This window comes from Natator depressus, chromosome 10 (assembly GCF_965152275.1).
Source record: "Natator depressus isolate rNatDep1 chromosome 10, rNatDep2.hap1, whole genome shotgun sequence".
NCBI classification, from domain to species: domain Eukaryota; kingdom Metazoa; phylum Chordata; order Testudines; family Cheloniidae; genus Natator; species Natator depressus.
The window spans coordinates 54,947,938-55,424,642 of NC_134243.1; the positions used below are offsets into that span (position 1 = coordinate 54,947,938).

At 41.2% G+C, this 476,705-nt stretch overlaps 5 protein-coding genes and 1 long non-coding RNA gene across 19 annotated transcripts; 3 read left to right on the forward strand and 3 right to left on the reverse strand.

The window, feature by feature from the left end:
- Positions 1-2,432: 2,432 nt before the first annotated feature.
- TJP1 (tight junction protein 1) lies at positions 2,433-316,523 on the reverse strand. 11 transcript variants are annotated; one of them, XM_074966209.1, is made up of 30 exons: positions 316,357-316,483; positions 304,205-304,337; positions 105,143-105,199; positions 82,277-82,401; positions 81,938-82,040; positions 77,480-77,759; positions 76,025-76,128; positions 73,309-73,477; positions 72,796-72,940; positions 55,990-56,132; positions 53,683-53,788; positions 52,774-52,924; positions 49,762-49,870; positions 48,591-48,810; positions 47,824-48,008; positions 47,605-47,700; positions 46,895-46,977; positions 41,614-41,824; positions 40,325-40,425; positions 38,249-38,602; positions 37,556-37,807; positions 36,051-36,950; positions 35,602-35,696; positions 34,685-34,909; positions 20,292-20,342; positions 19,370-19,542; positions 14,474-14,951; positions 12,717-12,934; positions 11,129-11,233; positions 2,433-3,947 (listed from the first exon to the last, which is right to left on the reverse strand). In XM_074966209.1, the coding sequence occupies exons 1-30, from the start codon at positions 316,449-316,451 to the stop codon at positions 3,853-3,855; spliced, it is 5,562 nt and encodes a 1,853-aa protein (XP_074822310.1). In that variant the 5' UTR covers positions 316,452-316,483; the 3' UTR covers positions 2,433-3,852. The 11 variants fall into 11 exon arrangements, with proteins under 11 accessions (XP_074822310.1, XP_074822306.1, XP_074822309.1 ...); XM_074966205.1 differs by having other exon boundaries at positions 11,090-11,233; XM_074966208.1 differs by having other exon boundaries at positions 11,018-11,233.
- A 48,055-nt stretch (positions 316,524-364,578) lies between these two features.
- LOC141994522 (uncharacterized) lies at positions 364,579-371,340 on the reverse strand. Its single transcript, XR_012641152.1, has 3 exons — positions 371,162-371,340; positions 369,653-369,888; positions 364,579-364,724 (listed from the first exon to the last, which is right to left on the reverse strand). It is a non-coding gene; the product is annotated as an uncharacterized LOC141994522 (long non-coding RNA).
- A 6,651-nt stretch (positions 371,341-377,991) lies between these two features.
- Positions 377,992-406,059, forward strand: LOC141995210 (threonine--tRNA ligase 2, cytoplasmic-like). Of its 2 annotated transcripts, XM_074966217.1 has the most exons (20): positions 377,992-378,252; positions 378,346-378,426; positions 380,419-380,511; positions 384,985-385,175; positions 385,810-385,933; positions 387,218-387,339; positions 388,833-388,950; positions 389,411-389,475; positions 392,549-392,627; positions 394,078-394,224; positions 396,012-396,110; positions 396,595-396,761; positions 397,405-397,567; positions 398,304-398,441; positions 399,745-399,822; positions 399,931-400,031; positions 401,321-401,425; positions 403,099-403,171; positions 403,706-403,820; positions 404,209-406,059. In XM_074966217.1, the coding sequence occupies exons 1-20, from the start codon at positions 378,172-378,174 to the stop codon at positions 404,355-404,357; spliced, it is 2,289 nt and encodes a 762-aa protein (XP_074822318.1). In that variant the 5' UTR covers positions 377,992-378,171; the 3' UTR covers positions 404,358-406,059. The 2 variants fall into 2 exon arrangements, with proteins under 2 accessions (XP_074822318.1, XP_074822317.1); XM_074966216.1 differs by having other exon boundaries at positions 377,999-378,426; positions 404,209-406,054.
- Positions 406,060-410,892: 4,833 nt separating this feature from the next.
- On the forward strand, positions 410,893-425,947 carry TM2D3 (TM2 domain containing 3). Of its 2 annotated transcripts, none has more exons than XM_074966218.1 (6): positions 410,893-411,091; positions 412,386-412,484; positions 420,758-420,915; positions 421,261-421,435; positions 422,099-422,174; positions 424,733-425,947. In XM_074966218.1, exons 1-6 carry the CDS (start codon positions 410,998-411,000, stop codon positions 424,896-424,898), a joined length of 768 nt encoding a protein of 255 aa, XP_074822319.1. In that variant the 5' UTR covers positions 410,893-410,997; the 3' UTR covers positions 424,899-425,947. The 2 variants fall into 2 exon arrangements, with proteins under 2 accessions (XP_074822319.1, XP_074822320.1); XM_074966219.1 differs by having other exon boundaries at positions 412,389-412,484.
- A 1,410-nt stretch (positions 425,948-427,357) lies between these two features.
- On the forward strand, positions 427,358-449,197 carry MAPDA (N6-Methyl-AMP deaminase). Of its 2 annotated transcripts, XM_074966220.1 has the most exons (10): positions 427,358-427,498; positions 431,757-431,887; positions 433,281-433,341; positions 434,203-434,290; positions 435,318-435,399; positions 438,431-438,557; positions 439,877-439,957; positions 441,333-441,468; positions 442,525-442,625; positions 445,137-449,197. In XM_074966220.1, exons 1-10 carry the CDS (start codon positions 427,439-427,441, stop codon positions 445,329-445,331), a joined length of 1,062 nt encoding a protein of 353 aa, XP_074822321.1. In that variant the 5' UTR covers positions 427,358-427,438; the 3' UTR covers positions 445,332-449,197. The 2 variants fall into 2 exon arrangements, with proteins under 2 accessions (XP_074822321.1, XP_074822322.1); XM_074966221.1 differs by lacking the exon at positions 442,525-442,625 and having other exon boundaries at positions 445,137-445,266.
- A 13,225-nt stretch (positions 449,198-462,422) lies between these two features.
- On the reverse strand, positions 462,423-475,371 carry LARP6 (La ribonucleoprotein 6, translational regulator). Its single transcript, XM_074966228.1, has 3 exons — positions 474,782-475,371; positions 466,174-466,369; positions 462,423-465,167 (listed from the first exon to the last, which is right to left on the reverse strand). The coding sequence occupies exons 1-3, from the start codon at positions 475,363-475,365 to the stop codon at positions 464,103-464,105; spliced, it is 1,845 nt and encodes a 614-aa protein (XP_074822329.1). The 5' UTR covers positions 475,366-475,371; the 3' UTR covers positions 462,423-464,102.
- Between the last annotated feature and the right edge of the window lie 1,334 nt (positions 475,372-476,705).

The window sequence follows — 476,705 nt, forward strand, 5'->3', positions numbered from 1 at the left end:
TGTCTTGAGATATATTGCTTTTTTCCCCTCCCACTGGGAACATTAAAAGATTGGAATACACTAGCCACCTTAGTCTTTTGTGGTATCTGGTTCAAAATCAAAGGAGGGGTAAATTCCTACTCATAAGAGCTCAAAGTTCCAACATCTTCCTTTTGGGCGTAAAATCAAATTCCACTCACTTGACATTACTTAAGGGCAAGAAACTACAGTATGTAAAATGTTTGAAGTGAATGAAGATAATCACCTATTAAAAACAGAAAGGTCCTTTTTTTTTTTATACCCTTGGTTTTGTTAACTGCTCATCTTCAGTATTGCATCCATGTGTATGATTTGGCTTTTCCTCTCTGCTCTGCGGGATTAAAGGTGATCTGCAAAACATCTTTAAAAGGCATCTGGTGCCTTTTTCTGCTCTTTACACTGCATGAAGGTACCCTAAATTATTAATATTAGGAATGTTAACTCTAGTCTTTATTTTGCTGGACAACATGTGGGGAGGTCTCAGAGGGTATTTGTGATATCTCACACCTTAACTGAAGGTGACAGTACTGAATATTTAACAGATACTCCTTCAAAATTGTAAGTCAACTGAAGTTAAATGGGTGTTGTTAAAACCAAACCCAGCACTTTAAATAGTTTGACTAAAATATCTCTTCTCCTCACACTTGCTCATTTTTCACTCAATTAAATCACAATACTTGGCCAGTCAATCTTCCAAGATGGACAGGACCTGAATTTCCAATGAAAAAAGCCAGAACAAGCTCCCCACCTCCTTTATCCCCTTCTATTAAGAGTGCCATTCAGGCCACTTTATATACCATAAAGCAGCAAAAAAGTACTCTAACTCGCATCCACCAACCCCCCAGTCACTGTACCAACTTCTAGCTTCATTCCAATCATCTTTAAGACGTTAACCTACCTGTTCTCTAATCCACGCTTCCTTCTGAAATGGCATCTACATTATAGATTTTTGGACTTAAAGCACCTGCTATATCTAACACCCATCTACACACGAGCACTTTCAACAGTGTACAAGTATTACCAGCACCACTGTAATTGCACTTACTAAAAGCAAAGCTCATCGCAATTGTACTTTGCATTGCATTGTAATAGCAGTGTAGACAATGTCCACACTTCAACTGCACTGATGCAAGTGCACCACACGGCATATAGGTTTCCGCAACCCCTTTAGTGACTCCCGTTTGCAATGTCTTGTATTCTCCTTAAATTACTAATTTCTTGTTTTGAGCTGCTGGAGAGCTTCTGTAAATTTATCTGTTGGGAGTTTACAGTTCACATTAAAACATTGTTACAGCATTTCTTCAACTCTGGGATCCAACTCCCACAAACCCACTATGGGAACCCACAGGACAGGTACCCACAGCATGCAACTACTGAAACATTTGGAGAACATGCTGTGTTTAGATATGCTGAACACATCTTACACTACTTTGAACACAACAGTTCAACTGAGCCTTTGTAAGTATCAGCAATGTGTTCTCTAATGCACAAAAGTCTTGAGGGATGATGTTGTCTGCTAATTATCCATCAAGAACAAACTTAGAATGGAAACGCTTCAGGTTTATAAGCCATATTTCAAAGTGATTTTTAAGAGTACTTCCAGAATTTAGGCAGGGCCTTACACAAATCAGACTATACCTTAATCATCAGTGACTGAACATTCAAGTGACAGTCCTGCCAATGTAATTCTAGTGAAATATCTTAAGTTTTAAGCCAGAAAAATACTGTGCACATTATACAGCCCATTAAGTTTGTGTACGCATATTATTTAAATCAATTTAGAGCAACCAAAGGGCATGATTTGTTTATTTAGGATATTTAGGATAAAAGACAAGGGACAGTTGGCTTTTATTTAGTGTAAATCCTATTCTAAACTTTTGGTTTTAGACATACAATAGATTGTAAGCCTATAGTATCACGGCCATCCTGTTATTGAGGACCTTCTAGTGCTAGCCCTATATTGGATTTTGCCTCTATAGGACAATTCCCTTAAGTTTTGGAATAGAGCTCAGGAAATGAAAATGTGTTTGCAAACTTGCCAGCATGTTTTAGAAACTAATTTACATAGTTGATACAATAAAGAGCCTAATTTAGCCATGGCGATTCATGGCATAATTTAGCCATGGCAATTCATGGCATAATTCTGCCACTTGTACTTGCTTGGAGTAATACCCTACTCTTGACTAGCCCTAGTGGGTTCACACCACAATTGCACTTTGAATTGGTTTGCAGTGATACTGAAGACTATTCAGTGGGAGTCTCCTAAAATAAAGTTCTACTGAGCATGAGTAAGGACAGCAGAATCTGGTCGTTAAAACAAACTAAACGGATCTGGAAGTGTGCACATAAATGCATTTTGGAAACAATAAGATACTGAAAATATCATTTATTATTTTAAAAACAATTTTATTCTGTATATTTAGAAATGTGTAATTTTAATAACTGCAAAGAAAAAATCAGCCACACCTGAATAGCTAATAACTGATTAACAGAATGCAGTGGTATATTATCTAAACAGTAGTAGTGCTGATGTGCCATAATAAATTGTCTATTAGTAAAAAAATACATTTCAGGGCACATAGTATAGCATCCTTATCACAAATTACAGTAGGGAGATTTTTCAAGATTTTAATCAAACTAGAGAATTCCGAGTTATATTCTTAAAATGCAGCACTTAAAAAGGTAACAACATTGTGCATTTTTTAAAAAATGTCCTTGTTTGTATATTGTAGAAATGCTGCTTTATTGCTGCAGATGTCAAAGTTCAAGGCTCAAAAGGTATGAGAATACAAAGATATCCTTAAGAAACTTTGTTTTGTTTTTATATATATTTATATATAAAAAGGTAAAGCTTATAAAAGTTAATTTACAAACCAAGAACAAAAGTGGTATGCACGCTTTATATACAGGCATTCTATAACATCTATAAATTTTCAAATGCATAGCAGAAAACATACCATCATTTTCTTCTGCTTCTCTTCTGGTTGATCAACACAAACAATACTTGTTCTCTAAACCAGCAAGTTCACAATAAGTCACTTTGTCAATCTGTTTCATGATATATTATCTAGTTAAGCACAAAAGCCATACAAACTTAGTAATACAGAGAACTATGAGAACTAAGACTATTAAAAACATGAGGGTAAGGCATCCCTGCTGGTTAATATGTCTGTAGTAATGTGTTGGTTAATTTACAAATCCACAGAGGCAACTGAACCATAGTCATCTCACATGCTCTCTATCTTTCCCATGACAAAGAAAATTAACAATGTTTTCATGTACAGTAAGTAGACGTGCTTTTATAAGCCTCACAGTAGAGGAAAACATCTAAGTTGTGCTAGTCAAAAGTTTACCGCTACTTTATGGGACATGTACACCAAAAGAGCCATCTAAAAACCAAAGATGGAAATATAGTATTGTGTATTTTAACATAAAAGTAAAAAAAAAAAAACAAAAAAACCTCCCACCCCCAAGTTAAAAAAAAAAAAAAAAAGGCCAAATTCTGTAGTTCAACCAGTGGACTATGAACCAAATTCAATTCTTCTGTATATATTCCATTGGTACTTTAAAGTTTTAACAATGAAACATTAGCTATGTTCATTAAAAAACCCAAACCCAACATTCGGAACCCACAAGAACCCCACCTTGTTTCCATAGTACACTTCCCGTTTGCGGCATGTATTCTGACCATGGTTCAAGAGTGTACTTGCTAACCATTGTTAGTAAAAGCAAGATGCTTAAACACTAAGTTCCGTTAATACTTGATAGAGTCATTCAGTTTATATGTAAGGTCCATCTCAGTTTCACATTATTTACTCAGTCAGCTAATTTAGATTAGAAGTGGTCAATTAGGACTGAGACACAGTTTGCTCCAACAAGATAGTTTGGATCTCCAGGAAGAGACTTGTTCTGCCAGGTTTTGGGGTCACCTGTGGGAGGAAAACACAATGTTGGTGTTTAGAATCCAACATCAAACAGTGTACATCTTGAAAGAACCATGTTTTTGGATAGTACCTTTTAGTTCAGAATCAGCATATTTTGCAATAAAAAAGTATAGTTTGTATTTTATTGAGAAAATAGGATGGTACAGTTTAATTTAGTAAACTTCTTGTTGTTGTGGTAATTCAAGAGGGACTTGGTGGTACTCAAGGACTGTTGTATATACAAAACAGATTTGCTCTGAAGCAGCACCAACATAGTGCTTTCCTTACAAATGATCAAAACTAATCTATATTGGATACTTACAGGACTTCTGTATTAAAAAACAGAAAATTAGGACATTTTACTACGCTACATTGACTAATCCTTCAAGAATCTGTTTCATAATCTTAACAAAGATGAGTCAAAACTCAAGATAAGTTCTACTCACTATGAAGTAGCGGGAATTTTATTTTGTATTATGAGTAATAATTTTTTTTATCTGAACACAGTATACCAGTAGTGCAGTATAACTGACTGAAAAAAGATGGTTACTTACCTGTGTCATAACTGTTCTTCGAGGTGCTGATGCAGACATGTATTCCACTCAGCTGTTCACGTGCCCAGTGCACCAAAGCCAGAGAAATATGCCTGGCAGTATCAGTACAGATGGTGCTTGTGCCCTTTGCTTTGTCCCTCCCCTGACTATATTTGGGTGGTGCTGCCCCCAATCCCGTTCAGTTCCTTCACATCAAAGCTTAGGCTGGAGACTCTGCTGCAGAGGGGACAGAGGATAGGTTGTGGAATACATGTCTGCATCCACATCTCGAAGAACAGTTACAATACAGGTAAGTAACCATCTTTTCTTCTTCAAATATCAGCAGACATGTATGCCACACAGGTGACTCAAGCTCTTTAATGAGGAGGTGGGGCTCAGAGTCTATTTAAACAGTGACTGCAGAACTGCCTTCCCAAAAGTTTGCATCAGCCCTTGATGCTGTGGTGACAGCATAATATCTAACAAAGGTGTGCGCTGGAGACCACATTGCAGCACTGCAGATATACACTATGGAAACATCTCTAAAAATGCTGTTGATTTATTGAGCTCTTGGTGAATGAGCGTATAATTACTTTGGGGACATAATCTAAGCCACTCCAAAAGTCGTAGTAATATAGATATTCATTTAGAAATGGTTTGAGCTGAAACCAATTGTCCTTTCATCCACTCAATGGAAGATACGAACAGACGTGGTAATGAACGAAATGGTTTATCCTTTCCGGATAAAATGCCAAATACCTTCCTCATCTCAAAGACGTTCTTCTGCACCCAAATATGATTTGGGAAAAAAAAAATACAGGTAAGTAAGTGTGACACTCTGTACCTCGAAGTAGCATCCTGGAGCCCCCATATTCACCACTGTGATATGATTGATATGTTTGGTGCAATACATGCCTTGTGAGGGATCATTTTTAAAAAGTCTTGATCTGTTGAACACTAATATTCTCTTGGATTCTATGTACTATCATTGTATGTGAAGTATTGCTGTATGTGCTCCTGAAATATGTTGTGAGATTGGGAAACTCCCACAGCTAGCCTTTCAGCTGCAACAAAGGAGGGCCAGACAAGTGTTGATGTCCGATCAAAAAAAATACACTTTTCCAGAGGCTTCTCAGAGAGTGCACATAGGCAATGGAGACTACCTGTCCCCAACATCACAGCAAGCATCTTTCTAGCAGCTGGAAGAAAGTATAAAAAGAGAGACAAGTATCATCATCACTTGGCCTCTCGCCTCCCTATCCCCACCAATCTTAATACCTGGAAGATTGTCTAGAAGACAAAGACTAAGATCGGGAGATTGGTCCCAAGCTGGAAAGGAGTTCAGTCTGAGTATTAAGAACTGTAAGATGCCTGTAACAGACAGTGGGATGAGTGTCTGTTTGATTCAAATCTTGCTTAGTCTGTTAAAGTTAGAATTTAGACTGTGAATTTATTTTTATTTATTAGGTAATCAACTTTGATCTCTATGTCTGCTACTTATCACTTAAAATAGTAAGTCTTTCTGTAGTTAATAAATCTGTTTTATATTTTATGTATGTTTTAGATTGAAGTGCTTGTGGAATCTCAGCTTAGATTACAAAGGCTGGTGCATGTCCACTTTTCTACGAAGAAGTGGCAAATTTATTAATGATCTTTTCATTGCCCAAGGGAGCCTTGAGCAGTGTGGTGGGCTGGGGAGATTGACTGTTGCCTCTCTCTGAGTGGCTCAGGGAGCATTCATGCAATATATGTGGGTGTTGGGCTCCAAATGGCAATGGCTGAGTGATCATAGTGCCTGGAGGGGTGTTGGTGCTTGTCACAGTCACAGCTTTGTGGGAGACACCCAAGGCAGGAGAGTTTAGGGGGCACCATGGTCCCACAGTTCCAGGTTGTACCCTGAGGATTCCTGTAACCTGATTTAGGCAAAAGAGGTCTCTCTTGACAGAAATTCTGGGTGTGGTCTTAAAATTACCTTGTCTTTGCAGAGCTGGGTGTACAGGGAATGAGCCATTAAGACTTGTAATTTACTGATTTGTCCAGTGGATGTGATAGCTACCAGGAAGGTAGTCTTCTGGGAGAGGAGAGCCAATGAGTAGCTCTAATGGTGAACCCATTAGTGCAGTCAGTACCATATTAAGGTTCCACAATGGCACCATTTTCCTCACTGATGGAAAGAGACAGACAATGCCTTTCAGAAACCTCCCTGCCATAGGACTTTAAAATACTGACTTTCCCCGAATAGGACCGTGGAAAGCTGAAATTGTAGCCAAATGAACTTTCAAGGAGCAAAGACCAGGCCCGAAGATTTCAACTGCAACAAATTGTCGAAAATGTTCTGAATCTGGGCTGACAGATGAATTCCCTTAGAGATCACCCAAATTGAAAACTGCTTCCTCTTAGACAAGTAGGTGGCCCTCGTAGATGATTTTCTACTACTAAGCAGAACTTTTCTAACTGCTTCTGAACACCACATGTCTTCCTTATCTAGCCACGCAATAGCCACGCAGTAAGGTGTAGACTGTCTGGATGAACACACTGGCCATGATCTTGAGTCAACAGGTCACGGAGAAAATGGAAAGACTTGTGAGGTCAAACTGATAGCACATGGAGATTGGAGAATTCTCGGTCATGCTAAAATCATGATCAGCTTGGCATGGTCCAATTTGAGTTTGAGGATAACCTAAGGGATAAAAGGGATGGGGGAAGGCACACATTAGTTCGGACCCCAATTCAGATGAAATCGGTTTGTGAGGCATCCTGGCATTCTTGGAAAAGGGCCCTCAGCACACTGTTCTTCAGTACCCACTAGTGGTTGTTTGAGAAGATTCTGCTAAGGTGATTGGCCAGCTGATTCTGAGAGCCTGATAAGTGAGCCACTCCTAGCATATTTTTTTCTTTGATGCAGAAGTGCCAGAATGTTATTGCTTCATGACAAAGTTGACTGGAATGGGCTCCTCCCTGCTTGCTGACATAGTACATCACTGTGATATTGTCCATGAGTATTGTGCACTGCTGTTTCCTGAATGTGATGCCAAAAGGCCCACCACACATTGTACATTGCCTGCAGCTCCAGCACATGTATGTAGGTACATGTGGCCATATGGCCTTATAACTTCAGACACACTCGGGCTGTTGTGGTAGGGTGTGGAAGTCCAGACATAGGTGGTTTTTCTGGAGGACCTGAGAAAGAGGAACAGAATATCTTCCTGCTAGAGGCCACCTCAGAGTCCTGCCGAGGAACGTCAGCATACTGGTACCATCTCCTGTGCTGATTTAGGCCTCATGGCTTGCTCCATCAGGTACTGCTTGAGTCTCAAGTCCCTTGCCACCTGGGTCCTTTTCTTGAAGGACTTACAGATGGAGCCCCTAGCCTTAACGTGCCCCTTAATGAGCGAACACCATGTGTGGGTATCACTATTCAGAATTTCCCCTCCACATAAAAGGCAATGTTTAAATCCTGGTGTAGGCACTCCACTGGGAAACTACTGCTAAATTTCCAAACTAATCTAAAGTATTGCTAATAAACAACTAACTAAACTATTTACAAGAAGTTCTCAAAGACCGGGGGGGAAGGGCAGTGTGAAGAAACTGGGTGCTCCAACTCCAGTCTCAGGCAATGAGAAGGAAGTGAGAGGGGTCAGGGCAGCGCCATCCCTATGGGTATGACTAGGCGAATTTCTACAGCTTTTGTGTGCTGGGCACGTGCACATCTAAATGGTATACATGTCTGCAGCAATTCAAAGAAGAACTACTACTAATCTTTGGGAGAAACTTTGCTAAAGCACTGATGTTCTAATGAGATAGTAATTTGCTGATATTTACATTAGATAAGATTTAAGACTGATATGTGTTCCACTTTTGGTCATTAAAGCTCCTGTGACACTTTCTTTAAAAACAGAGGGATTATTCTTGGTTGTCATTTGACAGAACTCAGAAGATTAATTCCAGTCTATACTTATTGTCCCTTGTAGTTTCAACTGGAGAAGTTCCCCACCCAATAAACCATTGCAAGATGTTGCTGGTCCAAAATATAGTGTCCTCATTCCACCATTTCAGTGGTAGATTAAAGAACATTACTATGTTTATCTCAAAGCCTGCAGGATAAATGTCACTATAAAATTTCAGTAAAATGGGCCAAAAAATACATCTGTCTTAAGATCTGGAGACCTCATTTACATAATACAGCATCTCAAACCTTTGTGTTAAAGGAGACAAATGTAAATTCCACAGTTTTCTGGAGAAACCCATGAAAACAAATATGAATTACACAATTTGCTGCAATGACGCCAACACCTAATGTGGAGGCTGGGAAAAGTAAAAATGGCCTACGGTTGTCACGTGTATTTAGAGAATTTAAAAACAAATCAATTGATTGCAGCCAACAAATGCTAATTGTTTAAAACTGTTCTCAAATAGAACTTTAGCTGCTGGAGGATTTTCAGTTCTGTGAATACATTAATTCCATTCAATATGGAAACCTGAGTCTTTTTAATACCTGAATACATTTGCAAAAGGTCAAAAATTAGATTGCAATAAGAGTAGGTTTTAATCTCACAGATGAGGCAATCTAAAACATTTTAAAACATACACCTATAGTGTAGATTAGATTCTAACCAATACAACCTATAACTGTTACTCCACAAATTGAAGATACAACTACTTTCCCATGATTTGCACATTTAAATCCTTTGAAGTAATGACCGTACAATATCAAACTAATTCAGTGCAACAAGTGTAATATAAAAGGAAATGAATGTACTGTTAGTTAAGATGCAATTTAAATTCTCTCCACTCAAAAGTTAAAATGAGATTAACCAAGAATTTCAGATGTTTTAGGGATAATATAAAAGTATTTCTGACTTAAGTGTAGCAGAGAATAGGTCAGTATATGTAATTAAATGTTCATTTAAAGAACAGGACATGGAAACAACTTAGAAAAGTTGAGATCAAGCAAAAGATTGAATAGAAAAAGCACCATAGTGTTGCAAACCACTACTATAAAGGCACCTGAAAAATCAGAGTCCTGTAACCAGCTAATTTAAAAAGAGAAAACAAATATTTATTTAAGACACAGTATGGTCTACTTACATATCAGAAGAAAGAATTGCCTAATTCTGAAATTGTCTCAAAAAGCAAGATTACTGATACATCCCATTTCAGTTAAACAGAATAAAATGTTGTGTTATAACTCCAATACAGAAAGTGTTAGTACTTGTATATGCTTTATCTCTCTCTCTCACACACACATAGAGGCTAATTTGGGAGAGGAAAAAGATCTGCCTTAAAGCAGTTTTGATTATTATTTGGGAGGACTAGAGTTTCTCCTTTCATTTCAAGTAAATTCATGAATAGATTTTTCAGTTACAAAATATAAATACTTTTAAAAAATTTTATGTAGTTATGATGGTGTTTTTTGGGTCCCCGCCACTTAAGTATCAATGTTTTAACATTTCAAATATGTACATACAGTTAAGTAGATGTATGGAACACATGCATATAATAGCATAAAAACCATCCAAATGTTGATTTCTCTAAATCAGATGCCCATCATCAAAACTGATGCTCTAATCTTTCAGTGTCAACGCACTGTTGACAGGTATAGATACATTAATGACAATACATTTTGTTTTCAATACTGTATACATAAGTACTGTGTTTAAATATTATATACAGATTATATGTACACATTAGGGGTGTAAATCCTTCCACTGTAATGTTAGAAAGTAGCTGAATAAAACCTTGACTTTCTTCAAATGTGCAGATATTAATTTTTAAATTGCTGTAACTTCAGACATTTCATGAAATTGCTTGAAACTTACATAAAAATTCTACTTCAGCCTAATACTGATCACCCAGAATTTCAGCCAACAATGTTTTCTCTGTTCCAAGTAAGGGGGTAAAAATGGTAGTGAGCATAGAGGAAAAAAGAACAGGCATACAACACTGAAACCTGGTTGCAACTTCAACTATGAAAAGTCTCTCTCCACAATTCTGGGCTGAAAAAGGAGGTTGGTGAAGAAACAGGTGGAAGCAAGCAAGAAAAGTCATGTGGAAAATACAGCCATATTAGAATGAACTGTAAAATGCTTTCACAGACAAACACTGTAGTTTCCTTAAATGGTCTGATTGTAAGCATCAACTTGCAAACATGAAAACACTTAACATGTAATAAGTCATGATTTATGAATGTAGAGGTTAAAATTTACAATTTCCCAAATTACTATATGGCCAATTAAGCAGAACACATGAATTTGTGGTATAAAAGCCCATTAGGAGTACCTAATCATTTCCCCCAATTTATTTAAGTGCAAATTTACAATTTTAAAGTGTTTGCAGCTGTAACAGTCCTCAAAGAAGAAAAAGTGGAAAGTGTGATGATATTTAACGGACCACGGATAAGGTAGATAATATAATACTGTATTTCTTTACCATTTTGGTTTGTCAGCCACGATTTTAGCCATGAATTTGCACCATGAGTAATGAAAGTGAAATGGAGAATTTGACACAAATACAATGATTGAGTTATATATTACACACGGTCACCTTTAGCCAAGGGATCTTAAATTACACGATAGCACCCAAAAGCCCCAAAAGGACAGAGGGAGGACAGCATACCCGACGAGGAGTCAGAGGATTTTAGAGCAAAAGACCAACCATCAGGGGTCATAGACGCACAATGTGGTAAGCGCAGCTCCACTGGCTTCAGGAATTTTAGTCCATGGGGCCCACACATTACCAACGGGCTAAGCAGTGTTTCACCTACAGTTAAAGAGAAACAAAAATAAAAGGTTACCAGTAGAAACTGTTCTCCTTGAAATACATTCAGTATTTTTTCATACACAAAAAAGAGCAAAATATGAAGAAATTAATTTATAAAACCTATGAAAATTCAGCCTTGCAAATAAAACAGAGCTACTCAGCAAGGTTGTTTCTGATTGCCTTTCCTATAACCATACTCCAGTGAATTTCAGCTGGACTGAATCATATAACAGAATGAAAGGCACAGGGCCAGACAGGCCGGACTATTTGACTACATTAGAATTTTTCTGACCTGTAATTCCAAACATGTGCTGCTATACCAGAGGTGCAAACATGTGAACCTCTCAGTGCCTTGCCAACACTACAGTTTTGCTCATACTACTGCTAGAGGTCGTTTACCTGCTAGGATGTCAACCATCTTAGTGTTCACAAGGGAACCCCAAAAGTCTCTTGTTAAAAGTAATAGCTGGGCTGGCAAATAGTTGCTTAAGAGCCCAGCCCTCTCTTAACAGTCAAAAGGTATGGAACAAAGAATTCAAAGTTTTATTTTTGCATTTAGCCGCTCAAGATGGTATTGAGAACATGCTCCTCAACTAAACAACCCATATTCAGATGATAGATCTAGGGTTGCTTTGAATCTTGTGTCGCAAAGTACCAATAGTGTCTTCATTGTAAATTCCAGAAATTGAAGTCCTGAAGGAGAGAAAAACTTGTCCTTAACTTACATAAATGACGCACATATATGTTTACAGGACTACTAGTTTCCATTTGCCTAGGTTCTGGGGTGGCTATTGATAAAAGAAACACACTACAATAAAAAAAAAAAAAAGATTCCTAGGTTATATGCTGTACTACTTGCCACTTTAATACACAGTAAAAAGTGTGTGTTTTAGGAAACAGCAATAGTCATTCAGTGATTGCCTCATCTGGCTTGTCTGAAAATCAAGACAAAAAAAAATCATTTGCTTGAGTATTTTCTACCTCACGCCTATTTTTATAATGCAAAAAAGGAAAGAAAAAATGTGGCTGTTAGCAGCTCTTTGAAACTTCCAGCATTTGAGGTAAATTTTCTCAATGTATTTCGCTAACACGTCTCTAAATTTTTAAAAAGATAAATTACATAATGCTTTCAGTACTATATCATGTGAGGAAACATTAACCTGGCAGACCAGAATACACCCATTCACTGACTATAGAGATAATGAAGCAATGAAAGTCCATTTAAAAAAATTATTTTCAAAGTATATTAAAGTTTAATTTGTGCATGTCAACATAGACTTAGATATTAAAAGTTAGTGTCAAAATTGAGACACCCTGAATTATTCTCCCACCAGAAAATATAATTGAAAAGAATACTACTTCCTCTGTACTTCTAGTTTGTGAACTTCTTGGGGCAGAGACCATGTCCTCCAATGTTTTGCAGTCAGTGCTTAAATAATGAATAGCAACAGATAATATATTAAGATACAAAGACAACTCTTACCTTTCTCTTTGTCTAAAGGTGGGAGGATACTATTATCTCTGCAGACCTTGAAATAGATTTCTTGCTCTATCCCCTCTGGAATGGCTCCTTGTGGTATAATTATACTAACTCCTGTCTCTATGGAGCTTAAAACGCCGCCATTGCTGTTAAAAACACCTCTTGCTGTGGCTACTACAGTGTGTCCATCCTCCTCCTCATCATCCTCTAGTGCTGAAGGACTAAATGTGACATAGATAGATTAAGCATAGCAGTTTTATATACCTCCCCCAAAATCAGTAGCACACTCTGTATTTTGAATTAATTTACCAATGCAACAGTTACATTAGGCAGGCTAGCCCTTTTAAAGCATAATCAGTCTCAACTAAGAAATAAGCCAAATAAACTAGCGTAATTTTTGCTTATTTTTTGAGAGAAAGGGTAAATGGAGATGCATTTCTGCTGTAATGAAAGAATTAACTTGGAAATTTACCCACAGCATCTGTTAACGACAGATTTTGGACCACTCAGAACTAGTTAGGTTTTAGAATTCTCAGTTTTTAGAGTTGTTTTGGGATAGTCTCCCCAACTACAGAGCTCAGCATAAGAGTACTAAAATTTACTAGAATTCTGCTGTTCCAGCACCTAGTTTGTCATGAGTTTAGTATCATATAAAAACACAAAGCAGCTGTATTATGTTGATAATTCTTATATGAACCTCACTGAGACTTTTCTTTCACTTATCTTTAAGGACAATTTGTCAGCCTTAACTTCTATAGCATCAATAAATACCACTTAGAATCCTGCCATTTTCCAGGCTGTGAAATGAATGCTGCAGAGAGGACTGGAAAAAACCCTCACATTTTATCAGGAAATTTATTGTACTTAAGTTGGTTTTATGTCAATTGCAGAAGTACTCATCTCTTTTGGTAAAAGACCAATAATTTAACAACTCAGGATCAGCTCAGCTTCTCATGGCATAAAACGCCCCCAGCTGCTTTAGCGCAAACTGCTCATTCTTATGTTACATTACTGAATTTTAAAAAACAGTAAAAACTATTTCAAATTTAAATCATACATTATGGTCACATAACACATGGCAAATGAGACAACATATTTTGCAAAGATTTTACAAACAAATACCCTATTTTAAAACAAACAAATTGAGGAAATGCTCAAGTTAGCTAGAAGTATGTCCCTTATAGATGAGTGGATTTTCAGTTTTATGGTAGCTTCGTAATTTGAGAATGGGTAATTGCATCTTCCTCTTAAACAGTTATATTGTTTGGTCTCAAAGCAAGTACAACACCATTGTTGAAATGACTGCTCTCTTTTCAAAAGAGTGCTTTTAAAAATTGACCTGAAAATAAGAATATAGCCTCCTCAACACATACAAGACCACTCACACTGAATGTGCAGTGTTAAGCTGTGACAATAATAATTTAGTAATTCCAGCTTCTGGAAAGGGGTTGTTTAGAGCAAGACTTGTTACTTTTTACTAAAAGATGTACAATAAGAACCATGCTGGACACAACTTCACTATTAAAAAGTAGGATGCAGGGAGACAGGACACCCACATCTCCCCAAAAGCCATTGCCATGCACTTCCCCCCCAATTCTCTGATCAGTCTCCAGTGTTAGTCCCAGGAGACGCATCCTGGTTTTTGATTACAGAGTCTGGGCAAACTAACCAGCAATTCATCCAGGACTGGACACTGCCTAAAAAACTGCAATTTCATGAGCAACACCATTCTTTAAAAACATTAAAAAAAAAAATCTTACCTTACAGGAATGGCTTTAGGCACAGCATTAATGTTATTTGGTTGATATTTAGGCTTGTCTGCCAGTATGGAGAATGTATCCATTCCACTGTCAAACTCCGAAGGCTGCAATGAGCTGTGTGCTTTTAAAATTGGTTGAGGAGAATTTGGAGCCTTTGAGGGCAACTCTGGTTTATGTTGAGTTTCATTTGGCAGGAGATTGTGGTTGAATTTAGGACTTTCAAACTTTCGCTCAAATGGCCTGGCAGCACTTGTGTAAGGCTTCGTTGTAAAGCGATTATAAGCCGGGGTGACTGTTTTCTGAGTCTGCTCAGTTCCATTAACTGGACCCTTGTCAGGGAAGCTTTTCTGAGGATAGAAGGTAGACTGCACAGTGTCCTCTCGGTTGGAAGATCTGAAAGTTGCTGGTTTATTTTGAGATGGAGGTGGGTCAGGCTTGGGCACTGTGGAATTCTGGAAATCTACGGACATACAGTTAACTGTAACACAAAATGGAAAAAAAACCACACATGAAAAATCCATAATATGTAAGCCTTAATATTCCATTTTACACCTCAGACACTTAGGTCTATTATGAAAAATTTGTATTTGCAGTAGGGCTGTCAATTAATCGCAGTTAACTCATGCGATTAACTACAAAAAATTAACTGCGATTAAAAAAATAATAGTGATTAATCGCACTGTTAAACAATAGAATACCAATGGAAATTTATTAAATATTTCTGGATGTTTTTCTACATTTTCAAATACATTGATTTCTATTACAACAAGGAATACAAAGTGTACAGAACTTACTTTATATTATTTTTATTATAAATATTTGCACTGTAAAAATGATAAACAAAAGAAATAGTATTTTTCAATTCACCTCATACAAGCACTGTAGTTCAGTCTCTTTACCATGAAAGTGTAACTTACAAACGTAGATTTTTTTTTTGTTACATAACTTCACTCAAAAACAAAACAATGTAAAACTTTAGCGCCTACAGGTCCACTCCGTCCTACTTCAGCCAATCGCTCAGACCAACAAGTTTGGTTACAATTTGCAGGAGATAATGCTGCCCGCTTCTTATTTACACTGTCACCTGAAAGTGAGAACAGGCATTTGCATGGCACTTTTGTAGCCAGCATGAAAGATATTTACACGCCAAATATGCTAAACATTCATATACCCCTTCATGTTTTGGCCACCATTCCAGAGGACATGCTTCCATGCTTATGATGCTCGTTAAAAAAATAATGCGTTAATTAAATTTCTGACTGAACTCCTTGGGGAAGAAATGTATGTCTCCTATTCTGTTTCACCCACATTCTGCCATATATTTAATGTTATAGCAATCTCGGATGATGACCCAGCGCATGTTTGTTTTAAGAACACTTTCACAGCAGATTTGACAAAACACAAAGAAGGTACCAATGTGAGATTTCTAAGGATAGATATAGCACTCGACCCAAGGTTTAGGAATCTGAAGTACCTTCCAAAAATCTGAGAGGGATGAGGTGTGGAGCATGCTTTCAGATGTCTTAAAAGAGTAACACACTGATGCGGAAACTACAGAACCCGAACCACCAAAAAAATGAACCTTCTGCTGGTGGCATCTGACTAAGATGATGAAAATGAGCATGCGTCGGTCCACTCTGCTTTGGATCGTTATTGAGCAGAACCCATCATCAGCATAGACGCATGTCTTCTAGAATGGTGGTTGAAGCATGAAGCGACATATGAATCTTTAGCACATCTGGCATGTAAATATCTTGCGATGCCGGCTACAACAGTGCCATGCGAACGCCTGTTCTCATTTTCAGGTGACATTGTAAACAAGACGTGGGCGGCATTATCTTCTGCAAATTGTAACCAAACTTGTTGGTCTGAGCGATTGGCTGAAGTAGGACTGAGTGGACTTGTAGGTTCTAAAGTTTTACATTGTTTTATTTCTGAATGCAGTTATTTTTTGTACATAATTCTACATTTGTAAATTCAACTTTCCAGATAAAGAGATTGCACTCCAGCACTTGTATTAGGTGAACTGAAATATATTATTTCTTTTGTTTTTTACAGTGCAAATATTTGTAATCAAAAATAAATATAGAGTGAGCACTGTACCCTTTGTATTTTGTGTTGTAATTTAAATCAATATATTTGAAAATGTAGAGAACATTGAAAAATACTTAAATGGTATTCTATTATTAACAGTGCAATTAATTGCAATTAGTTTTTTTAATCACTTGATAACCCTAATTTGCAGTAGATGTAGTGGGATATGATCGTATGTTACTCACAAAGTTAGCATTAAGGGTTTCAGAACAGCACTGAAATTAAGCTACTGTTTAAAAGAAACATTATTAAAATTATATTTTTAAGAAATATAAAGGCTTACTTCCCATTTCTGGTCCTACACAGCCATGACATAGGAATTTATAGTTTTCAAGAAATGTAGGACTTGTAGCCTAGTTTTGGTCTTCTATAAAAAGTGTGTTACATTTAGGTATGTACTTCTTAGATGTCAGCCCTGCTAGCTTCCTAGTTGTAGGATAAATATGAAATTCAAAAATTAGTTAGCTTAAGTTTACTTAAGAAAATATATTTATGTGTTGTGAAGAAAGGCCCTGACTAGCAAGTAGAATGAAGGCCTTGAAAATAATAAGATATAAGGCCAGAAGGAATAAAATAGGGAGGATTTCTCATTCAAAGAATAACTAATGAGAGAAGTGAAAATTTCTAAAAAGAAGGCCTCTCTCTGGCCAATAGGGATAACTGCAGATGGTTTTAAAGAAGACAAAAAAAAGAGAATCTGTCTTAAAATGAGCCAGCATGACCCTTTCCTAGCCAACACACCAGTGTTAAAGCAAATGTGAACCAGGTGCAATGGAAAAACCTGTTGCAAGGAGAAGGGGAAGAAAGGCTTTGGGAAAAAAGTAAATCTTATCTGCATTAAGACTGGAAATAAGGGTAAACTGTCTCAAATTGGTTTGTAGCTGAAGTCAGTAACTGGCAATATCATATAACTTGTTTCTTAAAAGGGATTAAAAAAAAGTCAATTATTGAAGGGTTCATTGCTAATACTTGCCTGACCACACCTGAGCCAACCAATACGTGTTTAAGAACCCCTGGGTTTCGCTGGTTTGTAAGTATCTTGATCAAATGCTTGTAAGTGTTTTGTTACTGTTTGAATGTAGTAAAATGCTTTACTTAGGCTTTTTAGGCAGGTTTAGAGTAATTGTATAAGTGCTATTTTGGCCTTTAGGTTGAATAAAGGAATTTATGGTTAAATTAATGTTTAGTGGTTTCCCATATTAATAATCTCAAATAATAATTCCAACTCTAGTATACTTCATAGTGGTATGTCGCCTACACTTTTGTTACCTGTATTAGCACATGTACAAATCGTACATAAAACAGCATGTCTTTCCATAAAACGTATGCCTAATTTACACAGCACAAATTTGCTCTAACCTTTTTATGAAATGGTGTAAAACAAAGCCACAAGTAGCTGAAGTGGCTGGAACCAAACAACAGATGAGCTACACTGCAACATCATCATAAGCCTGAGCTAAACGAAAGGACATTCTTTGTTAAGGCTGCCTAAACAAAGTAGAAAATTCTCTATTTTTGCAGACTTGAGAGAGAGCACACATCATACTCAAAGAGTTGTGGGGGATGAGGAGGAGCTGGGAGACTGCCTATAAAGGAGAAAACGATAAAATGAAGACTAATCTGCTTTATCTCTGTTGAGACTGCTAACATGGAATCAACTACAATATAAGAGTTGTTGCAATATGGAATCTTTCCCACAAGAGGCTCAGCTACCATCAAATTTTTTCATAGAACTCAGTAGAGTCTCCAAATTATAAAAATATAACATTAGCTGATTGGTCCAGATTTCAGCTAGTTCAAGTCCCGTAATTATTGTACGTCAGTGGTTCTCAACCAGAAGTAGGTGTATACCTGGGGGTATGCAGAGGTCTTCCAGGGAGTACATCAACTCACCTAGATATTTGCCTAGTTTACCAGCAGGCTACATAAAAAGCACTAGAGAACTCAGTCCAAACTAAAATTTCATACAATGACTTGCTTATAAGAAAAGGAGTACTTGTGGCACCTTAGAGACTAACCAATTTATTTGAGCATAAGCTTTCGTGAGCTACAGCTCACTTCATCGGATACAATCAACTTCATCCAATGAAGTGAGCTGTAGCTCACGAAAGCTTATGCTCAAATAAATTGGTTAGTCTCTAAGGTGCCACAAGTACTCCTTTTCTTTTTGCGAATACAGACTAACACGGCTGTTACTCTGAAAAATGACTTGCTTATACTGCTCTGTATTACCATACACTGAACTGTAGGCACAATATTTACATTCAAATTGATTTTATATGGTAAAAATGAGAAAGTAAGCAATTTTTAGTAATAGTGTGCTGTGATACTTTTGTATTCTTATGTCTGATTTTGTAAGCAAGTAGTTTTTAAGTGAGATGAAACCTGGGGGTATGCAAGACAAATCAGAATCCTGAAAAGGATACAGTAGTCTGGAAAGGTTGAGAGCCACTGTACTAACTTATACATCCAAGGCCCTGACAAATAGAGATTATTGTATCTTTAAGTGTAAGTGGTCTAAGCAAGATTCCCCATTAATTGAAATGATTGCATCTTTAATCAACACTTTTATATGAACCTATTGGTTCTAATTCCCCAACTAATTTACATTTTTTTACTTAAACTTGGGTAGAAATTATCGCAGTGACAGAAACTTCATGTGCAAGAACTGAATAGTTCAATTTTAAAAAGTTTGTGCAGTAACTTAAGTCTGTACTGGAGAATAGGAAGCTAGGCAAACAGAACACTTGCGTAAATTCAACACTGCATCCTATTAGACGTGCCAACTTTCAGATTTCATACCCTCAGAAAGTGCAGACTTGGGATGTGCCTGAAGTAGTACGACAGGATTATTAATTGACTGAGGTTGAGTATACTGTACTGGAGGTAGGGGAGGAGGAGTAACTTGAGGAACGGGCTCATAGCGCTTTTCACCAACAGGTCTATCTGGGGGCTCAGCATCAGTAGGCTTCCCCCTGTTGGAAATAAAAGAAAAACAATAGGCTGACTTGTCCAATTTTACAAAAGTTTTCAGTTTCTGAACTCACCATTGTTTCTCCTTCTATACTACCTATAATTTTCATCTCTTCCTATGAACATTAACAGTTTCTGTATAACATTCAGTCCTAAGTACAAAACATTCATTTATAAGCACAAGAGATTTCAAGACAACACTGAATCTTTAAAAAGATTAGTAACACAAACCAAAAGATGGCAAACAAAAGGCAGATGACATTTTGGGTGTATTTTTGTGATGTTTCGCTCTAAATCCTTTGTTTTCAATTTAGTTTGGGTGGATTTTCAATTGAAGAACTGTGCTATTATTTAGGTAGGTATTAAAAAATAGTTTAATTTTAAATTACCTAGTTTTTTTAAAAAGCATAAATTGGATGTGCTATAGAAAGACTGATTTCTGTCAGAACTCTTCTAAATACACCCGATATTTCAACAATGCCATCTTAATTATAAATGCAATCAGCTTAAGCTTCACTAGCTTTATGTGCATAAATTTTAGCTAGTTAAATAAGCAAGCAATTTAAACTTAAATTTCAAATATTTCTCAGGAAATGGCCAATTTTCAAAAATACCTATAGTTTTTGGCTATCGTAACTTAAACCTACTTTCAAAATTATTGTGTTTAAAATTTTAGGTGCACATAATGCCTGTGATAAATGTAACAGTGAGAGGACACCTGAAAACATCCTCACATCAACGGCAATCTTACCACTTGATGTTCCTTTTCAAGTAGTCATAGCTAGTGTAAGAGCCAAGAAATCTAGGTGATGGCAAAGCAAACAGCAATAGAAGAATGAAAGAAAAATGGTCATTCTATCTTAAGCACATTATTTCTTCATACTTTGAGTTAGTCCTAGAACTGTTAACATGACAAGACATTGTACAAAGAGACAGAATTAAGTTAGTCAGCTAGCATTCTGACACAAGACCTTACTGTATATGTATATGTATAGTGATCATACGCTATGCTTAATATGAAACTTTTGTCTATGAATTACAGGCAGGTGAGGCCTCACAGTAGATAAGTTCAGGTCAGACTGAAATAGAAACCTTCATTATATCTTGAACAACACTTCATTAGAGTGCAATGAAAGAATTTCAGACTGTCATTCTACTTGACCGTAAATAGAATTTTAGTATTCTGAATTTGATATACTGTAGGTGCAATGCATGCTTATCTTATTCTGGGGCTATTTACTACACATATGCTGTAGTCAGTATTGCACTACATATAACTGGCTGAGAAAGTTTTTATAGTGAAGAGTTCAATCTTATTCCTAGGGAAACTCTTTCAGCTCTCCATTATCAGTGTCCACACATTAAAAAAAGATTTCTGGTCAGCATTACCATGTCCTGTAGTTACTCTCCCAAATAACGATGATATTTTAATTCTGCCTACTGGGAGAAGAAAGGTGAAACACACACACACTCTCTCTCTCTCACTTCATGGTTTGGGTTGTGTTGATCTTTACTATTGTGATCCCTTCTTCTTTCTTGGGGAGTTGGGGACTACAATCAGGGAGTAGAAAACCTGAAGTGGAGCATCCACAGGGACACTACTCGAAGAAGAATTATCCAGATATTTTGCAGGTATATTGTTCTAAAAGTTTAATATTGTTTTTATCATTGAGAAAGCAGCAAGATTTATGCAATAAACTGAAAATTACTACTAGCTCCATTTTCAATTAAAATTTGGGACTATTCCTTCCAACATACATACAACTCCGCTTAATGTTAATATGCACAAATTTCAGTGAGAATGGACTTCTTCCCTCTCTATGGAGTACTTTAAACATTGTCCAAAAACATCACTTATGGTCATATTTAAAAAAATAAAATAAAGTACAGAGGCTATTCAAATAGTGTTCTCTTTCTAAGCCACATAAATCAGATGCAAAGATGAAAACTAGTCTCTAACTGAAAAGAGCTTTGATATCACCTCATCTATGAGTGGCTCTCAGTTTTTATTTTTGGTTACTTATTTTAAGGCAATTACTAGCTATGTAGTTGACAATTGATCGAACCCATTCATCTTGTAGGACTACAGTCTGATATAGTGGCATTCACAAGTATTCTACTACAACATTTAAAAAAGTTAACCTAGTACAGATTTATAACCATTCGATAGACAAAAAAAACTTAGCCAGTTTAGACTTCAAAATGTAGACTGCATCTGAAAACAGGATCTCTTTGGAAGGAAGAGTATTCCACAAAAATGTAGCTTTATTTTAAATGCACAAGTTTTATTTTTATTTCCTATTTTATTATGGTAGCAGGTAGAAGCTTCAAGAAAGAATCAGGGCCCCATTATATTGGGTGCTCTAGACTGGTAGTTATCAGACAGTCTTTTCTCACTGACAGAAAGAAATTGTCAATGAATAACCAACATACTGAATAACAAACAGTAACTCATTGCGAAGGCACTGGGAGCAATGGGTAATGCAACTGAATAAATGGGTAGAGAACATTCTAGAAAATTAAGAGAACATTGGCTCTTCCTGAAAGAATGGACAAGATACCACGTGGTGCATTCTATGGTTCCCCTCAATTTGAACCCCAGAATACTGCTCAATTTGAGATTAAAAAAAAAAAATCTCAAAGATTTTTGAGGAGAGATCACTCAGTTCTGCCTCAAGGAGAGAGCTACTCTCTTTGCCCATTCCGATACAGGCAAGATGAAACATAAAAGCAGGACACCCGCAGTCCCAACCCTGAAAAATGCTGTGAGGAGACTGGACTGGGATGGCCACTCTCACAGCTAGTAAACAAGGCCTGTGACTGCAAAAAGTCAATTATCCTTATTTTAAGATCTCAAGATGTCAGTATTGTAAAAGGGCACTTTGGAGCTGGGCACCTGGCCAACGGCCACCACTCTCCGGCCACCCAACTCTGAAGGCAGTGCAGAAGTAAGGGTGGCAATACCACGAACCCCGCATAAATAACCCTTGTGACCCCCGCAACTCCCTTTTGGGTCGGGACCCCAATTTGAGAAACTCTGGTCTCCACTGTGAAATCGGTATAGAATAGGGCTAAAAGCACACAAAAGACCAGATTTCACAGGGAGAGACCAGATTTCACGGTCCATGACGCATTTTTCATGGCCGTGAATTTGGCCCCTGTCCAGGGGCTCCGACAGGACTCCCATCCCTCATGTGTTTGGGGAGGTGGGAAGCGTCAGATACTGCACTTGGTGGTGATGTGAGCCTCCCCAAAGCAGTGGTGGTGTTAGCCACTGATGGAGAAGGAACGGGGGCAGACGACACTTAAACTCCAGAAGTCTGGCCACAGTTCTTCTCCCGATTGGGAGAGAGAGAAAGGTAGGGTCCCTGAGGTAGGGAAGGAACTATCCTATGCTCACTGTAACAATGAGGAAAAATCCACTAAAAACACTTCACTATTTTCAGTATATATTTATAGATAAGAAGGCTATGAAGAAGCTTTGGACACAGAAGATTCTGACTCAGGCCATGCGGTGGTGAGAAGAACCTGGAGAGCAGTCGGTCCGGACTGACCCTTATGCCCTCAGTACAGAGCATGAGGAGAGCAATGGGCACAGACCAACAGACACTGCTTGCTAGAAATCTCCAATCTCAGAAACATGAAGCACATGTGTACCCACGTGTGGAATACCCAGAACTCAAATAGGAATCTTTACTTTCATCAGGTTTTACACAAAATTGTACAGATATTTTTTATATTCTTGTAAGAACATCCACAATGTATCTGAGATTAAGGCTTTGTTCTCCTCTAATTTACACAATTTTTACACCAGCTACACTGACTTTAATTAAGCTACTTGTGATACCAGGGCCAATGAAAGGATCATCAAACCCATAGGCTGTCTACATTGGGAAAAATTTACCAAAAAAATTCTCATTGGTTCCAAAACCTGCTGCAGAGCACTTTCGTAGAGTGGTGGCTCTGGCTTCCAGACTCACTTTTACCACTCTCTCAGTTAAGCCTGCTGAAAAGTAAATTTAATCAAAATGGTGTTATATATCCAGCTGCAGGTCCCTCACCTACACTATGGCTCCTGCCACTCTTCAATAAACATCCTTTCATCTCAGTGGTAGAACAGTGCACAGAAATGGATATTACTCATTTTCTACTTTTGTGACAAATCTACACAATTTGTTCAAGTTGTTAAAATAAAGCCACTTTTTTCATACTGCAAAACTGGAGGAATATTTTTATAAGTTTTCCCAGTGTAGAGAAGGCCATGATTTTATCCTAAGATATAAACCCAACTCAGAGACAAAGTTTTCAAATGTTATTTTTAATCTTTGTTCTACCTTATGTGGACAAGACTGTAATTTGTCAGTTGCTGATAAAGAAGTTAGCAACAGATGCAAATGACCTAGTGCTGAACACAGTTTAACCTCAAAGTGTAGAGGTGGCCAAATCATGTTCATTGTTCAGGAATAGTGATGAAGCTGACCAGAAACAGCCAGCAGTGTTTCAGAAAGAGCACCAATGAACTTTTTAAATTTGCAAGGTCTAATATTACCCCTTAACTACAGGGCAACCAGAATAATTCTGAAAGAAAACTTATGAGAGAAAGAAAAAGTGAGCAGCAAGACTAGACTGAGTAAAACAATACCTTCAAACACATGACCTAAACCAGGGGTCAGCAACCTTTCAGAAGTGGTGTGCCGAGTCTTCATTTATTCACTCTAATTTAAGGTTTTGCGTGCCAGTAATACATTTTAATGTTTTTAGAAGGTCTCTTTCTATACGTCTATAATATATAACTAAACTATTGTTGTATGTAAAGTAAATACGGGTTTTTAAAATGTTTCAGAAACTTCATTTAAAATTAAATTAAAATGCAGAGCCCCCGGACCGGTGGCCAGGACCCGGGCAGCGTGCGTGCCACTGAAAATCAGCTTGTGTGCTGCCTTCGGCATGCGTGCCATAGGTTGCCCACCCCTGACCTAAACCTAACAGTTCAAAACAACCAGCCTTTTACAATCAACCTTTAAATGAAAGGCCACACTGCATAAGGAGAGTTTTGCTCTAGTGTCTATAATTGAGAATACACTCTCCTAAGCAACAGGCCTATAAAGCAAAGGAGAAGAGGGAAGAGACAAAAACTATTCCATATACTACAACTTCTGACAACTAGAAGACACAAATGTGACATTACCCTTACAAAGGAGCTTCACTGGTGCCACATATTTTCTAAAATGGACTTTTTGGCTTGATTTCCCCATGAAGAACGCCTGATTGGTGGACATAAATATGATGAATAAAAACATTTGTACACATACATTTCTCAGTGCTGAACCTGTAACGTGAGATTCTTTCAAATGTAAAGTTACAACTTGACATTTCTTATAAAGGAACACCAAACCATTCAAACTGCTAAATAAATTAGTTTGCTTACAGTAGAGAGTTTACTGTTACCAAGCAGACAGATTTTATTACTTACTTTACTAGTCTATTTTGTTTCCAAAACAGCTATGTAAATTTGTTAGGGGCAGGAAAATGTACATAAAATATTAATACAAAATTTGTCAGTCAATGGATGAAAAGTATTTTAAAATTAATGGAGTCTGCCTACCCGATGTACAGTGAAACTGTAAGCCCAGATGCAAAAACGTACATTTCTTCTAAATACAAAAACCATCAATAAGACAAGTGCTGAGTTATAGCATTAGAAATTAATAATTATGTGAATCCTCACACAGAAGACTCATGTCAGTATTTAATTTTGGCTTGTCATAAACAACTGTGTTGCATCTGACCAAAATGCACTGCTCCTGTCTAAATATTAAAATTATTTTAAGATTATGGCCCTACAAAGACTTATACAAATGTTTAACCTGAGGCATAGCAAAAGTCCTGTTGACTTCAATGGGGCTATTCACACTGCATAAAGCTAAGCAGGAGCCTCTCCGCAGGATCAGAGCTTCTATGTGGTTTTTCAAAGCAAGTTGCCAAGAAATTTATAAAAATAGACATTTCATGCAGCAGATATCTAGATGTGCAAGGTGCCTTTACGAGGCAAATATAAACTGGGAGGGGCGGAGGAGTAGACATTCATTCTAGGCTCAGAGTTTCTTTAACAACACCCCTCCATTACTTGTTTGATTAGTAATTTCTTATCTATCAGTGGCTAATCGTCTATATACTATATGAGATTTGTGCAAAAATATTTAAGTCACTTTCTTGCTATTGGTGAGTAAGAAAAGCCAAATATCATAAAACATTAGCAAAAATAACTGGATATTGGGATAAACACAGATCATGATTTTAATATGCAAAACCATCAAACCCAAAGTGCTGTCGCATTTAACTGTACACAATGCATTCATGTCAGATCTCTTAGGTGGCTCTACTTTTAAGATGTCCTCAGAAGGCCCTCCCTCTCCAACAGCTTCAGAGGTTTATTTTAAAATGTTAAATACTCTAGTAGGTCCCCTTACAAAGTCTGAATAGAATACAGGAAGATCACATACTGAAAAGCTACTCTCTTCCTTAAAAGCATCCTGATTAGCACCACAGGAATTTCAGCCCAAAAACTATTTTCCCCAATCGGAAACGTGAAGAGAAGAGATGAAAATGCCTCCTCCTTCCCATAACACCATCATTGTTGTTGAAACGTTAACCATTAACTCTCGTGAATTTAATTAAAATTACTAATACAATCCCCATGCTAACAGAGTTTAGGATAATGGGTAAAGTTTTCAAAAGTGCCTACTTGACTTAGGAGACTAGATCACATATTTGAAAAGCTCCTAAATCCCATTGAAAGCCAATGGGACTTCAGTTCCTAGGTACTTTTGAAAATCTGACCCATCATGATGCTGTTTATGTGTTATAGTATTTCCCCCCTTTTCTCTTCAGTAATACGATCAATGAACACCATTACATGGTGGTTTTATGCATACATATTTCCCCTTTCCCTGTTAATACCACTATGCAGTTCTAGTATCATTACACTTTTGCTGCCCTTTTATCGTAGCTCAGTTAGAGACAGTGGACAAAGAATAGTGAAATACTTGCCTAGTGAAATGCCCCTTACTGTACTGCAGTGACCGTTTAATTACAATAGCTAATGTAGATGAATTAATCCGAAGTGGGTCACTTTTGTCTTTAAAATGTTTCAATTTTTTTTAAAAAACAAGAATTTCCCTCCTGTTTTATCCATTCCTACCTCATTTACCCACCACCTGCTTTTCTACAGTGATATCAGGAACACTGCCAAGAGCTCACCGTGAAAGTAGACAAAAGCTTTTAGAAAAAGATCCAATCTCTAATTTTTTCTCTGCTCTTTGAAAAACTGTCTTGAACCTGACAACTTAACTGAGATCCAAAAGACATAATTTTATGACAGAATTGCCTATTTGCAAACAGCACCAACAACTTAGTCCCTCATCTCCAGAGCACAGTAAGTGTCTGTTAAATTCTGATGAAATCTTACAGATCAGCCAGGCCTGACTTTGCTCAGCCATTACTACTCCCATTTAAAGTAGTTATTTTGTTTACAGTTAATTGTTTGCATTTCCCTCTTACAAGTCAGAATGTTCATCCTCTCAGATTTCACCATTTTCTGTTTGGTAAATGTGAATTTCTTCTAAAAGAACAGATACTAACCTCAGTTTGTTTGAATGCAAGCATCTATGATGGCAGCACAAAAGATTACAGATGAGGAACTACAGTACTTGTTCATTGATACTGCAAAGCCACATAAGAGTGTATGTGGCTTTGCAGTTTTCTCTCTATACTTTGCATTCATAGAACATTCCCCATCAGTGTAGGGCAATTGCTGGAGGTCAGTTAAATTTGGTGCCTGAATAACAAACATTTTGTATGTTAACTATGCAAACTTGCACAAGCTCACTCTGAATTATCAAACAGCAGTTACTGTACTTATTTTAAATTGTACTGGGGAAACTAACTTTCTAGTAAAATTTGTGCTGCTTTGTCTAAGACTACTTGGATTGTCATAAAAGCTTAACAGAGAAACATTTCAAAACACCTTAACTCAAACTGCTGCTTTGTTCTTTTTACGCACTAATTTATTATAAATGGAGCTGAACCAATAATTTTCCATGAATGATTTCTCTAATGGGTTTAGCCTCTTTCTAGTCACAGATCAGGATTTCCTCAAATATTTTAATACATTTTTATTTATTTATTGCAAACTTTTGCACCTCTGCACAGATTGCAAACAGGTCCCTGGATTTTCCAGGGTAGTAATTCAAGCTGCATTAATTGTGAATGGCCAGAGTAGCACCACGACACTGTTTTCATTCTCTGACCACAACTGCTTCCTATGCCAATATTCATTTATACAGATTTAAAATTCAGTTTATGCACATATTCATGTAGATGTTGAAACTGGCAATCGGTGAAGATTCACACCAGTAAAGGCACATGGATTTTCATTAAAGGTGAACACAAACAGGAGCACGGCCAAGTTAATTTTCAAAAGTGGTTATTTGTGGAGGGTATTTTTGGCCATCTTTGCCCAGTTCTAACTTTTTTTTTTTTAATTCCTCAAGTTGTACAAACTATTATTTAGAAGTTACTATAACAATATTAACAACAACAAAAAACCTTAATGGAAGAGGGATATTAAGGTACCATTAGAGACATTTGTTTAGGTTCCTCCCATTTCTAGTGTTTGTCATGAATCATCCAGAGAAGAAAGCTATTAAAATGCATTTCAGTACTGTGGTTTGGTTTGAAAACTATTTTTCGTTACACTCCTGCCTCATTTCTTCCACGAAACTTCGTTATTAACTAGAGTGATTTAACTCATTGAAAAGGAGTACTTGTGGCACTTTAGAGATTAACAAATTTATTTGAGCATAAGCTTTCGTGAGCTACAGCTCACTTCATCGGATGCATTCAGTGGAAAATACAGTGGGGAGATTTATATACATAGAGAACATGAAACAATGAGTGTTACCATACACACTGTAACCAGAGTGATCACTTAAGGTGAGCTATTACAAGCAGGAGGGGGAGGGGAGGAGGAGGACCTATTGTAATGATAATCAAGGTGGGCCATTTCCAGCAGTTGACAAGAACACCTGATAGGTTTCAGAGTAGCAGCCGTGTTAGTCTGTATTCGCAAAAAGAAAAGGAGTACTTGTGGCACCTTAGAGACTAACCAATTTATTTGAGCATAAGCTTTCGTGAGCTACAGCTCACTTCATCGGATGCATAAAAGTGGAAAATGCAGTGAGGATGTTTTTATACACACAGATCATGAAAAAATGGGTGTTTATCACTTCAAAAGGTTTTCTCCCCCCACCCCACTCTCCTGCTGGTAATAGCTTATCTAAAGTGATCACTCTCCTTACAATCTGTATGATAATCAAGGTGGGCCATTTCCAGCACAAATCCAGGGTTTAACAAGAACGTCGGGGGGGGGGGGGGGGGGATAGGAAAAAACAAGGGGAAATAGGCTTGAATAGAGACTGGGAGTGGCTAAGTCATTATGCAAGGTAACCTAAGTTAATTGTATCCAATTTGCAAATGAATTCCAATTCAGCAGTCTCTCGCTGGACTCTGGTTTTCAAGTTTTTCTGTTGTAATATCGCAACTTTCATGTCTGTAATCGTGTGACCAGAGAGATTGAAGTGTTCTCCGACTGGTTTATGAATGTTATAATTCTTGACATCTGATTTGTGTCCATTTATTCTTTTACGTAGAGACTGTCCAGTTTGACCAATGTACATGGCAGAGGGGCATTGCTGGCACATGATGGCATCTATCACATTGGTAGATGTGCAGGTGAACGAGCCTCTGATAGTGTGGCTGATGTGATTAGGCCCTATGATGGTGTCCCCTGAATGATATGTGGGCACAGTTGGCAACGGGCTTTGTTGCAAGGATAGGTTCCTGGGTTAGTGGTTCTGTTGTGTGGTGTGTGGTTGCTGGTGAGTATTTGCTTCAGGTTGGGGGGCTGTCTGTAAGCAAGGACTGGCCTGTCTCCCAAGATCTGTGAGAGTGATCGGTCGTCCTTCAGGATAGGTTGTAGATCCTTGATGATGCGTTGGAGGGGTTTTAGTTGGGGGCTGAAGGTGATGGCTAGTGGCGTTCTGTTATTTTCTTTGTTGGGCCTGTCCTGTAGTAGGTGACTTCTGGGAACTCTTCTGGCTCTATCAGTCTGTTTCTTCACTTCCGCAGGTGGGTATTGTAGTTGTAAGAACGCTTGATAGAGATCTTGTAGGTGTTTGTCTCTGTCTGAGGGGTTGGAGCAAATGCGGTTGCATCGTCGAGCTTGGCTATAGACAATGGATCGTGTGGTATGGTCTGGATGAAAGCTGGAGGCATGTAGGTAGGAATAGCGGTCAGTAGGTTTCCAGTATAGGGTGGTGTTTATGTGACCATCGCTTATTAGCGCCATAGTGTCCAGGAAGTGGATCTCTTGTGTGGACTGGTCCAGGCTGAGGTTGATGGTGGGATGGAAATTGTTGAAATCATGATGGAATTCCTCAAGGGCTTCTTTTCCATGGGTCCAGATGATGAAGATGTCATCAATGTAGTGCAAGTAGAGGCATTAGGGGACGAGAGCTGAGGAAGCGTTGTTCTAAGTCAGCCATAAAAATGTTGGCATACTGTGGGGCCATGCGCGTACCCATAGCAGTGCCGCTGATTTGAAGGTATACATTGTCCCCAAATGTGAAATAGTTGTGGGGGAGGACAAAGTCACAAAGTTCAGCCATCAGGTCTGCCGTGACATTATTGGGGATACTGTTCCTGACGGCTTGTAGTCCATCTTTGTGTGGAATGTTGGTGTAGAGGGCTTCTATATCCATAGTGGCCAGGATGGTGTTTTCAGGAAGATCACCGATGGATTGTAGTTTCCTCAGGAAGTCAGTGGTGTCTCAAAGATAGGTGGAAGTGCTGGTAGCATAGGGCCTGAGGAAGGAGTCTACATAGCCAGACAATCCTGCTGTCAGAGTGCCAATGCCTGAGATGATGGGATGTCCAGGATTTCCAGGTTTATGGATCTTGGGTAGCAGACAGAATACCCCAGATCAGGGTTCCAACCTTTCCAACACATCATCAAGGATCTACAACCTATCCTGAAGGACGACCCATCACTCTCACAGAGCTTGGGAGACAGGCCAGTCCTTGCTTACAGACAGCCCCCCAACCTGAAGCAAATACTCACCAGCAACCACACACCACACAACAGAACCACTAACCCAGGAACCTATCCTTGCAACAAAGCCCGTTGCCAACTGTGTCCACATATCTATTCAGGGGACACCATCATAGGGCCTAATCACATCAGCCACACTATCAGAGGCTCGTTCACCTGCACTTCTACCAATGTGATAGACGCCATCATGTGCCAGCAATGCCCCTCTGCCATGTACATTGGTCAAACCGGACAGTCTCTATGTAAAAGAATAAATGGACACAAATCAGATTCCAAGAATTATAACATTCAAAAACCAGTTGGAGAACACTTCAATCTCTCTGGTCACTCGATTACAGACCTAAAAGTTGCAATTCTTCAACAAAAAAACTTGAAAACCAGAGTCCAGCGAGAGACTGCTGAATTGGAATTCATTTGCAAATTGGATACAATTAACTTAGGCTTGAATAGAGACTGGGAGTGGATGGGTCACTACACAAAGTAAAACTATTTCCCCATATTTATTCCCACCCCTCCATCCCCCACTGTTCCCCAGATGTCCTTGTCAACTGCTGGAAATGGCCCACCCTGATTATCACTACAACAGGTCCCCCCCACTCTCCTGCTGGTAATAGCTCACCTTAAGTGATCACTCTTGTTACAGTGTGTATGGTACCACCCATTGTTTCATGTTCTCTATGTATATAAATCTCCCCACTGTATTTTCCACTGAATGCATCCGATGAAGTGAGCTGTAGCTCACGAAAGCTTATGCTCAAATAAATTGGTTAGTCTCTAAGGTGCCACAAGTACTCCTTTTCTTTTTGCAAATACAGACTAACATTGCTGCTACTCTGAAACTTAACTCATTGAAGATCTGATGTGCTCAGTGTTGACAGACACTTATACAGAAGGTCTAGATTTTTAATCAATAAAGGTCAGTAAACAGATTTCACTGTACACACACAAACCAATAAAATATTTTCATTGATAATAATCAAAATTTACAGAGCAGCAAAGAAAAGTGATTCTTGAGAATTTATCAGAGTTTGAATTAAGGATAATTAGTTTGTGTATTTTGACCTGTAATGCTGACAGTTTTGTTTTAGTGGTTATAAAGATTTAACTTTTTGAATCTCAACCTCTATGCCATTAAATAATTGTCTGACCTCCCCATAATTTCTCCCAACTATGAAAATTTAAATTGATAAAAATTGAAAAAACCCTTACCAAAAGTAAGCATTGATACGCACTGAAATTATAAAAAAGTAAAAATCAAATTCTAGCAAGCCTGCTTATATAAATTGCAAAATACCAACAACTTTTTAAGTTAACCGATGAATATTTGAGATTTGTTTTAGTAGCGTTAGCTACATCTTTTTTTAAAAAAAGAATTGATTCCTCAAAAACAAGATATATGGATTACTCAAAAACAAGAGGTTGCAGACCTGTAAACAATTTCCCATCATCATCACCAATTAGCCCCACATTTATTTTTGGAAAAATAATGACATATACGGAGTTGTGACCAACGCATGAATATTTTGGAGAAAGTTACCAACCAAGCCTCAGAGCATGGTCTAGAAATTGGCTGAGTAAGAGGGAACACTCATTAAAACAAAAACCTCTAACTTGCGAACAGTATCTTATGTGCACACATACACACAAAGGCATGTCTTAAGAGTCAGTACTAGGAAGCATATTGTCTAATTCATTTCCTTGCTTTTCAAGCTTACTGTCTCCATCAATTTTCTACTCTTCCTGGTATGTTTCTTTCTATTCTTTCCCATGTGTATCCCTTTCTTGGTCTTCTAATGGTTAGTACTCTTTCACAAGAGAGAGCAGCTTTCTCTATCATTTCTGAATACTCAAGCTGTCTCACAGTCCCATACATGGCAACACTACTTTTCTTTGTAGCCGTTTTATGTCACTTTCCTGTATATTGAGGCCTGAAGTTACCCTCAACAACACACACAGAAAAACAAATAGCCCAGAACTACCACCAAAGAATGGAAATGTCATGCGACACATTCAGGTGTGAAGCAGAAGTGAAAATGGTCCCCTTTTCAGTGCCCTGCTCAGGTGCCAGCTGCTCTGGGGCACCTAATTTGAATTCTGAGCCATTAAACAGATGCGTTTATTCATCATGCTCTTCCAGTTCACGAAGACATTGCTATTTTGAACTTTCAGATGTGCATACATATTTTAGTATGCTCAGCAAGTAAGTTACAGTAAAGCCATTTATAAGGAGGATAAACATATTGCTGTTTGTATTAGTATAGTTCTTGTCATTATGGATATTAAAAACCTTTACAAATATTAATTAAAACTTACAAAACCTCCTTGAGGTATCACCACTGCCAGCCACTGTTCCTCAGGGTTTTGCTGTATGGTGATGGAATCACTTGCTCAGGGCGTACACTCCAAGGGGCAAGAAAATTCCCCAGTTTTGCTTTGACAGCACAAGGCTGAAAGCCCTAGTAGACTTCTGGGGGCCAGCTGAGCTGTTTAGGTCACTTCTTATAATGTCTGGAAACAAAGAAAGGGACTCCTTTCCTCTACCAAGAGCTGGTAGGTGGTTGAAGTCCGTTTCTTTCTTTCAGAAGATATAGGGTAGGATGAAAAATAAGGGGATTCACAGCTACCTGGGAAGCAAAGATCATGGGTCACTGAACACATTCCTCTCCTCCATTAGTATCATGTGGGAGGAGCAAACAAAGTAGATCATTGCAGATCTCCTACCTAGACAAGTAGCCAGCTAGTAACTAGATGATTCATACCATTCAGTAAGATTTTTCCTTTTTTGCTTTGTATAATATACTTGGTTGACTTTTGCAATTTTAGGTTCTCCTCTCCCCCCACCTTTAAAAGATATCATGCAGCAAATTCAGTAAATCATTTGGAATTTTATTTATCAAGCCTCAACTCATGGACTGCTGTTTTCCCACAAATTCTTGTTCTTTCCCTGATAATGTACCTACACTATCTTACACTCTGTAATTGTATCTAACACTGAACTTTAGTGAATTCACCCACCGTTGGTCTAGTGCTGGGATCGTTCTATTGAGAGATTTCCCTAAAATCCCTCAGCACACACAAAACCTGTGAAAAAGGTATCATTTTCAAATGGAGAAAGTAAAGGTCAGAGAGGTGAAGTGTCAGAGTTAGGAATAAAATCCAGGTTGCCCTGACTCAGTCCACTACTCCAGACACTGGAGCTCACAATAAGGTAAATGGGTAGAACAAGTGACTAGGAACCAGACATCCTAAACTACTGAAAGAGCTTGGGAAAGCCTACTGACTACCTGATGAAGTTCTCAATCAAAAAACAGAAAAAGTAGTAAAAATGTGTGTGCGCGCGCACATACACCCACACCCACACAAACCGTATGTGAGCTAAATTTGTGTTGGAGCTTTCATACAGTTTCTGTACAAATGTTCCAAATCAAAGAAGTCATCCAATACAGGAAAAAGATGTTTCCATCTACAGAGAAAGACGTCTAGCATCATCACATCCAAAACGTGTAATGAAGTTGCTCTAGTCTTAGTAAACATCTTATGGCTGATTTGTTTAAGTTTGTGCCTGCAGAACAAAGTTACTTAGAACTGCAATGGAGTTCGAACCTCTTTTCTGGAAGATATTTAATTGCTCAGCATACCTTACGCTAAGAGAAAAACTCTCTACATTGCACTGCATGTGGGTCTAAGGGCCAGTAAAATAAATTGTTCAGCTCCAGAAGTCTCTATATTTCATTAAATTCAGCCAAGACACAAATTCAATAATTTTATGTTTTCGGACTAACTTCAAACAAATAAATGTTCTTGACACTAAAACGGTCTTTTTTGTTACACAAAAGCTATGCTTTTTAATCAGGTACCTGGACATCTATCTTGGTGGTTATAGAAATTCATACATAGTAAGTTCAGATTTACTCCTAAATTCCACCTCACTTTAGAAACAAATGAATAAGACAAGATAAAATGAAAGATCTTACTTAGAATAGTTAGTAAAGTTCAGTTGATTCTGAGGATGTACTGGCTTAGCAGGCTCAGGGTGATGGCTGGCAGGAACCTGTGTAGAGGGCTTATTTTCAAAACTTCTGCGATCAAAGTATGAAAGCTGCTTTCGATAGTACTCTTCATCTTCCTCAGGATCATAGTGATTTGAACGTACTATGTCTTCAGATGGCTTCACTTGAGGTCTCTGTGGTTCTGGGGCCCTAAACGGCGATGATGATTGATGATGATGATGATAATAATAAATTAATAATGCTTTGCTTTCTTGTTTGTTTGGATTTTTTTTAGCAGTTGTTTGTATTCTAATTAGAGTTCCGCATCCCAAATGATTCTTTTGGGTAACCACAATGCAATTTAAAAATAACTCTCCTACAACTACATAGAAATATATTACAACTGCTTCTCAAATAAAACACTCATCATTTGCATAAACAGAATTGCATTTAGTTGGCAAGATATGGAGGCTTACATATGACTAAACAGTGGACTGAGAGCAAAACCTTTCAGCCTTTAACATATACTGTATTGAGATTAGTTAGCTACGGAGGTTGTATCACAGTAAAAATCCCTTACCACCTTTCCTTCGACTTTACCCATTTCTAAATTATCTAGACTAAATATTAAAAAGGTCTCCAACTTGCTGCTGTCTTTTCTTATGCCATAATTGTTTCTTAAAAGGATCTGAGGAAAATGGCACAGTGAAGTTCACTCAATCTTGCATCAGAGAACCCTTTAAGACAAGTGTCTTGGTGGCCTCTATTACAGATATGACACACTGATATAACACTTCTACTGTAATTTTAAATACACAAGCAGAAATATCTCACCATTGAAATATCTACTCTTTTACTATTAGATTACATATTTGTGTGTTAATGAGAAATGGTACATTTACCTGTAAATTGTTTTGTCATGTTCATACTGATTTTGAGAGGTTGGTTTGGAACCACTCACTGTGGCAATGGTAGGTTTAGGTGCTAGTTCTGGAGGCTGTAAAAAAATCAAACACATGTAGATTTACATCATGACATTCCTATATTTAGAAAGTCTCCATGGTATTCTTTTAAAAGAAAACCACGTGATTCAAAGTATCAAAATCTGAAGAAAGTGTGCATTTAGGGTAGCAAATTCCCCTAAATAAAACCTTCCACTTCCTGTTTTTAAACATACAGTATACTGAAGTTAGGTAGCTAAGAAGGTAGTACAACGAAGAAAGAACTCCCTCTCTTTATATATAGAAAGACTTTACTGATTCTGGTACAACCTCCTTTGCTACCTAATTTCAGTATACCATCAGTTTAACAACAGGAAGTGGAAGCTTATTTATACGTATAAATTATTTACCTTAACAGCTGGTGTATCACTAGGATCCTTGATTTTTTCCACCGATGCTGATCTTTTGTTTTCAAACATCTTAACTCTAGTTAGCACTGATTGTGGTTTCATGGCAGGATCTTCTTCTTCCTCTGTTAGAGTTGGTGATGTAGGCAGTGGTTTACTGTTGGAAGGCAGTACTTCCGGTTTGGTTTGTGATGAAGCGGGGGGAGGAGTAGGAGGCACACCTGCAGTGCTATGAGAAGGCTCATACTGTCCTGCCTTAGCATTAAATCCTTGTGGAGGGCCTTGTTCATAGCCCCTCACATGTGGATCGAAGTACTGCTTAGGTTCAGGAGACTTAGATATTGCTGAAGGGTATGTCTCAGCTTCTGGTTTATATCTACTATGAATATCATATCCAGCAGCGGGCTGCTCTTCATATCTCAGTTGTGGTAGACCGAAGTTTTTAGGTGCAGGTTCATAGCGAGGCCTGCTGTCATAAACCATTGGAGGTGGTTCTTCAAAGCGAGGTTGTGCTGGGTAGTAGCTGCGTTCTGTGCTCTCGTCTGCATTTTGTCTGGGGTTAAAGTCCCTAGGAGGTTGGTTATCATAAGGTGGTCTCGGCTGGTAGGGCTGTTTTTCATCATAATATGCCCAGTGGTCCTCATAGGGAGGTATATGGTCATCATAATGTAGACGAGGGTCATAACCATGGGAAAACTGATCTACATAGTTCGTAGAATCATACCTATATGTTGATGGCTCATACTCTCTACTGGGTTGTTTCTCTGCATACTGAACCTGGGATTCATAGATCACATTTGTCTCTCTCTCCTGTCTCTGTACTGGATGATTAACTGCTGGTTGTTTCAAGACATAGTTCTGTCTTGGTGCCTCCTCGCTAATGTATGGATCCTTTTTGTATACCTGTAGAAAGAGGAGGTCTCATGTGTAACATGAAAAAAGTGATTGTGCCTATGTTTATTTAAAGTGCTACACTGCAAGCAGAAGTAGATAAAACTAGTTTAGGGGTTTATTTAAATTACAGGGAAAAGCAGTCTTTATTTTTTTAAGAATGAATTTTTCCAAACATTAAAATTAATTCCCACATTCGTATTCATACCCTGATCTACTCATTTTATAATTATCTGTTTCCATTTAATATACTAGAAACCATAAGGCATGAGACAAGTTTAGCATCATTTTGAGGACAACACAGGTTTTTGACAAAGGCTCATTAATGAACAGCATAGAATGTTGACAATTTAAATCAAATATGCAAACAAAAATAAAACCAATCAGACAAAGCAACTTTCATTTAAAATTTCTTGTTTTCTAGAAAAAACAGATGTACAATTTGAAGCCATGCAAACAAAAAATAGGATGATTCTTAGCAATTTAGATGCGCTGTTGTATAGTTCATGAACCCTCAGAAAAATCAAAAGGAATCCTCCAATAAGGAGCAAAAAAACCCAGTCATGTGCTAGCTTGATGTATAGCAGCAAATTAGTGCAATGATGCAGCACAGGTACCTTTGCTGGATCTATATGCGGTGATAAGGATGATGGCTCTTGATCTCTTAGCATTATGTGAACTCCCTCAGTGCTTGGTGTTCTTAAGGGGCCAGCTTGTAGTTGAAAAGAGTTGTAAGGAGCTGAGGTGGGCTCCTCCATTCTGACATTAGTTAAGTTTACATTAGGATTAACAGCAGAAGGTGATGAGGTTGCAGGGATTGTTTCAGGCGACGGGGAAAGGTAAGGGCCTGCAGGTGAGGCTTCTGCTTTCTGTGAAGTGTTTAAAATATTTTAAATATAGTGCTCTTGTATAATGCTATGACTTCAGTATTATTTTTAATATAGACTGGAATGTTTCGATCAAACACATCTACTACATGAATAGTTGTTTAAAGAGCACTGATAGAAAGTATCAGGCACTAGCACTTTTCAGCAGTTTTAGAAATTCATTATATCACTTTTTACAAAATGAAGCAGATATCTAAATACATAAAATAGACTGGAACGTCAGATATTTTCACATCAAAATAAATCACAGCCTCTTTATAGAAACCCCCCCCCAAAAATTCTCTAATCCATTGTGGCATTATTATTGGCAGCTTCTGGTGTGCACTCACAATATTGCTAAGGACTGTACACAAAAGTCCCTGCTCCAAAGAGCTTACACGCTAAGGAGAATACCGCCTATCAAAGTGTAAAGTTGTTGCTTACCGGTTGAGAGGCAGCTGTTTTAAATCCTGGAGAGTCTATTCTATGATTTGGCTGGGTCTGAGCTTGCGGTGCATAAGGAGGATATGTTTGACTTTCATGATGTATCCCAGAGGAATCCTCTCTTACAGGTTCAGAGGACCGTGTAATAGCAGATTCAGGAGGAGTCCCAACTTCATCATTGAGAGTTTCATCAAGTTCTTGATCAGTGTAGGCACCCCCTTCTGTATCTGTGTCATCATAGTCTGAAGTGTGTCTACTATCTGTGCTGTACATGGAATATTCACTACCTGGAGCTGACAGGTAGGAAAGGCGATCATCGTGTAAGTCAAGGTCATCACTTGTAGCACCATCTGCCTGTGTCAAACAAAATTAAATTAAGATCTTTAATCATTTTCAAAGGATGCCCTTCACCTTTCATGGGAAACTGGGGAGGTTGTTTTCTTGCAGAGAACTAAAAATACATGTAAATTCAACATACTATATATGTATCTGCTTCCAATTTGCGATGGGAAGTTAAAAATCCAGGTTCTTTAAAGTGATTAAGGGTCTGATTTTCAGATGTGCTGAACAATTCAATAGGAGCTGTAGGTGCTCAACAACTCTGAACACCTCTGTAAAATCAAGCCATTATTGTTGGAGGATATCATATAAAATGCTCTGAGAGTTCGAGTCTGTAGTTTTCCTATCTCCATTGCTCCTCTATTTCAGTATCTGCTGGCTGTCCAGCTGCTACACACAGTCACTTCCCAGTCCCATGGATCAACCAGAATGGGGCAGGGAAAGGGGCAGCATATAGGGGGATCAGAGATGCTCTTCCTCCATCTGCCCCCTCCAGCAATGGTGCTGTGGGATAAGTGGCATTAGCCATTGCATGCAGCTGGAATTGCTGTGCTCCCATTGCCCCCACCTACATCTCATATGCCTGGTTAGAACCATTCTCTGAGGGTATGTCTTCACTGCAATTAGACATATGGCTGGCATGTGCCAGCTCACTCGGGTTCATGGAGCTCAGACTAAGGGCTGTTTAACTGTTCAGGCTACAGTCTGAGTTCTGGGACCCTCTCACCACACAGGGTCCCAGAGCCTGGACTTCCACCCAAGGAATGTCTACACCACAGTTAGCCCCTTAGTCCAATCCCCATGAGTCTGAGTCAGCTGGCACAGGCCAGCCACAGGTGTCTAACTGCAGTATCACCACCACCACATCCAGACTACTAGTTTGAATTTTAGGCACATCAGAGATTAAGAGTAATTCCACTTGACAGCTGTTTAGTGGCCTACCCAAAATGAGTCAATCATTTCTACTCAGTTCTTCAGTGCCTATCTGATGTTGGCACTCTTCTTGACAGAAAAATGACCAATGATAACTGAACTATCTTCTCCTACTAAGCAACAGGGTTGGGGTATTTTAGTGAGGGCAGTGAACCTTACAATGCAATTGCCTGTGCTGTATGTTAAGACCACAAGGAACCATCAAGCTCTAATCTGACCTCCTTTATAAACATAGCCCGTAGAATTTCTCCCATTAAGTCTTGCATTTAGCCCATAATTTCTGGTTGAGCTAGTGTGTATCTTTTACAAAGCCACTAATCCTGACAGATTTCAAATGACAGATAATCCACCACACCTTTTTGTAAGTGATTTCCGTGGGCAAATAACCTCGGTCACAAGGACAAAAAGCTTAGTTAAGTCTCTATTTTTATCTTGGTAGAAATCAGTGTAGAGTAGTACACAGTTGTCAACTGAGTCAGTTGATTCCTTTAGACCTGGAAGTGATAGGCAGAACTTGAAAAAAAAAAAAATTTCATTCCAGGAGAAAACCCAGTTGTCTTGAAAGCACAACTGAGAGGAACGGAAGAGAGAGAGATGTAAAAATACAGTGGTGACCACTAAGAGCAGCAATATCACCAGGATTGTTTTTAAGCCTCAAAGATCCACCCCTCCCCACAGTTACTTTACAACAATCTTGATATGATCATGAAAAAGGGAAAGAAAGACTGCTCACTACTGTATTGTATAAGAGCAGTCATGGTTTTATAATTTCTGCTCAAACAAAGGGAAAGTGACATTTCTTACCTTTCCTTCTGAAACCCACACCAACTGGTTCTGTTGCTGCTGAATTGCTTCCTTTAGTGCTCCATACCAGCCATCATTCATTGAATTCAAGTTGATGGTAGCTAAAAATAAAATGGGATTAATATGACTTCTTATATAACATTTATTTTTCATTTGGAGAAAGTTCTGGACTACCACCAAATGCAATGTGAATTGTGAGTTTAAATAACTCTTGGGGCACTTTGTATACACACATTTATTTATGTCTCCCTTTTATATAAAGTAGTATGAGGCATTTTATCACAGTTAACAATGAGAGCTGAGTTCAAACACAATTTTACTCTAAAAGAAACTATTAATGTGGCATCTTCTTCCTTAAAATACTTTCCTCTTGTGTTCAGAGTCCTATCTGCTTCCTTTAGATTTCACAGTAAGTTTCTGCTGATTTTTACTCCTGTTGGCCTTGCCAAGCTAACACAGCTAAGAGAAAGTGAGGTGGCTTAGATTCCTACCTGTGCTTCAGCAGGACAGATCTTTACTAAATTCCACCTATCTGAGACTATACAAATACAGCAGATGTAATCTGGTCTGCAAAACTCATATTACTGGTGATGACATACAAGGAAGAAAGAATCTAGCTTGATTGAGACTGATTTTGCTTACAGGGCTGGCAATTAATAAACTTTTTTTTAATTAGCAAAACTGATCATATTTGATTCAGGAATCAAATACAGAAAACTGCAGCATTTTTACAGTCGCTTTCAAAGCAGAACCATGTGTTAAACCACCACAGATCTCCCAACTGTTAATACCACTCTTTGCTACTATGGGGCAACAGATAAGTCTGAAAGTGAATTAGGACCAGAGAGCAAGAAGGAAGGCCAGTCATGGATACAGTGGGAATTAGTCACAGTGAGAGCAGGATAGAATACCCAAGAAAGGGAAAAAGAGTTTGGGAAGGGGCCACAATGTACCATAAGTCACGAAGGGATCTTTGTCTGCTACCTCCCCTTCACGAAGAGCAGCAGGAAGGAAGCAGAAATACAAGAAGAAAAGAAAAGAACCACACAGAATACACTAGTACTGACAGAGCTTTGAAACTTGCAAAAACCACTAACCAACTTTTTATTAAAATTTGAGGGGCTTTTCGATGTAATGGGTACTATTGGTATTCAGTTACCTAGCAATGCAAATCTAAAAATCATATTCACGCTATACAAGAGATGCTGTTCAAACCTCTGTTGGATATATTACCCCTGCCCCAATTTAAGTTGGGCTTGGTTCATAAACATTTCCTGCTGTGTACTTACTTGTGAAGAGATGATGATTATTTTTTCGTAGCTTGTGAGCTCTTTCATACAATTTTCTGGCACTTTTCCGTGATTCTGGACACAGTCTCATTCTCATGGTTTTTACACCCTGCTTGGAATCAGGGTTCAGGAACACCACAATGGGATACCATTGTGCATAATTCAGACGATCCACAGCATTTGGAGTGACATCTAATAAAGCATGTTTGTCCTGCAGAGAATAGTACATATGCAAGAAAGTAAAGCTTTCAAGCTCTCTAAAGATGATAATGCATTTTTAATATCTTCTACAGATTTTTCTATTTACCCTACAGAATTCACCATAGCATTTACATACTGATAAATAACTAACTCATTAACTTTTTCCATTCTGAAAATGGGAAAATATATGGGAATTCCCAATACAGCTAAACTGCCCATGCAATCAGTCTCATCAATATCTGTGCTACTTAAACTTGGTATGCCTAAATATATTATATGAAATAACAATTCATGTTTAACCCACATAAATCAGCCAGTTTTCCCAGGTAAAGGGTGAGCCATAAAACGGCACTGTACCACAAACAAAGTCTGTGGTTACTAGGAATAAAGGCCAGGTCCAGATTCCTAGGCAGAGCTAGTTTTCATTTCTCTTCAACTCTCCTTCCAAGAAATTCCTGCCCTGCACATGGGACTTGACCAGCTTTCCCCTGCCACAGAGCCAATCTCAGGAACATGCAATTAGTGCAATAGCATATAGTGTTTCCAGCTTGTGATGTCCCTTCAGTGGCTAACATTTTTTCACCGGAGGGGGCAATAAAACAATTCCGTTCTTAAAATAAGATGAAAGAAGAGGGAAGGGATGGAAGTCACATGGGGTGAGCTAGTGTGAGACATCTCCAGGAACCTAAATGAGGGAGTCTGGCATCAGTTTCTTCAATTAAGTAATCTCTCACTTGCTTAAAAAAAAAATGCATATGAGCTCCAGAGCCCAGCTGCAAGTCCCACAGTCCCACCCTTCTTCATGTGAAGAAAGTCGAAGAGAATAGGCAGCTTAGAACAGCAGTAATGGAACAGTAGAGACTTCCTGAAACAGTGCCTAGAAGCACGTCCAGATTAGAATCACAGAATATCATGGTTGGAAGGGACCTCAGGAGTTTAATGGCAGGGAGGGGAAATAAGTTTTTCAAGTGATAGTCTGCATTATATTCCACGGTGGTTATCACAAGTCTACTCCACATGCATTGGAGAACTTTTTAGTTAGCAGTATCTGGAGGGATGGCACATGCACCCTTTGCTTCCTCATGTGTGTGAACAAAGTATAAACGGCAGAGTGGACCAGTACTGCCTGTGATTCCATGTGGTGAAGTACAAGTCCCTGAGCTTAAAGCACTGCCCCTCCTGCGAGACTATCATACATCTCAACAGCCACGCAAGCGGCACTTCTGGACTGGTGAGAGATCTGCAGGTCCTTTTTGAAGCAGACCCAGCATTTAAGGGACTAGTGCTTGAGGGCCTTCTTGCTGGGAGCAGTCCATACACCCAGACTCTGTTCCTGGGTCCCTGACCTCCAAACCTTTGGGGGACCAGAGATCCTCAAGGTTTGCACCAGACACACCATCAAAACAAACTGAGATGCTCTCCCCAAAGTGGCCTTGGTACCGAGGGAGAGTCAGGTCCAGCCAGATACTGAGCAGAAGAGGTGCAGAATGTCTTCCCTAAGCTCTGACTCTCAGCCTCAGAAAATGACATGGCTGTCAGATAGCAAAGGTACATCAAAGCTGACGAAAAACTCCCTGAGCACTGCGGAAAGCACCAGTCAGGATGACCCAGATGTGCCATAGGTCTCACTTAGTGTGAGCCATGCTGGGACTGAGGAGCATAGCCTTAAATGGGGCATGACCCAAGGCTCCAATCCATACTGGTACAGTGACCATGGATACCAGCCCCCATAGCCTCCCATACTGTGCAATGTTAACCTACAGAGTATATTGGCCCCAAGCACTCCAGCTTCTCTAGAGCAGTGTTTCTCAACCAGGGATACAGGTACCCCTGGGGGTATGCAGAAGTCTTCCAGAGTTGCACATGAATGAAATCGTCAAGCTGTCATAGTTCTTCCCGAAGCCTCACACAGGGAAGGCCAAGCAGAGGCTGCATAAATTGGATACAAGAAAGGCCTTGCTGTTCTACTTGGACTAGGCCCTTCAGAAAATACCTCCATCTCTTGGTGGTTTATGGGAGCAGGGTTAGGGGACAAGCAGTGTTCACACAGAGAATATTCCAGTTGGATAGCCCAGTGTACCAGTTCATGTTTAGACTACCAGGGCACAGGCTACATCAGTGGCCTCTTTGGCAGGCATACCCCTCAGAGACATCTGCAGGCTGGCAACTTGGTCTTCTGTGAACACATTCATGAAACATTATGCACGAGTGCAAGCAACCAGGGATGATGCTCTGTTTGGCAGGACTGTGCTGCAGTCCCTGTGGGAGTGAACTCCTCCTTTCTGCCTCTGGGGAGGTCTACTGTTTGGGAATTACCAGCAGTAGAATATGATATGGACAATCACTAAGAAGAAAAGGAGGTTACTTACTTGTGCAGTAACGGATGTTCTTCGAGATACATAGTTCATATATACATATCCCATGTATATGGACTACACATCTCAAAGAAAAAAAGAAGTTATTCACCCTGTGTAATAACTGTAGCCCCCCACTCCGACATGGGCACTTCACTTCATGTGAACATGCGCCCCACATGACTTTGATCAGAGATTTTCATTAGCAATGTTGGTTTGGCCCAAGCATGCACTGCTGATATTCTCAAGTCCTGCACCAAGACAAACCGTCCTCAGTTCCTTCTCCACTGCTAAGTGTCAGAAAGAATTCTGAAGCAGAGGGGAAGGAGGGCGGGGGTAGTGGAGCACCCATAGGTGACACACATCTCAAAGAACCATAGTTGCTGCACAAGGCAAGTAACCTCTTTTTCTTTGAGTAGTGTTCCTATAGATGCTCCACTTCTGATGACTCCCAAGCAGCATCCTCATAAGGAGGAAGGAGCCTTGGAATTGAGTCTATAACTGAGGAAAGAACTGCGTTGCCAACAGCCACATCAGATCTAGAGGCATTAACTAGAGCCTAGTGCCTGGAAAAGATATTACCGAGGACCATGCAAATCTCAGATACTGGGACATTTTTAAGTAAAGCCATAGATGTAGCCTGTGACCTTGTAGAATGAGATGACAATTCAGGAGGTGGAATGCTAACAGCACTGCAATATGCAGTAATACATCCTGAAATCTATTTTGGCAACAGCTGGATAGAAAGAAACAGGGGATGGATCCTAAAGTCTTGAAGTACAGAGCAGAGTTGCGGTACCGAGTGACATGCTTATACCTGCAGGACAGTACCAAGAGTTTCAAGTGCTCTCCAGAAGCACCGAAGAAGCTGAGACAGGTACTGGGAGAAGGGTTAAGTCCAACGATACTGATCTTCTGTGTTTGCTCTGGCCATCTCCACCAGATGGTACTGGGGCTTTCTTGGAGCCAGGCTTATTCTTATAGGTATGGGATTTTCCTGCCTCACTAGTATCAGAGGAGCCCTTCTCTTTTGTGGTACTGAGCCAAAAGGTTGAAGTCCCAGACGGTTGACCAGCTCAAATGGTTTTCAGGTAGACTCCTTAACAGGGGAGCTAGAGCTCCTCTTCTTGAGATCTTTAGAGGAGGTCTTGGAGGCCTTCCCTTTTCCAGGAGAGTGTTGCACCGAGGCCGATGAGGTGCTAGATACCCCCCACAGACTGAAGTGCCAGGGGGTTCTCCTGGCCAGGCACCAAAGCAGGACAAAAGGAGCACTCCATCATTAACAATTGCAGCTTGAGATCCCAGTTCTTTCAAGCCCTGGATTTGAGAGTTAAACAGATGTTACATTTCTATAGCACATGAGACTCTCCTAGGCAGCAAATGCACTTTAAGAGTGTCTGTCACCCGCCATGATGGCCTCTACACGTGCAGCAACATTTAAACCCCAGTGAACTGGGCATGCTCATCACAGGGAGGACCTCCCACGAGGAAATAAAACAAACAATCTTCTAACTAACTAGTTTAACTAACTACAAACTAACCAACTTACTAGCTAAAATGAACTAAGTTAGACCAAAGTCAGCAAGTAGCCAAGGCACGTACCATGAGGACGTGCTAAGTTGAGTCTCAGGCCAAGGCAGTTGAGAAGGAACGGAGGCCTGTTTGCCTGTGCAGCTTGATATAGTCTTGGTATAGGGCACGAGAAGATCAGCAGCGCATGTGTAGGCCAAATGGATACTGCTAATGAAAATCTTCTATCAAGGGTGTATGGGGCACACCATGAAGAACATCCCCTACTGCTCAGGTAAGTAAATTACAGCTTTAAAATTTGTTATTGGTACATTTTTGAACTGCCATGCCACTAAGAGATAACAGTCATTGGAGCTGGGACTGGAACTTGGGTGTCTCCCATGAATACCTTAACCACTGAGGTACAGAGTCACTCTCATACTCTCTCTCTCTGGACAAATAAATATTCAAGTGTTTTATACCAAGTAGAACAGCTTCAACAGGAGAGACTGAAAGACACCCCTGCAAACTACCCAATAATTTAATGGTTAGGCACTCACCTGGGAAAAAAGAGGCCTGGATTCAAGTATCTGCTCCAGAGCAGGGATTTATGCCCGGGCTATTGGGCATAAAGGGGCAACACAAACAACCTCCTCTGTGATTGGTGCATAAATCCCCCCCGTGATGCTAGCCCCCAAAACACTGATGTTTTGATAATGTCAAAAAAAATTGTTTAGACATTTCTGGATTTCTTTTCATTTTGACAAACAATTTGCTGAAATGGACACAAATTTGCTAAAATGTTTTGTTTCATCTTCAGTGAAAAAAAAGTTTTACCTAAAAGATTCTGTCCAGCTCCAGTCAAGAGCTCGATTTGGTAGAGGATATGGCATTTTTCTTTACATCAACTTTTAAAAGCTTCTATACAGAGAAAATTGTTTCATTCAACTTTACTGTCACGGTTTAATTTAAAAAGAGTACATAAGTTACTACAGTGCCTGGAGATAAATTATGTACATAATTTTTTGCTTTTTGTGAAATGTGATTTATACTTTGTTGTTTATGCTATTGTATGTAAAAACCACAGCATTTATCGTTATGGTTATTAGGTTTATTCACATGATTAGTCATTCAATTAATTCAACACTCCTGTTCTCTCTCGTTTGTTTTCAGAATCAGCTACAAATTTAACAACAAAGCATACTTTTACCACTTACTCTGTCAATTATCTGTTTTATTGTATGAAGACGAATAATGCCAGAACTACGTTGGTCAGTACCAGCATCTCTTGGTTCACTTTCTGTTCAAGAGAACACAGTTAAAGTCATAATTTCTTAGCCACCTATTGGTCAATTACACAACCCTTTCTATGCTCCCCCATTAATATAAAATGGACCATCTCCTTCTCTAGCTCAACATACTGGTTCAGATCTTATATAAATTATAGTGCTGAAGATACATTTTTTTACTTAAAAATAATGCAGGAATTAAACTGTTAGTTCCCCAGTTTAGTTACAAAATTTGTTAGGTATTTACTAGGAGCTTCTGAATGTTTTTTGCAAGGTGCTGAATTAAAGAGGGGGCTGCGGGAGGGAGCCCTGAGGAAGCTCAGCATGTTACAGGATTGGGTCCTATGATAGCATTAATAATAATAAATTGAGCTTGCATTCATTCAATGCACATGATGTTCCTAAAGAGTCCTATAGCAAATTTGTATTACTTTATCTTTAAAATATCTGTATCAATCACTAGTTAACTACAACTAAATGTAAGCCTTTCAGAGTGTTTCTGTAAACTGCTGACAATATAAAAAAGTGAGACTTTAAAACATTAATGGCTGCAGGAATAACGCAGCAAAGGCTAGCAAAAGAGGTGATTATATAATTATAATTTTATATTAATCTGATAAGCAAAGAGAGATACTTACTTGCAACTTGATAAATATCTGGTTCTTCTCTTGCCAGTTTCTCTCGTGCAACATCAGCAATTGGCCCAAAGATGGTAACAGGCCTGAGAAAGCCAGCTGGAATAAGAAAAATCAAAGTAAATTGATATAAATGTATTTTAGGATGCAGTTTTTCCGTAATGAAGATTAAAATGTTGAACTGAATCAGGAAATATTTTAATCTCTTTAACAGGAAGCTACCTTCTCGAAGAACAACTCTTTCATATGCAGGAAACTTGGTCTGAACAGGTTGGGCAGAAAGATCTTCTCTGCTTTTTCGGAGATTTCTCTTTGAGCTGCGTAGACCTCGAAACCTCCAGAAATCTGCACGATCTCCCCCTGCTGTCTTTGGAAGTGTGTACTGTACGCTAGCTAGTTGTTCAGCTCTAAGTGGGGCAGAGATTCCAGGGGTTAAAAAAAATAACTGACAGAAAACCCCAACTCCAGCAACAAACAAATCAGCTTTTGAAATGACACTTGTTTAACAAAGTTTAAGCCTGAACACATTATAATGACATAACAGGCTAAAGGACCACTGATCACCAAATGAGGGGTTCCCCAGTACATTTTTCAGTACATTTTAACAAAGTAATTGCCTTTTTAATCCCCTTCTCCTGCCACTAGTGATCAATTAACACGGCTGATGCAACTACAGCAATTACTTAAGTAGTATGTACTTTTCAGAAAGTATTTATGTATTTGTAATTTTTTGGCGAGATATATGGTGTGTCTACTTTTGCTCTTCATTAATTTTAGGCCCTACCTAGACTAGGAAAAAAACTGGATAAGTCTAACTGCAAATTATTTGGGGTTCTACAACTGATTTTTCTTCCAAAATGTTAAGAAAGGTATAAAATGTCTGAGTGACCAGGAGATTTTACTAAAACAGCATTAAACAGACTAAGAACTTGCACAAACTTGGGCCACAGATTTCACAATCATTGTACTAAACAGTTTCAAGATGCTACCTGTTTTTGTTGGGTATGATGCCTCTTTCCACCTCTTTGTGATTCTTGCCAATTCGAATAGCCAGCCAGGACCCAAGCTTGCCGTTGTACAAAGTATCCACCACCCGGAACACTTCACCTTTGTTGAAACTTAGCCCATAGGGAGATTCCTTTTCATATTCAAAATGAGTTCTGATATAGAAAGAATCTCCTACATCAGACTCAACAATGCGACGATAAACTGCAATAAAAGTTAGTTGAAGTACATTAAAGGATTCCTAATGCTCACAGCAGTTATATAAAAAGATTCTGAGCAGAAATCTTGCCTATCCTTAGTTCTCCATTTTAATTGTGAGGTATTTTGGAAACCCGTAAGACTGAATCCCCGCATATCAGCATGTGAAATGTATGTGGAATTTACATACAATCCATATCATGTTACTGTGATGCATTCAGAAACAGTTGGTATCCTCCATGAATTCACAGTATTTATATTATTTGTCTTTTTTCCTATGAGTTCAGAGCTGATTTAGTGAATTTTGCATATCAAGCCATACGGACAGCACTGGAATCAGATATCACCTATTACAGAATGGATGAACCTTAAAACACTGACAGGTTTCAGAGTAGCAGCCGTGTTAGTTCGCAAAAAGAAAAGGAGGACTTGTGGCACCTTAGAGACTAACCAATTTATTTGAGCATGAGCTTTCGTGAGCTCACGAAAGCTCATGCTCAAATAAATTGGTTAGTCTCTAAGGTGCCACAAGTCCTCCTTTTCTTCTTAAAACACTGAGTTTCCTCATATTGTCTAGCCACTGTTTTACAGCCATTATTTAGACGTAGTCTACACACTTTTGTACTGATATAACTCTTTCAGTTATGGTTGTGTGGTTTAAAAAAAAAAAAAAAGTTATAGCAGTGCAACCCCATTCACTTGGAAAAGGATTGAGACCACAGACTCATTTCAAAACTAACTACTGAACTGTTGTCAGATAATTAATCTATCACTACTGTACAATCTCCACTGCATTTGAAATAGTGACCTAAAAGTGAAAGGCTTCACATTACCAACCTTCTTGAGTTACCACTCCCCAGGGCAAACAGTTATCAAAGGTTAGCTACACTGTCTCTATCTGGTCTCAAAAAAGCCGGCCAAGCACTTTCTGTCCTTATATTTGAGGAAACTACTTACCGTCCTTTTTCTTCTGTGCCAAAATTGTCACCTCTTCTCCTTTAGGGAGATCAAGCAGAAAAAGCACTGCTTCCTCTCTGATGATATTTGTGAAGTCTACATTATTTACCTGGCATCAATACAATAACAAACGGTTTTGAATTACTACACAATGTAGCAAAACATATACATGCATTGTGAAACATACACTTCACATAAATAATGCAGTTTTTCACAACGAATTAATCTTAGAGTTGTTTATCCAGTTAAATATAACTTAACTGCATGAACTTCAAGAAGCTTTTTGCATATATTTCTCAGAATAAGTGAAAAATATTGCTATTTAACAAAAATATGCAGTACCTGCAGAGTATAAACTGAATAGACTTTATCGAGTACTTCTAGGTCACCCATCATGGATGACCTAGAAGTACCAGAGATTTCAAAGGGCCATATGTTTAGATTATTACAGATGGAGGAGCTTCTTAGGATGTGTCTACATGGGGAGTTAAACCGGATTGATTTGACAGGTGTTTCTTAACATGCAATATCTAAGTCACACTAATGGCAGGCATATAGGATGGCTGCCTCCTCTTTCAATGTGCATTGTGTACACGACTGTGGCTTGCCATGTACAAACTGTGTGGCATTCTCAGAGGGTATCCCATGGTCCTTTGCTTTGCTATTTAGCAGTCTGCATTCTGGAATTCTTCTGGCTGTGCATTGCAGGATGCAAAGGGAAGCCAGGCAGATACCAATTTTTAAAAAAAAAATCTTGTATCTCCATCATCTCCACACCAAGCTCCCTTTCTGGGCAGGCTAGTGCCATTTTTGAATTGCCGTCAGCCAGCATGGTCCCAACGATGCTCTTCACCTCTATGCTGGCAACTGTAAACACAGAGAGGCTGCTTGTGCTGTATTTCAGCTCTAGTAGCCAGGTGACTTTGGTTTTGGACTTTGCCTTCTGCACCAAGGAGCAGATGATGTGGCAGCAGCAGGAGCTTAAGTATCAACAGAAGAAGCAGAATGAGGAAGAAGACGGTGACATCCAGCAAATGCTACTACAGCGACTGTTCCTGGAACAACTTCGCACCGTACAGTACTGTCTCTGGACTCAGAAAATCAGCATCAACTGGTGGAAAAGGTTTGTTCTGTAGACCTGGGATGACCAGCAGTGGCAAGAGAATTTCAGAATGGCTAAGACAACCTTTTTGTATTGAAGTAGTTCCGAAAGTGCAGGAGCAGCATGCCAACTTGCGGTGCCCCATACCTGTCAAGAATTGGGTCACCATTGCCACCTAGAAGCTAGCCAACCCCAAATGCGACCAGTCCATAACCAACTAATTCAGAGCAGGGAGATCGACTGTTGGAGCCACTGTCATACAGATGTGCGACGCCACGGATAAAGTACTGTTTCACTGGATTATAAAGCTTAATAATGCTCAGGAGATTGATGGCTTTGTATACATGGGTTCCCAAACTGTATTGGGGCAATTGAAGAGACCTCTGTGCTTATTATTTCAGCTTCACCCCCACCTCCCCTGACAAGGGCTTAGAATTTATAAATAGAAAGGGGTATTTCTCCATGGTGCTACAAAGGCTGGTTGACATCGGTCGTGTTGAGTGGCGAGGCTTGAAGCTATACAGAGCATTAGATGGCTCAAAAGGGCTGAGCTCAGTATCTTGTGCTATCCAGGGGGTACAGAACAAGGCTAGGTCCTGGTTTGGAGCACTGCCTTGCCTGCTGCTCTGGCGGCAGCAGCAAGTGCTGCATCAAAGCATTCTGGCTCTGTATTGCCTCCAGGAGTTTTCTCTGCATCCCCGTCTTTCTCAATAGTGTCTTTTGCTCTGGTAACTCTGTCCCTGGCCACAGCAAGATCCATTTCTTTATCACTCTCTGATCTGAAGTACAATTTCCATCTCTCCGCTGGTTTTATGAGGAATCTGCAGTGAGGTCAGCGGACATTACACACTGGATTAACTCAACTTAATCTGGTTTAAACCCCCCATGTAGACAAACACTGAGATTAGTTGTCCAAACTTGTTTCACACGATTTTCCTTTATGGTTGCCCTTACTCCTTGTTATCTAATCTTTAAGTATATTTGAACATTTGAGATCTGATTATCAACATTAGGTAGTCAATGATTAGCACATGCATGCTGTTAAAACATGTTTCTTTAAAGTTTAATCAGTCCAATTTCAAAACTCTCAGTGTAGGTCTATCCTTTTCCCCCATCAAAGTCCATAAACAGCAGGTAACGAGGCCCAAGTGTCTTGCTTTTGAAAACAGACTGAAGTACAAAAACCTTTGTAAAATTGAATGAGAACTAAAAATTCCACGTTTTAAACTTTGTCATCAATATGAAAGAATACAAAGAAATTACTTTTCTAGAAACAACATGCCATAGTAGCATTACGAGAGTTTTACTAATCCATGTGGGGAAAAAACCCACATTTACACAATTTACCATATATTCCGCAAATTATACATAAGGGGTTGGTCCGGGTCTCTAATGGTATACTTTTAATACCGTATGTGATACCAAAGTTTTAATCTATTCACTAACTGAGCTAACTGCAGGGTAAATAAGGCACATTCTTCTTTTGCTCAAAAACGTGTGTTGGAAGCAGTGCTCTGAAATAGGGGTGCGGATGATTGGGCAATAAACTCCTATGGACAATGCTACTTATCTAGTTTTGCAAAATGCCTAGAAATGAATGAAAGATGCTAAGTGCTACATGCTGATTATTATTTGTTTATATGATAAAGATATTTATACACACTTTTTAGTTAACAGTTTAATAGCCAGTTAAACAATTATTCGTCCAATCTGAAACTAGGAAACTTGGGAGCCATAATTTACCAGTGATCTAGTAGCAACAGTGGAAGGTGCAAGAATTTTTACCACCATCGTCTAACCCTATTCAGGGTAGGCAAAGATAAAACAGTATACACTAAAAAGGTAATACGTACCAAAATTCTGTTGCATTACTGAACAGCAGATTCTTTGTATGAAAGATTTTGACCTACCCTGAGAATTTGATCTCCTTCTTCTAATCCTTCTTTCGCTGCAGGGCTGTCCTCCAGAACACCAGCTACAAATATGCCTACATCATTGCCACCAGCCAACCGCAAGCCCACGCTGTCTCCTTTTTTGAATTTTACCAGCTTCATGCTTGGCCTGTAGGTTTATAACACATTCCAATTAACAGACATACAACTGTTGAATATGTGGTCATAGATTAGCAGCTGTGGAGTTACACCAGCAGAGAATTTGTTCATTATTTCAATTTGACATCATTGTATCCATGCTATTTCTTTCAGCAACACACTAACTACAAATAGCATAATATTCTTCTCATCAGCTGAGCTTTTGAAAATAATGGTAATATTCACTTGCTTAAGATATTTTGTTGTTTGCTTTAATATATTAATTTATATAAATCGTATTTTAAATAGACTGCTTCATAATTTAAGGGGCTTTTTGTTTGTTTTTAACAGTCTACCTTCCCTTGGAAGTTTACAACTGAATTGCTATTTCTCTTTTTTTTTTTTTTTGGGGGGGGGGGGGGGGGACATAGCACACAATTATAGGGTTCTCCTGAATGCAGGACTGTTTTTCCTTAAAAGAGAAGAAAAGCAGTGTTTGGGAGAGAGAACCAAAATAGTTTTTTTTTTTTTTTAAATAATATCTATAAAAAGTGATTGGTAAGTTTCAAAATTGCTAAGTATGTAATATAACTGTTAACAAAGCATCCAAAGCTCACAGATGAGCCTCAACTCCCACACCCCTAATACTTATAAACAGATTAGAAATGTATGTTAAGACAAAGCCCTACATGTCCCCATGCAGCCGTAATGCTCATTGACTTAATGAAAGCTTGGTCTGCTCAAGGACTGTGGTATCAGGTTCAAATAAAGAATTTTGAATTACATTACCGAAGTACTCCATCTTCATGAGTTGAATTGGGTAAAGGACCATCCGATGGACTGACTGGTAAATCCACATCTGGCTGTCCAGCTTGAGCATACACTGGCTTTGGCTCTATTAACAAAAACAAAAAACCCAACTTGCCATGCTATTAATTCTTTAAAGGCTGTGTAACCAATACAGTTTAACTCATACTTGCAAAATTGTCATCATGAAAATCTACCAGCCCAGGAACAAAATTCTTCTCCCATTCACCACAAGTGCCAGTAATGAACATAACTCTCTTGTACTGACTGAGTAAGATTACTCCTCTTGGGTAAGTATATTTTTTAAGGCTGGTTTAATTACGGCACTTTTTTTTTTTTTAATTTCCCATTGTACTTTGGTAACATCTGTTGAAATTTTAAAGCATGCAGAATACATCATAGATAAATACACAACTCTTTAAAACAGAAACAACACATTACACTGTTTTTTCCAATCATGTAAGATTTGGACATTAAGGATTAGAATTTCCACTAGTGTAACTACTGCCCCAAAATGGGAGGAGCCAGAAGGGTTCAGTCAGTTACTGTAATCTTCCAGCTAAACAACTCTACATCTCTACCTTATTTGAAACCCAGACCTGCCATTTCAGCTGCCTTTGACTCACTGTTCAAGCTTTTCCCTCCTCCTGTCATCATTTCTCTATCCGCTCACTCATTTCTTCCAAGAGAAAACTGACAAAATGTGATGTGATCTTCCCCCTCTCCACAGCTTGCCTTCCTTTCTCCTCCCACAATTCTTTCTTCCTTCTCCCCTGTAACAGATGAAGAATTTTGTCTGATCTCCTCCTCCAACCCATCCACTTGTCCCAGTGACTCCTAACCTCCCATACCCTCATTTCCTTCACACCCACTCTCATCTCCTCCTTACACCTCATCTCTCTCCTCTCTCTGGCTTTCTTGCCCTCTCACAGTACAGGCATGGTTTCGCTTCTCTCATTTTAACCAAACAAAAACAAAAAAACACCACCCTTGAACCCATTTACCTCTCTACCTACTGTCCTCTTTCAAGATTGTATTTCTAAGCTCATTGAAAGCACTGTTTACAATAGCCATCTCAAATTTCTCTCTCCAATTCCATCCTAGATCCTCTCCAATACAACTCCTGCCCCTTTCACGCCAATAAAACTGCTCTTGCTAAAGTCTCTGTGACCTTGTCCTAGCCAAAGCTCAGAACCAGTACTCCAACCTCATCCTCCTTGACCAGCCCACCGCCTTAAACACAGTTGACCATGCTCCTCCTCCTTGAAATCTTGTCCCCCCTGGGTTGTCTCCCCTCTGTCCTCTTCTCTCCTCCTAAATTTCCAATTACTCCTTCAGCAGGTCCATCCTTCCTTCAACTTTCTGTGGGTATTCCACAGGGATGTCACTTCTCTGCGCCGTCTACATCTCTCTGGGTAATCTCATCTGCGAAATACAAATTCAACCACAGTCTCTAAGATGACGACTCTCAGATCTCTACTCCAGACCTGCCTCCTTCCATCTAAACTAAAATCTCTGCCTGCCTCTGACATTGTCTCCTAGATGTCTTGCCATGAGCACAAACTGCACACAGGTAAAACAGAGCTCTTAATTCCCCAAATCCTCCCACTACCTCCTTTCTTGATTACTGTGGACACCACGATCATCTTATCCACCACTCAGGCCTGTAACCTGGGCATCTGCCCTTTTTCTTCTGTGTTTATACAGTGCATGGCACAATGAGGTCCTGGTGCTTAATTAGGCCCTAAGTGCTATGATAAGCAAACAAACAACAAACAAACAAACAAACAAAGATTTAGCTCTCCATTGAGATCAAAACTGCGTTAGCTACTTCTATGTTTAAATGTGTTAGTATGGCTTTTAGAGGGGAAAAAGCCCTCCATCTTACCTTGGCCTTGGAAATCATGACGGAATCCTCTTAGCAACAAGCATGCTTGGACACAGTTATAACCAACACAGTTTTTAATCCCACAGCGGAGAGCGCTTTAGAGTGATCTTCCAGAATTGAAAACTACAAATATCACAAGCTGAACTATGCTCACAGGAAGCCTTGCATATTCAGAAAAATGACAAAAAATGTTGGACCCACTTCTGCCATTACTTAAACTGGCTTCACCCATGTAACTAGGGGCAGAGCTGGGCCCTTTGAATCTGCATATTCTGAGTATTTATGCAGTTGTACATTTTAACAGCTTGAGAGAAATCATGCTGTAGATATGAAGTAGCGCAAATTCCTACTGAGCATTCATTAGAGGCAGTAGGCATAACTTGGCGTTTTACCATATTTACCTGGCAGAGGTGGAGTTTGTTTTTCGTTTCTTTCAATTATAGCCTCTTCCATGGTTTTAGAAACAGGGATATCATCTGCATTCTTTACAGGTGTAGAGACAGCTCCTGGTTTTGATATTCTCTCATCTTCTCTGCTCCGGAGACTATATATCAGAAAAACAAAATATATGGCATTTAGTTTGTACGCCATGCTACCTCACAGTATTATTGTGAAACCACCATTTCTGCATTTCAGGTCAAACTGATTTGCTACCAGATTCATCCCAAAATAATCTGCATAGTGGGAGCTCTCCACATGTAGATCCCTGGAAAAGGGAGGGCAAGGTAGAATAGAGTGTGGTCTTTTCACTGCCCCATGTCCTTCCCGTGCCTTGTGTGGATAGTCTTCCATGCTAAGTTCAGAAGCAGGAATGGAGATGGGAGCAAGTGATGTGCTGTTCTCTGTGACACTTTTCCCTGTGGAGTCTAGTGATTTTTGGGCAAAACCCCAGGATTTACCATGACCCTTTGGACCCCTCCTATGGTTGCTGACTCAGCAGGGATTGAGGAATTTAGCCAATGGCAGCCCTTCAAGAAGGAAAGGAGGTTTCCCTTCCCTCTAGATTGCGAAAGAGTAGCCTTCAAAATCCACAGCTATTCTAAATCCTTTCCACTTAAGATTGGTGCAATGGAGAAAAAAGCGAGTGCCTGCCTCCCATACCAGCTCTATACTTCATGTTCCTTTACTGAAAACAGGACTAGCCTCATGAATTTTCTGTTCCAGAATGTATCTACATATGCTTACAGCATGCAACATCTAAAGAGAATGTGATGCAAGTACAACAGCATTCCTTGCTAGATAGTCTCTGGAGAGTGAACCCGGGACCTCTAGATCTAAAAGCATCAGCACTTCCATTGTTTGAGCTAGAGGACCAGGTACTTTAGCAAAGAGGCAGAAACAAACTCAAATCTGTATACATGAACAGAACCTCAGTGGGTTGTACAAGCATGCAGTACACTATAATTATGTGAGAGCGGTAGCCATATAGTCACAGACGAGATTCAAAATGTACATAGGCTTAAAAGAAGTATACCACAAACTTACAACTACTTCCTAAAAATCCTTCATGTCAGTACTCCTGGCACTTATGAATTTCAGATTCTTTCTACTTACTATGGCAAATCATAATCAGCATCAGTGAACAGTTTAATCGATCGCTGCACTAAACAAACTGCAATTCCAAAACATATTCATTATAAAAAAGCGTTAGTTTATAAGATATTCAAACTCTGCTAAAGTATTAAATACACATGCATATAAAAATAAAATTAACAGAAGATACTGCATAACAAGTGTGTTTACTTTTATTTCTATCACCTTGTATGTCAATAAAAATGCAGTGAGCGTTCTGAAGGAATTATATATTTGCCAGGCATTAAAGGATACTGAATTTGACATTATTGGGAAACATTTGTTTCCTTGATGACCCCGAACTGCTCAGTTACTTCTTTCTGAAGAGCCACTAGGAAGGACTTTGTGTAGAAAGAGTCCTTGGTGAAGTATACTGTACAAGATAGCACAACACGATTAGATGGTTTTCCGTTTGGATCTCTCTCTCTCTATCATGGACAGATGTATTCTGAAAGATGCCACCTTTCTTAAAATATTACTGTTTCCAGAAGCTAGATGGAGCTATTGGGCAGTAACTTGTATTTGCATCCTTTAAAAAAAAATTATATCTACTGATACACATTACACACCGCAACATTTATTTTAGTTATACTAAAATTATTACTTCAAAGCTGTGTATTAATTATAATGATGGGAAACAAGACTTTTAGTCAGAGTCTCTAACAGAACTAAGGCTGTACCGAAAGATAAAACCACTGAATTTATAAACATGGGTGGGATGTGCTTTCTCTGGCAATACTAAGTAGCTGGCATCAGAAGCAAGGTTTATACATTCTGCTAAACTAAGAACATAAGAATGGCCATACTGGGTCAGACCAAAGGTCCATCCAGCCCAGTATCCTGTCTGCCGACAGTGGCCAATGCCAGGTGCCCCAGAGAGAGTGAACCTAACCGGTAATGATCAATTTTCAGAGTAGCAGCCGTGTTAGTCTGTATTCGCAAAAAGAAAAGGAGTACTTGTGGCACCTTAGAGACTAACCAATTTATTTGAGCATAAGCTTTCGTGAGCTACAGCTTCATCAGTGAGCTGTAGCTCACGAAAGCTTATGCTCAAATAAATTGGTTAGTCTCTAAGGTGCCACAAGTACTCCTTTTCTTTTTGGTAATGATCAAATGATCTCTCTCCTGCCATCCAGCTCCACTCTCTGACAAACAGAGGCTAGGGACACCATTCCTTACCCATGCTGGCTAATAGCCATTAATGGACTTAGCCTCCATGAATTTATCCAGTTCTCTTTTAAACCCTGTTATAGTCTGAGCCTTCACAACCTCCTCAGGCAAGGAGTTCCATAGGACTGTGAGCTGAGTGAAGAAGAACTTTTATTTGTTTTAAACCTGCTACCCATTCATTTCATTTGGTGGTCCCTAGTTCTTATTTCATGGAAACAAGTAAATAACTTTTCCTTATTCACTTTCTCCACACCACTCATGATTTTATATACCTCTATCATATCCCCCCTTAAGTCTCCTCTTTTCCAAGCTGAAAAGTCCTAGCCTCTTTAATCTCTCCTCATATGGGACCCGTTCCAAGCCCCTAATCATTTTAGTTGCCTTTCTCTGAACCTTTTCTAATGCCAGTGTATCTTTTTTGAGATGAGGAGACTACATCTGTACGCAGTATTCAAGATGTGGGCATACCGTGGATTTATATAAGGGAAATAAGATATACTCCGTCTTATTCTCTCTCTCTTTTTTAATGATTTCAAACATCCCGTTTGCTTTTTTTTGACTGCCGCTGCACACTGCATGGATGTCTCCAGAGAACTATCCACAATGACTCAAAGATCGCTTTCCTAATGAGTTGTAGCTAAATTAGCCCCCATCATATTGTATGTATAGTTGGGATTATTTTTTCCAATGTGCATTACTTTACATTTATCCACGTTAAATTTCATTTGCCATTTTGTTGCCCAATCACTTAGTTTTGTGAGATCTTTTTGAAGTTCTTCACAGTCTGCTTTGGTCTTAACTATCTTGAGCAGTTTAGTATCACCTGCAAACTTTGCCACCTCACTGTTTACCCCTTTCTCCACATCATTTATGAGTAAGTTGAATAGGACTGGTCCTAGGACTGACCCTTGGGGAACAACACTAGTTACGCCTCTCAATTCTGAAAAGATACCATTTACTCCTACCCTTTGTTCCCTGTCTTTTAACCAGTTCTCAATCCATGAAAGGATCGTCCCTCTTATCCCATGACAACTTAATTTACTTACAAGCTTTTGGTGAGGGACCTTGTCAAAGGCTTTCTGCAAATCTAAGTACACTATGTCCACTGGATCCTCCTTGTCCACATGTTTGTTGACCCCTTCAAAGAACTCTAACAGATTAGTAAGACATGATTTCCCTTTACAGAAACCATGTTGACTTTTGCCCAACAATTTATGTTCTTCTTTGTGTCTAACAATTTTATTCTTAACTATTGTTTCAACTAATTAGCCCAGTACTGACGTTAGACTTACTAGTCTGAATTGCCAGGATCACCTCAAGAGCCCTTTTTAAATATTGGTGTTACATTAGCTATTTTCCAGTCATTGGGTACAGAAGCTGATTTAAAGGACAGGTTACAAACCATAGTTAATAGTTCCGCAATTTCATATTTGAGTTCTTTCGGAACTCTTGAGTGAATGCCATCTGGTCCCGGTGACTTGTTACTGTTACGTTTATCAATTAATTCCAAAACCTCCTCTAATGACACTTCAATCTGTGACAATTCCTCAGATTTGTCACCTACAAAGGATGGCTCACGACCTCGGACCACCATTCACTGATGTGTTGCTACTCAGTATAAGCCATTAGAATTTGATACAGTGCCTGCTAGAGCCATTTTCCAACTTGAGTGCCTCAAGTTGGGCACCTAACTAAAAATAGCCTGCTTTTCAAAAGCGCTGATAATTCACAAATCCGACTGTAATCAATGGGAGATACAGATGCTCACCACCTTTGCAAGTCTGGCCAATTATACTTAGATACTAAAAAATAGCTAAAAATCAGCTGTACTTTAAGCATCCAAGTTTGAAAATTTTGGTCTTTGAACTTCAATTTACACAAATCTTTTTCCATAAAATAATTTTTGAACACTTATCTGACTCTCCTTTTCTCATAATGGTATTCACATTGAATAAATTTCTACTTTTTTCTTGGTGGTAATTTGGTACTCGTGAAAGTGAGACTAGTATCATTGGCTTGAGCAAGAACTGGGAGCAGGCACTGGAAGTTTTCCCATCTTGTGCTGCATAAGTAATACATTAAGCTTCTTCTGCAAAACCTTTCCTATTCCATTTCCAGCATACATGTCCCATTGGATAGCGATTTTAGGATGTGGACAAATGACTGTCTTTTCACTTCTCAGCTATGCTAAGATTTGAATCTTTGTTCCCTAGAAATAAAATGCCAGTTCCCAATTAAATATATGGGCATATTTGAATGTGTGTATGAAACAAGGAAACTTTTAAAAGCTGAGGAAACGGAGAAATGAAAATAACTAGCATGATAATGTGGCCCAGAACTAGTTTTTCATATTTCTGGACATTGAATAGTAGTTAATGATGTTCTTCAATATAATTTTATTTTGGTACAGCGTTTTTCATATAATCACTATCCCAAAATGGTTTTCTTCTTGCAATATTACTATTTCTGACATTTTATATTAGTTAATTCTGATCTTCAGCCACTTCTACATGCAACCTAAGGACTTTATATTTTCACATTCTTGCGTGTTAGTATCCTTTATTGATATTCTTGCATAAATGTAATTGCTGTTTTTAATTACTGCAGCTCAAATATTTAATAAATAAGTTTTTAAAAAGTTGAGACAGCACGGAATAAAAAGGAATAGAGTTTCTAACGGCAAATTCCCCCCACTACTCCCCTTTTGATTTTTCCTTGTATTATACATAGTCAATTTATGGATGAGCTAACTCTTTATACAGGGATTCTCCTGACTGCTTGTTTTCATTCTAGCCATTGGTCTGTCTCATCACACCTTCTAAATTACAGAATACATAACAGAGGACTTCAATCAACATACATGGATGGGTAAAAATAACATATCTCTACAGTTGTTCCCTCAAAAATGGGTTGCGTGGTGGGAGGGGGAGGAGAGAGAGAGAGAAAAAGAATCCCAGGTTTTCAACTCCTATGACAAGTCTCATTGCAATAGGCAATGATTTATTCTAGAATGTTTTATCAGAATTCTAAAAAAAAGTTATTCCCCACCTCCTGCAAATTAGTGGCTATACACACAACTCAGGAATCTGATTTAATGAAGGTTTCATTTGAGCTTTTCAGTTGACTGCAGGTATGTTATCCTAAACTCTCAAAAAAAGATATTATTCAACTTTCCTACTATGAAGTATTTTACATACTTATGTCTAGGCATTATTTATATAGCCATATTAGTAACAGGAAACCATGAAGTTTATACTCTATACACTACCCCTCTGGTAAGACAAACGATTATGTAAAGCCTGTCTCATATATACTTATTAGAAATGACTCTGCAGTATTACTTAGGGGCTTCATGTCACTTGTCATGTATCCTTCACTTAGGCAGCCAATCTCTGATTAATAAAAAGAAGAAGTGTTTAAGTGTTCACTGTCATATTCTCTAAACTAGAGGAGGACAGAAATATTAAGATACCACGTACAGGAAAAAAAGTATCACAAAGATGTGACAGCAAAACACATGAATTGTGCGTTTATGATGTTCACAATCAAAATTCAAAAATCAAAGTTGCTTCACGGCATGTATAAACTTAAACATTATACATGTTTTGAAGAGCAGCCATTGTTAAAAGACTTTAGACAAAGTCATTCAAGGTCACTTGCTATCACATGGACACCATTTTTTAAATTAAAATCTTTATGTATTACATAATAAAAGTTTTCTTAAAAGCACATTTCCAATTATGGAACTATAAAGCGATGAAAGATGCTAGTACGTATCATCTTTTATAACATCAACCACTCAGTGGAATTATAGTCTTGTAATACAAACTTGGCTTTATTATTTTTGGATCCAGGTATCTGACAGTCACGCAGTTTGAATACTGACACACGTTATAGCCAAAGCATTAAGAAAGCTAGAGACAGTGAAAGATTTCTTCTATGTTGATATTATATTCTTTTGCCCTTCTCTTATGGCTCGTCTACACTTAAAACGCTGCCGCAGCACAGTTATGCTGTTGTAATGCTTCAGTGAAAATGCTGCCTATACCGACAGGAGGGCTTCTCCCATCACCGTAGGTACTCCTCCTTCCCAAGAGGTGGTAGCTAGGTCGATGAAAGAATTCTCCCATCGACCTAGCGCTATCTACACCAGGTATTAGGTCAGTTTAACTGCTTTGCTCAGAGTTGGATTTTTCACACCCCGAATGACAATTATACCAACCTAATTTCCTAGTGTAGACCAGGCCATTCAATTTATCAGGAAGATTTGCCTTAAAAGAGTCAGAGCAGAAACAAAAACTGTAGTAGCAACTACAATGAGCAGATTTAAAGTCAGACTGAATTTAAAAAAAAGAGTGGACAGTTTTCCAGAACAAACATGGAATAACCAAAATATATGCACTAAAAAAAATCAGACCTGATTCTGCAATCATCTCATAACACAGGCATAAACATGGAATAATGCAGTGGTGAATCACGCCAATTATCTGCTTATGCAATTACTCAATTCACATTACTCACTCTTAAGACTCCAATATTCATGCACTTTTTAAAAACATCTTCATTTTGTTTAAGTAAAAAGTTTTATTTCAAACAAAATCTAAAACTGTATTTTAACATGGCAGTAAATGGTGCTTCACTTGCAGTTCAGGTCATTCTCCCTCTTGCTTTCAATTTTTAGTTCTCATCACCTGGACAATGATTAGAGATTAGATTTTTTCAGTCACATGAAATCAGAAAGAGAAATAAATAGAAACAAAAGCTTCAATTGGTGTGGTAAGGAGATGGGAAAAGTAGAAGTCAAAAACAACCTAACAAGTCAATCCTACAAACACCGTTGGAATTAGTCCCACAGAGCTCAATGTCACCATAAAAGCCTAGGAGTAAGTTATTTGAAGGAGGAGATCTTAAATAAGGAAATCAAAAGAAAAAGAGCATGTGGAAATTTAATGTGGAAATCTACATTCAGTTTTCATTTACTTTGAAATCTTAACATAGTATTGCAAGGGTTACCAATCATTTCAAAGTTACATTATCATTTATTTCACAATGTTTAGAAAGGGTCATTCTGGAATCCTAACACATCAGGTTGAGTAGTATGCTGGGATATCACCAGTATTCTGGTGGTTCTAGCTTTGCCTTCAATCTCATGCCTAAAATTACCAGAGATGGATTAATACTCTTGAATGAAACACTCCCAGTCTTTTCATACTGCTGAAATTATCCATTAAGATCTTTTTCTATATTTTAAGATACACCAATTTAAAGAAATAAAAGGTTTCATTTAATTCACAGATTTAAGGCCAGAAGGGACCATTATCATAATATACTCTGATGGGATTACACAGGACATAGAATTTCATCCAGGAATTCCTGTCCATAGCCCAAAAAATTATAGTTGAACTACAATATATATTTTAGAAAGGCATCTAGTCTTAATTTAAAGATGCCAAATTATGGCCATTTTACCACACCCTTAGTAAAGTGTCCCAGTGTGGTTAATTATCCTCACTGTTAAAAACTGCAGTTTCACGTCTCATGTATATTTTTCCAACTTTAACTTCAAGCTATTGGATTCTGTTATCATTTTGGTTTGCTAGATTAAAAACTCCTTTAGCTCTCTTAACATTAGATCACTTCTCTCTGCGTAAGTATTTAGACTATGATCGAGTCACTGCAACCTCATTTTTTTATAAGCTAAATAGCATGACCTCATCAAGTCTTTCATTGTAAAGCATGCTTTACAGACAAGTCTTTCTCTTAGAAAAACTATAGAGTACATGATAAGAGCTAACATTGTTTTAAAAGCATGGCAACAGAACTGGACACACAATTCCAATAGTGATCTAAACACTGCCATATACAAAAAGGAATATATCACCTCTCTTCTCCTACTGTATGTTCCCCATTTATGCATTCAAGGTTTGTGTTAACCCCTGTTGCCACAGCACTGCAGTGGGAGCTCATACATAGTTGGTTACTTACAACAATCCCTAAAATTCTTTTTAGAAGAAATGCCAATATTCTTTTCACTACAGATCTTGACATCTCTATTTTACTTTCTACACACTGCTAGGCATCCAAGACAGTGAATGGGAATGGTGGGAACCTTAAAGTAGATAAGACCCCCAGAGCCAGTTCCATTTTACACTAAAAGGTTTTGTAATCCATTGCTTCTAGAAATGTAGCTCTGAAATCTAGCAAAGTCAATAGGTTGAGCTTCGCTATATTTAATCACACAGTAAACTTTTAAGACTTGTCTACACTACAGAGTCTTGGTCAGCATAGCTATACTGACAGAGCCCTCTAGTGTAGATGCAGCATAAGCCAGCAGGACCACGACTCCTGCTGGCAAAGCTACATCACCTCCTCAAGTGACATTAGCTATGCTGACAGAAGCACTCTGTCGGCACAGTTGCACATGATACTAGGGGTTTTGCTGGCATAGCTGTGTTGGAGGGCAAGAGAGTCCCCCCCCTCCCAACACCACTCCTACCCCCATACACACTCCTAATTGACAGAGATAGGCTGGCAAAATTTTGTAGCGTAAACCATGGCTATGTTAGTCATACCTTGGAGAATTACTCCAGGTAACAGTGAACTTGACTCTTCAGAAGAGGAAAGACAGATTGTAAAATTCTCACATTCTTAGTAAGGTACTTAGTATCCTGTACTGTTATGTCAATTACAAAGTGTCCAGAAGATCCAGTACATTAGAAGAAAGCAACTGAAGCCTAAATAGGAAAAAGATGGTAATTTTAAATGACAGGAAACAAATTATGGCTGGAACCAAGAGAAAAATATAAAATAGCACTAGGGTTTGGGTTTTTCAAATTTATAGTAAGCACTTTGATGCTATCTTCTTGCAGAATGAAATTCAAATAACTTTCTATGACTTTGTTTTTAAAATGACAAAATCTTGTGAAAAATTACAGCTGCATTTCCCATGAGTCATCAAAGGTGTTCGTTATTTTGCTGTGTATGTGTTCTGACAGTATTGCTTTTACTTCTAACATCTGTGCTGTGTCAGGGAGAGTTTTTTTTAGTATGCTTAACACTGCGGCATTTTAAAATAACCTTCAGTCACAAAACAAAGTCAGCTTCATGTTAGTTTCATCAATGGACTGCACTTAAACCATGAAATTTGTTTAAGAAATAACTGACAAAGGAAAAAAAAGTTTGTGACATGTAACAAGAAAATGTTTCATGAGTTTATACACAAACTCTTGAAGTATGATTGACATTTAGCCGCTGTCCACTCTAGCACTTTTAGTATTTTAAAACAATTTACTTCTTGAGATGGATGGTTCAGCACGAAAGAGACAAGCATTTTTTGAAGAGCACCCCAATGTAGATTATAGTTTTGTCCTGACATGCACAGTATGCCAGTTTCAATGGGGCATTTTGGATGCTAACAAAAGAATGGAAGGAAAATCTCTTGTGTTCTACAGAATAAATAGTTGACTTTTGGAATGAAAGCTGTCTTCATTCTTGGTACAACTTCATCCTTATGGAAAATGCCCTGTTGCCATCTACTAGTAAGAACCTTTCTTGTTGAGGCAATTCCAATCATGATACTTTAAAAACAAAAAACAGAGATACTTAGACTGATTTAAAAAGATGCTTCTTTGGGGAATACTACTAAATTAAGGTCCAAAATAGAATTATTCCATTTGGTGTAGGATAAACAAGAGATGCTATTCTGAGAAGCCTGTCAATGTCTGAGGGTAAGGCAGTTCTGTGCTTGCCTGCTGTCTCTGGTATGCTGGATACGGCAACCACTTGAAATTTCAAAATGAGAGGCTTACAGCTTGTAAAAGTTAAAGTTGTTCTACATAAACTCCAAAATATATGCTTGGCTCGTCTTGTCTGTCACCTTTATAATGGGGTCCTTACACAAGGCTTTAAATCTAGATCAAGTCTTTGAATAGGCCCTGTTTGTAAAATTCTTTGCATCTGAGGTCATTTGAATAATTTTGTTTCACCTGGTGTCTCTTCAATACCATGAAGCTAGATTCTCCTTTGCTCTGGGTTGGTATCACAAAATCAAGAATATCAGGGTTGGAAGGGACCTCAGGAGGCCATCTAGTCCAACCCCCTGTTCAAAGCAGGACCAATCCCCAATTTTACCCCAGATCCCTAAATGGCCCCCGCAAGGATTGAACTCACAACCCTGGGTTTAGCAGGCCAATGCTCAAACCATTGAGCTATCCCTCCCCCCAGGAGGGATACAGAATTAGTGCTTGTGATAGGAGGTCTTTCCAGCAGAGGAGGAATAATTGAAGGGTGGCTGCCATCTGATATAGGTCCAACAACCTGCACCTCACTGACCAGTGTGAAGCTCTAAGAATACATATGCTTCTTCCTTCTTTATCCTCTGAATGGTCCCCAGGATCATTGTGAATGTGGGGAAAGAAACAAAAGACACCGTTATGGGCACAGATGAGAACGCATCGTCTGTTGCCTTGGTTTGGTGATCTCTAACTGGAGAAGAGCTTTAGAACTTTGCATTGAACCTGGATGCAAATACTTCTATTGAGGGGTAACCCAGAGCCTAGACTATTGAATCAAAAGATATTTGCATGTAGACTATACATCTTCAGGCCTATTCCTTTGTCTGTTTGACCATTCTGCTTGTATGTTCAGTTGCCTTTTGTGTGGAAGGCTGCCAGTGACAGAAAAATGGCTTCCTGTAGCAATGCTGTGGATCCTGTACTTCTCTGTTGATACAACCTAAAGCAGAGGAATCACCAGTACATAATAATAGGTAAAAGTTGATGATAGGACATACTTAGTTTTTCTAAGCTTGAGCCAATTGATATTTGAAGCTCCTTGGCCCTCGAAGATCCTTGCCCCATATGAGATTTCCCCATCCCTTGAGACTGACATTGGTTATCACCACAGTTCTGATATTCTGTGACCATCTAAGTATCTGCTGACTTCCAGCCACCAGGACAGATTTTGATACTACATTGGATACTTAAATTAATGAAGATAGGGACATGGTGACAGATCAGGAAAACCAAAAACTACTGGAGAAGATGTGAACAGAACCTTGCCAAAGCAAGAAAGTCAACACAGGATACTATTATTCCCAGTAAAAGCATCAGAGTCCTGATTGATATGGCAAGAGAACTGATTATTTGTATATATAGCATATACCAGCTTTTGAATCCTGTCTTTGAGAGAACAATGCTGTGCAGCTTAGTATCTATGATAGCTGTCAAATGTAAAAGAGAATCTGTGAGAGTCATTTGGGGTTGAGGACAAAACTATGTTGTTTTATAATCTGGGCAATGAGGCAAGTTACTTTTGGTTTCTTTTTCAGAAAGGGTGTGCTGATGAACAGGTTGTTGGGAAAGGGGAACACATGAATTTCCTCCTTCCTAAGAAAGATCACAGATAACGAGCCCTTTGATAGGGATCCTTGGGTAGTTACTGGGCCAAAGGGTAAAGCAGTGTACTAATAAGGCTGCCCATTGTAAAATAAGTTGGAGGTATTCCCTGTATGTATGATTTTACGGAAAAGTGTACATATAAATTCATTCTGAAACTTTGGCTTTTGACTGCAAAGTCAGTTAACTCAGGCTTTCCTTCAGCTAGCCTGAGGGAGGGGGAGACTGCCACTGCTTGGGTGGCAGGGGGAACGCAGGCCCTCCCTCTCCACTGTGTCCCGGCCCAGGGCCCTAAGGGTGGCAGAGGGATCTGCCACCATGTCAGCAGGGATCTAAGCCGCAACACTCTGACTCATCCTCTGCCAGCATTGCAGCCAGACAGGGGTCTATCACCCCTGGGCCACTTCCACTCTCCCCCTCCAAAGGTACCTGCTGATCCGCTGAGGTAAGGTGATCAAGGGAGGGGCCTCAGTTGCCAGCAGAAGCTCTGCCGGGGTTGGGCCAACTGGCAGTCCGAGCCAGTTGTCTGCTTCCTGTGGGGCTGGGTCGTCCAGGGGTCCAGGTGGTTCAGGCCAGTCATCTGCACTCTGTGGGCCTCCTGCCACCTCCCAGCGCAAGTGCTCAGGGGATGCGCTGTCCCCTCCAGTGACTGGGGCCCCACTGAGCTTCTGGGTCCAGCCTTTATACCTCTGGCACTGACCCTTGGCTTCCAGGAGCAGAGCTAGGGGGTAGGGCTCCGCCCAAGAGGGGGTGGAGCCAGCCTCTTCCTCTGTGTCTGGGGAGGGCTAGTCCACCTCACTACAAGGAGACTAAGGGCTTTCTTAAGGAATCTCGTTTTTCCTCAAGCTTCTGAATCTAGTCCATCCACTTCAAACACCTCCTGGGACATTTAGTTGAACAGGAGCTAAAGAAATGTCATGATTTGTAACAGGGTCTGAATTCTCTTTTTAAACTCTTGTATGCTAACAAGTCTTCTATGACTTCTCTTCAGCTGCTTTCTGAAAAGAAGATTCATTGAAAGATGATCCGCCCCTCCCATATACTTAGAGGTGACCAGGACCTGCTTGGCTTCAAAATCGGCCTTCCATGGCTTTAGTCAGAGCTTGTGATGTGATGTGGAATTGTTTCATTACCCTTGCAGCAAATCTGAGGCTGTCAAGGGAAGCATCCAGTACAAAAGCCACTGCTTACGAAAACTTAATTTGGCAAACAGCCTACAGGATTTCCTGATCTTGAAAGAACAGTGTCCAACAGGAATTCATCCATGCACACGTGGCTCTTATGAATGAAGCAGATGCAGAAGAGGCAGCTGCTAAGATCGCTTCAGAGTTCCTTCTGAGGAAGGACTTAATTCTTCTGTGAGTCTGGTCCTTAGAGAAGAAGTCACCATCTAAATGAATCAACTGTCAAACAACGAAAGAGCTACATCAATTTTTGGTAGGGTAAGTTGGTCAAGATTTTGGTTTTATGGACATAATAGTGCTCCTTAGCCAGCCTCTTGGTTTTTTGTTGGGTTTCCTACTCAGTCAGTGCTACTTACATCCTCACGTACTGCATGCAAGGAGATATAGTTTTCAAATCTGATATGAAGTACTTGCAAGTGGCCTCACTCTCCTTTCTACCCACTTTCTCAAATGCCGCCGCCTCCTCCTTCAACGGTTCATCCAGAGGAAAGCCAAACCATACAACCAACCTTAAGAAGTTTCAGAGTAGCAGCCGTGTTAGTCTGTATTCGCAAAATGAAAAGGAGTACTTGTGGCACCTTAGACACTAACCAATTTATTTGAGCATAAGCTTTGTTTCAAACCATATTTTGTCTAACAGCTTGTTCTGAATTTCCTCAGATATTTTGATTCAAAAATCTGAAAGCTGCCCTACTTCCCAGGAAGGACAAACCAAGGAATCCTTTCTAGATCTTTTCTTTTTTCTTGTTTTTGTAAATTTCTTAGAGGATTCTTTCTCACAGGAACTCGAGGAAGATGTGGAATAGTCTGTACACCTCTTGCTCTTGCACTAACTGAGCTTTACAGATGGATTCTGTGGAGGAGCGACCATTGTGGTTACAGTCTGAAGATGAATACTACGGTTCGGTTACAGGGTCACTTCTTTTACTCTTTTTAGAAGGAGAAAGAAAAGAAATATATCACCTGCATATGGAAGCCTTTTTAGAGACTACCTTGTTTTTACTTCTTTTCTCAGGATCTAAAGAAGGAATGTGGCCTTAGATGACCCAGGAAGGGAAGGCTTTCTAGGTAGGCAGGGGCCCAGGTCCATCTAGTCCTTTATGGTAGTGCCCCTACATTAGGATGTTTGCTAATGTTCCCAAGGGCAGTCACAAAAGTGCTGAGGAACCCTGAAGCAGGTAATGGTATGGAGAACCCTGAGTATTCATGGTAAATAGGCCCAATGGCCTGTGATGGGATGTTAGATGCGGTGGGATCTGAGTTACTACAGAGAATTCTTTCCTGGGTATCTGGCTGGTGAATCTTGCCCACATGCTCAGGGTTTAGCTGATCGCCATATTTGGGGTCGGGAAGGAATTTTCCTCCAGGGCAGACTGGAAGAGGCCCTGGAGGTTTTTTGCCTTCCTCTGTAGCATGGGGCACGGGACACTTGCTGGAGATTCTCTGCTCCTTGAAGTCTTTAAACCACGATTTGAGCACTTCAATAGCTCAGACATAGGTGAGAGGTTTATCGCAGAAGTGGGTTGGTGAGATTCTGTGGCCTGCATTGTGCAGAAGGTTGGACTAGATTATCATAATGGTCCCTTCTGACCTTAGTATCTATGAATCTATTGGAGAGCCAGCCAGTGGACACACTAACCCTGACCCTTGGAGGGATGAGGCAAAAATTGTAAGCCCTAGACAGCTCCTTACTGGCTGCCTGGATGTCATCTGAGCTAGTGTAGCTCTCATTACTCTTTTGGTGGGGGTTACAGTTAGCTGGAGTGGTACAAGTTAGCAGAGGCCTCAGTCTGAGGCCATCTTAGCATCCTTTCCCCACTAGTATGATGGCAGGTTTCTTGTGCTTGGGAGTGCTCCTCTTTGCGCCCTGCCAGAGCAATCACAAGCATGTCATCTAGTGTACGGAAATGCATCAGTCCCACAGGGAGGGGAGGGACAATCATCTATCCTCTTTGCTCCTTCCCCCAGAGGTCTCACAGATGTGTGTAAATGGGTGGAGAAGATTCCTCTAGGCCAGGGAGAAATGAAAGATGGGGTGACATGGTCCCTGCAGAAGACAAACAGGATCCCATATAAGCACCCCTCAAAGGGAGCTAAGCTGGCCTTTCTGCTTGTGCTTCTTTTTTCACCATTGCAGCACGGGGACATTAGTCCTGAACAGACAGGAGGAGGAAATGCGGGAGAAAAATCTCCTCCAGAGCTTAATCTAGCGAACATATAGCCCAACCTACTCAAACCTAATTTAAGATTTCGAAGTGTTTTTTAATTCCTCTGGGCAGACAATTTGGTTGAGGCTGTTGACATCTGCTGGAGGCAGAATACAATTGATAGGTCCTCAGGAACATGGTCACATCAAATGTCTCCTGCCGGACAAGTCTGCTTCTGCCTCTAAACAAGGTACAAACAAACAGAAGATCTGCTGTAACGTACCTGGAGATCCTCCCTGTGAAAATGAAAAGTGCATTTCTGCAATATTCATGGGTAAGCAAAGGGCTATAAATGAAGTTTAAGATCTCCAATCATTACATCACACCAAATACACTTAAACATTATAAATACAACATTTCTACTTACCTGGCAAGACACAGGTTCATGTGTTTTACTCCGTTTCATGACCTAATGATTAACAGTGCTCAGACTCCCTGCTTTTAGGTGTTTGTGGTTTTATCATCTAATTCAAGAGAAGTTTCAATCCCCAAGTTGGTGTTTTGGCAAGGAAAAAGTTGTTTATTTTAGTAACTACAGGAATTTAATAAAATGTCATCTATATACTTTCCTTACAGTAACCACTTCCTGAAACATCTTGTCATTGCGGCTCAAATTCATACATACATTTGAATTGTCCAATCCTGACCCTATTTGGATTTGAGGTTCACAACTGATAGCAATACCCTGTCAAACTAGGCAGCTTTTCTGACAGGAATATTCCATTCAGCAATTATCCGGAGCATTCTATTACATCTCAACCCTAATTCTGGCATCTTTTCTTGAGCAACAGACAGTAACTGGTCGAAGCCTATAACTTCTCTTCACACACACACACACACCCACCCACCCACCCTTACTTGAACAAGAATGTAGAAATCCCATAAATTGGCTAACTTACTATTTCTAATGCATTTAATGCATACGCTGTGCAAAAGTGAAATGGACAGATTTATATTATTCTTATGTAAGACTAATTCCATGTAACATAGCCTTGTCTAGGCTTGAACAGGAACAGATACAGAAAGAACCCATTGTGCCCCACTTCCAGCTAGTATCATTTTCCTACCACCCGGTACAAACATTTTAGATTAAATGTTTGAAGAACTACTTTTCCTAAATAGAGTAGTTTATTTCACTAGAATTGAAAACTTTTAAAAAACAACATGTTTGAAAACAAACTGCCTGTGTCAAAGTCTGAAAACAAAGTTAACTAAGTACGTACCATATCACAATAACTTTACTCAGACTGAATTGTTAGTGGGACTTGTGGAACTATTCAGCCTGAGTATAGCTATTACAATCCACTCCTAACTTTTTGAAACAGAGATAGTGAGATAATTTATACACTTCGCTAGTCTCGGTCACTAATGTCAAACCAAGTAAGCCACATAAAAGAAATACCATTTAATTTTGATAATTTCCTTAAAGAACAGGATAAATTAGAGAAGAGTCTAAGCCAATAAATTCAGTTCCAAGTTCAAATTTCCCTGAAACTGAAAGATGTCCGAAATATGAGTTTGGTTCAGGTCCATCTCTAGATACATAATTTCAGCACTATATCATGCTACCATTTCCACAATACTGTGCCACATTTGTGGTACTGTAAAAAACCCCAAACAATCCTGATACTTAATTTCACGTTAATAGTTGATTAAAAATAGTACAATGCTGCCATCACCTGCCGTTGCTGGGCTGCTGTGGAGAATGTCTGGAATGGTCTGAAGGCTCTGACCTCTGGTCAGGAGATCGTGAACGACTGCGGCGGGGCCTGTCATGTGATCGGTTGGAATGATCTGATGCCAGCGACTGAATTTCTGAAATGTCTGTTAAATAAAAGTTGTTTTTTCATGAAATGATTGTAATTAAAATGATGATGTGACCTGCCCAAAATGGAAATAATTTTGCAGAAAATACATATGAAGTGCATCAGATCTTCTGCACTGACTTCAAAATAAATCACCTAAAGTTAACATTCCTTTTCTTCCAACTGCTTTTACTTGAACAGTCTTTTTCCATATTCTTGAAGATGTGAATTCCAATGGTGTTTGAACAAATTTATTATCAGCTCAAATATCCATCCCTCCTCTTTTGTACTCCCTCATCCTCCATCTCCCACTCCAGGATTTCACATCTTCATGATCCAGGGAAATAAGCAATATATTTTTACCTTGGGAAATAAGTTTATACTCACCATCTCTTTCTGAAGCATTAGCAGAATGAACACTGTCAGAAAGATCTGGGACATTCAAAAGAGTTGCTCGTTCATCTCGCTGAACCACCATCTTCAACTTGCCTTTTGACCTTTCTATTAGAGTCTTTGCATCTGTCAGTGACATATTTTCTGTGACTGTGCCGTTTATCTGTAATGGAGCAAAAAGAATAGAGATAGGAACTGAATGGACAAACAAAACAATCTAGCTCCACTAGCTAACTTCTTTGAATTTAACAAACAAGAGTTCTCCCTCTCTACATTAAGTATTTTAAACTCTTAATTGGTCAAAATTACCCCTTCAAAATTCGTAAATATAATTTTGCTGTTAAATGGTCTTCAACCTTGTTTTAAAAATGGAAACAACATTAGCAATACCAAAGCAAGCAGCTAAAACATTCAGTTTAGGCAAGCAGGACTAACTGAAATAGACTAAAAAGTTAAGGAAATTCAGTGGTACTTTATTTTGCAGAACTGAGGCCTACGAAAACTACTTCTAGTCTAACAGCAATTCTGATTCAGCTGAGTCCTTAAGTTTTGCCACCTCTCTTTTTGCAATGCAAGCCTCCAATTGATTTATCAGAATCAGATTGCCTTGATCAATCTTGCACAAAAATTAAAATCTATAATGATATCTTAAATGCCAGTTTTCAGTCTGATGGGATTTAGAAATACCCAAAGCTATTTAGTCAAGAAAAATTAATACAATATGTACTTAATGTATTTACATATTATGAAAATATAAATGCAAACACATCTGAGCCACAGAACACAAAACTAATGCTCATCTTTTAAATTATTTAAATATTTAAAGTCTCATTACTTTAACCTGTAATGATTAAGAAATCTAAAGTAACTTATTTTATAAGCCTTACTAAATTCCACATAGCAGTGGGAGGACTTGCCCTTGTTTACTAATTGCACCAATAGAATTAAGATTTTGTAGCAATAACATGCACTGAAAACTGTTAACCCCCAAACAATATAGTTTATGAAGTTAATTAAAAATAATTCAGCCCAAGACATCTGGTTGTGATGCACAATAATATAATTCTGCACTAGAACTACTAAATTAAGGCCTAATCTTGAAACCCTTGCTCAGACAAATAGCCCCAATTATTTGTCCGACTACATAATGACAAAGCGACCGTTTTAATGATTGGGCCTACAAATTCATCCTAATTACAAGATCAACTGTGAAAAGTAAGTGAAAGTTCATAAAATGTCAAAATACTTATGAACAACATACAGTAATGGGGGGGGGAGGGGGAGTATAAAAGGGAGAGAGACTGAATAAATACAAACAAAAAGGCCTACCAATATAATTCAAGGCCTGTATTTAGATCATGCCTGGTAAACAAGAAAAGTGTGGGACTGGAAATCTATGGACCAAAATTGGTGTCTCAAAAATTAGGCCTAAACTAGTGGACAAAATAATGACGGGATGGTCTATTCCCCCATCTCTCCCCTTTTGGAGGTTCTTAAAAGAAAATACTTTGGAGGAATTAAGAAGCTGGCTGCTAACAATCATGATGAACATAGGAGAACAGGAAAGGAATGAGCTTTACCATCATGGCTGCCACTCCCGTCTCCTGGGACCACAGGGGATTTACCATAACACCATTAGATCTGTCTTGGACCAGTCTAGGGACTTCTCGCAGGATGAGGACAGTAGAGTGACCCAGATGGCATCCCCACGTCCACTGGCTCCAGCTAAATCGCAACCATCACCTGGGATGTGAGACTCTCACCCTCCTAGTTCCACTCACGTCTTTTTCCTTCCCCATCTCATTTCTTCTCTTACTATCTACTCCCCTTGCCTTCTGTCTAACAAGAGCCTGGCTTAGCCGACAAAGACTGTATATTGTGCAACACTGCTGTGAGCCCGTGACCAAAGAGGCAAGTAAATGCAATGCCCTAAACAGCCTGATGCTGGTACAAGTTTGCCAGATCTCAGAATGACTAAAGATTGTGTGCCATGCTAGTGTTTCTCCAGCAGGGACGTTAAAAGTGAAAGGCAGCCACAGAAACTGAATTTTCCATCTTTGGTGTTCTTTTCTTTTCCCTTTTGTGTGCTTTTGTCTTGTTTTGCCTTATAGAAAATGGGACTGGACTTTAAAAATATCAACAAAAGCTCCAGCCCATCTCATCTAACTTTTTCCTCTTTTTTCCCCTCAAAAAAGGACAATTATTACCATTTTTTACTGCCAAACAAGGGGTTTACCTTCTGAAAACTCTTTCCAGCTAAAGGGAAAGGGAAAAAGGATGTTGTTAAAATAAAAGCCTTACTTAATATTTTATATTTCAAATGCTTTAACATGTGTTTCCTTCTCTTCTGTATCTTTAATACAAGTTTTTAAAAATTTTAATGGCTTGTTTGCCATGACACTTAGCAGGCTGAGATTTCTGTATATTAAACCAGAAGCCTTGCTTAACACTGTTTAATGTTGGACATTGACAGGGTATTGTTAGCACCTTTGACTCTTTGGGCTCATATAATCCATCAAAATTAATACAACAGGACTACTCATGTGAGTAAAGGTTGCAGAATCAGACTCTTAACCTTTCTCCCTCAATGCAAAAAATACAAAGCCTGACACTTCTTCTATTGACAGTAACATGCACTTGTGAGGTAGTCCCTTCTAGTACAATCAACATACCGGTTCCTTTGCTAAGCAAAGATAGCCATTTACTGTACCTTCAATACAACATCACCTTCCTGAATGTTGCCATCTCTTGCTGCCAAACTATCTTGGGATATTTCTTTCACAAATATGTGGCTGGCCAAGCGCAGACCATACTCTATTTAGAATTTAAAAAAAAAAAAAAAGAAAGAAAATCAAATATGAAATCTCAATTTAAAGAAGCAACATTTATGGATTTACAACACTGCTTTCCAGATTTACATTCCAAGCCTAAAGAGAACCCAGTAAAAACTCAAGTGTTTTTAATACAGTAGTGTATTGAGGATTATAGTGAAATGGTATTGTTTAGCCAGAGGGCAGAGATACTGTACAATTGCCTATTATGAGATTCCCTGTTCTCTGAACGACTGTGGGAATCTTACTTGCATAATTGGCATATAGCTATTTCTTAGTAACTAAGGTATGCCAATCCCTGTTTTCATATGGGCTGGCAGCCAATGGCTGCCAGCGTAGCAATTTGCATGAGTGCTATATTCCTCAATTGTTCTGTGATTATCTAAATTCTTCCTCTGACTGGCCCCTATAATCAGAACAAACAAGCTGTTTTCCAGCAACAAAGATGCTGCATCCACTTCTTGACTCCCAAATCTGACAAATGTTTACACAACACATACAAAAACCTAATAAGGCTGTCCAACTACTGGAAGGGGGTGGGATTTTTTGTTTGTTTGTTTTTAAAAAGGCCTTATCCCCTCACTTCCTTCCTTCCCTTTCTTGCCAAAATTTTCCTCTTTAAAGCAATCTTGCTGACCTCATAGCATCTCCCTAATTAGAGCCAGATATTATGAGACAACTTCACCATCTATCACACAGAGGTTTATCTTCGGAATGATCAACAAAACTTTCAGATCGTACTGATATTATATAGCAGTTGTCTCATTACTTTTTTTTTTTTAAAATAGCCACATGATAAATGGAAAATGACACATTAACCACAACTCTGTATGTGGTGGGTATTTTTGTTTGTTTCTTTTGTTTTGTTGTGTTCTTTTAAAGTAAGTTGGCCATCTTTCAAAAAAAACTTGATATACTCAACCTTAATTCTATGTTAACAAAGTTTATTCTATATATATTGAGTGTGTATATACTAGTCAATGTGTGTTTGTAAAATTTTAGCGGCTAGCAGAAATTGGCTATGCAGTTATACTATTTCTTTACAATTCCAGTTCAATTGAAATTTGTGTGTTCCCTTCAATCAATCACATACATTTGGTACAAGAAAATATGGAGAAAAACCTAGCACTAGAAGCACAGTAATTTTAAGACAATTACTTAGAGACTTTTGAGAGCACTTGTAGGTAGTTCTGTAGTCTAGTTTAGTCTAGTCTAATGAGCCCGTAGCAACATAACATTCAGCAATAATTCAATATAAAACTCAACCTTTAACATTTTGGTATAAAATTACAAACAAAAGTATGAAGGAGATAGCAAAAAGTCATTGGGCATACCTTCATTTTTCCTGGATTTCACCAGTGTTACTTTGGTAGGTTTTGCAGGTTGACTGGAAGCAACAGATCTCCTATCTGATCTTGGCGATAAACTTCTCTCTCTGCTTCCACTTCGGTCTCTCACCCAGCTTTTCTCATGCCTTCTGCTGACACCTGGCCCACTGCGTGCACTTCTTGAATCATGCATTTCCTCTTCATAACTATCCTCCTCATTTTCAGATACTGGCTCAGGTTCCGGCCGGGCTACTGGAATCTGAATTTTCTTCATTCTTCGAATGGTCTGTAACCAGTAGCATTAACTACTTAATTTCTGGTTAAATGCAAAGTACATTTTTTAAAAAGTCTTAAAATTAGGCAATGGGCCACCACAGATTTATACTGCTGTATCTAACAGAAGGTTCACTAGGAACCTCAAAACAGATATGGAAGGCAACATCCATACCCCAAAGGCCTTACAATCAAATATTTGGATGACTGAAGGAGAAAAACAAGGGGGAGGGGGGGGATTTCAGAGAATACAGACAACTTTACGTAAGTAAATGGATAATGTAGATGCAGGGTTTCTTAAAAATCTGTGGCCATGAAAATACCAGTTATGGAAGACAGCTACTATGAACAAGCTATAGTATAACAGGCTACATGTTATCAGTGATCTTTGCAGTACTAATCAATCCATTAAAAACTCCACCAAAGTGCCAATATTGAAAAAAAACAGCAGCAAGGCTAACCTGAAATGAGCTATTGTGGATGCCACATAATACAGCAAAGTCAGGCAAACAGCATTTCACTGTTCCAGGATTGGAGGATAGAATACAAACATTTCAGAACCCAACTGGTTAGCTTCCTACTTCATTCAAAGATTGTGTTTCCCAGTGTCATAATGCGTTGCAATTTAAAAAACCATTTCTTCCCCACTTAATTGCTTTCTGCTTTTTCTCTTTCCAAATTTAAAAAATAAAAATAAAAAATAAAATAAAAAAATCAGATGTTCAAGGATATGTTCATTTAAGAGATTAGTTAGATATATGACAAAAGGATTTCATACATGTTTAAATGAGATAGCATAAATGCCTTAAAAAGCATGATGTCAACAGGGATGAGAAACAAACCCAGAAGCAGTAACTGTCAGATTTTTCATCCTGTGAGCCTCCCTGTCACTATCATCATTACATTTAACAGCCACTTTAACCTGAATTGTTCATTCAGGTATGAATGAATTTGGTTTATAAGACCAATGATACACCCGAGAGAAGTCAAACTGCAGTCCCAGTATTTTACTGCCTTCTGCTTTGTAATGTTACTGACATTTCTTCAAGCATTAGGTAAAATGCCCAATTACATATAGAAGCGTCATTCCTTGTTACCCGTCTCTGAAAAATTTAAATTACAATAGTTATGAAATGTAAAACTAATTGTGACCATAAGCATTGTAATATAGTAGAAATATAAAGTTGTCTTATACTTACCAATAAGTACCAAGCATAAATGAGGAGGCTAATTTAGATACCACAAGATTTTGCAGTGGTAAATAAAGGGAAGTAGCAGCTACTTTATTCAAATGGCTGCTATGACCAAGGTCCATAGTTATGGAAGTAGTAAATTCATGCATTCAGAAGAAGTGAGCTGACAGCATCTTACTTGGCCAAAACATATGGAAAATAGAGTAAGTGTATTCCATCATCTATTGGCAGCACGACTTCATCTGCATTTGAGGCTGACAAAAAGACCAAAGCTAAAAGTGTACTGATCATCTTGTTGGAGGATAGTGGTCAAAGACATGTAGGTTCTCTCCTCAAAAGTTAGAAAGCTACCTTGTTTTTAATTTTCAGTCATTTGAATTCCCTCCATTTAAGTTTCAATCTATATATAAACTTATCCTAAGTTTATTTTTAATCCAATACTCAAAGACAAACTTCAAGTGTACTCATATTATGAAAAGCTAACTTAAGCACGTTCTTCTCCTTAACAATTTTGTTGTTCTAATTTACAAATATTGTTTAAAATGCTTTTGAACCAAAACCAAAAAACTGGGAATAGCATTACCCTCTGCATTACGAGGATAGTGTCATGAAAGACCATTCCAGGCCCCACAAAAAAATAGTGACTGAAAAGCCATCAGCTCGAATTCTGAACAAAAATAACCCCCTTCAAAACAGTTTGTTTCTCTTGGGAAAAGTTATGTAGGAGTTAAGGGTCCAAAGTGATGGGTCTCACATACGACATCAAGGCTACAAGTGGGATGTGTAGTCAGCCTGACAAAATGAATCTATACAAGGTTTTCAAGAAGGGCAACACTCAGGCAGAATGCTGTCAGAACCTCCCACCCTTCTACTACCAAATATAGACTTAGCCTAGGCTATCAGAAAAAGTTCTGCTTACACAAGGCAAGAGTCCAACAGTAGCCTCAAGAAAGATGGTTTGTGGAAAGACATCTAGGGAATCTGACTGAAGGTAAATCTGATAAAAATCCTGCTGAAGAGCAAAAGTGGACATATGCCAGAGCAAAATAATGCCACAGGGAGATTGGTCCAGGAAGGAGTGGTCTAACAAGCCTCTCAAGAAGCTATCCAGCTCCAAGGCAAGTTGCAGAATCCCAGAATGGAAGATTGTGAACAACGAACTGTAATAGACTCAGATAAAGACACACTTTTCTAATATGGAGCCCTTGATCATTTTAGCGCTAAACAAACCAGTTCTACTCTACAGGAATGCACTACAAGCTTTATATGCTCTTTCATACAAGAAGAGAAGGAACTCATGTAATCATAGTCCAGGAAAATCTAGTTTGTGAGAGGATAGAGTTGGAAGTGCATAAGGGGTCCAAGGTAACTTCAATCCCTTCTAATGCACAGTATAGGCTTTGCCCTTTAAAAGCGCAGCTGTCCCTTGTGAAACCTTTGTCTTGGTCACAGTGTAACTAATGTGGTTGTTGTGCAGCTAGGCCCCAATCCACATCCATTTTAAGACAGTAAAACATCTGCACTGAATAGAAATAAAGCTAAACAGAAGGCAAAAGAAAGTACGATAGATGGACTTATGTTGGGTCTAAATTTCTGCATTTTTCTGGAACTCTATCCCACAGATAGAGAGAGAGTAAAACCTATGAATCCAGACTGATGGCGCACTCCGCTTTATTGTCAGTTACATTATCCATTTTGCCAAATCAGCACATATCAGTTTTCCTATTGCAGTCCAAGCAAAGTGGTAATTGCTAACAAAATAAGAGTAACAGCTATTGCAGTGCAATGCCACATTCTATTTCCACAGAGCTGCAACTCTGATTATTTCCCCTTTAAATAAAGCCACAAACCAGTTATTAGAACTACTCAAAACTCTACTCATTAACATATAGTCTACTGTATACTGAATATCTTATTGATAGTAATTCTGTTTAGGTTTGAAACCTGCCAGTCTTCCAGGGTTGTGCTTATGCAAACCACAGAGGGAAGAAAGCATTATTATTGAAAATTCAAAAGTTGACTTTTATCTATATTATTAGAGGGAACTAATTATGTTTGGATATTCTACTTCAGTAATAATACCCTGTAAATATTTGGGAACTATAATTTTTTTTCATTAATTGTTGTTGGCTTTTGTGCATAAGTCCAAAAAATACTGTACTGCCACTACAGATCATACCATTTCCGTAGCAAAAACACCAGAACCTCCACTGATTTGCTTTAGAGCATTTCTCCGAAATGTCAGCTTTCTAATATGAGAAGTTGTACAGCTAGGCATGCAAGTTATTTTTGATATCTGCAAACCCAGTGGACTGCCAGATTTATAAATGTATAGCACTGCAATTATTGCAAATCTGTATGAGCATGTGAAAAGAGCACCATGGAATGGCCAGGAAAAAAAAAAGCAAAGTTTTTAAGCCCTAAAAACAAAACCACTTTCCAAAATTAAACAATTGCCAATGTGTTTATTTTCTATTTCATTTTTTAGAAATATAAATCAGCAAAGTTTACAGAAAACCACATTACTACCTTTCAGTAATAACCAGTTTTGTTGTTCTGCAAGTTCAAAAGCCATCTATATCCTCTGAATAAATCTGAAATTATAGGAATTAAGATCATTACGCCTTATTTTGGCAAATTGTGTTTAGTGAACACAAAGATGTGTTTGTTGGGGCTTGACTAAAGAGTGAAGACCTTGGGCACTGACTAGCACTTGAAAAACCTGATAATGTTTGCAGAAGAAATAAGTGGAGAAATGAACTGTCTCAGCAGCCTGGGAAAAGTCTCCTTTACAGTGAGGAGAGGAGCTTCTGTTACCCAAAGTCTTATCTTCTGACTGCGTGTCTTGCTTATCAAACACTGTGGTTTCAGTTTTCAAGAGTAATTTTGGGTGTCCTACTTGATAGTATCTTTTTAGCAAAATAATGTACACAATTCCACCAACTACTGATAGTATAGGCACTTTTACTAAATGTAAGGCTTAAACACATTCACTTACTATTTTGGCATTTTTTCCACTTTTCCTCAACTGTTGAACAGCAAATGCATGTTCCACGTTATCCATTGAGACTCCATTAACCATTGCCACACGGTCATTTTCCCTAAACAAAAAGTAATGCAATGTGTAATAAAGAAAAAAATTTCAATGAGCTGAAAGAGAGCCTTAAACAAATGAATTACTGAAGAAGCCACTTGCAGTATCAGAGGATCACTGTGCAGCTATTATATGTTGAAATCTTTCACAAGGTAATTAGGAAATTAATTTGAGTCAAGCATTGATATCCCAAATCTCAATGAAGTTGTAATTTGCCATAGAAGCAAAAAATGTAACACTTACTGTAGCAGTCCTTCTGCTGGACCTCCTTTCAGGACATCAGAAATAACTATTGATGTTTCACCACTCTGAAAATGGGGATTATCTCTTCCTCCAGATATTGCAATGCCAAACCCAAATCCTGGAGCCTAAAACAGAATATAAGAACCATCCTCAGACATCACATGATCACCTACATTTACACAGACCATACTGCAGTTCATGCTATTTCACCAAAAATTCAGAATACCAGCATTTTTAATACACATCCCAGCAAAAATAATAATACGTAATTAAGGAGTAAAAATACTTTCCTCTTCTATAGCATTTTTCATCTAAGGTAATGAAAGTATTTTACAAAGATTAAGTCTCATAGCAGTCCTGTAAGTAAAGTAAAAGAGTATGCCAATGGGGAACATAACACCAACCCCTAAAATGATCATGCCTCTTGAGAGGAAGACAGCAGCTGATAAAACAAGCTGGAGACTATACAACAGGGGTGGCCAACCTGCGGCTCTTCAGAAGTTAATATGCGGCTCTTTGCATAGGTGCCGACTCCGGGGCTGGAGCTACAGGCGCTAACTTTCCAATGTGCCAGTGGTGCTCACTGCTCAACCCCTGGCTCTGCCCCAGGTCCTGACCCCACTCCACTCCTTCCCCCAAGGCTCCTGCCCCTTCCCCAGAGCCTGCCGTGCCCTTGCTCCTCCCCCTTCCCCTCTCACCAAGAGCCTCTTGCGTGCTGTGAAACAGCTGACTGTGGCGGGCGGAGAGAGGCATGGGGAGGGAGAGGGAGGCGCTGATCAGTGGGCCGGGGGCACTGGGGACAGGAGATGGGGAGCTGATGGAGAGGCTGCTGACATATTACTGTGGCTCTTTGGCAATGTACATTGCCAAATTCTGGCTCCTTCTCAGGCTGGCCACCCCTGCTATACAACATAAGGACAGAAGGGAAACAAAAACGTACAACTGAAAGTGCAGGGGAAAATTTGAATTGTCTACCTAAATTTCCTGAAGTTGAAATTTGGGCAGAACCTTAGAGTTCACCCCCATACTCTTGTGAGCATAAGAATGGCCATACTGGGTCAAACCAAAGGTCCTTCTAGCCCAATATCCTGTCTTCCGACAGTGGCCAATGCCAGGTGCCCCAGAGGGAATGAACAGGAATAGGTAATCATCAAGTGATCCACCCTCTGTCTCCCATTCCCAGCTTCTGGCAGACAGAGGCTAGGGACACCATCCTGTCTAATACCCATTGATGAATCGATCTAGCTCTTTTCTGAACCCTGTTATAGTCTTGGCCTTCACAACATCCTCTGGCAAAGAGTTCCACAGGTTGACTGTGCGATGTGTGAAAAAATACTTCCTTTTGTTTTAAATCTGCTGCCATTAATTTCATTTGGTGACCCCTAGTTCTTGTGTTTTGAGACGTGAATAACACTTTCTTATTTACTGTCTCCACACCAGTCATGATTTTACAGACCTCTATCATATCCCCCCTTAGCTGTCTCTTTTCCAAGCTGAAAAGTCCCAGTCTTATTAGTCTCTCCTCATATGGCACCCGTTCCAAACAACCCCTAATCATTTTTGTTGCCCTTTTTGAACCTTTTCCAATTCCAATGTATCTTTTTAGAGATGGGGTGCCCACATCTGCACTTAGTATTCAAGAGGGCCACAAAGTGGTTACAACTAACACACCTCAGTTTCTTCCCTTATCTCAAAGGCTGCACCTCCAGCAAGCAAAATACCACTTAACATGCTGAGGTAATGGTTCAGTATAACCCTGCTTCCTGCAGCACTTAGGTGTTTCTTAGAGTTCTCATATTGCAGTATTCACCCCACCTGACCCTGCTTAGCTCAAGAGCGGAGTAAGGTAGTAAGTTTCCAAGCTCAATTCTTAGTAACAACAGCAGGACTACTTGTACCATTAAATACATCAAAACCTTGTTAGCACTGGCAAGTCATCTGCATCTTAACAAGAGTCATTTGCTTTTCCCTCTAGGGTGCTCTCCCTCTGCAGCAAGGTCAATGTCTCTGAAAAGTTATTGCTACTAGGTATTTCAAGATATGACAATTATGCTTACAATTTCTAGTCTGCCCGGAAGTGGCAATGGTGGGAAGTAAATTTTAAGTTGGTAAATCAGTTAGATTTAGTAAACTGACTGCCTAGCTCTTACTGGGAAGCATAAACACTTGTGGGAAACAAAACACTATCTTAAGAAAGTATGACATATGGCTGCAAGATTTGATTTTTCATTACACTTCAAAATATTTGTTCAGTATATTTTTTCATGCAATGGAAATAAAATTGTCTGAGTTCCAATCTCTCTTCATTTTCCATCACAAAGTTTTACTTCTGTGCTTCTCCCCATCTTTTTCAGCATAGGAAAGGATCCACTCACACATAAGACCACTGAAGAATATGGATTTTCTCTCTAGCAAGCCCATTTAAACAACAACTAGGATGCTATAACAAATTACCAAAGGAAGTGATGAATTCTCCATCACTTAAGTCTAAAAATCAATGGATGTCTTTCTAAAAGATACGCACTAACTCAAGCAGGAGTTATGGGCTAGATGCAAAGTTACTGGATGAAATTCTATGGCCTGTATTATGGTCAGGTTAGATCATAACGATCACTTCTGACCTTAAAAGTCTATGAATCCATGAAGTGAAACTACTAAGAGTATCTTGGATCAAGAACTAAAATTCAGAGAGATTAGATGGTCCCATACAAGTTTTTCACTAGTGCAACTCCACTGATTTCAACAGTGCTCCTGATTTCAACAGTTACAGTAGTGTATCAGCAGAACTTAGCTCAAGCTGTTTTATCCGGCGGGATGAGGGAGAAAAAACAAGATAGCGTGGAGACTAATCTATTTTTAGATCTGTTCTGGCCTCATCCTCCCCTAAAAGGTTTCCTTTTATACTAACTTGATAGTCCCTCACTTAAGAGAAAAGAAGTCTTCATCTCGCCAAGTTTCTCCATTGACATTATAGGTAATGTTTCAAGTTTCGCACTTATTAAAAATAGTATTAATTCAGAAATCTAGTATTTTTTCCTCCAACTCCTATATAAATACATATTACTTAATAAATGTGAACACTGATGAATTTAGGTAACTAGCATGAGAAGAAGGGAACAAAAAAAGTCTACCTGCTGAAACTACAGGTCAGACATGAGACATGATTCCAGTTCTAGTTCTCATGTAAAAACATTAATTAGGCTTACCATTTAATTAGGGCTACAAAATCATTCCCTCATAAAATGCCTAGTTTCAAAACACAAATTTTTCTGAATGATCATCATCATGAGGGCAGAACATTTCCATTTTCCAGCTCTGTCTTCACATGAAATTTACTTGGGATGTCAAGCAAAAACTTATCAGTAGTTATTGAATTAAGAGATGGTAGGGATGCAAGAAGCAGAATCACTATTTTCTGACATTTCAAAAAAATTCTATCTACACTTTAAGACAGAGCGAAAATAAAAGCAGAAGACATTTGAAAAACTGGACATGGACTTAATTTTCAGTGGCTTTGCATAGTTTGACAAGAAAGCTGCGTGTACTAAATTTATGACCATTTGGAGGTTCTCTTGTACAGACTTACTATGTGAAGTTACACTGTCTACAGGTGCATACATACAGAGCGATGCACTTTGGATGCACATTTTCAAACATTCTTTTGCCAAATAAACTTTAACTTAAAATCTGCTGAATTTATTTTCTGTAAGTTTAACTTTGGGTCAAACTCTAACACAGGGGTCGGCAAAGTGGTGTGCCGAGTCTTCATTTATTCACTTTAATTTACGGTTTCGCGTACCAATAATACATTTTAACATTTTTTAGAAGGTCTCTCTCTATAAGTCTATATATTATAAAACTAAACTATTGTCGTATGTAAACAAGGTTTTCAAAATGTTTAAGAAGCTTCATTTAAAATCAAATTAAAATGCTGATCTCATGCTGCTGGCCCGCTCAGCCTGTTGCCGGCCTGGGGTTCTGTTCACCTTGGCCTGCAGCGGGCTGAGCAGGTCCTGTGGCCGGGACCCCGGCTGGCAAGGGGCAGGCAGCCAGAGCCCCAGACCGGCAGTGGGCTGAGAGGGGCCGGTGGCCGGGACCCCAGACTGGCAGTGGGCTGAGCGGCTCAGCCCGCTGCCGCTCAGCCCGCTGTCGGTCTGGGGTTCCATCCGCCGGCTCCTGCCAGCCAGGGTCCTGGTTGCCAGCCCTGCTCAGCCCGCTGCCAGTCTGGAGTCCCGGCCCTGCCCACAGAGTGGGTACCTACCTTCTCCCTGGTTCTAGCCAGTCTCTTCCTCTCTCTCTGCACTGAGATGAAGGTAGGAGTGTGCTGAAAACAGGGCTGGGGGTGAAGAAGCAGGCTGCGGGTTGGGGTGCAGGGTCTGGCCAGGAGCTAGAATGAGGGAGGAGGCTCAGGGTGGAGCAGGAGGTTTGGGTGTGAAGCACTTACCTGGGCAGCTCCCATTTGGTGCAAGGGGTGCAGGTGGGAATGCGTGTGGGGGTGTGTGTGCAGGAGCTCCCGTTTGGTGCTCAGGGTGGGAGTGGGGATGTGGAGGGTGCAAGAGTCAGGGCATGGGGTGTGTGGGGGAGGGGGCAGGGCACTGGGCTGGGATGTGGAGGGGTTCAGCGGTCAGGGCAGAGGGCTGGAGGGGATATGCCCTGATTCCACCCCCTTCCCCAAGGTCCCCGGAGCAGTGAGCGTGCTGCGGCTCCGCTTTTACCTCTCCCCATCCATAGCAAGGGCCGTCAGCTGATCGGCCGCAGGGAGGGAGAGAAGATGGGGCAGGAACCCAGTACACTGGGGGAAGAGGCGGGGGGAGGGGGTAGCTTGCCTGCCCTGCAAGGAGAGAGCGATGGGCAGAAAAGAGCTTGCCGGGCCGGGCAGGACTTTTAGTGGCACGCTACTGTCTGCCCAGGTCTGGCAGACAGCAGCATGCCATTAAAATTTGGCACGCGTGCCATAGGTTGCTGACCCCTGCTTGAACATTATTCACTAGTTGCTTGAGTAAGGTGAGCAGGATTTACTGCTTTATTTTGTCAATTTCAATGATCGCAAAGCATAAAAATTTGAAGAAAAATTCATTCCATAGTTTTAAATTGATGAACATTTAACTACAGCAACCCCCAGGTGTACCTTTACTCTCACATATGTAAAAGCGTATGTGTACAAAAAAGACAACAACATTAGGTGGGAGTAAAGTCTGTAGTAATAAACTTTCGGGAAAAGCTTTAATATTAATAAACTGCCTGTAATTTTAAAGTATTGCAAAGATGGAAAGTTCAAATAAAACTCCAAACATGGGAAAATATGAAAGTTTCTATTTATTAACTTACTACAAGTAACTGACATGTAAAACCCTCAGATATGATAATTTGGCCAAGAACCCTGAGAGATAGGAATAATGTAACACTTGGTATGTTGACGACAGTTGGGGATATTTTAAAATGATGTCCACTGCCATTTATGCACGCACAACACAAGTAACCTAATTACCAGGGTTTAAGAAGTCTGCAGCCACATGAGCCTAGGCATTGTAGACACAGATGAGATAAAATGGTTGTGAAGTTTTCATGACCAGGAGAGAGGAGAGAGTGGAATGAGACTTGCACATATGAACTGTAAAAAAGAATGGAATATTCTCTATGAGCTTTGAGCACAAAATTTAATGCCAAGATGGAAGAAACTCACAAGATGGGCAGTAACAATAAGAACTCCTCCTTTGCTCCTGGATATACAAAACCTGATGATCTCGCTGTAGGAGGAGAATTAGCTGATATCACTATCAGATGAACTATCAAAAGGCAAGCCCAGACCTCTTATGAGCTAACAAGTAGTTCACTATGTTAGGGTGTATAAGAAAGAAAGAAATACTCTTTTTTAGAAGATAAAGCAGAAGATCTTTTGTGTTTCAAAGCATAGCTTTCTCTTGTAAAAGGCTTTCCAACAAAATTCAATAAGAGACCTCTTGAGAGCTAACAACATTGGAGTTCCGCAAGGTACTGTATTGCACACCAGCACGCTCAGACCTCTTACATGGATAGATGATCTGTTCCTGATTCTAGAATTGGTGAACTCAAAGTAACTGGATCAGGTTTGATGCCAAAACTAGATCAGAATACTAGAACTCACATGCCTAGGTTGCAGCTATTCGGAGTAAGAATGCTCTGACCCCAAAGAGGAAGCAAAATCAGAGGCATTTTGAGTTGTGTTTTCCTGCAAACAAGTTCACTGAGGTTCTCTCCCCTCTTCTTGGGGAAAAAGTGTGTTGCCTTTTAAAGACCACCCATATTGGGAATTTTATATTTGGCTTAGAGAATTTGTCTTCTCTAGACTACAGCCAGCCTACAGAAGCATTTGATGATGGATGCATCTGGGCTACAGGCATACTACTGCTTGACGCAGGAAGCATGAGCAAGCCCTTCCCCACAATGGATTGAGAACAAAAGTATTACCTGTGGTGAGAAAAAAAGTGCTCTGAGAAGTATATGAACGGGTTTTAATTACACAAAATTTAACTGCAACCTGGACTCGTGGGCTCCTCAGTGAGTCTAAAGGTCATGGTCTGTCAAGAGTTCTTCAGCTGAGATTCAAAGCAGAGAGAGTATGGTCCCCAAATAAACCTAAGAATTTGGAATGTCAGGGGTAATGCTGATGAGCTGACAGTTCCAATAGGAAAGGCATTAGCAGAAGATTGAGGGGCATCTCCACCCCTGAACGAGTCTCATAAGGATTGCGTCAGTGGAGCTTCACCCCAAACTTCAAGTGTTCTTGTCAATTAGATTTGCTTAAAAATAGCATTTTGTCTCTTTTCAAACAAGCTCAGTACAAATCTACAGCAATATACTGAAAACAGAACAGGTGTATCTTGCAGGCTATGTAACAATTTTTTTAAAAATGCCTTGAACCATTGTCATTATTTGAGTTATACTTGAGTTCAAAGCGCAGACACTATACTACCTCACCACATGAAAGCAGCAAGAGAATCGAAAGGCTATTATGCAATTTCTGATTTTTGTTAGCGAATAAGCAGAAAAAAAGTGGATGCTTATCAGAGTTGGGAGAATAACAGAGTTTTCAGTTTGCAGACAGTTCTGAAATTAATTATTTTTTATTTTTTTCTAAGTCACATTGGGTCAAACAAAACATGAAAAATTTCAGCAAATCAGAAAGTTGACAAAAATTAATTACTGGTCAAACAAAGCATTTTGTTTTATGATTAATGAACTGATTTGTTTAGTTAATGGGCACATCTTCACATAAAAATAAAGGAAATAAAGGACTAGATTCACAAAACAGCCTGTGGTGCCCATCTTACAACTTTCAACCCAATTCTTAGGGTACTCACCCGGGATGTGGGAGACCCCCGTCTAATCCCCTGTTCTGCCTGATGTGGAAAAAGGGTTTGAATTAATAGCCTACAACTGCTCAGCAGCAGACAGTGGTAGTATAGAAAATAACAGAAGGCCACTAGCCGTCACCTTCAGCCCCCAGCTAAAACCTCTCCAACGCATCGTCAAGGATCTACAACCTGAAGGACGACCCATCACTCTCACAAATCTTGGGAGACAGGCCAGTCCTTGCCTACAGACAGCCCCCCAACCTGAAGCAAATACTCACCAGCAACCACACACACCACACAACAGAACCACTAACCTATCCTTGCAACAAAGCCTGTTGCCAACTGTGCCCACATATCTATTCAGGGGACATCATCATAGGGCCTAATCACATCAGCCACACTATCAGAGGCTCGTTCACCTGCACATCTACCAATGTGATAGATGCCATCATGTGCCAGCAATGCCCCTCTGCTATGTACATTGGTCAAACTGGACAGTCTCTACGTAAAAGAATAAATGGACACAAATCAGATGTCAAGAATTATAACATTCATAAACCAGTCGGAGAACACTTCAATCTCTCTGGTCACTCGATTTCTGATCTCAAAGTGACTATCCTTCAACAAAAAACTTCAAAAACAGACTCCGAGAGACTGCTGAATTGGAATTAATTTGCAAATTGGATACAATTAACTTAGGCTTGAATAGAGACTGGGAGTGGTTGAGTCATTATACTAAGTGAAACTATTTCCCCTTGTTTATTCCTCCCTCCTCCCCCCGCCACTGTTCCTCAGACGTTCTTGTTAACTCCTGGAAATGTGCTGGAAGTGGCCCACCTTGATTATCACTTCAAAAGGTTTTCTCTCCCCCCAACCCCACTCTCCTATTGGTAATAGCTCATCTTAAGTGATCACTCTCCTTACAATGTATATTTTTTCATGGTCTGTGTGTATATATAAAATCTCCTCACTGTACTTTCCACTTTATGCATCCAATGAAGTGAGCTGTAGCTCACGAAAGCTTATGCTCAAATAAATTGGTTAGTCACTAAGGTGCCACAAGTACTCCTTTTCTTTTTGCGAATACAGACTAACACGGCTGCTACTCTGAAACCTGGTATAGAGTTAATACACTGTATTACCATACAGTATTTACTACTTAAACCTTCTGACTTTTTAAAGCATAGTACTGCTCTGAAAAGCAATTATGTATAAAATGGCACCTTCTTACTTAAATCCACTCCCTGCTGACTTTGTTGACTAAACTAAATTAGTACATTGTAAGTCATGAAAAAGCCACAGAGCCAGAATAGCTCAGACAGTAAGAGGAATTTTACCCTAGCTTGCATGTCAGCAAATAAATCATTCACTAAATCCCATTGGAGAATATTTACTGTTGGTGATGCCTGTGCCAGAAATAACTTCCGCTGAGTTTGCAGGAGTAGCATCCAGAAAAAAAAAATTTGTAAACTGAGCAGGTTTGATATTGAAGTCACTGAGGGACTAATGCAGAACCCCAAAATGTCATTTCTGCAGTCATTTCTCAGAAATGAACTGCACTTTAAACACGGGCCTTAGTCATGATTAAATAATAAGAGGCCATTTACGTAATTTAAGTGCTGTACAAACCAAGACCCCAACCCTACCATTGAATCCTTGTAAAACTCATGTGTCTGTGTGGAGCCACAGTGAAGTCAATGGGGCTCCAGAGAGATCCTTAAACCTCTGCATCCCCGTGAAGCATTCCATACATACATACATGAATGAATGAATGTAGGGAAGCAGACAAAGAGCAGGTAAGAAACTTTCAAAGTAACAGAGGAGATGTGGATTTTCAGACTGGCAATGCGGAATTCCTAAGACCTGGCTGCCTCCTGATAAAATGTATTACTTTATGAAAAAAATGTGTTTTATGAAGGGAGGTAAAGTTATTTTTAGAATGCTGACTTTGTCATTGCAATTCTCCCTCAATAAAGCCAATTACCAGCAGGGTACAAATATGAGCCTTAAAGCACTGGTGAATGAAATTCAGTCATTGAGGAACTCTGAACTTTCACTGAGCCACACACTTTACAACTCAAAGTACTGGTGCTTTCCCCTTGCGTATTATAGTAGATGCTTGAGTGGTTCTTATTACTAAGTATTTATTTTTACAATGCATATTACTTTTACTAGGATCATCAAAATTAAAACTAAACTAGAAAAGAAAAAATGTACATATGGTATATTCTATCATACATTTTTGTGGCGTTTTTCTGGTGTTTATTTCCTAACTTATGCAGTTCTGTAATTCACAACAGTTTTTCCAGCCACTAGTGTCAATTAGCCAGGTCCCACTGTAATTCTAAGTCCTTAATCACTAAGAAGGTGTAGTGCCATCCAGTGTTATACAGTAAAATATTTTTTGCTGTTTGAGAAGTACGTTTGGAAGTTTTAGGCAGTTGAAACTGTGCTAGCTATAGCCTTATTTAAATATGGTTCTCTAACTGATTCAGACAAATTTTATGTTAGGAAACTTATGCTTCACAATATTGCCTCACCCTCAAAGTAACTTCTAAAACAGACTGGGAAACAACTGTGCTGTCATTTCCTGTAACAAACATGGTATCTAAAAATTGTCCACAGCAAAGCTGCTACCAGCAACAAGATCCTGGTCAGTCACTGTCTTTCCTTTTTGAAGTCCACAATATCAGTAGAATTACAGTAGTTTTTAAAGAACCTCAACCTAAATGAAGATATTTGCTCCCAGTCAAGAAGGGCATCGAAGTTAAATACATTAAAGATTGTAAAAAGCTCAGATACTACGATAGCAGGGGCCACAAAAGTATCTTTGATGGACACGTCATATGAATCAATTTAAAATAAACTGGCAAATTTTTCCCCTGCCCCATCTGTTGCCCACTTAGATAAACAAACCATCTTTTGTCACTACCAAGTATACAAACCAAACTCCACTATCAAAGTCCACATGGAATTATGAAGATACATAAAGCTAAATCACACTATGAAATCAGTCTGTTCTACTGCCTTACTTGGCTTTACTCCATAATACACATATTAATAGCTTTCAGGTCTTATAGGAAAGCATATGGACAAAATCATGGCAATTCTGAGGAACTGTACCAGCAGTCTAAATATTTCTCGGAGACATACAATGAGCAGCCAATCTCCTTTAGGCCCTTACTTCTGTGAAGGGAAATTTGAATCTTGAAGGCCAACACATCAGAGACTATATGGATGGAATCTACAGCAGGCCTATATAGTCTGGATTCATGGAACTACTAAGGGGGCAAAGAAGTCATGCAACCATATCCCCATAACTCCTGGGGAGGTGTTTTTCCCCTACATGTTTATTTTAGTGCTCTGAAGATTGATGGCTGTGACTGAAGTCAAAAATTGGCTTCTTATATCCCTGTATTGTAAGGTTATATGGTAGCCACCTCATCTACTTGATAGCTTCCGAGTTGCTGACAAAGTTTGAAAGTGAACAACAAACAACAACAAAAAACCCTTCTAAAAGCTACCTCTTCTTCACATCTCCATCCCAAATAGTGACCAGTTTAATATTTTTAAACAAAACCAAAAATCCTACGTTAACAATTGGAGGGGCTTGTGTTTGGTTTTTAGTACAGGCTAAGTTCTTGCTATCAGTGTTAAGCCTTGTGGTTTACAGCAGGACAACAAGACCACCAACTAGTCAACATGTGGATGTAGATAAACCATTTTAGCAGGTAGAACAGTAAGCACACAGGACAGAACCACAGACATGTCATTCTGGAAAATGCGAAGTGTCCAACAACTTTAACATTGTGTAGAAAGCATGAACACATACTAAAATGGCACTTTGATATCAAGCAGGAACATTATCAAGTTTTATGTGTTTAGTATAGTGCTCTCACTCTATTAATGAGCCATTTCCAAAAAGGCAGAAGCTGCTCTAGGTCTTTTGGATAAATAAATAGCACTTTTGGAAGGGCAGCACCAGCACTTCATTGCACTGAGGTTGATAGTGAAAGCTAAATTCAGAGGCGCATAAAAACAGCATTCTGCCCTGCATGACTGCCTTCCTGTATGTCACTCAGTATTTTTTTTTTTTAATGTGCATAGCTATTGACAGTGCCCCAGACAACAAAACTGAAGGAAGCTCACTATGGGTTTATTTCATGGGGAATGACCTAAAATATGAATTCACTCATGACCTCACCAGCATTTGGACCCAAACCCCAAGAAGTAAAGATCACCTTACCTTATCACATTCAACTACCTGGAATAGTTTTATTTTTTGAAACAATAACTGAATGAAGAGTTATAGACTGAGAGCACTGGAAAATGAACTCCTATATATCCACAGCAATGAAAGTGACAATGCAAACTTGATCAAATTGCTGTGCTAATGTACCTTGAACATTCTGAGAGAAATCCATCTCTAGGCCTGAAAAGGCAGTTCATTCTTTGTGGACTATTCCATTTTTCACTCTGTGGTAAGACTGCCAAAAAGAGTCATGCATATTATGTAAGCTAGACCACTCTGTAATACCTTGACACCCCAATATTCACCACTGTCATGTAATTAGGATATGTTTTGTACAAAGTATGTCTCTTGAGGTATCATTCTAAGCCCTGGTCTACACTAGGAGTTGAGGTCGAATTTAGCAGCATTAAATCGATTTAACCCTGCACCCGTCCACACGATGAAGCCCTCTTTTTTTTTTTTTTTTTTTTTTTGACTTAAAGGACTCAAAATCGATTTCCTTACTCCACCCCCGACAAGGGGATTAGCACTGAAATCGGCCTTGCCAGGTCGAATTTGGGGTACTGTGGACGCAATTAGACGGTATTGACCACTCTGGACAGCACTCTCAACTCAGATGCACTGGCCAGGTAGACAGGAAAAGGCCCACAAACTTTTGAATCTCATTTCCTGTTTGGCCAGCGTGGCAAGCTGCAGGTGACCATGCAGAGCTCATCAGCAGAGGTGACCATGATGGAGTCCCAGAATCGCAAAAGAGCTCCAGCATGGACCGAACGGGAGGTACGGGATCTGATCGCTGTATGGGGAGAGGAATCCGTACTATCAGAACTCCGTTCCAGTTTTCGAAATGCCAAAACATTCGTGAAAATCTCCCAGGGCATGAAGAACAGAGGCCATAACAGGGACCCGAAGCATTGCCGCGTGAAACTTATGGAGCTGAGGCAAGCCTACCAGAAAACCAGAGAGGCGAACGGCCGCTCCGGGTCAGAGCCCCAAACATGCCGCTTCTATGATGAGCTGCATGCCATTTTAGGGGGTTCAGCCACCACTACCCCAGCCGTGTTGTTTGACTCCTTCAATGGAGATGGAGGTAACACGGAAGCAGGTTTTGGGGACAAAGAAGAAGATGATGATGATGAGGTTGTAGATAGCTCACAGCAAGCAAGTGGAGAAACCAATTTTCCCGACAGCCAGGAACTGTTTCTCACCCTGGACCTGGAGCCAGTACCCCCTGAACCCACCCAAGGCTGCCTCCCGGACCCGCCAGGCGGAGAAGGGACCTCTGGTGAGTGTTCCTTTTAAAATACTACACATGGTTTAAAAGCAAGCATGTGAAAGGATTAATTTGCCCTGGCATTCGTGGCTCTCCTGGATATACTCCCAAAGTCTTTGCAAAAGGTTTCTGGGGATGGCAGCCTTATTCCGTCCACCATGGTAGGACACTTTACCACTCCAGGCCAATAGCACATACTCGGGAATCATTGTAGAACAAAGCATTGCAGTGTATGTTTGCGGGCGTTCAAACAACATCCGTTCTTTATCTCTCTGTGTTATCCTCAGGAGAGTGATATCATTCACGGTCACCTGGTTGAAATAGGGTGCTTTTCTTAAACATTCAGAGGTGCCCGTTCCTGCTGGGCTGTTTGCCTGTGGCTGAACAGAAACGTTCCTCGCTTTTAGCCACGGGGAGGGGGCTAGCCACATGGTGGGGGGAGGCAAAATGCGACCTTGTAACGAAAGCACATGTGCTATGTATGTAATGTTAACAGCAAGGTTTACCGTGAAAGAGTGTACCCATTGTTCTATAAAATGGGTCTTTTTAAATACCACTGTCCCTTTTTTCTCCACCAGCTGCATGTGTTTCAAGGATCACAGGATCTTCTCCTTCCCAGAGGCAAGCGAAGATTAGAAGGTGAAAAAAATGCACTCGTGATGAAATGTGCTCTGTCTCCCACACTGACAGAGCACAGATGAATGCGTGGAGGCAGACAATGTCAGAGTGCAGGAAAGCACAAAATGACCGGGAAGAGAGGTGGCGGGCTGAAGAGAGGCCTGAAGCTGAAAAGGTGGCGGCAGCGTGATGAGAGAAGGCAGGATTCAATGCTGAGGCTGCTGGAGGATCAAACTCATATGCTCCAGCGTATGGCTGAGCTGCAGGAAAGGCAGCAGGAGCACAGACCACCGCTACAGCCCCTGTGTAACTCACTGCCCTCCTCCCCAAGTTCCATAGCCTCCTCACCAAGTTCCATAGCCTCCTCACCCAGATGCCCAAGAACAAGGTGGGGAGGCCTCCAGCCACCCAGCCACTCCACCCCAGAGGACTGCTCAAGCAACAGAAGGCTGGCATTCAATAAGTTTTAAAGTTTTAAACTTTTAAAGTGCTGTGTGGCCTTGTCCTTCCCTCTTCCACCACCCCTCCTGATGCTTCTCTCCTCCACCACCTCTCCTGGGCTACCTTGGTAGTTATCCCCCTGTTTGTGTGATGAATTAATAAAGAATGCATGAATGTGAAGCAACAATGACTTTATTGCCTCTGCAAGTGGTGATCTAAGGGAGGAGGGGAGGGTGGTTAGCTTACAGGGAAGTAGAGTGAACCAAGGGGCGGGGGGGTTTCATCAACAAACAGAACTTTCACACCATAGCCTGGCCAGTCATGAAACAGGTTTTCAAAGCTTCTCTGATGCGCACCGCGCCCTCCTGTGCTCTTCTAACCACCCTGGTGTCTGGCTGTGCATAATCAGCAGCCAGGCGATTTGACTCAGCCTCCCACCCCGCCATAAACGTCTCCCCCTTACTCTCACAGTATTGTGGAGCACACAGCAAACAGTAATAACAATGGGAATATTGGTTTCGCTGAGGTCTAACCAAGTCAGTAAACTGCACCAGCGTGCCTTTAAACGTCAAAATGCACATTCTACCACCATTCTGCACTTGCTCAGCCTGTAGCTGAACAGCTCCTGACTACTGTCCAGGCTGCCTGTGTACGGCTTCATGAGCCATGGCATTAACGGGTAGGCTGGGTCCCCAAGGATAACTATAGGCATTTCAACATCCCCAACGGTTATTTTCTGGTCTGGGAAGAAAGCCCTTCCTGCAGCTTTTGAAACAGACCAGAGTTCCTGAAGATGCGAGCACCATGTACCTTTTCCGGCCATCCCACGTTGATGTTGGTGAAACGTCCCTTGTGATCCACCAGTGCTTGCAGCACCATTGAAAAGTACCCCTTGCGGTTTTTGTACTCGCCGGCTTGGTGCTCCGGTCCCAAGATAGGGATATGGGTTCCGTCTATGGCCCCACCACAGTTGGGGAATCCCATTGCAGCAAAGCCAACCACTATGACCTGCACATTTCCCAGGGTCACTACCCTTGATATCAGCAGATCTTTGATTGCGTTGGCTACTTGCAGCCCCCACAGTAGATTTGCCCACTCCAAATTGATTCCCGACTGACCGGTAGCTGTCTGGAGTTGCAAGCTTCCACAGGGCTATTGCCTCTCGCTTCTCAACTGTGAGGGCTGCTCTCATCTTGGTATTCTTGCGCTTCAGGGCAGGGGAAAGCAAGTCACAAAGTTCCATGGAAGTGCCCTTATGCATGCAAAAGTTTCACAGCCACTGGGAATCATCCCAGACCTGCAACACTATGCGGTCCCACCAGTCTGTACTTGTTTCCCGAGCCCCATTAGCGTTCCACCATACGAACCTGCCCCATTATCACCATGATGCCCACATTGGCAGGGCCCGTGATTTGAGAGAAGTCTGTGTCCATGTCCTCATCACTCACGTCACCACGCTGACGTTGCCTACTCACCCAGTATCGCTTTGCCAGGTTCTGGTGCTGCATATACTGCTGGATAATGCGTGTAGTGTTTAATGTGCTCCTAATTGCCAAAGTGATCTGAGCGGGCTCCATGCTTGCCGTGGTATGGCATCTGCACAGAAAAAAGGCGTGGAACGATTGTCTGCCGTTGCCCTGACGGAGGGAGGGGCGACTGACGACATGGCTTACAGAGAATTAAAATCAACAAAGGGGGTGGGTGGCTTTGTGAGAAACTGAATGGCCTCCTCAAGGATAGAACTCAAAACCTCAAGGATAGAACTCAAAACTGGGTTTAGCAGGCCTTTGATTTCACAGAGAGTGGGAGGGAGGGAGGAGAAAATGAATACGAAACAAATCTGGTCTATTTCTTGTTTTGAGCCACTTCATCTATCTTTATACATCTTGCTGGCAGCAGACTGTGCAGTACAACTGCTAGCCATCGTCATCTCCTGAGTGCTCAGCAGAAGATGGTGCAGTATGACTACTGGCCATCGTCTTCTGCTAACTGCAGATTAGAAGACAGTGCACTGCTGGTAGGACTGAATCGCCACGAGACGAAACAAGGGAAATGATCTGGCTGAGTCACTCCCATGTTTGCCCAGGCGCCCAGTTAAAAGAGCACCCAGGACTACGTCTATGACGGCTACCAGTCCTACTGCACTGTCTGCTGCCAAAAGGCAATAAACTGCTGCTGTGTAGCAATGCAGTACCACGTCTGCCAACACCCAGGAGACATACAATGATGGTTAGCTGAGAGGGCTCCATGCTTGCCGTGGTATGGCGTCTGCACAGGTAACTCAAGAAAAAAGGCGCAAAACGATTGTCTGCCCTTGCTTTCACGGAGGGAGGGAGGGAACGGGGTCCTGACGATATGTACCCAGAACCACCCGCAACAATCTTTTAGCCCCATCAGGCACTGGGATTTCTACCCAGAATTCAAATGGGCGGCGGAGACTGTGGGAACTGTGGGATAGCCACCCACAGTGCAACGCTCCGGAAGTCGATGGTTGCCTCGGTACTGTGGACACACTCCGCCGACTACATGCACTTAGAGCATTTGTGTGGGGACACACAAAATCAACTGTATAAAAACGCTTTCTACAAAACCGACTTCTATAAATTCAACCTAATTTTCATAGTGTAGACATACCCTTAAAGTCGATCTGCTAGACATTAATATCTCGTTGAATTGTATGTGTTATCGTCATATGTGAAGTTATGAAGTTTGGCTATGTATGTGTTACTGAAACATGTTGTGAGGCTGAAAAACATCCACAAGCAGCCTTTCAGGTACAACAGTAAAAAGGCCAAAGGTTAAGGTCTTACTGAGGAAATGCACACAAGCGCAAGGATTACCCCAGGAACTGTGTACAACAGAAACCTCTCGGAGATAGCCCTACACAATGGGAACTGTTTGACGCGGTCACAGCAAAAGAGCTTTCCAGCAAGTGGGAAGAAGATATAAAAGTGGGACAAATGGCATCATGAGGATACCTCACTCTCCCTGCAACAACATACCTAGAAACACCTGAGGGGCAAGGACTGAACTGTGGGAAGTGGTGGACCCAGACTAGAAGGATCTTTAGCCTGTGTGTGAAAACCTGGGAAAGCCAAGGCAACTTGTGCCTTAAGAATCTGCCAGCCAGTTTATCACTCAGGGTTAGAATTTGCTAATTTATATCCTATCTAGTGCATTAAACTCAGTTTGCGTTTTTTGTTTATTTACTAAGGTAATCTGCTTTGATCTGTTTGCTATCCCTTATAATCACTTAAAATCTATCTTGTGTAGTTAATAAATTTGTTTTTGATTATTCTGAAACCAGTCTGTTGAATTCATAACTGGGGGTGGGAGGGAGGCAAAAAGCTGTGCATATCTTCCTCCACATTGGGGGGGGGGGCAGATTTCATGAGCGCACACTGTACAGATTTCTGTGCAGTGCAAGACAATACAATTTTAGATTTACGTTCCAAAGGGGGCATGCACTTGAGTGTTGGTCAATTCCTGAGCTGAGTCTTCCCACGCAGAGCTGATCTCAGTGTCAGGGAACCCAGACCGGCAGAACCGGCGGGCTCAGTGGCATCAGGTGGCACCCCAGAGGGGGAGGGTGGCAACCCGTCACACACTAAATATCAGACGTTCACAACTTTCAGTCACTACCAGCTTGAGCGATATTTGAACTAGTAATCAAGAGGCGCATACATAGATATATCTATATCATAGGGCAGCCCCTTCCTGGGACAACCTCCAGCTGTAGGGCTGCTGCATCAGTTTCCCTCCTTCAGAGTCCTCACTAATTCCACGCCAGGCTCTTTCTGCTCCTTACCACTCCTCTTTGGGTGCAGTTTATTACACAAATCTATTGCAAAACAGTCCATAACAAAAGTCCCAAAACAGTCTCTCTCTCAGAGCCAATGTATACAGTCTTTAAAATTCACATCTTCTAGTCCCTATATGCCCCACATAGCACACTCCGGCAGCATCCACCACATCTGAGCTCTTCATTCATATTCTCCTGCTGCAGTGCAATCCAATTTTTCCTAGTTGGAAACCCCACAACTTCTGTGCTGGGAGTTCACCCTCTCCTGGCTCCAACTCTCCACAGAGATTCAAATGGTAAGCCCCTGCACTGGCTTTAAGCTCTCTCCAGCCCTCAGCTTTGGCTCCCCGTCATAAAATAAGTCAGCAGATGACTCTTGCTGCTGCTCTCTGGCCTTCAGCCTCTGAGCCCTGGTTCTCCGGCTTGGGGTGGTCAACTGGCAAACCCCTCTTCCTGATCTCCTGCCTTCAGCCTTTCCCCAGGACCCACCTACAGCGTCTTTCCAGTCTCTGGCAGCTCTCACCTGCCAATCTCACTCTCAAGCAGCTCTGATCTGCCCTTTTCTTGACTGACTCAGGCCTGGTCTACCTTATAATTTACATTGACCTAGCTACTTCACTATTGGGTGTAAAAAATGTATTTCAGCAAGTGACATAATTAAGCTGACCTAACCCCTAGTGTAGATGTAGCTAAGTCAAAGGAGGCATTCTTCTGTTGACCTAGATATCACCCTTCCGTTGATGTAGGAAGAATCTATGCTGTTGATGTAGGAAGAATAGTAGCTGGAGCTGTGCTGCTATAGCACTTGTAATGTAGACACTGCTTCAGTCCATACTCTAAGAAGGTTCTGACTGACCAGGTCTGTCTTGGCTCTAGGGCCCAGGAGCCCTCTTTTAAGCCGAGTTGGGGGTTAGCTGATAAGTCACAGGCACACTGGCTTCTTCCCTCTTAAAGGGCTAGTATCACCCTCTAACAATTTCATCATCATTTTATTCATCTATTTTGGAAGGTAACAGATTTCAGTACTATGATCCATACACACTCCCAGTTTTAACATTTTTTCCCCTGAACTTATTACACTCAAGTCTAATTTATCAATCTGTGTCTATTGCCCCTTTCTGTCCTCCTCTCTTTATTTCTTGACTTCACTATCTTTTCCACTTTAACAACTATGTTCTATAGGTCCTTTTCCATCTTTCATCTTCACAATTTCCCCCAGAGGTTCAGAACACATTCTGTAGATCAGCAGCAATGTAACAATGGAATCAAATTTAAGAAACAAAAGTTTAGAACTAGTCTTGACACTATGATGCTGCTTTGGAAGAGGATTAGTTCTCAGCTGCAGAGCAGACTGAAGCAAAAGTCAGCCAGCCTGAAGTATACATGTAATCCTAATATGCATACTTTCTCCAAAGGCAAACCCAATGTCTTGAAAAGTATGTATGTGGGGCAAACAGTGCACTATAAACCCTTTATTAGTACAGGATGGTGGGAATCCATTAGACCATATTAGTGCTAGAGAAAGGTTCAAGAGCAGTTGGTTTTTTTACTTGAAAGATTTACATAATCAAAGCTGATATTAGATAAAATATTGCATTAGTGAATTGTTTTTAATGTCACAGCATTAAAAGGATGTAATCAAAATGTGTGTTGATTGATACTGAAGTCCAATCAATTTAAAAATTACATAGAATTAAGTCATTTTGTTATTAATCATGTGTGAACTTGTTAATTATGTGTATAATGTAGTAGTAAACATTTACATTGTGTATACGCCTGTAGCTAAATAACCTATCAAACAAGGAAGAAGCCTTATGGAATGTAATGAAGAAATTTAACAGAAAAGTGCTAAAGAAGGACCTAGACAAATTGGAGGATTGGGCCAAAAGAAATCTGATGAGGTTCAATAAGGATAAGTGCAGGGTCCTGCACTTAGGATGGAAGAATCCAATGCACCGCTACAGACTAGGGACCGAATGGCTAGGCAGCAGTTCTGCGGAAAAGGACCTAGGGGTGACAGTGGACGAGAAGCTGGATATGAGTCAACAGTGTGCCCTTGTTGCCAAGAAGGCCAATGGCATTTTGGGATGTATAAGTAGGGGCATAGCCAGCAGATCGAGGGATGTGATCGTTCCCCTCTATTCGACATTGGTGAGGCCTCATCTGGAGTACTGTGTCCAGTTTTGGGCCCCACACTACAAGAAGGATGTGGATAAATTGGAGAGAGTCCAGCGAAGGGCAACAAAAATGATTAGGGGTCTAGAGCACATGACTTATGAGGAGAGGCTGAAGGAGCTGGGATTGTTTAGTCTGCAGAAGAGAAGAATGAGGGGGGATTTGATAGCTGCTTTCAACTACCTGAAAGGGGGTTCCAAAGAGGATGGCTCTAGACTGTTCTCAATGGTAGCAGATGACAGAACGAGGAGTAATGGTCTCAAGTTGCAATGGGGGAGGTTTAGATTGGATATTAGGAAAAACTTTTTCACTAAGAGGGTGGTGAAACACTGGAATGCGTTACCTAGGGAGGTGGTAGAATCTCCTTCCTTAGAGGTTTTTAAGGTCAGGCTTGACAAAGCCCTGGCTGGGATGATTTAACTGGGAATTGGTCCTGCTTCGAGCAGGGGGTTGGACTAGATGACCTTCTGGGGTCCCTTCCAACCCTGATATTCTATGATTCTAATTTCAAAGCAAATGATCAGTTTGTGGGGGGGGGGGGGGGGCATGGATCAGCCTTCACATTGCACTCCCCCTGTCACTAGCCAGCCCAAGCCAAGGAAGCCAGTGATCCAACCAGCAGACCAAATTCAGTGATGAATCCTGGTCACGTGCGCCACCTGAGGCATGTTGCGCTTGCGTTAAGAAGATTGTGTGTGATGATCAGAGGTCAAAACACTCAAAATGCCTTCCGTACTCTCCATCAGGGTGGATAAAAATGAATGATTTTTTTTTTTAATTTAAATCGGATTTTTTGATAAAATGCTTTGAGAAAAAAACCTATCTAAAGATAGTTTTAATTAAGACATATTATAGCTCAAAGGTATGTCATCATGGAATAGGGATTATAAATTCTAATTCTATAGTATGAGACAATATATTGATGTAATGTTTAAGAAATTTTTTGTTAATGAGTTCCAATAGTTCATGGATTAGGGACCCAATCTCATGGAGTTCCAGGGGCTTCTGTATAGATTATTTAGGTTAATCTTTCTATCTACCCAATGGGACTCAGTGCTCAGTGTAGAAGATACCATCAGAGAGGCTTAGTTTTGCAGTTCTCAAACTGTAGATTTGTGACTCCAGAGATAACACGCTTTTTAACATCAAAAATGTGTATATATGAGAAATAACAGACCTCAATCCTATTGTCCCTCTGCAAATTTGTGTACACAGAGTCAATCCCTTACCTCTCTCTAAAGTGCAAAGTTTCAAAATGTCCAATGAATAGAAGATTGTTGGGGGTGGAATAGATCTGGACAGGGAGAAGACGTCTGCAGATAAATGTGAGAAGGGAGGGACAGGCAGTAGAAACAAAAGTGAAACTGTTTAAGCAGCATATTCCAGGCGTCTTGAGGTCTTTCTGAGTGTAACCTTCATTGATTTGAGATCTACCGTACCATTCTCTCACTAGAATGGAAAATCCATAATGGCAGCAGGCCGTAAAAGAGACCCAGCTTGGGAATATTTTAATGAACTTCCTCTACCTATGGGTAAGAAAAGTCATGCATGCAAAATGCAAACAGTGCAACAAAGAAATGCAAGGCCTGGTTGCCCCAATGAAACAATATCATGAGAAGTGTTCCTTCTCAGGAGGAAGTTGTGTTGAAGATGATGAAAGGAACATGTTTGAACATTCAGGATCTTCAGATTGGTAACAACCAACAAGAATGCACTTTTATGTAGAAATCCATAATTAAATCGCGTCTTCTTGACCAGTGATTTAACTCATGATTTAAATCAAATCCACCCTGCTCTCCAACATCAAAGGAAAAGCCCATGTGGGTAGCAACACGCATTTTCTGAAGAAGCTCTAAGTATGGATTCAAGGAAAGATCCTGGATCTCTGGACTCTTACAGGGACGTGTACCAGATGCTAAGCAGAGGTCCCCAGAGACAGACTTTTGGGAAACTGGCAGTTTATTACATCACTGCCACCATTTGGAATTACAAACTGTGACTCACCTGTACATATATTTTTATCTGCTTTAACCTCTCAATAACTCTTATTTCCTTTTCTTAGCTAATAAATCTTTAGTTAGTTTAGTATGGAATTGGCTACCAGCATTCTTTTTGGTGTAAGATCTAGAGTAGTAAGAGACTGGTCTCTGGGAACTGGGAGCAATGTGATGTGGTGTGATTTTTGGTTTAAGTGACCTTTTATCATAAAAGTCCAGTTTGTCTGGGTGGCAAGATAGACTGGAGAGTCTAAGGGGTCTGTCTGTGACTCCATGGTAAGACTGGTATTGTGATCCAGAAGATCACATTTGTCACTGGCATGGTGAAACGGAAGTATAGAACACACCACCAGCTTGGGGTGTCTGTCCTGTTTTCTGACAGTCTGCCCTGAGATAGGCACACTCAATCGCGAGCCACTCCAGACAGTGTGACAATTTATAAAAAAGTGATCTCTGCCTACCACAGGTCACCACAAGCAGATGACTGAGGCCTCAAACACAAAATTTCTAGCCAATTCTGGTCAGTACATGGTCAAAGTATGTGTCTCAGAAGTACAGGTTTGTAGAAACTATTCTCAAACACAAATTTTTATTTGTGAAATTTTATTCTATTTAGATTTAACATTTTTATGTTTAAATTACACAGTTATACCGCTAAAACTCTTTTAGCTTTGCAATGCATGAAATACACTTCAGCATAATTTTCAGTTGCATGGGGATATACACAAAAAAGTTACCTAAAAAACTTAGGCAAGCTCAAGAGTGACTCAGCAAAAAGTTATCGTCTTGGCAAGTTTTACCAATAACTACTGTTTGAGCAGAGAATTTACAACAATTCTAATTTTAAACAAAGTAATGTGACAAAACCAGTTTCCTTTTCTTTTGCTTCCTGACATCTGGCTCTTTTCTATTGTTTTCAAAAGCTGCCAGTATCCTGAGTTATGCATACAGAATTAATTGTTGTAATAACTTACCCTGTGAAGAGTCACTGTGTGTTGTTCCCATATAGCTGTTTCTTCCATTGTTGTGTTCTGATTAAAGAAAAAAAGAAGTAAAGTTAGATTTTGGTGTCAATAGATAGACGTTCTTATGAGCTGTGCAGTACCGCAACTGTAAATTGACAAATTTATATTCATAGTTAGCTACTCATTGGGAGTATTAAAGCTGAGGAAAAACAGATTTTTAATATAAAGACAGGAAACAGCTCAACGGAACATCCTGTGTTTCTAACTGAAACATTCGGAAAAGGACTCCCCATTATATTCATCTCATACTAGTTGCATGACAATTTTCAGTGTCTATACAATTACTAAGTTAGTACTATTGTGCATCTAGCAGTTGTGCAATTTTTGCTTATGTTAACTGCACTTTCCCCAACACAGAAGTTTACCTTTTCAGAACCAAAGTGAAAAATACAGAAAGAAATTACATCCAACTTTAAACACTGTGTTTAGCAAACCCTTCCTTCCACTCAAATTCAAACACTTTATCATCAGAGAATCCTAACAGATCTAATAGATGGCTAGATGGTCCCCATTTGGTTTTACCTTATCACAGAGAAAACCTAAGTGTCACTTCCTATTTTCTTGGGTTATTTCAATAAGAATTTGAGTACCAAATGAACATAGCAGTACTACTCTTTCAAGTAGGTTCTGAACTGCCTTGATTCCCAATTTGCAGGATTAGGCCCCAAAAGGAGATTTTAATTTAATTTAATTTTTAAAATAATTTCATTGTTTATTCTTTGCGCCTGTAATGTTAGGGAGATGTTATAAACTATATTTAAATTTCTTTTAAAATCACCAAGCTTTGATCAGAGATACAATGAAAACGTTGAGAGAAATGTAAGGTCTGTGGAGTTGAACAAAAGGATGAAATTCCAAATGTTTCCAACCCTTGGAATTATAATTAAGTTTAAGAGAAAACGTACAAACATTTGTTATGTAGGTTCTCATTTGTTCAATGAGCAGTAGTGAGTGATGCTGGTCTAATGCCCAGTTTTAGTTTTGCTATAATCAAACACTGATTTATTAGCTTCTGATAATACTTCATGTTTTGTTAGTATTCCACCATTTATTTCTTTGTTCTAATTATACCCATATATATTACCATTAATCAGGAATGCCTAGCTATGGAGTATAGTACATGAGCTATTGTACTGTATCGTGCATATGGGTCACATTTAACTGACTCTGCAGTTCAATGTATGCTAATCTTCTTTTATCTGAACACTAGCACTGCAAAACAAAACAAGGACCTATGTAAGGGAACAAGATTAGAGAGTAGCAATATGAAAACATTTACAAGCCCTGCATTTTTGCCTTGGAAATAAAGACTTGCAAGTCTATGCAGAGTGCCACAAGAAGTAGACACTGATGGGAGAAAAAAGCAGCCAGTAAGGACCAGGGAGGGGCTTTGGAGAAAGAGCAGGAAAGTCAGTAGGCAATATATGGGAGCGGCACCTATCCTGCTGAAAAATTGTCTTTATTTTCAAAGGGAGCGTCCAGTCAGTCTAGAACCTTTTATAGGCAAACAAATCAGACATCTATTTAATAAAAGTGAATAAAAATAGGTGAACACACTCAAAACAAATGTCAATAAAAACAGGTCTAAAACCAGAAATAAAACCTGTCTTAACTTGGCAGCCACCACAAAAATCCTGACAACACTGCAGTTAACTGTACCACACCATGTCAAATACTAAGAGTCAGTGCAATGATATATACAAATGGCTTATAATGCTAAATGAAAATAATATCCACTACTACGCTCTACTTTTGAGAACTTTATCCTAACACCAGACACAGGAGTGTGTACTCTTATCCCCTCATTGAATACCTTAAAAACTTACATCAGAGTATTACAGGTATATAGAACACTTTATAGGTAAACACTAAGATCCTTGCCTGGCCCTAAGGAGCTTACTTCACACTTGACACTAAAATGCCTTGTTTTCCTTTTTTCCTAGTGCACATTCTGTTTCCTAAAGTGAACTGATTTTTCTTAGAGTAGAATGTATTTTACTAAACTGCAACTTCCTTTCTATTCCATACTATGCAACTGATTTGAATTAGAAAGATTATGGCTTTTTAACTGTTTCCCATAACAAAAGTATGGCATTTAATAGTATAATTATGCCAAACACTTAAAAGATACTGAACACATTATCATGAATATAGCACTAGTGAGAGATTGTTTACATACTAAAAGGAAGTTACCTTTGCAACAAAAGAAAATCCATCTGTTTGTTAAGCAAGTAATACAATAAGCAAATGTTACTTGTTATTTTCATTTCTCAATGCTCTTATTCAGCTAGCTTAAAATCTTAGTTTCGCAAAAAAGTTCTTTAGCCTGAATACTCTTGCCAACCGAATGAAGAATTGTCTGTGCCAGTAATTTTAAGCTTTCTTCATCCAATTTTGTTGAAAAACAACAACCCATTCATTTATATTGTGATTTGTTAATATTTCTGGTTGACTGCTGTCTTTGTGGGCCTTAACATTGGAGTCAACAGCAGGAGATGAGGAAACTGCTGAAGTGCCTTATAAAGTGGAACATGAGAGTTGTAAACAGAACACACAACTCAAAATGTTACATAACTTCTTATAGTAATCAAGTACTTGTCTGGGTTTTAAAACATATATGTTTCATTTTTTCTGAATAATGGCAGCCTGATTTCTACTGTTTAGTGGTGCATCTAATTCCTTATGGTAATTCAAAATTAAACTCCAATATTTCACTTCAGGTTACAATCTATAACGTTACAAGAATCAGGCAAATAAAACTGTGTAGCTATAAATCACCATACACTTGGGTAAAGATACCATAATGAACTAAGCCAAAAAAGTATGCTCAAGAATAAGACAATTCAATCACAATGCAACGCCATCTTATTGAATGACAAAACTGACATGGACAGAAGCATATGCAATATTAGACACTGAAATTAATCCCAGGCACCATCAGCTGGTTTGCTGTGTCCTTACTTGACTACCTGGGTCATCAGCAATATTACTGAGTTGGAAGAATTTTTTGTCCCAGCCCTTCTGACTAAACTTTAGAATCACTGCTACCCATTACGTTACATCACCTCAGACTGACAAAAAAATTTCCATCCATTTAAGAATAAATAAAAAAAGGAGACTAGACATTAAGAAATATTATGTTCAATATTCAACAGATTTGTGTAGTTAATCTTCATTCATTTAACTTGAGAACAATTTCTAATCCCTTTCCTACTATATATGTAGAGCCCTATCAATTTCATGGCCGTGAAAAACGTGTCCCGGACTGTGAAATCTGATCTCTCCCGTGCTGCTGAGAAGACCCCAGCTGGAGGCTCCCAGCTGCGAGTTCCAGCCGGACTGGAGAGGAACAGGACTTGTCCTTCCCCTGCATGGCTGCTCTTGGGGGTGGGAGGGATCAGACCCATCTCTGGGTACCTTTTGGGTTGGGACCTCCACGGTTACAACACCATGAAATTTCAGATGTAAACATCTGAAAATATGAAACTGACCAATTCTAAAACCCTCTGGCCATGAAATTGATCAAAATGGACTGTGAATTTGGTAGGGCCAGATTATATAATATTGCCCTAGCAAATTCATGGTGGGGGTGTGTGTGTGTGTGTGTGTGTGTGTGTGTACACACACACACACACACACACACACATATATATGCAGTTGAACAAATGAAGTAGTTTAAATGACCAACATATCAAAATAGTTTCATAATTACCTGCTGAATCACCTTCCTTACTTGAGGTAGTTATAACTGTGTGCAAAAACTAGACTATTATCCAAACACACTTTTCCCCCCTAATCACCTTTAAAAGAGAAGTGACAAAATCAGCTTCTGATGAAACAACATTATAGGTGATGAATATAAAAAACAACACCAAAAAATAAATAAATAAATAAATAAAAAAAATAAAAACCAGTTGAAAAAATTACACTAGAACCAGATTTTTCCCCCAATGAGAAAAGTTGTTTGAGAAAAGATTAAAAAGTTATGGCTTTATAAATCTTGACGTGGCATCTTTCAAATTAAGAATGAGCAGTTTTATAGTAAGAATACTTAGTAGTTACATACCAGTTCTACATATTTAAATACTCCAGCAAAACATAAAAATTAATCTTGTTGCATTTTCAAATTGAAAACCAGTTGTTTTAGGAGTTTGGGGGAAAGTTTGGGTACGCTCGGAAATATCACTTCTGAGAGGACTGAGCATGTGATGCTGAAGGTTGTGACGACATACCTGGAGGACAGGATCAGTGAGTCTTCTGCTGCTTGTGAGGAGGTTTGTAGGGTTGTTGGAAGAAGTGCGGACTTCTGAACCATTGTTCAGGTGGCGGACAGAAGAATTTTCCTTTGGATGCAGATGTGTAGATACCCAGAGATCATGGAGTGGCTCTGGAATCTTTGAGAGAGTGGAGGAAAATGTTGGTCTTCTGACTGAATAGGTGAGACTCATCAAATGGGAGGTCCACTCCGATATGCTGTAGCTCCTTGTGGAAATCAGATGAATGCAGCCATGATTTCCTCCACATGACAATTCTCGTGGCCATTAAGCATGAAGTTTCCCCGACCAGCTTGCTCTCCAAGATAGCCTGAACACTGGCACAATCTTGCTGGGAAAGCTTGTCTGTAAAGTCCTCCAATTTGCTGTAACTGAGAAAGTCATATTTAGCCAATAATACCTGGTAGTTGGAAATCCGAAACTGGACCACGAGAAAACCTTGTGCTCCAGAAAATGCAGTCACTTCCACTGCTTGTCTGCCGGAATTGAGCATGAGTGTTTCTGCTTAGCCCCTCTGTCACTGTCTTTATTATGAGGGAATTAGGTGCAGGGTGAGAGAACAGAAACTCAGACTCCTTCGCTGGTATATAGTACCTCTTCTCTACCCCCTTGGAGTGGATGCGCAAGTGGCTGGGGTGTGCCAAACAGTTTGAGCTGGTTGAAGTATGACATCGTTGATTGGTAGAGCAACACTGGTCAGTACCGAGGCATGCAGTATGTCAAGAACCTGATGCTGTTTGCCCTGTACTTCCTCCAGTGGAACATGGAGATCCTCAGCCACCTTGCGTAAGAGGTCCTGGAACCGACAAAATGTCATCCAACAGCGAGGGGGGAACCAAGAACACAGCAGCATCTGTTCTGGTGGTACCATCAAAGCTGGACTAAGCGGCTCATCCTCCAAAACTGGCTGTGAATGCCTATTCAGGGATGCCCGAAGCGGGCAGAGGGATGAATCCTCTCTTGCTGAACGGGAAGGCTCTGAAGCTGGATATTAAGGCCAGGATCCGCAGTATAGCCAACAAGACTGATCCGGCAGATGCTGTGGAGGGCTCCACGGAGTGGGATACCAGTGCACCTCTGTTGGGGAAAGGGAGGGTACTGCCACTGAGTTTGCAGAATAGGAGGGTAGTCACATCAGCGGTACGCAGAAGCAGCCCCGTGCTCCATTCTAGTCCTCCAATGATGCTAAGTCAGAACCCAGTTCCAATGACCAGAACCATATGAACCATAGGAGAGTGGGTGGAAGCCCGACTCAAGTGAGGTACGTCCAAGGTAGGAGAGCATGCGGCTCTCATTTCCCCCAGAGCAAAAAAGTTCACAGGGCCTGAGCACAGACTCCAACCTCACTGGTGTTAGCACCACACGCTCCAAAGGCAGAACCGGAGGGCTACTACGGAACCAGTGGTTCCCTTGACTTAGGGGGTGACAACTTGGAAGGCATACAATGCTCAGTGAACAGCACTGGTGGATCCACCAGTCTGAGAGACTTCTTATGAGCCTTGGAATGCTGCTCGCCCATGGCTGGAACTCATGGAAGACCCATGGTTCTTCTTCGGCCTGGAGAAAGACTTACTGCCATGTTTATGTGCATGCTTCCTTATCTCATGACTAGACCCTGGCATGGGGTCCACAATACTGGTACTGGTGGAACTGGACTCCATCTCTGTGGTCAGAGGCATAGTCCTGGGTTTCTCAGGCCAATGTATGGAAGGATCCCCAGCCTCAATCTGACTGTAGTCTCATGGCAACCACCATGAGGTGCTTCTTGAGGCGGAGAGCCTGAACTTCCCGGGTCCAGCTTGGGAAGGAGAGGCAGATACTGCACGTGGATAAAATGTGGGCTTCTCCCAAGTAGTAAGGACAGCACTGGTGCTCATAACTGACCGAGAATGAACGTTGGCAGGAGGCACAGATCTTGAACACAGGTGTCTTTGGCATAATCCAGTACCCAGGAATGGGTGCTGGGGGAGGACCTCAGAAAACAGAGTTCCCAAAATCTCTTAATTTCTAAAACTATTACTAAACACTAAAACTACAATAAAAACAACAAAAAGAATTATGTACAACTCTAAAAACAGGTGCCGTTTTTCCCCCACCAAGTGCATCAGAAACAAGAGGACACTAGCAGCTCCAACTCAGACTACACGGAAGTGAGAAGGAACTGAGGGTGCAGTTGGTCTGCTCCACCCTTTATCTTTGGACGAAACCATGAGGCAGAGCAAGGGCGCATGTGTGAACCAACAAACTCTGCTATTTTCAAATTCTCCAGCTCTGGATGCATGGTGCATGTGTACAACCCTCAGAGGAATTCAGGGACCATCATTCACAAAAGAACTGAAGTTTGCTCCAGTCTATGGCTGGGGAAACTTAGCTGAGGCCAAACAGCCTATGGAGAGTATGTGGGCAGAGAGTGAGACACTATCACCACACAGTCCAGAGACTATATTCTCTGAACTCATATGCATTTTGTTTTACTATAACTCATCAGCCTAATCTGGATACAGTAGAAAATAACTTTGCTCTGAATCTTTCAGCAACCATGCAGAGGAATCTTACTCCATTGCATGAGAGTGGTAATCACATCACGTTGCTGCAGTATGTGTTAAAATATTTTTTCTTATGCTCATTTCATCCATTTTGTACATACTGCTTAGCCTCTAATCCAAGTTCCTGGCCTCCCATCCTTTTGCTAATTACTAGGTATTTTGTGAAACCCAATCTTCTTGGCTATGGCTATAAAGACAGGTTTCAGAGTAGCAGCTGTGTTAGTCTGTATTCGCAAAAAGAAAAGGAGTACTGGGGCACCTTAGAGACTAACCAATTTATTTGAGCATAAGCTTTCGGGAGCTACAGCTCACTTCATCGGATGCATTCAGTGGAAAATACAGTGGGGAGATTTATATACACACAGAACATGCAAAAATGGGTGTTATCATACACACTGTAAGGAGAGTGATCACTTAAGACGAGCTATTACCAGCAGGAGAGCGGGGGGTGGGGGCGCGCAGAAGAAAACCTTTTGTAGTGATAGTCAAGGTGGGCCATTTCCAGCAGTTAACAGGAATGTCTGAGGAACAGTGGGGGCGGGCGGTGGGGGTGGGGGGGGAATAAACATGGGGAAATAGTTTTACTTTGTGTAATGACACATCCACTCCCAGTCTCTATTCAAGCCTAAGTTAATTGTACCCAGTTTGCAAATTAATTCCAATTCAGCAGTCTCTCGTTGGAGTCTGTTTTTGAAGTCTTTTTGTCTTCAACACAAACTTCCTCGTGGCTGGACTTTACAAAAACTAGACAAGCCATTTACAACACACACTTTGCTTCTCTACAAAAGAAAAAGGACACTCAACTATCTAAACTACTAGATGCCACAAGAGGCCACAGCAATGGTTCCCTTAACCCACCCAGCAATATTGTCAATCTATCCAACTATACTCTTAGCCCAGCAGAAGAATCTGTCCTATCTCGGGGCCTCTCCTTCTGCCCCTCCACCCCCAAGAACATGAATCAGTTCTGTTGTGACCCAGAATCCTATTTTCGACGTCTCCGACTCAAGGAATATTTCCAACACACCTCTGAACAACATACTAATCCACAGAGACCTTCCTACCAACACTACAAAAAGAAGGATTCTAGGTGGACTCCTCCTGAAGGTCGAAACAACAGACTGGACTTCTACATAGAGTGCTTCCGCCGACGTGCACGGGAAGAAATTGTGGAAAAGCAGCATCACTTGCCCCATAACCTCACCCGTGCAGAACACAATGCCATCCACAGCCTCAGAAACAACTCTGACATCATAATCGAAAAGGCTGACAAAGGAGGTGCTGTCGTCATCATGAATAGGTCGGAATATGAACAAGAGGCTGCTCGGCAGCTCTCCAACACCACTTTCTACAAGCCATTACCCTCTGATCCCACTGAGGGTTACCAAAAGAAACTACAGCATTTCCTCAAGAAACTCCCTGAAAAAGCACAAAAACAAATCCGCACAGACACATCCCTGGAACCCCGACCAGGGGTATTCTATCTGCTACCCAAGATCCATAAAACTGGAAATCCTGGGCGCCCCATCATCTCAGGCATTGGCACCCTGACAGCACGATTGTCTGGCTATGTAGACTCCCTCCTCAGGCCCTACGCTACCAGCACTCCCAGCTATCTTCGAGACACCACTGACTTCCTGAGGAAACTACAATCCATCGGTGATCTTCCTGAAAACACCATCCTGGCCACTATGGATATAGAAGCCCTCTACACCAACATTCCACACAAAGGTGGACTACAAGCCATCAGGAACACTATCCCCGATAATGTCACAACAAACCTGGTGGCTGAAATTTGTGACTTTGTCCTCACCCACAACTATTTCACATTTGGGGACAATGTATACCTTCAAATCAGCGGCACTGCTATGGGTACGCGCATGGCCCCACAGTATGCCAACATTTTTATGGCTGACTTAGAACAACGCTTCCTCAGCTCTCGTCCCCTAATGCCCCTACTCTACTTGCGCTACATTGATGACATCTTCATCATCTGGACCCACGGAAAAGAAGCCCTTGAGGAATTCCACCATGATTTCAACAATTTCCATCCCACCATCAACCTCAGCCTGGACCAGTCCACACAAGAGATCCACTTCCCGGACACTACGGTGCTAATAAGCGATGGTCACATAAACACCACCCTATACCGGAAACCTACTGACCGCTATTCCTACCTACATGCCTCCAGCTTTCACCCAGACCACACCACACGATCCATTGTCTACAGCCAAGCTCTACGATACAACTGATTTGCTATAAGCATTCTTACAACTACAATACCCACCTGCGGAAGTGAAGAAACAAATTGACAGAGCCAGAAGAGTTCCCAGAAGTCACCTACTACAGGACAGGCCCAACTAAGAAAATAACAGAACGCCACTAGCCATCACCTTCAGCCCCCAACTAAAACCTCTCCAACGCATCATCAAGGATCTACAACCTATCCTGAAGGACGACCCATCACTCTCACAAATCTTGGGAAACAGGCCAGTCCTTGCCTACAGACAGCCCCCCAACCTGAAGCAAATACTCACCAGCAACCACACACCACACAACAGAACCACTAACCCAGGAACCTATCCTTGCAGCAAAGCCCGTTGCCAACTGTGTCCACAAGTCTATTCAGGGGACACCATCATAGGGCCTAATCACATCAGCCACGCTATCAGAGGCTCGTTCACCTGCACATCTACCAATGTGATAGATGCCATCATGTGCCAGAAATGCCCCTCTGCCACGTACATTGGTCAAACTGGACAGTCTCTACGTAAAAGAATAAATGGACACAAATCAGACGTCAAGAATTATAACATTCATAAACCAGTCGTAGAACACTTCAATCTCTCTGGTCACGTGATTACGGACCTAAAGGTCACAATATTAAAACAAAAAGACTTCAAAAACAGACTCCAACAAGAGACTGCTGCATTGGAATTAATTTGCAAACTGGATACAATTAACTTAGGCTTGAATAGAGACTGGGAGTGGATGTGTCATTACACAAAGTAAAACTATTTCCCCATGTTTATTCCCCACCCCCCACTGTTCCTCAGACGTTCCTGTTAACTGCTGGAAATGGCCCACCTTGATTATCAGTACAAAAGGTTTTCTTCAGCATTATAAAACAGATGAGTTCTTAATTTAAAGCTACTGGAAGAAATCAATTAAAATTTTCTAACTTTGGAATGTATAATATCATAGAGGACTTCAGATATTTATCACTTACCACCAGACTCAAAAATTCATCCTATTTTATTCTTTCAAATGACTCAAGTAAATCATATTGTATTGACCAAAACTTCTAAATACTAATGTGACCATTAAATGAAATCATGGCCACAGTTTACATGTTTCATACAGGTCTTAAACTAAATCCAAAAAGTCAGTTAAGGACATAGCTTCAGTTACCGATCTCAGGGTAGGTCTATACTACGAAATTAGGTTGAATTTATAGACGTCAATTTTTTAGAAAGCGATTTTATACAGTCGATTGCGTGTGTTCCCACTGAGCGCATTACGTCGGAGTGCGTCCACAGTACCAAGGCTAGCGTCGACTTTCGGAGCGTTGCATTGTGGGTAGCTATCCCACAGTTCCCGCAGTCTCTGCCGCCCACTGGAATTCTGGGTTAAGCTCCCAATGCCTGATGGGGCAAAAACATTGTTGTGGGTGGTTTTGGGTACATATCGTCAGTCGCCCCTCCCTCCGTGAAAGCAAGGGCAGACAATCGTTTCGCATCTTTTTTCTGTGCGGGCGCCATACTGCTTTCAGCAGATGGTGCAGTAGGTCTGCAAACCATCATCATCGAATGACCGCTTCCGCTGCCACTCTGCTCTCCTGGTGGTCTCGCAGGGCCGCATCCGCTGCAGCTCTGCTCGGCTGCTCTTGTCTCGCCATACCACGGCAAGCATGCAGCCTGCTCAGCTGTTGTGTCCTGGTAGCAGACTATGCAGTAGGTCTGCAAAACTAGTCATCCAACCACTGCCTCCCCTGCAACTCTGCTCTCCTGCAAACGCCATACCACAGCAAGCATGGCGCCTGCTCAGATCACCATGGCAGTTATGAGCATTGTAAACACCTGGCAGATTATCATGCGCTTCGTGCGGAACCAGAACCTGCAAAAGCAGGCGAGGAGGCGATGGCAGCATGGTGTCAAGAGTGATGAGGACATGGACACGGACTTCTCTCAAATCACGGGCCCTGCCAATGTGGGCATCATGGTGATAATGGGGCAGGTTCGTATGGTGGAACGCTAATGGGGCTCGGGAAACAAGTACAGACTGGTGGGACCGCATAGTGTTGCAGGTCTGGGATGATTCCCAGTGGCTGTGAAACTTTTGCATGCATAAGGGCACTTCCATGGAACTTTGTGACTTGCTTTCCCCTGCCCTGAAGCGCAAGAATACCAAGATGAGAGCAGCCCTCACAGTTGAGAAGCGAGAGGCAATAGCCCTGTGGAAGCTTGCAACTCCAGACAGCTACCGGTCAGTCGGGAATCAATTTGGAGTGGGCAAATCTACTGTGGGGGCTGCAAGTAGCCAACGCAATCAAAGATCTGCTGATATCAAGGGTAGTGACCCTGGGAAATGTGCAGGTCATAGTGGTTGGCTTTGCTGCAATGGGATTCCCCAACTGTGGTGGGGCCATAGACGGAACCCATATCCCTATCTTGGGACCGGAGCACCAAGCCGCCGAGTACAAAAACCGCAAGGGGTACTTTTCAATGGTGCTGCAAGCACTGGTGGATCACAAGGGACGTTTCACCAACATCAACGTGGGATGGCCAGAAAAGGTACATGGTGCTCGCATCTTCAGGAACTCTGGTCTGTTTCAAAAGCTGCAGGAAGGGACTTTCTTCCCAGACCAGAAAATAACCATTGGGGATGCTGAAATGCCTATAGTTATCCTTGGGGACCCAGCCTACCCCTTAATGCCATGGCTCATGAAGCCGTACACAGGCAGCCTGGACAGTAGTCAGGAGCTGTTCAGCTACAGGCTGAGCAAGTGCAGAATGGTGGTAGAATGTGCATTTCGACGTTTAAAGGCACGCTGGTGCAGTTTACTGACTTGGTTAGACCTCAGCGAAACCAATATTCCCATTGTTATTACTGCTTGCTGTGTGCTCCACAATACTGTGAGAGTAAGGGGGAGACGTTTATGGCGGGGTGGGAGACTGAGTCAAATCGCCTGGCTGCTGATTATGCACAGCCAGACACCAGGGTGGTTAGAAGAGCACAGGAGGGCGCGGTGCGCATCAGAGAAGCTTTGAAAACCAGTTTCATGGCTGACCAGGCTACGGTGTGACAGTTCTGTTTGTTTCTCCTTGATGAAAACCAGCCCCCTTGGTTCACTCTACTACCCTATAAGCCAACCACCCTCCCCTCCCCCCTTCGATCACCACTTGCAGAGGCAATGAAGTCATTGTTGTTTCAAGTTCATGCATTCTTTATTAATTCGTCACACAAATAGGGGGATAACTGCCAAGGTAGCCCAGGAGGGGTGGGGGAGGAGGGAAGGACAAGGCCACACTGCACTTCAAAACTTATTGAATGCCAGCCTTCTGTTGCTTAGACAGTCCTCTGTGGTGGAGTGGTTGGGTGCCCAGGGGCTGCAGTGTTGGTCTGTGCCTTTCCTGCACCTCAACCATATGCCGGAGCGTATTAGTTTGATCCTCCAGTAGCCTCAGCATTGCATCCTGCCTCCTTTCATCATGCTGCCGCCACCTTTCCTCTTGGGGTGGAGTGGGGGCGTGGGGCCTGGGGATGAGCAGAGGATTAGGGGGTCCACAGCAAAATTTTAAATGAAAATTGGGGTCCTCGGGTTACCAAAGTTTGAGAACCGCTATGCTGACTGAAACATAAAAAGGTGCCACTGACTGCTTTCACTGTGTGGCCACACCCTGAATTACTTACGCTGTGTGGCCACACCCTAAATTTTATCAAGGGAAGACACTACAACGTAAGAACAGTCATACTGTGTCAAACCAAAGGTCCTTTTAGCCCAGTATCCTGTCTTCCGACAGCGGCCAATGCTAGGTGCCCCAGAAGGAACGAACAGAACAGGTAATCACTAAGTAATCCATCCCCTGTCACCCATTCCCAGCTTCTGGCAAACAGAGGCTAGGGACACCATCCCTGTCCATCCTGGGCAATACCCATTGATGGACCTATTCTCAATGAACTTATCTAATTCTTTTTTGAACCCTGTTATGAACTTGACCTTCACAACATCCTCTTGGCAAGGAGTTCCACAGGTTCACTGTGTGTTGTGTGAAAAAATACTTTGTTTTAAACCTGCTGCCTATTAATTTCATTTGGTGACTTCTAGTTCCTGTGTTATGACACGTAAATAACACTTCCTTATTTACTTTCTCCACACCAGTCATGATTTTATAGGCCTCTATCATATCCCCCCTTACTTGTCTCTTTTCCAAGCTGAAAAGTCCCAGTCTTATTCATCTCTCCTCATATGGCAGCCATTCCATACCCCTAATCATTTTTGCTGCCCTTTTCTAAACCTTTTCCAATTTCAGTATATCTTTTTTGAGCTGGGGCAACCACTTCTGCACACAGTATTCAAGATGTGGACATACCATGGAGTTATATAGCGGCAATGTGATATTTTCTGTCTTATTATCTATCCCTTTCTTAATGATTCCCAACATTCTGTTTGCTTTTTTGACTGATGCTGCTGCACATCGAGTGGATGTTTTCAGAGAACTATCCACGATGCCTCCAAGATCTCTTTCTTGAGTGGTAACAGTCAATTTAGACTGCCATCATTTTATATGTATAGTTGGGATTATGTTCTCCAATGTGCATTACTTTGTATTTATCAACATTGAATTTCATCTGCCATTTTGTTGCCCAATCACCCAGTTTGGAGAGATCCTTTTGTACCTCTTCACAGTCTGCCCGGGACTTAACTATCTTGAGCAATTTTGTGTCATCTACAAATTTTGCCATCTCACTGTTTACCCCTTTTCCAGATCGTTTATGAATATACTGAATAGGACTGGTCCCAGAACAGACCCCTGAGGGATACCACTATTTACCTCTCTCCATTCTGAAAACTGACCATTTATTCCTATCCTTTGTTTTCTATCTTTTAACCAGTTACCAATCCATGAGAGAACCTTCCCTCTTATCCCATGGCAGCTTACTTTGCATAAGAGCCTGTGGTGAGGGACCTTCTCAAAGGCTTTATGAAAATCTAAGTACACTATATCCACTAAACCCCCTTGTCCACATGCTTGACGACATGTACAACTTGTCTTTTCAGCATTCCTATTTCTAACGCTAAAAGACCAGTTCAAGGAGTAGATATTAGCTTAGCACAGTAATTTATTGTATCAATGTTAGAATATAATGAGAATTTTAGTTCACTCATTTTGCCAGATACAGGGGGGCTTCAGTAAAAGGGGGGGGGAAATGACCACAATAGGACAAAAAGATCATTGTTTTTCCAAGGCTTAGTCTTCAAACTTGTCTGATATCTAGCAGACCAAATATACATTTCCATTTGAACAAGCCCCTTTTGGAGACAAATTATTTCCAATTCCAGAAACCATTTTTGAGGGTTGCATGATATGGCTCAATTTAGAGAAGTTGGAATCTTAGGCTTGGTAACAGTTTTATGCTAAGAATAAATCACATATAAATTGTACTAGTGCGTTAACTAAAATCTTTTTTTACTCAACAGGAATTCCATGCTTGGTTCTCCTTCACCTTTATTAATCTAGTTCTTCAGAAAGTAGGATTTGAGAGGAAAGTATTCCAATAAATCGTCTCCTAGTGAACGATGATGCCAGTTCCAGACTACATTTGCACTATGGAGTTCCAAGGATTTCCAAAACAATTTTTTTAAACTGCAACAACTAGAGAGATGAGAAAAGTATAATATCTATCCGTTTGGCTATTCAAGCGTTTAAATAAAGAATGAGTGAAATGCATATAATTCCCAAGCAGAGACAACCACTTTCAGCAAAATCTCTTAAACAGCAATATCACAGTGAGTGGCCTTTGCTCCCATTCAGAGTGACTCCCAATTAAAAAGATACTACTTTAATAGCATTAAAGATTATTATGAAGGATTAGTCAGCCAAGTAAGAGTTAAATTAAGAGAAGAGAAATCAAAGGAAACTGATGAACGGTGTTGAATATAACAGAGAGATGAAAGAGAGAATTACAGTAGAACCTCAGAGTTATGAACTGACTAGTCAACCACACACACCTCATTTGGAACTTGAGGTACAAAAATCAGGCAGCAACAGACATGACCCCCCCCCCACCTCCAAAAAAAAGCAAATACAGCAGGGTATATTTTTTTAAAATCGGATTTTTTGATAAAATGCTTTGAGGAAAAAAGCAATCTAAAGATAGTTTTAATTAAGATACATTATAGCTCAAAGATATCTCATCATGGAATAGGGATTATAAATTCTAATTCTATAGTATGAGACAATATATTCATGTAATGTTTAAGAAAATTTTTGTTAATGAGTTTCAATAGTTCATGGATTAGGGACCCAATCTTATTGGGTTCCAGGGGCTTCTGTATAGAAAGATTAACCTAAATCTATCTGCCCAATGGGATTCAGTGCTAAGTCTAGAAGATACCATCAGAGATTCTTAGTTTTGCAGTTTTCAGACTGTGGATTTATGTCTCCAGAGATAACATGCTTGTTGACAGCAAAAAAGTTTTTAAATAAATAAATAAAAAATAAAATAAAAAATAAATAAAGGTGAGAAACGACAGAACTCAACTCTATTGTCCCTCTGCAAATTTGTGTACACAGAGTCAATCCCTTACCTCTCTCTAAAAGTGCAAAATTTCAAAAAGTTCAGTGACTAGATGATTGCCGGGGGTGGACTAGATCTGGACAAGGAGAAGAAGTCTGGAGATAAATGTGAGAAGCAAGGGACATATGCTTGTTTTGTTAAAATATTATATGTTTGCTGTTGAAGAAAAAATCCAGAATACTTAACGTTGTTTTAGTTAAATGCCTGTCTGGTGATGTTCTCCTCCTAATACGGCACGTGGCAAGAAAATCCTCCAAATATTAATGATTAACCTATTGAATTGGAGATCTTTATAAAGTCATTGGGAGGTGAACTGACTGCTTCAATTACCTTTGGTAAATGAAATAACCCATCATTCATTTTCTGATATAGCTGTAAAACTAATCTGAAAGGTTTTCAAAATAAATCACTGTTTAAAAATGTAAAGTGTATAACTTCTAAAAATGAAACCTACATCTATCTCTGAGTTGTGAAGAATATGTATTAAGGTTATAACAACCAACAAGAATGCACTTTTATGTAGAAAACCATGATTAAATTGAGTCTTCCTGACTAGTGATTTAAAATCATGATTTAAATCAAATCCACCCTGAAATACAAGTACTGAGTTAAATATAAACTAATTTTAAAAAAAGGGAAAGCAGCATTTTTCTTCTGCATAGTAAAGTTTCAAAGAGCTGTATTAAGTCAATGTTCAGTTGTAAGTTTTTTAAAGCACCACCATAACGTTTTGTTCAAAGACTACAAACATTTCAGAGTTACAAATAACCTCCATTCCCAAGGGGGTCATAACTCTGAGGTTCCACTGTACTCCTTTGGTTTAGCTAGGAAGTTGCTAGTTGTTTTAGACCTGAAAGTATAAAACTAGTTTAGAGGGGGAAAATAAAAGGCTGAAGATGAAGAAGAGAGAAACAGGAGAGAAAGTCAATTCAATGTGATAACACCAGAATTTGAAAGGAAAAAAATTGTAGAATATAAATTTTAAAAATAGTTGGGATGGGCAGTTCCCCCTCCCCCCAGAATGAAGATACAAATGTGTGCTTGGAGGCTGAGGAAAGAGGGGACAGGAGTGAGTTAGCCAACAAGAAATTCAAGGAGCTGGATCAAAAGAACGAGAGAAGGCAACCCTCAGAATAAAGGGCAGTAGGGAGAAGGGTTTTTTGTTTGTTTTAAACTGGCTAGTTCCTTGGCAAAGGGAAGAGAAGGTTTCATCTCATTCAGGTAAAGGGGCTAGCCTATTGTCATTAACAAAGCTTGGTTTTGTTTTGTTAAAGTTCTCAGTAATGAAAATAAGCTCAAGGTTATCTGGCTTCCCAAACACAAGTTTTATTTTGTTTTTTATTTATTTAATCTGATTTAATAAGGCAGAAAGTGTTGAACGATAACCTCTTTCTACATAGCATGCTTTGAGTCACAACTATTGTTTTACAGGAAGTTAACATGCATATTTTTATTGTACTTAAAACATTTACTTCTTATTTTAAGGGGAGAACCAAAAATAGTGAATACAAAGGAAAAAAACCAGCAGTTAACTGATAGGTTGACTGAAAACTGAGCAAACAAAATGAAATTGTATGAAAGTTACCACTAACTGTTCACTAACCTTATCACGACCATAACTTTCTCAAGAGAAAAAGTATTAGCATCAAAGTGGGGGAACACAGTTTGTTTCTAACTACCAGTCTGACAAGTCAAAATATAACCCAGCAACTAACAAGGATATGAAACACTCACTCCCGAGAGATGTAGCCAAGTTGACCAAAACCACAGTATAGACACGGCTAGGTCAACAAAACAATTCTTCCATGACAATGAAGAGCACTTTTTAGTGAGGCTCTCACAGCTGGGTGTAGGTCCAGCTGTCATTGGGAAACATATCCCTAGCGGTGGAGTGCATGCAATACTGTGGTGGACCAGGAATATGTGAGGAATGGGGGCGGGGAGAGGGGGAGTTTGGGATGGGCATGGAAGGCAGTTCTGAATGCGCTTCAGGGGAAGGTGAGCACAGATGTGTTCTGCTTGCAGTGCAATCAGGGACCACACTATGTCAGTGTGTGTCATCTCTTTCCCAGAGATTAGTATGGAGCACTTCCAGGACATCCAGATGGGGGAATGAGAGGCAGTACTACTGTTGGTTATTTCTATCCCTCTTCTACCCTGAAAAAAAAAAAAAAAACACAGCTCTACCTCATTTCTCCCTGCAGTATCGAAGCACGAGTACTGATCAGAGCTACCTTCCCCTGCACCAGGTGCGCCAGAGTTAAAAACAGGTCCTGGCTCTCCATGCCACCAGACAACCCTGTTGCCTGTCCCCCCATCTTCCTCCAACTCCACTTCGTCCTCTGTGGTCACTCCACTGGCCACTGCCTCCAGCCCCCCAGAAGTATCCACAGGGCTCTCAGTGGTGGAGGTGCAGTTGCCGCCGAAGATGGCATGCAGTTCCTTGTAAAAGTGGCATGTCTTTGGCAACGCACCAGACTGATGATTAGCCTCCCTTGCCTTCTGGTATGCCTGCCTCAGCTCCTTGACCTTGGCATGGCAGTTGTGTCTGCCTCTCATACCCCTTCAGCTCTATGCCACAAGCAATCTGCCTGTAGGTATCAAAGTTCCTATGGCTGGAGTCGAGCTGCGACTACACAGCCTCCTCTCCCCACAGACCCAGCAGATCCAACAACTCCAGTGTACTCCAGGCAGGAGCATTTTTGCTGCAGGGAGTTGCCATGGTCAATTGCAAAGATGCTATCTGAGCTATCCATGCTGAGCAAACAGGAAGAGGAATTTCAAAAATTCCCAGGGCTTTAAAGGGGGAAGGGTGCATGCCTGCATAACTGAACTCCACTGCCCTGCAGCCAAAGTGGTGACCAGAGCAGTCATGATTGGCATTGTGGGACACCTCCTGGAGGTCAGTTCGGGTGACATAAGGAACGCAGTTTCTACACTGACACTTCTCTGTTCTAGCTTAGTTGCAAAAAAAAAAAAAAAAAAAACCACCTGGATGAGAGGCATAGAGTTTATGATGTCAGCATAGCAAGAGAGTTAATTCAGCGGGAGGAGCATTACACTGTGTAGACATCCACTGTTTTGTCGACAAAACTGTGCAGTGTAGACATGGCCTTAGAGTAGGGAGAAACAGGGCAGCTCTGCTGTCTGGGAATTAAAGACTGGTGAAAAGACAGTAAAGTCAGCTATGAGCACCGAGTTTCCAGCCATCCCCTGCACAGCTGCAGGGCAGCCCTAACTATAATCCTCTTCTATCTACCAATGGCAATGATCCCACTCAGTCTTTCCTCAGCCATTTCTTACTCGCTGCGTTAGGGGAAACAACACCCGCAAGATCGGAGGGGCTGTAGTAAAGAGATGTAGAATCAGTCTGTTTCCATTGCCAGATTAAAGGGCTGCTGGAAGGGGATTAAATATGGGCCTCACCAGCAGAGAGAAAAAAAGAAACAGAACTCCGGTCCAGCGTTACTGACTGTTGCCCAGTCCAGAGTTCCATTGCAGCAGTGGTGTCCACCTCTGAGCTAAATTTAAAAAAAAAAAAAAAAAAAAAAAAAAAAATTCAAGGTGGTGACCAGGAATGAGCATTGTCATCGTGACCCCCTTTTCTAGAAGTGATGCCAGCAGCTCTAAGTTTAATATTTTAGTAGTTCTTCTATTTAATACAAATATTTCAGTTACCAAAAGTTTAAAACCTTCATAAATCAGATTTAATAATTTTATTAAGATGTTAAAATAAAAATAAGGGTACAGAGTTTAAGCGTAGAAATTTCTGGTTATCAGGGAATAAGGTACAGATCATCAACGCGTGCAAAATTCGGTTTACGATTGGATGGCGTAAGGAATACATAATCTGCAATATCCCCGATTGGGGGTAAAAGGTTAATGGGTCAAAGTACAGACATTGAGATATGAGGGTATGTTGTTCATATAATGGCTATGTTCAGGTGTGGAGTATAATGAGCGGATACGATGATGAGGATGGATTTACCCTCATTTGGTGAGATTTAATGTTCAGTGAAAAGAAAAGGAGTACTTGTGGCACCTTAGAGACTAACAAAATTTATTTGAGCATAAGCTTTCGTGAGCTACAGCTCACTTAATCGGATGCATTCAGTGAGTTTATGATGCCAGTTCATATGGTCCAATGGAAAAAGTCTGTCTGTCCCTTTCTCATAGTTGATGCAATATGTCGTTCTGGCTCACACCTGCTGGTACTGTTGGTGGCCGGTGATGTGTTCGATGTAGATGTCCCTGGACCACCGGATGGTGTCCGAGACCATGAGGCGCCGCATGAGCCGTGCATAGCGTCGACCGATCCCACAGGTCCGCAGCACACACTCGTTGTATGGGACCCAGGCACAGAGGGCTCCAACGACCAGGGCACCCATCTGCACCTCCTAGCCCTTTGCTCTCAGGGTGTCGGCCAGGGGGGAGTATTTTTCCAGCTTACAGGCTCAGGCTTCGCGGAAGGCCAGGGTCCTGTTCTCAAAGGAGACCATGATGGCGAAAAGATCAAGCAACTTCAAGAACTGTCTAGAGCCCAAAACAAGTTAAACAAAATTCTCTCCACCATCTTCCTGATACAATATTCAACCTCAAAAATGTAACTAAAAAAAGCAGTTACTTATGTGGAGAAACTATTTATAACTCAACTAGACAGCTTTCAAGGTATTCTAGTTTAAGACATGCAAAAAAGCAATCAACGGATATCTTTAGAACTAGTCACTTCAGCTAGCTACAGAGAAAAATTTTTGTTCAAATTAGTCAACTATTAATACATGCCTAAGATTCTTTTTTAAGCAAAACAGACCCCCTCAGCAACCTTAATCATCCTCCCTTCCCCCACCACAAAGTTCTTTGTATGTACTTCTTGAAATACTCTGTCCAATAAGATGGAAAGTATTATGTCAAGGGTCCTGAGGCACCCTCTCAATTAAGTCTTCATGGTGTACATTTACCCACCTTTTTGATATATAGGTCTCTACTAGGCTAGAAAACTATCAGAACACAAATGATCGAGGCTATATAACAGCTCTATTTTAAAATATGTATAGTGCCTCTCCATAGCACTGACATTTTCGAACTATCAAGAATCATGTTTAAAACATGGCTCTCTAAGAGAAGGCTTAAACAGTTTGAAAATCTAGTCTAGACAAATGTATAGTTAGTGAAGACTAAAACATGGAATGGTCAGCTGACACAAGGAAGCGAGTATTAAAGAGACAGAAACAAACTGCTCTTCTTTCTAATGTATATTCTGATTCAGTTAAATCTTTTAAGTCATAAGTCCAAATTACTACCTGAAACTCAGGTTTGCAAACAGAAAAGTGTTCAAGTTTATACAGCTTCTAGCTCATCCTCAACAAATCCATTACTCCCCACTCATTATAGCTTACTATGGAATAATAAGTGACTCCACTTAACTTTTTCACACTGACATTTTGAACGTAGCATTTACTAGGGAAAAAAAAGTTTCAAAATAAAGGTCAGTGTAGCCTGGAAATCTGAACCTCTTTGTCCCATCTGTTTTTATAAGGAGAAGGTGGTAACATCCTGGGAGTTTGCACAGGTTAACCCTTTACAGTAGTCATGGATTTTATTCAATAAGAAATTACAGACAGAAATTAGAGCCTAATATTTCTACTTAAGAGCGACAAGAAGTCAAAAGTTGAGGTGGGGGGAAGACATGCAAAAAAATGAGTTAGGAGGAGAGGGATTCTGAAAAATCAAATATAAAAATAAGAGACTAACTATTCAGACACACTACCATGCCGTACCCACATCTTGGCAAACGTTCTTTGTGTGCTCCTATCAGACAGAATTATTTTTATTACTCACCACATTTCTAATGAAAAAGCATGAATGACATACTAGTTGTTTATCCAAGCAGCTGGAGAAGACACTGGATATGCCCTTTCTCATATAATTCTTGGCTAATGATATGTTTATTCTAGGTGATAGCTGCAGTTCATTTGTCTGTTGTTCCAGATGCAAATGGCATGCTATCGAGAATGAAGTACCATAGGTACAAAAATCAACTGCACAGTGCTACTAAGTTTTACGCAAAGTTTGTTTTTTTTCTCTTAGGATACTCCAGAGCACTCTCCTTCCACCCAACTCCTCCATTATTAAAAACTGTAAATTGCAAATGGAATAATAAAAAAGTCACTGTGAATAAACTAGAAAAAAAATCACATGAAGTTAAGAGGAGGGTAGAAATGTGTATGTACTTTTGGGGTTTCTGTAGTATATAAGAAGTGCACCAACAGTTCCCCACCCAAAACATTTCTCTTGTGAAATGTTTAGCTGGTGAAGCTAAACCCTAAGGGAGGAAGTTAGGAAGAGTGAAGAAAAAGGAAACCTAGGCAGTAATTCTGTCACAAGACCACAAGACGTACAATAGATGCTGAGTGTTGACACAGCCAACAATTTGCGGAGTTTGTCAGTCTGATCTGAATCTTGGCCTCCGATAATTTCTAGGGCAGTTGAGCGATTAAAAAAATTAATCGCCATTAATTGTGCTGTTAAACAACAGAACACTATTTATATAAATATTTTGGATGTTTTTCACATTTTCAAATATATGGATTTAAATTACAACACAGAATACAAAATGTACTGTGCTCACTTTATTATAAATATTTTCACTTTAAAAATAAAAAAATAGTATTTTTCCATTCACTTAATACAAGTGCAGTAGTGCAATCTCTATCACGAAAGTTGAATTTACAAATGTAGAATTAGGTACAAAAAATAACTGCATCCAAAAATAAAACAAAGTCCTCTCAGTCCTACTTCTTGTTCAGCCAAATGCTCAGACAAACAAATTTGTTTACATTGGCAGGAGATAATGCTGTCCGCTTCTTGTTTACAATGTCACCTGAAAGTGAGAACAGGCATTCGAATGGCACTGTTGTAACCGGCGTCGCAAGATATTTACGTGCCATATGCGCTAAAGATTCATATGTCCCTTCATGCTTCAACCTCCATTTCAGAGGACATGCATCCATGCTGATGACGGGTTCTTCTCGATAACGATCCAAAGCAGTGTGAACCGACGCATGTTCATTTTCATCATCTCAGTCATATGCCACCAGCAGAAGGTTGATTCTCTTTTTTGATGGTTCGAGTTCTGTAGTTTCCGCATCGGAGTGTTGCTCTTTTAAGACTTCTGAAAGCATGTTCCATACCTCATCCCTCTCAGATTTTGGAAGGCACTTAAACCTTGGGTCAAGTGCTGTAGCTATCTTTAGAAATCTCACATTAGTACCTTCTTTTCATTTTGTCAAATCTTCAGTGAAATGGTTCTTAAAACGAACAACATGCTGGATCATCATCCGAGACTGCTATAACATGAAATATATGGCAGAATGCGGGTAAAACACAGAACAGGAGACATACAATTCTCCCCCAAGGAATTCAGTTTCCAATTTAATTAACACTTTTTTTTTTTTAAACGCGCGTCATCAGCATGGAAGCATGTCCTCTGGAATGGTGGCCAAAGCATGAAGGGGCATAGGAATGTTTAGCATATCTGACACATAAAAATACCTTACAATGCCGGCTACAAAAGTGCCATGCAAATACCTGTTCTCACTTTCAGGTGCCATTGTAAATAAGAAGCTGGCAGCGTTATTCCCCGTAAATGTAAACAAACTTGTTTCTCTTAGCGATTGGCTGAACAAGAAGTAGGACTGAGTGGACTTGTAGGCTCTACAGTTTTACATTGTTTTGTTTTTGAGTGCAGGTATATAACAAACAAACAAAAAATCTACATTTGTAAGTTGTGTTTTCATGGAAAAGAGATTGCACTATGGTATTTATATGAGGTGAACTGAAAAATACTATTTCTTTTGTTTATCATTTTTCACAGTGCAAATATTTGTAATACAAATAGAGTACTGTACACTTTGTATTCTGTGTTGTAACTGAAATCAATATATTTGAAACTGTAAAAAAAGTTCCAAAATATTTAATAAATTTCAGTCGGTATTCTACTGTTGAACAGTCTGAGTAAAACTGCGATTAACCGTGATTAATATTTTTGAGTTAATCCTGTGAGTTAACTGCAATTAATCAACATCCCGAATAATTTCTAGTTAAATTTTTGCTCTGACACAGCAGGGAGCAGTAAGCAAGGACAGTGGTTGGACATTCTGCCAAATATTAACCTCATTCTCATGGAAAAGCTTCCTATCACCCCTTACTCTAAGTTACTTATTCCAGGAAAAAGGCTTAAAAATAGGTTAGTGAGGCTGCAAACATTAACGGATTGATCCTGCATTTTCTTTGTGCTGAGAATTCCCAACATCTTCAATGGGAGTTTTATTGGGCTCAATTCTGAATTCCTTGTGCTGTTGGATCATATTAAAGAAGTTCTGTATTAAAATCACAAATGAGTTTGATTCCCCATAGTTTAAATTCCAGGGTATTACTAATTAAGAGGTCTCATGGTTTTTGGTACTGTTTCTTTCCCTCTATGTGTGAAACTTGCAAGCTGCTAATTGTGTTAGTACATTCTAAGACAGAGTCTGCTCTCAAAGCAATTCTTTGTAACAACTACTCACACAGAGAGAGACTCAAAGCAATACTCTGTAACAACAGAAACAGCACCCAGAGACTCCCCGCCCTTTTGTTCTATTCATCTTGCCTTGTTAACAATTGTGATTAAAATAGAGATAGAGGATGTATGTGGATGGATGTTTGGTGTGGATAATAACTGAATGATCAGGGAGGTGCCAGCCGAAGAATCCACTGTCAATTGGCCGAAGAAGGCGTCAAGTGGAAATAACCAGAGGACCCCCCGGAGGGCAGACTGGAATCCACGCAACAGCCTCAAGGATGGGAGAACCAAAGAACAAGATAACATCTGGCAGCACGGAGCTGTCAGAAATGTGACATCTGTTGATTGATTCAACAACAGCATGATGAAGCAATTCCCACAGACTGACATAGGAAGAAATTCCTATAAAAATGGACTCTGGAAAGTGAGAACTTTGGGGTCTGATTCTGCAAACCAACTTCCAAGAGCATCAGGTGTGCATCTGACGAGGCCCTGCTCCCTCCTCATGTCCAGGCCACCTGGCCAGTGGTTTGGCATGAGCAACTCTAAGGCTGGTAACTATGATAACAACCTTACAGAACGTGTGTGTGTGCGCGCGCGTGTGAATAAATATGAGACTGAATGGAATGTTACAGCTATAACTAACTGCTTACTATGATTCTTTCTGTATTCACAATAAATGTGGCATTTTGCCTTTTCCCCTTTAATAAGATCCTGCTGGTTTATTTTATTGGTATAAGAGTGCAACCAAAAAACAATATACACACTATAAAAATATAACGTGATGTTTGATTCCCTCTGCTACTGTGTTTAACATCTGCAGAAAGTAGTTTCACTTACATATAAAAAAATCAGTACAGAAAAAAAAAAAATCAACGAAAAGGTGATCATCCTCAACTACCCGACTGCCTGCAATAAGCATGAACAAGCTTCAGCACTGAAAAGGGCCCATCACATACACCTTAACTCAGGCCAGGGTTCCAAAACCTTTTTCCCTGAGGTCCACCCGTGCAGCTGCAAAAGGCACTGCAGCCCACTATTAACACTTCTTGAGGAAAATCATTAATTTTAATTATTACATAGATATAAACTATAACACTGTAAATAAATGTACATTGCTTTTTCATTTTAATGTAAGCAATTGTAATGATAGAAATCCCTAGCATTATGCACTCAAAGAAATACTTCAAGATCTTTGAAACCAAACAGTTTTAATAAAACTATACTTAAAAAAAAATTTAGAGCAAACTGGTGTTCAAACAGGGAAAACACAATTTTGTACAAAACTGAATAAGCAAAACAACAATGTTAACGAAACTGTTAAGCACACTGTGTTATTTGCTTTTAAAACAAAATAGTCGTCCAACTTTGAACACTATATTGTTTACAATTTTTTTTGAGAGTAAAATCTGAATTTCTGTGATGTGCAAAGTAGAGACCCAACCCTATTCTCTACTAATTAGAAAAAGACTCAAATACTGTAAATAAAAAAATATAAAAACTTACAGTCTTCTTAATGGGATGGATGTGCCTGCTTCTCCTTGCACAGTTTTTCCAGCTGGGGACATATGTTAGTGAGGCTCAACCTAATCTCATCTTCAATTTTTGGCCTTTCAGCCAGCTCAGGGTGCAGGCAGGGAGTAGCTAGGGGCTGTGTGCAGGCAGGAGTGTAGCTCAGGTTGTAGGTGGGGGTGTAGCTAGGGGCTGTGCGCCGGAGGGGTATAGCTCAGGGTGTAGGCAAGGGTTGTGTCCAAGGGGGTGTTGCTGCTGCAGGGCCCAGCTGTGTGCTCAGTCCCTAGTTGGCACAATGGGTGCAGCCCCACTTCTTGTTCAAGCCAAGCCAAGTGAGGCCAGGCTGTCCTACACAGTCACTGTGGGCCACCGGCACCCAGTGGTTTGCTGGCTCCAAGGACTACACTTACACTGGAGGGCGTGGCAGCCATTACCCAGCCCACACCAAACATTCCTCCCTGCTGCCCTAGGCAATGGATGTGACAGATCAGATATTTTAAGTTATTAGGAAAAAGTTTGCTTCAAGAACTTAAAATACCAGTATAAGTTCAGCTTCTTACCTCTCTTCTAGAATGACACTGAGTGTTTATTTAAAATAGATTAAGAGGCCACTTTGTGGTGCAGCACATGTTCAGTTCACGTAAGTTCTGAAAACAGTGAAGACTTTATCAGCAAAAGGTTTCTATCTCACACGAAAAAAAACACAAAAACTCAGAAACATTTTATGTGGCAGAATTGCTCTTTATGGACCCAATCCTGCAAGTAGACATGTAAGTGCACATCCTCGAGACCATGCAGAGTTCAACCGAATTCAACTGGACTCAGTACTAGTTACAGATCCAAATGCATGATTCGTTAATGTATATAAATATATAAAGTAACTATAATTTTCTGTTTTATTTAGATTTAATGACAAATGACTAGTTGATTGTAGGGACTATAACCAGACAGACAGAACAAGTATACTGAGCACACTGTCTTTTTTAATTTGCTATGACAATTTACATTACACATAAACATCTAGTATTCTACTGCAATTTCTCAATACAGTAAGATTTTATCCTCTAGAGATTTTCCAGACTTTTTAAGAAGTGGATTGTTTAATTAGTCAGACTGAAATGAATATCTTTTACCTTACTGCATCCATTTTAATCAAGTTAAGTACATAAAACTATAATTCATCATGTTAGCACTGAGATGCTAGGACAACAGCCAGAAACTTCTAAATTAGTACTGAATCTGCCTGATCAGTCCATTCTCCTCAGGATAGTTGGGGAAAACGTAGCATTTTTATGAAATAACTTTCCTGCACTGAGCCATTGTTACAAACTTCATGTGACTTTTTAAATTATATATCATGCCACTTTTAAGCAAAACCTAAATACTTTCTCTGTTTATTAGATTGTGGTAAACAGCACTAAGTTTATCCTTCTATTTATAGTGAATATATTTCCTCTTATTCCAACACTCATAATATACTTGCACAACTTCTAACTGTGTTAATGTCAGTTAAAATTAAGGTACATCTTCACTGCAGAGTTAACTTGTAGTGTTACTCAAATGTTGCCCTTAACCTCCCTCCCATCTACACACAAAACATTCTCACCTGAGTTTGGTTGTACTTCCAACCTGGCCTTAGCTGGTCTGTCCTGTGGTATAAGCAAAAGGCCAAGTGAAGCTTTCACTCAGGCTGGTAATCCACAGAGTCCTGGGCCCATACCAAATTTGTCTGCATCCAATCAACCAATATGGTCTATGGATATCCACGTCCATGAATGCAGACAGCCACAGATATAAAGCGGACATCCATAGATTTGCAGGGCTCTAGAAATCCATCCACTTTGCAGTAAGAAAGCAGATTAAACCTTTCCAGTGATGGTAGTCTTCCAATACTGTCCACAATTTCCCCTGTGTCACAAGGAAGACAGGCACCTTCTTTCATAATTCACAAGGAAAGAATCAGAGCAGCTCAGCTAACTACAGCACAAAGAAAATGGGTTATGGCCTCAGGAGTCCTAGCAATATATGGGTGAATGAAGCACCAGTGAGAACATGAACTTGAATGTAGCCTTGCAGTGTGGCTGCTCACATCCATGCTAGGCTAAAAAGGGTACTCAGACTCAGATCCTAATCACCTAAGTTAGTCGTAGTGTGAAGACTTAGTAGGATGGCTACACTTCATTTGAAGGTGTGAATACAGCGCACATAGGCATACTTGAGCTAGATTTAATCCAGCTATTTAAGAGACCAAAAACAATGAAGCCACAGCAGCACAGGCTGTACAAGTATTCCCATGACATACCAGGTGGCTAGCCCACGTTGCAGTAGCATCACAGCTATTGGTCCTCACACTAGCTAAATTAAAGTGGACATGCTTACATGTGCTGTAATCTCACACCCTCAACTGCAGTATAGACATACCCTTTATAGTCAATGAACATCCCTGTGCTACAGATCACGCCTATGTAAGATTCATATAGAGCTTGATTCCGCACATTTGAAGTCAAAGGGAGCTTTGCCATTGATTTTTAAATGGAAGCAGGTTCAGATCCATGAGGTCTACATTATGGGGCATTTGAATGCTTTATGTATTACATGGTTTTTTATTATCATCGCCTACAGGTGATATGATGTTATTGTCTTATTATTTTTCTGTGGTACTCAATGGAGACCACAATTGTTTAGTGATATGCAGCATGGGTTTCAGTGTGGGGTGGTAGGCAAACTCACACAGAAAAATAATAAAAAACAAAACCACCATATGACGTGGGGTCAAAACCACTTTACACAAAACAAATCACTCCATATCCGACCTCCTCGGGCATGTCCACACTACAATGGTTCATGTCCAGACTACCCTCCTCACCAGGAGCACTTCCACTGACTTAAGAGGGGCAGTGCGGCGGGCTGAGAGCCTGGGCTTCCAGCTCCCCCACCCCAATCCTCCCAGAAGCAGCCCAGCTGGGAGCAGAGAGCCCTGACCCCAGAAGCCACCAGGGCTCCCAGCGGGGAGCTAGGACCTCAGGCAGCAGCCGGGATCTAGCTAGAGCCCCGCCACGCACCCTGTGGTAACAGCCCGAGCTGTGAGCCAGGTTTTCTTGTCAAGCTCATGGCTCCAACAGGGAACCGTGAACTTGACAAGAATGACAGCCAACATCAGATGTAAGTAACCCGCAGTGTCTACACCAGTGGTCCCCAAACTGTGTGGCGTGCCTCCCCACCCGACAGGAACATTGCGGGGGAGGCCTCCCCCCCCGTCCCAACCTTAGTTCTGCTCCGTTCTCAGCCCCAGCCCAGCTCTGCCCTCATTCCCTCTCCACCCCAAGGCCACCTCGGCCTCTAGCCCCAGCTCCTCCCCCATCCCCAGTTATGCCCCCAGCTCTGCAATCAGCCCAAGCTCCTCTGCTGAACTACCTGTGTAGTAATGAAGAGGGGTGTGCGGACAGATTACATGACTGGTAAAGGGGACGCACGACAGGAAAAGTTCAGGCACCTCTGGTCTACACGGATACTGCATCACCCTAACTACACTGACATAAGCCCTATGCCTCTCACAGAGCTAGAGTTATGATGTTGATGTAGTAGGGCACTTACATCAGCAGGAGGAAAGCTGTAGTGTGGACAATGACATAATTAGGTCGACAAACTGCTTTACGTCGACCTAACTCTGTAGTGTAGACCAGGCCTTAGCCCTCGTCCTGGAAAGAAACCTACAAAACACCTTAAAAAGACAAGCCTGGGAGCTTAAATTCATAACTTCACTGGACACTAAAAATCGTTAAACACTGTTACAATAAACCCTAAATCCAGTCTGTAGGACAAAGAAGGGTTACTGGATTACAGCTACAGAGGTGCTAACAGCCCATCTCCCCTTAAATGGTCTCTTGCAACATGTTTTAACTCCTTATGCTAAACAACCTGTTCTACCTTGTTCAAGTACATTTCCCAGACCTGAAGAAAAGCTCTGTGTAGCTCAAAAGCTTGTCTCTCTCACCAACAGATGTTGGTCCAGTAAAATATATTACCTCACACACGTTGTCTCTTTAATAGTGCACAGTGTTAATATACAGCTATGTTCTGTCTGGAATCATTCCGTAAAATATTCCAGTGTTTTTAGATCACATGCTGTTAACACTTCATCCAATACTCTTTATTCTACTCACCCCACCTACAATGCCTTATCTAATGACTGCTGCTCATATTAAAATATTTCTTGAATTTAATAATTTTCCCTTGTCTATGAATTTCATTCATCCGTTAACTGCATTTTACATTCCTCCCTATCTGAATTAAGAGAAACTGGAAGAAAGCATGAAACTATGGAGATATCTAGTATACTGCAATAAAAATCTTTTCAAAAAGATAGTCTTTTCTGGTTAAATAAAAATGTCAAGTCTTTATTGTTGAACAATAATGCAATGTGGATCCCTATTTATGGATAACCTCTTAAAGTAGTCATGACTATGTCAGTATAAACAGTACAATTCACTATGATATAAACATGTCAGTTTTTAACTTGTAACAGGATCTGTATATTAATGGAATCTCTCTATATATGTATTGTACTATATACATAAATACATAAAGCACTATATACATAAATTATTCCTTGTTTATCAAAAAGATGGGAATTCATTTCCATAGTTGGCTATGCCTCTCTTTCTTCATTCCCCTTTATCACAAAAAACAAAACACAGAACAAAAACAAAAGCTTTCAATACAGAATTAAATCATGGAAAGTCTTAAAAAAATAAATCTTACTATCTACAATGAAGGAATAAGCTTTTTTGCGAGGGGCGGGGATAGAAGGGGGGTTCCTAGTGGTTCAGAACACTTTTATAACTACTAAATGCTTGTGATGGTGGGTAAGGGTGAAATGTCATGATACTCTGAAAGTGAGAATAAGTGCACACAAAAATGAACCATCACAGTAAGGGAAATAGGGGTTTATCTGAACACCACAAATCTCTTCCCCCCACCCGCACCCCCAATTATTTCCTCTTTTCATGAGACAAAGAAGGAATGTTACCACCAAAGGTGAAACAATGTTTCTCAAAAGTAAAGGCTAAAGGAAATTAGATTGCAGCCTGTATTTATCTTAGGACTAATCTATGTTCAGTTTTTGTACCAATGCAATGCTAGAAAAAGTTGGCTGATATAGTTATACTTGCAAACCCGTCTGGGGTATTCACAGCTTGTAAAGTCAAACACTGCTTTCTACCAATTTGGTTAAACTAGGGAAACAACTGAACGTGTACCAGACCTCAGACAATGGATGAAATTTCTTGAACTGTCTAGTTTATTCATTCCAGGTCATCCTCTACAACTCCATGTCCAGGTGATTCAGGAAAGTCTCACACAGGAAAAGGTTGTTTGGAAGGTTGGAAGGACTGACTGCAGATCAGGAATAAAACTGCATAAATCCTAGAGTCATTTATTAGAAATGTTGAGATTGTCTATGTATCGTAAAAGAGCTCACAACTTTTGGTTTGCTATGCACTTTTGTGTACTTTATATTAAAATAAAGTTTCTTTTGAGACCCCCTTCTGGGACTGCCTATTAGGAAAGCAAAACCATTAGTTTAACTCATAGCTCACCTGATTTCTTTAAGATTTGTATTTTCATAGGCATGTAATCTCTAAACTTACACAATATGAAAGACTAATTTAGTGTCTTAGTGCTTCTACCATTGTATCCCGTTCATTTTTATGGGAATATTTTAGTTATTCCCCTTACCTCTCCCCTACATTCCAAATCTTTCTTGTAACTTTGCCTTGAAAAATCTCTCCTCAAAATTGGGACTGAACAAACAAATTTGTGGGCATTCCTAAAATACCATTCTTGATATAGTTTACCACTACAAATAAAATAAAAACTAAGGAACAAAGGAGAGATGATATATCAGTTCTAAATTGAACAATAGAAGATATGAACTATTATTTTAATGGAAATTAACATACTGAAGTAAAGAAAAACCTGATAATTTTATTTGAATGTGTGGTATAAACAAGTGATTAGCCCTACTGTTCACCATATTAAAAACAGCCATTAATCCTTTCCCCCACAAAATTAAATACAGTAAGTTTTTTGAATTGTGGGTCTAATTCAGCAGTGGACAGTCTGGTTATGACTAAACTGCATTCTCTATTCTTTTTACCGCACCTGCTACAGCTGGGAAGTCTGCAACCACATTCCTTCACAAGATTAAATCTGCATGCTAGCATTCTGTCATTGTAGTGCTCTTAGCCAAATAGCAAAAACCATTTTAAATACACCAGCTGCTCAGTCCTAGAAGTTCACTATTAGCTCAAGATCAAAAAAATGCCCCCACACATTTGAATTTTGGTGTTACCATATTTCCCATTCATTTTGGTTTTTGCCCCCTAAATAAAGCTATACGTTTTGTTTTTAATAAAAGTGTGCTAACGATCACATATAGCCACACTCTTCACAAGACTATCCTCAGGCCTAAAATTATATTAGCATGAATAGAGATATATGAAAAACACCACAGAAAATAACCATTTTAGAAGAAAGGATTTCTTTTTCCTCTCAAGAGAAAACTGCAGGTGATGAAGGCATAGGTCCTGATCCAAACCCCACTGAAGTCAAAGGGAGTCCTTACGATCTACTTCAAACGGACTTTGGATCAGACTCCCTGCACTGCAGGCTCAAATCCTGGCAGAATAAACTTAGCCCTTTTCATCCATCTGAGGTTAGGCTCATGCAACACCATGAAGATTATTTGGATTAGACCTTAACACCATAACTATCTGCTCTCCATGGACATCAAAGACTGCATTATATTTTTCATAAAAGCGGGGATTCTCTCAGGTGTCCTTGGGCAAGCAAGGGCTAAATTCTCCCTGTAGTATATTAGTCACCCAATCAAGCTTTTAAAAAAAAAAAATCATTTTTAATGTATTCTGAACCTTACAGGTCAGACAAGAAATGCTTCTCTGTCACTGTTGAAAAACCTGTCTTTTAAAGCAAGAAACAAGGATAATGAATTTTCAACACGGATGAATTTTTTCCATTAGATCATCTCAGTTTCCTTGGTTAAAGGTTCAATTAATTTAGTTTCCTATCCCCATTATTTCCTCCTAGTTTTGTTCAAGAGTTTATTAGCATGATAGCTAACAATATTCAACACTACCATTAATATTCATGTATTTAGTGGACAAACTTGACTGAGCACATTCTTGACAGTTGTCAGGTATTTCCTCCTCTTTGGCACATGAACCAGGCAGAGAGAGACATCTTTTTCCAAATTTGTTCACTGTATATAGCACATCATGTAAAGTTACTTCCCTTTCAAGTTTCACCTGCCTTACATAAATGACCATTGTCTTTTGATTCTCTCACAAACCCATTACATCCATCTTCTGAGACTATTTGTAGCAGTTACCCATCTCCAAGGGTTAACTTAAAAATTAAGTTATCAGCTGTATTTTGTACTTTAAAAATAAAATGGGGACTAATGACTGGCACACAATTTGAAGGAGACAGTCCCAAGATGGGGAGGAAGTGGTTCTTGTGGAAAATGAGGGCTAAATACCTAATATTGGAGCCAACTTTGTTTACATTAGAAGCTTACGCACCCATCAGCCAGGAACAGCTTTTTTAAAAAGAGCAATCTCATAGCTTTCTGCAAATTAATCAGCATGTGATGGGGCAGCACCTTATAACAGTGTAATAGCTATGTGCCTGGCTACACTTGTGAGTTAGAGCACATTAAAGCAGCTCCGGGTGCCCTAGCTCACTACCTGTCCACACTGGCAAGACACGTAGAGCACTCCAACTCCACGGCTAGAGCACTCCTGGTACTCCACCTCGGCGAGAAGATTAACACTTGGTGCGCCTTGGCTCAAACGCCCAGGCATCAGTGTGAACGAGGTGTTGCATTACTGTGCTCTGATCAGCCTCTGGAAAAGTCCCATAATCCTCTTAAGTCAAGTGGCCACTCTTGTCATTGTTTTGGAATCGCTGGAGGAATGCGGATATGCCCTTTGAAAGCTCCGTTTCCGACAGCCGGCATGCTTATCTGCTCTGAGACAAAGCAAACCATTACTGTGGAATGCTGTGTGTGTGAGAGAGAGAGGAAGAGGAAGGGGGAGAAGGGGTCTGCTGCTGTCTGAACTTACAAGATAGCATGCTGACATGCTCTCTCCCCCCCCACATATACACAGCACACTCCTTGTTACACTCCACCCCACCACCCCCCATTTGAAAAGCACGTTGCAGCCACTTGCATGCTGGGATAGCTACCACAATGCACTGCTCTCTGTGGCCACTGCAAGAGCGGCTAATGTGGCCGCACCAGTGCGCTTGCAGCTGTCAGTGTGGACAGACTTCAGCGCTTTCCCTACTGCGCTCTACGAAGGCTGGTTTAACTCAAAGCGCTCTACATCTGCAAGTGTAGCCATGCCCTATCTCTGCATTATAGGAGTGCTCATACTGACCTATGGGTCAGATGTCTTCAGTATTCCATTAACTTCCAAGTTGCTTTGGCTTATCACTTCAGAGCAACATAAAATGTGTATGAATAGAAGGAGGTTAGACAATGAGATTTTATTTATCTAAAATAAAATTTTGATTAGCAACAATTAGATTTTTTCTTATTTCCTAAATCTACTATGTATGTAACAACTATCAAAGGGAGGACAAAAATCAGCTGTGACTATTCTGAATTCAATTTGCACAGCATACAAACTACTTTAAAAAATAGTAATATTTAATATATAGTATTTAAATTATCAAGAATAGATAAGGTTTTGTACTTAAATCTAAGGTTTCAAATTCTACTTTTTAAAAATGGGTTTTTATTTAAGGCTAATTAGTTTGAAATGCATGGGGGAGTAGAGGGTAGAAGAGAACAAATTCTAAACAGTTTACCTGATTCATTTTAGAAAAACACCATAAAATGGGCAATATTTGGTGACCCATACTAAACTTCAGGTTCTGCTTGAAATCATGGCCCTTCCTGCAAACCAGGAATGAAAACAGGGAAAAGATAACAAGTACTACCACCTACAACACACCTAGCTAACCTAATATGTTAAAAGCAAAGCAAGTCAATTAACACCACTCCAAATCTTGCCAAGAAAACTGAAAGCATCCAGGTATTTATAGAATACTATTTATCCTAAACTCAAATGTGAAGCCACAAGATTAAAAAACCGGTCCTGCATCAGAATTTGACTCTTGACAAATTTCAATGCAGTGGCTGTTTCTCTGCTCTTGCATACATGGTATTTTCATCATCAGCCCCATTGGAAGGCTCAGGAACAAACATCTGTAGTTGTGCCTCATCACATACAAAACATTCTTGTTCATCTTATTCAACTTATTACATAGAAGTTCACCTCCTGCTTACTTTACACAACTAAGCTGCTTCCTGCCATCTCTGTCCTAGACCACCATTCAAGTTTTCTTTCATCTACCCAACAACAACAAAAAGGGGGAGGAGGGAATAAGAGGGTAAATATAATGGGGTAAGCAGGAAGCAGCATTTCAAAATTTCCCCCCCACAGAATTTAATCCAGGTATAATACAAATAAACAACCTGCAACAGTCTGAGACAAACCATTATTAAAAAGCTACTTGAAACATTAACCAGTTTTTTTTTATATATATATATATATATATATATGGTGCCTTGCCTTATTTCCAAACGTCAGTCTGAGCAAGAACGTCGTCATACTCCTAGCTAGTATGATTTATGGCCTTGGTACCTGTCAAGGTTCCTTCCCCACTCTGAACTCTAGGGTACAGATGTGGGGACCTGCATGAAAGACCCCCTAAGATTAGTCTTTCCAGCTTAGGTTAAAAACTTCCTCAAGGTACAAACTTTGCCTTGGCCTTGAACCCTATGCTGCCACCACCAAGCGTATTAAACAAAGAACAGGGAAAGAGCCCACTTGCAGATGTCTTCCCCCAAAATATCCCCTCAACTCCTACACCCCCTTTCCTGGGGAAGGCTTGATAAAAATCCTCACCAATTTGTACAGGTGAACACAGACCCGAACCCTTGGATCTTAAGAACAATGAAAAAGCAATCAGGTTCTTAAAAGAAGAATTTTAATTAAAGAAAAGGTAAAAGAATCACCTCTGTAAAATCAGGATGGTAAATACCTTTCAGGGTAATCAGATTCAAAACATAGAGAATCCCTCTATGCAAAACCTTAAGTTACAAAAAGACACAAAATCAGGAATATACATTCCATTCAGCACAGCGTATGTTACCAGCCATTAAACAAAAGGAAATCTAATGCATTTCTAGCTAGATTACTTACTAACTTAACAGAGTTTCTGAGACTGCATTCCTGATCTGTTCCCGGCAAAAGCATCACAGACAAACAGAGCCTTTGTTCCCCCCCCCCACCCCCTCCAGCTTTGAAAGTATCTTGTCTCCTCATTGGTCATTTTGGTCAGGTGCCAGCAAGGTTATTTTAGCTTCTTAACCCTTTACCGGTGAAAGGCTTTTGCCTCTAGCCAGGAGGGATTTTATAGCACTGTAAACAGACAGGTGGTTACCCTTCCCTTTATTTTTTTTGACAGTACCTATTAGTGCTTGAATATACAAAATCTACTGTAGATATATGAACAAATGGGTTAGGATTATGTTTTAAGAAGAGTCAATCCAGAACACAAAGTGGTTTAAAAGGATAATTCCAAAATCCTTAGAGACATGGTAGACAGTTACAATATTTGACATAAAAATAGTCATATTCAGCCATGGTGCATATGACTTACTGAATTTGGTCCAGAAATTCTAAGTTACTGTACACATCCTCTCACCTGTATTTCAATGTATCAGTTTTTTTTAGTAAAATCTAAGTTCAATGAACAATTTGAGGGAGTCTTTCTACTATATCAGAAGTACAGATTCTACTTTCAACAAACACAAAATCCGATCTTGGAAAAACAACTTCACTGTTCCAATGTTTCTTCCTATTACATAGCAAATATATACGTTTTCTTGTGAAAGCTACCAGTTGCTTTATAAAAAGATCAGTGTTACTAAAAACTATTTTTAGAAAACACTTTCAGTAAATCCTGTGTTGCCAACATTATATACACACTAGGACAACAGAAACATTGATAAAAAGAAACAAGAATGTCTTGGTATGTTTGCTTTATTGTTGTAGCTACGTTGGTCCCAGGATATTAGAGAAACAAGGTGGGTGAGGTAATATCTTTTATTGGACCAATTTCTGTTGGTGAAAGAGACAAGTCTTCTAGTTTCAGAAGAAGAGCTTGTCTCTCTCTCTCTCTAACAGAAGTTGGTCTAATAAAAGATAGTCCCTCACCCACCTGGTCTCTTAAGTATTATAGTTTCCTAGAACATGAAAAAAAAAAAAAAAGATTTCATACTCTGAAAGTTAAAATATTATTTTTATTGGTGCATTGTAAGTTAATGCAATTTCAACAAGAATCTGATGTTATTGCAAGACCTCCTTGCAACTTAAGATCGCATGGGAGCTCAAATAAAAACATTTCTCATTGAAACAGGAATAAAGCCTTTTTTTTTTTTTAACCTGAACACTTATCAAGTTACATATATCATGTTACAAGACTTTATTATTCTTTTGGATTAAATCCATCAACTTCACTTTGCATTTCTCTCTCAACTTCACTGCATATCAATATTCCTTTCAGGTTAACAGGCATTTATGCCTCAGACATACTGGGGAATAGTGCTATTTTAAGAGTATTTGCATGTAATAATATAATCCCCGAGAACATAATCTGTTTTCTATAAGAACTTTAGAAAATCAGTACTCCTGGAATTGGTTATTACTATTACTTTTACATTATACCACTGATTTCACCACTTACAGATAATGCAGAACGTTCTGTACATAAAGGGCAAGAGAAGTATAAGTAAACTAAATTTAAAAAAAAAAATTGAACAGGGTTTGAGATAATCTCAAATATTAACACACCATCTATTACACTCGATTAAAATAGATTTAAATTCATGGGTCTGTAAAACTTTAATAGTGTCTGAATGACAAATGTATTCGTAAGACTATAGCAAGAAACTAAGGGAATATGAGCCGCTACATTATATGGATTTTTTTTCCTGGCAGAGTATCCTCTCTTTCATTGCTGACAGAACTGATCATTTTAGCATCTGGAAAACTAGCAGAGGGAAGAATTTGCTGTTTGAAACATTCCTTTGGTTGGCTTTTTAAATAGAGTTTTCTTCTTAAAATGGTCATCAGCAACAATATATTTTAATGTTCTCTGGAAACATTACTTTTCTTGCCATAATCAAAAGTCTAGTCCAACAAAATCCACACCATGGAAATTTAAAAAAATAAAAATGAAAAATCTAAAATTCCATTGCTTTTAAAAAAAAAACCCTCTTATCTGTTGGCATTTAAGCTAACTTTTTAGTAGCATGCACAAATGCTAGGTCAAGAAATGCCTTTAGACCAAATTAGCTTTCTATAACTATTTTTAACCATTTGGTTATAAAAATTGACAATGCAAGCTTTTGAAGGGCAAGATGTAAACCTTAATTAGTTTAAAAACCTTAGACAAACTAAATTTACAGACTAAAAAACAACACACACACACACACCAAACAGTCCTAGCTTTTATCACTAATCAAGTTGATAGAAAGAAAAAGGAGTACTTGTGGCACCTTAGAGACTAACAAATTTATTTGAGCATAAGCTTTCGTGAGCCACAGCTTCACTTCAGCTGTAGCTCACAAAAGCTTATGCTCAAATAAATGTGTTAATCTCTAAGGTGCCACAAGTACTCCTTTTCTTTTTGCGGATACAGACTAACACAGCTGCTACTCTGAAACCTGTCTAGCGAGAAAACAGCACAGCTCATTCTACAACACAAGAGTGACCTCAGAGCAACACTGGCATCTTACTATTGTTAACACATTTTTTCAAGATAAAAAGAGGCATTGACTGATTTTAGACAATGAAGGATGTAAACAAGGGTTGTTGGTTTTTTTTAATTAGTATTGGTTCATTTTAAATAAACCATCTCTGACTTTGCATACCCCAAACGGCCAGTACAACAAATTTCTTCAAAGAACATGTGCCAAGTTTCAATTCAACATTCCTTTTAATAGACAAAGTAACATTAATTCTTGCCAGAAATGAACTAAACATGAAATTAGGCACATGGATTAGACGATTTCATCTGAAACAAGGCATGTATTAGACTGCATAATCTGATCTTCTTGGATGGCTAATTTCATCAAAATCTGAATTTGGGTTAGCTGAAACACTTCTAAATTCTTGACTTGAGAGGCAATATCGGTTATTGTTAACCCTGTAACAAAGGAAAAAAAGGTGTTTGCACAGCAGTATCGAGAATGTTGCCCACCAATAAAATGCAGATGGCCCTCTAAGGCTATGTCTACACTACAGCCTATGCGGGCATAACTCAAGTCGCTCAGGGGTGTGAAACCCCCCCCCACCCTGCTGAGCAACATAAGTTACACCAACATAAACGCTCATGTGCACAGTGCTATGTTGGTGGGAGACCTTCTCCTGTCAACAGCTTCTGCCACTAACAGAGGTGGTTTTATTATTCTATGATTATGCTGATGGAACAGCGCTCTCCTGTCAGCATAAAGCGTCTTCACCAGATGTACTGCAACAGCACAGCTCCACTGCAGCGCTGTACGTATAGACACAGCCTTACAGTTGAAACTTTGTATGTTAGCAGTTACTCATTTCCTGATGTCTTTTTGATAGCAGACAGACATTTGCACGTGCTCAGCACCTCTGAAACTCAGGCAACTCACCTCTTCAATTGCCATAACGTATCTGCTGTGATCCGTTATTCTGCAATCACTATTCACATGAGTAAGTCTTGCTCATAGGGTAGTTTCATTAAGTTTAATGGCCTGGTTTGCATTTAAAGATTACTACTGTTAATCAAGATTGCAGGATCAAAATCAAGCTGTGAAAAAAATATAATTAGAATTTAAAATATTGAGTTGCAGGAATGAAATTCTGATGAGGCTAGTTAAAGTTAGACTTTTATGCCAAACACTTGGGTTACTACTGTCCACACAAGCAAACATAAGGCAATGGAAAAAACTTACAGACATCTATGAAAGTGTTTAAGGACTTGAAGGATTATACATTGCTTTTTATTCTCTCTCTCACACACAATCCAACTTGAGGATTCCATACCAATTGTCTTCCCAAAAGTACAGCCTTCTAGAGCAGGGGAGGCCAAACTTACTGACCCCCTGCAATCTTCTCAAGCCAAAAAAAAATATTAAGGAATATAATTTTACTTGGAGGGTGATAAAACAAAGCCAATACATCCCCCTCCCAACCCTCCCCACACACACTTCTTTCTTCCCCATTCCACCACAAAAAAGGAAGTGATATACTGATAAGGACTACAAATAAGGTTTAAAAAAAAATACCCAACATCCACTAGCTCAGTGATTAAACCTACCTGTCACAGTGAAAAATACATGTACCACCATGCCCATATACCCATCCCATACCCATCCACACAAATGAAGCAGGTGGGTATTTTTATATTTATTTACTTTCTATTGAATACATTTTACGCTTACTTCATCTGTCTTGTTTTTCCTACACCTCCTTTCTCTTATCAGCTTTACTCCACTTTTCTTTGCCATGATAGTTTCACTTTTCCTCTTCAGAATATATTGTTTCCCCTTTATCTTCTTTCTCCTTCTCTACATTCCATTCTCTCAAAGACATGCCGCTATCCCTATACCCCCAGCATTCATGGGCAACTGAAAAGCTCCAGCCCAAAGCTTCACAGCAAAGAAGAAGCTGGGATTCCACACCAGTATATTATCCCAAGTTTCTGCACAGGGCTCCTTCCTTCAGATCAGATTCATGGTGGCCAGAAAACTTCTAAGAAACAAGCATAACTTATCTAAAAAAGTCACTCGAAATGGCAAGGTGGCAGGGGGCGAGACAGCAGTGTGGGTGTGGGGTATCTGTCATCAGGCTGAGCATGGGGATGGGATTTGTGCCTTTGTGTCACCTTCTTGCATCATCACACTGGCCATATGAATGGGGTTTGCCTATATGTCATCACGCTGGAATGCGGATGGGGCATAGTCCAAGAAAAAGAACAGAGAAAAAGCAACCCCAGAATTCCAGCAGAAAACACTTACCCAATCTTTAAAGGATAAGTCTAATCACCACCAAAATCAGACATCTAAAATAACATGAATGTATTCACTATAGTGAATTAGTGATTTCATATTGTTGTGTGTCTTGGAATTTGTTCAACACTTCTTGTACTTAAACCCAGATACTATCCTAATTTACTGCAATATTAGTTGCTCATTAGTCTCTGGCTTGCTGAGTGACCTTGGGCAAGACACTATAGCGTTTTGTGCCTGAGTTTCCTTATCTGTAAATTAAGAATAATGATACTGACTTCCTTTGAGATCTCCTGATGAAAAGCACTAGATAAGAATTAGGTATTATTAATTATTATTATAGTTCTCATTTATTTTTCTACAGTCTTTTTTAGCTATAGTAAACTTAGGTGTTAACTTTAATGAATAGCAGGCAATTAATTTTTAGGCAAAACTATGATTTAAGTTGACTATATCCTTTTAGGATTGGCACCAAATGTAAGTTGTGTAAACTGATTTTTTTTAAGTGACTACTCTTTTTCCACTCTTTTTGAAAAAAAATCTGCAGGTGTTTTTGTTTGTTTTTTAATGCAAATTCAGGCAGCCTTCGAAGCGCAAACATTGCGCCATTAAAAGTTTGAAAATGAAGCCAACTGCAAAAGTGAAAGTGACATCAAGATCAAACAGCACAGATGGTTAAAACTAAACTAATTTTAAAATGTACTCTATTTTAGTTATTTAAGAGGTTATTCATTTCCTTTACCTATGCTACTAACAATATTTTTAAAATGACTGTCCTTTTAGGCACAAGACAATCCTCCTTCTCATGTTTTACAATTAAATAATATGAAGAGTATTAAGTCAAATTCACTTGAGATAGTTCTATGAATTTAATTTCTTCATATGTAGAAGAGAAAAAAAAAAAAGACAAGAAGGATGTTGCTGTGCCATTGAAATGTGGCTATATCAATTTCAAGGCTGGAATATAAAGACCAAGCTTTCAACTATTTAACACTTGGAAATAGAAAATATTTAAAGTGAACATAATGGAAAGGTGAAAGGGGAGACGGTTTACAAGAACTTAATGATTACCTGTTCTGTTCATTCCCTCTGAGGCACCTGGCATTGGCCACTATCGGAAGACAAGATACTGGGCTAGATGGACCTTTGGTCTGACCCAGTATGGCCATTCTTATGTACACTCTTTCTACAGTTCAGATTGAAGTATGGGCTGAAGGTATTCTTCAATAAAGTTTTAAAGTGGTGTTTTATCACAAATTTTTGCAATAGCTGTGTTCCATATTGCCACCCCTTGTAGCATACACGAGTGCAAGGATCTGGACACAAGAGCAGCACTGCTGTATCCCAGGCACTTCTGACCCAGAGATTAAATGTTTCACCCATCCCTAGGAAGGAGATCACTTGATTAGAACCTACAGCAGTGGTCTTACTGGTAGCTCCAAAATGCATCTTGTTCCTTCAAAAAGCTCCATATCAGGTGGTAACAAAGGAGAACAGATGGGAGAGAAGGAGACCAGGAATGCTGGTCTATGCATCACCGAATGATTATAGATGCGGTGACAAATAAAGTGGGGGGATAGCTCCCTTTGATGGACACCCAGCCAGCCAGTTAGCTGTAAAATCCCTGTTGGTAGCTGTTCTTTACTTGCTTTACCTGTAAAGGGTTAGAAAGTCCCCCAGGTAAAGTAAAAAAGAAGTCGGCACCTGACCAAAAGAGCCAATGGGAAGGCTAGAACTTTTTAAAATGGGAAAAGAAACTTTCCCTTTGTCTGTTGTTCTCTGGGCTGGAGGGACAGAGCAGCCATGCTATAAACAGCTTTAAGCCAGGTATGATCATAATCAATCAGATCATACCTAGAACTACTTATCTGAACTCCAAATGTGTAGATTAGAATGTTTAGGTAGATGCGATCAGGTTTATTTCTCGCTATTTTTTAAGGCTTGTGGATCTCCTCTGTGCTAACCCCTGATGGTTTTGTTTGCTTGTAACCTTTAAGCTGAAACCCCCAAGAAAGCTGTTTTGGGTGCTTAATTTTTGTTTCTTTTAAAATCTAGCAAAAAACCTGAGTTCCAGAAGTATTTTTTCCCTTTTGTTTTTAATAAAATGTACCTTTTTTAAATACAGGATTGGATTTTAGGTGTCCTAAGAGGTTTGTGCATGTTATTTGATTAGCTGATAGAAAACAAAGGAAATTAGCTGTGGCTTTCTCAGCTTTTCAGCGGGGTGAAAGGACTTGAGGGTGTCCCACAGGGAAGAATTCCCAAGTGGTCCTTCCTGGGTTCAAAGGGTTTTTTTTTGCATTTGGGTGATGGCAACGTTTACCAAACCAAGGTCAGAGAAAAGCTGTAACCTTGGAAGTTTAATACAAGCCTGGAGTGGCAAGTATTAATTTTCAGAATCCTCACAAGCCCCTACCTTCTGCACTCAGAGTGAGCATTCAGCCTTGACAGAAGCTATCAGGCACTTTCTTTTCTACCCTCTTAATGGGGAGACAGTTACTGGAACCTTATCAGCACCACATAAAATTGGTACTCCTGAGGGAATTCTGCAGCAAAAGATTAAAAGTTCTGCGCACAATATTTTAAAATTCTGCACAATTCTGCAAATGTTGTCGATAAATAAATGTGGCTCCAGCATGGCAGTGGGGACCATAGGCCACTAGCTGCACTGAGATGGGAGATCACTCTGAAGCCCGCACCTTCCCCGATACAGGGATTTGACAGTGAGGCTGCATCCGACCCTGATGCAGTGCAAGGGCTGGGCCCGTCCCAGAAACACCTGGGGGCCCTGCCCCTCTGCACCAGGTGTGGATGGGCAGGCTCAGCCAGCAGGATCCAAGTGTGGAGGGGCTTAGTGTGGGGCAAGAGGTTTCTGTGTGGGGCAATCTGGGTCCGGGCGGCTCAGTGGGAGATCTGGATGGACAGGCGCTCATTGGGGGGATCCAGGTGCAGGGACAATGGGACTCTGCAGAGGATCCAGGTGAAGTTGGTTGAGGCCCAGCAAAGGTGGTCTGACTGTGGGGAGATGGGGCTCAGTGGTGGGGGGCCTGGGTGTGAGGCTTGATGGGGTGGGAGTCTGGGTGCAGCTGGTTGGGGCTCAGTGGGGTGTCCAGGTGGAGGGGGGTACGGCTTGTCAGGGCAAGGTTTGATGGACCCGCTTAATGGGGGAGCCCCAGCTGCTGCCGAAGGGACACTGCATGACGGGCTCCCGCTTCTCTCCCCCCACCCCGTGATTCCCCTTTCCCCTATTCCTCTCCCCATCTCATCCGCCTCCTCAAATGCCCCATCCCTCTTCCCTCACTCCACCCCCTCAACACCACCTTCCCTCATTTCCCCCGCCGCCATTACCCAGCCCCACCTTGGGCACTCACTGTTGTACTGAAAACATGAAGGATCCCAGCACCCAGAAGGGGACCATGACTGGCACTAGGACCCAGGAGATAGCATCCAGCTGCAAAGTCAGCAGAACCAAGATGCAGCCTCCTGATTCAGCTGGGCAGCTCTGTGCTTGCAGAAATGGTGGGCGGGGAAGAGCAGTGGCACGTAAGCCCATATGCCTCCCATGCCTCACTTCTGAATCATCTCCCAAGAACTGCATCCCTGGTCGTCCCTCTCGCCCAGTGTGGCTTCCCTGCCATTTTCTGCAGGGAAGCACAGGAATTCTGTGGGGGCGGGGCGTTTTTTGCAGGTATGCAGTCCCACAGAATTCCCTCAGGAGTAAATTGGGCTCAAGCAACTCAAGGTCCTGAAGGACAAGAAGAGGACGTCAAATAAGCTTAGGAGATGGCGTGAACTTCCAATTTTAGAAATAGAAAAAATATATTTGACAGCACACACAATTAGTTTTTTAAGCAACCAGCTTTTATGTGCAACATTATACTTATTAGGCAGTTTAGGTTTAATTTTATCATGCTTCGTGCACATGGAGGGCAGAGAGAGTTCTTTCAACACATTTGAGAAGTGTGTTTAATGACCAAAATACATACCTAGTGAGAAGGCATGACTAGACTAGACACACCACAAATCATGGTGTAAAAAACAAAAAATTCTAGAAACATGGGAAGTTTTCTTTCACATTATAGCCTCATTAATATTCAGTCTGATCAAGACTGCATATTTTCTTGTGGTTTCACCATTAGACGTTTCTTGCTTATCATCCCTCTAAAGTAAAACTAGGGCTATGTCTACACTACCGTGGTAAGTCGACCTATGCTACGCAACTCCAGCTACGTGAATAACGTAGCTGGTATTGATGTACCTTAGGTCCAGTTACCAAGGGGAGCCGACAGGAGAAAAATCTCCTGTCGACTTACCTTACTCTTCTCATCAGGGGTAGAGTACAGGGATCGACTGGAGAGCGATCTGCAGTCGATTTGGCGGGTCTTTATTAGACCCACTAAATTGACTGCCGGTGGATCGATTTCAGAGCGTCAATCCCTGCCATAGTGTAGACCTGCCCTAAGTTTTAAGTATTGGTATGCTGGTCAATCACACTATGTCCCTGAAGCTACTGAGCAGGACTGCCTACTTCCATTCAGATGAAATAAAGCAACAAAATTAAATGTTCTTTTGTTTAGTGCCAGTTGAAACAATGGAAAACCACCGGACTAAACCGCATGCAAACCTGCTCAGTGAATGTGCCATGAAGTCTGAGGACTATGTACACACTACATCTTAAATCAGTAGAAGTTATGTCATTCAAGGGTGCGACTAAGCCGCCACCCCCCGAGCGACGTAAATTACACCAACCTAAGTGCCAATGTGGACAGCGCTATGCCAGCAGGAGAGTTTCTCAAGCTGACATAACTACCGCCGCTTTCTGGGGCTGAAGTAATAAAGTCAAGCTCTCCCCCATTAGAGCATCTGCACTAGCCATGCTACAGCGGCACAGCTGCATTGGTGGAGAGTGTAGTATAGCCATAGACTAAGGGGAATGTGTATGAAAAGCAGCAAAAACACTACAGAAGCACAAAGTCGCACATCTACACAGCAACTAGATACCTGCGGCAGGCCTGTGCCAGCTGACTCAGGCTTGCACTGTTCCATTGCTGTGTAGACTTCCAGGCTCAGGCTGGAGCCGGAGCTCTGGAATCCTCCCACCTCACAGAGTCCGGAGCCCAAGCCTGGAAGTCTAGACAGCAACGAAACAGCCCTGCAGGCCAAGCCCGACAAGCACAAGTCAGCTTTCACAGGCCAGCCATGGGTGTCTAGCTGTTGTGTAGACATACCTTAAGAGACTACCAGAGAAATACTTATAGCATGACCCTGAGGGAAAAAAAGCTAGACTGCTGGCTTTAAAGAGGTTTGAGACAGTAACAAAGAAACTGTCTCCAGCTGTTCGATTCCTTCTGTGTTCAGGTAAACAGAACTTTATGTACAAAAGAAAGGATATACATAAATAGGACTGCAAAAAAGGAAATGCCTGACTCCATCATAAATTTTTCCTAACAGAAGTAACTGTGAATTCTGGCTAACCATGTAGGTCAAAAGGGATAACAGTATAACTGAACATTTCTCAGAAGAACATTGAAGTCTCCAATACAATGCTCCCTACTGCTGTTTTGTTGGAGTTGATACAATCCCACCCAAGACAATACATCTATTTATAATGGATTAGTAATCAGAGAATCCTGTTAGAGATTATCAAAAAGAATTGGAAAAATAAATACTATTATAACATAAAAATTAATATTTAAATTTTTAATACCTATGATTTGTTCAATGTTTTGAAGTGATTAAATAGACCATAATGCATGGAGTCTGGAAAGCACTCTTAAAAAATCATTACTGAAGGCTCCATTAACTTATGGATTTGCTGACTGTGTGCCCAGTCCCACAGACACTGGGCCAATTCCTCACCCCAAGTATATAAAGGGGCTAGAGCGGAAGTAGAATAGACAGTTCACCATAATGCTGGCTTAAGCAGTTAGCTGAGGATTCCCTTGGAATGGAACACAGAGCTGACACCCCCTACACTAGTAGTTGTGATGAGGGCATGGTGGGGTGTGTGGCCATGAAACTGTTATTCTCCAAGGGTCACCAGCGCTCATAACAGTCCCTCAGGGGTTACTTCAGGGAAGAACAACTTAAGAGTACGTAAAGCCACCATTTTCCCCATCTTCGCAGAATCTGTGCCAAGCTGGACCTAAGAATCCTATGTACAACAGGCATACTCACACTACCAAATGCTATGGGCAATAGCGTTTGCAGAATCTGCCCCTAAAATGGCACTGCAGTGTAAGCTATCATAGAAAAAAAGAATGGCTAAATTTAAAAATTTCTCTTTCAGACATGGAGTTCAAATATGCTCTATGGAATCCGGAAATTTAGATAAAACACCCTCATGGCTTTTTCCTTATCAAAATTGACATATTGTGTAACCAATGGAGAGCAGATCCACTCAAGTCATTACTAATTTACTATCCCTGAAAAAACATGGTTACAGAGGGCGTAGTATAGATACAACAAAAATGAATCCATAATTACCATGACTGAAGGAAAAATGTTAAGGGGACCCAAATGGGTAACACCTTATTTAATCTTGGGGCAGTTGGCTGTGTAAGTTACACAGTATCAAACATTTTCTAAACTTGTAAGTAAGCATGATAGCCCATAAATAGCCCTAGATCCACACTTAAAACCAAACACAGTGCCAGCAAAACCAAGGTAGGACGACTATATAGAGCAGTGTGTAATGGTGCATAAGGTTTTACTGTCCTCCATATTATGTTTGTAACCCACTAGATCCCAGGTTTGTTAACATTCTGGATACACTACCAAGCTTATATTTTTTTCTTGGGCTCTTGAGGAGGTGATAAAGTGTGGAAGGGATTAATGTATTTGTTTGTGTGTGTGATTATAAGAACTGTGATTATAAGAACCACAACAGGTTGACATAAGCAGTTGCATCTGAGAGTCCTTCATTATTTTGATGAATTGAACTTTTGGATAAGTGCCCTGAAATGGGGATAAGCATTTATTATCTTCATTTTATAATTCTAAATAAATAAAACCACAATGTATGCCATACACGTCACAGTATAAAAAGTGTTTCACCAGTACAGCTTGCTCTTTTTTTCTTTTTTTGGGGGGGAGGGGGGCTCAGAGCCATATACCGTAACATTTTGGGTACAAAAATACATTTTCAGTATCAGAATGGACATGTTCAATCTTACAACAACTTGGTATTTCATCTGTTTGATTCAATAAGATTTCAAGATATCACTTTTAAGATTTGTACAGGCAACAACATTTGATGTTCATTAACATAATATACAAACAGAGTTAACAGAATTGACATGCTCTCAGTACAATACTCTTCCAGTACAATATTTGCCTAAAGAACATTTTTGGAAGTGAGATTACTTGTATTTTTATGCAGCAGCTTTCCTGACACAAAGATGTTCTAATCAGCAATTAGAACAAATATCTTACTGAGTTTATTTTCCTTCTATAAAAGTAAAACCAACTTAGTCACAGCCCTAGTTTTAGACTTTGTTAGTACTACCATAATCTTTTTCCTGCATATTGAACAGGAAACACACTGCAGTGTACACTCTCTAACAACAATATACAGAATGTGGATCATTTCCAATCACATGACTTATGGCTCTTTGTTGTGCCTTTAAATAATTTTGCTTCACAGCACAATTGTTACTGAAAATGCAGCTGAACTTTTATCAGAATACTACAGTTGCCAAAAGTATACTAGACAGAAGACAAACAGTTGGAGACTTGTGGTTTTTAATAAGAACTTTAAAAGGTAACTTACCAAAAGGTTTTTACTTCAACTTAAAAGGTTGAAAAAGTAACAAAAGTTTTCAACGCACGTTAAAAGGACATCATCAAATGTGAAATCTGTTTTTCTTTATAGTCAAAAGGCGTTTAAAATAGGACTGTGTATGACAGACATTCCCAAGTCCCCGACAGTTTTTGTGATTTTTACAAATCTATTTTCTACATATGTCTCTCCCCCTTGTTTGTCTGTAAGGTTCTTTACATATTGCAACAACAGAGGATTCTTCTGACACTACAGGAAGTGCTCTCTCAAATCCACAAGTAAAATGGAAAAAGCCTATAGAAATTTCTGCGCCTCACTCCAATCTTTCACTTACATTTACTAATATTCGGTGGTATTTGTAACATTAGCTAAAGAATTCATACAAGAATTTATTGTAAGTTGATAGTACCCTTTAAAGGCTTCCATGCAAGTTTCCAAGAGGAAACAAATATATGGGTGTTTGGAAGTCAGGTTTTGGAATGGAACAGTGACTTATATTTACCGTTTCAGAGTAGCAGCCATGTTAGTCTGTATCCGTAAAAAGAAAATTTGTTAGTCTCTAAGGTGCCACAAGTACTCCTTTTCTTTTTATATTTACAGTGAGTGCGATGTCATCCCCTCAGGCAGAGAAACCAGAAAGTGTGCAGCTCAGATTCCTCAGGATCATCTAAAAAGGGTAATGATTATTGCAAATTTTGTTAAACACAGCACTAATTCCATTTTAAGCAGCTCTTTTGGGGGGGCTGGGGAGGGAAGGATATTAAATATGGGCTTAAAGGGTAGAAAGTAAAACATACTGGAAATCAAATTATTACAGCAGACTCAGTTACCACCCTGTGTTTTTACACACAGGGGCTTGTTCTCATCAATTTGTTCTTGGAAAATACCCTTTCTTGTGAAACTCAGGGGGGGGACGGGGGGGGGACACAGCACATATGAAATTAGCAGTGATGAAAGATGCCAGCTTGAAAGTCCTCTATTTAACTACCATAAAGGTATATCAAAGGCAACAGCATCATAACTTTAGTGGCAGCCACAGAACTGAGACTATTTAATGCCAGCAGTGTTGGTTGTTTTCATGATGAGTATACTCACCCAATAAGAACTGAATGGATATCAAAAGTATTTCTCATAAGCCAAACAACAGCTATCAGAAATTTTGTTCACTACCAGCTTGGGCTGGATTTGAACTTGCAACCTAAAGGTAAAAAGCTTAACATGTCATCACCATAACCTGAGTTCTCATTAGTATTAAAGTCACAAAAGCATATCAGAAGAGATTAGGCTACCTACATTTTGCAATCAAATTCACCATAAGATTAGACTGTAATGGAGAAAATGGCGAGGAAAATTAGAGAGAATCTACAGTATACTAATAGGTAAAGCAAGAAATTTCACTGTTCAAGAGTTGAAATATCAGAATGTATGTTCTTAACCTAACGTGAAAAAGAAGAGTTAGAGAACCAAATCTGAGCAATTTAACAAAGGACCATCCAACACAGGGCAAACTAACATAAAATGAACAATAATCAAAACTCCTAGAAGTATGCTACCTAAGACATTATATATGTGGTCAAAACTTTTTTTAAAGGAAATATTAGTCAGTATGCCAAATAAATATTGAGTTACGCTGAAAAATATTCAACAGATTAGAGCGTGCTAAACAAAGCTTTTCTAACTGCTTACAAAAACTTGGAAAAATTACAGCTGTTATTCTTACTACACTCTGGTCCAAATGTGAGAAATTAAGTATCCTTTCTTTACCACTGATAAAAGTCTAAATTTGAAACTGGGATATGAAAGGCATTAGTCCTCCAAAGATCTAACATTTCTGAAATACTTAAAGCTAAATTTGTCTTCCTTATGTCTCCAACTATGGATTAGAGAAGTGGCATGGGGCATAGGTCACCACACAAAGATCAGTCTGGGGGCTAATCACTTAAGCAGGAATACCAGCATGCTATGAGTGTTAACAGTTTTATACAGAAATTCAAGTGAGCTGTAAATATTCATTCTCCCACCGACATTAGAAAGCCACAACTTCTGTGATAAAGAAAAAATAAAGGTAAAGTTAAAAGTAAATTATACAAGATTTCTTGAATGTGTCCTTTTGAGAGAGCTATTTTTTATAGCTTACCCTTACAAATTTGAAAATAAAAGTTCTTGAATTGTTGACCTAGAGAAAAAAGCAATTAATATTATATCTTTGTTTAAATCCATTTGTACATGCCATGAATACACACACACGCACGCGCCCATCATCAATTTGGTATAGAACCAAGGCCTGGAAGTTGTTTCAGTTAACTGCTGCTACAGTAAGCAGAGAGAACCTATAGTACAGGTCCACACACAAACTTAGACCAAAATTACTAAATGTTGCAACCAGTTTGACTTAGCAAAAATCAAGTATTTCAGAATAAGTATTCACATACAGACTTTCACCAAAAATAATACAAGGTGTGAACTTAAAACCAATTTCATCATTTTGGTGAAAGTCTGTGTGTGGACCAAGCTTAGTATATATTTTCTTCCATGAACAGTGGCTATTTCCTATCAGTACTATCAAGGCTTAAAACGAAAACAGGAAGAACTCAGGACAACATTCCCTACTACATAACAATGGGTAAAGTTTAAAGTCTAAAGGGACTGGCACTGTCCCTCATCTAATATGCTTGCAAGGTAGCAACTGCACTATTAACTTTCACTGGATATGTTTGTTATCCAGTACAGAAATGGATCTGATACAGAAATCTAAGGCACACTATAATTTTGTTCTTTTGAACTTTTATTCAAGAATTAATTATGTCTTAATTTGGAAGTTTTAACAAAACATTTTCAAAAAGGATTACTAAAAACCAAACAAATATAAAGCACTTATAGTGTAAAGCTACATTAGTGTACATTTTTTTAAAATCTCTTTAAATGCATTTTAAATTACTGCACTTAAGTTTGAAATGTAGTTTTAAATAAAAATGTTGATATAATTTTGTATGTGAACAACAGTCACATTTGGGCATTTTGGGCATTTTGAATAAAATTTAACTAGTCAATAAAATTAAGAAATCCTAATGTATGCAAATTGTATGCAATTAGTCTGGTTAACCATGGTTTACAATTAGTTTGTATCATATTATTATCATCTTCCAGTAATAGGTACTTCTAATGCTCAGATCTTACATAGCAAAGGGCAAACCTTACCACATTAGTGCCTCATCCTGAAGAGGAGCACTACTAGGTGTCAGCAAAAAAAAAAAAAAAAAAAAAACAACAACCACAACACCGAGGAGTACTTGTGGCACCTTAGAGACTAACAAATTTATTTGGGCATAAGCTTTTGTGGGCTAAAACCCACTTTATCGGATGCATGCAGTGGGAAATACAGTAGGAAGATATATATACACAGAGAACATCATGTTCACAAATTTGTTAGCTTCTAAGGTGCCACAAGTACTCCTCGGGTTTTTTTTTGGGTTTTTTTTGTTTTTTTACTACTAGGTGTATGTGCATACAACAAATGACATCAGACCGAAACTGCATAGTTTCGCTTGACAGCAAACATTTCAAACCGAGCAATATTAGTCAACGCATCACAGAACTTATTCGAATAAGACGACGGGCCCAGTCTGGGATCATTTATAGCTAAAGTTAGTTAGCTTTTAAACACTGAAGCACTTTCAAATCAAACCTTTCATTTCACACGTAGGAATAAATACAAACATTCAACAGGTTAACTCCACCTCTTTCCCCCTCAGGAAATGAAGCGATTACACATAGCAGCAGCATTGCTGAGAGAGGTCGAAGTACACACCCCACAACATGCACCTGCACCTTAAACACCTACAGATCAGGTGGAGAAGTTTCTCAAGGGCTAGCACCACCCAAAGTCGTAAGTCAACAGCAACTTCCCCAGCTGATTCAGAGGCGGCGACCGAGAAATCCTGTATTACGGGGCTTTAAATCTAGCTACATCTTTTTTTTTCCCCCTTCACGTCTTGTGTCCCTCCCACCACGGCATCTCCTTTCTAAGCACAAAGACGGCCCAAATACAAAACAAACACCCCAAGCCTCGGACACATTTCCACTCCCCACCCTGCTCAAAGCACATCTGCCCGGCCTCCCCAGGGGCTTCGAATCCCCCTTTTCCCTGCCCCCAAACAGTTGCTTCAACTTTTTTTTTAAACCAGCCACAAGTGTAGCATCTAAAAAAAACCTCGGCAAAGAGCCCGGGCCATAAAACAACAGGGAGGAACTAGGGCGGACCCTCACCTGAGTTAACGACCCCACCGAGCCGTTTCCAAAGGCAACTTCGCTTGCCCTCCCGGTCCTGCAGGGCTCAAACCGTCACCATCACAAAGCGAAGGGGAAACCCCCCAGGCCAGCCTGGTTCTCCCCCTCCTCTGCGCTCTCTCTGAGCGCCAGCCACGCACCCAACAGATGGGAGCCCCTGGGGGAACCCGCAAGAGGCCGGCGCCAATCCTCCCAGTCAGCAGCACCCCACAGGGGAGGGGGACGAGAAGCTTCGTGCTACCTGAGGCTCCCCCACCACAGTGGGGAGGGCACTAACTGTCAGGAGCAAGCAGCTCAAGAAACTCCCCCCCCCGCCCCCGTTCCCGGGGTGAAATGGGCTGAACGCTGGACCCCCCCGCACCGGAGTGGACAACAGCCTCCCACGAGAGGCTGGAGGAGCGTGACACAGGCAGCAGCCAACGGACAGCAACCGACACGGGGCGCTCCTCGCGGGCCGAGGAGCTGGCTTTAGAGCACAAGCACCGCCAAGCCAAGGGCGGGGGTGGGGGGAAGTTGGGAGAAAGGGCGCTGCTCCCCTGGGGTGCTGGGACGAGTCTCTTACCTTGGAAGAAGCAGCCGCAGCTCTGGCAGACATTTTGTTTCCTTCCTTCCCCAGAGTAGTGTGTGTCTCTCTCTAACCACTCCAGCCGGGGAGAGAGAAATTCCCCACCTCCTCCTGCGCCTCACACAGCTGCCCAAATAAACATCGCCCAGAGAGAGGGGGGAGGAGAGAAGGAGGAGGGGGCAGGGAAAGAGAGAGGAGGGGAGAGCGGAGGCAAGTTTGATAAAAGTCCAGCTTCTCAATATTCCTCCTCCGCGGGGGAGGCTGGCGCTCCCCTGGCCAGGAGCTCAGGAGCGGCTCCGTGCTGCGGGGTGGGGGGAGTTAATGCAGCTCCCCAGTAGCTGCCCCTACAATGGCAGGTCCGCTTCCTTTCCCCTTCTCCCAGCAGCAGCTACATGCCTTTCTCGCCAAGCAACCACTGACATGTCTGACTGCTGGGACTGCCCATTCTCCGGCCTGCCTGGAGGGGGGAGCTTGCTTCTCAGTCACGCTTCCCCAGCTCTCCCTCCCCCCAGGCCACATGGCACCGCACAGGAGTGAAACACCAAAGCCCTGACACTGAGCACCCCCTTCCCCAGCTTGTCTCTGGGCAAGAGTCTCGCTGACAGCAGCTCGCAGCCCTTCTCCTCTCCCCATTCTTTCCAGCGCTTTGGTTTGGACTGCAGACGCTGGTGACTGGAGCAAAGAGTTTCCTAGACCACACAAGCCTATCAGGGGCTAGGGGGATGGTTTGAAATGCATGGAACAGAGCAGGGCTGGGATGGAGTTCATTATAGAGAGAATAAAACAGGGCCAACCTAGCACAAAGGAAGAGGATCACCCCCTGCTCTCAGGGGTGGAGTCAGCTTCACAGGAGTTATGGAAACATTCTGGGGAGTTCAAAACAGACCAGGTTAATAGGTCTGTTATTCGGCATCAAGCACCACTAAACTTGCTGTAAGAGTTGGGAAGGAAAAAATATTTATCCAGGCTTAGTTAAAAAAAAAATTGCTGTCGCTTTGTATTATTTCCATTTTCTGTAATTTGTGGTCTGATTTGATTTTTACTATGGAGTTTATTTTACTTTTCAAATACTAGAGAGATGCAAAGATATTACACAGAGCCTTGTACCTAGCAAAGTCATTTCCCTGGGCAAAGTGAGTGCAAAATGGGTTTAAAGCACCTCCAAATCAGTATGGCAGCATTTTACATGCACTTTGCACCCATGTGGCTAGGTGTAGATGACTACACAGGTTCAAGGGAGTAGAGAATCAGTTCACAATATTTTTTCTATTGTATTTTCTCATGGACAGCTTCAAATGGAATCTCAAACTCTTGACCACTTTACCAATCCCTCCAACCTTAAATAATGTCCCTAAAAGCTTAAACAAGGCAAATATTTAATCATTCTTTTAATCTCTCTTTTACATTTACCAAACTTTATGGGCACTGCACTGAAATATATTTTCTTTTGAAAAAAATTTCCAGAAAATAATTTATACAAATTTAGGAGTCGTCAGAATTCAACATGGAGAAACAGGTTCTCAGCTATGCTCAAGTAGCGCTGGGCATAGTTCTGTTGAGGGAGACCATTGTAGCCTTCCCTGATCCTGGGGCAAACTCTGTGCCAGCCTACTCCCTAGCATAGATTAGGGTAGCTACAAGGCTGTTCTACACTATACTGGCTGCTAGTCACCCTCAGGGGCTCTTCTGGCAGTTGGAGATTACTGGGGCGTACGGATGTCCTTGCCGTACTCTTTTTTTTTTTTCTTCTTTTTTTTCTTTTTCCCTCAAGCATCCCCTGTGTTGGAGAGGAGGAATGATCCACTGGCCAGGTCTGTTGACTTTAGAACAGCATTGCACAAGGACAGAAGTGCAAACCTACACTTATGATTTTATTAATTACCTGAAATAACTTTGAGCTTTGCTTTATATTTCTTTTGATACATTTACACTCTGGTTAAGAAGAAAGGTCATGTTTTATAACCACATATTCAATTTACATTGTCTACAAGTACACACAGAGAGGGGCAGGAAGGAAAGGGTGTGATCACAACAGGAAAGAACCGGAAAACTCCACAGTGCGAAAAAGCAGGGGCAGAAACTTAGTATGGGAAAAAAGGAGAGTGGCCCCAAAGAAGGGAAGACAACCCATGAGATTCAGGGAGATGGAAAGAATCAGATAGAAACAGAGATTAAAGAATGAAAAACGGGAATAGGGTGGGAGAAAGAGGGACTCGCGGAGTTAGAGTGAGCAGAGGGCAAGAAGAGAGTTCTGTGGAGGGACAAAGAGACATGAGGTGGATAGCTGAGGAAGAGAACAGAATGGGGAAGAAAAAGAAAAATTACCATAATGAATTCAGATGCTGAAAAACACTGGGGGGAAAGAGAGGCAAATAAACAAAAGAAACTATCAAGCAAAGAGAGAACAGAACAAACAGGAAGATGTAGTCAGTTACTTTTTATTGTTTTATAGAAAACTGGATGCCAAAATTTTACAAATGCATACAGCATATTTTATTGTATTCATCAAGAGACCTAGGGGGCATGATTCTCTAGGACATGCAGGAGAGAGACTGGGTATGGATAAGAGTTGATCTATGTATTCCTGCCATTCTGGGGGAGGAGATAACCAGTTTTGTCCTGATTGCTCATGGGTCTGGGATTTTTTAAGCAAGGTTGGTGCTAGTTATCTAAATATTTCTTTATACAGTGTCTGCTTCTGTCAGTATCTGTTGGGTCTACGGTCCACTTAGTGGTGTTTTAATAGCTGCCCCAATGTTAAGTCATGATAGCACAAGATTCCAGATAAGCACCAGCGGATGCAGAATTTTTTACATAAGCTTTTCGTTTTTAAATGTTATTAAATTTTCCAGAGTGCAGAGAAACTGCTCCTGCCATTTCAAAATATCATTTCCTTGAGAAGAACCTTTGCATTTTCTCACTGCTTTTGGCTTCCTACAGCCTCTCCCTCTTCCTGGCTAGATGTGGGCCAAAGGATTTATATCTAAGTTTGTGGCTTAGCCCCTCTTTAAGTAAAATGAGAAAGATAATTTTAATAGTTACTTTTAAATCAACTAGAGTGCTTTTTAACTTCCCCTTACCAAACACAGTGAGAACATTATGCTTTAAAAAGTTATAACAATAAAAAGATTTTCTGAAAAATGTCCTTTATTTCCCAAAGAGTTTTCAAACTCTTTGGGCAAATAACTATGGCCCCAATCCTCCAACTAGTTCAGCATAAGCAAAGCCTTGCACCCAGAATATTACCAACCCCAAGTGTTCAAAAATCAAGAACTGGGGACTCCAAAAATTGAGATTTACTTAAAAATCATGAGATTTTTGAAAATAATGTAGTTGGAGTTCTTTTTATTTACATTTTGAACCTTTATAGGTCACATTTTCAAGCTCATCTCTGCAACCATGAGGGCTAGAGATTTGCTTTTTACTTTTAATAAAAGCTGAAATTCTGGTATAGTCACATGATTCCAAAGCTGAAAAATACCAAATACATGGGAATACACAACTGGGGGATTTAGCCTCCCCCACAAAATTAATAATTGCATTAATCAATAAATAAAGGAAATACTGAGGTTATTTAGCCCTATCTCCCCCACGTACACTAAAAAAACATTGCTTACACCCCTGAAATGTCATGAGAGTTGGCAATACTGCACGCATGCAGAGCCTTGTTGACTTTAGCAGGAATCTGGGTGCACATAAGAGTTCACTTGAGAGATCTAATTGCAGGATCAGAGTCTTTATTTATGTTCACTTCAGTTAGTAATAATGGGACCTGCTCCCACACTCTTTTCAGAGGTTAAAATCCTGTTGAAGTCAATGGTCTCCTTACTTTGGCTTATTAAGGATTGCAGGACTGGGTTCCATCTTCCTTATTCTTAAAGAAATAAAAAGTATGCAACTATTCTTTTCATAAGTATCTGTTGGCAGATATCTAGAAGTATTTAATTATGCTTTTTATCTTGGGCAAGAGAGTTTAAAAAAACACCTTGTATGATTCAACCAGTAATAATTCTTAAGAAGTTCATGCCAAGATGAATAAAATTTTTATTCATTTAAAGGACACAAACAAACGATCACGTGTGGATTCTTAACTCTAATTTATGGTATGTGCACAGCGTACACTAAGATGACAGGAAGTCTGTTCTGTAATTTCTCATGATTTAACTTTTCTGATTGTTTATGTCAAGAAAGAAAGGAAATTGAAAAACCACAGCGGCTGTACAGATAATTTCCTCTGTGGTTTTTTGGTGTCTGTGGCTCAAAAAGAGAACCATTTTACAAAGGTTTCACACACAAAGGAGTGAAACCTTTGTAAATATATATATATATATTATATATATAATTGTATATTACATTTTTGTGAAAATTGCTAAGATTCAGGATTTTCAGTAATGAAGGAGGAAGGGACAGAGTGGAATACACACTTCAACCACAGGAAAAAGAAGACCATCAGGTACAAAAATTAACAGGCTTCCTCATTAAGAAATTGTAAGGTGGTTAGAGAAATCAGTGGGACCATCCATGTGCTTAAAGTTAGGCATATGCTTAAGAACCTTGCTGAACTGAGTCCTTAGGGAATAAAGATCATGTGTTATTGATGTCTAGTGAGTACTGATTTTTTTAATTCTCTGAGATCAAAGAGCTATACTCATATATTTCCTTTCCCTATTAAAAAAAAAAACTGTACGCAGCTTCAATCTCCACCCCATACACACTGCAGAAGACTTTCAAAATGTTGTGTGTATGAGTAGATGTCACACAGTCTTCCAAGAACCCTCTCTCTCTCTCTCAGTGAACAGAACTACAGGGCCAGGGCAATACTACAAATACACAATGACTAGCAGCAGGGAGGGGGGAGTGTTGACCTGGGAATGTGCCCTGGGGGTGGGAGACCTGAGAGCCTGTCACCTGAGCCTGGAGGGGGAGGGGGAGGTAACACCTCTGCCCAGGAATGTGGACGGAGGCTGCAGCAGGGAACCTGCTGGGTGGGTTTAGTTTCAGTTTGGGGCTGGGTGGAGGAACACAGGGAACCCCAGGGCTGGGGTCTAAGCTCCCTGCTCCCCCAGAAGGACTTGACTGAGGGGCCCTGGGTGTCCCCACAAGCTCTGTTTTGGACTGTGTTCCTGTTGTCCAATAAACCTTCGGTTTTACTGGCTGGCTGAGAGTCTCAGTGAATCCCAGGAAGAGGGGTGCAGGGCCTGGACTCCCCCACACTCCGTGACAACTGGTGGCAGTGGTGGGATCTACTGCACCCCGTGAACGGCGCTTCCTGCAGTAAGTGACTGGGGAACAGTAAAACGAAGGGGGATTGACGGGGACCAGGTGTGCTGAAGATTCAGAGAGAGACGGTTCCAGGGGTCGGTTAACCCCTGGGAGTGTGTGACCAGAGAGAAGGACTTTTGCAGTAACAGGGTCCCCCGGGGGATTGCAGCGAGCGGTCCCAGGGGCGGAGGAGTCTGCAGCTCGACCCTGGCAAAGAGGTGGTGACCTCAAGAAGGACTGGCACGCTAGGGGCTTCTCCTGGAAACCGTGGAAAGCTGCCCGGCCTGCGAGTGGCCAGCCGGGAGATGTACGCTAAACGCCTTAAGAGTGACCTGGTGGAGCTGTGCAGGCAGAGGGGGCTGCGCATCGGGAAGTCCACCAAGGAACAGCTGATTGCCCAGTTGGAGGAGAGGGATCGCTTGGATGACCCGATCCCTGTCCTGGAGGGAAGCCGCCCGGGGGACGCAGCATGGGCCCTGGGGCCTAACCAGGCGGGGAGGGGTCAGACTGCTGCCGAGGACATCCCGAGACCCTTCCTACCTATGCCTGGGGGAGGGGTTGTGGGAAGCCCAGCGAATACCGAGGGCACCCTGACCCCAGCAGCCAGCAGGGGATCCTCCCGGCGGAGCTCCCCGTCCCTGGAGCGGATGCGGCTGGAATGGGAGAGGGAGATGAAAATGAGGGAGCTGGAAGATCATGAAAAACAACGTCAACATGAGGAGAAACAACGTCAACATGAGCAGGAGGAGAAGGAGAAACAACGTCAACATGAGCAGGAGGAGAAGGAGAGGGAGCGTCAGGAGAAGGAGAAACAAAGACAGCATGAACTGGAGCTGGCCAGGCTGAGGAGCAGTGGGGCTCCGGCTGCGGTGAGTGAGGGGGGACCCAAGACTGCAAGGAGCTTTGATAAGTGCTTCCTGGCCCAGCGGAAGGAGGGGGAGGACATAGATAGCTTCCTGATGGCCTTTGAGAATGCCTGCGAGATGCACAGGGTTGACCCTGCAGACAGGCTCCAGTTTCTCACCCCCTTACTGGACCCCAAAGCCGTGGAGGTGTACAGCCGAATGACAGGGGTGGAGGCAGGGGACTATGAACTGTTCAAACAGGCCCTGCTCCGTGAGTTTGGGCTGACCCCCGAGATGTACCGGAGGAGGTTCCGGAGTCAGCGTAAAACACCTGAGGTCACCTACCTACAACTGGTCAACAGGATGCAGGGATATGCCCGCAAGTGGACAGCGGGGGCCCAAGCTAAAGAGGACCTGCTTGACCTGATCGTACTGGAGCAACAGTGCCCGTCTGACCTGAGGCTGTGGCTGGTGGACAAAAAGCTCGAGAACCCGCAGCACGCAGGGCAGCTGGCCGACGAGTTTGTGAACAGTCGGTCAGGGGGTAGCAGGGAGGAGTCCCAAAAGAACAGGCTCCCCCCAATGCAGAGAGAGAGTCACCATGGGGCCTCCCAGCGGGGAAATAGGGAGAACCCCCTCCAAAGGGGAACGCCTGGCATCGGGCCCCTCCGACCCGCTCGAGGGGACCAACGTGACCTGAGCTGCTATCACTGTGGCCAGAGAGGCCACGTACGGACCCAGTGCCCCGGGCTCAGGGACAAACTGAGCAGACCCAACCTACCCAGGGTTAACTGGGTAGGGACTCAGCTGGACGAGGGGCAGACGACCCAGGAAAGGGGGGCTACCAGTTTACCACCTGCTCAGGAGGGGAGAGTACCCCCAGCCAGCTCCACCAGAGGGCCGGATGCTCCGGACTCAGGGTGCTCAGTTTACAGGGTGGGTGCGGGGCTGTCCCTCCGGAGAGAGTGCCTTGTTCCCCTGGAGGTGGATGGGAGGAAGGTCAATGGATACTGGGATACGGGGGCAGAGGTGACGCTGGCCCGGCCCGAGGTGGTGGCCCCAGATCGGGTGGTGCCCAACACCTACCTGACCCTGACGGGGGTGGGCGGGACCCCATTTAAGGTGCCCGTGGCAAGGGTACACCTGAAATGGGGGGCCAAGGAGGGCCCCAAGGATGTGGGGGTACACCACCATTTGCCCACTGAAGTTTTGATGGGGGGAGACCTAGAGGACTGGCCAAGCAACCCCCAGACCGCCCTGGTTGTGACCCGTAGCCAGAGCCAGCGAGGGGCACTGCACCCTGACCTTGGGGAGGGTACCACACCGGAGGCGCAGGACCCTACTCTGGTGGGGAGGGAGCGCCGAGGGGCACGGCTCAGAGAGGCTGAGGCCTCAGACCTGACCACTGAGGGGGAACCGGGCCCCATCCCTTCCCCAACCGCTGAGTTCCAGGCCGAGTTGAGGAAAGATCCCTCCTTGCGGAAGCTCAGGGACGTGGCCGACCTCAGTGTAGGACGGACCATGAGGAGAGGCTGCCAGGAGAGGTTCATGTGGGAGAAGGGGTTCCTGTACCGAGAATGGGCTCCCCCAGGGGAAGGGGAGTCCTGTGGGATCAGGAGGCAGCTGGTGGTCCCCCAGAAGTATCGCCGCAAGCTCCTGTACCTGGCCCATGACATCCCCCTCGCAGGGCACCAGGGAATCTGGCGCACCCGGCAGAGGTTGCTACAGAACTTTTACTGGCCCGGGGTCTTTACCACCGTCCGGCAGTATTGCCGATCCTGTGACCCCTGTCAGAGGGTGGGGAAGGCCCGGGACAAGGGGAAAGCGGCTTTGAGACCTTTGCCCATCATAGAGGAGCCTTTCCAGAAGGTGGCCATGGACATCGTAGGGCCTCTCAGCAGGACGACCCGGTCGGGGAAGAAATACATTCTGGTGGTGGTAGATTTCGCCACCCGCTACCCCGAGGCAGTGCCCTTAGCTTCCATTGAAGCAGACACCGTGGCAGATGCGCTCCTGACCATTTTCAGCCGAGTGGGGTTCCCCAGGGAAGTCTTGACAGACCAAGGCTCCAACTTCATGTCGGCCCTGCTCCGGTGCTTGTGGGAGAAATGTGGGGTCCGGCACAACTGGGCCTCAGCGTATCACCCCCAGTCCAATGGGCTGGTGGAGAGGTTTAATGGGACACTAAAGATGATGCTGAAAACCTTTATGAGCCAGCACCCGCAGGATTGGGACAAGTACTTACCTCACCTGCTGTTCGCGTACAGAGAGGTGCCCCAGGAGTCTACCGGATTTTCGCCTTTCGAACTGTTATATGGAAGGAGGGTGAGGGGCCCCCTGGACCTGATGAGAGACGAGTGGGAGGGGAAGGCCACTCCCGATAGAGAGTCAGTGGTGGAGTATGTCCTGATCTTCCGAGAGAGACTGGCTGAACTCATGGGCCTGGCCAGGGAGAATCTGGCCAGAGCCCAGAGGAAGCAGAAGGTCTGGTATGACCGCACGGCACGGGCCCGGGCCTACGCCACCGGGGATCAGGTGATGGTTCTCATCCCCGTGAGAAAGAACAAACTACAGGCCGCCTGGGAGGGCCCTTTCAAGGTCGTCAAGCAGCTCAATGAGGTAAACTATGTGGTGGAGCTGTCGAACCGGGCGCACCACCGCCGGGTGTACCATGTGAATATGTTGAAGCCATATTATGCCAGGGGGAATGTGGTGTTGGCCGTGTGTGGACAGTGGGAGGAGCAGGGAGATGACCCTTTAGTAGATCTGTTCCCTGGGACCAGAGCTGGTTCCCCCCTGGAAACAATTCCCCTCTCGGATCAGCTAACCCCTGCCCAGCAAGCTGAGGTCAGGGGGGTACTGCATCCGTACCGACAGCTGTTTTCCAACCAGCCTGGACGCACTAATCTGACTGTCCACCGGGTGCAGACGGGGTCGCACCCGCCGATAAGATGCTCCCCCTTCCGAGTCACGGGGAAAACTGCTCAGGACCTGGAAAGAGAGGTCCGGGACATGCTGGCTTTGGGGGTGATCCAGCCATCGGCCAGCCCTTGGGCCTCGCCGGTGGTGCTGGTCCCCAAAAAGGATGGGTCGGTCCGGTTCTGTGTGGACTATCGGAAGCTCAATGCCATCACTGTATCTGATGCCTACCCCATGCCCAGGCCGGACGAGCTCCTAGACAAGCTGGGAGGAGCTCGGTACCTTACCACCATGGACCTTACAAAGGGCTACTGGCAAGTGCCGCTGGATGCAGATGCCCGGCTGAAATCGGCCTTTATCACCCTACTGGGGCTCTATGAGTTCCTGACCCTGCCTTTCGGCCTCAAGGGAGCGCCGGCCACCTTCCAGCGCCTGGTGGACCAGCTCCTGAGGGGGATGGAGAGTTTTGCCGTGGCGTATATTGATGACATCTGTGTCTTTAGCCAGACCTGGGAGGACCATGTGTCCCAGGTTAGACAAGTGCTGGACGGACTCCAGGGGGCTGGGCTGACTGTAAAAGCGGAGAAGTGCAAGGTGGGGATGGCTGAAGTATTTTACCTGGGCCATCGGGTGGGGAGCAGCCGCCTAAAGCCAGAACCGGCCAAGGTGGAGGTGATCAGAGACTGGCCCGCTCCCCACACCAAAAAGCAGGTCCAAGCCTTTATTGGGATGGCAGGATACTACCGAAGATTTGTGCCCCACTTTAGCGCCATAGCCACCCCCATCACTGAGCTATGCAAGAAGGGGAAGCCAGACAAGGTGGTCTGGACCGAGCAGTGCCAGGAGGCTTTCCGGGCGCTGAAGGAGGCTCTGGTCAGTGGCCCAGTTCTGGCAAACCCAGACTTTGACAAGCCCTTTGTGGTGTTCACCGACGCCTCCGACACGGGACTGGGGGCGGTGTTAATGCAGGAGGATGAAAAGGGGGAGAGACACCCCATCGTGTATCTGAGCAAGAAGTTGCTACCCCGGGAGCAACACTACGCGGCCATCGAGAAGGAGTGCCTGGCCATGGTGTGGGCCCTCAAGAAACTAGAGCCCTATCTCTTCGGGCGACACTTCACCGTCTACACCGACCACTCTCCCCTGACCTGGCTGCACCAGAATAAAGGAGCCAACGCCAAGCTCCTGAGGTGGAGCCTGCTCCTGCAGGATTACGACATGGACGTGGTCCACGTGAAGGGAAGTGCCAACCTGATAGCGGATGCGCTGTCCCGGAGAGGGGGCCCCGAACTTCCCCAGGTCACTGGTCACAGTGACCCCGCTCAGTTCAGTCTCGAAGGGGGGAGAGATGTGACGATGTGACGCAGCGGGGGGGGGGGGGGTGTTGACCTGGGAATGTGCCCTGGGGGTGGGAGACCTGAGAGCCTGTCACCTGAGCCTGGAGGGGGAGGGGGAGGTAACACCTCTGCCCAGGAATGTGGACGGAGGCTGCAGCAGGGAACCTGCTGGGTGGGTTTAGTTTCAGTTTGGGGCTGGGTGGAGGAACACAGGGAACCCCAGGGCTGGGGTCTAAGCTCCCTGCTCCCCCAGAAGGACTTGACTGAGGGGTCCTGGGTGTCCCCACAAGCTCTGTTTTGGACTGTGTTCCTGTTGTCCAATAAACCTTCGGTTTTACTGGCTGGCTGAGAGTCTCAGTGAATCCCAGGAAGAGGGGTGCAGGGCCTGGACTCCCCCACACTCCGTGACACTAATCTATGCTGTTTTTATATACTGATCCAGCATGTATAGTCTATGTTTCTCTCAGTGAATGCCAAAATGCCAGATATGCTTAGCTTGTATTGTTCCATTTGTTTTTTCTGACTTATTAGGTGGAAGAGGGAAGGTGGAAGTAATAGAAGACAGCTGTGAAACTTAATAGGGCCTATGTTTACTCCTTGTGTCGCTACATCCACATCAGTGTGTTAAACTAAAGATGAATCTGGTCCAAAGGCATGAAAATATGTTCCAGCCATCAAACACTGTTACTAGTCATGTTTTGTTTTATTCACTACTGCATTCAAAGCACTCTCACAGCACCATGTACGTGGTATGTGGGTAGCATTTAATTCCTACGTATTCTTGTCCTGACAAAAGATACCGTCTACATAAGAATAACAGTCCATCTTCACATAAAGCTCATTATTACCAGAATTTAGTATGAACATCAGTCTAAAGATCTTTTTCTCTTTCAAGCTACAAACTTTTTGGAAAGGCAGCCCAAAGGTGGCCCTGTTTTTTATGTTAGCAAAAGCATTTAATTTATTTCGCTTTTTGATAAGCAGTAATGTATTCACAATCAATATTTTTCAGAAATGATTGCATGCTATAAAATGGCCAAACTGCTTTCTGAAAGCCAAGCAAAAAACCCCAAATAACCACAAAGATAAAGCTGTGAGTGTCTGCTTTGTAAGGGTGTGGTTTTCCTGTTCCTGAATTGTTTTGAAACTTGAATTTGCGTCTCTGTTCTCTAAAACACAGCACACAAATGTCCCTGTTATGATGATGCTACTTTAATCCAAAAGAAAGTGTTGTGACACATATTGCTGATGAGAAGGATATATATCTTGAACAGGAAAACATACATTCAAATTGTTATATTGATAATGAAGATGACCAGAAAAATACCCTAAAGACCTGAGATCTTGTTTCCTAATTCTTTTTATTTTAAAGGTTTAATTGCCTTTAATTGCCATTATGAGAGTTTAGAAAACTAGACGTGCAACTTTCTATTGTTTATTCTCTCCAGATTTCTCCCTTTTTAATTCTTTCCTCTTTCTTCTCACAGTTTTTTTGTACTCAGTTTTATCCCCAAGAATGCACATCCATACCTCCATAAAGGTAGAGGGGTTATCAGCAACCCTTCATGGAGAGCGACCTGGCTATCTAAAATACCTCCAGCGTTAGCCCTGCCTTCGGTTGGTATCTATGTTCTGACACCACTTGTTCCATCAGTGAGAAAGTTTGCCATTGACTTCAACATAGGCACAAAGAGTGATAAAGATCTTGATGATGTGGCCCTTAGGATGTTGAACTCTGTCCACCTTGATACCTGCCTTTGCTTATTCTTATTCTTAGCTTATTCTTAAACCAGCTAAAAAAACATTTTCAGACTGTGTATCATCTTGATCACTGTTTGCTTCAGTGCATGAAACAACTCCTTTTAATGATGCCATTTTGTCTTTTTAATATTGTATTCTATTTTATAATGGATTAATTTTGTACAATACTATAGCCATTTGCCTAGTAAAGTCAAAAGCTTTCTATGGGGTGCTTTACAAATAAATAAACCATTCTTATTTTGTATTATTCTGCAAAAAGGATATTAAGCCACATACATGAGTGTCTCAGGCATGTATCTATGCTATAAAATTTTCAAATGGTTTATATTTTAACTAAAAATGTTAGCCCTATATATCAGTTATTCATATTCTGCCATCTGAAACATGCATATCTAAAGCAAATTTATTGAGCACCATATAGTGAACACTTTGGTTGGAGTAACTAGTGCTTCTAAATGCGCAGCCGCTAGAGAACTGTCTGGTTACTTGTGATTACATATTTTTATTTCAGCTAAGGAAGTCAGAAATCCAACAGCAAAATTGAGCTGTCAGGGGGAACATGTGGATTTTTGATACTCTCTTGTGCAATATACTCTATCTATTTATCTTCCTATGTGACTGGTATAGTGTGAATAATACTCAACTTTAAAAAGCTATTTGAATACAATTCATGACAAGTTACAAATAGAAGTTAAACATTCTTCATTTTATTTAACTGTTTCAGAATACAACATGCAAGAGAGCTGGATGGAAATTTCTTATGTGGGACGAGGCTGTGGTTTTCCCTGACACATAATTGTCAAGGCAGGGAAAGGCATGTCACATGTTGGCTTTGGTATGTCATACAACTCGAGATGGTCAACAAGTGACATGCTGTGAAATAATGAAACCCCAACTGCAATACCATACAGTATGTACTGGCCAAGCATATAGCCCTGCTGGTCTAAAAGTATTTTTTGCTTGTAACATAGAGGAATAGGATATGAGAAGTGTAGGAAAACAGTTACAGGGCCATCTTTTTGCGCTCCTTAGCAGACATGCAGTTACTAAGGCCTGGTCTACGCTACGAGTTTATGTCGGATTTAGCAGCATTAAATCCGAATTAACCCTGCACCCGTCCACACAACAAAGCCATTTTTTCGACATAAAGGGCTCTTAAAACCGATTTCTGTACTCCTCCCCGACGAGGGGATTAGCGCTGAAATCGACATCACCGTTTTGAATTAGGGTTAGTGTGGATGCAATTCGAAGGTATTGGCCTCTGGGAGCTATCCCACAGTGCACCATTGTGACCGCTCTGGACAGCACTCTGAACTCAGATGCACTGGCCAGGTGTACAGGAAAAGCCCCGGGAACTTTTGAATCTCATTTCCTGTTTGGCCAGGCGAGCTCATCAGCACAGGTGACCATGCAGAGCTCATCAGCACAGGTGACCATGCAGTCCCGGAATCGAAAAAGAGCTCCAGCATGGACCAAATGGGAGGTACTGGATCTGATCGCTGTATGGGGAGAGGAATCCGTGCTATCAGAACTACGTTCCAAAAGATGAAATGCCAAAACATTTCAAAAACTCTCAGAGGCCATGAGGGACAGAGGCTACATCAGGGATGCAACACAGTGCCGCGTGAAACTTAAGGAGCTCCGACAAGCATACCAGAAAACCAAAAAATCAAACGGACGCTCCGGGACAGAACCCCAGACATGCTGCTTCTACGCTGAGCTGCATGCAATTCTAGGGGGGGGCCGCCACCACTACCCCACCCCTGTCCGTGGACTCCGAGGATGGGATACTCTCCGCCATGGCTGAGGATTTTGCAGATGGGGAAGATGGGGAGGAGCATGAGCTTGGGGAGAGCACACAGCACACCATTTTCCCCGACAGCCAGGATCTTTTTATCACCCTGACTGAAATACCCTCCCAACCCAATGAAGCCGGAGAAGGGACCTCTTGTGAGTGTACCTTTTTTAATATAATACATGTTATAAAAGCAAGCGTTTTTTAATGATTAAGTAGCCCTGAGGACTTGGGATGCATTCGTGGCCAGTACTGCTACTGGAAAAGTCTGTTAATATGTCTGGGGATGGAGCGGAAATCTTCCAGGGACATCTCAGTGAAGCTCTCCTGGAGGTACTCTAAAAGCCTTTGCAGAAGGTTTCTGGGGAGAGCAGCCTTATTCCGTCCTCCATGGTAGGACACTTTACCACGCCATGCTAGTAGCAAGTAATCTGGTATCATTGCATGACAAAGCCTGGCAGCATATGGTCCCAGTGTTTGCTGGCATTCAAGCAACATCCGTTCTTTATCTCTCTGTGTTATCCTCAGGAGAGTGATATCATTCATGGTAACCTGGTTGAAATAGGGGAATTTGATTAAGGGGACATTCAGAGGTGCCCGTTCCTACTGGGCTGTTTGCCTGTGGCTGAAAATAAATCCTCCCCGCAGTTAGCCATGCGGTGGGAGGGGGGGCCATTGGCACTGAGCTGTTCGCATTTGGCTAACAGGGATCTTCCCTGATACCAGCCACGTGGTGGGGGGAGAGGAAAAGCAATCATCCCAGAGAATTGGATGGGGGGAGTGGGATAGTTTGGTTTCTGCTAATGCATGATAACAGGAAAACTGCAGCAGTAAATGGCCAGCTCAATGGGCTTTGCTTGGTATGGGAAAGGAGGGGGCTGCTGTTATGAAGGTTGCAGAAGCCGAAAGACTATGGCTTACCATGGCCACCTGCAAGCTGAATTCTGTTGCCCAGCCCTGCGTGTGTGATCTCTAACACCAAAGCTGCAGGCACTCAATATAAGATGCAAAATGCGACCTTGTACCAAAATCTCATGTGCTATGTAATGTGAATAGTGTTGTTCACTGTGAAAGAGTATAGCCATTGTTCTGTAAAATGTATCTTTTTAAATACTTCACTCCCTTTTTTCCCCTCCAGCAGCTGCAAATGTTTCAAGCCTCCCTCCTCCATCCCAGAGGCTATCTCAGATAAGGCGGCGAAAAAAATGCATGTGCAATGACATGTTGTCTGAGCTCATGCAGTCGTCCGGCACTGACAGAGCTGTGTGGAAGGACACAATAGCAGAGTACAGGACGGTGGCTGATGAACGTGAGGAGAGGTGGCGGCAGGAAGATCAGAGGAGGCATGAAGAAACACTGGGGATACTGCGGGATCAAACGGACATACTCCGGCATCTGGTGGAGGTTTATGAACGGCAGCAGGATCACAGACTGCCGCTGCAGCCCCTGCTTAACTGCCCTCCCTCCTCCCCAAGTTCCATACCCTCCCCACCCAGACTCCCAAGAACACGGGGTGGGAGGCTCCAGGCACCCAAATACTCCACCCCAGTGGAGCAACAGAAGGCTGGCATTCAACAAGTTTTAAAGTGGCCTTTTCCTTCCCTCCTACCCTCCTCCCACACCCAACCCGGGCTACCTTGTGTGTTATCTCCCTATTTTTATAATCAATTAATAAAGAATACATGTTTTTTAAATGATAGTGACTTTATTTCCTTTGCAAGCAAGCTGTGATTGAAGGCGGGAGGGTGGGTGGCTTACAGGGAATTAGAGTCAACCAAGGGGGTGGGTTTTCATCAAGGAGAAACAAACAGAAGTGTCACACAGTACCCTGGCCAGTCATGAAACTGGTTTTCAAAGCTTCTCTGATGCTCACCGCTTCCTGCTATGCTCTTCTAACCGCCCTAGTGTCTGGCTGTGCGTATTCAGCAGCCAGGCGATTTGCATCAACCTCCCACCCCACTATAAACATCTCCCCCTTACTCTCACAAAGATTGTGGAGCACACAACAAGCAGCAATAACAATGGGAATATTGGTTTCGCTGAGGTCTGAGCGAGTCAGTAAACTGCGCCAGCGACCCTTTAAATGTCCAAATGCACACTCTACCACCATTCTGCACTTGCTCAGCCTATAGTTGAACAGCTCCTGACTACTGTCCAGGGTGCCTGTGTACAGCTTCATGAGCCATGGCATTAAGGGGTAGGTTGCGTCCCCAAGGATAACTATTGGCATTTCAACATCCCCAACAGTTATTTTCTGGTCTGGGAAGTAAATCCCTTCCTGCAGCCGTTTAAACAGACCAGAGTTCCTGAAGACGCGAGCATCATGAACCTTTCTCGGCCATCCCACGTTGATGTTGGTGAAACGTCCCTTGTGATCCACCAGTGCTTGCAGCACCATTGAAAAGTATCCCTTGCAGTTTATGTACTGGCTGCCCTGGTGGTCCGGTCCCAAGATAGGGCTATGCGTTCCGTCTATAGCCCCACCACAGCTAGGGAATCCCATTGCAGCAAAGCCATCTAGTATGACCTGCACATTTCCCAGAGTCACTACCTTTGATAGCAGCAGCTCAGCGATTGCATTGGCTACTTGCATCACAGCAATCCCCACAGTAGATTTGTCCACTCCAAATTGATTCCCGACTGACCGGTAGCTGTCTGGCGTTGCAAGCTTCCACAGGGCTATTGCCACTCACTTGTGAACTGTGAGGGCTGCTCTCATCTTGATATTCTTGCGCTTCAGGGCAGGGGAAAGCAAGTCACAAAGTTCCATGAAAGTGCCCTTACGCATGCAAAAGTTTCGGAGCCACTGGGAATCATCCCAGACCTACAACTCTATGCGGTCCCACCACTCTGTGCTTGTTTCCCGGGCCCAGATTCGGCGTTCCACAGCATGAGCCTGCCCCATTAACACCATGATCTCCAAATTGTGGGGGAACGCAGTTTTAGAGAAAAGTGTGTTCAGGGCCTCATCACCACGCTGCCGTCGCCTCCTCGCCTGGTTTTTCAGGTGCTGGTTCTGCATACACTGCACGATAATGCGCGAGGTGTTTACAATGGTCATAACTGCTGGGGTGAGCTGAACGGACTCCATGCTTGCTGTGCTATGGCGTCTGCTCCTGCTCGGGCAATCCAGGGAAAAGGGGACGAAACGATTGTTTGCCGTTGCTCTGGCGGAGGGAGGGGATCTGACAACATGGCTTACAGGGTTGGCTTACAGGGAATTAAAATCAACAAAGGGGGTGGCTTTGCAAGAAACAAAATGGCCCCCTCAAGGATAGAACTCAAAACCTCAAGGATAGAACTCAAAACTGGGTTTAGCAGGCCGTTGATTTCACGGAGGGAGGGAGGAGAAAATGAATACAAAACAAATCTGGTCTATTTCTTGTTTTGATCCACTTCATCTATCTTTATACATCTTGCTGGCAGCAGACTGTGCAGTACGCCCGCTAGCCATCATCACCTGGGTGCTCGGCAGAAGACGGTGCAGTATGACTGCTAGCCATCGTCTTCTGCTGGCTGCAGATTAAAATACAGTGCACTGCCGGTAGGACTGAATCACCATGAGACAAAACTTAAAAGGGAAATGACCTGGCTGAGTCACTCCCATGTTTGCCCAGGCACCCCTGACCTCATCGAGGTCGGTTAAAAGAGCACCCTGGACTACATCGATGACGGCTACCAGTCATATTGCACTGTCTGCTGCCAAAAGGCAATAAACTGTTGCTGTGTAGCAATGCAGTACCGTGTCTGCCAACACCCAGGAGACGTACAGTGACAGTGAGCTGAGCGGGCTCCATGGTTGCCGTGGTATGGCATCTGCACAGGTAACTCAAGAAAAAAGGTGCAAAATGATTGTCTGCCCTTGCTTTCACGGAGGGAGGGAGGGAAGGCGGGCCTGATGATATGTACCCAGAACCACCCGCAACAATGTTTTAGCCCCATCAGGCACTGGGATTTCTACCCAGAATTCAAATGGGCGGCGGAGACTGCAGGAACTGTGGGATAGCCACTCACAGTGCAACGCTTCGGAAGTCGACGGTTGCCTCGGTACTGTGGACACACTCCGCCGACTACATGCACTTAGACCATTTGTGTGGGGCCACACACAATCGACTGTATAAAAACGATTTCTACAAAACCGACTTCTATACATTCGACCTAATTTCATAGCGTAGACAAGGCCTAAGATTCCTGGCTCGCCAAAGGAAAGAGGACCATGGAGCCAGGGTTGCTTAGGAAGAGGAGGGTTTTGAGGGACTGGAAACAGTGAGCCACTGAAATTGAAACCAGGTTCACATGGAAATCCAGCACATAAGTTTTCCATGGGACCAGGCTCCTGGCAATTCACACTGAATCCTTATGCATCCAATAGAGAACATTTTCAATCTTGAAAATTTTGGACTGGTCCAGTGCCCACTGAAGCTAATAGGAGTCTATCCATTGATTCCCTTGGTGTTGGATTTAGCCCTTTGTGCACTGGGTGCACAGAGTTTCACATGTGTGAACTGCTGTGGGGCTTTGGTTCTTAAAAATTCTAAGAACTCCAAATCATGGAAGGCACTAACATTTTCCATGCACAACCATTTTCAATGTCGGTGGCTTCACTGACTCTCAGAGGACCCACACCACTTCTCCAAACCTCCCGCTCTTAAAATGTGAAGTAGTGGGGGTTCTCTCTTGCAGACTTCCAAAGGTATGGGGGAGAGAAACTATGCATCATACAAAGACCACAGAAGATATCTGCACTACACTTGGTAGTGCCCAGGTAAATTATACAACCATACATATGCATCATAGGTCTCCTTAACTGTGCATTTTATGAGCTTAAAAGTCCATAGAAAACTGACTGAGTATAGGCTGCACAAAACCAGTTCTTATTACCACATTTATCTTCAATGAGGGCTATTTCCATGGCAAATGTAAAGTTTTACCACAGCCATTTTGAAAGCAGAGCTGTTCAAAAAAAATTTAAACATTTTTTCATTGTAGAGAAAGTGGATACTGTATTTTTCATTCTTCTTCTGTTAAAAAACAGCTAATAAACAATTTTAGCTCAAGCTTTTTATAAAAAAAATTTTTTTCACAAAGAATAATCCTGAAAATGTTTTAGCCTAACAGGTGAGAGTTTCATAAAGTTAAGTGTGATTAAAGCACAAAGTTAGAATGCAAATGGTTATGCAATCTTCTGTATAGTCATCATTACTGCTCCTGCTGATACTGAATACAATATTCACTTATTTATCTCAGTTAGAATTCTACCTTACCAAATCTATTTGATCTAATCCATCTATCTAAGCGGCATTTTACAGGAAACAGATTTGCTGATTGATTCTGATTTACCAAATCTGAAAGTTTTTCAGAGAGACTAGCAACTGGCATGTTTCGTCCGCTGACTACATCCTGATCTCCAACAAACAGGTACATAATTCCACATAGTTTGTAAAATTGGACACTGTACTTGCATCCAAAGGGCATTATCTGTTTTAGATGACAGAGAGCTACAAAGAGCCATGTATCTTTAATGAGATTCCAGGTTTATGATTTGAAAAACAACCTACATTTTTCCCAATTCAGTTACAGTTCTGAAGAAAAATCTTCCTAGGGTAGTTCCCAAATATCATGACAATTTAATAATTATTTTAAAATAGTGCCCAGGAGCTGCAATCAGGATTGTGACATATGGTCTTCAAACATATACAAAAACACAGTCCCTCCCCTAAAAATACTATAATTGAAGGCTGAGTGCGGCTGAACACTGCAGACTTTTATTACTGGATTAGATGGGAACACATATTGTATTTACCACATCTGGATGATGCTGAATGTTTTTTCATATCTTGCATTCCTAAACGATTAGGCCGCATAAACTTTACAAAAGAGTGAGGGCATGGCTACACTTGCAGAGGTAGAGCACTTTGAGTTAAACCCCCCTTCGGAGAGCGCAGTAGGAAAAGAGCTGCAGTCTGTCCACACTGACAGCTGCAAGCCACTGGTGTGGCCACGTTTGCGGCACTTGCAGCGGCAATGGGAGCGGTGCATTATGGGCAGCTATCCCACAGAGCACCTCTTCCCATTCTGGTGCTGTGGCTTGTGGGAAGGGGGCGGAGGGGGGCGGGGCATTCTGTGTCCTGTCCCAACGCCCCGTGATACATCGGTTCGCATCCCAGCAATCCCTGTGCTTCCGTCCACATTTGGCACCATCTTTCAACATTTTTTGTACTGCGCGCTCTGTCTTCCCTTTTGGTTTGTGGGAATGGAGCCTGAACTGCTGAGGAGTATGCTGACGAGTCTCACCAGCACGTCACGTTTGGCAGTCGAGTTATTCCTTATGATCCAAAGTGACAGTGAGGGCTCCGACGATGACATCGACTTGAGTAACGCATATGACACAAGTTTGCTTGTGGCATTCATGGACATGCTCACCACCGTGGAACACCGCTTTTGGGCTCGGGAAACAAGCACTGAGTGGAGGGATCACATCGTCATACAAGTCTGGGATGATGAGCAGTGGTTGCAGAACTTTCGGATGAGAAAAGCCACTTTCATGGTACTGTGTGATGAGCTCGTCCCACACTGCGGTGCAAGGACACAAGACGGTGGAGAAGTGGGTGGCTATTGCAGTCTGGAAGCTGGCAACTCCAGACAGCTACCAATCAGTCGCTAACCAGTTTGGAGTTGGAAAGTCGACCGTTGGAATTGTGTTGATGCAAGTTTGCAGGGCCATTAATTGCATCCTGCTCAGAAGAACTGTGACTCTGGGTAACATGCATGACATTGTGGATGGCTTTGCACAAATGGGTTTCCCTAACTGCGGAGGAGTGATAGATGGCACACATATTCCAATTCTGGCACCAGCCAACCTAGCCTCCGAGTACGTTAATCGGAAGGGGTATTTCGCTTTGCTTCTCCAGGAGCTTGTGGATCACTGTGGGTGTTTCACTGACATTAACACAGGCTGCCCCGGAAAGGTGCATGACTCACGCAGCTTTCGGAACACTGGCCTGTTCAGGAAGCTGCAAGCTGGGACTTTTTTCCCAGACCAGAAGATCACCGTAGGGGAAGTTGAAATGCCCATTGTGATCCTTGGAGACCCCGCTTACCCTTTAATGCCCTGGTTCATTAAACCCTACACAGGGAGCCTTGACAGCAGCAAGGAGCAGTTCAACAACAGGCTGAGCTGGTGCAGCATGACTGGAGTGTGCTTTTGGTCGTTTAAAGGGCCACTGGCGCTCTCTGTATGGGAAGCTGGACCTAGCCGGTTATATCCGCGGGCTGTACCCTCCATAACATTTGTGAAGGGAAGGGTGAACGATTCACTCAGGCATGGAACTCGGAGGTTCAAAACCTGGAGGCTGAATCTGAACAGCCAGAGAGCAGGGCTATTAGAGGGGGCTGCAAGGATTAGGGATGCCTTGAAGGAGCAATTTGAGGCTGAAAGCCACCAGTAACGTCTGGTGCCCTGCATGGGAGTGAAGTGCAGTGGTTCCAATGGTAGTAGGAATCTGTGTTTGCTACGCTGACTTGCAGTACCTGTTTCTTTCTTGGGCTAAGGTATCTTTTACTTTATGCAATAATAAAGAATGTTTTCAAAGCAAAAAAAAATCCATTTATTGAAAAGAAAATTCATTTATTGAAAAGAAACCCAACTGCTTGGGAAACAGAAAGGTCAAGAGGGTGGGGTCAGGGCTGGCCTTACCATGAGGCAAACTGAGGCAGCCGCCTCAGGTGCCAGACTGTGGAGGGTGCCACTAGGACCCAGCATTTCGAAGTTTTGGCCCAAGCAAGGGTGCATGGGGGCGTCATTTCAGATCCCCACCTCAGCCAAAATGTTGTGGGCTGGCCCTGGGTGGAGTGGGGAACGGTACAATCACAGATTTGTGTATGTCCTGTTATCATACTCACCTTCCTGTCTGGAGTGCTGTGTAATGAGTGCTGCACTTCAGGGTGGCTATACTGCATTGTGATGGGGGTTGAGTGCAGTGGGTAAGAGTCGTAGTTTTCAGGGCTGGGTAGTGAAGCTATAGGTGTTGAAGGCAGCTGGTGGCGGTAAGAACCCGGATGTTGGGGAAAGTGGGTTGGAGGTGACATGGGGCACAAGGGAAATAGTTTTGGGACAAGGGCTGAGGGGGGGGGCGGTATTGCTCCGCCTGCATGGCTACGAGCGCCTGGATAGAGTCTTCTTGGCACTCCATTTTGCTTATCAGCCGATCCGTGCTTTGCTGCCTGAGCAACATGCTTTTGTGCCAGTGCTCCTCATTCTGCTGGCAGATCCTCCTTTCACTGTCCCGCCAATCCTGCACTTTTTGATTTTCATTACTTGAATGCTGCATTATGCAACATGTCTTCCTCGCTCCTACGTGGCCTCTTTCTGATTCTTTGGAATCTTTCGGCCGGTGATAACACGGACGGCTGAGATCTCAAGGTTGCATCTGTAAAAGCAAAATGGAACACTTAACAGAGGCAGCATTGTTCACACCAGACAGAGCAATGATTCCCCCATACTTAAGGGCAAGCATAGTCTACACAATAGCATAATTTGCCCATCCCAATGTGAGCGCACATAACCCACGAGAGCCCCAAAATGATGAGTAAGCACAGGGTCAAGTGTGACTGATTGGTTCATGGCTGTACTGTCCTCTGGGTTTTTGTGCCTTGGGGAGAGCCAAAAGTGGCAGCGGGCCCCTATACTGAACACTGTCCCCACATTTTCCACAGGAATTCATCCTGAAAGATATCTCGCTGCTGAAGGTGACCTGGGAAGCAAGGGAGGGTCTTCTACTGCAATGCGGCTTCCGCCCTGGCCCATATGCAGCTTGCCTGTGTGCAGCAATGGTGCCCCCGCCCCTCACGGCACAGTGGTGTGGACAAGTTAGCCTTACTGGGACAAGGACCACAGTGGCTCTCCCGAGAAACCTGCTCAAGTGCATTGCCCAAGTTCTGGATGAGACCTTTGAAGAGATCACTGAGGCTGATTCCTGCGATGTGAGAGAGCACATCAACGCCCTATTCTGCATCTAGGCATGCATGCAGCCCTAACCCTCCTCACCCCAAGAGCCCGCACCAAATAACTTCCTTCCCAAAATAAAAGCCGCTTACCGGGAACCTCCTCTGGTGTTTGTCCTTCCCCAAGCACCAGCCGCCGCGACTGGCCACCTTCCTCCTGGCTTGAGAACAGCTCCTGGCTGCATGCATCTAGGGATTCCGGGGTGTCTTCCTCCGCCTCAGCACCCTCGCTCCCGCTTTGCTGCTCCTTCTGCCTTGTTGAACTGGGCTCTGAAGTGTCCATGGTGGTACTCAGAGTGGAGGTGGGGTTGCCCCCAAGTACTGTGTCCAGCTCGTTGTAGAAACAGCAGGTAGCAGGGGCAGCACTGGAGCGGCTGTTTGCCTCATGGGCTTTGCAGTAGGCATTCCGCAGCTCCTTCACTTTAACCCTGCACTGCAGTGTGTCCCAGTTATGGCCCCTTTCCATCATGTCCCTTGATATCTGCCCGAAGGTATCGTAATTCCTATGGCTGGAGCGCAGCTGGGACTGGACAGCTTCCTCCCCCCAAACACTGCTGAGGTCCAGCAACTTGCCATTGCTCCATACTGGGGATTGCCTGGCACGTGGAGGCATGGTCACCTGGAAAGATTTGCTGAGAACACTCCATGCCTGGCTGAGCAACGGGAAGGGGATTTTCAAAATTCCCAGAGAATTTAAAGGGCGGGTCTGACAGTTGGTCACCTGAGGGCAGGGCAGTAGAGTTCAAAGTGATAACCAGAGTGGCTAGAACAGGCATTGTGGGACACTTCTGGAGGCTGATCAGAGCGCACTAACAGACCAGGGCATCCACACTGGCACCACGGAGCTCCAGTGGGAGCGCACTAAATGTTATCCCACTCGCAAGTTGGAGTACCAGGAGCACTCTAGCTGCGGAGTCAGAGTGCTCTACATGCCTTGCCAGTATGGACGGGTAGTGAGCTAGTGTGCCCAGGGCTCCTTTAATGTCCTCTAACTCGCAAGTGTAGCCAAGCCCTAAGAAAATTATGTAGTACATGGATTTCACTAGATAAATCTTTTTCTGACATCTGCCATATTTTTTTTACGTGTGTGAAATGTTAATAATGGTAAAAGATGCTAGAGTGATAGGGAGAGCACTTCAGTCTCTAAGCTGCTTATGGAACAGATAAAGCAAAGGCAAGAAGCAAAACAAGCTTCCCCACAATGTCCAGTCAGTGTGCCACAGCTCTAATTTGGCGGAACTGTTTCTAGGACTGAAAAAGACAGTTCTGTCTAGTTGGCCCTTAGAGCCCTCTGCTGGGAGTACCAACTGTGTTGGGTTGTGGTACTTGTCCACTGGGAACTGAACTTATAAATTGAATTCACTTAACATACCCATCAGATACCTACATCTTTCAGTCACCACCAACCTGAATTAGATTTGAAACAGTGACATAGAGGTAAAAGTCTCTCTTATTCACTTCCAATCCACTAACCTATGCAGTCCCCAGTAGTCACCACACCTGCTCAGCATCTTTCTGCATAAACCTGATGCTGCCCTTGATGAATAAGTCTTTCTAAAAGTATTTTCCAAGTTGAGAAGAGTTTACAGTGTTGCCAGGTGTCAGGATTTTCAGGAGTCAGATAAACTGTTACTTCTGGTGTGAATTCATTTAGGGTGAGCAAATGTTAAGAGAGACAATCAGATATGCTTGATATTGAAGCTTTTTACATAGCTTCTTAAGATGATTGTGGAGATGGAGAAATACTTCAAATGAGACTTTGTTTAAACTTATTCTGGGATAGCAGATTATGTTTCCATACCTATAAAATGCAGCTCATTAGAAGGGACAACCCTCATTTATAGAGTGATATTTTTTTCCATCTCCCCAAACTGTAAGAGTAGCTCCCTTACTGTTTTCTTAACAAGATGCATCAAGACCATATTGAAAAAAGAAAACAAATTTTGAGAGAAGGAAGGAAAATCAGTTTCCACATTTTCCCCTTCCATTCTGATCTCATTTTTCTTCTGTCTCTATTTTTTCTCTGTTTTTCTTATTCTCCCCTTTCCCAAATCTGCATTCTCTTTTTCCCATCCCATAAGCGGCTATCATTTATTTCTGTTTAAAAAAAACACCCTCCTTTCCAGCAGGCTGTGGCCATCACGGGTTAGCATCCTCACCTTTTATGAAGTGAGATTACTGTAAATTTAGATTGTATGTGAAAATGAGTTAGATAATCTCAACCCAGTTTCAATGAATGGATATCCTGTTGATGCATGAGAACTCTTGGACAGGAACAGTAGAATGGAGAATTCTGGTATGATGTATTTTCACAATCAATATTAGGGCTGTGTCAACTCAGGCTTTGTCTTCACTCTTTAAAAAGATGCATTTTTTTACCTCAGGATAATGAATGCACATGAGCTATCCTGAGGTAAAAACGCAGTGAAGACAATGTACTTTAGTTTTACCATGAGGTAAACTCACTGAAGTCAGTGAAATTCACTATAGCCCTGCCTGGAGTTGACATCCCGTAGTTTATTTTGTGGTAAAACTAAAGTGCCTTGTCTCCACTGTGTTTTTACCTCAGGATAGCTCAAGCACGTTAATTACCCTGAGATAAAAAACTCTCCTTGTTTAGCAATAAAGACAAGGTCTCAAGTACCTTTATAAGCCATAGATGATGTTTTTCTTTATTTAAAAATAAACTCTATTCTTAAAAAGAGGTTATTTTATCACAAGAAATATGGCTAATGTTATGGGCTATGTCATAAGCCAAATGATGCTCTTAGCCAGAGTGGTCTTGTCTAAATTGAGAATTTTCACTGGTGCAAGCAATGGTGAGAGCATCACTGTTAAATGGCTGCCAGCATTTTTGCCACTATGTCATATTGACCTGGCCTATGCAGGGTTAGATTATAGAAAGAGTATAGCGAATAAGACAATGCTTATGATACTGGCTACTGGACCTGGGGCTCAGGAGATCTGGGTTCTATTCTTGGCTCTGTCACAGACTTCCTGTGTGACCTTGGCCAAGTCACTTAATTTCTCTGTGCCTCAGTTCCTCACTTGTAAAACTGGGATAATAATACTTTCTTTCTCCCATGCTTTGTCTATTTAAACTATAAATTTCTCAAGGCAGAGACTGCCTTTTACTATACATATGTACAGCACTTAGCAAAATGGGATCCTGATCTCAGTTGAGGCCTCTAGGAGCTACCATAACAGTACTGTTAAAAATAAAAAGCATCTGTGCCCTATCCACACTAGCACTGGAATCTGAGGAAAATACATGCAAGAGAGGGAGGCCATGCTGTGCACTGATAGTCTGCTAATTGAAAAACCGTAAGGCTTTCATGATGATCCTTAGATTGGGATTCCTAATATGTAGATCTTATCCATTAAATTAATACAACTTTGCCTGAAAGGGAGTGCCTAGCTATAGGCAACTGAACTAAGGAAATTTCAAAACGTTGCTGAGGATGTACTGGTTAGATCTCAGGACTGGGAATGAGGCAACCTAGGTCATATCATAAATCTGCCACTCGTTCTCTGTATGACCTTGGACAAATCACTTTACCTCTTTGTGCCTCCATTTCTCCAAATGGGGGTGGTAATACACAGCTCTTTACAAAGTCAGGCTTAAGGTCTTCAGATAAAGAGCTCTATACAAAAGCAAAGTATAATTGCTATATTTGACAGATAGGAATTGGGTTTCTTCTGTCTGTTAGTCTGTAAATGTACCTCAGGAGTGAAGGTAAAATAAACTAGTCTCTGGGGCTTGTTTAGTGTTGCAGATAAGTACTTCCCTGGGTGAACAGGCAAGGCTTTATCTCACTTATGCTCTTCAGTGAGTCATGAAGATGTAACCCTGATTATGGTGGTGCCTCAGAAGGCCCTAAGATCATGCAGCACTGCAGCATGTGTAACGCCCACTGAAAAAGGCGGTATCTTTGCTCAGATACAGACCACAGGGATACAGGAAAGATTTTGTGATTTATTTTTACATAAGTACAAAGGGTCATCCACACTGAAGTGGTGAGATATTTCTACACTGAAACAGTTCAGCCAGTCTGCACCAACTGAAAAAGTTTACAAGTTTGTTATTCTGCAGAGGAGTTAGAGCTATTGATATTTTCCCCTACAGACCTAAACACCCCTACTTATAGATTACGCATTGCTTATTTTAAAGTTTGACATTTTCTTTTTTTTAATCATTAGTACAACCAGGCAGAGGCCAGGTCAGGGATTGTTTTTATTTCTGTGCACATTACCAGTGCTAAACTAATAATGATAGTAATTAATATTTATATTGTGTCAGTGCCCAGGGACCGTAATCAGGAACAGGGCCCATCATGCTAAATGCTGGCCTGGCTAATGATAATTTTACACTTGATTTGCCAGAGTTTATGCTCCTTTCTATGTTCCTTAGTAGGATCTGACTTCCAGTTTTTAAAGGATATCTTTTTGTCTCTAACTGCCTCTTTCACTCTGTTGTTTAGCCATGGTCCTCTTACTGTTTTTATTATTATTTCATTTGAGCCTCTATTATGGTGTGTTTAAATAGTTTCCAAGCAGCTTGCAGGCATTTCACTCTTGTGACTGCTCCTTTTAATTTCTATTTAACTAGCTTCCTAATTTTTGTGCAGTTCCCCTTTTTGAAGTTGAATGCTACTGTGGTGGGTTTCTTTAATATTTCCCCCCCTACAAAGATGTTAAATTAAATTATATTATGATCACTATTATCAAGAAGTTCAGATATATTCACTTCTTGGACCAGATCTCTCCCTGGTGGGTTCCAGGATTAGCTGCTCCAAGAAGCAGTCATTAATGGTGTCCAGAAATTTTATCTCTTCATTCCTTACAGAAGAAATCCCCAATTATTATTGGGTTTTCTGTTTTTGTAGCCTCTCTAATCTATCTGAGCATTTCACAGTCAGCATCCTGGTCAGATGGTTCGTAGTATATTCCTACTTCTATGCTCTTATTATTCAAGCGTAGACTTTCAAGCTATAGAGATTCTATGGTACTGTTTGATTCATTTCAGATTTTTACTGTCATTGACTCTGTGCTTTCTTTCACATGTAGTGCCTCTCCCACACCAGCATGACATATTCTGTCATTCCTATATATTTTGTACCCTGGTATTGCCATATCCCCTTGATTATCATCATTACATCAAGTTTCTGTTATGCCTCTTATATCAATATCCTCATTTAATACCAGGAACTCAAATCCACACGTTTGTATGTAGACTGCTTGCATTTGTATACAAGCACTTATAAAATTTGTCAATATTTAGTTGTCTGCCTTCATGTGATGTAATTGAATGGGGCTCTTTTTCATTCGACTACTGTTCTTTAGTTCCTACCTGTTGTTTATCAACTTTCCCCTTTAGTAGGATATAGAGTATTCCCTTCAATAAATCCTCCCCAAAGGGATGTGTCTGTCCACACTGTGTGCTCCTCCACACCTGTTGGCTTTCTCCCAGCCCTTAGTTTAAAAATTCCCCTTGAACCTTTTTAATTTTACATATAGTACCAACAATCTGGTTCCCTTTTGATTTAGGTGGAGCCCATCCTTCCTTTATAGGTCCTCCATTCCCAAAAGCTTCCTCAATTCCTAATAAAACTAATTCCTTCCTCTGAACACCATCACCTCATTCAGGCATTGAAACCCTACAGTTCTGCCTATCTCACTGACCCTACACATTGAAAGAGAAGCATTTCAGAGAATGCTACCACAGAGGACTTTAATCTCTTACTTAGTGGCCTAAATTTGGCCTCCAGGACTTCTCTCCTACCTTTCCCTATGTCACTGGTACCTACATGTACCACAACTACCAATTCCTCCCCAACACTGCACATAAATCTATCTAAATGTCTCAAGAGGTCCACAACTTTCACATCCATCAGACAATTCACACCCAGTTATCACAAACCCAATTATCTATATTTCTAATAATCAATTTCCCCATTACTTCTACCTTTCTCTCACTAATAACTGGGGTCTCCTTATCTGGACAGGTATCATCAGTTTAAGAAAATACCATGATATCATCTTGAAGGAAGGTCCTGACTCATAGACTTTAAGGTCAGAAGGGACCATTACAATCATCTAGTCTGGTCTCCTGCACAACACAGGCCACAGAATCTCACCCATCCACTGCTGTAACAAACCCCTGACCTATGTCTGAGCTACTGAAGTCCTCAACTCGTGGTTTAAAGACTTTAAGATGCAGAGAATCCTCCAGCAAGTGACCCCTGCCCCATGCTGCAGAGGAAGGCGAAAACCCCCCAGGGCCTCTGCCAATCTGCCCTGGAGGAAAATTCCTTCCCGACCCCAAATATGGCAATCAGCAAAACCCTGAGCATGTGGGCAAGACTCACCAACCAGACACCCAGGAAAGAATTCTCTGTAGTAACTCAGATCCCATCCTATCTAGTGTCCCATCACAGGCCATTGGGACCATTTCCCCTCACTCCAGCTTGATGTTCTCCTTCCCTCAGACTTTCATCCTTCTCAACAGCATAGAGGCTACCAGACTGCTCTCCTATGTCACAGAAAGTCTCATCCACGTACTTCCCTTAGATTGTCCAGTGTAGTCACTCTAGGCTCAAGAGCCTCTACTCAGTCTCTATAAGCCATGAGTTGTTTGCACCAAATGCACATCTGATGAGGTGCTTACCCCCACACTAGGTAGAGCAGATTAAATTAGGTTAATTAACCTGATAGGCTGCACCTGAGGGAAAGTCAGGGTTTGAAAGGCCAACTGACAGTGGAGCCCAGTTGAGAAGGAACTAGCAGGACTGGTATAAAGTCAGGATGTTGGCAGTAGAAAAATAGTGCAGGGGAAATAGTCTGTAATTACTTCCTGGGAGAAGGGGAACAGCCAGAAGATGTAGGAAAGAGGAACAGGGTCTGGGAGAGAGCCGGCCACAATTGCTAGACACGGGGTCCCTGGATAGAATCTGGAGTAGAGGATGTGCCTGAGTTCCCCTACCACCCACTGGAGGAATGGCCAGATAAGGACAGTGAAGGGAAAGCTGCCATTTTGTATGGAGAGACTTTGATATCCTGGAAGGGGAAACCACAGAGTTATCTGGTCGGAGGGCCAAGTCACAAAGAGGAAGCTGCAGCTTCTAGAGTGAGAGGGTCCACAGAGAAAAGAGAGGACAATGTGGGGAGACAACACAAGGGCAGGCTTTGGACCTGAAAGAGAGCTAATCCCCAGAGTAGCCAGTAGACGGTGCACTAGAAGTAAGTGGACCCCGTTACAGCACACACAGGTAATCATATGGGCTGCATTCAGTGCAATAAACCAGATAGCCTCCACTTTGTGGCTGGACTTCTGTCTGTATTATTTTTATTCTCCAGGGGTTTTTGTGTGTTTTTATTTTGGGGGGAGAAAGGGGGGTTATTTGCCTAAATTTAGAAAATGTTTCTCTGGTGTATCTGGCTCTCACGCTCCTTCTCTAAAGTCCCTCAAAAATCTCCTCATTGCTAGTTCCTCTGGGGGCTTAGGAGCTGTCTTTTTAAACCCCTGTTCTTCCTGAGTTAGCCCTACTCACGTGGATCCTAAAAGGATTAGGGATCAAAGAATTGCAGGCTAAAGCCTCGTTCGGAAGCTCCCACCCTTGCCTAGCAGGCTGCTGTGCTCAGCGCACAGAACCCCAAACAGACCACAGTATAAACTTCAATCAAGCAGCCACATGGCAAAACAGCAAGCATACAACAAATTAACAGACAACCCACTCCTTCACCTAGCAAACTCCCTTGCAAAACTCCCCTTTTTTGCTAGTCCTGTTTGCTAGTTCGAAGAGAGCATGAGAAAACCAAGGAAGGAGAGAGGAACTGCATTAAAGGGTGAGGCAACGAGCTATGATACATTTATGTTAGCATTCCAGACTTTAAATTCCTCTGGTTTTCCCACAGCTCTGGTCTGACGGTTCTTGTTTACCAGACTCCTAAGGCCTCAATAGCTTCACATCCTGGGCTTTACCATAGATGGGAGAGTTCCTCAAGCTAAAGAGTAAAATGTTATCCTACTGCATCAACATTCTGTAAAGAGGTGAATTTTGCCTCTGAAACTAGTCAATTCAGCCAGTATAATCACCCCAGCATTAAAGTGCTCTGTGCCGTAATAGGATCAGGACTGCCTTTCAAAAGTCATGCATATAGGGTTTGTTGGGAGTAACCACTTCATTTACTCTGGGCTAAACTCAGTTTTCCATGGAAGCAGTGATTTGCAAAGTGTACCTCCTTGCAGAGCCTGGTTGGCTGTACCCCAGAAGGGGAATCACATGAGAAAGGGCAGATGGCAGTAACAGTGTCCACCAGTGTTCCCTCTAATTTTTTATGTGCATGTGAGGAATTAATTTTGTTATGTGCACCAATATGGAGGTGATGTGCAACACATCTCGAAGAACACCAGTTACAGAAAAGGTAACTGTCTTTTTTGGCATAAGTGGTAGGGTGCACAACACTATGTCAGCAGGAGAGCTCCTCCTGCCAACATAGTTACCATGGCTCATTGGGAGTGCTTTAATTATGTCTGGGAGAAATCTCTCCGGTTGACATAGAGCAGCTACATGAGAGATCTTACAGCGGCGCAGCTGCATTAGTACAGCTGTGCCACTCTAAGGTCTCTAGTGTAGACATAACCCTAGACCAGTGGTTCTCAACCAGGGGTCTGAGGCCCCCTGGGGGCCCACAAGCAGGTTTCAGGTGGCCACTAAGCAGGGCTGACATTAGACTCACTGGGGCCCAGGGCAGAAACCCGAACCCTGCCACATGGGGTGGAAGCCTGGGCCCTGAGCCCACCACCCAGGGCTGAAGCTGAAGCCTGAGCAATGAAGCTTTGCAGGGGGATTCTGTGCACCTTGAAGTCTTTAAACCACAAGTTGAGAACTTCAATAGCTCAGACATAAGTTAGGGGTTTGTTACAGGAGTTGGTGGGTGAGATTCCGTGGCCTGCATTGTTCAGGAGGTCAGACTAGACGATCATAATGGTCCCTTCTTACCTTAAAGTCTATGATTCTATTATTCTATCCCTTGGGAACCTATTCCAGCACTTAACTATCCTTATAGTTAGAAAGTTTCCCCTAAGGATGCTCCATATCACTGCAATCCTCTTCCCCTAGGCAGAATTTCTGTATGGGTCATCCTCTTCACACTCTGGGTGAGTCTAGCCCTCTAACTCTCTGTCTTAATATTTTTAGCAAATGACTTGGTTGCTGCAATTTATTGCAACAGAAACTGTGATATATATCATTTTTACATTTATATCGCACCTTTCTCCCCAGAGGAATATACATACAACAACACGGAAATGCAGTCAGCTCTAGGGTACAAGTAGCAAAGTGGGCAGTTGGCACATTGCACAAAATTGGGGTGGAAAACAGAATATTTGAGTTGAGTTGAACATTCCCTCATTCTATCAAAAAGTGCCATGGGTTTTTTAATGTCAATGCATGGACAACAGCCAAATACTCAGTTGTTATAAGGTTCTGTCCAAAACACACATACTAACTTGCAAGCAGCTGAACATATCTTCCTTGCAAGGATGAAGAGATGAACTAATCCTACTGGTATATGAGCTTTTAGTTACAGATTCTAGACATTTCAAACTTGATGCCTGGATAACTAAACCATCCTTTCTATCTATTTTTCCAGCAATGCCCAGAGGCTTTGCTTCTACAGGAGTGTACCCCAACATATCGCATTACAATTTTGGAGCTTCGTGTATATAAATCCTACATGAGTTGCAGCACAAAATGCTGGGACACCAGCTGAGATTTCAACTCACTGAGGTACTAGTCATGTTCGAGCAATTCTTGGAAAAGCAAAAATCTGCCTCTGAGTGCATAGGAAAGCAAACAATAGGCAAGACAAATATTGTACTAACCTTCACAAGCAATCTGATAGTTATTTTGGATATTTTTCTCTGATATATTCTCTAGGGAAGTCAGTACTGATTACGAAAACATATTTAACTACAACGTGCCACAAGAAAATGACAAAATATACCAGTATTTCTAAATTATAAAATTTGTTTAGATTTTTAAGTATATATTTGATTTTAATTAGTGAAATTATCTATACATGACCCCCCCATCCCCAAATTCTTCTTCTATAACCCATTCCTTGCTACTTGGAAGACCCACGTGTTTGGCAAACTATCATATAAATACAGATTCACATACACAGATTATTTTTTTCCAGACAAACTCATTTGTGAAAATACAAATGCAACTACAACCACAGCTGGCACATACTGTAATGTCTGTGATTACAGTTCTGATTAAATACCTGTTTCTGTTGCCAGGAATGTTTGTTGAGCTCCACCTTAATAGGAGCAATGTGAAAGCAATCAGCTGTGGCCACACCCGGGGTTTATTGTGGCAGTAGCAGGATATAGCTGTCAGGTTCAGGACTTGTGTTTCATGTAGGTGTGTAAATGGCCTCCCACCTGGTTACTCATAATTTTTTTTTCTAATTTTTGATAGCCCTAGCATTAGTGGAATTACATTTGCAGCAACTTAGGGAACAGAGATTTGGCTCTTGTTTCTTGCTATTTATAGGTATTAAAAGAAAAACAAAGCTGTAAACGTGTGTTGCTTGAGGTATAGCTGATTTTTCACTAATATTATTTATTATTATTATTACTTTTTTTCTGCCCTGTTTAAGAAAATGTTCAGAGTACATACTGTACTGACCTTGGTCTTGAAAGGTATGGTCTAGTAGGTTGAGCCCAAGACCAAACAGCAGGAACTCCTGGGTTTTGAATCTAGTTCTGCCACAGAGACCTCCTCTGTGACACTGGGCAAATCACTTGATTTTAACCTCTCTGTGCATCCGATTCTGTTGTCCTGCTGTTTGGTCTTGGGCTGAATGTACTAGACCATACCTTTCAAGACCAAGGTCAGTACAGTATGTACTCTGAAATTTTCTTAAACAGGGCAGAAAAAAGTAATATTAATAATAAATAATAATAGTGAAAAATCAGCTATACCTCAAGTAACACACGTTTACAGCTTTGTTTTTCTTTTAATACCTATTAACTTAGGCTTGAATAAAGACTGGGAGTGGATGTGTCATTACACAAAGTAAAACTATTTCCCCATGTTTATTCCACCCCCCCCCCCCACGCTACTGTTCCTCACACATTCTTGTCAACTGCTGGAAATGGCCCACCTTGATTATCACTACAAAATGTCCCGTCCCCCCCTGCTCTCCTGCTGGTAATAGCTCACCTTACCTGATCTCTCTTGTTACAGTGTGTATGGTAACACCCATTGTTTCATGTTCTCTGTGTATATAAATCTCCCCACTGTATTTTCCACTGTATGCATCCGATGAAGTGAGCTGTAGCTCACAAAAGCTTATGCTCAAATAAATTTTCAGACATTTTTCTATATTCCTTTCTCCAGGAGAAACTGTAACAACTTCAAAGGCATTATAGCCCTACACTCTCCCATACTTTTACATATTAGAAAACTTAGTCTGTTGGAGTCTGGAATCAACGGAGAGAAATCAGGAAATGTACAGTTAAGACTTAATCTTTTGTCCTAACTGTGCTTGGGTTTTGCAATACACATAATATGTCACTATGTTATCGCTGTATGTTATCACCAAGGACCAAGCAGTAGCCAGGCACAAGTACTCTCAATTTTCTTGCTTTTGTAGATTTAAGATCTTAATGATGCAGCAATAGCTTTTTGTTTGAAAATATAAGCTGGTATAAATGGCTCTAGTGAGTAATTTTCCCTTAAGGGTAGCTGCACAAGCCTGACATATTTTCTGACTATTCATATTATTGAAGGTTGTTTACAGCTCTGAGCAAAACAGAGAAAGTACTGCAGCCCTCATGATCAAGCAATCTGAGAAGACAATTGTTTTGATAGCTACAGAAAAAGAACTCAAGTATATCTGAAATCACCTTTCAGTTTCATCCTAAAACTCAGGTCCACACAATGCTATGAAATAGCGGGGTGGAGAAAGAGCATTGAAATGCAAATTAGCATTCCAACCTTGCTCCAGAATTCCAGTAGTTAATACTGCCACAACAAATAGCTTTTCATCCAGGTATCAGGTATCCATGTGCTGCACCCCCAGAGATTTGTCTCTCTTAAAAAAAAAAAAATCAAATCTGGAATTTAACAGCCAGAGATATGTTTTCCCCCAAAGTATTATTTTATGGAACTTTCTTGTTGTCCACAATGTAGTACTTGAAAGTGCTTCATCTTATTTTCAAGTTACGGAAAGTCACATGCTATTACCAGCCAATTCAATGGTGCAATAAGAACATAATTCTTAACAGTGCATTTCACTGTTTGTTGCATACTGTTAAAATGGTGGTGCCCTTACAAGTACAGCTCCACCATTGAGAGGACACAGGAAAAACACTGATTTAGCTGAGGAGCCCTTAAGCAGCAGCGGCAGTTCAGAGTTCTGTCTCCAAAAGAAACTTGCTGGGAGCCAACTGCTGCTACTTCTTTCTTTGCTTTCTGTTCCTGACAAGACTGGAACTATTTTTATTGACATGCCACTTACAGTGTGCTGTGAAATGAAGACAAAATGCAAAGGGAGGTCACAAGTTGTCTCAATTAACAGGTTTCAGCATTTAGAAATTATTTTGAAATGCTTTGAGTTTATGCAGCATGGGGGAGGGTAATATACTGGTTTAGCTCTTCAGTAGCCATACGTTTTGCCACATCTGCCAATACTTTACCTACAGAGAAATGTCAGAGCTATGAGATTAATTGCTACCATACCTGAAATAATTTTCACTGTATCTTTAAAATTAGAGTGCTGTCAGTAGGGATAATAGTATAGTGGTTAAAGCACACAACTGGGAGTCAGGAGACCAGGGTTATATTCTTTGCTTGGCTATTGACTTCTTTTGTAAAGTTAGGCAATCACTTAATTGAGCCTCAGTTTAGTCATCTGTAAAAAGGAATTATTAATAATACCTACCCACCTTTGTAAAGCACTTTGAGGTCGTGGGATGAGAAATGCCTAAGTATTATTATTATTTCTCCCATCCTACATCACATTCAGTGTTTTCCTCTCTGTCTCCAAGTGCAATGTAAAATGCCTCCTAATTTTCCAAACCCCCCAAAATTACCTTGATTTGCTCTGATTTTAAATTCAGCTACCCCCTGCTTGCTCACTCCTCTCCTCCAATCTCATTCTCCTCTCTGTCCCTTCTAATCTTCAGCTCTTTCATGTATGCTGCTCCATCTATCTAGAAATCACTTCCTCCCTGCCTTAGAATTATTGAGTCATTTCCTCACTTCAGAATCATACCTACAAACTTTCCTGTTCACCTTAGCCCATGATTGATTGTTCAAACACATTTCCCTTCCCCCCCATAACCCATGCTCATTGTCTCCTCATTGGAAGTAGAATGCCAGGAAGTTTACTTGAATCTGTACTGCATTTCAATGTCAGTTATTCTCTCTGCATCATTTTCCCTTTTGCTCTCTATGAGATTTCCTGCATCTACTTTGTTGGAGTTTTTCTCTCTTTATTCTGCCTCTTTCTGTAAATCATGTGGTAGCAACTCTGAACAACAACAAAAATAATGACATGTTTCAGAGTAGCAGCCGTGTTAGTCTGTATTTGCAAAAAGAAAAGGAGTACTTGTGGCACCTTAGAGACTAACAAATTTATTTGAGCATGAGCTTTCGTGAGCTACAGCTCACTTCATCGGATGCATGCAGTGGAAAATATGCTTATGCTCAAATAAATTTGTTAGTCTCTAAGGTGCCACAATTACTCCTTTTCTTTTAACAAAAATAATGTTATCTAAGGATTCAGTTACTTCTGGGTGTATTAATAAAATGTAGCTAAAACACATTTTTTGACAATAATCCCAGCACAAAATAAAGCACATTTCAGGAAGAGCACTATATTAAAATAAACAAGGGGGTTCTAGAACACGGGTCCTCAGTACTGGATTCTGCCACCTCTACTCATGATGAACAATCTTACTCCCAGAATAAGATCCTCTGCCAGGTGAGGAAGGCTAGCAGAGTCTGGTCCTCAAACTGGACTTCATTTTAACAGAGTGTCATGTGTGGACACCTTCTCTCCTTTTCATGATAGTGCATGCCATTTCTGTGGTAACTACAGCAATTACCTCAAAGGGAAATATTATCAGGAAAGTATTTAAGGAATGTTTAGCAGTTAGTGTTTGGAAACAAAGACAAAAGTCAGAACCAGTTCTCTATGGCCCACAGTTTGGCAATGTCTGTTCTAGCGTAATGTCTAATCTGTAGGAGTAACATCAAGGGTTGCTAGAGCACATGGACCGGCAGCCTTTTTTAGCATTTGTATAAATCCAAAGAAATAAAACAACAATGTAATAATAAGCACACACACCACTTGTGATAGGAGAAGCAGCAAGGTTTAGAGAGCTGAGCATGGGACAAAGCTCAAACAGTTTCAGAGTTCTAATCCCACTTCTACCACTCTGGGTGACCCATCATAACTAAAATTAAACTTCTCTGTTTCTGCTTTCTCTGGGGCAGATTCTCTGTGTAGCAGGGCACTGCAGGGCCCTCTTGGCTCCTGCCCTCACTGTAAATTAGTAGAATGCTACAAACATGTCCCACCCTGTCCTCAGTGCCCCTCCTACAATGGGAGTTACACATGTGCCAGCAATGCCCCTCTGTCATGTACATTGGCCAAACCGGACAGTCGCTACGCAAAAGAATAAATGGACACAAATCTGACATCAGGAACTATAACATTCAAAAACCGGTAGGAGAACACTTCAACCTCTCTCCAACGAGAAACTGCTGAGCTTGAATTAACATGCAAACTAGATACCATTAACTTGGGTTTGAATAGAGAGTGGGAGTGGCTGGGTCATTACACATATTGAATCTATTTCCCTAAGTTAAGTATCCTCACAGCTTCTTGTCAACTGTTGAAATGGGCCATCTTGATAATCACTACAAAAGTTTTTTCTCCTGCTGATAATAGCTCATCTTAACTAATTAGCCTCCCCCACAGTTTGTATGGCAACTTCCAACTTATCTGTATGTATATATACGTATATATCTTCTTACTATATGTTCCATTCTATGCATTCGATGAAGTGGGCCCACAAAAGCTTAGGCTCCAATAAATTTGTTAGTCTCTAAGGTGCCACAAGGTGCTGTTCTTTTTGCAGATACAGACTAACACGGCTGCTACTCTGAAACCTGAAAGAAGTGGAGAGGTTATTTTACCTTGTATTTGGCACTGATGTGACCGCTACTGGAATACGGTGTTCAGTTCTAGTTTCCACAATCCAAGAAGGATGTTGATAAATTGGAGAGGGTTCAGAGAAGAACCATGAGAATGATTAAAGGGTTAGAAAACTTGTCTTATAATAGAGTCTCAAGGAGCTCAATTTATTTAGCTTAACAAAGAGAAGACCTGATCACAGTTTATAGGTACCTATGTGGGGAACAAATATTTGATAATGGGCAGACAAAAGTATAACATGATCATATGGGTTGAAGTTGAAATTAGAAAAATTCAGACTGATAATAAGGCATACATTTTTAACAGTGAGGGTAGTTAACCTTTGGAACAATTTACCCAGGGTTGTGTTGGATTTTTCATCGTTAGCTATTTTGAAATCAAGATTTTTTTTTGTTTTTAAAGATATGCTCTAGGAAGTTCTGTGGACTGTGTTATACAGGAGGCCAGATGATCACAATAATCCCTTCTGGCCTTGGAATTTATATGTTGCCAAAGAGCTCCATAACTGCGAATGCTGTGCTGTTCAGATATTTTACATTTATGTTTCTTTTTAAGATCCCGAGTTCTCTTGAGCAAATTTTCTTTCTTTTTCCCAGAGTACAGTAACATCTACTCTGTTCTTGACTGCACAATTTTTGTAATAATAATACGAACATTTTCAACTTTGCAAAATAGATAATATGTAATATGGATCATGCCTTACAAAGATGTTTTGGAATATGCTACAGGAGATCCTTTTCGCATCACCTGCTTGAACTATTTTATTGTCCACCTCTTTAGACAAATCATTTAAAATAAACGACTCAAAAATAGTGTTCTGTAATCTGGTTTCATTGCCTTGTAGAATAAAGAGATGCAATATATAGTATTACAATTCTTCCAGATTCCCACTCTACAGATGGTCATTATGTTTTCCATATGACTCCTACTGTAATACCAGAATCACGAGTCATTTATAAGAAACTGATATGTCACAACACCAGACAGGCTGCTATATAGAATGCAGGGTACAATAGACAATCTTTTAGTTGTACTTGTACAGGCACAACAAATATTTAGTGTGCTTTTCTGTTGAGTTTATATGAGCATAACATATATATACCTACACACAGATACAAGGTGGAACAAATATTGAAACACCAACTAACATATGGAAAGGTTAGAACTTTTAAATTTAATATGAAGATGATCCAAAATGTAACAAAAATAAAATGGAGACACCCAAAGGAAACAACCCCCTAAGGCTGTTGACTGAACACTCATTTATAGCATACATGGGAAATTAACTTTTTTGTTTTTTACTATTTTATGCCTTCTTTTGCATATATCATTTGATCCTGATACAGAGCTTCATGTTTTCATTTCTTCTTTAGGCCTTCTGCAATGAAATTCAGACATTAAAGTTTTAGGTGTTGGTATTTTTGGCCAGAGGCACCTCCAGAAATTTTTCACATGGTACACACAACTGAGCCACTCTCACTTTAGCATTTTACACACAGGTTTGTCCTTGCTACCTCTCCATCATGACAGAAGGACTGTGGAGCCAAATTGCAGTAAGTGGCATTGTGACCTGGCATGCCAGGCCACAATGCCTCTCATTTTAGGTGTACTTTCAAACAGGGATCCTGAGGAAAACTGCTCTTTTTGCACCTCCCCTAGAAGCTCCTGCCACAACCAATGGTATGCAGTGTGCAGGTGCAGGTGATACTCTTTTTAGGAGACAAGACGACAGACTCTGTAGTATGCTCATCACATTCCAGTCACAGCTTCTTATGTTATTCTGAATCCATCAAAATGGCAATGGTATTGTAACTTAATCTCAGAAAGACTTGAAAGATTGAAAGATTTATGAAAGACGTCAGAAGCACTGATCTGAAGTATATGAAACATAAGGAAGGACTAGGACACCTGAAACCTAATTGTAAGAGTATCTGACACCATTAAAACTGCAAAACTACAATCAAACTATCATTCAAGTCCAAACTGACAATATGATCCCTCTAACAAGCTTGACACATGTCCAGTGTGCCTTGGTGCAAGAATAACAGTCAGACATCAGAAGATTTTAACTTGTTTTGGAAATGTGCTAGCATATGGGTGCCAAACAATGCAGGTTTGGCCAAGATTTCAATTCTGCAAACAAGGAGAGCAGTTTTAGAGTGGAAAGTAATCCCTGACGAGATCAGGCACTGTTCAAGGGCACCATTAAATGGATGGAATATCTTTGTTTCAACATCATATCACAACTCACTGTTTTTTATGAGGCTAGAATCAAAGTATCAGCCATTTTGAACTGATACAAAAACACCACTGACTAATTGAATGCAGATCATTAAAAAGGAATAGATTGCTTGTTCTGTACACGGGGGACAAGCTGTATGGCTCTTATGTTAATGGGGTTCTGCAGATATAATCTTTTCAGTCCTAGTTATATAGACTAGATCCTCAGCTACCCCAGAGTTCTGATCTGAGCACAGATTGGTGAGCGGGTAAGATTTAAACTGTCTTTGTGCTCCCCTGAAGTTTGGACCCTAAAGACTTCTGCCATCATAGCTATGTCGGTCAGTGGTGTGAAGAGGTGTGATTCTTGAGCAGCATAACTGTACTGGTAGAAGTCCCTAATGCACATACAATTAGACCAGCAAAGCTGTGCTCTTCCCAGTATAGATTTTTTTCGCTCATGACTGGTGGTTTTATTATACTGGTAAAAAGAACTGCTTGTATAGCTGTGTCCACACTAGGAGAGCTTTGCCGGCATAGTATACCACTATTCCTATACCAAGAAACGCTCTTAGTTTAGACATGGCCTTCGAAATGCTTCAGACCTACTTTAATTAAACCTGGCAAGAAGGGTCCCCAAGTGACTATTTCCAGCTGGGTCTCTGAGGTGGGTGTTCCTATGCTGGTTCTATGCCACAGTGTCACTTGAGGAATCCCTACATAGCTGGTTAAACCAACTTCAAGACTATTTTATGCCACTGGAGCATCCAGCAAATCCCACTGATATAGCAGTTTTCAAACGTTGAACATTACACAAGTTCTTCCTGTTTTTCATCTGTTTGTCCATGAGTCAGCTGCGTACTTAGCACATCTGAAAATCAGGCCACTGATGCAGATGCCTAAAAATGGATTTAATAGCCTAACTTTAGGCACCTATTTTTTAAAAGCCTTGGCTTTGGTTTAAGTCTAGTTATGATGTAAAGAAACATGAACATTTATCAGAAAAACAAGGAGGTTAACATTCCTTTTTGATTATGTGAACTCCCCACATACTATGTCATGAGGAATTTGTGTGGGTACATGTTTACTAAACTAGAACTCACAGTCATTATAGTGCACTAATGCAGAAAAAAATAAATTAAGATGCTGTAAGTCAAATGTCACATCAGAACTTAATATGCTGAAATTCTTGGAAAATGTTCCAGAGCTATCAGCTTGAACAGTGGATGTTGCTTTTTTACAGCAAGGAATTTTAATTATTATTAATTTCTGGCAATTCTCATATTATATTAGGCACTTTCCAACAGAAATGAAGGAACAGTCCTTGCACCACAAAGCTCATAACCTAAAGAGAGAGAGAAGGTTGTGGGAAGTGAAAGAATACCTAAGTAAAGTGGTCAGGATGATAATTAGCCATGACTTGGTAATACAGCGTAATGTGAGCATTGTTTTAGGGTGCAAAAACTCTTCGCATTTACCCATGAAATTTAGTATTATAAGTCAACTGGTTTCTTGTAGGTGTCAGGGCAAAAGTAGGTTTTCAGAAGGGGCTGGATCTCAGAAAGGATAGTGGCTTTGTGAATGAGCTGAAGTTGGATGTGACAATGGAGATGCTTGAGGAACAGATAAGGACTTAGTAAATGCCAATTCACTCTATTGCATTGTTATTATTTCTGCAGTATCATAAGCGCACATAAGTCTTTATGAACTTATAAGAAGACTAGTTCCCCTGAAATGCTTACAATCTAAGACTGAAATTCACTGAGATGCTTGAATAAGCAGAACTGATCTTCAGCTATATGGGGTATACGGGGCCAGAATTTGGGAAGCATGGGTACCTAGTGGAGGGGATAGAATTTGAGGAGCTGAGTGACGCAGAGACTCGTTGCCCTAACAAAGAATTAAGATTGGTGGGGGGCAATATGAAGTTGGGCTAATGGATTTTTGACTACAAAGAACCACTGGTCATAACACCCTGGAAGGCCTATTGGCACAATAGACACAGTAACAAACTAGGCCAGGAGGAATCTGTTCTCTCCCTACAGCCACTGCAGATCACCCCAGCACAGTCCCCATGTTTCTCAGGCTGTGTTCTAGAAAGAGGATTTGCCCCTAAGTGAGACATAATTCAGAAGAAAAAAAAATAAAGTAGAAGAAATGTAGCAGAATAAATCATGTGATTTCATTTATATTCCTCATACATCTCCTTAGTTCCAAGTTGCATATACATATAAGATATACTGCATTAGAGGTGGTGGTGTCTGTGTCATAAATTGCACAGACGTGATAAACTGCAGAGCTGTGTGATCACACAGCTGGGCTCTGTCTACTATCCAGGACTTCTTTTAACTTCCAACCTTTCTGAACAGCTGCCATTTAAAAAATTCAACCTGCCAGAAAAATGTATATTTATTGTCCCCCAAAATCCCAACTGCCCAAGATACACAAGATTGCTAAAGTGATTTTTTTTTCTGACATGCGTCACATGCAGATTACGTGATGGCATGGGGTGGTGCAAATGCTTAATCAGCACTCATTTGAGTTCAGAAGCAATGCCTTGGCAGGGAACTCTAGCACTCACACTACATCTGAGCCAAAATGGAATAGGGAGAGAGAAAGAAAGAGAGAAGAGATGTTAAGGGAAAAAGCAGAACTTTCTGGTGGTCCTAACTTCTAAGGTTTATGATATGGTTTGAGAGAAGGGTGGAGGCACGGTTCCAAAGACTCTCCCAGAAGAGTTTTGTTTAGTCTATGCAATCCATTATCTCTTTTCCATAAGCAATAGAAATAACACAATTCCCTTCTCTTCTGGCCCTTTGTCTTTTAATTTTTACTTCTTTCCTCTCTTGGATTAGATCACTAGGCACTTTTCTATCCTAGCACTTCTTAAGATCTCAAACGTTCCTGAATCCCTTTCTCCACTGTTCATTATTCTTCCTTAATGCCTCTTCCTTTTTCTGCCTTTTCAGTTCTTGTTTTTCCTCTTTCCTTTTCTGCCTGTAGTTTCTCTCCCCTACCCCCTCCTCCCTTGTCTGTCATCTTGATCTCCTGTCATCTCTGTATTTTCCCCCTTGATCCAACCAAATCCCTGGCTGTCCTCCCCTCTCTCTTCCTTTCCTATTCATACTTTCCCATCTTCCTTTTGTATAATGGTCTCGCCTTCTTTGATTTGACTTCTCATCTATTTCCAAACAACTTTAAGATCAGTATTCCACTCCAACCCCTTGGCCTCTTCTCCACCAGCAGGACGGTGTGTAGATCTGGGGAATGGGCTAGGCCAGAGGTTTAGAAGCAGCATTAAGAGAGCTCCCACACCAGTTCAGGGCAGATAGGCTGGTGCTCTGGGAAGGTGAACACACAGCTCAGCTCAGGAATATCCAGGCTGATTTGTGCTGGTGGCATCTTCTGTGTGCAAACCCCTGCTTTAGACAGAACATAACAGCAAAGGCACTACAGTACTGGACTTTCCAGCATTTACAATCTGCAACACAACGCACAGACCTTTCAACCAGGCTTTCCCTGATCTGTTCCCACTTCATTGGGATGCTACAGGAACTATGGTTCAAGTCATGCTAAGGAACAGTGTTTAAACTGTGCCCACTAAACCAGTTTCTAACAGTTTTGCCAGCCAGTGGAAATAAGACTAAACTATATTTGAATCTTATTTTAAAAACATGTTCTAGCCTAACCGTGTTTAAGTGCAGTCCCCAAACTCAGTTTAAAGGCCACTCTTGATATGGCTGACAAGTTCAATGTTGTCACCAGCCACCTCCCCATACAGAATTTCTCCAGTCAAATATATACAAAGAGGCATTTGGGGAGTTACTGCTGTGATGCCAGGTATCATTTCTAAAATGTCTTACTGTTGCAGAGACCAGCTTTATCACACGCTATAGACAGTTGACCAGATAAGAGTACATCAGCTGATTGCATCCAAGCTATGACAACAAGCTAAATTTGAAAGCAATAAAACTTTATTTATCTACCAAAGTACTTTCAACCTGTCCTCTGCCTGCCAAAAATAACCCTTGAATGCAGATTTCATATGACTTGCCCCCCTAAACTATAGATCCTGTCAACTTGCATTATGCATAGATAACACAAATATTAAAACATACCCTCTAGTAAAAAGCTCACACAGCTTTTTTGGCGTGAGCAGAATAAATAGCAGATAACTACAGCACCAAGAAAGTATCTTAAATCTTGATCAACAATTGGAAGTAGAAAGTATTTGCATGTATCATTTCTTGAGCATATTCATTTTGTAGAACATATCAATACTGTTCTTTTTATATTCATTTTTTAAAATCAGCCATCCTGTTGATTTAATGGCAGTAAGTTTTAAGAAGAAAGCAAATGGAAATAGATAAAAGCTAGATATCCTTCTCCCCCTATTTGAAACTCTGTATCATCCTAAAAGACTTGTCTGATTGCTACAGTGAACTTTCAGTCCAACACAATGTAGTAATGAACAATCCAGACACAGATTTTTAAATCTTCATTTGAAAAGTCACTCACATTTTTCTGTGCCAAAGGGGGGGAAAAACGGATTGCAATATGGAGGGGATTCTAAAATGCATATTTTTCATTAATTTTTACACCAAATCCATACTTTCAGATGGTGTGAAACCAAAAGCTGATAGATTTATTGTTCTTCTTATAATGTGCTTTGCTGGTGATATTTAAATAACAAACAGATAATGCCAAATAGGCTTGGTAATATTGATTATATCTGGGACATGCCAGTTATGTTGTGTTCTTTTTTTTTTTTTTTAACTGTTGTTAAATTTGTTGGAACAATATTCAACAGAACAATATCTCAACTTTGTACAATCTCCCTAGATTGAGTAATGGAAATATAATGAAGTTATTCTTTTTCAAGAATGAGACAGGTTTACATTTTGAAAATGTGAGAACATGACATGATAATTCAGATCCAAAATTGACAAATTAAAGAAATTAAGCCAAAGAAGGCTCCAAATGTCACTAACATAGGGAAAAGTGGAGGGTAATTCTTCTGTTGAGAGACTCATGGCAAGCATTTTTTCAACTCCCTTCCTAACTTGACTATGAAGGATGCAACCCAATGCTAAGAAATCAGAGACATGCTAGAGAGAGAGAATTGGCATATTAACTGGTATAATGGAGAAGTGACTGCATTGACATACATATTATGGGGCTAAATTATGTGCGGTAGTGCCTGAGGGCAGACATAAAAATGTCCCCCAACAAGGAGGCTACCTACTCCCATTTATGTCAATAGAGGTTTTGTCACTGACTTCAACGGAAGTAGAATCCAGTCATAAATGAGAGCACATATACATTGGAAAAGCAGAGTTAAGTGTGTCTGTGTACTGACCAAGACAGGCTCCCTCCTGCAATCTGTTCCTACTAAAGCCAGGAACAAATGTCACGGCAATGTGTCTTAAAGGAGCAGACAACACTTTTGATTATCTGTCTACAGCTCCTGTCGAGAAGACATATGGAGTTGCTAAGAGAACAACATGTTATAAAGATGTGAGGGAGTTTACAGACCCCACATGGATACTAAGGAAGGGAAGGAGCAGTACTAGGCCAAGCGGGCCATGCCCATTAGCAGCTATGGAGCATGCTCCAAACAGGATCTGCTCATAAGGGGACTCAGAGTCAAGCAGAGAGGTAAAGTGAAGGATAGACTGTTTGAAAGAGACCAATTTGTAGCTTCTGGAGACAAAACAATCCACAGGAGAGGGTCTGGCCCATGGATAAGACCCAAGCAGGAGGATAGGAACCTGACCCTTTTCCCTCCCCCCACTTGCTCCAGAGGGAGAATAACTGGACACGAGGAAGAGAGCTGGAGAATGCTTATTTCACTGACTGACCTGCTGAGGCTGATTGACTGGGAACTCCCAGGGGGTGGGTAGTAGGGGGTGATGACCATGCCCCAAACCAAAGAGAGAGTGTGGAGGTTGGAAGCGACCAAGGGGAGGCTAGTCAGGTGCACCTGGAAGAGGTGACTGAGACTCTTTACACTTCTCCATCTTGGGCCCTGGACCAGGACCTGGTGGAGAGGGAGGGCCTAGGTCCTCCTACCTTCCCCCACTTCCAGGACCTTGGGGGTAGAAGGAGTGTTGTACCATGTTCTGCCCCGAGTGAAACCCAGTACAATGGGCCAGAATAGGCACAGCACATTTCCATCCCATACTCTTGCAACTGGGCATGGATTTCTTGTCATGTGCTGATGCACATCATTCTCCAAAATTTGGTCCATGATCACTAAGTAGGCAAATTTTAAAAAGCAACCAATGAACAATGCTGTGAATATCACAATGGAAAAAATATGTGCATCAGAAATCTATGAAATAATTTACAGGCATTTCTATTTCTGTCTTGTCATGAGCTCCAAAGATACATAAAACATCTTGAATTTATACTTTAGGTCACTGAAAAGGCACAAACATGACGACTAAGAGTGCCTGAAACTCTGCTAATGGCAACAAAGAGATGTCTAAAAATATCCCTTGAAAATCAAGACAATGGCAAACTTAATAGACACTACAGACTGTTTTTAAAAAAGAAAGAAAAAGAAAAACTTAACTTCTGTTCTATTTAAAAACAGAATAATGCAACATTAAGGTGCAGTATTTGAGAGACTACAAAGACAATCAAGAAAAATGGGAAACTGAGAACAAAACCTTCCCAGAAACATTCATCTTTCTTCAAACAATAGACATGAAGGTTTGGATTCTCTTCTGCTAACATACAACTATCGTTAAGGAGCCACTCATGTAAACAACCATTGTTCCATTGTGAAAATTTATGGAATAAATATCAGGGTTTCTACTGCGTTGCTTGTTTCGCTCAGTAGATGGATGGTTGCCCAAAAACCTTCATGCCAAATCCTTCATGAATTCTCATCAATTATTTGTAAATAGGTATGTATTGTTCATTTAGGGGATGGTCCTGATGCCACTCAAGTCAATGAAAGTGTTGCCATGGACTTCAGTGAGAGCAGAATTAGGCCCAAAAAGAGTTTTGTGATGTGTTGCACTGTTTATATTAGTGTCACACCAATAACTCCCAGACTGAGGATAATTCCATTGATGATAATGAGACTTATCAACGCCAATTCCATTTACAGCTTGGCCTTAATCCGAAAAGTCTGCAACAATGAAGTAAGTGACAGCTAAACAATTAAAGAATCAATTCACTAATCAAGTTTTTATTTCTTTCAAATTTCTATTGGGATAACTTTGTCTCTAATGGGGTTCTAAAAATGTATTAACCAAATCTACCTACCTCATATCACATTCACAAACCCTACTGGAAATTCCTGTTGAAAATGTTCAGTTATTTCCTGCTGGTTTCAGCTGGCCGTCTAGATTTTGGAACAGAACAAATGATCTTTTTCTAAATTGGCTCAGTATTGATACAGTATATCAAACTGGTTATAATTGCCCTGAATTATGTTCTAATATGGTTTACTTTGGTAAATAAGAAGGTTTGGCTAAATCTTAATTGTCATTAAAATCATGGAGTCAAAATTCTGGCCCATCACATAACTGACTATTAAAACAGACCTCCATTCTGATTAGCAATAGGGTCCATAGATTTTGTCTCCAACAAATATTATTTTGTTAGGAACACAAAGTATCTGTGAGTATATGGGTGAATAGAGCCAATGGCTGGATGAAAGAAAATCTACACATACTCATGAGCAGAACTTGACCCTTATACCCCTGCTGGAATGTCACGCCGTGACTCTTGTAGAGAGCACCTCTCTACAGATTTTTGGAGGAACTGGAATAAAGGCAAACATTTTCTGCCCAGAATCCACCTCTACCTGTGGATCACACAACAGCCAGAATTTGGCTCTAAAAGCTATTAAACCTATTAATATTTAATTGTAAATAAATACATCTCCCCTCATGGTTATTTACATAGAAAGTGAAAAAGAATGGTTCACAATTGTGCTAAAAGATGTAGAGCAAACAAAGTTATGCATTCTACAAAACTCCTACTTAGCTCTTCAACATTACACATGTCCTTTCCTTCATATCGTTTCTTGGCAAATCATCCTCTCTAACCAAAGACTGTACTGTATCTATAACAGAGCACTCTTTGTATCCTGCATAATAAACTAACTTCTATACTGTATCAAATATTATGGGGTTGTTTTTTTTGTTTAAATAGCAAATTTTTACAATATTATATAATTATTTCCATAGAATACACAGCAGCATTCATTGCTAGTATTAATGCCTTTATCAAAAGAGTTAAGGGAATTACAGAAAAGCGGACTCAAATGTAATACACGTATGGACATAAGACCTTGAGGATGAATAGTGCTATAGCACAAGGTATTTTGGGCCAATTCCTTTTGCAGTGCTACAGTAACATAAAGGGACTAAAGAGCTTCCCTTGTAGGACAACTGGGGATTCCTCTTATGTTGGGAAATATCCAGATGGTGTAAAACGTATATTGTTTGCTCTATGCCACCTAATTCCGGGCCGCCAGCCAAGTGGGTGTGCAGAGGTGAAATGTGGAGCAGCCAGAACATGCTGCATTCCAGTGATCTGGAGATGGTGTGAGGGCTTCCTGTTCCAGTTATGCTAAGCTAAATTAACCCTGAGATTGTTGTAACTTGCACTGTAGGGCCAAACTAGCCCCCCAAACCCCCAAGGCTATGGGGAGGCAGAAAGATAGCAGAAAATCACCTATGAACCCTCTTATACACTGAGTGGAACTCATGCGCATCTAAGGATCTACCTTTTGACTTTTATTCTTGCCAATTGTTCTGTTTTTCTCTTGGTTCTTAAAGACACATGCTGTTTAGTTTCACTGAAATAGTGTAAGATTTTGAATCTGACATTCAAATATTGCAAATATTTTCACAGGCAAATTTGTTACTACTGCAGCATAATTTGGAGTTGTTAATTGTGTGATAATATAACTATGACTTTATGCAATCTTGTTACTCAGCATATAAGAGGGCTCGCAAAAACAAAATACAGCTCACTGCTTTTGAGGATTGTGGGTTAGTTGTTATCCTACTAAATGAATCAGGAACAGGTACAAAAATAAATGACTCTTTAGAGAACAGTTACTTACTTTGCACAGTAATTTTTTGCAACAAAATATTTAGATAGGCTTTTAGATAAGGTGTGCAAGGTTTTTTGTTCTGTTTTTTTTTTCTTAGTATGATTGTTAAAATGTGGACTTAACTTTTTTCCAGCAGCCTCTTTCTGTTTATTTGTATTTATTTATCTAACCCAGAGGTATAGACAAGAAGTAAATATATTTTACAAGAATGCCACGAGAGGAGCCTCAAGAACAATTATGGTCCATTTGTATCAAAAATCTGTTGTTAAACAGACCTCTAGGCACTTACTAACATCAGGTCAAAAATCTCCTTTAAAAAAAGTCTGTAGATACAGATGTAGAGTCTGATCCTATTACTGTATTTACTATTGTGTGTAATCCCACTGAGGCCAATTCTGTTACTCATGATAGTAGGCACTACATCTGACCTGGCCATTAAAAGTCCAGTCAATGGTACTGCGGGGATAAGGGAGGCTAGTCCCTACCTGTCCTGTCTCCGCACTGTGCCCCAGGAGCGGCCAGCAGGTCCTGCTAATAGGTGGGAAGTATCAGGGGGCTCCGCGCACTTCCCCCGCCCCAAGCACTGGCTCCACACTCCCATTGGCCAGGAACCATGGGTGAGAACAGCACACGGAGCCTCCTGGCCCCACCACCTAGCAGCCGGACCTGCTGGCCGCTTCCAGGGCACAGCATGGAAACAGGACAGGCAGGGAGCCTGCCTTAGCCCTGCTGACCGGGAGCTGGCTGAGGTAAGCCCATGCCCCAACCCCAAACTCCAACCCTCTGCCCTGAGCTCCCCACAAACCCAGAGCCCCCTCCTACCACCCAAACCCCTCATCCCCAGCCCCAGCCCAGAGCCTGCACTCCCAGCCACAGCCCTCACCTCCCCTGCACCCCACACCCTGCCTCAACCCACAGTCCCCTCCCACACTCCAAATCCCTTGGCCTCACCCCACAGCCTGGAGTCTTTTCCTGTACCCCAAACCCCTCATCCCTGGCACCACCCCATAACCCACACCCCAAGCTGGAACCCTCACCCCCTCCCGCACCCCAACCCTCTGCCCCAGCCTGGAGCCCCCTCCCCCACCCTGAACCCCTCATTTCTGGCCCCACCCTGGAGCCAGCACCCCCCCCAGTTAGAGCCCTCAGCCCCTCCTACACCCCAACCCCCTCCCCCAGCCCAGTGAAAGTGAGTGAGGGTGGGGGACAGCAAGCCACCGAGGGAGGGGGACTGTAGTGAGTGGGGGAGGGGCTTCAGAGAAGGGGTGGGGTGGGCAGGGGACATGGCCTTGGGGAAGGGACAGAGCTAGGGTGTTCAGTTTTGTGCAATTAGAAAGTTGGCAACCCTGCTGCTGAGGTAGTCACAATTCATATACAGGGGACTGTAGCCAGGGCCTGCTCTGAGAGTGGGAGAATCACATGATTACATCCTGAGTGAAATGACTGCTACATGTCTTAGCTGGGATTCACTGGAAGAAACCAGGAGAGGTCAGAGGAACAGTTACCCTGGTAACTGTGATACTGATATTTTTAGGGGTCTCTTAACCAACTAGAGCCCTACTCAGCTGGGGCATTGGGGATGACTTAGATATACAATGAGATTTAGAAATAGTGGCAACAAACCCTGAAACTATACAAACTGTTACCGCCTCTCCAGCAGTTCTTTTTTTTATGTCTCAATTATGCCTCTGAACTTAAGCACAGCAGAATTCCTTCTAGAGCATGAGGACACCCAAGGGTAGCATTCCCTGTTGCTCCTCTCTAGGGGGTGCAGAACATTTCCCCCTATGTGCCCAGCTAGCTCTGCTGGTTTATGGCAGGGAAGGGTAGACCACCTTCTTACTCCTTTTGGAATGTCTTGAGCCCCAGGGGGCACATAGGGGGAACAGTCCCTGCACTCTCGGGAGCAGAGGGAATATAATTGTGTGCCACTGCTCCATAGGGTACAGAAGGAGCTCCATGTACTCTCTTCCCACACAATCAGAGAGTTGGGGTAAGCCTACAAAAATATAATGTCTAGAAAATGAATGCAGTAGCACCATCACATTTCCTGTACACCTTGGGCCTGATATTCATTTCCTGGCACCTTGCGTCTACATTTAAGTGAGCGCTACCATTCTGATTGGTAGCATTTTATCTCGCCTTTGCTCCCACTTTCCACAGGTGTATATGACTGCACAAGGTTCAAGAGTGTGGAGAATCCAGCCCATTGTATCTTAGGCTTGTAGGAAATGCTGCAAACACTGGCTCCTATGAGCTTCAGCTTTCTGGATTCTAAGTTATGTTCCAAGTGGGAGAAGCATGGGCTCCCTCACCCCTCCTTCCTGTGTGCATCACTGTGATGGTTACATATTTCATTATTTCCAACAAAAGTTATGAAACAACATCTTGTTCCCAGATAATCTGATCATATACTGTATAAATAAGTTACTATGTGTCATAAACATCCTGCATATCCAAGGAAGCTGAGTTTCTATGCATCAGTTACGGCTTGAGAAGTAGGCTGCATGATCCAAACTCTGAAGATTGGCCATGCCTGAGATATCAGCTTCGTAACCAAAATCTTGTTCCCAGTACTGCCTTTCACGTATTTTTTGATTGTTTGTTTCACATGGTTTTTATTGAGTCAAAAATTTCAAATTTATATTTTAAAAAGATGAATTTCTTTTCCTTGCAGATATGGCAAGTGATGCATGACTCATTCACAATTCCCATCTCAGCCCCGACCTCTTTGGGACCAGTGCTTTCAAAATAATCATAAATGATCTGGAAGGGGGAGTGAACTGTGTGGTGGCAACATTTCAGATAATACAAAATTATCTCAACAGGGGAAGAACTTTATCACAAGCGTTCAAACATGGACCAACACACTGGATCAAAATTATTATAATTAATTATATTATTGCCATCCCTAGAGGCCTCAACACATCAGAACCCCCTGGTGCCAGGCACTATACAAACACATGGTAAAAAACAATCCTGCCTCAAAGAGTTTATAATCCAAGTTGACAAGAGAGACAAAGATAGGAGGGGAGACAGAGGCACACAGACATGAAGTTATTTGCCCAAGGCCACATAGCCCATCAGTGGCAGAGTCAGGAACAGGACCCAGATTTCCTACTTCCAGTCCAATGCATTAAATGACTAGACTGTACTGCTTTCCCTGAAATTATCTTTTGCTTCTTTACAGCCCCAGTATGCCTCTACCTCATGCCAAATGTTACAAAGAAAATAGCTTTTAACATTCTTTTCATTTTTGAAATTGCCAGGCTTGGAGATATAATACGAGTGGTCTTTAAATATGGAATGAGTTGCATGCCCTAGCTAGAAAAAGAAACATAAGAAATCTAAGTGAGCTACTAAATGAAATACTCCTCTGGGAAATCTAGAAAAGTTATGACTAATTTCTTAAAATGGCTTAGTGAATTTTATTCTTAAAGATCACTGAAGTGGATTATTTAATAGATTCTGATAACTGGGATAGAGAATAACTAGGAGGGAAATCACAGATGAACCAGATTTTTTGTCACATAACAAGGCTCTTTCAGCTTTAGCTATCCCACAATTTCCCCAGGGTTTGGGACTGTTTCTGAGTTCACTTACATTAGCATAATTGCACTGGGTTCAACAGAGTAACTCCTGAATTGCACTGCTGTGAGACAAATGGAAGCCCTTAGCATATGTCTACACTGCAGCTGGAGGTATGATAGTGTGGGTGGACAGACTCACGCTAGTTAGAAGCATGGTGGTTACAAAACTGGGACAGTTTAGGCTATCCGTCCAAGCTTAGACCCAGGGGATCAGGCAGATTTGGACTCTTTTGGCCAGCCTGAGTCACTGCTCATGCAGCAACATCCACACTGTTATTTTTTGGATGTTAACTCGAGCAGAGCTAGCACAAGTCTGTCTATCTGCACTGGGACTCACACCTCCCAGCTGCAGTGTAGATGTCCCCTTAGTGGTGGTGTGAGAATATGCTAGCCAGGACAACGTACTCTGTACTATGTTTTCATCTGATCATCAGTAAGGCCTCAATTCAGTAAAATACCTAAGCACATGCTTAACTATAATCATGCGGGTAGTCCTATTGACTATTAATTACATACTTAAAATTTAGCACATACTTTAGTGCTTTGCTGGATCAGGGCCCAGGTTTTCTAAAGAATGTCAAAAAATTATATACAGCTCTATATTAATCAATTTTCCTCTTTATTGAATAATAGTCAGACACATACTTTCTAGAGAACCCAACCTACCTATTCTGTAACAAACAAAAAATAATTAGGAAGGTGAATTGGAAAGGACAAGGAAGAGGCACACATTTGCACTTTAGAGGTGAAGTGCTTTTTATCAGATTTCTGTTTTCTATAATCAGCATTTTATCATATTCCCTTTGATATTTGACACATAGAAAAACATGATATGTTGGGGAAGAGTCAACATGACTTTTGTAAAGGGAAAGCATGCCTCGCCAATCTATCAGAGTTCTTTGAGGGGATCAACAAGAATGTGAACAAGGATGATCCAGTGGATATAGTGTACTTGGACTTTCAGAAAGCCTTCAACAAGGTCCCTCACCAAAGGCTCTTTGCAAAGTAAGCAGTGATTGGGTAAGAGGAAAGGTCCTCTCATGGATTAGTAACTGGTTAAAAGAAAGGAAACAAAGGATAGGAATAAATGGTCAGTTTTCACAATGGAGATGAGTAAATAGCAGGGTCCTCTAAGGATCTGTACTTGGACCAGTGCTGTTCAACATAATCATAAATGATTTGGAAAGGGGAGTGAACAGTGTGTTGGCGACATTTCAGATAATACAAAATTATCCAAGACCATTAAGTCCAAAGCTGACTGCTAAAAGTTACAAAGGGATCTCACAAACTGGGTAACTGTGCAACAAAATGGCAGATGAAATTAAGTGTTGATCAGTGCAAAGTAATCCACATTGGAAAACATAATTCCAGTCTAAATTAGCTGTTACCACTCAAGAAAGACCTTGGAGTCATTGTAGATAGGTCTCTGAAAACACCTGCTCAGTGTGCAGCAGCACTCAAAAAAACAAACAAAAAAAACCTAACAGAATGTTAGAAACCATTAGGGACGGGATAGATTAAAAAAAAAACAGAAAATACCATAATTCTACTATATAAATCCCTGGAACACCCACACCTTGAATACTGCATGCAGTTCTGGTCAGCCATTCTCAAAAAAGATATATTAAATTGGAAAGGATATAGAGAAGGGAACAAAAATGATTACGGATATAGAACAGCTTCCATCTGAGGAGAGATTAAAAACACTGGGACTGTTCAGTTTAGAAAAGGGATGACTAAGGGGCAATATGACAGAAATCTATAAAATCATGAATGGTATGGAAAAAGTGAATAGGGAGTGTTACGTGTCCCTTCACTTAACACAGGAACTAGTAGTCACCTAGGCAACAGTTTTAAAACAAACATAAAGGAACTACTTCTTTATACAGTGCACAGTCAACCTCTGGAACTCATTGCCATAGGATGGTTTAAAGCCAAAATATATTTGGATTAAAAAAGAATAGATAATACTCACATCTAGTGCACAGTCTGGCATTTTTCCAGTTTAAATAGCAAAAGCGAGCATGCTTAATATGTGTGGCAACTGTAACTCTGAAAAAGATTAAATCCATGTTAAAATCATCCTTGCCATAGGGTGTGCTTAGGGACATTCTCCTTAATTATATCTTTAATTTCTCATAGAGGCACAGGCCTAATTATTTTTTTTCACCATTAGGAAAAATTGAGGGAAACATGGTACTGGATTTAAGGCTATTGCTTCATCTTAATAGCTTTTCTTTGAGTAAACTTTACTTTTGTTAATATCTAGAGTCTCAGGAAGATAATGGCCTTGTAAGTCATTAATAGCAGCAACCACTGATTACCATGTCAGATTTCAAAAGTCAAGTCAGAAGGTGGCCAGTTTAGTTTTGATACACACGCTGGAATAATCTCTTTCGTCTGTGCTATGATCTGACTAGCTCTGCTAGTATAAGCTACTTAGAGTATTCTTTGTATGAGAGAGCACCTTATAAATCCAAGGTTTAACTGAATCCTGACCTGAGACAATTTGGCTCTCCAATAGTTGGATTATTTTCCCCTGCTAAATGACTTGAGCTGTAACTTATTTTCAAACAATACAATACAATATCATACAATTTTTCTACTGCTTTAAATATACATAGATGGAATATTTTAGTACCATGTACTACTTTTTGTATGCCTGACAGAGATTGGGAGAGTTACTCTATGAAAAAGTATGCAATACAGTGCACATACACATCGTACTACAAAAATATGACACAGGTTATAGTGAAGCTACGTTTCCATTTGCAGAAGTTTTCAGTTAAATTACAGTACTAACTCTTTCAATGACTACTTCATTATTAGTGGTTTTTCATTAATATATTACTGTGTATATAAATCATAATTCACTGTTACTCTGTTTCACTTTATAATGAACTGTCCTGCACATGCCAGCCTGTCTGGGCATTACTATAGCAGTTTTTCTATACTGTGCTGAGGAAACCTGTATCCACGTCCTTATAAAGTCCATAGGAATCCTTGCCTCAGCCTGACCCTAGATGGCCATCCTGTTCCCTGAAAAGTTCATTTAGATGTGCATGCATATACAGCGCATCCTTTCTTAGGTACACAATTAATGAGCTTAGCAAAAACCAAAAACATGCCTCCTCTATCCTACCGAACATGCTCAGAACCTAGTTTTCAAATGCTCACAAATCAGTCAAATCAAAACCAATTTCTTATGGACTAAGACCATGCACTGCTCCTTGGTGAAGACTATTTAAATGCCAGAATTCAGTCTTCCGCTCCAGCAATAAGATTGCTTTTAAAAATGTTTGCTCAGACTTTCCAGAAAAAATCATTTTGGGGCAAAAATGAAAACTGAAAAAAAAAAATGGAAAAATTTAGCCCAAGAGGAGAGGGGTTTAGGAAATCAAGAGCAACTGTAAGAGGGTGAAGTGAGCTGTAGCTCACGAAAGCTCATGCTCAAATAAATTGATTAGTCTCTAAGGTGCCACAAGTACTCCTTTTCTTTTTGCGAATACAGACTAACACGGCTGTTACTCTGAAACCTGTGAGAGGGTGGTTATAATGGAAAGTATTATGCCACCTAATTATATGGTAACCAGCCTTCTCTTATAACAATTTGTTCATCTGCACCTAACGTAATGCTAAATGATAATGTATATCATATTTATTATTTGTTTTTAAATCTGTCATGAATTAGAGATCCCCGTTCAAAAGTTTAAAAAATAGGTCACTACAACATTTTGAATAGACTTGTAAGAAAAACTGATTTACAAATAACCAGATAAATAGCTTGGAGCCTGATTTTAAATAAAACAAGGCAACTTGTGTAACTTGCAGTACTACAAATCCTTTATCATGGAACTGGACTTTGAGACCCACTCCCCCAAACAAATGATATTTTAAATGTCTATTGAAAACATAAGAGCTAACCTTACAACAATGTTAGGATGTCTTCTTCTATGTATAATAAATTATGAAAGAATCATATGTCACAATCTGAAAAATCAACAATGTCTCCAAATGCCATTTGTGATTACCAGAACAGCTCTTGATCTAGTCAGGTATTTAAAGTCTGGTTCCTTTTCACATGATCTACTAGTCATTCTTACTATTAATACTCAGCACAATAGGACTATTGCCAGTTGATTAGGATATGCTTCTATTGCATAATTCTTTAAAGGGAATGAGTATACTATAAATTAAATGATGACACTAGGTTACAAGAAATTCTAATTAGCTCAATAAAAATGAAAAAAAGCACCTTAAAGATATGAAACTGTTCAAGTAGGCAACAAGAGTATGAATTCACTTTAGCCACTTAATGCCATATTTTCAAAGGAACCCCCTAAATTGTAGCAGCAAAATTTGCAAGAGCATCTGTCTGCATGCATAACATTGGCAATTGAGTACATAAATGCCCATCTGATCACACAGTGCACGCATGTCAGTCCCATACATGGAATGAAGTCCCTACTTTTAGCTATCTTGCCATTTTATTTCAGGAAGATAAACTCATAGTGTATCTATTCTGCTATGACATCCTGACCACCTTCCAGCAGAGACCAAAACAAAATCAATCCGTTCCCTTTTCTCCTGCAGTGAAATACTGTGAGATTTTAGGTGACAATAATGCACCTGTAACTTATGAATGAAAAGTTTGACCAGCACTACTGTTTTGCAATAACAGTGGATGTGCCATTATTATCATGTGCACTTCCATGCAGTGTCCCTCAGTCAACTCCCCAAACTGAACCCCCCTCCCGCAACCCACTCCCCGCTCTTCAATTACCCAATTTCCCACTATCATTGTGGCTGATGTGCCACGGAGCAATATACAGTCATTTACTTCTGGGGGCATTTTGTGCCAAATAATAAAAAATTCTGCACACAATATTTTAAAATTCTGCAAATTTTATTTGTCAAAATAACACTACACAATCACACTAGTTTCAATTATTTTAGTAATTTATTTCAAAATACCTGTCAGCAAGTATGTCTGTAACAATACAGACACACACAAAAATTTCCCCAGGAGTAGAGAGTTAAAGAAACCCCTGTGACATTGCACTCCACAATGTTTTATGGAAATATGCTTATGAGTGTGAATATAATATAACTAGAATATGCTTCATGCAAAAGGTCTCTTGTAAGGCATCATTACAAAGCTTATGATCTACTGAGTGTGTTCATCCTATGTGTTTGCATGTATTATTTCTATGTCTGAAGATAGGAAAATAAAATATAAACTTGTATTACTGATGTAAACCCATTAAGTGGAAGCCATTAAGGGTGCTTCAGAATCAATGACCTGTAAATGGCTCTGTTTACTTGCAAACCTTCCTGGGTAAGTGTGGGCCAGCCCTGGAAGAACGGAGGCTGGGGTCTCACAGGACATGTGAACATATCACCTGATACTGGAATCCATCTTAAACCTGGCGCTTTTCTATTTAGAAGGAAGGGTGAGGACCCGGAGAGACAAAAGATTACCGCCTTGTGCCAAAACTGTAAAAGGGGGTGGAACAGAACAAAGGTGGCTGCCAGTCATGAGAACACCCCTAATTTCCACTAAGATGTCTGCTGGCACTAACAAGGACTGTACCAAGGGAAAGGATTGGGCTTAGCTAGGAAGGAGTCTAGTCCGTGAAAGAAGCTTATTGGAACCTCTCTGAGGGTGAGATTTTACCTGTAAACAGTTTCTTGGGGGGGAGCAAACAGCTGTGCATATCTATCAGTGATATAGAGCAGTGGTTCTCGAAGCCGGTCCACTGCTTGTTCAGGGAAAGCCCCTGGCGGGCCAGACTGGTTTGTTTACCTGCCGCGTCTGCAGGTTCGGCCCATCGTGGCTCCCATTCGCTGCGGTTCGCCGCTCCAGGCCAATGGGGGCTGCGGGAAGCGGCGCGGAACAAGGGACATGCTGGCCACCCTTCCCGCAGCCCCCATTGGCCTGGAGCAATGAACCGCAGCCACTGGGAGCCGCGATCGGCTGAACCTGCGGACGCGGAAGGTAAACAAACCGGCCTGGCCCGCCAGGGGCTTTCCCTGAACAAGCGGCGGACCAGCTTTGAGAACCACTGATATAGAGGGCAAACAATTTGTGAGTTTACCCTGTATAAGCTTCATACAGAGTAAACAGATTTATTTGGTGTTTGGATCCCATTGGGAACTGGGTGTCTGGGTGTTGGACATAGGTGACCTGCTGAGCAGTTTTTGGTTAAAGTCTGCAGCTTTGGGGGTGTGGACCAGATCTGGGTCTGTGTTGCACCAGGCTAGCATGTCTGGGTCAACAAGGCAGGGTTCTGGAGTCCCAAGCTGGCTGGGAAAACGGGCTCAGAGGTAATTTCAGGTGACAGTCCCAAGGGGGTCTCTGTGACCAAACCTGTCACAATCCCCCTATGACAATCCAGTTCCTGTTTCTCTGCCCCCTCCCCACTAGAAACTAGCCGCTGGGGCCCCCTTGCCCAGATACCCGCACTCCCTCCCCCCCCAGAGCCCAGACACCTGCCTCCTCTCTCCACCAGAGCCCAGCTGTGCCCACCCCCAGCCCAGACACCCGCCCCCCTGCTCCCCGAGCCCAGGTATCCAGAGGGAGAAACAGCCTGATGCTCAGTCCCAGGCTTGCATGGAGTTTCCTGTGTGCCACCGTCTCCTTCCTCAGGGTGTGCTGGGCCCTGCAGCTGCCAGGAACCCTTTAGCTCCCTGCCCCACTCCCGCAGCAGTGTCTTCTATGTGTGAGCTGGGCTCTGCCAGGTCCAGCAGCCCCTAGTGGTGGCCAGCAGCACTGCAGCCCACTTCTGCGGGGGAAAGGAAATTCTGTGCGCACAATGTTAATTCTGAAAAATTCTGCATTGCGTAGTGGCACACAATTCCCCCAGGAATAAAAATCCTCCATAGGTAATAGCTCATGAATTTGGTTAAGCTCTTGGGCTGGATCATGTCCCCTGATCCATATAGAAAGCAGTTCTTCATGTGCAGAACAGTCCCTTATGCATGAAAAGGTGACTCAGTTGTATCCGCAACTCTGTGAACACTTCAATCTCTCTGGTCACGCGATTACAGACATGAAAGTTGTGATATTACAACAGAAAAACTTCAAAACCAGACTCCAGCGAGAGACTGTTGAATTGGAATTCATTTGCAAATTGGATACAATTAACTTAGGCTTCAATAGAGACTGGGAGTGGCTAAGTCATTATTGCAAGGTAACCTATTTCCCCTTGTTTTTCCTATCTCCCCTCCCCCCACTGTTCCTCAGACGTTCTTGTTAAACCCTGGATTTGTGCTGGAAATGGCCCACCTTGATTATCATACACATTGTAAGGAGAGTGATCACTTTGGATAAGCTATTGCCAGCAGGACAGTGGGGTGGGGGGAGAGGAAACCTTTTGTAGTGGTAAACACCCATTTTTTCATGCTTTGTGTGTATAAAAAGATCTTCTGTACTTTCCACAGTATGCATCCGATGAAGTGAGCTGTAGCTCACGAAAGCTTATGCTCAAATAAATTGGTTAGTCTCTAAGGTGCCACAAGTATTCCTTTTCTTTTTGCGAATACAGACTAACACGACTGTTACTCTGAAATCTGTGAAGTCCAGGACCCGTGCTAGTGGGGGAGAGATTGGGTGGGAGTAGTAGACAGGCTGAGGCCCATTATTCCCCTTCTAGCGCTATGGAACTTGCCTGGAAAGATAATACAGTTTCAGGCTGTTCTGCCTATTCCATAGAGCCCCCAGTCCTTGCTCACATGTCCCAGCCTTTATAAAAACAGGGATTGGGGCCAGAATGAAAGGCTTCCATGAAAATTGCCAGAGAAGCAGAATTTGCTCTGCTAAGGAAGGTTCTCTTATGTGGTGGATGCTCATCTGATCACATGTTAATTGAGTCTGGATGCTAATGTGATCTTAATAGGTGATTTCTTGGATTTCTAATGACTGCATTGATGGTAAATGCACTTGAGCAACCTTAATTATAAGTTAACAAGTTTTTAAAATGTGGGAATACAGATGTGAAGACTGGATGACTCCCACACACAGTCTGCTCTGCCATATCTCTCCTACTGCACCAGTGTAAGGCCAATGTCAGTGAGATCAAAATGGGATCTGTCATTGCTGTATACAGAAGTCATGAGTCACCATTTCTGTCAAGCTCACATGACAGTGAATTTGTACACTAATCACAGATGAATTTGTACACTAATCACTTGAGCTCCCATAGATATAATACTTTGTCAGCATTGGGTAGGAAACAGTCAAATGACATGTTATTTGCTGAGGGGAGGACAATAGAAACAGAAGCTGAGGAGACACTGAGCCTCTGTCATCTGAAGTGAATGAACTCAGTGGAATGCTAGCAGAAAACAAGAGTTTCTGATGGACCCAGGAGAGGGAAAATAGTAAACAAAAAATAAATAACGTTGGTAACTGGCTTACACATGACTCCCGTGACTACAACTGACAATACTAATGCAACACTAGTATTTTTAAACCAACCTGTTAAATTGTGTCTATGCAGACCTCTGGAATTCAAGCTCTGAAAAATACATTCTTTGAACATGATGCAGGAAGCACTAATTCATCTTTTATTGAATTTGCAGGTAACACTGAGGAGCTCTGAAACTGCAACAGTAACAGACCTCATTTTCCCCAATAATTTTTTTTTAAATTTTTTATTTGTAAAAGATTTTGTGCTCACATTGTGGATAAAATTCAGCCCGAATGTATGTCAAAGTCAGTGGAGTTGCACTGCTCACACCAGCGCTGCATTTGGAACTCTGTTCTGCTTCCAAATATTGGCTGTGTGCAACTTTATTTTAAATCTATTGTTATCTACTGCTAATAATGAAAAAATAATCATGGAAAATTCCCAATGAATGTTAGTTTAAACAAATGTTTATCAAGGCAGGATCACGGCCTGCTTTTATCTAAATAACCACATTCTTCACTTATCCTTATCCATACTATAATGTACAATGAAAATGGCATTAACTTTTTACATGTTGCTACCCTATTCTACCATGGAAACATATCTATATAGTTGAAGTGCTTGAGAGCAGTGAGCCCCTATATAAACTCTTTAGTGGGGAATTGACATGCCATAAAGGGATTTCTCACTGTGGTAGGTAGAAATAGAGCAAGAAGACTCCAAACAGGTACTGTACTGCATAAAGGCAAAGCAGAATGACAGTAAGTTTACACACTCCTTCTGAAGCTGCTGATCAGTGAAACTGCCAACCCCAGCTTTTGTTCATATAAACATAGGAAGACAGTTCCTATAACAAACTTGCCCCAATGTGCCCTGCAGGGATTCATGTTGCAATTCTTTATTGATCCGTGTTAGGCATTACTCTGCCAGCTTGTAACCCTGCAGTAAGGAAACTCTGTATAAAGAAGCATTTAGCAAGAGAACTACAATAGCTCATCTTTCCACATGCTGTATCTACCAAACACATGGGGAACATTTTGCAGATATGCAACTGACAAAATAGCTAAATCTGACTTTATTTATTTATTTCACAATTACTATATAGACAATGGGCCAGATCTGGGGCCCTGCTAAAGCTTCATTGTGCATCTCCTGAGGCTGCTTGCTGTCAGTTACACCACAGGACTGTCCCAGCATTTAGTAGCCCAAAGATCAGGAGGCCATAAAGGTAGCTCAGTAGCACCCCTTACTGTGGAGTATTGTCCCTTCCCTCAGCACAGGAAGCACTGGTGGAGAATGACATGAACCTGAAGCAAAGACCAGGGACAGAGCTCAGAGCTTCCCTGTAGATATGTCTATACTGTAATGTAAGCCTATCCTTGAGCCTGGGCTCAAGCCTAACCCCCACTGCATCTACACTGCAATTGCACTAACCCAGGGCTTGGATCCAGGGTCCCAGGAACTGTCTGCAGGGCTGGAGGGTCTGAGCTTGAGTTAAGCCAGGACCTATTGCTTTGCACTGTAGATGCAGCCCCACTTGAGTCAGGTCCCAGAAGTCAGCAGCAAATATCCCACAATTCCATGAGACAACTTCCTTATATCCTCTGTATCCCAACAACTTCCTTATACCCCTCTGCAATCCACTCTTCTGAAAATGGAAGACACACCACCTTCGTGAATGGCAACCGCTCAGGTCAGCATTAACCCATTCTCTTCTGATCATCCATCAGCAAGCGCACTATCAGAGAGCCTCCTGGGTTTGCAATGGAGAGCTAACCAATCAAGCCTTTTGCAAAGTGAGCTGCTTCCTGGTAACATGTACGGTGGGCAGTAAAGTTTTTCGACAGTGCACCATGGTCCTAGGGATAGAATGACCACATTTCAGGGGCGGGGATGGAGGGGCACTAGGGACTTTAGGATATGGCTACTTTGACTAGGGTCTGTGCACTGCAGTGTGGATGCCAGAGCCCTAGCTTCGAGCATGGGTTAGAAAAGACTTAATATAAGGTAGAAATACTATGTAGATGCTCAAACTCAGGGTTCCCTAACACAGTCAGCTGACTTGAGTCCCATTAACCTTGGGCTTACTTTTCAGTGTAGACAAATCGCCTGTGGAAGAGCAGGCTAGCTATTCCTGAGAGGTGGGCAGGCAGGGGGACTGAGGCTGGACATACAGTTTAGGGAGCCATAAAGAGGGATTAGGCAAGGACTAGATAATTGGGGCAGGGTTTATTTTGAAGTGGGGTAAACAACCAAGGAATAGGATGTGGTAAGGCGATGTGAGAGAACTTAAAGCACGCAGGACAAATATACTTGTTCCCAGTGTAACAGTATACTGAGGAGAAGCCTATTTGTCCTTATGATCCTAAGGATAAAATTGTAACAGAAGATAGAACAGTCTATAATGCAAGTCTGTCCTTTTATGCATTTACATTACTTGGAAAGCGGAAGTACCCACACAGATGCATGTGCACACGTGCACACACACATGTTCATATTTGAAAATAAAACCAGAGCCCTCCTCACAGCTGTATGATTGGTCCTTTGGTTTTGGGCTCAGAGGATGGAAGGGAATTCTGAGAGCCAATTAAGCTCCAGTGAAAAGCCTCTGAACCATTAAACTACTGAACCATTAAACTATAGTAAAGTAAAATTGTTTTATGCCAAGTTGGAATCAAACTGAAAAGTATGTATTTTCTATTCATACATATGAAATATGTCGTGACAGTTATTTAGTTAGGGTCATGCAAGTTCAGCAGCTACAGAGGATGGAAACAAAGGCATCCAGTGTAACACTACATCAGTTCTTTGAAATCTCAGGTCATGTGGGCATGCTTAAGAAAATCTTCTAAAGTAGATTTTACAATAATCAACTCATCACTGGCATGCTGGTCTAAAGGCATAAGCCAGCACTGGAGAGGGGTTAGAAATAAGGTTAGACGGAATACACTTTCACGTCTGGGTGTTCTTGTCAAATCATTATCAGACCTTCCTAGAGACAGTTTGCAATGATAACATGTATGTTTTTATTTTATTTTGTTACATAATGTGAATACATTTTAATGGTTGACAGCAGTGACCACACTGAACAGTACTGTTCCAAAATTTCTAGTGCCATTCATTTACAAGAACCCTTTTAAAGTTTAATCTTGTAAAAACAAAGAAAACATTTTTGTCCATATAATCAGAATTTAATTTGCCTAGATTTGAATGCAGAGTGGTCCGTGCAGTCTCTTTAAAATTGCACGTAAAACTTTCTCCTGTTGCTTAAAAGGAGGGGCTCTTCCCCACTGCATGGTGCTCAGTACAATAATAAAAGATAAACAACAGGCATGTCTGTTTGTGGAAAATATCTGAAAAATGGAAACAGGCATTGGGGCTGACAGCTAAAAGCAATAGGCTGGATTGTAACTTTACAATCTACCCTGAGCATGCTGCACTGCCCCAGGAGAAGAGCACTGAATGAATTGTGATTCAGAGGCTACCAATTCCTCTTCTGCAGCCCCAAATTTCTGGTGGATGAGGAATAAACTACTTCTCTCCTTTTCATGGAAACAGTTTGTTCCCCTTCCTTCGTTACAAGCCAGCTACTTTGGCCTGTGAGCAGGGGAGGGAGGGATAGACCCAAGGCTTCTCCTGCTCCCTGCCCTTCTTCACCACCCTGCCCGCTTATTTGCTCACAGAGGCAATCAGCTGTTGCTCCCCCTCCCCTGTGGCCAGCTAGAATCACAATATAAGCAGAGGTATAAGGGTGTGGGGAGAACCTTGCTCCCAGTTCAGACGAGTAAGGGTTACGGCAATCATCCCCACAGTAAACAACCCTGAACCCCCACTGATCCTGGGATCGCTCCATCAGCCTAGTTTGTAACAGTATTCATTAAATATTACTTGCAATGTAGCTCAGAGTTACCTTTGTTTCCTTATTGCTTAACTGATACGGTAACATTTTTCAAGCTAAAAAACAACGGTGCCCTGTGCAGTCCAAATTAATCTCTGATGCTGCTCCCTGTTCCAAGGGACTACTCTCCTGGTGGCAGTTGTGAATCACCACTGCCCTCCACATCATTCCCCCCCAGCCAATTGGAATATGTGGCAAGAAGTTTAAAAAAGTTGCAACGTGATTCAGCCTCTGTGGGCTGAAAGCTCCATTTATCCCCCAAAATATGTCACCATCCCACCCCATAAAAATCAGTGACAGAGGGATCCCTCCTAGCAGTTCTCTGGGGGGTGGGAGGGCTCTGATACAATTAGACTGCGTAAGCAGAGATTGGAAAGTCGTTCTGTCACTTTGAAACTATAAGGACCCTTTCCTTTTCCCACCAGGATCTGTGCAAAAGAATTACTATAGTCCAGGGTTGTAGGAATTTTTGCAGGTTGCACAACCTCGTAAGAGGGAGAGGAATGAATCTAGCACAGGGAATTGTGTGGTATGTGGGAGGCAGAGAGCTAAGTTACATGGGCTCTAATCCCCCTGAATATACTTGCAACTCCCTGTCATAGAGCAAGAGATGGAGGGTGTCCTGGTACAGCAGGACAGCCTTTTCTCTGAAAAAGTTTGCCTTTTATGGAGCCAACATCCAGAAAGCAGCCCAGAAAACCACGGGTATATTTTGGCTGTCACAGTCTCACACTTACTGTACATACAAAAGTATATATCAAAACTGTTTCAAGACTCTGCTACTTACTCACTTGGAATGCCTTTAACCACAGTAGAAACATCTATGTCTGACAAAGTAAAGTGAACCATTAATTACCTGAAAACACTGGAGTTGATATTTGCTACCCAATCATGGTCAACTCACAATGTATGCAGGCAATGGATGTAAAATGTCTTTGTACATTATTATATGAGGCTAAGATTTCTGAGAAGGAAAAAAATACTTATTTGCTAGGTCCACTATCTCCCTTTATAAATTAGTTAATACTGAGAATACTTTTTATCTAAGTAGAAATAGCAGCTCCATTAAAATACCTTTCCCACCCAAGTTCAAACCACAATACTTGAATCTTTGCCAAACTGTTTGGCATATTGCTAGACAATACTAAAGCTCTGCACTGTTTTCTAGCACTGGTCTGCCACTCCTTTGTACTTTTCTCTTTCCAAATATTTGCTCAGGACTTCTTTTATTACAGTATTTTTTATCTCTTTCTGCAGACAAATAACTCAAGCTATATTTAACTGCACAACTTTTTTCCTGAGTATAAATGGTACTGTTATTGTTTGCAGCTGAACCTATAAATAATGCAAAAAACGCTAGTTAGTACATATAAAGATCCCCCATACCCAAAAGATTTTAAATTTTCATAAATCAAACAAAACAAAAAGATTTTGCAGTCAGAACTGCAGGAAAAGAACCTTATCTCTGAGCCCCCTCAGACCTTGTAGCGTTAGGCTGGGTAGGTATGGGAGGCTGTCATGGAGAAAATCCTGTTGTTGCAAGAAATGATGATTTAATATCCAGGTCTATTTCCTTTGACTCAATATTGAACCAATGCCACAGCATGAGGTATTAAAGTGCACCTGTCCTTTATACAAGACATAAAAACAAGGTCCTGGCAACTTGTAGTCATTAAAAAACTCAAGGCATTTTTGTGTGTGTGTGATTAAGAATATCAGCTTTGATGTCTTGGCCAAATTTTAAATATGGATAGCTACCTTCTACCTTTCCTTGCAGTTATAAGTGGCTCAAGCATTCGAAACTGCTGTATGCAGTTGTTGCACACTGTTAAACAATTGCCATGTTCCAGCCCAGAGGTAGCCTCATTTCAGTGATGGCTGAAGTGTTTTTTTTTTATTTAACTTGTATAATTCATTAGTTAGCATGAAAAGATTTTTGAATTGTGAAACTAGGACATCTGTCACTGTGGGGAAGTGGTGGGGAAATCGTGTAGTGTGTTTTTGACAGCTGTGGGAGTGTGGTCACAGGAAAGGTGACTACTTGTTTTCCCTAATCTTTAGCTTTCCAACCACCCACCCCATGTCCTTCCAAATTCTTTCTCTCTTTCCTAGCATGCTCCATCTTCTTCTCTCGCTACAAATATTCCCTCCCTACTTGTTCCTCAGCCCCTACCTTCAGTGAAATTGGCACTCAGCTACAGAGGTCGGATCCTGCCAGAAACGACCCGTATCTGCTGATAGTGGGTAAGGGCACAATTTAAAGGTTTGGTTGCCCCTGGAACAGTTTGAATCATGACTCCCCTCCCCGCAGACAGTCCCCCTCTTATCCTCAGTCTCCCCTCCCAGAAAGCAGCGACCCCTCCCTGCAGCTCCCAGCTGTTGCTTCTGCCTCTCTGCCTGGAGTGCAGCTTGCTGGCTCCAGCAGCTGCCATGCTGGGAGGCGGCCTGGCCGCACTATGTAACCAAGTGGGGCTGGCAAACCATGTCAGAGATCTGGGGGGATGGGGAGGACATGACCCTGCATGTGTCCCCCACAGGCATTGCCTCTCCCTCCTGCTCTACCAACTCCTAGCTGTGCCTTTGCCAGGTCTAAATGGAGCTCTCTCTCTCTCTCTCTGCAGGTCACATCTTCACGGAATTTGTGATGCCACCATACAGTGGATTATGCAGTGTCTTGTCTAACACTGTATATAGCTTAGCACAGTAGCTGGACCAATTTGGTGATGTAGCAGCTGGCAGAAAGAAAGATGCTGGGTTTGGTTCTAGCACAGGCAAAGCTGTGCCAGCAGAAACAGAGAGCAAGTAGGGAGACAGTGAAGAAAGGGACAGGGAGAAGGTAACCAAAGAGACACCTGGTCACTCCTAGCAAAATAAGAACAGCACCCTGATTTCACTAGAACTAGGCAGGTCGGTGAGGACAGTTCTTCATCATTGGGACATCTTACCACTGACACTATTTAAAGCTGGAAATTTCATTGGAGTTTATAGGAGTTGAGACCCAAATCCCATTGCAATTACATAGTATTTGCACACTTAACTCCCTTAGGCTCCATTGAAGTTCCTGGTTTAATTCTATAAAGCATTCTTTGGCTACACAAATGCAAGAGCAGATCAAAAGGGTGCTTGTACATACATGAACACACACACTTTTTTACTCGGGATCACTCACTCTCATTTCTGTTTGTGGTGATGCAGAGGTATTGCTATATTTGCTCATCCACACAATATGTTATGTGATTATGCAAACCAGCTCACTCTAACCCAGGAAATAGTTGTTCCCTCACTTGAAAGTGACAGCTCAGCTTAATGATAACAAGAAAAATAATAAGAACAGGAGTACTTGTGGCACCTTAGAGACTAACCAATTTATTTGAGCATAAGCTTTCGTGAGCTACAGCTCACTTCATCGGATGCATTCAGTGGAAAATACAGTGGGGAGATTTATATACACAGAGAACATGAAACAATGGGTGTTATCACACACCCTGTAAGGAGAGTGATCAGGTAAGGTGAGCTATTACCAGCAGGAGAGCGGGGGTGGGGAGGGGCAGGGGGACCTTTTATAGTGATAATCAAGGTGGGCCATTTCCAGCAGTTGACAAGAACGTCTGAGGAACAGCGGCGGGGGAGTGTTCTACTACTGGTTTTTGAATGTTATAATTCTTGACTTCTGATTTGTGTCCACTTATTCTTTTACTACAGGACAGGCCCAACAAAGAAAATAACAGAACGCCACTAGCCATCACCTTCAACCCCCAACTAAAACCTCTCCAACGCATCATCAAGGATCTACAACCTATCCTGAAGGACGACCCATCACTCTCACAGATCTTGGGAGACAGGCCAGCCCTTGTTTACAGACAGGCCCCCAACCTGAAGCAAATACTCACCAGCAACCACACACCACCCAACAGAACCACTAACCCAGGAACCTATCCTTGCAACAAAGCCCGTTTCCAACTGTGTCCACATATCTATTCAGGGGACACCATCATAGGGCCTAATCACATCAGCCACACTATCAGAGGCTCATTCACCTGCACATCTACCAATGTGATAGATGCCATCATGTGCCAGCAATGCCCCTCTGCCATGTACATTGGCCAAACGAGACAGTCTCTACGTAAAAGAATAAATGGACACAAATCAGACGTCAAGAATTATAACATTCAAAAACCAGCTGGAGAACACTTCAATCTCCTTGGTCACTCGACTACAGACCTAAAAGTGGCAATATTACAAGAAAAAAGCTTCAAAAACAGACTCCAATGAGAGACAGCTGAATTGGAATTACTTTGCAAACTGGACACCATTAACTTTGGCTTGAATAAAGACTGGGAGTGGATGTGTCATTACACAAAGTAAAACTATTTCCCCTGCTGTTCCTCAGACGTTCCTGTCAACTGCTGGAAATGGCCCACCTTGATTATCACTACAAAAGGTTTTCTTCCCCCGCTTTCCTGCTGGTAATAGCTCACCTTACCTGATCACTCTCCTTACAGTGTGTGCGGTTAACACCCATTGTTTCATGTTCTCTGTGTATATAAATCTCCCCACTGTATTTTCCACTGAATGCATCCGATGAAGTGAGCTGTAGCTCACGAAAGCTTATGCTCAAATAAATTGGTTAGTCTCTAAGGTGCCACAAGTACTCCTTTTCTTTTTGCGGATACAGACTAACACGGCTGTTACTCTAAAACCTGTCATTAAAGAAAAATAATATTAGCTACCAATATGCTTTGTGAAGGGGCCCAAAAATCCAGATGATGGTTTACCAGTCACAGCCCTAAAGGGTTAGCTAAAGAGGCTGCACAATGTCACAACGTCCCTCTACACAGAAACACTAAAAAAAGTCAGTGCTCAGACTGATGTTGAGGGCCATAGCAAGGCCCTCCACACCAGTAAAGTAATGCATAGGAAATGTGAGGGAATGGGACCATGGGCAGAGTGGCTGGAAACTCTATATGTGCTGCAGAAAAAAACTCCTTTTTGGAAGGCCACAGTGGGATATCCATGCAAATCTGGGTTAACTCATATCCAGTGGCCTCAATAGCTCAAACAAGGGCACTTCAAGCACTATTCTAAGCCATAGGATGAAGTATTAGCCACAAGGGGAGAGTCAGAGCCACTCAGACTGGCCCCAACATGAAGATGAATTTCATTTCCTAAACCTGCCACACTCTATTTGGATACCACCTGTATACTTGGACTCCATGGGGATGGAGTGAATTTTCATCCTTATTCCTTAAATGGAATGTTTGTTATGAGGTAGGTTAAACCTTGTTATAATCATAGAATATCAGGGTTGGAAGGGACCTCAGGAGATCATCTAGTCCAACCACCTGCTCAAAGCAGGACCAATACCCAATTTTTGCCCCAAATCCCTAAATGGCCCTCTCAAGGTTTGAACTCACAACCCTAGGTTTAGCAGGCCAATGCTCAAACTGCTGAACTATCCTTCCCCCTTGTTTGTTTAAACTCTTTTTGCATCCCATGATTTTGTTTTAATCCTTCTTTCCCTTTTGGTCTGATCCTGCACCCACTGAAGTCAGAGGCAAACCTCCCATGACCTTCACTGCAGCAGGATTGGTGTTACTTTGTTGTGGTCACTGACATGTGTGCTCTGCCTTCATAAGCTGAGCTAAAGCTGAGTTAAAGCCTCGTTGAAAATGATGTGTGAACGTGCCAGTCATTTAAGATAGTTGTAAGAGACAGTTAAGGGGTCACACCTAAAACAAGACAAAATGGAGTCAGAAACTAGCACCATGTGGGCAGAGGCTTCCACTGGGTATTGTTCTGACCTGTGTTTGTGTGTGTGCGCGCACGCACGTAAAAGGCTAGCTGGGCATGGGAGGGCCAACAAGAAACTGAAAAGAAAGATTCAGGGGTAAGAGAAACAAAGCCAAGCAGCATCCTGTAAGCAAGAACGGTGTGACCTTGGAGAAGCCTAGAGGAAGGTTCCGGGTCTGATGCTGGAAAACGAGGCTTGGGGTTGTAAGCTAAGAAACTGGTCCTTTTGGTTTTGGTCCCTCCTGCATTCACAGAATCAGGATTTTGTATATTCCTTGTAAATAAGCAAGATTGCATTAAAGAAACTACGAGACTCCAGCACCAATTTCTACTCCCAACTGGAACTTCCCCAGAGCCCCAAACTTTGACTAGCCAGTCAGGTCAAATAGGGACAACTCATTAATCCAGCACCAAATATATTTCAGGCAGTAATTTTCCAAAAACACTAACCCAGGAACCTATCCTTGCAACAAAGCCCGTTGCCAACTGTGTCCACATATCTATTCAGGGGACACCATCATAGGGCCTAATCACATCAGCCACACTATCAGAGGCTCATTCACCTGCACATCTACCAATGTGATAGATGCCATCATGTGCCAGCAATGCCCCTCTGCCATGTACATTGGCCAAACGAGACAGTCTCTACGTAAAAGAATAAATGGACACAAATCAGACGTCAAGAATTATAACATTCAAAAACCAGCTGGAGAACACTTCAATCTCCTTGGTCACTCGACTACAGACCTAAAAGTGGCAATATTACAAGAAAAAAGCTTCAAAATCAGACTCCAATGAGAGACAGCTGAATTGGAATTACTCTGCAAACTGGACACCATTAACTTTGGCTTGAATAAAGACTGGGAGTGGATGTGTCATTACACAAAATAAAACTATTTCCCCAGGTTTATTTTTCCCCCCTACTGTTCCTCACACAATCTTGTCAACTGCTGGAAATGGCCTATCTTCGTTATCACTACAAAAGGTTCTTTTTGGTTTTTTTCCCCCTCTCCCGCTGGTAATAGCTCACCTTAACTGATCACTCGCATTATAGTGTGTATGATAACACCCATTGTTTCATGTTCTCTGTGTGTATATATATATATATATATATCTTCCTACTGTATTTTCCACTGCATGCATCCGATGAAGTCGGGTTTAGCCCACGAAAGCTTATGCTCAAATAAATTTGTTAGTCTCTAAGGTGCCACAAGTACTCCTGTTCTTCTTCCAGCAACAGTGTTTCTCGAAAGCCTTTGAGAGAGAAAACTCCACTACACTTACATTTTCTTTCCTCTGCGTTTTTTTCTGGGAAAGCTCTAACCCACCTCTAGCCTTAAGCAATAACAATATAGATGATAAGCTGCAGTTCATTAACTTTCTAACTTTCTCCCACTTTGAGGGTGCATATTGAAATCATTTGTTGGCCTTCTCCCACCCTTCTCAAAATCCATGGATAAAACAAAAACAGCTTTCCCATAGTCCCTTCCATAGAAATTATTTAAGAAATATTTTTTGTTATTGCATTCTATTATTTATATAGTCCATGTGCCTGTGTTGTCATCAATGCTCTTACTTACTTTTATCTTGTGAGAGGTTCTCTTATCTTCAGTGCCCTGGTGTTCTTGTTTTTTATTGAGAAGGACTAGAAACATCTGGAATAAACAGGAACTCCACAGCAATCAAAACTGGAAAATCCTTTTGGCACTAAGGAAAATTCATTTAGTACACAGAGAAATTCCCTTGTAACAATGGATTCTTTACAATATTTCCCCAGTGGCCATATATCTCATCTGCTCACTTACCCAGAATCATGTGTGTCTCAGGAAAACACACCACCACAGGAAGCTTGTTCTATTTGCATATCTTGCAATGCATTAATTCACTTGGAGGTTTGCAATACCTAACTTTTTCACTTGTGACCTTCGCAGGAAAATCTGAGACGGACTCTGTAGGTTCCCCTCACCCTGAAATACTCCTGGCTATAGACACAGGAACAGCACATGCCATTATCATGTTTGAATGTAAAAGTAAAAAAGCAGTTGATAAAAAGTGCTTCAAAGTGACTCTCAGCAAAAAACTTTTTCCCCTCTCACAAAGCGCCTGCTAGCCACCATGATAACATAGAATATTTCTGTAGCATGGTGAGATGGGGAAGGAATGATATTCCGTCATTCACATGGGGGAGTTTAACATGCATATCTGAGTCAAGCAGACTCAAAAAATAGCAACCAAAGATAAGGCTGCCCTTTGAGGGCTTATCAAAAGCTCTGTTTGGATTTTTCCACATGCAAGAATGCAACTAGCCAGCGTCCCAGGGAGTAGAAATTCACTCAATTACTGGATGCTTACTATAGGAACCAAATCTACATAGGTCCCAAGCCTACAAGATCCTCAGCTGGTGTAATTTAGTGCATCTCCTTTGACAACAAAGGCCCAATGCCAATTTATGCCAGCTGAGGTCCTTTGTGTACAGAACTTCTATGGCTTCATTGATAGTGTGGAGGGCTTACAGAATCAGATCTATAGGTGCTGCATTTTATACTACTAAATGGTCTGTCAGTGTTCCCAGCAAAATGTTAATTTTAGCCGTTATTTATAACTCAACCATTAAGATTTCTTTCAGGCTGAAAGTTGTAATGCAGGGTCACAATTCACCCTCGGCTGAAATTTGTTTTCATCTTACATGGGGAAAAACTGTTTGTTTCAGTATTAAGAATATGCTATAATCAGCTTAATATGCCAATTCACTTTTCACACTCTTTTACCTAACAACAGCTTCATTTTTGAAACACAATTCTGTCTACACTATTTGATAAGCTTCCACAAATTTGAACAAAAAAGTTTGTTTAGAAAAATATTTGAGTGAACACATGCAAAATGACTTTACACTGAAAATTTCATAAAGATTTTTTGCCAGTGGTGACTAGCTACATGCTTATCAGTCACAGTGACCCAACAGGCCATAATCATTCCACTGGATTACTGAACCATGAAGCCAAGTGTCTCTAAACAGAACTTGATGTGTTAGACTGAATTTAGCCACAAATAGCTACATTTAAATAATGTTAAAGATCTGGCTTAAACACACAGAAGCAGCAAAAACAATTAGGACTTAAATGAACATCTGGTGGAGACTGGCCTCTGTCAATCCAAATTTTGGTTCTGAAAAATGAAGGTCAAAATTCTCCAACTGGGGTAGCCTTGTGTTAGGTCCCCAGCTATATTTAGCACTAAAATCCATATTGAAGCCAACGGGAGTACTTGTATGCAAAGTTAAGGTTTGTGGAACTGGCTTCTTAAGTACCATTTTATTTAATATGGATGGGGTACCTAACTTGGTGTCCAAGGTTTAAAATTTTGGCCATGGCTTTTTACAAAAACTGGGAACGCAGAGAAATCTTTCCATATGTTTAATTCCAATGGAAACTGTTAAAAATAAACAGAAATCCCCAGCATGTTTGCAATATGAATATTGCATCATTGTGCTAGTGTATGAGAACCTGAAAGCTAAACAGTAAATTAACTATACAGCAAAAGGTGAAACTGACATTGTCTAAGGTGAGTGAAATGGAAAATGAAAACAAAAGCACAACTAGGGAAAAGTAAACTTCATGTTAAAAATTATTTTCTTTTTATTAATCTAGGGCATTATTTTAACACATATAAAGAATTTGTTTTAAAATTATGATTCTTAATCTAGCTATTTCTTTAATACTGGATGTTATGACTTTTGGGGGTGATTTAGGCCAAGTCACCCTGGTGATTAGTAATACTTCACAATTTCCTGGCTTTTGTAAGTTTTAAATTAAGCCCTTAAAATAAAAGTTGAGGAATTCCATACATGCTAATTAAACTCTCCCAGCTTCAGAGAGATGATCCTTCTTTTTCAGCAATCTATTAACCATTTTCCCACTCTGCCTCTACAGGTAGCTGTCCTAACCTAACACTTTTCAAAGGAGTTGAAATGGATTTTCCCATTTCTGTTCCCAAATCTCTGTTTATAACTTTCAAATGTTAGCAGATATGGAGGATTTTTGTGGATAAATAAGATATAAAGAGAGCCAGATTCTGATCTCATTTACAGTGGTCTATGGCACCAATTCAGCAAAACACTTTGGCACATGCTTAATTTTAAGAATGTGAACACTTCTATTGAAGCATTAAGCCCCAGTCCTGTATTCAGATCATCATGGGTGGACCCTTGCACTTACGAAGTGAGAGCCCTGATTTTTTTTTAATTTGGAGTTTTTATACACATTGGATTTATATCGCTAAATACAAGATAGAACAATCCTCTTCTGAAAGGCTTTACTCAATCAATGGAGACAGTGAATATTGTTAATTTTCTACAGTAGCACCTCGCTAAAGCAGCAAGTACACGTTTACATTCCTATTTTTTTCAGATCCTTATTTCTTCAAAAGAAAAATGTACTTTATCACTTTTAATTTGGGGTGGCTAAACCAGATCTTTGGCAATTGAAGGCTATGTTCAACTGAAATGTAAAAACAGCCAAGGGCAAACTTCAATTTGGTTCATTTTACCTATTTTGTTCCAGATGTCTGATAGAAAAAAAGTGCTTTTCTCAGATTATAGCATGTCATTTTAATGCATACTCTGCTGTTATCTTGAGATACCTATATGACATGCCCTTTTGAAATTAATTCAGGAAGATCATATCAATGAACGCTTTACTGTTCATCTGCAAACTGTTTACAAGCATGAGCTTTAAAGCATAACACTGCACCTGAAATTCTGACCAAATAAATATTGGAATTATACAGCAGAATAGCAAAATGTGCCTTGACACAGACCTAAAAATGTTCATGTCCATTTTTAACCCTTCTGCACTGATCACAGCTTTTGTTTGTCATAGCTGTAAAACCTATGACAGTAACAATCAAGTTGATATGGGAGCTTAAGTTAATTAGATGTTCAAAGTCTTCTTTGCAGCAAAGAGCACACCATTAGAGTTGGCTGATTACTGAGACTGATAAATTATGGCTGTGAGCCAGATGGCTGCTTATGTTGTTGCTTCCTTTCCAAACAATTGGTATAGGTAAAGAAGTTGGAGCTCCTCCTGGAATTAGCAAAAAATACACATAGAAAGGAACTGAGATATGTTAAAAAAAAAAACAACCTACAAGTTTATGAATTAAAATATTTTGTTAATATTTAGAAAGCTTAGCCTGTATTTTTTTCATATCTCTTGATATGGGGGAGCAGAGATTGTGAAAATGAACATACAGCCCTAAATCTGAACCTAATCCTAACTTTCTCTGATCAGTAGACACAGCTAGTAACACATGTAAAGGGATGGAAGAACTTACTAGTTGTTTCCTTCTTCAGAAAGATAGCTACTGTTTGTTTCTCTCTCTGTTTGCATGCATCACTTCTCATCCAACTATTCAGCTGATTCCTATTGTCACAGTCAGTACAGTGATTACCTGGGAGCTGTGGTCATGATGCAATGTCAGCATTCTAAAGCTAGCCCCTAGTGTGCTGAGCCAGCATGGCCCAGCTGTCCTTTATCACTGCAATGTCTGTTTGCCTACAGTTCAGATAGCTGTGCATCCAGATGTGTCACAATACGTCTCCAAGCAAATACTGCACTTTAACAAGACAGACTCTGGACAGGCATCTTCCTTTCAAGACCATTTCATATTTTATTCAACAAAATGGGGTTTTAGAAATTGTTGACCTTCACGCAGGCCTCAGAAGTAACTTTACGGAGAGCAGCATGCTTTTGCGGCTTATCTGTAAAAGAAGCAGTGTGCATCTGTGGGTTATCTGAATGGCAGTCATAGTCCAAACCTGTGGTATGTGAACCATCAATTGTTGGCAGAGTTCGTGCTGCTAGTCTGTGGAAAGCTGGATGGTTATACAGTGCTGGTTCCTCCTTGTTTCCAGCTGCCAAATTGCATTAAAAGAAGCATTAAATGTAACACTTTCCTAATACAACATTTTCATATAAACAATTATTTTCGCCACAGAGATAGTATTTGACTGATTGCCAATGGGAGGAGGGGTGGGGGAATGCACTATAACTATGAATGGGACATAAGGTGGTCTGACAATGTTTCTCAACCTTTTTGATACAAGAGACCAGCTTGCTGCCTTCCTAGACTGGTGTCAGAGAGATCTCAGGGACCTGCAACGGTACATGGATGGGTCATTGAGAAGCATCAGTCTATGAAAAAACGAGGAGTACTTGTGGCACCTTAGAGACTAACAAATTATTGGGCATAAGCTTTCATGGGCTAAAACCCACCTTATCAGATGCATGGAGTGGAAAATACAGTAGGAAGATATATATATACACAGTACATGAAAAGATGGGAGTTGCCTTACCAAGTGGGGAGTCAGTTCTAATGACAGTCTACGAGATAATCTCCTAATTAAGATGTAGTCCACACCAATGGGATAATAATGAGTAAACCTGAAAGTATAATGTACGCAGCAGTGTAATGAATAAGCAGAAACAAATGCTGGGACCAAAATACAGACAAAATATAGTCAAATGGCAAGCCTACCTAATTTTATACTTCACAGAAATGTTAGGTGAGAGATGTCTTGAAGAAAGGAGAGAGTTGATTTGTCTATGACAAGCATTGTGCATCAGGGAAAGATATGTATCAAAACAGAAGCTACTGCAAACTCAATTCAGGCTTCTTAGTGTCTTTTCTTACCATCTTCAGAACACTATTATCTTAGGCACTATCAAATGGAGTTGCCAGTCCTGTGGAACTGCGAAAATGCCCTATATATTTCTACAATATCTGTCATATTTTGTGGTGGTGTTTTTGTTGTTTCTGGATCCTTTTAAGCCACAACAGTAAATTTGTCAGTAAATTTGATTCTGGGTTATAATTATTTCAAAAAGCACAAGCTTGGGGACTTAGTTAGTATTAACTTCATGGTGTCTGAATCTGTCTCTGAATCTAGTTGAGTTGCATACTTCCCTCCAGTCACTGAGTCAATATCCCTCTGGAATTTTTTAAAGAAAAATAACAGCTATTTTATCAGTTATAATCCCCAAAATGGAAATGTGCTGTAGCAAGGGAAGCAATTACATCCCCACCTACTGTACATTCAAGCAGTAATTCTGCCATCTGGAGGATTTTTTAAAATGTTCTCCAAACTCAAACACAACACTATCTGCTCGAGAATGTATTTAAAAGATGATGGTCATTCTACAATGTCTGGGCTACAGATGGCAATTTTGACAGGATACTTCTCTATATTTATACCACATTTTCATATTCTTAAAGAGTTTGATGTTCTCTTGTAGCAAACTCCCACTTATCATCCTTTACAAATTGCAATATAACCTAACAGCTGTGTATGTTGAGTATCTTAAGCTTTCTTTGGTGTTATGATATAGGAGAATGATGTTCAAGAATTATACTTCAATTTAATTCACATTTCATTACCTATTTTTGTCTGTCATTTTCTATGTTCTGAACCTTATTCTAATTAGAGTGAAGATCAGTTAGCACATAAAGCTCCCTGTCTTCCCCTGCTGATCTTCTGATCACCAGAAAAATCTCAAGAACCCCAATTGTTGTTTCCTTCTTAAGCACCCTATTTTATGATGCCCCTTAAAGTGGCTATCAACCTTTAGGATTTAGGACAGGCTCCGGAGGGCCCTGGTGCAAGAATAGGTTAGGGGCCCCTTTCCCGATTCCATTCCCAACACTTCCCACTTAGTGCACCAATAACTCGCACCCAGTGCCTCCCCACTAGGATAGTCTACATTGTATTTCAAAAATAAGGGACTGTTTTCTTAGCACTCCTACCCTACCCCACCCTGCTCCTGATATTATCATTATTATTGTTGTTGTTAATAATAATAAGCAGTACTCACCTACATTAGCCAGGGGTATTTCTTGCTGCTTTTTGTAGCACTCAGGAACTCTCAATCTTGTTGTACAGAGATGGAAAAAATAAAGGATGTCCCTTGTAACAAGGGACAGTAGGCAACCCTACTCCCCACCACCCTTGGTACCTTTCTAGCCACTCACTGACACTTCCCCCCGCCTCCACTGGTTGAGCGCTGCACTTGTGATCCCAGATGCTCAGTAGCTGTGCTTGTTAACATTGCCTGTCCTGCACTCACTCAACGCAAGCCAAATGTGAGTGAGTGGCATTGTGACCAGGCCCATGGGGTTGCAGCACCACTCAGGTTTGGCCCAGCCACCCCTCTGTTATGAAGGATGGGCAGTGGGCCAAACCTGAGTGGCACTGCGACCCTGTGCACCAAATTGCAACACTACTCACTCAAATTTGGTCCCACTGCCCCTATGTCCAAAGGAGGGGCAGCCAGGTGAAATGCTGAAGCATTGCTCCATCTCGTTGGACCCTCATGACCTTGTGGTTGCTAGCGTGACTGCACCACTTGCACCATTGAAGCTACATCAGTGGGATGAGATTCACTTTTGAGGTTGTCAACACTAACCCTAAATTGTCTGGAAAAGGTAGCTACTGAAGCCCTTTCTCTATGGATATTTTCCTTACCCTCAAAATATGAGAGAGCTACATTTGAAGTGTTCCTAGTGCTTGTGTTTCTTCTCTAACTACTGCTTGGTTCAGAGAGGCAGTCTTGTCTAGTGGATAGAACAATGGCCTGGGGGTCAGGAAACTTGGATTCTATTCCTAGTTCTGCCCCTGATTAGGCATATGACCTTGGACAAGTGACTTTATCTCTCTACGTCCTTTTACCCTCCCACTCTTTGTCTTTCTATTAAGAATGTAGGGGGCAGGGACTATCTCTTAGGCCAGGTTTACACTAAAACGTTTGCCAGTATAGTAATTGCAGTAGGGGCATGATTTTCTGTGTCATTTCTATACTGGCAAAAGCCCTAGTGGAGATGCAGTATAAAAGTACTTTTGTCAGTACAGCTTATTTTCCTCACTGAACTGATATAAGTTATACCAGCAAAAACACTTTTCTAGTAGTATAATCTATGTCTATAGTAGAAGGGTTTGCTGGTATTGCTATATTGGCATAGCTATACCAGCACACCTTTTCAAGTGTAGATGTGACCTTACTCCTTAAGTACAGTTCCTAACATAATGGCTTCCCAGTTCAGTTGAGGCCTCCAGGTGCTACTAATACAAATAATAAATACTGTTATGATGGGAGTTGCTAGATGACATTGTTACACACAGCGTTACACATTCTTTTTTTACCATATGAACAGTGCACAGTCTTTGAAGAAATGCTGTATTGTTAGTTCGTGATGCAAATTCTGTAAGGGGGGAGCTGTTGCAAATAGCAAGAGAGTTCTCACTTGACTTACTCTCTCTAACTAGAATATATTATTATTGGTGTAGAGTTGCTTCCTATGAACAGGCATTGATGTATGGGCTGAGATCTCTGCAATGCCTACCCATTTGTGACTCACACCATTCAAGGACTGGTCTATATCGTGTAATTAAACAAGTTACACTAAGAAAATACCCAGATTCCACATCACTGATTTCTCCCCCAAAGGGAAACTGACCTGCAAGACCACAAATTCTAATACTACTAGGCAGATGGGCAGCAATACTAATAGAATGATGACTTGTCTTCACTATCCTTCCTCAGTTGAAAAATGGGATGATTAAATACCATTGTAATGGATGCACAATAGACAGATAGATCATAGATAAGTTAATACCCTACTTTGAGAGAAGACGACAGAGAATCTTCATGCCAGCAAATGTAGTGTGTCATCTGATTGATCTGTATATTTGCTGTTCAGTAATTTGCATTGAAGTAAATTGAAGTATAACATCTAAAATCATTCTCAGAAATAAGTGCAGAATGCCCAAGACACTTACGCTTTGTATCAAAAGACCAGCATGCTGGAAGAATGGCATATAAACTCAGAAAAACTGTAGGATTATTACACAAGACTTGTCATTTTCATATGACACAGATATGTCACACACTTATACAAGCTCTAGAGATCTTCTCTTTTGTACTAGAGTGTCATCTTGTGAGCTGTTTGGGTGAGCCAAAGGACTTCAAAATGAAACTTAGCTTCTTGATCAAGATGACACTCCAACACAAGAAGACAGGCTACTGTGAGTATATATAAATATATCATAAAGACCTGATTTTTTTTATTTTAAAAAATTAACAAAACATTAAGGACTTTAAAACTGAGCAGGTTTTGGTGCTGCTTAACCCACAACATAAAGCAATGTCTCTTTTCAAAAGAGAGCTGAATTTTTCAGTCTACCCACTTTTAGGTACTTTTACTGCACCCAATCTGATTATTATAAATTCATTAGTACTTACAGTTTTACAAACACACAATCATATGTTAAAATATTGTGCTTGTGTGTAGAAAGAGAGAAAGCAAGACAAATAACAACTTTGAATAAAGGGTTCCAGGCACCCCTAATTTAGCTTAGCATTTATAACCAGATGAAATATTCTTGGGAAGCATATGCATTGCACAGCCAATGGAAAATGAGTAGATTAATTTTCACTCCAGTAGGAAGGTTTGAATTTATATTAAGTATGCTTACAGTATTTTGTAATTCTATCTGCATTTATCAAACACTTGTCACCACAAAATCCAAGCTAATTCCGTATATAATGTCACACATTTTTAATACGTTAGGATGCCTCAACACTGGAAAAATGGTAATTCACAATTGGTGCAGCTCCATCAGTGACACAAATGGAAGAAATATAGTATAGATAGTGCTCAAGTGTTCTAGCTATCTTTGATCGAAGCAGAGCAAGAAAGCAGAGTGATGAAAATGCCAGAGCCCTGTGTACACTACAGCTTCCACTGCTTCTACTACCAGTGTAACTACACCAGTGGTGAATTACAGGTCCCATTTTTGCCAGGGTACACAAAATCACCATGAGTTAGAGGCAGGAAAACGTAAAAATGTTTTAAAGTATAGAACACTTGTGAACATTGGCCAAAAGGGGACCTGTAATTCAGCTTCTATTATTGTAGATTAACATGGCCTCATTTTTGAATTACAACCTATTGAAGTACACTGTTCACAGTATTTACACAGAATATTCACCAAACACATCTCTTTCATGTGAACAGTATGAAAACATCCACCGAAAATGATTAAATGGGGGCAGGAAGGGCATTGTTACAATGGAATAAATAATGCACAAAACCTGATACATGAGTTAAAGACTTAGGCTGACTTGCTTCCAAAACATGATATGCTCTTACCATACTGTAGCCTTCACAGACAATGCCTGTTAAATCCCAGGTGTGCTTGGAAGCTCTCTCTTAATAAATACAGATTTGTGTAATTCACCATCAATGATGAATAGCAGTATGATTTGGATTTCATAATCACACTTAGCTCTTATAGCACTTTTCTATAGTATTTCTCAAAGCACTTCACAGGGGGAGGTAAGCATCATTATCCCCTCTTTGCAGATGAGGAAACTAAGGTACAAGAGGCTAAGCGATTTCCCAAGGTCACTCAGCCTGTGGCCGAGGCAGCTAGAGCTCTGTCCACTAGGCCACCCAGCCTCCTAAGGGGCCTGATCATACAAATGTGCTGAGCATCCTCAATGCAAGGGTAGTCAGCACCTTTCAAAGGCATTCAGCACCTTGCATGATCAGACTGTTAAATTGCAATTTCACGATTTTGCTTTCCAGAGACCAAGGGTAACATTTTCTAAAGAACCTAATTCCCATTTTCCAAAGTGACTGAGGCACTTCAGAGCAAATAAACCACTTTTGAAAAAGGGACTTAGGGTTCTAAATCATTATGTGCTTTTGAGAATGTTGCGTTATATAATTATTAATCCACCTGGAGGTGGCATGGAGGGATTAGAGAGGAAAGAAGGTAGAGGTATGTTCATTTTCTTGTAAATTTCTATATAGTTCCCTAATCATCTCTTACTGAATAAAAGCTGGAAGGGTAAGGGTTAGTGAATCAGCAGAAAAGAACTGACTTAGTCTACACAATAAAAAGCATATAGAATAAGACATTATTCTAGTATCCCAGGAAAAACTCACAAGACAGATTCTGAATACACCAAGATAAACTGTCTAAGGAGTTGTGGAACTTTAGTGGACTAAAGGTCTAGCTATCGTCAAAATTCTTGTTGGGCTGAATCCTCCTGTTACACCTATGCAGCTCCATGGAAGCAAATAGGATTTCATAGTTTTAAAGAAAAGAAGTTGACTTATTCTATTTTTATGCTATGAGGTTGATTTTAGTACCGGTGAAGCAAATTCTTTTCTCAGTTACACCTGTGTAACCCCATAGTCCTCCAAAGAGAATTAATATAATGATAGTAAATGTATATGCAGCCACTTGCAATGAGAACCTGTCTATAAATTGGCCACTTTTATGTAACACTGCTAATCTTGGGAGTAGATTTTAGATGTTTGCTTTATGAATAATTGGATGAGCCCTTTGCACTAGAAAGACACTGGGCCAGATTCTGGCAGCATATAGGGGCTGTAAATGTGAACTAAATGAGCCACAAATATTTCTCCACAGGGAGAAATACCCCAGTGCAGGAGCAGTGCAGGACCAGCAAACATAGCCCTATGCTACCACTCTTGCAGCCTCTGGCACATGCCTGGAGCAGGATTGGGGTGGGAGTGGAGTGGCCACAGTGCTTTCCACTGTCTTTATTCTGAAGTATAGGAGTAGGCTGCAGTAAGAGCAGGAAGAATGAAAAGCAGCCCCCAATGCTGGCAAAATCCAGGCGTAACAAAGGAGACTTAAAGCTACTTCCACACTGCCATCTATCCCACCTGGGCTGTGGCTTCCATGCTATGCTTACTGAGAGGCATCGCACCCAGTCTGTCCCACTATGGATAGTTTGGATCAAAATCTTAACAAATAAAGAAACTGGACATGCTTGAGACTTGGGAAAAATTGTTTCCTGGGGAAAACACTTCATATTATTCTGTAGGGCACAATGTTTATTCTCACTGTCCCCAAAGTTTTATGCAACTTTACCCTCCATGTCCTCCCTCTCCGCTTATTAAATCAGCAGCATTCTCCAAATCCACGGTCCAAAATGTGCAGCCTATAAGCAAACATCTTGAGAGACGTGGACTCCTTAAATATAATGTTCTCAAGAGAAAAGTGTTCTTTGAAGAGGAAAAAAATCCCTCCCTTGAGACGAGATGAACTGCTTTTAAAATTATCACACAAGGCTATGTGTTATCCTTCTCTACTTACTAGAGAAATGTAGACACCTTTCTCTGTCAATTAGAGCATAAAATATAACATTTCAAAAGAAGCTGTCCAACTGGGAATTCTCTCCATATTACAGAGAAGCAGACTAAACTAAACACAGAGTGCCTCCTGTTTCACATCAGACAGGAAGAGAAATTGTTGATGAGATTTAAAAGTAGAGTTAATCAGCAGGGTAACACACTTGCCAATATTTTTACATGTGGGTTGTCACAAAAGAAATGATGGCTTGTGTGTGTATGTGTGTGTCTGAATGTAGAAATTAGAAAACATATTGAGTATGTCTACAATGCAGCTGGGAGGGTGCTTTTCACCCTGGGTAGACCGACATAGAGCTAGCTCTGCTTAAACTAGCACACTAAAAATAGCAGTGTGGCCATGGCAGTATGGGTGGCAGCTCACACCAGCCACGTGAATACAATTACACCAGACCCTGTGGATATGTAGTCGGGTGGCTAGCCCAAGCTGCTGCTCATGCTGCCGTGGCTCTAATGCTATTTTTTGCATGCTAGCTTGAGCAGAGCTAGCCCATGTCTGTCCACCTGTGCTAGGAAGCCCTGCCTCTCAGCTACAGTGTAGACATATCTATTGATTACATCCAAGAATGGTCTAATTTTGTAATTTAACAACTGTTTACCTTCCCAATAACAGAAATCAGAAGTAGCCACTGGGCTTGTTTTATTATGAAGCTTGTACTTGTGTATCTAAATTGATTTAGAATCACTTTAGTTAGTTACACCAGTGCACACCTTAATGTAGATGCATTTAAACTGGCACTTCTACCATGTTAGCTTAATTTGATAAATTGCTGGATTAAATTAAATGGCTATGAGTGTGATTTAAACTGGTTCAAGTGTGTCTATATTAGAGGTCTGCACTAATGTAAGTAAATTGATTTAATGCACCAGTGCAAGGCTCCCCCCATCCCACCCCACTTCCCCCTCAAAACAAACAAACACCACTCAACTACAAACAAGGCCTCAGAGGTTTCTGAATGCATTGTACCACTTTCAGTTTTGACAATATCTATATGTTCTTCAAATTTATTACATCATCCCAACAAAAGACATCCCCTTTTCACTCCGTGGAGATCATTACCAAAGATACAAAGAAATGCTTATCAAATTGATTTTGAAAATAACCAGAGACATCCCTAGCCAAGTTTACTTCATACTGATGTGAAAATTCTGGCCAAGATTTGGGCATTTATATTGAGCAGAGTAATCAATAAAGCTATCCACGCAGATCAAAATAGCTGTATCCCCCAAGTTTAACCACTCACATAGGCTTTTTGCCATCTATGAAGTAGTCAGCTACACAGAAAGTTCTTCAATTATTGCTGTGCTAGTTGCTGAGTTAGGAGTTTGACTCATTCTAGTGTGGGTAGAAATTAAAACCCGAAGAAAGTAGATTTCTATTCCAGTTTTAACACCTGGATTCCATTTGTTCTTATACTACCCCTGTGTTGGGGAAAGCAAATCTTATCTGTTAAAATGGGGAGAAACACAAATCAACATATTAAAATGCTGCAGAGGGAAGGAGAAGAGAAGTTGTATTTGCATATTAGCAAGCGTGAGAAGGAGAAGCCCCTTACTTCTAGCCTGTCTAAAGCTGCTCCCAGATCGGAATGATAAGGCACTGGTTATGATTAATCATGGGTAGTGATATGACCTTCCAGGCTCCCTTCCCTAGACACCAGGGCACACAGCAACTACAGGGTGTAAAGAGAGGCCCTGGTACCACTCCTGGAGTGAAAAGGAGAAGATTTTTTGCCAAGCAGATCCTCCCCTGTTTTAGAGAAGCTCTGTTAATAAGTATACTGCAAATCCACTGTATTCCATGTTCACGCAAACCTGTTTCAGTTGATATTGCTAGATATTAAGCATAAGCTTAGTCATTTCAAGGAGGTGAATAGATGACCCTTTACTGAGAAGGAAGTATGGTTTAGTTGACTATACACATATCTGGGAGGCATAATCTCTTGAGTTTCAACCCTGCATCTGCCACTGATGCACTCGCTTTGTGCAAATCACTTAATCTCAGTGGGGCAAATTTAGCTCCACTAACTTCAGTGGGGTTCTGCCTGCTTACACCCAGGGCTGAATTTAGATGTATGTACCTTTATACCTCTCTAGGGTGAGATAGGCCCCAATGATCATCTCCACTACTATGAGTGAAGGGGCGCTTAGATGGATGAATCTCATTTTGGAAGTATACATGTGGATGTATGTGCTATCTCTCTGGCATTATTCCCCATCCTTCCACCTCAAACACAAGGAGGCTTACTTGCCACAGCTATTATATGGTATTTGGTTCTTTACAGGATTTGGAGGGTGTGATGGGTTGGAGCGAAGATTTATGCAGCATTGTGCTTTGCTGACCTTGCACATTTTTGCCATGGAAGGGGACAATTTGTTTTGAGCAGTGCTTTCTAAAGTGCTATAAATGCTTTTATTAGTATCTTTCTGTCACATATAAAGTAGAATGAGCCCCCTGTTTTTTTGTCTTAAGGAAATCTAGCTGTGTTAGGTCAGTCTATATTAAGAACACGTATTAACTACATAGGTATATTTACACTGCTACAAACTGCTAATGCAGATGAGCTGCAATAGCATGAAATAGGTGTATGCTGGTGCTGCCTCCTTTGGCAAATTACCAGATTAAGCATCACCAGTGCAAGCTCCATTTTGCATCAATGAAGAGTGTCTCCACAGAGGGTTTATGTTAGTGTAATTATATCAGTGTACGCATGTCTTTAATATAGGCAAGCCTCAGCTCATGGACCAAACTCTACTGCACACTGATCTTATGTAATCATTAACACTTGTGACTAGTGAATGCAAGGTGGGTGTGAACCTCTGCTATGCTGATTTGGTAATTTTTAAAGCTGGTTTGCTCAGGTCTAAATGACTACATAGAGGGCAAGGCCCTATTTTTAAAAATATATCTGTGTAATTATTTTACAACACAGACACATGGTAATCGTCTCTGCAGAACATGATTTTACCAGTTTATCTGTTACAAGGTTTACAGATAATCTCTAGCATAACATATAATAATATTATACTTGAAATGGTGCTACCCTTCTTGGGATGCCAAGGAAATCTTCCATTACATTGCAATCTCTAGAGCTGTCAACATACTAATTAAATACCATGATAGTATGACTGATCTTTCAAAGAAATTAGATAATTTACCATTGGCCAAAATCCAATAGACCTGATAGAATAGCCCTAATGGAAGAGACTGTTGACAGGACAATGCAAAGGCTATAAACATTTATGATATATGACAGCTCTTTATAAATTTTGTTTTAACAAGAAAGGACAACTGGACCCAGAAGACTGATGTTGCATTTGTTTTTACTTTGTGTAAACTAAGTGGTATTGTGATTGATAGAATGTCAAATTTAGGGACAAATACTCTCCATCACAAGCAAACGGCCCCATTTAAGTCAATGGGATAGTTCACATAAGTAAGATGAGCAGAATTTGACACCCCCGCCCCCATGAAAAAAGTAATACGGATTTTAAATAGTGAAACAAAATAATTATTTCTTCTGTAGTGGTTGTACATAAACAAAACCGTTAAAAATGTAGGGTGGGAATTTCAAAAGTGGTCAGTGTTGGCCTAACTACTCCCAATGAAGTCAATGGTGTACAGATTTGGGAATCTGTACAGTGTATGAATCTGGTGTGAGATTATGAACTCTACGTATGTATCTTTACCAAGCTGCAAACTCTATTTTGAATGGGCAGCACTTTGCCTTCTCTGTTGTGCATTTATCTTTATTTTGCATTGGAATTCCAAAGATGGACAGCAAAGGGCCAACAAAAGAGGGCTGTTGACTTAAGTGCTCAACCACTGAAATGTAATTGCTCTAGACAGAAGGCTGGCTCCCGCCCAGAGGAACTGGCTTTGCATGGGAGAGGTCACCTAGCAAGTAAATCACTTAGTAGGACTCTTGGGTCACTTGTTGAGGCTGACTAAGGAGTCATCTGACAAAGGGATTGTAATATTACAAAAGGGCAGAAGCTGCTCTATTAGGTCTGTCTTCTACTATTTTTCACCATCTTAAAATGAAGGAAGCTGCTGCAGGAACTGGATGAGGCAAGGAGAGGGGAACCCTTGCCTTGCTGAACACAGATAGTTCCCCCAAAAGACTCCCAAGGGAAGGAGAAGATAGAGTGAGGGGAAATGCATATAGGCTTTATTATTTTTGTACAGTTAAATAAAGCGCAACAACATTGTAGAACTCTGTGCAAAGTGTCTGTGTGTATTGTATTCTACACCAGGGACTGGTAACCTTTGGCACACGGCCCATCAGGGAAAACCGCTGGCGGACCAGGACGGTTTGTTTACCTGCAGTGTCCGCAGGTTCGTGCGATCGCAGCTCCCACTGGCTGCAGTTCGCCGTTCCAGGCCAATGGGGGCTGTAGGAAGCAGCAGCCAGCACATCCCTTGGTCCGCGTCACTTCCCGCAGCCCCCATTGGCATGGAACGGCAAACTGCAGCCAGTGGGAGCTGCGATCGCACGAACCTGCGGACGCTGCAGTAAACAAACCGTCCCGGTCCGCCAGCGGATTTCCTCTCATAAAACCAAAACGTTTCAGTAATATCTATGTTAAAAAAACCAAGAAAATACTTCTTTTGAACAAACCTTTATACATAGTAAAAAACAAAAAAGGGCATACACCTGATTTTTAAATAACCGTGGAGAGTCACCTTTACAGCACCATTTATCCTAAGCATGAAATACTATGATTCATAGACGCTTAGCATTCTCATTACATTAATTATTAGGATTACTAGTCTTATGCTTTGTTAAATAGCGGGAGCAGTAAGGCTGGGCAATAACTGGATTAGTAATGTTGTCATCAGAGAGACAAAGTGGGTGAGGTAATATCTTTTATTGGAATAACTTCTGTCAGTGAGAGAGTCAAGCTTTCAAGCCACACAGAGGTCTTCTTCATATCAAAAGTTTGTCTCTCTCACCAACAGAAGTTGGTCCAATAAAAGATATTACCTCACCCACCTTGACTCTCTAATTTGCTGGGACCGATATGGCTACAACTACACTGCATACAATAACGTTGTCATTGTAATTCCCCCAAGCCTTTTCACCTCATAACACCACATGTCAAAAAAGTTGCTCCATCCAGAATGACTACTAGTAGAGCCATTGTCACCACCATCTCTGAATGAACGGTGTTAGGAAAGGTAAATAAACCAATCCAATAAAACTAGAAAGTTGACTTTTGATTTCCTTTTGTTATTCCCATTCAGAACTGGTGGATTCCAAACTTACAAGTGATAATGTTACAAATGTATGATCAACTCTCACATATAGGAACTAAAGGATTGTACAACTGATATAGGCAATAATCTAAATTCTTGCATTTTGTCTTTCAGAAATAATTTAAAGGGACACTGTTAGTTTGAAATTCAAATTAACAGTGTCCCTTTAATGTCTTTGTGTAATATATATAATAAATTCCATGTACAGAAATATTGTTATAACCATTTGACTACAAATGTGATTTTTCTTTTCTTTGTATTTTTTTAAATGAAATGTTCTGAAAGCAGCATAGATTTTGGATAAGTATTGGAAGTGATGTACTTCCAAAAATAATGCAATTTAAACCCTACAGCTCAGTTTCAATCCATTTTTTTTATTTTAGATACTGTGAAATGTACCCTGACAGTGGGCAAAATTGTCAGTACTAATATTCTGTAAGAAAAATACAAATAATTTGGATTACTGTATTTTTGTATTACTGCATTCTTTCTCAAATGGATATAATTTCTTCAAGTAGTTTTAAGAGAGACTGGATTAACAATGTTGTCATTAGAGAGACAAAGTGGATGGGGTAATAATACCTTTTATTGGATCAACTTCTTTTGGTGAAAGAGACAAGCTTTTGAGCTCCACAGAGCTCAGAATAAAAGATATTACCTCACTCACTTTGTCTCTCATCTCCTGGAACCAATATGACTTCAGCAACACTGCAAACGATTATAGTAGTTTTGTTCATCTTTGGGCTGGGTTGAGTTACAAAGACACTGCAAAACTGTGAGAAATGTCTCTTTTTTCATAGAAAATTGCACACAATTTTCCTGTTTTTGCAGAACAGGATTTTTCATGCATGCAAATGGACCACTTCCAAATATTGTGGATGCAGTTAGTCAGTGTGACATTACACCCCCAATTCTTCATAGAAATATGGTTATGATATGAATATGGCATAACTAAGATATATACCTAATACAAAATGGCTCATGTAAGGAATCATTGGTAAGGTTATGATTTACTGAATGTGATTATCCTATTTGTATGCATGTATCATTTCTGTATCTAAAGTTAGGAATATTGACTATGAAACAATTACAGCTGTATGTTACTTGGGGGAGAATGCCCACCAGACACTAGGCAATCATCCTGAATGACCCATTTAAGAAGGACAATAGAACTCTGAAGATACTAATCTCCCACCTCATGAGGTGCTTCCTTGGATGCTGCATTGACACTAACAGGTCTGGTGATAATGTCATCTGATGAAAAATACCTCCTTGGACACTGCTGGCACCTGTTCACTGTAGGAAGATGGATTCCAACAAAGGATCAAACAAAGGATTCCAGCCTTAGGTAAATCCTTTTTAAGGCTGGAGAGGGGGTTGATCTGGACTCTCCTCCATTCCCTACTCAAGACGAAGGACTGCTGAAAGAACTTGAAGGGATGAAGGAACTAACCTGAAGGGAAAGGCAGGGGTGAGTCCGGACTGAGAAAGGGGTCCGGTCTGTAAGAAGAAATAACTGGAACTCTAAGCTACTGAAACTCTTCAACTTACCTAAAATAACATTTAGGGTGAGAAATTACTTCTTGAAACCAATCTCTTTAAGATCTTAAGCTTAGTATGCATGTTTCATTTTATTTGCTCAGTAATCTGCTTTGTTATGTTTGCTATCCCTTATAATCACTTAAAATCTGCCTTTTATAGTTAATAAATTTGTTTTGTTTATTATTAAACCCAGTTTGTGCAATTTCTAACGGGGTGGGGGCAAGAAGTTGTGTATATTTCTCTTCACATTTAGGGAGAGGGTGACTTTTTATGAGCTCTTTCTATACAGCACAAGACAATATTATTTTGGGTTTATTCCCCAAAGGGGGTGTGCATGTGAGTGCTGGGTGAATCCTCTCACACAGAGTTGACTTCAGTCAGTCTCTGCAGGTGGGTGTGGCCCTACCTGTGTGTGTGTGCTGGAAGAGGCTGGAGAGCCTAATTCAGCAAAACAGAGAGAGGGAATCCAGGCTGGTGGAACAGGAGGGGCTCAGTGAAACCCCAGTACATCAGGTGGCATCCCAGAAGGGGGGTCAAACTCATCACAGTGAGGACATTTGAAATGTTGGTTCATATTGTGTGAATGGTTCTTCCATTAAACTGTATGACCTAGACACTGAGGTGCATCCAAGCCATGCATTACCCATCTCAAATGTGGGGGACAAATGTGACTGTATGCTAACTGTTGGGATAGCTGGATGTTGATCTGGTCACCATCTTTGGTTAGAGAAGCTGATTTATGAATGGCCGTTCATCATGAGACCAAGGGGTTGTACCAGATATTACGATAGTGCCCACAGACCCCAGTCAGGATTGGGAATCCCTTGTTCTGGGTGGTGTACAAACACAGAAAAGAAATAATCTATGTCCTTGAGGGCATGATCTACAGGGGCTGTTTAGTTCTAGTTGCTAACACCACAGAAATCCACAGAAAATTTGGCAATCTTTGCTGAGATTATTATGTTAAACTCATAAAGCTATTTATGTTTGCAGTGTTGTTGCAGCCCTGTTGGTCCCAACTTCTCTTCTTCAGTAGCTCGAAAGCTTGTCTGTCTCATTGACAGAATATGATCCAATAAAAGATATTACCTCACCCACCTTGTCTCTCTAGTAAAATTATATGTCCCTTCAGCAACTCACTTTTTAATCCATCCTTCAGCTGTACTTATAAAAGAGTATATTTATAAAAGACTGCACCTGGATGACTGTATAACAATAATGCTACATTTAACATTTAAGAAATCCAGTTTTGCAACATCAAAGTATCTTGCTTTGATCTGTCCTAAGCTTTCCACTCACAAGGCATCTAAGAGGGTAATCACTGCAAAGATTACTTAGTTAACATTGTACAGCACTTTGAAGTGCTATGTAAGTGCTAAATATTAGTAATATAGGTATTTGCTTAGTCCCCAATGGTGCACTGCTCATCACTCCTCAGTATCTTATGCATGGTGTTTTGGGCAGCCGTTCAAAAATGACCTGAAATCTTTCTAGCTAAATTAAATGGTTTGGGGATCAGTCCCTGGTGATGACACATTTGTGGGAGTTGTTTCAGAGGGCTTGTCTACAGTTAAAATGATACAGTGGCACAGCTGTCCTGCTCTAGCATTTTATTGTGGACACTCCCATGGGATTCTCCCGTTGGCATAGATAACCCACCTCCCCAAAAGGCGGTAGCTAGGATGACAGAAGAATTCTTCCTTTGACCTAATGCTGTCTACATAAGTGTGAGTTTTAGGGGATAGAACGTTTCCTTAGGTAGTGTACAGGCACCTGCATAGCTGGGCCATGGCAATCCTTGCTACTTGGGCATTGTGCCCAGTGGATCTCTGTAGTGTTTTGACCCACTGGACACTCTCCCCAACCCCAAGAAGAGTCCAACTATTGAGGTAGTGTGCAGGCACCTACATAGCTGGGCATGGCCTAGGGCAATCCTTGCTACTTGGACTTTGTGGCCAGTGGATCTTTGTGACCCATTGAGCACTCTCCCCACAACTCCATGAAAAGACCTACTACTGAAGTCAGACCCATGATATGGAGGGAGTTGCAGAGTCACCCTGCACAGCCTAGAGCCAACCTGGAGAGTAACCATAGTGGTTCTGCTATCTTTTGGGACTTCTGTATCCTAGATGGAATTTACTGTATATGAAGAATAAGTATTTGGCCTGAGTCCAGACAGTTTAGCTAACTTATTATTGGGCCCTAAACATACTATTTGTCCCCATTTTCCATATTCTATTCCTTGCAGGTTCTATCAAAAATATATGTAGCTTAGCAAAACAGACTACGTAACCAATATGTACTATATCATTCTTTGTATAAACAAGAAACCTGTGAGTACTTGGGGCCAGAAAACATCCTATAACACAGACACCAATGATCTAACACCTTTGACTTGTATGGAGTTAGACCAAGGTAACAGTGGCATGAGTGAGATCAGAATTAAGTTCCCAATTTAAAATCATGAAAAATAATTAAGCAGCTATCAGTAATGTTAATCCTAATGACAGAGAAAGGTAGTTAGCTGTTCTTTAACACAGGAATGAAAACTGCTTCAAAATATTTTATAAGCATTTTGTTGTTCTTACTCGGTTCCTAACAAAAATAACCCCATTAAAATATATCTAGTAATATCCACATCACTACGGTGAAAAGTCCTGACAACAATTAATTAAAAGTCAGATTTTAAACCTGGAACTCCTTCTCCTTCTTACAAATTTTTAAACTTTTGTCTTTAAAAAGAACTACTCCTTTATTCAAGAGGGCGAAAATGGAAAACTGCCAATCTGTTATCCAAGGTAATGAAGCAATTTCTCAAAGGGGGGTAGATCACATGAAAGCACATGAAATACAGAGGGATTAAAATTTAAGGAATGTCAGAAGTTTTTACCTTCCATTGACTATCATAAATTACATAGTACTTTTGTTTCAAATAACTTGTTTTGCTTTTCAGGACTTTGAGAATACATAATAAATTAAGGACCTGCTCTTACATTCCCTATATATTATTGTCTGCCTAAGGACTTCAAGTTCAAATCCTAAATGCATTGGAAAAAAAGAAAATATGATATCTCACTGTTACATGACTTCAGCTGGTTTATTTGAGCATGAGCTTTCGAAAGCTCATGCTCAAATAAACTGGTTAGTCTCTAAGGTGCCACAAGTACTCCTTTTCTTTTTTCTTTTTACGAATACAGACTAACACGGCTGTTACTCTGAAACATGACTTCAGCTGTTGACATCACTTAGCAAGGAGGTTAGCTGTTGACATTGTAAGCTGAAGAGCTTTTTATCTAGTCTTTGTTTTTTGTGCTACAAATGGATTAAAGTTAATAATGCGTTATCTGTCTTTCTACATCCACAGCTCTTATGAAATAACATAACTAATATTTGTTAATTTGTCTCTTAGCCCCTGATCCTGCTTCTACATTCATATGGGCAGACACTTACGCCAATAAACTCCACTGATTTCAACGGGGCTTTGTGTGAACACAGGGGTCAGCTCGGGAAATTGTAGAATTGGGACCCTATAAAGCTAAATAAGAAGGAAAAATTTTTAAAAGTTCTGTGTGTGTGCGTGTGTGCGCGCTTTTATTTTATCTATCTATGCACAAGGAGATTTTATAAATAATTGCTATTATTTCAGTATCTCCTTTCAGTGAATGAAGTTAGAGCTACTCTCTTGGAACCAGTTCCTGGGAGATGTTGTGTTCAGCACCTCCAAGTTGAATCTTAAAACCTTGCAGGATCAGTACCTTAACTATAAAACATTTTAAGCACTAATTTACTCATATTTGTAACTAAATACAGTAGATGGAACATTTTTTTTTTTACATTACACTTAGATGTCCCTTTAAAACTTTTCATTTGCTTTAGGGAGGATAACTTTCTACTCAACTACTCATTTTAGAGAGTAACTATTTGCATGATAATTAAAGGCAGCCACTGTCCCTACAGCTTGCCAGCTTGCAGGGAGAGCTACTAGTATAAAATTACTATGTGCAGTTTACAAATTACATTGTACAACCAGTCTACAATTTAAGAAGTATTACTGTACATCTTTCCAAAGAGGAGGCTTAGCAAATTTAGTTAAGACCTCAATATACCTGAATTTTGCATGGCATATTTTTAGTTCATTTTTACAGCAAATAATAATATTTTTGGATTAGCTAAAATATATGTATTTTTAGCTGTGCTTATTTTGTAATCAATCCCAATATGGAAAGCTATGCTCGTATAACAATAGAGCTAGCAACTCTCTTTTAAGTCATCAGGCCATGGGCTCTGTACAAATAGTTCATTCAAGGCTTTTGTCAGGAACACAGACGTCAATCTTTCCCAATAATACTATCCCATATTTATTTATTTAAAATCTACATGTACTATAAGTGATTTTCTTATCAGTAGATCCGCAATGTGACATAGTATACTGCAGATTAGGTAACTTAAGGGTATCAGCCAGATTTGCTAACTTCAAAATTGTAACAGAAATATTATTAATTTGCAAAGACAATCACTGATATATTAAACCAATAAAATCAGTCACTGATGTTCAATTCCTTGGCAAGAACGGCCTACTGGTCCAGAAATAAAATAATAGTCTGTTAAATAATTCTGCCCTTCTAAATACTGCTAGTGGATATTTCCTGTTATTTTGCCAGTATTCATTCATGCTTTTTGCATGTGACACACCACAGTCATCCTCATGCCCTGGATCTACAGTTAGTCATAATTTGGATTGTTTCCAGGTCAAAGTTCATGTGGACACAGAAGAAATACTTCCAGAAAATATGGTGTCCCTATGGAAGCGTATCAGCAATTGGGCTTTTGAGCTGGCTGATGGGATTGCAGATCAATCCTGAGTAGGCAAAGCACTAAACTATGATGTAGGGATCAGTATTCCAGGGACAGAGAGATGGACTAGATAATCTAATAGGTCTTTTCTATCGCTAAAACCTATAATTCCATGAACTTCCTGCCAGTTGACAATATTACAAGGTTTGACAGGCATTTATCTTCAGAAGCGGGACAAAGATCACTAAGAGTCAGCATCAACTAAAAAGTTCACAAGAGGCAACGGTAGTGGCAGTGGGCAAAATAACAAGAAAACCCATTCACATTCAAAAAGCACTCACTACTTGCCACTTTTGTGATAAACCAACAGTGACGAAAGCACTAAGTGGAGGAGAAAGGGCACGAGATCCATGTAAAGTCAGTTCTCTACATCAATCTGACTGTAGTAAAGGCAGAGAGGTGCAATGTGGAATTAATAAAAGAAAAACACTAAGAGTCAAAAAAAGAGCCAAAAGAGCCAAAAAACTGTATTGTTCATAATCAAATGTAGGCAAAATAGACACAGAAAATTAAATCCCAAACCTAACTTTTTACAATGAAGCAGGAGCTAGACAAAAAGTCAGCTACTGCATTCATTAGGTTTCACCACTAAAGGAGAAATCCAATGCTCACTGAATTCAGGGCTGACAAAGGAGGTGCTGTTGTCATCATGAATAGGTTGGAATATGAACAAGAGGCTGCTCGGCAGCTCTCCAACACCACTTTCTACAAGTCATTACCCTCTGATCCCACTGAGAGTTACCAAAAGAAACTACAGCATTTGCTCAAGAAACTCCCTGAAAAAGCACAAGATCAAATCCGCACAGACACACCCCTGGAACCCCGACCTGGGATATTCTATCTACTACCCAAGACCCATAAACCTGGAAATCCTGGGGGCCCCATCATCTCAGGCATTGGCACCCTGACAGCAGGATTGTCTGGCTATGTAGACTCCCTCCTCAGGCCCTACGCTACCGGCACTCCCAGCTACCTTTGAGACACCATTGACTTCCTGAGGAAACTACAATCCATCGGTGATCTTCCTGATAACACCATCCTGGCCACTATGGATGTAGAAGCCCTCTACACCAACATTCCACACAAAGATGGACTACAAGCCGTCAAGAACACTATCCCCGATAATGTCAGGGCTAACCTGGTGGCTGAACTTTGTGACTTTGTCCTTACCCATAACTATTTTACATTTGGGGACAATGTATACCTTCAAATCAGCGGCACTGCTATGGGTACCCGCATGGCCCCACAGTATGCCAACATTTTTATGGCTGACTTAGAACAACGCTTCCTCAGCTCTCGTCCCCTAATGCCCCTACTCTACTTGCGTTATATTGATGACATCTTCATCATCTGGACCCATGGAAAAGAAGCCCTTGAGGAATTCCACCATGATTTCAACAATTTCCATCCCACCATCAACCTCAGCCTGGTCCAGTCCACACAAGAGATCCACTTCCTGGACACTACAGTGCTAATAAACGATGGTCACATCAACACCACCCTATACCGGAAACCTACTGACCGCTATTCCTACCTACATGCCTCCAGCTTTCACCCTGACCACACCACACGATCCATTGTCTACAGCCAAACTCTGCGATACAACCGCATTTGCTCCAACCCCTCAGACAGAGACAAACACCTACAAGATCTCTATCAAGCATTCTTACAACTACAATACCCACCTGCGGAAGTGAAGAAACAGATTGATAGAGCTAGAAGAGTTCCCAGAAGTCACCTACTACAGGACAGGCCTAACAAAGAAAATAACAGAACGCCACTAGCCGTCACCTTCAGCCCGCAACTAAAACCCCTCCAACACATTATTAAAGATCTACAACCTATCCTGAAGGATGACCCAACACTCTCACAAATCTTGGGAGACAGGCCAGTCCTTGCCTACAGACAGCCCCCCAACCTGAAGCAAATACTCACCAGCAACCACATACCACACAACAGAACCACTAACCCAGGAACCTATCCTTGCAACAAAGCCTGTTGCCAACTGTGCCCACATATCTATTCAGGGGACACCATCACAGGGCCTAATAACATCAGCCACACTATCAGAGACTCGTTCACCTGCACATCCACCAATGTGATATATGCCATCATGTGCCAGCAATGCCCCTCTGCCATGTACATTGGTCAAACTGGACAGTCTCTACGTAAAAGAATAAATGGACACAAATCAGATGTCAAGAATTATAACATTCATAAACCAGTCGGAGAACACTTCAATCTCTCTGGTCACGCGATTACAGACATGAAAGTTGCGATATTACAACAAAAAAACTTCAAAACCAGACTCCAGCGAGAGACTGTTGAATTGGAATTCATTTGCAAATTGGATACAATTAACTTAGGCTTGAATAGAGACTGGGAGTGGCTAAGTCATTATGCAAGGTAACCTATTTCCCATTGTTTTTTCCTACCCCCCCCCCAGACGTTCTTGTTAAACCCTGGATTTGTGCTGGAAATGGCCCACCTTGATTATCATACACATTGTAAGGAGCGTGATCACTTTAGATAAGCTATTACCAACAGGAGGGTGGGTTTGCGTGTGGGGGGAGGGCGGGGGGGAGAAAACCTGGATTTGTGCTGGAAATGGCCCAACTTGATTATCATATACATTGTAAGGAGAGTGATCGCTTTAGATAAGCTATTACCAGCAGGAGAGTGGGGTGGGGGGAGAGAAAACCTTTTGTAGTGGTAAACACCCATTTTTTCATGCTTTGTGTGTATAAAAAGATCTTCTATACTTTCCACAGTATGCATCCGATGAAGTGAGCTGTAGCTCATGAAAGCTTATGCTCAGATAAATTGGTTAGTCTCTAAGGTGCCACAAGTACTCCTTTTCTTTTTGCGAATACAGACTAACACGGCTGTTACTCTGAAACCTAGAAAAAAAAAGTTACATACCAGTTTGGTAACTATTGTTTTCAAAATATGTTGCACATGTCCGTTCCACTGTAGGTGTGAGTGCACCAGTGCATCAGAGTCAAAGATCTTTTTCCCATATGTCAGGGTGGCATATGCACCCTCTGCACCCTTGTGCTGCCAGCCAAGGATGTATAAGAGGCAGACCTGCCCCAACACCTCTCAGTTCCTTCACGCTGGACGTATTTGCTATTACTCCAATGTAGAGAGGCAGGAGGGTGGGTCATGGATGAACATGTGCAATTCATTTTGCAGAAGAACAGTTATTGAATAGGTTTGTAACCGTTTTTTCTTCTTTAAGTGCTTGCACATGTCAGTTCCACTTTAGGGGACTCACAAGCATTTCCAAATGGAGGACAGTATCTGACTCTACCTACAGACAGGCTGCAGCACTATTCTCCCAAATTGCTCATTGTGTCTTGAGGCCTGGGAGAGAGCATAATGAGCTGCGAACGTATGAACAAATGACCAAGTCACAATCCTGACTTTGCCAGATCTGACAAAGAGCTCTGTGTAGCTCAAAAACTTGCCTCTCTCACTAACACAGGGGTTCTCAAACTGGGGGTCAGGACCCCTCAGGGGGTTGCATTATTACACGGGGGGGAGTCGTGGTTATTACATGGGGGGGTCGTGAGCTATCAGCCTGCACCCCAAACCCAGCTTTGCCTCCAGCATTTAAAATGGTGCTATATATATTAAAAAGTGTTTTTTATTTATAAGGGGGGGTCACACTCAGAGGCTTGGTGTGTGAACAGGGTGACCAGTACAAAAGTCTGAGAACCACTGCACTAACAGAAGTCAACCCAATAAAAAATATTACCTCACCCACCTTGTTGTCCCTCTAATAGCCTGCGACCAAAACGGCTACAACAACACTGCACACAACCGATGGGAATGTGACCCAAGAAAGCAGCTAGTGCTTCCTGTGCTCCCACAGTATGCTAAAGCTTTTTGAGGTAGTGGAATGTTACCAACATCATAGCATAAAAAAATTACAGGAGATCCAGAAAGAGATCATCTGCGAAGTGACAGGTTGTCCTTTCACCCTGTCAGCAAAAGAGACAAGTAATTGTGGAGATGCCCGAAACTGTTTAGTCCTGTCCAGATAAAGGGCCCTGTGACCATCTAAAGACTAAAGCTCTTCTTCTTTTATGTGAGAGTGAGATTTCACAAAATAGGCTGGTAAAGACAGTCTGTTTCATAGGAAAGTCCGATACCACTTGTGACAGAGAAAGGCAAATATATTGGCCACTGGATGAATAGTTTTCTGTTCCCTGAGTGACTAGAGCAAGGCTGCCCTAGAGCAATCAGGATCCTGCCAGAAGCAATTAAGACAGACAAGCTAATCAAGACACCTGGAGCCAATTAAGAACTTTCTAGATTCAATTATGGCAGGCAGGCTAATCAGGACACCTGGTTTAAAAAAGACCTCCCATCAATTAGTAGGGGGGTGTGCCAGGAGCAGGAAGTGAGAAGGTGTGCTGCTGGAGGAGTGAAGAGTTCAAGCATGATCAGGCTTCAGGTGGAAGATCCTGCAGTGAGGATAAAGAAGGTGCTGGGGGGAAGGCAATGGGGAAGTAGCCCAGGGAATTGTAGCTGTCACGCAGCTGATACAGGGAACATTGTGGACAGGTGCTATCCACAGGGCCCTGGGCTGGAACCTGGTGTAGAGAGTGGGCCTGGTTCCCCCCCTCACATCCCCCCAACTCCTAATCCGACACAGGAGGAGTTGAACCTGGTCTGTGAGAAACACCAGAAGGGAAGGTCTAAATTGGAAAGGGATCTGCCCTGTCCCTGACCCACTAGGTGGGACACAGAGACTGCGGGGATTGTTCTCTGTTTCCCCCATGCTGGCTAGTGATGAGGTTAACTGAGTGGATGGCAGGTTTGAGCCACTTGCAAGAGTGGCCAAACTGAGGGCTGCCGTGAATCTCTGAGGCAAGCAAATCTGCCAATAAGTGCAGGACCCACTGAGGCAGAGGAGGAATTTTGTCACACACTTTAGAAATAAATTTAGGGTGTGCATGCAAACTAACATTGTCTTTGTAAAATAAGGCAGGTCAGTGACTAAAATCTAAAGGTTAGCTACCCTCCTGGCCCGAGTAATGGCCAACAGGAAAGTCACCTTCACTGAGAGATGAGAAAGGGAGGATGTAGCTATAGGTTCAAATGGAGGCCCCATTAAATCTGAAAGAACTAAATTCAAATCACTGGATGGTGTTGGGTCCCTAATGAGAGGGAAGAACCTGTCTAAACCTTTCAAGAACCTAACAGTCAGGTTTATAAAACACAGATCTTCCCTCCACAGTTGGATGGAAGGCAGAGATAGCTGCCAAATGAACTCTCAGGGAATGGATAGAAAGCCTTTTTCCTTCAGGTGAAGCAGGAAATCCAGAATAATCTGGATAGGAGCTTGTGAAGGAGAGACCTCTTTTTGCTGGGACCATACAGAGAACTTCGTTTTTCTTAAGGCAAGTATGTAAGTATATCTGGTGGAGGGTTTTCTGCTATTTAGCAGGACATTTTACGTTTGAGTGGAACAGACAGCTTCTTGGTGAGTTAATTACTGAGCATCCAAGCAGTCAGATGCAGACTGAGCAGATTGGGATGCAGAACCCTGCTGTGGTCCTGGGAAACTCTGTCTGGGACCTCGGGGAGATCTCAAATAGAAAGCCTCAATAGATCTGAGAGCCAATGCTGATTGGATGAGGCTGGTGTCACATGGTTTGGGGTTCAATTCAGTAAGAGGTTATTTCAACACTTGCCCTGCAATCCTAGGTGCCTTACAATTTCCTTTGCTGCTGTACCTGTGGTTTCACTAATCTTCCTTGTTCCCTCCCAGCCATGGCTGACTTTTCCCACTGTCAGAACCTTCCACTGAAGTATAAGATACTGCTTTCTTCTGAGGTGAAAGATCTTTGCCTAAGCAGGTCTCTCACCTGTATTCACCTATCTCCAGAGACTTCATCTTCCTTCGGTTGAAGGACCCATCTTTCTCAGCTTGCCAGAGCTATGTTCCCTAGAGGTAGATGCCAAATTCCTGGCAGCACTGAACTCGTTATGGCTGCTCTGAGGAGGCTAAGTTAGACAAGTGCCTGAGTTATACAGGAAGTTGTAGCAACTGTTATCTGCATGGACTGAACAGAGGAGCACAGGTTGCAGGAGGAAGAGTTTGGAGAAGGCACTAGGAAGTCAGTCTGTAGGCCCATGATGGGAATGCTAGATGCAGATGCAACATCTCTATAAATAGTTCTGTTAATAAAAAGCCAGTTTAGTTTTACTTGCATGGAATCCTCCATGTTGTTACCCAGCACATGGTACATGAAAGAGAAGCCTCCAGATTAGCCTAGGACTGGGAGGGTGCATAGGTGGCTTAAAGCCACCTTCCCTCCACCAACCTTTGGTTATGAATTCTGTGCTTCACCTCGAAAAGGAGCAGCACAGACTCTCACTCCAGGAAAAATAGGAGATGCCATCACTAGTGGTGGAAAAAATTTGCTCTTGCTAGTGCCTCCAAAATGCTTCACTTCTACATGCAAAAACTCCCACAGACATTTCTGTAAGAAGTGGTTTAGTTGTGATAAATCATTTAAAAAGTGGTTTCTCCACCTTAGTTGCAGATTAATCTCATATGAGCTACTGCAGTTTTGGAATAAATTCTTCTGCCAGCTAGTGGGGGTTCAGCAGCTATGGTTAATGTTGACTCTGATCTTGATTTTTAAACACAGTAACAGCATTTTATTGGTGGAAAAGCAATTCCACTGGTTCTTTGTTTTCTAAACAAGAAGGTGCAACACAAACAGAATGAGACTCCATGGTATTAATAAGTGAGTGCACCTCAGCTGTCACTCCTGTCCACACTACAACTTCTTAATGAATTTGTTGCCTGTGATTGGCATGGCTTGGCTCTAGATGTGGTCTATGCACTACAGATGGTTAAAATTTCATTAATAACTTCCACCACTTGCAAACAGCATTAGTCAAAGGAGTTTGCTAGCTGACTGTGCGGCTTATACTCTCTATACAAAATGTATCAGATAGTAATCTGGGTCCAAGAGCCAAGATGATTGAATCAGAGTTTGGTGAAATCAGTAATATTTCCACAATAATTAGATACTAAGGAGGTAAGGATGCAAATGCAGAAGTTGCAGACAAATGCCCAGAGAATTATGAGCAGTGAGTTTGTTTGGTTCAGGAATTGCTATTATCTTCTACTTACAGGTTTCTGATTTTCTTTCATCTAGAACCAGCTAACTGCACATGCAACATTCTCTGAAAAATGTAAAATGGGAGACATTAGGAGACACTTCTGTTTCATTTTCCATGCTTATATACAGATACCATAGGTTTGCTCATGACTCATACTATAAAACACAGTGCTGTGGGAAGCATTCCGCCACACAGTGTGAACTTCAGTCATTCTTCCAGGGTTGAACTAAAACCAAACAGTGAAGTACTTGCAACATGAGTAATCTGACATTTAAAGAAGATTTACTCATACAAACAATGAACTTCCTTTCTGTCAGCAGGTTTTGTGGTTTCTTTTAAGAAAGCATTAATGAAGGAATTAAAAGTTTAACAAGAGAACATGACAGATGCCAAGATGCTTAAGCAATGCCAGTTGGAGTGAGAAAAAAGCTAACAAGGGAAGGCTTAACAGTGGTTATAACAAAGCTTTTCAGGAAACATTTAAATATTCTGGTATGCTGGGTTATGACTCAAGAGAACAGTAATGAGTCAGAGCCTTTCACCTTAAAGGTGGAAAATAGCTTTGAACAGTAGTGACTACAAGTCTTTTCCACCAGATGGCTGCTCTGTGAGATATGAGTTGCTGGTTTCAGTCCAGTCCATAGTGCAGTGGTTCTCAGACTCTTGTACTGGTGACCCCTTTCACAACCAAGTCTCTGAGTGCGACCCCCCCCTTATAAATGAAAAACAATTTTTAATATATTTAATACGATTATAAATGCTGGAGGCAAAGAGGGGTTTGGGGTGGAGGCTGACAGCTCATGACCCCCCCCATGTAATAACCTTGCAACCCCCTGAGGGGTCCCGACCCCCAGTTTGAGAACCCCTGCCATAGGGCCTATGTTCCCACACTACAAAAGCCAACATCACAAGAAGCTTGTTGTCAGCCTCAAAAACAAAATTAAAGAATGAATGGATCTTCTTCTTTCGTATGGCATTTGAAAAGTAACGGGCTGGGATTATAATTGAATTTTCAGATTCGAAAGCCATTCTAATGCTTATAGGGCAGCTAGATGGAACCCCTTGTCCCACCACTGTAAGCGTGAATCAGGCAGTTGCCCATGATGTGTTGTATGGTTTGTACTTTCCCACAGTCACAATTTGGTGATTCTTTGATTTTCCATTTGTGGAGGAAATAATCTTCTGTGTATTGTCTGAAAGCAGTTGATGCAGTCCACTGCCTACCAGGAAGACGGAATCCTGGGACTTCTTTCATTGGATCTTCAATCAGGTCTTTGTTTGGGATGTCACAAGTGGCCCACGATTAGAGCCAGCGATTGTTGTTGTCCTTTCCGTTGGCCTGAAACACTGACGCATGGATCCAGAAAGGCTTACTGGATTTGAGTTGGAAGAGTGGCAGTGAATTGAGATCTTAGTGTATCTTGATATGGGGCTCTCAAACTGGTGGTCGTCACAAGGTTATTATATGGCGGGGGGGGGTCGCAAGCTGTCAGCCTCCACCTCAAACCCTGCTTTGCCTCCAGCATTTATAATGGTGTTAAATATATTTAAAAGTGTTTTTTAATTTATAAGGGGGGTTGCCCTCAGAGGCTTGGTATGTGAAAGGGGTCACCAGTACAAAAGTTTGAGAACCACTGATCTTGATGGAGATGACAGCCTTCACACGGTCTCCCCTGTTAAGTGCAAAAGCACTACAAATGTCATCAAATCAGTGACTGAATGACCTTATCAGGACCTCCTCATCAGAAAAGCAATGACAATAACAGCCCACATCAGGGTCAAACCTTCCTTCCAGTAGGCCCATTGCTGCAGATTATGCAGCTCAACATTGAGGGCCTATGCAATGCAAATTGCAATTACATCACAATGATCCTCTGGGCTCAAAACATTGATGTTCTTGCACAACAAAAAACACATCTGGAGAGTGAAGGCCACTGATCAAAGATCAACAGATACGTCCTCGTATCTGCAAGCCATCACTGCAAATATGGACTTGCAAAGTATGCAAAACATGAACTTAAGTATTCCATCCAGGTCATGCTTATCACAAACCTTTACTCAATCACCATCAAGATGGGTGATTTGACACTCTAAAACGTGTACCAGCCACCATCAATGAAATGGCTATGTCCAGTGTTACCAACACCAACTCATCCTACCGTCCATGTCAGTGATTTCAATAGCCACCATAGCCTGAAGCTATAACAAGAATTACTGTGGCGGAGAACAGCTGACATCCTGGGCTTTCACTGAAGATCAGCACCTCTTTTATGATGCCAAAGACCATGGCACATTCAGGTCAGCCCTATGGAAGAAGTGCTGCACTCCTGACCTTTGTTTTGTGTCACACGATGTTAGCGGCCACCCAATACCATCTACAAGGTCAGTTCTCAATGACTTTTCTAACAGCCAACACCATCCAATTGTGATTTGTGTAGGCTTACAAGGTCCATTCATTTGATCCCTCCCAAAACCATGCTGGAATTTACAGTCTGCTAATTGGTCTTGCTATGTGGCAATTGTAGAGGGATCGATAAACCAGAGCCCATCATATCCAATTTATTACCACCATTTTGTAGGCCTACTAATATCAGCCACCAAATGGAATAATACAATGGGCTTCAGAAAAACATTCACTCTTTGCTGGACAGAAGAGAGTGAGGCATTCTGGCAATATCAGGCCAACAAAAGCCCCCAGAGCACAAGGGCATTGATGGAGTCTTTGAACTCCGCAAGAAGAAAAAGGTGGCGTGAAACCATGATGGCTCTTGACTTCACAGGGTCAAGCTGCAAAGATTGGAAGCTCCTCTATCTTTTAGACAGTGCATCTTCAGTAGCTTACAAACCACCTCAAGTAAGTGCAGATGCCATCGCTGTCCAATTAATTGTCAATTTCCGTGTGTGGATGGATAAAAACAAAAGGCAGCAAGTCCACAAACAATTTTACTGAGCACTAAATCAGTACTAGTTGTCTCCACCTCTTTCTACCCCCTACACCAGGGTGGCCAACCTGTGACTCCGGAGTCACATGAGGCTCTTCAGAAGTTAATGTGCGGCTTCTTGTATAGGCACCGACTCCGGGGCTGGAGCTACAGGTGCCAACTTTCCAATGGGCCGAGGGGTGCTCACTGCTCAACCCCTGCTCTGCCACAGGCCCTGCCCCACTCCACCCCTTCCCACCCCCTCCCCTGAGCCTGCCATGCCCTCGCTCCTTCCCCACCCCCCGAGCCTCTTGCACACCATGAAACAGCTGATCAGGAGGTGCGGGGAGGGAGAGAGAGGTGCTGATCGGCGGGGCTGCCGGTGGGTGGGAGTCACAGGGAACTGATGAGGGGATGCTGACATATTACTGTGGCTCTTTGGCAATGTACATTGGTAAATTCTGGCTCCTTCTCAGGCTCAGGTTGGCCATCCCTGCCCTACACAGTAGATGAAGAGGACAAGGGTCTGTCCAATACTAAGTCCAGGAAAGTGGCAGGAATTGATAGAATATATCCAGAATTTCTGAAGAACCTTGGCCCAAAGGCAAAAAGGTGGCTGGCAGACTTCTTCAGCAACATCCACTCTTCTGGCATAAAATTAAAACAGTGGAAGGTAGCTAAGACCATAGCCATTTTGAAGACTAGAAAAGCTACTAGCTCATCTCCCTCCTGAGCTGTTGCTATAAACTGTTGGAACAGCTTTGACTTCAAAGGTTACAGCTGATACTGGAGCAACTGGTTACCAAAGAGTAGGCTGGATTTAGAACCGGTCACAACTGCTGTGACCATGTGTTGGCATTAACCAGCTACACAGAATCCAGGTATCAGCAAATTTAAAAACAGCGGCAGCATTCATTGATCTTTCTTCAGCAAACAATACTGTATGGTGCGAAGATCTCCTGCTGAAGTTATCATTAGCTTTCCCATGCCAATCAGTCATCATTGAGATGCTGAGTAACAGAAGATTCATCATACACCTTGGTGAATCTGCTAGCAAATCACAGAGACTGAACAACAGCCTCCCAGAGGGATCTGTTTAGTGCCTGCACTGTTCAATCTTATACCAGTGACATTCTGGTCACTTCATCCCATAAATTCATTTGTGCAGATGACACTGCAGTAGCACCACAAACGTCTTCTCTAAAGGCCAGAGAAAAGGTCATAGACAATGACCTCTGGACATTTGAGACATATTTCAAAGCTTTGCAACTAAAATCCAGTACTTCGAAAACGCTCATCTCTGCCTTCCACTTGAACAGCCATGAGGCCAAAGTGTCACTGAAAGTGGACTTTTGTGGTCAGCCTTTATCACATGACCACAATCCATGGTACTTTGGAGTTACCCTTGATTGGATGCTGAGCTATTGGCAACACCCTGAAATACCAAAAAAAGATAAAAACAAGGGTCAACATCATTCAGAAGCTCACTGGCACATCACTAAACTGGGAGGAGAGGTAGATACACTGGAGGGTAGGGATAGGATACAGAGGGACCTAGGCAAATTGGAGGATTGGGCCAAAAGAAATCTGAGGTTCAACAAGGACAAGTGCAGAGTCCTGCACTTAGGACGGAAGAATCCAATGCACCGCTACAGACTAGGGACCGAATGGCTCGGCAGCAGTTCTGCAGAAAAGGACCTAGGGGTTACAGTGGACGAGAAGCTGGATATGAGTCAACAGTGTGCCCTTGTTGCCAAGAAGGCCAATGGCATTTTGGGATGTATAAGTAGGGGCATTGCCAGCAGATCGAGGGTCGTGATTGTTCCCCTCTATTCGACATTGGTGAGGCCTCATCTGGAGTACTGTGTCCAGTTTTGGGCCCCACACTACAAGAAGGATGTGGAAAAATTGGAAAGAGTCCAGCGAAGGGCAACAAAAATGATTAGGGGACTGGAACACATGACTTATGAGGAGAGGCTGAGGGAACTGGGATTGTTTAGTCTGCAGAAGAGAAGAATGAGGGGGGATTTGATAGCTGCTTTCAAGTACCTGAAAGGGGGTTCCAAAGAGGATGGCTCTAGACTGTTCTCAGTGGTAGCAGGTGACAGAACAAGGAGTAATGGTCTCAAGTTGCAGTGGGGGAGATTTAGGTTGGATATTAGGAAAAACTTTTTCACTAGGAGGGTGGTGAAACACTGGAATGCGTTACCTAGGGAGGTGGTGGAATCTCCTTTCTTAGAAGTTTAAGGTCAGGCTTGACAAAGCCCTGGCTGGGATGATTTGATTGGGGATCGGTCCTGCTTTGAGCAGGGGGTTGGACTAGATAACCTCCTGAGGTCCCTTCCAACCCTGATATTCTATGACTCTATGCACACACACACTTCCTCATTTTGTCAACAGCGGAGTATTGCATCCAGTTTGGTGCAACAGCTCCCACACCAACCACACTGACTCTGAAATCAGTGCCCTGCTAAGGCTTGTTAGCAGTTCTTTCAAATCAATGCCAATGCCATGACTCCCAGTTTTAGTGGGAATCGTATAAGTCAACATCAGGCAAGATGCTGCTGTGGCCTGGGAGTACAATAAGATCCTGGCCAGCCTGGCCCTGCTGATACACCAAGATCTCAGTGAATGGATAATAAAGAACAACTCCAAAAAGTAAGCGCACTGAGGGCTTGGCTACATGGAGAAATTTACTGGCATATATCAATGATAACACTATAATTATACCAGTATAACTACCTGCATGCACACTTTTATTTAAAAATAAGAGTGCCTTTTTTCTATTTTAGCTTAAATTGCTTTCAAAGCAGCATAGTCATGCAGGTAAATTTCTCCATGTGGCCAAGCCCTGACAAGCTGATATGCATGGCTGTATCTATCCTGGGGATAGATAAAGGACTTTGGTCAATGGGACTGTTAAAACAGCACTTTTCACAATTAAATGCATTCTACAAATTAAACAATAACAATTATATAAATTGCATCAATGAATTGCTGGTTTGAACTATTTATTCAGACAGCTCTGAAAAGGAGCTTGGAGTAGCTCCTACATTTGCTACAATGCTATATTTTTCATTTGGAAAACCTGATGATGATTTAAGACTATTCTAACTCTGTAAACTCTGCAGTCTTAAATGTGTGGTGTATTGTTCATTTGCCTAAATCAGACTAGAGATTCCATAATTCTGCAAATAAACCTTTCTAGTTATGGAAAGAGGACATCTACTAGTGTGGCGCGAGGACATCACATGGGTGTATGGAGAAACGTGTTTTTTTGGTCTGTTCTCAGACTGAGCACACAATACATTCACCTACTGAAGTTTCCATGAGATCTTCCATCCCTTGCTTTCTCAGAGAGCAGCAACAAAGTGAAACAGAATTTGCCATATTATACTTAAGATTTTCCTATCTGCTCTTTCTTAGGCTATGTCTACTCTACAGCTTAGCTCAGCATAATTTATGTTGCTCAGGGATGTGAATAAACCGCCCTCTGAGCTGGGGGGAGGGATAGCTCAGTGGTTTGAGCATTGGCCTGCTAAACTCAGTGTTGTGAGTTCAATCCTTGAGGGGGCCATTTAGGGATCTGGGGCAAAAATTGGGGATTGGTCCTGCTTTGAGCAGGGGGTTGGACTAGATGACCTCCTGAGGTCCCTTCCAACCCTGATATTCTATGATTCTACCTAAGTTCACCAACATAAGCACCAGTGTGGACAGAGCTACGTCGGCAGGAGAGCTTCTCCCACCGGCATGCTATTGCCTCTTGCAGAGGTGGCTTTATTGTGCCAACGGGAGAGCTCTCTCCTGTTGACATAAAGTGTCTTCACCAGACTCGCTGCAGCAGCACAGTATTGTGTAGACAAGTCCTTATCCTTACGGTTGCAGGCACTGGCACATTATCTGCTGCTCGACTTGTTGCCAAAACCTAGGTGAAATCAAGTCCAACCAACATTATAGACATGAAACATGTTTTGTTTATTTTTTTTAAAAAACACTCCCCTTTAACCCAACTTCTTTGAACTAGAATTGGGCCATCTTTTAATTTGTTCTCTGTTTGGCTCACAGAGGCATGGAGAATATATTTGGATTCAAGCTGAAACTGCTTTTAACCCCCCCAGTAAAACCCATGAGGTGGGTGTCTTGGTTAGGAAATCTCCATGAGGATCCTCCTGCAATGATTCTACCCTGTTTCTCCTCCACCCCCAGCCAGTTTTCCTGAAGGAGGCAAAGGGTGGGGTTTGTCCTCTACAGAAAGGTTCTGGGATGTAGCCACGCACCTGGTGTATCTCAGGGGATCTGTGAGAGGCCCAGCTCTCTGGCAGTGCAGTTTCATTGGAAAGCCCCAGGGGAATCTGATGGAATTGCTTCCAGAAGATATGGGTAGGACAAGAGTGACGCCAAAAAATTAGCTCTCTCTCGTCTTTCCACCTTATGTGCCAGATCTCTTAGTCATAGCCATCCTTGCTCACAGAAGCACTGGAAATATCCAGCTCTATGATTCTCTGGCTTAAAACAAGTAAATATTCCTTTAAACTACTTCATCAATGGTAGGTATTTGCAGATTTTAAAAAAAAACACTGCCAACCTCAGAGGATTCCCTTCAAATGCTTGGATATCAGAAAGAATAATCCCATTTATAGTATTAAAGGATTTAATGGAAAGCTATTAAAAGTGAAGCAAGATAGCTACTACTGATGAAGTCTGAATAGTGCATGGCAATGAAAAGAGAAAGATAGCAAAGAAATATGAAAAGAAAGATACTAACAAAGAAAGTGTCTCCATTCAGTTTATGGTTTCTTTCATTTTCCCACAATTTTCAGTTATTTTTGTGTCCTCTGATTGTGACTTTTTACTGAAAAAAATTTTCAGTCAGAGCTTCAGTTATTAAATTACCAGAGTTTCCAGTAAAAACTAAAATGTTGAGACACTGATTTAGCATTTACTTATTTAAAAGTCAGAGGAAAGCATTACAAATTTATACAGACTGAAATTAATAGCTTCCCTCATCAGTTTTCTCCTATCCCACTTTGCAAACTTTGATATTTTTCAATATGTGTCTAAAGGAGCTTGATCACGACATGACAAAGTCCTGTTCACTTATTTCCCTATGGACTTGCATCAGTGATGATGCCAGCACAGTTCCAGAAATGTGTAATATAGATATCATATCCACGCACAATGTCAGAAAGGACATCTGACAAAGCTCTGAAGATATTGTCTGTGCCTCACCATTGTAGTGCCCTAATCCCAAGTCTTTAAACATTATAGCCTGGTTTTCAGTCTGGCTCCTTTCTGACACCTCTTCTGTAACATAAAGGGATTGGAAAGCAGCTGAAGTCCCCCAGTCAAAAATTCTGTTAACATAGGAGGCTTCCCTGTGCAGCATAGGTCTTGCAGGCACAGTGTAGAGATGTGTTGTGGGCCAGAGAAGTTGTGCCTGAGCACACTGTGCTCAGTATTCTGGTCTAGCAGACAGTCCCTTCAGGTATATCTACAGCTGGGAGCAAGCCCTCCTGCCCGGGTAATGCTAAAAATAGCTGTGTGGATGTTGTGGCATTGGGCTCAAACCCATGCTACTCTGGTTCCAAGCTTCGGTGGCTAACCTGGGCCTCCACCAGTGCTGCAACCTCCACATATCTATTTTAATGCACTAGTATGAGCCCCGCTAACACAAGTCCTTCCAGCTGGGATGGGAGGCTCGCTCCCAGCTGCAGTGTAGACATATCCTTGAGGATCATTACAGCACAGGTTTAAGTTAGAGCAGCCACTGGATTAGTGGCCTTTCTTGTTTCTTGTACTTTTGCTGTAAAAATGTGCCCTTGGGTGACACTTATCATTCAGTGATTCAGCCTTGGGGAAAGTAAAATCCGTTTTCATCTGTTTTTCAAATACGTGAGCCAAAAAAAAAAAAAAAAGGGAAAGTAGTTTTCTGGTTTTAGATGCTTTTTGCACTTTTCTAATTTAAAGCCAGCATTTTTTAAATCATAAAAAGTACAGGCTCCTGAATACACATTTGCAAACCTGCTAATGGCTCTAATGAAGTCTTTAGCACAGGACCTAACAAGCTTTTAATGACTGTGACACTTACAGTTCCACGGGGATTGCAATGGCCCAATTACAAATATTTGTTTCCTTTTAAAAACAAAGGAAAGATAAGTTAATACAAAAAATCTACATGTTAGCATAATTACAGCTGACAAACTGACAAGAAGAAAAGAAATTTGGAGTTTTAAGATCAGACATTCCAAGCGTATATTGTTATTTCTAAATACGAGGCTCTGAGAGTAAAGCTGGCATCTTTACTTCTCATGACCAGTAATAAAGATTCTGTAGGCAAAATGGTGAAAACTGAAAATCTTCAAGTAAATATATTATCTGTAATGCTGTTGCACAGCTTTAAAGGATGGCATCATTTGAGCTCCAAAATATTATTGACACTGATGCATCAGAAGAAAAGAACCCAGTTTGATTGTCTGATACCAGGTTGAGTTTGTAAGGCTGGAATCTACAGAAGACATCTGTTTACTTGTAAAAGGTGCAATTGATCCGTTTGCATAGGGTAAGCACAAGGACTATGGACCATTCATCCATTTAAGCCCTATTTTGAATTCCATGGGTTGTACCTATGTTTGCACAGTGTCTACCACAATGGGGCTACTAGACATTGCCACAATACAAATAATAATAATAATAATAATTAATAAATAACAGGCCATCTGAACAGAGTTGAATTTCCCCCAGAGAGAGGTGAATTTTACCCATACTAAGCAAATTTGCTATGTAATCCTTGAACCACAAAAGAACCTAGAAAATGTTAAAGGGAATTTATATTGGTTATAAAGACTGCACTTTGAAGAAGTATTTCCTTCTGGTGAGTAAGTACAGTAAGTCCCTACAATTTAGATAACAGCTGCTAAATAATCATCATCAATGTACCTGTCAACATTGTGGCTCAACACAAAATTGATTCTATAACGTTTTAACAAGCTGGTTATGAGAAATGTAATTGTTTCATTGATCTTTATGCATCAGCTTAAAATGAAGAGATGCTAAAAAGGAGGAAAATAAAGTTTCATCAGAAAAATAAAGAAAACACCTTTTAACTATTAATGCCTGTCAACGGGAAATGCCAAGTACTTTTTCACATGTAGATAGGCATGGTGAAGAATTTTTTGAATGAGTCAATAAAGTAGTGGAGGAAGGAGAATTAGCTGACATCATTTATTTAGTTTCCTAAAAGCCCTTCGACAAGGTCTCTCACAAGAGGCTACTAAAGAAGCTAAGTAATCAAGGCATGAAAGACAAAGTATTATCTGGGTTGAAAAATTAGCTAGGAGACAGAAAGCAAAGAACAGGATTAAATGGTCAATTTTCATTTTTGCAAAAGATAAGCTATGGGGTGCCTCAAGCTTCTGTAGCAGCCCCATATTAATATATTTATTAATAACCTGCAAAGATGGATGAATAGTGAGGTAGCAAAATTTGCAGATGACAAAGTTATTTAGGTTAATCAGGATGTGACGCTCTGTACCTTGCCAACCAAGCACCCCCATGTTCATCTTTATAAAATGATTATGTGGTAGTCAATGCAAAGTTTGTCATGTTGGGTGTCTTTGGAAGGCTCATGATGCACTGAGCATGGTTGTTATAGTGATATTATAGTAATTGTTATAGTAATGTTATATAGTAAGGTTAGAGGTTATAATTTCGTGAAATAGTTATGAGGCTGAAAATGTATCCTCATGGCTTAAAGCAAGCCTATGCAAAAACTCTCCAAGAACAGAGAGGCAGTTCACACCTCGTCAGGGTGTGGATGGGACAAACCCAGCCCAGCCTCACAGCAACAATGGACACTGGCTTAGGCAGCAACAACAGAATCTGTTAGACCCTCGAGGGAGTCACCCCCTTCCTTTGGGCAGTGTGGGACTGTGATGAGGTAACGCTCACCTGACTCTGAAGGGAGGGGGGGCAAAGCCAAGAGGAAAGAAAGGACATGATAAAAAGGAGAGACATTTTGCCATGCTCTCTCTCTTCCACCTTCATTTACAGACACCACCACCACCAAGCGACTGAAGCGCTAATCAAAGGAAAGAGCCTGACTGAAAAGCCAGCCTGTGGTGAGAAGCATCTAAGCTTGTAAGAACACTGAAAGTGTTAAGATCATCTTAGGATGCGTTTTGCTTTTATTTCATTTGACCAAATCTGACTTGTTATGCTTTGACTTATAATCACTTAAAATCGATCTTTATAGTTAATAAATCTGTTTGTTGATCTTACCTGAAGCAGTGTGTTTGTTTGCAGTGTGTCAGAGGCTCCCCTTGGGATAACAAGCCTGGTACATATCAATTTCTTTGTTAAATTGATGAACTAGTATAAGCTCGCAGCATCCAGTGGGCATAACTGGACACTGCAGGACGGAGGTTCCTAGGGTTGTTTCTGGGACCGGAGATATTGGCGAGTGTCATTCGCTTGCAAGTAGCTGGGAGCAGCTTACATGCCAGAGGTTGTGTGTGAACAGCCCAGGAGTGGGGGTTCTCACAGTGGAGCAGGGTAAGGCTGGCTCCCAGAATTAAGGATTGGAGTGGCCTAGCAGATCACAGGTCCAGATAACACCAGAGGGGAATGTCACGCTGGTCTAGAGGGGACTGTGAGGAACTTCAGGGAAACCTAAACAAGCCAGGTGAAAGGGCAACATGATGGCAAATGAAATTCAATGACTACCTGTGCAAAATAATACACACTGGAAGAAAAAATTTAAACTATTCTGACACCTTACAGAGTTCTGAAGTAACTGTATCAACCCAAGAAAGGGTACTGGACATCACGGTAGACAGCTCAATGAAAACCCCTGCTCAATGGTGGTCAAAAAAAAAAGCGGTCAAAAAACTAACCAGATGTTAGGATACATAAGGAAATAGGACAGAGAATAACACCAAGGACATAATACCTTACAAAAATCAATGGTGCAGCCACACCATACATTTAGATTGTTTTCTCTCAGGGATAGAGCAGTCATTTGACAATGATCGCTTAAGTAGATATTGCATCCCCTATGAACATCTCCTCCAGTTGCTTGTTTGTGTACTATTTATGGTGCGCTGTTGTACAAATATGCTATGCACTGCAGTATAGCAGTGCCAACTTGCCTGCTACCATGCCCTTGCCCACCACCATCACAGCATCCCATTGTGCATTCCTGCTTCTGGAAAACTAAAAAGGGACATGCAGGAGATTTATGGGCAAAGCCAAATGTGATAGTTGCATGAGGAGTAAGATCTTTTGGCCAATAGTAATGGCCTCCATGCAGTTACTACTGATGGCGGTATACAGTTGCAGAAGTACATCTGTTGTGTTAACATGCCTAGTGCTAATATGTAAAGTAGATGTGATTACATATAATTTTGGAAAAATCTAAATTTCTAATATGTAATTACATGAAGCACATATGACCATTTGGAGCTTTCACATATCAGTCAAATATATATAAAAATAATACTGTATATTCAGCATATGGAGAAATGGAGCTGAGCCAGCATAACACAGAAGGAGAGGGATGGAGGCATTGAACATAATGTGGGACGGTGAGAGTTGATAATGAGAAAAATCAAGTAGGGAACTAACCGGCACAAGGTTAGAATGCTGGGAGAAGGATGTAGCAAAATGAGGGAGAGGGAAAGCAGCTGAGCCTCACCAATGGAAACCTCCAGTGCTTTTTTCAAATCATAGAGTCTATTATAAAAAAGAGGTTTACAAATAACCATTTATTGTATAAAACAATAAATCCTATTCATTCCATGGAGGCTGCTCCTGTTTCTGTGAGCAGTTAAAGAATCTTTCTCTCTTGCACATGTACACATTAGTTTATAAGGAAAAAAGCATTCTGAGAGGTTTTTAGTATGATTCAACATTAAAAAGATCTTTTGTGGGTTTTGTGTAGTTTGTTTTAAGTTAACTTGTTTTGTACAGGCAGATGAAGTGTGTTGAGTTGTAGGTGATGAAGATAATATATATCGTATGTATCACCAATTCCCTTATTTTATCATATTCCTTCTTACACTCTGTTTAACTGCTTTTCCAATATTTACTTGTTTTGTAAATTCAGTAAAATTGTATAACCATACTCACGCTTTACAGTGATTTTCTGTTGTTAAAGGACAAGTTCTATCATATCTGTGCAGTACATTGTTTAAATTAAAAGTCACACTAAGAAAAATTGTTAAATTAGCATAGTGTGAATGAGTCATGGAAGCTAGAGGCATGGCTCATTAACCAATTGGTTATTATTTAATTGAAGATTGAGCCAATTTAGCTGAACAAGAAATAATCAATTGTTTTGAACATGCAGAAAATCACATACATCATGTATTTAGAGTTTGTGCCTTCCTAGCTCTTGTAAGAAGGATAGTCCAGGACAGAGCATTCCAGGCTTCTCAACCTGAAATGACTACTAGAGCGGTAACTTGGAGGAGAACAGTTTTCAGTGTTCTATTTTTTTCTGCAGTCAATACTTTATGGTTTTAATTTATATGAAATTGTGTTTTTGTACTTTTTATGTGAGGGGAAGATCTGTATATAATGGTAATGGGGTGGATCCATAAGTATGCTGAGTTCACTTCGAACTGTATAAACAGTGCAAAGTTAATTCATACTAGCTGAAGAATACCAGGGCTATGCTGCCCATCATAAGTAAGTAAGTAAGTGTGTGTGTGTGTGTGTGTGTGTGTGGTTGGGGGCAAGAAGTGGTATATATCATATCTGAAGCAGGGGGAGGTCCTAGGTCTAGGAGCCCTAATGTAGCACAATAAATAAAATCCAGGAAGCATTAAAGTAACCATTTCAACTGGACCTCAGCCAGACAGACTCCTTTCCAGTCCATCATTCTGCGAAGTATATCCTCAGCCCTCTCCAAAACTCCTATCAAACAAACATATTTTGAAGCTCTCTGTAGTGTTCAGATATAATGTCTTTCTCTTTTGCAGAGAGGCTGTAGTGTTTGGGGGTAATAGGAAGGTGATGTATGCTGAAATATAGGAAGACATAATCTCAAAACTTTGACATACAGGGGACTTGTACTTTTTCTAATGTAATCTTGGTCTGTTTTGTGTATAATGCATATACAGGAACAAACCCTCAAACAAGGTGTCAAATAATGACTAAACAGACAAACTCATCTGACTTTAGATTCTGACTTCTTGTTCTTCTGCCTTCTTCATTGGCCATAAGAATAATAAATTTTGTGACCTGAGTTATGTTTGTGGATATGGGGGTAAGGAAGGAGAACCTTTTCTTTTCCCTGAAAAATCACCATTGTGCAAAAATAAGATGGGAAGTTTCAGTCCCAAAATATTTTGAGACAGTTATAAATGGCTGAAAAATGGGGCTTAAAATGGAAAAACTTTTTCAACCTTAACTATACCATTCACCATGCATTCATACTCAAATATATTTATGCCACATATTTGGTCATCAGTTATCTCAAATACTTCTATGTAAATAGTCATGATGTAAATTTCAAATATTTATATACATTGGCTTTATAATGTGCTTGTGGAGGTCTCTAAACTATGCTCAAACCAAGGACCTTGTTTCTATAACTAAATGGGAAAAATCAGGAAACTAAAAAACAAAAGGTAAATACACCTCTACCCCAATATAACGCGGTCCTCAGGAGTCAAAAAATCTTACCGCATTATAGGTGAAACCACGTTATATCAAACTTGCTTTGGCCTCGAGCATTTCCATTAATAATAGTCACTTCCCGCCCCCTGACTGACCCCTCAGAACCTCTGACCCCTCCAACCTGCCCCTCTCCCTGTCCCCTGACTGTCCCGACCCCTATCTACACCCCCACCCCCTGACAGGCCCCCCGGGATTCCCACGCCCTATCCAACGCCCCGTCCCCTGACTGCCCCGCCCCCAGAGCCTCCGAACCATCCAACCCCCCCTGCTCCCTGTCCCCTGACCGCCCCCTCAGACCCTCTGCCCCTTATTCAACCCCTCGGTCCTGGCCTGGCACCCTTAACACGCTGCTCAGAGCAGCACGTCGGAGCCAGACACGCTGATGCGCTGATCTGCCGGAGTGTGCAGCCCCACCCCTCAGAGCGCTGCTTTACTGCATTATATCCGAATTCGTGTTATATCGGGTCGTGTTATATCGGGGTAGAGGTGTAGCATCTTAAAATGAGAATGTTTTGGTCCTCAAACCAAGCTTCACATCTTATGAATAATATGGTTATTCCACATTAATGGCAACAAAAGCTTGGCAGCATCCTACACATTTACATATTTCACACACGAACATACACTTTCAAATATGATAAGAAGGTAAATAGGATCTAAAAATGACACTGTTTTGGTCCTCCAACCAAGAGACCAGGTCAACTGATTTAAAATACAGATCAAGAGGATTAACCTTGCATTTCTTCATAAAACTGTTTTACAAAGACATCAATTCTATATAGTGTGACAGACCCAGATCAGTGGGATACAGGAGTCTGGTAGAAGGCAAATATACTGGCCACTGGATGAATAGTTTTCTGTTCCCTGAGTGACCAGAGCAGGGGCTGCCCTAGAGCAATCAGGAACCTGCTAGAACCAATTAAAACAGGCAAGCTAATCAAGACACCTGGAGCCTATTAAGAACTTTCTAGAATCAAAAAGAAAAGGAGTACTTGTGGCACCTTAGAGACTAACCTTCCTTCCCCACTCTGAACGCTAGGGTACAGATGTGGGGACCTGCATGAAAAACCTCCTAAGCTTATCTTTACCAGCTTAGGTCAAAACTTCCCCAAGGTACAAAATATTCCACCCTTTGTCCTTGGATTGGCCGCTACCACCACCAAACAAATACTGGTTACTGGGGAAGAGCTATTTGGAAACGTCTTTCTCCCAGAAATACTTCCCAAAACCTTGCATCCCACTTCCTGAACAAGGTTTGGTAAAAAGCCTCACCAATTTGCCTAGGTGACTACAGACCCAGACCCTTGGATCTTAAGAACAATGAACAATCCTCCCAACACTTGCACCCCCCCTTTCCTGGGAAATGTTGGATAAAAAGCCTCACCAATTTGCATAGGTGACCACAGACCCAAACCCTTGGATCTGAGAACAATGAAAAAGCATTCAGTTTTCTCACAAGAAGACTTTTAATAGAAGTAAAAGAATCACCTCTGTAAAATCAGGATGGTAGATACCTTACAGGGTAATTAGATTCAAAACATAGAGAACCCCTCTAGGCAAAACCTTAAGTTACAAAAAAGATACACAGACAGAAATAGTTATTCTATTCAGCACAATTCTTTTCTCAGCCATTTAAAGAAATCATAATCTAACACGTACCTAGCTAGATTACTTACTAAAAGTTCTAAGACTCCATTCCTGGTCTATCCCCGGCAGAAACAGCATATAGACAGACACACAGACCCTTTGTTTCTCTCCCTCCTCCCAGCTTTTGAAAGTATCTTGTCTCCTCATTGGTCATTTTGGTCAGGTACCAGCGAGGTTACCTTTAGCTTCTTAACCCTTTACAGGTGAGAGGAGTTTTTCCTCTGGCCAGGAGGGATTTTAAAGGGGTTTACCCTTCCCTTTATATTTATGACACGCCCCCCAAATCTCAGCTAGGGTGAAACACTGGCTGGGATTTCTTCTGGGAGCTCTAGGAAAAACAGAGTTAATAAGACACATGCATCTCTAAATATACTACCAAGTACATAAAGACTAACAATATTTTCCACATCTCAAGGACGATTTTAACCAGTTGATTCTGGGAAACTTTCATGGGAGACTGCATCAGCCACTTTGTTAGAAGCTCCTGAGATGTGTTGGATGTCGAAATCAAAATCTTGGAGAGCTAAACTCCACCGAAGAAGTTTTTTGTTAGTTTCTTTGACGGTGTGAAGCCACTTCAGTGCAGCATGGTCGCTTTGTAGGTGGAAACGCTGTCCCCAAACATATGGGCGTAGCTTTTCCAGAGTGTAGACAATGGTGTAACATTCTTTTTCAGTGACTGACCAGTTGCTTTCCCTCTCAGACAGTTTTTTGCTGAGAAACACTACAGGGTGGAATTCTTGATCAGGTCCTTTCTGCATTAAAACTGCTCCCACACCACGCTCGGACGCATCTGTGGTTACTAGGAACGGTTTGTCAAAGTCTGGGGCCCTTAGTACAGAGTCAGACATGAGTGTCGCTTTAAGCTTGTTAAAGGCCTTCTGACACTTTTCGGTCCACTGAACAGCATTTGGCTGTTTCTTTTTGGTTAGGTCTCTCAGTGGGGCGGCGATTTGGCTGTATTGCAGTACAAATCGTCTGTAATAACCGGCCAAGCCTAAGAAGGATTGAACCTGTTTCTTTGACTTTGGGACAGGCCACTTTTGGATAGCATCCACTTTGGCCTGTAGGAGGCTGATAGTTCCTTAACCCACCTGGTGTCCAAGGTAAGTCACTCTGTTTAGGCCTATTTGACACTTCTTAGCCTTAACAGTTAGTCCTGCCTCCCTTATGCGCTCAAGGACTTTTTGTAGATGTTCCAGGTGGTCTGCCCAGGAATCCGAAAATATGGCCACATCGTCAAGGTAGGCGACTGCATATTCTCCTAATCCCTCTACAAGTCTTTGGAAGGTGGCAGGTGCATTTCGCAGCCCGAAAGGGAGTACATTAAATTCATACAGCCCGAGACGTGTGGTGAAGGCTGACCTTTCCTTGGCAGATTCATCTAGCGGTACCTGCCAGTACCCCTTGGTTAAGTCCAAGGTAGAGATGAACTGGGCCCGTCCCAGTTTCTCTAATAGTTCATCTGTGCGTGGCATTGGATAGTTGTCTGGGCGAGTTACAGCATTTAGCTTACGGTAGTCCACGCAAAAACGTATTTCCCCATCTGGTTTTGGAACTAGAATTACTCTGAAACCTTTCTAGAATCAATTATGGCAGGCAGGCTAATCAGGACACCTGGTTTAAAAAGGACGTCCCATCAGTTAGTAGGGGGGCGTGCAAGGAGCTGAGAGTGAGAGGGTGTGCTGCTGGAGGACTGAGGAGTACAAATGCTATCTGCCATCAGGAGGAAGGTCCTATGGTGAGGATACAGAAGGTGTTGGAGGAGGCCATGGGGAAGTAGCCCCAGGAGTTGTAGCTGTCACACAGGTGTTACATGAAACACTGTAGACAGCTGTGATCCACAGGGCCCTGGGCTGAAACCTGGAGTAGAGGGTAGGCCTGGGTTCCCCCCATCCCTCCACCTCCCTATTGGATACAGGAGGAGTTGACCTGGACTGTGGGTCCCACCAGAGGGGAAGGTCCCTGGCCTGTCCCCCAACCCACTAGGTGGACCAGCAGAGACTGTGGGGATTGTTCTCCTTCCGTTTCCCCATGCTGGCCAGTGATGAGGTTAGCTGAGTGAACGGCAGGTTTGAGCCACTAGCAAAAGTGGCCAAACTGAGAGCTGCCATGAATCTCTGAGGCAAGCAAATCTGCCAATAAGTGCAGGACGCACCAAGGCAGAGGAGGAACTTTGTCACAATAGGAAAACTACCCTGAATCAGTTAAAAAAAATACTGCAACTTAGTGCTTCTAAAACCATAGTTTTTCATTAGGTAGACTTTAACTTTTTTCTTAAATTGGGACATTAAAATAGCCATTGCTCTTTAAATTACATAACAAGGTGATATGATGACTGCCTAGGAAGGAGTACTGCGGAAAGGGATCTGGGGGTCATAGTGGATCACAAGCTAAATATGAGTCAACAGTGTAACGCTGTTGCAAAAAAAGCGAACATCATCCTGGGATGTATTAGTAGGAGTATTGTAAGCAAGACATGAGAAGTAATTCTTCCGCTCTACTCTGCGCTGTTTAGGCCTCAGCTGGAGTACTGTGTCCTGTTCTGGGTGCCACATTACAGGAAGGATGTGGACAAATTGGAGAGAGTCCAGAAAAGACTGACAAAAATGATGAAAGGTCTAGAAAACATGATCTCTGAGGGAAGATTGAAAAAATTGGGTTTGTTTAGTCTGGAAAAGAAAAGACTGGGGAGGGACATGATAACAGTTTTGAAGTAAGTAAAAGGTTGTTACAAGGAGGAGGGAGAAAAATTGTTTTTCTTAACCTCTGAGGATAGGACAAGAAGCAATGGGCTTAAATAGCTGCAAGGGAGACATGGACATCAGAAAAAACTTCCTAACTGTCAGGGTGGTTAAGCACTGGAATAAATTGCCCAGGGAGGCTGTGGAATCTCCATCATTAGAGATTTTTAAGAGCAGATTTTTAAAATTGTGGTTTTAGTTCCTTCCCACTACAGTGCTCTCCACAACTGTGTTCCCCTTTCCTCAATCCTACTCCCTTCTCCTAATCTTCTCTGTCCCCCATTCAATTTTCTCTGGGTATTGTGTTCCCCCAGTTGGCTTCTCTCCCAGTTTGTTGCATCCCAATTTTCCTACCCCCTATTCCTATCCCATCAGTGGGACACTGAACAGCCACCTCCCTTTTCACCTCTTCTGCTGCTTCTTTCTTGTCAGCAGGGGAATGCTGAGTAGCTAAAGGAAAGGCCTTCTGGGTGACTGCAATCCAAACACCACATCAATTGCTGGCAATGAGAAGAAGTAACTGCAGGGCAAACCCAGCTCAATGTATGCTGCTTCACCAGATGTGTGATATTTCAAAGGGGCTGCAGAAAAGTGAAGGGTCTGGGGGGAGGGGCAAATTGAGTGCTATTCCCAATGTACTGCTCTAGATAAAATGATGGGAACCCACTCACATGAGCTGGCATATCAGGGTCCTTCCCCTTTTGAGTGTGCTTGAGCCCCTCTTGCTACCGCCATGTGTGTGCCAGGATTTGGGGGGCTTGTGCCCATCTACAGGCATTGGAGTCTGCTCCCTGCCCCCCTCATGTAAGCTGGGTTCTGTGCCCTTTTGTGCGGGTCTGAGGCCCCCTCCTGTCCCCTCATGTGAGCAAGAATTTGGTTAGGGGAGCAAAGAACAGGCATACTTCATACATATCAGAGGCTCTAAAGCATTTGGGAAGAGGGTGGGAAACACTCATTGTGATGAATGGAGCAGTTCACATGTCTCAGAGCTATTGTCTTTTATTCTTTGCCATGATGGTTCTCATTCATCTGAGAACATTACTCTGAGATGAATGGGCCCCCTGATGCCTTTCAGAGACTCCTATGCTGTAGACAGGGCAAAAGACCCCGAGATCTGGGTGCACACACAGTGGGAAGAATGTGGGGCTTACAGGTACCTCTGCCCTATCCTTCCCACTCCCCATAACTCCTAAGCTTTCCTCACTTGAGCCCCCAACCTCTCCCCTCCCCTACCACCATCCCCACTTATTCCCTCCCCTAACGCTCCTCCCCTCACTGCAACCCCAAACCCCTCTCCCACTATTTTCCCATTTCTCCACCCCCAATAGCCTTTCTTTCCCAGGAAGCATTCGCAAGTCCAATTTTCTCCCCAGGGACTTTGATTACATTTGCGCAGAATAAAATTGCCACCCATGACTCACAAATTGTAGCAACCTCCAGCCATTCAGTCCAACCCCTTTTTTTTGTCTTAGGTGGAGGCTTGTGATTAATTTATCCTTAGTTATGTTAATTGAAGGGCGAGTTTAGAGTCATCAGTCTCAACAAGATCAGTAATTTATCCAGTCAGATTTTAGAGCACTAACAAGAGTCAAGCTTTAAAGCATATAAAATGGCGAGAATGGAAACCCCATAGTCATTTTTCTCCACTGGCTTATGTGTGTTGTAAATAATGTACATTTCTTAAAACTGTTCTTAATTTGGGTCCACAAAGATTTAGTGGGTGCCATGTACTACCATAGGTAAAACTTGACAAATTGAGAACATTTTAATCCCCATCAATCAATAGCTTGATCTCTAGTTCTGAACAAAAAAACAGTAGAAACTTTTTGAAAAATGGCTGTGTTTTCTGGGCTTATATCTCCACAACTCCTCATCTCAAATGACCCCACATTTGGGTCACTAACCCTACCCTGCATCCTCCTGAGGCACACCATATTTCAAAGGACTCTGACTAAGTATGTCGATTTTAGAGGCTTTAGAAAGGTCGACCTTTAAACAGAAGTCATGACATAAGCTTAACTGTTGTGGTGTTGCAGCACCATCATAATATGAACAACAGAAGTTGCTGAGGGAAAACAACATCCAGAAGACAGCCTATTTAACTGTTACTGTAAAACACACTGTACCCACTGAATGAAGGAAAATATTAAGAGACTGTGGCACTACGCCCCCATATTCTTCATAGAGATATTGTTATGATATGATTATGGCATAACTTAGATGTATTTTATGCAAGATAAGGCATGGGAGGTAGCATTGGAAAGGTTATGATTTACTGAATAAGATTATCCTATTTGTATGCATGTATCATTATTGTATCTGAAGTTAGGAATATTGTCTATGCATCTATTACAAATGTGTTTACACCTTGGGAACGCCCACTAGACAGAATGCAATCAGTCTAGATGGCCGGTTGGGAAGGGCCATTAGGGAAAACAATAGGTCTTTGAAGATGCTAATCTCCCACCAGGAAGCCTTCCTGGGGATGCTGCAAAGAGCCTCTGTGTAATGGCTGCAGAGACATGTGACCAAGTCACCTGGTACTGGACTCCATGATAATACGAGTATTTTTCCACTGACCGGGGGTGGGAATCAAACTACTATTTAAGGCAAGGGAGTGACATCACTGGGGTTCATTCTTCATTTACTCCCTGCCCAAGAAAGAGGACTGCTGGAAACACCTGAGAACAAAAAAGACTGGACTAGAGGAGAAGGGGTGAGCCGAGGCTAGAGGGTGTCTGGCCTGTGAAAGGAAAGTCTGGATTTTTAAGCTGCAAGCAAATGCAGCTTGCCTTCAAGAATCTCTGCAATCTGCCCAAAACAACATTTAGGGTGAGAATTTGCTACTTATAACCAGGTTTCAGAGTAGCAGCCACGTTAGTCTGTATCTGCCAAAAGAAAAGGAGGACTTGTGGCACCTTAGAGACTAACAGATTAGTCTCTAAGGTGCTACAAGTCCTCCTTTTCTTTCTACTTATAACCAGTTTTTTTAGTATATTAAGCTTAGATTGCATGTTTATTTTATTTGTTGGGTAACCTGCTTTGATCTATTTGCTATCCATTATAATCACTTAAAATCTATCATTTGTTAATAAACTTGTTTTTGTTTTGTCTAAAACCAGTGTGTGTGGAAATCATAACTTGGGTCAGAAAGCTGTGTATATTCCCCTCCAAATTGAGGGGGCTAATTTCATGAGTTTACGCTGTACAGTTCTCTGTGCAGCGCAAGACGGTATAATTTTGGGTTTACACTCCAGAGCAGGGTGTGCAGTTGAGTACACGGTTCCTTAGCTGAGAAGTTCCTTAGCTGAGCCTTCCCATGCAGAGCTGAGCTCAGCACCTGTGTGTAAAGCTGCAGCTGGGTGTGTCTCTACTTGTATGTGTGCCTGTGGGAAGGCTTGGCAGGCTGCATAGCAATACAGTTTAAAGAGGAACCCAGTATTTGTGAAATGACAACTGTCACAGCAGCCGCGTGTGTAACTCTGAAAATGAGAACAGTAGACTGGATGATACAGATGTGAATGAACGTTGCCTGATGCTGCTGGCAATATCTGACTAGTTGCACATGGTGGAACAGCAGTGGAGGGTTTATGAAATGAGCATCATGTGATAGGATGGTATTGTGATGTGAATCTGGGATGATCAACAGTGGCTTTAGAACTTTTGGATGGAAAAGGCCACATTCCTGGAGTTGTTTGCTCAGCTTGCCCCAGCCATCTAGTTCAGAGACACCAAAATGAGAGCTGTTGTGACAGTGGAGAAATGGGTGGTGATCGCTCTCCGAAAGCTTGCAACTCCAGACTGGGTAGGTTGGCAATCAATTGAGTGCTGGAAAATCCATGGTGGGGCAGTTGTCATCCCAGTATGCAAGGCCATCACACATGTCTTACTACAAGATTGTGACTCCAGGTAATGTGCAAAAATAATAGATGTATTCAGTTAACTAGGCTTCCTTAACTGAGGTAGGGCAATGGACAGGACATATCCTGATTCTGGCCCCCCACATCTGGCTTCTGAGTACATAAACAGAAAGAGACACTTTCCCAAGGTTATGCAAGCATTGATGGATCACTGGGGACATTTACTGACAACAATAGTGGGTGGTTTGGGAAGGCGCATGATGCTCACATCCTTAGGAATACAGTACTTTTTGAAAGGTTGCAAGTAGGAACATTTTTCCCTGGACCAATATATTCACATTGGTGAGATTGCAATGCCAATTATGATTCTAGCCAACCCTTTGTTTCCCTGGCTCATGAAGCTGTAGAATGGGCTCCTGGACAGCAGTAAGGAAAGATTTAACCAGCTCCTAAGCAGGTGCAGGATAACCATGAAGTGTGCATTTGGCAGATTAAAGGGACAGTGGAGACATCTTATAACTAGGTTGGATCTCAGCAATTTGCGGGGCCAAAGACAAAATGTTACTAGCAGGGTGGAGAAGAGAAATGGATAGATTTTCTGCTGTTTTTGAGCAGCCTGAAACAAGGGCAATTACCAGAGGCCATCAAAATATGGCATGGCTGAGGGAGACCTTAAGAATATACTCTAACAGTTTGCCATAGTCAGTCAGTGAGCTGGCCAGGTTATGAACTATGAACTTATTAATCTGATGATGTGTTATTGATTTGGGGGTTTACATTTGTCTGTATTGTAAGACAAAAAAATCAATCATTGTTTTCACAAAATTGAACTTTATTGTGAAGTAATATATAACACACTGCTTAACAAAAAAAGAGTGCAAGGTATCTGCTGCTCTGGGCTGCATTATAAGTCAGCGTATACATACTCGTAGCAGTTCTTGTTGTCAACTGAATTGAGTGAAAGGGATATGATTGCAGGGCATGCTGGCACCTTTAAGGGGTGTGTGTGCCCTTGAAACAGGAATTATCCACGCAGTACAATGGCTGATGGGGTATAGCCCTTTGGACATTCTGTTCCATACTACTTTGCAGCATCCAAGTTTGTTTCCTGAGGAGTTGCATGATGTCTTGGTGCATTTCTAAATACACCTCTTGGTCCTTCTGCCTTTCTCCAGCATGTGTTTTCATCCTACCCACCCATGCTCTCTGGTCACACAGGCTCCAGACTCAGAACTCTTGAGCAGTTCCAAAAACCATGGTCCTCCCTTTTCTTTTCCCTACCCCTTCTCATTGTGGCCGGTCTTTCAGCAGGTGTGAAGGAAGTGGCCCTCAAGGATACCCCAGATGAGGTCATTGATAAATAACCAGATAAAGATAGCAAGATTTTAAGGGGTTAGCAGACATCAAAAGATTAGTGTCACAAATCCCTATAGAGATCCGCATGAAAATATGTATAGGGTTACACTTAATATTGCTTGCTTCAGGGCTGTCAAAACAGCACACACAATGCTAAGTATATGGGGGTACAGTACATACAGTATGGCAGTGAGCGCCACATAGTGGTGAACAGAAGTAGTAACCCTGGGAGACAGGACCAGATGTTTTGTTGACCTTCTTGGGCTTCTGGCAGGACTGTTGCAGTTCCTTCCATTTTGCCTGACATTGGAACTTGTCCCTGTTGCTCCCCAGTTTCTGCATTTCCTCTACAATATCTAAATAAACAACTTTATTCCTGCAGGAATTCCACAACTGTGCTTGCACAGCTCCTTCCCCTCACAGGCTGAGGAAATCCAGGACTTCTTTTCTAGACCAGGTTGCACCATGAGGTTTGGCTGGACTTTTAGCTGTAGCTCTACATGGAGCCATATCTGTGGGCTCATAAAGATGGGCTCATATAAGTGAACCAGCAGGTAGAGAAGCATTTCCAAATGTTGCTGGAGATTTTAAGGGGTGGGTAGACTTCCAGTCACTGTGACCACTGGGCAGTATAGTTCAAAAATTCAATCAGAGCAATCAATGTAGTTGGGACAGTGGCATTACAGGATTGTTGCTGGAGGACTGTTTGTACTGGTATAGGTAAAACAGCATCCACATAAGCACGATAGCATTGGAAGAGTGCCAGTAGAATACTTATGTTGCTTGGGGAGGTGAACTTGACTGGCAGAAGTTCAGGATATTGTTGGCAGGACTCTAAACAGTATGGACATATGTCAGGCTGTGGCGACTGAAGGCAAGTTTTCTCAATAAAACTTTGTGGCATAGATCCGACCTATATATGTGCCTGGGTAGTTGGATTGTATCAGCCAACCTTTAATATACCTGATGAGGTTTAAACAGGTACTGTGTAGTTAATTAGGACCTCATCCTATCTTACCTCCCCCTACCTATGGGACTGTGGAGAAAGTCTTCAGCAGTGTGATGAAATAAATATAATCCAGCCCTATGAGAGCAGAAAGGAAGAATCCCATATTGAAGGTATTTGATAGTCATTTAACTAGAGTATCATATCTCCATCAGGGTAACTAGTACCATTCATCTTATGGAAGACTTTGATTAATACTACTTTTTTATACCTTAAGGAACTAGCCTCAAAGGTCTTTTTCATGAGGACTAATATTGCATTTCAAGATCTAGCCATTTTGCTTTCCATGTTTTCTCTCGTGTTCTTTGATTAAATGCCTCTTTGGGCTTATCAAATATAAATTGTGTCAGACTGCACCATTTGTACAAAGTCTTGTCTGAATGGTTTCCAAAAAAAGCTATGTATGTTTCTCTGATTTTTGGAAGAAGGTTAAAAATGTCCAAAAAGGACTCTCTGCTGAATTCCAGCCTGATACAGGGGTTGCTGGGTCAGAATATCAGTAAATAGAGATTGTATAATGCCACAACTTGGGGAAGACTGATTATTCCCTAAAAAGCCCAGAAAACACTTAACAAAGGAAATAGCAGGTAAATCTTTTCACATAATCTATGACACTAATTTCTTTCACTTGGGTGGATGGGAATAATTTAAGACCCAACCCTATTTTTCTATCCACCAACTCCAAGTTCCCCATGCTGCACAACCTACCCTTGCCTAAGGAGGGCTCAATGCATTTTTTCCAAAGCTCATCAACACCGCTGAGCGTTGGCCAGGGGACCATGTGAAATGCTGCAGATTGACACACATTCGTCTGCTCTAGAGTCAAAAAATGTTCAGATTTCTTGATTGAAAAATAAACGTATTTTCCTGCAAAAATGTCTGTTTTTTTTAAAAAAAACAAACCAGCTCTACTTTCCTTTTCTTCTCTTTTGCTCTGGGGCTGAATGCACTACCATTTTACAGATGCTTCTTTCTTTTTTATTCACACATAATTAACAGATTTCTGTAGACTGGCCTATATTAGCTCACTGAGTAAGATACATTTCAGGACAGAAACATGTAGCCGGTGTTCACAAGCAGACAACTCACATGCATTTTTATATGAACAAGCAGTATTAAAAGAACCTTTTAATTAATCTCTCATAAGTTCTGATTTCCAAGAACTAAAGGGGTGGTTCAAATATGGCCAAAAGAGTTCTCACAAGTGAATACCAAATAGAATATTAAGACAGACATACTACTAGAATTTTCACTGGATAAAATCTAGTGAAGTATTTGAAAACCCATTCACTTGTTATTTGCTACTTTTAAACACAAGGCTGTGAGCCTATACCAGGAATTGCCACTGCCATTGTTTCCTCATATATAAAACAGTCCATTTGTTTTAACACAATGGTGGAAGAAAAGAAAATAATCTACCAGTAAAAGAAAAATATAACCATTCTGCAAGGCAAATTAAAACTATGGCCCAGTTTCTGGCATGAGATATACATAGGTTTTGGCTCATAGAATAAATTCACACACATTTAATTATAAACTCCTCTAGGCATTTACTATATGTTTGTACAGCAGCTAGCATGAAGGTTCCAACCATGTTTATGCTTCTAAGCTGTATCCCAATACAAATAAAAAGTGTAGGGGAAAATCTGCTTTCAAGAACAGAAGAAACTGAAATTGTGGCATTTCACTTCTTTATACATTGGTCAAGAAACTGTATTTTTCAAAGTAAAAATACTAGATTAGTAAGACTAACAGAAACTGAAGCATAACCAATAAAGCACTAGTTTTCAAGATCCTTATATTTAAGTGAAGAAGAAGTGTGTCCATTTTTTACAAGCTGATCTGTGAGCGGCTATAAACAGAACCTTGTTCTGGAATTAAAATATTTGAGGTTAGACCCTCAGCTGCATGAGGTGGGGAAGCAATGGTGGCTCTAAGCCATCTTCTTTTTCTCTTGATCCTGGGGCTAGCCAAGGGATGAACCAATACCCACTATACATCAGAGTAGCCACAGGCTGCGGTCCCAGCTTTATGCCACCAGAAGAATCCCGTGTGTCTTTAGGATTCCCCTTTACCTTAAGGTCAGCTTTAAGTCCCCTTTACATTGTTGAGCTGGTGCAAAGGAGTCTCGACCAGAACCAGGTCCTTTGATTCAAATAGTTCAAGTTATAATGAAAGAGAGGCACATTTTTCTCTAGCTTGTGGCTCTGGCTAATTATCTGTCTGTTCTGCTACTTTATAAAGACTAGGAGTACTTGTGGCACCTTAGAGACTAACCAATTTATTTGAGCATAAGCTTTCGTGAGCTACAGCTCACTTCATTGGTATGCATCCAATGAAGTGAGCTGTAGCTCACGAAAGCTTATGCTCAAATAAATTGGTTAGCCTCTAAGGTGCCACAAGTACTCCTTTTCTTTTTGCGAATACAGACTAACACTGAAACCTGTCTTTATAAAGACTGATCATCTCAGACTGAAACAAGTGGGCTTCCACAAAATGCTCTCACTGAGGCTAAGCTTAAACCCCATGCACCCACATATGCATGTGCTCCCACAGCAAAGAGATGAATGTCTGGGGAGTCTAGTCATTTTTTTTTCATTCAATCATACCATCATCTAGCAAACTTATATTAAGGGCACATCTATGGAAATGTTAATACTTAGTTCTTCAAAATATAGGGTAAAATCCATGCTGTGCAGGGGGCCAGCACAAGGCCTATAAACTATTAAATCCCACTTAAACTCCCAAGGATAAAGTTTAAATGGGACTTAAGTGCTCAGGCTTTGTGCTGGTCTTTAGCACACTGGTAAATTCTACTCATAGTGACTGTACCCAGTGTTCAATTTGTGTAATCTGAAGTGAGGGTGAAGACTCTATGGAGGAGCTGGTTATCAATTCCTCCTAAACAAAACAAACACACACACAAATATTTGGTGCAATCTGGTGTACTCCAAAGGAAAAAAAAATTCTCTTCAAAGTATGTTAATTAGCCCCAGGATTAAAATAATTGCTATCAGAGTCATTTAGCAGTGTCCAGAAGCAGAGTGCATGACCTAAAAGACAGGGAAATCACCCCAATCCTGCATTCAAATGGAGATGAAATTTTAACAACAGGCTCTTGTTATCACCCTTGTAACAAAGCTATTCCAATAGTACATTGTAAAATAGTGATAAATTTAAAAAAAGGCCCTAAATTAAAAAACTATTTCTAAATATACACTGTAAGGTCCTCAAGGAAGGATCCATGTCTTCTTGCGTGTTTGTACAGTTTGTGGTCTCAGTTTAAGAGACAGTGAATTATGAGGATGTACATATTGCAAGTGAAGGAATACTGTAAGCTAGAAGGCTATACAATCACATAAAAGGGATCTGATATTATATAATATAAAGAGAGCATACATGACGGCCTAGATCTTTTTTGACATTTTTCTTCATGAGTAAGGAGAGACCTGACAACTCACCCACAGACATGCAAACAGCATGATGGCACTGAAGTAATCAGCCAGATACTATCTAAAATATTTCCATTCACTCCAACAGAGTCCCTGCATCTCCAATTTCAAATATGGTTGTTGCTTGTGAGAACAGCGAGAATAGTTTCTAATGTGTACAATTGTATCTACTCAAAAGTACATTTCTAAATCAAATGAAATGGAAATCCTATAGGTGGTGTAATCATTATTAAGGAGTTAGTGTCTGCTGTAGATTTAAAATGGCATTCTAAACCTATTCAGGGATTTAACCTTAATGTTTATTTTAAACAAGGAACCACCACATTTAATTTGTTCCTCTTTACTTAACATTACAGAACATAGGCATTTCTGAGAAATATATTTGAAGGTTTTCCACTAATACAACTGTGATGATATTTTGATTTTAATAATAGGAAGAAAGTCAGTCACAGTCTGAAACTTAGAAAATTAAATTAGTTCTTCACTTGTGGTTCATATCCCCAGGTTAAACTTCAGTTTCACACAGTGAGTATGGAGTCTGAGACCTAACAGTCTGCCTCGATATTTAAATATCACTGTAATAAAACTTGGGATATTTTTTAATCAAAAGGCAACATGGGAGAAGTGAAGAACATTGAAAATATTCTCCTCTTTCCTATCAGTGCTGAAAGAGAGATACCTGGGAACAGAGGTCAGTAATATTTTGCCCTTTCAGTCAAACTGGTAGAAAGAACTGATGTGCCAGACAAAGCATATTTTATATTTCAAAATTTCCCCAGCAACATCAGTAAAAGAGATTAAGTGATTTCCCCACCCCTGAATTTAATGCAACTAATTGTTTGTGTTAAATAACAGCAATAATAAATATTGTCTTTGAAACAGTTTTTCCACTCAATGGACTAGTCAAATATGAAAAAAATGCTCTAAAATATTTTTATTTCGCTTAATGTAAAATGTGCTACTAGTTGGTAAGAATTATAGTTATTACAAGATGGGACAAATTCATCTTAGATAACCAGAGTACTTTATCATCAGGGACAGATACAGAATAAATCTGGATATCAGTAGATGAAAACATTATCCTACTGAATTATTTCACTTGCAGAAAATATCTTGCTGTACTGTACTATAATATTGTGAAGCGTGTATGAGCTACTAGAGAGGGTCTAATTCTCAGAAACAGCTGCATAATGACTACACTGCCATGAACAATAACAAATTAAGGGCATCTACAGGAGTCCATCTGGGGTAGTGAGTATTCCCTTCCACTTATACAAAGGCAAGACTAAAATAATTGCAGGACTTTTAAAAATGTCATTCCTATGCCTTAGTCCTGGGAAAAGACTGAAAAGGATTTAATTTATGTTCTAATTCATGCATTCTGAATGATTTCATAGATACATGAGTGAATTTTTTTTCCTGATGTAGTTATAATCTTAAAAGTACCTAAAAAATTGAACTGTTCTAGTTAAAAATCAAAGTGAACTAAATCAAATTTATCACCCCACAAGTCATTTTATCCAAAGCTTTAACAGAAGAAAAAGTATTGGCTACAGAAAAATATCATAAAGATTGCAATAAATCCATGTTTTTCAATAAAGTCCAAAAAAACACATACAGAATATTATACAGTGAACTACCTAACAGCACAGTCTGCTGCTTGAATTATTTTATTTCTTCACTGCTGATTTTATTTACAACTATAATAACACCAATGATTTGGGGATAATAAAATTTTCAAACAAGGAGTGATTTTTCAGAGCATATCCTAAATTTAAAAAACTGAACAGAGAGATTAGTGACATAAGGTTGTCATCACATGCTTCTACGGAAGTTAATAAGAAGCAAGACCTAAAAACCCTCAAAGCACCACAACACATAATAAATTCATAATATAGGCAGCAACAAAGCATAAGACATCCATCCACCCCCACACACAGCATTCTGGGTTAATCTTCTGGTTTTGACCACAGCAGTACAGTCAGCATAGGCAGCAGCAAGAGAAATTCACAGCTCTTCCATCTTCTCTATAGGAGATCTTACAGTAAAAGTAGGCTTGGCAGAATTTGATTTTTTTAAATAGTGCTGACAAATAATATTAATGTTTATTCTAAGCATTTTGTCAATTTTTATCACTTTAAGTTTACACAGTTGTGGGACGTTATGGGGGGGTCAGACAATAGGGAGAGTCAGTTGTGTAATGACATCAGATGTTGAGATTCAAAAAAGTTAAAGCTTTATAACTGTTAAAACACAAACTGCCAACATTACATCAAAATATACAAATTAAATATCCTTAAATTAAACTAAGTTCTCAAGCAGCATTTTTCTTACTTTGCCTATCTGTAAATGTTGATTATTATTTTTCATAAGTTTGTTTAGGTATGGTGAAATAGACATTTACCTACCAACATTTACTAATAAAAATCTAATTCTTCCAAGCCTATCTAAAAGAGAAAAGTGAACTGTACTTTGTCCAAAAGCTGAAATTTCACTGATTACATTAAAAAAAAAAAAAGACAAAACCCCCCAACCTCCCTCCCCATATCCCCCCCACCAACATCCTCTGTTGATTTCCTGTTCCTAAAGTGGATTGTCTGCAATGTAGCAAGTGCATTCAGCACCAAAATGTTTACTAGAGAACTCAAATATAAAATAATAAAAACAGTAGTGATCATCATGTGCAATTGTGATGCTGTCTAAACAGGTTATCAGCTCTGTAGTCATGACATCACTTCATTCACCTGATGTAAGTTTACTACTATTTCTTACACTAACATTTATCAATTATACAATTATTTAAAATACAACACAATTCAGAGTGCATTTGCAATGAATTACGAAGAGCAAATGATGTTATTTATGTGTACTACCTATTAACAATACTCACTACTGAAAATGCAAGAATCATTTAAGCAGTCCTAGTGTGTTTAGACCTTGATTCAAAGCACTTAAGCACAATCTTAACTTTAAGCAAATTGATATAATCATGTGTTTAAAGTTAAGCACGTGCTTAAATAATTTGCTGAATTGGGATCTTGATGCTTAAATAATCAAAACCTCTCATTTTCTTCTTAGCCTCTTAAAATACTTATAACACAACCCCTAACCAGGTGATATATCATGGCTTCCACGTTCTATTAATTCAATAGTAATCAACTGCGTCCAAGATAATAACCCTCACAAGATTTTCAATACTGCTAATGCCAATAGTATAATTAAAATATGCTGCCTATTACCAATAATCTTATTTCTGTAATTGCATGAATCATAAAACAACCAGAGCATAAACATACCAACAGATCACAATCTCCTAATTAAATCAGACTCATGACGAGTAACAGATGGTGCTGAAAATAAATCATTTACATTTATATCATTCACAAAAAAGCACATTAGCATGTCAATATTCAAATGACAATAAAAATTCTTTAGCTCTCCAGTACTGATGACTGAAGAAGCATACAATATAGTGCAGAATCCAGAATCACTTATATCAGTAGCAGAACTCCTGTTGACTTCAGTGGATTCAGGACTCTGTCCGCGATGGCCCCAAATCTCAGGGCCTTGAGGACCTCCAACTTCAGTAGCTTCTAGAGATGCTCGTAACCTCTCAGAGTTTAGGCAATTGTTTGTGAAACAAATATCCAAAAGGTATCCTCTTCAATATGGCTTTTCACTATAAACAGGTTATTGTATTAGCAGGATTTTTCAAAGTGCCTGACTTCCATTAGTTGAACACCCAACTCCCTTATGCCCAGTTGGAAATTTAAGCCATTTTTTTCCCGTTATGTAACAGATATATGTATATCTGAATCAGAACATAACAGCCTTATATAATCAATGCAAATGCTATTACTTGGCTTATGTTAATTGATTATGAACTTACCATATTTTTTCATTTTAAAAAATATGGCAAAAGGAAACAATGTAAAGCTTTAATACAGTATATTTATATTCTTTTTATACAGCTTTGTGACAAAGTATACCAGACCCTCTGAAGCCCTCTGCTGGAGGACTCATGGCCCTGACACACCCTGCCCCAGAAAAGGGCAGTGGAGAGAGTCCTCCAAGCTGCCTAGCGTGGCTGTGTGGGACACAGCCAATCAGGGCCCAGCAGGTCACTATAAGAAGAGCTGCAGGGCCAGAGTAAGATCAGTTCCTTGCTGGAGCTGGAGGAGTATGAATGGTGTGTGGCTGGTTGAGGGCTGCGCTGCCAGAATGTAGAACTGATCAATGAAATTGTTCATAAGCAAAGTTTTATGAATGAAACAACATTCATTCATAAAACCAATTTCCCCAATAACTGGCTAATTGAATTTCACTTTCGATCCAATTGCTGCTTAAATCACTGAAACTTACACTGCTTCAACATTGTAACTTCTGCTCACTGTTTGCCATTCCTTACACTTGTCCATATTGAAACTCAAACTCCATTTTGTAAATCCTGCTGCAACCTGCATTTTGCAAAACCCGATATAATCTTATTAGTGTAGTTTAGATGTGTGAATGAGGTATGTATGGATGATGGAATCAACCTCCAGCCCCAGCCTGTCCTGATGAAATAAAGTGTAAACACCAACGGCTGAAGATGCAGACAACAGCCCTGACAAAGCAAGAAAAGAACAAAAGTACAATTGAAGAAACATCAAAGCCAGGTCCCAGGCTGAAAGTCATGTGTGCAGTTGACGGGTGATCAATCACACTGAACCCAGAGGCAGTGTGACACAGCAAGACCTATAGATTCTGGATTCAAACTAAAGCCTACAAAAAGGATGGGTGAGATGGAAGACTTCAGAGGGTAACATTCTGCTGCCAACGTGGAAGGGCATCGGTGCATGCCCAACAGAGACCCAGCTCTTCCTTGTGCCTGGCTTTCCCAGCCAGTTAGCCACCACAAGCTACGAACCGAAGCCACGAACTCAAGCTAGGACTTGTAACTATGATAACAACCTTGCAGAACCTGTGTGTGTGTATGAATGAATGTGTGAATAAATATGAAATTGAATGGAACGTTATAGCTATAACTAACTGCTTACTATGATTCTTTCTGTATTCACAATAAATGTGGCATTTTGCCTTTAATAAGATCCTGCTGGTTTTTATTTTATTGGTATAACAAGAACCCAGGGAGAGTGAGAAGGAGCCTGAGCTGGTTGCTGGGACTCCATCAGGACAAGGCTCTAAAGAAGGGTGAAGAGAGCCTGGGGAAATGGCCCAGGGAATTAGAGTAGTGGTGCTACATAGCTAAAGGGAGACAGTGGACAGCTTCTATCTACAGGGTCCCTGGGCTGGGACCTGGAGTAGTGAGTGGTCCTGGGTCCCCCTCCCACTTCCATTAGCCACTGGGGGAACTGGCCTGGACATTGAGGCACCCCAGAGGGGAAACTGAACTGCAGTGACCCAGTTGGAGAGCTGTAGCCAGAAAGGCCCTAAGAGGGTGAAGATATTATCTCCAGGGAGGGAGCCCTGGGGCACTGCTCTATCCTGGAGCAGGGACAACTTGAGGGAGTTGTTACAGACGACAATGAGAAAACCACTTTTTGGACTTGTACCCTGGAAAGCATTTTGCTTTTCTCTCTCTCAGACAGTGTGTGACTTGGCCAGAGGGCCGAGAGAGAGAGTGTATGCAGGCACACACATTCAGCCAAGGGGGGTGTTCGTGAGAGGTGAGTGTGCCCTGTGGAGTGTGTGTGAGTGGAGATTTGGGACTGACCCCTGAAACAAGGGGACAATGGAGACATTGATAAGGCAGCTTGCCCAGCATCAGCACAGCTCTATTGAAACCCAAAGGGCACTAGCTGAAGCGCAGCATGAAGTGCAGCGGGCTGCTCAACAACAGCAGGCTGCACTCCTCGAGGTGCTTCAGCTCGAGCAACACCAGGAGCAGCAATTCCAGGAGTCGTTGCAGCAACTAACTAGCTAGGTCTCCTCAAACCAGTTGAACTCTGGGTCCGGGATACCACTGGCCAAACTGGGGCCACATCATGATCCAGAGGCCTACTTAGTCACCTTTGAGTAGGTAGGCACAACTGCTACATGGGATCAAGACACCTGGGCCACTCACCTGGCCCCGTTCCTGTCCGGGGAAACTCAGGCGGCTTACTGGGCTCTAGAAGACAAGAGGTGAGAGATTATCGGACAGTGAAGCCTGCCATACTCGATTGCCCGGGTCCCCAGAAACCTATTGGTGAAGTTTCTGCTCAGAGCTTTTTGCCTCAGGGGCTTGCCCCTGGGCCATAGCCCTCTGCCTTGAAACTAGGCCACCCGATGGCTATGTCCTGCAGTCCGCACAACAGTGGAGCTCATAGATGCGATAGTCTTGGAGCAGTACCGAGGCATATTGCCAATGTAAATTTAAACCTGGACTTGGTGGCATAGTCCCGATTTACTTGCTGCTTCAGTCCAGCTTACAGAGGACTATTTGCTCACTACCTGGTCTGACGAAAATACCTCGCCAAGGTCTGACAACTGGCAGGCCCAGGGTTCAGAGGACCCTAGCCGTTGCCAAAGGGGGCACCCAGAAGACCTGAACTGACCCAGAAGAAAAGTCCCTGTGGATTCAGGCCTGAGGCACTGGTCATGATTAGAGCTCTGTATCTGTCATGATTAGACCTCCATGACTTCTGCAGGGTGGCTGACCCCATAGGGTGGCTGCTGCTGGAGTGGCCCTGGGGACAACCACAGCAGCCGCTGCTCTGGCAGCCCCCAGCAGCAGTCCCCAGCTGGAGCAGCCGCAGTCTGTGGCCCTGGGCAGCTGGTGCCACTGGCCCCAAGGCCCCCCTGATTCCCTTCCCTCAGTAGCCGCCCTCCCACAGCCCTCCAGCACCTCCCCTGCCCCCCCCCAAAGATTTAATCACAGGTATTTTTAGTAAAAGTCATGGACAGGTCACGGGCTGTAAATGATTGTTTATTGCCCATGACCTGTCCATGACTTATTTACTAAAAATACCTATTACTAAATCATAGCCTTAGTCATCATGGGTGCCTGCCCTCCCATCCCAGAGCTGCACCCCAGAAGCCCCGAAGAGAAGGGGTCAGCCAGACCCTATTAGAAGCCCGTTGGTATGCTTTCACTGTGGGAGGCCAGGGCACTTCAGCTGGTCCTGCCCATCATGGAATATGATTTCTTAGACTGTGGGGTCACAGAAACATGTAGCAGCTCTGAGCCCAGGCTCGACCAGCGGCATAAGGCGTATGTGGCCCAAGTCACTGGAGGAGGGTGTACTTATGCCCGGCTGGTAGACTCAGAGTACTCCCAAACCCTGGTTCGAGAGTCCCTGCTAAACCTTAGCAACCTCCAATATGACTGCCCCTTCAAGGTGACATATGTGCACGGGGATGTCCACTCCTACCCCACAGCGTGGGTACAACTGAAGGTGGGTTGAGCATGAAGCGAAAATTTAGGTTGGCATGACAGAACACCTTCCCTGGAAGGTTATAATTGGGAGAAACTGGCAACAGTTCGCCTGCTTGCTCCTCCGCCAATCAGGTCCTCCTACTCCAGCTGAACCAATATCCCAACAGCTAGATAAGATATTTCTAATACTGAAATCTGACCTTTTGGAGGGGTCTTCCCAAATCCAGAGGATTAGTAAATTTCGAAGGCAACACTGAGAAGAAGGGAGGGCCTGGTTACAGACCCATTTGGCCGGGGAGACAGAACTAGGGAAACCATCTCAGCAGATGGATGACACCCAAACAGAAGTGGGAGAAGTGCCTTCAGATCTGGGAGACCCTCTCCAGGAGGTTCATCCTCCTGACATAGACTTAGCACATTTAACCCAGATCTATGATCAAATATGTGGGCAAAAGGAAGATGAGACCTTGAGTGAGTCATATGCCTGGATAGCAGTGATAGACGGAAAGGTTACCCAGGAGGCCCAAGCTGCCCAATTTCCCCATTTTGAACTAAAGAATGATATGCTCTATCGAGTTGACCTCGACCCAAGGACTTTAACAGAAGTATCAAGGATTTTCCCTAATTTCCTGTGAAGAGGAAAGGTTTCAATTCATTTCCCTTCCCCATGCACATCTGATACCTGAAGTTCTTGCCCTTTTCAGAATTAAACCAGGCTGCAGTTTTGAGAGTGGCGTGGGAAGGACTGTAAAAAATTAATTTACCTTCACAATTTTGTTTTTTGCACATCTGTAACATTTCTAAGCTGCAGGTAGATGCCCAGCTAGAGACATGCAGCACAGGATTTGTACTCTGATATGTGCCATTGAAGCTGTACATTTCAAGGGTTGTCTATCATCCAGAGAAGCACAATATCTTCTAGAGAAGACCTGGAGGGTGGGGGTTAACCTGGATAGGCTGAGGGCAGCAGTGCTGGGAAGGGATACAAAAAAGGAAAGGGATATGAGAAGCTGCAGATGGATTCTGTCCTTTACAGGAGTTGCTTTTTTTTTATCCCTATATCCGAGGTCTGCAAAACTCTTGCTTTGTTTCATTATCCTGTTTGCTGCCTCTGTCAGACTGAGATGAGGCATGACTAGCTAACACAATCCACTTGCTGCCCACATACAGACACCACAGATATCACTAGAAAGAAAACAGAGGGCCTAAGCTTCCAGAAACCACAAACTTCCACCCAGTTGAAACAGAGGAGAATTTCTGTTATCTGGAATTAATAGTACTCAGATTTTCACCATTTGTGGACCACCTACAGATTGCAATGTAGACACAAACACTAATTTGCGTGGCAACCATTCAATTTGACAAAGCTTTCCTCAGCCATCTGGGTTTTACAGTAATCATATACAACAAGCTGCCAATCTGTCATGACTATGTCTTACACACATAAAGACCTCATATTAGTCATCAATACACCACCTACCTGTAGTACCATGGCTAGAACTCAGGACCATTAGCACTCCAAAGACAGGCCTTTGCCAGCGAAGCTAAAGCAGAATCTTGACATCACCCTCTCCAGAGGTACAGGGCTCCCAGATTAAAAAGCAGGAGCGAAGTCACTCTTTAGCCACTAGTGCAGCTTCATGACTGCATTAGCCTCCACTCTGCTTGTTCCCTGAACTCCCCTCTGAGGGACAGGGGAGAAATCTATGATTATACACATATACCAGCCACCCTAATCCCACCACCATCCCTCTCTGCAGTAGCTAGGAAAAAGGCTCTTCATGCCTGTAGAAGAGGGGGCTTTATCCCTTCAAAGCATTTAACAATCATTAGGTGAGACTGATTAATCAATCATATAGGGTCTTCTTGGGAATTGTTAGAGTGTTCTCAGGGATGGGGAGCAGAATATTTTCAAAAAGGCCTGTTTTGGATTTTTATGAAGTTATTTCCTATCAGAAGTACTACTTATTTCACTTTGAAACTTTTTTCACTATCAGCATTACTGATGTGTGTCCTTCTTCCTTGTATGATAATGCAAGCATCTAACAAATTATCAGTAATTAATGTAAATGACCTCTTAGACGGTATCAACATATATAACAGTTACTACCTTTTGATGTGAAGCTTTTCATCTTTGTTCTGCATAATCTGGATTTATTATAAGCACAACAGTTATAAAGAATGTGTTTTGAACAGTCTTCCTTTCCCCCATATAAAAGCATTTTTCTTTTCTAGTCCATCTTTTCTCTTCAAGCCTAGTCTCTGTGACAATCTCTCAGACTGCTGCTAAAAAGAGAGCTATCTATATAACTGGAGAGGGAAGTCAAGCACTTTTAGGGTATGTCTACACTATGGAATAAGGTCGAATTTATAGAAGTCGGTTTTTTAGAAATCGGTTTTATATATTCGAGTGTGTGTGTCCCCACAGAAAATGCTCTAAGTGCATTAAGTGCATTAACTCAGCGGAGTGCTTCCACAGTACCGAGGCTAGAGTCGACTTCCGGAGCGTTGCACTGTGGACAGCTATCCCACAGTTCCTGCAGTCTCCGCTGCCCATTGGAATTCTGGGTTGAGATCCCAATGCCTGATGGGGCTAAAACATTGTCGCGGGTGGTTCTGGGTACATATCGTCAGGCCCCCCTTCCCTCCCTCCCTCCGTGAAAGCAAGGGCAGACAATCGTTTCGCGCCTTTTTTCCTGAGTTACCTGTGCAGACGCCATACCACGGCAAGCATGGAGCCCGCTCAGGTAACTGTTACCGTATGTCTCCTGGGTGCTGGCAGACACGGTACGGCATTGCTACACAGTAGCAGCAACCCATTGCCTTCTGGCAGCAGACGGTACAATACGATTGGTAGCTGTCCTCGTCGTGTCCGAGGTGCTCCTGGCCACGTTGTCTGGGAGCGCCTGGGCAGACATGGGCACAGGGACTAAATTTGGAGTGATTTGACCAGGTCATTCTCTTTAGTCCTGCAGTCAGTCCTATTGAACCATCTTATGGTGAGCAGGGAGGCGATACGGATTGCTAGCAGTCGTACTGTACCATCTTCTGCCGGGCAGGCAAGAGGTGAGGATGGCTAGCAGTCATACTGTACCATCTTCTGCCGAGCAGCCATGACATGTGGATGGCATGCAGTCCTTCTGCACCGTCTGCTGCCAGCCAAAGATGTAAAAGATAGATGGAGTGGATCAAAACAAGAAATAGATCAGATTTGTTTTGTACTCATTTGCTTCCCCCCTCCCCTGTCTAGGGGACTCATTCCTCTAGGTCACACTGCAGTCACTCACAGAGAAGGTGCAGCGAGGTAAATCTAGCCATGTATCAATCAGAGGCCAGGCTAACCTCCTTGTTCCAATAAGAACAATAACTTAGGTGCACCATTTCTTATTGGAACCCTCCATGAAGTCCTGCCTGAAATACTCCTTGATGTAAAGCCACCCCCTTTGTTGATTTTAGCTCCCTGAAGCCAACCCTGTAAGCCGTGTCCTCAGTCGCCCCTCCCTGCGTCAGAGCAACGGCAAACAATCGTGCATCTGAGTTGAGAGTGCTGTCCAGAGTGGTCAAAATGGAGCACTCTGGGATAGCTCCCGGAGGCCAATACCGTCGAATTGTGTCCACAGTACCCCAAATTTGAGCCAGCAAGGCCGATTTAAGCGCTAATCCACTTGTCAGGGGTGGAGTAAGGAAATCGATTTTAAGAGCCCTTTAAGTCGAAATAAAGGGCTTCATCGTGTGGACGGGTGCAGGTTTACATCGATTTAATGCTGCTAAATTTGACCTAAAGTCCTAGTGTAGACCAGGGCTTAGAGGAGAAAAAGAATATTTGCATTTTAAACTATACTGTTCACAGCTAATTTCAGCATGTCACTAGAGTAGGGGTGGAAAGCTTACACATTAGCAGCATCACTCATACATTTTTATCTGTATTTTATTTTTCTGACTATTACATTTAAAGACAGTGAGAATCTCAAATCCTCAGGCAAAATTTTAATAATATGTCAGTAAGATTCTTAGTCCACAGCAGCAAGGAATTTCAGAGTAAAATTCTGAGCTCATCTTTGTGCTTATTTCTGTTTGTATCACTCTCTAACAGGATCTCAGAATACCTAGTAATCTTTCATACTGAGTCATAATTATTAATATGTAGACATAATGAGATAATTTGGGTTTTGTAAATGTGCGTTCTATTTACTTTTACACTGTGATTTCTTTATTTCTGTTTAAAATATTCCTATAAAACACAAGTAAATAACTCATATGCACACATACTTATATAGCTGTTGAAACCTACATTATTAGCCTATTAATTTGCATTAGCTTATAATTCATTTCAGGAGTTACTGAAATGTAATGTAGTACTAAAAATAAGGTGCATTTTATATTGGTATTACTTAAAACATCTGAAAAAATGTATGCACATAGAAGCATTTACGTATGATGAGCTTGATCTATAAGAAAAGATATCCATCTTCATGGACCATACTAGCCCCAGGAGGCTATGGGCAGTGGCAGCTCACTGAGAAGACCTGCCCTGGAGGGAGGCCAAGAAAGCAAGCAAGCAAGCATGGAAAAAGTGCAGCTTTGCAGTAAGATGCTGTAGAGTTGCTTGTGGCAGGATAGCCAATGTATAATAAATGAGTTCCCCTTGCCGAAGTTTTTTTGCTAGGATGACAGAGCATACAAGAGAGTCTGTAATAAACTTCTTCATACATGCCTCCAGGAGTGGAGGCAGATTTAAATAAAACTCTTCAAAAAGGAGGGCATAAATTGAGACCTGTAAATTAAAAACTACTGTGTAGATAAATATTTAACTAATTTTGTTACTAAATATCCTGCATTAAGAGTTTAGCCAGTCATGGGCTCAAGGACCATTTAAGAGTAAGGTCCAAGATTCCCCTTCACCTCCAGTTCCACTATTCCAGCAAGTGACCAAGAATTTTAATGAATTGATTTAGTTTAACTGAAATCGCAGGATGTCCTGAAAGTTACAAATCCAGGATCTATTAGACCACAAAGTGTGGAGAGAGTGAGTGAGCGAGCTCCACAGTCAAGGACCTCTCAAAAGGAAACACTTTGCCATCAGCAAGTCATTACCAGGTAGCTGTTAACTCAACTACTATGACTAGTCATAACAGCAGCATCACACACAGAAGAGTTCTAGCCTGAACAAAACCATTTAGGACTTTATAGATCAAACCCAACATTGTAACTGCAGTAGCTTAACAGTGGAGGTTGCAAGAGTCTAGTGTCACAAGATCAGTTTCTGCCATTCTTCTCAGATGAGAAACTAACCTTCTGCTAGCTGAAGTTGGAAGAAGACATATTGACACTTATCTGCAAGTCCAGGAGCATGAATGAGTCCAGAAGACCCCTCACTCCAAAAGTGCAGGAGTCGTTTATGCTATCTGGAAATCAGGCTGACCAGAGATCATAACATCTTCAAAGGAAAATGCAAGAGCCATCTCTTTTCAAAAGCCTTCCCTAAAATATGTACATGTATGAGCTACACTTCATCGAAGTGCATTCAGAAATACTCCAATATTTTATCAATATACATTAATAAAGAAAAAACAAAAAGCTCACTAATTTCCTCATTTCAGATATCCCTTTCAACATCACATACTCAAGTCTATTAAAACTACAAAGATGTTAAATTTGCTGAAGCTATTTTTTCACAATCAGAAGACCTAATACTCCAGATAAAAATAACCAAATAACAGTACCGCTTAATTAAAATAGAAGTTATCTGCTCTTTTTCTAAATTAGATGTTATATACACATGTACACATTTTAAAAACATTTCTTTTCTCTAGAATTACATAGTATTCATACACTATGGACACTATTAAGTAACTTCTGTTGAAATCATATGCTTTTCTTAAGAGTACAACTTCCCAACTCTAAATATGAAAATGCAATCCTAAAACATCTTGCATTTTTGCCTATTTGGAAATGTGATAATAATCACATAGATGTATGTGTGCCAACATTACTTTGCCTCCACTTCCACACATGTCTAATCTTTGGGAAACAATGTTAAAATTTGATATTTTAATTTGTAATACTTATGATTTCTCAAAAAATCAACTGTAATTGTTGATCACTAATTATACAAGTAACATCCACGCTGCAAAAACCCTCCAGCACAGGGTTTGGCTTGTAACATCACTAAGTTTTAATATAATAACCTGTTGAATTTTGACAAATATGTCCAATCTAATAAACCAAAAAAGGACAAACCTTAACCATCCTCCTCGTTGATAGCAAGGGTTCTCAGAAACTTCAGCTAGGATAAATGCAATGGATATATATACTTACATTGAACTCACAGAAATCAATGCTATCAAGACTTTTGCTTCTATGTATTCTCCCTTTTATTCTTCTTAAAGAAGGTTTTCCTTGACTCACACTACAAGTAGCACCATTTGGATTTTCAGATGATGGAGTTACCCTGCCAAATAAAAACAATTATGTATAAGATTTTCAGAAATCTCAAACACTTGTTTAAATGAAGACATATTGTAAGGCACAAACAGTGTAAATCTAAACAAGTGATGAGTCTGACTAGAAAACCAAGTTTTCACCCAATAAGCACCACACACATTCTCAATGCTAAACAATAATTAAAGCTTTTAGATGCTAACATAATGGGTGCCATAGAAATACTTATAATAAATAGAATAATACCTTTTATTAAATGTTGTCAGAAGAATGAAATGGATCTTAATAGAATTTCTTTTTCTGACAATTTTGAGGAAAATTCAGCCCTCTGATACAGGATCATGGCTCCCAGTGACTTCGACAGATTACCACCCATACATGTGCATGCCATTGTCTTTCTAACTTTTTCCATTTTGTGAATGTTAATGACTCTGCCACTACTAATGGATTTTGAAATTAATGGGATCTATTAGATTATAAAGATAATAGATTAGGGAAATACACTTGAGCTATACTTACAAAGTCAATTAACATGCAGGTAATCTAAACTGAATCTGCAACTGCAGTACAGAACTATGAATAAGTGATTCACATTTCAAGTTGCTTGCTGGGAGCTGTTAATGACTTTAAACTAACCTGTTTAACAGTTAGCCACATGTGTTAAATCCTGTGTGAGGTCAAATTTTGAAATGTGAGGTAAGCCACTAGTCAACCTGACAAAGTTTTGGAAAAGGAAGTTAAAAGACATAATCAGAAATGGACCAAAAAGAAAGAGAGCACTTTAATAACTAGAATAATCAGCGACAAGGTGAGTTAGGTAATATCTTTTATTGGACCAACCTCTGTTGGTGAAAGAGAAAACCTTTTGAGGTACACAGAACTCTTCAGTCTACAACATTAAAAACATTTAACATGAACATTCATGTGTCTAAAAATGTTTTTCCAATTATAGTTATAAACGGCACCTAAGATTAATATAGCTGAAAAAATTTTCAGACTTACTTTTTGCATTTGACAGCACTTTGGGTAGCCAGTTTGTTGTTTTCCCTGTACAGTCAGTTATTAAGATCCCTGTTCAAAAAAGCACTGAAGTGTTTGCTTAACTTTTAGTTAATTTGTTTGGAGTTAGTGTATTTATCATGTGCTTAAGTGCTCTGCTCATGAGTGGAACTGGGGAAAAAAGGTGGGAGTTCTTTTTCAAGCTCCGCACATGCGAATCATGAAAATGAGATGCTGCTCACAGTAGATTGTGCTGATGTTCAAAATAAGATTGGCTCCATTGGACTCCTTGAGCTTGGCTCCCCCTCAGTGGGGAAAAAATATGCCCATGGGCTCTGCTTGGCTCCTGGAGCTGGGCTTCTTCTTGGTTAGGAGGGAAAAAATCCAAACTCCTGCTTAGGAGAGAGAGGCATTTGTTTTGTGGGGAGGGAGAGGAAATAATTACAAACAAAGAAACTGATACGTGAACAGAGACCCTTTAAATTTTCATATCCGTTACCTCATTTAAAAAAAAACAGTAGTAAATATTACTGAGTTATGTGTAGTTGTTTGGTACATAGGATTTATTACATACAGTGTATTGTTATTGCCCTTGAAAATATAATTTAAAAAAAAATTTTTTTAGTATTGTTAGTTGGAAGAGATTGCAGAGCCAAGCTGGAGGCACATGTGTTTTAGATGAGTTTAGACATTTCTTCCTCAGGCTAAAATAGTTATAATTTGTTATTGAAAGGGTAGCTAATAAATTTTCGTGTTCACCTCGAGAGAAGTCAATTTAATGCTGAATACTTTTGTCTTAATTCCCTCCTTCCTTATATCATGTTAAAATATTTTAAGTGGGTGATGTGCACTATTTTTGAGATGTAGCTTAGATTTTAAAAGCACCTGTGCTAGGCCCCTTTGCTATACATTTAAATTACTATAAATTCTATTTTTTTTAATCCACTGGCTGCAGTACTGGCTCATAATGAGCATTTCCTCTGTATTTTTAAAAAGCATTCAACCTCAATGAAAGAGCGCATATAAAAATAACAAATAGGTTCAATCAAGGTCAGATGTTGTTTTTAATTGAGCATTAAAAAAGGATGTGTTGGAAGGGGCTTTCTGGGACATTTGGAAGCCCCTTGTTAAAATTCTGTTAACTTAAAGGGAGGAGCATAATTTGCTGACTTTGATGGAGTCCATTCCCCACTGCATAATGCTAAAGAATCCCTGACAGAGATTCCTTAACTCTGGAGTTTACAAAAATGAATCTGAAAAGTCAGTTTTTATGTCTGGAGATCTCAGATTGCGCCAAGTATTGTTAAAAAGAATCTCTAGGAGAGGATGCCCCCTATCCTTTATAAAGCCTCTCATTTCACCCCCTCCCTCTACAGAAAACAAAATAATATTTAATCAAGTAATTAAAAAGCCACTCTGCAGTTAGCAGTGGAGGGGGGAAGCTTTGCATGGTGCGCAGCAGTGGGGAAGGAAAGGCAGGCTAAGCCATTAATTTCTGCAGAATTTAAGTTATCACTTTTAAAATACGTTTTTGCATTTATGGTTGAGAAGATGACCTTGTAAGTGTGAAACAAATGTAAATCAGTCCAGTGTGGTCTGCCTGAATCTACAGCAGACAGTTCCATTGCCTTTGCTACAGCTCATAACTTTACCAAGCAGAAACAATAACAGAGTGACTTGTCCATTCACTGCTGCTATTCAGAATTCTGTGTGCAGTAGTGAAACTCTCGAGAATCAAGTCAGTTCAATATCGTTGTAGTAGCAGAGGCATCCACCAGCATTAGTCACAAGGAAGGACTCAGAAAATGGAGGCTGTAAAGTTGGAGGAGAGAAACAGATATTCAAAAACCACGAGTCTGGCCTCCCAAAATCATGAGATTTTAAAAAAAAGTTGAGTACTTTTTATTTGCCTTCTGACTTTTGAGTCTTTAGGGTACACTTGCTTACATTTTCAAGCCTTCCTTTGCAGTCATGAGGGCTAGAAACTTACTTTATTTTAAAAAAAGGAACACAGACTCTCATGCAATCTTATGATTCCAACAGCTGGCACTTTATGACAATTGCAAAAAGTCACAAGAATCACAATAAAATCATGAGACCTAGCAACCCTAGATACCTCTTTCCTTCTTCCACCTTGTCACAGACAGGAGGCTCTGGCAAAGGAGAAGAAACAGAAAATTCCTAGCAGATGAGGGGATAGAAGTTTCACTTTTTCCCATATATCTACTAACCATAGATTTAAACAAAAGATGGAGTGCTATAACAGGAGTTTTGGAGGACCAGTCAGCCTAGTGGTTGGAGCACTTGGCTTTCAGCCCTCTTGGTTGAGGAGCCTTAGTCTTCAAGGTAGGGAAGGGGGAGGAGAACCCAGGCCCTCCCTCTCCACCAGCTCCCAGCCCAGACCCGGTGTGCATCAACCCCTGAACAAGGGGAGCCCTCCCAGTGGGGAGTCTAAATCCACTGCCCTGGGGTACTTCCTACCTCTGTGTCTTCAGTTTGGCGAATGGCCCTTCTAGTCCAGTTCACTGTGGGGCTTGCCTCCCACAGTGCCCTCTCATGGATCTTGGGTTGTATCCTGGCACAGTCCCAGGCTCCTTTGGGTGGGCAGCGGCAAGTTGGTGAGGCCAAACCCCGCAATACCTCTGGGCTCCACTCAGGTGCCAGAGGCTCCTATGTCTCCTTCAGTCTCCCTTGGGAGATAGTATGCACTCCCAGGTGGCTGCCTTGGCTGGCAGGCTAGTGACCCTTCCTCTCAGGTAAGGAGGCAGCTAGCTCTTGTCTCTCCACCAGTCAGGCCCAAACTAAGACAGGTTCTCTTCTTTTCTCCCCCCTCCAGACCTGGCATTGGCTTCAAGTATAACAAGGTGGGACTAGCTGTGCCCAAAGACTCTCTTTAACCCATGCTGTGGTGGGCAGTTTCTTTGCTTCATCACAAGTCTCTAGGAGGGTCACTTTCTATTCTTCTGGCCTTTCTCAAAACACATCCAATTTCAACCCCACTAATGAGAGAGGGGAAACCCATTTATAATCTAAACATTTACAGCAAATAAACATAATACAAGTTGATGCGTGGTGTTACCTCCCCCTTTAGTTATGAGAAATCACTTTTGTTTAAAACTAGAAAAACAAACAAATTATTTAGTCCCTGTCTTTAAACACATTTATCTCTGGCATATGGGATTTATCATAAGCTAAAGGGGGGAAATTTGTGTAAAATTTTTGTTTTTGTTAAAAAATTTGTAGTACATTACTGTAGTACTGCTAGTTTAAGGGCTCTTGTCTTAGGGCCTGAAGAAGAGATTTTCAAAGCACTCTAGTGGATTTAGACGCATTAGAAATAGTCAAGATTTTCAAAAGTGACTAGTGATTTTGAGTACCCCGTTTGAAACATCTTGAACAGGCCTGATTTTCAGAGAGAGTGTGTGTTTGGTATTTCCTAAAAATCAGGTCCTTTTAATAAGGTTCAGCTTGGGCAACCTAAGGCACTGAAAAATCAAACTAGTAACTTTTGAAAAACTATGCTGTTTAAATTCTGACTAAGCTGAAAACCTCAATTTGAGCCTGCAAACCTTACTTAGCATCCATAATCCTTACTCAGAAAAACAGTCTATTTGACTTCGACGTTGACTAGTCCCTGATCGGATATTGTATCTTTGTAAATTTCATTCCCATTGATCAGAAAATGTATTTTTGTAAATCTATCTAAATTATTTTTCTAGAAACTAAATAAAGTCAAGTATGCAATATATTTTAGGGATCTTGTTCCATTCACTTATAGCAAATCTGCTAACCTAACAAGATACCAAACTTCACTGATTCACGAGTAATCCATCTATCAAGAGACAACTTAAGACATAACATAACTAGGTAGAATGTATGTTCAAAAAATTACATAAACTATTTATAATGCATGATATTATAGCTTTCAGAAAAGGCCACAACATTCAGCAGTTTTTCTACATGCTGCAAGAACAATAACAATTTAGATATAGGTTTGCTTTGTTGACAACACACAGTAAAAGAATAAACACAGTTATTAAATATTATCCACTAAAATGTATACATATTATGCACTAAAACGTGCATTGCTGTTTAATTTCTTGCTTGTGCTACAAAGAGTTAAAAACATTCAGTGTCACAGATAAATTTTGGCTGAAACAAACTGGACTAATTTCAAAATGTGTTCTATTCATGTCAGTTACATTTAATAGTATTTCAAAATTTAACACAATTTCCAAGGCAGCTCTTCTTCCTATTTAACTAGTGTTACAGACTTTGAATGGCCTACTCAAGTTTACTTTCAGTGGGAATGTTATGCGACTGGAGTAATTACAGAATTTCAATACAATATTTAAGTACAAATTTAATCTTATAAATACAACTTAAATGTTATTTCTCTTATTGCTGACTACTGTTGTTGCAAACTTCACCACAGGTTTGCCATAACCCCACATGAATCCTTCAATAAAGACTAATGACATATATTAGAACCAGGCATTGTGTAGGCAGCTGCTGCTGTGCAAACTTCCTCACACATTTGCCATAACACCACATGTATCCTTCAATAAAGGCTTGATCTTGCCCTGCAAGGTGTTGAACAAAGTTAAATGTTATTTCTCTTATTGGTGGTTACAGTTCACTCAGAAAAGTATGGAATAAAGACATTTACATTTTCACATTTTGTGTATATTCCTACTGATGCTCCTCTGAAAAACAATATTTAAAGTCACTACAGTTAATGTTCAGTTGAAGGTCACACAGTAACTGAATATTTTCACAATAAGCAATACCAGAAGAGAAAAAAATTAAAAATTCAGAATCTTAAGTCGATAGGACTTATATCTGTTTTCTCACTATACTATGAGTACCTGAAACTTTAGTAGCTTGACATTGGAAGCCAAGCTTCCCCACTGCTAAAAAAAAAAAGTGACGATGTCAGTAGGACCAGTGGTGAGCTGGAGCCGGTTCGCTAGAACCGGTTGTTAAATTTAGATGCCCTTTTAGAACCGGTTGTTCCGCGGAACAACCGGTTCTAAAAGGGCTTCTAAATTTAACCAGCCAAAAGTGGCACCTTAGGCACCTTAGAGACTAACCAGTTTATTTGAGCATGAGCTTTCGTGAGCTACAGCTCACTTCTATGCATCCGATGAAGTGAGCTGTAGCTCACGAAAGCTCATGCTCAAATAAACTGGTTAGTCTCTAAGGTGCCACAAGTACTCCTTTTCTTTTTTCTTTTTACGAATACAGACTAACACGGCTGTTACTCTGAAACCTTAGGCACCGACTCCATGGGTGCTCCAGGGCTGGAGCACCCAAAGGGAAAATTTGGTGGGTGCAGAGCACGCACCGGCAGCTCCCCGCCCCACCCCCGGCCCCAGCTCACCTCCGCTCCGCCTCCTCCCCTGAACGCGCCGCCCCGCTCTGCTTCTCCGCCCCCCCCAGGCTTCCCGCGAATCAGCTGTTCACGCGGGAAGCTGGGGCAGGCTGAGAAGCAGGCTGCAGCTTCCCGCTCAGGCCCAGGGAGGCGGAGGTGAGCTGGGGCGGGGGGGCGCGAGGAGAGCCACCCGTGCCGCAGCAGGTAACCCGGGGGTGGGCCACCCGCACCCCCCCCCCAGCTTACCTCCACCACCCTTAGCCTGAGTGTGAAGCCGCCGCCTGCTTCTCAGCCCCCCCAGGCTTCCCACCGAACAGCTGATTCGCGGGAAGCCGGGGGGGGCGGGGCAGAGAAGCAGAGCAGGGCAGCGCCTTCAGCAGAGGAGGCGGAGCGGAGGTGAGGTGATCTGGGGCCGGGCGCAGGGTGGGGAGCTGCCGGTGGGTGCTCTGCACCCACCAAATTTTACCCATGGGTGCTCCAGCCCCGGAGCACCCAGGGAGTCGGTGCCTAAGGCGCCACTTTTGATGTGATCAGTGGGGGAGTGGCCGCTCCCCCTGCTCCCCCCCTAGCTATGCTCCCCCGCCCCTAGGAGCCAGAGGGACCTGCTGGATGCTTCCTGGGAGCTGCCCCAGGTAAGCACCTCCAGGACTCCCCACCTCGCCCCCTGGCAGGTGCCTCTGGCTCTTAGGGGTGGGGTGGGCACCCACTACGGTGGCCCACGAGACCCTCCTGCCCAGTTCTGGGGGCAGTCAGGGGAGAGGGGAGGGGGGGTGGATGGGGCAGAGGTCCGGGGGGGCATCAAGGAACGCGGGGGGGTTGGGTGGGGCAGGAGTCCCGGGGGGCGGCAACGACCCCCGGGGGTGAGGAGGGAACCCGTTGTTAAGATTTTGGCAGCTCATCACTGAGTAGGACTCACTTGAACATGATCAATGATATCAACAAAAGACAGGAAGGGCTAACATTCATTCCTACTGATTACCCTGAGAAGACTTGAAAGCCATTCCATATTGCAGTAGTATTTGTTTTTAAATGATGAGTGATAGGGCCAATTTGATTTTCATGAAAAAAAGACTAAAGAACCAGGCATTGTGCAGGCAGCTGCTGCTGTGCAAACTTTCTCACAGGTTTGCCATGACACCACATGCATCCTTTAATAAAGGCTTGATCTTGCTCTTCAAGATGCTGAACATTCTAATACAGCAAAGCACTTATGTATGTACTTAACTTTAAACATGTGGATAGCTCTCCATTGACTTCAGTTAGACCACCGTGCTTGAAATGAAGTAGGTGCTTAAGTTCTATGCTGGATTGGAACCAGAATGTTCAGCACTGTGTATGATCAAGCTCTAAATGAATCATTATGTCCCAGTTATTCATATGTCTTGTTAATAATAGCCCCAAACTGTGGGCAGGGGGGAAATTACCTTGTGGAAGCAATGTATCTGTAATTTCTTCAATCTGATACATTACATATTTTTCTTTAAACTATGGGTCACCTCAGACAACCACGAAACATATACAAAAGTCTCATATTTACACTACCCACATTTGTCTTAACAATTGCCATAATAATCTGGATACAATTGACAGAATCTTATATCTTGTTTTCTGAGCGTTCTCACAAAGAGTTCATTCCTGCACCATTGAAGTCAACAGAAGTCCTAACACTGATTTAAGTGGGAGCAGGATCAAGACAAAACAAAGAAGATGGAAGATTCTTTTAGAACTCTCACAGACTGTGATTTATTTTTCTCACTAAAATCCTCTCCTGATTTCACATATATTTCTTACAGAAATTGTCTCTCCATTGAAAGGCCTTTAAAATCTAGACATTAAAAAAATGTACTTAAAACCTTACTCCCAGTTTAGTAGGAAATTACATGTATTAATTACATGACATCATCTATTTTACAATACATTTCGCTTGCAGGTATTGGGATTTCAGTAAATATTGACTTTGGCCTACTGTTTTAAGATTCTTACAAATCAGTAGTTTATTTTCCTTAAGTAATTTAGCAGGTGTGTTAATTCATGCTGCACTCTACCTTAAAAAAACCCAACCCAACTATAAGCTGATGTTGACAGTAAAAATCCTGGGTTGTCTTACCGAGGTTAAAGAGACTGACATAATTTTCTGTGTGTGATTACCACATCTCAGATTCATAGTTCTGTTCTTTAACAGCTGGTATAGCCAAGGTTCAATGTCAAAATAAAGGATTCACAATTCTCCAAACCCACAATCCTATTCAAATTTGAAAGCAGTAGTTCTACTGGAAAGTCTTAAAAGTGCACATCTGCAACCGTAATTTAAAATGTAATGTAGCAAATAATAGTTTATTTTATAGAAAGTGAATTTCATGCTCATAAAATGTGCCAGCTGACAACTTGGGAAGTGAAGGCCTTTATTCACAAAACAGGTGAAACACAGGCAGCAGTACTGCAAGCTTCCCTCACTGCCTCAGCTCTGACCTGGACAGAGGGACCTCTCTCAGGAAAGAGTTTAGTCACTTTTTAGCCTCTCTGCTAATTACTGCCAAGTATGATGGCGGTTTTGCCACCTGGGAATAAGACTGGGAACATCCGACTCACTTAATATAGCCTACTAAATAGATATGAAATGGAAACAACTGTCAGACAATGATAACATAGATTGGGTTTGAACTGGCATCCTAGAGATGAATGTTTCTATAGCCAATTACCCATCCCATGAGATATCCAGCATCCATCTTTTTTGTTTTGATCTTGTAGTTGTGCTTTTTGTGTTTCACAAAACAGGACTTACAATTTTTTATGCGGGGGGGAGTGGGAGGAAATTAGAGTGGCAGATGCTCTATAAAGAAATAAACAATTGCTGCTACCTTTTTCATTTTCATTCAGTAGGATTCAGGTGGATTATCTCCACAAACAAAAGATAAATATTTTAAACCTTTTTTATCAAATGATATATTTTGCTTGCACTTACAGTATATACTAACATATAAAACAACTTCTGAATCTGCCTAGGAAAAAAAGAATACTGAAATTCTCATTTTTATAAACTTGAAGAATATGCTACCATTTGTCCATATTAAAAGTATGAACTAATCTGATTTATACATTTTCTTTCTGTACATCAGGTTAGAAACTATTGATGATATGTGGTATGTACCTTTTGCTTTGCATTTTTGTAATATATTGCATTGATTTACATAATAAAAATTAATATATTTATTTCACAAAAACAAAGCTTTATATATGATTTGAAAAAAAAACCTAAACTTAAATCACAATAAAATCTTAATTACAAATACCACTTAAGCATACCTTTAAATATAGCGGAAATTACTATTTCACCCACAGACACATACCCACAGAGACAATCTCATATGGACCCTACTCAGGCTCCTAATGCAAAGTTGAAACCCATAGTTCCCCACTGTCACCCACTGATAGGGAGATAACAATTTGAAACACTAATCTAAAGATGTAAAATATAAGGATTTAAGTAATTGGCACAAATTCTTATATAGAAAAAAGCAACATGTTTTTGTCTGATCCTTTCACCCAGACCATCAACAACCTAAGTCAAATGACATTGGGTACATAGCATATTTTTCTTTCAACAAACAAATGTCTGTTCCTCATTTAGGACCCACTATATGTCTTACCTGTCCCTTGGAAAGCAGGGAAATTTCACCATAAAACTAGGAAATATAGGGCTGATCTAATTCTCACTGAAGTAAATGGACGTCTACATTACTGTATACAGCATGCACTATCAGCAAAGTGAAAAGGAATGACATTGCTGGGAGAAGAGTATAGGTAGTAGCACTTTATGCTTCTGACATAATCAAACCCAAACCACTGTCTACAGTACAAAAGTGGGTTTTCTTAGGATAATCAAAGATAACCACATGAAAGAATATTTTTTCCAAGGAAAATATTTGATTTTGTGTGTTAACAGTTAACAAGAATATGTTTTGCCAAATTAGGTCACTAAAATAATGTTATTTTCTATAAACATTATAGTAAGGTTCACTATTCGTGCTAGAAAGATTATTAGATATACTTCACATAAACCTAAGTGACTTTTTAAAATACCAGAATGTTAAATTCGTTTTCTAAATTTTACATTTTCTGCAATGAAATAAAAAGATAAACTATGAAACAAATATAGCAAAGTATATTTCGGAAAACAGTTGTTAAAGGAAGCTTAAATCAAGTAGAATGTTAATCTAATGGAGTTGGCCTATAGCAATTTTATTCTGCTTCCCTGTTTTATGTATTGCCTTGACATTGCCTGCTCTGGATGACCATGTGAGAATAAGGATAAAATAAAATAATGCCAAGATCTGCAGAAAGTATAAAATATGTGCTGTCACAGGATGCTGTTTGTGATAACAGTTCATTTTGAAGCTACCTCATTGTTAAACAGCATGTCTTAGCACTTCTTTCTCAGACATTTTACACTCTTTCACTGTGACCCATGGCCATGGTGATAGGAATCCATAAGAACACTACTGTTCAAGTCTCATTCTCAATCTTATGAAGATATTTTTTCTTAAGGTGCAAGTGCAATTCAAGATCTAGGATGTTCTTCCCAGAAAATCTGGCTTTGCAGTCAGGTAGATTGTCTCCTTAATATAATTTGTTCTGATAATGACATGCATCCTACTGCTTCAATCAAGTTAACAGTGGTTCCTTACAAGACAAAAGAGTGACTGGATATTGCAATGCCATATGCTTCCTGGTGTCCTACTCACCCACATTGCAGTTTTACAGTACTATATATTTTTCTTAACATATTGTCAGTTCATCTAGAAAATCAGCTTAGCTCACCAACCAGTAAGCACAAAAACCACTATAAATATGTCAAAGAAAAAATAAGTATATTTTGAAATTAAAAGTATAATATTATATTTAGATATTGCACATCCCTTTTTGAGATTCACACCTGTCAAGAAAATAGTGGGTTGGCATTTCAAAGTCAGAATTTATTCATACTACAGATAAAAGAAACAACTATAAAACAATCAAAGAAAATATACAATCAGACTGCCATGCCTATAATATTCAGTGTTGTAGCCTACAATAGACTTTCCTTGTAACTACCCCTGCACCTTTCTGAAGGAGCTGCCATTATCTTATTTTGACAAATGTTTGTTGTTTCTTTCTCAAAACATTTATTATTCTGAGAATTACCCTTTTGAACCATGGAGAGGCTTACAGTTGGGTGCTTCCTAAAATCAAGACGTTTTCATAATAGAAAACTGTAGCGGGTAAATGGACAGTTCCTTCAACAAAAGGCTGAACATAATGATTTGTCTTTGATTTTTTAAAAAAATGCTATTGGTAAATAATTCCTCATGACCTTTCCCTTGTGGTGTTTTCTATGAAACATCTGGGGCCCCTTTTTAAATTATTTCCTGATCTGTTTTTTAAATAGGACCATAATTTCTGCAACAAAACAACAATAAATGCCTGGCAGTGGTAGGTCGGACATGAGTCCATGCGCCTTGCACAGGATGCACTGTTTATTCATCTCCGCCCAGACCCCAATCCCAGGAACAAAGCAACGTGTGTGACAAGGTGCAAGGTTCAGCCGGCTCCCCCATCATCCTGCATGCAGCGCCCGGCAGCAACCTGGCTTTCTCCTGCCCATTTTGTGCCTACTCACCACAGCTTCCTCTTTAAGGGCATCAGACTGCCCCTGTTGGAGGCGGTCACCCCTATGGCCATCTGCAAGACAGTCAGGTATTTCTGATACTTCATTTTGCCGTCGCCCCCCCTGTCCCTGCCTCGTCCCCGCCGCCGCCACCGACAGAGTCTCTCCAGCCGCTGCATGCAATCATCAAATTTTTATTTCCAGGCATCTGCCGTCCCTGCGTCGCGCTTCTTCCCCTCCTCCTCCTCCTGCCGCGCTCCCTCTGTCTCTGCCCCCCCAGCTCACGCTCTCCTCCTCCTCCTCCTGCCGCGCTCTCTCTATCTCTATCCCAGCTGACACTCTCCTCCTCCGCCGCCTCCTGCCGCGCTCCCTCTCTCTCTGCCTCCCCCCACAGCTCACACTTGTCTCCTCCTTTTGCTGCCGCGCCTCTCCCCTCTGCCCTCCAGCTCTCCTGCTTCTCCTCCCCCGCCTCCTGCTGCGCTCCCTCTCTCCCGGCCCCCTACCCTGGGGTCAAACTCTTTCTCCCTCACTTAGCCCACTTACCTGGGAGAAATCGCTTTGCCACCTCCCCTCACCAGGTACCCTGGGCATTCCCGTCCCGGGGATACTGTGACTCCCCTCACTCTGGGCACCTGGGGGCCTCTCTCTGACCCCCCCCATCCCTCTGGGCACCTGGGGGCCTCTCTCTGACCCCCCCATCCCTCTGGGGGCCTCTCTCTGACCCCCCATCCCTCTGGGGGTTTCTCTCTGATCCCCCCCATCCCTCTGGGCACCTGAGAGCCTCTCTCTGACCCCCCATTCCTCTGGGGGGTTCTCTCTGACCCCCCATCCCTCTGGGCACCTGGGGGCCTCTCTCTGACCCCCCCATCCCTCTGGGCACCTGGGGACCTCTCTCTGACCTCCCCCCATCCATCTGGGCACCTCTCTTTGACCCTCCCATCTCTCTGGGCACCTGGGGGGGGGCTTTCTCTGACACCCCCCATCTCTCTGGGCACCTGGGGCCCTCTCTCTGACCCCCCATCCCTCTGGGCACCTGGGGACCTCTCTCTGACCTCCCCCCATCCATCTGGGCACCTCTCTTTGACCCTCCCATCTCTCTGGGCATCTGGGGGCCTCTCTCTCAGCTCCACTCCCCACCCCTCAGGGGGTTCCTGTGGGGAGGCTCTCTTTCCCGCCCACCACCACTGGGCCCCTGGACTCTCCCTCTCCCCGTCCGTCTCCGATAGCTGGGGTCTGCCCCTCCCTCCTTCCAGAGCAGCGCTATGCCCTATCCCACGGACAGTTCAGTTACCCAGTGCATCTTTGCCGCTGCCATGCTCCGAGCCCGGCGCTGCCCTCTCCCCTCTGGGTCTCTGTCCTCACTGCTCTAATCTCATTAGCTCCTAGAATAGCCCCATGTTATTTTAATCCCCACCCCCACCCGCTGCCACCATCACTTGTGATTTAGCTGTAATCAGGCTATGGAGCCAAACACCGCATCAAACGCAAACTGGCTGCTGCGAGGCCATGACCACTGTGTTCCGGCATAGGGGCTGGGGAGCTTCCCAGCAGTAGCACCTTAAATCAAAACCTTCTTCTGAACAGAGAGAGAGAGAAATGACTAGAAGCAGGGTTACTGAGGATCCCCTGCCCCACATTCACCTCTGCACCACAGAGATAGCAATTCCTATGCAAAGCTTAATGAATCAACAGCAGAAAGAACATAAACATCATTCCTGATTCTCTCACATCCAAAGAAATTATAGATTTGAAATTATAGATTAAATCAAACCTATAAATGTGATATATTCATTCCTAGATATCCATTCTTTGGGAACCTTAACAAAAATAACTAAAAACAATTATGTGTTGAATCTTATACTCAACACATAATACAAATAATAATTTCTTAAACCTGTTTTGTGCCTTTTACCCCAAAGTTCACTAATATTTACATATGGCACTCTGTAGGTGACTATAAAACAAAGACATTCTAAAGACATACAGTATATAAAGTGATAAACAGTATATCATCATACCATGCTTTCTGTGTACTTACAGAACCACTGAGGTGCAAATATCTCTGGGGTGGAGGCAGGCATTTAGCTGACAGTCTGATCAATAGCAATGTGAGTTTTTTTGGCTGCATATACCAGAGCAAAACATGTCCAAGGATCTTTAATGTCCACATAAAACAGAGAAGATCTAAAACAATATAACAAGCCCCCCAACAGCAAAAAGGAGACAAAATAATTTGGGCCTTGGCACAAAAGATGCCACAGATATGCTCTGGTGTGAATACTGGGAAATAGCATTCCAGGCTCACAGGGCCTCAATAGAGAAAGCTCTACCACCAGTGCTCTCAAGATTATGAGAGATAGTCCAAACTTATAATCCTACCCATCTCAATTGGCAGAATAGGTCAGTGGAGCTGGCCCTATATTATTTAAGGGTGTATACATTTTGTAGAGTACAGGTGTCACCAATCCACATTAAGATGAAGTAACAAAGCTGTACCAAGATATTATAGATGTGTGAATTGTATGAGCTGTAGTATTTACCATGATGAGTTAAATAAGTGCTGTCAGCCTCATTAAGAAAGAAAAAATATACCTTAAAATATTTTCACTTGCAAGACTCAAATATCAGAAATTTCCTTTTTTAAAATGCATATGGTGCCTCAAAATCATATTAGACTATATTCTACCAAGGCCTATTCCATACATCAGGAGATAAGAAATGCCAGCATTACACTCACAAGTATAACAGATGTTAATTAAATCATATTATAATAATCATATTGTTATGGTCACAACAGTGGCTGGGACATAACAGTTTTGTTCTCCGAGCCAGGAAATCTGGGATTAGTGGAAACATCCCGGGATTCCACAATATCATAAATAGGAAGGTTTGAATAGCACTGGCTCAGTGTCTCTCACATTGGCCTGATCCTCTATAGCTCTCAAGAAACAGTTCATGGGTTCTTGTTCTTCTTCTAATAGATCCAACATTTAAAAAATTGGAAATTACTTAATTTTAAAAAACAACCAATAAATTCAACTCTGGCCAAGAGAAACAGTAGGGGTGGGGAATACAACTTTCTACTTGCATAGTGGTAGCCGTGTTAGTCTGTATCAGCAAAAAAACCAAGGCGTACTTGGGGCACCTTAGAGACTAACAAATTTATTTGGGCATAAGCTTTCGTGGGCTAAAACCCACTTCATCGGCTGCATGCTGTGCAAATTACAGTAGGAAGATATATATACACAGAGAACATGAAAAAATGGGTGTTGCCATACCAACTGTAACGAGACTAATCAATTAAGGGGGGCTATTATCAGCAGGAGAAAAAAAACTTTTTCAACTGTTTGAAATGGGCCATCCTGATTATCACTACAAAAGTTAAGGATAAAGAAGGTGTTGGGAGGAGGCCATGGGGAACTAGCCCAGGGAGTTGTAGCTGTTGCACAGCTGTTCCAGGAGGCGCTCTAGACAGCTGCATTCCACAGGACCCTGGGCTGGAACCCGGAGTAGAGGGCGGGCCCGGGTTCCCCCCAAACCTCCCAACTCCTGGTCAGACACAGGAGGAGTTGATCTGGACTGTGGGTTCATGAAAACAGCCAAACTGAGGGCTACCGTGAAGCTCCAAGGCGAGCAAATCTGCCAATAAGCGCAAGGTAGAGGAGGAACTTTGTCACAATACATATATATATAATTTATAAACTAGTTATATCTTGATATGAAATTATTGCTCGGATAAACATGGAGCCCTACAATGACATTTTTACAGAGTCACATTTGAGACTATAAATTCACCTTATGAGCCTGTGCAGGAAGATAGACATGGATCTGTGGATCTATTTTTAGTGTTTGTGTTTACATACATTATAATATCCTCTTCAATTATGCCTTCACCTTTATTTTTTAATATGTTCAGATGGAATAAAAAGATCAATCTAGTTAGAAGGTAAATAATTTGAGGCAGGGGCTATGTCTTCAGCTGTATTTGTCCAAGACTTAGCAAAAATGGGCCCACAAATGCATAACAGCACCCTTACTATTATGATATAAATGCATAATAATAAATATAAAAATAAGCTGGGCTTTTTCATTCTAAGTCAAAAACATGTTTCTCTCCTGCCCTAACCCCTGAAGACTCTCAAATCAGAAATTGCAGGGATGTGATATACACAAAGCCTGATTCTTCCTAATGCAGGAGATCTTAAAAAAATAATGAGCTTGTGGAACACTGACCTGAACCTACTGTAGCTCTCTCAGAAGAGGACTAGCTAATAGAAAAAAATCTACCAATATTTAAATCTACTGAAAATCGTAATTTATTTTGATGTGGAAAATATTTTCCAAATTCTGTCTGCACCTGCAGCTTCCACACTGGACCTGTGGTCCCAATTTTCCCAATCCAGGCAAGGCCACAGAATTTATAACTGAAACAAAGGAATGGGCACAGCACACACAGTACCTAATAAACTCTGAGGGCTTGTCTATATTACCTGCTGGATTGACGGGCAGCGATCGATCCAGCGGGGGTTGATTTAGCGCGTCTAGTCTAGACACGATAAATCGACTGCTGAGCGCTCTCCCGTTGACTCTGGTACTCCACCAGAGCGAGAGGCAAAGGCGGAGTCGAAGGGGGAGCATCGTCAGTCGACTCGCTGCAGTGAAGACACCACGGTGAGTAGATCTAAGTACGTCGACTTCAGCTATGTTATTCACGTAGCTGAAGTTGCGTAACTTAGATCGATCCCCCACACTCCTAGTGTAGACCAGACCTTAGTAGCACATGTTCATCAGTGGGACATGGAGTATCATCCACAGCTCTCTGGCCAACAGGTCCCATATCTTTAGTATATACTTTTTTTTTCCTCATAAGGCTTTTTTGTCAAGCATTAGCAAGGAGTTTTCAGAATACACATTGAGGATATTCTATACTACTGCAGCATTTAATATGACATGAACAATTCATATTATACACTTCAGTAGGTAAAGTGACATTTTAGCATTCCAGAATCTAACATGATAGAGCATTGTCATTAAAATTTGTCATTAAATAACTGTGCTCCACTATTAGTTGAATTTCCTAATAAGTCTTGCTTCTTAACAAGAAGCCCCTCTTCTCATAATACTTCCTTTTTCAAATTGGGATATTCCATTACATTTCAACATTTACTCAAATATAATCATAGTATTAATGTAGCTCTCCCAGGCAGGGAAGTCTCTGAAACAGGCTGCTTTGTCATTTGGATCTGTGACCCAGGTATGTCTACACTGCAGTGTAAGCCCAGGATTAGTGGGACTTGAGTCAGATGACCAATGTTAGGGAACCCTAGGCTTGAGCATCTACATTGTGTTTTAACCCCATGTTAAGATTTTTCTAACCTGTGCTCAAACCAAGGCCTCTGGTGTCCACACTGCAGTGCACAGACTTGAGTCAAAGTAACCTTATCCTAGAGTCCCTAGCACCCCTCATACCGAAATGTGGCCGCTTTAGCCCTAGAACCATGGTGCACTTGCATGTTACAGGAAGTTTGAAGCAGCTTGCTTTGCAAAAGGCTTGATCAGTTCGCTCTCCATTGAAAACCCAGTAGGCCCTCTGATAGTGTACGTGCAGATCAGTGATCAGAAGACAATGGGTTAATGCTGACCTGAGCTGCTGCCATTTGCCAAGGGTGGATAGGGTCTTCCGTTTTCAATAGAGTGGATTGCACATTGTTGGGATAGAGAGGACTGAGGAAGTTGTCCCATGAAATTGTGGGATACTTGCAGCGGACTCCCAGGACCCAAGTAGAGTAAGACTGCATCTACGCTGCAAAGCGATAGGGCTGAGACCCTGGGTCCTGGCTTAACTTGAGCTTGGATCCTCCACTCCTGCAGGGTCCTGGGCCCTTTGGGTCCAAGCCCTGGATTAATTAGCACAATTGCAATATAGACACAAGGGGAGTTAGACTGGAGCCAAGGCTAAAGCACAGGCTTACATTGCAGTGTAGACATACCACTAGAGGCTTCCAGAGAAGAGAAAGGGGACTGAAGTCAAGTCTACACTATAGCTATACTGCCAAACACTCTTAGTGGAGACACAGTTTATGGTAAAAGAGCTCTTTTGCCAGTATAGCTTATACCAGTTCCCCAAATGAAATAAACTATACAGGCAAATGGACATTTTTGCTGGTATAACTGCATCTGCAGGAGGGCTTTTGATGACATAGGAACGTTGATTAGGAGTTTTGATTTTGTTTGACACTCCTGACTGACATAGCTATGCCAGCAAAACTTTTAAGTGTACACCAGCCCTAAGGTCATACGTGTCAAAATAAAGTAAGAGTGCTCCACAGCATCTAAAGAAACATCTGATGGGGTGACTCTTGATGTTACCATCTCCCCATCCAAAAGCAAGGACAATTTTATGTGTGTGCATAACAGATACAAAGAAAAACTTAAACAAACACCATATAATTAGCTTGTGGAACTCACTGTCACAATACATTAGGACAAATAACTCAGGCTTAATTGGGTTTTCAATGCCGAGATCTGTGTTGGGGGAAGTGCAAAACTTTATCCCTAAGGGGATATTCTGGAAGGCAATACCTCCAGATGTTCCCTGGTATGCAAAGTGGACATACCTATTGATATATCACTGCATGCTAACTCCAAGGATTGGTGGAGCTATGGCCCTGCCTCCTACCTGCCCATTTACGGTTACAGTGTGGCCCTGGAAGAATGCGGAGGGAGGAGCCCTGCATTGTAATTGTACCAGGCCCTTACATGGACTGTTAGGAGGAAGAGGGACAGGGTAAAAGGCTTCTTGTACCCTCCCCACCACGGCTCACCTATGTAAGGGCTGGGCAAAATCTGGTTTTCAATAATAATAAAAGAGTGGACACTCATTAATATAAATAGCATATAGCTAAGATAAAAATTGTATATGCTAAGTGTCCTGATGCTTCAAGGCATGAACTGATTACTTCAGTAGTGCCAGAAAAGAATTTCCTAACCCATATTATTGCACAATTGACCATTCCCTTTGGGGCAGGTTTTTACCTCTAAAGTATTGTGACAGGGCAGCCCAGTTGGCGGTAGCTTCTACATGGCTATGGTGAAGGAAATGCTCCCAGTTGTTGTAAACTGTATAGAAATTATATGCAGTTTTCTAAAATAACTTAATCCTTTAGTTTAAATTCTCAAAGTAAAATGAGGCTTCACTCAGTTAAAGTCTACATAAAGAAAATGAGCTTTTTCTATGTTGCCTCTGAAGAAGCAGAACCATCTATTGGTTTCCAGACTTGCTCTTTATGGAAATTCATGCCATGTTTTGATTGTGGGCTGTCAAGAAGGAGGGGCTTGCTAGAATTTAGCCATTGAGATCCTCATTAATAATTGGCAAGTAGCAATTTTTGTGTTGGTGGCCTGCTGTTTGGAAGAAAGTTTTAACACTATCTGTGATGGGGTATGCAAAACCCACACTGAGCAACAAGGGATTAAGGAGCTGTTCTGGGCTTAGCCAGCCCAGCCCTGCCACACTTGCAAGAGATGCACAGACTGGAGGAGAAGTTAAAAGGAATCAGAACAGCTCGTGTGGGGGCAGACCAGGGAAGAGAGCAGCCCTGCAACTTGTAGTGTCTGAGAGAAGAGCTGAGGGAAGGCAGGATCTCTCCCTACAACAACCGCCCAAAGGTCCCTTCCTGAGGGAAGGGAGGACCTGCTTCAGATATACTCTGAGAGGGAGGCATTCCCCGCTCTTGCTTATGGACTCCTACTCATGGACAAATTCCCCTTGTTTTGTTGATGGACTACCCCAGCAAGGGAGACAGTTGCAACTGACATGGCTGAGGGCTAAGCCACAGGAGGAGGAAGCTGCTGCCCTGAAAGAGAAAGGGAGCTACCGCACCATGCACAGCCACAAGGAGGTGCCAAGTGGTGAGATTATCCCCTACATATCTCCTCATCAAAGATGGTGAACTTTGGACAATAGTTGGGTGGTAGGAAGTAGTTCAGAAAAGGCAGCCTAATGAACCACTGGCAGACCTTTGATTAGCCCTCACAGAGCCCTGGGCTGGAGCCCAGTGGAGTGAGGGGGCTCAGGCTCCCCTACCAAAGCCCTGCCCTGCAGTTTGAAAGGCTTAAGCCCTCACCACTAGGCAATACTGTCCAGGAGTGTAGGCCATCACACTATCCTTGCCAGATCCTGTGCGGAGTACATTCATGCTACTACAATAAAATATAGGCTGTTGCTGAAGTTAAGATACAGAATGAAATGGACCTATGCTACAGCCATTCCTATGCTCCTAGGTTTCCCTAATTTTTTTTGGGGGGGGGACGGGACTTTACATTAAAAAAGAAAAAGCACCTTAAGTCAAAATTATTCACATACTATATTATGCCTGACAAACATGACTCTGTCGGAGGATTAAATAAGCTTAATGCAGAAAAAAATAAGCATATGCATGAGTTCTATTAGCGCTTTCTGATACACTTAATCATGTAGAAAACTACTGGAGGGAAGAAATCACCAAGAATACAATTTCAATGTGAGAAGCTACAAAAAAGAACTGTAAGTAACATAACTTCACATAAAAGAGCTTAAGAAACACACTATCATCAAGAACTCATCACAACTGCAGTACACAAAGATCCAATTACAGTAAATAAATTCCTTAGTTGCATATTGTCAAAACTGCCACAGTATATGACTCTGAGGTAAAGTCTGGGTAGACCTTACTACCACAGGCGCCGACTTGCCAAAGTGCCAGGGGGTGCTCGACCCCCGGCTCTGCCCCAGGCCCCGCCCCCACTCCACTCCTTCCCCCAGACCCCATCCACACTGGTTCTTCCCACCCCCACTCCACCACCATCACACTTCTTCCTGTCCCCACTCTACCCACGCCCTGCCCAGTTCTGCCTTCTCCCCTGAGCGTGCCACATCCTTGTTCCTCTCCCGTGCCTCCCAGCCTCCTGCATGCCGCGAAACAGCTGATTGCAGTGGGCGGGTGGCGCTGATCCGCGGGGCCCACCAGTGGGTGGAAGGCGATGGGGGTGGGGGAGCTGATAGGAGAGGCTGCCGGCGGGTGCTAAGCACCCACCATTTTTTCCCCCCGGGGTGCTCCAGCCCTAGAGCACCCATGGAGTCGGTGCATATGCTTACTACCTTGCTTTGATACAGGTGGCATGCCTGAGGAGGAAGTCTCTGAGCATATAATATTTAAAGGCAGAAAGCAGGATCATGAACACAGGGGGTTGTTATGGGCCTCTGAAGAGAGAAAGAAGCAGGTTATGAGGAGATAATATAGAATATTGTGGGCCAAGACCAGGAGAAAGATCTGTGAGCACAAAAAGGACTCTAATGAAAGAAGTCATCAGGGGATCCTTTGAAGTTTGCTCATCAATAACTGAGACACTTATTCTAGATGATGTTCAGTGATGAAAAATAATATATACTGATCATTATACAAGTTTAATCATAGTTGGGAAACTTGTTGAACAGCCTGTTAACTAGCAGAATGTACAGCAGATATGGCAAATGCTATAGCATCATTACAGATTGTTTGGAAATGAGAAACAATTGATGAGGCAGCTGCCCCCTTTCCTAGAGTGGGACACATGTAAGACAGAGTGTCCTGGGGAATTGCTCGTCAGTATTTCCTATTACATTTTATACTTATTTTGGTGTAATTTGTGCATATTCGTGGCACACATCAAGATAATTCGGTGAAAATCAGAGGGTACAGTATTAGTGCTTAAGGCCCTGATCCTGCCAACACTTAAGCACATGCTCTGTGACTATTTCTATTGGAGTCAGTTGGACCACTCACATAAGTAACATTACACATGTGCTTAACTGTTGGCAGATTCAGGGCCTTGTTTAGCTCCATTAATGTCTTTGATTGAATCCTAATGGAAGTGTTTCCACATCCATAATCTTGCAGAGCCTGGAGGCTAGCTGGATGTTACATGCATGTATTGAAATGCTTCACAATTCTAGGCTGTTTGATACATATGTCTAATTCTGTATTTGCACACTCATTACAAACATGCAAAATCTTTTTCATCTTATGGAGGAGAATGGCTAGAAAGGAAGCAGCTCTCATTACAATATGTGTGACTGTTACAGTGTACTCTTTTTAATCAGATTAATACTAAAATGAAAATTAATATAATAGGATTTACTATAATTAGGAGCAAGAGCACAAGAAACTAATATAACAGAAAGAAGACAAAAGTGTTACAGGGACTCTCATTAAAAGACTGTCTACTATGTTAAAGATGCTTTGTATTCATCCACATGATAATTTCCCTCTTTATAGCCACACTTTTTCCTAATAATGAAAATATACAGGTCTTGTCTTATATGACTGGAAGGTATTTACTTTTCAAAGGGGCACTGAGAGTTTACCCACCATACGTAGGTTTTATATTTGTTTGTTTAAAATCTTACAAATCCTAATGTTAAATGGAATTTGTTTTAAACTTCAGTGAAAATAGTTACACCTCAACAGAGTTAACAGTTCGGCATTGTGCTAGTACATCAGAATCAGAAAGTGAAACTGACTGCAAACAAACTAGAAAGAAAAGTGAAACAGACTATTCTTGTTTCATTGTCCACAATGAGTCATCTTCTTCTAGCCTTACTCCCACTATATGGAGCTGGCTCTGGGAGTCCTTCTTCTCCATTCCAGTCTGTCTTGAAGCAGTCCTTTTGTACGACGTCCATCCATCTAGTGTTGGGTCTTCCAACCCTCCTCTTACCCACCACTTCTAAGTTTAACACCCTGTTCCCTATATTGTCTTCTGATCTTCCCAAACCATCTAAGCCTGATTTCCCTCAGCGTCTCTGTAATTAATATGTTCCAAACATGGTCCAGCCTTGTAACTCCAAGCATCCATTTTAACATTTTCATTTATCCTGTATTCAAGATCTGCTCCAATTTCTTCCTCGGTGTCCAACATTTGGAGCCATGATGAGTGAAATATAAAAGTATAAAAGGTGAAAAGCAAGACTTTTACAACTTTCAGTTTTTAATGCTACAGGTGAGGGAATTAGCTTTTTAATGCATGCTTTTAAATTTGATAGTGTCTCTAATAATATTACATAAGATGTGTTTCTGCAGTTCCAACACAGGAAAAACTTCCATGGAGTTTTGCCTGTGTATAGACTCCAGGATTGATTCCCAAGTGATTACTCTATGATTACCCACCTCTCTGTTCTAATATACTCATACCTGGTCACAATAAAATATAAAGGGCTTGAGTTACGCCCATATTTGGGGGTAGAAAGTCATCCTAGAGTGAGCTGCAGTGGTCATAGTACAAGAAGTGATGGTGGTGACTAAGGCCCAAGTCCTTCAGAGAGATCTGTAGGGGTACAACTGGGACTCCACCTGGCATAAGGATCCACAAGAATGGGGTAAGCTGCAGGATCAAGTCCTAACTTGTCGGACTTTCCTCAGAGTCAGTGCTGAGCCAATGCCCTAGCATAGTGATGGGATGTTTTATGCTCTTGGAGGTATAGGGCTAGATTCCATTATCAGTGCACTCATTGGAGTTACTCCAGATTTAAACCACTCTTACTGAGAGCAGAATCTGGATCTTTTCTTTTGGATGAGAGAATAATAAAAAAATGAAACCCTGGCCACACTTTGTAAGTGGATGGCCATTGATTCCCCTGTAACCTAGAGAAATGCCAACTTGGGGAACAATTACATTCTGGCTTCCTAAATGTCACCTGGATAAAGTATTTTTACTTCTTCTCCAAAAAAAGAACATTACTGTTTTGTAATATTACAGATGAGAATGGCTGCCACATTGCACTCCAGGAGTATCTTCATTTCTATGATGGGTGAAGAGATCTCTACATACACTGTAAATCACTTCAGGATCCTTCTGTTGAAAGACACTGCAATCCTTCTGAACAAAAATAAGTGTAAGTTTTTAACTATTGTTATTATGTTGGTATGACAACATATAGGTCTTCAGGACAAAAATATCTCCTCTTCTGCGGTGGGCAGTATTTACAAACCCCACAATTTATGTAATGCAGACTGCATTTATGTTTGCTGCGAAACAGATAGCTAGAATAAAGAGAGATTTTTCATTATGCAGTGGTATAGTTACACATCTAGTCTGTTGAAAGGTGCTAAGGGTGACCTCACATTCTAATATATGTGTAAAGCAAGCAGATGGGTATGGTGGCATTGTGTATAACAGGCAGGATAGATTCCCTGTAGATCAATACAGCTGCTAACATTTTAGGCAGGCACAAACTCGGAGAGTTTGGCATGGTAATTTCACATCTGGAATTTTGTATGTGTTCTTGGATTGCAGGAAATATATTCTGACTTGATGAGTTCTGTAATTGTTGTATTTGTTTCAAAGAGTTTAGCTAATAGTATACAATACACACAATACCATAATTGTTTAACTCAAAAATTTAACATAGCATTCTAAGAGATATAAAGAACATAGAGAATACAAACAATTTGGCAACAGAATCCTGTTGTGACGCAGTAATTATTTAAAAAATACAGTATATGCTGATTATGCTGCATAAATAGTAACAATAAAATCCATAAGTAAGAAAGAAAATAATGAAAGTACCATTCAGCACTGGCTTTCAAATGCTCTTGGAAACTTAGGATAACAGAACCATTATGCATATACATAGCAGAGAAAGTTTGCTAGACAATATGAGCTTGATGCTGTAAGGTGCTTTGTAACATCAGTTACCTCTAGCCATGATTTTGCCCTGCTGACATCAATGGGATTGGAGGACGCTCAACCCCTCTCACCACTGAGCCATAAAGATCTAGCACATGAACATGGGCCATTCTCAAAAAGCTAGATTTTACTACTTGAAATTGTTCAAATCTGTCTGAAGACATTACTAAGTTAAGTCCCAAAAGAAAGAGCAGAGGCAGCAAAAATGCTTTCCAGGTTCTGCCTAAGTAGCATTCAAAAAAGATAAAAAAATCCCATCTCACATATGCAAAACCATTAAACATCGAAGCTGAGATCCTAACAAAATTAAGGCCAATGTTTTCAAAAGTAGACAGTGATTGTGGGTTCCTCAATTTTTGGGTGCTTGATTTGAGACCATTTAGGGTATCTCAAGCTAGGTAGTGAATATCACCAGCAGCTTTTGAAAAAAATTCCCAAAGTGAATAAAAAGCTTTTTAAAAAAGCTTTTAAAAAATCTCCAAATTAAACAAGTCCACAAGGTTTGTTCTACTTTCTTTTAAGTCCATGGAGATGACATTCTTGAGACATTGTATTTCTCTTTGGTTTCTTTAAAGAATAGCTGATAGAAAACAAAGAACAATAGGTGTTCTTTATGGAGCATTGACTAGATAGTTTTGCTTTTGCTGAGCATACAGGGGATATTCAAAATCTGTTTTTCTGCAAGCAGTTGTCAAGAGGCCTTTCATCCTCTTGTAACACATGTGTAACATGTTTAAAAATCCTGCTCAAAGCAAACAACAAGTTGAGGATTTTTGTAGCAAACAAGCAATTCTCTGTCCTCTACTTCACATATAACACAATCAATTCTGTTTTTTCTCATCATATAATGCTGTTATTGCTGCTTTTGGCATATGTACTCTGGCTCTGAAGTTTCTGCGAATGGACGAAATTTAAAAAAATTGCTCTTGGCATAAAAATAAAACTGTCTTCATGGCATGGATGTTGCTGCTACTGTACCAATATGAAAAAAGGCCCTAAAGTACTGAATAAACTATATGAGGACAACCAGAGAAAAGCCACTGGTGAGCTGAGCAGCCAGCTATTCCTGTGACCACACACCAGCACAGTCTTTAACACTCCCATCAGATGATAAAAGAAATAATTCACTACTATGTTATTTTTCTGGCAAGGTGTATTAGGTTTAAACACCAAAAGTTGTGAAGTTTGTTTTTCTCTTTTTGTTGTTGTTACTCAGCTTTCTCTTGACTACCCTCCGTAGGTATTGTAGGTAACAGTAATATATACAATGTTTTCATTACCAGATTTTATTTTTCCCAAACTTCAAAACTGGTCAACAAACAAGTATTCACTGATCTTACAATATATGCACCTTTTAGTGACACTTTCCAACCACAAACTAACAAAGATGTGAGATAAGACGATACATTTATTCAGTCTTTCTGCCTTTGTATTCTTTGGTTCCCCTTCCATTATTATTTAATATTTGTAAACAGAACAGACAAACAAAAAGCGAACTGTATATTATTGTCAAGACAGTTGGAGCCAGATTCTGAGCTGGTGTAAACCAGGCTGGCTCCACAGAAGTCACCAATTTGTACCAGTTGAGGACATGGCCCTTGGTATTTAACCCAATTTCACCTTTTCTGCGTCAGAACATTTTGGTGTTGGAAGCACTGTTTCTACTCCGCAGCAAGTGTGTAACACACTATATGTCTACATACAAAAGTGCTCACAACAGTGCACAAACATTCACAGCAGCATGGTTATTACAGTTCATCTGCATGGTTAAGTACTGTGGTATGTATCGTACTGTCATTTTGCACTGTTCTAATACTAGTCTGCACAGCAGAACAGCTGCAATAGTACGATTATTCTTCCCAGTGCAATTCCACAATATCTTTTCTCATTCCTCAGTGACAGCTTTGACAGCTTGAAGCACAGTCTCTGTCACGTGTTATGCCACTTACCTACTAGTAGTATCCAGTTCCAGGAGCATCCACGGTGTACTTGGCCATTCCTGTTTCCTCCATGCTCTGGGCAGGCCTGAGAGCAACCAAGGTGATACTTGGCTGGTCTTGACCCTACCCAATCCCTCCTCTGGCACCGCAACTCCCAGGCCAGCACGGAACAATGCAATGCAATGCAATAATAAATAAATAATCTTTAACGTTTTTGTAATATTTAAAACTTTCTCCCCTTCTCTTCCATTGGTTCCATGAAGGTTCACCTGCAAAACACAAAGGACAAACTTCAGAAAGCAGTTAGCAGACACAAACAAGGACATGCTTATGCACCCCCCAAACCTCAAATGTATTTACTTTAGTGAAGTTGCCACAGTAGTCCAACCTCCACCTCACCACCACCTGCCACACTCTTGAGATCTGAAAAATAGAACATACACACACACAAAAAGGATAATTAGTTAATGAATAAGCAGCGAGGCCACACCTGCTACTCTCCCTTCATCCCCAAGCAAATTCTCTTACCTCCCCCTGATGCTCCAGCATGCACTTATCACCCACCCATCAGGGCTTGCTGCATTACTTGGAAGGGAGCTCACATGGTTGCATGAAGGAACCCACCGGTATGTCTTTCCTCCAGAACTTGGCCTGGAACACTCCGATCTCTGGTTCCTAGTGGGAAACACAAGACAGAAAGAGTTGACTGTCTAATTAATGACAAATAACAGAAAAAAAATTAAATATCTAAAAATTAGTGAATACCTGAATTAAAATCATGAAATCAAGTTCCTTATCTCCACAAGTGTCCAAAGGCGATGATCTTTCTTGTAAAGGCCACATCTCCAGGCCCAAAGTTGGTTTGGGAGTGGCTGGTGTGTTTCTGATATAGTATCTGTGTTGATAGTATGAAGTTGTAGCAGGGAATAGCTCCTGACCCTCACAGGTCATGTACGAATCCCTATGCAGGCAGAACCATTTGCAGCTTCCATTGGAATAAACCAAAAAACATGAACAGGTCTAAATAGACACTACAAACCATAAATATTATGGATGTGCTCCAGGAAGCTGTGTTTGGCATTGTGATGGGTACAATAATCCACAGGCCCTTCAACAATTTTCAGGGAGTGCTGTGTGAGGGTTATATGGGCCTAAAGAAAAATGTTAGTGTGGATGTAGATAATGCTCCAGTGTAAATAAGGCTTGTCAAGGTTCCTTCCCCACTCTGAACTCTAGGGTACAGATTTGGGGACCTGCATGAAAGACCCCCTAAGATTATTCTTACCAGCTTAGGTTAAAAACTTCCCCAAGGTACAAACTTTGCCTTGTCCTTGAACCGTATGCTGCCACCACCAAGCGTTTTAAACAAAGAACAGGGAAAGAGCACACTTGGAGACATCTTCCCCCAAAATATCCCGCCAAGCCCTATACCCGCTTTCCTGGGGAAGGCTTGATAAGAATCCTCACCAATTTGTACAGGTGAACACAGACCCAAACCCTTGGATCTTAAGAACAATGAAAAAGCAATCGGGTTCTTAAAAGAAGAATTTTAATTAAAGAAAAGGTAAAAGAATCACCTCTGTAAAATTAGGATGGTAAATACCTTTCAGGGTAATCAGATTCAAAACATAGAGAATCCCTCTAGGCAAAACCTTAAGTTACAAAAAGACACAAAAACAGGAATATGCATTCCATCCCAGCACAGCTCATTTTACCAGCCATTAAACAAAAGGAAATCTAACGCATTTTTACATACTAACTTAATAGGAGTTGGAAGGCTGCATTCCTGATCTGTTCCCGGCAAAAGCATCAGACAGATTCTTTGTTCCCCACCCTCCCCCCCCTACAGATTTGAAAGTGCCTTGTCCCCTCATTGGTCATTTTGGGTCAGGTACTAGCGAGGTTATCTTAGCTTCTTAACCCTTTACAGGTGAAGGGGTTTTGCCTCTGGCCAGGAGGATTTTATAGCACTGTATACAGAAAGGTGGTTACCCTTCCCTTTATATTTATGACAAGGCTCCAGTGATCTGTCCAAAGAGGGATTTCTAAAAAGGTTTCATAAATATCATGTTAAGATGCATATCAACATCAAGCAATACATTCCATCTATCCTGCATATTTATGCAATGTGATCACTATAGCATCCTATGAAGTGGGCTGTAGCTCACAAAAGCTTATGCTCAAATAAATTTGTTAGTCTCTAAGGTGCCACAAGTACTCCTTTTCTTTGTGCGGATACAGACTAACACAGCTGTTATTCTGAAACCTATAATATCTAGGCACTGAAGAGAATAATGTCCCAAATAAAAATGGTCTCAGTTTTCATTACCTTCCTCGGAACTAGTCACTTGTACTTGCATTTATTTCCCCCCCCCCCCCCCCCCCGGCCCATATGTTATCCTCCTTAGTCCTATTGATGTTAATGAGTTATTTGTGTACATTAAGGGAAGTTATTTATTATAATTATTACTACTTCAGAAGCACCTAGGAGACCCAGTCAGTAGTAGGCACTGTACAAAGATTTAACAAAATGACAGTCCCTGTGTCAAAGAATAATCTAAGCATACCCCATATATCTTCTAAAGTGTTGAACATCGTCAACTCCCATTGACTTCAGAGGGAGTTCAGGGTGCTGAGGTTCTCCCAGAATTAGGCCTTCAATTGAGTCCTACAGATTTTCTCCTCACGGATAGGCAGGAAGCCCTCAGAGGTAATCATATAGCACAACAGCAGAATGTGTGGAGTGCAAAGTCAGGGCAGTGGTGAAATGAAAATGTTGTGATGCTTGTTCTGGCTCCCAAGAACTTTATCCTTTATAAAGGATTAAGCCCCATGTAGGAGTAGAAGTTACTAAAAAGCCCCATTGGTTGTGTTCATAGGCATTTCTCAACATCTCTTCCTCCTGCTCTGCACAGATACCTGACATCTCATTACAAATGTATTGCACTAGAAGCACAGACTCACTTGAGTGACTTACATTATATTCCAAATGCATCTAGACTCAAAATCACAGCTAAGAAACCAACTGAATATTCAATTAAAAGAAATATAAACACAAATGGCCTCATTTGCTACTGTGATATATTCATGCTTATGCCAATGTCACTGTATTGAAAGCAAAGGTGTTACACCAGTATAAAGCTGCAGAAACATCGTGGTGATTCATGCCAACCACCTTGCTGGTGTAACTCCAATGGGGCCACCTCAGGGATTAATCTGGCCCTTCCTTTTTAGACTAGTATTTAAAAGACACTATATAGTTAAAAGCTTTATACATAACATAATCTAACCATAAACATAAAAGCAAGGAAATATTAAGATATAGCTTCCACGGACTCTTTCCCTTATATCTACTGCAATACGTTTAGTTTTCCATAACACTAGACCATGTTACATACCCTGCCTGGATCTTTACAAATACACTGTAATGCTGTGGTACAAACACTATATAACACCTGTATATCTGTACATATATCTAACCTGCATTGATGACAAATACATTTCCGATAATATGTAACATCATTTTAAAATTCCTTTTCCATTCCCTTTTTCTTGTAATCTACAGTAATATATTTATCCCCTTTTGGCTCGAGCTCCATCTCTCTGAATCTCATTAGCACCTTTTATTATAGTAATAGACTGTTTGCCCTTTGGTTCCAATTGGACTTCTCTGGGGAAGAAGAACTTTATTTTCTGCTTTGTAATTCTGATGTTTTGTTTTTGTTAGGAGATACTGAAGCACAGTCTCTTGTTAGTTGCACATTTTTTTGGCTAGCATCAAATAGAAGGAAGATAATAGGAAAAGAGCCCACGTGAAAGCATTGAAGATTTTCACACAAGCAACCGCATTGGGTCAATACCTTTTCAGCCACAAGGAAGTGCTCTCAAGGCAACGTAAACTGGCCCTCTATTACACACACACTGACAATGCCATTTCCCATTGGCTAAGGAACCAAGTCCCAAACTTACTCTCAAATTGTCTCTCACATTACTATACCACTAAGCCCTGGAATGGCCTACAACACATTAAAGATTACTCTCTTTCCCTTTTTCTACATTCTGACTGTGTTTACCAGGACATTTCTAGATCCTGTAGTATAAACTGTTCCCTTCTTGCACTTCTCTCTCCCCAGAGAAAGAAGGATAAGTACTACCAACACTCTACACATGTCAATAGATCTTAATCATATGAACAGCAAATAGTGTTGAACTCAATGGGAAGTACTTGAGTGAATAAGAACTGCTCATGTGAATAAGGTTTGAGTTGTATGGGTGTTTCCCCCCATTTGTATTCCATGAGAGATTTAATTTCTCTCTTGGCTTTAATTAATTAATATAAAACATTATGTAAATTCCCTTTTAACTTTAGTACATTAAAGGGTCTGGCTTATCCAGAAAACCAGGACACTGGGGAAACTCTATATTTAAGGCATCCTACTGTGCCTAGCTATTGTATACTGTCCATAGTTCTCAGTGATTGACTCTGATAAGTATGGCCCATTTTGCTTAGGTAGAATAGAGGGAACAAATGGCCAAAAATCACAGAGGGGTATGCTTCAAAATGCTGCAAGGTGGAGAAAGGCATCTATATATTATAATTCCCCAGCATTATGTATCCACTACCGTCTGTATGATCCAGATAGAAAAATTCTTATGCTGGAGAGAGCGGGCTTGGAAGATTTTGGGAACAGCCACTCTTTAACAGTTGTGTCCTTTGGAAAGAAGCCTGCCTACTTCTAAAACAACTGCATAGCTGTAACTTACACTATGCACACTGTGGTCCTGCAGATGGCTAGTGGGAGCATTGCTTCTAATTTTGTCGTGTGGCAGAAGACAAGAGGCAGAGGATCTACCATGTTTGTCCAGAGATCATTAAGGTTCCTTATGTCTCCAGACTATGTATGGAATTAAAGTCATGAGCTCCTACTTCTTCCATACTCTGACAATTCAATCTTAACAAAGGGAGCATGCAGCAGTTATTTGCAGCAACAAAAGCTAGAGAGATTTTTATGTAAGTGTTCTCCTTACATGGGTTTTATGCAGAAGTGGAACATATAGTCCTGCATGAGCATTAATACGTAGGTACAGCTGGTCTTTGAACATCGTAAGTGATTCAGATAAAAAGAATGAGCAAACTCCTCCCAGGGGAGTCTGTGTCTGTTTAGAGATTGTTCCCTACTGTAGGGAATAAAAGGGTTGCTTTTATAGGGAGGTGTCTCAGAAGACCTAAGACTAGAGTCAGGATTTCATTGGGGGGGAAGAAAGCAGACATACAAGAAAATGAGACAAAAATAAAACACTAAACCTGGCCAGCAACAGAGAACTTAATCTTTGCCTCAGAGGCTGTCAGCAATGGAAAGCAAGCAAACTGATTTATTCATCTATTGTTTTTAGTTAATGCAACAGCTTAACATTTCTCTATGACAGCAATCTCTCTGTGCCAGGTTTTTATTATACTGTGGCACTGGCACTCCTACAGGTCCAACCACACATAAAGTTCAGATTGATTTTTTAAAAGGGTATTAATTGCCAACTATAACAGGAACTCTCATAATCTATGGCCTCGATGGAGCAGTGTCAGTTTATACCAGATGAGGATCTGGCCCATAGGATCTGGCCCAGATGAGGATGTGGTTATGGGGATGGGTGAATTTAAAAGCAAGTCTCTTTCAAATGAGAAAGAAATTTCAAGAACTACCTTTGCATGAGAACTGGGACCCAGGTAATAAAAGTGCTCAGTCTATACTTATGTTTTATGCAGCTCCAGGCACACTAACATATTTCACTATTACCCACTCCAAAGTCCCAGGGAAGAACACCAATATTATTAGATGGATAGAATTTTCAACATGAGAGGCTCATCAAGGAAATGAGATTGTCAAAAGGTGGAGAATAACCATTCTTTAGAGAGTATAACATTCAGGACAAGGAAGTACACAATGGAAATGGAGGGCCTAAAGAACTTGGACAAGCAGAAACAGTATAAGGAGATTGTGTATGTTGAACCTATGCTTCAGTTGTTTCATGACCACAAGAGATAAATGAATGGAGCAGGAGAAAGTCAAAAAAATAGAGATGACAGATAAGAGATGGAACAGAAGTGCAGAAGCAGGAAATGAATCAGACTGCTGCCCTGTGAAGAGGAGATGTTTTAAGTGCCACTGAGATCAGTAGCAAATCCAAAGCTTACAGTTATTACAAATGAGAAAGCTGAACCACAGAATCAGAAGCCAGAGGCAAACTACTATGATTAATGAAGCAAGAAAGTCTTATTTAGGACTGTTGAAGGTAAAGATGCCATTAAAGGAATAATGCTGGAACCCAGCTACAATCCCAGCAACAATGAAAATAAAACCACAAATTCATAGTATAAGAACACAATTTCCTCTCAGAATGATTGGGAGATGGGAAGCAAGGAAGGGAAAGGAATTCTTTATTTAGAATACAACCAGGATAAAAATCTTGCTCTAGGACTGCCCCTAGATAATATGTCCTTGATTGGAAGGATTAGAGCTACCATGACATAAGAAATCCTGGGCTAATTTGGAAGCACAACAGCTGAAGAAAGGCTGCTCAACAGAAGTTGGGATTAGGGCAAGAGGTTAAATTACTTCAGAATCTCTGTATCTATGCTGATCTTCGTGCCAGATGTCAAAGTCTGGACAATATAACCATCTTCCCAACGCACCAAAATCTTCTCTAGGCAGAGGGCTTGAGAGGGAAAGAACATAGATACTACAGCTATACATGTGTCATAAACATGTGAACAGAAGACATTCCCTTAATACTTTTTGAATAAAGTAATCAGAGGAAAAAAGTAATATAGAATATGGGAAATGTAAAGGGATAGTGCATGTCATTTTTGAGGTGGGGGAAACTACATTAGGCAAAAGTCAAAATTTCAAATTGTTGTAATTTTGTTAAAGGTTACTCAAAATATGCTTGACAAATTTTCTTCAAAGTTTGCAGAAACAGTTTCCTTTGTCTGAAGAATAAATCTGGCAAATTTCTGGTCAAACCAATTTTCCAAATCAAAAGAACAGAAGGGCTCAGGTAGATCTATATAAGGGAGCTGGTTGCAATCTTACCTCTGTTAATGTCTGCGTGTTTGTAATGGTATAAGTTGTCAAACATATCTGATATATGGTTGATGTGTATATACATGCTATGTTTCATTTTGTTCTTCAATTTAGCTGAAAGGCAACTTCTACTGCATTGGTTTATTTTCTTGTAATGTAATATAGTTTTTAAATAAAGTTTTAAAAATCAGCTTCTTTATTATCATGTGGGAAAGGTTAGCTGACAATAGATATCACACAGAGAAATACTAACTGCATAACACATTAATAACAGCTGGATGACTTGGAATTAGGAGGCTTGACGTGACAGTGCAGGGCAAATTTCAGCCAGCGTACAAAATGAGACGACTATTCCTAGAGGAATGAAACCATGCCTCCAAACTGGATTTGCAGAACCCTGGGCTCCCATGTGAAGCTGTCTGGTAACTTAGTCATGACAAAGATGCCATGAGATCAGAGACCCTAGCAGAGAAATTGTTCTGCTAGGAAGGATTTCGGCTTGAGAAATCTTGATAGCTTGAGGAGGTCTGATGAATCACAAAACTGTGCTTGCAGATACAAAGTTGAAAAGAAGCTCTATGAAACAGTCTTCCTTTGTGAAAACTTTTATTTCTTTAAGCAATGCACCTGTATTTTATCATCTTTCACTTTTAGATTAATTTCATTTTACAAAGCTTCCTGGTTTAGATTTTTGTGTGGAAGTTTCATTTTGTAGGTAGAAAGGCTTTCTAATTTTAGTGTCTTTTTTTAAAATACTCTCTCTCTCTCTTTCTTTTACACACACACATACACACACACACACACCCCATTGCTCAGTACATGCCTACGGTCATAGTTCTGAGAGGCAGATTCTTCAGTTTCAATAGGGCTGTAGGATTTATGGCAGAGCGTACATCCAGAAGACCATGCAAGTGTCCCTTCATAAGACTTAGGTTGTAGTCCCTAGGGAACTATACTGGACAAAGAATTACATGCAGATCAGTGAGGAGGCATGAAGGGGAAAATTGGCAATTGAGAGAAATGATTTTAGGAATGTGTATATACATTTTTTAAGGCTTATGAAACAAACAAGTTAAGTGTAGTGTAATTTGTTCCAATTTAGACCGTATTCAGCACTGCTTTTCCTAGGTCATCCCTTACTCAAAAAAAAATCGAGATTGGGCCAAGTTCTCTGCTCACTGACTCTAGACCCAAACTCCACCCAAGTCAAAGGGCAACAAAGAGTGAGTTTTGCATGGATAAGAAGGGCTTGAATAGTGTCCAGATTGTAATTAGTTTCCCAAGAGAATGAGGATGAAACCATCATAGCTAAATGGATTTGAAATTTGGAATCCTCACATCTTTGACAGAGGATCAAAAAGTTAGTAATATAAAATGACAAATCTTCTTTTATATCAAGTTGTTAGATTTTGCTCTGGAAAAAAACTTGTTACAAAATTTAATTTATTATGCATCAGACTAACTCACATTCAATATCCAGTATGAGAGCCCATTCCTGCAAACACTAACTCATGTTGAGACCTGTCCTTATTTATGCAATTAGATCCATTTGGCCTGATTCTCCCTTACCCTAAAGCCTATTGATACTGCTTGGATGATGTTAGGGGCCATTAAAGGCAGCAGATCTATTGGGAGCCTTTAAGATAACTTTTGCAGCATAAGAGGCTTCCCTGACTGACACAGAGATGCTGCAGTGAGTCAGAAATGAGTAAAGGGGCATAGCCATGGCCAGCAGGTGTATAAGTTAGAGGAACTCTGAGGCTACTTGAGCTTATGCCAGAGCTGGGCAAGCTCCTGGCTACTCCAAGAATATGGGGAGCACAAAGGTGTTTAAAGCCACCTTGCTTCTTGCACATCCCTCCATAGATGCACCAAGTCAGGATAACTGAGAACTGGAGTCACTGACTTTAATGGGACTTTCGCATGAATAAGGGTTGTCAGGATGAGGACCTAACTGTTTTAGGGCCAGATCCTGTTTCCATTAAATTCAAATGGACAAAATCAATTAACTTCACTAAGAACAGGCTCAGGGTCTTAATGAGATGATGGTTAAAAGAGAGATACCTGTTAAAAGAATAATTTTCTTTTTTCACAGAAGCTGTGAAATAGTTCTTAGCTTTATTGGTCAATATTTCTTTTTTGCCATCTGCCACGCCACTTCGACAGTGGTTCTCAACCAGGGGTAGGCAGAGGTCTCTCAGGTAGTACATCAACTCATCTAGATATTTGCCTAGTTTTACAACAGGCTACATAAAAAACACTGGTGAAGTCAAGTACAAACTAAAATTTCATACAGACAAAACGAGAAAGCAAGCAATTTGTCAGTAATAGCGTGCTGTGACACTTTTGTATTTTTATGTCTGATTTTGTAAGCAAGTAGTTTTTAAGTGAGGTGAAACCTGGGGCACACAAGACAAATCAGACTCCTGAAAGAGGTACAGTAGTCTAGAAAGGTTGAGAACCACTGACTTAAAAAATGCAGTGACTTTAAAATCTTCCTTATTTTCTCAGTTCTTGTCTACTCAATTTTGTTCCAACCTTTTAGTTCAATTAGTTTATAATTGTTCAAACAGAAAAAATGACTAGTTGGTGTATGACATGTTACCTCTGCATTGTATAAACATATTGTAATTTCCACCGCACTGAGTCAGCATTCTGATCATTTAGCATTTATATTCCCGACAGCTGTTTATTCCTTTCAATGTATTTTCAGAGATAAATGTCCAGAAGGGATTTACTGCCCCAGATCTATCAGAAAACATATTTAAGATAGTCTGTGGTATTTAAATCATAATAAAATTTATTATTCAGTAATCTTAGGACAAATAGCATTTAATTTGGAACATTAAATAACTTATCTTAAACCTTGTAAATTATTTTAAAATATAAACTGATTAAGAAACCAAAATAAAGTTAAAATTTCCCCCCAGAATCTTGATTTGGTGGTTTCAGGATGTATCTTTAAGTTCTTTAAGATTATTAAACAATATACTAAAACTGCTGATACTGTATTCTATCTTCTCATTACTTCTTGTCTCTGGAACTCAGACAGAAAGACAGCAATAATAAGAAGAGGAGAACTAGTAACTGGAGCATATATGGGGCCCAATGATTCCTGAAGTAACTGTAGCAATGGAGCTGCACTGCTAAATTTGGCCTCCAGAGTTACCACTAGGCTATTATCTGAAACAGGATGCAGGGTTTCTCTCCCTCTTTCTCATTTGGGCAAGAAATGGCTGGGCTAGCTTTGGTGGAGAGGATTCATGGCTGAGAATCCCAGGTAGAGATAGGTACCTCCCTCCAGCCTGTCTGTTAAACACCTAAATCCCTTTTGTTAATATATGATGTAGAAGCCCTGCCCCTTTCCTCTGCTTTACACTCCTGGCTAGCTTAGGAGGCTCTCTGCTCAGCTTGCTGCCTTCTGAGAATCCCTTTCTTAAGTGCCTACCTCTCCCCATACAATGCATGGGAACCCCGGGCTCCCTAACTCAGGGCTGTGAATTCCAATATGTAGCAGAGCACCTAGGAATTAGGTGTTGCAATACTGAGACCCCTTTGTGAATTTAGCCCTATGCTCTTTAATAAAGTCTTCTAGGACCAAGCAAGGAATAGCATTGTCAGGAGGGTGCTGATTCCACTAACCTTTTCTAATATCAATAAACTATTCATGTAAGCAAGGTCTACTGATGTGGGTAAGGGTGTGAAGGATGGAGCCTTAGCCCTGAAGATTCCTCTCCAATTCCATTAATAAAAGAGAAATGCATTATGAGAGAGTTCTTCTGATAGCTTATTGCATTTGCCTTATGAATGGTCCCAATCAGGGTTTCCCTGAAAAGCCATACGGGAAGGTGGCCTTGCCAAACTTTCTTTTTTTCCTAAACCCTTGTCATACAATACCATGCTAACAATGTCATCAGCACTCTTGACTCAAACTGGAATGCATCATGAGTTGTTAGGAGATTGTCACTGGGAAGAGAAAAAGATCTTTTCCATAGTGAATAATTTTTCTTGGTGGGGCTAACACCGTAAATGTGATGGGGGCTTTACTCGTAGAAAATAAGATACAATACTTATTATTATTATTATTTAGTTATATTACCTTAGTGCCTACAAGCCCTAGTCATGGACCAGGACCCCCTTGTACTAGGCACTGTACAAATACAATACAAAAAGACTGTTCTTCTTAGAGTAGCATAGGGCAGGTCTACATTAGAAGCGCTACATCAGCGCGCCACTGTAGCACATCTGGTGAAGACGTTCTATGCCGACAGAAGAGTACTCTTCCGTCAGCATAATTACTCCACCTCCGCAAGAGGCGGAAGCTATGTCGGTGGGAGAGTGTCTCCTGCCGACACAGCACCAGTGTGGATGGTGCTTAGGTTGCTGTAACATGCATTGCTCAGGGGGCAGGGCCATCCAGTGGTGAGCTGGAGCCAGTTCGCACTGGTTCGCTAGAACCGGTTATTAAATTTAGAAGCCCTTTTAGAACCGGTTGTTCCGCGAGGGACAACCGGTTCTAAAAGGGCTTCTAAATTTAACCAGCCAAAAGTGACGCCTTAGGCGCCGACTCCACGGGTGCTCCAGCCCTGGAGCACTCAAGGGGAAAATTTGGTAGGTGCAGAGCACCCACCGGCAGCTCCCCGCCCCACCCCCGGCCCCAGCTCACCTTCACTCTGCCTCTGCCTCCTCCCCTGAACGTGCCGCCCCGCTCTGCTTCTCCGCCCCCACCAGGCTTCCCGCGAATCAGCTGTTCGCACGGGAAGCCAGGGCAGGCTGAGAAGCAAGCGGCGGCTTCCTGCTCAGGCCCAGGGAAGCGGAGGTGAGCTGAGGCGGGGGGGGCGTGAGGAGGGCCACCCGCACCGCAGCAGGTTACCTGGGGGTGGGGGGACATGCAGGGGAACCGCTCCCTGCCCCAGCTCACCTCCGCCATCCTCGGCCTGAGTGGGAAGCTGCCGCCTGCTTCTCAGTCCTCTCAGGCTTCCCACCGAACAGCTGATTCGCGGGAAGCCGAGGCGGGGGGGTGGCGCGGAGAAGCAGAGCGGGGCGGTGCATTCAGGGGAGGAGGCGGAGCGGAGGTGAGCTGGGGCCAGGCACAGGGCAGGGAGCTGCTGGTGGGTGCTCCAGCCCCGGAGGGTGCACCCACCAAATTTTCCCCGTGGGTGCTCCAGCCCCGGAGCACCCAGGGAGTCGGCGCCTAAGGCGCCACTTTTGATGTGATCAGTGGGGGAGTGGCCGCTCCCCCTGCTCCCCCCAAGCTACGCTCCTCCACCCCTAGGAGCCAGAGGGACCTGCCAGATGCTTCCTGGGAGCTGTCCCAGGTAAGCACCACTGGGACTCCCCACCTCGCCCCCTGGCAGGTGCCTCTGGCTCTTAGGGGTGGGGTGGGCACCCACTACGGTGGCCCACGAGACCCTCCTGCCCGGTTCTGGGGGCAGACAGGGGAGGGGGGTGGATGGGGCAGGGGTCCTGGGGGGGTCGTCAAGGAACACGGGGGGGTTGGATGGGGCAGGAGTCCCGGGGGACAGGGTTGGGCAACGACCCCCTCGTGGGGTGAGGAGGGAACCTGTTGTTAAGATTTTGGCAGCTCGTCACTGGGGCCATCCCTACCCATACGCAAACTAAACAGCTGCGTAGGGTACCAGGAAATTTGGGGCACCAAATTGCCCCAAATTTCCTGGTGCCCTACACAGCTGCATGCTGCATCCAGCTGCAGCGACCAGCCCGATCCCCCAGACAGCTGAGCCAGCCCCTCGTGGGCTGCACACAGCAGGGCCCAGGAAAGCTGCCTCCATCCCACCCCTTCCCCTCAGCCCCCACCCCTGCTCCTCCCCTGTCCCAGCCCCACCCCCACTTCACCCCTTCCCCCAAACCCTGTCCCCTGAGCTATGCAGCAGGGGTCGGCGTTGGGTGCGCCGTGCACCCACCGGGCAGCGGGAAGTGGAACAACCCGGCCCCAGCCTGCTCTGCTACACCGGCTCCCAGCTGCCTTCCTGCACTGGCTGCTCCTGCCTCCCAAAGCCCTTGGGCGCAGCCCCCCCACCCCACAGAGGTCTGGGACGCCCCCCCACTTGAAGGCCCCCCGCAGTGGGGCTGCATAGGGCACCACAATCTCTCGGGACGGCCCTGTGAGGGAGGGTGGTGTTTTCACACCTTTGAGAGACGCAAGTGAGATCAACTTAAGTGGTAGTGTAGACCTGCCTTTAGAATCTGCTGTGAAGCAGTTTAGGAGAAACTACAATTCTAAATCATAACCCTTAGATGTGAAGTTAAAATATTGATCCATATTCACCATCTGATCACAGGCCCTGGGGTAAGATTATATTGTAATAAAACCTGAACCTTGATGTTAAACATCTTTTATCCGGCTCTGATGTATGGCAAACAAAGGAAAATGTGTGAGTAGAAGACATTAACCTTTGGGGTCTATTTATGAAAATTTATTTAGGACATTTCTGCACAAATTTTTGCATTCCTCGTGCAGAATAACATCTAGCTTGCTTAAATGTTAAATGAATCTTAAGCGTTGATAGTTGTTACCATTTACTTGATGTCTTCTCCCTTTTAAAATCCTTATGTTACCCTCTGTCTGCTTTTAATAATTTTCTCTTGACTCCGTAAAATGTAAAAAAAATGTAATATTGTAAATGGATGGCTCTCAGTATCTCTTCAACATTCCATGTAGGTTTACAGTGTAGAGAAGAACGTGCATCAGGATCAATATATGAAACCCATTTAAAAGATTATCTGGCATTCTAAGTTTAATACCTGACTTAATCTATTTGTGGATTTGTAGATAATACAATTTCTTGTTTATAGATGAATCCAATAAAATATAATAATACTCTGACCTCAAATAATGTTGCATGTGTGCATAAAGATAAAGCTGAAAACTTAAATGGATGTGTATCAGTATGGAAAAGTTTAATATATAGGGGTCAAATCCTGGTGTAAATCAGTGTAGTTCCAGGGACGTCAATCAAGCTGCACCAGTTTGAACCAGCTAAGGATCTGGCCCTACCCGTCTACACACTGAGAAATCATCCACTTGCACAATAAAGGTCTATATCCATGTTCATTGCTAGAGTTTTCACAGATTTGCATTGAGATTCATTTGACTATAAGTTATGTGTTTTCACAGCACCAACTACAATGTGGTCCAGGTCCATGATTAGGTCTCCTAGGTGCTACAGCAATTCACATTTGCATTTAAGTCAAAACTGTCTCTTAATTATGTGCTTCTATTTTTACAGTATATTACAGCTGGTCACTTTTCACTTTCTGTATAGTAAATGCAACACTTTTAGGAGATGAGAATTTATATAGTTGGGCACCGGTGTCAGGTTATTAAAGATATATTTTTGCATTCTTCCCTTGGGCAAAAACACTATATTTGTTCTATGTTACCTGTAGTTCTTTAGTAACTGGTTGAAAATATGCTTTAATTACTACTAATAAAACAATGGGAGACATCATGTTATTTGCTATCAGTCTGGCTACAATGTGTTATTGTCAACACAACCCAGGATATTTAGAAAATAGCAACCTCTGCAGTTACCTCCAGAGTGATGTCATTCAGGGCTGGAACTTTAGTACTAACAGTGCTTTGGAATTGTTACATTTTCCTTCTTGACACAGACATTAAATATAGCTCTTACCTTAAACAAAAGAGAAAAAATATTGACCATATACAAGTTGATTCTGCATTCCTTGCACACTCAAAACTCCCACTGACTTCAGTAGAAATGCAGAATCAGGCCAGAAATCTGGAACTGTACCAAGCTGAAATGTAGTACACCTTCCTTCTAGGTAATCATATCATACTACTTTAAGATTCTGAATGTAAATGATGCACATTTGTATTGATTAACTATTTTGGAATCTTCATAATATTATTATGTAAAACAAAAACATACATGCAAATGAAAAATCGACATGTGTCAGCACCATTACAACAAGATTTACCCTGATTTTAGACTATCACAGCAATTAGATTAAGCTGTACCAAATTAAACTCCTTTGCTTTGTGCCTTACTAACAAAAAGACTGCACTAAAAAAGAAATTAAGACATTAAAAAAAACGCTATTAAACCTTGTTTATATGGACAATCAAAAATTCAACTGCAAAACTAAAAATACAGATGCAATTAAAAGGAAATATAATGTAACTAAAGTATGGTTAAAAATAAATAAATTGTCACAAATAGTTACAAAATCCAAGAATATTTATATCAGTGACAAAATGGAAGAATGAGCAACAGCATGAGGGATGATAGCACCACTGAACAAATGCAGCTCAGACATCACCCCAGATTCATCTGTAATGGAGTTGTTGGTTTTTTTAAAAAGGCAAATAAAATAGAAACAGGCAATTTATTTGCATGTGAGTAGAATGAGAAGGCAGAGCAGAGAATGTTTATGCAGATAATGCTGATGAAGACTAAAAACTATATCTCATGGGATTTCAGTTCCCTTAAAGTGAAATCTCTGACACCACTAGGGAAAGATGCAAGTCCTGATATGTTTATTTGCTGTTCTCCTTTGACACTTCATTTTGCTTTTTACACTTCTTTCTAATGCTGACTACAATCATGGCACAACTGTTCCAGGTGGCAAACGAAGAGAAGCAGCTTCTTGTCAAAAACAAGCCAATGATGCTTGACAAATTGACCTTGGCCTGACCACTGTGGTGCCACAAGCCACAAGATACCTGGTAATGGTTGTTAGGTAGGTCAAGACTAGCGTTTTTTGTTGCTGCAGTTAATAAAAATATCAGATGATAAAAGAGCATTACTGTGCAGTCACTTAGCTCATCAGAAACAAATCCTGATGCATTTCAAAGAACATTTGGGAATTGACATAATCTATGTAAGTAAAACATTACCCATACGCTTACTACCTGCTACATTAACTACTGATCAAGCAGAAATGTATACCGTTTATACTAAAAATACATACAAAAATAAAGATGGCAATCTTACAGTGTTTGTACTGGCAACTGAATTAGTCATGCAGAGCAGCGGATGTTTGGAGGAAGCCAGTCAAGGTTTCATCTCAGTAACCTTTGGCAGGAAATGGCTGTTCCTGCCTTCCTTGAGCCTTAATTACATTGGCCTAGCTCATCTCCTCCTGCGGAATAACCTACAGGAAGGGGATGCAGAGGAGGAAAACTCTATGAGGATTCCTTCACAGAGTTTCCTTCCACATCATCTCATTGGGATGGCAAGGTTTGACCCCTGTGGAGAAAGCCATCTGTCCCCAAACTGGTGGGTCCCCAAGAATCTGTACAAATACTGCAGGGGTCCAAGGCCATCAGTGCAGAGGCCCTGTTCCTCCAGACTGGCTCTGGCCCCCCCAGAAGTGCAGCTCCGACGCAGCTTCTCTATCAGGGACTATCCTGGCTGTGGGTTCCCCCAGGAACCTTGGGAATGCAGAATAGATAATAGCACCCCAGATAATATTTTCTTTTCTGGGTAATGTCCACAGGGCCAGAAGGTGGGTGATTTACATCACTATTCAGCCAACCTCTTTCCCCAGACAATGCAGAGAGCATCTTTGGGCCAGAAGGGAATAATGCCAAATAGGCTACTGAGGCCTACTTTCAAAATGAAGGGGGCAGATTTGGAGAGTCCCCTCTCTGAAGACTTACAGGGAACAATACATAAAATGTTGGTATTTCTGGGGCTGAAGAGGAGCCATTCATTCCATCAAAACATGATCCTCATTATGCTCAAATAAATTGGTTAGTCTCTCAGGTCCCACAAGTACTCCTTATCTTTGAACTGCTGTTTTCCTGGGTACTACATATGAGAATGACGATATCAAATGTAAAGGTAATCTAAATCACCTGCAGTAAATTACAATTCCTTTTGAAAAGTGGCTTGTCTGCCTCTGTGTTGTGACATTTCCTGTTCCTGGATACAGGTATTTGGGCAGACCCTGGTATATTTGATTCCTCTCCCTACAGATTTGCTTAAGTACTAAAAAGTTAAATCACATCAGAGCCGAGGGGATGTTGTGTCTGGTACAATTGAGGTTTATCTTGACTAGGATTTAAAAGCGTGTTGTTGGAAAGTGTTTGCTAAAACATACTAATATACACATTCAAAAGTCTCGTGTAGACAGCGTAAGCTTCACATCAACACATGATAGCTGGTTGAGTTAAAGCATAGGGGTGGCTTTTTAGAACATGTTGCTTAAAATGTGCTAACTCATTCTGATGACTCACCTTTGAATTCTAGTAAAAGCAATTCCAAAATGAATAAACCTTCTATCTGGAAATTGTAAGAACCTGAGGATGAAAAGCCTTTAGTATGTTCAACAGTTTAAAACTACAGTACTGGGGATACTGAAATATAGATACCAGTATGGTGCTACATACAATACCCAAATGTTCTAAAAGTCTCAGCGTACTAACTCAATTCAAACTCCTGAAAGTCACTGTTGAATTCAAACCTAAACATCCCCCAAGTTTAAGCAGTTGCTTAGTTTGGATGGAATGTTCTGTAAAATACCTCAAACGAACTTTCACATTAAAATCTTACTCTTAGTGTGATACTACGCCCCATATTCTTCATAGAGATATTGTTACGATATGAATATGGCATAACTAAGATCTGTTTTATGTCAGATGGGTCACGTGAGGTATCATCGGAAAGGTTATAATTTGTATTCAGGTACCATTTCTGTATCTGAAGTTAGAAATATTGACTCTGTAACAATTGTAACAAATGTAACAACTACAAGTGGGTTTACACCTGGGGAACGCCCACCAGAGAGAATTCAATCAGCCTGGATGGGCCATTAGGGAGAACAATAGGATTTTGAAGATGCTAATCTCCCACCTTCCTGGGTTGCTGCAAACAACCTTTGATGCCTGGCTGCTTTGACACTGCATGGTCATGTGATCGTGTCACCTGGTACTGGACTCCATCTTGGACTATGAGTATTTTTCCACTAATAGGGGGTGGGAATTAAACTGGGAAACAAAGGATTTCTGCCACATGTAAATCCTATTTAAGGCAGGGAAGTGACTTAATCAGGGTTCATTCTTCACTGAATCTCCACCCAGGATGACAGTTGGAAACAAATAAGGGCTTGGATACACTTGCGGTTAGAGCGCATTAAAGGAGCCCCGGGCACACGAGCTCACTACCGTCCACACTGACAAGGCACGTAGAGCACTCTGACTCCACGACTAGAGTGCTCCTGGTACTCCACCTCAGCAAGTGGAATAACGTTTTGTGCGCCCCTGCTGGAGCGCCACGGTGCCAGTGTGGACGCCCTGGTCCGTTAGTGCGCTCTGATCGGCCTCCAGAAGTGTCCCAAAATGCCTGTTCTAGCCACTCTGGTCATCATTTTGAACTCTACTGCCCTGCCCTCAGGTGACCAATCGTCAGACCCACCCTTTAAATTCTTTGGGAATGTTGAAAATCCCCTTCCTGTTTGCTCAGCCAGGCGTGGAGTGTTCTCAGCAAATCTTTCCAGGTGACCATGCCTCCACACACCAGGTGATCCCCCGTATGGAGCAATGGCGAGGTGCTGGACCTCATCAGTTTTTGTGGGGAGGAAGCTGTCCAGTCCCAGCTGAGCTCCAGATGTAGGAATTACGATACCTTTGGGCAGATATCAAGGGACATGATGGAAAGGGGCCATGACCGGGACGCACTGCAGTGCAGAATAAAAGTGAAGGAGCTGCGGAATGCCTACTGCAAAGCCCGCGAGGCAAACAGCCGCTCCGGTGCTGCCCCTGCTACCTGCCGTTTCTACAAAGAGCTGGACGTGATACTTGGGGGTGACCCCATCTCCACTCCGAGTACCACCATGGACACTTCAGAGCCCAGTTCAACAAGGCAGGAGGAGGAGGAGGAGCAGCAAAGCGGGAGGGAGGGTGCTGAGGTGGAGGAAGACACCCCGGAATCCCTAGATGCATGCAGCCAGGAGCTTTTCTCAAGCCAGGAGGAAGGTTGCCAGTCGTGGCGGCTGGTGCTTGGGGAAGGACAAACACCAGAGGAGGTTCCCGGTCAGCGGCTTTTATTTTGGGAAGGAAGTTATTCGGTGTGGGCTCTTGGGGTGAGGAGGGTTTGGGCTGCATGCATGCCTAGATGCGGAATAGGGCGTTGATGTGCTCTCTCACATCGCGGTAATCGGCCTCAGTGATCTCGCCAAAGGTCTCGTCCAGAACTTGGGCGATGCGCTTGCGCAGGTTTCTTGGGAGAGCCACTGTATTCCTTGTCCCAGTAAGGCTAACTTGTTTGTGCCACTGTGCCATGAGAGGTGGGGGGACCATTGCTGCACACAGGCAAGCTGCATATGGGCCAGGGCAGAAGCCGCATTGCAGTAGAAGACCCTCCCTTGCTTCCCAGGTCACCCTCAGCAGTGAGATATCTTCCAGGACAAACTCCTGTGGAAAATGTAGGGACAGTGTTCAGTATAGGGGCCCCCTGACGCTTTTGGCTCTCCCCAAGGCACAAAAACCCAGAGAACAGTACAGCCATGAACCAATCAGTCACACTTGACCCTGTGCTTACTCATCGTTTTGGGGCTCTCGTGGGTTATGTGAGCTCACTTTGGGATGGGCAAATATGCTATTGTGTAGACTATGCTTGCCCTTAAGTATGGGGGAATCATTGCTCTGTCTGGTGTGAACAATGCTGCCTCTGTTAAGTGTTGCATTTTGCTTTTACAGATGCAACCTTGAGATCTCAGCCGTCCGTATTATCACCGGCTGAAAGACTCCAAAGAATCAGAAAGAGGCCATGTAGAAGCAAGGAAGACATGTTGCATGAAGTAATGCAGCATTCAAGTAATGAAAATCAAAAAGTGCAGGAGTGGTGGGACAGTGAAAGGAGGATCCGCCAGCAGAATGAGGAGCGCTGGCACAAAAGCGCGTTGCTCCGGCAGCAAAGCACGGATCGGCTGATAAGCAAAATGGAGTGCCAAGAAGACTCTATCCAGGCGCTCGTAGCCATGTAGGCAGAGCAATACCATGCCCCCTCCGCCCCTGCAGCCCTTGTCCCAAAACTATTTCCCTTGTGCCCCATGTCACCTCTAACCCACTTTCGCCAGCATCCGGGTTCTTACCGCCACCAGCTGCCTCCAACACCTATAGCTTCACCACCCAGCCCTGAAAACTATGACTCTTACCCACTGCACTCAACCCCCATCACCATGCAGTATAGCCACCCTGAAGTGCAGCACTCATTACACAGCACTCCAGACAGGAAGGTGAGTATGATAACAGGACATACACAAATCTGTGATTGTACCGTTCCCCACTCCACCCAGGGCCAGCCCACAACATTTTGGCTGAGGTGGGGATCTGAAATGACGCCCCCATGCAGCCTTGCTTGGGCCAAAACTTCGAAATGCTGGGTCCTAGTGGCACCCTCCACAGTCTGGCACCTGAGGCGGCTGCCTCGGCTGCCTCAGTTCGCCTCATTGTAAGGCCAGCCCTGACCCCACCCTCTTGACCTTTCTGTTTCCCAAGCAGTTGGGTTTCTTTTCAATAAATGGATTTTTTTTGCTTTGAAAACATTCTTTATTATTGCATAAAGTAAAAGATACCTTAGCCCAAGAAAGAAACAGGTACTGCAAGTCAGGGAAGCAAACACAGATTCCTACTACCATTGGAACCACTGCACTTCACTCCCATGCAGGGCACCAGACGTTACTGGTGGCTTTCAGCCTCAAATTGCTCCTTCAAGGCATCCCTAATCCTTGCAGCCTCCTGCTGTGTCCCTCTAATAGCCCTGCTCTCTGGCTGTTCAGATTCAGCCTCCAGGTTTTGAACCTCCGAGTTCCATGCCTGAATGAATCGTTCACCCTTCCCTTCACAAATATTATGGAGGGTACAGCCCGCGAATATAACCACGGGGTTGCTATCATCGGCTAGATCCGGCTTCCCATACAGAGAGCGCCAGTGGCCCTTTAAACGGACAAAAGCACACTCCAGTCATTCTGCACCGGCTCAGCCTGTTGTTGAACTGCTCCTTGCTGCTGTCAAGGATCCCTGTGTAGGGTTTAATGAACCAGGGCATTAAAGGGTAAAGGGGTCTCCAAGGATCACAATGGGCATTTCGACTTCCCCTACGGTGATCTTCTGGTCTGGGAAAAAAGTCCCGGCTTGCAGCTTCCTGAACAGGCCAGTGTTCCGAAAGCTGCGTGAGTCATGCACCTTTCCGGGCCAGCCTGCGTTAATGTCAATGAAACGCTCACTGTGATCCACAAGCGCCTGGAGAAGCAAAGAAAAATACCCCTTCCGATTAACGTACTCGGAGGCTAGGTGGGCTGGTGCCAGAATTGGAATATGTGTGCCATCTATCACCCCTCCGCAGTTAGGGAAACCCATTTGTGCAAAGCCATCCACAATGTCATGCACGTTACCCAGAGTCACAGTTCTTCTGAGCAGGATGCGATTAATAGCCCTGCAAACTTGCATCAACACGATTCCAACGGTCGACTTTCCCATTCCAAACTGGTTAGCGACCGATCGGTAGCTCTCTGGACTTGCCAGCTTCCAGATTGCAACAGCCACCAGCTTCTCCACCGTCAGGGCAGCTCTCAATCTCATGTCCTTGCGTCATAGAGTGGGGGCGGGCTCCTCACACAGTCCCATGAAAGTGGCTTTTCTCATCCAAAAGTTCTGCAGCCACTGCTCATCATCCCAGACTTGCATGACGATGTGATCCCACCACTCAGTGCTTGTTTCCCGAGCCCAAAAGTGGCATTCCACGGTGGTGAGCATGTCCGTGAATGCCACAAGCAAACCCGTGTCATATGCGTTACTCGAGTCGATATTGTTGAAGCCCTCACTGTCACTTTGGATCATAAGGAATAACTCGACTGCAAAACGTGACGTGCTGGCGAAATTTGTCAGCATACTCCTCAGCAGTTCGGGCTCCCTTCCCGCAAACCAAAAGGGAAGTTAGAGCGCGCAGTACAAAAAACATTGAAAGATGGCGCCAAATGTGGACGGAAGCACAGGGATTCCTGAGATGAGAACTGATGCATCAAGGGGCGTTGGGACAGGGTCCAGAATGCCCCACCCCCTTCCCACAAGCCACAGTGCCAAAATGGGAAGAGGTGCTGTCAAGGTCCCTCCCCCACTCTGAACTCTAGGGTACAGATGTGGGGACCTGCATGAAAAACCTTCTAAGCTCATCTTTACCAGCTTAGGTCAAAACTTCCCCAAGGTACAAAATATTCCACCCTTTTGTCCTTGGATTGGCCGCTACCACCACCAAACAAATACTGGTTACTAGGGAAGAGCTGTTTGGACACGTCTTTCCCCCCAAAATACTTCCCAAAAACCTTGCACCCCACTTCCTGGACAAGGTTTGGTAAAAAGCCTCACCAATTTGCCTAGGTGACTACAGACCCAGACCCTTGGATCTTAAGAACGATGAACAATCCTCCCAACACTTGCACCCCCCCTTTCCAGGGAAATGTTGGATAAAAAGCCTCACCAATTTGCATAGGTGACCACAGACCCAAACCCTTGGATCTGAGAACAATGAAAAAGCATTCAGTTTTCTTACAAAAAGACTTTTAATAGAAATAGAAGTAAATAGAAATAAAAAAAAATCCCCCCTGTAAAGTCAGGATGGTAGATACCTTACAGGATAATTAGATTCAAAACATAGAGAACCCCTCTAGGCAAAAACCTTAAGTTACAAAAAAGATACACAGACAGAAATAGTTATTCTATTCAGCACAATTCTTTTCTCAGCCGTTTAAAGAAATCATAATCTAACACATACCTAGCTAGATTACTTACTAAAAGTTCTAAGGCTTCATTCCTGGTCTATCTCCGGCAAAGACAGAATGTAGACAGACCCACATACCCTTTGTTTCTCTCCCTCCTCCCAGCTTTTGAAAGTATCTTGTCTCCTCATTGGTCATTTTGGTCAGGTGCCAGCGAGGTTACCTTTAGCTTCTTAACCCTTTACAGGTGAGAGGAGATTTCCTCTGGCCAGGAGGGATTTTAAAGGGGTTTACCCTTCCCTTTATATTTATGACAGGTGCTCTGTGGGATAGCTTCCCATAATGCACTGCTCCCAATGCTGGTGCAAGTGCCGCAAATGTGGCCACACCAGTGCGCTTGTTCCTGTCAGCGTGAACAGACTGCAGCACTTTCCCTACTGCGCTCTCCGAAGGCGGGTTTAACTCAAAGCGCTCTACATGTGCAAGTGTAGCCATGCCCTAAGAAACAAGGAGAAAGCGGGGAGAAGGACTAAGCCCAGGCTGGAAAAGGTGTCCGGCCTATGAAAGAAATGCCTAAAACAACATTTAGGGTGAGAACTTACTACTTGTAATCAGTCTCTTTAATGTATTAAGCTTAGTTTGCATGTTTGTTTTATTTGTTCAGTAATCTGCTTTGATCTGTTTGCTATCCCTTATAATCACTTAAAATCTACCTTTTTTAGCTAATAAGCTTGTTTTTGTTTTCTCTAAACCCAGTTTGTGGAATTCATAACTAGGGGGGAGGGAGGGAAGCTGTGCATATCCTCCTCCACATTGAGGGAGGGATCGAATTTCATGAGCTTATGCTGTACAGTTCTCTGTGCAGTGCAAAACAATACAATTTTGGGTTTACACTCCAGAGGAGGTGTGCATTTGAGTGCTGGGCAATTCCGAAGCTGAGTCTTCCCATGCAGAGCTGATTTCAGTGTCTGTGTCTTCCTGCAGATGGGTGTGTCCCTACCTGAGTGTGTGTTGGAGGAGGCTTGAGGGTCTGGCTCAGCAGGACAGTGTAAGGGAGCCCAGGCTGGCGGAACAGGTGGGCTCAGTGGTACCAAAGTACATCAGGTGGCACCCTGGAGGATGTGGGGTAACCCATCACACTTAGTATCCCTCCATTATTACAGATGTCACTAGTCTGGAATTTGTCTGTTGCAGGACAAGTTTGTAAGCAAAACTAACTGACTTGCGGACAATGCAAATAGGGAGAAATAGAAATACTGGGTAAAAAATTAGAACAGAAAAAGGCATCAGACCTAATTGTGTTACTGCCCTTGCAAAGGAATTAGGCACAGCCTCATTCATCTCAATGCTGGGAAAATTTTATTGACACTCAACCTAAATTTTCCTTTATTTAATTTTATCCCATTGTATTCCATGAATGAAGTCTGGCTCTCTTAACACATGGTTATAATATGATTTGGTCTGGTCTATACAGGAAAAAGCAAATCTTGTTATAACATAGTTAGAAGATAGCTGTGTTATAATTGGGTTATTAGACAAGGCCTAACTCTCTCTAAATAATTATCCCTGCTGCCTAGGTTTGGACATAATGGGCTTGGTTTACCACTGCCCTGTACGTAGTGTAGTCATTTACACATGTTAAAAGTGGGTGTAAAAGTCGGTGTAAAATGCTACCAAATCAGAATGGTCACAATTTACACTCAGTTTTCACTGGTGAAAATGACTACACAAGGTGCAGAGCATCAGAGAATTGGGCCCAATTTCCCCATGTATTAAATTATCACACCTGCTACAGATTCAGTCCCTGATCCTGAATAAAGTTCCATTTTGGTGGACATTTGCCCTTGCATAGAGGTCATTGGTGCTCTGGGCCAAAGACTGTTTAGTTTACCTCACCCAATGAAGTACAGTATAATAGCATTGTAATGGTGTGATTAGGAACACATAGAATTGACAAGGCTCATTAATACTTATTAATAAAAATTACGTGAGTATATCAAAATTAGTAAACATCTCTATATTTTCTGAAAATCTGTATCAATGGTACATTTTGTTCTGTGTTTGTAGAGTGCCTAGCACAATGAGGCCTGGTCCATGATTCAGTGCTAGACTAATACAAACAATAAGTAATAATAGTAATTCAAATAACTTGCTCAAATCTTTTAACAACTATATTATAGTACCACCTAGTGGTCAAACCAAACCAGATAAAGACCTTCTTTAAGACTGTGGTACACTGAGCAATATAGTTAATGTTAACTGCCAATTATTGCGTCATAACTGTCTTTTGTGTACTTTAGTGATAAGCAAATAGACATCTCTCTTATCAGCCTTACATATCTTACTGGAAAACAGACAAGGATAAATTAAAACTCTAAATATAACAAAGATATTTATTCCCCTGTACCACATCTCCAGCATGCTCTAAGACACACCTTTCTGAATTTTGAAATTTTGATTAAATTTCCAATTTTGATGAAGAAACAAGGAATTTTTAAAAATTATTTGCATTTTCCAAACCAGGCCTGTTTTTTGGTCAGTTCTACCATTGAACTAAAAGAGTACTAATCTCATAGAAAGATAAATAATGCCACCAAAGCACAGAGTTTAACTGGATGTAGGGAAAAGCTGGCTGTTCTTACAAAGAGACTGAAATACACAGTGACAAAAGCTTGCAGGCTGAGGATTAAATAAGCCTAAAACAGAACAGGTCAGTGTGTCCAACTTTTTTCTGTCAAGCTATTCCTTCTGTCATTAATCTGTGTGTTTTATTTGACTCTGAACTCCATGAAGCAGTTAAACTAATTAATATATTGATTAATTACATCATAAACTCAACAGAACATTTAAAAGATAGTCCTGCTTTCTCATCTGTTACCATATCAGACATTAGCTAGAAATATGGTCTGCACACCAATATCAGTAAACAAGAGAGAGAGAGAGAATAACACGGTGGAGGAAAGTTCTGTTAGGTTTATTATAGCAATATGATCTCTGGTCTGGAGTCCGGATATATCTCAGGATTTGAGGCCTGATTTTAAGCATGGCTTCAGTTTGTGTGCAAGTGGAGAGATGTGGTCTGAGAATAAGTCCTTTTCTGACCATCTGTGGTAAGAGCCTCAGCTCTTGTAGCCAGTCACTCATTAATTGCCAGAAAATGGACTCCCCATTGCTCATTATTGTATAAATAAGAGTAAACTTTATTTGAGAGCATTATTCACACACCAGTCTGGCCTACGTGGCAACATGGCTCCTGTAAGACTCCCTTGATGTCCACTGGTCTCCAACTCACTTCAGTAGTAGGGTGGCCACTGAGGCCTCCCCAGAATACCTAACATTCTGGTACTTCCAGAATGGCATGGGCCCACTCCTCCTGGCATGACCTCACACACATGGTTCATGCAAGGTCACACCGGAGGGAATGGAGCAGCATGCACTGCATAATGGTTGTCCTCCATGATGACACCGGACAAAACCACGAATGGTATCCGAAAGGGATAAACTTTTCCAAAAACAGAACTGTCTGGTTTAAAACCGGACAAATGGCCTGCTTACTTGCTGGCACCATTGCCAACCTTCCAGGACTGTCCTGCAGTCTCCAGGAATTAAATATTAATGTTTAATTAATGATAATTCATGTCATGAAACCTGCAGGAATACCTCCAACCAAAATTGACAACTCTACTTGCTGGAGAGAGGAACAGAGAGACTTCATATCATGTGAAAGAGAAAGGGAGTAAGATACTGCTAAAAGGGTCAGCACTATTTTACTCACTGAGGGTCTGGTTCAGCACTTAAGCACTTCAGTGGGACTTAAGCATGTGTTCACATGCTTTGTTGAATGAAGAACAAGATTCCTAGGACATTGAGAGACACTGTGTCATGGATATACCCACATCACTGGGTATTTCGGAATTCTCAAAATATAAAGGACTGGGCCTCAGATCATTAGACCAACCAGAATATGACATCATTTGTAAATTATTAAATACTTTGGTGGGAAAAGGATTCACTTAGCATGAAACAAATTTGCATGTTGAGACATAATCAAGGCACTATAATTGAAATTCCATTTTTAAAGTAATTTTAAGAGATTCCAAAGCACAGGGTCACTGTGGGTAAAGCATATACTGATTCCTTAGCTAGTAACAAAATGGAAAGCCATATTTCTCTTACATATATCAATGTTGAGAGCATATATAAGGACTATTGGACAAAATCATGGTCCCTTTGAAGTCATAAGAAGTTTTACCATTGACTTCATTGGACCCAGAATTTGACCCACTGACTGGAGTTGAAGATTTATTCTGGGAAATTATTGCCTTCTGGTTCAAAAAATTACTTTCTATGGGATATAAATAATACTTGGAACTGCAAGTGCCACCTCATTAATTCCGTTATTTTATCAATGGCATAGAAAGTGATAAAACATCGAGTTGCAAAACCTGTTATTTTAACACTTTCAAAGTCATCATAGCCTGCATTTATATTCTGTGAATGAACATATCCCCTATCATCTGTTAAAAAAAACCTTCACCTTGTTTAATTAGAATATATTGAATATTTCCAGATTGCCTTACAGATCTTATCAGGTGTTTATAAAATAGTAAAACAGGTTTCCATTTGTAATGTTAATACCACCTGCTATACTTCAAGAACAGTAAGACTCATCTGTTTGGCACATGGACCCTCTAGATCTTAGTGTCTTATCACATAATTAGGTTTTAGGTCTCAACAACATTAGGATTAAAATATAAATTTTAATATTCAGACTGTAAATTACTCACTGTATCCTCCTAACACTTTACTGAAAGAATGCATAATGCATACCAAATTGCTATTCAAATTCTACTTCCTGAATTAACAAAACAGTACTTCAAAGGCATCAGTGAACCATTTGTGGCCTGATGCTGCACTCCCTTATACCAGTCTCACTCTACTGAAATCAATAAAGTTACACCAGCATAAAAACTAGTGTATCAGAATGAAGATTCGGACCTGCTGCCTTTTTAGTTGCACATTACATCTTGGCTCATGTCTTAGTAACACAAAGTTGGATTTGTATTTTAGCTCTTACTTCAGAGGTAAAAAATGGCAGAAAGAAAGAAAGAAAGAAAGAAAGAAAGAAAGAAAGAAAGAAAGAAAGAAAGAAAGAAAGAAAGAAAGAAAGAAAGAAAGAAAGAAATTTTTGATGATGGGTCTCAGGTCTGCACTCTTCATGCATGCAAAACTTATGCATGCAAAAAGTCATCTTGTAGAAATGTCAGTTCAACTTCAACAATACCATTTGTGAATCCTTTCTGATTATCTAGTCCCTAGTGGCACCTGTAATTTGCCTACATGAAAAAACAACGGGCCAGATCTTTGATATGGTCTTGCCCCAGTTGAGCAGCAGAAGATTCCATTTGGATGGGTCAATCGTGAACTGGAATAGTGTTGACATACAGGAGAAGGTGTGCTGGAAGCATGGATGGGGAGAGAGCATGACGAGAGTGGAGTGGCACTCCAGAGATTCCCAAGCCAGCATAATGGCCCCAAGGGTGCAGATGCTGTCAACACAAGACTGAGCAGCTCTGAGACTGCTCTAAATTACACTGAGGGTTGAATTGGCCTCAGCAGCTCTGGGAGTGAGAGAATACAAAGGTGGTATAGGAGCATCTTTTGCCTGCACCTCACAGTATGTCCTGCCACCACACCTAATTTTTGTACTCTTTTTATTCAGTCGGCACCAACTCTGCATGTGTATCTTTCAAAAACCAATTCTAGATAAAGAAAGACAGTAGAGAGTGTAAACAGCTTCGAATAAAAGCAGTGCATATTTTTTATGTTACCTCATTTGAGATTCATTTAACAATAATTAATAAACAAAACTGTGAGCCTCTTGTGCATGGGAATAAGCAGTAAATTAGCCTATTTCCACATAGGGGGTTTCCCACCAGCTTGACAAACCCTGAGGCTGCTCAGACCTGCACAGAGTAGGGCACAGAAAGGGTTTGCAACTATTCTCAGGGAGAGTAATCTGAATGATCAAGTACAGCTATCTTTGCTTTCACACACTTCTGTCCCTGACAGTATGGCTTTCACATGGCAGATTTGTATACTATATCTGAGTTATTTTCACACTGAAAAAATGTTGGTTTTCAAATGCTGAAAAATAAATAATTTATTTCTAAACTGTAAAATATTATTCTAATAGTTTTCAGAAAGGTCATGGTCACTCACTGACCTGTACCTCTTCTGCATTCAAAAATCTTAAACTCAGTTGAAAGCAGCTTTCAAATAAAGTCATAGAATCATAGAATATCATGGCTGGAAGGGACCTCAGGAGGTCATCTAGTCCAACCCCCTGCTCAGAGCAGGACGAATCCCCAACTAAATCATCCCAGCCAGGGCTTTCTCAAGCCTGACCTTAAAAACCTCAAAGGAAGGAGATTCAACCACCTCCCTAGGTAACGCATTCCAGTGCTTCACCACCCTCCTAGTGAAAAAGTTTTTCCTAATATCCAACCTAAACCTCCCCCACTGCAACTTGAGACCATTACTCCTTGTTCTGTCAATAGCAACTTAATACAGACAAAAACACACACATACACACACACACACACCAGTTACATGGAAATAAAAGGCTGTATGCAAAATCTATTATGTTCAATGTGTGAGAATAACTGGCCTATGCCATAACATCTGTAAAAACAGCATCTAATTTTCACAGTTTGGATATTATTTCCACTGCTAATTCCTCTGACACTGTGGCACAGTCTTCTGTTGATCCAGGAGGGACTGACACATATACATTCTATTCATGCTAATGAGAGACATGTGCCTTAGTTCTTCATCCCTCAAGCAGTGGGAGTAAACACCATTGGCTAACAGGAGGGAAAGTCAGAGACTCTAAGGGAAATAATTAAACATTTTCTGGTATGTGATCTGTGTGAATTTCACAGGGCTAAGGTAAAATGTGCAATAATGCTTAAGGAATAACAAAGCAAGCTAACAAACTAAAGCTGCAAAACCACTGTTAAATTGAGCACCTACTCTGGTGCCTGTGACCCCTGGCACAACCCCGCATCCCCATCCAATGGAGATTACTTTTCCTCTTGGCAACAATAATCTGAGAACTAGATGTGTGGGGCTATGTGGGCACATCCGGAGATAACACCTTCTGACCATAAACTGACCCAGATTTGCAGAAGACATGTGGAGTGACATCCCCACAGATTAGGAGAGTAACCACAAGTGTGACAGATAGAGATGGGGTGAAGATGAAAAGTCTCACAGGGCTCAATCCTCTCACCTCCACTGTCCAACATCTTTGTGAGGGAGATGGCTGACTGCACAGTGAAGTTCAAATTGCTGGACACAATACACAGGTCTCTAAATTACTTATGCCCAGATTAAAGTCCGCATCTTAATCTTTGACCCTCCATAGGTCTGAAATGCTGGAACTCCCTGTCCCAAGGATGGAGACTGAGAGCTGGGGAAGAGCGTATTCGGTAGTGAGTTCTCACCTCTAGAACCTCCTGCTCTGATTTAGCATGAGCCCATACAGTATTTCCACTCTTTTTACCCAAGTCTCTTAGTTGTCTGAACTATGCAATCTTGAACTCTTAACCAACAGGACAGATCCCTCTCCGTCCTCTGTCTTAAAGCTTCACACAGCATGGGAACATGATGGTTTTACTCTTCTCATTCAGAAAGATAATGATAACCCAATTTAAACTATTTAAAGTGCACCTAGAGACCACAGTGATGAACACGTTATGTGTGTAATAAAAAGCTGTACAGTCGAACGTCACATAATATCTATTCCTTATTACTTTAGAGCCCAGTGCTGCTCCCACTAAAGTCAGTTGGAGTTTTCCCCTTTTCTTCAATGGGAGCAGGATCTGGCCTTTAGTGTACATGTGCCTTATCTGATATTTTTTGAAATAATACTTGTAAATGTCATTAGGAGCCTTTCCATTTTTCTCTTTGCATTTGCCTTTTCTTTTGCTATAGTACTGCTTAGTTTTCCTAATTGTCTCCAATGTAACCCATACTTACTGTACTGTTATATTTATGGACAACATTGTCTGTCTCTGATTGGTTGCCTGGTTGGTAGGGGAGACCGTTGCCTTGGTTTTTAACATTGTGTGAATTAATGCAGGCCTGCGTGGGTGGCACATTTGGCCTGCTTTCGCCTATAATGTTTTCTTCAAAAGTAGGGCTGTCATTTTCGTAAATTGTTACAAGTCCTTGGAATCTATTTCCCCCCACACTGTATGTGGAATGTGTGTGGATGTGTACAATTTCATTTCTGAGAACTGATGTGGGTGTGACACTTATGGAAATTATAGCGAAGGCTGGTTCCCAATGATATTTTCCCCCTGGGTGGAGGGATAGGAGTGTCAGTACACAACAATAAGTGTGAAGATTTTTGTTCATGTTTTTGAAGCAAGTTATTAGTATAGTTGTGGGAAACAATATTGCTTCTGGGTGCTTTTTATTTTATTGAGGTATTGAGGCAAACTGTGAGCTCGCCGTTTAGATGCTAATTTGTGTCCCTGCCCTCTTTCTAGCCAGGCCCTCAACAGAGGTGACCATGATCTATTGTGGCTGTGGAGCATCTCTGGCCACAGCAATCAGCAGTCTCTGCACTTTGGGATGACTAGTGATGGTACACTGCATGGGCGTGCTTGGAAAAGTATAGCTCCCAGTGCATTTTCCCCTTGAAGTGCACACATGGGACTACCTAGAATTTAGCTGATAATATGGAATATAATTTCTTATCAGATGGAATGAATATGAATTACAATATTATGGTGGGGTTTCTTTGATTGTTGAGGAGTCTGTAGTTGTTACAAGTTGCATGTTTTATGCAGGGCTTTTTTTTTTTTTTTGTGCTATTAAGGATTTCCATTGTGGACTGGCTTGAGGAGACCCTCCATATTTATCTACTGCTTCTTTAATGTAGTTCTTTAGATGCAGATACTTGTTAATTAGTTAGTTTGTATAAGTGACTTTTGAGACTGATACAGTAGAACCAATTTAGCTATAGTTAGGTTGCACTCATTCACATTCTGAATAATTACACAGTCTCAGAGGGTTTTTGAACGCTTACAACTAGAGATAGGCCTGAGCCACAAAGTTCTGATCTAGATTTCATCAGCAGGAGCTTTAGATCAGATATTCTGATTTGGGCCCATAGTTACTCATGTAACATACAGCTTATTGTAATGAGTGTCATGGGATTTCATTTTTGTATGATGTGTTTCTGTCTTTAAGGTACTTCTATGGCCCTTGTTATCATAGTAACTGATCATCTTACAGTTATTAATGTATTTATTTTCACAACACTCCTGTGAGGTAGGAAAGTGTTATCCTCATCTAACAAATGAAGAGCTAAGGTACAGAGAAACTGAACAGATGTCTATGCTGCAATTAAAAACCTTTAGCTGGCCCATGCCAACTGACTTGGGCTAAGGGGCTCAGGTAAGGGGTTATTTAATTGAGGTGTAGACATTTGGGCTTGGGCTGGAGCCCAGGCTCTAGGACCCCATGAGGTAGGAGGGTCCCAGAGCTCGGGCTGTAGCCGAAGCCTGAATGTCTACACTGCAATTAAACAGCCCCTTAGCCCAAGCTCCTCAAGCCTGAGTCAGCTGGCAAAGGATATAAATTGCAGTGTAGACATACCCTAAGTGGCTTACTCATGGTCACACAGGTAGTCCATGGCACAGCAAAGAAATAAACCCAGGTCTCTAGAATCCCAGATCACAGCCTTACCCACCACACCATCCTTCCTACTTTTTTGCATGAAAATGTAACAAAAAGTTAGTAAATTTAAAAAGGAATATGAATTCATACATGGTGGTATGTTCTTTCTGAGTCACATGGTCTTTACCGCAGGGAACTTCAAAGGAGCAAAGTTAGCTGCCTCACTCCCACTGAATTTCACCAAAAGTTGGGTACCTAACTCCCTTTGGCTCCTTTTCAAATCCCGGCCTAGATAGCTTTCCTACATGGCACTGACAGGATTCTTGTAAGTACTAAACTAGTGCAGCTGGATATCAAAATTGAACCTACACAGCTCTGAGGACTGATAGCTTGTATCAGACTTGAAAAAAAATATTTAAAGTACATCAGCTTTGTTGTAGTTTATAGATATCTGTTTCTTCACTGAGGAAAAGAATAAAAATAAAGTTAGTTAATAATATGAGAAGGACATGAGTAGTGAGTATCCTCTAAATCAGGGGTTCCCAAACTGGGGGTCGTGACCCCTCAGGGGATCACAAGGTTGTTACAGGGGGCTCATGAGCTGTCAGCTCCTTGGGCAGACAGCCCCGCCTCCCTCAAAGTAGATTAACCCCCTCATTTTTAATTTATATGGGGGGGTCACATTCAGAGACTTGATGTGTGAAAGGAGTCCCTAACACAAAAAGTTTGAAAACCACTGCTCTAAATCACTACTTTACTCCTGACCACTGTAAACTAACGGTACTACCATGTATCACATGGTTACAAGAGGTGACACGTGTCATGTGAATTTCCCACTCTCCCTGTCTTCAAACGATTGCAAATAAAGTTATCTGCTTCTGTCATGCGAAATACCAAATGAGGAAGACCTGAGACCTTCACCAGGATCAAAAGACAAGTTCATTCAACAGGGCATTGCTAGCAACATATGTCAGAAATACATGTGAAACCAAATGCAACTAGAAACTTCCTATTAGGACCTCTGAATTATTTAATACACATGGAAACTGACTAACAGCACCTATTGTGATTAATTTTTGTAAAACAGATAATATTGGTAACTTTCACCTGTACCTGTTGAATGATTGATTCAGTTTTTCCTCAGCAGAAGGGTTTCCTTCCTGATTAGTGGTCTCATAGGCTTCATGAAGCTCCATCTGTGATACAGCCCTCAGTTTTGGTTTTTCAGATGATAAGTCTGAGACTCCTCTACGCATCTGGTCTGAATAACAATAAAGATATTTTTCTAGTTGCTGACATACAGCTGAAATTCACCTGTTGCTTGGTAGGACACTATCTATTATGCTACAAGTGGGTAGTATCTATTTTGCAGTAAACGTTAATTACTATATTTATGGACACCTGTTATGAGAGAACTAGACTTGACATAACCTGGACTTGACATAACCGCAGCCATTTTGTGTACTAAGCCACCATAAGCTGGAAGCAAGGACATCACGTAGTCAGGAATAATTTGGTCTTTGCTTATGCAGACAGAAACAGCTGCAGTGTTACTAATAAGAATAGGTAAAGGACAGATTCATGAGAATGCAAGGAAGTGTGAATAGTTGATCTTGAATCTGGACGTCTGTCAGTTTCTTGTCTGTGAGTTTCTTGCTGGGAGTTGCTTTGCTGATAAGTTTTTTTGCTGTTACTAGGGAAATTATCAGTCCATTGGGGTTACTATGAGTTATGGGCTTTGTATTGAGCAACCTATAAAAGAAATTAGTTGGAGTGTGCACTTTGGAAAAGTTTCAGAGAGAATTTCAATGAGCTAGGAGACTGACATCAAAATCCTCAGTGGCTAGGAGGACCACCGGAAAACTGCTGCTGCCCACTCGACAACATCTTAGATATTGGGTAATTGTATTTGGGGTGTTCCAGACTATTGTTATTTTAGATGTGTGCTTTAGATTCAATAAAAACAAGGATTTTTGAGGTGAAAGCACTCGTGTGTGTACCAGTCATTTATCAGACAGAGGAGGTATGTCCCCCATTGACTTATTTCCTGACACCGCCCCATCTAAGCTGGTTTTGAAATAAGGGGCAACTGAAAGAAATGCATTTAGGCCCTGATTCTGCAATACATTACACACAAGTCCACTGCTCCATATGAGTTCAGCAGTTCAATGTGTGCAACAGCAGGATCAAGGCCTTAATTATTTGTTTCCAAAACATTCAAATAATAGGTTAATCCTATTGATTCTTTACATTAGTTTAAGAATAAAAAGACTAACAATAATAACTATGATGAGTTGCTAGAAGTAATTAACAAAGAAATATAACTTGACATGTAACTTAAGGTTACCTGCTGTTTGGTAGAACAGTAATAATGATGCTAAAAGAGCTTTATCTTTCGTAGCCTCAGTTTTTCCAATTGACTTCAATGGGCTTTGGATCAAGCTCTCAATGTAGAGTCTCTCTTTTGCGGTAAACATAACTGCTGTAACATTTAACTTCAAATCTAAAGATCCAAAGCTTAAGAAGAGATTTTACAGAAATTATTTGGGGCTAGCTGGTCAGCAGTCCACTATCATAGTAAAAAGATCTGGAGTATTGGGAAACACTCTGCTACAAACTCTGCTCTGGCCCAAGTTCTGAAGAGTCACAAAAAGGTAAAATTGTCTCCATATAAATATTTCCATTTGCCTTGAAAAGGCAAATGGCAGAATTAATATGTTATAGGAATTTGGGAACAAATCCTACAATATTTACTCCATCTGAACTCCTCTTCGGCCAATGAAGGACTGATTTCTCACTGTACTCACTGTTCTCACCAGAGTAGGGACCCAATCTCACTCCCACTGCAGCAATGGGAGTTTTTCTACTGATTTTAATGAGAGTTCTGTGGTATGGAGGGACTGGAAAATCAGGTCCCTCATAACTTCAGGAATAACTATAGCCTTAACACCTCTTAAATTATTCAGGATATAATCCTCCATGAGATAATGAGGCAGAGGAGTTCAAAGTTGTGTTAAATCAATTGTGAGTGAACAATAGTACATACCATCCACTGGTCAGAGTTCACTGGCACAGTTTACTGTCTTTATGTTGAACTGAGCTAGTCTAGAGATTGAGGGACCTCTCATCTGAAAACCTGCCCTAATTTCATTACCTGTCACCTGTTTCTCTCTACCGAGGCAGCAGAACAACAGGTGCTTTGGAAAAAGTTGAAATACCTTTTAGGAAAATGATATTCCAATCCTTGGACTCCTGTTCTTACTGGTGAGGCATTTAATGTTTTGTATGGAGTAATGTCTGAGAGTGGCTTTAGTTCTTATTACTCACAGTGTTTTGTTACTCCCAAAATACTGTTGGGCAATTGAAAACAGAATATACTTTTCATTTCACAATTTTCTTTCCATTCACTTTTGCAGATGCTGCATCCTGCCTAAACTTCATTATAAAATTTTAGTGTGTGTGTGCCAGATCCCTAACTGGTGTAACTCAGTATAGCTTTGTCAAAGTCAATGGAGCTATGCCGATTTACACCAGCAGAGGATCTGGTCCTAAACATGCAGTGAAAATACTGCACTGTCTCCAAATATATGCATTGCACATGGTGCCACTTAGCAAAGCTCTCAGGCCCAAATGATGTCTCACCTCATAGGTTTGCATAGGGTGGCCACTGACACATCTTCAGACTACCAGACATTCTGGTACTTTTGGAATGGCCTTGGCCTGCCCTTGCTTGCATGTCCTCACCTCCACATGGTATGTGGGAGGTCACACTGGCAGGGGCGGGGTACAAAATGCAAAATGGTGTCCTCCATGATGATATCAGACAAAACCACAACTGGTGCTGACCAGGGACAAACCTTTCCAAAACCAGGGTGTTCTGGCTTGAAACTGAACGAATGGCCTTCAGGTGTTGAAGGCCCTAAACACAGTGGAACTGCCAGTGTGGGAAGCCTCAGAGAAACCATGCAGTGGGATGCCATGCTATCTGTGCTTTTCTGCTTCTTGGTGTTTCTTTCCCCAACAGCAGAGAGAGGACTTGGGAGGACAATATGTCTGAATAAGGGGTCAGCGGTGGAGTGCCCAGTGAATCCTTCATTTCTTGGCTTCCAAAGCCTAAACCCTCCACAGCTGCTATTATAAGTCAGGGACTAGCAGCCATGGCATGACATGACAAGACATGTGGCAGCTGCATAGCAACTCAGGACCAAGCCCCTGGATTGCAGAGGAGGATTCCTTCTCCCTCCACCACTCTGCCCAGTCACGCAGTTTTTTTGCAGGGGTAGAGGAAAGAATTTGGTACTAAGAAAATAATACACTACATCCTTTCTCATTTCATCAACTCTTGGGTCCTCATAGTGGGTCCTATTCTATTGAATTCCTGTTTAATGCATTAACTCATCCATTTTAAAACAATGCAAAATCTGTACATGCAAATACATAATATTGTTCATCTTTGATCATTTAATCTAAACCTTCAGATTGCGTATGTGAATTTGAACTTGCAATGCCTGTGTATGAATCTGCAGTGTGTATTAATTTGAGCCTGCAGTGTGTGTGTATTCATTTGAACATACAGCATGTGCTTTTCTTACCCTGCCATCAGGAGGTCATTATCTCCAATAACAGATTCTAAAACAGTCGCTTTGAATAGCTGATGCATGCTGGTGCGGGAGGGGCATGGGGAAGTGGAACCACAGTGGCAGAGGAAAGATAGCCTGGGGCATTCTGCCCACACAGCGCAGAGGCAGGCAGAATGGATAAGGGAAGGTGGGGGGGGGGTCAGTTTCAGGAGCATCCTTTATTGATGCTTGATTATATGCAGCCTCTGCTCTCTCTCCTTTATTCCCTGCACCTACTACGATACATCAGCAGGGAGGCAAGGCCCACCAACTCTATTGGTCACAACCCCTGGGAGCACTACCAGCCCCCCAGCCTAGTAGCCAATGGAGCACAGAAAACCACATTGTGGCTGGCTGCTGTGTGGGTGCTTCAGAGGCTATGGAAGGAAAGGTTTCCTATGTTCTCTCTGAAGACTGTGTAAGTGGAGCCAAAATTTGACCCCAAATGCACATCCTGAAAATGTAGCTTTGTAGCATGTGTATAATTCAGTATATCTGGATGTGTATGTGTTTTAACTAGATGGTGCAGTTCTGTGTAAAGAGTTCTTTTTATGATGGCTTATAATGAACAATCCCTTAAATTGACACTGTGCATAAAATACAATTTGTATGTGTCAAAATCCACAAGGATATTTAAGAACCTCATTTTATGCTTTTATTTTCCTGTAACTGCATAAATCTGCCCTTTAAATCAATAATAACAAGGTACAATAAATGGACGTCTGTTCATAAGTAAATAATGGTAAACGGACTGTTACCCTATTGTATAATTGGATTTGTAACTGTCAATTTTAAAGGTAATTAAGTTTTCAAGTGTGGACACAAGGCTATAGTTATTTCAAAGGCAAAATGGCTTCAGAATTGCTGTGGCGCCTAGATTTATTACTGTTTCTAATTAAATTGTTTAAATACTGAGGGTCTTTAAAACTTTGTTCTTGATTTATTAGGAAAAGGTGTTCATGTTTCAATGAAATTCTAAAATTACATGCTGTATATAAGCTTTGAGCACAATCCTGGAGTCATTACTCAGTGAACTTGCATTAACTTCAAAGCTTCAGATAATTGGAATATTAAAGACTTTTTAAAAACCTAGGGCATTAGGACATATTTTGTAACAATTGAAATTTTTTTTCCATATTTTATTTACTCACATCTAATAAACAACTTGGATTAATTTAGATATTTGTAGGGCCCAATGCTCAGAGAAAATTCCCATTGATTTAAATAGTTATGTGGATATTTAGGAATACTATATTTTTCATCCAGAACATATTTTTTAAATAAGTGTAGTACATAATGTAGCAAAATATACCTTGTGAGAAGAACTGTGATTTAATAAGCGCATATAATTAAGCTTACAATATATCACTTGAACAGAATAACTTGTTTTATTTGTGCACCTAGGTATTTCCTTGAATTTCCCTTTTATAACAAGGAGCCATAAAGAGAACAAATGTTTAGTACAAAAGAGAAAGTAAATACTAATTACAGTAAACAACTATTATTTTCCGAGGATTTTGAGCCATTACCAATATGCACTTGAGCATTTCAAAGAAAACAATGACCTTACCTTTATAGTCAAGGAGAAAGCATGTGAGCAAGTGGGGACAGACCTCCTCCAAAATGGAACAGAAAGCAGAAAAAGCACTTGGGCCTTTTAAAGTGAGCGTCTCTAAAAAATATTCACCTTTCTTCTTATAGCTCTCCAGGGACCAAATATCTTTGTATTCCTCCAAAGAAAAGACTCCCTCATAAACCAAGCATGACAGCACTTTGTTCACATCCAGCTCTTCCAGTATCTTCTCTCTGTGATTGTTTAGGATTTCAGAAAGCCATTTATTCCTGTTCCCATTTTCTTTTTTGGTAGGTTTTTCACAGTTATAAAAACAAGATTTGGCTGTTCTTCCAAACATTTTGGCATTTAAATACAAAATATAAAATTCTACTTCTGTGCTTGTTCTGCAGTCTTCAGTAGGCAATGTACACATAATGCGAACAGATAGAACGCAAATACATATTGCTATCTGTAGTTATTGTAATTCTACTGGAATAAAGAAGGCCGACATCCAAATTATAAAGAAAACTAGCTCAGTGCTTGCAGCCCCCTAAGAGGATTACTTTATACTAATTAGCCCTTTATAACCGTTAACATCTTCTGAACCATAATGAGGCAACTGAGAATAGCTTAGCTACTGTTACTTTTTAATTCCATAACTGATCTTCAGAGATACCCCTTTGCAATAAATGACTTATTCAAGAAGACAACTGATCAAACTGAAATAATCTGTCCAAACTACTGTAGAACACAAGATAAGAATATGTCTTCTGTGGATTTCAATTGTGTATTACTAGGGTACCATGATACAAATTCCAGTATAAATGATCCACTGTCACTCTTTTAGGAAGCATTCTATTTACAACATATTAAATTTATATATTTTAAAATGAATAGGAAAGAAAAGTAATTACAAACACATAGTATCTGTACATATCGTTGTAAAAAGCTATATATGAACCAGGAAATAAAGGAGAAAATGCGTACACAAAGACCTTTCTCTGTGAAGATTAGCATTTGTAGCTGTTAAGATTTCTTTGTGTTTACATTTATTAAATTATGTTTCATTAATATAAAACCCCATCATAGTTTCCACTTGATGAAGCAGAATTAAGAGATTACTGCAATCCCACTGTAGGTGTTCTGCCACTGGTAATCATTCACTGAGGATTGCACACTTATATAACCTCCTCACACAAGGACTGCAAATCTCTTCAGTTTACTGGAATTTCTCATTTTTACAGGGCATTTTTTTAAGTCTTTTTTTCATATTCTTTTTTTGCCAGCCTGGACTCCCTCCTCCCACCGTACGTGTGGACAAACCCTGTCGCTGATATTCTGGTGCACATGATTTCATCACTGCCCAGCTACTGCTGCAGCATCCATAACCCTCACTTGTGTGGCCTTCTCTGGGACTGGTACTAAGGCCACTTTACCTATTGTACCGCAAAGGTGAATGTATTCAAAGATATTTTGGCAAGCCTCTAGGAAATCAAGTTTGATAACAACATGTTTGGTCCTCACCATCTTCAGGAACAAGTACTGTCTCTTCCTGTCAGGCCTCTTATACCTCTGAACTTCCAGGTTCCACCCATTTACGACCCCGCATTGCAGCTGACCACTGAACACAACAATGCCAGCTAAACACATGATTTGCCAGATTTAACTGAAATGTTCGGAAGCACTGCCACCTTGTGGTTATTTGTGGCTATAACAACACTACTTCCCATTCCTGGAAGCATCAGATGTGCCACTTTAACAGCAGTCAGTAAGACAAGAACCTTTAAATTTTTAAAGCTACATATTAATTTCCCCCTTTAAAATTTTATGGTGTATTGTATATGTACCTCTCCCACACAGAGTCGGCTTGACTGACCCTGGGTTTTGCTAGGTTTTATAGTGTATCCCATGGTACAGGGCTCCAGGAGGGAGAGCCCCTATTAAGAGAGATTATGATGATGCAAGGCACCTGTAATATCCATTAGGAGCTAGGAATAATGGCCCCGAAAAGTGGATGGTCAGCCAGGGATAGCTATGACATCGGGAATTCAGCACATTCTCCAGGCAACCTCCACTGGTAAGGGCTCCTATAGAACCAGGGCCCTTCTTGAACCCCAGAAGAAGGGTGTAGTTCAAACACCACCTCCCATTCCCTCTAAGTGAACCCTCCTGGAGTGCACATGCCCCCATTGTTTGGAGTGGGCTAAATCAAACCTACTCTTTTTTTCCACGTTCTCCATCTCTTTTTACTATTATTATTATTCATAATAATCTTAATCATAACCATTAAGATATTACAGCAGCATCCAGTAGCCCTGATAAAGTTTTGGGTCCCATTGTGTTAGGCACTATACAGATCATGCTCCAATCATCCTTCAATCTAAGATATAATTGTCCATTTTACATCCCCCTAATAAGTTTCCACTGTGAATAAAGTTCCAGAAAGGGCCCCAGAAGTCACTACAATACACGATGACTATTTTTCTTAATGGCTCATCAACCCAGGGGCATTAAGGGCTTTAGCTGATGCCTGCTGAAGTCAATGTAAAGGCTCTCATTGATTTCAGTGGATGTTGGATCAAGCCCAAAATTACAATTTTTGGGTTCACAGCTCAATGTCCTGATTAGGGTGACTATACGTCCCATTTTGGCAGGAACAGTCCCTTTTTTAAGCCCCGACCCAGCTGTCCCGACTTATTTTTGCAAAAGTGGGCATTTGCCCCATTTGTTCTTGCCGATTTGATCAGTTGGCAAGAGCAAATGGAACAAATGCCCACTTTTGTCAAAAATGTGTGGTGTGGTGCAGAGGAACATGTGTGTGTGGGGGGAAGCAGAGATGCTAGCCCTGCGCAGGGTGGAAGAGGCAGCGCATATGCATGCCTTCATGCATGCAGGGGGCAGGCAGGGTTCCAGGGACCAGCAACAGCCTCACATAAGGGGGGGCTTGGGCGAGCAGCTGTGGGTGTCCTGTTTTCCCTTTGGGAAATATGTTCACCCTCGTCCTGATGCCTTGTGTCAGACACACGTTGTTAAGCCTGTACAGATTTCCCAGATTAACTTCAAAATTTATTCTTCATTCATTTTATTAAACTGAAAACACTAATTGGCCTCTGATATCCTTAACTGTGTAACATATAGCATAGTGGTAACCGTTTATTGTGTATAACTGCAGTACACAACTCAAAGAGCTGAGAACTTTTGTCAAAGTAGTATGATGCATTTCTTAAAGGGAAGGTGAAGAATATTTACATGTCTTCATCCCAGATGAAGTGCTAAATCCTGCCCACCTTACTAGCGTGAGTTGTCTAGCTGAAGTAAATAATATACAATGAAGTCAATGGGACAACTCTCTTCAAAAAAAGGAAGCAGGATTTGGCTCAAAGTATAAACCAAGAAAGTCTACAATGGTCTTAGATTGTTAGAAGGCTCTGGGGTACTAATGGTTGGAGGGAAACAGTGCTTGGCAATAGAACTGCAGAGGAAGCCTAGAGCTATATTAATTGGTTAATGTACAGAGCAAGCTGTACTATGTGTGCAGAAGACACAGTCACCTAAGCCAGTGGAACAGGAGAGACCAGAAGTTTTGTGACTGTTATGAGTGACAATGATCTACGAGTGGTGAACACTTCATAATTTGTCTAGGGAAGCAAGATCTTTTGAGCTAGCACTGTCTGCATAATGTATTGGAAGAGGACGTCTCCCCAGCTTAAAGGAGACGCCCTGTTAATCTTAAATATAACATTTTTATAAGACTATAAAAGTCAGAAAGACTAATGAGTGATATTATAGGAGACGTACCATAACCAAGCAAATGTGCTTTTACCCATTACTTATTGCACATGCAAGTAAAAAATATAGAGCTATAAACAGACACAGGGTCTGATTCACCTCGTCCTTGCCCATGGTGTAGTTATTTCCCCATGTACAAAGTAGCTGTGCAAAATGGAACGCTACCATTCTGATCTGGTAATCCTCAGGACTGTTAACTAGAGAGTCCCCAACATGGGAGGACTCTAACCATAGAAACTTCATCTAGACAATAGCTCTCCTTACTTTCTGTGGTCATAGAGATGTCACTGACTGACACTGGACTGAGTGATGTAGGGAGTAAATGTAGTCGTAGTTTTGTGGCTGTGGGCATGTTGGAAACTGCAGCTTAGGCAGGGGTAAGGAGGGGAAAGCTCTGAAGAAGATGGAGTGGGGCATGCAGAGGTCAAAGGAGGTGACAGCACTGGGAACCAGAGATAGTGGGGGGAGGTGTAGCAGGGAGACATACAGGGCCAATCAGACGGCGGGGGGGGTGTCAGGAGGGCCATTTGGCCCGGACCTCAAGCGCAAAGGGGGCCTCAAATTTAGACACTTGTTTAATTTTTTGATAAATTTTGCAACTTGTTTTTATGCACATCCCTATCGGACCAAAATGTGACATACTCTCTCAGCTTAGAGCTGCAAATTTAAGCGAATAAGAGATGTGATTTGGTAAAAGACATAATTTTTTTGTTAACTGATATAGATTTTATCATATTAAAGAGTTAAAAATCTTCATAAATATTAATAAAAATATATTGGTTCTGATGGCACAAGGTTAGACCGTGATCAACGTGTTCTCTCAGGTCAGCTGATTATATAAACAAACCACTACTAGTGGCTGGTGCTGGATCAAGTGTGTGTTGAAAGGTAGAGAATTGTTACATTTTAGTGTCTTTATAGTTTTACATCTAGTTGACTAAGGAATTATTTAAATGTGAGAATTCCTCATTATTATCTTCATATAGTAGCTAAAAAAGGTGTGGTTGGTTGGTTGGTTGGTTGAGCCCTAGCTTGGCCATCATCATAGGCTTTCATAGTCGATAGGCCCATATTTTTGTCAGTTTGCCTGCATCAGTGGCTTCAGGTGAACGGACCTTCAATGTGTTGAAGCAGGTAAAAAACTATCACCATTCAACTATGGGACAAGAGCATTTGAATGTGCTCACCATGCTTAATATCAACTGTGACATTGTACGAAAGCTAGATTTTTCCTCAATAATAAGTGTATTTGCACAGAAAAAGGCTAGAAAAGCATTTGTTAAATAAAAAAAATATTCAAATTATGTCTCACTCTTTTTTTGGTGCCTTATTTTGTTTTCGTGTGTCGTAATTTTTTATTTTTATTATGGCTAGGGGCCTCAAAAGCTGGAAGTGGCCCAGGCCTCTCTAGACCTTTGAGAGGGCCTGGAGACATATCAGGGAGGGAGAAGGGGGAAATTTGAGTGTAGCAGCCAGAGAGAGAGGAGAACATAATGGGAAAGCCAGACTGAGAGGAAGGGGGAAATCTGAGCAGGGAAGCCAGAAAGAAGGTGAGAGGAAAATCTGAAGGGGAGGATGTAAGAAGGAGAAGGTGTGGGGAACACTCAAGGGGGGAACCAGATCAGGGGAAATGGGGGAGTTGGGGCAAGAGAATAAAGGAGAAACTTGATGGGGGAGTGATTGGGTTTGACATGGAGAATGTCAAACACTACAGGGACAAGGAAGTGAGGGATTTGATGGCAAGAGATTTATGTAAATGAAACAATACATATTTACTAAACACACAAAATGGGGCATAACATCTCTAGCTTTCCATACTCACAGCCTTCTTGGGTAAGAGAAGTCTAGCATGCTGCCTAGACATACAGGGTAAATTTCCACTGCAATAAAAGACCTGCAGCACAGCTGTGGCTGGCCCAGGTCAACTGACTTGGACTCATAGGGCTCAGGCTACATGGCTAAAAATTGCAGTGTAGATATTTGGGCTCAGGCTGGAATCCAGGCTCTGAAACCCTGCAAGGGGGAAGGGTCTGAGAGCTTGGTCTCCAGCCCAAACCCAAGCCCAAACATCTACACTGCAATTTTTAGCACTGCAGCCCAAGCCCCGCAAGCCCAAGTCAGCTGAGACTAGGTGTGGTGGCCTTTTTATAGGAGTGTAGAGCTCTTCAGCTGACTCACCTTGGTGGTAGATTCTAAGACGCTACATAAAAATGCTATTTTGCTGAGTCTCATCGCAATTAATCAGGCAGGTTCCATTAGTGCCTTTGCAGGATACAAAACGGGTTTCAACCACTCTCAGGAAGAATGAGGGGTAAGGATATTGGCAAAGTAGTGATGTTGGTGTTGCACAGGAAACAGCCATTGAAACATCCACACTCGGGCAGAAAGTTTGTGTGTATATACTGTTATTTAACACAGGTGCCAAATAAGGATGCATTCTCTCACCTCTGTTTGGCATTGCCATTGACTTCACTGTCAGAAAAAGTGTAGATGGATACAACACAGACCTCACTTGGCTCAACAACAGTACACTAGGAGATTTAGATTTTGCTGACAACATAGCTTGTCTAAGTGACATCTCAACCAACATGCAAGTAATGATTGAAAGACTATCCCAGCACCATAGAAAAGATGTGATCAATAATTAGTTATGAAAGACAAATCTGATGAGGACCCCTGCTAACTCCCAACTCAAACGTTATTTTAGAGGGCACAAGCATACAAGAAGTGAGACAATTTAGGTACCCAGTAAATTGCAGTAATGTGCAAAGCAATGGGGATGTTCAGAAAGAAATAATGTCACAAACAGGCAAAGTGGCAATTGTATTTACCAGCTTAAACTAGATTTGGTCATCTACAATCAACAAACTATGAATCTTCTACTCAAATGTTGTTTCCATCTTGACATATGGATGTGAAAGCTGGAAATCCTAAAGGTAGACTGATGCCTAAATGCCTTTGAAGGCAAATGACTTAAAATAGTAAGTGTTATATGGAATGAATTTGTAACTAATGCTGAAGTTCATCAGAGAGTTCAACCACTCCTTATCTCTAAAGTTATCCAGAAAAGAAAATGGTAATATTACGGACATATGTTAAGAATGAAGCCAGAGCATCTACCATGGCAGATGCGCTCCTGGGCAGCTGGAGGAAAGCACAGAGGGGTTCATCAGAAGAATTCCTCCATCAACCACCACTTAGAGTGAGAAATCTTATGGGACTTCACAACATAGAGGCCATGTGAAGAGCAGCCCAGGACAGATGAATGATGGCGCCTTGTTTGTGCCCTAAGCGAGGTCTGATGTTGCAGGAAGAATTCAGATTGTTATTTAAGTTAACAGTAAAGGAAATCTCAAGAAAGGGGTTAGTTTGGATGCTGTCCTTTGCCTTTTGCTTCCCTCCCCACAAACATAAACTACTCTTGTCAGTTAAGATCATGCCACTATACACAGTGACAGACTTATCATTTTGAGTCACTGAGATGATTCTTTGGGGAACCTTTGCCCATAACTGAGTCATTTTATACAAAAGTGGGGCATGGGATCTTCATTCTATCACCAGTCCAGCCTCCCAAGACAGCCAGGAAAAAGCTTTTCAAGGAACAATTTTCCAGATAAGCTGAAACATGAGGGATGCCAGTCCCTCAGCCACAAGAGTTGCTTGTGTGCATTCTGGCAATTTTAAATATTAGCTAATTAATAATTCCACCTTACATTACATAGGTATTACTGACAATTTTAGAGAGGGAGACCTTGAAGCACATAGGTAATATGTCAGTGATTATCTATGACAGGTTTTAGGATAATTTATTCAAGTAACAACAAAAATAATTTGTAAAGTAAATCTAGTACAGATGCTACTGGAATGTAGCTTGGCTGTATTCTCTTTCTCAATCTCTGCAACTATGGCGTTTGTCTGTCACTGTGTATTAACGGGAAACGTGGCACTGCATAATGCCCTCCAGGTGGTATGACAATTTTCAACTTCCTACTGAAGCTTAACCCTTTCTAGCACAAAAAGGACATGGCAATTTGAGCCTCGTTTATGTCTGAATTTTTTACTTGCCATTGTTAAAACTAAGTCAACGTTCCTGTAACTGAATAATAATAATTTATCTAGTTTCTAATCGTTTGTTTACTTTACACATCTGACAAGAGTCTGTGGTGACCTTGCTACCATCAGCAACAGCCTTGGTGACACCACCCCCACAGCCACATTTTGTGCTGGGTTCCCTTAACCCCCCAAATGAGTGACTGATGGCTATGATGCAGACTGTGTGGCCTTCAAGGAAAGCCACTCCATGCACTTGCAGGCCCAGTCTTTAGCATTTTCAAGGTTTTTTTCTGCAAGGAAAAGAAAGGGAATTCCCCCCCCCCCCGAACTACAGGGGGCTGTCCCATAAATTACATAACACATTTTTTGGTGATTTTTAAGACCTACCCATCCCCTTGTAGCACTGAAACAAACATGCAAAAGTAAGAAATTAAGCCCCCCTCCCGCTCTCAATGGTTAAATAATTTATGGTCAGCCCCAACTATGGAAAGCCCGAGACTCAGCCGAGGTCTCTAAAGGCAGGATTGTGCGGGGCATGGTGGCAGTGTTCTCCTGTGCACCTGGCAGAGACGAGCCCCAGGAGCTGCTGCAGACCCACCCCAGCAGGGCCCGGGGAGGAGGAGGGAGCTGATCTGAGGGAGGTCCCGAAGCTCCCAGCGCCGCAGCGCGGATCCGGGGCAGGCCGGGAGAAGATGGCAGCCGCCGCAGAAGCCATCGCCTTGCGCCTGGCTCGGCAGGAGGAGGAGATCCGCTGGTTAACAGCCGAGATCGGCCGCCTGAAGGAGCAGGAGCCGGGGCGCAGCCCGGCAAGCAGCAGCCCGGAGCTGCACTGGCTGAGGGCGGAGAACGAGAAGCTGCGCTACCGGCTCCTGCACCTTCGGCGCAGCCTGACAGCGGAGCTGGGCCGCGGGGAGCAGCGGGAGCCGGGCCCCGCAGGAGGCGGCAAGGTAGTGCGCGAGGAGGGAGAGGAAGACGCCGAGCCTGCCCTGGGTGCCGGGCAGGGGCTTGCCTGGCACGCGGAGCGTGGAACCGATGGGGCTGGGGGGCCGCGGCAGCCCGTGGGGCTGGGCTGGCCTGGAGGCCGAGGGGCGGGGAAGCCCGTGGGGCGGGCGGGCGGCCTTGGGGGCGGCCATCTGTACTGGGCGGCCTGTCAGCTGTGGGGGCTTCGTGACATGAACACCAACAACTATCACTCAAGCTCCCAAGACGCTCTAAAATTTCCCTTGTTTTAATTTGGGTCACTTTAAGGTCCCCCCCAAGCGATCATCTTTTTCTTTTGACAAGTGCTGAAACGTTGGCGTGGCCATTATGTGGAGGTGGAGAGTAGCTCCCTGAGCCTGCATTGAACATGGGTTGGAGCCAGGAACTTATTCCTTTTTTTTGTTGTTTTGTTTTAAATGAACTAATATTTGCTTAGTGTATGTGGTTTGTCTGTGCTTTGAAAACGTGAGGTGCTGTACTGGTGCTAATTATCATTGTTCAGCAAACTAGTGTAGTGCCTTGCTGGATTAGGGCAAACTGTCTGCTACTCAGTCCAGGTAGAATTGGGGTTATTTGGTAGATTAGAGGAACATACTAGAAGAAGTGGCAGGTGTTGATACAAGCTGTATCCATAAGGAGAGTTTACCTGCCTTTTGTTCAGGTTCACAACTTGTATGTCCTATTGGCTGCCCTACATGATTCTACATCCTCAGGTAGCAGTATTTGCCAATTATTGGTGATACTGGAGTTAGTGACTCCTTTAGGATAAGGACCTTGCCATAGTGATTCACATTTCTGTGATTTTGAGACCAAGTTATTGCAATATGTTCCTCATGCACTTATCCTTTACAATCACTCAACTTCAGCAGGGACAGACTGTAGCAATCCTTTTGTGTTGTTGCAGAGAGCAGATTACACAGGAGCTCAAATAGCTGTACTAGCTCTCAATGAATTTCCAGATGGAATTGAAATATAGAGCCTTAAATAGGTTACAGCCTAGTTACCTCATTGATGTCCTTCTCTCTTTATGATTAAGTGATCAAATTCAGTGTCCAGAGGCCTCAGCTGACATCAGAGCTTTGCTGGCCAAACATGTAGTAATAGACTATGCTCAGTCCCAAAAAGTTTACAGTCTAAAAAGAAAAGGAGTACTTGTGGCACCTTAGAGACTAACAAATTTATTTGAGCATAAGCTTTCGTGAGCTACAGTTCACTTCGCATCCGATGAAGTGAGCTGTAGCTCACGAAAGCTTATGCTCAAATAAATTTGTTAGTCTCTAAGGTGCCACAAGTACTCCTTTCCTTTTTGCGAATACAGACTAACACGGCTGCTTCTCTGAAACCAGTCTAAAAAGAGTTTACAGTCTAAACTAGAGGGCGGGATGGAAAAATAGATGCAGGGAGGTGAAATGACTAGCTCAAGGTCACACAGCAAGTCAGTAGCAGAACTGGAAATAAAACCCTTGTCCTGAGTGTAAGTCCATTACCTTATATTCTGGACCACAGTACCTCTCTATAGTCAGTTTGTTTTCAGTGTGGTCTGAGTGTGAGACTGGTTTCTTTTGTTTTCTCACCAACGCCTGATTTTGTTGCTCTTCAGGCTTTTTTGTTCTCCAGTCTTTTTGCAGGGAGGATTTTGTTGATATGTTGTAGCAGTGAGAAAATTCCTGAGGATTTGGAAAGTTTCTATCTCTTGGACACTGGGCCGGTTATTTTCCTGGACCAGTGGACATGCACCCAGAACATTGTATAGATAGGCACTTTTTTAATTTATGTGTTACAAAATGTCTTTCAATTTCTTCTGATAGGATACACCCCATGACTTCTTTAGCTCATCATCAGACTATGTCCCATTTCTGAATATTCTTTCATTGCTGTATATCTATCTAAATTACGTGCCTGCTATGGAATGTCCCAGTAAATATAGTAGTATAACTTTTTTTTTTTTTTTTTAAAAGAATACCTCCAGTGCAGGCCTGACTGGTGCCCAAAATAAGAAGAAAAAGGAGAAGAAAAAAGAAAATGAAGTTGTGAATGGGCTTAGGAATGAGGTAAGCAGATATTTTATAGTGCACAAAAGAAGAGTCTTTGCTAGGTTCAGAGCTGGTCCTCCCCTTTGTCACACCTTCTGCCTCATGAGTAAGGCTGCGAGTCTGTCACGGATTCTGTGACTTCCATGACTTCTGCAGCGGCTGAGCCAGGCAGCCCCTTGGCCAGCAGCAGTTTGGGTGTGTAGGAGGGGGTTCAGGGCTAGGGACAGTGGATTGAGGGGTTCAGGGGGTGCTTACCTCGAGGTGAGGGGCTCCCATTGGCATGGCTCTGCAGCTCTAGGCGGAGGGTCCAGGGGACTCTGTGCGCCCATACCCTCAGGCCCCACCCCCGCAGCTCCCATTGGCTGCAGTTCCCAGGCAATGGGAGCTGTGTAGCTGGCACTTGTGGCCAGAGCAGCGTGCAGAGCCCCCTGGCACCTTCATAGCCTAGGAGCTGCAGGGACATGCGGAGCCAGGTAGGACGCCTGCCAACCCCACCAACCATCCCCCCCAGCATCAGTGGGGGTCCCGGACCACCTTCCCCAGCACCCGCGGTGCCCCTCGACTGCCCCCCCCCCGAGTACCTGTGGTCCCTGCTCAAGTTTTAGTTAGGGGTATATAGTAAAAGTCATGGACAGGTCACGGGCATAGCATAACAAGCCCGTGGCTTTACGTTTGAATTCAATCTTATGATGCCCCCTTTTAATTTTAAAATATGGATCGGTTCGTTGTTATGATAAGAAAAGGAGCAGACAAACTGAATTATAACGAATGTGCTGATAGTAGTGCAAATACCTCGGACTCCTCGGTTAAGAACTTACATGAAGATAAAGCCACCACCAGTTCCAGTGCGTGCAATAAACTGAGTAATGACCAACAGAAACAGACTTTGTCTCTTAGTTCAGGTCACTGTAGTTCCTATTTAAAGCCATCAAACATTCCATCTGATGACCTGGTCTGTGATATTCCAAAAAATAGATTAGAACGCCAGTCTCGATTATCTAGAGGTCCTTATCAGCCTAGACTGAGCATGTTTCCTCGAAGTAAAATAGGTAATAAACAAAGAAGTTTTCAGTCCGATTGGTATGAAAAGTATAGGTGATTAAATTATAGCCCATCAAAGGACGCAGCATTTTGCTTTTACTGCCATTTCTTCTCCTCTAATGATGTAGCAAACAAAGGTCACACTGATCCAGCATTTATTGATAAGGGATTCAGAAACTGGCATAGGGCTAATGAATATTTTTAAAACCACCAACTGTCAAAATCTCATGTGTTGAGCTGTTCTTCATGGTCAAGTTTTAATAAAGGGAAACCTATTGATGTATTGTTGGATGAGGGCAAGCAGGCTTATCTGTCTAAACAAGAAGAAGAACGGTGCCAAAGTATGGAGAAGAACCAAAGTATGGAGCGACTGATTGACATTGTTCTGTGTTTGTTTGGCAAAAGGTAGGAGACCATTCAAGGGTCACAATGAAAAAGCTGACAGTTTTGAGAGAGGTTTATTTCTAAATCTTGTCAATATGCTCCAGAAATATGATCCCGTAATGGCAAAGCATGTGCAACAATCTCCTCGAAACGCTACCTATCTGAGTAATCACATCCAAAATGATTAATTGTGGCCTTGCACAACGTTGTGCAACAAAAGTTTGTGTCTTCACTCAATGGAAAAATGGTCTCCATAATTGCCGACGACACTACTGACTGTGGACACCATGAACAGATGTCCATTGTGGTGCAGTATTTTGACAATGAAAAACATAGTCCAGTTGAACATTTTGTGTCTGTTCAGAGACTATTAACAGTTGATGCTCAGTTTATTTTTGACCAGTTAAAAGACGTCCTTGGCATTCTTAAAATTGACTGGTCATCAGTGATGTCTGTCTGTTTTGATGGTGCATCTACTGTGTCTGGATGTACTGCGGGAGTTCAAATGGAATGTAAAGAAAGAAACAAACAGTGAAATACTCTATGTACACTGCTATGTGCATTGTTTGAACCTCGTCCTAGTAGATGCATGCACTTCAAGTAAACAAAACAGAACTGTCTTTGATTTTTTTGGTGTTATTCAGACTCTTTATGCCTTCATGGAGGGGAGTCCTATGCAACATGCAGTAATGGAGAAGATTTCACAAGAAGTAGGATCCCAGTTGAAGACTTTGAAGTCACTATCAAACACAAGATGGGCATGCAGAGCAGAAGCAGTGGCTGCTGTAAAACAAAACTACTCCATGATTTTACAAGCTTTACAAGAGATTATCGAAACAACTCGCCTTGCTGACTCGAAAATAAAAGCCAGGGGCCTTATCCATGAACTAAATTCATTAAAGTTCATCTTTTCCCTTCTCATGATGCACCCTGTTCTCTAGATGGTGGTAAAAGTGAGTAAGGCTCTTCAAGCTCCAGATCTCAACTTACTTACTGCAATGAAAGGGGCGAAAAGCTTGTGTAACTCTTTGGCTGCGATGAGAAGTGGCCCAGAATATTTTCAATCTATTTTCAATGACGGTGTGAAAATGTGTGTAAAGAATGATATATTGATTCCTCTAGTTAAGAAGAGAAAAATGTCCATTCGTATTGATGACGCATTTGAGTCCCAGCATCACTTTGATACAAAAGAGGAGTAGGAGAGAATAACTTCATTTTACCCACTCCTAGACTCAATGATTACCGGCATTGACCAGCAATTTGAACAGGAGACTTGTAAAATTGTGGCTGCAATGGGAAAACTGCTGAGCTTAGACATTGGCAAGGACGATATGAAAATCATTGCCAACAAATTTAAAGTGTCCATGGATGAGTTGGAAGCTGAAGTCGGATTGCTTTGGGGGTGTGATGGATCTGTTCCTAAAGGTAGCACTGCAAACACCACCAGAGAGTGGCTTGATTGGCTAAAGGAATCGGATCGGTCTTCCGTGTTCCAGACCTTTTACAAATCTATTCAATGCTTTGCAGTCTTACCTGTTACAAGCTGTTCATGTGAAAGAGCCTTTTAGAAACTAGCACATGTAAAAAACAAACTAAGTAGTACAATGTCCCGACAGCGCCTCAGCTCACTCATGATTTTGTACATTGAACAAGAATTGGCTTCGTCAGTTAATTACAATGATGTGATTGAGGAATTTAAGTCCATAACATCTGGTGAGCAATGTCTCATTCTCTAGGACAGGAAGATGAAGAAACCTTAATCTGTTTTGGTCAATTTGGGTTAGCTCATTATCTGGTTAAAGATAAAGATCATAAAAATTGACTGTATCTTTGTATGTATGCCTGGTTATCACTACAGCAAAAATTTGGTATTTTGTGTCTCATTTTTTAAGTTTGTATTTTTAAAGTAAAGTTTAGTTGTTAATTTAAAAAAAAAAAGTTTAGTTAAATTTTAGTTTCTTTAGTTTGTTTGATGAATAAAAATAATGTCCTTTATGATTGAGTATTCAATAAATGTTTGCCTTTAAAAAAAATAAAAAATCCCTGGGTACACACCCTAATGAAATGTGCTGCGCACGCCTATGCTGGGAACGGGGAACTGCGGCCAATGGGAGCTTCGGGGCTGGTACCCACAGGCAAGGGCCGCGCATGGTGGATCCACCTGCCCCACCCCACGCCCTGGAGCCACTGCCGGACATGCTGGTCATTTCCGGGAGAAGCGTGGGGCCAGGACAGGCAAGGAGCTTGCCTTAGCCCCTCTGCGTGCCAGTGCCACCCCAGAGCTGCTCAAGGTAAGTAGCCCCGAACCCCTCCTGCACCCCACACCCACCAACCCCCTGCCCTGAGCCTCCAACCCACTGCCCTAAGCCCCCGCTGCACCCCGTGCCCCTCCTGCACCCCAACCCCCTGCCCTGAGCCCCTTCCTGCACACTGCACCCCCTCCCACACACCATGCTCCCTCCCGCATCCAACCCCCTGCCCCGGCCCGGCATACAATTTCCCCACCCAGATGTGGCTCTTGGGCCAAAAAGTTTGCTCACTCCTGCACTAGTTCCATTGAATTCAGTAGTACTGCTTACAGTGTGTAAAGTTAACCATGTGCAAAGCTGTTATTTTCAAGATAAGGGTTGACATGCATATTCTTGTCAATATTGCCCAAGAGTCAGAAAGGTTTCATCAGCTATAAATGTGGCAAGAGGATTTCAGCAGCTATGAGTGATACCATGGGGGAGTGGTATATGATAAGCAAGAATACAGGGGAATGCTTAGTGGGCACCCCCCCCCCCCCCCCCGAGTAGCCCTGGCCAACTATCATGGCCATTTTCAAGATCTTTGTAACAATCTTGAAAATGGCCATGATAGTTATTATAACCTGACACGTTGGGGGTTGAAAGTGTTTATGAATGTACGTGTGTATTTATTTATATTTCAGAAGCACCTGGAGACACTAACGGAGATCAGAACCTTATTGTGCTAGATGTTGTATAAACACATAGTAAATTAACCTCCCTTGTTTGTGTTCTCTTTTAAAAATAGTTTTGTGACCGCTGTGTGTGATTCTTACAGCTGCAGTGTGAGCCAAGCTTCATAGAAGACAGGCTGAAGCTTTATGAAACACTGAAAAAAGAGCATGATGCCTTGCTTGCTTACAGAGCAGCCAACCAGAGCAAGCCTATCAAAGTGATTCTGACTGATGGTAAAGTAATTGAAGGGGAATCTTGGAAAATGACACCATATCAGTTGGCTGCAGGAATTAGGTAAACTGCAGGTGTAAACATGTTTTAATAGATGGTGGTTTTGTTTATTTTTTCCCCTCCCCCCTCGTTTGGAGCTAGTTGATGATATAGGGTCACTGAGTGGATGATTGACTTTTTTTTTTTTTCAAAAATATTTGCTTTGCCTTGCTTTCATTGTGGAAGCATTGATACAGGTCTTGGACTTAATGCAGAAATCACTGGGTGTGGTTCTTTGGCCTTTGTTATACAGGTTATTAGACAAGATGATCAAAATGGTTTCTTCTAGTTTTAAAATCCAATGAAACTGTCAGCAATTAACTCTGATACTTGAAATTTAATCCTAAATAACGATAGAATATGGAATTATTATTCAGTAAGCAGAGTTCCCATCCTCCCTTAACCTCCAGATCCTTCCTTCAGGAGAGAGTAAGTCATCACAGGGTTTACAGTCTGTAACTCAAAAGTGAACCGAGTTTGAAAATGTTTTAAAAGTCTGTGGAGGCCAAAGGGCCAGATTTTGAAGGTTATTCAGGTGCCTAAAAATGTAGATAAGTGCCTAGTAGGATTTTCAGGAATACCTGGGCACCTAAATACCTTTTAAAAATCTGGCCCAATATGCCTTTGATACTGATGTTATATTACTTTTAATCATTAGTCGAGGACTGGCTGATAATGCAGTAATAGCCAAAGTGAATGGTGAATTGTGGGATCTGGATCGTCCATTGGAGGGAGATTGTTCACTGGAGCTGCTTACATTTGATAACGAAGAAGCTCAGGCAGTAAGTAAACGGTCTCTTGATTTTACTTGATTAAAGAAACTAATGTCTTGAAAAGAAATCTCCCTTTTATTATCTTGATTTTCTTTTGTAATAAAAATCCTGAACATTAGTAGTCCTCAGTATAGTTCAATATATTGTATACAACAAAATTATTGTTAAATGATTAGTCAAGTGACAAATAATTTTGACTTGACTAGGTATATTTGATGTATATTATATATCTGCAATTTCAAAAGGGAATTTATGGATAAACACACATTGTTTGGACTCCTTTCTTTCTCCCTCTTTTAGCTAATGTATAGAAGTTGACTGAAAACAAAACAAAAACTACCTAGATTTGTATGTTAAGTTAAAAGCAGTTTGGTGTTTTAAAAATGTCTCTAAAATATGTTGTGGATGAAGCATCTAAGGGTTTTGACCCTGGGAAAACAGTGGTAGTTAAGGTTGCTCAACATCTCAAAAGATCAAGTCCTAAATGTGTTAACATGTGGGGCATCTTAGACTTTATACAGAAATCTCATCCTGATGCAGAATTTGACCTATGAATAAAATATGTCTGCCTGAGTCTGCAACACTTCAGTAACTTCAGGCATGTGTGTTTCTCAGTCAGTGGAACTATGCGTGTGCATAAAGTTATGTGCCTAAGTTACTGTGGGCTAGGGGCTAAATGCCCCAATTCTGCGAAGATTTAAGAATGTGCTTAACTTTATGCACTGTGAATAGTCTCCTTGATTACCATATAGGACTAATCACAGTGCATAAAGGTAAGTCTTTGTAGGATTGAAGCCTAAATTCAGAGCAGTTCAAAAGCTAAAAAACTTGTCATTGTGTAAGTGTCTCGATCAAATGTCCTCAGATAATGTGCACAATGGCTTTTATAATAGTCAGACTGCTGTGTATGTGATCATTATTTGGGTATAAATTAAAGTTTAGGTGGCCAGAAATCAGCCTATTTATAAATGAACAAAACACAAAAAGATAGTTGTGGCTGAATCACACCAGAGGTCTAATCACTAAGCAAACTAGAATAAAACAGGGCCACAATGACACAGCTACCATCACGTTGAACCAGCATTCATCAGATACAATTATTTGAATTTACATTAATCATCTAACACAGTAGAAATAAAGACAGAAACAGCATTTCCTGCTTACGATTTAAATATCGTGGCTTCATCTCTACACTTCTCTTTGATAGAAATGCCTGGCTTTTTTAAAAATTATGTAACACCAAGAAGTCATTGTCCTGTGACCTGCTTTTCTGACTTTATTATTCATTTACAGGTTTACTGGCATTCAAGTGCTCACATCCTTGGAGAGGCCATGGAAAGTTATTATGGAGGCTGTTTGTGCTATGGGCCACCTATTGAGAATGGATTTTATTATGATATGTACATTGAAGACAGGTAAAATGTCACACATGTCTGTAAACATTTTGCTTTTGACTTCAGTACTTAAGGCTTAGTTATGCTGAATCAGATTTTTACCTGCATATTAAAAAGAAAGTGAAGTGGATCAATTTTTTGATTTAAACCTGACAGGTTAGTCTTCTCTTCATGGCAATTTTCGGAAGAAATCATTATTTCTGAAGTTTATTCCTATCAGACTCCTCCTCAAGACGTACAGTTACTGAATGTTTTGTGAAGAAAGTAGAACTTTGGGATAAAACTTTCTAGGGTGCCTAAGTGACTTAGGAGCACAAGTACCATTTTCAGAAGTGATAGACTTGAGAGCCTAAGTTTTCAATGACTTTCAATTAAACTTTGTCTCTTATGTCACTTTTGAAAATGGGACTTCTGATCCCACGTTACTTAGGTGTTTACCCTTTGTGTAATCATGTTTACAGTTATCTAGTTCTGTCTGCTTTCTATCTCTCTGGTGTGTATATCTAGCCAGGCAAAACCGAGAACCTGAAATTGGCTAATAGGATGTCTTTTCAGCTGACTTAGGCCACATGTAGCTTTTCAGTGCTGGCCCATGTGTTGTTAAAAGTCAATAGTAAAGAAGAATTTTTTTTTTTTTTTGCTTATGCCTTTTCTACTCCCTTATATATAAAGTTGGCCTAAATGTTTTTTCTCCTTGTTTTGTTTAACCTTGGAAATGTCATGAATATCAAGTTGTCTTCCCTGTCTTTTCCTGAAGTGTCTCTAAAAGTTGGAAGAACTGAACTGTCTGTTTTCTCAATCCTCATCTGAAGGGGGGATAGCGTTGAATCTTTTGCACAGAAAACTCTTCTTCCATGTATTTGACAGGAGTTTGAGTTGAGTGATTTTTTTTTTTTTAAAGTCTGACTAAGCGTCAGGTGCTTAGGTCTCTTGGTGTTGAGAAATTGTAGTGTAGATATTTGGGCTCTGGGACCCTGTGAGGGGGGAGTGTCTCAGAGTTTGGGCTCCAGCCGAGCACAAACATCTACACAGCAATTTTTTGGTACTACAGCCTGAGCCAGCTGACCCACGCCAGCCATGGTGCTTTTTATCCCCAGGTAGACATATCCTAATGCACTCAGGTGCTGCAGAGATGGGATCAGTAAAAAAAAAAAAAAAAAAAAAAAAAATAGGACAATTATATAACGGTATATATTCTTTTGAGGCCCCAATCCTGCAAACACTTATGCATGTGTTTAACTACTGCAGCATGTAGCCCCATTGATTTCAATGGGACTTCTAACAATAATAAAGTTTAAGCCTGTACCTAAGTGTTTGCAGGACTGCGGGCTGAATGCATAGTTGTATTAAACTAAAGGAACAGTTGTAGTGATTAAATCAAAGGAGTCCGTTCTCCTTACAAAAAAATGAAGTAAATGAATATGGTTCCCTACGGCATTTGAGGGTAATAAATTGTCCGAGTAAACTTTTTTGTTATTAAAAGTATAGTAACTTTTCTCCAATTTTTTGTTTAGAGGTATATCTAGTACAGAATTCCCTACATTGGAGAACACTTGTAAAAATATCATAAAAGAGAAGCAGCCTTTTGAAAGACTAGAAGTCAGTAAGGAGATCCTACTAGATATGTTTAAGGTAATTCTTTGGAGCTACTATAAGACTTGGAGAAATGAGCATGTAAAAATGATTTTTAAAATAGAATTTTAATTCATTTGGATACTATTATGATTTACTACTTTTTCTTTATCCATCTGTACAATGGGTATTAATTACCAGTCTCTTGGTAGTATTATGTTTTTAATATTTTGTAAAAGCACTTTGAGGTACTTGATGGAAAAACGCTACACATAAGCAGCATACATCCAGACAGATTAGCTATATCTGATTGTCCTGTCTTCCCTGTATGTTTTATAACACTGTGTTCTTCCAGAAGGAATGTCAGGCTTTCTCTGCTGTGTGTGATTATGTCACTCTTTAGTAGTTTTAGTGCCTTCTAATGACACAAATGAGTGCTACCATTATACCAGAATGTCGCTGTAGTAGTTTGTTAATAAAATTCTAGTTCCAGATATGTTTTTTTTTCTCCCCCATATAGTACAATAAGTTCAAATGTCGTATCCTGAATGAGAAAGTTAACACGCCGACTACCACAGTATACAGGTAAAAATATACAAGAATCATACATTATTTCATTGCTTAAATAACTATACACTGTACTTTTATAATTGGACAGCAGGAATTTGGGAAGACTTCATCTAAATTGAAGGAAGAAATTATTTCCCCTAAATTTATTAAACTAACATCCCAGACTTCGTGAAGCTTCCCTTTTTTTAACTAGGGCTCTGATCCTACAGATACTTGTGCACATACTTAACTTTAAGCACATGAATAGTCCCACTGAAGTCAATGCTTAAAGTTAAGCACATCTGCAGGATTGAGGCCTAGATTTGCCATTTGTATTTGTGCATAATTGCATCTTGTCTTCAGGGGGATGACACGTGTCTCAAAATTACCCCCTGTCTTCAATGGTAGACAAGAGGAGCAAATCCACTCTTGTAATAATTGCCTCCCATCTGAGGGAGAAGAATAAAAGAAATGGTCACAAGTGGAATTTGAACCCACTAGCAGTAATGTTAACTGCTAGCATGGTGTTGGATGTGAATCCTGTCCAGCTGGGGTTGTGGAAGGCAAAGCTGGCTGGAAAATGCAAAAACTTCTTTTGTCAATTTTGTTGAGATGAAAACTTCCTTACCTGTTTTGGTGGGAGAGTGTACAGGCCACAGGATGTCCTAGATCAGTGGCTCTCAACCAGGGGTGAAAGTAAGTCGACTGACCTACCGGTACGCTGGGGCCAGCTCTGGCCCCCGGAAGGGGCAGGGCCTAGGGCGGAAGGGGCGGGGTTGAGTGAGTCAGAGCCAGCCCCAGCCCACCCTGTAAGGTAAGTGCCCCCCTCCCACCGGGGTAGCAGCAGCAGCCCGGGGCTCCGGGGGCTATTTAAAGGACCCAGGGCTCCCCTCTTCTACCGCCCCGGCCCTTTAAATAGCCACCGGAGCCCTTGGGAAGTGGCGGGGCTCCAGTGGCTATTTAAAGAACCGGGGTGGCAGAGGCAGCTGGAGCCCCGGCCCTTTAAATAGCCCCCAGAGCCCCTGCACCCTAGGGCTCTGGGAGCTGTTTAAAGGGCCTGGGGCTCCCCTGCTTCTACCGCCCCAGCCCTTTAAATAGCCCCTGGAGTAGCGGTGGCGGGGCTCTGGCAGCTATTTAAAGGGCTGAGGCGGTAGAAGTAGGGGAGCCCCGGGTCCTTTAAATAGCCGCCGGAGCCCTGCAGCCGCTACCCCAAGAGCTCCAGCAGCGGGGCTCTGAAGGCAATTTAAAGGGCCTGGGGCTCCAGCCACTGCTGGGAGCCCCAGGCCCTTTAAATTGCCCCCTGGGGAAGCCAGGCTGCCCCAGTACGGTGCACCTGCTCTTGTCGGTATGCCGGGGCGTACTGGCTTACTTTCACTTCTGCTCTCAACCTTTCCAGACTATTGTACCCCTTTCAGCAGTCTGATTGGTCTTGCATACCCCCAAGTTTCACCTCACTTAAAAACTATTCGCTTACAAAATCAGACATAAAAATACAAGTCTCACAGCACACTATTACTGAGAAAAGAAAAAAGAAAAGGAGTACTTGTGGCACCTTAGAGACTAACCAGTTTATTTGAGCATGAGCTTTCGTGAGCTACAGCTCACTTCATCGGATGCATAGCATATCGTGGAAACTGCAGAAGACATTATATACACACAGAGACCATGAAACAAAACTTCCTCCCACCCCACTGTCCTGCTGCTAACAGCTTATCTAAAGTGATCATCAAGGAAGGCCATTTCCAGCACAAATCCAGGTTTTCTCACCCTTCCCCCCCCTCCCCCCCCCCACAGACACACATACAAACTCACTCTCCTGCTGGTAATAGCCCATCCCTCTTTGAAACCTCTCTTTATAATGCGCATGATAATCAAGGTGAGTCATTTCCAGCACTAATTCAGGTTTTCTCACCCCCCCCCCCCACACACACACACCCCCCTCCAAAAACCACACACACAAACTCACTCTCCTGCTGGCAATAGCTCATCTTACAATGTGCACAGCAATAATCCAAGTTTAACCAGAACGTCTTGGGGGGGGGGGGGGGGGGGTTGTAGGCTACCTTGCCTAGGTTTTTGGAGGGGGGTGTGTGTGTGTGGGGGGGGGTGGTGAGAAAACCTGGATTAGTGCTGGAAATGACCCACCTTGATTATCATGCGCATTATAAAGAGAGGTTTCAAAGAGGGATGGGCTATTACCAGCAGGAGAGTGAGTTTGTATGTGTGTCTGTGTGGGGGGGAGGGGGGGGGAAGGGTGAGAAAACCTGGATTTGTGCTGGAAATGGCCTTCCTTGATGATCACTTTAGATAAGCTGTTAGCAGCAGGACAGTGGGGTGGGAGGAAGTTTTGTTTCATGGTCTCTGTGTGTATATAATGTCTTCTGCAGTTTCCACGATATGCTATGCATCCGATGAAGTGAGCTGTAGCTCACGAAAGCTCATGCTCAAATAAACTGGTTAGTCTCTAAGGTGCCACAAGTACTCCTTTTCTTTTTTCTTTTTACGAATACAGACTAACACGGCTGTTACTCTGAAACCTGTCATTATTACTGAGAAATTGCTTACTTTCTCATTTTTACCATATAATTGTAAAAATATAAATATTATACTATACACTAAAATGTAAGTACATAGAGCAGTATAAACCAGTGATTGTACGAAATTTTAGTTTGTACTGATTTCGCTGGTGCTTTTTAGGTAGCCTGTTGTAAAACTAGGCAAATATCTGGATGAGTTGATGTACCCCCTGGAAGATCACTGCGTACCCCCAGGGGTACGTGTACCCCAGGTTTAAACCACTGTCTTAGATGGCATCATTAGGTAGTTGAGGATAGGTGCTGAGTATTGCCCAAGAGTCAGCTTCCTATGACTCAAGCGGGAAGCACTTTGCAGTACTGGCTCCTAGTATATTTCTGATACTAGACCTCATGCTGCACAATTGCATGTAAAACACACCTCATAAATTTCTGACCACTTACGTATAATTATTGAATTAGTAGGATGTGTGCTAGTCACCATACCTTTTCTTGTACATTATTACTGACTATATTTTAAAGTGTTGTAAAATTTTAGGAATAAAAAGGTTTGTGTCTGAATTATTTTGTTGTAGGTGTGGTCCATTGATTGATCTCTGCAGGGGCCCACATGTGAGACACACTGGAAAAATTAAAGCCTTAAAGATTTTTAAGGTAAAGAGTAGAAATTGATAAGCTTTCAAAGCTAACTAGAGCAGGGGCAAGATTGAATTATACTGATGTGTGTATTAGAGGGTTTTTGTTTTTGTTCCTCCCTCCTCCCCAAAATGCCATAGACTGGGGTCTATTGTCTTGATTGTCGTATCATTGAAGCCATCCTTAACTTTTGCCCCTATGCGCACCCCAAATAAAATTGCTGATTACCATACTTCTGCCCCCCAAAAATTAACTGACTCTTGTCTATCCTGATTGTACTCAGCTCTGTAGTGATGTAAATGAACAGGATCAACTCATTTTTATAGTTTATTAGTGTAGCCATTTGTTTGCAAAGTAAGGGCACATCCATGTTTATTGGCACAAAAAATGTTTTGCTGTTTTCTTTATTTTTAGATCCCATTAACTTGGCCAGCTGCTGACACATGCATCTCAAGACCACCTCTGGTCTGCTACCACATGTTGTTCCCACACCCTCTGTCAAGCCCCCAGTGGGCACACTGAGATTGTCTCCCTTCCACACCAAAAGATCCCTGTAGAGTGGGTGACCACAGGACCTATAATTATATTTTTTCCAAACCTGGAATGCTTACCTTGGGTGGCTTGAAGGGGACTGTAAATCATGTGTAACCTGTAGGAAAAAATCAGTGACAAGCATCTGTTTATATCTTTTTATGTTTTCAAGGCTTTCTTTTCAAGGAAGCAGTCTAGAAACTTATTTTTGTAAATGAAAACTGAGAATCCTTCATTTTTTCCAGGCCCCTGAAAGTCTGGGGCTTACATGACTGCTAATGCTGTCTTAGTTTTCTGTACCTGAAAGTACGGCTTCTTTAAAGTGACATTCTGCACAAAAGAACCAGAATTAACTTGTGCAGATGCTTCTGGTAATTAGGTAATATAAGTTACTGGCAACCATTAATTGGTTAATTTGGTTGGGCGGTCAGAGTCCTTGATCTCCTTTGAACATTCAGCATCCTTTTGTTCAGTTAACTTTGTGCTTGAGATCTGTGGTGCTGTTGTATTTAAATATTCAGATTAAGTGTTCAATCCTCAAAACAGTATCAGTATTTGACTGTGAAAATGAGTTATTTTTACGTTTTCTCCTGTTCTCTACTGTCTTACTGCATCATGTTGTGAAGTTGCGGCATGTTGCTTTACATTCATCTGTAATGTAATGAAATGATGCAAGTTAAAATAACGTGGCCAAGTACAACAAATACATGATTAGAACAATTATTTATTTTTATGCATGCTGTGTTACTATCCCAACAAAAAAGCAGTTCATACATTTAACTGCAAGTATCTTTGTCTTTTAAACCAATATTGGATGACTTGACAATTCTTTTCCCAAGAAGCAGTCAGGTAATCGGATTGCATTAGCATTTATTCTTCCCCTGCAGCTGTGTTTGTATAATACTGTTTTTAAAAAATGTTTGTTTTTTAACATCAGAATTCTTCTACATATTGGGAGGGAAAGGCTGACATGGAAACATTGCAGAGAATCTATGGAATATCCTTCCCTGATAACAAAATGATGAAGGAATGGGAAAAATTCCAAGAGGAAGCCAGAAATCGGGATCATAGGAAAATTGGAAAGGTAGGTACTGTTGATATGTTTATTACTCTTAAAGGATGTTGTTCTGGTGATGATCCAAAATATATTTTTTTCTCCCAAAATGACCCTCTGAAAACTGAGTACTATTAGCCATCCCCAAATGATGGCTAGAAGTAGTTGGGTGACCCATTAACAAAACTAAGAGACTGACTTTGCCATTGCAGATATTATGCATGCTTCATCGTAAAAACGTAGGAATCAGAGATGACTACTAGCCAGGCCAGTTAGTCCATCCCTCTATTCCATATGGGTTGTCTAATGGTGATTTTCTTCCACTGCTTCCCTTATAACTATTCCATGGTCTAATGGGTCTTGTTGTTTTTTGTTTCCTGATATTCATCTTAAATCTTCCTTTGCTTAATTTAATCCTGTTACTCCTATTTATTCTCCCTTGGACCACCCTAAATAATTGTTCTTTCTCCTTGGTGTTCAAACCCTCCTCGGTCCCCTCCCCACATGCCCACCTATGGTTGCCTGCTAGCTAGGCTGTACATACATAATTATTTTAATCTCCGAAATCATTTCTTCTCTTGCCATATCATCCCTCCAGTTTTCTGTTGCCTGCTTTCTTTCTGAATCAGCATGGGATTAAAACTGACAAGAGTCCTGTTCTCTGAATCTCCCAGATGACAGATTAATTTCCTTATATCTAAAATATAAATCAGAAAATAAAGTGTGAAGCAAGTATTTGATGACTTAGATGCACATATGTGCTACAAATAATTGAACTCATTAAGATATTAAACTGAAACTTGTTTACTGAGAAGTATACACGCACTGAGTCTCCATAAGTCCTATTTATGCTTATATATACCTTGTCCAAGCTGACTCTCTCCTCTCTTGTTTGTACTCCAATCTTGCCTAAATTCTAGCCTGTAAACTCAAGGCGCGGACCTGACTAGCTATGTGAGGAACCTACTACACTAGTCAGAATTGTACAGATAATAAATGTGATCTGTGTTTGATCACATTTCATATTAGGATTCCATTTATAAAGTTTTCAAGGGGTTAATAAAAGATCAGTAGATGTTGTATATATGTTCCAGGCATGAGTCCTATGTATGTTACATATGGTTATAAGCATATCAGTAGAAGTTGTTATAACTATATGAGCCACATATTGACTTGTTGGACTCTATAACAATAAAGTAACCATGCATTACAACATCTTGGTCACTTATTAAGCCTTTATAAACTGAATCTTAATATGAAGTATGATCTTTTGTTCAATATGTATTTACATTTGTTTCTTTCCCGGTTAAAAATGGATGAACTGGTGTAACATGATAAATAGGATATTAACACAGGTTCTCTAAAGAAAAATGTACAGTACTAGATTCCCCACTCCTATGCCCAAATTCTTAGCACAGGATTTTGACAAAGTTTCTACTTGCTCAAAATCTTGAGCTATTAAACCATCTCACCTGTGAGTGTTGTGTGCCTGCCAAATGACTTCTTTCCTGCACTAGTGGGTAGGAGTGTTTTAAGGGCTCAGAATTTTGAGGAAATGTGAGATTAGTCAGTCACATGTTTGGAGATGGATCTCTAGTGTCACATGCCTTCTGAAAATCAGAATTACTGGTAAATTATTTTCTCAACATTTTTAATCTTGTTCTTTTCTGTAGTTCTTATTGCTGCATTCTAAAAATATCATTCACTGTCTCTAACAAGGAGTCTTAACACTCTCAATTTAAAAACAGTGATTGAATTGGAAAAACCATTCATGGATACACAAGTGGGCTTACTGAATTCTACATTTATTTGTACAGGAGCAAGAACTTTTCTTCTTCCATGATCTGAGTCCAGGAAGCTGTTTTTTCCTCCCCAAAGGTGCCTTTCTTTATAATACACTAATGGATTTCATACGAGTAAGTGGGCATGTCTTCAAAATTTGTAATCAACATAATTAAACATCTTTCCTTTCTCTTGAAGATGTTGCTTTTTTTCAGACTGGCCTTAGCTCAAATGACACATTTTTTAGGTCCCTTCCAGCCCTACATTTCTATGATTCTTATTGATCCAACTATTGCATTAAGCCTCTCCCACACAAAAAAATGTGTGCCCTGTGTATATATTTGTGTACAGATATACGGAAACTTTAGTGAGGTTGTATGGGGTAACTGCAGGAAGAATTTGACCTTAATTTTTTTTTCTAATTATTAAATCACAATACATTTATAACTTGATCTTAGTCATCTAATCCTTACACATGTGAGTGATCCCATTAATTTCAATAAAGATCTGTTGTAAGTAAGGCTTGCAGGATCAGGCCTTTACTGTATGTAATACACACACTCTAACTTTTTTTTTTTTTTTTTTTCGGCTGCATCACCTTTTGGATTTATTTTCTAGGAAGAATATCACAGGCGTAATTTTACTGAAGTAGTATCACCTAACATCTACAACACTAAACTCTGGGAAGCATCAGGTCACTTGCAGCATTACAGTGAAAACATGTTCTCATTTGATGTTGAGAAGGAAACATTTGCCCTTAAGCCCATGAACTGTCCAGGACATTGGTTTGTATTATCTTTCCTATTTTCCTACTTGTGAAGGTAGTGTTTTGAGGCTCAGGGAAATTAATATAGTAATACACTAAAGTTAATATATAGTAAAACCTATACAGTAGATAACCCTTATAGGGCAATCAGCTGTCCTCAGTGCCTGTCCCAAGGTATCTTTAGAGAGCTTGCGTACAGTTCTGCTCCTGTTTATTAAATACATGTTTAGGGGAAGAAAAGATATAATTTGCATCTCTCTTTGTTTTTTTGCAGTTTGTTTAAAATTTACATTGGATAGGGATGGGATGATCTCATGGCTAGAAAGTAGGACAGGGTGTTGGAAACCACTGAGTTCTAACTTCAGCTCCAGCAGGGACTTGTTTCTGTGGTCTTTGTCAAGTTACATTTTGCTGTGGCTGATTTCCACCGTCTGTATAATGGTGGCTATACTTGCCTACCCTTCAGGGGTGTGGAGAGAATTAATTGGTATAGTCTTGCAAAGTGTTATGTAACTGATAACATATTTATCTTGTTTTTTCTTTGGGCTAAAATTGTTTAGTTCAAAATATCTTGGGCCTTGTGGAAGAATATTAGCATGTTAAAAAAAGCCAAAGAATGTTGGGTATAAGTTTTCCTGCCTAAATATACTTTGCTCTTCTAGCTTGATGTTCGCTCATCGCCCGCGCTCATGGAGGGAAATGCCTATTAGATTTGCAGACTTTGGGGTTCTTCATAGAAATGAACTCTCAGGGACTTTGAGTGGTTTGACACGAGTCAGGCGTTTTCAACAGGATGATGCACACATCTTTTGCACAATGGAACAGGTGAAGAACTTTTTAGCCTTTATCTTCTCTTGGCATGTTATTGTGTAGCTTAAGTGCAACATTTGTTGCTTTTATTTCATCCCTATTGTTAGGTTGCTTCCTTCTAATTCATCTGGAATTCAGTATGTCTTAGCTTTCAAAATAATTGCTTAAGTCAGTACCCTATCATGCTTAGTGTCGACATCAGAAATTGCCAACAGCATAATGCCCTGATGTTTTATTAAGTTTTCCTTTTATGGCATAAATCGTGTTTATTTGCAAAGAAGAACAATAAGCATTTGAGATGTTACTGACTGCGGGTTGTTGAGTAGGCCTACCTGGAGTTGTATATCTACAGGAAAAAATCCTACACGGGATCTTACTTTTACATATCTTGACACAAGGATATTGAAGCAAGAATGACAGAGCCCCAAGAGATCAAATAACCAAGCAAAAAGTGGTATACTAATGAAAAAAGTGGTATATCATGGCGATGTTCTCCGCTTAACTATGTTGAGTAGTATCTTATTCCATGAGTGATCCCAAAGATTTCAATGGGGAGTAAATTAATACACTGTGTGAGAGAGAGTGGTAGAACCTGGCCTCAAAATCCCAGGCCTACGAAACATGCTTCTGATTCTGAAAAAATAAAGCAAGCCTAATTACAGTGATAAAACAATAGTAATGATCAACCAGTTCTCCGTGGCAGCATTTTGATGTTCTGTTTGTCAGTTGATTTGTGTTGCTTAAATTTCAGATTGAGGAAGAAATGAAGGGCTGTCTGAACTTTCTGAAGTCAGTTTACACAGTGTTTGGTTTTACTTTGCAATTGCACCTTTCTACAAGACCTGAAAACTTCCTAGGAGAAGTAGAGATCTGGGACCATGCAGAAAAGGTAATGCAGGAAGGTACTTAATACTTCCATTCACATAAATTTAATGCATTTTAATAGGGTTAAATGTATCCATCTCAGAACAAAGAATGTAGGATAGGGAACTCTTTCCTGGGAAGCAGGGACTCTGAAAAAGATTTGGAGGTCATGGTGAATAATCAGCTGAATATGAGCTCCCAAAAGAGCTAATGTCATCGTGGGATGCATAAACAGAGGAATCTCAAGTAGGAAGAGAGAGGTTGTTTTGCCTCTATCTTTAGCACTGGTGTGACTAGTGCTGGGATACTGTGTCCAGTGTGGTGCCCACAATTCAAGAAAGATAATGGAAAAATTGGAGAGTGTTCAGAGAAGAGCCACAAGAACATTTAAAGGATTAGAAAACATGCTTTAGAGCAGTGGTGGGCCACCTGCAACCCGTGGGAGCTCAAGAAGCTCAATCTGTTTAGTTTGAAGAGGAGGTTAAGGAGTGACTTGGTTACAGTCTTCAAGTATCTACATGGGGAAAACATTAAACAACGTGTTCTTCAATCTAGCAGAGAAAGGTATAACATGATCCAATGGCTGAAAGTTGAAGCTAGATAAATTCAGGCTGGAAATAAGGCAAAATATTTTTTAAAGTGAGTAATTAACCATTGGAAGAACTTATGAAGGGTCATAGTGGATTTTCCACTGCCAATTTTGAAATCAGGATTTGATGTTTTTCTAAAATATATGCTCTGAGAATTATTTTGGCAGAAGTTCTATGGCCTGTGTTATACAGGAGATCAGACTAGACAATCACAATGGTCCTGTCTGGCCTTGGAATCTGTGAAACATAAAACTGTCTAACGTCCAGTCTTGCAAACCTTCAGTCATGCTGAAGTCAGTGAGATTATTTACACGAATAGGAGGGGTTTTTTAGGACTGGGCTCTAAAATCTGTACTTGATAGATATGCTTGCTGAGAGATGTGAAGCACTGACCAAACAAATCTCTTGATTCATATAGTTTCTTGTACATTCCCATAGCTTGAACTGACTTTTGACCAGAAATTTCTTTTTGTTGATCTCCACTTACTCTATAGCTACAAAAGCCAGGATTTAAAGTAATTATGTTTTTTTAAGCTGTATTAGTTCAAAACTCTTTATATTGCTAAGATATTTGAGTCAGTCCTACCCATTTTCTTACTTTGTGTGACTTAATCTTTGAAGTACAGCTCTTTTCCTCACCTTCCCCTTCATGGCTTTGGCAGGACTGTGTTAAAAGAAATACAATTTTTAAAAAAAACTGTAATGTTTAAACTTCATCTTTATGATTTTTATAATTAGCAATTACAAAACAGTTTGAATGACTTTGGAGAGCCATGGAAGTTGAATCCAGGAGATGGAGCGTTTTATGGTCCTAAGGTTAGTAAATCAGTGCAGTTCTGCAATGAAGCTCTAATGCAGCTTTGGGGGTGCATAATAGAGTAACCAAAAAAACAGCATATAGTAACTGCGGCATTTCCTTTGCAGATTGATATTAAAATCAAAGATGCTATTGGCAGGTACCATCAGTGTGCTACCATCCAACTTGACTTCCAGCTACCAATCAGATTTAACCTTACTTATGTGGGGTAAGTGCTTGAATTCTTAATTTATCAGCTACATGACAGATATTTTTAATGAGAGCTACAAACAGTGAAAGTAAAAAAAATTGAGTTAAACAAAAGCAGTTTAATTATTTACTAGCCTCTGGACGAGCGGCTGACCTACCACTAAATGCCTAGGTGCCCTAGCGCGGCAAGAGATCCCCAGCAGTGGAAATGAGTACTTGGACTGGGCCCTGAGCCGAGGATTTCCTCCTAATTTAGTAGTGTGTTCAACTGCTCAGTTTTATTGTAAATGTAAATGAGCAGAAAAAATTGATAACTTGTCTGTCTGGTCTGCTCTTCCTGAAGAGAACTGAGTGCATCTGACCTTAGGTAGCCTTTGAGGAAACTTATTTGGGACAGACACACTAATCAATCACTATGGTTTGATGCCTCCATGGAACACATTAAGTTTACACATTAAACTCTCAGCACCTTGCAGGATTGGGTTCTTGACACAGTCACAATTTTAAAGTAAAGATCAGATCAGCTGGGTTATCCTTGATGGAGGTGCATAAATCATACATGAACAATTCTTTTGGAGAAGGGAGATACCATTTTTGGTTTCCAGCTTGAGAGAAGAACACTTTCTTGTAGAATAAACAAATCTGTGACAGTCATGTTGTCCTTGGACAAGTACTTCCATTAGTTTTCTGTTTTGCCACATTTGATTGTGTGGTAATTTCTCTCCTCTGACTTTTTTTAATAAAAAAAGCAGGATCTTTGTTTTGGATTTGATCTGCTCTTGCTGCTTATTTGTCATCTGAAGTCCCAATTTGTTTATTTTTTACAGCATGATAATCACCACAGAAACCAAAGGATTGAAGCTTCAGATGTGAAATAAGCAGTAGGAACAGGGGAGATCCTAATGAAGATAATATTTTAATGTAAATGTCAGTAAAAATGAGTGGAAAGAAGTATATCAGAGATGAAAATATATAGATGTGGACCTGAGTCAGAGTTGGAATCTGAATCCAAGTTCACAGTGGTTTACAAAAACAGGGTTTTCTTTTGTGCCCGTTTCTCATTATATGTAGGCAGGATTATTTCAAACTGCTTTGACCATCAATTATTTCATGAATGTCAGTATGTCACAGTAAATTTGGAGTGAAAGCAGTTGGATTTCATGCAGTTAATAACTTGCTAATATTTAATCTTATACTTATATAAAAATCAAAGTAGAAGATGGAAAAATTACAGTAAGTTTATATGTGTGCTGATTAAGATAAATGTCTTAATCTTCTTTCTGTCTGTCTTTCTTTCTTTCTTTGCAGTAAGGATAGTGATGATAAGAAAAGGCCAGTGATCATTCATAGAGCTGTTTTGGGTTCAGTGGAGAGAATGATAGCTATTCTAGCAGAAAATTATGGAGGAAAATGGTATGTGACACATGTACAGTACTAAGAAACAATTAGGAACATAGCTAGAAAATATAGAAACTTCCTAATAGCCAACACATCATAATGCAAAATATTTCACCAAGACTCTTAGCAAAGTAGTACAGGCAAAACAACCAAAAGGTGGAATGTCTCACTGAGGCCTGAGTGCCATAAAATCATTAATATAATGGTTCATATTTAAAATATTAAGACTACTGTATACAGTAGACAAACTCAAACATGACATAATTGTAGACTAAGATAAAAGATCAGAAATTCAGTTTTACAAGATTATAATAAAACTAGTACAGTAAGACCAATTATAAATATGGCAATTGAAACGTTCGCAGAATACATTTTATTCAGCCTTCATTATTTAGCTTGCAGATTCATTTTTTATACTTATGACTGTTGTACATATATAGATCCATAAATTAAAGAGTCTTAACATAGTAAAAGCTGCTCCCTTATTCATGATTAATATCTGAAAGATAATTTCTTCATTAATTAGTGATAAAATACCACCACTGAATGGAGGGGGGCAGAAAGGGAACAGATCTCACTCACGAACACACAGTCCACCTATTATTTTAAAAGTCTAAAATAAAGGAAAATGGATCATGTGTGAAAAATTAAAATGCAGTCTAGTTATGAAACCAAACGTGTAACTTGGAAAGGAACAAGAGATCAAAGTTGTGTATATATCTTCATGCCCTGGGGGTTTGTATCCGGAGCTCATTCAAGGGATTCCAGACTTTTATCTAAGCTAGTTGGTCCTGAAGTCACAAGCAGAAGTGCAAAATCCCAGGGTGGTGGTGTCACTAGAATATTTCCTTCAGAGAACGATACCTACAAGTGATTTCCCTTTACACCGTAATATGAACGGACTCCAAAGCAACCTGAAAATGTTGATTATTGTACGGTAATGTTTTCTCTCTTTTTAACAACATTAACACGAAAGTAAATTTAAACTTAAACTAGTAACCTTTTTCCTTATATTTTTTTTCCTATTGTTCTAAGGAACAGCGGTGCATATAATATTCTGTAGTGTCTAAAGATCAATTAGCTACAACAGAGGTGGATTGAATTCATGACATTATTTTAGTTTTAACAGTAAATTTCATGGCCTCTGTTTATTTAACCTAGATCCAAAATTATTCATTAATATATTACGTTCTAGGTCAGGGTTCTCAACCTTTTTCTTTCTGAGGCCCCGCCAACATGCTATTAAAAACACCATGGCCTAGTTGTGCCACAACAACTGTTGTTTTGCATATGTAAGCCAGGGCTGGCCTTACGGGATAGCAAGCAGGGCAATTGCTCAGGCTTCGGCTTCAACCCCGGGTAGTGGGGCTTGGAGCCCTGGGCTTCAGTCCCATGCAGTGGGGCTTTGGCTTTCTGCACTGGGTCCCAGCGAGTCTAACACCAGCCCTGCTTGCCAGGCCCCCTGAAACCTTCTCGCAGCCCCCCAGAGGCCTCAGAAACTGTTGTTCTAGGTGAATTGAGCAAGATAAAGATCATGCCTTAGCCTAGATGTCTAATTTTCAAAAATATTTAATTTTAAAATTTATTCAGCTACTCTTAGGGCATATAAACACTGGCATGAATGGAAGGTGTGTGTTTTGTGTGTGTGTATATATATACATACATTTTATTTTTGTTACATTTGCCAGGCCTTTCTGGCTCTCTCCTCGCCAAGTCATGGTTGTCCCTGTGGGGCCTACTTGTGAAAAATATGCTCAGCAGGTAAGAGTAAACTTCCTTTTAAAAAATAGAAATAAATTTTATTTTATCAGCTATTGGATAACCTATAATTCCATCCTAGAACAGAAACATGTGTAACTCTTAGGAAATATAGACATGCTTGGCAGAGATGAAAGCATTGTTGTTGTAGTCTTTATTACTTTCTAAAATGGTCATGAATCTAAGAAGGGGACATGTAATTCCTAACAAAAATAACATTATTTTGGGCTTTCTTTCTGCTTAGGCTTCAGTAATTCTCTAATTTAAAAAAAAATAATAGTCCTAGAGTAGCCATCTCGTATATTGTAATCAGTGTTTTATTATAAAGTTGTCTGTTAAGATAACAGAATAAATTTGCTCTAATCCTGCCAATACATAAGTTTGTGTAATTTTCTCAAGTGAATAGTCTCAATGCTTTCAGTGGAACTCATCGCAAGAGCATATGTATGCATACTTAAATGCTTTGCAGGATCAGAGTCATGATCTCTGGTGAAGTATATATACTGTAATATTAATGAAACTTTAACTTTCTTTTAGGTTTGCTGTGAATTTTTTGAAGCAGGATTTATGGCTGATGTTGATCTAGATCACAGCTGCACATTAAACAAGAAAATAAGAAATGCACAGCTTGCACAGTATAATTTTATTTTAGGTAATTGTGTATTTAGGTTTCTGATCATTTTAAGTGTTTTCTTTGTTAAATTTTGGTTATAAACTTCAAATGCTAGTATGGAATTTGACTTTATTTTAAATTTCATAACGTAAACAGGAGATTAAGCAGACTTCAGCAAATTAGTTAAAGCAGAGTTTCTTTGCACATATTTAAAAAAAAAGAAAAAGGAATAGGTGCGAGTGTAAAATAGTTTTATGTTTAAATGGTAGGGCATATCTTCTTTAATGTGTGAAAGGACTAAGATACGGGGCTGGAGTGGTGACCAGCACTGGTCCCAGTGAATTTTTCTCTAGTAGTTATTTACTCTTCAAAAGTTACAAGCTTGCTGCATATCCATTAATGTCTTTCTGTAATATTTCTCTTGCAGTGGTTGGAGAAAAGGAAAAAGTGAATAATGCTGTCAATGTGCGAACAAGAGACAATAAGGTTCATGGAGAGATTTTGGTAACGTCTGCCATTGAAAAACTAAAGAAACTGAAGAAATCACATACTTTATATGCAGAGGAAGAATTCTGAAATTGCTGCTAACTGGGAGCTATGTTAACTCTAAAGGAAGCCAATTATTTTTCCTCCTCTCTCGAATACTGTTGTGCTTATTTGCAAGGTCTTTGAATTGATGAACAAAAATGTAGCTGATGTGGGTGCTTTTGGGATAGTGTGAAGGACAGATGCAAACCTTGGACTCCTCTAGCAATCACATGAATCTATAGCAACTGGAAAATTCCAATTAGGAAAAAACCCTACACCTGTGCTACAAAATGTATTGTTTCTGCTATATAAATAAAGCTGGGGCTCTATTACAGTGATCAAGAGAAAAACACTGGAAAGTGTACTTGCTGCTACTGCTAAAAAACTTAATCAGGTAGTCAGAAGGTAGCTATGTAACTTACTTGTCTTGCATCAGAAACTTGGCAGCTTGTAGATGAAATTAAAATGCTCCTCATATATTTGTTTTGACCTCAGTTTTCTCAAATATTTTTGTTTGGGTCCTGCCTAGTTCCTACTGAACTAATGTCTACAGGCTACACGCATGTTGGTAGTATTGTTGTAAGTCTCAGCAGCAAAGACAGGTACTGAATGGGCATTATGATTGAATAACCACTTATTTCAAAGGTGACCACCTAGAGAGAGGTTGAATTATACTGCCTAAGCAATGTAGGGAACATAGGTTGTTGGCTGTAGGGTTCTTGTTCTGTGAATACATGGAAAACCTCCATTTCCAGTGCTGTAAACTTGGCTCCTTTCACAAGTACTAAATTCACTTAGAAAAGACTTAAAAACAAAACAAAACAAAACCAAAAAAACCCAACCCCTCCGTAGAATGCATTGTGGTGTTTCTGCTTTGTTTGGGATATGGGCATTAGAAAAAAATGTTGAAAAATCTGTTTCATGTAAATTTCCTTAATTATTTTATCTTTACAACAGAGTTTATTGGAAACATCAGCCTAGTTGTATGTTGAATCTAAATTTGTACTTTTAATTGCTCCATTTTGTAATTAGATTAAAAAGTTTACTCTTCCTGGCAATTGAATAAATCTTCACTAGAACAATCTGTTCAGAGATGTTTATTCTCTGTACAAGTCTAATGATCTAATTTCATGTTTTTTTTGTACAGTTGTTTCAGTAATGTGGCTTGTCTAATTTTTGTTCAACTTGATGATATTAAATAGCACTAAACCAATTGTCTGAAACAATCTAAATTAGGTACACTGACTTACATAATTAGTTTCCTGACATCTTAAAAAATAAAGCAGAAAGTAGGATTTAATGTATAAGTATTTTACTTAAACAGAAAATTCAAAGTTAATATTAACCTTCTGCGTGACATTTGTGCACCTTTGAGTCTACTCTTTGGGCCCAGTCCTGGGAGTCCTTGAACATGCAAAATTGCCTATACTAATCTGGCCCTTGAAGAGCAGGACATAATTTCCTCTGTATAGAAAGAGTCAGTGTCTTGGAGTAGCACAGGTGTATGACAGTGGTGTTGTGCTACAACTGGAGAAGAAGCAGCCCTAATGGAGTACAGTATCACAAAAATATGTAATTAATTTTATAGCATTCAAAAATGTTCTGTTACAGACAGGAAGACATGATTTCTGTCCTGAAAAGCTTACAATCTAATTTCAGTATGATGCAGTAAATATTTTTTTTGTTAATTTAATCAAAAAAGTATGTAATGTTGACATTAGTCTAGCATGAAGTATAGTTTAAAACCTGTGGAATCTGCTATGTTCAAATGGATGTTATAAAAATATTACTAAGCAAATATATAAAGTGGTATTTTGGAAATATCATTCATCTGTAACTAATGATGTCTGCAGTAATGGCCTTTATCTTCAGATCCTCTTTAAAGATGTATATTTTCTTCCTAATTTTTATTTCACTTCCTGTTCTATTAATGGAAGTTGAGGAGGAAATATTCTGTAAAGTTTTTTTTTTTAAGTAACAGTATAATTTTTCTCCCCTTTTCTTACCTCATGGTCACTTCAAAAACTTTGGCAATGATTACCCTTACTTCCCCCCGACCCCAAAGTTTTTGAGGGCTAACAGGGAAAAGAGCAAGTAAAAATAGTTTTTCTCCTCTACACAAAATGCCAAGGAAGAGGTGTGAAATATATGGCCTAGGGGCTGCATCTGGCCCGTCTTATGTACCCTACATGACAAACTTAAGCTATGCAGAATTTAAGTTTTTATTTTGTTTTGTTTTTTTGAAGTGTAAATTTCTAGGACCCCTGACTGCAAATATAACCTTCCAAATGTGAACAGTTGTAAATCTGTTATATGTCCACTTGCATTTGCAGACAGTCTGAAACAATGACTCCAATTGATAGGGAATAGGTAAATTTACCTGTCTCAATGTAGTGTCATCTCATAGCCCACTAGTGACACTGTAATATCAACATCCCTATTAACAAATCGAAGGGGAAAAGGGATGGGAGTGAAGACTTGAAAGGGTGTGAACTGGAAGTTGTTGCAAGGAAGAAAATTCAGAGGGAATAGGCAAAGAGAAAATAGGGAAAAGGAGAAAAAGGGAAGTAGCAGCAGTTGTGTAAAGAAGAAGAACGTATGGTCTCAGTAACACTCAACATGGTGGTAAGATACTGTCAAGGTTCCTTCCCCACTCTGAACTCTAGGGTACAGATGTGGGGACCTGCAGGAAAACTCCCTAACCTTATTTTTTACCACCTTAGGTTAAAACTTCCCCAAGGTACAAATTATTTTACCTTTTGCCCTTGGACTTTATCGCTGCCACCACCAAGTGTCTAACAAATATATAACAGGGAAAGAGCCTGCTTGGAAATGTCTTTCCCCCCAAAATCCTCCCCAAACCCTACACCCCCTTTCCTGGGGATGGCTTGATAAAAATCCTCACCAATTTGCATAGGTGAACACAGACCCAAATCCTTGGATCTTAAGAACAATGAAAAAGCAATCAGGTTCTTAAAAGAAGAATTTTAATTGAAGAAAAAAAGTAAAAGAATCACCTCTGTAAAATCAGGATGGTAAATACCTTACAGGGTAATCAGATTCAAAACATAGAGAATCCCTCTAGGCAAAACCTTAAATTACAAAGAGACACAAAAACAGGAATATACATTCCATTCAGCACAGCTTATTTTATCAGCCATTTAAACAAAACAGAATCTAACACATATCTAGCTAGACTACTTACTAAGTTCTAAGACTCCATTCCTTTTCTGTTCCCGGCAAAAGTATCACCCAGACAGAGAGACCCTTTGTTTCCCCCCGCCCCAGCTTTGAAAGTATCTTCTCTCCTCATTGGTCATTTGGTCAGGTGCCAGAGAGGTTATCTTAGCTTCTTAACCCTTTACAGGTAAAAGGGTTTTTCCTCTGGCCAGGAGGGATTTTAAAGGTGTTTACCCTTCCCTGTATATTTATGACAGATACCAACTAAATTTTTATTTATTTGGTATTACATAATCTTTATGCAACTTATTGAAATCAGTGGTAGATCCACAGCAGATTGAGTTATTTAAAAGAAATCCTGAATTTATAGTCATCTCCCTTTTCTATATATAGACATGAAAACACCCCTGCTTTAGTGATTTGCATCACTTGTGATCTTTGATTAGGCTGTCATGGACAGGTGCTTTGAGTCCCATATGACTTGTACTTGTGAATTTCATCTAAGAGTGTAGCATATAAATTAAGGCTCCAGTCATGTGATGGATACATGGGCACATTGTAAGAGTAAGGGCTAAGTGCCACAGAGCAGAGACCCAGGCCATGAACCATACATGTTACTGTATCAGTGGATTTCAGCATATGGCTAAGTATTTTAAAAAAAACCCACCTTATCTGATAATCTGAACATCAAAATACCAGCAGAAATGAAAAGATCAGGTGGTTGGCTGGTTATTTCATTTAGACTATGTTCTTCAGGATCCAGCTTCAATCATGCAGAATTAGGTGGTTGTGTTCAAGTTCATTCACCATTCCTATAAATGCCTGATTTGTTACACCCATGCAGGAATATGGAAGAGTCTGTAGCTCATGAGAATGAAAAAGGCAGATGGAAAGATTGATGCTTGTGTTACTTATGCATTATTGAAGCTGTACGTAGATTACCGCCCAAGAGACATATTAATAATCAACATGCTACCACCACAGCTATCTTCTAAGTATTGGACCCAATTGATAAGCTGATGGTGATGTACCTGTATGGTAATGGCAGGCAAGAGTTGACATAAATTAGATGAGAGCACAGGGGTCACATTGGTGACTGACTGGGAAATCTCGTCATGTCTGGAGTTTGAATTAGATTAAGATAGGGTGAGTCCACTCTTCTCCCCACACCACTTAAGGAGAGGTGCAGGAGGGAAGATTCCCCAAGCCCGGAGGATGAGGAGAAGCTCTGCTCCCCGTGCCATTCTTTACTTTAACCCCTGGTTATGTCCCTTTTCTGTGCCTTGGTTTCCCAGGGGTGAAAGAGAAGCAGTCTGTTAGGGATGGGAGAGGCTCAGCTGCTGCAGAAGGAGGAACGGAGCAGGAGCCTGGTATACGTACCACTCCCTCAGTACTTGATGCAGGGAGACATGCTGTGCTGTTAGGGCATTGTAAAAGGGGGTTGAAGACTGCTTCATAGTGCTAGTCCCCGCATAGCACTGTCAGCTGGTGCAACGCTATCATTGCACTTCACAGAGGAGGTTGCAGGACTTTGTGTGAACACAGGGGTCGGCCTGGGAAGTTGTTGAATCAGGACCCTATAAAGCTAAATAAAGAAGGGAAAAAATTTAAAAGTTGTATATGAACTTTTATCTGTCTCTGCATAGGGCCCCACCAAATTCATGGTCATGAAAAACGCATCACAGACCGTGAAATCTGGTCTCCTGATGTGAAATCTGGTCTTTTATGTGCTTTTAACCAATACTATACAGATTTCATGGGGGAGACCAGCGTTTCTCAAATTGAGGATCCTCACCTAAAAGGGGGTGCAGGGAGGAGTCATGGTATTGCCACCCATACTTCCGCGTAGCCTTCAGAGCTAGCTGGAGAACAGCGGCTGTTGTCCAGGTGCCCAACTCTGAAGGCAGTGCCCCACCAGCAGGAGCGCAGAAGTAAGGGTGGCAATATCATACCATGCCACCCTTACATCTCTGTTACTGCCTTCAGAGCTGGGTGGCCAGAGAGTGGTGGCTGCTGTCTAAGGGGCCCAGCTCTGCCGGCAGCAGCACAGAAGTAAGCATGGCAATACCATGCCACGCCATCCCTATTTCTCTGCTGCTGCTGATGGCGGCTCTGCCTTCAGAGCTAGGCTCCTTACCAGCAGCTGCTGCTCTCCAATGGCCAAGCTCTGAAGGCAGCACAGAAGTAAGCCAACCCCCGCTACAGTAATCTTGCAACCCCCCCCTACCTCCTGCAACTCCTTTTTGGGTCAGGAATCCTGTAATTACAACTCCCTGAAATTTCAGATTTAAATAGCTGAAATCATAAAATGTATGATTTTTAAAATCCTATGACCATGAAATTGACCAAAATGGACAGTGAATTTCGTAGGGCCCAAGCTATCTAGGTATGCCAGGTGTCCAGTGTTTGACTGGAACACCTGGTCGAAATGGGACGCTGGCTGCTCCAGTTAGCACCACTAACTGGGCCGTTAAAAGTTCGGTTTGCGGTGCAGTAGGGCTAAGGCAGGCTCCCTACCTGGCTCCCCAGAAGCAGCGACACATTCCTTGGCTCCTAGGTGGAGGCACGGCCATGGGCACTCCGTGCACTGCTCCCACCCTGAGCTCAGGCTCTGCAGCTCCTATGAGCCGGGAAACACTGCAGGGGTGGTGCCAGCGGTCAGAGGCAGCTCCCAGAGCAGGATATGTCACTGCTTCCGGGGAAGCCGCCCGAGGTGAGCACCATCCAGAGCCCACGCCCCAAACCCCTGCCCAAGCTGGGAATCCCCTCCCGCACTCTAAACCCCCCAGCCTACAGCCCCCTCCTGCATCCCAGAGCCTGCACCCCCAGCCAGAGCACTCACCCACCCTCCAGCACCCCAACCCCCTACCCCAGTCCAAAGCCCCCTCCTGCACCCTGAACACCTCATTTCTGGCCCCACCCTGGAGCTCACACACTGAGCCGGTATCCCCTGCCACACCACAACCCCCTGCCCCACCTCCCTCATTTGTGGCTCTATCCAGGAGCCCCCGCCCCCCGCATCAGAGCCCCCTAACTCCCTTCCACACCACTGCCCCAACTCCCTGAAAATGAGCACGTGAGGGTGTCGGAGAGCGAGCAACAGAGCCATGGGGGATGGAAGAAGTGGGGGTGTGTGACCTTGGGGAAGAGGCGGGACAAGGGTAGTTAGAGAGTTGCCAGCCTTATCGGGGAGGGGTGGGGTGGCACAGCCTATCAGATGGGGGCCCTGAGGCGCGGAGCGATCAGACGGGGGCGCTGAGGGAAGGGCGGCTGACGGGTCACAGGAGGACGCGCTATTCCAGCTGGTGCCTCACCCCAGCCACAGACCCTTCGTCTGGTTCCCGCGCCGTCTGGGCCAACCCCTAAGCCCGCCCTGCCGCAGGAAAGGGGCCGGCTTCGCCTGCGTTCTTGCGCCGTCTCCGCAGCTCCTGCCCCACCCGCGCGGGCTGTGTCTTCGCGCTCTGCGCCTGCCGGGAAGGGGATCGGCGAGGCCCCGGATGGAGCCAAGATGGTGGCGCTGGCGGTGCCTGGGCTGTCGGCTTTGAAGCGGCTTTGTAGCGTCGCGCTCTTCGTCTCGCAGCTCTATGTGTTCTCGGGCCGCGGTGAGTGCGGTCGGCACCCGTCCTCCTCGGGGCTCGTCTGCCACCCGCCGCCTAAGGGCGAGGGAGGGGCCGCGGCACTGCGCGGCCAGGGAAGGTGGCTCCCCGCAGACTCCCCCGAGCTTTGCCCTCCCCGGTTGTAGGCCGGTAGGAGAAGCCATGGCGTCCGAGCCGGCGTCCCGTGCCATCATCCCACTGCCCTGCCGTCCTCATGCAGCCGCCCCTCCTGTCTGAGCTCGGGCTGACGGTGCCTGTAGACCTAGCCCAGGGCCCTGCCTGCTCTGTGCCAACATGACCCCGGTCTGCGTTTCTTTTTCTCCGTGCTGCTGCGCCGTGTGCTGGTGGTCTGGCTGCCTCTGTTGGGGAGGTGACTGCTTTGTGGTGGTGTAGTTTAATTAGCTGCGTGAACAACAACATGTCAAAGTGATATAAGGAAATAATTTTGTACAGGGTATAATTCATCTGTGGAACTCATTGCCACAGGAATCTTGGTGTGGCCAAGAGTTAAGGACTCAAGAAAGAATTAGGCTTTTATGGGACTAATGAGGATCTTCAACAAACGTTAGGTAGATTAAAATGACTTTTAGATGGAATCTGCCTAAACAGCACTTTGTCTTGAAAAGTGTTATAGTCTAAAAAATGTTACCATGTTGTTTATAAGGTATTTTGGGTTTCTCAACAGCATGTGGTTATATACATGCGGTAAACATGTTTATTTTCCCATCCTGGTGTGCACCACATACCCTGTGTGATCATGTATTATGGGTATAATTTGTGTTTTGTTTTGTTATGAAGGTGAGTAGTCCCACCAAGTCAATGGAACTACTTACATGAGCGGAGTTGAATATTACTAAGTGTTTGTAGAACTGGGGCCATAGTCTCCAGCCAGTTCTGTGGTGCAGTTTTCTTACTAAAATGGCCAGTGAGTTACTTGATGTTTAATTATTTTTGTTCTGTAATAGACAGTATACTGTAACATTTGCATTCCAAACAGTGTAGCTTCCTATTAGGTCCCAAAAACTTAATTTGTTTCTCATCAGTTTCACTCTTAAAATTAATTTTTATTGTCTTACATGGAGTAAAATGCAAAACCCTAATGAACAAAGTAGGGGAATCTGTGGAGCTCTTTAAATATTAATTTTATCCCAAAGACCCTTCTTAATGTCAAGAAAGCAGCTTGATGTTTTATGTTAGAGTGCTAGAATTAAACAGTGTTTGAAGACCAGTTAAATTCTAGGATTATTATATTCTCTTAACAGTAACTGAAATGCATTGAATCTGTTAATTTTTCTTATAGCAGGATCCTTGATGACAACAGAGCACTCAAAACAACAGTTTGTGTCTACAAAAGGTGTAACATCTCCAAGTACAAGTACTCCATATACTAGAGCAACAGGTACAAGGGTTTGTTCTTCTGTTATAGCTCCTAAGAAAACAATAGATTTATAGGTTTCAGAGTAACAGCCGTGTTAGTCTGTATTCGTAAAAAGAAAAAAGAAAAGGAGTACTTGTGGCACCTTAGAGACTAACCAGTTTATTTGAGCATGAGCTTTCGTGAGCTACAGCTCACTTCATCGGATGCATAGCATATTGTGGAAACTGCAGAAGACATTATATACACACAGAGACCATGAAACAAAACTTCCTCCCACCCAAGGCCCGAAGGGACCCTTGTGATAATATAGTCTGACCTCCTGTATCACACAGACCATAGAATTTCCCAAAATAATGTATGCTGCACATCTTTTAGAAAAACATAATCTTGAATTTTGATTCAAAATTGTTAGTGTTAGAGAATCCACCACAACCCTTGGTAAACTGTTCCAATGATATCCTTATAAGCTTTTTTCCTAATAGTCCTGAGTTTAAGAGTAAAATCGTTGAATGAGGTATTAGAAAACTAACTGTACAGAGTGTTTCATCATTAAAAGGTACACTGCACCCTGTGGGTATGTCTACGTTGCAGTTAGATATCCACACTGGCCAGCACCAGCTGACTTGGGCTTGCGTGGCTCGGGTTAAGGGGCTGTTTAATTGTGGTGTAGAAGCTGGGGCTCAGGGTCCAGCCCAAACTCTGGGACCCTCCACCTCATGGGGTCCTAGAACCCTGAGCCCCGTGTCTACATCATAGTTAAACAGCCCCTTAGCCTGAGGGCCCCCCCGCCCCCGAGCCTGAGTCAGGCAGCACAGGCCAGCCCTGGGTTTTTAATTGCAGTGTAGACATACCCTGAGGCACCATGAATTATTTTCCAAAAGATCATAACTACTAGTTAGGGTTGTATAAATAAAGAACCCATCCGTGCAAACCCCACATGATCATTTAAGGGGACCTACATTCACAGACTTGACACCTGCATGTCACATTAGCCCAGGGGTGGCCAATCTGAGCCTGAGAAGGAGCCAGAATTTACCAATGTACGTTGCCAAAGAGCCACAGTAATATGTCAGAAGCTCCCCATCCGCTCCCAGCACCTCCTGCCCACCGATCAGTGCCTCCCCCTCCCTCCCCACACCTCCTGATCAGCTGTTTTGTGGCATGCAGGAGGTGGGAGGAGAGGAACCAGGGCACAGCAGGCTCAGGGGAGGGGGCGGGAAGGGGTGGAGTGGGGGCAGGGTCTGTGGCAGAGCCAGGGGGTGAGCAGCGCTCTTCTTCCCTTCCCCCCCACCCCCGGGGCACATTGGAAAGTTGGCACCTGTAGCTCCAACCCTGGAGTCGGTGCCTATACAAGGAGCTGAATATTAACTTCTGAAGAGCTGCATGTGGCTCCGGAGCCACAGATTAGCCACCCCTGTGATAAACCATTCAGTGACACTCCATGCTTCCACACAGGTTGGATATAAAACAATGATTTCTTTTTTTTTTTTAAACCAAAAACCTAAAATGTTGCATTTTTATTTGACTCTCACTTTTTGTTTACATTTTTTTCTTTTTTAAAAGTAAACCTATTTAAAATTACATTTCAAATTGACAATCTAGGGTAATCTATTAACTAGTTTAATTAACTAAAAGATTCAAGAAGAACATGTTTGCTGCTGAAGTTCTAAAGAAAAGTTGTAAAGTCCACTGGTCTGGTGGAAGTCACTTTTGAAGTGCTAAGCCAGATTTGACAGCAGTAGCCTCTTGTGCAGGCACAGAGAATATTTTCTTAATTTGAGTTCATACAACTAGTTCAGTTCAATGACTTGCTTATTCAAAGTTGAGAAACTGATTGGGAAATGAAAAAGCAGGAAATCTTGTTTTCCTTAGAAACTAGAAATAAAAGCAAGGTGTTAGAGGATGAGCTCTACTAGTTCTGGAATATTGATGGAAATGGTGACTAAGGACAATCAGTACAATTCACTATTTACAGATAATACTTCCTTTGTGTAATAAATCAGCTTTAAATGCAAAATATTTTTTGATAAGTTTTTTTTCTTATATATACAGCAAATTAAAAGTAGTCTTATTTAATAGAAAACAATTTTAAAATAATGCTTTTTGTGCATTTTTAATTTAATTCCAATTTCTATCCAAATGCAGATTGACACAAGGCATGAGTAAAAATTAATCTAGTAAATAAGAGGTCATTCATAATGTTTACAAGTAAAAAAGTAAATTAAATAAATCTGAAAACATGAAGCTTTATAATTTCTTAAATGTGTATTGACATAGTGTATCCCCCTGGTTAGCAAAGAGAAGTTTGAAATATAGCGTAAAGGCTATATTAAGATGCAAATCAACACGTTTTAATGATTACCTACCAATGAGAATCAACCTTCATTTAGGAAAACAGTTAAAGGACACCTGCAAAACAAGATTAACATTGATTTAAATCTTGATTAAATCAGGTATTTTAATTGCTATACTGAGCTTCCATAAGAATCTGCTTCCACCTCACACCCTATTCAAATATAGGTAATTCATTGTTATGCAAAACTTCAACTCCAGTCTCCACAGTATTTACATACTTACTGTTCGCAAATGTGCACTGGGTAAGTGTGTGATAACTTAGGTGTTTTGTGGAGAAAGTATGAGGTTAGAGTTAAGTTTTCTGGATGTGAGTTGGAAATGGGTTCCTTGGGGATGGGTGGAATAGGTCAGTGAGTGGCTAATGTGATGTGTGGATTTTGGCATTTGTGAAATAAATAAATAAAAGATACATCACTCCTTGAATGCTGCATACAGTTCTGGTTGCCCCATCTCAAAAAAGGTATTTTACAATTGGAAGAGGTGCAGAGAAGGGCAACAAAAATGATTAAGGGTATGGAACAGCTTCCGTATAAGAAGAGATTTTTAAAAGACTGTCTCTTCTGAGTTGAACAAAGAGATGACTGAGTGGGAGATGACAAAGGTCTATAAAATCACAAATGGTGTGGAGAAAGTGAATAGGGAAATGTTGTTGTTTACCCCTTCACATAACACAAGAACCAGGGATCGCCCAATGAAATTAATAGACAGCATGTTTAAAACGAATATAAGAAAGTATTTCACACAATGTCCAGTCAACCTGTGGCATTCATTGCCATGGGATGTTGTGGAGGCCAAAAGTATAGCTGGATTCAAAAAACAATTAGATAAGTTCATGGAGGGTAGGTCCATGAATGGCTGTTTCCCATGCTCTGTTTATCTAAACCTCTGACTGCCAGAACCTGGCCCTGGATGACAGGATGGATCACTCAATAATTGCCCTGTTCTGTTCATTCCCTCTGAAGCATTTGGCACTGGCTGCTGTTGGAAGACAGGAAACTGGGTTAGATGGACCGTTGGTCTGACTCAGGATGGCCATTCTTATATTTACACATTCTTAAGATCCCCTTAACACAAATAACTTTTGTTAGCAGCTGAAGACCCCAACTGAAATCAGCCCCATTGCACAAACTTAGTAAGACAGTTCTGCCTCAGAAGGCTTACAAGAACAAGATAAAGGGTGGGACAAGAACAAGATAAAGGGTGGGGACAAGACACATGCAGACATGGTTAGAGTGACTTGGCCAGGGTCACACAGCAGGTCCATAACAGAGCCAGGTATAGAACCAAGGTCTCTGATAATTTTTCTGCTTTTATGGGGTTGCATGGGTAGTGCCCTTGCGGAGGCTTGGATGAAGAATAAATTTGGTGGAGGGGAGAGCATAGTGGCAGGTCTCAGCCAGTGAACTATAAATTAAGTGTAAAATGGGCTACTGTTAATAACTGGCATTTGTGAGACTAGTATAAGAAGCAGAAGTTGTGCTAAGAAGTGATTTCATTTTGACACTTGTAGCTTGAGTGTTTATGGAAGAGAGTAAAAGTGTCTAATCTGACTAGTAATTTAACAGTAATAAAAACAGTTATTCAGAGTTCAGTTCCTTTACTGATATGATGTCAGATAACCAGGCTTAATCAGTTTATTAATCAAAGGTAGATAAGCACAATACAGAAAGTTTAATACACTACCAGTATCGGGAACAGTCTTGGTGTTTACATCTTTAGTCTGTTCCAAAATATTAGATCAATTCTGCTTCTGTTTATATTCGTCTTGTTTACAACAGATCGAAGATTCCACAAATTTTAGTGTACTACCAAAGACCGTACACCCTTCCTCTATTTAGTACTGTATATATATTTTATAGAGGACAAAGACCACTTACCAACCATACCTAGCAGACTGTTCATATTTGGTGAGACTCAACAGAATATCCATCTTATTCTGACAGATGATACACATGCGAAGGAAAGAGAGGTTACAGCAGTTTAAGGCCAAGTACATTTCCACAAGAAATCTATTATCAATACAAAGCATTCTGAGAGTACATTTTATAATTATACAACTTAGCATGACTATAAAGCATTCTGAAAATATGATATTGGCTAATAGAACTCTGTAAATATGTTTGAGATCTTATTAATGTTTAAACACTTTGAGGTCTTTGGATAAATATATTGGTTCATGATTTTCATCATGGCAAAAAGTTAAGGTAACAGTACAGAACCTTGTGTCACTCCACTAAGGCTAGTGGTTGTTAATGTATTAATCTCAAAAAGGGCAGAGATGTCAGAACTTTACAGACAGCACAAAATTATGTAGGTTAGTCAAGATCAGAGAAGACCATGAAGAATGTCAAATGAAGTTAAGTGAATGAAGAACACATTGGATGATGAAATTGTTTTGTGAACACTGGAGGAAAAATTTTAAACTACTCAGACGCCTTCTAGTTACTAGTTCTAAATTAACTCTGTTAACTGGAGATGGGGAAGAGAGACCTGGATGTCATTTTTGGATAGCTCACTGCTCATCAGCAGTCATAAAAGCAAACAGTGTTAAAATGCCTAAGGAGCAGGATGGGTGGTAATATGGAAAATACTATCCCATTATATAAATCAGTAACGTAACCTGTAATACTGTGTTCCGTTCTGGTCACCCCATCTCAAAAAGGATAAGTAAAAACTACAGGGACATGTATTTTCTATTTCTCATTATATAAGCCCTTTGCTATTTAATATTTTTATTAATGTGAAATAAAACACAAAATCACTACTGATAAAGTTTTCAAATGACACAGATTGGGTAAGTGGTAAATAATGAAGAGGACAGGTCACTGATATAGAACAATCTGGATCACTTGGTAAGCTGGGCGCAAGCAAACAATACATGTTTTAATATGGTCAAATGTAAAACTGTTCATCTAGGAACCAAGAATGTAGGCCATACTTCTGTGATGGAGGACTTTATCCTGGGAAGCAGTGACTCTGAAAAGGACTTTGGGGTCCTGGTGGATAATCACCTGAGCATAAGCTCCCAGGGCAATGCTGTGGCCAAAATTGTTTTTATGATCTTTGGATGCATAAACAGGAATCTCAAGTAGGAGTAGGGTTATTGCTATCTCTGTATTGAGATTAATATGACCACTACTGGGGGAGAGTGTCCTGTTCTGGTGTCCACAATTCAAAAAGGTTGTTGATAAATTGGAGAGAATTCAGAGAAGAGCCACGAGAAGGATTCAAGAAGTGGAAAACATGCCTTACAGCTCAAAGAGTTCAGTCTATTTAGCTTAACAAAGAAGGTTAAGGGGTGACTTGATTACAGTCTGTAAGTACTTATGTGGGGGACAAATATTTGCTAATGGGCTCTTGAGTCTAGCAGGCAAAGGTATAACAAGATCTAATGGCTAGAAGTTGAAACTAGACATTCAGACTTTAAATAAGGTGTATATTTTTTAACAATGAGGGCAATTAATCATTGAAACGACTTACCAAGGGTTGTGGTGGCTTCTCTGTCACTGGCAATTTTTAAATCAAGATTGCATGTTTTTCTAAGAGAGATGCTGTAGTTGAAACAGGAATTAATTCAAGAATGTTCTATGGGCTATGTTATGCAAGATGTCAGACTAGAGCAGGGGTGGGCAAACTTTTTGGCCTGAGGGCCACATTGGGATTCCAAAACTGTGTGGAGGGCTGGGTAGGGAAGGCTGTGCCTCCCCAAATAGCCTGCCCCCCTCAGAACCCCTGACCTATCCAACCCCCCCTGCTCCTTGTCCCTGACCCTCCCCCCCCCCGTGACCCCACCCCCTAGCCAACCCCCTCCCTCCCCGCTCCCTGTCCCCCGACTGCCCTGACCCTTATCCACGCCCCCACCCGCTGACAGGCCCCCCCCAGACTCCCACGCCTATCCAACTGCCCCCTGCTCTGTGTCCCCTGACTGCCCCCTGGGACCTCCTGCCCCTTATCCAATCTCTCTGCCCCCTTACCATGCCACTCAGAGCACCAGGACTAACAGCCGTTCTGCCTGGCCAGAGCCAGCCACACTGCCTGGCAGGAGCTCGCCGCCCTGAGCACTGGGGGCATGGCAAGCTGAGGCTGCGGGGGCGGAGGGACAGCATGGGAGGGGCCGGGGGGCTAGCCTCCCTGACTGGGAGCTCAAGGGCTGGGCAGGACGGTCCCATGGGCCGTAGTTTGCCCATCTCTGGACTAGAGGATCACAGTGATCCCTTCTGGTCTTAGACACTATTCATCTAAAACAAAAGGACATTCAATTAAACTGAATGGTGGCAAATTCATAAGTTATAGAAAGTGGAGTATTTTAATGTAGTGCATAATTAGACGGGATTTTATTGTACAAGATATTACCGAAGTTTAAAGCATAGCCTGATTTTAAAAAAAAGAAAGAAAAGGATTCCATGTTTATATGGATAACAAGCATCCAAAGTTAGAACTGTAAAATATTTAAATGGCTTTGGAAAGAATATAAAGCTTCAGGTTATAAACTGACCTTTGATCTTAGTATCTTTGATAGGAAGAAATTTTCCCTGGGACAGATTATCCCATATTTTTTACTGGAGGGCAGGGGTCAGATTTGGCTCTGTGGTGTGAGCTGGGAGGTATGGGGAAGGAGAGTGTTAGGATGTATCAGTGCTTTGCCCACTACTGAAAACACCCACCAATTAATTATGGTGCTCCCCACAAAACTGACCACTTCATTCTGCCCTCCCCCCACTTGATTTAGATTCTCATACTCATACTTCACACACGACTGATGCAGAAAGACCGGCATCAGGATCTTGATCCATTTCCCAGGTTTGGAGGTGACAAACATGAGGGGGAGGAATCTTCACTCCCTACAGGAGGTCACAGGAACTGTTGCTCTCCAATCTGTGTTTGTATGCTCCAGCCCTGTGCTTTCAGGAGGGAGTAGTGGCTGATTGATGGCATGGTGGGACAAGGTAGTAATGGACTCTCAAATGCTGGTATATGGTATATGGCCAATGCTGGCTGCTGCTGAGCTCTGCTGCAGGGTTCTTCCTTTTGAAGCAGCTGATACTGGTTGCTGTTAGAGATGGGATACCTTAAAACATGAGCTACTGGTTTATGTTAGCTGTAAGTGGAGAGTACAGTAACTCCCCACTTAATGTCCTCTCGCTTAATGTTATTTTGATGTTGCGACCCTGCTCCATTTCAGAACATGCTCGTTTAATGTTGTGCAATGCTCCACTATAACATCGTTTGTCTGCCTACTTTGTCCATGGCTGGCAGCCACCCATCAACTTCCCTATGCCACTCCCACCCGCTGGCGGTCCCCGCGGATCAGCGCCTTCCCCCTGCTCTTCCTGCCTGCGGCAATCAACTGTCTTGCAGCATTCAGGAGGCTGGGGGGAGGAGTGAGGATGCAGTGTGCAGCCTTCCCCCTCCCTCCCTTGTCTCCTGCCCGCGGCAATTAGCTGGTTTGTGGCATTCAGGAGGGAGGCGGCGCGCCGCGTTGTCGCTCCTCCCCCAAACCTTCTGAATGCCGCAAGACAGCTGATTGCCATGGGCAGGAAGCGGGGCGAGCAGGGGGAAGGCGCTGATCCACGGGGTCCGCCTGCAGGCTGGGGGCGAAGGGGGTATAAGGGAGCTGATAGGGGGGGCTGCCAGCCTGTTTAATACCTGTATTAAATTGCTTATTTAAAATGTATATAATGCCTTTTGTCTGGCAAAAATTTTTTCCCCAGGAACCTAACCCCACCTATTTACATTAATTCTTATGGGGAAATTGGATTCGCTTAACATCGTTTCGCTTAAAGTTGCATTTTTCAGGAAAATAACTACAACGTTAAATGAGGAGTTAATATACTTTATTATGAAATTATTTAAAGTAACATACAGTAAAAGTGTGTGCCTATACAGTACTGTAGGTAATGCTGAAGCTCTTATTCTTAACAAATCCTTTCACCCTTCAGAGACTACAGAGATTCCATCTTATGTGAGTAAGTGTCCCAGCAATGGGCTGTGCAGCAAATTGCCTCCAGACTGCATGACTTGTAAAACGAACTTCTCCTGCGTATATGGGAAGCCAGCCACTTTTGATTGCAAGATTAAGCCACAAATTCATTGTGTTGTAAGTAATTAACCAATTTCTTTGTATATGGAATTTGTCACTTGTTAAAGGTACAGTGTAGTTTAAATTATGTCCTAAAACTTATAAAGATGTTACAAAACAAATTTCTAGGCATAAATACAGTTACCTAGCGAGTATAATTATTTCTTTAACACTTCTGTAGTATCCAGTACCCAACTATTTAAGGGCTGAATATAATATATAGGTAGCAAATAAAACAGCTTGTCCATCTTGTTCTGTCTTCTCACAGATTTCACTGCTGTGCAAAGTATTTTTTTATATCCTGTGAAACATTCTTGATATACTGTTTAAGATTATTTACATTGATAATACTGTCCTTTATAGGATCAGAGAAACAATGAAGTGGAGAATTTTACAATCAACATGACTTGCCAGTTTTGCTGGCAGCTTGAACCTGCTGATTATGTATGTACCAATTCTACAAGTTGCATGACAGTCTCTTGTCCGAGACAACGATATAACGCCACTTGTACAGTACATGATCATATTCATTGTCTAGGTAAGTTGGTCTACAAATGAATGGTTTAGAGGATTCTTTGTGAAGAATTCTTGAACATACTTTCGTTCAGTGTAGTAGATAAACGTGCATAAACTTATTTCAATGTCTGGTTTGTTTTTTGTTGAGATACTGTGCATTGTTTAGTTTCACTTTATGGTCTGACACTTAATATTTTAAAATTATGATATGGTGCTTTAGAACCGTTGTCTCAAGAGTAATCTTACATTAGGGTTATTGGGAGTGTTTTCTCTCCTGTGTTCACTTTCTTCAATGGAATTATTTGATGCAGCATCAACAGAATTTGCATTGAGGTGTGATTTATCGCATAAATTAAAAACATCCTGTCAATTAACATTTGAAATCACAAGACGTTTAATATAGGCTCTAAATCAAGAGACTTGGCTCCTTGAGTTTCCTTAATTTGGTGGTGGTTTGGTGGAAACCCATCTAGAAAGTATAGGGAATGGAGATAGTGTTCAGGCTTTCATATTGTGGTCTCATCAGAAAAGACAGGTTGAGTTACTGATGCTATTTAAATGCAGAACAGACATTTGTTGTGAGGAGTAATTTGGCATATGTGCGCCTCAAATTTCAGTTCCTGAGTCAATCTTTAGCCTTTGTTCATGGCATCAGAATTTGAATGTATTTCATTTCTCTTCTCAGGTAACCGTGTCTTTCCTAAGATGCTTTACTGCAACTGGACTGGAGGCTATAAATGGTCTACAGCCTTGGCACTAAGGTAGACTGAAAGTATTGCAGAACTTCAAGTTCAAATTATATATGAATGCCTTTCCTTAAATGGGTTTCTCTTTTCAATGGTGTATTTCCTAACCTTAAACTAAACTGAGTACAAAATATTTAATATTTTCTAAGACTTTTGACCAAAAGTATGCTTTATGATTTAATATAAAATGGCCAGTGTTAACTGTTTTCCATACTACTGGGGTCAGATTTAGGTATGTGTGTATTGGGTGGAGGGAGGTGGTATTCCTCCAAGTTTTGGCCCTAGAATAAGCTCCAATTAAGGGAATAACCAAAATGAGAGACTGTTTGTTTGTTTGTAATTTTGAACATCTGTACAATCTGTTGTGACTATGCATGTCGTACTGAATTTGGCTATCTCTTTGGGGCTTGATACCCTGGCTAGACTTTATTAGATTCCTTGACTGGAGGAAAGAAAACTGGTGGTGTTTCCCAAACAGCATCCACTCATGGTGCCAAAATGAACCCTTGCTCACTGTAGAGCAGGGGTAGTCAATAATTTTTAGTCAAGGCCCAGATTTCTTGGTCAAGCTATAGTCAAGGTCCAGACTCCAGAGAAACATTTTTCACGTCACAATAACAATGATGATGACGATAATAAGTAAGAAAGATTTTGCAGTCCATTCAAAAGCTTCTGGCGATCTGGATTTGGCCCATGGTTCACTTAGACTCTAAAAACAGGGATAGCCAATATCTATGAATACCGCACTTCCTTTTCTCATACACTTTAATGAACAACAAAACAGCTGCTAATGTTGAGATGTAAATTATCATTGGGCAGCTGAGATGAATGGGGCAGTTCACTCTTTTAGAGTTGTTCCAGACTTGGGTAGATGTCATTATGCTGGTTGTAGCTGGCTCATGACCGGTATCAGCTTTTAAAAAAAAACTGAGATCTTGGAACACAAGATGACAGCTTGGGAGAGGTGCCAGTATTCTATACTGTTAAACCAGGCTGTAACTTTTGATTCTTCACACAATAAGCACCAAAGTGTCATACTCACTGTGGTGGTTTGGATGTTGCCACAGGACCTCAATATGTTTGTACAACTTGACTATGAAACAAGAATTATTTCCTTTATATATTTTTTTTAAATTCATTCAAAATTCCCCTAAAAGGTACATTATATAAGGGCTGATATGAGAGCCTGTACTACATAATTTATCATAAGTTATGTGAACAAAAATGGTAATAGACGTTTTGTTAGAAAACTGGTCTGACATGCTCTCTTTTGGAGCTAGAACCGTTCCCTTCTCTGTCTGCAGCTGGAGAAACTAAGCTTTACCCAAACACCACAAGAGCAGAGTCTCCTCCCTCTAGCACCTTTCAGCCCCTGCCAGTTCAGGAAACTTTGGAGCCCAAAGTCAGAGCAGCTCACTAGCCAACTTTCTTTTTATGGAGAGAAGCTTAAAATAACATAAATCATTTCATACACCTCTACCCTGATATAATGCGACCTGAGAAACGCGGGTTCGCATACAACGCAGTAAAAGTCCGACACGCTGCTCTGAGCAGCGTGTTAAGGGTGCTGGGCCGGGGCAGAGGGTCTCAGGGGCGGTCAGGGGCTCCCCGCAGGGTCTGGGAGGCAGGAGCTCTGGGGGGGGGCACTTTTGGGGGCCCAACAGTCTCAGAGTGGGCTAGGGCGAGGGAAGCATGGGGTAGGGGACTTCAGGGAAGGGATCCCCCTGCACTCACCGGCAGTGGTGGAAGCGGAGCAGCCCAGCCTCCGCCTGCTCCACTCCGCCAGCTCCCAGCCGCAGCGCTCCGCTTCCCACTGCCGGTGAGAGCAGGACCTTTCCCCAACACCCCCCCACACCCCCCTGTGACACGGCTGGGGCCAGGGCAAGAAAGCAGAGCAGGCTGGGGCTGCGTTGCTGCGCTTCCCGCTGCCGGTGAGCGCGGAGGGCGTCCTTTCCCCAACCTCCCCGCACTCACCGGTGGCGAGAAGCGGAGCAACGTGGCTGGGAGCTGGCAGAGTGGAGCGGGCTGGGGCCACGTTGCTCTGCTTCCTGCTGCCGCCGGTGAGTGCCTGTCAGATGGCGGGGTGTGTGGATAGGGACAGGGAGCACCGGGGGGTTGAGTAAGGGGTGGGGTCCTAGGGGTGATTAGGGACGGGGGTCTCTGGAGGGGGCAGTCAGGGAACAAGGAACGGGGGGGGGGGGCCAAAGCAAGTTCAGTATAACGCGGTCTCACCTATAACGTGGTGAGATTTTTTTTTTTGTCTCCTGAGGACCGCGTTATATCGCGGTAGAGGTGTATCTTGTATCTGCAGAGTTTCACAGAAGACTTGGAGAAATATTTTTAATTAAGAACTAGTGCTTTTTAATACATATTTCTATCAAAACATTTTTACCACTATTACTTTTAGAGTCCTCCAGCCACTTTGCATAAGATATTCATAGTTTCCTGAGCCTATATATGATATGATATATATATAAAATTACTATCAGTGTGCTGTAAATATTTAAAGGTGAGTTGACATCCAAATTCGGGATTCTCCACAACTATGTTAATGAATTATGTTGTATTCCTAGCATCACCCTTGGTGGATTTGGAGCAGATCGTTTCTACTTGGGCCAGTGGAGGGAAGGTCTGGGCAAACTCTTCAGCTTTGGTGGACTGGGAATATGGACGCTAATAGATGTGCTACTAATAGGAGTTGGATACGTGGGGCCTGCAGATGGATCTCTCTACATTTAAGTATACACAAAACATGATCCAGAGAAGGATCAAATTTGCGAAGGAGCCTAAAAAAATATATATAGAAATTGGTCCTTAAAGGTAGAACTAGGAACACGTTCCCTGTGTGCACATATTTTAATGTACAGTATCTGTACTTAACCTGCCTTGAACTAAGGTAAAATAAATGAGTGGATCACTAAACAGTGTTTATTTGTAATTAATTTCCTTTGGCTTGCAAGTACTGTATTTTTTTTCTATGAAAAATGTTTAAGTTGCACAGCTAAACAAGTTTACTACTGTTCCTGAAGAAAATATAAACTAATTAAAATATTAAATTAAGAATTGCTTACCTCTTATTTGTATGTTGTCTGAATTTAGCTAACAAGCTTCCCTAAATATGCTAGCAAGAATTTTTTTCATGTTTATGGCAAGATAAAGTGCTTTTGTAAACCTAAACTACTTGGGCAATATGTAGATTGCCATCTATTGTAATCTTAATTACATGTAGTTTCTCTTCTGTTTTTCACTTTGGGATATCACAAACTTAATTTTTCTGCTGTAATTGTAAATTTGTGGCTTTTTAGAATTAGTATGCAATAACACTAAAAATGTAATATCTTAAATAACTTGAGAAGTACACTGCAGGACGCTTTCCAGCGTGCTGGTGTTTCTGCTTCGCCTTGACCTGAGAGAGAATTGTATATGGCAAAATTTTTGTGCTCTCAAACTTGCAGGGTGTTAATATAAATCTAAAAAGGAGATCTGGTAATTAACTTGTTTATCAGCTGAAGATTTGGTAACAAAGTATTTTTTTATTGAAAAGTTGTCTGATATTTACTTGTTTCCATAATGTCACTGAAGGTTAGTACATTCTAGAAGGCTGTAACATTTGTTTTCTGATTTTTTTTATTAGGCAATTCATATTTTCAACTTTTTTGGGTTTTTAAGTCCTACCTCTCACTTTCGTGTCCTCTTTCCAAGGTCCTCTATAGCAATCCAGTCTTAAATTGTGTGGCAGGACTCCTTGGCTTCTGCAGCACTAAACTGCACTACACTGAAAACTGTCAGTTGGATAAACTTAAATTGAATTAAATATGATGAAAATTAATGGAAGTAGTGTTGTGTTTTTATTTTCTATTCAGTTTTTTCTTGCTGCCACTCTTTCAATCTATACATGCATCTGGAAGGGGGAGAGGAGGAAAATAGTAATGCTCTTGGCAGCTCTGCCTGCAAAATAAACTTCACCCATGTAAGCTGTTCTTTTACAGTTGATTGTGTAGATACTATGAGCTCCACTAAGTTTGGCTTCCCCTTGTTAGGACTTGAATATGCTCCGAGGCTCCGTTGGGCTTCTTTGGCATGGTTCCTTTTTAATTAAGGGGAAAGAAGTGGTGATATCTTTCAAATACCACCATTTTTTTTAGCACTGTGACATGTCACTCACAGTAAACTTCAGATCTGTGTTCCTCTCGGTTCTTACAGGAGCAATGCAATTAGTTTAAATGGCAACTTTAACACAATTAATATTTTCCTGGGGTGAATGGGCAGGTCACACCTGTCAGAGTCACTGTTCCAGAGTTTCTGTAGAGTTACTGATATTGCTGAGTTGGGTACATACGGTTTACATTTTTGAGGCTTTATGTGACTACACAGTCACTAACTTTTATAAAAAGAAAAAGAGTACTTGTGGCACCTTAGAGACTAACAAATTTATTTGAGCATAAGCTTTCGTGAGCTACAGCTCACTTCATCGGATGCATGTAGCTCACGAAAGCTTATGCTCAAATAAATTTGTTAGTCTCTCAGGTGCCACCAAGTACTCCTTTTCGCGAATACAGACTAACACGGCTGCTACTCTAAAAACTAACTTTTATGGAAGCTGAAATTGTGGCGAATAAGATACCACTTTCAAAGAAGTGCTGTTGTATCTTAATAGTCCAAACCAGCTGAAATGAAGCTAAGCCTCTAAGCAAAGCATTACGGAGCATTACCTGTTGGCTCAGTGCTTTAGTGTTGAGATCTTCTATCGTTACCCAGCTCTTCCCTGGGCTGGTGACTGGTTAAATGTGGCTGCTTTGTGTTTCATATCCTGCTACTTACCACGTTGTATCTTTCAAGCACCGTCATTTATCCTCAAGAAAATAACTCCAGAATGTATTTGCTTCTCCTTCTTATCCTGAGCTGCTAGCTCTAGGGTGTCTCCTAGTCCTCTTGGAGCAGAAGGGTGTGTTGTGGCACAGAGCTGCCAGGGATGTAAGCAGTCATGCCCACCAGCTCAGGGGAGGAGCTCAGTTCATTTCAGGGCCTGGTATATTGGCTATAAAGCAAATCGACATCGTGGCAAAGGCCCTGTCAACCCCAGCATAGGTGCAGGAGCCTCAGGGAGAAGCCTGCTGCTGCCGCCCTCCGGGGGAGGAGGGGCCTGGCCACGTGTGGAAAGCCGCGGGGAGCTGGGATGCGCGCGCTGCCCCAGGGGCCCGGTGCGCAAAGGAAGAGCGGCGGAGTCTGCAGCCGTGACGCAGCCGCGTGACGTCTCTTCCCGCTGCCGGGCAGGCACTATGGCGTCCGGCGCGGATGGCGAGCGGCAGCTGCTCTTTTACAGGGAGCTTCCTAAAGTGGTGAGAGCTGCGTCAGGTCCGCAGGGTCGGGCGTTCTTCCCGCGGGGGCCGGGCCACCTCCCCTTTCTCCACGTTCCTTGCGGCTGGGCTGGTTCTTCCCGTGCAGCTGCCGGAGTCACTCCAGCGCTGCCTACTCGCTGCCCTCGCTGGGGAATGCGCTGGGCTGGGTGCAATGATGATAGACCAGCAGCCCACATTATGCATCCTTTATGTCCCTCCTCGCTTGCACGGCAGGGAATAGGGCAGTGGTTCTCAAACTTTTGTACTGGTGACCCCTTTCACACAGGAAGCCTCTGAGTGTGAGTGATCTCCCCCCCACCCTTACAAAGTAAAACACTTTTTTATATTTAACACCATTATAAATGCTGGAGATGAAGCGGGGTTTGGGGTGGAGGCTGACAGCTCGCGAATACCCCCCCCCCCCGGTAATAACGTCCCGACCCCCAGTTTGAGAACCCCTGGAATAGGGTTTGACAGCATTCAATGCTAAGCTGGGCTGGGTCTGCAAGTCACCTTTCTTCTAACTGGGGTGGGTGAGAGTTCATCCACAGAGTGGCTTGGGCAGTAGCCCTGCTCATGTAAAATCTCCTCATTTGTAAAGCACCTATGTTTGAGGAGAGGCAGGCACCCCAGAAAATCAGCCAGCACCTTTTGGTTCTTGTGCTGGGAGCTCTGTAGAGAGATTGCAATTGAGAAGACATACAGATTAAGGGCTGCAGCCTTTTTTGGTTTCCCTAGTTGTTTTCCTGAACCCAGGCTGTCATGTTGCACGGAACACTTTTCTTTAAAGATGCGGCTAGTTGTACTGCCTTTAAGGAAAAAAAAAAAATGACTCACATTGACCATTCGATTCTTCACAATGTGAGTGTTTTCCATCTTTATTTGGACTATATGTAGTCTGCTTCACTCTGGCTACTCTTGTGCCTGTAGGAGTAAATCTGCCCTCTTTGCCTCTGGTCGCTTGCAACAGAATTGGGGTGGGACAAGAGGAGCTCAGCCCCCCGCAATGGTGCCGTATCCTTGGTGCACCAGCATATAGATCCTTGGGGGTCTCTCTTGACCATGCTCACTTCGTGTTTTACACAAGTGAACTTTTGCAGCTCTGCTGTGGAGTCGCTTCTCCTGCCACTTTTACAGGGTGAGCAGTTCCTGTCCTTCACCCTTTTCCCTGTAGGTGAAGTGATTCCTTGGGGTATGCAGAGGTCTTCCAGGGGCTGGTACATTAACTCATCTAGATATTTGCCTAGTTTTACAACAGCCTACCTAAAAAAGCACTAGTGAAATCAGTACAAACTAAAATGTCAAACAGAAAATGGACTACAAGGTGGATAGAAAGCTGGTTAGATAGTCGGACTCAACGGGTAGTGATCAATGGCTCCATGTCTAGTTGGCAGCCAGTATCAAGTGGAGTGCTCCAAGGGTTGGTCCTGGGGCCAGTTTTGTTCAATGTCTTCATTAATGATCTGGAGGATGGCGTGGATTGCACCCTCAGCAAGTTAGCAGATGACACTAAACTGGGAGGAGAAGTAGATACGCTGGAGGGTAGGGATAGGATACAGAGGGACCTAGGCAAATTAGAGGATTGGGCCAAAAGAAATCTGATGAGGTTCAGCAAGGACGAGTGCAGAGTCTTGCACTTAGGACGGAAGAATCCCATGCACCGCTACAGACTAGGGACCTAATGGCTAGGCGGCAGTTCTGCAGAAAAGGACCTGGGCGTTACAGTGGACAAGAAGCTGGATATGAGTCAACAGTGTGCCCTTGTTGCCAAGAAGGCTAATGGCATTTTGGGATGTATAAGTAGGGGCATTGCCAGCAGATCGAGGGACGTGCTCGTTCCCCTCTATTCGACGTTGGTGAGGCCTCATCTGGAGTACTGTGTCCAGTTTTGGGCCCCACACTACAAGAAGGATGTGAAAAAATTGGAAAATGTCCAGCGGAGGGCAACAAAATGATTAGGGGACTGGAACACATGAGTTATGAGGAGAGGCTGAGGGAACTGGGATTGTTTAGTCTGCAGAAGAGAAGAATGAGGGGGGATTTGATAGCTGCTTTCAAGTACCTGAAAGGGGGTTCCAAAGAGGATGCATCTAGGCTGTTCTCAGTGGTAGCAGATGACAGAACGAGGAGTAATGGTCTCTAGTTGCAGTGTGGGAGGTTTAGGTTGGATATTAGGAAAAACTTTTTCACTAAGAGGGTGGTGAAGCACTGGAATGGTTACCTAGGGAGGTGGTGTAATCTCCTTCCTTATAGATTTTTAAGGTCAGGCTTGACAAAGCCCTGGCTGGGATGATTTAGTTGGGGATTGGTCCTGCTCTGAGCAGGGGGTTGGACTAGATGACCTCCTGAGGTCCCTTCCAACCCTCATATTCTATGAAATGACTTGTTTATATTGCTCTATATACTATGCACTGAAATGTAAGTACTATATTTATTTTCCAATTGATTTATAATTATATGATAAAATGAGAAAGTAAGCATTTTTAGTAATAGTGTGCTGTGACACTTTTTACAGCAACCACCTGTAAGAGCAGCCTACAGGTCGAATGCATTGTAGAGCTACTAAAAGCATAATTGCAAGTTGAGGATGAGGACAAAACTGATAAGCTGTAGGTCTTTATTGGCAGTGTATTTGAACAAAAGGAATTTCTGCCCATTTATCAAGGAAAAGTTTCAAGCAAACAGCTCTTGGGTTCCTAACAAGCTGTAATACAATCCATTGTGTCATGTTTATTTGTCCAAAAGTACTCAATTGATTTCCACCACCGACAAAATTTTTGTATAGCCTGACTCCATTCAATTATTTTTCAAGGACTGTTGCAAGCAAATCAACATATTTCCTTTTTTTTGCTTTTATTTTTTTTCCCTGAGGCCACCTCTATAAGTCTGATTCTGATAACAGGTTTTGCTACGTTCTAAAGGGTGTGGTCTGGCACATTCCTGCTATCATAGCTACACGTTCCTGGAACTCTTATCTGCTCAACAATTCTGGAGTCATGTACAACAAATTTCACGTCTACTATTTGAGTGTTTATTCATTAAAATTGGCACAGGTGCATGATCCAAAACAGATATTGACACTTTCTCTACATTTTGATGCTTCCGTTGAAAAAAGGTGTTTTGAACGCATCCTTGCAAAGTGTCTTGTCTTTTTGTGGGTGGCAGATTCTCATAGTGAATTCTGCAAGGAGTTTAATTGGCATGGTATGTGGAACAGGCATGCCTTTTATTAGAATTAGAGTTTCTGGACTTGATTTCCGGAAGTGGTAAGTAGCCAGAGCTCCCATGAATTGGACTTGTGGTTGCTCAGCACTTCTGACAATCACCCCTTCTATGTTTTATTGTACATTTAGTATTATATTATTTTTAAGTATTTTACAGTGATAGTAAAAATTTCATCATATTTATCAGTCAAGCATTTTGTGAAAACATTTTGCCAATTTTTGCCCTAATAAAAACAGGTGCTAAAAGGGGAGGGGCAGGAGAGTGAAGATGTGTGGGACAAGCTAGGTATTTTGCAGACAAATTTTGAAGTAAGATGGAGCGACACAAGAAGACTGTTCCAAATGATGGGCAGCAAGATTGTGAGAAGGGACAGAGAAGAGGGTGATGCTTAATGAAGTGTGGAGCTGAGTAAAGGATGATTGGGTTCGAGAGAGAGGCTGGAACAAGTCGTGAGTTCTAAATTCAAGCAGTGCAGTTCAATTGCTAATTCTGTTTTCTGTTTATAGAGGGAAGTGAGAGCTCACTATGCTTTTATGTGCTCTTAAGAGAAAAGGAAGAATATGTCTGGGTCGAAAAAATGCTGCTTTTTTCGTCTAATTAAAAAGACGATGAACCAGTTTAGGCCCAGATTTGACCGGTTATAAAACTGAGTAAGGAATAGTGCTCATGTTCTAAATTATTTTTAAAATCTTAAAAAGTAAGATATGTTTTTCCTCCACCCCCCAAGGTGTACCACTGCAGTAATTAACTGAGACTTTAACACTCTTCACAGTGGCACCTACATTCTTGCTGATATCACTGCTAATGCTCCCAATGAGAGGTAAATAAGACAATCTCATTTGGGGCACTGGCATATAGAAACCCCAAGTCAAAATAGTCATTATTTGCCAAATGCAGAGACAGGATTGGTCGGGAAATCTTTTATTTTCAACCTTCTAATAAAAAAGCAATACAACATAAAAGAAAAAAAAACCCTGAAATCTAATTGAAATTAAATATACCCTCCACTCCTCTTGATTTGTTTATAACATAGGAGCTCCACGCCCACTTGAATGGCTCCATCAGTTCTGTTACTATGAAGAAACTTGTGGCCCAGAAACCATATCTTCAAATCCATAATGGAATGACAGTGATTGACAAGGGGAAGAAAAGGACTTTAGAAGAGTGAGTATCTATAACGGGGTGGGCAGACTTTTTGGGCTGAGGGCCACATCTGGGTGGGGAAATTGTGTGCAGGGCCAGGGCAGAGGGTTGGGGTACGGGAGGGAGTGCAGGGTGTGGTAGGGGGTGCAGTGTGCAGGAACGGGCTCAGGGCAAGGGATTGGAGCAGAGGAGGGGTACGGGGTGTATGGGGGGCTCAGGGCAGGGGTGCAGGAGGGGTGTGGACTATTGGGAGGGAGCTCGGTGCAGGGAGCTCAGGGTGCAGCAGGGGGCTCAGGGCAGGGAGTTGGTGTGCAGGAGGGGTGCGAGGTGCAGGCAGGGGGATTAGGGCAGGGAGTTGGAGGATGGGGTGCAGGAGGGGTTCAGGCTCCAGCCTGGTGGTGGCAGCTGTGTACCTGGGCCAGGGCAGGCTCCTTGCCTACTTGCCCTGGCCCCATGCGGCGCCACTCCGGGAAGCGGCCAGCACCATGTCCCTGCGCAGCCCCTGGAGGAGGGGGGGCACAGGGCTCCACGCGCTGCCCTTGCCACGCCTCCAGGTACCTCCCCCAAAGCTCCCATTGGCTGCGGTTCCCCATTCCCAGCCAATCGGAGCTGCAGGGGGCGGTGTCTGGAGGCAAGAGCAATGCATGGAGCCCGCGGCGCAGGGCCTGCGGCACCATGGGGGGCAATCCTGCGGGCCGGATCCAAAGCCCTGAGGGGCCGGATCTGACACGCAGGCCATAGTTTGCCTACCCCGATCTATAAATTACAACCTTAATTCTCCCCACTTCTCTTCTCCCCCCCCCGGTCCTTTAGGAATACATTGAAACTAGTAGAATCTGTAAGCTTGCACTGTGTGGCTGTAGAAAACATAATTAAAATTGAAGGTTTGGGGTTTTTTTTTTTGTAATTTGTAAATGTAATTTCATCATATTTTTAACATCATTAAGAAAATTATTACTTTTTAAAAATATCCTTAGGAGAAGATAGTTTTTTCATTTCTTACATCTGTGAAGTCACTTCTTTCTTGTGTGCAAACGGAACATGTATCCCTTGTAATCTTTCTTATTAATTTTGTTTTCCTTTTAATCAGATGATTGAAAATATTTACAGAGAGCCTGGGCTCTTTAGAGAAAATCCAGTCAAGCAAGATTTCCTAGTTGAGCATGAATATAGCTAGTAACTTAACACATAGGCAAACAAAGATTCTTAGTAAATGCTTTACACTATACATGCTCTACATTTAATCGCTACTGAATTAATAATTTTTAAGGCCAGAAAGGACAATTATGATGATTCAGTCTGTGCCGCAACAAAGCCAGTGAATACATGTTATTCAGGTATGGGTTTGCAAGTGGGAATGCTCATCACACCAGCACACTTTTATACGCTTAGCCTTTTAACTTTTTTGTTGTAGATGTTTTCAGATGTTTAATATCATTCATCAGATTACCAATAGGACCGAAGATATATTACTGGTAAGTTGTACAAGGCTTTGTTTTAAAAAATCAGAGCATTTCTCTTTCAAAAACAACTCCTTGCAAAGGTAGCAAGAAAAGTTATTGCACTTGTATCTGTGCCCAGTGTGTAAATGCCAAATGGAGCTGACTGTAAATTATTGAGCTCAGAAATTCAGTAATACATTAGTCAATGGCATGTAAAAAATATTTCTGTAAAAAGTGAGAATTTAGAAATGTCAGATTCTACGTAACTGACATTTTCATTTTTTTTTCTTCAGAGCAGTGAGCTACCAATATTGGAAGTCAGTCTGTGCTCTCAGATGACTGAACTGATAATCAATTATGAATGTGATATCCATTCATATTTACCTATGCTTTAATTTAGCAGAGTCTCCTAATACTTCTATGTCTCAATGTATATGCAAAGTTCCTTACCAGAGCTGTACTATGTTCACTTCTGGGTCCAGCACAGAGAGGGAGATCTGCTGGTGGGAAAGCGTATCTCAGGGTGCGGAGTGGTGCAAAGTGTTGTGAACGTTTCCTCTCCAGAAGGGGTTTCAGGCGGCCAGTACAACCCTCCAGGTGGTCAGGATTGCCAAGGAAGAGGTCATTGCCATTGGTAGGGCAATGGAGGGAGGTACTGTGTCAGCACATTGCCACTGAAATCCCCATTGGCCAGAGCAGCTTTGATACCCTGATAAAACTGGACAGAAATGTAAACACCATGGGATTTAAACAACAACTCCTATTAATATTATGTAACTATATTTCCATGTTTCACACTGAAAGCTTACATGCATGTCTTTATCTTTGAGTCATCCAGTGTAACAAATTATAAATCTTTAATTTCAAAATATTGTATATGCTGTTTTTAACCAGGTAACTAAAGAAGTTATTAAAGAATTTGCTGCTGATGGGGTCAAGTATCTGGAGTTAAGGAGCACACCTAGAGAAGAAAATGGCACTGGTACAAAGTGTTCTGACTTTTAATTAGTATTCCAGATTATATTATAGAACCTCTCACATTATAAAGTAAATATTAACAATATGGTTTGGATAGTACCTAGTGAATTATGACTGACATGTAAATAACTGCTGGAGTCACTTTTGAAATCCAGTTGTTTCAGTAAATGTGACAGATTTAGAAACATATCAGTGAATGTCCCACTGTCAAATCTTTCATATAGTAGCAAATTCCTCTTGTAATTTCATTGAAACCAGTGGAATTGCTCCATGGGTGATTTTTTTCCCAACCCATATATTTATATAAAAATATAAATAAAAAAATACATGCACATATGTATGTTCAGTGTTATAAATATAATTATTTGCAGTGAACTGAATAATGAAAATGATAATGTGGATAAAATTTTCCTTTTAGTAAGATTTTTTGGGGGTGGGTGGGAATTACATATTGAGCCAGAATCTTTCCTGTCATAGCTTCACTATCCAGTGCACACAAGTGCTTATGTCAGTATACTTACGTCACTCGGGGGGTATTTTATTCGTACCCTGGAGTGACACAAATTATGGTGACATAGGCTTAGTGAAGACATAGCCTTACTGTAGTTTTGTTTCTTGTAATAGCTGCTACATTTTCTTTCTTATTTCTCTTAATTTTTTTATTGTTTTTAAACAAATATTTCAGTGGTGCATCAGGAAACCCTATTGTTAGACTCTTCTGTAAAGTTATTTTTCTTTTCTCCACAAACTCAAAAATCCAAAGGGAGGCCTCAAAGTAAAATTACATTTGTTGGTAAAACCAGCCCTATACAAAATGTAAAATCACAGAATAAAATCAAGATGGAGAATGAAACTACCATCCCAAAGTGCAAATAAAATATAAGATCAAAGAGTAAAAGGAGGGGGGGGAAGGTAAAATGAAAAATATTTTCATGGTCAGTCTAGGATTTTATCAAACGTAACTTTTTATAATCAGTCCGCTTATATCTACTCAGATCAGGTGTGCTTATGCTGGTGTGTGTGTTTTATAGGCATGACCAAAAGGGCATACGTGGAAGCTGTACTTGAAGGAATAAAACAGTGTAAAGAGGAGGATTTGGATATAGATGTCAGGTAAAATAATGTGAAAATCTTCTGATCTGGGATTTTGTTATGAATCTAGTGCTTGGCCGAGGTTTACAGATCATGAATGCTGGGGAGGAATTTATATAGAAACTGGATGATTTTTGACTTTTTAAAGTTTTTTTAAAAATTAAATATTTTTTAAGGGTGCATCTTAAATAAGAAAGCATCTTGTACACCAAAAAAAGGTATTTACTATTTTATCAGTGTCTCTAAAACATGAGTACTTTACCATTTTTAGCTTCATTTTAACCTTTTCTATAAGTAAAAAAGTCCCATCTCCAAAATGCTTTCAAACTATTTAATAGTTAACAGTTCATATTACGTAACAATCTACGTATAACATAGTTGGCTAAGTGACAAAGTGGCCCATGCTCCTATTTGCTAAAATACCAAAATCCTTTTTTACAACAATTTGTAAAGATGTGTAATTAAAAGCGTTTTCTGATATTTTATGTGAATTTTGCATTTTCCTAAGCATTACGCGTAGATCAAACAATTAATGTATGATGAAACCTAGCCCACATGGTTGCATTTAGCAGTGTTTAGTACCTGTGTTGTTAATACACTGTATCTTTTAAGTAAGCTTATAAAATAATTGTTGTAATTAAAAAAAGGAGATACAATTTAGCCATTGTAGAACAGATTAATTTACTGCATACACCATGTTAGTTCTAACAAAAATTATTTTCTGACTATTAATAACGGAAATGCTCGAGGCCAAAGCAAGTTCGATATAACGCGGTTTCACCTATAACGCGGTAAGATTTTTTTGGCTCCTGAGGACCATGTTATATTGGGATAAAGGTGTACTACATGGGTATAGGGCACCATTTTACTTGCATAACTGTATCCAGATGAAGGGTTGTACTGGTTTAACTAGTTTGGTTAAAAAAATCAACCCACTACCAAATTAGTTATACTGGTAAATTGACACTGTGTAGATCAGGCCTTAGAAAGACACTGCAGTTTCTATTAGTAATTTAACAGATAATATAAACTTGAATTTTAAACCAGCTATCAAAAGTGAACCTAATAATCACCAAATAGATATAATATGTGTCTTCCCCTCTGTTATGGAATTCTAGTGATTTTCTTTGAAATAATATAGTAATCACAGTGAGAGTTTCTGCAGCCATTGGCTGTTTGTTTGGCTAATTGCTGAACATTGAACTGTTGTTTTACTAACATGCTTACTTTGATCCTCTGGGAAAGCTGCTTTTACTGTGAAATGGCCTGTCAGACTTTTATCATGCACAAACCTTCGGCAGTTTTGTTCCTCTTTAAAACAAACAAAAAACACACACAAACAAAAAATCAACAAACAGAAAACTACCGACCATAAACAAATAAACTACAAATATATTGGACAATTTTTAAAAAGTTTGAATTATTTTAAAATGACCAACCCATCCCAGTGAAGTTGATGTAGGAAAAAACACATACTGCGCAGACAGCACCTGTGTAGCTATATGCAGGAGCACTGGTTACCGTGTACAATTTTCTTCTGAGTTTCACTTGTTTTTGAGAATTGAAAAATCAAAGAGAAACTCAAAAGACATGAACCAATAACAAAATGAGTTTATTAAAACCTCTCAGAATTGTTTATAAGTCAGAAACTTGATAACTAAATAGTGGGAAACCCGAAGAAGATAAACAGCCACTAGTTAGGGATCCAGCTTTTCTCTGTGGGAACTGTAAAATTAATTTTTGCAAGAAACTAATAATACAGGTTAAAAATCTGCTCTGAAAAGTTGTCCTTAGTTCTTGACTTCTTTTGTGGGCCTTCTGTAAACTATCTAAGGTATAGGGCTACCTTCTCAAAGAGGGTTGCAGTGGTGCACCTGCAGAAAACCACATTGTGCAGGCTGAATGAGTAATTGCATCCCCCACAGGGTCACTTATGTGTGAACACAGTTAACTTTTTGCACTCCAAAATTTTTCTGTTTGCTACATATTGCCTTTGAAAATTTGGACCATAAAGTTTTTTTGGTTTTTCTGGCAAAATATATCGCACCTCTTAATAGTAGAGGTGTAATAATAACAAACTAGGTATAAATGTGAATTAAGATACATCTATCATTTGTATACATTACATCATAACAATATAATACTATGTCACAGTTGTCAGCATTTGTACAGCCAGTTAGGAGGTTCCTTAGTATCTTACGGATTGGGCTTAATATCTTTTGCCTGTGCCTGAGATGTAGGGTGTTGCAGAGGTCAAATTCTAATTTCTTTGTGGAAGGGAGGGGCTGAATTGTCTGAGCCGACAGGTCTTGCTGGCTAATCCAGAAAACAGCATTGGTAGTAGCTTCAGAGAAAGAGTTGATATATGAAAGTTAGAACTTTGGTGTGCAGGCTAGTAGCCAGACTGGGACATGATGCCAGTATAGGCAGTGGCTGGAAGGATGCTGCCTGTCCAGAGGACAGGAGAACTCTTTGCTGTGTCTTATGTGAGATGATGTATGTTTTTTAAGAAGTATTTAGAGGTCCTTCTCTGGAGATGCAGCTTACCAGATCTTTCCTTTCCCAGGGCTTGGAAAAAGTTGTTTTGGTTTTATGAAAAAGGAAGAACCAAACCATGCCAATAAAATTATTGAAAGAAAATCAGTTTATCCCAAGTGAGGGTTGAGTTCTAGCTCCTTGTGTTCAGCTATATAAGCCCAGTCTTTTGTTTCAGTGTTACATTTTTGCCTCTAGAGTGGAGCCAGTATGGCTGGAAGGGAGATGTCATGAATGTAATGCTGGAATTAGAGCGGGTATGCACATGGGCATTAGAGATGTGTCATTCAGCCGCTGTGATAACAGCGTGGTGCACTGGTATTGTTGTGTGCTTCTCTGTACACGCATAATTACCCTGTTACGTGCCATCAGAGCTTTACAATAACAGTTGTGACAAAAGAAGCAATTTCTATTTAAGTTGAGTGCAGTGTTGCTTTTGCTGGTAGTAGATTGTTTCTTTGTCCTTCACCTGCCGTCACTGTTCATATTTAATGTAAGGTGTACATCTCTATTCTAGGTTTTTAATAGCAATCGATAGAAGAGGTGGACCTATCGTGGCCAAGCAAACTGTTAAACTTGCTGAAGAGTTCCTCCTTTCCACCGATGGGATTGTGGTAGGGCTTGACCTCAGTGGTGATCCCACCGTAAGTTATTTTCCTTGAAGATGGGTACTTTTATCATTGTAATGATTATAGTATCAAATTTTATTTTTACTCTTAGTGCTTTGGATAATTTTCCTTTGGGGGCATTAACTGTTCACAGCAAGGGTTAGGAACGATTATTTCCCCCCCATCTAAAATATTGTATAAATGAGTATAGATGCATTTTGGAGTGCTTTGCCTTCATCTGAAGTACCAGTTATTGGCCAACACTGAAGGCAGAATGTTGTTGCTATATTATTATATAATTTCTTTTAACTAGTACCCACAATGTTGTGTAAGGTGTTTTTCAAACATAAAAGAAGGCACACAATCTAAAGACAGAAGAACAGGTACTAGTAGTCACAGTAGTACTTGGAATTATGGTTCTTGCCTGGCAAATCCTATTTTTAGTCATTTTACTTGACTTTGGAATGTATGAAGGAGTTGAGGGGGGTTGGACAGAAAGTTGTTTTGGTTCTTAACAACTGCCCTTTATGTAAAGGACACCATCAACTAAAATAAACACACTGATGTGTTGTTACTAGTAACATTTGCTGAATTGAAAATGATTAGGGAAATACATTTCTCTTTATTGTCTCACTGTTTACTTGTACATTTAATAGCAATTTGTCTGTAGTCAGTTTCACTGTTTCCCCTATATAGTTAGTCAGTAAACTTGCTGGTTCTTGGTTAAATGTCTTGCTCATATTCATGGTGTGAAGATAACACCTGTCTGTCAAAAAATTGAAAATGTACAAAATGATACACAGTTATCAAAAAAGGGAACTTAAAAGCGACTTCTGAGCCCAGGAAAGCATCTACTACCACATTGCTCTGATTGTATCACATTGATTGGGGTGGAGGCATATTGAGTAATACTGAGAATAGACACAAAATGAGAACTAAGGCTGGTTTACAAGGCCCCACAGTTTGGTCTATGGGTGTGTGAATTGCAGTAGGTGTCTTTTAGTTTGCATCCTCAGCATTCACTTGGTGGGTTACAGTGCAACATGCCAGTGTGCACTACAGTTCACATCCCATAGTCTGAACTGCAGGGTCATGTAGACATAAAATACAAGCACCTAATGTGCTGCTGTTATAAAGAAAAGAGATTGAAGAATATAGTTCTCAAATTGAGGTGAAAAAAATGGTTCACTATATTTGATTATATGGGATAGCAAAAGAAAAATGATTAAAATTAACTGCTTTTGAATGAATTATATTAATAATCTGAAACTTCATCATGATTGTATAATTGGAAAGGTTTCAATAAAAAATACCTCCTGATTAATCATGCATTTTTGTCTGGATTTTTCTTCAAGGCAGGACATGGCAAAGATTTTTTTGAACCCCTTTTCGAAGCAAAAAAGGCAGGACTGAAACTGGCATTGCATCTTGCAGAGGTAAATTCTTAATGTTTGCGCTAACTTTTTTCTGCAGCCTCCTTTAAATAAAAACCTATTGTAACTAAAAGTAACGTCTGTGGATTTTCAGTTTTTCAGGCCGAAGTAATGCTAGTTTATGGCATTTTGAAGAGATGGGGTTAGGAAAGAGAAATTTAAAGTAAACACTCATATGTATTTTGAAGGGAAAAACCCCCCAAAGAATCAAAACCCAACCACCTAACCAGCTTAGTCAAGTAACCTTGACTAAATCTCTCCTACCTTTCTAGGGATGTTACAGGCCACCAGAGAACCATGCAGGCTCCACTCCTGTGATTTATGATGTCACAAGAAATGTTTCAATGGTGCTATTGTCAGTTTTGAATTCTGTGTTAATTTTGGATAGATCAATCCAGTAAATGATATAATACAATAAATGTTGAGAACCACAGAAGGAATGCCAGTAACATAACATACTCTGCCTTTAAACCTGCAAGGTCCTTACATGATTTATTACATGATGGAAACAAATAGGACCTCAGTATCATAGGGAAAACCCTGATTCAAGAGCATGACTAAGCCTTGCTCATTAAGGATTATCGGAGGAACTATTGGCTGTAATTTATTGTATTTGAAATTTACACATATATTGACTGATCCATTGTCACCTACCTGAAGTATATCTGGAATATCATATAGTAGATCTTGTTATGCACCTGTTTTACTCACATGAGTAGTTCTGTTGACATTTTTAGCTGTTTGTGTATGTGAGACGAGGAGAATTTGGAGTATGATCGCTAACATTGAAGATCGACCTAGAGTTTGTTTTAGCAGGCTTGATGAATAATGAAAAGCTTCTAATTTCTGAAAGAAGTAGTGCCTTTAGGAAATGAAGGCTGATATTATTAATGAGTTTTTTGCATCGAACTGTTGTGCAGTGCTCTGAAAATGTGCTTCCAAGTGCTTCACCTTCTTCTTTCTGTCTCTGTCTTATTGTGTAACTTCTCTGTTCTGCCGTCAGTTTATCCATTTGTACATTGGAGATAACTTCACAAGGTAGTTGAGGCTTATTTCATTAAGGTTTGTAAAGAAAATTGAGGTCCTCCAATCAAAAGTATTTCAGAAGTGCAAATAACTAATGTAATCTGTCCTTTTATCCGTTTTCCAATGAGTGCACTTCCATCTTCCAGTTCCTGCATCTCTTCCTTCTCCAAAGCATAATAACTAATACTAATTAACACACACACTTATTTCTTATTTTCTTTGTTGATAAAATATACAAATACAAAAACCCAAAACCCAGATCTGATCTGGGGCTGATGTAGGACTTTGATTATTCAGCTGCAGTATAGTGCCGTTACAGACTCTGTGCATGGTGGGGTGTATTCTGTTTTAGATCCCAAATAAAGAAGAGGAGACCAAAATTCTTCTTGGCTTGCCTCCAGACAGAATTGGACATGGTACATTTCTCAGCTCTACAACAAGTTCAGAGGACCTTGTGCAGCTTGTTAGACAGAATCACATACCTATAGGTAAGCAAGAAGACAAGAAAATTGCTTGGTAGCCCTCAGGCTTTGATACATTGTATCTTGCAAATGATTCAGTAAGTCTGAGTAGATTTATATCTCCCAGAAATAAATATGGAAAGATATTTGTGATGTGGAAATATATGGATACGGTGAGAAAATAACTAATACAGATGGTGTTTTACTAATGCTTCTGCTTTTCATTTAAAATAACATTGGTCATAGAATATTTTTAAACATTTTTACTGAGTGCCATTAATTAAATGTCTAGGTATTTTATATGCATATATTTAATATACACACACATTGTCATACACTGTTCTCAATAGTGGTGCTTCTTAGCAGTTTAATGCCAGTCCTTGGTGTAGAATCAACAAATAGTGGGGAAAACGGCAACAGGAAACAGAGATCTGGAACATGAAAATAGTACAAAATTGCCATGTGTTTACATTTGTTGCCACATGGTTAATATCAATAAACTACACCTTAGTAATTTGTATAGTGAAATTTATTTTAAGGTGATGTAAAAGGATTTAGTGGCATCTGTATAGACTGTTGAAAGTTTTACATCTGCTTCAAATACATAGGGACATAAGAATTGTGATACTGGAGCATTGATCTGTCCAGTCTGATATCATGCCGCTGGCAGTGGCCAATAATGGATGCCTCAGATGAAGGTAGAAAATCAAAACGTAACCCCGTTGGGCAGTGCATGTGGTGTCTGTGCTTGTGCACCAGTTCTTCAAATTGGGCGCACAACCAGTGAACTGTGCACCTGACCATCCATTTGACTGTATAAATCCAGGTATTTTCATGTGTGCACACATGAACATTTTGGTCCCGTGTTTGAATAGGTTTTTAGTTGGGATATACAATATATTGTAAATGTCGTGAATCACCACACATTTAAAAAAAAAACAAAAAAAAAAAAACCCAGATAACACTGAACTATTTAGCTATGGATTGAAATTGTCCATTAGTCTACCCAAAGATCATATTTTTGGTTCTGTACATATCCTTGTTTTTTTCTTTTAATTCAGAGTTTTTCCTTTTATCACTTAGAACTTTGCATGACGTCAAACTTCAAAAGTCAGACTGTACCTTCCTGTGACAAACACCATTTTGGATACTGGTACAACATGGGCCACCCTACTGTACTTTGTGTAAGCCATTTTGATTGTACAGAATACATTTAGATGCTGACCACACAGAACATGGAAACTGAGTCACTGGAGCCAAGTTAGGGAAACATACCTGTTACTAGAAAGAAAAAAGAAAAGGAGTACTTGTGGCACCTTAGAGACTAACCAGTTTATTTGAGCATGAGCTTTCGTGAGCTACACCTGTCAGTGTCAAGGTTCCTCCCCCACTCTGAACTCTAGGGTACAGATGTGGGGACCTGCATGAAAAACCTCCTAAGCTTATCTTTACCAGCTTAGGTCAAAACTTCCCCAAGGTACAAAATATTCCACCCTTTTGTCCTTGGATTGGCCGCTACCACCACCAAACAAATACTGGTTACTGGGGAAGAGCTGTTTGGACACGTCTTTCCCCCCAAAATACTTCCCAAAAACCTTGCACCCTACTTCCTGGACAAGGTTTGGTAAAAAGCCTCACCAATTTGCCTAGGTGACTACAGACCCAGACCCTTGGATCTTAAGAACAATGAACAATCCTCCCAACACTTGCACCCTCCCTTTCCTGGGAAATGTTGGATAAAAAGCCTCACCAATTTGCATAGGTGACCACAGACCCAAACCCCTGGATCTGAGAACAATGAAAAAGCATTCAGTTTTCTTACAAGAAGACTTTTAATAAAAATAGAATTAGAAATAAGAAATCCCCCCTGTAAAATCAGGATGGTAAATACCTTACAGGGTAATTAGATTCAAAACATAGAGAACCCCTCTAGGCAAAAACCTTAAGTTACAAAAAAGATACACAGACAGAAATAGTTATTCTATTCAGCACAATCCTTTTCTCAGCCATTTAAAGAAATCATAATCTAACACATACCTAGCTAGATTACTTACTAAAAGTTCTAAGGCTTCATTCCTGGTCTATCCCCGGCAAAGACAAAATGTAGACAGACACACAAACCCTTTGTTTCTCTCCCTCCTACCAGCTTTTGAAAGTATCTTGTCTCCTCATTGGTCATTTTGGTCAGGTGCCAGAGTCAGTGAGCCACCGAGCTTCATCGGATGAAGTGAGCTGTAGCTCACGAAAGCTCATGCTCAAATAAACTGGTTAGTCTCTAAGGTGCCACAAGTACTCCTTTTCTTTTTTCTTTTTACAAATACAGACTAACACGGCTGTTACTCTGATACCTGTTACTATCTATACAAGAGCCAACGGGACAAGGACTTTCTCTGACCTCACTTATAAGAAATCTGATACCCTGTTTAGGGAGAAATATATTGTAAAAATCTAGGAAAATTCAACTTCTAATTTTTATTGAAGAAGCAAATCCCAGTAGAGTAAAAGCCTGATTTACATTAAATTTGGGGTCTATATAAGTTTTGGTATGAACCAGGGAACATTGCATTTGAACGTCTTAGCCCCTATATTTGTATTTTTAAATTGTGATTCCTTGTAATTATTATTTCCTTGTAATTTCAAATATGTGTCTGTTGCATTCAGAGGAAAATATGGGACTCCTCCTGTAGGTAATTAGTCCTGATCCCGTGAGATGCCAAGCACCTCAGCTCCCATTGTCAGCATCTATAAAAACATCCATGGTAGAAAACATCACATTGGCTAAGTTAAGTAAGGTAAATTTAGGGACCTCTCTTCCTCACATGGTTCATAACCCACACGAGAGCCCTGGATTAGGGAGCAGGGACCAATTTAGTCCGTAAACGATCCTAACTTGAACATTTAACTGGCAACACTTATCTAATTGTTATTATTTATCATTTGTATTATGGTAGCAGCCAAGGACCATAATCAAAGTCAGGGCCCCATTGTACTAGGCACTGTTGTACAGGATGACACAGACTCTATCCTGATGATAAATACTCTAATATAAGACAAGGTGCAGCTAGTAGGTGGAGGGTAGAGGGGTAGGGGAGGGTGGGGGCGGAACAGGGAAGGGGAAAGATTAACAGTTGTATGATCACACATTTACATAAGTTACACGTGTGAATAACTTGATGGTTCTGAATCATCAGAATTGTTTTGAAATATAAGTAAGTGCCAGCAATCCCCACAGACCTTCCGTCTAGCCATTATCACTGCTCTGTAGACATCATGGTAGAAGTGGGTCTTGAGGAGGAGCAGTAGGAGCAGCTTTATGGATTAGTTTGGAAAGGGTGCTCCATTTGTAGTAGGAGACATAGAATAAAGCACAAAGACTCTGGCTGTTTTTATAGACATCATATATTTTTAGAAATGAACTGTTCTTTCACTTAGCCGCCTTTGTTCAGCATATGATATTTTTGGATGAGATATATTGATATTAATTTTCAACCAGTTTTACCCTACTGTATTTCACAGTTTACTGCAGCTAGTATTTATTCTATCTGTTAGTACTTACTTAAAAGATAGAATAAGTACTAGCTGCAGTAAACTGTGAAATACAGTAAACTGTGAAACTGATCATAAATTAATTTCCTATTTTGCAAAGCTGGACATACTGAATGATTGTTTGTTTGTTTGTTTTTACCCCCCTCCAGACTGACGATAAAGGTGTCTTTGCAACAGATCTGTCTCAGGAGTACCAGCTGGTTGCTAAAACATTTAATCTGACGCCATCACAGATATGGGACCTCTCCTATGAATCAATCAACTATATCTTTGCTTCAGACAGTGTAAAATTGAAGCTAAGGGAACAGTGGCATAAACTGAAACCAAGTCTACTAAGTAATTGAACTAAAGTTATAAATAGATGAAAACTGAATATACTAGCTCCGTTAATAAGGATGATCTGCCTAAGAGATTCTGTCTTTGGCCTTTTTAATTTTTATACAACCATAGGGCCCAGTCCTGCAGCCTCTGCCTATATGAATTAAGGGCTACAGGAACAGACCGTTATTTAACCAGGATGAGAGAGAAGTTCCTTTCCACACTTTGTCTGGAAAAAGTCTGTCAGTGAGTAAAATTCCAGATTTTTCACGTACTAAATACCGTATTCACCGTAGAGAAACTAATTTTTTAATTACTTTTTGCTGAAATGTGTTAAAATATCACAAATATTGGAACAATCATAACAAAATAAAGTTGAGTAGGAAAAGAACATAATACACACATAACAACAATGTGCTAAGCAGTATGTATATGTTTTTCTATATCAATCTTAAGTAGGCTGATGGAGCAGAAAGATATGGACAATCTCAGGGAGAAAAAAATACTTGTCAATAAGATCTTCACACTCAGTTAAGAGACACATTAGAACTGTTTCTGCTGATATAGATGTCTGACCAAAGCTTTCTGTGGGTAGTTTAATGAATACGCTGACACAATCAAACTGAACTACACTATCGACACACTCAGAATTAACAGTGTGTTACGGTGTCTCTGTATTACGCTGGCAAGCAGAAAAAAATTCTAAAAACAAATTCAACCCATGTGACATGTTTATGGGGTTTTGTTTTTAAAATGCTTTATTACAATTTAAAGTTTATTTCTTTCCATTTGTTTTTTTTTTTTTAAACAAAAAATAGCTTTTTTGATGCTGTGTGTTTCTAAAACCACTACTTTTGTTTTTGCTCAGGGTTTGTAGATTGGAGGCATGTAAATTCTGCAGCAAATTATGTGAAGTTGTATCATTTATAAGGGATGCTTTCCTTATACTAAGTGATACCATGTCTGTTTTGACACCACAGGGAGCTCTTTAGTTTGGGAAATGAGATGTGGTTTTTGTCAGTGTTGTTAATTTATGCATTGATAGATCTGTCACTCTTCGCAGGAGTATCACTGACAACACTGTCTTGCCATATGTGGCCCCTGTATCACTTAAGAGACTGTGTTTTGTGAGAATTTAAATAATTGTACTAGGAATTGGGATTTCACTTCATAGATTAGGAAAGAGATTCCGCCATGTAGAACTTTGATCCTATTACTTCAGGCAATCCCTCTGCTGTCTGAGTTTCAGGAGACCAGACTATTAATGGCCTATGACAGACTGCATTTTTTGCAGTGCTAATGAAAGTAGACCATACTGAATGTTCTGAAGATATAAAGGCAATCTGTTTGATGAGTCACTGGCTATGCTGTTTCAGGTTTTTGTTGGCTCATGAGAACTGTCATTGGTAATGATTTTTTTTTTTTTATCTTATAACAAGGCTACTAATATGGGTTATGTGTTGCCCTTGTCAACAGTCATTGTCACTTCTTCTCTGCCTGATGCTGCCAGGTGCTCAGACAATTGGGCCCTTAAAAATCTTTTTAGGAGGGGGAGATCTTGCAACGGTCATGGGGATGGCTAATACTGTGCCTCCAAATATTTGTGATGTGCTCAGATTCCACAAGCCTAGTAATAGGGTCCCAGTCCTTGGTCTCTAGATGTCAGGGCAACTTGTTGTTGTGGCTGAGCCAATTGGAAAAAGGTTTATGATGATAAAAACTGGAGATAGAGTTAGAATGCTTATGTGGCAGGATGAGCTTTCTCAGCTATGTCATTTAGAATGAAGCCTAATGAGTGACCCAGTAGAGGGATAGTTCTTTTCTGCTGAGAATACTTACCTCTCATGTGCTAAGAAGTCAGTTCAGACAATCAGTTATGTGACCTCCTAGCAGCAGCTGGACATAGGAAACAAGCACAGCTTTGTGACGTCTGCTCTGTATAGAACGAGCTGTCCTGGCTGAGCTCTCCAGTTCTTTTCTGTGTCCCAGCAGGAGCAGATCACTCTCTGACTTCTGAACTAGGGATTTAGTTGTTTGTTGTGATCCACTTTCAGGTAGCTGCTGTTATATGTATGTGGGGAAGATCAAGACCTATCTGCATTCTGCTCCCACATCCCCCAGTCCTGAGGTCAAGGAAAGAGAGCTCTATCTAGGGTGAGGAGCCGTGGTTCATGTGTTTTTAGTGAATAGTCCCCTAGCACCCTATCAGCCATCCATGATTGGGATCAGTTGTGCCCCAGCCATAAAGTACAAGTAATCGGTGTAAATTGCTAGGTGGGGGTTGTGTGCCCACTGGCAAGCCAGACAGCATATGACTTTAGAGTAGAACCTCAGAGTTCTGAACACCAGCGTTTCAAACAGACCAATCAACCACACACCTCATTTAGAACCAGAAGTACACAATCCGGCAGCAGCAGAGACAAACCACTCCCCACCCCACCCCCAAACAGCAAGTACAGTACTGTGTTAAATGTAAACTACTAAAAGAAAAAAAAGCAGCATTTTTCTTCTGCATAGTAAAGTTTCAAAGCTGTATGAAGTAATGTTCAGTTGTAAACTTTTGAAAGAACACCCATAATGTTTTGATCAGAGTTATGAACAACTTCCATTCCTGAGGTTTCATAATTCTGAGATTCTACTGTATATTAAAACTGCTGCTCGGAGATGGGGTGCTCTGGAGAAAAGAGCAAAGGGTCACAAGCTGCGAAGTCCTGAGGGTAAATCTCATCTCTGCAGCTGATTGGCTGTATGGCCTTAGGCAAGTAACTTCACTTTGCTGCCCCAGCTTTCCAGGCTGTGAAATGGAGATAAATGCTGTCTGTCTCATGGTGGTTGTTTGGGTCTGTTGTTTGTTTGTGCAGCATTCTGAACATGTAAAGTGGAATGTAAACGCTAAGTTTTGTGATGATCAGTGCACACTTATGTCCATGCAAAACGCAGTGAGGGTCAGAAGCTAGCCTTCCATTTTCTATGTAGCAAATTCTTTCCAACCCTTTAGAAGTGGGTAGGATTCCATGGGACTCCCCAAGCAGTGTTCGATTTATTTTTCTTTCCACCTCCCATTCCTCTTTGAGCAGAGTGGCTTACCAGTCTGAGGCAAACTCTTTGTATAATCTCTCCTTTAGCTGGATCCCTCTAACTGGCTTTTAAAATACAAATTAGCTTTGTTTCCAAGTTAAAAAAAAAAAAAAAAAAAACACAACCATTAGTCCAATTGTTTGTTTTGCTTTTTCCACTAAAAATAAATAAAATAGACTTGAATAAAAATCTATATGCCTTTTGTTTTAAAGCAAAGCCGAGGTAATCATGTATGAATTGTCATGTTGGTTTTAGTTAATGTTTAAGGCCCCGATCCTACAACTTGTTCTCCATGGGTTGATGCTTCCATCCCCGTGGATCTCCACTGAAGTCAATGGATCACCATGTAGATGGAAGGGTCTGACCGTGCAGAACAAGTTGCAGGATCAGGGCCTTAGTGTGTTACAGTTAAACACACACTCCCGTAATAATGAATGGTTCCTGCCATGAGGATGTGTGAATATTTGTGATTGTGTACCTCATCCATATCTAGACCTAAACTATTTATACTACACTTGGGAACGTGGGATCTACAAGTATGTGAAATTCATATCCCGTGTAGGTTGACATTAAATGTGGATGATGGACTTTCCGCATGCATCTGTTTTGTATTGGAAAAAAACCCACATCATTGAAGGAGATGGATTTCACTACAGTCTGACTCTGTCGATCTTTATTGCTACTCATTTATGGCTCTGTCCTCTTCCCACTGAAGTCCGTAACAAAACTCTCATTGATTTTAATGGTGAAAAGCACTGTGGTGATATCTTGGGACGCTGCATGCTCAGAGAGAATCTTCTTGGAAGCACATGCCTTGTTTTGAAAATGGTTTAATAAAATCTCCTTGCTTATCATTAATGCTACTGCAATATTGTGATCTTCTCTAAATGCACTCATTTTTCATACGCGAAATAGTTTAAGTGCATTTGGTTCTTTTTCAGGGAAAGCATCATATTTTTTGCCATATCATCTTCCATCCTCCCTTGTACTTGTCCATTTCCGGTATTACAGATAGTACTGGTATTCATTGTTGTTCTTTATACATAACAAATGTGCAACTTTTAAAATGTAAAAGATGTGCATATTCTTAGTGCTCTAAGGGTAGAGGCTGAATCCTGAGATCCTTGATTTCAACTGGAGTGTTGCTGGAGTGAGGACTGCAGTAAGGAGTATTGCTGGAGTGAGTACATTTTAAACACGGACCTCAGTATTTGGTGCCCCAGTTTAGAAATACTCAGATTCCCTGGATCAACATTTAAAAAAAAATCCTTTTATCCTAGTCTCAACATACACACAAATCAATCTTTAAAAAAAGTTAAGGATTTAAGCTTGGGTCTAATAAAATTTGAACTCCCAGTTGCTGTATCACTATAACTGCTCTAGTATCTTGCGCCACTTGGCAGTATGGAAGTCTTGTTCCTCCACTAGATATTTACGTGGAATGACAGGAAGTTCCATGCATACATGTATAATGTAAGGAGAGGGCTTGAGCGTCTATATAGACTGTGATACTAGAAGCAGGGCTTTTTTTATGACCATCCACTGCACATGCAAGATGCTGCGCTAACAGGAGATATAGCTTTTCACCCATTCTGTCATGCCTATGAGCTGTCACGTCTTTAAGAGCATAATGGATAAATAGGTGCAGTTTGACTAGTATCCTGATTGTTCAGTCATCCAAAGTGATTACATTGTAACAAGCAGCATTTGGACCTCAGTTTTGAATACAGCTAGGTGAATATAGCTAAGTTGAATAATACAAGGAATCCAACTGGGCCAGTGAAGAACCCTTACATGGATATGCGGGATATGCAAGTAAGTGATATCATTAAAGTGGAGTATTCTGTATACTGTTTGGGCAGCACTTTAGGATGAAAGGTGCTGTATAAAATGTAAGATACTTTGGCTCACATTAAAAATTATAACAATTCCCCAACAGGCATGGAAGGGAGACTGCAGATGTAGGACAGTTGTGTCACACCAATCTAATTACTCTTTGCTGTATATCTTTCTATATTAAATATTCTTATGGTTAATTTTTAAAAGGTACTGTAAGAAGTAAAAATCAACACTCCTTCTCATTGACTGAATGTTTTTCATGGCAGATGAAGGAAAGAAGCTACAGTAGACAAAACCTAGCAAGGCACCCTGGATTTGTACTGGCAGGTGAGTGAAACAGGAAGGACACAGTAGCTGCGATTATCTGTTTGGGCTTCATTTTCTTCTGTCCTTTCCTCTAACTAGCCCAGAGACTGAATCGGTCGCACACTGCAAAAGACATAAAGCAGATACAGCTCATGTGAAGTAGGAAGATTGTGTCAACTCGGTTTTTACAAATTTACTCAATGGAAAATTTCCCCAAGAACTTAAGTTTAATCACCTTTTCCAGTCCCCACTGTGATTGCCTATAGCAGTGTCAGTTCTGAGTGCTCACATAATACTGGTTATGTTAACCAATGTGTTCTGGTAGTATTTGCTTTGAGTTACATTGCCAATATTATTGCCATAATAGAAGGCCAAACTCTTGAATGACAGGAGAGGCCCCGGAAGACTGGAGAAGAGCTAATGTAATGTCTGTCGTTAAAAAGGAGGAACTGGGAAACTATTGCTCAGTCAGCCTGACCTGAATACCTGGGAAGCAACTGGAGCAATGTATAAAACATTCTATTTGTGAATACCTGGAGGATGAAGGGGTAATCACTAGCAGCCAGCATGGATTTACTAAGAACAAACTATACTAAACCAGCTTGATTTCCTTCTTCGACAAGGTAACTGGTTTGGTGGATAGGGAGAATGTGGTGGACATAATATACCTGGACTTTAGCAAGGCCCCCCCCACATTACATTCTGATAAGTAAACTGAAGAAGTGCAGGCTTGGCAGAACTGTCATTAAGTGGATACATAATTAACGTCCACAAACAAAGATTATTAATGGAATAATGTCAGACTGGAAGGAGGTCTCAAATGGGATTCCACAGGGATCTGTTCTGTGTCTGCTGTTGTTTAACATCATTATTAATGACCTGGATGTAGGAATAGAGAGCATACTGATCAAATTTGCACATGAGACAAAGGCATGGAGGGCGGCAAACACTTTGGAGGATAAACCTAAAATTCAAAGGGATCTTGATAAATTGGAGAACTGGGCTATCAACAACAAAATGAAATTCAACAAAGACAAATGTAAGGTGCTACACTTTGGGGGAAAAAAACAAATGCACTGATAGAAAATGGAGGATAACTGGCTTGGCAGCAGCACTGCTGAGAAGGATCTGGGAGTTGTGGTGGATCACAATCTCAACATGGGTCAACAATGCGATGCTATTGCAAAAAAAAAACAACAGTTTTGGGTTGCATTATCAGAGGCATAGCATGCAAGTTACGGGAGGAGATAGTATTGCTTAACTTGGCACTGGTTAGGCCTCTGCTAGAGTACTGAATCCAATTTTGGTCACCAATATATAGAAAAGATGTAGAGAAACTAGAAAGGATCCAGCGGTGAGCTACAAAGATGATCAAAGGGATGGAATGCAAAGGCTGAAGGAACTGGGTATGTTTAAAGAAAAGGAGGACTTGTGGCACCTTAGAGACTAACAAATTTATTTGAGCATGAGCTTTTGTGAGCTACAGCTCACTTCATCGGATGCATGCAGTGGAAAATACAGTGGGGAGATTTTATATACACAGAGAACATGAAACAATGGGTGTTACCATACACACTGTAACAAGAGTGATCAGGTAAGGTGAGAGAGGGAGAGAAAAAACACCCCACCTTTTCTAGTGATAATCAAGGTGGGCCATTTCCAGCAGTTGACAAGAACATGTGAGGAACAGTAGGGGGAAAAAATAAACCTGGGGAAATAGTTTTACTTTGTGTAATGACCCATCCACTCCCAGTCTTTATTCAAGCCTAATTTAATGGTGTCCAGTTTGCAAATTAATTCCAATTCAGCAGTCTCTCGTTGGAGTCTGTTTTTGAAGTTTTTTTCTTGTAATATTGTCACTTTTAGGTCTGTAATCAAGTGACCAGAGAGATTGAAGTGTTCTCCGACTGGTTTTTGAATGTTATAATTCTTGATGTCTGATTTGTGTCCATTTATTCTTTTACGTAGAGACTGTCCCGTTTAGCCAATGTACATGGCAGAGGGGCATTGCTGGCACATGATGGCATATATCACACTGGTAGATGTGCAGGTGAACGAGACTCTGATAGTGTGGCTGATGTGATTAGGCCCTATTATGGTGTCTCCTGAATAGATATGTGGACACAGTTGGCAACGGGCTTAGGATAGGTTCCTGGGTTAGTGTGTTTGGTGTGTGGTGTGTGGTTGCTGGTGAGTATTTGCTTCAGGTTGTAAGCAAGGACTGGCCTGTCTCCCAAGATCTGTGAGAGTGATGGGTCGTCCTTCAGGATAGGTTGTAGACCCTTGATGATGCGCTGGAGAGGTTTTAGTTGGGGGCTGAAGGTGAACTATTCCTGACACATTCTTGTCAACAGCTGGAAATGGCCCACCTGGACTATCACTACAAAAGGTTTTTTTGTTTTGTTTTGTTTCTCTCTCTCCTCTTCTGGTAATAACTTACCTTACCTGATCTCACTCGTTACAGTGTGTATGGTAACACCCATTGTTTCATGTTCTCTGTGTATATAAAATCTCCCCACTGTATTTTCCACTGCATGTATCTGATGAAGTGAGCTGTAGCTCGAGAAAGCTTATGCTCAGATAAATTTGTTAGTCTCTAAGGTGCCACAAGTACTCCTTTTCTTTTTGTGGATACAGACTAACACAGCTGCTAGTCTGAAACCTGGGTATGTTTAGTTTGGAAAAAAGATTAAGAGGGGATATGATAGTGGGCTCCAAATACTTGAAAGGCTGCCATAAAAAAAGACAGAGAAAAGTTCCCTCTTGCCACAGAGGACAAGACAAGAGGCAGTGGTTTCAAACTACAGCATAGCAGATTTAGATTAAATCTCAGCAAAAACTTCCTAACTATAAGAACAGTAGGACAATGGAAAAAACTGTCTAGAGAATTCATGGAAGCTCTTTCAGTGGAGGTTTTCAAAAGGAGGCTGGATAGCCATCTGTCTTGGATGGTTTAGATACAACAAATCCTGCATCTTGGCCGGGGATTAGATTAGATGACCCTTGCAATCCCTTCTAACCTTATGGTTCTATGATTCTATGAGTCTTATATGTGCATTGTTTGTATATAATAGCACCTGGCTTTGTTATTCATGTTATCTTCACTTGCTACACAGTCCAGCCAACCCTGTACTTGAGTTGCAGAGGTTCTGCTTGTAGGCAGGCTGTTTCTATAACTCTGGAAGTTTGTTGGTTGAGTGAGCGTTGGCAGCAGGAGTAAGATGTCACTGACAAACTGAGTCCCTTCTTGCTAGTTGGGAGGGACAGCCCCACTGCACTACACACAGGGGTGATACAGGATACAGTGGTAAATACAAAGCCTGTAGTCTTTTTCTGGCTGCTAATAGGACATTTCCTTGTTGGCAAACTGCATCAGATCTGGAACCTTGAATGCTAATCTCCACTGCTTCAGGATAACTTTGCACTATGCCACTGCTAACACCTGCTCTGAGCAAATCTAACTGACATGGTGTTAAAAATAGTGCTGGCCATGAGAACTTTGTCAACACTTGAGCCCCCACCATTGCTAATATCAGTCTAGTTGTTAGCAGTAACAGGAAAATTTCCATAGTGTAAAGACCTGAGTTGGAGACTTATTCCAGTCCATTGAAAAGCAGAGGCAGATAAAGGGACTCGTAGTAAGGAAAATCTATATTGAGGATATTTGCTGGCTTGAGTGCTAATGGAAGAATGTACGTGTTTGACGTATCAAAATTACTCTGATTCTATAATAATCCGACTTGATTAACTTAATTAGATTTCTCGTACTTGGGTTAGAACACTTTTTTTTTTTTTAAACTCGAGTCTTAAAAGGTTTGAGTCCCTTTGCCCTGGCCACCCAAGCTCTGTGTTTATAACCTGAGTAACCCCAAGAAGAATCTAAATTGTGTTTAAGCATGGTTATTAAACTTATTTCTTATATTACCATAGATGGGCTATAGATAGGGTTGGAAGGATTAGAGTTTTGCTGGTAAATGTCAGTAAACATTGATTTCACCATACGCTCACAAACCAACGTAAAATACTTCCATAAATGATGATAAAAATTTAGATAGGCAAAGTAAGAAAAATGCTGCTTGAGAACTTATTAGAGTTTAATTTAAAGAGATTTACTTTGTGTATACTTTTGTTTATAATATAAACAAACCCCAAGCTATTAGACAGCATGCTTAGGTTTTCTACATACAAATAAGCAAGCATGTTTATTGATTAATTAAAAGTAAAGTTCAGTAGAACCTCAGAGTTATGAACATCAGAGTTACAAACTGATCAGTCAACCACACATCTCATTTGGAACTGGAGGTACACAATCAGGCAGCAGCTGAGACAATCCCCCCCCCACCAAATACAGTATATTACTGTCTTAAACATAAACTACTAAAAAAAAAAAAGGGAAAGCAGCATTTTTATTCTGCGTAGTAAAGTTTCAAAGCTATATTATGTCAATGTTCAGTTGTAAACTTTTGAAAGAACAACCATAACATTTTGTTCAGAGTTACGAACAACCTCCATTCCTGAGGTGTTCGTAACTCTGAGACTCTACTGTATGAATTTACTGTTTGACTTTTCAACAAACCAGGCTAGAAGTAATATAAAAGAGGCATATTTAGTTTAAATTCATAGAGGAATGATTAAACAGCATGGATTAGTTTGCACATTTGTAAAATGACCATGTTTTTTGTTTCAGAGTAACAGCCGTGTTAGTCTGTATTCGCAAAAAGAAAAGGAGTACTTGTGGCACCTTAGAGACTAACCAATTTATTTGAGCATAAGCTTTCGTGAGCTACACCTCACTTCATCGGATGCATACTGTGGAAACTGCAGAAGACATTATATACACAGAGACCATGAAACAATACCTCCTCCCATCTCACTCTTTTTTGTCTATTTTAAATGATCATGTATTTAATTGGTTCTTAGTAATTATACCTAGACAAAAGTGTGTATGTACGTGCGTGTACCCACCCAAAGTATATATAAATACAATATACTATATATATTTATTTTACTCATACAGGTATTATCACTAAGAACTAATGAAACAGTAAGTTAAATGAGCTTGATGGAAGTAAAGATTTTTTTCAGAAAGTGACTTAAAATTTGTACTTTACTAGCTTACCTCTTTATTCAAAACTGACTTTAATACTAATACTATTATGTGACACATGGCTCATGCGAAAAGTTACTCTTGCTATCATGATATAAGCTTTTTTTCCTTTTCAATTTAAGTATTTTCAGAGCAGGGAGCTTGACTTTAATGTTTGTAAAGCACTGAGCACACTTTCAGTGAACTACAAATAAAATTAAATAGCTTGAAATAAATTAGAGTTGTTATCAACCAAGTTAACAAAACGATTAGTTAGGCACATGTTTTAAAAACTTATTTCCATCACAGTAACGTTCACCTTTCTCCATCTTTGCAATAAAAGTATTTTTTTCATAGCTTTAAAGATTCATTTGAAATTCATTTTCATGGTTGGTAAAATCAGACTTGTGACTTATCACTTTTGAAAATGCTACCCCATAGCCTCTTAGAACCATTTCCTGCTTGACTTACTAATACTAATGTCAATTGCAAGCAGGATTTGACCCATATCCGAAGACACAACAAAGCAATATGTTCCTCACCAAAGGGCTTCCCAGCAGTCCTCCACGGTTTGATGGAATCTATGACTTTGATGTAGCTGAGTAGTTTTCTGTCCATTACAGGACCACAACCTGCAGAAGGGAAATACAATTTCTTAGCACTTTTTTTTGTACTAACTACTAAGTACCCAGTCCTGCAAGCTTTACTCATGAGATTAGTACCAGTGACTTTAGCGGGTCTCCTTCCAACTAAAGGTTGTAGAATTGGATCCAAATATTTTTTTTCCTACTCATTTTATAAAAATGTTGATGTAAGCAATGTGAAAGAGGAGAACGGATTTGTCTGCGCATTGTGTGTTGCAAATGAAGACGTACTCAGTGATGTCACCTCACATTTGTTGAGATAATGGCAGAAAATGTTCCTACAGAGGGAAATGATGCAAATTGTCTTTCATTTGGCTGTCCAGTGTTGGAAAACAGATGAGATAGCATACATGGTATAATTTGGTTTCACATAGAGTTATAGTGAAGCTATTTGCAGCCAGTTTGTTCTTAGCATGGACATGTTTTAAGTAATTTGGTGACAGTGACATTACTTCCTTGAGTAACTGCAGATAATTTTGTAGGCATGGCAGGTCTAGAACTGCATGTTTCATTTCATCAGGGACCTCATTAGATGTATCTGTAATTCACGTGAGGGGACACTGTCTCATGAAAGTTGGCTCAATATTTGTTCATGATGGTTGTTTGAGTATTGTATTCTTTAACTGTATTCTTTAAAACAACCTTGTTTTGTTTTAAAGGTTTGGCCAGTTTATCAGATAAGATTAAATTTATTAAAGCAACGCAAACTTATTTTTAGTTTGTGTTAGTACACTGCTCCTTTGATACAGTGGCCTCATCTACACTGGGGAAATTTAATACACACACATATTATGTGAAATCTTTTGGTTTAACTAAATTGGCTATAGGAATGGTGCCAGTTGAGGCTTCTCTACATTGCAGCTCTAACCAGTTTGAAAAATGGTTCAGTTTGAATTTTGAGGAAAATTTCTCTAGTGTAATCAAAGCCAATTGAGCCTTGATACCCTATTGGTTCTCTCTCTGACAAAGTTTCTGCCACCTGCATAGTCTAGCAATTGCTTTTTGTGTCTGTCCACATGGCAGATTTACTAGGGGAAGGCAGCAGAGCATCATCTGTGGAAAGCCCTCAACCTTGGATTTTGTTGCCTCTTGCTGTCTGCCAAAACTAGGGTTTAATAACTTTTAGCAAAATGCACAAATTAGATTTGTTGCTAGCAATTGGGGCTGGATAATGGTTGGTTTTGATTTTTGTATTTCTCTCCATTTGGACAATGGCATAGATGAGTCAGTTTCACTTTTCTCTACAGTGAGTTTTCAGTCAGTTCCCCTTTCAGGTTCTTATGCAGGAGGCCCATGTTGCAATTTCTGAGAGGTAAAGAATGCAAAGGAATTTAAAAAAGAAAAATTCCATTGGACTTTGAAGATGATTAATGAAAATATTTTACAGATTTTTATTGTTTTGTGAAAGTTTATTTTTGTAAAAACGAAAGTTACCATGCATTAAACAAGGCCCATTTCTCTAACTGAAATAATTTCAGTAATTTAAAAACAAAATGCTCATTTGGTCTTCTGCTGAGATTTTGCACAGTAAGCCAGGGTTTAATCAAAAGTTGATTCATTTTTACCTGAAGTGGAAACGAGGTTAGCTTTCATGACTTGGGCTTGCATGTTCCTTGTATTTGTCACATTTTGGTACATCAGAAAGTTCCTCCTCCCCTAAAGCACACAAATAGTTAAAACCTCATTTTGGAGCCTGATTCAGTTCTAGTGACTTCAACAGGATCAGGATTCAACCATGAGCCCCCAAGACAGTAAGAAATATTTGTGCTTTTAGGAGAAAAGCAGACTTACTAGATCAGTAAGATCCACTTTTGATTTGTTGTCCATTTTATGGTCTGAAAAGACTGTTGGTGTAGAAATTAAAGATGGTCTCTGAGAGTAAGAAAAATAAAATAGATCAAATAATGATACAGGTTCAATTATTTTATGTAAAATAATTCACACACATGCTTTTCAATAATATTTTAATTTTTGTGCATAACAAAGTACTTATTTATATTCACAGATAAATATTTTAAAAGAACACACAGTATTTTATTTGAATACATAATGACTCTAATATAAATTTGAGTGTAAACCTATTTTATTATAAACTAAATTGTACCAAATTTCGCCAAAACAAAGAAAGTTACTCACCTGGCACAGAAAGACATGATGTAATCAGTTTAGGTGTTGGCTTGAGACTGGATTTATCTGATTTCTGTACAACTAGTTTCAAGTAATGACTTCACAATGAGTTTAACATGGAGTCTGTGACCTTATGATGTGTGAAGCAGCCGTATCATCATTTGATACCTTAAACTGAGTTGTTGTATTGTGAGATTTATTACTGCTTAAAAGCTGTCTTAAAAAGTGGTTATTAGCACAGAAGTGCACCAATTAATTAAGTGGATCATTGATACAAAAAGGGAGGAAGAGTTTAGATTTGAAAATGTGTTCTTATGAACAGGCACAAAAGGGACTACAGCGCTACGGCAAAAAGAGGAAGAATAGTTTTCCTCCTTAATCCAGGAAAACCCACTACACCAATTTATTGGGAAATACCACACGTGTGACTCTTCGCTTTTTAAAAAAATCTGTAGTTTTGTGTCCTCAATTTCCTGCTGCCAGGGCCTATCACAAGTGAACATTCCAAATTATTTCGATCGGTCCATTGGATTCTCTCAGCTCCATGCTTACCTTGCATGTTCTACAACACTGGATGCTCAAAGCTTCAACACAGGATCATGTACTTTGATGCTGTTGACACCATCACACTATGTAGACAGTGTAAGAGTAGTTTTTTAAATGTTAAATAGTTCTTGGCAGAATATCATCAGTAAATTGTAACTTATTTGCAATATGCTATATTAGTACTCAAGACCATACAAGGAAATTGATTTATAAGCAAAACATACTTTACCCTAATTTTGCTTAGCTAAAGTATGGAAACTATCGTGTAGTTAAAATATAAAATTTCAAATGGATCCTTTGAATCAAGGTAATATGTACTCAATGAACCTTCCAGCCATTCAGAAAGGACTAAAGTCTGGGGTTATTTATTGAATAGAACTCCCATTGAATTTACCAATCATTAGTTCTTAGCAATGTAAAAAACACATACTAACTAATCAGACTGATCACTACAGCCTGAGAGCTTTCTCCATAATAACCAAATGTAGAATGTGGTTGTAGATACAAAGAACCAAATGTTACCCTTAATTACACCTATGTTTTGACTCCCAGTGATGAATGATTGGGTCTCATCTCCAAATATGATAACAAAACAGTTCATATGCCCATCATATTTAATGGCTGAAGTCAGTTATCCAGATGGAAAAAATTAAATAATTTTTAATTCCCATTCTTCAGCTGATATTAAACAAACGTACTTACAGGTTTTAGTTCCGAGGCCTATACATTATTTATTTGTAAGTTTATTGAGCATGTATAAAATATGAACATGGAATGTTGAAGTGTTCGGTGACTTTTGTTTTGGCCTTTTTTGGAACTAAGATGATCAGTAAAATAAGTACATTCACTAAAATAGCCACATTGTGGAATGGTCATGGGAGACTACAGTAATTAATTTTTACACTGAAATAGCACTATGTGAATGCAATTATTACTCTTCAAAGGCAGCCATTGAATGGTGAGCAGACCATCTAGCAGGCCAGGGCATTGGCAAAGAGTGAGTCTACAGGGTGGCTTTGTAATCTGCATCATCAGAGTTTCCACAAAATATGTTTCTCAACCAAGAAGTATATGGTCATGGTGAAGTAAGGAAAACGACATGAAATTGGCCTGGATATCTTGTTACCTGGACTTGAAGTAAGTTTAGGACTTTGTTAGCAACCTTGAGACCAGATTCTGATATCTTTACTCACAAAGAATAGTATTTCAAACCATGAGTAGGCTCATTGAAATCTCTGGGACTACTTGTAGAGTGGGGCAATACTTAGTGAGAGTAAACAGCAGAATGTGGCTCTAGCTAATTGAGAGACTATATTCCCCTTCTTTCAGTTCTGTAAGGAAAAGTGACTGCACTTCAGCTCCCTGATGAAAAGTGGTTGCAGTCTGAGGATTTTATAGTTTAATCATGTTTTAGCATCTGGAATAAATAGACTTCTAATCAATGGGATAGTATTCCCTGCTTAATTCAGTAGTGTTTTTCTAGGATACATTTTTCCAGTGGGGTTGTCTGTGAAATAGTACTTTTTGATGTGTGAATTAAATAAAGGACCAAGTTACTGGCAGATATGTGTTGAGCAATGAGTGGGACGCTTCTGATGCTAATTAGTTGTGGTGTTGCATCAAAGAGGTTCAAGCAAAATCAGCTGATTCTGTGTCCAGGAGCAGATTTTGTATTCAAAGCATCAGTGATACACAGGAATACATTTTATTTTTGAGGCCTGCATATGGAATGAAACAAAGGTACAGCTCTAGTAAGCTTTACCATTTTTACTTGTTTTCTCTATAAGCATATATTGCCTCCCCACTCTAATAAAGATGAGCTTTTTTGCTAGATAAATATTTGAGGAAACTGACTTTTTTTTAAAAGGTAAGGATACAGATACTTTATTAGTTGTGCTACACAAAATGAAGTGTAATTTGTTTTTGTTAGCTATAGATAACCACTTAAAAATGGACCCCAAGCCCAGGGACAGTGAATGCTCTATTTCCTTTCAGATTGTAATAAACACAGCAAGGTAACTGGATAAAAACATCATTTCACAGTACTGATGAAGGGGTTGCTTTTCAGCCTGGTTGAAAAGTGATCATACTGCTGTATTTGACAGAGGTTGGAGCTCACAATTGGAAACTTTAAATTATAGCCTATTGCTAGGCAAAACATTGGTCCACCTAGCCAAGTATCCTGTCTTCTGACAGCTGCCAGTGCTAGAGGCTTTGGAGGGAATAGACAAAACAGGGCAATTATCAAGTGATCCAACTCCTGTTGTCCAGCTGGAGGGTCTCCCAGCTGGAGGTTTAGGGACAGCTTGAGCATTGGCTCATTTCCCTGACCATCTTTGCTAATAGGGACTGAAGACTCTATCCTCCATGAACGTAATACTTTTTTTAAACCCAGTTTTGGCCTTCTGTCTATCCTATAGCAATGAGTTCCACAGGTTGACTGGGCTTTGTGTGAAGTACTTTGTCTTAAACTTGTTACCTATTAATTTCATTGGGTGACCCCTGGTGGTTAGGTTGTTATGTGAAGGAGTAAGTCACACTTTGCTATTCACTTTCTCACCCTCATTCATGATTTTATAGCTATTAATCATATGCCCCCTTGCTTATACCACAAATGCTTATTCAAACTATGTGGCGCCTCAGAAAAGCTGTGCTAGTCTGATTTCCTACTGAAGAGCATATCAACTAAAATCCAGCCAACTGGGCTATAAGTAGTTTAGTTTGACAAATTTAGGATTTTAAACAATTCTATCTACAGGACACCTTCCCCAAGCTTCTCCCCCACCCCATTTCATGGATGAGGTATGATGTTCTCAGCTATATGAATAATAGGCCTCTGCTAGAGTGTATTAATCTATATCATTCTTGAAAAGGGACCAGCAAGACAACTTGTTTGTGTAGGTACAGCTAATTTACTCCCTTTTGTTAGAGATGAGGAGAATCTCTCTCTATGAAGCCACTGCCCATAGCCAACTTGTTTGCCTAATTTGATTACCTGTTCCTCAAACTTAATTTCCATCCCAATTGCTCAGGTGTTCTTTAGCGAAGCCTGATTTTCTTCAGTTCCCTTTTCCCCTGGGTTATCCAAAAGTCCCAATTTTTTTAAATCAAGAAAGTAACAATACCTCCTGTCAGGGTTCCTTCCCCACTCTGAACTCTAGGGTACAGATGTGGGGACCTGCATGAAAGACCCCTTAAGCTTATTCTTACTAGCTTAGGTTAAAAACTTCCCCAAGGTACAAATTTTGCCTTGTCCTTGAACAGTATGCTGCCACCACCAAGCATTTTAAACAAAGAACAGGGAAAGAGACCACTTGGAGATGTCTTCCCCCAAAATATCCCCCCAAGCCCTACACATCCCCTTTCCTGGGGAGGCTTGAGAATAATATCCTAACCAATTAGTTACAAAATCATCAAAGACCCAAACCCCGGGATCTTGGAACAGTGGAAAAATCAGTCAGGTTCTTAAAAGAAGGGTTTTATTTAAAAAAAAAGTAAAAATCATCTCTAACATCAGGATGGAAAATACTTTACAGGGTATTCAGATTCAACACAGAGGATCCCCCTCTGGGCAAAACCTTAAAGTTACAGAAAACAGGAATAAACCTCCCTCTGAACACAGGGAAAATTCACACAAAACAAAAGAGAAACTAATCCGCCTTGCTTGGCTTACCTATACTGGTTGCAATATTGGAGACTTGGATTAGGATGGGTTGGAGAAGATGGATTTCTGTCTGGCCTCTCAGTCCCAAGAGAACCACCAGGTAAAAAAGAGCACAAAACAAAAGCCTCTTAGAAATACATGCATGGCCACAGATGAAGTGATTCATCTAATCTGGACTTCTGCCAGCTGCAATGGCGTTAAAAAAAGTGAACACTCTGTGTGCCCATACCTGTGCAATCCTGAGGAAATATTCTAGGTATTGATATGTACTTAGGGAAAACAAAACAAAACATGCACACCACCTTTGTTCAAATATACTGAATGCTTATGGCTTTGCTGTCTGGACTCTTTTTGAAGATAAAAATTTCTGAGAGCCATGTTCTTAATGAGCTAAACTTAGGGCTTGTACACACCAGTGCTTACTTCAGTGTAATGTAAGTCACTCCCAGGCATGGAAAAGCGATGCAAGTTACACAGATCTAAGTGCTGGTGTGGACAATGTGGATGGCAGGAGAAGCTGTCCCGCTGACATAGCTACTGCTGCTTGGGGAGGTGGAGTGATGCCGACAGGAGAGCTCTCTTCTGTCAGCATGGAATACAGTGATACAACTACATCAGTACAGCTGCACCACTGTAGAGATTCTAGCGTAGACTAGCCCTCAGGTTGCCTATATTCATTAATATAAGGCCTAGCTCACATGCAGGATTCACTCTAAACTGCACTGGTCACTTGGCATATACACATGATGTCCTCGCACAGTAGGTAGAGCAAGTCATGTGAAACTTGAGACCTAAACCTGGGCCAGACAGGGTTGAAAGATGTAGGTATTCCATATTCCAAAGAAAACTGTTTAGCCTGCTCTATAGGAAACATGCGTTTAAACAATTTGGTTTAGACGGTCACAAACTTTAGAACCTTTAGTCTTTATCTGATCACTTTGAACATTAGAATCTGATACCTAGAAAACAGTCTTCATTACTCAGCATTTTTTTATTCACATCACAGAAAATACACAGTTTGGTCCTATTATATAGGATCTTTGGAAGTTTAAGCAAACAAGTTTAGCGAAGTGTCTGACATGACATTACAGCTTAGTGCTCCTTTCAACATACTAAAAATAGGAAGCCTTCAAACCTCTTAATAAACAGACTGGTGATGTATTGCTTTGAAATGCTGTGGTACAACAGCTAAATATTATCAAGTGTTTACACACTGCTGTTCAGAATCATAGCTTTGCACAAATATGCAGTTACATAAATTGTTTTAAATACCTGGCATAAAAAAAAAGTAACATTTCAATGTTCAGCTCTCAAACAAAAAAAATATATAAAAATAATGCAGATTAAGTGCAAATACAAATATACAAATGAGTCTCTACATGAATACAAAACCTTTAAAAATTAAATACTGACTTCATTCAGTCACTTAAGTGCTAGTCTTTTTACCAGGCTTGAACAAAAATAAATTGATTTGTGAAACTTGTTTTAAAAGAAAAATACCCAAGATTTATTCATTCTTCATAGGTTTATTCCTTTCGCATCCATTATGGAATCCCTTAGTACCATCAGGACCTTTGGGTAACCGCAATACTCCTACAGGTAACCCATCTGCATTTTGTATTTTCCGGGCAAGCATTGGGCTACTTACTGGACTTTGTTCTTGGGTTACAGTTTGAGCTTGTCTTCTCCTCTGAACCCATGGGCTGCTAGAAGGAGTAATACTGCTATCTGAAGAGTAATCTGCACATTTCCTTGAGATTTCAGGGCTAGTACTAGGGTTAAGTTTGCCATCTTCAGCAAGCGGAGACTTTTTGGACACTTTGCGCAGAGAAGATGGGCTATTCCAGGGGCTTGACCTAGGTGAAACATTAGGGCTCAGGTGGTTGTTCTGATAGGTGGTAGGGCTCAACTTGCTGGAAGTCTTGCGTCCAGACAGTGGAGATGTAGGATTACTCTCTGGATCAGAAGAGCTGTTTGCTGATGATTCATCCCCAACATACTGAAGTTCCTCAACTCTCTTATTCAGGGATTTAATTTTGTTGAGAGACTTGCTGGGATCTTCCTCATGGTTCTTGTCTTTCACAACTTTTTTCTTTGGAGGCTTCATACCTATCAGGGTAACTTTCATGCCAATTTCATTATTCTTTTCAATACACATGATTTCATGAGCTTTAATTGCTGCATCTACTTCTTCAAACTCTATTATTGCACATTCCTTTGTTCCAACTTGGGTGTATCGATTACTGAATCTCTTGACATCAGGTGGAAGATCCTTACCAGGTTTGAGAATGCGAACGGATGAGATTACACCAAAAGTAACAAAGGTCTTGAGAAGATGCTCCATCATCTTTTCTTGCATGCATCCATTTTCTTGATCCTGGCTCAGAACCTGTAGCTCAGAAATCAAGTGGATATCATACACAAGCAGCATCTTGCTAGGCAGGGTCTCACTAGCAAACACTGGAACTGGGGTATTTCTTCTAACCTTTCTGCTATCTTCATTCAGCTCAAGAATGTCTGAATACTTCAAAGCATAGGCTGTGATTCTCCAGTCTCTGGTAAGATGTTTTACCTTGAAGAAAAAGGGTTACACTTTAATGCAGCTCATTAAAACCACCAGAACTATAGTTCTCTACAGCTACTGAAAACCTGAGACTGATACAGGGTTGGATTTCAAATGAAAGATCAGCCAAAGTCTTATATAGTATCCCTCCTGAACAGAAAGTAGGTTTAAAAATGTTTCCCTACTGTCATTGTGATCATCAGTACGATGTTGTGAACTTCCTGTTCCTTTTACATGATTGGAGATCAAAGTCATCACCAACTGCAGACTTACCCAGACTAAACAAGTCATTATTTCTATGGCTCTTCAAGAGTTCTTAGAATCTTTATACTCCCATCTCATCACAGAGGCATGCTTATGCTGCATATTCAACAGTTGCTTTGCCTGCTGCATCCAATTCCAAACAGGTAGCCTCCCCCTGTGTCCCATTACCTCATTTTTGTGCTTAATTTTAGAAAACTAACAAACAGAGTCCCTACCCTTAATAGTTAAAAGAGGCACTTCCATAGTGCCTTTCAGAATATCAAAATATAAGGCCTAGGACCCACAAGTCCTGACTCTCAGGGCACTATAGCTATTGGACCAAACTGTACAGCCAAGTTCTTAAGTCTGCAAAGGTCAAAAGACATTGATCTCTCATCAGGATGGTGCTGGCTCAAAAAAAAAAATATATCTACCATGTAATTTTAAAAGTCTCCCCCCTAAAGCTAGGAGTTTCTCGGGGGTGGGGGGGGGGGGAGATAGGTTAAGATCTTGCTTGGTAGGATCCAAGAAAGGGATGCTTTTTCTAAATTTCACTCTCCCTTAGGCTTGAGGGACTTACACAATTTCTTGGGCAAATCAAGAAGTTTTGTCTGATTATTTATGCAACATTTTAGAAGCAAAGAACAAATGTAACAGTAGGATGTTAACTGCATCAACCCTTCAGACTGGCCAAAACCAATGTGCCCTATCTGTTCAATAGCTCATTAAGTTGGATAGAGTAGATTTAAAGGCCCCTCAGAAATGAACCTACCTTTTTGAAAGAAGTGAGTAGCTTAACACTGACATAGCCCATCTTATTTCTTCTCACATGCTTTAAGAGGAAGGCATCTTTCTCAAGGTTCTCATCTGAGAAATAATATTCAACCTGTGTTATAAGCTTCTGGATCAGCTCGTTATCTGGAGGTTTCCAGTCCTGGTCGAAGTCCTCACCATCATTCTCCCCACCACTAGAACAAGACAATGAAGTCATTTTATAAACGGATCTTAGTCTGGTCATTGCAGTCTTGCTTTATACTGATAAAGCTAATGAAAAGCAAGTTGGCAAACTGCAGATACTTGTTTAGAGAATGCTGTGCTAGAAATATAATATATTTGATTCACTAAACTAAGCAGTATTAACCCACCCGTCAACTCCAGCACTGAGCTTTGTTTGACAATGAATCTTATCTGATTCCATCATCTCCACTGTATAAATGTAACATCAAACATGAATTTGAGGACAGGAATGGGGAGAACAGGCTGTTAAATGAGAAACTAAGAATACTGATTTGAAGCAGATGCAAGTTCCATCACAACAGTTTACTCCTCTGAACAGAAAACAACAACTGTGCCTATGGGGACAATCTAATTTTCACTTGTGACCTAAACAACTAAACCACCAACTCAGAGTGAAAGGCAACATGCATTAACTCACAGAACCATGTGGGCACCTGAGCAAAAGCAGACTCTTGTCAAATTATTTGATAAACAATGAGTAGGTTCAGTCAGTTCTCCCTGTGCAGCAGGATGCCTGTTCAGAGATGGCATCTTTCCAGTCAGCCTAAGGAGCCAAAGTCCTCAGCTCACTGCAAGAGCAGATTTCGCAGAACAATAAGTCATGTACTTCAGCAGTTCACAAACACTACACCACAAGTCCAAGTCTTCAGCCAGCTTCTAACAAAATAAGATGTAGGAGCACCAATGTTTGGTGTTATGCAAAGCTTATTTTATCTATCATTGCTTCCCTTTTCCATCTGAAGCTGCTAAAAAAATTACTTTAGACTTTTTCTTGTGAGGACATTTGCATAACAAGCAAGGAGCCAGAAAACAGTGCCCTAATAACCTGCAGTGCAAAAATATAGTTGATGTTTTAAAGCTAGGATTCCAACAAGCATTTAAACATTGAAGAGGACTAAGAGGATTATATTTTTTACACATTTTAAATGTCATTTCCATACCAAATGAAGACTCATATGCTAACCATACAACAAAGATAGGCTAGAGATGATAGTTTCAGATCCACGGTTTTGAGTCCGGATCTATTCTTGTTCAGTGTCCATCTTATTAACTTTGGATGTTTAGAGACAGGTCTCTGGGAAATAATTTAAAGTGCCTTTTTTGTTCTTCCCTCAGGAGAGACCTTCCAAAGAGAGGTTCCAAAGAGACCTCTCTTTGCCTAAAGTTCTCTAGTGAACAAGTCATCACCTCTGTTGGACATCTCATCCAAAACAGTAATTCTTAATCCAGCCACACACACGTCTCATGGACCTCTGTCCCTCTACCATTCCCAATGCTTGTAATTTGAAGTACAAATCTGGGCAAATTAAGTTACCACATGTCATTGGGGCAAACAGCTCAACCCCAGAGTACATTCTAGAAGTACTATCAAGGTTCACAGAAGTTTAATACATAATTATACATGGGCTATCCAGGTACAGGTATGTGTTTTATCTATTAAAAGCTTGAATTGCAGTGGGGCCTCATCCTGGAATTTACTTGAATACACAGCTTGTTGGATACATCTTACATTTAAATAAAAATGCCTACCCAAAAAGCTGTTGGTGTCATAAATCACAATGACCATAAAAATAGGTGTATTGATAAATTAACTCAGCTACCCAAGTAATTCAAATCAACAGCAAAGGCCCCTAAAACATCCCCTCTTCCTTCCCCCAAATTTGATTGGGCTTTTGCAACAAGCTCCAAATATGATCATATTCATGCAATTGTGGAACAATGGAGGGAGCAAGTTCCAGAGTCCCCGGGGTTTTGACAGGGGGGCACTTTGTTGGCTGCTCACTATTAGGGTAAGAGGGAACGCTGCTTGAGCGCCTCTGCTATGGCAGTTTGTCAAGCAGTGATAGTGCACTTGCCTGACTAAGGGCATGGCTACACTAGAAACTTCAAAGTGCTCCCGCAGCGGGGATTAGCTCCATGAGGGGATTAGCTCAGACTCGGAGCCTGTCCACACTAGCGCTTTAAAGTGCTCAGATTTGCTGTGCTCAGAAGGGTGATTTTTCACACCCCTGAGCCAGCAAGGGAGAGCGCTATAAAATGTAAGTGTAGACAAGCCCTGAGACAGCCTATCACTTGCAGATGCAATCTTGAGGCACCACCGTCTGTACCCACCAAGAGAGATTTAATCACATGAAGATGGCTGTTTTGTATACAAAAGTTCTACTTGGGTCAATGGATTTTGCACACAATACTTACTTATTGCTCACTCAGTTGTGGACACAAAGTCAGGTCCCTGGATAAATATACTGGAATAGTTCTAAGAAAGGTCTCCATATTTTAAGCCCCTTTTAGCAAGCGAGGTGATGTTGGAAGTACAATTGAAAAGGGCAAGGGGAAGAGAGAGAGAATTCTTGTTTGAAAGCTAGTAACTTGTAGTACAATTACTTTTAGATAGGGGCATCAGAGGGGGATGGAAAGGAAGACTTATTAGCATCCTAGTCCAAATAATTGACTATTTCTCACTTTGCTATGTCACTAAAGATAAAGAAAGTTAATCTAATTAGAATGTGGATTTTTAACTCTATCCATATCTTCACTTAGCTACCACTATGGAATTATTTTAACGGGAAATTTAAGTACAAAACATACAGCTATCAAGGTTTTTTGAAGTGATTTTATTAGCATGGACATTTGCAACTACTGAGTTAAGATTAATGTGGGAAGAAAATCCAGGAAGAGCTTCATGCTTCAGAGAAAACCTTTTCATTTACAAAGGTCAGTACCACCCCCACAATATTAAAACACTGAATTCATCCTAGCTGGTCCTATTTTACTTTTTCGCTCAAGTATTAGATATATGCCAGAAGCAGGATACCTCATCTCCTGATGCATTGGTCTGAGCTATACTGATTGCTAGTTCTACCCACCTCAAACACCATTCACCTTTTCAATTCTGTTTGACAAGACTGTTTCACTTGGCACATTAAGTTTTTAAAAAAATTTTAGCTCAAATTTTCTATCAAATACTGAACATTGGCATTTCTATTTACAGCCAGCTTTCTGCACTTGCTCTAGCTCTGGTGATCATAACCTGAAGAAATCACCATTTTCATAATACCAAAAAAAAGAAATTAATATTAAAAGGTGTTCAGGAATCAATCTGAGAAGGGCACGAGGATTTTTTGTGAGAAAAAAGTGTCTTAATAGATGTATATTGTCTACAACTTGCATTAAGTGTTTCTCTTTCTTTGGATATCTTTTATAAAGGATTTGACTGTCAAAGCTGCTTGGGCAGACTGAAAAACAACTTATTTAGGTTGTGACTCATCTGGAGATTACTCATACAGGAAACCAAATTCATCTGTGCACTGTGGGCAGAATGTGTCCTCTGGATATCAAAGCTCATAGGATTATCAATATATTAAGCTGGTTGGATACATTCTAACCTTTTGACAAACCTCAGTGAAATCTCATTTGGAAGTGACTCTGCACTACAGTAATAAGCCTTGTATGATAAAAGCAAAATCAAAAGCACTGAACTGGGGTTCCATTGCCCTACTCACTGAAGACAATAGGAGTTTGGTATAAATTTAAATGGATTCAGGATTGGGCTCCAAGTAGTGGGAGCAGCACTAATTACCACCTCACAAGTTGCAAAATTATTTCCTTTCTAAAGCACTATTTCAGACAGTCATATCATCACAAAACATTTCCAGTCTTAGTCTGTGCCCCAACGTTTTTAAATTTGGCCAAAACCAAATAAAGCTGTTTTTGTGAAGGGGAGGGGAAACATCAGAAAAATATTTGTGTAACTTTTTTAAACTACCCATCAGCCAAAATAGCTGAGGATTGAATATTGCAATTTGCCTGGAAATAGTCCGCAATGAGGTGTTCACTGCCTTGACCTAGAGGAAATTGGTTTTCAGCTGCTACATTACAAGAAATTAATGTAGGGTTTCTAATTTTTGTACAGATCTGTGCATTTCTTCTGCTGTTAAAGAGCAATTTTTTTTTTTTTTGGAATCTTGTGCAATCTGTGTTGTTACCTCTATCATGTGCCCCCTTTGAAAAGGTAAACTGCAGACCCAGAACACTTACATGGTTGGAGTTCTCAGAGAGGGTGTACCTGTGTATTGTACTATAATTGAGAGTGTGATATTGCAATTAAAGATTATAGAAATCAGCACAAGGAATGGGCTCAGCCATAGCTTATGGATGTCCTGATTTTTGAGTGCTTAACTATACTCTCTTCAATTTCCTTTAGCATATTAGATGGAACTTAATGTCAAACAGCTTTTACACTTGAGTATTCCTTTGTATTTTAAAGGGGTCTTTCTATTCATCCTAGAAATAGAAATACAATATGAAGTTAAAGAAAGTCAACTTGAAAATAATTTTAACTTAAAAGTAACTAGATTTCAGGTACTAAACCTGTCTGTGGTCCTTGGCCAACTTTTGTGATTCTATTTTTTTTTTTGAAGGGTTTCACACAAACAGTAAACTGACTTTCTAAAGTCTATCAAATGAACAAACTAAAAGATAGGGATTTAGAACAGAGAGCAGTTGCCTTTCAGTTTATAGTAATTTTGGGTGTTGCCATCAACAAAAGTAGATAAAAAATTCAAAGAGAAATATTTTGGTTTGACTGTCTCTTTAAGCCATTCTGTCCCCCATAATCAATTATTAAATCGAAAATTAAATATGTATTTAATAACTATCAAGTTACCATAATTATAAAGCATTGAGGGGAACTAATGTCAATGTACATATTTAAAGTGATTAATATTTTGCTGTCAGTTAAAAGTGGTCAGAAGCTTTCAATTGTATTACCAAAAAGCACACACAAAATTTTTGTGTGTTGATTGCTGACTTATTAAATTAGTTCTATTTAAATTATGTTTTGTTTATGACAAAGGTATCTTTCTCTACACAAGTTAAATAGCTAAGTGGTAATCCTAGATTACAGCATTTTAATGGGTAGAAGCAAATCTCCAACAAGATTACAAACCAGTGCTCAGAAATAACTAACCAGTAATCTGATTACTGTGTTTCTACTTCTAAAGAAATATCAAGTCTTATAATTCAACATACCATTTCTGATTAGGCATCACTCCTAGTGCAAAAGTTATCCTTCATTCAAATCCAAAGCTTTCTGCTTTTTGCATCTTTCCTGGCATCAAACGAGCCTCAATTCCCCTTTTCACTCCATTCCTCTCTCTTTTGTCATTGGACAGCATACTTCTTTAGGGGGGTCAACAACAAAACAACTTTAACTATACTGGTATAGTTAAGCAGTAAAGTTGCACAATCCCCTGAACGTGGATATGATTATACCAGTATAAATGCATTCACACTGAGGGGCTGTAGCAGTATAACTATATTGGTTATAATATCCCCCATTCCCTCCTTAACCAGAAGTTATACTGGTAAAAAAGTGGTTTAAACCAGGTCTTAGTCAGTTATGAATTTTAAGTTGTCAGAGCTCTTATGGTGTCCCTCTGGCCAACAGCATTTCCTTGCCTGTTTTTGGCACTGTATAGGCCTCCCTGTACACACCAACTTTTCACCACTGCCATCTCCCCACAGTGTATTTGCCTTTGGCTTTCCATTCACATAGACCCTAAGGTGAACTGAGCTAAGGACTAGTCTGGGTTTCATTGCAAGGCAGAGCCCAACAGTTCCATTAAGATGTCTCACAATTGAACCTGTAACAGGTGCAAGTCATTTTAATACTGCTCACACTATTTGTATATTTTTATTAAACAAGTCTATGTGTATTTACATCATTAACAGGTTGGCATTTTAGCTAAATAATTGATCCCATACTATATATTATTTTATATATGTGTGTGTGTGTATGTGTATTATTTTATGTGTGTGTATGTATATACACATACACACACATTATAATGACAAATACCAAACTGGAAATGGCAACCTACTAACTTGGAGTTATAGCTGCAACATGTAGTCATCTCTTACACATCAAGTGTAGTAGTGGTGGCCTGTAAGGGAATAATGACAACATATTTCTTCCACCCATGATTAATTGGATTAGCCTACAACTCACACAAGCCTCATCTATACTAGGGGAAATGTTTTTACAATGTGGTAGCTAACACATTGTAAAAATCCTAGTGCAGACAGGGCAAGTTTGTAGTCTTATAACCAGCTAAATTAAAGTAAACTTTTTTTTTAAACACACACACACAGCATAAGACATACCCACAGACCTTGCCCACAACGGCATTGTCTATCCTGAAAAAATCAGTGTTATAGTCTACAAACAAAAGTTGTTTGTGTTTAACCAGACCAGCTCACCCCTTATGTGCACAGAGTTATACTGGTATGGCTTATTCCTGTAAGGGAACAATAAGCTACATTGGTATGAAGCACTTTTATACTAGTATAACTGTTTCCACACTAGGGGTGTACTAGTGGAACTATCAATAAAAAAACTCACATCCCTAACGGAAACAGTTATACTACTTAACCACCACTTAGTCCCAAGTCAGTCATGTTAACTGGTCACAGTTAACTCCATAGACCTCTCTCCCATCTATAATAAAATCTGCACAGATGATACTTCCCAAAAGCAGTTTGATGGTCAGTATAGAAAAGTGCATCCTGCACTCTTTACCTTATTCCATTCTTTTGAGCAATCCTCAAAAGATCATTATAGCCACAATACAGGAAGATTACTGTGCCTACAAGCAGTTCATCTACCTAAGTCTTCATGATTACAGAAGATGATTTAATGTCAGGACAAGAAACGAGTAGCAGACAGAAGCCCTTCTAATTTCCAAAGGAGAGAGTTTTACTAAGTGCATCCGGTGCTCCACCTGGCAGCAATGCCCCAGCTCATTACTACAGATTTCATCTGAAGTAAAGCCATTGGACTGAGCTGTTTTGAGGCCTTTGATTCATTTATTTCTAGGGTAACTCCTTGTTGAGAGTGGCCACTGCATCACACTCCAGAAGGAGACTGACACAAACTAATTGTGCTAATGAACAATTCTGGAAATAGCTTCCAATCTCAGCACCACACCATGTAGCTCTAGTGTTTTGAGGCAACATTAAGGACTGGATTGGTTCTAATCCTCCTTTCTCCTCCAACCCTGGGTGAACTCTGCCATGTAAACATCACCCATCCAATCAGATTAACAAAGCCCCCAACTCAGAAGGAAATACCTAATCCATGATTTATATGAGAGGTTTGCTATGTGAGTACTGCAGAGGGGAGAGGATGGAGAGTCATAGCCAAGGGTATTTCACCCTTTTAGTGTCCAATAACCTCCCCAGCAAAGAAATGTATTTGCCCTCTCTATTAACACATTGCTATATATTAGCAAAGGATCATTTGGATCCACAGTTTCCAAACTTGTGCATGATTCTCCCCCTCCCCCCATTCTTTAAGTCACTGAAGAGCCCCACAGCAGAGATTTTGCCAGCCAGCAGGAGGGCTGGCTGCATTTCTAGGATTCAATAAGGGTAGTTAAACTCCAATGAAAGTTGTGGAATCCCCATCACTAGAATTTTTACAACAGGTTGGACAAACACCTGTTAAAGATGGTCTGGGTTTACTAGGTTCTGCCTCTGCAGGAGGCTGGATTAACTGACCTCTCCAGGTCCCTCCCAGCCCTACATTGCTCTGATTGACCCAGAGAGCTGGGAAGTGCAATCTGTCCCCTGGCTGCTCCTTCAGAGACGTTTGGCTTTTCCATAGTGGTTTTGCATGGGAATCTCTCCCCCAGGGTTCAGACAAGGTCATCACAGTGGGAGTTAAAGAGCTGAAAGGAGACCCCAGCACCTCTGCGGGGGGACGGGGGAGGTCACCACCTCCTCCAGCCACTGCCCGCGGCTCCTCCCCTACCTCGGGTTTCCAGCGCTAGTAAACCCGACCCGCCAGGCCAGCCCCCTCCCCGTCGAAGTGCCAGATTAGCAGGGGATCCCTCCCCCGCCTCAGCCCCAAGGCAAGCCTCCCGCAGACGGCGCCCTGCCAGACACGTCTCCACCAATGCGCGTGTCTCTCGGGGGGGCGGGGGCAGCCGCTGCCTGATGCGACATCCATCCCGAGTTACACCAAGTTCCCGATTGGACCAGCGGCTACTCCCGAGCCCTCATTGCATCAGGCGCTGGCCGCCCCCTTGCAGCGCCCCCGCCCCGGCCCATGGCGGGGCGAACACCCGTCTCCTACGGCGCTCGCACCCCGAGGGGGAGCAGCACCAGGCAACCCCCGCCCGCGTCTAACACCCCGCGGGGCGGGGCAGCCCCCCCAGCCGCAGGGCCCCGCGGGGCGCAGCGCGGCCGGCAGGAGGGGTCCCCCTAGGTAGGCACTAACTGCCCCCGCTTGTCCGGGGCTCCCCAGCACAGCAGCCGAGCCGGGGGCCGGGCGCCGCTTACGTCCCGGGGCCGCGCTGTACCTAGATTTCCCATATCTGCCGGAGTCATCCTCGCTACAGCTGCCCCCGCCCAGCAGGGTCAGACCCGGGGCTCCGCCGTCCTCCTCCTCCTCCTCCGCCGGGATGGCCACTCGGATCCGCACTGGGCCGCTCCCGGGCTCCCCCGCGCCTGCCTCTCCGACCGGGCTCGGGGCGCCACCGGGCCCGTCCTCCAGCGGCTCCGCGCTCCCGCTGGCGACCCTGGGCTGCTCCGGATCGGGGCCCTGGGGGCTCCCTGGCGGCAGCTCGGCCATGGGGCTCGGGTGCGAAGGGGGCGTCGGCGGCCAGTGCCAGGGCAGAGCCCGCCAGAGCCGGCGGAGTCTAGCGAGCAGCGATGCAGCTGGGCTGCCTGCAGCCGCCGCCGCCTTCTCCTCCCGCCGCGCCTCTGAGCCAGGCAGCGCCGCGGCGGCGCCCCCAGCTCCAGCCCCCTCCTGCTCTTGGGCGGCCGGCCCCCGCCTACCTTCGCGGGGAGCCGGGGGGCCGGGCCAGCGCTCCCCGTCCGCCGCCCTCCCGGGCAGCAGCAGACAGAGGAGGCAGCGGAGCCAGGCGCTGAGCAGCGCGTACATGGCCGCCCCGCGGTAAGCCTAGCGCAGGGGAGGGGGCGGGCTGCCCGCCAGGGCTTTTATACCCGGGGGCCGGTCGGTGTGCCGGGCTGAGCCGCACGCCCTGGGCGAGGCAAAGGGGGCGGAGGGGCACAAACTCCCCATCCCGGGCTGCCGGGTGGGGGCGGGGATAGTCTGCGAGTGGGGCGAGGCCCTTCTCACCCCACCCAAGGAAGGGGCCGGGGGGGGGGGTGTGTCTCTGGACGTGGGATCCGGGCAGCACCACCACCCTCGGGACAGAATCTCCCTCCTGTAGGCACCCTGTTTCAGGAAGGAGTAGACCTCTCCCCATGTCGGCGAAGGACTCCGCTGGGTGAGTTTCCATGAGACAAGGGCTCACTCATTTGTCGGGGCAGGAAAGGGTTATTGCAGTCTTCTAAAGCAGAGTCACAGTTTGCCAGCCTTCTCCTAGTCACAACCTCTGTAATTCTCCTGTATATGCAGGAGGAGGCCTGGGAAATCCCTTCATCCAAGCTAGTAGGGTGATTGAACCTCTGGATGTCATCAGGACCCTCCTGATATTAGGGGCTTTGTTTTATATACATAACTATAATCCCCTGCCCTCCCCCCCCCACAAAAAAAAAGTCCTGATTTTTCACATTTAGCTGGCCTGCCCTACAAGTTAGCAACATTCAGTGGCTTCCAGGCCTGGGAATATGTGATATCCCAAGGTCAGTTTGGGGCTGAGAAGGGTAGACAGAGGGATGGCAAGCTACTCAAACTCAGTCACTGGACGTTTCTGTCAAAATTACTATCCGCCAAATAGTTAATGTTGTTTTATCTGTTGCCATTAGGTTTCAGAGTTAACATTTCAATGTGATGATTGGCATCCGTTCACACCTCACACCCAGGTGTTATTTTCAGCTATCTGAAGAAAGTGCTGCATCAGGTCAAAATAGATTATCTTGGCAACCATAAGAGGTAGGAATTAATTTTTTTTAAATGTAATTAGAAAGTGATTGGGCCATCAGGGAAGTGCAGCTATAAGGGTTCACTATATTCCAGTTGGACTTCTGATTATCTTCTATCTATTCCTTGATTTGCATTCTTATGTGCTAAATATATTACAACATGCAATTTATCTTAGTGAACAACTTTGAGACCTTAATGTGATTTTGCATCTAATAACTTCATAAAGAAATCACTGCATGCAATGCACAGCTTCCAAAGTATAATGTGACTGTCATACAAAGAAGTTTATGGTAACTATGAACAGCTTAAAGGAACTCAAGTAGCATTGTCTTTTCCTAGTATTTCAATATATTGAAAATGTCTGTTGTTTTAAATTGTTTACATTCCATCTT

Excerpts from the sequence above, each read along its gene's own strand:
- TJP1 (XM_074966204.1), bottom strand. The coding sequence starts at position 316,523 with ATGCAGCGGCTGGAGAGACTCTGTCGGTGGCGGCGGCGGGGACGAGGC. Across the intron at positions 37,808-38,248 it reads AAACAGCTGCCTCTCAACCG|AAAGCAGAAGCCTCACCTGC; the intron begins GTAAGCAACAAC and ends AACACTTCACAG. Across the intron at positions 35,697-36,050 it reads GTGATACACCAGCTGTTAAG|CCTCCAGAACTAGCACCTAA; the intron begins GTAAATAATTTA and ends ATTTTTTTACAG.
- MAPDA (XM_074966220.1), top strand. The coding sequence starts at position 427,439 with ATGGCGTCCGGCGCGGATGGCGAGCGGCAGCTGCTCTTTTACAGGGAG. Across the intron at positions 431,888-433,280 it reads AAGAAAAGGACTTTAGAAGA|ATGTTTTCAGATGTTTAATA; the intron begins GTGAGTATCTAT and ends TTTTTGTTGTAG. Across the intron at positions 438,558-439,876 it reads ACCTCAGTGGTGATCCCACC|GCAGGACATGGCAAAGATTT; the intron begins GTAAGTTATTTT and ends TTTTTCTTCAAG.
- LARP6 (XM_074966228.1), bottom strand. The coding sequence starts at position 475,365 with ATGTACGCGCTGCTCAGCGCCTGGCTCCGCTGCCTCCTCTGTCTGCTG. Across the intron at positions 466,370-474,781 it reads GGCAGATATGGGAAATCTAG|TGGTGGGGAGAATGATGGTG; the intron begins GTACAGCGCGGC and ends GTCTTGTTCTAG. Across the intron at positions 465,168-466,173 it reads TACTCACTTCTTTCAAAAAG|GTAAAACATCTTACCAGAGA; the intron begins GTAGGTTCATTT and ends TTTTTCTTCAAG.
- TM2D3 (XM_074966218.1), top strand. The coding sequence starts at position 410,998 with ATGGTGGCGCTGGCGGTGCCTGGGCTGTCGGCTTTGAAGCGGCTTTGT. Across the intron at positions 421,436-422,098 it reads TGATCATATTCATTGTCTAG|GTAACCGTGTCTTTCCTAAG; the intron begins GTAAGTTGGTCT and ends TTCTCTTCTCAG. Across the intron at positions 422,175-424,732 it reads TCTACAGCCTTGGCACTAAG|CATCACCCTTGGTGGATTTG; the intron begins GTAGACTGAAAG and ends TTGTATTCCTAG.
- LOC141995210 (XM_074966216.1), top strand. The coding sequence starts at position 378,172 with ATGGCAGCCGCCGCAGAAGCCATCGCCTTGCGCCTGGCTCGGCAGGAG. Across the intron at positions 380,512-384,984 it reads TGAATGGGCTTAGGAATGAG|CTGCAGTGTGAGCCAAGCTT; the intron begins GTAAGCAGATAT and ends TGATTCTTACAG. Across the intron at positions 397,568-398,303 it reads TCTTTTGCACAATGGAACAG|ATTGAGGAAGAAATGAAGGG; the intron begins GTGAAGAACTTT and ends CTTAAATTTCAG.